General features: G+C 41.6%; 6 protein-coding genes and 4 long non-coding RNA genes across 28 annotated transcripts; 4 read left to right on the top strand and 6 right to left on the bottom strand.

Annotated features, from left to right (window-relative positions):
- Window positions 1–398: 398 nt before the first annotated feature.
- LOC309539540 lies at window positions 399–13,446 on the bottom strand. Its single transcript, XR_014222855.1, has 3 exons — window positions 13,308–13,446; window positions 8,095–10,044; window positions 399–1,526 (listed from the first exon to the last, which is right to left on the bottom strand). It is a non-coding gene; the product is annotated as an uncharacterized lncRNA (long non-coding RNA).
- A 49-nt stretch (window positions 13,447–13,495) lies between these two features.
- Window positions 13,496–32,832, top strand: SEC22A (SEC22 homolog A, vesicle trafficking protein). 3 transcript variants are annotated; one of them, XM_082235735.1, is made up of 7 exons: window positions 13,496–13,646; window positions 22,882–23,085; window positions 25,345–25,508; window positions 26,532–26,726; window positions 28,826–28,944; window positions 31,280–31,345; window positions 32,410–32,832. In XM_082235735.1, the coding sequence occupies exons 2-7, from the start codon at window positions 22,904–22,906 to the stop codon at window positions 32,455–32,457; spliced, it is 774 nt and encodes a 257-aa protein (XP_082091861.1). In that variant the 5' UTR covers window positions 13,496–13,646; window positions 22,882–22,903; the 3' UTR covers window positions 32,458–32,832. The 3 variants fall into 3 exon arrangements, with proteins under 3 accessions (XP_082091861.1, XP_082091859.1, XP_082091860.1); XM_082235733.1 differs by having other exon boundaries at window positions 13,497–13,646; window positions 32,257–32,832; XM_082235734.1 differs by lacking the exon at window positions 13,496–13,646 and adding an exon at window positions 13,782–13,933 and having other exon boundaries at window positions 32,257–32,832.
- A 3,599-nt stretch (window positions 32,833–36,431) lies between these two features.
- Window positions 36,432–226,028, bottom strand: ADCY5 (adenylate cyclase 5). 4 transcript variants are annotated; one of them, XM_082235103.1, is made up of 22 exons: window positions 224,558–226,028; window positions 223,194–224,058; window positions 113,016–113,165; window positions 110,619–110,740; window positions 90,005–90,116; window positions 89,362–89,489; window positions 84,542–84,700; window positions 82,631–82,772; window positions 77,107–77,247; window positions 69,197–69,219; window positions 65,368–65,512; window positions 63,757–63,854; window positions 56,490–56,577; window positions 51,668–51,784; window positions 50,954–51,118; window positions 49,693–49,868; window positions 45,824–45,856; window positions 44,763–44,895; window positions 43,544–43,807; window positions 42,014–42,218; window positions 40,332–40,456; window positions 36,432–39,396 (listed from the first exon to the last, which is right to left on the bottom strand). In XM_082235103.1, exons 1-22 carry the CDS (start codon window positions 224,590–224,592, stop codon window positions 39,265–39,267), a joined length of 3,558 nt encoding a protein of 1,185 aa, XP_082091229.1. In that variant the 5' UTR covers window positions 224,593–226,028; the 3' UTR covers window positions 36,432–39,264. The 4 variants fall into 4 exon arrangements, with proteins under 4 accessions (XP_082091229.1, XP_082091228.1, XP_082091230.1 ...); XM_082235102.1 differs by having other exon boundaries at window positions 36,432–39,027; window positions 39,321–39,396; window positions 223,194–226,028; XM_082235104.1 differs by having other exon boundaries at window positions 224,694–226,027.
- A 344-nt stretch (window positions 226,029–226,372) lies between these two features.
- LOC309539570 lies at window positions 226,373–231,945 on the top strand. Its single transcript, XR_014222863.1, has 2 exons — window positions 226,373–227,745; window positions 229,987–231,945. It is a non-coding gene; the product is annotated as an uncharacterized lncRNA (long non-coding RNA).
- A 4,800-nt stretch (window positions 231,946–236,745) lies between these two features.
- Window positions 236,746–255,386, bottom strand: HACD2 (3-hydroxyacyl-CoA dehydratase 2). The gene is made up of 7 exons (XM_082235763.1): window positions 255,014–255,386; window positions 252,936–253,053; window positions 248,074–248,092; window positions 245,382–245,470; window positions 241,958–242,079; window positions 239,527–239,705; window positions 236,746–238,038 (listed from the first exon to the last, which is right to left on the bottom strand). The coding sequence occupies exons 1-7, from the start codon at window positions 255,181–255,183 to the stop codon at window positions 237,956–237,958; spliced, it is 780 nt and encodes a 259-aa protein (XP_082091889.1). The 5' UTR covers window positions 255,184–255,386; the 3' UTR covers window positions 236,746–237,955.
- A 3,372-nt stretch (window positions 255,387–258,758) lies between these two features.
- On the bottom strand, window positions 258,759–440,536 carry MYLK (myosin light chain kinase). Of its 7 annotated transcripts, none has more exons than XM_082235051.1 (32): window positions 440,399–440,536; window positions 394,534–394,706; window positions 369,424–369,631; window positions 367,647–367,695; window positions 364,632–364,797; window positions 363,470–363,635; window positions 358,856–358,892; window positions 356,173–356,756; window positions 354,995–355,198; window positions 353,730–353,864; window positions 349,281–349,433; window positions 334,308–334,448; window positions 332,653–332,850; window positions 329,284–329,530; window positions 324,760–324,834; window positions 323,303–324,351; window positions 312,150–312,266; window positions 309,362–309,433; window positions 296,014–296,064; window positions 294,171–294,298; window positions 289,830–289,983; window positions 282,986–283,288; window positions 280,493–280,534; window positions 280,313–280,406; window positions 278,090–278,293; window positions 274,534–274,751; window positions 272,768–272,891; window positions 270,200–270,352; window positions 265,399–265,522; window positions 264,574–264,703; window positions 262,606–262,737; window positions 258,759–261,016 (listed from the first exon to the last, which is right to left on the bottom strand). In XM_082235051.1, exons 2-32 carry the CDS (start codon window positions 394,696–394,698, stop codon window positions 260,766–260,768), a joined length of 5,874 nt encoding a protein of 1,957 aa, XP_082091177.1. In that variant the 5' UTR covers window positions 394,699–394,706; window positions 440,399–440,536; the 3' UTR covers window positions 258,759–260,765. The 7 variants fall into 7 exon arrangements, with proteins under 7 accessions (XP_082091177.1, XP_082091178.1, XP_082091175.1 ...); XM_082235052.1 differs by lacking the exon at window positions 440,399–440,536 and adding an exon at window positions 402,405–402,540; XM_082235049.1 differs by lacking the exon at window positions 440,399–440,536 and having other exon boundaries at window positions 334,308–334,445.
- On the bottom strand, window positions 391,577–393,632 carry LOC309539593. The gene is made up of 2 exons (XR_014222867.1): window positions 393,535–393,632; window positions 391,577–392,007 (listed from the first exon to the last, which is right to left on the bottom strand). It is a non-coding gene; the product is annotated as an uncharacterized lncRNA (long non-coding RNA).
- Window positions 396,405–413,459, top strand: LOC309539549. Of its 3 annotated transcripts, none has more exons than XR_014222857.1 (3): window positions 396,405–396,635; window positions 408,420–408,537; window positions 413,003–413,459. It is a non-coding gene; the product is annotated as an uncharacterized lncRNA (long non-coding RNA). The 3 variants fall into 3 exon arrangements; XR_014222858.1 differs by lacking the exon at window positions 396,405–396,635 and adding an exon at window positions 400,679–400,867; XR_014222859.1 differs by lacking the exon at window positions 396,405–396,635 and adding an exon at window positions 401,714–401,912.
- A 252-nt stretch (window positions 440,537–440,788) lies between the features above and the next one.
- LOC309539474 (tetraspanin-6-like) lies at window positions 440,789–459,933 on the top strand. 4 transcript variants are annotated; one of them, XM_082235777.1, is made up of 7 exons: window positions 440,789–440,845; window positions 451,497–451,685; window positions 453,304–453,378; window positions 455,287–455,382; window positions 455,930–456,079; window positions 459,297–459,380; window positions 459,745–459,933. In XM_082235777.1, the coding sequence occupies exons 2-7, from the start codon at window positions 451,515–451,517 to the stop codon at window positions 459,811–459,813; spliced, it is 645 nt and encodes a 214-aa protein (XP_082091903.1). In that variant the 5' UTR covers window positions 440,789–440,845; window positions 451,497–451,514; the 3' UTR covers window positions 459,814–459,933. The 4 variants fall into 4 exon arrangements, with proteins under 4 accessions (XP_082091903.1, XP_082091902.1, XP_082091904.1 ...); XM_082235776.1 differs by having other exon boundaries at window positions 440,839–441,012; XM_082235778.1 differs by lacking the exon at window positions 440,789–440,845 and adding an exon at window positions 441,028–441,069.
- A 2,759-nt stretch (window positions 459,934–462,692) lies between these two features.
- CCDC14 (coiled-coil domain containing 14) lies at window positions 462,693–478,488 on the bottom strand. 3 transcript variants are annotated; one of them, XM_082235229.1, is made up of 13 exons: window positions 478,347–478,488; window positions 477,313–477,368; window positions 476,921–476,996; window positions 475,174–475,246; window positions 474,944–475,084; window positions 474,160–474,402; window positions 473,964–474,061; window positions 471,799–472,372; window positions 470,238–470,379; window positions 469,291–469,370; window positions 467,802–468,017; window positions 467,589–467,718; window positions 462,693–463,934 (listed from the first exon to the last, which is right to left on the bottom strand). In XM_082235229.1, exons 1-13 carry the CDS (start codon window positions 478,374–478,376, stop codon window positions 462,962–462,964), a joined length of 2,832 nt encoding a protein of 943 aa, XP_082091355.1. In that variant the 5' UTR covers window positions 478,377–478,488; the 3' UTR covers window positions 462,693–462,961. The 3 variants fall into 3 exon arrangements, with proteins under 3 accessions (XP_082091355.1, XP_082091354.1, XP_082091356.1); XM_082235228.1 differs by having other exon boundaries at window positions 467,589–467,721; window positions 478,347–478,487; XM_082235230.1 differs by lacking the exons at window positions 475,174–475,246; window positions 476,921–476,996; window positions 477,313–477,368; window positions 478,347–478,488 and having other exon boundaries at window positions 467,589–467,721; window positions 474,960–475,073.
- Between the last annotated feature and the right edge of the window lie 1,031 nt (window positions 478,489–479,519).

Here is a 479,519-nt window from a genome sequence, read left to right on the forward strand (position 1 = left end):
TATGGGGCATTTGGGTGCGTAGGCTCACTTGAGTGTTTGTTGATACTGAAGATGGAGACATGGCAGGAATGGAGGGGTAGTGGCAACAGCATGAAATATTTCAGGGGAAAGTGCCAGTTTTTTTGCACTTTGGCACTTTTATGGGGAATATAAGCTGCACAAAATGAAAAAAATGGGCGAATTTGCTTAATGTATAGAGAGGATGCAGATCATGCTGTTAGTGCAGAATTTGGATTACCTTTCAGCAGAATTTGAAGTTTGCAGGCATGGAGTACACACAACGCAGCTTACATAATTTTATCTATAATAGGAATGGTTTCCCCTGACGAGTCTTTTTATTCACATACATTCATATGCACTGAAAGAAGTAAAGTCATAAGCATAAATGGGACTGTTGATGAATGTAGGTCATTTTATTGTATTAATTTATAGGAAAATTATCTTTTGCCTAGCCCTTACATTGCACAAGAGGAAAATGAAAGGCTGGATATCAGCTTCCTCTAAGCCAGCTGCAAGGTTCTCAGGGCTGCAAGGTTCTCTACAGGGCTTAATTCTATATTCTCCACTACCATAGACTTCACTTCTGTTTACTCCCAGAGTTCATTTGCTACAGAGTCTCCTTCACACAGTCTCGCCACAGCTGACATTCTTATCATCTGTGGTGGCCACTTCTCCGCCTCATCAACTCTCTATCTCATTTCCAGTCTCACGTGAAAACAATTTTTCTCCCTTGCCAGCACTTCTTAGTTTCTTTCTCCACCATAGTTATTATTGAACTCTACAACTGTATTTAACCTTATAACAAATTTTTGAAATGTACTTAGAAGGGAAGACCCTGGGGGGTAGATATCATTAGCTCAGCCAAATGGTTTTGAAGAAGGGATTAAAGGTGAGGAGATTCAAAGGACACTTAAATTTGTTTATTAGATTTGGGTACTTTTTCCCCACTCCTACTCTCCCAAGTTCAAGGAACTAGTTCCATCATTTGTCCAGTTTCTTTTTAGCTATTCCTCTTCTCCCTTTCTCATTTGACAAAGATCCCATGTTCATAAATGATTTTGTATTTTTTAAAAACTGGCTTGTTTTTTTTTAAGTCTGAGTGGGTAATAAAATAGTATCACTTTTCTAAAAAGAAATAAAAAGAGACCATGGGTGGGATTCACCTCACCAGTCCTGTAAAGTAGAAGCTTTGCATGAGAACACCCACTTGCTCAGCTGGGCCTTCCCTTTCCTGCCTTGCACCCCACCTGCACCCCCCAAAATTAGCTTGTAGGGCATCAGGAAAACTCCCAAAGCAGAACATGGGACAAACGGGTATTGTTCTGTTTGGCAAGCTGAAATGCTTGGGCAAATTGAATGCTTGGAAGAGCTCAGTGTTGAATTTTATCCCTGGCCTTTCCTGTTTTCTTTGTCACGTGCTATGAAAGTTTACCTGTCAGTGTTTCATTTTTTAAAATTATCATTATTTTACAATCAAAATGCCTGTCTTCTCTCATTACTGTGTTACTCTAGGGCCACATCCGCACCTGTCAGGGGTTCAGGAGCAGAGGCGAGGGCAAGGGAGGAAACAGAGAGCAAGGGGGAGGAGGCAGAAGAAAGGATGAGTGACGACGACGACCCGAGATCTCCGAGTCTGTCCAGTGAATCAGAAGATTCACAAAGAGGAGCACCAGTGGCAAGGGCAAGGGGGGAGACTAGGGGGACACCCCAGGAAGAAAGAGCCAGAGGGGACTCAGAGGGGAGCAGTTGGAGATCGGGACCTACGTCACCGCCAGAGAGTAGGGAAGAGGAAGAGCGCCTGGGAACTAGCGCTGGCAGCTCACAACAGGAGGGAGGGCACGAGTCAGGAGTGGCCACACCTTCATCGGGGAGCGAAGTGACGGTTAGACGGAAAGTGGAAGGTTGGGCGCGCGCGCCAAGTTCAAATGCACAGGAAGGTGGCGCAGTAGGCAGCCCGGAAAGAGAGCCAGGTCCTAAAGCCCGGCGCAAGGAGACAGGGGAGTCAGGGGGGTCAGCGTCAGAAGAATCCCGGAAGGGAGAGACCCAGGGGGGCAGAGGGACCCAGAGGAGAACTGTCAGGCGGAAAAGGTGGAGCAGGGCTAGGATATTAAGTTGGTGCGCAAGGGGCGGAGACTCAGAAGGAGCTTCGCCGACCTAAGCATAAGGCGTAGGGTTGCACGCAGCAGCTCAAGAATGGAGACTGTAACTCAATAAAGACTTTTAATCAACAACCGCTGGCTAGCGTGATCCTCTGTGAGCTAGGATCTGGAAGTAACCCTGACAGTAAGCTCCTTCTCTTCAAATTGTGGACATCCACGACCTCGCGGAGAGGAGGGAAAGCGGGTGCCTACAAGAAAGCTCACGAACGGTAGACAATATGACGGCCGAACAGCAAATAACGGAACTCAGAGACGCGGTTTCACGACTGACTGCCGAGGCGGTGGCGTCCAGGAAGAGAGAGGAGGACGCAGCGGCCGCCTACAGGGATCTCCAGGTCAGGTTGGACGTGCTTACGAAGCAGGGGCAACAGACACCCAAATCAGAGGGGATTGGGTTGGGGAGACGCACAGGCAGTCTGGTCTCGCACTTCGATGGGAATTTGCAACAGTACCCCAATTTTAGAGCAGACGTAATGTGTGCACTACAACTACTGCACAAAGACTTTAGAGATGAACAAGAGAAAGTGGGGTTCATCATGTCCCATTTGCATGGAGACGCTAAAGCATGGCTGCGCAATTTGTGGAGGGATAAGGATCCTGCGCTCCAAAATGCGGACGCCTTTATTAAAGCGATGGATGGCTGTTTTTTATCAAGCATTGACGTGGATCTTGCCCGAAGGGAGGTGCACGGACTAAGACAAGGGAGGGCCAGCGTACGGCAATATCATGCCCGCTTTTTCGCTTTGGTCAGTGCCCTGGAATGGGACAGAGATTCGGCTCCCGTCAGAGACCTTTTTTGGGAGGGCTTGAACAGCTCGGTGAAAGATGAGATTGCGAGGGGGGAGAGACCCCGGACCACGCAGGAGATCGTTCAGAGGGCGCTGGCGGTGGGAGTGCGGCTGGAAGAACGTCCGTGGAGCAGGGACGAAGGGCGCAGCGGGCGCGAACCAGCCAGGGGCTCCTCCTTCCTTCCCAGAGAAGCAGCGCGTGCGCAATCCACGCCCCCAACAGGGGGAGGGGTGGAACCGATGGAGGTTGGGAGTGCAAGGGCTCAGTCAGCAGCCAGAGCCCTAGCACCGGCAGCAGTGAAAGCGAAGCCTCCTAGAGGGAACAGGAAGTGTTACATCTGCGAGGATCCAGGCCATTTGGCGAAAGAGTGTCCCCGGAGGCTCCACAAGCACACTGCAGCCTCAGCAATGGTGACTGCAGCAACGCAGCACGGAGAACCACAGCAGGGAAACGACGATGTCTGGCTGGAAGAGGAGGCACTGGGGCCCAGCCAGACGTGTCAGTGAAGCAGTCCCCAGAGATTTTACCGCCCATGGACCCCCTCCCGCCCAAGCCAGTAGTGAGGCTCACCGCATCGCTCCAGCTACCCAATGGAATCACCATGGACGTGCCAATCACCGTCGACTCGGGAAGCAATGCAGACTTCATAGGGCAGGACTTTGTCGACCGGCACGCTATACAGTTGCTGCCTGCCGCGCTGCCACTGCAGGTTGTCACGGTGGATGGCAGGGAGCTGTTAGGGGGGCAAGTGGTGAAGCAGACGCCACCTATGGTGCTGCGGCTTGGAAATCACAAGGAGATTATCAGCTTCAACGTCACTCAACTCTCAGACACGCCTATCGTATTGGGCATGAGTTGGCTGGACAAGCACAGCCCGACGCTGGCTTGGTACCAGAGGCAGCTGACCTTCGGCTCTTCCTTTTGTGCTGAACACTGCATCATGCCCCAGCAGGAAGGGGAGCAAGAGGAGTCACAGCTGCTGCTCGGCACGCTGCAAGCGATTCCCCACAAGTACGCAGAATTTTTGGAGGTTTTCTGCGAGAAGGAGGCAGACAAGCTACCCCCCCACAGACCATATGACTGCAAGATTGACCTGCTGCCGGGGGCGGCGCTGCCCAAAGGGAAGCTGTATTCCATGTCTGAAGACGAACTGCAGGAACTCAAGGAGTTCATTGATCATAATTTGAAACGCGGTTTCATCCGAGAGTCCCAGGCAGCGGGGGGCAGTCCTGTATTCTTTGTGAAGAAGCGAGACACGCCCCAGAAAAGGCTCGTGGTGGACTACCGCATTTTGAACAGTGTCACCAAGCCGTCGGACTTCCCCATGCCCCGAATCGACGACCTCCTCGCGAAAGTACGCAAGGGCAGCGTGTTCACCAAGTTGGACCTGCGAGGGGCGTACAACCTGATTCGCATGCGGGAAGGAGATGAGTGGAAGACAGCCATGTTCACACCCCTGGGCACCTACGAATATAGAGTTATGCCTTTTGGATTGCAAAATGGCTCCCACGTTTTTCAAGCTTTCATGCATCACGTGTTGGCGGGGCTCCTCTACAAGACGTGCGTCTGTTTCTTGGATGACATCCTGATCTTTTCGGAATCGCAGCAGGAGCATGACAGACACGTCAGGGAAGTGCTGAGCAGGCTCCAGCAACATAGGCTTTACGCCAAGCTGGAGAAGTGCCAATTCGACGTGACGGAGGTGGATTTCCTGGGATACAGGTTGTCTGACAAGGGGCTCGCCATGGACAGCGCCAAGGTTCGAGCGGTGTTAGATTGGAAAAGCCCACGCAACCGGAAGGAGGTCCAACGATTTGTCGGCTTCGCGAACTTCTATCGCAAGTTCATCAAAGGCTTCGCTATGCAGACTGCAGCCATTACAGACACGCTCAGTTCCAAGAAAAAGAAGTTCATCTGGACAGCGCAGGCGGAGCAGTCCTTTCAGGCACTCAAGCGTCTTTTCGCCTCGGAGGAACAGCTGCTTCATGTCGATCCTAGCAGGCCGATGAGAGTTGAAACAGACGCCTCGGACAGGGCCGTCGGAGCAGTCCTGCTGCAGAAGGACCCGCAGGGGGTTTGGAGGCCCGGAGCGTTTTACTCCAGGAAGCTCAGCAAGTCCGAACAGAATTACACCATCTGGGACAGGGAGTTGCTGGCTATTCATGCAGCGTTCAAAGCATGGAGGCACTTCCTGATTGGAGCCAAGCACACGGTGCAGGTCTGCACGGACCACAAGAATCTGGAGCACCGGCGCACGGCACAGTTCCTGAACCAGAGGCAGATACGTTGGGCTGAGTTCTTTGCGAATTTCGACTTCCGAATAGAGTATGTCCCGGGGGACACCAACATCATGGCGGACGCGCTATCCCGTAAGCCACAGTATCTGGAGGACGCCACGCCAGCGGCCGCCATGCACATCTTCGCGCCAACAGTGTGGGCGTGCGCTGCGGCGACAGTGGACCTGGAGGCGGTGCGACAAGCGTTGCAGAATGACTCTTTCGCGCAAGCAAAGATGGCTGAGATGCGAAGGGGCACGGCAGCGACCAACGGGTTCCAGCTGAGAGATGGATTGCTCATCCGCAAAGGGGCCATCTACGTGCCGGGAGACGAACTTCGCGCCAAGGTACTGCATCAGCTGCACGACGCGCCCACTGCCGGGCACTTTGGCAAGGAGAAGACGGTGGAATTAGTCGCCAGGGATTTCTGGTAGCCCGGAATGAGAGGGGAGGTCGCGGACTACGTGGCGAGGTGCGACACCTGCCAGAGGGCCAAACCAGTGCACAGACCGCCGGCCGGACTGTTGGAACCGCTGCAAACTCCGGTCGAGCCATGGGAGAGAGTCGCCCTGGACTTCGTCACGGATCTGCCCAGCTCGAGGGGCAAGACGGCCGTGCTGGTGGTGGTGGACTTGTTCCCCAAGATGGCGCATTTCATCCCGTGTGCGAAGGTGGCCACGGCGGAACAAACCGCCAAACTGTTCATAGACCACGTGTTCAAGGTTCACGGTCTGCCACGGTCTATTCTGTCCGACCGCGGGCGGCAGTTCATCTCGAACTTCTGGCAGAAGCTGATGGGCTTCCTAAACGTCAAGATCAACCTGGCGTCGGCGAGACACCCGCAGACCAACGGGCAAGCGGAGCGGGTCAATGCCATCATGCAGCAGTACCTGAGATGCTATGCGAATCAACAGCCTGCGACGTGGGTGGATTACCTGCCGCTCGCCGAGTTCGCCTACAACAACACGAAGCACGTGTCCACGGGGGTCACGCCGTTCTTCGCCAACAACGGGAGGCACCCCAGAACCTTCCCGGGACTGGAAAGACTGGTGGAGGGGGAGCCGCAGACAGCAGATGCGTTCGCGTCGGAGTTGCAAGAGGTTCACGATCAGCTGCGGCGGCACCTGGAGCTGGCCAAACACGCATACAAAGTGCAGGCAGACAAACACAGAAGGGTTGGCGAAGAGATCCAGGTGGGAGACTGGGTCTGGTTAGCAGCCCACGCAGTGCCGGCCAGGTCGTTGGCCAAGAAGAAACTAGGGCATAAGCAACTGGGGCCCTACCAAGTCGAAGAGCAGGTCAACCCGGTGGCTTTCAGGCTGGCGCTTCCGGAGGGTTCCAGAATGCATCCGGTGTTCCACAGATCGGTGCTCACTCCCTACAAGGCACCGCACAGGTTTCAGGAACCCGGCACGGCGCCGAGTCTGCTCCGAGAGGGAACCAGGCAACGGGGAGTGGCACAGGAGGTGCGCCTCAACGAAGTCACGGAGATTTTGGACTCCAGATGGGGGGAAGAGGGGGTAGAATACCTTCTCGCTAAGGAGGGCACCCCGGCCAATGCCAACAGCTGGGTGCCGGGCTACGCTCTAGATGAACCTCTGCTCAAGGAAGAGTTTCATGCCCTCTTTCCCCATAGGCCAATGCCGGCGGACTTTTTCGACGACTGGCTTTTCACGCCCACGCTTTCAGCCAGCACGTTCCGGGGGTTCGACTCGGATGAGGAACCGACACGAGACGCCCGTTCCCCGGAGGGGTCACCCTCGGGATCTGCCTCAGAACCCTCGTATTGGTGGGATGATCGACCAGAGGAGCAGTGGCGCAGGAAGTGGCTGGAGGGTCCAGGACGAGCTACGCCTACAGAAGGAAGCGAGGGAGAGACCGACATGGACTTTTTCGGGGACAACCAGGGTCTCGAGCACGGCGGCACGGAGATGGGAGCAGAGGTGACCGTCGTTGACGAGAGCAGGGAGGAAGAACCGGGAGTCTGCGGATGGAGGCCGGCCACGGGAAGCGAACTGTACCCGACATTCGTCCCTTTGACACTGCAGCACCCAGTTCCCGCACCGGAAGGAGGGGAGGGGGGAAGGGGGGGCTTTGAGGGGGGGATGGATGTCAGGGGTTCAGGAGCAGAGGCGAGGGCAAGGGAGGAAACAGAGAGCGAGGGGGAGGAGGCAGAAGAAAGGATGAGTGACGACGACGACCCGAGATCTCCGAGTCTGTCCAGTGAATCAGAAGATTCACAAAGAGGAGCACCAGTGGCAAGGGCAAGGGGGGAGACTAGGGGGACACCCCAGGAAGAAAGAGCCAGAGGGGACTCAGAGGGGAGCAGTTGGAGATCGGGACCTACGTCACCGCCAGAGAGTAGGGAAGAGGAAGAGCGCCTGGGAACTAGCGCTGGCAGCTCACAACAGGAGGGAGGGCACGAGTCAGGAGTGGCCACACCTTCATCGGGGAGCGAAGTGACGGTTAGACGGAAAGTGGAAGGTTGGGCGCGCGCGCCAAGTTCAAATGCACAGGAAGGTGGCGCAGTAGGCAGCCCGGAAAGAGAGCCAGGTCCTAAAGCCCGGCGCAAGGAGACAGGGGAGTCAGGGGGGTCAGCGTCAGAAGAATCCCGGAAGGGAGAGACCCAGGGGGGCAGAGGGACCCAGAGGAGAACTGTCAGGCGGAAAAGGTGGAGCAGGGCTAGGATATTAAGTTGGTGCGCAAGGGGCGGAGACTCAGAAGGAGCTTCGCCGACCTAAGCATAAGGCGTAGGGTTGCACGCAGCAGCTCAAGAATGGAGACTGTAACTCAATAAAGACTTTTAATCAACAACCGCTGGCTAGCGTGATCCTCTGTGAGCTAGGATCTGGAAGTAACCCTGACAGCACCATATATAGAAAATAGTACTGTACCTCTTTAAACAGTCATGGCTTTCCCCAAAGGATCCTGGGAAGTGTTAAGGGTGCTGAAAGGGGAATAGAAGGTCTGAGTTCTCTGGTCCTGTTAGCTAGGGTTGATGGGAGTTGTAGTCCCAAAACAGCTGGAGGGCCAAGTTTACCTATGCCTGTTGTAACCCTATGAACTCCAACTCCCACCAGCCTTAGACAGCACAGCCTAATGGTCAGGATGATGGGGCTAGAATCTGAGAACACCTGGAGGCCTCTAGGTGAAGGCAGGAGACTTGTGAGGAAGGGAAGAGAGCCTCAATAGCTTAGTGACAGGGAGTTTTATTCCATTCTTCTATGGACATGTTACTGGCCTTTTCCCTCCATTCCTGCTTCCAGCCCTTGAGGGAGGAAAGCCAGCCCCTGTTGAGATTTGTTTTCCTGCCAGTCCAGCCTAATGTCAGCTGCCTTCCTCTTTCGTAACAGGGCAGGAAGCAGAACCTTGAAGGGCTTTGTCTGTGTTGTTGACAGCCATCAGGGGGTCCCCAGGGTTCAACTCTAGCTCAGCCTAGCTTGATGAGCTGAATGTAGCTCTCAGTCCTTTTAATATAATCAGCAAATAGCCAAAATTCCTTCTACAATTAAATATATTCAATTACATGGCCAAACACTAATTTAGATGGAGGGAGAAATTAAGCAGGCAACGGTCTCTTGTGAGAACAAAAAGGCCAGAAATGAGATGAGGAGTAATGGAATAAAAGTTTTATTTGATAGAAGGGAGTGCAGGCAAGTTGCAACCCAGCTGAAGGTGGGAAGAATCCTCTCATCACACTTCAGAAGGCAGAGCTTTCAGATAAACATTGAGCTCATCAGGGACCTGGGTAATTGGATATGGAGAATCCTTCATCAAAGTTGTCAGTTCAAATCTAGTGCAGCTCAGTTATGATGGGGAGTTACTGAGATCTGAAGATTGTTTGTTGGCCTTTGTGAGATGTATTAGGTGGTCGAGCTCCACTCCCCAAGGACAACTGTCTGTATAAGAAAAAACATCACTGTAATTAGTACAGATTCTCAGACTTCTCTTCCAAAGATGATTATATATGAAGTTTATATAATGTTTGAAGAAAAATTATTCTAGGCATTTACAAACAAGCAAATAGCTCCATATTAGAGATGAGGAATCATAACTGGTGGTAAAACAGTTTCCATTTTAACTCTGATCTTTGGTCAGATCTGTTCCATTCAGAATAAAAATGTCTGCATAGTTCACCTGTGAGGCTGTTGCCAAATAATTAATTCTGGGTATATTTGGCACATTTAACACCCTAAAATATCTGGTTGCTTAGTTTATATAGAAGCTGCTATACATTGATGTTGCTGGCAAATTTCCCACTGACTTCAGTGGTGCTGAGCAGCAGTTTCGATGTTTGACAATAACAGATTATACACCATAAAATAATGAGTTTGTCATGATACTTAAAAAAAATATAGATATCAATGGACTGATTATTTCCCTGTGGTTCCTCTTCTGTATGCAAAATTATGTTGCATACTTGTTTTCAGACATTTTGGAGGAATATTACTTTAAACATACTTGTTATATATAAAAAACATGTTTAAACAGCAGAAACACAATTTAGCATAATTTTATGCTTTTTTACTTTTAAAAGACATACAAAATCATGACATACATGATGATGTGTTTACGTGAGCTAATTGCCTTAGCTACACGTGCATATTAAAGATTCTTTTTCTTTCAGGGGGACTTTTGTAGTATAATGTTGAGCACTCACCTTCATAGCACTCTTTTCATAGCAGCACATATGTAGTCTTTATTCTTAAAAGATGGCAAATGCTGGCATCCTCCCCAACAGGAACCTGACAGTTTGTCAATTTTTCTGCAGGTTGTACACTCTTCTTCTTGGTGAGCCACAGAACACATCAACCTTGGTGCTTTGAAAGCAATACAGACATGTACAGAAAATCAATACAAACTGGTACATATTGAAAATATTGGAATAAAGGTATTGTCATCCTTAGGTTTTTCTGTTCTCCCAGTGTATTATATAGGGAAATCCTACCACTGTCTTTGAATTTTACTTCAGAAATTATCAAAAAAGGATAAAAAGCAGGTGGGAATGGGTCATTACTGACATCCCTATTGATGCTTACTTGGAAGTAAGTCCCAGAATGTTCAGTGGGACTTACACTGCAGCAAGTGCATTTAGGATTGCAGCCTAAGTGTGCATCTAGATACTTGTAACTTGAGTTGTGAGTCCGCTGTGGATGAGTATTCATCAGTTTTTGTTCACCTTTTCCTTAAGGAAAATCCATCCTGTTTGTAGCTGAACCTGGCTGTGCTGTGTTGGCTAGCTGCTTAAAACATCATGAGGCCACTTATTCCCCTTTTAAAATTTTCAGCTTTTTAAAAAAAGAGTTGCTTTACAAAAAATCCCTGCTCCCGTTGCTCGGACCCTGCTCCTGCCAACCTAGCAGTTTGAAAGCACATCAAAGTGCAAGTAGATAAACAGGTACTGCTCCGGCGGGAAGGTAAATGGTGTTTCCGTGCATTGCTCTGGTTCGCCAGAAGTGGCTTAATCATGCTGGCCACGTGACCTGGAAGCTGTACACCGGCTCCCTCGGCCAATAAAGCGAGATGAGTGCCGCAACCCCAGAGTGGTCCGCAACTAGACCTAATGTTCAGGGGTCACTTTGCCTTTACGTCTGTCCATAGCATCCCAACATAAAAAGAAAGCAAACACACCCCAATGGGAAATTTGTACTATGACGCCAGTTTTTAAATATGTCTGTAGGTATCCTAATGCTCTCCATAAACCCTTAACCAGACTGTTAGGCTTTTAGATTTGTGGAGAGACCACTCAGATTTAATAAAGAAAAGTTTATATATTAGGCTCAGCAATCACAAAGCTAATATAATAACTATCAAACAGTATTGAAAGGACTATCACTGCAGTGGTGTAGGGGGAAATAATCTCTTGAAGATAGTATTGGCTTTGGCCCCATAGCCTTAGCCCTCAGACTTATCCATGTATAGCCACAGATATAAATACAGTGAGTACTTCTGGGCATATATACAGAATACCTTACCTTTCCTGTCTCCACACACTTAGAATGAAGGAATACTGTAGATGTGCATTCTTCAGTTCAGGTTGGGATCCTAGCATACCTTTAAAGGCCGCTTGCCCTCATTTCCACAGACAATATTTTGAGAACACAGTGTTGGAGAACAGTTGGAGAACATGAGAACAGTCATGTTGCAGGAAGTTTATGAACAGAACCATCTTGGCTCATTTCCACCAGTGTCAATTATTCAAAGATAATTAAGATGTTAAGGATTTAGCTCTTGGTTTAAAGGTATTTTTGAGTGGGCATGAAAGTTTATTAAAATGACATTATCTGCTCGTATTCTAGGTCAATTACATTTTTTAAAAAAATTTCTATATAGCATGATTGGATCCCTTTCGGAATTTGAAATATGGGTACCCCCAACAAAAAATTTAAAATTCGGCTTTGTAATTTGGAATTTATGTGATTTGATTTGATTGGTCTGTTAATAAAAATTATTTTTTAAAAAAATCCATATACCACTGTGCAACACCTCAAATTATATTTTACTATTTTAGAAAGTACTAATCAATATCCAGTTAATTGTATACAGTTGTTGTTGTTGTTTAGTCGTTTAGTCGTGTCCGACTCTTCGTGACCCCATGGACCAGAGCACGCCAGGCACTTCTGTCCTCCACTGCCTCCCGCAGTTTGATCAAACTCATGCTAGTAGCTTCAAGAACACCATCCAACCATCTCATTCTCTGTCGTCCCCTTCTCCTTGTGCCCTCCATCTTTCCCAACATCAGGGTCTTTTCCAGGGAGTCCTCTCTTCTCATGAGGTGGCCAAAGTATTGGAGCCTCAGCTTCACGATCTGTCCTTCCAGTGAGCACTCAGGGCTGATTTCCTTCAGAATGGAGAGGTTTGATCTTCTTGCAGTCCATGGGACTCTCAAGAGTCTCCTCCAGCACCATAATTCAAAAGCATCAATTCTTCGGCGATCAGCCTTCTTTATGGTCCAGCTCTCACTTCCATACATCACTACTGGGAAAACCATGGCTTTTACTATACGGACCTTTGTTGGCAAGGTGATGTCTCTGCTTTTTAAGATGTTGTCTAGGTTTGCCATCGCCTTTCTCCCAAGGAGCAGGCGTCTTTTAATTTCGTAACTGCTGTCACCATCTGCAGTGATCATGGAGCCCAAGAAAGTAAAATCTCTCACTGCCTCCATTTCTTCCCCATCTATTTGCCAGGAGGTGATGGGCCCAGTGGCCATGATCTTCGTTTTTTTGATGTTGAGCTTCAGACCATATTTTGTGCTCTCCTCTTTCACCCTCATTAAAAGGTTCTTTAATTCCTCTTCACTTTCTGCCATCAAGGTTGTGTCATCTGCATATCTGAGGTTGTTGATATTTCTTCCGGCAATCTTAATTCCGGCTTGGGATTCATCCAGCCCAGCCTTTCGCATGATGAATTCTGCATATAAGTTAAATAAGCAGGGAGACAATATACAGCCTTGCTGTACTCCTTTCCCAATTTGGAACCAATCAGTTGTTCCATATCCAGTTCTAACTGTAGCTTCTTGTCCCACATAGAGATTTCGCAGGAGACAGATGAGGTGATCAGGCACTCCCATTTCTTTAAGAACTTGCCATAGTTTGCTGTGGTCAACACAGTCAAAGGCTTTTGCATAGTCAATGAAGCAGAAGTAGATGTCTTTCTGGAACTCTCTGGCTTTCTCCATAATCCAGCGCATGTTTGCAATTTGGTCTCTGGTTCCTCTGCCTCTTCTAAATCCAGCTTGCACTTCTGGGAGTTCTCGGTCCACATACTGCTTGAGCCTTCCTTGTAGAATTTTAAGCATAACCTTGCTAGCATGTGAAATGAGTGAAATTGTGCGGTAGTTTGTTTATTTCTTTTGGGATCTTTCGATTTACAATTGCCATGTAAACCCCGAAATCTCAAAAGGCGCTAGTCCCTAATAAAGACAATACGATTTTAACCAATTAATATCCCTCCTAGTTTCAAATCCAGGTGTACCGTTTTTGTTTCAACTTCCCAAAATCATGGTTTGGATTATACAAATTCTCGGGCGGGGTTTTTTTTTTAAAGGTATACGGCAATTTAATTAGGCAGCGGCACCACTTACTTGGGAGCAAGCCCCGCTGAATGCTTTAGGATTTTACCTCTGAGCAGTATTGCGCCGTTCCACCATTATTCCCATAGGCAGATTCAGACCACACCCGCGACTGCGTAGACCAATGGCTGCTCCCGCAGCCATATATCCCCACAAAGCAATGGCGGCTTAAGCTACGCCTTCCCCTCCTTACCCCCGCAGAGCAATGGCGACTTTTACGCGGCGTCATGTGACGTCGCATTCTACAAGCGAGCGCTGTTGAGTGTGACGTGTCAAGACGCCCAAGAACGCTATGCGCGAGGCTGTGGAGCCGCGGTCCGGCTACGGACGCTGCCGGGTCGATTAAGCAAGGTAATTCCGATTCCCTCTCCGCGCGCTCGCTGCAGCCCCGAGTGGTTGCCTAGCAACTGAGCCAGCTTGCCCGTAGGAGCGCGGGCCCTGTCTTTGTGGGCCTGGGCGAAGGTGCGCCCTTCCTGTGGAGGAGGGAGCAGGCATAGGGCTCCCTCCCCAGGGACGTCCCCGCAGCTGCGCCCTTTGGCACGGTCCTCGAGACCTGGGAGGGGACGTCTGCAGCCTCCAGTTGCTGCTGCTTCGTCTTACCTTGTGGCGTTTCTGTGCCTCAAGAGCCCCTTGACCAGGTGGAAGTTCACCAGGGGAAGTTTCCTCTCTAGGGGTGGGAGGGAAACGCTGCAGCTGTTGGATGTTTTGCCCGCCATGCAGCAATTCAAGGCACTGTAACTGTGCCAGAGGGCAAGGCGAGGGGGGGGGTGAGTGACTCTGCCCTTAAATACCTGAGCTAATGTAGCTGGGTGTGCGTTTGCCATTCGCATATCCCCCTCTAGGGTTTTGGCAAAAGGCGTATTGGGGAGGATTTGGAGAAGGAAGTGCTCTTGCATGATGAGGGATATATATTTAGGATTTTAGGCCTACCACTGAAAACTGCATTTCTGAGCGCAAGGCCTCTTGGTAGTTGTGGAAAAGAAGGGTGCCCTTTAGTTTTCCTCCCTTGCCCTTCCATGCAGGGTGCTACTAGTGGGGGATTTAATGAGACTATTTGTTTGTTGCTTTATGATGTATTGAAATAAAAGGGGGTGAGGGAATCCTTCCCTCAGCCTTCCCTATTACAATACTGGGGAGGAAATGCTGTGACGTTTTAGGGCAATTGTTGTCGGTATGGCTGTGGAAAGTTATTAAGTGGTTAGTAAAGGTATGGTAAAGGTAAAGGGACCCCTGACCATTAGGTCCAGTTGTGACCGACTCTGGGGTTGTGGCGCTCATCTCACTTTATTGGCAGAGGGAGACCGCGTACGGCTTCCGGATCATGTGGCCAGCATGACTAAGCCGCTTCTGGCGAACCAAAGCAGTGCACGGAAACACCGTTTACCTTTCCGCCGGAGCGGTACCTATTTATCTACTTGCACTTTGATGTGCTTTCAAACTGCTAGGTTGGCAGGAGCAGGGTCCGAGCAACAGGAGCGGGGATTCGAACTGCCGACCTTCTGATTGGCAAGCCCTAGGCTCTGTGGTTTAGACCACAGCGCCACCCGTGTCCCAAAGGTATAGTAGAATCATAGAATTATAGAACTGCAGAGTTAGATGGTATCCCAAGGGTCATTTAGTCCAACCCCCTGCAATGCAGGAATCGCAGCTAAATAATCCCTAATGGATGGCCATCCAGCCTCTGTTGAAAAACCTGAAATGAAGGAGAGTCCACCACATCCTGAGGGAGTACATGCCAGGAAGGTCTTCCTTACCACTGTGGGTTAGGCCTCAGCTTCTTGAGCATGTTTTTATTGCTTAATGAATGTAATAATACTGTGGTAATTACTGATTTGGCCATATGTTACTCTGAGCTGTGTATCCCCAAGGTTACATTAATGCAACTCTCTTCATATGGTAACATTATTCCATAGTGTAAACTCAAAAAGCTACAAGTGTATTCCTCTTAGTTTGCTAAGAGGAAGTTGTTCCATCAAGGATAGATCACACTGTTTCTTACAAGATCTTGCAAATAAATGGTACCGCAGTGTAAAAATGGTGTTAAAGTGAAATAATTTTTCCTCCTTCGGTGGTTTACATGAGATTCATTGTTATCTTATCCTAGAATAACCTTTTCATTTGACCCTTCTGAAATATTTATTGACTGTCAGTGGGATTTCTAAATGTAGTTTGATTTTAAGTGCAATCCTATGTATATGTACTTAGAAGGAAGTCCCAAAGAATGAGTTGGTTAGTTTATTTAAAGCTATTTATATATTGGTCTTCAGCTAAGTAAAACCAGAGCGGTTCACAAAATACAATAGGATAAAATACATATTAAAACCATTATAAAATTATACCCACTGCAGCCAGCAATAAATACAATTTCAAGCTGGGTCTGATTTATGGAATATAGGGTTCTTTAATTGTTACGTATTGTTACTTTTCCTTATTTTATGCTCTGCTTTATGTTTATGCTCTTAAAATTTTGCAAGTTGCTTAGGAAGTCCTTACATAGCAAGCAGTTATTAAAATGAAATAATAATAATAATAGTCAGCAAAGGTTGAGATAAAGAGCTAAGTCTGAAGCAGGTGTTGAAATCCAACACAATCTGCACCAAGCATATTTCAGGGCAGAGGGAGTTCTGTGGAACGGATACAGCCACAAGAAAGGCCCTTGCTTAGGTTGCCGCATTCTGTGCCACAGCCAGTGGTGACACCATTAGGAGAGCCTCCTTTGATGATCTTAACTAACAAGTAGGTCTCCAACTTGTATTGGCAATACAATGACTGACTTCTAGGTGGGACTTGCTCATAGGTAAGTGTGCATATGATCTTAGCTTTGGTGTTGCTCATAGACAGGGAACCTATAACCCTCCATACCCTGTTGGATACCAGCTCCCATGAGCCTCAGCCAGTCAGGGACAACTGTAGTTATAGTCCAGCAACATCTGGATAGTAAGTTACAGGTTCCCTATCCTTGCCTTAAAGTATGGGGCTGTCTTCCACCTTTCAAGATACGGGTATTGAGACTGGAAACGTGAGCATAGCCTAGTGAAAATATGGTTCAGAGCTATGGCAGCTGCATTTGTGGTTATAGCTTCAAAGCAATGGAGATTCAGCTGGGACCTTGGAGTCAACCCTTAGTTGAGGCAAACAGGCAAGTGGCTGATTACAAGCCTATTTTATTGTAAATAATGAAAAATAAAGTAACAGTCCGTTGTTAATGCAAGCCCCTTTTAGGTTGCTGAAAGGACTGCCAGTCAACACAATTGAACACATTTTTAATAAACGGATTTCAGCCATTATACTTGCCTATGTGGGCTTATGAAGAACAACATAATAAAATGTTAGCCAGACAACTGTAATATGTGCCAGTATTGGCACATGATTTACTGCCTTCTGTGTATCACTATGTACCATAATACAGGCTGTCTTTCCACAGTATTATTTTAAAAGCAATTGTCATGCATCCCATTACTTTATTTATTATGTTTATGAGAAAGCCAAAAGTTTTTAAAAGGATGTATTCATACCCATCTGAAATTTAAATAGGAAAAAAATCATTAAAACATAAACATAAGGACACTAAAGGAGAAACCTTATAATAAGGAAAATGATTTTGCTTAATAATACTTCGTTCAGCATTCCAGCAGTTTCTAAGCCATTTCCATTCTTCTCCAAACACATCAATTTTGTTTCTCTTCTCTAACACAAAAATATATTATGTAATTTTATTCAAGATTTCTTTGCCCCATAATTTTCTATACCATTCTTTCAGAGATGGAAAAAGAAATTGTCTCCTTAGTTTTCCAGTACAGTATGTTGCAAATAAAAGTATAGCTGTAACAGTGCCCTTTTCTTTCAGGAATAGTTGTTTCAGAAAACCTTTAGGCATAATCCTAAACCCACTCACTAGGGAGTAGGCCCCCACTGAACACAATGTGTTATTAAACTTAATTTTTGGTTTGGAGAAATATGAGTTTAAGTATATTGTTTGTTCTTACACACATGTCCCCCAACAGTCTGCAAAACCCACCTTTCTTTCATCTTGCTTTGAACTTATTTCGCTACCATTAGAGTGTTAGACGACACTGTGATAGTAATTTATTGAAATTGTCTGAGTTCTAAATATTTTCACCCAAATATATTTCTGTAAGATTACTGACAGCTTAACTTTTAGGGTCTCCCATCACTCATTTATATATATATTTCCGGACCCTCTTCTGTCCCGATATGTAAGCCACCCTTACTCTGAACCAACTTGCAATGCTTCTTCAACACTTTGCTGTGCATGTTTCATTTTCTGAGGGGCAAACTAGATATGGCAGTCTTTGCCTTTAACATACAGATTTTTAAAAAATGCTATTAGCAGCTGTATGGATGGCTGATAAATATTGGGATGGAGGAGATGTGGAGGGAGACTTTACCCATTTTCTGCCTTGCAGTTACAATGGAAATAATTTCATGAAAACCTGTAAAGTTCCCATCGGCACTTTGGGAGCTTTCCCTTAATGCAGAGAGCACATCTGGAGAATGCTCCACATCTGCTGTGATCCCAGTGATTTTCAGTTCCCTCCCAAGTGGATAGTTAGTGCATTTTAAGAGGAGTTTAAGTCAGACACACATTTAACATTGCATAGTTTATCCTGAGCAGAGGCCAATTTAGCCATACATTTGGAGGTGTAATGCCAAGGAAACTGACCAAGTGATTCAGGAGTGGTGCTCCAAAGCAAATATGGAGTGCTGCAGCCTGCGAAGATGTCCTCACTCTCTTCACTCTCTTGAGTGGAGCTGTCTTCCCCACAGAAAAAACGGGGGTGATTATACTCATAGAAGCTCTACTTGTGAGTAGCAGTGCATATGGTAGTCTGTCTCAGAGGGAGCTTTTTAAACTGTTGCTATTATTTCACACACTGTCAAATCCAAGTTATGCAATTCAAGTTGATAAGGACTCTTGCATGACAAACCCACTTTTTCCCCCAAATCAGACATTTCACAATAAGGAAAGTGATTGGATGCACCAGAAAGTAGGGAATGATGATTGCTTGATGTCATGTAACTTCCCCGTATATTAATAAAAATGAATGCTCGGTAAGTAGTCAACATCTTCTAACCTCCCTACAATCTTTGTGCATATTAATAAGGATAAATGCTCAATAAACAGTTCATCTGGAAGCAACCAGAGTATTTCTAAAAGTGCAAGATGTAAGGATGGAGATAACAGGATAATAGCATTCTCAAATGATATACATAATAGAGGAGCAGCTCACAGGCGAATTTAATCCACAAGCACATTTTATATCATGCAATGAGGTATGAACACGGTTTCACTTAGAACCCCTTTGACTAATGATATGAGATAGGGCTGTAGCTAAATACAGCTTTGTGCTACTATCATCTGGTAATGCATGGAAAACAGCTTGCCGGTTTTAGGGAGGCTTATCTTTTGGAAGAGTGACTAATTTGCCTTTGCATAAATAGGAGTTCAAAGGAAATGAATGCTGTTTATCCAGGATTTAGGGAAGATTTTGTAAAATAGATCTAGTCCTGTGAAGCTCTAACCTCCTCCAGTTCCCTAGTATTTGGGATTTTTTTTGTTTTGTATCTCTGGTCCTAAAATACAAAAACCTACTGAGAGAAAAGGAGATTCTGTACTAGCTTTATACGTTGCAGAATTGTTTCAAAATAACAGAAATTGCATTATATAATAAGGTCACCAGAATTATACTTTGTTTTCTCATGTAAGATTAATTTTGGTTTATGGAAATTTGGATAAGGATAGGAGGAAAAATCTCTTTCTAGGTAGAATAGTATTAAGACTGAACTCATTGACTTTTTTACTGTAGGAAATTTGTTTATACAGTATGCAATCTTGTAAGTGAACTGTTGGAACACATGTTGCATCTGTGAATTACAGGCCATTTAAACTGACAGATGTGCAGTTAAACTATTTTAGCCTCATGAACAAAACTAGTCTAGTTCTAGTGTCTTACAGAACACACCATTACATTGCCTTTTAAAAATTGTTTTTATTAAAGGATTTTCATGGTTAACAAGGGTACATACAACCTCTCTGTTTTCAGAGGTATGTGCCTGTAGTGGTGCAGCCTCTCCAGCGTTTAGGTGAGGTTCCTGGGTGTATCAGCGGCAGCTTCTGAGGTGTTAAAGGTAAAGGTAAAGGGACCCCTGATCATTAGGTCCAGTTGCGGACGACTCTGGGGTTGAAGTGCTCATCTCGCTTTATTGGCCGAGGGAGCCAGCGTACAGCTTCCAGGTCATGTGGGCAGCATGACTAAGCCGCTTCTGGCGAACCAGAGCAGCGCACGGAAACGCCGTTTACCTTCCCGCCGGAGCGGTACCTATTTATCTACTTGTGCTTTCGAACTGCTAGGTGGGCAGGAGCTGGGACCGAGCAACGGGAGCTTACCCTGTCGCGGGGATTCGAACCGCCGACCCTCTGATCAGCAAGCCCTAGGCTCTGTGGTTTAACCCACAGCGCCACTTGCATCCTGAGTTGTTAGGTACCATCTATAAATTAGTTTCAAAGTCAGTTCTCTTCTTTTGGTTGAGATGGACTTAAAGGGTGGTTTAGACCATAGTTTAAACAGAGTTTTGAACACAATTTTGTAGGGTCTTGAGTAGTAGTTTGTATATTGTGGATTCCATTCCCTTTCTGTGTCCCTCTGTTGTTAGAAGTTTATCGAAGGTGTTAAGAGTCCTTTGACTCCTGGGTTATTTAAGAAGGTGTGCAGTTGGTGTTGGGTCAGCCAGGGTATACAAACTAGGGGACACTTAGTTTCCCCTAGTTTGTCTTTTATTTTTTGTGTTAGTATGGATTTGTCATTTTTGTAGACGTCTGTTAGGCTGTGTAAACTTTTGACTTGCCATGTTTTTGTTTGGAAGCTGTGGACTGCATGGTGGAATAGTGGGTGGTGGCCAGGGGGATTAATGGGGTTGGGGGCACTTTACCTGCTTTCTCCTTCCATACTTTAAGCATGGATTGTGTGAACCTGTTTAGTGTTGTGAGTATTTTCTTTAGTTTGTTTTCGAGGAACGGATACACTGGTACTTCCAGTTGCATCTGTCTCCATGCGCAACCATTGTTTTCTTTAAAAAAACTGACAAAAATAGCTTTGTGTTAAACACTTTGGCTGGCGCATTCATAATGCTTCTTAATCATTCATAATGGTTAAGAATTCATGCATGCCCCACAGGTTCAGGCACAACTTTCTCCTCTTGGATGTGAATTTTCCTCTCCCTTTCATTTTCAAAGCTAACCCATGTTACATCTGTACTGTATCAAACTGCAATTTGCAGTTACAGATAGGTAGCCGTGTTGGTCTGCCATAGTCAAAATAAAAAAATTCCTTCCAGTAGCACCTTAAAGACCAACTAAGTTAGTTCTTGGTATGAGCTTTCGTATGCATGCACACTTCTTCAGATACACTGAAACAGAAGTTGCCAGATCCTTCTATATAGAGAGAAGGTGGGGAGGGGTATTACTCAGAAGGGTGGTGGGAATGGGAGATTGGCAGATAGCTGAGATGAGCCTGTTGACGACTCTTAACGACTGCAATAGGTCTTACAGGAAAAGGCAAGGGGTGAGAAGGTGAAAAATGGCTAAGTCATGTATAATGAGATAAGAATCCAATGTCTTTGTTCAAACCAGGTCTCTCCATGGTTTTAAGTTTGGTAATGAGTTGCAATTCAGCAGCTTCTCTTTCCAGTCTATTTCTGAAATTCCTTTGTAGTAAAACAGCTACTTTGAGATCTTGTATAGAATGTCCTGGGAGATTGAAGTGTTCTCCTACTGGTTTCTCTGTTTTGTGATTCTTGATGTCAGATTTATGTCCGTTTATTATTTGGCGTAAGGTTTGGCCTGTTTGTCCAATATAGAGAGCTGAAGGACACTGTTGGCAATTTGCAAATATGTTTCTAACCATGGTTGCAAACTGGCTTGGCATTAACCATTGTTAAAAGTGGTTTCGTGAGCTGTGGTTTGAGCTAAACGTGGCTTTGTTCCATTAATGGCATTTAAAAGTAACTTGCTACTATTCATTCTTAGGGCCGTACCGCTATGCATAAGAAATTGGGCAGGAAGACTATGGTATTCAGTGAATAAGTGACATATTTGCATCTGATCTACAATTTTGGGCTGGCTTGGCAGCTATGTCAAAAAATTTAGTTGCCCACTCTCTGCCTATCATTCTCCTGCCACCTTCTTTCCAGCTGATATCCCTCTTCCACCCACTGGCCTTTCCCAAGGGAAAAGAGAAATGTACATGCGGTTGAGTGTACTCGAGTGCTGCTGCTTTAATGTACTTGCAGCATCTTCGGGGAACAGCATGCAACCCTGGAGCTGGGAAGCAGTACAGATGACAATTCACAAACTGTGATAATCCTTGCCCAGCTCTCCAGGTTGACCGACTTTAGGGTGGTGCCCAAGTGGAATTGTGGGAGTCTGTAGATACCAAAAGCATTCTGTTTGGTAAGTTTCAAAATGCTCTCCTAGTTTTATGAGTACTTTAAAGAGAAACTTGAGTGTTTCTTAATTACAGTTTGGGATATTTTACAAAAAGACTGCCTAGTAGGCATTTTAAATGCCTGCTATGAGTTATTACTAGAGATACCTTCTGCATTATGAATGTTTTAATAAGCTCTTCCTGTTTTCCACATATTATGAAGTATCATATATCTCACAGCTAGGAATAATATCCAGCTAGGAGCAAATCCCGTATGCTAAGAGCAAACTCATTCTCCAACTTATGTAGCCCCCAAAAGCAAAAGAGGAAGCTATTGGCAGGCTCTGTCTTTAAAGGAGGGAGGCTAAGTCATCTCAGTGTACCATGCAATGCTGGTTGACTGCTGGAGGTGGGGAATGGAAACTAGTGTGGAGGGGAAATTGAAAGGACTGTTCTGGAATAGGCCATGATTGATTGGCTGGCTAGAACTCTGAACAAGAGCACTCCACACTGCAATATTTGTTGCAGGAGTTATAAATGAATGCAAGCAGGATGACAGCCAAAGCAAGGACACTATGAAACAGGAGGGGAGGCACCAGCATGTTCAGGAGAACCCCAAAGTTAGCAAAAAAATCTTAGGGACCATTCGGTCTCCACAAAACAGTTCAGTTAAGGCTGAGTATGCTTAGTGGTCACTCATTGAGTGCGTGAATGGAAAAGTGGGTGAAACAGAATAGAGCAGCCTGGATGAGGCTATGGCTGGCTGGAATATTGTACAGAAACACTTTACAACATTTTGTTGCAGGGCACATTTATATATATTTCAGTGGTGATTCAGTTTTGTGGTTGGAACAATTTGTGACTGCTCTTCTTCCCCCAGTTGTGGTGACAGAATTACTTTTGTGATGGTTTGCTAAATGCCACATGAATATAAGAAATAGAATTAGGTGCATAGGAAGTCAGATCTAACTAGCTCACTTTTGTGTACAGTACACTGTCTGGTTGTGGCACTCCAGAGTTTCAGATGGGATATTCTCAGGGGTTGAACCAGGGATTTTACTAGAACCCCGAGATGCACTTACTGGAAATGTAGTGAATGAAAGCAAAGGTAAATCAAACTCTATATGTATGTTCTGTTTCAGATTTTCCTTGTGCCTGCTGGCAATGTCCATGATCCTGTCTGCCTCGGTGGTCCGTGTGAGAGATGGACTCCCTCTATCTGCTTCTACTGATTATGAGCAAAATGTTGGTGTGCAGGAGTGCCAAAAATACTTCAAAACTATTGCAAAGAGACTTTCTCAGCTTCCTGACAGATGCACACTTCATGCAGGACTGTATAACCTAAAGTAAGCTTTATTTGGGATTTTATCTTGTTTTTATCTTGTTTCACATACAACTGTTGGCTGCTATAATAGGGAGTGAAACAACTATTTGCCTTTGGGGGAGAACTAGGTTAGCTTTAGATGATGATGTATTTTCATAAATCTTAAATATGAAGGCATTTGTACAACTGCTTCGTTCCTCATATATGTACGCACATAAATTGTAGTAATCCTCAGAGATCCTGTTTTGCATTCCACTGCCATGAGCCAGGGCCTTTTTGGTGGCAGCATCTCAACTGTGGAACTCCCTCCCAAAAAAGGTTAGACTGGCCCCATCTCTGATATCTTTAAAACAAGAGGTTAAGACCTTTTTCTTCTGCCAGTCTTCTAGTTATTTTAAATTTGTCTGTTCAGATCCCCATTTCTGTGGGGAGAGGAGAATCTGTTTTATGTAGCTCTTCAATGCTCCCCAGTTTTTAATTGTAGTGAAATTTTAATTGTTATAAATACAGTAAAATAAATATTGTTTCAGTATTGCTTAATAATAACAATAATTTGCATCCCGCCTATCTTACTGGGTTGTCCCAGCCCCTCTGGGTGGCTTCCAGCACATATAAAAACACAGGAAAAGAGCTGCCTGCAGATGTCTCCTAAAAGATATATAATTACTCATCTTCTTGACATCTGGTGGGAGGGCATTTCACAGGGTGGGAGCCACTACCGAGAAGGCCCTCTGCCTGTGGTTCCCTGTTGCTTCACTTCTTGCAGTGAGAGAACTGCCAGAAGGCCCTTGGTGCTGGATCTCAGTGTCCAGGCTGAACCATGTGGGTGGATATATAAGGCATATAATGGCAGACTAATCAGAAGGCAAATCAAGTGATTATCTTGATATAGTGGCCTGACATAAACCCTAGTATATCATAGGCAGCCAAGCCTTGGACTACCCTTCTGGAAACAGAGATGCTTTTCCTTTGAAGTGTTTATGAAATGAATCCAATGGGGCAAAATATGCTGTGAACACATGGTGGGAGCAGTAATGTGATGTCATAGCACATTATGCCATTTTGTTCCATTGGTTGTTTACCTTTAGTCTTTGAAGCATATCAGTTGGGACTTCACCTGCTGAGAGTGTTGGGTCACTCCTGCCTATAGTTTTTCTTTCATTTTCCTACAGACTTCCAATATATTTTGTGTCTAAGACCATGAGTTTGTTGGCAGTGCTTTTTTTTTTGTCCAATAGGTTATAGAAAAACCCAGCATGCACACCTAGATGGACTATGTTTATCTGGATTAAATTACAGCAGTGTACAGCAGCCATAAAACCATGTGTATCTTTAAGCTGAAAACATAAATTTCAAGCCTTTCTCATTGCCTTCATTTTTCTTGTACCAAAACTATACTTTGGAATGGTTTATCTGAAATGAGTTTGTTTGTGTGCTACAGTGTGTGTGTTTCATGATCTTAATAATTAAGTGGGCCCTAGACCAAATGGGGAATGAATTATTTGTAAGTAGATGCAAATGGAGTTGGGGAAAGAATCAATAGTCACAGTTCAAAATTAGGTAATTCATATTATTATCTGATGTGTACATTTCTGGCACTGACCTTTATAAACAAACTTCCCTAAGTACTCTTGATAAATCTCTGATGTTTAGTATATCAGTCTAATTATTTTTAAAGTGTCAGATGTACAGTATGTACCTAAAATTGTCCTAGAATTATTGTTTTGAAGGAATGATGAACTAATGCAGTGTTTTAACAGAATGTTTAATAAATAAAGAGTGTAAGCATATGCCAGAATTTTACTTAGATCTGGGGAGTTTTCCAGCTTCTGATGAGTTCCTTTAATGCCATCACTGAATACTGACGAAGAAGCATCATTGCTAGGGCACGATTTCATTCTCTGGCTCATAAAGATAATTCTGAAGAGCTTTTTCGTTTTGGGTTTTGGAATGAAGATGTCCTTTTATGTACAACCAATAATTAAAACATTCAGAGGTTAAAGAGGGGAAGGCCACCTGCCCTCTTTGATCTGTTTCCTTCTTCCCACTTTAGAGAGGAAAAATTCTCATACTCTTCTGCTTTTTAGTTGTGGTGGGACACACCCGGGACCTTTTCCTCTTGAAAACAATGTTACAATTTCTCATGAATATTGATGATTTCATTACACTCAGAGCCATTTTTCTTGTTCTTACAGCACAGAGAGCTGCTCTAGTCAAGCTGTAGATGCATGAATTTAATTCTGAAACATTAAACACATTTTAAAATGTTTTTGTTTTGTAGTTTTATTAGTTCCTTGGGAGTGAGTTACATGATGCTCTGCACTGAAAATTACCCCAGTGTCTTGGCCTTCTGTTTCCTGGATGAGCTTCAAAAGGAGTTCATCACCACATACAACATGATGAAGACAAATACAGCTGTTAGACCATACTGTTTCATTGAGTTCGGTAAAGAGGATTCACCACTTTCTTTAATGATGGACTTGTTTTAGATCTTATATATATATATAACTGTAACATATCTTTCTACCCCAAAGTGTTCAAGGTGGCTTACAAAAAGCTTTTTTATTATTATTACTCAGCTGACACAATAAATTAACAGTTAAAATCTAAACATAACCACATAACTAAACATGAGCCACAAACCTTTACTGTGATATATAGCCCATTCTTCCAGCACCTTACAAAGAAAAAGAGCTTTCACCTGTTTAATGACATTTTGAAGCGGTGGGTTTAGGTAGGTCTTCCTAGGAAGGGAGCCAGAAGTGATGCCACAACTAGGAAGGATTTTATTTTTTGGGTGGAATCACAGGGTGGAATTCATTGTTGTGTTATGTATGAGATATGTTCTGTATGCAAGCATTTCAGCTTGCCAGATGCAACAGTCCCACCTCTCCTCCCCCTGTGTGCTGTGCTGGGGATTCCCCCAATTTCTTAAGATTCCAGATGCCCTAAGAATATGTCGAAAATGAAGACGCCTGTGGGCTTTCCCCTTTAAGCATGTATTTTGCTCTTACATATGTATAGTCGTATGCTTTTGTTGGGAAAGAAAGTTCATCATTATGGACGCTGTTAATTCTCATATTATGTGTGTCGAAGTAAAACAGGCTTGTTTTCAGAACAAGCTCTTGTTTTATTTTGTAAGAATATATTCTGAATTGCATGAAAAGCTAAACAAAATGCAATTCATTAATTATATTAGCCCTACTTTCAGGCTTGTCAGTGCATGAGTCATTAGTTTATTTATAATTAGATTTCTAGCGCTTAATTTTTTGGTGCTGCAAAATTAATTAGCCCATGATATATTAGTTATAAAGTAGCAACAATATTAAAACCTTCCACAATGGATGTAAGAATTCCAAATAATGAATTTAAATGTGTCTCAGAGACTTATATTGCCCATAAAGCCATGGGGTCTCAGATGATTTTATTAACATATGTCTAAGGGGGTTTTGTTTTAATTTTACACAGATAATTTCATTCAGAGAACCAAGCAGAGATATAACAACCCACGGTCTCTGTCGACAAAGATAAACCTTGCTGACATGCAGACAGAAATCAGGCTGAGACCACCTTACCAAATTTCCTTGTCTGAATTGGGTTCAGCCAATGGGTATCCACATGTACCTCTTCCAGAATACAAAGGTACTGGGAAAATATCTACAGGTGAGTTTGTTTCCTTAAACATAATTTTGCTTGGAAGGTTCAAACTGGAACAACTTGCTTATACCAGTCTTGTAAATCTTGGGACCAAACTAGATGTCATTCTTGTTGTTTAGCCTGCCTTAAAATAAAATAAATGGCCATTGCAATGGGCCTATTCCGGATCAGGAGTGTGGCATGGAGAGACTACTTTAACCCTTTGCCCCTGCTGCTTTCCTGATTAGAATCTCTCCCACCCACAACACAGCACCTTCAGTTTGCAGTGGGAGGAAAGGTCCCATTGTTTCCCTCAAGGTCAAATGACATGTCTAATTTGATCCTAAAATTTTGCTAAATCTGATGTCTTGCTAATGGCTCCACCATATTATTCCACTCTTGTAACAATCAACAAGCTTGAATTTGTGAATATAAGTAAAAAGCCACTGCAAAATTTCACTTGTCTCTAGAATACGTGATTCTGGATTAGAACGATGGACATGAATGTAGGGAGGAAGCCAGTCTCTATTTAACTATGAAGCTCACTGAGGTTTGATGGAATTGTTATCTCATATAATCTGTTTATTCTGACATGTTTGTTTTAGAGTAAAATACATGTAGAATAGAAATCTGTATTTTTAAAAAAACATGTTTCTTCCAAACAACAGCTAAGCTGTGCACAGATTAGTGTGTTCCTTCCAGAGTTTGGAAACAGTGATGCTCACAGTCTAGTTTTCTTCTTCTGGAGAAATTCCCTTTGTTGCTGCTGTGCTTTCTCTGACTTTATGAACTGCTTTGGAGAGCCTTTTTCTGCTGCAGCTGTTCAATGCAAACAACATGGAATGACACCCCTCTCAATATTAATGTTCCAGCTCATTAACTTCATTGTTGGCACCTTTACACTTCACTGATTTAAACAGAATGATTTAAATATGGTTCAGTAACCTCATTGTCACTCTCTCTGTGTTGCCTAGACTACTGTGGATTTTGCCCTGTTTTTTCATATTCATTTTCTGTCACTTGTTGCGGAATAGCACAGTAACTGCTTGTACACACATTCACTATGAATTGGCAGACATTTGTGTGTACCGTTGGCTCTCCAGTAGCACCGATGAATGTCTGCATAAATGCTTACTTTCAGCCACCTCCTCCGCATCTTTTAGCGTCAGTATAGTTTGTAAGAGAATTGTGCAGTGGGCCCCTCTGTGGATTTGCCAGTGAAGCTAGAAGTTATCATACTTAGCCTACCTCTCCTTCTGCTTCACAGTGCCCCATTTAGCAAATACACTAAGGCACTAAGCCTATGTACATTTACTTGGGAGGAAGTCCATTAGGATCAATTGGACTTCCTTGTGAGAAACAAAGGAGTGTCTGATTAAGGGGCAAAAAGTGCTGGAGAAGGATAAACTGACAATAGTTTTTGGAAGACTTTTAGGAGATGAATGGATCCCATTCATTGCCTCCTAGAATACCAATTATGGGTATATTACTTTTCATTTTTTTGTAATATTCCACATTGCTGTCATTTAAAAATATGGAAAAGGATCAGGCTGTCAACTTCTGTGCACTTACTTACTTGCAAGTAAGTACCATTGAGCTCCTACCTCTGAGTAAGCATGTTTAGGGTCAGCTATAAATCATTCATTAAGAGCTGTAACTTATGCATTAGTAGAGCAGAAAAGCAAACTCTGAGAGCCCTATTTCAAGGGTGAGACTTAACTACTCAGTAGCTAATTGCAGACTAATTTCACCAGCTAGTTCTACATTGTGGAAATTTACAGCTGTGCTGTAATCCAAGCCTAATACTGAAGAACTTGAGTGCATTCGTTCAAAACTTATTTTTAACCAGGCCTTGGAGAGTTTCAGTTTTTGCTCATGCAAAATATATTTTTTCCAATGTGCTCTGAGAGTTATGCTTCTTCAGCTTGCTGTTATATATTCTCTAAGCAAGTACTCAGTTTAAAATAAATGAAAAAGGAGTCTCTTAAGCTTATGAGTATTTTCTCATTTAAGTTACAAAATCTTGAGCAGGAAGTCACTGAAAAATAGCATTAACATTTTTGGCTCAAATATTAAGGAACACATCTTTAAATATTGATAAGTGTTTTTTCCCCTCTGCCTTCCAGCCCCTCACCAGCGACTGGAACCTGTGACTCTGTCTGGGATTGTTTCCTTTCTACTCAGCCTTTTATGTGGGGCTTTGAATTTAATTCGTGGTTTTCATGCCATAGAGAGTCTTCTGCAGGTACTGTAGCAATGTTTATGACTTTGTAGCAGGGAAAAACAAAAGCCCAGTCTTTGAAGGCCTACCTATCAATTTCTTTTTTTAAAATGCTCTTGCAATAAGTGATAGAGTTAAATCACTCTCTGAATATTGTTTGGATAAGGAGAAACCCCTCTTTTCCCACATAGGGCTGGCAACTATGGCCTGCAGGCTGGGTTTGTCCTTCTGAGCTAAGCTGTTTGACATCTCAGCTGGGGGAGCAATATATCTTTCTGTTACTGACATGTTTCAGACCTGTGTCGCTAGCTTTTTTTTGTAGGGAAGCTGAGCCAGTAGAGAAGTCCAGAATGTTTCACATGTAGACTTTAATAAGATTCTTTGAGTTGGTCTAGCTATAAACTTTACAACAGAAGTAGGTTTTCCCTGGTGTGTTTCTGACCATCATTTCTGGGCCGTTTACATGGTGAGTTTGCCCGCCTGCTGTGGATGTCAATGACATTCATTGCTGGTGGTGGAGGAAGCTCTCAGTGTGATAGCACTGAATCATGTGACAGGTTGTTTGGGGACAAGCAGCTTTCTGTGGGGATGTTGATCCACATGGCCAGTGAATTGTTCTCTTGCATCAGGGAAATCCATGATGGAGTACCTTCTCTCAGGGAATCCCTTTAGAACACAGGATTGCTGCAAATACTCTCTGTATTGAGAGGATCATAGAAAGATGATGAGAGAAGGATCTGGGAAGTTCTACTGTTCACTTACAGCAATCCAAGCTAAAGCTCTGGATGCACTAGTTAAAACTGTTCTTTCCTATGTTCTCCACTCTGGGGAAATGTTTTGGAGGACTGCACTACACATTGGGAGCTCCTAGAATCATAGAGTTGGAAGGGTCTCAGAGGATTCTAGGCCAACCCCCTGCAATGCAGGAATTTGCAGCTGGGCCTTATGGGAGTTATCAGCTCCATGTTCTAACCAGCTGAGCTAAATGGCAGGTGTGATTTCTAGTCCCATTTCAGATGAATTGCATCACTTTTTATTTTCAATTCAAATGTAAATGTTTTCAGTGAAATTTAAAATACACTTTTGAAAAGTCATTTTGAACTGCACACACTATTCTGGATTTCTCTTCTGGCACAGGATACTAAATTATAATATAATACGAAAGTAATATATGAATGTTATTACTACCCATGCAACGGTTATAACAAATGAGATGTCCTTGAGGTCTTGTTTCATTTTTCAATATTCCACTAAGCATGTAACATAAAGTTATATTGACTTGTACTCTATAATTGCCCACAGATTACAGTTAGAAATTACACCTTCCCCATTATCATTGAAGAACCTTCTGATTTGCATGCAATTCTAGTCTTTATTGTTCTTCCTTTTGAAAGTGGTCTTCAACAGCCATTGTTGTCTTTTCATTTTCTCATAAGGAACTCATATTTCAGTTAAGAAATAGTGTGCTGCTTGTGTGTAACAATTGCTTTTGTTATGTGCACACATGTTCTGGGAAGTCAGGATCTCTGTAATGTGAGAAACAAACCAAAATCCATTAGAGCCCATATCTCCCAGATCCAAAGCTCCTGCTCATACAACTGTTAGATATTACAACTTAAGGAAAGTATATCGTATAATATTTAGCTGCCATCTGTGTAAATACTGCTTTGTGGGATTTCTTCATTACCAGTTTACTTTTTACTTTGCAGGAACTGAGCACCATCTAGTGGATGCATGTGATGGCAGCAGATCAGTCTCTTTAAATGTTGATCTGTGGCTATTGCTGAAAATGGGCTGGACATTTTCTTTGTTTTAAGAGAAAAAGGGGCACATTTGTGAGAGATGCTAAGGCCCTACACCAGCTTTCCATAGTCTGTCTCCTGAATTTTTATTTCCAAGTGTTTCTACTTAGTCTGGCTAGAGAAAAATCAAGATTGGGAGGGACAGGCTGCAGGGAGATAAAAAATGGATGGGGGAAGGAGTTTAGCACTTGTCACCCATGTACCCCATTTGCTCTTAAAATGAGATCTCTGCCGATCTGCATTTAAAGAGAGGAAGAGTTTTTCCCCAATGATAGTTGTTGTACATTGAAAAAAAGTGGTCCAGTGGGAATATTTCAGATACCAATTTCAGTAAATGCAGAATAACATTAATTTGATGGTGAACAGATGGCAATACTCACTTGAATTTTGCTAAATGAATTTAGACATACCTATTTAGCTATTATTACTTAAGCAATGCAGTTAAATGTGTTTTACTGCCTTGCATTTATCATGACCTAAGTGCTGGCTGCTTGGCTGACACTGGGACCAGTTGTGCAACTTCTGTTACTAAATAAGGACACCAATTGTTTCCCCAGAACGACAGAGAGGACCTCAGCTATGTTATTGCCTTTTTCCTCGGCACAGCAGCTTGTTTATATCAGGTAGGATCTTCCTCTTACAAGTCTGAATGATTTCTTAAAAGTTGCAATCCCTTTCTGACTTAGGGTATGTTGTATCATACCTTGTGAGTCCAAAATGAGTGTAAATAGATTTATTTCAAAGTTTCCTTCTGAGTTTGGTTGGTAGTGGGTGAACTGTACTGCAACTTTAGTCTTTCTGGACATTTCTGGACATGTTAGAATCAAGTTACAAACTCAAACAAAAAAGCACCTGGTCCCAGGTGGAGGCCCCTGGCTAAGACCCTGAGGCTCAGTGTACCTGGCCACCCACACCCTCTGCACAGGCCTGCTGAAAATTTCTGTATTTTCATTAATGATTTTATGGCCATGCAGTAAACAGGTAAGCTTATTATGCTAACTTTCCTGAGAGAGTATATTGTATCTTCTTAGTGGAGATATTTGTTGCTTCAGGTAATATTTAATCAAAATAGCTGGTAACAGGCAGCTTACTTTCAGCTGCTGTGGTATTTTACTTATTTTAAATATTTATTATTATTTTTAAAGGGTTATACAAGATTCATATGGCTCATAGAAGACTCTTGTGTAGACTTCAACTGCATCTCCAAGATGCAGGGGGCCGGGACAGATGTTCAGAAATTGGATCGTACCTCCACCTGTGGTAGGGTCGTACTAGAGTGCACAAATTTTGGGCAACGGTAATTTGATAAAATATTAAAATTCCACAGCAAATGGTAGATTTAAATTGAAAGCCATAGCTTTTGTCAAGGGAGCTCACACTGTGGAGGTAACATTTGCACTCCCCTTCTTATCTTTGTTGAGTGGAAAGGTATGAAAGGAGTCTCTTGGCACATTAGCTGGATGCCGCTTGCTATAGAAATATGAGAAAATGCAACTGGTTACTTACATCCTTGTGACTTTTTTCCCCTTTGCAGTGCTATCTGTTTGTGTATTGCACAGGCTGGCGGAACATCAAATCCTTCCTAAGTTTTGGCTTAATCTGCCTATGCAACATGTATCTCTATGAACTACGCAACCTCTGGCAGATCTTTTTTCATGTGACTGTGAGCGCTTTTTCAACGTTACAGATCCGATTAAGGCAGCCACAAGGGAAGGCCCCTGATTACAATGTGTGATGGTTGTCCTCCAGCAAGTCTCAAGGCAAACTTGATCCCAGCGAGAATTCCTCTCAGGAATGAAACACTTTTCTGCAAGACAGACGCTTCCCATAGTCTAGGGCATTAATGACAGAGAAATTCTTCTTCAAAGAAGAGCTGGAAATGGTTCAGGACCCTGTTGCCGGACAAATGAAAACCCTGTGCAGGAGAATGTACCTCAAGGGCAACGTGAGATGTTTGGAGGGGCAGCATGAAAATTCCACATCCAGAAGTATGAAAATGGCAAGGAGCTTGTTCTGCATATCAAGTGATTCCTTCAGTCCCATACCAGGTTTGCCTTTGTGAGATAGTAGAAAAGGCTGAAATAAAAGGATGGTGTTGCATATTAACAAACTGTTCAATATGAATGAATTTCTAAATGCGAGATTATTGGATGCACATAAGTTTAATGGTGTGTGCCTGCATTTTCCTTAATTAAAATCTAACCCAGAACCATCTGTTCATGGGGATTAGTTCCTGGGCCCCAAAGGCCTACCATCTAGTGCAGTGCTCATTCTGAATTGCTTTGTTTCTACCCCTCCCCAACTACTTCTGTGTAATTTGCTTTGAAAGAAATTTGGAAAGTGACCTCTCTCTTCTGCAGCCCCAATAGCAATCTCTAATGCTTTTCTCTAATGCTTGAAGGATGAAAAGAAGTTGACTAGCCTCATCTAGGAAAGAGCCTAACTTCTACTAATTTCAATTTAATTGTCTAAGAAAAACTGTTCTGGGAACAAAGGAAATTAAAAGTACTGGTTGTGGACAACAGATCTATTGTAGAAGAGGTGAGCAACCTGACAGAATCCTACAGTGGGCCAAAATAGCCTGCCATCAGCAGACCAATGAGGGAGGGTGATGGTTATTCATTTCCACCCTCCTCTAACCCTCTGGAGCAGATTTTGGGTTAGCTGCAGGGAGAGAGATTGGGGGGGGGGACACCCATGTTTCCTTCCCTATTCCATTGGTGGCCACCTTTGCTGACTCAATGAGCCTCTCTCATTTTTAGGATTATCACTGGATACAACCCTACTAATCTCATCTTAATGAGAAAAGTAAACCTGCTGGATTGCATTGCACCCTGTACGTTAAGTAGCAGCCATGAGAACAAAATGCCTTCGCAATGAAGGTAGTTGCAGAAGTTTCCTCATGTACAGATAAAAGTTGTTCAGGGTTTGTGAGGATTTTAGCAGCTTGGGGGTTCAAGAGATCTGCACTGTCAGCATCCACTACCATTCTAAACACACGTCAGTCATGAGATGAGGAAGCTTTTCTGCCAGAGACAAACTTAAGATTCAAGGGAAGCCTGTTCTATGTTTATGCTTGCATTTAATAAACTCTACAATCTACTCCCACTGATTTAGGCACAAGCTTTCAGTGTGAAAACTTTCTGTAGAGATTCTAGCAAGAAAGCAACGATGCCAGACTGAAGTTCTATTGTCCTACCTACCACATCTCTAATGTTTCATGATCCTCCTAGTCTTTAATTGTAAGATGTCACCTACACAAAAGTGGTAGTTTTTTTCAGTAGGCAATAAGATTGTCTAGTCTTAGTTTTACTATGAATCCTAAGCTGCTTTACGCATTACAATAACTTCTAAAGCATTATTTTGTAGGACAATACTGAGTGGGCAGAGACTACCCAATCAGTTTACTCCCACATGACTTGGAACACCCCTGCCCTCGAATTAGATGCTGTACCCCAAAAGTGGCTGTTTTTGTCCCAGCAGCAATTTTCATTCTTGACTAACCTCTGGACAGTGGCCACCCAAAACCATTGCATGCACACATAGGAACTCCCTTATCTACATAGATCAGCAGAGGAAGGGTTAACCACCCTCTCCCTGCTCATCAAATGATTGCTAGGGAGATTTGCACCCACATCAGAGTGGTGAGCTCTACCCACTGTAGTGCTAGGTGTATTTTTTTCTTTCTGCCACTGCTGCCAAAATGGATGAAGCTTATTGGGGGGGGGGGTAGAGGCAGATCAGGCCCTAGATCTGGAGGTCAGACATTATTTTGAAACCACATGCAAGTATGTTTGTTGTAGACCCAAATGTTAATAACGATACACACAAATTCATTTATCATGATAGGCATACAAAGAGTTCTAAACTGGGTCTTCCAGTTGCCCTAGTCTAGTTGCTGTTCTTGTATGTTATGTTTTCTTTACCTTCATGATAATTTAAAATATAAGTAAAGGAACTCCTCCTGCCAAACGAGGGAAAGACTCACTCTGGTTGCCATGGGACGCTGCGTATGACGACTTTGGGCATCAGTTTCCTAGCTGCAAAATGGGAATACTGATCATTTCAATGAAAATGTAAAGTGCTTTGTAGAATAAAAGTGCTGTATAAATAAATGCAGAAGCAGCTATAAGATGGTCAAGACTTCTGAAGTGAGGTCACTGCAACTTACACAGGGGTCTTTGTGGATTTTTTTTTATGAAGGTGTTTATCACAGCCAACACTTCAAGACTGGGACATTAATGATATATACTGTGGGGTTGTGGGTATACAGCTAGCACTTATGAAAGTATTTAGGGCAGGCTCCAATTGCCTGTCTCTAAAGAGTCATAGCCAAGGGCTGAGCATGAAGATGTTTAGGGCATGCAACTCTGCTGAGGCTCTGACTTCTCTCAAAAAGTAGTAAGCCTTCATCTTGGATTTCATACATGTCACTAGAAGCACTGACATAAAATATGCTTACAGATGCATTTTGCAGGCACACAATCCAAGGGTGAAAAGCTAGCAGAATTTGTTTAAGGATTAAAAAAAATAAATCCCATCACAGAACACAGTGTTATCTATCATAAGTCCCATTAAGAGTTATGCAATACCAAATGATTTAATTATCCTAACTGAAAAGATCTATATCTAGCAATCCCCCTAATGTTGTGTTATGTAACAGCTCCCATGCTTTCTAAGTGCAAATCGCGCTCATGACCATACTCTTTAGCTAGCATGGAACATCTAAAATGTTCCTCATCTGTGCTTGCAAAATTAACAACTAAGGGCAATTTGCCTGTCTGCTTTCCCCACTCACCTTAACAGGGATTAGCACAAGGAAAGGCAGCATGCAGGGACCCCACTGATGACTTAAATATGAGTTCAGGATGAGTTTCTCCCTTAGTGTTGAGCCAGCAACCTTCCCTCCCAATATCTAGAGACTACCTTCAGAGATATTGGGCACCTGTGTTATTATCTTAAAACAGAAGAAAATATGTTACAGTGATCGGAAAATATAACCAGTTGATTTCAGAATATTTTATCCTAACAATATACAGCCAAGCACCATAATTTCAAACAGAAGAGACTTACCATTCCAGTGAAGGAGATCCATATGTGGGTGAAGGCTCCTTTACATGCACAGGTAACATAGATTGAATCGGGCACTTCTACGTAAATCCAATTCTGCTCCATGTTGCTCATCTGTACTGAATTACATGCACACACACACACACACACACACACACACACACACAGCTACTAGCTCAATTAGTTGAGTAGGACTAGACCACAGCCTACTGCTTCCAGCTGCCAAAGTTCTGCCTAAAATACAGTTTTGTTGAATCTGACATACAAATGAAATATCCAAATCAGCTCCTTCATTTAGAACCCAGGGGCTGAGATTGATAACCACCTTCGCTGTATTCATCTGAATATTTTACCATTTTTCATCCAGTCGCAGAGAAGTGAAGAGAAACCATTGTACAAAGTCCATTCTCTTCCTTCTGTGATGCAGCAGGCACAAAATATCATCCAGAAATTCATACGTGAGCAGGACTTTTGTTGGGACAAGTTACACAAGTCTGGAGCTGCCCTTACTGAACAGATGAATCATACCGTTGTGATGTACAAAATTCTATTGTCACTCCCGCCACAAAACATTAAATTACATTCCTACTTTTGTAGCTTTTAAAAAACAAACCAGACTCTAATGAATAAATAGAAACATTCACAAGTGAAACAGTGTTTTAATATAATTGTTAAATTACTTAAACAGATTGCAATTTCCATGGGAAATCATAACTGTATCACCTTTTGCAAGAGCCAGAAAAAAAGACTGCATACCCCTTGAAATGATCCTGACACAGTCATCAATCACAGTCAGAGATACAGGTAACTGAAAACTGAATTGACAACACAATTGCGCAAGGTGGTCTGCTCAAATGTTAAGAATGCACATTTCAAAGCAGCAGGCAAACCTAAAACAAAATGATCCTATATTGTGCTATTAATTAAAATTTGGAAGTGGTAAATGACGGTAAGAATGAAGGGTGGAAGGTGATGAAGAACAAGCTGCAGTACTGTGTAAATAAAGACCTTTGCAAATCAAATGGCATTTCTTGAAAAGGTTCAAAAATATAGTACGAGGACAGACTTGGCAGTTTTCTAGGAATCCGGCAACTATACTATCCAAGGGTATGCCCTAGTAGAAAGGGAGTAGATGAAAGGAAAGTGGGATGCTACTAACACTCTAGTCTGAAACAGTTTAATAGCAATATTACACATATCACTGAGCCCATGGATTTTACCTTATTTTTTGGTCAAAGGTGACACTAACCCCTGCCCCCTCTCCAATGTCATAATTGCCAGTGCTGGGTAATCATTAGGTAATGGAAATTCTGCCCTGAGAAGAGTGGAAAAAGTATGTGTCAAAATGTTTGAGTCATTTTTGAAATTGCCAAATTCAATATCAAAAGTTTTCCCCCACTGAAATATAAAAATATAGGTTTTTATGCTTTTATACTTTTTAATAAAATATGAAGGGGACCTTGATTTTAAAAGTTGAAAATGTATTTAACTCACTTATACATTTATTAACAATCCCCCTCTTTTTTAAAAAATAAGTATTGTTCAGCAGGATAGGCCACATCAATATCTTTAGAGAATCAATCAATACATGTTTTATTATGGAAAAAAAACTTGCCAAAGTCTTCAAACTGAAATTCATAATATATGAAATGGAATTCAGCTCCCACAATATCAATCCAGAAGAGTAAAATTTCTATATTCAGCGGCACTTACTTGTACAGACAGTTGTTACATAAACTGTAAACATTCTTTCAAAAAGAAATTCTTGATTTGATTGTGGTTCCTCTTATGCTACTGTCCAGAGGCACACTCGAAGTGGCTTCAGGCCTAATACCCTTGGTCAAATAACTTTCAGAATTTTGAATACACAATTTACCTATTGCATTCAGCTCCCTCTGACGTTAGGAATGAGCACAGCTGTTCTCATTCTTCCTATTTCATCTCTGTCTAACTGTAGGTTTTCCTCACTTTATTTCCTCTTTAAAAAATCAAACTTGAGCTTTATTATTATTATTACTACTTCAGCTTGTTTGCTGGACTGTACAATATTTTATTTGAAAACTGCCAAGTCTGCAACTCCGAAATAATGAAAAGAATATCACACAATTCTATAGCTTATGTACACCTCCCAATGTACCTGGCGTCCGATCCAAAGAACTGTGAGCTCAGCAGAAGACTTCACACCCATTGCTGGACTCATGGATACAAACAGAGCTGCAGGGCAGAAACATCCCATAGCCCTGATCAACCTTCCAACAGGGAAACAGAAGTGCTTGAACTCAGCCTGGGTGCCCGTTCCCTTCTTCCTAACAGTGACTATCAGCTTCTGTGTCAAGGGCTGACTGCCTGATAAGGGATTCAGGATTGTGTCAAGGTGCCCCTGTCTAACAGTTGACAGATGCTTTGCTTGGTGCTCAGTTCTGGATATGCGTCTCCTTCAAACAGCTGTTCTGTGAACTTCACTACAACAGAGCTACACATAGATCACTGTTGCTCCATTGGGGCAACTGTTTAATACACATAATGTTCAAAATATAGAATTTTGGTGTATTTCTTAGATCTCATAATCTTCCATATTAAAAAATACAAAAAACTGCACCTCAAAACCAACAACCCTACACATTTCAGAGAAATCTCCCTGTGTTTCATGTTGGCAGCTAGTCTTTCATGTGTAAACCAAAATATGCTGAACAGAAGTGAGAAGGCCTCATTTAATAAATATGCTTGAAGCATCATTTCCCCCTCACCTTAAGAACTATTTCTCTCCTTTCATTTTCAGTATATCAGTTCTGGTAAAAAGAAGGAACCTCCTATCTGTGTAAGGGTAGGGATGGCAAGAGTACATAACAAGGCATCTTTTCCATTAAAAAACCATTACTGGTGATGTCATTAAAAAAGGCCCTTTTTGTAGAGCAATCGTTGGTGGTGTTTTTAATTTCAAAAGTCCACTCAAACAGCTAATAAGAGAACAGTGGCACACGTCAAGGAGTTAACAGCATAGACCAGAAATACTATGGGACTGCACAGCTTTTCCAGAGTAATGCTGTTCCTTTTTGTCCTTTTGTTGCAATGAATCAAACTTTCCTTCAACCAAGTAAAAAACATTGTGTTGCTTCAAATAAATACTTAAATATCTTAAGTCCTGTGTAGCAGCCTCACTGAAGATCTCAAATCCACGTCTTCATTTCGAATTCCATTCAGCAAAAAATCTTTGGTCAATTCATTTACACTCAACCTAGAAAAAATCCACAGCAGTGCTAGGTAACTTCCGAATGGTGTGCCACATAGCCCAAACTGTGTCCCCCCCTCCCCCACTTCTTGCACACACTCCTGCTAGGAAGGCATCATATGAAATACTCAACTGTGCCTTGGTATTAGATTCGCTGCTAAGCAGCAGCAGATTTTTTTTTTTGCCAACTCGTTGTATTTAAATCAAACTGAGCCATTCTTGAGTCATTCTTGCCCACTGCTGTTAACTTGCCAGTGGGGGGCCCTCGTTTAGGAAGTAGGTGGTCATTTCTCCTTTACCTTTGACCTTAACAACCCCTCGGCATTCTAGTTGATAGTTGTTGACTGTTAAAACTTGGTACATGTCTGTGGTTACCTGTGGGGTTTTAAAAAGAATGGATCAGAAAAGAGTTGAATAAATTGCAATTGACACAATTCAACACAAGTCTGGTATTCTCAAGCAGCGCTGATGGAAGAAGCGCTGTCATTTCACTAAAAAGTACTATGATTGCACCCATACGAAAAAGGGCTAATGACATTAAAAGTGAATTTCAGATCATTTCAGAGAAAGACTCATAGTGTTCACACGTCCCCTTGGGCTCCTAAAAGGACAATGGCAAGTCAGAGACATGTGAGTAAGGAGAAGGAATAGGTGAATCTATCAATTTTGGTTTCTCTCAGTATCTTGTTTTTCAGCTTTGACAATGCCACTCACCTGTTGTAGAGGAAAAGAGACTGGATCAAGTTTCCCATTCTCTTCCCACCCTGTAAGCATGACCCATGTTAGCTTGAAATTGGGCCATCTCTCAGTGTGGACTATAACTGCGTGAACAGCGTACTAGGTGGCTAAGTGTTCTCTGGATCAGAGCAAGGTGAATTATCCCATCTTCTGGTTATTGCTCAGCAAGAACAACATGAAAATACTCGGGGGGGGGTTTACAAAAGAAGAAACAGATGCAGAGGTTCGCAAGGAGCTCTGTTCTGGACTCCATATTACATGATAACATAGATTCCTTCATATTTCACCCCCTACCCCCAACACAGAGATGAATCACTAAGCTGGATAAAGCATGAAATATGTAAAGTACGAAAGGAGGACAAGTTACATGGATCTGAAGTGACTTCATGTGTCAGCTGCCACATTTTTTATGCTTGGTTAAAAGTTTTTGCTTGGGGTGGTAAATATCTAACTCCAAGCAGAATACATAAAATGTACATATAGATTACTTCTCACTTCTATTAGTGGCTTGTGTAAATATTCATAAGAGAAAAAAAGTTTTAGGGAGGAGGAGAGGTGCCAAGAAGACTCACCTGAATCCTGTCGGGCACTCCTGTGCTGTCCATTCGGCTGGCTACATTCACAGTATTCCCCCAAATATCATACTGGGGCTTACGTGCGCCTATGACCCCAGCTACTACTGGGCCAATATTGAGCCCTAGTAAAGAAATAGTATGGAATTAGACATGAGTGTATAAAGTACATCTTATAAGTTATCACTACCAGATCACATATGCAGGAGGATTGCAACTATCTGATTCCTCCCCAGGCATAAACTGACCACAGCTAATTTTTGAATGGCCAACCTTTTGAGGGCTATATGACAAAACGTGCCATGATTCTATGATCAGGTATTATTATAAATGAACAAAGGTTTAAAGCAGACTCCACATGGTGGCTGTAATGTGTGTAGCACTCCTAAGACTTTGAAACATTACCAGTTGAGAGTGAGGTAAATTCATCCAGTGCCACCTTCCCTGGTCTTTGAAATCTGTGATATCAAAGATTTGTGATCTTTGAAATTTGTGATATCTGCATATAAATACCCTACACTGATTATTTCTCTGCCTGCTGTAGCAATTGCAATGCACCACGCTAGATGCTGAATGATTTTTATTACACACACACACACATATATATACATAAAATTTTTATTGTATTTCAATTTGAATTCCATAGAATTCATACGGCAAGTGTTCTTCACAGGCACACTTCGGGCCACCTGAATGAAGCTTGGGGACCACAGTTTGGGAACCCCTGTCCTACACTATCTAACTGCTTCTCAGAAAACTCACTGGAGCTTATTTTTTACTTGATTAAAGTATACTGTATCTTGATATCCAGAATTATGAAGATGAATAACTGTGCGCCAAGAACACTCATGCTCTACACTCAAAATAAAAGATCTATAAAAAATGTTATAAAATCTGCTTGTTTGGCAGACGTTCTCAATTTACACATTACATTCTAAGCTTAGTTGGTCTGTGGAGAGTGGAGCATACCTGGAATAAGAAGCCTCACTCCAGACATCCTTGTGAATCAACCGACTGAACCCGAGGCATTCCCAGTGAAACAGATAAAAATGTAGCATATAAGAAGAGACTTGCTGGATCAGGCCCAAAGGCCCATGTAGTCCAGCATACTGTTCTCACAGTGGCCAGCTTCAAAAAAGGGGCCTGAATGCAAGATGGCTGGCCTTGTCGGTTTTGACTGAGTGGAAGGAAATACGGGTGCTCAACTCAGTTCCTCCCAAACAATGGTGATGGCTCTAGGAATCCCGTAAGAATGAAGTGTCAAGCACCTGTAGGCATGCGGATTGGCCTTACAGGATCAGGTTGAAAGAGCTCTTGCTCCGCCTCCACTTCAAGTGTGTGTGCATATTTCAGATTCAAATATGAAAGACAGTTTTCCAGTGTTCTACACGACAAAACAGTTCTAACAGCCATGCCCTTTCTAAAGCACTAATGTGGGCAGGAAGCTAATTTTGTTTAGCTTTAGATCTTCCCATGTTCAATTGGCTACTAATGTCCAGTTGGGAATGTTATGTAATGGGGTCAAATTTCTGCAGGAAACACGAACAACAGTACCCATCAAGAATACTCCATTAAGTGCTAATTTAATTCAGTAGAGGCAGCACAAATTAACACATGGCATTTGCACTTTTAACCACAGAGGAAATACTCCAGAAGCATAACACCATAACAAAGGCATTTACCTATTTTCATCTGGAAGTTGTTGAACGAATGCTCATTGATGTATTTCATTTGATCCATTAACCTCATTGCAAAGTCAGCCAGGGCCTTGATGTGTGACTTGCCCACTTTGTCATAGGTGGAATCATTGAGGCCTGAAGCAGCCATATATGTGCTGCCTATAGTTTTGATCTTTTCCAGCTGTCGGAACTGGTCTTCGCTTATTATCTGCAGAGGCAACAAAGGAACGAAGTTATTGAAAAGGACACGTGTAAATCAATATAAGGTACACTGTTCGACTGACCCAGATATAAGACCCAGATATGATATGATCATGCACACTGTAGCTTGCATAACACATGTTCTAATGTGCTTCCCATATGAAGAGAAAGTTCATGAACTGTTTTGATCCTGCACATAGACAGGATGGTGTCCTAGACCCTATTTTTGCTTCTTCAAATTGATAAGGACAGAAAAGTAAGATTTTGCACTAGGATGTCAGGTCACGGGATGCAATGCCCCTTCAGTTTGGATCTACATCATGTCCTGGCACGAGTGTATCAGTACTTGCTGTCAGGTGACTGAGTTAGGACCATTTGCACTTTTAACCATAGCTTTCTGAGTAATAAAATCAACAGTGGGCAGTGCCACTGTAACTGGTAATCATAGAGGAGGTAGAACTTTCCTAGGAGCCTCTGCATAATAATAATAATAATAATAATAATAATAATAATAATAATAATTTATTATTTATACCCCGCCCATCTGGCTGGGTTTCCGCAGCCACTCTGGGCGGCTTCCAAAAGAATATTAAAATACATCAAACATTAAAAGCTTCCCTAAACAGGGCTGCCTTCAGATGTCTTCTAAAAGTCTGGTAGTTGTTGTTCTCTTTGACATCTGGTGGGAGGGCGTTCCACAGGGAGGGTACCACTACCGAGAAGGCCCTCTGCCTGGTTCCCTGTCTTCCCTGGTTCCCTGGCCCTCTGCACAAGCATGAGACCATTTCAGCTGACTTGGACAAATTATTGTTTCCACTGCTGCACTTATACAGCCATGGGAGCAGAGCATGAGGTGAGTAAAACGGCTGTTGACCAGGAAATGAAGTCAACAGGCCAGGATACCAAGAACTAGGAAACTAGATCTATAAGCTGAGGAAGGCTTGCAAGCCAGGTAGCTTTCTGGGTCCTACCCATAGCCATGGATGAAGAGTTTATTTAGGAGTGCATTGCATTGTCTGGGCTCAGCAGCACCTTTCAGTATATAGTACTTCATATAGTACTTCTAGGAAAGAAAAGTATAGTACTGTATTTCTATTGATACCTCTGGCATATGAAAGAAATCTAGCACAGAAAACAAAAGTGTCAGAGACGACTGGTGTTGTGTGCATCGGGACAATACAAAAGGGTCAGTCATAGATTCACAGCATTGTAGAGTTGGAAGGGACTCCAAAGGCCATCTGGTCCAACCCCCTGCAATGCCGGAATCAGTTAAACATGAACTAGACCACACTGAGGTTTAACTCTTAAAAAAGAAAAAGAAAACTTGCTCACCTCATCAAAGTCAGCAATGATTTCATTGAGAAGCCTCAAGCATTCCACTCCTTCATTGTTGGCCTCTAACTCTACATAGAATTCTGAGAAGTTGCTGATGGAAGCAAACATGACAGCCACACACTCGCATGACTGGTAATACAGCTCATCATTCCTCCGTTCCTGTGCAAGGAAGTGGGCTGCCACATCCTTTGGCAAGATGTTATGGAGAAGGCGTCTGTTGTAGGCCTGCAATTCCTCCATTTCCTCCTTTTCTTCAGTAGCCTGAAAAGGGAGAGAGGAGGAGAGAGAAAAAGATGCAGTCTGCAACTCAGGTTCATTTATGTGGCAAATGGACTGGAAGCATATACAGTGGACACACAACTTCTGCATGTTTAGCTTGAGTGGTTGCAGCTCTATGGACATGACTGGAAAAAGGGGCGAGGGGAGATACCATAAGGGGGTGGGAGAGCAGGGGGGAAATGCCAGCAATCGCACCCGCCATTGCATTAACCATGGTGCAAGGTGTAGTGGCCTTGAGAGTGTGTGCGCAGCTTTTGGAGACAGAGCAGAGGTGGCTGGATAGACTTTAATGGTTTTTAAAGGGTTGTTTTGACTATGCGATTTTGGCTTTGTGTGCTATACCTGGAAAATAACTCTTGCATAAGTTGCGCATCTATTGTATAAGGCCGTGGTTCCCAACATGGGGCACATGCCCCACAGGGGGGCAATTTGATTTTTAAGGGGGGGAGGCAATTCGAGAATGAGTTATTAACAGTTAATGGCCTTTTAGGCTTCTTCCTCATGAATAGGAGTTCACTTTTTGAACAATAATAATTATATGTCATGGGGGAGGGCATCAGGATTTTAGAGTTGCTTTAGTGGAGCATGGCCAAAAAAAGGTTGGGAACTACTGGTAAAGGTCTAAGATGCAACCCATCAATACATGCTAGCAACAGAATATGATTTTGCACACACTAAGGGTGGCTCCGTCCAAACTATTTGCATGGGATGGATACACACATGCACGGACAGTATTCTTTACAATACAATATAAAGCAAAACTAAGAGCACAATCTTTGTGATCCTCAGCTAAAATTGATACCGTAGGAGTTTCCTTTGTGCTAGCGCTTCTACCTCGATAATTTATGAGCACGGTAAGATAATGCATTAACAGCGTGAATAGCAACTGTTTGCTGATTATAAATGGCATTTTAAAATTACACTCAAAAACACACACCTGAAGCTTCCAGAGGAAATCAAGTCTTGCTGTGGATTCCACTTGCTGCGCATGAAGATACACCGCCAAGACAAAAACAGTGATAACTACGGGAGTCACAATCTTCAAGGCCACCCTGGACACACTTGGAGGACTACGGCGGAAAAGAAAATATATAAATCTCTGGATGTTCTAGGATGCCAGTTGCTAAACTGGAGGAGTACGTATAATTCAAAGCAAGCAATTTCTTGACTTCTTTGTGTAGCAACAGGCTGAGCAAGGGGTGGGCTCTAGCTGCTGACCAATAAAATCCACTGACTATTTTATTCTGTTCAACTCTGAATCATTTAGTTTTTGCTTTTGATGCAGCGTGAACAGCGAAGTCCAGGTGGCCATCTTTTACTCTGCACGAGGCCGCCCCATCAATCTTCATTTTTTGTGTGCTTCAATACCTCTAGAAGTGAGGCACACTGTATCAAAACTGCCTCTTAGGCAAGGAAGGGAGACAAAGGGCCACAGCAGAGTCAATGCATTCCATTACTAAATCATAGGGGATTTGTGAGAGACCACTAGATTCTATTCTTTTCTCCCACTCTCCCTGCCTTTATGAGGTCAAATTCTTCCTACCCTTGAATACAACGAAGGCTAGGTAGCAGTGCTACTAACCAGTGGCGTAGCGTGGGGGGTCGGGGGGGGGGCTGGCCGCACCGGGCGCAACATCGGGGGGGGGCGCGCTCGCACTCGCAGCTCTCTGTCCCTACCTGTTGGGGGGCGCAAATTACTTGCCTTGCCCCAGGTGCTGACAACCCATGCTACGCCACTGCTACTAACTGTGGTTGATGTTAATTTGCATTTCAAGTTTGTTTCAAATTCAAACTCTGGCAAGCATTCAAAATGGTTAACAGTGCTTCAGACAGCAAGGGAGGGGACTTGTGTTTGAGAAGAGAGGGGTGTGCCCATCACATATCCCTTAAGCACCATTAAAGGATGAACCACATTACGTCTGCAACAACCCAAACCCACCAATGGCTGAAGCCATTTTTTAAAGCAACCTCAGGCTACCTGCCCCCTCAGTAACTCACCATGCTCCATTCTCAGTCCCATTGGAAAATACTCTGAAATAGCAAGAGATAGGTTTTAGACGATGTATTAGACTGCTATGCTATATTTATAAATCACTGACTCCATTGCTTTCTTCCCAATTCCACATTTAGTGCCCTCCTATACCGCTAGGAGTATAAGCAATGAGCCAGGAACACCCTGGTTCAGAGCTCAGATTGCCTTATCAAGCAACCATCTTCTAAAGAATACTGAGATAATATATGTGAAGAAGTCTGAACACTAAGATATGATATAAAATTTTTCCTCCTCCTCATTACTATTATGATTATGCTGTTTCCCTTATTTGTTGCACAAGCTGCCTTTTTAATTTTTCAGTATTCTTCCCAGCTGGCAAGGAACTGCTGACTTTGGATTAAAATCAAGGTGTACATTTCACTGCTCCAATGCTATCCAAACAAAAGTGCCTCTCTAATACTTCAGCCAGTTCAAAGGTCCATGTCTCTTCTGGATCACTTGCCTGATGTTAATCAAATGAACATGTGTGCAAAGTACTCCATTTAAATTACAGGGAAGTTGTTTTATATGTCTCTGTGTTCATTGTTCTGAAATGCATGATGGATTGCAGCAACAGGAGGGATCCCTAATGCCCCTTGTGACACTAGAACCAAAGCCTCAAAGCATTCACTTTATTGCAGGTCCTGCTGCAATTTCAATGGAACATGTTTCCAAACATGGTTAAGATCACCATTCTTTTTAAAAAAGTTCTTACACCTACACAGAGTTCCACGGAATCCAGGATGCCACATATTTTAAAATAAAGACATTTAGGATTGAGTGTAATAATCAACTGCTCCACAAAATCAGTGCTACTATTTTTCACTTTGAACACTATGTGGAGCCATAACCACTTCCTAAAATTTTCTTCTACTTGCCTTTCGCTACAGTGAAAGAGGATCGCTTTTTGACTTTGAGCTTGATTATCGTTGAAGTGAGGAGTCAAGGAAAGTTGGCACATTAGATAGGATGTTATAAAACAAAGCTGCCTGGAATTAATTCCTAAGAATTAATTCCCTAACTTGAATTAGGAGATTCAAGTGCAGGGAATTCTGCACTTAGGGAATTCTGCATTGGGGCTGCAGAAAAGAGGAGATAAAACGTGACAAGTTGGAATCTGCCCACATAAAGCTGGATTCTACCCTTTGTTTGCAAATTTACTGTCTCATTCTAGATGGTACTGGAGAAGCAGGGAGTGCCTTGAAATCTAGTTCCTTCATATTTATTCATTTCTTGTATTATTCTTGTATTTTGTCAGAATTTTTTATCCAAGTCGTATCACCAGATCACTCCAGCAGAACCAGATACTTTATAATCCAATTAACATAGCTCCTATAGAATCATAGAATCATAGAGTTGGAAGAGACCACAAGGGCCATCGAGTCCAACCCCCTGCCAAGCAGGAAACTGTTCCAGTTCTTCTGCCCTTTCGTTTTAAATTTTTTATTTTGTTCAGTTTATGAGTCACCTAACAAAGTATTCTCTAGAAAAGAAACAAAGTAAAAACAGACCATAAAATCCGACAGTGACAATTTAAAAACTGCTTTTCCACGTTAACTCTGTTATATCTATCTTACTTACTGACTCACTGAGTCAGTAGAACTTGCTCAAAAGCAGCTGTAGTCTTCCAGCTGAAATTCAGACCCCACATGGCTCCTGCAGGAAGGCCTGGCGCCAGCAGTTAGCCTTGCTGGGCATTGGTTGATTGCCCCAGGGCTTAGAAAGGCCCATCATGGGTCTTAGCATGAGATCCAGGCGGATATATGCAGACACTTCTTGGGGACCAACTTGGCTCCCATCCATGGTAACTGCATAGCCTGCTGCCTCTCTTGAACTCTGAGAAAGGTGACCTGGAAAATGCCAGTGCTGTTGCTGCAGTTTGCTAAAAAAGGCCTTTCAAATTTAGATATTTTTTTAAAAAACCAAAAAAAAAAGCTTTCCTAGATGCCATGGCAAACCGCAGCAGCAGCGGCACAATCAGCTTACCCAGAATTCCCAGCTCTCAAGGACTCTTATTCATCCCAAGGTGGCAAGAAGCTACTACTGAATTAGCCACTACAGTCAGACCTTGGAAGTCGTTCGGAAACCAACGCACCAACCCAATCCTGCCGCCAATTTGAAGCCCCGTCGGATGTTCGGCTTCCAAAAATAATTCACAAACCAGAACACTCACTTTCAGGTTTGTGGGAGCCGAAACGTTCAAGAACCAAGCTGTTCGAAAACCAATTTTGTGTGTGTTTTTAAGGAAGAGGAGGAAAGGGACTGGAGGCATAGCTGCTGCCACAAAGAGAAGGATGAGAGCTCCAGGAGCTCCAGTGTGACAGGAACAGCGGGCATCAGCTGGACTATGCTGAGGGCCCCCTGAGGTTCGACACCAGACCTGCTTGCATGGTTACAATTCTTTTTGGCTGGCAAGAGCACTCTAAGTTTTACCACCAGCCTTTTCTTGGCTTATGTTTTCAGTAAATTTGTATAGGGGTGTGAGAGAAGAGGCATCTGTGCATCTTGCTAATTAGTGTGCATGTCATATACAGAATAGTTAGATGGATCAGACAGATGCCCAGTTAAATTAATATAGGACAATATTCCCTGCATCTGGAAGAGATCTGCACCTAGAATGTGGCGGCTGCATATGTACTAAATACTTCCCACGAGCCGTAAGTGGTTCACCACACAGTAAGACTAACAATAAATGGAGCTTTCAGAGCAAGCAAAGCTAATTTAATGAGTGGTAAGACTGCTGCTCCTAAATTTATTTCTGGGAAAAAGCTGCTTATTTACTCTGCCTTTTTACTGACATCTTGATTGTGAGGTGATGCAAATAATTGCTTTTAAGTGCTCTAATTCAGTCTGCTCCTGGCTTATCAAAATTCCATGCAGTATAAAATGCCTAAAGGATGTTTTGTTTTGAGATTATCCCTTCAAATGACTGCCCCTATCAATTTTATTTTTTATATGAAGGGCAGAAATCACACCTGAGTGGATTAATCAGAATTAAGCAATCCAAAATGGAGAAGGGCAAGGCTGTGGTTCAACCAGAATGGCCTTTTTTTCTTTCTTGTGTTGTTTTATTAACTTAAGAAAAGATCTCATCAAATTGGTTGTTTGGTATGTTTTAAGGGAATTAAGGAAATCATAAGGCATACAAATAATGCCAATAAAAGTAGTGTTGCTTATTAGAGAACAAGCCAAACTCCTACAATGAAAAATGTTTAATGAGTAAATATGTTTAAAAGGGAAGATATGTGTTAACATTCAACACAACTAAGGCACTAGCCTCCTACTTGATGCAAAATATACATGTTTGGTCCTTATCTGAGAGCGCAACAGTCATGCAGATTATGACATTCAAATTCTAGATACCAGCAAAACAGAACCAAGAGCAAGAACTAATAGAGGGTTCTTAAATAACTTCCAGTGTTAACTCACTTGTTGATGCTGCACACTCTTTCTGTTTACATAAAATTGTTTTCATGGACTCATTGACTTGGTTTTCCCAAGCAGCAAATGATGCGGTGAACCTGTTTCTGGACTATTCCACTCTAGACCCTGGGTAGGGGCCTCACATGACTGAATGCCCCTCCCATAAAACAATAAAACCGTACACATAAAAAACTGGCTAGGCAAAAACCCTTGACTTCTTAAACTCCTATGTGCAAGTTTTACTTTTTTAAACTGAAGTGTGTCCAGTCATGTGAGAACTTACTGGTACTCCGAAATGGTATAGTCCAGAAACAGTCTACTTCCTCACCTGCTTTACTAAAACTTCAACTTGGTGACCTTTCTCTCGGTTTATATATTAAAAAAAACTTACAAAGGTTTAAGGGTAACTTACATGGCATTGGCTGTGACCAGAAGATCTGCATTATCGAAGAGGGTAAGCCCTGGCACTTCCACAATAAGGACATATGTAAATTCAATAATCAACATCAAAATGAGTTTCCCAATGCAACTGATCTGAAGGAACACAGAGCAGGCCAGGAGGCTCAGTAAGACACTGTAGGTAAAATACTGCAAGAGGAGGGATTGGGAAGCAGAAGAGGAGTGGAGGGAGGAAGAGAGAGCAAACGGGAGTCAAATCAGTAAAGGACAGCAAACATCAATTAAGCAGTGCTGCAAGAATGAGGTTACACATCAACTTATTTTAATTCTTCTTCTTTTGCTATGTCACATGTCAGTTAATATAAGGCTCTGAACAACTTTGGTTGAGGGTACCTTAGGTCCAGCGTGCCACTGAACATCCTTCAATGGATGCTTATACTGGGACTGGCACATTTGTCTAGCTGGGCTTCCAGCAGGCCCACACAATGCCTGACCCACCAAGCCTCAGCAGCAGTTTAGTCCTCTGGGAGTTAAAAGTCCACCTTTTATTCTGTAAGGTATGTGCATGCATGCCTATTTGAATGTACATACATCATATATGCATATGTGTTTAATGCATCTTTGTTTTCATTAACTTGTAATTTTGTGTGACAGCTGTCAGCTGCTCCAAAGTCAATTCTACGTAAGATGCATAATGAAGGTGGCATTGCGAACTCATAGAAACCACCTCAGATCAAGACTTGTATTTTTCAAATGCCACTCCCTTTAAAAGTTTGTTTAGGTCAGAAGGTCAGCAATTCGAATCCCAGCGATGGGGTGAGCTCCTGTTACTCAGTCCCAGCTCCTGCCAACCTAGCAGTTTGAAAGCACGTCAAAGTGCAAGTAGATAAATAGGTACCACTCTGGTGGGAAGGTAAACGGCATTTCCGTGCGCTGCTCTGGTTTGCCAGAAGTGGCTTAGTCATGCTAGCCACATGATGGAAGCTGTCTGAGGACAAACGCCGGCTCCCTCGGCCTATAGAGCAAGATGACTGCAGCAACCCCAGAGTCGTCAACGACTGCACTTAATGGTCAGGGGTCCCTTTACCCTTTACCTTTAAGTAGCTGGGCTAGAAAGAATCTCTACCTGGAAAAAGATCTCTACCTGAAGACAATGGAGAGGAGCTGAAAACAGCTGAAACAGACAACAGTGGGCTAAGTGATTAACTGTCTCATTCAGCATAAAACAGGGCCACTTATAGTTTGTACGAATTAAAAAACTTAAACACACCCACCTCTGGGAAATTGCAGCTTGGCTGGGAGCTGGCACATAATCCTTGTACTGTCCCCAGGCTGTAATTGGAGGCAGAGTAGCTAATATGGCACATGTTCACCTCACGTGGGGTGATGTTATACTCTGCAGCCACACAATCACGGAGATCCACAGTGCTGCAAGTGAACTGGCAGAAAGGAAGTGATTAACAAAACAAACAAACAAAAAAAGGCAAGGAAAAGAGAAAACAGCTAACTACAATGGAATGTACTCAGGGCAGAGATGCATTAAGAGACGGTTCTCTGCACAATGGCAAAGTGGCCCAGCACAGATGGCTCTTGGGCCTGACAATATAAACCACCAGTTAAACAGCGGCGGCTGTAATGACTGCTTTAGCAGGTATGCAAAACATCATCTACCTCTTCCCACATCCCAAGTATTGTCTAACCCATCTAATTACTATACCATGAAACTGGAAGTGCTCCATTTACAGGTGAAACAATTAGCATTGCTTTAATCCTGTCTATTTTAAAGACATAATATTGGCCAACGCACTGGAAACATTAAGTTGTAACCATGACTGGTTAGAAGAATTAGGAAAATTACTGAGCCCACGCCTACTTTTATTTCATTGGTCACACATACACCAGGAGCTATGCTTTCTGTTGTACCCTACAGCTTCTGGGCACTGATAGGTCAGTGATGCTAAATAAAAGTAACAACCAGTGTAACATACCATGTTGGCAAAGGCTGAGAGGAAAACCAATACAATGGTAAAGACCCCAACTATGGTGTTGTTGGTCCTGGACTGAACAATCTTCCTTGAGAGAGTCTGGAGTGGAGCTGGAAAAAGCTGGTCAAAAAAGAGAAAGCAAGATGTTTGAAATCATGATTCTGGATAAATATCTTGCACACTAAAGAACAATACACATTAGAAAGTACAAAAGCTGACATGCCAGATCACTGAACATCTGTCTTCCTCTAGGTAATTTTCGGAGCAGAAAGGCTAAATGCATAATTGCTTGGCTAACTTGTCATACTGACTTGCTGCTCCCTGATTAAAATAATGGTTTCTAAATCAGAACCAGAAAGAATGGTGTGCAAAACAAAACAAAACATCCGATTCTGATCTCAGAATAAATGGATATATAAACATGCATTTTGAAATAACCTGTTTTGCTTCCAAGATTCTAGCTAGAATTGAGTTTTATCTTCATGTCACCTCTTACTATGACAATAGGTAGAACTGCAGCAGTGAATTGTACAGTAGTCAATAACACTGGCAAATGTCTTCAAACTTCCAAAGGCACCAGAGATTTGAACATTAAAGCCCAGCTGCATCAGATCAAAGACCTATCTAGTCCACCATTCTGAATTCACAATGCCTATGGAAAACTCATAAGCAGGACCCAAGCTAAACAGCACTGTCCTGCTCATGATTCCCCAGCAACTGTTACTGCCTCTGATACTGGACGTAATGCATAGCAATCATGACTAGCATTCATGGATACTCTCCTCCTCCATGAATTTGTCTAATCACCTTTTGAAGCCCTTGGAGTTTGGCTTGTACTGAATCTTGTGACCCTCTGGGATCTACAAAAATTTATCTACTCTACAGGAGCTGTTCAGGAATCATCAACTTCAACTAAATTAACTCTAAATGGTATTTGGCTGACCAGTGAGTTTGGGATCTTGGAGATTATCTTCCGATATTAAGTTTTAACCTGGTGAGTTCAGGGGAGCATATTTTCCTTCACTTGCTTCCCGCACATCTTCCTCCAATAGGTTTTTGTTTGTGGCTCACCCCACCCAGGCACTCAAATCTCCTGTGCAAGGAGATAACAAGGATACATTTCTAGAATTCAGATGTTTGAGTTCTGTAAAACTAAAAGGCTTCCCTACTGTTAATTTCGCCTCATCAAAATGCTCCCCAATTCAATCCCTAGAGATAAATCTGAGACACAGACAAATAGCAGCTCAAATATGCATCATTATCATTGCACCAACTAGGCTTCTAAGTGGTTTCTTTTTTAAAAGAAGACAGTGAGAAATGGCTTGTGTATTGCTTTTTTAGCAATGACTAACCACGCCAGCCTCTTCCTTTTTGCTCCCCCCCCTTTTTTATTGCACGGTTACAAGAGTTGCATTTTGCTTCCTACACAAGCACAATTATGAAGCTGTTTGATGAACAGGAGAGCTGATTAGCTGGTGCCTATTACAAAAGGAGACAGATACAACTTGTGACAATGCTGTGCCTCTTTTAAGCTGCTGCCTTCACCTGCGTCCATTACAGAACCATCTAAAATCACTGGACCAGATTTTTTCTTTGGTTGGGGTGGGGAGGGGGGATATCATCTATCATACCAGGCACTGACATAATAAAAGATAGCAATAAACTGTAAGATGATAATAAAAATCTAGCAATGTTCTTCCAAGTGGTTAAATTAAGCTTGTAAGTAGTTCTCAATACGACAGATGAATCACAGTCAAACATCACCCTATTCTACACAGACAAGGAGAAAGTTTAAATTATGTGCAGCATGAGGTGCAGGCTTTTCATACTACCTCTGCCTGCACAAATTTTTTTTTTAGAGTACTGTAAGGATTTTCAGCCTAATCAGACTCCCATCAAGCTCTGAAGCAAGGACCGGATAATTACATATTTAGAATTTTACATATTTATGTAATACAGAAATTCATCCAATCCCAAATTTGGAAAATGTCAGCATTTGAACTGCTTTCTTCTATTTGAGAACCTAACTGCTCGTTATTTGACTATCTGGAAACCATTTTTCAAAATGGTCTAGCTGAAGTAGAAAAACCCAGATTTGTTGGCAAAGAATATGTTATGCAATGTATGAAAAACCATTTGCTCATAAACATTTACCTTTCATTGCCCTGGAATGTGGAATACAAAATCTGAGGTCATAAACCACTAGTCAGGGATGGAAAAGCTCCAGCCTGTGGACCAGGTCTGACCTGCCAAGCCTCTCCCTTTTGCCCATGAGGCTGTTTTTCCCAAACCAGGCACACCTGCCTCACACCTGGTATCATATGTGATGTCAGTTGTGGGGCAGGTAGAGGCACAACTGGATCAGCTGCAGAAAGCAGGACAGAACTCCCCACACAAGGAGTGATGCACAAGGAGTTCAATCTCACGGGTTCAGCTACTTTGCAGGGTGCAGGGTACTTCCTGCATGCACATCAGCTGATGTGCAGGGTGTTCAATTCTCCTTGGATATTAACCTGCAAAGTTCTTACCTGGCCCTACCCACAGAAGGCCGATATTTTTAAAAATCCAGCATTGGAAACTCTAAGAAGCAAATGACAAGAATCAATGACTGATATTGTTATAGAAATGAAATAAGTAGAGTCATGATGGTAAGAAGCAATGAACCTTACAGGACAGGCCTTGCAATCTAGTTATGACCTTTGTTGAAATTTACACAGGACACCCAAATCACGCAGCAGCAGGGGGCAAACAAAAACGAATCAATATAGAAGGTATAAAATTCCTAACTGTCACACTCTAGTTTTGTTCACACATAACAATAAGCTATTGGTGTTTAGCAAGCCATGAATGAACCACAAGTTGTCCCATGACTTGTTCTGTGTAAACTTGTTTTGTTTTTCAGATGTTCTTGCCTCAGGCCTTTGTAGGTTGGTGAGCCTCTGAGATGAAGTAGCCAAACAAACTATGGTTAAGGAAGAGTGCTGGATATGCATATAATACCAAGTCATAGTTAAAGCAAGTCAAAGTTTGTGAGTAAACAACAAAAAATGGCTTCAGATCATGGATTGTCGGCAGTAAACAAACCAAAGCTAGGTCACTGGACAGTGTTTGAATGATCAAACAAACCATGGCTTAGAATTATATGCAAACCAACTACTATGCTCAAGCAGGCTGCCCTCCCCATCACTGATCACCTACGCATGTTCTTAAACTGGACAAGGGAACACTAGGATTAACATGAGACACCAACAAACTGGTTAAATCTCTTAAGAATAAGCATAGTCTAAGCACAAAACCTAGTTATTCTCTTTATGACACCTTTAAAGAGTATGTTTTCAATTAGCAAACCAGACTGTATTTGAAATAGAAGCTAATTTCCTACAAATAGCAGCCTATCTCAGAAATGTGGAAGCTGAGTCAGAATGGGTCATCAAGAAGTTCAGTACTGACAGCAATAAAATACTTTTGGATGCTAGGGCAATAGTTCAGAGCCTAAGCACTGAAATCAGCAAACCAAGGCAAAATAAAGGTTATAACTATAGCTGTATGATTTGTCACTAGGTATTTCATGAGTCACTACTAGTCACTTTTCCATTAGCTAGTTGTTTTTTTTCTTACTGGAAAGAAATTCAAACAGCATTCCAAGTACTGACAATGCTTTATAGAGTACAAAAAGGCAAGGGACTCTGTGTAATAGTGTTCTGCTCCTACTTAAGGGAGGCTGTTGCTCAGCCATGCTATTTCAGGAAATTTGGAGCAAGGTGTTATTAATATGCTGATGATCCCCAGCTCTATTTCCTCATTCCATCTGAATCAGGAGAGGCAGTTCAGGTGCTAGACCAGTGATTGGAAGTGGTGATGGGCTGGGTGTGGGACAATAAATTGAAGCAAAATCCCAATAAGACAGAAGTATTATGTGTTCCAAGTTCTCTGGTTCAAGGGGAGGGGGGGAGAGGGCCTCTTCTCAAAAGGTTTACACTCCTCTGGAAGGAGGGGGCTTGCAACTTGGGGGTACTCTTGGTTCCAACATTGTTACTTGAAACTCAAGTGGCCTAAGTGACTAGAAGGCCTGTTTCCAGCTCTGACTGGTTCACCAGCTCTAGCCTTGGTCCTTCGTGACTCAGCCCCTGTACTCCATGCTTGGGTACCTTCAATCCTGAAACTTCAACTGGTTCAAAATGCAACAGCCAATTACTGGCTGAGGCTCCATTCAAGCCCCTATAACAACTATGCTGGTTAATAGTTAGTTTCCATTCACTTTGTTGTTTAGAGCCCTAAAATGATGTAGGAGCCAATTAGCTTATCGGCTCCTTACCTACAGACTGTCAGATGTTAAGATGAGCAGAGGAGGCCGTCCTGGCAGTTCTGACAGAAGTACACAGAATGATAACCCAAGAGAGGGCTTTCTCTATGTCAGCCCATAAATTGTGGAATTCCCTTCCCACAGAGGTGTCTAGCATCATCATGGAATAGCTATCATTGTTTGCTGTATGTATTACTTGGTCTTACACACACACACACACACACACACACACACACACACACACACACACAGGATGCATCCTATTTATCTGATTGAAAATTGTTTTTACTGGATTTAATATTGCATTTTTATATTGTTGTAATCTGGGACCTTATGGTGAAGGACAGTTAAGAGATCCAAAATCCACAGCAGGGCAATGTCTTTATGAAGACTAATCAAATTGCCACACAATAGTGAGCAAATCATCACCCACTTGCCAGAGAATAAATCCCATTGAACTAAATGGGGCTTACTTCTGAGTAGACACACATAGGATTATACCATCAAATTATTACCACTCACCTTTACGCAGGAGTAGATGACTGAAACAAATATTACTGTGGTGAGGATCACAAAACAGGTCAGGTAGAATGCCAGCATAAACACAGAGCTGAAACCAGAAAACACAGCCATGTGAGATGAGTGTAACAAATGAAAGTAGGCATAGTAGAGTCATTGGAAGAGAGGATAAAAAACCACAATATCACTGTTCTCTTTATGTTAGCTTAGAAATATAGGAGGAAGCACCACCCTCCTGAAATAACAGCTCCAACAGTGAAAAAAGAAAAGGTTTATGATTAAGAGTGGGTCAATCCACAAGTTGGTAGTGAACAAAACTGGATGGCAGCTTAGTAAATTTGAGAAAGAAATATTTGCAACCCACTGTAATCATTTCACACTGTTCTTAATCAGTATGTTACATTATATTCCAAAATCCAGATACAATTTTCATTCTCATTGGTTCTATTTAAAATGATCTAAAACATCTAAAGATGCATTATTTGTCGAGCATTTGAAAAACAACAACAGAAAAATGAAAAACAGAGCAAACACCCAAAGAAATTCTGGCCACTTCCTTTGCATCAATAACCTAGTTCATACACCACAGTAAGCCATAATTAACAACTTGCTGTGAGTGCACAGATCATTCTACTATGTTCCTTTCATAGTGTGAGAGCAGGAGCAACAAACCACAATATTTACCTGAGCATTGCATCTGGATCATGGATTGTTGTTGGTTTTACTCAAGAACAAATCTTCTCTTTGGAGATTACATTTCTCCTGAGGGGCAACGTGTAGCTTCAAATTGGGAGTGGGGGAAAGCAGAATTTCGTTTCTACAAACCACCACCCCATAGCTATTTCCCCAGTCTAATTTGGCCTCTCTGCCTTGTGTAGCTGTCTAGAATATAAAATAAAAGGGATCGGATTCTGGATCCCCCAGCACCAGGTCTACTTTGGCCCTTAGATGTGTGAATGACTTTTGCATCAACGTGCATCTATAAATTAATTATGACTATTGAGTATAACTAAAAAAAGTGTTTACATGTTGTTGTTTTACTGCTATCCAAGCTAATTGATCATCAAACCATGTAGCATTCCATTTTTTTGTGAAGTCCTTGGAATTTTTATATGTGTTTTAAATGGAGGGGGCTTGCATGTTGCAATAAATTCTACCTCCACCGTCAAGACGCATTATGCCTCTGTAAGCCAGTTGATAAGAATTACAGACAGGCAAAATGCTGTTGCACTTGTGACCTGCTTGTGGGCTTCCCAGAGGAATCTGGCTGGCCACTGTGAAAACAGGGTGCTGCACTATGAGGGGCTACTGGCCTGATTCAGTAGGTTCTTCTTATGTTTGCATTAAGTGTAGTAGAGGTATGAAACTTGGCTGGTATGGGAAGGGGCCACTAGGGGCGCATCGGAAGATGGCTGACAATAATATCTCTCCGACCCACACGAGGTAATTAGGAGGCTGTGACGGGAGTAAATAGCCTCCCTACCCCCCCCAAGGTTGGGGGGGGCTGCCCTTGCCTGCTGTGCCCTATACCACTCCCGAATTTGTGGGGATGGGGGCACTAGGCACAATCCTGTGGGATTTCGGCGCTCCTGGACGCCGTCTCTGATCCGCGCCGCTAGCTACAAGAACTTCAAAAGAAACAATTAGGATGAAGCGAATGCACATATTTCAAGGAAGGAGGGGGAGTAAAGACTGCTAACAGAAGAGATCTCTGATAAAACAAGACGAGTCGGAGGAACAAGAATAAATCATGAGAAGATACGCCAAGACTCGGTATGGCAAAGGGACTGATGGGGGGGGGGACTTTCCTTTCTTTCCTCTATGTGATTAAACAAGAACCACCCCCCTTACAAGTCAGAAATGTCGTTTTAATGACTTAAGCTGTGGATTTAAGACTGTGTGGAGATAAATTTTCTAACCAAAGCATGTTTTAAGAAGATTGTGGAATGTATAAGAGCTTTGGAATGATGCAGTTAAAAATACCGTCGCCATGTTGGCAAGCTCTGTCGGAGGACTTGAGTCTGGGAGGAGGAATAGAGCTGCTTTTGTATTGTGTGTGAGACTCCTCAGAGGGACTCAAGAACGACAGTTTGCGAGATAAATGATGGAAAGAGCGATGTTATTTATGAAAGCAATGATATATGGAAACCATCTCGATATGAGGATTGGGCGAACGGAAAAATTCACACAGGATTACAATTGGGGTTTATCTGCTTAAGGAGATTATCAGAAGAGATCATAAAGAAAAAAAGAAAAAATATATACGAACAAGATGAGATGTGGAAACAGCAAGATAAGACTGGATAGAATTATGAACTTTATCTGGACTGATTTGGATATTAACTCAGCAGCAAGAAGATGATCAGAATCCCCCTTCGGAACTTGAAATATGGGTCCCCTCAACAAAAATTTAAAATTCGGCTTTGTAATTTGGAATTTATGTGATGTGATTTGATTTGATTTGATTGGTCGGTTAATAAAAATTATTTTTTTTAAAAAAATAAACTTAGCTGGTATGTCACATTAGTGGAAGGGAACTGTTTCAACGGTGCACAGAACACTAGGTAAAATCAGACAGTTCTGTCTCTTTCTTCATCTCCCCTCCTTGCACCCTTCCAATTTTGAAAAAAGGTCCAGTGTGTGGCCCAGTTGCATTGGTTAAAATATTTTAACTGAACAGTGAGTGGCACAGCAATGACAGTGACTTTTGCCACCTCAGCACAGAAGGTGGGGCCAGGACCTGGTAGTGCCAGAGCATGGAGGAAATATTTTCTCTTGTGCCAGTACTGATACCTATGTATTGGGTAGATCGGTTTCCCAGCTACCATATAGAATCCAGGTTATATGGGTTTGTTCAGAGTAATACCTCCACTTCAATTCAGAACACCATTGCCATGTTTATGAGTGAAACATTTCCATGTTACCTTATTATTAAAAACAACAAACAAACAAACAAAACCGGCTCACCCTTCCCTTCCTATTGCTCAACCTCATCCATAATTCAACAACAATCATTATCACGCATGGTAACATTAAGGCTAACCACATGAAAGCCAGCTGGGTTTCATGCTCTTCCCTGACTACAAAGAGCATTTCTACTTGCTAATATATTCATCAGGCTTTTGTGGCTTTCCTGATGATTGTAATAAATTTATCACTGCCATTTTGCTGAGAGTTTTCATTTCTGGACCCTTCCATGCTTTTGGTAAGTATCTCATGGACATTTACAGTACTCAACACACAAATATCCATTGCCACACAATGTCACAAACATTGAACTGGTTCAGACATAATGATTTCAATCCAATAATCCATGGTTTGGGGGCCAAGAATGATCTCTCCTTGAGTACCTAATTTCAATGAAGTTTTCTTAAACTAGTTTGAACCAGGAAACTGTTTAAGTGCTGCTTACAAAGCAGAAGTCTTCCTTGAACCCAGACATGCAAAGAGAGGAGAGAAGAGGAAGCATGTGGGCATAAGCCTCATTCTTTGTCTGATGAACTATAGTTTACAAGACCAAGATGGTTATGTCTGAATTGAGCCATCTTATATGTATAATTTGGTTGTCCCAGCAGTTCTTAGAGAATATTTGCACTACAGACAAATATTTACACTACAAATAAAAAGCAAATGAAGCAATGAACCTCTAAAATACACAGCTGAGCAATACCTTTATTAAGACCAATTAAAATGCCACAAAATAATGGCAAAACATTTGAGTTCTCCAGAACATTTAATCAGGTAAAAAGTTACACAAAGCAGGGGGGAGGGGGAAATGTACCATAATCAGGTTGGATATTGCAGCCATAAGGTAAGTTTTTATATTTAGCTCCTTCATCAAGTCTCTGCTAGGTGTTACAGTTATCAGGCTACACGCCCAGGATTCTGGGATAAAGACTCAAGGGCTTCTTCCTATTTTTAATTTTGCCGATATAAAGACTGAAGTGTTTGTCTATTTCTTGCTCTCTGCCTAACTAGGAAGCTTTGTCAACATCCAGTCTAAATTTTTTACTTCTTAATTTTCCCTGTATTTCACCCCACCCCTCACCCCAGTTTTGTGTGGCATATTGCCTGATGAAGAGTTCTGGATAACCAAAAAGAGTGCAGATAAATCAGTTTAATATTGTTGCATGCCACCCCAATCTCCAAGTGGTCCTGTGAGAAAGAGTTAGTGGCTGTCTAACAGAGAATTGCGAGTGTCCTCAACAAACCACAATTCCTAGAATTCTCCAGCAGTGGAAGTAATGACAGCATTATTGCTTTAAAGCCAAAGTAAGTTTGCAGGGTAAGTTTAGCTGGGAAAATGACCTCTCCAAGGATTTGTCCTAAAGCTCAGACTTGATGGCTTTCACCTTCCCCACAAAGCTGTTAGAGCAAAAGTGAAAATTAGCTGCTAATCGTTTTTTGCAGTGTGTATTTTGATTCCGGACTCTAGACATGGCTGCCAAACTACTGTTAACACCTCTGCTATTTTGAACCACCACTAAGTAGAAAGCTGGCCTCTTTACACTACAGTTTTATTATGGGTAAAATTATAACTAGAGTCCTGCTTCACAGTCTACAACCCTGTGAACTGAATTACAGTAAGATGTGCCTGGGATTTCCAGTTTCAGCAAATAATACTTTAGTTTACATTGCTACATTTTTGTGGCTATCTTTGCATTCTCCAATATAACCGAAGTCTTATCATCAGGCAGCTTCCAAGATCACGTTGTTCTGGATTGCCTTAGCAACATCCAGACAAACTACCATGCCTGAAGCACATGATGCTTGAGGGCTTTGCCAAGATGAGCCCTGGATCCAGCTCAAATCTAATCCACTTTCTTTTTCTCCTGGCACTACAGAGACCATCAGGGAAACAGCATCATATCATTGATGCAAACAGACACATACTTGGGAGGGAGAGGGTCTTGCTGCTTGCATACAATTTTCCACTGTCCTGGCAGCAGTCCCCATTCCTTGAAAGAATATACTGCTTACGCTGTTATAGCACAATTCCCTGACTTACCTTTCTTGTTGCTCTTATGGCGTTTGGGAGACAAGAAGTGAAGGGTACTAAGAATTATCAAAGTGATGAAATCTGTAGGTGCTCATTGCAAGGGGTGTGTAGGCAGATCACTTGCCTGTGAGGATGACCCAGTATATGGTTGTTGCTTGAGATCTTTCTTAAAAGCAAACTCTGGAGCCAGCCCAACTTCTGCCATATTTGTTACTTAGCTAAGACAACTAGAAATGATTATATATATATATATATATATATATATATATATATATGGGTAGTTATGCAATGTGTAATATGTTACACTGAATCTTTAGGCAGTGGGTGGAAATCAATGTTGAACAATTACAATTATTCAGTCAGAACAATAATTTCTGCTTGCCATACAGAACAATCTCCCCTCTCCCCACCCTATGTGCTGCTCTAGGAGTGTAATCCTAGGATCCACAAAGTCCTGGCACCTGAAGACACATGTAGCACATAATGGAAAGTCATTCCAAAGTAAAAATAGCTTCAAAAAATTAAAAATGTTTCTTGGTCAGAAAGGAAAACTGGAAAGTCTGCTTCATCTGTAAAAAAAGCCAACAGCAATGCAGACCTTGCCTCAGCAATAGATGCTTTCCCAACATTACATAAGATGGGTGCGTTGCACCTTCAAGGAACATGGCAAAGGTCCCTATTCCTGTGATTACTGGGCCATTTCTGTAAAAGCTCAGAAAAGGCACAAATCCTGTAACAGTTGTGATTACTGAAGAATAATGGAAATCACAGACCTCTGATCTAAAGCCTCAGAGATGCTGAGCTAAGCCAGAAAGAATAAATTTAGTAGCTTTTAATCACACATTAAAGTGAAGAGATCAACCTAAATTTAGCTGCAAGCCTCTTTTTTGATTTCTCTTCAGTTTTCCTAGATGGAGCCGTCTAAATTTTAGATTACATGTTTTTGGCTCCCGTTGCTTTGTGGAACTGATTTTCTGCCTCTCCTTGCACAGTGCTTTTTCTTTAGCCTCGAAGAAGAACAAGCCAGGATGATAAAAGCAGCAGTAAAAGGCCTAAGAAGTTTCATATGTGGGGGGTGGGGGGGACACGGTGACTTCAGCCACATCTTGTTTCCTGCCACTAACTTTTCCATCCTTTTCATCTCCACACTCCCTTACCTCACCTCACATTGCTTCCCTGTCACTCTCCTGAACCCAGCTTCTTGGTGGAATTGCAGCCACCTTTACTGCTGATAATGCAAAACTCCAATATGTAGTCCAAAAAACTTGCATAAAAAACCAGTCTACTCATACCATTTCTCCATCAATATTTTAAGATCCAGAAGATGACAAACAATACCATGAGCGGAAAGAGAAAGGTCATGGACTAAAACATTTGTACCAAAGGACAAACAGCAAAGCAGGAAATAACTTATTAAAAAAAATAATTAGTAAACATAAAAGTGATTTGTTTCAAAGCATCAAATAACACATTTTAGTTTCAATCTTGGTTAAAACTGAACCAAGTGGATCAATAACAGAATTCGAACAATTGATATAGATACTTATAACACTTGCAAGTAAGGGAAATAGTATCCAAAATGCATAAACTACTCAGAGTCAATACCACAATGGTATCAAAAACCTTTGCGGAAAAGATACTGGAGAAACAAGTTGATCAGGAAAAAATGGAGTCAATGTGGAATAAATACTACTTAAAATTGCTTTAATTAAAAAAAAGCAAATGGAGAGGTTGTACCTCTGAATAAATAACACAGCCAGCCTTCATTGCTGAAAAGGATATATCAGTATAAGAATATTTTATGCTATACATCATGGGGGAGAGTTATTTGGTTGTTTCTGTTTTTATTTTGATTATGTATTCTGTGTTGAGCAAGTTTAGGCGTTATGGTCAAAGCTGCATGCATGTTATTTATGTTCATGATTCATTTCGAATGCAGGTGTTGAGTTTTCTACTTGCGCATAGAGTACAATGTTGCAAAGCGTAGTACCCTAGATAAGCACCCACAGGGTCTTTTCCTGTGATATTTATGTGAAAATAGACTAAATCATATTTCTCAAAGGCAGAAATAAATAGACATAAACTATAATATTAGTAACAACCAATATTACATTACAATACCAAAGGAAATGAATGTCAACAATGAGCACTGCAGTTTGCCACACAGCCACACATTATGGCAAAGACTTTTACTTCACTTTAGTGCAAAGAATCCAGGGATAGTAAAAAGGAAGATGGATTGTGCAAGGGAAGATATAAAGATCTACTCACTGTGGCACAATTGTGATTTGAACAAAGCAAATGAAGAGGAAGACTATGGAGGCACAAGCCACATATGCACCAAATCGATCGTCCACCTGTTTGGAGTACTGCAAGGAAAGAAACCATGTGTTAGATAGTGAATTCTCATGTTATAGCCCCTTTCTGAATCTTGCATTTCTTAACAGATTTGCCTCTGCTCTTATTGCTGTGTTGTCAGCTTGACAGTGGTAAAGGTAAAGGTACCCCTGCCCGAACGGGCCAGTCTTGACAGACTCTGGGGTTTGTGCGCCCATCTCACATCTATTGGCCGGGGGCCAGCGCTGTCCGGGGACACTTCCGGGTCACGTGGCCAGCGTGACAACGCTGCTCTGGCGAGCCAGAGCCGCACACGGAATGCCGTTTACCTTCCCGCTGGTAAGCGGTACCTATTTATCTACTTGCCCCCGGGGGTGCTTTCGAACTGCTAGGTGGGCAGGCGCTGGGACCGAGCAGCGGGAGCGCACCCCGCCGCGGGGATTCGAACCGCCGACCTTTCGATCGGCAAGCCCTAGGCGTTGAGGCTTTAGCCCACAGCGCCACCCTATAAAATGGAAATAAACTGATACTACCTTTATAGGCAATTACTACAAATTCATATATTAGATAGGAGGACACATATCTCACACAAAATACCCAGTGCTAAGATCACCTTCTTCAAACATCTGCTGAAGGTTTCCTTCACTAGTGCCTCTCCTAGAGAATATCAACAAAAAAGGGCTGCTTGCAGGCAATTTTTTAAACAAACTCAGAAACTAAAAGGGAAAAACTATGAAAAAATGTGTAGAAGCATTCTTATTAGGAATGATGAATTCTGAGATCTCATGTAACATTGTAGATATATGCAAAGTTTCAAGAAAAGCAGCTCATCAGTTCTTCCTCACCTGTTCAAATATGTTCATGGCCCAGGACCAAATGCAATAAAGCAATTGGAAAAGCAGCTGAAATTAATTTACAAATACTGTCTCCCAATACACCATATCTGGCAACATGCTTTTTGCTATCTAGGAGACATCTGAGAAGCATTGGTATGTAAAAAGAGGCCAAAGTTCTTTAGTAGGGCAATATAAATTTATTAAGTATCAATGTTTAGACTGGGGAAGAAGAAGAAAAAACAGAAGATTATTGATGCCGGAATACAAATGACAATGGCAGACTGAAATCATTAAAAAGGCTTCCCAAATTGTGTGAGAAGTGGGGACTAGGGGTTGCAATTTAAAGCTTAAAAAAAAAAAGGTGTGTGGAAGAAGACTGTGAACCTCTCTACCTCAGCTGAATACCAAAGGGAATTTTTACCCACTCTCCCCAATGGGCTCCAATACTGGAAATGAAAGAGCTGAGGGGGGAAAGCAGCTTTCAGAGAGATTGAGGGGGGGCAAAAGCAGTGGTTTTTTGGGGGGGGTCTATGCATCTGATTCACATGCCTCTCTTGAACTTTAAACCATGCCCCTTGCTTTACAAATGATTTGCACCGATTCAGATTTTACAACTTTAAAGTTTAAGGATACAGATTTGTCACCATCATCTGTGTGGTTTCATTCTTAACTGACCTCCACAGACACACCTCTTCTTGAGGAATATTACCTTCTTCTCCAAGTCAAGTTCCCTGAATGTTAAGAGAAACTTGCGAACGTGTTCAGAACGTAAGCGGTCAATACTCCTTGCATCAATGGCGCGGCCTAGAAACTCATCCACTTCATCTTCCGGATTCATGCTTTCCTGGATATTCCTATAAAGCAGAGACCAGTCAGCCTGGGTATTTACACCAGAAGAGCCTTCAACAATGTGTCACCCAAAGGATGAATCAGTTCATCACTTTTGCCTATTGCAAGCCTACGCTGGGTTTCTACTGACAGTCTGAAGGAAGAATTCTACTGTCATTTTGGAAACATGAATTTATTCTGCAGCAATGTAGGCGGCATTTGTAATTCTACGTAAGGCTGCCTTTCCAAGCTTCATCAGTGCCCTATAAGCCTTCACATTATGCTGACCCTAAAGGAGAACCCAGTGACAACTTATGAAACTGCAATCTTTTGGGTTTCATGAATTGCAGTAAGCATCTCCCTTTACTGTTATTTGCTATCAGGAAATTTACAAGTGGTACCTTCCAGTGTATCTTCACCTGCTAACAGCAGTGGCCAGACACACATCCTTCAGGATTCTCTAAGCTGCAAAAATGGTCCTTCTGTATACTGCAGGGCTCACCAACCATGCAGGGACCACATTGCTTTCTCAGTGCTGCTGATTTGACGACTTCATATGAAAGAAGTCAACCTGACTGTAGCAGATCATACTGAAGACAAACACCTAGGTTTCTTTTGTCAGCCTCTTGAACTACAGAGGGAAGCTACAGTATTAACCTGCCTGCCTTCAGAAATAGTATTACTGACCTCTTTAGAAGCCACACTCATAACTACAGAATACATTCAAGGGATCTTTGCACATCTGATAAGAAACAATGCCCTGTAAACCCTGTGAGGAAAAAGGTTCTATTTTGTCACCTTATTCAGAAGAGCTCCGTCTCAAAGGAAACAAACTCAAAATCCCCATACCCAAAGGTAAATAATTCAGTTTTACCTCATGGCTGCTGTACACCCCTTATGAATGGTAGGTAGTATCAATTTTTTTAAACTTGTTGATGATTTTATGTTCATAATTCATAGTTCAAATAATAAGACCAAATGTATTATGCTATCACGATTTATCACACCCAAAGTAAAGAATTCCAGCTCTTTTCACAGTCAAAATCTAATATTTGCTATGGGAAAACTGAAATAGTATAAGCCTTGGATAGCGAGTTAACCATGTTAAAAATATCATTGAAATTCGTCTTAAGAAAATTAAAGTTCTTTTATTAAGAAATGAATGAGCAACCTAGTTAGGGATCTCTACATTTTAAAAACTAGCTCTGTTTCCAAGAACATAAGAAGAACATACTGGATCAGACTGATGGATCATCTAGTCTACCATCCTGGTCTCACAGTGGCCAACCAGATGCCTGTGGGAAACCCGCAAGCAAGATTCTCGCACAAGAGCACTCTCCCCTTCTGTGGCTCCCAGTAACTGGCATTCAGAAGTGATACTACCTCCAACTGTGGAGGCAGAGAACAGTCACCATGGCTAGCAGCCATCAATAGCCCTACCCTCCATGAATTTGTACAATTCTCTTTTAAATCCATCTAAGTTGGTGCCCCGGGGGGCTGCACAAGAAGGTAGCTGTTTGTCCCCCAAGGAATGGATCCCTTCTAAGGGAATGTTTCCCGCTACCTCAAGACACCGCTCTTCTTCCCCAACACCTTCATTCTTCCTGACAGCAGGGGAACTATCAATATATATAGGTGGTAGGGTGCTTTATATCACCCACTGATTTGGAAGCGGGGGTGACATTAAAAATCTCACCCACGTCACATGGAAGAGAACCTATAACATTCTACCTCACATCCTTTGCAGAGACTTCAAAGCTATTTTACCTCTGTGCCATGAATGTTCTCATTTAGCACAAGCCATGTTTTAATAAAATGGCAGCAAACAACTGCACAGCCCAGATCTTGAATTATTCACCTCAGATTTTCATAGCCAAACAAACTTCACTTGGTCTCTAATAAAAATGCTGCTTTAACAAACACCCTTAATTAGGCAACTGGTGATAAATTTGGAGTTCTCTGTCTCCCATCCCACTACTGCCTTATATAACTCATTTCTGAAATTCCTCAGATGCCATTACAAATCTAATTTGTATACTGGGGTTACAGACAGCAGCAACCTAAGTATTAGATAGGGTATGCTTATTAAAGTCAGTTTTATTGTTCATAAATCCAGATAAAATATGTTTAAAGAGATGTACTATAATCCCTAGTATAAACTTTTCCTGATAAAAATAGTAGAATTTAGGGCATTCATTAGACAAAAAACTTTAAAGTGAAGTTATTTTTTCATATGTGATTTTCATATCACAAGAAAGATCTATGTTCTAAAAAACACTTTCATTCAAACACAAAAGATTATTACTAATTTGAGGCAGTCTGACCTGGTAAAAGATTTAGATAAACAAACAAACAAACAAACAAACATGTTAAAGATCCTAAGAAGGCCCAGACATTTAGTGGGAATTACCCTTGTTAATAAATTTGCAAAAGAAGGGCATATTTCCTGGAAAATGATTCTTAATTAAGCTTTGTATAATGGCTGTTACCACAGTCATTTTATAGAGCTTTTAGTCTTATGAAAGCAATTAAGAAGGGGGAGAGATAATATTTTTTTAAATCTCAAAGATTTGTTGAAAGTAAACAAAATGGGAAAAGGAGTTATACAGATCCTGAATTCAACACTTTAAAAAGCACTTGATTTTTTCCATCATTTTTCTTTTTAGGCGTGATAGAGATGGTTTCTTCCTATTTCCTCATTGCTTTATACAGTTTGAAAGTAATGGGGCATCCAGCTATTACCTTATCCTTCTTTATTACTTTTATTCTCACGTGCACATAGATACAAAAGCTGGAGATCAATAATTAAGTCACTACCTCCTCCACTTCCCATCTTTGGATCAGGAGCTACACAGCAACAATACAAGCAGCAGCAGCAGGGCTCATGTTTTGACTAATCAAGAAGCATCTCCTTTCTGGCAAATTGGCAATGAAGTCACATCCTTCATAGTCAGAGAACTACAAGTGCTCCCCTCCTTTAACATGAAGTAGCCTTACAGGACTTTACATCAGGCAATCTCTGCAGGGCTCTTGTAGGTGACAATCAGCAGTTAATCTGTGGCATCCCTGAACTTCTGAGGTTATGCAGAAAAGGGCTAATAGAGTTCTACACTTCCCCCACCTATTAACTTTCTCCTCCATTTTTCCTTTGTGCCATGTGAAAAAGGATGTTTGGAGTGCTCCAAATAATACTTTAGATGTGTCACAGAGAATGAAACCAAACAGTGCTTGGTGTCCATCTTGAAACAGAGTTGTTCAGGAAATGCAGGGTTGCTGTAGTTAATCATCACAATGACCCTGTGAGTTAGGTAAGGCTGAGAGTTAGTTCCTCTTCTTTTCCCTCTCAATTTCTTTTTAGTTAACCCCCCCACCCCCGTAGCTGCTTATTCTTGAATTTCTCAAACTGGTGACACCCACTTTAAGAGCCTTTCTACACGTGCAACCTTTTTAAAAATGTGGCTCATCAAAGCTCCCCTAAAGAACAAAAGATAATGCCAGTGGCAGGATGGTGTAATGGTTATGTATGTATTCATCACATGGGCTTTATGAGCCTCTTGTGTATTGTGTTCCAAAACCTAATAAACATTGAATGAGGAAAATTGTGACAAGGAGATGTATCATAACAAGAAGGTCCTCTCCACAATTTGTAGACGGCCAGCTTGAAAATTTTCGTTATAATAAAGAGGAATCAATTATATTTTTTCTCTTACTTGTCTTTTGGATCTTCAAAGCCCTGAAAAGAAAAAAATATATACAAATTAGCTAGCAGAATGACCTCAAGTACAATGAAGAATTCTGAACCATTACCCTACTAAATATTTCCATTTGTCCATATCACGGTGATAACAGTCATGCCAAAAGAAGGCAACATTATCAGTTATGAGTCAAAGAATAGAAATGTTTTGTAAAGTTCAACATAAAGGCTATAAAGTTGGTCACTTAAACTTCTGTGTCATACACCAGCTGATGTAAACATCATATTGTTCTATCTAAAACTCTTCCACAATGCACTGTGGTTCATTTTTTTACTATGTGTCCTTACAAATGATGTATTAAAGTACTGACTGACTGGCAGGTCGATCTGGATGTTTACCTTGTAAAAAACTGAAATAATCACTGATACCAGCTAGTGATCTGCTTAGTGCATTCTGAATGATTAATTAACTCAATCAAACTTGTTTATATTAATTCAAACAATCAATATAAGTAAATAATAATAATAATTGATTCAGTAGCACCGTAGAGACCAACTAAGTTAGTTCTGGGTATAAGCTTTCATGTGCATGCACACTTCTTCAGATACCAGGTATCTTCAGAAAGAAAGAAAGAAAGAAAGAAAGAAAGAAAGAAAGAAAGAAAGAAAGCTTGGGCAAACCAGTCCTTCAGTGGCCTCCTTCTTGAAATATTCAAAATTGCCAACAATTTCTGAGTTACCTTGGGAACAGAACAGCAACTGCTCATCTCTGCAAAGATCTTGCTGCAAAAATATCTCCCTGATTATGTTCAGAAACATGACACTAGCATAAAAAGGGGAAAAGAGCACTATCCCAACCTCCCCCCCCCAAAAAAAAGAGTGGGAACTAAACTCCTCTGTATATCTCACAGATATATGCCAAAAATATGATTCTTGGCTACTTGGTAAATATTAGCTTGTCCTGGGTCTACTTTGTTTTGTTTGGACTGGGAAAAGGAACCCTTAAAGCAACAAACAGTGAAGGCATTTCAGAGCAGAGGTTTTCCTAAAGCTGATGGTAGACTCTGGCCACACTCATGTTTGGCACACAATCTCTATGTCAATCACTTCCAGATCTCTTCCACTTTGGCTAACTAATGCTCAGGAGACAGCTCCTCAATTGCTCTGTGCAGAGACTCCTGGAAAAAGAATTACCCACTCCACAACACCACCATCAAGGAAACCATGGCAACAAACATTGCTACAAGAGGGAAGAATCTTTCACAACTGAGGACACTTCCCATTTGTTGCTTTTTAAGGGGAACGACAGCATATCTCCTTAGGAAAACCCATACTGGAGGTGCCATGGACATAAGAAGAAACATGAGTGCTGGCCCATCTAGATCAGTACAGTCTACGATGCTGCAGCATCTTTCCAGCATTTCCGAGGGGAAATTCCCAGCCCTACCTGGAGATACTGGTGCCTTAAACATGGGATCTTTTGTGTGCAAAGCATGTGGCCTGCCACTGCTCTCCCTCCACATATATAACCTATGTATGAAAAGCAACCCATAAAAATTGAGAAAGGCTGTTCACATAAAACAGGGGTAAGGAACCTCCAACCCATTTGGCCTGCCAGACTGTTTCGGTCAAGTCACACTCACTTGCCCCACATCTGATGTCTTATCAGGTATTGGAAACGTAAAGGCAGAATTTGGACAATAGGAGCTTTGCCAGCACCATGGATCAGCGGAGTCTGTACAGTGCTTCTTACGTGCCAACTATCAGCTGAGTGTTGGCAGTGTGTGCAGTACTTTCCAAGCTCCAAATAACAGCTGATTGTCAGTGCGTGGGAAGTGCTGCAGCACAGTTTTTTTTGCCTGCACGGTTCAATTTCAAATCATGCAGGTAAAAACGGGTCACCTGACATAATCATAACGTCAGGTGATTGAAAATTAAGCAGCAGTTCCCACCCATTAAGCTCAGCTCAGAGGTGCCTGGAAATAATTTCTGATTGGCTCACAGGGGAGCGAGTTCCCCACCCCTCATATAAAGCTTCAGATAATCTAAATGAGACTTCTTTATTCAAGCAAATTTTCAAATTGTCACCTTAAAAAAAACCACACACACAGATACAAACAAAATTGGGCCTGTGGATTTATGGAAGTACACACTTTAACATAATCTTGGACAGTAAGATAATGATTTGGAAACAAAGTAATGGAAACAAAGTAGGTGAGCTGTCCAGTCTTGGCTGGTTAGTGACAGCTGCAAATCAAAGCCAAGTTCAGGAGAATGGAACAACAGATGATTTCGGATGAGGGGGCAAGCCAAGCTACAAATTAGGAACAGAGACATGAGCAATGCTTAAAAGAGAGAAGGAACCAGAAGATGCTACAGGTAGGCCAGCTATCTGTGGTCTGATGAACAGCATGAAGATGTAAAATTACAAGGGAAAAGAGTAATGCTGGCAGTTCAAGAGCTGCTTCCCACAACAGGAGATAAGAGATAAGAACAGTATCTTATGTGAAACGTCATATTTCCTTTTAACTTAATAAGCAGTTTCCTTACATTTAAAAACGTAAGAGACAACAACTATGAAACTCTTGATTCTCTTTCACACATGGGGCAACCTGCCCCACCAATTAAAGCAACAAGAGACAGTGAGGTATTTTATTCCTGTCTTCCTCCAGCGGGAAAACAAGTCATGGAGCAACTGTGTTAGCATTATATCTGAACAAGTGAAGGTTTGTTCTAGGGAGGTAATACAAAACCACACATGGGACCCAGGAGGTGCTGTGAAACCTGGGGCTGATCACCAGCCAGCTTCAGCTGCCTCAAACCCCATGCAGCCCCACAAGGTGGTTCCATTGGGAAAGGGTTAGAACTGTGTGTGAACTAATATGTTTTACCATGGTTTATGGCGTGACACTGTGCCCAAACATAACCACTGTGTTGGAAAACAGCACTGAGAGTGCTGAGCAAGTTATTTTACTCATATACCTGCAGCTGGTGCATGTTCACGACCTCAGACTCTTTTATTTAACCCAGTGTGATAAACTGCTATTTTAGCAATGTTTCCTTTGCACTGTAGGCTAAGGAACTTCTGTTTTATGACTTATTTGGCATGTAATTTTCTGTGATGGATACTATTGGTTTTTCTAGTGCATTGCACAATTGCATGGAAGCATAATTAAGAAAAGTTTGATTAATTATAAACTCCTAACTTGGGTTTTGTAACATGAAACAGTACCAGCTTTGGCATAGGTTTTTTGGGGGAAGTAGGAGTGGGGCAAAGAGATTTGCAGGTTTGTAGTTAGTGGAGCTATCCAGAAGCAAATTAATCATAAAACACAGGTCTTCACTATTCCAAGAGCAAAGAAAGAACAGTTAAGAAAGAAATGATGTTCTACAAAGAAAGACAACAATGGCTGGAAACAGAGTTAATTTTTTCAGAGAGTTGAAGGTGGAATAATAGAAGCATTGTTCCCTGCAATGTGCATTCTCATTCCAGTATCATCTCTGGTAAACACACTTTGCAAGCTTTTTGGATGCTTTTAAAACAAGGAAAAAAGTATTTTAAAACAGTAGGCAAGGGAAATTAATATGGATACCAAGGATAACAACTGCATCTATTAAATTACCTTTGATTTTATCAAATATGCACAATCTATTGCACATAGCTACCCTCTACCAGCTTGTCATGGGACATTGTTGAATGATACATTTGTTTGATTCATTCTTGTTATAGGCATCACTTTAAGTCTTGGATTTTAATTATAATTTAACGCTATCTCTATACTTCTGGGAGAAGTATGGGTTGGAAATAATGTAATTGCTGTTGCTTTTAGTTTTGTTATATTTGAAAATCACTAAAATAGGGGGAGAATGATATCATCCTTATTTTTTTTAACCTTTTCTCTAGCCTATCATACTCCCTCCAGCTTGCACAATTACTAGTCACAACATGCATATTTGAAATGCTGTCAGCCAAAGGAAACAAATAAACTCTTCTTTGTATCAGTACAATGTTAGCACAACAATGAGCCCATACTCAGTACACAAATCCCCACATTTTTCACTGTAAGAAACACAAATCACGCATGTTATTTGTGTGTCAGATTCTCCAAAGCTAGTGCTATGATGCAGAAACATGCAATTCCCACAAAATATCCATTCACAAGTAAGTTAAAGAGAGAAAAGTTGCGCCATCTTCACGTTTCAAGATGTCTTCTACTCATACAGTGCACAAAGTGGAGGGTATTTTTTAAAAAAAATCGCAGTTTGATATTACAATAAATAATAATGTTTTCCCTCTGAATCACCAGCTAGACATAGCAAACTCTAATTAACAACATGATGCATAACACCTCTTGGCACAACTACCCTTTTCCTATGAATAGGATGATGCAAGCACCCTTCTAACGCCAATTGAAAGCAACATCTAATTATAATTACATGCTAGCTTGATTAGAATCTCTTAATCACATCATGCTTTGTGAGTTTGCATGACCAAAAAGCCAAGAGAGGTTTTATGTGAACAAAGGCTGCAGCTGCACTGATATTATGCTACTCCTACTTGACAAAACTGCATATGAAAAGCATGAGCATAAAAGCAAAATAACAAGAAAGGAGGGAAAAAACACCAGCAACATTCATTTTTAAGCCATATTACCAAATATATTCAAGCTGGTTAAACTGCATAATAGTGAATGTACAATTACTCATAGTAATATGTTTGCAAAAACATACAGTGCTATATGATCAACTCAATTACAGCCAGTAGAAATCTCTGCTTTTTCCATCTTTTTTTAAACAGAATTAACATTACAGGTAATTATGTCTCATGCCATATTCTGAAAGAGATGCAGGTTCAAAAGCATGTTCTTAATTTGGATATGCAGGATTGCATACCTGGATGAAGTTAATTACATAATTTGCATTCCCCTACACGCTGTGCAGTTGGTTTTAATATGAGACATGTTCTAGTCAGTGTGCAGTGCAGATGTATCTTTATCTTTGAAAGAACCATTATTTTAAAAAGGAAACAGATTTATTGGGTAAAGCCTTCTGTTAATTCACAGTTAATATGTGAAACTTCAGGGACAGGTATTTGAAAGAACATTATGTGAAACAAGTGGGTATGATAATAAGAATACTAAAATAGAAGTGAGTCTCAGTGCTTTTTTCCCCAGCTGGAACTCACCAGAACAGAGCTCCTTCACCTTTTTGGTGAGTTCCGGCAACTCTTTGTAGCGCTGCGGGTGCTGGAGTGATCCCCCTAAAAAAAGCTCTTTTTCTAGAAAAAAAGCACTGGTGAATCTGATATTGCTTTTTCAATATTTTGTTTTCCTCATGGTACATTTCTGTTAATAAGCCTACTTATTTTCAATAGTGCTACTATGCAGTAAGTAAATTGAGGATTTATTATCTTGTTTGTCTTCCTGATGCATGCAGAATGATAAGCCTACATCCTCTAAACCAGGGTGTTGCAAGAAATTTGGTTGCGAGTTGCTCTAATGTTGTTTCTAATGTTACATTTTTACTTCAATAATTTCCATAAATCTATCATAACATAACATGAGAGCAAAACATATAAATAACATGTAAAGAGAATGCAAGTGTCTAATTCACAGCTAAGATATGCCCAGTGAATTTCCCAATATGACTACCAAGAGGGTATTCAAGCTGCTCAGCACTAAACTATGAATATAATATATAAACTTTCTAAGAAAGCAGCTTGCTCCTGTCTTGATTAGATACTGCAACACACACACACACACACACACACACACACACACACACACACACACTATCACCACTTACTTACTTACTTCCTATAATGGCAACTTAAAAGTAAAGGTAAAGGACCCCTGACAGTTAAGTCCAGTCGCAAACGACACTGGGGTTGTGGCGCTCATCTCGCTTTACTGGCCGAGGGAGCCGACGTTTGTCCACAGACAGTTTTTCCAGGTCATGTGGCCAGCATGACTAAGCCACTTCTGGCAAAACCAGAACAGCACACGGAAATGCCGTTTACCTTCCCGCCGGAGCGGTACCTATTTATCTACTTTGATGTGCTTTCAAACTGTTAGGTTGGCAGGAGCTGGAACCGAACAATGGGCGCTCACCACGCCGCAGGGATTCGAACTGCTAACCTTCCGATCAGCAAGCCCTAGGCTCAGTGGTTTAGACCACAGCACCACCTGCGTCCCATAATGGCAACTTATCCAGTCAAAATTGGGTCCAATTACTTGTGAGTAAGTCCTAGTGAACAACAGTGTTGTCACTTCCAAGTAAATATTCAGGGGACTGCACTTTAAGCTGGTTTTGGACACTGTACCCTAGAAACACCTGGTGTTCTGTGGCAGACAAAAGAACAAGTTCCATATCTGTTTGACTCCTCCAACCCAATGGGGAAGGGTTTATGGACCATCCACAGGACACACTAAGAAGAACTCACAGAGTTCAAGTCAATTTTGCTGAATATTCTGTTTCCCACAGGCATCTGGTAGGCCACTGTGGCAACAGGATGCTAGACCAGATGGGTCATTAGCCTGATGCAGCAGGCTCTTCTTATGTTCTTATCTAGTGGTGGGTTATACCCAGGAATGTGGTGTCTCTCATTTCTAAAAGGGGCTGGGCTGAGCTTTGAATGACAGTGCCACTCTTGGCAGTCCTTAGGCTCCCAAACTCATTGCCCAGCTAAGCAATAATACCTCTGTTGAAGATGGGTGAGGGGCTCCTGCTTCATGTCTGACCAGCAGATTACACAGCTGAAACAAGTACTGTGTTTTCCCCAGTAGTCAAGCCCACAAGCCACTTTCACAGTACATTTTTGAGTTTTAACACTGGACTTTGGGCTGTTGGTGAAAGTACTCCTTATTCTTTAATGTGAAACTTTCCCTTTAATTGTTGTTCTGTGCTGAGGCTGCCTCCAGATTGCCGGTATTTTGCCAAAAGGATTCAAGCACATACTGGAAAATTAGGTTTGCACAATTAAACTGGATTAAAGTTGCCCTGATGCAACAAACCCACTTTAAAAGTGGACTTCTCATGGTTAGGAAAATGACAGGGATGAATGAATGATTAATGGGAAGTATGACTGCCACACAAACAAATGAGTATGAATGCTCATTTTCAAATAACTGCCTTGCAAACTAATCAGAATGAATTTTCAATAAAGACCAGACATAGTCTAACCTCTCCCTAAGATTTGTCCAAGCAAATCAAGATGAATGCTCAATCAACAGGTCATCTGGAAGAGCTCTGAATTTCATCTTCTGCCTCATCATCATTGTGTGAGAAACCCTTGCTTAGTCTAACTGGGGGAGGAGGGAGATCAACAACAACAGAAATAAATTAAAAACAGATTAGACAGGGTAGACCCAACGTAGACTGCTTTGCAAGAAACATAATAGGGTATAGTAAGCCATTCCGCATTCCCTTTTAGACAGTGCTGTTTGTGGGACTCCCCGCCCCCCGAAAATGCAAGGTAAATTACACAGTTTACTTTACCTTTCAGACTGTGTAGTAAGAATGGCCTTGTCTAGGATAAGTGTTAGCAGCAGATGTTTGATGCAATTCGGGTTGTACCAGTCTTTTCCTACTGCTGCCGTCAGTCAGTCCTGAGCCCAGCAGCAGATACTGATGAGATACAATCCAACCCTCTGGCTGGTCCTCACAGTTTACGTAAAGGACACTATTTTTTAGAAACAGTATTACTTGGGGGTTGTTTGTTGTTGTTCTTTAAAGTTTGAACTACTGTTTATGAGCTCGGGGTTTATAGAGCATGTTGTATCTGGTTTGATTTGTACCTCAATTGCTCCCTAACATACTAATGCCACAGCCACCATAGACTAAATATAGGAATATATATTTACATATACACACGCAAACTTCACACACAACAGCAACACATTGCTGCATAAAACTGAACAGCGTTACCATTCTTTTCATCTCCTTGGAAACTTGGTTGCTGCCAAGATGGTTGTAAAAGGAGCGATCTACTCCCCAGTGTGGTGGGTTGTGACCAATGGAATTAGCGCGCTGACGATTCATCTTGGCTATTGTCGCTTTCTCATCTTTCTAGAAAGAAGAACATAGTAAAGAGATTATATTTCGAAACATTTCAGTGGCTATATGTCATCCTAAACCCTGTCTTAACTTCTTTATAATCCTCAACCAGCATATTAACCAAAATCTTTAAGACTGAATGGCTGTGATAAGTATTCTTCTCATGTTACTCACTATATTACACCCTATGGTCCCCTGGCAGGTTACAACAAATAAAATGTTTAAAATAGCAAAAGTTACAGAAATAAGGTGTCAAAAGCCATGGCAAAGGAGAGGTGGGTTTTCAGCACTCGCTGAAAGCTGTATGATGAAGGTGTGGGAAACGAGCTCCACAACTTAGGAGCTGTCACGGATAATGGCCTCTCCCAGGCCACCATCCCACCATGGAACCCTCCACCCATCTTAGCACCCAAAAGGGTCTATAGGGAAGGAGGTAGTATTTCAAGTATATGGAGCCTGAGTCATTTAGGGTTAAAATTTGTTAGAAAAAATTGAACATGGCCACATTAAACAAAAAATTCATAAATGGCAAATTACAGAAAGATCAGCAAAGGAGAATTGAACCCCATGATAACCATGCCTTCTCTTTTCTGCATCCAAAAAGTGCTGTTTAATGTGAAGAGCTCCAACTACAGATGTCTAGTACGAGAATGCTGCATTATGACCGAAAGTGAGGTTCAAGTGCTTCTAAAAATATAATACTATGAACTCACTTAGTTATGTATTTAGCTGGCTTTTTCCTTTCAGAAATAGCCGCAATGATTTATTTTACATTCCTAGTCTGTCTATTTCTGCCTTCCAGCTGAAAGTGATTTTACATCTACAGATTTTAAAAATATATCTCATTAGATGCCAAAAAAGGAAGAAAGAGCAAATCAGTAATCTGCAGCTAAATATTTATTGCATGGCATGAACAAATGACATTGTCTGTACATTTTATTATAGCTCAGCTAGGGGTTTTGCAACTAGTAGTTATCTAAAAAGCTGCCATAAAACCAAGCCTTTATCTTTCTTTAAAACTGTTTCATTACATTATAAAACCCTCCTATTCACAGATAAGAGCTGTCATATCATGAACTTTCTCTAACGATCATATTTCTGACTTACTGAGAACAATGTGTATTAAATGCTTTGAGCACTTAGGAAAGACACTTTGTATTATTTCAAGAGGTTTCTTCATTTCAGGGTTTGCCAGTACATCCTGCAGTCCTAACTTCACTGGAGCAGGATGTGGGAGAAAATGGAGCAGCAATTTTTTTTTTATCTCACCTTACTTTCTAATACCAATAACAATCCAGCTCAGGAGAACATTCAGAGTGGACTGGGTCTCTTAGTCTCATCGCTGGGACAGTGCAGACAGATGGAAGACCAGCCCAGCTGAGCACGGATAGCATATTTCCCTCGGTACCCATTCTGACATGCCTTAGTTAGGACAGCTACCTCTCTTGCAAAGGCTAATCTGATATATTCTAGGACATCAAATGAAACCAGTGCAGCCGTTTGCTTATTTAAAACAAATAGAGAGAATTTCCACCTAGCACAATGGCAATCATTCTGTGAGGGCAAGCTTTTCAGCTTGCCAGACGAAACAATCCCTGTTCTCCACCCCCTCCACACTGTTCTGGGGGTTCTTCCAGGCATTCGCCGCCCCAGCCAATTCTGTGGGCTTGGAGGAAGGACAGAAGGGGAAAGTCCAACTATGCTAGCAGAAGTCCTTGCATGGGCTTCTGCTAGCAGGAATCATTGTTTGAATCCTGCCCCAAAGCTGCAACTCAGTAAACAGAATTGCACTGTTAATTCACATTTCTGTTTTGGAGGGTATTCTTTTTATTCTGTTTATGTTGTTTTAATATTGTTCTGTCTATAACAGTAATGGGGGAGGGACCGACCAAACAAGCCCACAACTCTTAGCACCTGTTAAAAGACATTAGACAAAGGCCTGGTCCACATGTCACACTACGCCAGGCCTTGGCCTTAGGGGGAACAATGAACCCCCATAGCACAGCATGCAGCTGCTATGCCATGGCAAGCTAAGGAAAGGTTTGATTTAGCATTTTTATTTAGGATGTTGTCTGAATTCAGACTTGTGGTTGAGCTCTCTCCAGATTTACTGTGAGCTACAACCACAGGGCCCAGGGTGGTAGTGGGGTAGCAGTGAGGGTGTTTTTATCGGCAGTTCTACTGTGGGGTATAGCTAAGGACAGATAAAAGGAAAACACTTATCTATGGCTATAATAAAGTGATGTAATAGCCCTCCAAGTCAATAAAAGTACCTCTTGCAATGGGCCACAAATTGTCTTAGGTGTGTTGCAGTTCCCACCAGATAAAACACAGTATGGGGGAGGGGGGAGAAGCCTACAGCTTCTGCAGGCCAAGCTACTTGTGCTAAATAAAGCACATTTTGCAAACCTGCCAACTTTGCTGCTAATTGTAAAAAGTTTATGCAAATGAAGTCATTCACTTCGAGTGCTGACAAACACAGTCACCATTCTCTTGAAAAATGCAGCAAACTTTTAGCAGCTCATATAAAATTGAAACTGTAAACATATATGCTCCATTCCTAAAAATGAGGCCATCTGTCTTCTTAATAGTGTCCTGAAGCTCAGGGTACAACTTACTGTTATTTGTCTGGAAATGATTGGTAGCATTTTTTTTTGTCATTGCCTGGATTTGTAGCTCTGGATACAAAATGGAGTGCACCATATTTATTTTTAAGTATCTGAAGAACAATCTACTTTAAGAACCTTCTGAGATTAAAATCAGAGCTTCCCTAATTTAATGCTGAAATATTTATAAAGGTCACTATGTTCAGACAGTTTGTTTTTCCCCCTTTACACAAAGGGAAAGGTTTCTCTCAAAACTCTGAATGATTTACAAGGACAATTCATAAGTATCCAAGCCTCTTATGGTAAGGAAACTCAAGATTGCAGTATTAGAAACGCTTTGTTCCTTGTCATTAGCTCTTTTGTACTTTCAAATGTTAAGTGTTACCATGGACCAACATCAGCCTCTTTTAGCTATGCGTATGGGAGATTCCTCAAATCGGAGCAAAGAACAGATGTAAAGCTATTTATTCCACCGCAAGCACAGCATAGGGAAAGACTGCATGCAGGGTTCAGATAGGGAAAGGTACAGAAGGAGGCATTGCTGTTAGCTCTGAAGACTGTTCTTTGTGCTAAGCTGAGATAAAAGACAAAATTAACATTTTCTGTCTCTGATTATGCTTCTTTCTGTTCCACATTCTTCTTCATTTCAATTAAAGCTCTCTATTCTGCTGTGTAGGGGACGCGGGTGGCGCTGTGGGCTAAAGCCTCAGCGCCTAGGGCTTGCCGATCGAAAGGTCGGCGGTTCGAATCCCCGCGGCGGGGTGCGCTCCCGCTGCTCGGTCCCAGCGCCTGCCCACCTAGCAGTTCGAAAGCACCCCCGGGGGCAAGTAGATAAATAGGTACCGCTTACCAGCGGGAAGGTAAACGGCGTTCCGTGTGCGGCTCTGGCTCGCCAGAGCAGCGTTGTCACGCTGGCCACGTGACCCGGAAGTGTCTGCGGACAGCGCTGGCCCCCGGCCAATAGATGTGAGATGGGCGCACAAACCCCAGAGTCTGTCAAGACTGGCCCGTTCGGGCAGGGGTACCTTTACCTTTACCTTTATTCTGCTGTGTAAATTGTGGACATGCCACTCAGTTCATGTTCATGCATATATGACACCCTCTGAGCTACTTTGCCCAAAGCAATGTAGGCTTCATCATTCTAATCCATCTAAGTGGTGCTTTCTAGACTGATTTGTTTTTCCAACAGCAACATTGTAACAGAGTAAATTTATACGAACTGGACTCAAACTTGGCTGAAATTCATAAAGTCTGAGATATTAAGATTATCTGATTATCTTGCTGCATTAGGATCACATGAAAGTCATCTCAGTAATCATTCTGTTTGTTCAGCTGGGTGGATTTCTAGAACACCACTTGGAAAAAAATTGACTTGCACTCCTAGGAGTTGATGGAACTATTTCTGCTCTAAACATCACTTTCAACATTTTTGTTCCATTACATTATTTTAGAAAGAAAACCCCAAGCAACCTGTACCCAAGTTTAGTAGGACACAATCCAGATACAGCCTATAGAGAGGTCTTTGAAGGACATTTGTTTGTTTGTTTGCCCATAAAAAGATCTCTACATAGGGTGATGTTAAAAAGTTTTCACTGTTAGCCTCCGTTTTGTGTTCAGGAGTGAACCAAAGATGGGTTTGGCACAAGTGAACAACCATAGAAAACAGACCTCTTGCCTTGATCTCATATACAGTTGTAGCTGATTTCTCTGTGCTTAACATTGTTAGCGAGATCACGAGGAACCAGAATGTTCATTGATTGACTCACCAGGGAGCTAGATTGTAATAATGGTACCAAGGCAAAATACTTGGATGACAAAAGATAAATGGATACAGGTTTTTGCATCTAAAAGCTTGTGCACTAAGCTCTAGAGACAAGATTTCTCCATCAACCAAAAATTCTATAGAAATATAAATAAAAACCAGATAGAAGCATAGCATCTGCAGTCAATACAGCATGACTGACCGGAAAACCACTTGCCATGATCATTGTTCTTGATAGGTAAATCCATTCAAGAGGAACATCCACAAGGTAAACCTTCCAAATGAGTCATGCTTATTTGTTTACGTGCTCAATCTATCTCATACAAGAACTTTCCCCGTTATATTACTGTGGTCTTCTGGGTGCAAGTCAACTCATGGGTCCAATCAGCAGAAGTCTTGTGCAAGGAAACAGGGCTTCCCCGCTCCTGAACCCCTTAATTGCCTGGGGGGGGCAGACTGGGAAAACTCCCGGAACAGCACATGGCGGGGGGGGGAGAGGGGGGACTGTTTTGTCTCGCAAGCTGAAATGTTTGCCCTGATGGAACAACTGTCTTAGTGTGATCTTGAATTCCTCCCACTGAATTAATGGGTGTAACTTAGTCTCATTTGTTAATTTCTGAGTAAATTTTAGTTGAAAGCACCCAAAATCTGTAATTCTAGACGCACATTTTAGGATTTAAGGTAAGTAATAAATCTTTGTGAAATCAGTAGTACAGTACTTCTGATAAAATATTATTCAGATCAGGCTGGGAAAAAATGTGATTTCACTAGAAGGGGACACATTGAAAACAATTATTATTGCAGCAAATAAACTGTGCAAAAAAATGGAATGTATAAACTCAAAAGAATGGAGAGCATCTAATCCTCTCAATAGTGAGAGCAACATGAACTCAATATGAACCATCTTACACCATGGACTCTTCCACTTCCCTCTTAGCAGGTTGTCATGGGTATGTATCTATGGTACCACCTTTTTATATGGCACAGCTGGACTATTAACCTATTATAACTTTTGGTTGACTCTTACCCTTTTTTGGCTGCATCGTACAATGAGGAAGGTCTCAATACTATGTTCTTTGAGGTAAGCATTACGTTCTCCTCCAAAACCAAGCTCCACTTCATAGTCACCATTCAGGTAGTTCAGTGTAGCTTTTGTTATGTGGATTCGCCTTGGATGAAGACAAAAGGCAACCAAATAATAAAAATCATTGAATGAACTGAGAAAGAAGCAGTCTGGAAGAGAAAACTATTACATGCAATGGAATGGTCAAGTTGTACTGAAATCCTACCCGGCAACTATAATCGTTCCACAGTTTTGTGCTTAACATAGAGGTCAATAACATAAAAACAAACGTTATGCCTATGTTTTCCTGTGCTTATAAGTATCCCTTGACTAAACTGTTATTTTATTTGTTCAACCATTCAACCTATGCCACCCCAGCTCACCAATAACAGGCAATGGTTCACTGCCACGCCTAACTATCCCTCTTCTCTTTGATATGGTCAAGAGACACCCTATGAGAGCTAGGGTCAAGGCTTCTTGGCTCATTTACAAGAGGCCCTTCACCTGACTTCAGATTTTCAAGGAAAGGGTAGATACTTCTCTTTTAAAACAATTTTTAGGGGACATATACATACTGAAAATTTAATGAGGCTACAGTGGGGGGGGGGTTATTAGTCATACACACACGCACATGCATATTTTACTGATGCTTGTATTGTAGTTAACTGTTTCAATTTCCAGCTGGGAGATAAAGGCAGAACAAAAACATTTTAAATGGAATAAAATTGGAATAAAATATTGGAGCAACTTGTGTCGGTGACCATGATTTGTAGTTTAATTAGGGCTAAGCTGCAATGGTGTGTGCAAGTGCTTCTTATTAATACTTTCACACTTTGCAAAAAGAGGGGATGCATGCCTATTTAGGTTCTGTTTCCAAGTGAAAGCAGAAAACAATGGCCCAGCTTTGCACAACAAGCACAACATCCTTGACTTAGCATGACACAGCAGCAAATAAGACTCAGGAAGAGCAAAACGTGGCCTCTCCAAGAACCCTCATAGTTGCATTGTTTTAGTCAGACTGTGCAACCATTTGCTTTAGTGCTGGGGTAGTCAACCTTTTTATACCTACCACCCACTAATGCTTCTTTCTTGACGGTAAAATTTCCTTATCGCCCAGCAGTGCTCAATGGAAGGAGGATTCAGCTTGTGCCGTAGAACCCCCTACCGCCCCCCCTAGAATCCTGAAACGCCCACTAGTGGGCGCTAGGGACCAGGTTGACAACCCCTGGTTTAGTGTGTCATGCCAAACAAGACCATTGAACCAGACTTGTTTTTGTTACGTTGTTTGCATGTGAACATTTAGCACAGCTCTAAATTTCATAAACATTTCTCCAGTTAAAGGATTTGCTGGAATGGTTGGTCAGTAAAGGAAACCTCTGCAGACTGAGTTTTAGTGTCTCTGGTATAGAAAGCTGTTGTGAAAAAAGGAACAATGGAGTGTGAAAGTTTTGGATAATTGTAGCAATCCTTTCCCTGTGTAGGATCCACCACCTCCTGAGTCTGGCATTCTGCTACATGGGCAGATCAGACCCAGAGAAAGAGGAGTTAGTTTTGCACCATTTGTGCTATACCATTTCTATGGGCCAGATCAGGATTTTAAAGTCCACTTTTTGGTAACAAACATGAACAGGAAGAAGCAAAGAAATGGCATCCGAAGTTTTTATTTGGACACGCTGTACTTCCCATCTCTCCTTTTGTACAGAGAGCGCAACATCAAAAGTTAGTAATTTGCCCGAATCTAGGTAGAATTGCTTGTCCATAATTCCCATATCCAAGAATATAATTAAAGGGTAGATGTATTAATGTGAGGCTGCAGAGAAGTTACTGGAGCAAAATCAAATAGAACAGTAGACTTCAAAGGCAGGACTCTCTTACCCCGCTTTGCCGCCTGCTTCCATGTGATTAGCTAATGTGACATCATTTGACCACACATCAAATTGCCATTTCCTGAGGCCCAAGACACCACAATGAACTCTCCCGCTGTGGATCCCAACTCGCATGTTCACGTTGACACCTGTCACCTCCCGCACTAATCTGAAGAAGGATGCAGGAGGGGGAGGGAATGAAAGACATTGAAGAGGGCACACATTTGAACCGAAGAGACTGTCCTCAGTTTTTTTAAAAAATAATGTAAACACACACATACAGTGTTGCTTAAATGCTACATTTCACTAGGTAAGGCAGAAACCACACTGTGAAGTTTGGCTAGACCAGCAACACAAACCACTGGATGGAGGAGTTAGCCAAGGATGTTAATTTGCTTTCAGTTCAAAGCACAGTTTTTGTGTGTGGAGGGGGGATATCTGGGGCACGGCAAAGAGCTCTGGCCTCTGATTTCCACACCAAAGCTGGACATCACTTGCCAGCTTTCAGAGCCTCATTAAACATAATAGCCATGTTGTGAAGAGAAAAAGAACAAGATTCCAGAGCTCTCAATTTATTCACAGAGTACCAGGTATCAAATGTTCCAGAGATGAAACATAATACATATGTGAATTATTCACTGTAGCAAGACATGCTGAGCTGCTGCAGCAGCAGAGCAGACAGGTCTGTCTTCTTCAGTTACTCCCAACAGGCTTCAATGCTAATAAGCTCTCAGATGTACAAAGCTTGCTCCCAAAATTATCACTGGAATCCTTTGTGGGATTTTGCCTTTTAGGGCAAAAGTTTACTTGGAAGAACACAGCAATTTGCAATGAAATTATATCTAGGAATTAGGGAGGAAACCACTGAGGCGACTCTTGGCCTTGAAAGACCTTAAATGCTTGCTCGTGATTGCTGTCACTGAACATGTTATGGCTGCTGTGGGGAGCCGCCATAGCTCAGCCACTTCCAGGATGGTTGTGCTGTACAGAGAGTAACAGTTAACTTCAGTGGAATGAGAAGATGTCATGGGTCGGATTGTCTAATGAATCAAGCATGACCGCATTGTAGACAGAAACTGCATTCTGCACTCTGCTCCCCCAGTTCTGCCTTTTCTTTGCAGAATGCAACTTTACTGGTGGAAAGGTTTTGAAGACATGGGAAGGTGTCATTTCAGATCTGCTACTGATTTAATAGAACTAGTGCAGAGCGAGTTGAGTGGTTCTTCGTTCAAGCCTCTTGCCTTAGCTGCCCGTAAGGTAGTATCAAGCTCTGTTCTTCCTGCCTCAGTGCCTCTCCCCAACCCCTATGCATATCTGTAATGAGAGGATCATACTGCTAACACAACTCATGGGAGTTCTGATATAGTGTTGTGTGCAGCAATCAGAGTACTTGACATGCTTTCTATGCAACTGTATTAGGAACAAACCACATGTGACACCAGGAGATCTGTGATCAGCTCTACCGTGGAGTTTTACAGCTGTCAGGCCCAGTTCAGAATGGGGTCATGGAGCTCAGAAGTGGTTTTCAACTTTTCTATTATTTGCATGATCTAAGCTCTCCTGTTCCAAGCTTTGGGGAAACTGGGAAACAGACAGGAACCAAGGGGGAGGAATTTAGGGCTTGTGGTGAACAAATTATAGGAAATCCATTCCAGGGGCTGGGGTTGGCTCTTAGTGGATGCTATGATCTTAGATCACCAGTGTTCCCCAGGCATCAGATAACATCAGACATTTATTTCCCCTGTGAACCTCATGCTGAACATTAGGTGTGAAGACAAATGCAACATAAAAACATAATTCACAGGAGGTCTCTCAGCCAAAGTGTAACCATTGGCTGCACATTTCCCCTCAAACATTATGTGCAATCAGAGGAGCTCCTTGTAACCTTCACTTTCTCCTAGCTTCACAATTTGTATGACAGCATTTGTATGAATCAAACACTGGCTCAGTTATAGTGTTGCCCCTTCATGCTACAGATACCATGTCACTTTTAAAAAAGGCACATGTATGGTTATTCATTGATTGGTTGCTTTATTAATAATAAAGACAAACTTCTTTTTGAGGGCAAAAATGCTGCAGAGATGTGAGAGAAGAAGAGAAGAAGAGTTTGGATTTGATATTCCGCTTTATCACTACCTTAAGGAGTCTCAAAGCGGCTAACATTCTCCTTTCCCTTCCTCCCCCACAACAAACACTCTGTGAGGTCAGTGGGGCTGAGAGACTTCAAAGAAGTGTGACTAGCCCAAGGTCACCCAGCAGCTGCATGTGGAGGAGCGGAGATGCGAACCCGGTTTCCCAGATTACGAGACTACCGCTCTTAACCACTACACCACACTGGCTTCTTGATGACATCATTGATGTTGGTCCCTCAGTGATGTGCACAGTGCATGCCGAATTCTGCTAAAAATTTGCAGCATCATTTTTCACAACTTTTGCCTCACAAGGAATATACTGATAAAATGAATGCAGCGAGAACACTTCCAAACAGGTTGCTTTCATCTTTATCCTATGGTGTTCCACATGGTTGTGTACCTGAGGATGGCTAGGATTTTTTTTGCATACAGCAAAACAAAGTATGTGAATCAAGCCTTGGTTGTTGAGGGCAGAATCTAAGCTGTGGTCCTTGCTTATTTTAGTGCTGCTCACATCAGGCCAAGCAATTGTCACATTTCTCAAAACTGTCCTTGACAACATTCAGTGCAAGCCTGTTCATATCTACTCAAAAGTAAGCCCTACTGACTTCAATGGGACTTAGTTCGAGGGGAGTATATATGAATGCACCTGAGGTGCCTAAATCCCACATAATTCCTCCCCATCCCACTATGAATCTTTTCTAGTTTGGCCCTGATACAATGTCGTGCTTTCTCTAATTCACTGGGGCTGCAAGCAAGGCTCTGTGGCATTTCCACAGAGCAGCAGTGTGTTTTATATAAAGCACCGATACAGGCACTGAAGTGCACTCCATTTTTGTTTACAAATTGTTCCCTGTCAGCTTTGAAAAACCTGGTTCCCACTTTGTGTGGGATGAAAAGGATTCAACAATCTTATCTCTTTGCTAAATCTGGAGTGAGAGACTTTTTGTTCTCACTGCCTCCTCCATATTCTCTGATGAAAAGAGAATGCTTCTCAGACAAGCGAAGGTAATAAAAATCAGAATGCTGGAATGGCAAGCACTAAAACTGCTGGTCCTTTTAGGATGCTCTTTAAGCTTGTGAAACATTAACACAGCGCTATTTTGCTTTCGTAGCTTTTCAGCATCTATTTCGTGGAAATTATTATTATTATTATTTATTGAATTTATATACCGCCCTATACTTGGAGGTCTCAGGTAAAGAGCTGAAAGGATAAGTAAGAAGCGGATTGTTTGCCTTGAAATGGAGATGTCAAGTATTGGTTGAAAGAATGGGTGCAATCCAAAGAAAAGTTGCTGCTCTATGTCATACAGAAAACTATATGATTTAAGATGACAATCAACTGCTTGCATATGCAAGTTCAAGGTGCCCCTAACTTTGTTGGGATTTTGCTCAATATCTTTAACAGAGCCTTCAATCGTGTGAAATATCAAGTTTTTGACCACCCACAGACTCTTCCTCAGGCAAAGAAGTTCAACATAAAACAAAAGAGATCATAATGTCCTTACTTTTTCAGGTTTGGCATCTTAGCACACAGCTGCTTTGAGACATTAGCTGGGTCACTGCCATGCTCATCAATCTAGTTGCCCAATCTAGTTGCCCAAGCTGCCCTTCAGCTTGAAGCAGACGATCAAAAAGAACTTTAACTGCAGCTATTCCAGTTGTAACACCAGCAGCCATCTAGACACAAAGAGCATCTGCACAAGCCAAGCTTTGGTGAGAATATTTTTTTACCTAGACTCTGGAGGGGAATTTGCATCCAGTCCATGGCATGACAGGAACCAGCTTTGCCCCACTTTGATCCCAGTTTGGATCAGGGCCCTGCATAGTTGCTATCTGCATGACAGGAACCAGCTGCATCATCATGCAAGCATGGATGCTGGACATGTATGCCAGAATATGCAGTCATGGAAAGTGATGACAATACACCGTTTGTACCACCACTTTTCCCTAATAGGAATCCACGACCCAATTATGCTTCTTCCATTCACCAGGTTTGGCACTTCCATAGGCCGCTGTTAATAAGCTACTTGTAAATTAGCACTGAGGATCTGTTTACCAAAAACTTCACCATGGTCAGTTTGTTGTTTTACTGACTCCAAACAATAGTAAGTGACTTCTTGAAAAACCAACATGAAGGAAGTAGAACTACAAAATGGGAGGGACAATGCAAGGTGTGTCCCCCCCAATTCCAGTATATTTAAATTTCTTAAACATTCATCGTATTGATATTTCAAGCATACACTCTTCTTCGGGGACATTTGCTTCATACATTTGTTTTGTTCTTTTTGCACTTGACAAATCAAGTTAATATTCTCTAGTGTTGTGTTTCCCTGTGCTGAAGAGCTGCAGAAGTACTTTGCTGCATGTATAGTGCAGGGATGACAAGTACTCAGTGGGTCACACCACAGCTGCTGCAAGTCTTCTTTATTGCACTTGTATCTGGGGCTTTCCCCCAGTACCAGAAGCTTTCTCTCTCCTATTCCACCCAAACCTTTGGTCTCAGCTAGACTTTGACCTGCTGGTATGAAACAGTCATATTGATTTACAAGATATAAAATTAATTGGAAGCACACATATACACACACAATATATATATCTATATTTGTTATGCAGGTTTTGGTACCCGTGAAAATCTACGAAAGCAACTATATTTGTTATTTATCCACTGCCCCTCCCTGTGGTGCTTGGTACTTACGAGATAGCCTCTATCATATCCATTCCCATTTCAACACAGCAGTGTGCGTGGTCTGCTCTTGCCTCGGGTAACCCAGACACACAGTAATAGCAATCGCCTAGGATTTTTATACGTAAACAGTGATTCTCCTGCAAAACAATAAGAAGAAAAATAAGCACTTTTACTTCAGGATGTTAACAGTTTGCCGCTTAAGGCAATGAATTTTTTTGCAAAAGTCTAAAGCAACATCATGCGAAAGGCACCGTTATACAGTGGTGCCTCGCAAGACGAAATTAATTCGTTCCGCGAGTTTTTTCGTCTAGCGAATTTTTCGTCTTGCGAAGCACGGTGTCGGAAAAGTTTTGGAAAAGCTTCAAAAATCACCAAAAACCTCATAAAAGGCTACCACACCGCGTTCTATGAGTTGCTCCTCGAAGTCAAGTCGCAACTGTATTAACGGTGTTAAGAAAAAGGAAACAAACTTGCAAAAAACGCAAGACGTTTTCGTGTTGCGAAGCAAGCCCATAGGGAAATTCGTCTTGCGAAGCAGCTCAAAAACCGCAAAACCCTTTCGTCTAGCGACTTTTTCGTCTTGTGAGGCATTCGTCTTGCGGGGCACCACAGTAATACATTTGAGGAAGCAGAAGGAAGAGGGAAAACTTACAGCTGCAAGTTTATCAAATCTGGCAAAGAGTTCGTTCAGCGTCATCACCAGCTCCTGGGCAGTACACTGGGAGGCCAGGCTGGTAAAGCCCTCAATGTCGGCAAAGAGAATGCTGCAAGGATAGTAATGGGGAAAGAAAACCGTGGGAAACACAGGTATTGGTAAATAAATGCTTCTCATTCATTCTGCCATCTACAAAGTTATGCAGAACTTTCCTTATCCATAAGAGCATGCCCCTATGTTGGACTCCTTAAAATACCATTGAGAAATCAGTTTCAGTATAGGTGTAAATCCCTAAAACTCTTAATATATGTTTTTCCATAGTGTCTTTTTTTCTTGTTTGAGACATCCTATAACTCATCCTCTTTTGATGAATTTATCAGGGCACCTCGACAAGAGACAGACTATATACAGTTTCTCAGATACAGTCCCAAATATCTCTGACCAGGTAGCTATAAAAACAAAAAAAGCTCTGTGTGTAAGAGCTCAAAGGGTTGACTGTGCTAGCTAAACTGCATAAATTGCATGGCTCTTAGTTTTCTTCTTTGCTATTTGTGCTCTGCGTTTTAACATGAAAGGGGTCGTATGACCACAAAAAAGAACAAGTGACTAAGATACAGCACAAGACAATTCAGACCAATGCATATTTTATATCTGCTTTACATTCCACAAATTGGTACTTTAAGTATGCTCAGTTTAATCGCTCTCTATGCCATTCTGGGATAAGTTTAAATTTTAACAAATGATATAGTGATTCAAGTTTATACCAAGTGGTATATAAATTTATCATCATTGTCGTTGTCAGTGTGATGCACAACACCCACCCACCCACACATATTTTTTCATTACAAGGATATAATGCATTTTTACACAAAATACTAAAATACATATAATAAAAACATTGTCAACTTTATTTATATTTATAGATGACCAGTATACTAATATACACCTCATTTGATTCCACTAAATTAACATTAAAAAAATAAAGGTTGCATACTTGTACTTACACTGTTTTGTACTTTTGTTTCAGTGACTCAGCTGACCATTACTTGGTGCTCCCCATCCCTTTCTACTTATGCTGAGTCAGAAATGTGAAGCATTGCTTAAGCTCATCATATTAACAGGTTAAGATACTCACAAGTTAATAATAATGATTATAGCAGAATCAAGAATAGCTGTTAAACCAAATGAGGAAAGCCCTGCCTCCAAAAGACTAATCCCTGCCTCACAGGCCTGTGAAATTACTTCACTGGGTAGGTAGAAACCAGAGGACCTTTCAACTCCCGCTCTACTACTTTCCACCTGAATTTATTATTGATCCTTTATAATTATTGAGGATTAATAGTAATTTGAAATGTACTGTGTATGGTCTGCCCTGAGCCCAGCCTTGGCTGGGGAGGGCGGGGTATAAATAAAAATAAAAATAAAAATTATTATTATCTGATCACATCCATATTTTAGAAGCCACTGTTACGCATTCTGTGAAATTTCTTTTGGTTATTTTTAATAAGTTGTGAACCACCATGAACTTTCTTTTCACAACAGAAGGATGGTGTGGGTATACACACACACACACACACACACACACACACACACACACACAGGCTGCACTCCTATGGTCCCTAGAAGGGCATCCCAGGGGCAATTTATTGTATCTCCTTCTTTGACAATGGACAGAGAGAGAGAGATCGCTTTAGAGGCAATGACTCTCACAGCACAGTCAACTAGACGAGGGTAGGGTGGTGCTGAACCACCTCTTCTGTTCTCTTGGAAGAAATAATGTCCAACATTATAATTGCTGCTAAGATTATAACAGCTAAAAATTGAGAGGCAAAACATCTCTCTTACTATATTGAAATCAACTTAGAAATTTGGTCCATTGTAACTGATTACAAAACAATACATGTAAATCATTTTAACAGGTTTAAGAAAATATTGGTGGTTTTTGGGGTAATGTTTTGGAACAAGTTCAATGATAATGTTCAGCCTGCTTATGCTGCTTACAAGCTGCTGTAATAGTATTTCTTTATGCTCCTTACCTTTGATTTATTTTTCTTATAAAAGAATTATAATATTCACTGTACTACATAATCCACAGGAGGAAATAATAAGGCTCACAGTATGTTTCCAAGTTGCATTGCTTTTTATACATGACCTTGCAAACTAACATTATTTAGCTTCAGCAGCATACCAAGCTCAATGACTCTAATGAGGAGATCACAGCAGACTTCAGGGATGCCAAAATTACCAATCTCCTTTAAAAAGGTGATAGAATGGATTGCGGAAACTGTCAAGGCATCTGTATTAGCTGCGGCTGGCAAAATTCTTGCAAGGATCTTAGGAAAACATCTCCTAACAATATCTGAGGCTACCCTTCCTGAATCCCAAAATGGTTTTCAACCTTCTAGGGGGACAGTGGACATCATTTTCACCACTCAACAGCTTCAAGAAAAATACAGAAAGCAAAACCAACCCCTGTATATGGTGTTTATTGACCTGACAAAGTCAACACTGTAAATCATATTCAAAAATAAGAAAAAGATACAGGGGGGAAAAATACAAAAATACACCACAAACAATTAAGAACATTTAAAAACAAATTCATTATTCTCCAATCCTCAACTGTCATTACCTTCTTTCTTTGACCTCCTCCTCCTCCCTTTCTTTGTATCCTAGTAACCGTATTTTTCGCCCCATAAGACGCACTTTTTCCCCTCCAAAAATGAAGGGGAAATCGGGGTGCGTCTTATGGGGCGAATGCCTGCAAGCCTCGCGCGCCCGGCAGGAGGTCCCACCGGGTGCGCGAGGCTTGGGGCCGCAGCCTGTCGCCCGAAGCACGGGGAGCCCTCGGGAGGGCTCCCCCTGCTTCGGGCGCGTGTCTGCAAGCCTCGCGCACCCGGCAGGAGGTCCCACCGGGTGCGCAAGGCTTGGGGCGGCAGCCTGTCGCCCGAAGCACGGGGAGCCCTCGGGAGGGCTCCCCCTGCTTCGGGCGAGTGTCTGCAAGCCTCGTGCACCCGGCAGGAGGTCCCACCGGGTGCGCGAGGCTTGGGGCGGCAGCGGACTGCTTGCGCGCACCTAGAAGCTTGGGGGGCGCTGAGCTCAGCACGCCCCAAGCTCCTGGTGTAGCGCAGCGATCCGCTAGCCCTGGGAGAGCCCCGCGGCTCTCCCAAGGCTAGCGGACTGCTTGCGCGCACCTAGAAGCTTGGGGGGGCGCTGAGCTCAGCACGCCCCAAGCTTCTAGGTGCGCGCAAGCAATCCGCTGCCGCCCCAAGCCTCGCGCACCCGGTGGGACCTCCTGCCGGGTGCGCGAGGCTTGGGGCGGCAGCGGACTGCTTGCCGGCACGCAGAAGCTTGGGGTGCGCTGAGCTCAGCACGCCCCAAGCTCCTGGATTAGCGCAGGGGTCCGCTAGCCCTGGGAGAGGCGCCCGGCTCTCCCACGCTAGCGGAGACCTTGCCGGCACGCAGAAGCTTGGGGCGCGCTGAGCTCCGCACGCCCCAAGCTCCTGGTGTAGCGCAGCGCACCTGGGGGGGAAATAAATTTTTTTCCCTTTATTTCCCCCCCCCCCAAATCTAGGTGCGTCTTATGGGCCGGTGCGTCTTATGGGGCGAAAAATACGGTAATTATCCCAGCAAATCCTTTCCATATTTCATAATATTCTGTCATTACATTACCCTAAACTGTTTTAATCTTATCTTTCTATAGAAAAATAAACCTTAAAGCTTAAAACTTAAATCTTATCCTTACCAACTTCTCATAACCATAATATTCTTTCATAATTCTTTAAACATCTTTACTAAAGCCGAGTAATTTCATTCCAACATTTTTCTGACATTCACCAATTTTATAAAACAGTTCTAATGGTAAAAAAAAGAAATACAAACAGATCCAATCTTCATCCAACGTCCCTTCCTCCTGGTTCCGGGTTTTGTCAGTCCTTATTATCCCATCGATCTAGCCCATTAACCTGGCAACCTTATATCCGATGCCCTCAAGTCTCTTCCATGTCCCTTCCGCAGCTCTTCTTCATATTTGTGACTGTATTTTCCCTTGTCTCCTGCTCGTGGTAACTCCAGCTTGGCAATATTTTTAACCCTTCTCGACAGATCAGCCCCTTTGTATTCGTATGGTTGGAAGGGGTTTGTTATTTTTTTCTTTTTCTACTTTGTTAACTATTTTTATTTTGTATTTTCTTCTGCTTTTATTTTATTTTGTAACACTTTGAAAATCTCAATAAATATCTTATTTAAAAAAACAAAACACTGTAAATCATAATGCCCTGGGGACTGTCCTTCTGAAAATCGGCTGCCCAGATAAATTTGTGAACATCCTTTGGCTCCTCCATGATATGACAACAACAATTGCAGATAACAATGACTCTCAAAGTGAACTATTCACAGTGGAATCAGGTGCTAAACATGGTTGTGTTATCGCCCCAACTCTATTATATTCATCACCATGATCCTACACTTTGTCGAAGGGAAACTCCCTACTGGAGTAGAAATCATTCTTTGAACAGATGGAAAGCTCTTTAATCTGAGCAGGCTGAAAGTAAAGAAAAAGGTTACCATAACTTTTGTCATAGAGCTTCAGTATGCTGATGACAACGTAGTGTGTACACACTCAGAGGATGACCTCCAAACCATCCTAAATATATTCGCAGAAGCATACGAAAAGCTTAGCCTATTGCACAACATCCAAAAAACCAAAGTGCTGCACCAGCTAGCACAAAACAACCCCTCTACAGCGCCACAAATATAACACAATGGTGTAACGTTGGAAAGTGTCGATCACTTCTCCTACCTGGGCAGTTATCTTTCCACAAGGGCTGACATCGATGCTGAAATCCAGCATCACCTAAGCTCTATGAGTGCAGCTTTTTCCTGATTGAAGTACAGAGTGTTTGAGGACCGGGACATTTGTGGGGAAACCAAAATGCTTCCTTACAAAGCTATTGTACTACCAACCTTACTGTATGCTTGTGAAAAATGGACCATGCCATCTCCAACTCCTCAAAAGATTCCATCAATGGTGACTCCAAAATTTGTTACATATCACTTGGGAATACAGGTGAACTAATGCCAGTGTACAGGAAGAAGCAAAGATGACCAGTGTTGAAGCAATGATTCTTCAACTTCAACTTCGTTGGACTAGTCATGTTGTTCGATGCCTGAATACTGTCTTCCAAAGGAACTATTATTCCGAAATTAAAAATGAAAAGCATAATGCTGGTAGTCAAGAAAAGAGGTTTAAAGACTCTCTAAAAGCAAATCTTTAAAAAGTAGTATAAACACCGACAATTGGGAAACCCTGGCCTGTGAGCATTCAGTTGGAGAACAGCCTTTACCAAAAGTGTCATGGACTTTGAAGATGCTCAAACTCAGGACGAAAGGGAGAAACGTGATAAGAGTTTGGTAAACCCTCACATGATCAACTTCTGTTTGGAAACCTATGTTTTCTATGTGGAAGGACGTGTGGATCCAGAATTGGCCTCCATAGTCACTTACGGACTCACTGTAAGTGAAGATCATGTTCATGGAAGACAATATTACTCGGCTACGAGTGATAGCCAAAGAAAACACTAATGTAATTATTTATTGATCTGATTAAAGCCAAGAATGGGTCAAGACTAGCTCACTCCATTTTACATTTCAATCTTTATTTATTTTCTGATCTTATCTAGAGCATTTGTACCCTTGCTCTTCAGCCAAAAAGGCTCTCAGAGTGGCTTTCATACAATTATGCGGGCTTGCAATTGAAAAGACACAACACACAAGAGAAAAGGTACAGGGTGGAAACAGGCACCAATTATTCAAAGAGCATTTTAGAGTGTTTGGAGTACTTAACTCATAGCACCTTAAAGAGTAACCAGTTAATTACAGCTTAAGCTTTAGTGGGCTAGAGTCCACTTAATTAGTGGCATCTTCTAAAGCGGATCAGTACTGCTGAGCCCTGTTGCTGAGGTTGAGAAACAGTGGCTTGCCTTAAGACCAATGTGTGGTTGAAATGAGATCTGAAACATGGACTTCAGGGGGGAAAATATTTCTAATACCAGAACAGTTCCATAATAATGAGTATATAATTTTTTCCCATGGCACATCACAGAAACTGCAGTACACTAAAACAAGCATGCTTCAGCAGCATCCAGACGGACAGCAGGTGATAGCTTTAGAGATTTTCCAAGAATGATCTGACCTTGCATATGACTACAAAATAAAATGGTCTATTTATATGTTGACACAGTAAAACTGATTTGCTTTAGTTGTCTTCCATTGGAATTCACCTACAGATTTTCTGCAGAAAATATGTGAGTGTGCAAAATTCCTCTCTGGGAGAAAAGTTATTTGTGGAAAGGAAGAGCAGTACTCTTTGGCCCAGGATTCCACCACCTCCCAAGATATCCATGTTGACATATCACAAGGAAGTTCATGTGCAAAATAACTACACCAGCTTATGACTTTGCCTCCACAAACTGAGCTAGAAGTTTCTTGCTTCTGCCTGATGGATCATGAGTACAAATTTCATCTGCCTCGGCTAACTGAAATTTCAAATGTACCCATCAGGGTGCTACATGCTCACAAAAAGAATACCACTCTTTAGAAAAAGCCTTTCTATTTTAACTGTATGATTCTAACCTTGTAAAATAAATATAGCAGTTGCACTTCACAGAATTAACAGAATCATAGAATTGTAGTGTTAGAAGGGATCCTGAGGTCTATCTGGTCCCACTCAATCTTAATTTCACATATATGCTTATGGGGTCTGAACTGAGGGTGACACACTAGGAATGAGGCCTTGGGGTCACAGTAAGGTAAAGGTAAAGGTACCCCTGCCCGTATGGGCCAGTCTTGACAGACTCTAGGGTTGTGCGCTCATCTCACTCTAGAGGCTGGTAGCCAGCGCTGTCCGCAGACACATCTGGGTCACGTGGCCAGCATGACGAAGCTGCTCTGGCAAACCGGAACCAGAGCAGCACACGGAAACCCGTTTACCTTCCCGCTATAAAGCGGTACCTATTTATCTACTTGCACTTAAGGGTGCTTTCAAACTGCTAGGTGGGCAGGAGCTGGGACTGAACGATGGGAGCTCACCCCGCCACGGGGATTCAAACCACCGACTATGCGATCGGCAAGTCCTAGGTGCTGAGGTTTTACCCACAGCGCCACCCGCGTCCCCTCTGGGGTCACAGTAGATAGCTTGAATAAGTTGTCAACCCAGTGTACGACAGGAGTGGAAAAAGGCAAATTCCATACTAGGGAATCATAGATTTGTAGAGGTGAAAGGGATTCTGAGGGTCAGATATCTGAAGAAGTGTGCATGCACACGAAAGCTCATACCAAGAACTAACTTAGTTGGTCTTTAAGGTGCTACTGGAAGGAATTTTTATTTTAAGCACAGCATAGTTCTGTTAAAGATACCTTATGGTGGCCTTTCAGAGAATAATGGATAATTTAGGGGAATCACTTCTTCTACTAACTTGTGCTTGGAAAGCTACCTACTGGTGTTAAATTTGCAGACCCAGGAAGATAAATAAAAGCTATACCAGAAAATAAAGATAAAATGCTGGATTGTTTCTTCATGAAATCAAATGACCACTTAGGAAGCCAGAAATCTTAAAGAAAATAAACTATATAAAAGCAGATCTGAAAATAGTCCTTTGAGTGCAAGTGAAAGACCTGAAGTTATATAAAAGGAGAAGATACACAAACACTATTTGTCATCACTGAGGTCCTTAGTGTTCCCATCACAATGACAAGACAGCTGGATATCGATGGAACAATTTAGTTCAACACAATGTTACTGAGCGAAAGAATAAAACTAGCTTTATATAATGTCTTTCCTAGTTCTGGTTTCCCACTGTGCTTTCCAAAACAAAAAGGCAACTTTCTGCTGATCTGGTCACACGCCTGCACCCCCGCACACATATAAACAGTATATAAATAGAGCATCTATACATCTCACATTGATGAGCTGGACATTATGATTTAAATTCATGAAAAAGTTATTTTTGTACCTTATAGAGTGGGTCTAGGAGTTCCGTTTACTGTTTCTTCATTACTTGTTATGAAATCTCAAACTGAATTCAATAGCAAGCCCCAGTAGATAGGGTTATGACTGCACTGTAACACAATAATTTACACACACACACACACACACACCCCACCACCACCACCTGCCTGCCTGCCTGCCTGTCTTCCTTCCTTCCTTTATTCCAGTTATATGTCACTTTTCCTTTAAGGAGCTCAGTGAAACGCCAACACGACTTCCTAGGTGTTCTCTTTTTTGGTAATGCTGTGTGTGTGGACAAAAGAGGACAGAGATTTGCTTTAAAATTCTAAAAGCTAATTTATACGTATAGGTGCAAATTTAGGGGGGGGGGAATGCTGTTCTTTAAATAGAAATACAGTATATCTCACCACAATGGGGAGCAGACTACAATCAGGTGACTTTTATGTCTGTTCATTTTGCCAGGTTCTACTGTAACAGAGGGACGTGGGTGGCGCTGTGGGTAAAACCTCAGTGCCTAGGACTTGCCGATCGTATGGTCGGCGGTTCGAATCCCCGCGGCAGGGTGAGCTTCCGTCTTTCGGTCCCAGCTCCTGCCCACCTAGCAGTTCGAAAGCACCCCTAAGTGCAAGTAGGTACCGCTTTATAGCGGGAAGGTAAACAGCGTTTCCGTGTGCTGCACTGGTGCCGGCTCGCCAGAGCAGCTTCGTCACGCTGGCCACGTGACCCGGAAGTGTCTCCGGACAGCGCTGGCTCCGGCCTCTAGAGCGAGATGAGCACACAACCCTAGAGTCGGACACAACTGGCCCATATGGGCAGGGGTACCTTTACCTTTGCTGTAACAGATGTTGGGCAACTTCTGGGCTTTGCTATCCCTTCATGTGGATCTTTATCTTTGAACTGGACTTGGAATGGACAGCTCTTCAAATAAAAGGCCATCCTCTGTAGTGTAGGACACATTGGCACCCTACACACAAGCAACTTACATGGCCATACCCTCCTAACTGAAAGAGCAGAACTGCATGAATTGCCTTCTAAGAAGTCTCTGGGCCCATTCTTGACGTAATAATAGTGTTCTAATGTTTCCAAACAAAGAGATTTTTGTATCAACCCAGAAGGCCAGCTCAAGTGTGTCACCTCTCTATCACAATATTTTAAACGTTGTCATTTATCAGTTAAGCTCTTGTTCCTCTTTGCAACACCCCTGCTGGCCAAGTCTTATTATTTGCCTTTTACAGACTAAAGACTGAAAATAAGCGGTAAAGACTTGCTTTTGGCATTTCAGCAAACAGCACTGTCAAGTACTGACTGACTGGACCACCCTGGGCTTCACAAAAGCTCAGTTAAGAAGAGCTGGTTCTTTGTTTCAAAGGATCATCAAAGTCTCCGGAAATCTGGATTTGCCTACCACAGCCAGCCCCATTTTAAATAAAGCACAATTGAGATATCTTGCAGAAAAGCAAGAAGCCTGCAGTGGCTGGAAAAAACGGGTAAGGCTCGGTGCTGCACAGCAAACATTTCGTACTGAATAACTGGCCTAGTTTTCCTAAACAATGCACTGAACAAAAATAGAAGCCTATTTACATACTGATGCTAATATCTTTATTTATAGTGCCACAGAACAACAAAATTCAAGCCTTGGCTAAGAAGCAGAGTGCTCCGGAAGCATTGTACAACTTTCTTATTCCTGGTCTTAATATGTCAGCAGTTTTTTTTCAAAAAAAATCTATTCCATGTAGTTGAAAAAGACTTTTAAGAACTGGTCAGGGTTCCAAAGTAGGTTGCCTGAACTATCTGAAGGCATGCATCATCACAATTAAAATGCATCTTGTATCTCTAAACATTATTTTAGTAAGCTGTCAACCCTAGTTAGCAGAAGCACTAGGGTCAACTTGTGTATTTCGCAACCTAGTACATTAATGCTTATTAGAGACATTTGTGCTTATGGTATATTCACGTATAATACTTTTAAAAACGTGTATCTATTCTATTCTATTCTATTCTATTCTATTCTATTCTATTCTATTCTTTTAAAGTTAAGCTGTTTTAACTCAGTGAGTTTTTCAGAGAATAATAAGCAATAGTTGAGCGATGAAAAACAAGCAAATGGGGATGTTTATACTCATGTTCTCCCCCCTTTCTTTTAATATATGTAAATTGTCTATGGTGGAAGTAGTGAACTAAATCAGTTTTGATTTAGCTATTGCAGTCTATATACCAGGAGCTGTATTAAATAATCACTTGGAGTTCCAACTGATTTGTACAGTCGTACCTTGGAAGTCGAACGGAATCCGTTTCAGAAGTCCATTGGACTTCCAAAACGTTCAGAAACCAAAGTGCGGCTTCTGATTGGCTGCAGGAAGTTCAGCCCAGCCTTCCTCAACTTGGTACCCTCCAGGGGTCTTGGATTACAGTTCCCCTCACCCTTGAACACTGGTTATGCTCCAAGTAGCTGATGGGATTTGTAGTCCAAAACACCCAGAGGGCACCAGGTTGGGAATGAATGATTTAGCCCAATACTCCAAGGAAGTTGTCAGGGGTTCAGGAGCAGAGGCGAGGGCAAGGGAGGAAACAGAGAGTGAAGGGGAGGAGTCCGAAGGAAAGATGAGCGATGACGACGACCCGAGATCTCCGAGTCTTTCCAGTGAATCGGAAGATTCACAGAAAGGAGCGCCAGTGACCAGAGCAAGGGGGGAGCTTAGGGGGACACCCCAGGAAGAAGGGACAAAAGGGGGTTCAGAGAGCAGCAGTTGGAAATCGGGGCCAACATCCCCAACAGAACGCAGTGGGGGAGAAGGGCGCCAGGCATCGGGATCAGGCGGCTCGCCGCAGGGGGGAGGACATGAGTCAGGAGTGGCCACACCTCCATCGGAGAGAGAAGAAACGGTCAAACGGAAAGTGGGAGGTTGGGCGCGCGCGCCAAGTTCAAATGCACAGGAAGGCAGCACAGTAAGCAGCCCGGAAAGGGAGCCAGGTCCTAAAGCCCGCCGCAAGGAGACAGAAGGGTCCGGGGGGTCAGCGTCAGAAGAGTCCCGGAAGGAAGAGACCACGGGGGGCAGAGGGACCCAGAGAAGAACGGTCAGGAGGAAAAGGTGGAGTAAGGCTAGGGTATTAAGTTGGTGTACAGGAGGCGGAGACTCAGACAGAGCTTCGCCGGTCTAGCTTATAAGACGTAGAGTTGCGCGCTACAGCTTGAAAATGGAAACTGTAAATCAATAAAGACTTTTATACAGTGAATGCTGGCTAGCGTGATCCTCTGTGAGCTCGGATCTGGAAGCAGCTCTGACAGAAGTGCTCAAAGTCAAGATGTGGTTAGTTGTCTGGTTTCTATTCACAATTTTGTAACAGGCATAAATGTTCACACAGTCTCTCAACTGGAGCCATCTTTCAAGTAGAAAATATTATCAAAGTAGTTATTTCTGATCTGGAGTTTATAGCTCTTTCTTTCTCAGGGGCTCTGAGGCCAGCTGTCTTTCCCAGCAACGGTAGCTTCAACAAGATGCTGGGAAAGACCAAAATGCTGACCATTGCTGCAGAGCTACTATCTTGGCAATTCTTCTGTTAACTGCAATTTTTCTATTAATATTTTAGTTGCCCTTCACAGCTTATGAAATTAAAAGCACCACCAAGGTTCTCAGCATACTTTCTGTTAATGATCTGTAAGATAGAGATGCTTGAAGAGTCTGCACAGCATGAATTCCTATTTGAACTTTATGATTCCACACAACACCAAATGAACAAATCAGGCAGTTTCCCCCCTACATTTACATAGAATCCTAAGAGGCAGTTTTCTAATCAGTGCATTCAACTGTTTATTCGTATAACAGTGTAATAACAATGAATATTGTTTGCACATAATTATTTGCACGTAAGCACATGCAGTGCTTTCCCCCCTAGAAAAATAGATGCTGTGAAGTTCTTACAGTAAGTGCAACACTTTATAATAACAACAACAACAACAACAAAAGAGGTGCCGGTACTGCATACCCTTGAGTGCCCCCTGAAAAAAAGCACTGAGCATTTATTAATTTACAACACAGACACACAGACACACAGACACACACACACACTGCCTAAATTAGATTGGCAAAAAGAAGAGAAAGCAGTAAAGGAGGAACAAAAAATGGCAATTCCAGAATAGTACGCTAGTGTGGAAGCATCCCAAAGAAAAACCATCCATCTTCTTGGATGAATTGGTTTTAGTTAAAGGTGCTTGAATGTGAAATAAGTGATTATTAGTCAATGTGCATTAATAGTCAATATACTGGCCCCATAGCAGCTTTTGACACAATGGAATGCCACTGGGATATTTTTAACCAGATAATATCTGCCTCAATCAGTCCATATAGCCATTTAGTTTATCTTTCTAAAAATTATATTATTAATGTAGTTTTTAATCTTTCTCTCTAGTGAGCCATTTTGATCCCATGTTGAAAACACAGCACATACATTTCAAATAAATAAATAACCATAAGCACCGCTCTGCTGCTCACAACATTGGTCAGTACCAACTGAGCTCAATTCTCAAGCAGCCACACTGAACAATCAAGCAGAAAATTCATAAAAGAAGCTGTTCTTGCTGAATATGTACTCAGTGTGAAAGCGGTTGTGGTGGGCCGAGTACAACAGTTGGTATGTTCTTCTGGTTTTGAAGGCCAGACAGCCCCATCCAGTCTCAATTGGAGCACAAGTTTTATGCTCCCTGTTGACAACAAAGGCACAGAAGAGCCTCATTTCCTTGGTGGGGCTGTGAAATGTCTATATTTGAAGCAACAAAGCACGCTCTTAGGCAAGGCATTCTTCCACCTCACCTACTGCAAGTGCCATCAATGGACACCCTTTCCAGATGTCAGGTCACAATGTCTTTCTATTGTAAAATGATGAATAGTGTGCAGTTCTGGATTTGAAGGACATTTGATGATTTAACAAATAGTGTTTGTTCTTATAAGTGCTTTCTATAATGTCACATATCTCCAGGAGGGAGTAATCTGGCACCAGCACTACTTTGAAAGTGTTTCCTTTGATACCCGGTAGCTGCTCATTCTGCTATAATATACCTTTGAAGCTGGTTTCAATTTATTGTAATGACTGCTGCTAGGTGCGGGTACCTTTTTCACAGTCTGGTTTTAGCATGAAAGATTGTATCCCTCTATCTGGGGAAATAAGGAGCGTGGCCAGTGATTCAAGCAATGAGTAATAAGCAGGCTACAGCAAGTGTGAGGCCACCGCTGTACTTCCAGGCTTATCAGGAAGCTTCCAAACAATTATCAGCATCCGAAAAATGTTAAGGCACCTGCCTTGCTGGGAAATAATTCCCTTTAAATTTAAATCATTCTGTCACCCTGGTGCTACAAAACAACTGCTCTAAAAAAACTCTAAAAAATAAAAAAAATATTTTTTATTTGCTATTATGGGGAACTGTACTGAAAAGGATGGAATGAATGAATGGTCAACAGAAGATATATAAATACTCAGTAAGCCAATTGGGATGAATTATCATTGTTGTATAACCTCCCAGCAATGGAATCAGAATAATTGCTTAATCAAGACCAGAGAGAGCCTAGCCATGAATGAGCCTAGCCTAGAATGAATGGCCAACAGACAGGATATTTGGGAGAGCCCTCAGCAATAGAGCACCATTATCAAGCAAATGTAACCAGTGGTACCTAGGGATGGAGGGAATTTGGTTTAGTCTGCATTTTAATGTGAAACTACCTCATTTGTACTTCTCCAAACAAGACACTTCTCCAAATTTTGCTATGCATTTGTCTCACCAAATAAGGTGCACAAAATTTGTATCTTGGGTAGAGCAGTGGATAAAAGTGCATCTGTTATTGAAAATAATGTACAAAACAGCATTCTATTATGAAAAATTGCATACAAAAGTGTGTAGATTAGGAGAAACTTGCATGAAAATGCTGAAAATGTTAAAGAAATGCTGAGAATTTTTTTTAAAAAAATTGCAAACTGATGGTGAAACATGGTGAACTGAAAAAGGAAACATGGTGAACTGAAATAGGGGAAAAGAGAGAAACCAAAATGGATAGATTTGTCCATCCCTAGCAGTAGCAACTCTTTTACTGCTTGGGTCAGATGTGAAGACCTTTTGGTTCTTTAAGTCTTCAATGCCATTTTTATGTTTTACTGTCTACTCTTTTTAAGTTTTTAATGTTGTCATGGGCTGTGTTTGGCTAGTACACATTTTTGTTTTATTGCTGTTTTATACTGACATCCTAGCAGTTCGAAAGCACATCAAAGTGCAAGTAGATAAATAGGTACTGCTCCAGCGGGAAGGTAAACGGCGTTTCCGTGTGCTGCTCTGGTTTGCTGTACGCCGGCCCCCTTGGCCAATAAAGCGAGATGAGCGCTGCAACCCCAGAGTCGGTCACGACTGGACCTATTGGTCAAGGGTTCCTTTACCTTTACCTTACTGACACTTTAGATATGGTATACAAGTAACACTCCCCCCCCCCCGCTCTCAAACTTTATTAATCTTTAACAAAGGACACCCAGTATAATTACACACAAATTTAATAAAAACCATTCTACAGACAGACTTTATTATTACTATTATTTATTAAATTTCTATACCGCCCTATACCTGCATTAAGAATATAAGTCAAAAACCATGGTCTTTTTTAATTTTAGTTTTTTATTTTAATTGGATTATGATTTGATATGTTAATTGGATTTTTTTATTGGAAAATTAATAAAAATGATTTAACAAAAAACAAAAACAAAACCATGGTTGGAAGCCAGAAAAACTGATTCTGAAGCAGATTGCACTGCTTACTACTACATTGTTAAAAGGATTTAAACAGCGATAAATGAAGCAACAAATTGGTATGTTTTGGTACATTAAGCAAACCACATTAGAAAGCTAAACATGTATTTTATTTACAGAGCTGACATGTCCACTGCTGTATTCCAGCAAATGCTGGTTTAACTTTCACCTTCCAAGCCATTCTAATTAACTGACAGTGACAACAACTGCTTCTCCTTAATCAAAGTATATTTCACAACACTTAACAGAAATTGCCATTCTCATTGCATCTGGGTACAACCTCTAAAAAGAACACATTGGTGAGAAAAATTTAGTGGCATATAAATGGTGAGCAATTTTTGTTCTTGAGCTTGACACCTCTTTTTATAGTACCAGGATGACTATATTTGGCAAATTCCAGATACCATTAAGGGGTTATTGTGGCAATGGGATACCATTTGAAAACCACGAGGTAAAAACAATCTATGCATATCTCAGTGCTTTTATGTCTGCTATAAACTAGTCCAAGATGGAAAAAAGGACTGCTTTAACAGTGCAGTTTGTGTTATTTACTTTAAAAAGTTAATTGAGAGCTCCTGGAAATCCCATTTTAATTTTTTTGACAGTGACCATTATTTTTCACAAACAGATGTAGGCAAAGATCAATTTATGCTGCAAGACTGTTTTTGTGTTAAAGCAGTTTCTCACATTTTAACTTTCTGAGAGTGGGAATGTTTGCTTCCCCATGAAATGTCAATATACTGTATAGTCATAATTCACATCACGAGTGACTATATGAGCCTGAGATAGATTTCACATTATCACTAACTTCTACTTACGCAACACTGTAACAGCAACTAGATTAAAATATTTTATGAGCAGGCATGACAGGAAATCCTGGGTAAATTACCCCTAGAGCTGTAATTCTCATTGCCACATTCCTGAGTTTTATTTTGTGCATTTATGTTCAATGTTTCTATCTCTCCATTTTTATAAAATTATACTCAAGCTAGCTAATAAATTAGAAACAACAAAATTAGAAACAATAAAGCCAAAATCATCAACAGGAAAAACCACAATCTTGAAACATTAGCAGTCAGAGACCCAGTGTAAAAGACAACAGCAAAAAATGCACGCTGGAAAAGGGTAAGTTGAAGCTGCCTGCTGAAAGGTAAGCAGTGATGGGCTTAGCTGAACCTCTAGACTGTTCCCTGGTATCCACTTGTCATACGAGAAAAAACTTAGGTGTCCAGAACTGCTCCTTGCACACACCCTGGATTAACTAGAGCATTTGTGTGCTTTGCCAGATGTGACTGGTGTTCCGCAGATGCTTCAGAGATGGATTAGCCGGGAGATGTGTGCATTACAACTGGAGAGGTTGGAGAGGGTGCCCTTTTTTGTGTGCACACGTGGATCTGTGGCTTTCACAGATGCGTAAGAATGCAGGACTTTCCCAACCTGATGTTTCCCTTGCATGGCATGGTTTCTAAACCAGCCAAGGTCACAGGGAGCCGTTGTCTTCTGGTTGCTCTCTGCTGTGTAACTTAACCAATGCCACCTCCTGGTCCCATTCCCACCACCACCAGAAAAACCTGAAGCGTATGTAACCTGAAGCGTATGTAACCCGAGGTAACACTGTATAGAAAATTGCAGGTGAAGGTATGGAACCAGAAATAAGTGATTGCTCAAAGTATATTTTAGGTACAAAAGCTTGGCCTTGCTGAAGCATGCATTTAGGACAAGCCTTCACAATTATTACACAATGTGTAATAAGCCAAAGGCAATGCCCCAAGCATGGACTGTAAGCGACCTAATAGCTAACAAGCCTGCTATTTTGCAGTCCCAGAAGACAGAAAAAATAGGTTTGTTCAGTCCCTGGAGGACCACCATACATGAAAGGTGACTGCACCCAGATCAGTGTTCATTAGCTGAGCAACCTTTAAGGTGGATTTGAAGCAACCAGAGAGATACTGTATACGTTTATATCAGGCTGAAGTAGGGCTACTTTTAAAACCAGAAGCTTTTCCTTTAGGGATAGTTAATACAGAAATTCCGAAGGACCTTAGAAATTTGTGTATGCTACAACCACAGCCAGAATGGTATTTGCTCGGAGATGGAAAGAGGATGCTGTTCCAACCAAGGAAGAATGGCTGATTAAATTGATGGATTATGTCAAAATGGCAAAATTAACAGGTGTGGTAAGAAACCAAGAGGAAAGCTAATTTACTAAAGAGTGGGGAACATTTGTGATATATTTCAAAAATCGTGGCATGCAAGTAAGTGCATTAGTAAGTAGGGTTAACTTAAATCAAGAAGTTAAGAGTATTATCAAGATTAACTGTAGAATAATTTTAAAATGGAGTAAAGTGGAAAATGCAGTGTTAAAAATTTAAATAAGATAAGAAACCAGAAAAGGGGGGATGGAAGTCTAATATGTATTGGAAATATGTGATTGTAAGGTGTATATTTGTAAATTTTCAAAAACTGAAAATAAAATTTACAAACTCAAAAAAGAAAAAAGTAGGGCTACTTTTGTTCTTGGGGGAGGGGGGAGCTAGTGCTGAATCTTTCTAGTCATTAATTGTTTGTTGTTACCTGCTCAGTTGCTTCCCCTACTCCCCATCTGTTCCTATTCACCACACATTGCCAATACAACTTCAGATACGCAATGGCCAGAGCACAGGTCATAGTGTCTATCAGTGGATACTTCTGAAAACTGCCTCCTCTTTCTGTGTGACATGTTGGGGTTTTTTTGTTATTTAAAGCCCCACTTACTGCACAGATCTTAGTTGTCACTATAGCTCTCCATAAAAAAATATGGAGCAGGACTGTGGAGTTCAATGTGAAATTATCCAACTTCCATGCAGTAAGTCCTATACATGTCATGGACCAGGATCACTCACCACAGAGAGGCTGACTCCAGTAGTATAACAACCTAGGTTGGGCCATTTGTTGTGCAACCAAGACGCTGAGTTTCAAAGAAATGATAATGATGACAGGCAGGTCAGATATTGGTATTGGAACTAGATGGACCTGGCCTCTCAACATTTGCCTAGGTCCATATCTGGTTTCTGAACTGTTCCTAGTGACTACCCAAACATGTCTAACCTGTTTTCTGATTACAAGTCTAGAGCCTTGTTTTTATTAAAGGCAAACTGCACATCCCAAACATAACTAGGATAACTATGCGTCTAGGGCTATTGCTTATATATTTATATTTGCCCAGAGTGGCTTGGGCAACCCAGTCAGATGAGCGGGGTACAAATAAAACAATAACAACAACAATTTTGTTTCTATTAGACAAACTGATATTTTTACAAGTCTCCTATGTACGCCTATCCTTGTAATGAAGGCCACAGAAATTACTGGCTCAGGAAATCTTAAATACCGTATTTTTCGCTCTATAACACGCACCTGACCATAACACGCACATTGTTTTTAGAGGAGGAAAACAAGGGAAAAAACATTCTGAATGAAACAGTGGATGTATCATTTTTGTGCTTCATGCTGTGGCCACAGACATGTGATCTGATGGTGGATTTGGGGTGACCCAATGCAAAGATCCTGAGAATCCCTGTGGATCCATGCTTTGTAACCACATTTTTGCACCATTGCAGCCCCAGGCAACAGTGGGTGGGTGATTTTTTTGGTGCAGGCTGTAGCCATGGACATGCTATGTGATCTGATGGTGAATTTGGGGTGACCCAATGCAAAGATCCTGAGGATCCATATGGATCTATGATTTTGTAACCACATTTTAAGTGGGGAACGAAGGAAAAACAAAGAAGGGACATGAGAGGGGTGTGCAGAGAAGCAGCTGGCTAAGAATGCAGGAGAGGGATTTAACGGGAGGGAGGAAAGAAAGGCAAAAGTTTCTCCCCACCCAAGCCAGCCATCTCTCTCTCTCTCTCTCTCTCCCCCTCTCTCTCCCTCCCGCCCCCCTCTCTCTCTCTCCCTCCCCCTCTCTCTCCCTCCCGCCCCCCCCTCTCTCTCTCCCTCCCCCTCTCTCTCTCCCTCTCCCCCAGCAGCACCGGAGCACAGAGAGGAATTAGAAGGAATGACACTCTGCTTTCCCCTCTGCTTGCCTGGAGGGGAGGGGCTTTCCCTGCTCTTTGTTCGTTTCAGCGAACACAGCAACGAAACAGAGGCGGGTGGGCAGTAAGACCCTGAGGCAGAATGCAGGAAAGCAGTCGCTTCCTCTTTTCAGGTTTCCCTTCTCCGTGAAACGCAATTTGATTTTTGCCTGATTTTTTGGCTCCAGGGAACACACATTCGCTCAATAACACGCACAGACATTTCCCCTTCCTTTTTAGGAGAAAAAATCTGCGTGTTATAGAGGGGAAAATACGGTAGCCTGATTTAGTTATTTGTGACGTTTTGATGTCTTGAGAGGGGCAGAGGGAGAAAAAAACTTAGACACCAGGAAAATGGCTACTTAGAAGTCAGCAATTATCAATGTGAACTCAGATAAGAAAACCATGTGAAAGCATATATTCACCCTCCTCAGTTTTAAATCTCTACCCTTTGGAGAAATTACACAATATTTAAGATATAAGGATACTATAAAACTCACAATTTTATGTGTTGGCACAATTAGCTAAATACAGCAAACATTTTCATCTGTTTATCTTAAGACACACATACTTATGTTCCCTTTCTCAGCTATCTTTTTTCAAACCTCCTTCACCTTGTGACCATTCTCTCATCTTTAATTGTTCTCTCTTCATCTCAGCAAATTGGCCTCCTTCTAAAACTAGTTGTTTGTTTAGATGACATTAATAAATAAGGTTTAAATCCAGTGAGGTTGCTGGATGGAGACTCTGATCTTGAAAGTCTCATTTCAAATGCCACAGAAAAGTGTCAAATGTATATAATGCTGGAGTCAACAAGGCCAATTAAGGCAGGTTTCTTCTAATTAAAGAGCACAGATTGAAATGCATAGATCAGTTATGCTGTACTGCTTTGATTTCAGCTGATTAATTTTCAATTAATTTGATAAGATTAATTAAGTCAGTCCAAGAATTTCTGCTTAAATAGTTTGAGTATTGGTGCACTGGTTTAATTTGACTCACTGGGACCAAGTCATTTTAAAGGCAAACACACAGGTTTTAGTGCAAATTAAGATAATCAGATTATCAGTGCATGAAATCACTTGCTGCCTAGGCTAGAAAATATTATTAGAGTATTTTTCAAATAACCTATGAGTCTTAGGACTCAAAAGGCTTTAAAAAAGAAGAAGAAGAAGACATAGGATTGTATCTGACTCAAGAGTACACCCATTAAAACCAAATGACTTAAATTAGTTATGTTCATTAATTTCAATAGGTCTATTCAGCATATGACATAGGCAGGTAAATCCATAGTGGTAAGTTACTGATTTGTATTACTTTCAAAATGAAACTTCGCTTTGCATGGACATTTGAGATAAGAACGTCAAATTATTTCTATACTGGTTAAACAACAAGACGTAAAGACAAATCAAATCTGTTTTACCTCCTACGTGCATGGTTTTCCCTACATGTGACACCAGCAAAGATTAGTCTCTCACTCTCTACTCTCACATACAAACCTTGTAGAAGGGAAGGAAAGGCAGGAAAAGGCAAAAGAAGTCATCCTTAAACTCACACCAAGGCCTGAAGTCTGCTTGGAGTTGCTTTGAATTTTGTTTCCCTCCCTCCCTTAAAGATATATCTGTGATTTGCGGTTCTGCTGCTAAAAATGGCAAACAAAGAAATTCCATTTATGCTTACCTCTCAGACATACATATTGTTTGCTTTAGTTTCGTTTCTTTTTAAAACATGCTACTGTGTTGTGGGTTCATTCCACGCCTTTACCGTTGCACTTACCTGACATTGTCATGCTTCTGTATGTAAATTTTATGAAACATCATATCTTCTTTTTTGGCATTAATGTCAGCTTTCATCTCCATGGCAACATGGCGAGGAAGTACGGAGAGCAGGAGGCGCTCCTGTGGTGTTAGACAGATGAGCCAATTAACATGCCTACTCTCTATTTAACAACACAAACACACATCTCTTCTAATCTCATATAAACAAAATGAAGCTATCAGTTCTGCAGTGAATGGGCAGAATCATGGATATTTTCCATAAAGCCAGCCTTTATCCAAGATCCTATTCCACTCAGTAATTAAGCAGGCCATAATCCATCAGATTTCTCTCCAGTTCCAATTTAACGGCCATTCATAGAAGTTAGACTCTCCAATGTTAGCAACATCAAAAGGCAGCTGTTTTAACGGAGTTGGTGGTGCACAGAATGCATGTTGACTGTGCATTGTTTGTGGCCATTCCACAAGCCCTATGTAGGCCAAAGGAAAAAATATCATTCATGAAATTTGGCTTCATTTATTTGTTATGTAGCAGCAAATCCAATTTCTAATACACGTTTATGGCTTCAGTAACTATGAAGAAATGACAACAAGTGACTTGCACCCAAGTTTTCTATTTCTTGTGTCAAATGTGAAGGTTGAAGATCAGAACTCTCTACTGATACTGAAATGTATGGGCATTGTCCTGCCTTCTTCTGGCTTACAGTCCCAGTGGAGGCCAGGTTAACGCTGATAAGAAAGAAGCCATATTCTAAAAAGCAGGGTCACAGCAAGGCATTAGTCAAATCTAGCCAGATTATGGGCTGGGTAATTTGTCAGCACCCCGGAGAACTCACACCAGCCAATGCTTGCTAGGACTCACTTAGGAAAGGGCTGTTGTCTCAGCAACAGGCTGAAGCCTTCTGAAGACTCCTATTAGTCCAGTCATCCCTGAGGTGCTATGTATTCTTTTAAGGACCATTGCCCTGTTCTGCAACTGCTGGCTCCTATGGCTTGGAGGCAGTGAAGAAAGAACTAGTGTCCTCGGCGATGAAGAAGTCCAGTAAACCCACATTATCTTTCACTCTGAGTCTGCCTCTGAGCTAGATAGGGAATTGTGGCCAAATAATATAAGAAGCACCATCTCGCTACTGGAAACTCGTGTACTTTGCTGCTTTGCACATTACAACAAAAGCATGAAGATAATCTTCTCCATTGCACTACACTACAATTGTTCATAAAGTGTGCATCTGGGAAATTTTATGGGCCCAAAGTACATGTGTTTAAAGATGCATAAACATGCATGGATGCCTTTCACATTTTAACCGTTTGCTGTGGAAAACACCAGTTTCATATTCTCAGTAGTGCATTTTCTCAGTCCCTATATGAGACCAAAACAACCAGAGCAGAAAGATAGCAAAGTAACACATTTTACTCAGGATATTTAAAAAGCACTAAAATCTTTATTGTGTACATTAGAACCAAAAGGGTTCAAAAGGTGACATATGAATCACTGACACCTCAGTTTCAGAAGTAATTATTGCATACTGGTGAGTCTCTAAAAGTGAATTCCAAAGGCTTGTAGCCAACTAAATTCAATTCAGAGTGGACCCATTGAAATTAATGAATCTAAATTAGTCATGTTCATTGACTTCAATGGGTCTACTTTAAGTAGGACTAGGATTAGATGCAACCCCAAGTTACTTTTCTGTATTTACATTAGATGGAGTTGGGCAGCTGGGTACAGGATAACAAAACATGCATCTATGCAATGTGGGTGGAATCAGACTTAATTTCTGTCTATAGATGTATCATCAGTCCTCTTTAGATTATTGACAATTTCCTACGTGCATCTTAAAGATGCTCTCAAATTAACTAGATTGCTCACAGACACTCTATCATGAGCCACACTTACAGAAGAATGCTACTAATTAAAGCTGATGAAGTAAACTAAAGTTCTGTGATAAGACTGGAACCAGGAACACAGTTTTGGCAAACTACTCAGTGCTACAAATCAAAATGTTCTCAGGAGTAGGATATTTTCTCAGCTCATGATGGTTACCTCCCTCACCCCACAGACCACCTACTGATTTCTCCTAACCTAATAGATATATTAAAGTTTTTTGGGTCAGACTTGGGCTTTGCCTGAGCAACGATCACAGCTGAACCTTGGAGATCATCATAGTCCTGGGAACCTTTCTCCTGCAGCCACAAACAGTAGCAAAAGCCAGGTCTCTATCAAATCACAACTTCAATCAGAATTACTTGAACATTCTGTATTTGACCTATGCGAGACCTATATTGCCACACAAAAAGCCTGGAAATTTGTTCACCACAAAAATATATAAAATAAAATAAGATAATCAAGCTAAAAAACCCCTCATCCTTGAATGTATTATCATCATCATTTTTCTTTTACCTGTTGCTGGTTTTCTCTCTGAGAATGTAGACGAGCTTGAATGCATTCCCTGGTCTCTTGAAATGCCTGTCTCTGGGACACCTCAGCAGGATAGTGTGTACACACACCTACAATGTTCGTGCAGATGAAGATGAGGATGTTGGACACCAGCTGCATAAGAAATAGCGGAAGGAAAGAAAGACAGAACTGGTTACAGTCCAGAAACCAGGGTAAGAATAGCACCAGATCCAAGGCCAGAATGCCCTCTTCTGAACCATATATGTAATCATTGTCTTCTGCTCCGAGCAAATTATCTTTATGGAAGTCAATAGCTGCAGAAAGAGTAGCAATATTTATTCTCTGGTCTTGCTTACAGAAGAGGTCACATAGGCAGCCAGACACAGGATATTTTCCTGCTGTTTTGGTTAATAGATTTGAATATACCTCTTGCTTTGCTTTAAAATATGGTCATACACACGGCAATAGCCATCAGCATCTGAGTTCTGGAAAGTTTTAAAGAATCCCATTAGGAAGATGAATAAGCAACTAACTCAGAGATGGGCAAATATCCCAGTCTTTCCACAAAGAAGTCCACTTTTGATTACTCTAATCACACCTCATTTCAGTAATGTAATTTAAGGTAGTGACAGGTACAGGGATCATTTTGTGCAGCTGTTGTTTTGGACTCCAAAACCCTTTCCAATCTACTGCAAATCACTCAGAGATCTAACGTAAGATTTATATCTTTTTTTCTGCCCAGCCCTAACCTAATCTACTGACAGGCATACATATATAACTACAGCGGTACCTCGGGTTAAGTACTTAATTCGTTCAGGAGGTCCGTTCTTAACCTGAAACTGTTCTTAACCTGAAGCACCACTTCAGGTAATGGGGCCTCCTGCTGCTGCCATGCTGCTGGAGCACAATTTCTGTTCTCATCCTGAAGCAAAGTTCTTAACTCAAGGTACTATTTCTGGGGGAGCGGAGTCTGTAACCTAAAGCGTATGTAACCTGAAGCATATGTAACCCGAGGTACCACTGTACACTAAAATTTGATGCCATAGTCTATACTTAATGGCTAATCTAAGCCTGAAGAAAAATCAGGGAAAAATAAAGCTAGTGTGACAGTTTGGAGGAACTGATTGGTTTCTGATCAGCAGACCATGGTGATTCTTGCACACATATTTCAAAAATCCTTGGGAGTTGTTATATCACTTATCCCCTACCTCTCCAAACCCAATGAGATGTTTAGGCAAAGTTTAAGTAATTTAAAGGGGCTAGTATGTTAAGAACAGTAATGAGGAACCTTCCAGATGCTGTTGGATTCCAATTCTCATCAACTCCTTTCTTTAAAAGTAGGGCAGCAGGTGTCTCTTCCCAAGTTACGGGTACTTCAATAATAATTCCCTCAAAACTGGTTTACAGCCTGACAGCCAGCACATTAACTACTAAATCAGTTGTGATGTTTGACTGCCCTCTTTGCACATCTGCAAAGACTTGAAACCAAAAGTGGCTCCAGATGACAGAAAAGTGTTTGCATATAGGGCTGCAGGTAGTTAAGATAGGGAAAAGCAAGCAGATTCGGCTCCTGCATACCATTTTTGCTTTTAAAGGTCAGATCTCAGGCTCAGGCAACAACTTGTAGCTCTGCAATATAATTTTCCTGCCCTCTCCTCTGCCCACAAATCTGCTCTAGAGGATTGCGGGGATGGAACCTAGAGCAGCTTTAGGGGGTGCTATGTGGCAGGTGATGTGTGTATATTCATGTGGTTTTGCAATGAGTGTTTTTTTAAATGCTTCTGTTTTGGTTTTTAATACAGTGGTACCTCGGGTTACCAGGACGCGGGTGGCGCTGTGGGTTAAACCACAGAGCCTAGGACTTGCCGATCAGAAGGTTGGCGGTTCAAATCCCCGCGATGGGGTGAGCTCCTGTTGCTCAGTCCCTGCTCCTGCCAACCTAGAATTTCGAAAGCACGCCAAAGTGCAAGTAGATAAATAGGTACCGCTACGGCAGGAAGGTTAACGGCGTTTCTGTGCACTGCTCTGGTTTGCCAGAAGCAGCTTAGTCATGCTGGCCACATGACCCGGAAGCTGTACGCCAGCTCCCTCGGCCAATAAAGCGAGATGAGCGCCGCAACCCCAGAGTCGGTCACGACTGGACCTAATGGTCAGGGGTCACTTTACCTTTTTACCTCAGGTTAAGTACTTAATTCGTTCTGGAGGTTTGTTCTTAACCTGAAACTATTCTTAACCTGAAGCACCACTTTAGCCAATGGGGCCTCCTGCTGCCGCTGGGCCGCCGGAGCATGATTTCTGTTCTCATCCTGAAGCAAAGTTCTTAACCCAAGGTTCTATTTCTGGGTTAGCAGAGTCTGTAACCTGAAGCGTATGTAACCTGAAGTGTATGTAACCCAAGGTAGTACTGTATACCTCATACAGCAAGTTGACTAGGGAAAATGGGGGTACCGTAGTTAGGCAGTTCTAGGGCGTCCTGGAAATCACTTATAAGGGAATATGGAACATTGGGAAAGTGACAGTCGGGGGGTGGGAGCAGTTGGGCCAGGAAAGGAGAAGAGAATGGTGGGCTGTTGAGGAAGAAAGTGTTGTTTTGAGTTTGTGAAGCAGTACACCTGGTGAGGGGAGCCTGCATTCAAGTTCTGTCTGTGGCTGTTACAGATAGATGCAGAAAAACGCAGTGACAAGGGACAGAATGGTTGTAAGATGAAACACCCAGGCGAAACTGCACCATCATTTTAGACTGGGGGGGGGGGCAAGGAACTAAGCTGGGGGAAAGGACCACAGTGTTAGTTCATTTTACCAGAAAGGATACCGACTTGTTAAGGGCATTTTATGCTAGAGAAAGTTATACCTTCCTTCAATCAAAATTGTTTTAACAAAGGGGTTTGTGTAGGCTTCCAAACTCCTTTCTCAGATTTTGAAATTTTGATTGTGGTCTTCTACCTATTGCACTATGTTTAACATAGACTAGTTTCTTGAAGGCAAAGTGCCTCTGCTTAAAAGTGTTTTATTTCAATGTTCCTTGGCAGAACCTTAGAAGGACATTCAACCTACCGAGTTGCCCTTTTAACATATCCTTAGACATGTATTTCTTTAGAATGCCATTACCGCATTGGCACTTCATTAGAACACTTTAATCTTGGCCTGCTAACGTTCAGATGCCTTCAATTATTGTGCCCGACTGCATAAACGTTTCAACATTCGTGGAATCTGCGATGAGCTCAGAATTTTATAAAATATATGATGGATGACTATAATTATTAGCACTTACTGATATTTGCATATATGGCATGAGAGCTGAAAATAGGATAGCCTTTCCCCCCCCCCTTCCCTCGTATTTCAAAGTCGCACTTCAACTTCTTTGACAGAAAGGCTTTTAATTTCATTCCAAATACTCCCACTCCCAGAAACATGCTTTCTTGGTGAGATTCAGCTGTTAGATCACAGCAAAATATTATTTCCACGCAAATGAGCTATGGAATTTATATCCCATCTATTCACAAATTTGATCTTCAAAGTGGCTCACATATATCACTAAAACAGTATAAATCAGTTGGTTACTTGGAATAGCTACATTTGTTCTGCATTTTACAGAAACAGAAACTCAAAGGCAATATTTCAAAGTACATTAAAACAATATATAAAGATATGAAGGGGAAAATTAGGAATAAATATACAAATTTCATGCCCATTTTATGTCTGACCAATTATCTGTCTTAAGTTAAGAAACTTTAGCTGTAATCATTGCAAGACTTAAAGACTGGGAATACATGTCACACTAAGCCAAACCACGGTTTAGCAGGCCTATGTGAGTAAGTGGACTCCTAGAGAAGAACTGCTTTGCTTCTCCATAGTCTTTTTGCTACAAACCAAGGTTTTTGCACAGTAAGCCAAAGTTTTGCTTAGTGTTTTGTTTAAACACACAGCTCATAGTTAGTCTGGAGACAGTTTGTTCCAAAGGCTTTTCAGATGTGCAAGTGGCTGATCTGAATTTTATAAAATCCAAGATGTAAAGGTAGAATTGTATGGATGGATAGATTTGAATATTACAAAGCAAAGAAAGAAGCTTATTTTTAAAATTGTTAATACTGTAGTTTAAAATTAATTTATGCTATTTCAGTAATGTAACAATATAATAGGGACACGGGTGGCACTGTGGTGTAAACCACTGAGACTTGGGCTTGCCGATCAGAAGGTCGGCGGTTCGAATCCCTGCGACGGGGTGAGCACCTGTTGGTCGGTCCCAGCTCCTGCCAACCTAGCAGTTCGAAAGCACGACAAAAAGTGCAAGTAGATAAATAGGTACCGCACCGGCGGGAAGGTAAATGGAGTTTCCGTGTGCTGCTTTGGTTTGCCAGAAGCTGGCCACATGACCTGGAAAAACCGTCTGCAGACAAGATTTAAAGAGTGGGAATAATTTTAAAGCATGACAGGAAATGATCTCATGCTCAGCATGGGATACATCTATTCAAACCACATTATATCCAGTGATTTTGATTTTAATCCAGTGATTTGAGATTGACTTAAATGAATATCATCTTCTTTGTATTATTATTATTATTATTATTATTATTATTATTATTATTATTATTATTATTATTATTATTATTTACAACAGTGCTGATATTCTAAGCCAAATAAATTGACTAACATCTAAAAAAAACTAAAAAAAATGTTTTCTGATGATACAATTTACCTTAAGTAAATTATTTACATATTAGGTGTTGATGTTCCGCCTAATATGTAAATTCTGGACGAAAGTTAAGATGGTTAGTAAGAGAATGATCAATAACAAAATATTGCTAGATGCTAAAATAATGTACTAAAATTCAGTCAGCAGATCATATCAAAAACACACCACCCATTCATTTCAAACCTTTTATTTGCTTCAATATTTGTAATAGCAAAGAGAGAGAAATACTAAACCATGTATATGTAAAGAAATTTGGCAATTACTGAAGCTCAGTTGCCTAAGCAAACAAAAACCTAAGCTTAAAGAAGAGAAGTCAGCACAAATAAAAATTACTATAGAGTAGTGTTCTTTTACTAATTATAGGAAGAGAAAAATCATAGTATCAATGTCATATAAGGGTGGGTTTTTTTGCCTCAAAGTTTTATCTTTTTATTCTTTTTGTATAATAATAAATGTAAAACAGTATTAAAAATGTTCATAAGCAACAGTAATGGATCAAGTCAAACATCCTAAAAACAGAAAAAGCAGCCTATTTAATGTGAGAGATTTTCTGACTGATTGCCAGGAATAAATAAAGCTAGTACAAGATTATTAAATGCTATTGCATTAGCTGTCAGATGCTGTCAAATATGGACTTGACTGTGTATCAGCTGCGAGAATCCATTAAATGCTGGTTGTTATATGTAAGATGCTGTAAAATGTTGGCAGCTGATTCTGAATATCAGATATTTGTTGAATATTCACACATTCACATATTTGCTAACAAAATTCACACAGCAGAATGGATTTTAACTCTTGTGTAGGACCGCCACTGAAAACATGTAGCTTCTTAGTACAAACTTTGCAAACTGTTTAATGAGGAATAACAATTTCACAGAGAACTCTAAAAACTAGTAAGCAAGAAGTGAGCAACAGCAGATTACAGGCTGTGTTGCAGACTGTTCTCCTTTCCTTGTACAGATTGCACACACAAAAAATCATCTTTCTGCATACATCTTTAAATGTGTAAAACTGACAATATGGTAATTCATTGCCCTATAGTATCTATTTACGCTGAATTAAACCCAATACCACCCTGCTTTGTTTATAGCTTTCACATGCTATGAATTTCCCCCCTAGAGCCCATATATTCAAGCAATCAAAGACCCATAACATGGGAAGGCATTGGCAAGTCTTCCCATCAACACAGCAGTTAATTATAATGAGTTACTCAAGGCACACAGCATTATTGAAAAACTACCCTCCATGTCTCTGGTGCCTTTTACACACCACTAAGAACAGTGATTATACAAATCACTCTACTGTAATTCTCTGCAAAGTCAAGGTGGCAAAGCACCCAAAAACAGTCTGAAGTAGCCATTCTTGAAACAGTATATGTGTGTGTTTCATGCAACGCTTGACTAAAGTGAGACAAGAGCTGAAAGTCTTATAAATCAGCTTTCTGCCCCCCTCCCGAGAGCAAACAATACTAATTCTCATCATCGTAAAGGGATGAAATTCAATTAGGAAACCGAAGCTGAGATTCCGAAGGGAATTAAATGGATTCTGACTCATTTCTAACGTACCTATAACTAAAAATATTGCTCAAGATTAGCTACGAGTGAAATACAGGAATTGCACCTGAACTAGAAAAGATAGGGGCACCCAAGGATTTTTAAGAACACAAGACTTTTTGTCAAAAAATTACTGAGAGTGCACTGGTAGTCATGTTATTCACACGACAGCTGTACAATTTAGCTGTACATAAATGTGATCTCCCTGCAATCTTCACTTGGCTAGTCACAACCCTACAATGTCTGAAGTTTTTCTGCTCCCTAAAAGGTATCTGCCCTTTCTCTCTTTGCTGCACCTTATGCCTAGAACTACATCCCTGAACAGGTATCCCAGGTATTTAATTACCGTATTTTGCGCCCCATAGGACACTCCGGCCCATAGGACGCACCTAGTTTTTTTTTTGGGGGGGGAAATAAAGAAAAAAATGTTATTTCCCCCCCAGGTGCGGGGCTGGAAGAACCAGGTCGGGGAACAGTGGGAAGGCACTCTCTGCCTCCCCGCTGTCCCCCGAGCTTGTGGGGCTGGCGATGGGGAGAAGTGCGCTGATCCCGGGACTGCAGGCAGCTCCGCGCCGCCATCCGGAGCGGGGCGGGACTTAGCGCCCCGCTCCCAGTGGCCGCGCAGAGCTGCGCTGATCCCAGGACTGCAGGCAGCTCTGCACGGCCATCGGGAGTGGGGCGGGGCTTCGCCCCCGGCTCCCGGTGGCCGCGCAGAGCTGCGCTGATCCCGGGACGGCAGGCAGCTCTGCACCGCCATCCGGAGTGGGGTGGGACTTAGCGCCCCGCTCCCGATGGCCGCGCAGAGCTGTGCTGAGCCGGGGACTGCAGGTAGCTCTGCGCAACCCTCGGAGCCGGTCTCCCGAGGGTTGCGCAGAGCTTCCTGAAGCCTGGAGAGCGAGAGGGGTTGGTGCACACCGACCCCTCTCGCTCTCCAGGCTTCAGCGAAAGCCTGCATCCGCCCCATAGGACGCATCCAGATTTCCCCTTCATTTTTGGAGGGGAAAAAGTGCGTCCTATAGGGCGAAAAATACGGTACTTACCTACTTTTCTTCCTTCCAGTGTTTCCTCAAAACTCACCTTTCCCAAGTTCTTTGGAATAATCCCCTAGAGCAGTGGTTTTCAACTTTTCTGAGTCCACGGCTAACCTGTGGGAGCCACTTACATTCAGGTTCCATTGCGTGTAAGGGGGAATTTCCCCTTTCTACCCCGCCTTCTTTTGGGCGATGTTTTTGGCAAGCGCTTAAGTGGGAGCACACATGCCGATGGGAACCCAAGCAACACTGCTGCTTTGCAGAGATGAGCTGACATACTCCACATGGTAGCCCCAGCCTGCCTTTCCTGAAATTAGTGTGCACATGGGGAGGAGAAGGCAAAACAAGATTAAGATCAGAAGCAGAAATGTTTTGTTATTGTGGAGAACGAAAGCGAGAAATGCAGCGCTGGAAACACATGGAGACATGGTTCTTTTCTGCAACATTCTCCCTTTCCCCGTAAAGCTGGGTGACTGTTAAGGGGGGGAGTGTTGCCTGTGGAGAGAGGTAGAGAAAATAATCACATGATTATTTTGTTTTCAGAATAAAATCTGCATGACTGATGTCAAGCAGGGCAACAAAAGCATATGGAGTCTCTCTGCCTGGGTCTGAGAAGGTATTGCATTCATTTGAAACAAGGTGCTTAAAGAAACATTTTCAAAAAACACATCAGAGAAACACAGGGCATTGTTTTTACAATCCCACCAACAAAAACATCTGATATCCCTTCTCTGCCAGTTGGGATAAATGCATGTACTAGTCCTCATTTTACAGAAGTTCCTTTCATGCATGAATCATATGAAGAGGTATCACGCATCAAAAGAGGAAGCTGCTGTGATCAGAGAGGCCAGCAGTGACCTGGACCCAGATTCAGACCTGAAGGACCATTGTTACCAAGTGGAAGCCCTGAGCACCACCATTAAACTGGGAACCCCCAGCACCCATATGATAACAACCTCTGAACCAGAAGCAGAGACTGCAGCCCCTGAACAAAAGTTCAGCAAGGGGCCAACACACCTGACATCAACACGGGTAGTTTATAGATTATTTGTTAAATTTTTATTCCTATCCTTTCTCCAAGGAGCCCAGGGCAACATACATGACTAACCTCACTCCCAATTTGTATCTTCACAACAATCCTGTGAGGCAAGTAAGACTGACAGAATATGACGTAAACCAGTGAAATCCATGGCCGTGTTTTTGAAGCAAACATTTTTGTTGCTGTTGTTACTTTGCTCACAAAAATGACTCAAGGCGACTTACAGTAACACTGAAACACTAAAAACAAGTATGACAACCAATCAATAAAACCCGAAAAACACTACTACAAAGATAAAGGACAGGTCTTAGGTCCTATCCCATAAAAGAACCTGCAAATACACGAAACACTTCAAATTAAGGGCAAAAAGCCTGGATAAAAAGGTAAGATTTTGCCAAATTACATTTGTATCTAATTTGCTTTATTTTTTCTCCAAGGATACTTTCTTCAAAAGATAGAACTCTTTCATCAGTTTCATCCTGTTGCTTTAAAAACTGAAATGAATAGGTAGAGTAACCCTATTATGTAGTAATTCAGAGGGGAAAGCCTGGTACTGTACAGTCACCACAAACAGCGAAAGACCATCTTGTGTCAATATGCTGCACCACTCTGCTACATTTGTATTTGATTATTCAAACACCAGATGCCATTCAACAGACAATTATAGGCAGAAAATATGCTTAAAAGAGAGATGGTGTCAAGATAACCTCTGTTATTTTCTTACCTGTGACATGAATAACAATGCAAGTTATTAAGCTGCAGAAACTGGTGCAGGAGCAAGCAGATATATTTTCCACTATTCAGATTCATTGGATGGTTATGAATTCCAGTATTATGACTATCCACTTTCTCTACACTGTGCACCATTTTATACACCTGCACAAAGTCCACACATTATTTTTTGTCTAGATTAAAAAGCCCTAAAGGTTGTAACCCTTCCCCATAGGCAAACTGCTTCAGCCACTTGATCATTTTGGTTGCCCTTTTCAAACTGCACCTTTCCCCAACACAACAACATACTTTTTGAGATATAGGGACCGGAACTATACATAGTGTTTCAAGCTCTGGTTGCAGCATGAATTTGCATAAAGGAATTATGATATTGGCAAATTTATCTTTGATCCATTTCCATTTCAGGGCCTTGTTATGCAGAAGTTATGGACTGCAATTTTGGAACACCCTCATTACAGACACATGTTAAGTGGTCAAGTCTTCTAGAAAAGTTGGCAGATGAATCAAAGGGACATGATACCAAATATGGACCATGGACCTGAAGCTTAGTCAGCGAATTTAGCAACGGAATCAGCTGCAAAATAAAATAGAAAAAATATGGAAAGCTCCATTGCATTACTGCTGCCCCCTTTAGTTTAACAATATATATACTTAGAAATAATTATAAATTTTGACAGCAACGAAAATTTCCCATTGAAAAGAATTTTCTCTTCTATTGGTTGCCTGATGTTTTAGACCCTATAGTCTTCTAAAATAATGTTCTACTCCATATTATACAGTGCTGTCCACTATCCAGGATTAGCGTTGAAAGATCAGGAAACAGATTTCTTGCCAGTGTTACCTTGCCAGCAAGGTAACATTGTCATGGAGAGATACAGCACTGTGGCTGACAACTTTGAAAGGATTCAAGGCTCTCCCATTATTCACTTCTTGTACTTCTAATTGATTTCTCTTGACAACCAGTTCTGCTTTCAATATCTTTCCCTGATAACAGTTCTCTAGAGGTACAGCTGATATGAAACCTATCCACCAGTGGAGTAAACTAGCAGGCTGCCTGCACATGGTTGACCTCTCTTATTGCGACTCCTGAGAAATTCCAGGATCTACAGCCTGGTTGAAGTCCAGACAATTTTCCTCTTAAGACCAGACAATTTCCCCTTAAGAATTTCTGGCATACAGGAATGGGTCTTTGCAAATATGGAAAGTCAATATTCATACTATACTGGAAAGCCCAGGTATCACTTGAACCTCACAGACTTCATGTAACATCATGGAAAAGTAAAAATATGTACAGGAAGTACCAATAAACACCAAGTCAATAATGTGGAATCCAACAAAAGACCTTGGAGAGCATCACATAATGCCTCTTCAGGCATTCAGTATTAGAGTGAAGCAAACACACAACACAGGGAGCATGCTAAGTCCACAAACCCATCACCATTCCTGTTGGAGGGTGACCCTGTAAGGCAGGGAGCCTCCTGTACATGAGGCTCCCTGATTCACAACACGGGATGACAACAGGAGGAGGAACTAGTGTACTGATCCCCAGGACCTCCCTGTGCACACTTAATTCTGAATATGGCTTTTGTGACTGTAGTTTCTATACACCCAGAAGAGCTGTGTATGAAAAATTATAGAAAAAATTTGCAAAACAGCTCCAGTGAAATTCATGCACACTTGGCATTTTGTCATTGCTCTGTATTGCTTGTTGATGTTGCTGAAGTCATTAGACAGTCATGATACAAAGCAACTAATTATGAATATGCCTCAAAGCACTTTACTTCTAGAGAGCCGGATGCGCAGAGACTATTCAAAGTAATCATCTCAGATGACATCGCCAACAAAGATTCATACAGATTGCTTTGAAATAGTTAGTAGTTGTACAAATCCCATGTCCTTGAGGACTTTCATTAGCTGGCTGTCTCCTGCAATTATGAACTCTGCATGTTCTCCTTTTGCAGTGTAGGGAAACAGCTGTCTAAGAGATGCTTTCACTGACTCATGCACTACGGAGTACCTCCACACTCCTCAGCCATAATCAACCTCTCTAATTAATAAACAGCAAGGATCCTGGCACTTTTTAAGCCAGGAGACTTTTCAACATAGTTACAATTATAGAAAAAACACTTTGTAGATAACTCTTTTCTACCTAGACAATTTTCTACAAATTGCCCTATCATTTTTAAAGAAAGATTTTACGTATGTCATATAGATAGAAGAACAGTGTTGGATCCAGAACATGCTACTTACACTTTCTTCCCAGTGGAATCAGCTACAGCAATGATTTACTGAATTTAAGTCCGCCCCACACCCGCCCCAGTTTATCATCTAGTCTGATGAGTTCTGGAGAACTCAAAGGCTTGAACCCTATTTTGTGATATATTGTTTGGCCTAATAAACGTATTGTCCTAATATGGATTTTGGGATTTTGTATTAAAGGAACAGTAGGAAGAAAGGTGGTCTGAGAAGTTGCCATGCCACTGAACAGAATCACAATCCTAGAAGCAATTATAACAGGGATGGGGAACCTGTAGCCCTGCAGACTTTGATGACTCCATCTCTCAGCATCCCTGCCCTTTTGCCATGTTGCTGGGACTAGCTGGAGTTCAAAAACGTCAGGAGGACTACAGATTCTCTGTCACTAGAATTTTGTGTAAGTTTGTTCTGCCGCCCACAAAGCTCTAGAATCTTTCAGTAAGGACCTGACTGCAACATAACTTTCAACTTTACCCTTTTCTTGCGAGGAATCCAATTCGGAATAAGGGAATTTCCCTTTAAAAAAGGGAAATATTGACAGCTATGGACTACAACTGTTTTTGCTGATTTAAAAAGGCCAGCTGGGCGCATGGAAAGAAATCATGTAAATGCCTTGATGCCTTACTGACAGGAGTTCAAACAGGTTGTTAAATTAAAACAAAAAAACCTGTGCTCACTTCAGATCAAATGAGTTTACACAAGGCACTCTACAACACAGGCATGTAATCAGTTACATAATTGCCTAATAAAAAGGAGCAAATTATAAGAAGAAATGGTGTGTCACAGCATGAATGCTATTCATTAAGACAAGCCAAAGCAAAAAACTCACATATCTGAACAATAAAGATCTGTGAGAGCGGCAGGGGAAGAAAAGGCAACGATCACCTGGAAAAGAAAATACATTCCTCCCTCCCTTAACTTGCTTTGGTTCTGCACAACTTCATGGCTTTGAAACTCAAGGTCCAATCAAACACAGCCAGAATGGCCAATAAGTCAGGGATGGTACTTGCTAAGGTACTTGCCACTTGCAACATCTCTACTTTATCTTAACTTAAGTCCATTTTCCAAACACTCATTTGTACACCCAATTTATGCTAAATGTCTCTCCACATTTCATAAAATGTTCTTAGTGCTCTTGCATATTGAGTAATGTATCGGGGTCAGTGTAAGACTCCTTCTAATTTCCCTGGTGATGCATTAATTGGTTTGTGATAGGAATATGTACTCCCACTTGCATTTTCTTTTGAGTGAAAAAGTACATTGAAAACACTTGCAGCAGATGGATGATACATCTTACATAAAGCAGTCTCCAAATGGCTAGTGTCTGGAGACAGTAATCCATGTGGCATTACTCTTTCAAGAAGGAGAACTTTAGTGGACTGTGTACAGACAGGGTGGTTGTTTCACAGGTAGAAGACCCCAGTTTGTTTATTTATTATTTTAAGAAAACGTATGCCTTGCCCTTCCACTGCGATCACAACATTAAGGGGCAGCTGGACATGTTACTGAACAGAATGAAAGCAATGGCCAATCTAACAGATTATACTCTGATTGGTAGCAGCTCCAACAGAAAAACCAAGGGCTGACCCCTGGACCTTTTGTGTGCGAAACTATGTGCTGTAATACTGAGCTGCAGTAGCCTCTCCCCACTAATCTCTTACCTTCCAGCAGGCTCTACCTCTAAACACACTCTTCCACACTCCCAGCTCCTACCAATAGTAATGAGAAAGTTTCTGGGGAGCTGGTAATGAACCTGAAGTTACTGATACTCTACAGATAAAAGTCCTTCTCCAACTTTACCATTTCCAACCTACTTAAACCTGCGAAGACACCATTACTAGAGATATAGCACATGTGCAAATAATCTGCAAATTAAAATTGACTTGTACTAATTCTAGCAGATAAATACCAATTATGAAAATAGCAAAGTAGCTTTTGACAATTTAAACAAATACATGTAAAATATACAGTGGTACCTCGGGTTACAGACGCTTCAGGTTACAGACGCCGCTAACCCAGAAATAGTACCTCAGGTTAAGAACTTTGCTTCAGGATGAGAAGAGAAATCGCGTGGTGGTGGCGCGGCGGCCCCATTAGCTAAAGTGGTACCTCAGATTAAGAACAGTTTCAGGTTAAGAACAGACATCCAGAACGAATTAAGTTCTTAACCCGAGGTACCACTGTATGTCTTTTGCAAGCAGCTTTAGCATATTAGTGGGCTAATGACACACTTTTTCATTGAGTAGAAAATTGATTAATACATCACCAAGAAAATTACAAGAGGTCTTGCACTGACCCTAACACATTGATCAATATATAGAAGCACCAGGAGAAATTATGAAACAAGTTAAATGATATTTAACTTTTGGCACAAATTTAGAGTGAAACTAGATGAGACATTTGCGATCTGTAATTGTATCATCTATCTCTTTTAATTCCTTTTAAAAGCAGCAGCTGAGACCCTGACTCTTATCAAGACCATAGTGCGGGAGGTTAATGATTTTACTCCATGCCACTTTCCCAATTTAATCACACACAGATAGATTTGCCATGATAGGAACACTCTTCTACCCACAGTTTCCCCTAAAAGAACAAATAGTATATTAGTAGTAGAATTTACAGCATGAAAATAGGGGGAAAGTTGATCATCCTACAATACAGCTTCAATCCAAGCCCACTTTCCTTTGTTGCTTTAAAGAGAGAGAGGGAGATGAAATCAAAAAGGGCCAACATCTCATCTAGTTTGGCATTTACTTACAAAAGAGTATTTGCAAAAGTAATTTAAGTTCAGCAGCTACCAATGGCAAGACTGAAGGTAACTGAATGCTGTTTGGTGAAAGCCAGAAAATTCAGGGGTATGGTTGAAGATGTGATACCAATGCAAAGGCATCAAAGTCTTATGCACTGCTTTCACTTATTTTCCATATCCGTATCTTGCCAGAAATCGTAACAAGTGTCTCACCAACTCCTCCCCAGGAGTATTAATCAACTTCATCTGATCACAGCTTTGCTACTACTGATCACCCTCTTGTTTATTTGTTTATTTAGTAAATTTATCTCCTGCACTTCCTCCCAAAGGAGCCCAGGACTTCAGGAAGAATAACTCTTGATATGGACAACATACTTTCGTTGTAGGGCATTGCTATCTATAGACAGAATGAGGTGGACGCCCCAGGCATCTGATTTTAGGCAATGTGAAAGTTCAGCAAATTTTTGCTTTTTAATTTGTTGTTATTGGGTGAAATAATGTCATGCAAGTAGTAGCAGAGCTTTGAAAAATTGAAAAACAAAGTGCGAGATTGGCTCCATTACTATCAAATAATGGAGGCATACAAATTGGACAAAAAAGTTGGTTTCCAGGTGGAAAAATGAAAATTGGAAACAGAATTGTTAGATCCAAAAACTAAGAATTTGTCAAGAATGTATAACTTGCTGTTGAAATGGAACGCTCAGGATGAAACGGTGAAATCAGCTATGATTAAATGGGCACAAGATGTTGGATATAACATAATGATGGCTGACTGGGAACAGTTATGGACCACAGGTATGAAATTTACGGCATGTAATGCCTTAAGAGAAAACTTAATGAAAATGATTTATAGGTGGTACATGACACCAGTTAAGCTTCAAAAAATCTATCATTTGCCCGATAATAAATGTTGGAAATGTAATGAGACTGAAGGTACATTCTTTCACCTTTGGTGGACATGCCCAATGATTAAGGCATTCTGGGAGATGATTTACAATGAAATGAAAAAGGTATTTAAATATACCTTCCTTAAGAAACCAGAGGCCTTTCTTCTGGGCATGGTCGGCCAATTGGTGTTAAAGAAGGATAGAACTTTCTTTATGTATGCAACAACAGCAGCAAGAATACTCATCGTAAAATATTGGAAGACACAAGATTTACCCACCAGGGAAGAATGGCAGATGAAGTTGATGGACTACATGGAATTGGCGGAAATGACTAGCAGAATCCGAGACCAGGGAGAAGAGTCGGTGGAAGAAGACTGGAAAAAGTTTAAAGTCTATTTACAGAAATACTGTGAAATTAATGAATGTTAGAAAGATGTTGGAATGAAGTTATATGGCTTTAGTAGAAATGTTATAAGGAATTAAGTATAAATAGATTATTAGAGCATTAAAGAGAAAAATAAGGTTAGAATGTGTTAAGACAATTATAGGATAGAAAACAGAGGAAGATGGAAAGGAATTGCTGAAACAATTAATAGAAGTGGAATACAAAAAGGGAGGTGTGAGGAGGTCGTGGAAATTAGTGAAAGAAAGATTAGATATTTAAATTGGACTGTGTTTTAAATGGTTTTTGTTTTGTTTTGTTAGTTGTATGTTAGTGTTTTGCAGTTTTTTGTATTGTATTGCATTATTGTATGTTTTTTCTTTTTTGGTTTTTTGTAGTGTTGTGTTCAATTTGTTGGAAAACTAATAAATATTATTATAAAAAATAGACTTCCACTTGCACAATGAGAACTCTCTCTGCAGCTCCAAAATCTGTTCAAGGGGAGGGGGGGTCCCCCAAGCCTGCAGAACAGGCTTTGAAGCTGCGTATATGGGAGGAGAGGAAGGGGAAGATGGAGAGAGGAGGTTGACACATGAAATTCTGCCTTAAGCAGCAAAATAATTTGGGCCAGCCCTGACAGTAACTGATAAAGGTCCTTCAGGAATATTAAAAAATAATATTTTCATAGCAGATCTCTTGTACTTGACAGTTTAATTTTCAGCATTTATAAATAGAGAATAAAACCCAGCAGGAAGTCTTCAAAAGGGAAAAATCCTGCCTGAACATGGATGCAATGGATGACAGCATCAAGTCCCTGACCTCTCATAATTTCTTGGGAAATTATGCTTTTACTATTATAATACAAGTGTTCCGAGTACACAAATACAAAATACAACAATGAGGACCAAATTAGAACAGCTATTCTTATGTTCCACAGAAAGCATCTGAGCTCTGAATCAGACAAAACATAATAAGACGAGCTGTTTCTCATCTGACTTTCTTGCACAAGATGTTCTATAAAAATCCCTTTTAAGGAGCTCTAAAAGTGACATCAACTCAGGCCAGTGCAATGGGTGGGGTAGCCAGGTACACTTGTCCCAGGCCTTGGAGGGCTAAATCATCTAGGAGGCCCTGTCAGGGACCGGCTGCTTTTTTGTATGAGTTTATAATTTTATTCTAACATGGACTTCCGGGTTGGTGCCTCCGGCAATGGCGGAATTCCTCTGATTGGGAGGAATTTGGGTCTGTACCGCCACGGTGAAGGCGGAGACCCGTAAAAATCACAGGCAGGAGAATCCTGTGAACGTGGGATTCGGCGGGCACCTTTTGCGCCTCCCCTACTCGCGGGGAAACCCGGTTTCAGGGATCCGGAGCGATGTGGGGTGAGCGGCGCGGTGCTGGGAATCGTCTGTTTCTTCCACGGAGCGAAGCCGCATAGCTGTTGTCGGAGAGCACTGACTTTTTCCTGTGGACAATTTGACTCTAAAGTAATTACCCGTGAGTAGAGCTGAATTGGGAAGAATTGGATTTTTAAACGTTTAATCTGGCATCGAAACGGGGAGGTTCAATACAGGAAGTCCGCCTCCCCCTTTTGTAGATAAACTGAAGCAAGGAGGCTGCAGGCTAAAGTCTTGGAAAGCCTTTTGTAAAAGACTAAATTTCCATCGGTTAAGAACTAACCCCCCCCTTTTTGGAGACAGGAGAAGGGGGGGGAGTGGTGGACTGAATATGCCTGTAGGAGAGAGTTAAGAGAGTTAAAATACCACCGCTCTGACCCTGGAAATGGGCTGCTAGTAGGATTGATGTTTTTTGGAACGTCCATTGACAGCGTTTAGAACGTTCATTGACAGGTAGCTAAACAAGAGAATACATTGTTTCTACTGTCTCCGGTTGTTTTCAAAAAAAGGAGGAAAGTAACTGAAAATTGAAACTAACTTTGGATTATTGAAACTGTGTTTAAAAGAGGACATACTGACCAATACAAATAGAAACTGTTTTCCCCTAGTGGAAGCTTTTGAAATTGGTTATTTTATAGGAGCTGGGCTAGTGGAATTTCCAGCTGCAAGATAAAAAATTGTGAGTCTTTGGAATTGACCTTGATTCTCTTAAGGGTTATGGCAAATGGAAAGGAAAAAACAGACGGGATGTCGACAGAAGAGGCCTTAGTGGTTGCATTATTGAAAATAAACGATTCGCTGGAACAACTTCACAAGAAAACAGACGTGATAAATGTGAAAATGGATGCTGCAAATATTGAAATTGACTTAATCGTAGAAAGTTTAAATAACTTGGGACAAAAGGTGAATACCAATTCAGAAACCACCCAGAAATTGACACAGGAATCTACTCTGATACGGCAAACTGCAGATGAAGTCAGGGAAAAAACCCTTGCTGCTGAATCTAAAGCAATACAACTAGAGAGGAGAGTCCCATCCATACAAAGACAACCTGATGAACATAAGCTGACATTCGTTATGATTGAACTTAAGGAAAAACAGTTGAATTTGAGGACCAGAGCCTTATCTGAACTGGAAAAGGAAAGCTTGACAGAGTTTCAGGAGGCGACAGAACTAACATCGGTTGAGAAAGAGAGGTATTTGGGGGTTAGTATGACCGCCAAAAATGTGAATCTGTTTAAGGATAACTGTGAAGGATGTTGGATTGAAGAGAAGGGGGATTTGGAAATGTGGACAAATCAGAAGTTGTTACTGTTGGGCTGAGTTACTGTGGTGGGGATGAGGGCTGCTGTGTTGCTGGGGATGTTGCTTTTGTTTCAAACACTGCAAGTTTTGGATGGGATGGATTGTTTCAGGAGGTGGCAGAGGGATGTTTCTAGAGTTGTTTGGCAGGGCAGGAAGCCTCGAGTAAAACTTAAGATATTGACGGATGCCAAAGAAGGAGGTGGACCTGCCCTGCCAGACCTCTAAATTTCGTTGTGAACCATCTGCTTTTTGCTGGTTGAGAGAATGGCTGCTTCTTGAAAGCACTGAAGTGTTGGATAATGGCAGACAAAGTTGATGGACTATATGGAATTGGCGGAAATGGCTGGCAAGATCCGAGACCAGGGAGAAGAGTCGGTGGAAGAAGATTGGAAAAAGTTTAAAGACTATTTATAGAAATATTGTAAAATTAAGGAATGTTAGAAAAATGTTGGAATGAAGTTATATGGCTTTAGTAGAAATGTTATAAGGAATTAAGTATAAACAGATTAATAGAAAATTAAAGGAAAAATAAGGCAAGAATGTGTTAAGATAATTATAGGATAGAAAACAGAGTAAGATGGAAAGGAATTGCTGAAACAATTAATAGAAGTGGAATACAAAAAGGGAGGTGTGAGGAGGTCGCTGGAAATAAGTGAATGAAATATAAGATATTGAAAATGTTTGAGGTGTTTTTAAATTGTTTTTGTTTGTTTTTGCTTTGTTTTGTTAGTCCATGTAGCGTTTTTGTATTGTATTTGTATTGTTTTTTCTCTTTTCTTTTTTTGTTTGTAGTGTTGTGTTGAAAATGTTGAAAAAGTAATAAATATCATTTTATATATATATATATATATATATATATATATATATATATATAATTAATTAATTTTATTCTAACATGACTCGCGACCCAGCTCTCGGACAAGTTCTGCACAGGCCTGCATAAACTGCTACTGCTCTGATTGTCTCAAAGATAATGCACTTTACACTGGGACAGCTTCCTTCTGCAAAGCTGGAGGCTAAAGGTGGTTTTTAAGAGGAAGTAGATAGGGTAGGATGGAGGCGTAAATGCCTGTGACATATATATTCATTTCTTTTGTCTCATTTTCAGCAAAAAAAATTCTTTTTCAAGTACCACCAACATAAACTAAAAGGGGGGGGGAGTGGGGAGATATTTCCAATAATGGGATGTGTTTAAACACCCTGCATTATGATGCCTTATTTATTTCAACATAGCAAATAAACTGTGAGACGAAGTTAATGCAATGCTCTAGATCAGTCCATCAGTATAAGTACTTCTACTTACCAGCTGGAATGATCTCCCCTCTCCTCTCCTAATGCACTGTTCAGGGCACGGCAACATGAGGAAACCCCACAGTCTTTGCGCAGGCTTCCCCAGTAGGACCCATTAGTTGAATCGGGCCCAAAGTTTTGAAAAGTTTGACCACAGTACTTGAAAATGGCCTGTTTGGGGTCTGAGAGTGGATGGTCCATGTTGGAAACCCCAATTCAGGTACAAAACGCCATAGATGACGAATGGACAAATCATTCTCTTTGACTATCACCCTACTCACAGTTTGTGCGACAACAAGCAAGCAGTGCAGCCTTAATTAAAACAAAAAACTATGAAGAAAATTCCATTCTGTTCATGATACATTGATTCTTTTTATAAAGATTCACTTACTTGACTATTTTATTGCACTGTATTTATAGTTATTCATCTTCTTTACATTATTTGCCACCTTATATTTGAAAGCAGCTGAAACTGATTATCATCATGGACTTGGATCCAAAGTTGTCCTGCTCATGGATGGAGTGGAGGAAGAGATTTTTTGCTGATTCCTCCACTCCCGCAGCCCCTGACACTACCTCCCAGACTCAGCTACCTGCCCCCCCCAACCCTCTGGTGCATATTTGGGAACAAGAGGGGGAAGAGAGAATAAATGAAAATTGCTACCCCTGCTTCCTTCTGCCAGTGGAATTTCACTCACAAGATCTTGGAATCCAACCCATAATATACATACATCAGAAACAATTTTATGTTTAATTGGGCATTTGTCCTCTTATCACTACACACCCACCCCACCCCCAAAAAGCATGCTAGAGACGAACAGATTAAAAAAGTGAGGGCTGCAAGTGTTGTAATGATCACAGAAGCATACAGTGAAACAAATCATCTTCAGAGAGGAGCTGTCAGAATATATAGAACATCTTACAGCAATTAAACTGGTGAGGCCTCAACATGAAAGGTAATTCAAAATCAAAGCTTGTTCCAGGCTGATCAGGCTGCTGTGTCTTATAAGGGAGTGCTGCTGTCAACTTCCTGCCTCACCCTGAAGTTTATTCTATAATCTTAGGCCTCAGCTGTGGACTATGCCATTTACAGCATCATCATCATGCCACTTTAAACAGCTGTGCCACCTCAAAAGAATCTGGGACCTGTAGTTTTGTTAAAGGTGCTGAGAGTTGTTATGGTGGAGACCCCTATTCCCTCCACAGAGCTACAGTTCCTTAGGATGAGGGATTGCCTGTGAAACCACTCTATAAACTATAGCTCTGTGACTGTTTAAAGTGGTATGATACTGCTTTAAAGCCTCTCTCCTCCTCATGCAGCTGCCTTACATCCATTTCTCACCCAAAAGCCCTTTCCACACAATTCTTATAAAGGAAAGGCCATACAAGAAGTCATTTTTCTCTCACTATGATTATCTGCAGAGAAAGGAGAAAGCTGGGGATGTGACAGCAGGGGGGAATACACATCTTGTAGAGCCTGAGCTTCAGGATTCCTTCTCGGCCCACAGTGCCAACTCTCATTCCAATCACACTCATGTGGAGTGATATTTGGGATGTGGAATAGGTTTTCATCAGAGTGGTGATGACATCCACACCCACCTTTCCTTGAAAGGAGTCCCTCACTTCACAGTCATTCCTCCTTGCATAGTTTCTTGTTGGTGCATAGATGTGTGAGGAAGCCGTTTCACTCCATATCTAAGACTAAGATAATGATGGCTGGTGAAAGGATTAGGTACACCTGTAACTGTTAAGAGTCTAGGCTCTCAGGGTCCTGAATATTCCTGAGATATAGGAATATCCATTCCATCACCACTCCCGCCCCATGTAACCTCGATACTTGATTACAATGCAAGCTGGCTACATAAACCCCCTCGGTAGATGTATTATATTGTATAACTATACTTATGGGAAACTATTATTTTTCCACAGCAGTGTTCTTGCAAGAACTAATTGACTTGAGGTGAGGAGGGTTACGGGGGAAGCAAAGAAACTGAGAGCTCATTAGTGGCTTTTAAAAAAGACAACAGATAAGATTCTAGAAGCAAGTGGGAGAGTTGGAAGCCAGAGAAAGGATATAATTTCCAAAAAATGATGCAGTTTTGCATGGTTGGCTGGACACAACATATTCAGGCCCCTTGCCAAATCAAGGCATATTAGGACATGTGTAAGACATGCCAAGAATCGTGTCGTAGTTCAAACACTTTTGACATTAGCTGTTTCTGCGGGCTTTCAACTCTGTTTCGACAGCTGATGCTCACCAGATACACCAGACCTGGTTCTATTTCCAACAGTGATAATGAGGAGGCATGCATAGCAGAGCTAATTAAGCAATAAAGACAGAACTTTACATACTCAAATATGTGCAGATTTTATTTTTTGATTAATGAAGAATGATACCAAGCAGACAAAAACACGCAAAGATTAGGGGATAAGTGCGCAATAACTATGTTTTTATGACATTTATAAACATAGGTAGTCTATTCAAACTGTCCAACATGCACCACTGTAGACACTTGGTGGGGAGCAATATGTTTGAATGCTCCTCCCCAATTAAAATAAACAAATCTGTGCAGAGAGGAAACCAGATGCCATGGAGATGTATTCTTTATTTATATTAATATCCCACCTTTCTTCTGTCACGGAACATAGGGTATACATGTGATTCCCAGGTGGTCTCTCGTCTAAGCCCTGAGGACCAAGGTCTCACATGCCTTCAGAGTAACTTAAACACATCCTTGACATGCCAATTGCCTATGTTTTCTGAGTGCCCACATCTACTATATGAAGTAGTCCAAGAATGAGCTTACCATGTGATCTGCTATTTGTCTACTCCAGACCTTAGTTTAGCCTAAGGTGGCAGTCACAAGCCTTCTCATCATGTTAGTGGTAGCCTATAGCTGCTCCCAAAGTCTTGGTGTTGTACCCAATGTAGCACTAGGTAACCAGTTCTATTAGCATAATTTATTTGTTAATTTCTCAAAGATGGCTATTTCTTTTTTTTATATATATAAAATATTTATTAAAAGATGGCTATTTCTTGAACTGTTTTGTACCTATTGTTTATTATTGTGCCAGAAAGACTTAAAGGTCTACCCAATGTCTGGAAATTACGTACTGAAATTAGTATGAGTATGTTAAAGGTAAAGGTACCCCTGACCATTAGGTCCAGTTGTGGATGACTCTGGGGTTGCGGCGCTCATCTTGCTTTACTGGCCAAGGTAGCCGGCGTTTGTCTGCAGACAGCCTTCCAGGTCATGTGGCCAGCATGACTAAGCTGCTTCTGGTGAACCAGAGCAGTGCACGGAAATGCCGTTTACCTTCCTGCCAGAGCAGTACCTATTTATCTACTTGCACTTTGACATGCTTCTGAACTGCTAGGTGGGCAGAAGCATGGACCGAACAATGGGAGTTCACCCCGTCACGGGGATTCGAACCGCTAACCTTCCGATCGGCAAGCCCTAGGCTCTGTGGTTTAGACCACAGTGTCACACACGTCCCATGAGTATGTTAGGTCCATTAATTTCAAAGGGTCTACTGTGAGCTGAATACAACAGAACCCACAACTAGCATTGTGAATAGATTACTTAAACCTAGGGAAAGATGCTCATGGTGCTGGACTTAGGAGTAAAAAAGTTTCTCATTGCCCTTAAAATACTCACCTGTCTTCTTCTAGGGTCAGTGATGGCCAAACTTGGCCCTCCAGCTGTTTTGGGACTACAATTCCCATCATCCCTGACCACTGGTCCTGTTAGCTAGGGATGATGGGAGTTGTAGTCCCAAAACAGTTGGAGGGCCAAGTTTGGCCATCACTGTTCTAGGCACTAATACTCCTCTCTTGCATCAGGACAGCTGTGACAAAGGCAGACAAAGGGTTATTGATTTCATACCCTTTGATGTCACAGAGTATTGTGACATTAAATCCAGGCAGCTGATTACTTGGGGCCTCAACATTTAAGAGTATCCCACACTCAACAAACAGATCAGGTAGTCCCCATCAGGAAAGAATGATCTGTGTGAACACTGTGAGCATAAAAAGAATGTCTTTAGAAATTACATCTGCCTACTGCATTTTGAGTCTAACATGAGGTGCTATCACTACTGAGACTGAAAACATTGTTTAAAATTCTAAAAGATTTTCAAAAGCATAAATTTTCCCATATTTTAACCGACAGAGCTAAAAAGTCAATTTTATCTCAAGAACAGTGTTAACAGTCACATGATTTCCTATTTGGTCGTTAGCCTGTCAAATTATGCGCAATAAATCTTTTAGCAGTTGAACACGACACAAAAGAGTTGTCAGATGAGGAATATAAGGAATGTGTCAGTCATCGTAAATTAAATGAATTTTAAAGGGAGACTACTTGCAAAAACTCAAACTGGGTATAACATTCTAACTTTTTGTACTAAAAGAGTAAAAGCCACTAAGAGATGTTCATAAACAATGTGAATTTAACTGTCTACTTTTCCTTTACAGGTGAAACAAAAATGTAAAGGGAATTCTGAATTACGGTAGATGCAGTCTCTGAATTCAGGGTGTCATATTCCATTTAGGATTGTACAAATAGCTTATAGTTTTGTCAATTCTGCAATAACATTCTGAAGCCTCAGTTCTGCAATCTGAATTTTTGTACTATAGACTTCAAAATGCTAAATGCTGAAGTGCTGGTATTTCTGCAAGTCTATAGTGCAAAATAGTTTCTACTTTTAAGCTTTGTATTTCTAAACTTTAACTCTATGAATGTTTGATTGTAAATGTGAATTTCTACCAGTGGGATAATAAAGCAAAATGAATCTTTTACCTGAACTAAATATATCAGATTAATTGTTTCTAAAGATAGCCACTATGATAATTTTTCACAAATACTTCCATTTTCAAAAAACAAGAAGTCTAAAACTAAAGAAACCGGTCTGCAACTTGAAAGTCAGTAATAACTGAGACTCTCCTATAGTGTGTTACCAAACTGCTCAGCCTCACTGCCATTTTTTAGTATCACCCTAGCACCCTGACTCCAAACCCCTTTTGTCTAGGAAAGTATGGTGAGACTGAGGGAGGGGAGTGTTCTGTCTGGCATGCCAAAATGTTTGCCTTACTGTGGTGTTCAATTCCTCCCAAAGCATCCAATTCTATGCAGGGTTGAGAATACTGTACCCATTAAATAGGGAAAGCAGGAAGGGTTTCTAAGGTCAAATTCTATAAAGTCTATTTGAGTGGCTTGTTTCAGATACATGCCCAGTAGTTACATGAGCTGAGCAAACATACTCTCACTTTTAAAAACCATTAACTGAGCTTATGACAATTTAGAAAAGAAAATGAATTGGTAGATAAATGTGATTCTACCAGTTCATGCTCTGAAACCTCAAACAGTAAAACCAGCAATCAGCTGAGCAGGCAGCTCTCTCTGCAGCCTTAGTGAATACCAATGGACAAACTTGCCCTTTTGTATCTGCTCAGTTGGCGTCTTGTAGCTTGTAGCTCTTGCTCGATTTATTTGTGACAACAATGTCCTAATGTTATCTGACAGCTACTATTAAAGTATCATACGCCTCTTGTATATGCAGGAACCTAGTTCAGGCTTCTGCTGCAGCTGGGATTCCACTGTAGGCTACTCTCTTCCAAGCTACAGGGATGGCAAAAGGATTATCATCCCATCCCTCCCTCCCTCCCTCCCTCACACACCAACAAACTTGTTATCACCCCCCACACAAGAGGGTCGAATCAGCAGGCCTGGGTAGAGTTTGCAGAAGAGCAAAATGTTAGGGGAGAAATGAAGGAGTACAAGAACCACCCCAAAACAGTTAAATGTGAATCCATTTAGTGGTGGACAAGGCCAAAGTCAGTGGGCAGGGTCAAAATGTAAAGGCACTTCTCTCTCCCCTTGCCAACTGCTTGCCCTCCACCCCCCCCCCTTGCCACTCTTCATTAAATTAGACAAAGATAAAGTTGTAGCTCAGTAGCAGAACATCTGTTTTTTATGCAGGCACAATCCCAAGCATCTCCAGGCAGGGCTGGGAAAATGAAACCATGAAGAGATGCTGCAGTCAGCATAGACAATAGAGGGACCAGTGGTCTGACTTAATATAAGGAATTTTCCCATCCTCTCATCCTCGGGTCACAGGTTACTAACTCATGGTTTAGAGATTAGCAAATGGTCAGGATGTTAAGTGTCCGTGCACAACAGATATTAAGAAAGATATGAACAACCAAGAACCAAGCAAACTGACTGTTGCTTTAGTGCAGGGATAGCCTTTCAGTTCCCAGACTACAACTTTCATCATCCCCAGCCAGCAAAGCCAATGATTAGGTATTATGGGACTTGTAGTTCAAAAAATATGGAAGGCACTACATTGGATACCCCTGTTTTAGTGTCTAGATTGTAACATTTAAAAATTATTTATCTGTACCTACTTTGAAGGAAATAACTTTTAATTCCCCATATTAAAGATAGAGATGAAAATCTGGAGTTGTATCCAACCAAGTTGTTCCATTTGCAAGGACTTTGGCTTGTGCTATGAAGCTTCCCCCTCCTTCTCCTCACCTCCATGCACCCCAGCAAACCTGTTCTGGAAGTTTCCCCTACCCTCCAGAGCATAATTAGGGAAACACACAAGGTGAGGAGAGGGAAAGGAAGTCCCATTGCACAAACCAAAGTTCTAGAGCTAATGGGACAACTTCACTGTATATAACCCATAGACATTTACAATCTCATAGTGAAAGTGAGTGATAGAGGCATCTTTCATCTTTGATGATAGTGTCAACATTTCCATTGATTACAGACTAAAGTGGAAAAGGACAGCAAGTGTAAATCTGGATTGATGTATGTAGTCATACAGTTCAAAATGCCAAAAGTCTTATCGTCTGCCCTTTAATCAATTAAATTTATTTAATACATTTAATAAATTTGCATGGGACAAAACACCTCAGCCCATCTTTCCTTTTGAGATTCTGAAGGGCATCCAAGACGACATATACTTCTATAAACTAAAGCTACAAAGGATGGCCATCTTTAACATTTGGTATTTTTTATTGCCTTTTACAGTAACACAGTGGAACTAAAAATAGCCTCTAAAAATAAGCAAGTGTGCCCTAAAGGCCAGTGCAGATGAAACTCACACAGACCCAGCGACTAAAATTGGTCTCCACCAATGAATCATCTTCAGTCAGCCTCAGTACTAGTTTACTATATGAGAGAGAGTGGGGGGGAACAGTTGTTGAAAAATTAATTTTATGGATAAATCTGAAATCTCTAAGCTTTGTACAGTGACAAATCAAAACTTTGTTATCTTTTAGAAGCAATAATGTTTATATGGCTTTGTCAGGAGGGGAGAACAAGAATATCAGCTTAAGAAAAAAAGAGCAAAAGTGAGCCATGTTTTGCCTTACAGCTGTGAAAAACTGCATGAAGAGCAATCCTTTTTTTTTTTCAAGGAGAAAGACTGCATTCCTTCAAACATAGCAAAGGCTGTACAGAGAAGTCTGGATAGTACAAAGTTCTAGCTTATAGCCAAATTGAATGTTTTAAAGCTAGGCTGGAGCTCTCAAGATTCTGGCTATAATCCAGTTATGTATTCATATAAATCATGCAAAATTCAACAGCATTTTGTGCATGTAACGGGCAACACTTTTGTACTTAGAAATAAAATAAAACGAATAAGTGAATCCAGATATGTACCCTTAACATAAAGCAAAAGAACAACATGGTCCAGGTTTAAAAGGCCAGTGTAGATAAAATGTTGGCCCCTTGCTAACCCACTATTATCATAAACCACCCAGCCTGTGGAACACATGTTCCTTCCTCATAGCCCCTCACCTCTCCAGAGCAAATTCCACCCCCCCTTCCTCCTCAAATTCCTTTTAGCAGTTCATCTGTTGATCACTGCTCCCCTTAACACAGGATCTGAAACCTATTTCAAACTTTGCCAGTTTGAAATGGAGGTTAACTTTCACTGCGGTTAAAGGTGGCACCAAAGAGCTGCTTAATCACAATTTGGAGAAAATTTGCACTGAGAACTAACAGTCATTCCAGAAGTTGCCTCTGGAGTGATTAATCATGTGTTACAGGGACCAAGTGTCAAATCTGTTCCAGCCACTGATACTACCTGGCTGCTGCTATGGAAATTGCAAATGGCAGCTTTCTCAAATGGTAGGCCATGGGCCATTAGTGAGCCTCCTCCACCCAGTGCCTCCTCACTTACTTGCAATGCCCCATTCATATAACACAGGCTTTTGGTTGGACCAGTGCCAGCACCAACAGCTTGCCACATTCATGACAGTGGGATTTAGTTAGAGAGCATGTGAAGTCAGAGGGGACGGGGGAATGAAATCTAGGGACCTTATGATGGATAGACCAAGTAGCTGACTAAAAGAGTGTCCTGGTTCCCAACCTCAGACATAGTACTCAGAAACCAGAGAGCTTTATTTAAGAAATCAGCACACGGTCGCAGGATACACAGTTCATAGGTCTATAATCAGAGCTCTAGGATACATGACTAGGACAAGCAAATATACTGTCCCAACATTTGACACTCCTGCTCTGCTCCATATTTAAAGAGCAGGATGGAGGCCACCATTCACGCAGTGGCCTGGGACATCTGCTGTGTCTTCTAACACCTTTGATTCACATCCTCACTTCCACTCCCACAACCCACTACTCTTTCCAATCTGGTCTCCTGCTGGCTGAGTCCAGGTGCAATAGCTCCCTGCTCCACCACAGAAGAGCAACCTGACATTGGGTACCAAAAACTAGAAAGGCAGGGTGGATAGGTGACCACAGGGGATGGGGTGCGGTCCAAGACAGAAGGTGGAACGAAGCAATGGCATGCACCTCTTAACCACTCCTTCCTCTGTCCTGCACTGCTAAACATCTGGGGGTGTTAAAGCATTTCCCCCAGAAAAGCACACAAGAAGAACATAAAAGCAAATGTTACCTAACCTCCATTAACTGGAAATCCCATTGAATTCAGCAGGACTTAATGGTAGGATTCCACTGCTGTGTTTCACAACAGAGGCTTGTCCTCTGCAGGGGAGATTATAGATGATAGATAGATAGATAGATAGATAGATAGATGATAGATGGATGGATAGATAGATAGATAGATAGATAGATAGATTAGATAGATAAGACAGACAGACAGACAGAGAAATAGATAGATAGATGATAGATAGATGATAGATAGATGATAGATAGATAGACAGACAGACATGAAAATTGCTGTCTCAAAGAATTTAGAGAACTTCCAAAGAATGATCATACGTCAACAGAAAATTATGTTGGTAATTGTCAGCTGATTGTGTAAACTCTATCTCCACTCACCACTCACCCTGCCCTGTTACTTTGTAGTTGGTGTAATTTTCAGTCCTCTCAAGGGCCACAGAGTCAGAAAAATTGAGAATCTCTGGTACACAGTGTATAGAATTGTTAATGTCACTTGAATAGAACTGTTTGCCCCAAACTCAAGTGGTCATAATAAAAAAATTCCTTCCAGTAGCACCTTAAAGACCAACTAAGTTAGTTCTTGGTATGAGCTTTCTTGTGCATGCACACTTCTTCAGATACACTGAAACAGAAGTTGTGTCAAGTGGTCATGTGAACCTGCCCAATTTGCACCCTAACTTATATTGATAAGCCCACTCCTGCCAACTCTCACCACAGATTTAAGTGTGGGTTCAATTACAAGCAAAGCAACACAACTATGCAATCAGTTTATGCTGCTGTCTAAATTAGGTGAGTGAATTCAAACATGAGGCATCCATTTCCTACATTACACATTGCTTTGGGTATACAGAAATTCATGAATTGGTTAATAGAAGTAGATGACATTCATATTAATAGGCAGGCATTCAAAGTTGAAAGCAAAGTGGCCAGTGCCCAAATATCAATCATGGAAGCAGATAAGAACTTTATTACTGGGTAGATTCCATTCTATAATGGAATCTGCACAGAACAAGGCATTCCAGGACGTTTTGTTTGTTGTGTTGTTCCTGCAAAGCATAAACAATCAAAATGACTTTCAGGTCTCACCCTGTGTGTTCTGAACCCATCAGCTGTACTGGACCTCATCTGGTTCCTGCAGAGAACAGAAACAATCCCAGTGCCAGGGTCTTTAGAACAAAGCAAGGGAGTTGGCATGCTTAAGAGAGGAAAAAACAAAAAGGTTGGATCTCAAATGCTAAAACATGGATGTAGTTCATTCCTAGACTTAGCTTTATAAACAAACACATTAAAAAAGCATTCTTATTTAAAAACAAAAAACGGTCGACAACCCAACCCCTTATTATTGAATTTAATATTTCAGCAGTACTGTCTGTAAATGTGCATAGAGACATGCAAGCTGGGGGAAGGAAAAGAAATCTAAAAGCTACGATCCTTGTTGAGGAAGAAAACACCTCTGTTTAGATGTTTGGTGCTATCAAACCCCTACATAGGCACTAAGAATCCTATGTTGCAAAAAACACTGATCTGCACCAAGTCTTGGACATCCATCTCTCTATCTGGAAATAGGGAGGCTAGATTCAAAGGACAGGGTTTATCTGCAAGAAAAGATAGAACTATGAAGGTAGGAAGATATATGTAAAATTTCATGCAGGGTGATATTTATAGAGATTCTGAGCAACTGCAAAACTTCCCAAACAATCCTCTCAGTGTTTTGGGAAGAGATTGCAGGGATTCCAGATGACTTAAGATGGAGAACATTACTTGACATCTCAATTCACAACTAAGTTTCCCTAATATTTCAGGTAACAAGCTGTCTCGGGCGGCCCTGTCCTGTCCTCTATTTTATTTGACTGAAAACATTTCTATACCACCCTTCAGCAGAGCACTTAGGATTGGTTCACAAAAACAAACAACTTGCCTTTAAGGAGTATTATTTCTCTTGTGAGTGAGCTAAAACTAGAACTCAAACAAACGTTTGTTTACATTCACAATAACTTGATTAAGGCCTGGTACAGAACAGGCTTGAAAATCCTTATCCTAAATGGCATGAAGGCTGACGTTTGCCACAATACTGAATTTTTTAGCTTTACAATCCCACATTCCCAAAGCAGCTACACAAACAGCACTGATTTATCTGGGGAAAACAGATCATATCCAGTTACATGTGAAAATAGTACTGCACCTTCTTTACTCACTACTCTTCAGCTGTGTTGCTGTGGCTTGAAATTAAGAGTAAAGTCAACCCCATCAGCAGAATCACACGAACTGTGCAGGTTGAGTGAAAGACACGTTTCCCTTTATTTTAGAAAAGAAAAACTCCCTACATTTGGAAAAGTAGAATGCCTAAGGAAATTGTGGTAGCTTAGCCACCTCCCTGGCATACTAGTTATCTCTAAGCAGAGTTTTAATGTACCCACAGCAAGAAGGGGAAAAACAGTCTGGCAGAGCAATAATTATCTAAATCCACAAAATTATTTTGTGTGGATATTTTGTGGATATTATTATTATTAATAATAATAATAATAATAAATTATTATATTTTTTATTATCTCCTACCACCCTTCTGAGAAAAACCCCACCCCACCCTCCCACTATATATAAGGGTTTGGTGACTTCAGTGTATCTGTGTATATTTGGTGTTTCAGTGTATCTGAAGAAGTGTGCATACACACGAAAGCTTACACCCAGAACAAACTTAGCTGGTCTCAAAGGTGCTACTGGACAATTCTTTTCTATTTATTTCAACTGCATCAGACCAGCACGGCTACCTACCTGAACACAAAATTATTGGTTAGATCTTACAGTTTGGTGCAGCATATGGTAGGGATCCAAACACCCGACAACCCAATTGCAAACCAACACAACCACTCGGTCCAGAAGCTGGGAAACATTAGTGTGAAGAAGGCAAACTCGTGCCCACCTTGGTGTGGGCTGATACTTTGTGGACTGTTACTTTCAATCTCTGTGTTTCACAGGCATTCCTTTAAGATCCTTGAAGAGAGTCCCCAGGGAGGAATGGGGGGGGCACCCACACATACCCCAATTATGAATCTTGACCAATTCCCCCAGGGCCTGCTGGAAAGTTGTGATGATACTATGAACATAATTTTAAAATCACAAAGTATATTGCTATAGGGATGGCAAAAGTCTTGCATCGCTGAAGCCATTCATGAATGTAGATGAAATTCTTTCCTAGCCACATCAGCTGTCTTAATCTCTGTCCATAGCAAGGTGATAAGTACACTGTGGTGATAAGGTGATAAGAACAAAGGCACCGTGGGAGAGGAATTAGTGATTAACAGTGCTGAAACCTGGGCCAGAACCCCAGTTTCTATCGCAGGAACAGATCAGAAAGAAGAGGTTCTTCCTCTGCTGTGTTCTGTGGCCCCACTCTCTGAAGACCAGCCAGCATCACTGATTGGTTCCTGGAATGGGATCTGGACCATGGTGTACCTAGTTAGCAGCCCAGCCAGATCACCATCTAGTCATACAGCTGAGGGATTTATCAGTCTCCTGCTACTCCCACCTCATGCAGGAGGGCAGTAAGCAGGTACCTCTAACATATGGGAATATCATTAAAACATGTGTCCCCTCTGTAACCTGAAGTGGCAAAGTCTCACAAGATTCTGCTAATCAGGTAGCTCAGTTCTAAAATATTATTTAAAATTTGATCAACTGGAGAACTGTGTATTAAATTAATGCAATCAAAATTAACTTTTTGGAATACCTCAGTTGTGTTGGGAGGTCTTGAGAAAGGACAAATAAGCACACCTGTGCCATATTTGGGGATCTGAAATTAAAGTCTGCTATCAAAAATAGGCCTGACTATACTCTTATTATTCATCCAAGGCAGATGAAAACCAGCTGCCAGGATTTGGGGTAAAGTCAATGACAAAGATTAGGTAAATGGGGTCTGGTTTCATTTTTTTACAATGGGCAAAATAGTTGATAGGTAATGGATGGTGTGCAGCCAATAAAAGGACCATAGTTACCAAAATCTGAACATACCATCATAGTTTATTTTAACACAGTCTGGTTTCAGTGTCTGCAAGCTACAAAGGCAAACCAATGACCACACTAACCCTGACTAGTCCATTGGGAAATGCTGTTTCCACATGTGCCTATTTGACCCAGACAAGGCAAAGCTCTGGTGAGGAAATAGTGATGGAAGAAAACCAGAAACCAAAAAGGAAACAACTGAGCTGAAGAAAGAATCAGCTACAGTATCACAAACAGAGACAAAAGAAACCATGCCAGGAGCAGCATGATCAAGTTAAACTTGGGCAGGCTGTGAACATCTTGGCAAGTGGTACAAAAGATTAAAAGAAGGCAAGGCAACAATGCTCCAATACCTTTAATATTCATGGAGAGGAGGGCAAGTATGTGTTTTTTTGGCAGATGCAGCTCTTCTCACATCTGCGTGGGAAACAGCACCACTTACACACATGGTACAGATTACAACCCCTGCCAACACTGCATCAAATAATCCTATACCTGGAAAAGGAGATATATGGGCCATACTGGTTGGAGTTGATGGAAATGGCAATCTAACTACAGTGGTACCTCGGGTTACATATGCTTCAGGTTACATACGCTTCAGATTACAGACTCCGCTAACCTAGAAATAGTACCTCGGGTTAAGAACTTTGCTTCAGGATGAGAACAGAAATTGTGCAGCGGCGGCACAGCAGCAGCCCCCATTAGCTAAAGGGGTGCTTCAGGTTAAGAACAGACCTCCAGAATGAATAAAGTACTTAACCCGAGATACCACTGTGTATCTGGAAGGCCACAGATTCTCCAACCGTGTCCTATATAATATTTAAACAGCACACATACAACAAACATTCATCCTCAAGTACTCCCAGCCAATCAGGGGTCATGTACTGGGTGCAATCACATCCCAATGCTATTTATTGTTGCTGTTTGATATAACTAATGGCAAATAAAGCCCGTCTAGTGTGAGGGAAATCCTTCTTATATAAGACACACAGTGATTCCAGTCAATTGGGGATCTCATTGTGAACATTTTCACTATCTTGTCTTGCTTCAACAACCTCCACACATCCCTTGCAAAAGCTGGAAGAAGAGTTGTGTCTTTCCATTCTGGGAAGATTTTAATGAAATGGTTCCCACTTTCAGCTAAGCCCAGCAGGCCAGTGCGAAACATTCACAATATGTTTTACTAGTAATTATTATTCTCTCTTCCTCCTCTTACAAGTGCTTCACTTGTTACTTTCATTTCATAAAGTGACATATTTATTTGCTGTTTTTATTTATTTATACCTAAATACACAGACCTCAGCTTCTGATAAATGGATTTAATTTAATCTTGTTCCCAGATTCTCTTCTCTACAACTTCAGGTTGTAAAACAATCAACTTTGTAACCAGAAAAAAAATGCAGGACAACAAATATTCAGAAGCTTGACTTGCAGTTCCCCTCACTGTTTCTACATCCTGAAATGGCAGGATAAAAATCCTCCTAAACCAGGCATGTCCAAAGTCCATTTTGGGGGCTTAATATGGCCCACTGGCTGGTTTAATCCGGCTCCTGTGGCAGTTTATTTCCTGGGGTAAAATCCTAAAAAAAACCCTCTTCAATCCTAAAAAAAAAGTCAACAAATTTGGTTGGCCCTTTGGTCGGCCCTCATGGCCCTTCACCTCGTCAAATCTGGCCCTCTTTGAAAAAAGTTTGGACACCACTGTCCTAAACATACGAAATAAATAAATTGTTCCACTGCTCCACAATATAACAATAGCTAGTAGGTGAATTCTTCAAAATCATGACAATTAGGTATAGAAATAGTTATTAGACTTGATAGCTAACAATCAAATGGTTTACTACTGGTAACTATAATAGATGCCTGTGGAACAAAACTAGCACAAAAATGGAATGGGAGTCATGACCTTGGAAGCTTCGCTGGCCACTGTTGCAGCTACAATGCTGGGTTACTTTGATCTACTCAATTAAGGGAATTACCATATTCTTCAGTAGACCAAAAAGGAAGGAGATGCCCCTCAAAGATGCAGATGTGGACTAATCTAAGCAATTTATTTCCATCCATTAACGTCTGCCATCTCATTTTTCCCTAACTACACAATTAACACATTAAATACTCAATTTCACCTAGAAACCCTTTTGCTATTTTTTTTTAATCACTGCTAATTTTTTTATCTGCCTCTTAGCAGCAAGGTCACCAGATTAATCAGCTAACAGTAACTGCAATAAATCTAGACCCCAAAGCCCATTTTTAACTATGTTGTTGTTGTTGTTTAGTCATGTCCGACTCTTCATGGTGTGTGCTAAATCTAAAACAGCTTTGAACTTTCATATTCCATTTCTATTTTTTAAAGAATCGGGTTCATTTTAACTGTGCTTCGCAATATTGTACATGAAGTGCAATATTTTATTTACTTACTTTCAGTGTCCTGGTTTGAGAACTTTACCTTGGTCTAAGAACGGAATCCGAACGGTGGAAGGGCACCGACGGCGGGAGGCCTCATTAGGGAAAGTGTGCCTTGGTTTAAGAACGGTTTTGGTTTATGAATGGATTAAGTTCGTAAACCGAGGTACCACTGTAGTAAAAGGGGAGAGATAGCTTAACACTGAATGTTAAACATAAATGTGCAGTGTAGCCCTTATTTGACTTGAGCATTAAAACCCTGTAGAAAAAGGTATATGCCATATGTGCAAATGATGGAAGCAAATAAACACATGCTCTGCAAGGTACACATTTTTTCCTAACGAATATACTCACATTAATACCATAGATTCTGGCATATAAGGCGACTTTTTAACCCCGGAAAAGAGGTTAACAAGTCGGGGGTCACCTTATACACCGGGTATGGGTGGAACGGAGCGGAGCCTCCCCCCACCCCCCGCTGTGGCGGCTCCGAAGCAGCAGCAGCAGCAAGCGGCAGGCTCAGCTCCACGCCGGGCGGCTTTCTCCTGACGCGGAGCTGCCCAGCGTATTAGGCAACTGGGCTTGCAGCTGCTAATTTGGGGGGTCGTCTAATATGCCCAGTTGCCTAATATGCCGGAATCTACGGTAATTTTTGTGTGCGTTAATCACATTGAGGGCTTTACGTATGTGATTTTGAATCCTAACGGCTCATTCTGCATTTATTTCAACCCTTAATGCCAGTGTTGAGGCCAACACTTTTTGCTGCAGTTGCAAAATACTTTGCCCATACAGTATACAGCTGAAGCTACATTTCTAGTTTCTACAGGCTGCTTCCGACAAATTATATCATTTTAGCACTGCAATCAGCTTTTGCTTTGCTGTTTTAGAACTATTTGGAAATAGAACTACTGTGCACACCCAGGATACAACTGGCCTTTTCAAAAGTCATTTAATTCCCACTGTGACAGACAAGCTTTCAAATAGAGAAATGCCAGATGGAAATTTTGTATGTGCTGATTAAATATTTTTAGAGAATATAAAACAATGCCTTCAGTTAAAACATGTTCTCTAATATTTCCGTACATGAATCATGGCTTCTTTTAATAACAATTCCAATAATAAACCAGAAGTTAAAGAAAAAAGAACTGAGCAAGCTTTTGAAAGGCTGGTGAAAGAAGTAAGGCTGCTGTTCTGATATTCACTGCCCCATATCTGATTTTTCACTTAAGCTGGGATGTCCATGATGATGTGGCTGGAGAAGATGCAATGCCTTGGACATCCATTTCTATCTACTGCTCCTATTGACAGCAGGGGTTCTAGGCACTATTCATTAAACAGAAATAACATAGTGCATGGCTGGAGACATAGGCACAACTCTATGGGGCTGAGGATAGATACGGACTGAAAAGGACTAGTGTGGATAGAAGAGCAGCTAAGCAACTAGCAGCAGATGGTATTGAAAGGTTGAGGCTACCATAATTGCCATAAGACATGGTATGGCTAACATGATGCCCTCTAGATGTCAGACTACAACTCTCGTTGGCTGCAGCCAGCTTTGCCAAATGGTCAGGGATGGTGCAAGTTGCAATCGAACAACTTATGACGGGTATCACACATGTTCTGGAACAGAGTGGGGAGAGGACTCATACAGGTGTCCTCAACAAAATTCTACATTGAGAAAACAAGTACGGTACATACCGTATTTTTTGCTCTATAAGACTCACTTTTTCCCTCCTAAAAAGTAAGGGGAAATGTGTGTGTGTCTTATGGAGCGAATGCAGGCTGCGCAGCTATCCCAGAAACCAGAAGAGCAAGAGGGATCGCTGCTTTCGCTGCGCAGTGATCCCTCTTGCTGTTCTGGCTTCTGGGATTCAGAATATTTTTTCTTGTTTTCCTCCTCCAAAAACTAGGTGCGTCTTATGGTCTGGTGCGTCTTATAGAGGGAAAAATACGGTAACTCGGTGCGTTACTGAGGTATACTAGCAAAAGTACTAAGATAGGATGTGGGAGCTGAACCAAGTTCAATTCCAATACTAGGAAGGTCATACAGGACACCAGGTGCATATCATATTACCAAGTTACTCATCCTATAGTTCTATCACACAGAACTGTTGTGAGGGTAAGTAAGGTTTGTAAAACGCTTTCTGCACTGCAATATAGACAAAGAGAGAAGTGATGAAGCAATATTATACCAAATAAGCAAATCATATTAACTTTAATCAAGTACATTCTTATAGCAATATCTGCAACATTTACTGATTTTCTTAAAAAATAAAATTTCTAGATTGTCAGCTACAAAGCAAAGCAAAATGGCATGGGGAAGGCGGGGGCAGTTTGGACAAGACTACAGTTACACAGAGCTATACAAGGGACAGAAATTCCTAAACACATCATGGAAGACCTGCTAACCTCACTTCTGACAAATTCTTTATGGCCATTGCTCTCATATTAAAATACCCCCCCCATGTATGTATGTATGTATGTATGTATAAAATTTATTAAACAGTTTTCTGCCAAGAAGGCACTCAATAATGATATAGAACAAGCCAATAAAAAACAATTCATTCAAACAACTAAAAGAATAATAGAACCAGTGCAAAAGACAGGAACGCAATTACAACCACGTTAAAGTGCAGAACAGAGGCCCCAACTTCAGAAAAAGATTGTGGGGGCCCAATGCAACATCCTGATGTTACAAGTGTGACATTGCAAGGTGTCAGGAACCAGAGTTGAACATGACAGCAGCAAGGCTCCACTCCTCTCTCTCCCCCTGCTGCGCAAGGGAAAGACAAGGGAAGCTATCCCTGGCTAGTGCTGGCAGCAACAGCAGCACCTGGAGGAGCTGCCAACCACTGAGCCACGCCATGCTGTGCTCAGCTCCAGTACTGGCCTCCTCTTCCTCCTCCTGCTGTGCCACTGGCGGGGGGCTGCTTTCCCCGTCCCGCTTGCACATGGCAGGAGGAGGAGCTGCCAACCACTTAAGCTGCACCTGGCTCCACATTCGCCCTTCACCGCCCTCTGAACATTGGGGGGGGGCCTGCCCTCTCAAAAAAACAACATTTGGGGCTCCTCCAAGTGCCTTGGCCCCAAGGAGTTGGTGCCTATGGTGCACAATAAATTAATAGGGTTTTTTTCTCAGAGCCTAAATTCTACTAATGAGATGGCCTGGAAGGATTTGCTACGCAATTTGTTCCAGAGTTGTGGTGGGAGACAACAACTATGAGAGATGGACTTAATTTGAAAAAAACGAACTGAGATTCTGTAGCACAATAAATCACTTGCCATATTCTAGACAAGAGAAAAAGGAAAATGTCCAGGAGAGCATAGTCTCTTGTCACCACAACCAGGGAATAGTACCAGTTTTCCTTCCTCTCCTACTGGTATACGTGTGTGTGTGTGTGTTTTCAAACTACCACCTTATCTAGAATTGCTATCTCACTGCACTCTGCAAGCCCACACAATTCACACACATTTTACCTACACAACTGCAGCTGATGGCTGTGTAATACATACCCATTTTCACCCTCATTGGCTGTGTAATGCATACTCATTTGCAGTGTAGTTGGGTCATCTGTATATACCTAGTAGCTTGCTTCACACATCATGTTAAGCCAAACTACAGATAAGCACAAGTGTACAGACTGTTTGTCCCAAAAAGGTAAACCATGAAACCTAGTCTGGACAATCTGATAAGCCAAACATAGCATAGCTCAGTGATGCACAGCAGTATAGCTATCAGGGAGAAGGAAAGTGGACACAATCTTCTCTCTTTGATCCCACACATGTTTGCATTAATGCTAAGCCATGGTTTCATTTAGTGCAAAGCTTGATTGTTAGGTATGGCAAATAACACCCCATAGTTTTTATGAGCTGAATGTTCAGAATAAATCCTTTCTAACTAAACTAGAAATGACATCAAAAGTTGTAGTTCCAAAGACCCGATTTATGAATTTTGGCAGCTCAAAGTGTTTACCAATATGAATGTGAGAATTACAATCTCAATTTCAATATTAGCAGGTGGGTGCTTGGGAGAGGTTTTGGAGGTATATGTGGAAGGGTTGAATCCCATCACACTTCTGGTGATGTAATATGGATCCAATTTGACTCATAATTCGGGAAAGAATAAACCAATCTATTTATTCCCTGACTCCTTTTCTTATTTTTTTGGAGGAGGGCAGGATTTTTCTCACATTTGCAAATCAAACTATATACTGCAGCTGTATCAGCAAAGAACCAGCAACACTGTCTTTCAAACAAACAGTGGTATGTTGAATTCCTGAGTGGAAGCTAAAGTCAGTAGGGCTCACCCAGTCAAGCTATCATTCAGATGGGAAGGGGTGGAACTTTCTGTTGAAATGAATTGAACTTCCTTATAGGGGCAAAAAATGTCTAGAGCTGTCAAATTAAATCAATTTTATTTCTTGAAGAATGAAAGGGGAGGGAACCATGTGTGTGAGTGTGAGGGGTTAGGAATGTCAATATAACCGCTTATTATTATAGCAAACTCTGGCTAAATAAAACTTTTGTACTTATATAAGTTTATCTTCCCTCACAGTGAGAAGCTTCATGGAATGTGCTGAAATAAAACATTCTGAAATTATTGCTTTGTTTGAATGAATCCCTTATACCAACTCATCCCAATTACCAGTTTCAAAAAGCACTGATATTAGCTAGACAAAAGGTAGATGCATTAGAGGCAAGAGAAGCAAATTTGTCCCATTTGTTATTGCAGAACTTGGATCTCAGTTTTCCTTAACAATCTTTCTAAATAGTCAGCACACAGCTTTCCTTTGTAAATTTCTATTCCACCTCAAAATAGATTTCAAGCAGCATAAGAACAGGGGTGGTGGTGGGGAACAGAAAAAACAACAACCTCTTCTTAACAAGCCTGATTCCAAATTGAGCCCAGTGGGGGGGATTGCTAAATACATTCTGTGACTTGTACAGATTATATAGTATTATGCAAACTAAACAAATCTGCCTACATTTGCTCAATCTACCCAACTACACCAGACAGAAAATGTTGTATTCTTGCATCCCAATCTCTCTAAAACACAATTTTAGGGAAGGGGGGGGTGGCTTCACTGGGGAGGGGTAAATCAGCAAAAACAAACACCCCACCAAAAAAACCCCATCCTCTTATGTTAAAAGCAGTTACAAATAAGGGGTGGGAAATGAAATCACTGGTATCACATCAGGTGACAAAATCTGGTGTACCATCCAAGTACAGAAAGTTTACGAACATTTTTAACACTGTAGGAGCACTACTTCACTTTTTTTGCCTCAGGTACTAAAAAGTCTTGTGTCACTTCTATTCAGCAAGCTCACAGTTACCAAACACCTCCCTCGTTATCTTCCCAGGAGAACCAGAAACACTATTGGTACAACGCTGACAACATATGTGGCTGAACTTGGTCTACAGCTGCACAATTCATTCTTTGTGACATGGATGTGATTCACTGTGGATCCGGCCCATATTCATGTCTTACTTCTGTGCCAACCAGGCTGAACAAGGACAAGTGTTGAACCAGCGTGTCTGGCTTACCCTGCCTTGTTCCTGTTCTCATGTTTCCACATCTAATTCTAAGCAATTGCTGCAGCTCAGTTCACTGAGCAGAGCAACAGTGTCCATAGAGATTAATACCCAACGGTGTAAACATCTGGTCAGCTCCGTAATGACTCTCTCTTAAGAGTAAAGCTCTTTTTATTATATACATATTGCTCAGATTAGTGTGAATTTGAATTCAATAAACAGTTCCGCCTATTAAATATATTTGCTACAGGAATAAAATGGAGTTCATTTTGTATTTTTTTTATATTGTATTTTTATGTTGTGAGCTGCCCTGATATCTACAGTTGAAGGGTGGCACACAAATTTAATAAATAATAATAAAATAATTACAGAACTCAATCAGCAGAACCATCGCTATGGAGCCTTGTGTCATGGATTGTGTCCTATATAAGTTCTCATTTATTGTTGGCTTAGTGTTTTTGTTTGTTTGCTGCTAATGTGCATATACAAGTATTAAAAATAAAAAATCAAGTTGTTGGCTTAGTGTTTTTGTTTGTTTGCTGCTAATGTGCATATACAAGTATTAAAAATAAAAAATCAAGTTTGAGTATTTTGATTTTTTTTTACATATCTCTGTATGTGCACATACATACCATAATATGCATCTTCCTTGGTTTGATAAACTCTCAAAAACCTTGTACTTTTCTAGTATCTTCTGTTATTTTAAATACCCAACATAAGCTTAGTTTTAAGCATGTGCAAAATCTGTTTAGAGTCAAGAGTCTAGAGACAAGTACATTTTCTTAACCTTGTACAATCAATAAACATATCTTGAAATGTTCTTTTCCTCATTGCCACATCTGTCCCATCTGTTTTAGTTGCCTAAATAATTACTGTGAATAAACCTCACTGTCAAACTATTTTTTAAACAATGCACATCTAGAAAATGTGGCAGATTTTTTTAAAGGCAGATGGGACAGGTGCAGCACATGAATTAATTCTGACTCTGTTTATCAACAGGTGCTGAAGTTCATGAAGTTTGTCACTGTGGACAAGCAGTGTACTAGCTACTAGTCATTCTGGAACAAAAGCTTGAACACTGACACTGCGAATACTGTGGTTCTGATCCACCCCACCCCACCCCCAATTTCTTGATAGATACCCTTCTTGCTGCCTTTCCTACCTTAGGAGGAAGCCAGCAGCAAGCATGAATTTATAGTACTGCAATTACTTAACAGGACTACCAAATGCCATTAGTCCCAGTCAGCATGGATGATGGGAAAGGTAGTCCAGGAACATGTGGAGAGGCACCGATTCTCCCCCCCCCCGTCAAGTTTCTGCTTCTCTCTAAAGTTTCCCTCCCCCTTCATGGATCACTGCCTTGCCGTGGCGAAGGGGCTTGAAGAACTCAGAGAAGCTATGAACTACGCCGAGCAGGGCACACAAGATGAACAGGTCATAGTGGAGAGTTTTGACCAAACGTGATCCACCTGGAGTAGGAATTGGCAAGCCACTCCAGTATCCCTGCCAAGAAAACTCCATGGACAAAGACAACAGGCATATAAAAGTTATGACACTGGAAGATGAGCCCCTCAGGTCGGAAGGTGTCCAACATGCTACTGGGGAAGAGCGGAGGACAAGTACAAGTAGATCCAGAGCTGATGAAGCGGCTGGGCCAAAGCCGAAAGGACGCTCAGTTGTGGATATGCATGGAAGCGAAAGGAAAGTCCAATGCTGTAAAGAAAAATATTGCATAGGAACCTGGAATGTAAGAACCATGAACCTGGGTAAGTTGGATGTGGTCAAAAATGAGATGGCAAGAATAAATATTGACATCCTGGGCATCAGTGAGCTAAAATGGACGGGAATGGGCGAATTCAGTTCGGATGACTACCATATCTACTACTGTGGGCAAGAAACCCGTAAGAGAAATGGAGTGGCCCTCATAGTCAACAAAAGAGTGGCGAAAGCTGTACTGGGATGCAGTCTCAAAAATGATAGAATGATCTCGATACGAATCCAAGGCAGACCTTTTAACATCACAGTAATCCAAGTTTATGCACCAACTACTGGTGCTGAAGAAACTGAAATTGACCAGTTCTATGAAGACTTACAAAACCTTATCGAAGTGACACCAAAGAAGGATGTTCTGCTCATTATAGGGGATTGGAATGCTAAAGTAGGGAATCAAGAGATAAAAGGAATCAACTGGCAAGTTTGGCCTTGGAGATCAAAACGAAGCAGGGCAAAGGCTAATAGAGTTCTGTCAAGAGAACAAGCTGGTCATCACAAACACGCTTTTCCAACAACACAAGAGACGACTCTACACATGGACATCCCCAGATGGGCAACATCGAAATCAGATTGATTATATTCTCTGCAGCCAAAGATGGAGAAGCTCTATACAGTCAGCAAAAACAAGACCTGGAGCTGACTGTGGCTCAGATCATCAGCTCCTTATAGCAAAATTCAAGCTTAAACTGAAGAAAGTAGGAAAAACCACTGGACAGGTAAGATACAATCTAAACCAAATCCCTTATGAATACACAGTGGAAGTGAGGAACAGGTTTAAGGATTTAGATTTGCTGGACAGAGTGCCTGAAGAACTATGGATGGAGGCTCGCAACATTATACAGGAGGCAGCAACTAAAACCATCCCAATGAAAAAGAAATGCAAGAAAGCAAAGTGGCTGTCCAACGAGGCCTTACAAATAGCGGAGGAGAGAAGGCAAGCAAAATGCAAGGGAGATAGTGAAAGATACAGGAAATTGAATGCAGATTTCCAAAGAACAGCAAGGAGAGACAAGAAGGCCTTCTTAAACGAGCAATGCAAAGAAATAGAGGAAAGCAACAGAATGGGAAGAACCAGAGATCTGTTCAAGAAAATCGGAAATATGAAAGGAACATTTCGTACAAAGATTACCATAATAAAGGACAAAAGTGGTAAAGATCTAACTGAAGCAGAAGACATCAAGAAGAGGTGGCAAGAATACACAGAGGAATTATACCAGAAAGATATGGATGTCTCGTACACCCCAGGTAGTGTGGTTGCTGACCTTGAGCCAGACATCCTGGAAAGTGAAGTCAAATGGGCCTTAGAAAGCACTGCAAATAACAAGGCCAGTGGAAGTGATGGTATTCCAGCTGAACTGTTTAAAATTTTAAAAGATGATGCTGTTAAGGTGCTACACTCAATATGCCAGCAAGTTTGGAAAACTCAGCAGTGGCCAGAGGATTGGAGAAGATCAGTCTACATTCCAATCCCAAAGAAAGGCAGTGCCAAAGAATGCTCCAACTACCGCACAATTTCACTCATTTCACATGCTAGCAAGGTTATGCTTAAAATTCTACAAGGAAGGCTCAAGCAGTATGTGGACCGAGAACTCCCAGAAGTGCAAGCTGGATTTAGAAGAGGCAGAGGAACCAGAGACCAAATTGCAAACATGCGCTGGATTATGGAGAAAGCCAGAGAGTTCCAGAAAGACATCTACTTCTGCTTCATTGACTATGCAAAAGCCTTTGACTGTGTTGACCACAGCAAACTATGGCAAGTTCTTAAAGAAATGGGAGTGCCTGATCACCTCATCTGTCTCCTGCGAAATCTCTATGTGGGACAAGAAGCTACAGTTAGAACTGGATATGGAACAACTGATTGGTTCCAAATTGGGAAAGGAGTACGGCAAGGCTGTATATTGTCTCCCTGCTTATTTAACTTATATGCAGAATTCATCATGCGAAAGGCTGGGCTGGATGAATCCCAAGCCGGAATTAAGATTGCCGGAAGAAATATCAACAACCTCGGATATGCAGATGACACAACCTTGATGGCAGAAAGTGAAGAGGAATTAAAGAACCTTTTAATGAGGGTGAAAGAGGAGAGCGCAAAATATGGTCTGAAGCTCAACATCAAAAAAACGAAGATCATGGCCACTGGGCCCATCACCTCCTGGCAAATAGATGGGGAAGAAATGGAGGCAGTGAGAGATTTTACTTTCTTGGGCTCCATGATCACTGCAGATGGTGACAGCAGTCACGAAATTAAAAGACGCCTGCTCCTTGGGAGAAAGGCGATGGCAAACCTAGACAACATCTTAAAAAGCAGAGACATCACCTTGCCAACAAAGGTCCGTATAGTAAAAGCCATGGTTTTCCCAGTAGTGATGTATGGAAGTGAGAGCTGGACCATAAAGAAGGCTGATCGCCGAAGAATTGATGCTTTTGAATTATGGTGCTGGAGGAGACTCTTGAGAGTCCCATGGACTGCAAGAAGATCAAACCTCTCCATTCTGAAGGAAATCAGCCCTGAGTGCTCACTGGAAGGACAGATCGTGAAGCTGAGGCTCCAATACTTTGGCCACCTCATGAGAAGAGAGGACTCCCTGGAAAAGACCCTGATGTTGGGAAAGATGGAGGGCACAAGGAGAAGGGGACGACAGAGAATGAGATGGTTGGATGGTGTTCTTGAAGCTACTAGCATGAGTTTGATCAAACTGCGGGAGGCAGGGGAGGACAGAAGTGCCTGGCGTGCTCTGGTCCATGGGATCACGAAGAGTCGGACACAACTAAACGACTAAACAACAACAACAAAGTTTCCCTCAGGAGCCTCAAAGACAAAACACAGCATTATAGTGTAAATAGGCATGAGTAAACTGGATAGCCCCTAAAGAAGGATATTAATCTACATTATTATTTGTAAAGAGGGGCAAGGGTTCCGAGTGCAAGTGGTTGGCCTGACCGATCCAACCATCCTGGTCCACACCCTCAATCCTTACCAACAAAAACTAGACTGTGCTCCGAACCCCCCTTGAAATTCATTTGCTATAACAGCAGAGTCAAGATGCCGGTGGATGCAAGCGATTTTATAAAATGGGATATGGAATTTCTTTATCATAAACTATGTCCACAGCACAGGAAGGGCCAAGGTGATGCCCTCTAGATGTTGGACTCCAACTCCCATCAACCCCAGCTACTATGTCACAGTGGCAAAGAATTGTTACATTCTCAAACTTTCCTTCCAGGCCAATAGTTCCAATGTAACTCCATTTCACATTGAAGCAAGCATTCACACAAGTAAGTTAAAGAGAGGCATTATTCACCCACGCTCCTGACAAGTGCAAGTAAAAAGTGCAAATGAGTCAACAAGTAGGAACAATTAAAGCAGGAAAGGGAACCACAGCTTCTGTTCTTGCTTGAACTTTTAATGGTTTTTTTTTAAGTATCTCAGAGGCTGGTTTTACCTACAAGGCTTTTGTACCTACTGTGAAATGTCTAAACATTTAAGCTCCCATGAAGAAATATGTCAGCATGTCAAATGCATGCTACAGGAAGGAAAAGATGGGAACGGCGATTAATCAAAAGGCATGCTTTAGTTGACAAGATATAGGTTAGACTAAAGAGCCAATTCATATGCATCCAAAGAAGCTTTATGGATAAACCCAGGAGGGAAGTGAGTCTCTCTCTTCTTAAGTTACACCGAGTGCTAGAGCCACGTGCCATTTCTTCTATTGCTACTACTTTGAATTCACTGACTAGCCTTGTAAAAACAGCTGATGAAATAATGGCAGAGCAAGACTTGTAAAAAAATATGCTCTCTGTATAGAAAACCAGTGCCGTACACTTGTTAGAGTGCTGGACTAGGACCAGAGTTCAAATCCCCACGCATTCAGGAAGCTCTCTGGAGCAGTCGGAGTTTCTTAGGTTAACCTACGTCACAGGGCTACTGCTGGGGGGAAATGGGGAAGCAGCAGAACCATGTATGCCACCTTGAGGTTCTTGGTGGAAATGTATAATATAAATGCAACAATAAATAAATATTCCTCTCAGGTTAATACATGCGGCGCCCATTTCACATGAGGGTTCCATTCCCACCCCTTGCATGTGTCAGCAGAGTGCGCATAAGTGCCTCTGCCCCATTCCGCCCTCTTCTGGGTCCAAAAGGACCCGTGCATCAATTGGCTCATGCATCAATTGGAGATGCCTAAAATGGTCATCACCTGTACCAGGTGATGCGGGGAAACTGGAAAAAAAATACATGCAAATACAACTGTTAAGGCTGATAATATCACATGAGGGATTTCTTACCCTACCAATGTAACATTTTCCTCTAGGGAGGTAAATTTGAACTGTGCATGCACAATACATTTACACTGCGTACACTCACGCCCAAAAGAAACGTGGAGCTGTACTCTACCCCTCACAGAGCTACAATTCTCAGCAGCTTTAATAAAGTATAGTTGCACATTGGGGTGGGGGTGTACTTTAATTGTGTGGTGGGTGCACAGTCATTCACCTGGGGAACACAAGAGATGAATAACCACATTAGTCTGTTGCTGCAAAACAGCAAAGAATCTTGTAGGACCTTCAAGTCTTAGCACATTGTTGCATAAGCTTTTGTGGGCAACAACCTACTTCATCAGATTCATGTGATAAACAATGGATTTGAAAGTCTGTATGGCCATCTCATGTAAGAAATGAGAGCAGAAGATAGCAAGAATCTTAGAATATTAATTCAATCTCTTCTATAGTAATGAGACATGTACACTTTGTAGAGCTCATCACCTGCTCCCTACACTGAAATAGACAAGATTGCAAACAGGGATAAGAACAGGTATCCTCATTCCATCTATGTTGCTTTGGGAGATAACATGAATCACACCCCAAGGGAACGGCACTGGATTGCCAAAGTGATGCTCCTTAAGAAATCATGTTGAGAGAAAAGTTAATTATACATATATACAGAGCTATTTTTCTAGAAAGAAAGGTGCCAGAACTCACCATGAACACCTCCTTTGTTCTTTTATAATGTCAATAGTACCAACCTGCTGGGGGTGGGGGAAAGCCCTGCATATATATGACATTCCACTTGACACTTTAATCATCCTCTGGATTGAATAATTGTGTAAACAATTCTAGAAGTTAGCTGAACTATACACAGTGTTCTTCAAAAGTTCAACAAATAAAGGATGGATTGTATAATGAAATTAGTAATTCATTAATTACTAGAAATTGTTTTTTGTCCTGATGAAACTTGACCCTTGTCCAAAAGATCTCATAATGGGATACAACACAGCTGGTTGTGAATCACAAGAAAACTAAAGTCACGGTGTTTTCAATAAACTATAGGGCCCATAGATTACCATTATGGATAATCAGCTGACTGAACAATTTAAGTCTTTAAATACCTTGGCCTTATTTTTCAGTCAACAGGGTCATGGGAAACATCAGAAACATGCAAAGGAAAAAGCATCTTAAAGCACCAAAATTCTGACATGCTTCTTCCATACAAAAGATGGCAATCACATACCATCAGCGTTTGAAGTGTTTAAAGTTAAACCCCTAGCAGAGTTATTATATGGGGCATATTTGGACAGATGCTCACCTTGGATCTACAGATACTGTTCAATCTAAGTTCCTAAGGCAAAAAAAATTCTGTTCCATCCTGTGTTCCAAATGTTTCATTGCGCCTGGAGGCTAATCTCTCCTTTGTTGAATTACAGATTTGGTCTAGGTAGGGCATTTAATTATTGGCTTTGGCTAAATTTAAACCCCACTGGTCTACTACCCTTAGTATTACAAGATTGTCATGAGCACGCTTGGACTAAAATTGTCAACCAAAAGCTTTACTTTTCTGGTTTATCACCACAGTAGTTATTAACACTGAGCTTCACTAAAGCAAATAATTTAATTAGACAGCACCTATATGATACTGAGAGACAGAATAATTTGGCCACGATAAGGAAATTTTGTCCATGGTATGATTATTTTCCACCTAGTCATTTTGGCATCCTATTTTGGAATTTAACAATTCCAAAATACAGATGTGCTTTCACTTGTGAAAGGTTAAATATACTGCCCTCAGCTGTACTTGAGGATCGATTTCAAAAAAATTCTGCTGAAAAAGCAGTCATGTCCATGTAGAGATGGAAGTATTGCATCAGTAGCTCATGTGCTTCCAGCTTGCACTCTTTATAAAGATTTGAGGAGTGAGGTTCCTACCCCTCTACTGAGTCATCCGCAACTGGATCTAATGGTTGGACCTAATGGTCAGGGGTCCCTTTACCTTCTTTACTATCCATACCAGGTTGCTCAACTGTTGCTACTGTGTCCTTTCTTCTAGGAGATCAAGATAATCAGGTAACAGCAAAAACTGCAAAAATTTTAGCAGGGGCAATTAGAATAAGATCTATTATTTGATTACTGATGTAAACCTCCATAATGTATTTTGTATAGTTAAGTTTTTACCTCTATCTTCAGTACATTTTATTTTATTTTATTGCTATGGCTAGTGGCTGATGCAAATAAAGATTATTCTGATGTACCTTCTGAAGTAATGGGATACAATTTGTGTATTTTCTGAATATTCACTCTTAAATTACAAGAGCTTTCAATTTTGCTAAGTCAGTTCATTTCGTCCTCAAAATAGGATTAACAAAACATTTAAGAGAATTACAATAGTTCAGCTTGAAGACTACATTGACAATGCAGAACTGCAGAAATAAAAAATTGATACATTTTGCGCATTTAGCACAGACAACTCAAATCCCCAGTTTAAATAGTCCAGAACAGAATGCTGCCTCAAGCAAAAGTATTGTTTTTCAAGCCTGTAAAATGCATTACCTTTGCTGGGATCTTTGCTAAACGGCATACTGCTGTCTTTCACACACTATGATGTGATCCAGCACGTTACCAGATTGCTAGCATACTTTAGCACATACTTCATTTTTAAGATTATGTAATCAGTTGATAGCAGTTCTATATGCAAACTGCATATGCTAAAACAGAGGTGTGTGAAACAAAAAGTTATGCGAATGAAATATGAGCACATTCAAATGGGATGTGTTTCATCCCTGTGCAAAGCACGTGATGACTGTACGTGTATCTTTTTCAATGTATATCCACATGCTAAGAGGCCACAGTCTGTTGTAGCTTCCCTTACGTTTGTACATACAGTGAAACAGATTAATGTATAATTAGCACATGAAGTTTGAATATGTAGTGTGCAGTGCTAGCTGTGTAGGACTCTAGTTATATCTGAATAGACCTAAGATGATACATTAAAAAAGGAGGCAGTAGAAGCAGGGTGAGGTGGAAGAAAATAGCTGACAGTTGGGTTTTTAGGATAATGTCCTCTAAAACTCCCAGGAAAATATATTTGTTATCTGTCTGGAAAGTGCAGTTTGTTCCATTAGCACTGGATTGAATCTCATGTTTGCCAATTAGCTAATGGAGAAGTATTTCTCCCCTTCTTGTGGAGTCTTGTCTAAGAATCAGACAGAGAATTGTGAAACAGATGTTAGCAAATGGGGCAAAATTTTCAACCCTAGCTCAGTTATGGTTAAATGGGAGAGAAGGCACACCCCTAAATATTATGAAATGCAGCACTCCTTGAGCCCAGAGGATTCAAAAACTCACTTGACATGCAGTCATTGCCCTGAATAATGTGTACAAGGCCAATCCTGTAATTAACCTCACTGGCTATAGATGTGGGAGGTGGACGAGTAATAAGATAAACCTTCATGACTGGTCTTCACATGTTACCATTACAACATACATCATGATTTCCAGGTTCTCCTGGTGTATCATGAATTTGGAATGATCTGAAAGTCATAATCCACATTCAAATAAGGTGTGCTTATAAAATTATTTCCTGTCAAATTTCTTCCCAGATTTTTAATTCAGCAATAGCAGATTTCATCTAAATTTCATAATTCAGTATGTTATCAACAATTATTAAGACAAAACATAAACATACACACCGAGAGACGCAATATGTATGTAATAATATGCTCTAGTTCTGAAAAATTTCATAAAATTACAAACATCAAGAGTGACTGAAAATGCCCCCTATTGGTTAACATGATTATGACATAGCTCCTCACTTTTCCCAGCTACTTCAACAAACTTCACAAACTATTGAGCTTACAGTGCTACCTTGGGTTACATACACTTCAGGTTACATACGCTTCAGGTTACAGACTCCGCTAACCCGGAAATAGTACCTCGGGTTAAAAACTTTGCTTCAGGATGAGAACAGAAATCGTGTGGTGGCGGCACGGCGGCAGCAGGAGGCCCCATTAGCGGTGGTGCTTCAGGTTAAGAACAGTTTCAGGTTAAGAATGGACCTCAGGAATGAATTAAGTACTTAACCCGAGGTACCACTGTATACCCTTTCTGTTTTTGTTGACCTCTGATTTTGATGGCCCCTGTCATCATTTGTCAGGTAGCCAAATGCTATCAGGCCTTTAACTTGAGCACCACTCCTTCAGATACATTTATTGCACCGAGTGTAGGTATATCTACTCCAATGACGTTTTGTAGGCCACCAAGTTACCTTGACACAGCAGGTCTTTTTAGGACAAGACAATTGCAGCCCTAACTTTGTTGGCGATTGGAGAGGGACCACTGAGAAACTTTCTTTTCCCCTGACCCCTATCTCTAGGCTCCTGGGTGGGGAGCTTGGGGGGAGAGAACCAGAAGACTCAGAAAAGCGTAGCCACTGAGAAAGATTACTAAATATGAGTGGAAGCTATGCAGCCTGGTGTCATTATTGTCTCCAATTTGGAATGGAGGAGTAAAATAGATGTCTATGAACTGCAAGGGTGCTTTTGTCAGGGCTGGCACAAGACATTTTAGCACCTGAGGCAGACCCCAAAATGCACTCCCCCCCAAAAAATTGATTGATTCAAAGATTTAGAGGCCATCTTTCAGGTGGAAAGCAGTGAATGCTTTCCAAATTAAATATTCTTGAAATAGTTCTTGAATTTAGTTAATACATTTGGAAATGGGGTATATCAATTAAATTAGGACACCTGAGAAAATAACAACTACAAAAACAACACCAACACCGCTATCCTATTAAAAATGGCTTAACACAATAATTTCAGTAATGGCAATAAAAATAACTAGTTTAAGGTAACTGATACAACAAAAGACCCAATGAAATAAAAGTAAAATAGTGTTGGTGCCAGACAAAGCTTGCTAGGAAATGTATTTGACACGAAATGAGACCAGAAATGAGAAGGGGGTTTCTCCAGTCACCATCTGCCTACCTCCAGAGGTTAGGGGGACTCACAGAAGGCTTCACATGATAAATGAAATACATGGGGAGGTTCGTGTGGCCTTGTGTATTTCCTGTGACCCTGACACAGTTTTCCTCATTGTCTGCTTTCGACTTCTGCATTGTTTCTTATGACCCAGGTTCCTATTCCTCTCCTAGACGAAACTCTGGTTGCTCCCAACATGGGTTCGGGCGCTTTCCTGGAAGTCTATTAGCTATACTTTTGTCTTTTCTGCTTAGCTAGCTCTCCTTCCCTGGCCCTCAGAACCTCGGAACAGTTTGCACACCTAGTCAATGAAAGGTACTTAATTCTGCAAGGATTGGGGATCAGAAGGCTTGTACCTTGTAGGAAGAGAGATAAACACTTATAAATCAGCCAACAGCAATACCTCTTAATGTACCCAACTTACGCATTTTCTCTCTTAATACTTTCATTAAAACATGTTCTCCATTTATCTTTAGATTCACAGAGAAACATAGGAGATAGTGATCGCTATTTTACATAAGCCCAGGGGACCACGTATGGGCACCATCTGTACATCCTCTGCATTTGTGACTGATTAGTGATTACTCTTCAGGACCACTTCCAAGGCTAAATCAGACTTAATGTGGGAAATCCATAAGCATGGTCTGAGGACACATTATGCAATCCTGCAGTGTGCCTGACCAAGGCGTTTCGTTTTAAAATTAACTAGAAGGCATGCTGCGAGAGAATTTGCATGACAGATATATCTACCACTGAAACATTTTCAGATAGTTAAAGACAGGATATAATAGTTTCTAGGCAACCCATGACTAAGTGCTGACAATTATTAAATTAAAGGAAGAAGCAGCAACAGCTGCCACCATCTGATTTGGGAGAACTGCAGTGCAGCTTATCTAATAATACAAATACTAAGAAATGACTTGCTGGAACGCACAAGGCCAATTCAGCCCAGCAGCTGCCTCCAAGAGTGGGTAGCCCGATGCCCTTGGGAAAGAGGGCATGGATACTGTCTCAAAACATGGACCACACATACCTTGGGTAATTCCTCCCCCCATGGTCTCACAACTGAATTGCTTCGATCTTTAGCAAATAAAAGACACACAAGTTACAGGGTCTTGAAACTGATCTGATATCCAAACTAGGTTCCTGATGCTGACGAGACACAAGCACCCCCAACCCCAATGCAATTCCAAATTGTTGCTTGGAATAAGCATGCCTGGCATCGCTTAATATATATGCAAACCTTTCTGATGACAGTTAAAGATTGGGAAAGGGGACAGTTAAAGATTGGGAAATTATCTAAGGGGACACTTTGAATTAAGTGTCCCCTTAGATAATTTCAAAGTCCACATTTACAATGCAGTTTGGCAACAACATTAAGGTAAATTTGACTGCCCTGGTTTGGGTGAGACCCTGCTTTACCTTTTTACCATAAGCAATCAGAGAGCAAGAAAATGTGCCCCCATCCTTTCACTAGATATGCCTGTCTCAGCTCAGATAAATCAGACGTTCATGAATGGATATAATATTTGAATAAGGTTCATGTAAATATCTGTGCAAGTAAACCCCAGTTATGCCACCCCACCCCCTAAAAGCCAGGAATGGGTGGAACAATTTTGGGCTAGGCACACATATAACATATGTAATAATACGCTTAATTATAAATAGTCTCACCTAACCTTTTGGGGAGGGGAATAATAGAGCCAAATTTTCATTTTCATGTGCAAAGCCAGACCCCAAAATGCTGGTTTTAAGTTCCCAAGAGAAGAAGAAGAAGAGGAGTTTGGATTTGATATCCCACTTTATCACTACCCTAAGGAGTCTCAAAGCGGCTAACAACTTCCTTTCCCCTTCCTCCCCCACAACAGACACTCTGTGAGGTGAGTGAGGCTGAGAGACTTCAGAGAAGTGTGACTGGCCCAAGGTCACCCAGCAGATGCATGTGGAGGAGCGGGGATGCGAACTCGGTTCACCAGATTACGAGTCCACCGCTCTTAACCACTACACCACACTGGCTTCCCCAGAGAATCCCTGATTTAGAATACAGGGCACAGATCACCTGGAAATATCAAGAAGTTCACAAGACATAGGGAGCTACATTATACTGAATTGGGCCATCTAGTTCAGTATTGCCTGGCAGAAGCTCTACAGTTTTACAGACAATAACTCTCCCAACACTACCTGGAGATGCTGGGAATTGAACCTGCATGCAGAGCAGATGCTCTACCGCTGAGCACTACTTCATGGTGTTCACCCTAACTTCAAGAGAGTATGGCTTGCACTCTATAATTTTAGGTGGAAAATTAAATTTGTGGGTAGCATTGATTTACCACCAAGACCTCTTAATATCACTGTTTTAAACTAAATGTCAGGAGAGCTGCCAACATAAACTGTAGCTGCACTTTTGCTGAAAATCTGCATGAGATGTACAAAATATCTAAGGGGTGATTCCCTTACCTCTCCTCTATGTGCAACAGGGGAAGCTAAACGATGCCCTTACACTTACCAGCTGTGCCTACCCTGCCTCCAACATCCCTTGTAGTTGTCCCTTGGAATTCAACAGACTATACCAGAAATACTCGGGATATCAAATCCAAACTCCTCTTCTTCTTCCAAAGGAAAATTCCTTACTTCATCAAAAGGAAGGTTTTGTCTGTTAGTTTATCTGAGCATAGCACCAAAATAAGATACACTGTCCTGGCTAACACTGATCAGTGGCTAACCAGATGCAATGCACTAAGCGATGTAAAGGTTCTCACATGTGAGGATGTAGAGAACTTCCATGCAAATTAATTCTTGGCCCTAACCCTGTGGACTAATCGTTTATAAACAAGTCCCTTTCTCTGCATGACACCAGCAGCTACAAGAGAGATTATTCAGCACTACAGAGTGAGACACTGACACACTTCACAGTTGTTACTGATTTCACATTTCCTTATTGATTTTACCATGCTGACGAATGAAAGTATAAAATCCTAAAATAGAAAGCTGGTCTCTCTAAACTGCATGATGAAATCTGCATAAACTTCATCCATTCAAAAGACCTCACTAGTTTACAAATAAAGCGATAGCAGAAGCTACAAGGATAGCCACATCTTTGCCACACTCTCTTGCAACACAAGCTGCTATAAATGTGGCAAGGCATGGAGGGAGAGCAGAAGAGGTGGGAAGAAGCTCCAGTTTCTGACAGGAAGAAATGCAGGTTAATGAATGCCCTTGAGGTCAACCGCAGTTTACTCAGAATAATTCCTCTTACAGTAAGCAGCCAGTGGGCTGGAATCCAATCTCCCAACAACGAAATTCCTACAGTTTATCAGGCAGGTGCAGGGCAGGGAAATTTTCGGGGGCCACAGGTGCACCACCAGTGACAGAGTCAGACATGCACTGCTACTGTCCTGACTTCATGTTTTAGAAGTGACCTGAAAACATTACTAAAAGGGATGGAATGGGGCAGAGGAAAAACAAGGTGTTTGCATGCTTTCTCAATGGTATTTCAAATATGCATTATTTCATTTAAGCGTGTGGTGCCTTGGGACATAACCCCAACATAAGTTGGGCATTGCCTGCATCCTAACATAACTATGGGATCTATAGGTATCACATAAATGAGCATTCAATAAATTTTATATTGCAGGAGGTTGGGTAACCTTTTATGGCTTAAGGGCTGCATTCCCATCTGGAATACCTTTAGGGGGGAGTGGCACATACCAGCAGTTGGTGTGGCTACCCTCACACAGCCCCCCCCCCCGACCATGCAGATCCAACTGAGTAGGGGGAGCTCACCACATCACTTCTCATCAAATTATCCATCTGATGATTTATACTCATACTACTAGTGGGGCTCCACCCACCCCTTTGCAGTATCTGTTTTTATTTCCTTTTTGCTCTCACCGTCAAAATCAATGAGGCCCAGCAAAATTTGCTTAGGAATGCTGGATCAGGCCACCAAAGTGGAGGTGTATTGAAACTATTCCCAGAAAATGTCAAGGCAGGCACACCAAATAAGCCAGATATGTGCATCATCTTGGCCACAAACGTCTGACACTGATGAGAACCATTTTAATAAACTTCATTCAGATGAGCATGTGTTAAACACCAACAAATAAATCTAGATAATAAAATATTATGTTATTGTCCTTTGGGGCATCTGTTCATCTCTGTAGGTAAAATATGTGGGAAGTGGGAAGTGGGAAGGAAGGACTTGGCAATATAACCTTTAGCGACCTCTCTGTGCTTGGCCACAAAAAGGAAATAAATAAGAGCTCCTGTAAATTAAGTTCCAGCAAACGAAGTGACCAAGAAACTCATTAGGATTCAGAGAGAGCCAGAAGCAGTAGACTAAAAACTTGCCTGCAGCATTTCATAGCCACTGAAAATGTAGCTTTAAGCTTGCTCTGGTGGAAGTGAGAATGAAAACAGATCTTGCACATGGCAGCCCCAAACCCTGAGGGTAATGTACTTTTTCCCTTTCATGCACTCATTTAGAGCATCAGATGAACATATAAGGAAACAATGGCATTCCAGCAATGCATGGCAGAAACGGTCAGGAAAAACGAAGCTTTATGTACACAGATTGTGTTGCATTCAGCTTTTGCCACTGGGTGACATAGCAGCTAGGCAACCAAGACATCCCTTCGATGTATGTAGGGCATTTTATCTCACCAACAAAAAGGAAAATTCAATTAGAAAGCGGTTTACATGCCTGTGTTCCATGCCAGGGAAAGTATATTTCCCACTTAGACAGTAGGTCTATTAAAAGCCTAACTCAGAGAAGGAAAGGGGAGAACAAAACCCCCAAAGGCTTCGCCAACCCCATGCTGAATTTGTTGTCCTTGCCTTTTTTCTTCTGCACCCCAGTGTGTGCTCCTTAATATGGTTACAGAAATTAGCAGCTAGTAGAGGGTGAAGCCTCTTCCTTAGGCTATACAGCATATCTCTGCAAGTAATGAGCACAATCCAAGTGGTACACTTTCAAACCTTTCTTTTTCTCCCTCTGATATACAGCAAAGCCTAAGGTTCTTAAGAGTCAGTGTCAACTCGGTAGGACCCAGTAAAAAAAATTACAAACCAGAGCAACCCCATAACCTAGGTTCCCCCCCCAGCTCTAGAACTTGTTGTTGTTGTCGTCGTCATCTTTATTATTATTATTCCCACCACTACTACTATTTTATTTTTATTTTGTTTTTCAGAGATACATTAGATACTTCCAAGAAATTCAACTTCCATGAGGTTAATATATATGTTTCAACACATAAACAGATACATGTATATAATACATGATAGTAGATGCCATGACACAGTTGCAAATGTTCTGTAACATCCATGGCAGGCTACATGTTCTTTATATGAAAACATGGAAGACATTTGGGGGGCATCATTAAATTGGCTGTGATGTTCCATTGGTAAATGGGTTTAAGCAGAGAGGGTGGGATGGGCAGGGATATGGATGGTACTCAAAATGGCCTGGTGTGGTTACCTGTGTGCACTCCCATTCACATGCACCCATACTTCAAAGGTGTATGAGGAACATACTGATGCACCCATAATTGACTGAGTTAAAATATTTTAATTGCTACATGGCAGACAAGTCCATTTTTTCCAATTCCCGTATTTCCCCCTTTTATAAAAGAAAATCTTGAACCTGACATTTGGAAAGAGATCGAGAGTTCCACAATAAGACAACAGTATTAGACTAGAGTTAGCAAATAAACTCCATTATGAAATACAAATTCAGCACAAACAAACAACACACCTAATGAGAAATAGAAACAGCTGGCTGATAAACAGAAGCAGAGTTCTTATATTTGAATGTGATTGAATTGCATACATTGGTCATTTGCAAATCTCTTTATAACTTTCTTGATTTGAGGCCATTTTAAGGCCACTGTTCTTTGGGGGGGGGGAATCATTGGGATGAACCAAATAATGTCAATATTTTATGTCCTGTCCCACTCAGAACTTTTTTGGCCATTGCAGCAAAATTCTATATTTTTATAAAATTGTTACGGGGGTTTTCATGATGTTCTCAATTGCACTTCAGTTCGCAGATTCACTCACTTAACAGGAATAACCTGAAACCCAGAGCCAGCCCAGCCGTTAGACAGGGTGGGGCTTCAGAAGCCCCTTAAGCAGCATACCCACAGGAACCCTGCCTGCCCACTACCTCTGTCTGTAGTAGAGAAGCACTGCCACCACTGCTGCAGATTTTGGGCAAGATTGTGTCCATTTTGGAAGACTTGTGGTCTTGCCTGATATTGGTGCTGATGGCAGCAGCAATGCTTCTCCACCAGCGGCAGATGTAGTGGGGCATGTTGTGGTGGCAAGGAACACAGTGGCAGCAAGAGCAGGTTGGTAGTGGCAGCAAGACAGCACTTCCTATTTTGCCTCAAGTGGCCAAACAGGACACGCCCAGTGTTAGAAACTGAGATATGAAAACTAGGAGTTAAATGGCACCTTAAACCTGGGTCATGGGCACAATAATAATAATAATAATAATAAATTTTATTTATATCCCGCCCTCCCCAGCCGAAGCCGGGCTCAGGGCGGCTAACAACAATAAAACAGTACAAAGGTACAACATAAACAACATTCTAAAATCATTCATTATAAAAATTAATTAATTCAAGCCACTAGCAACCATTGGGCCAGAGCTCTGCGAAGATTGCCGAGGGAGGGAGTCAGGCTGTGCCCTGGCCAAAGGCCTGGTGGAACAGCTCTGTCTTGCAGGCCCTGCGGAAGGATGTCAAGTCCCGCAGGGCCCTGGTCTCTTGTGACAGAGTGTTCCACCAGATCGGAGCCACAGCCGAAAAAGCCCTGGCTCTAGTTGAGGCCAGCCTAACTTCTCTGTGGCCTGGGACCTTCAAGATGTTTTTATTTGAAGACTGTAGGTTTCTCTGTGGGGCATACCAGGAGAGGCGGTCCCGTAGGTACGAGGGTCCTAGGCCATATAGGGCTTTAAAGGTTAAAACCAGCACCTTAAACCTGATCCTGTACTCCACCAGGAGCCAGTGCAGCTGGTATAGCACCGGGTGAATGTGATCTCGCAGCGAAGACCTCGTAAGGAGTCTCGCTGCAGCATTCTGCACCCGCTGGAGTTTCTGGGTCAGTCTCAAGGGCAGCCCCACGTAGAGCGAGTTACAATAATCCAGTCTGGAGGTGACCGTCGCGTGGATCACAGTGGCTAGGTCAGGGCGAGAGAGGTAAGGAGCCAACTGCTTAGCTTGGCGGAGATGGAAAAATGCCGCCTTTGTTATAGCTGCAATCTGCGCCTCCATGGAAAGGGAGGTGTCGAAGATTACACCCAAACTCTTAACGGACGGTGCTGGCACTAATTGCGCCCCCGCAAGAGATGGGAGTTGCCCCCCCAATCCCATATTGCCCCGTCCCAGCCACAGGACCTCTGTCTTCGAAGGATTTAGCTTCAACCGGCTCCCACGTAACCATCCAGCCACAGCTTCCAAACATCTGGTCAGTGTGTCTGGGGCCGAGTCAGGATGGCCATCCATCAACAGATAGAGTTGGGTGTCATCGGCATACTGATGACAACCCAGCCCAAAACTCCGAACAAGCTGGGCGAGGGGGCGCATAAAGATGTTGAAAAGCATCGGGGAGAGTATCGCGCCCTGAGGTACTCCACACACCAAGGAGTGGCGCGATGACAATTCCCCCCCAAGCGCCACCCTCTGTCCCCGACCAGAGAGAAACGAGCGCAGCCATTGAAGGACTGTGCCCTGGATCCCCACGTCGGTAAGGCGGTGGTCCAAAAGTTCGTGATCGACCATGTCGAAAGCTGCTGATAGATCTAAAAGAATCAGCAGCCCTGACCCGCCTCGATCCAGCTGTCTACGAAGGTCATCTGTTAGGGCGACCAGAGCTGTCTCGGTCCCATGACCAGCGCGGAAGCCAGACTGGAATGGATCCAGAGCCAATGTTTCATCCAGAAACCCACCAAGCTGTTCAGCAACCGCTCTCTCAATCACCTTACCCAGGAACGGAAGATTCGAAACCGGGCGGTAATTGGATAGATCTAAAGGATCTAATGATGTTTTCTTTAAGAGCGGGCGCACCACTGCCTCCTTCAGTTCCCCTGGGAATGTCCCCGTGCCAAGGGACAAATTGATGATATTCCCCAGGAGGGCCCGCACCTCGTCTGGACACGCTCTAATCAGCCAAGACGGGCACGGGTCGAGAGAACAAGTGGTGGGCTTTCCAGCTCGGAGGAGTCTGTCCACATCGGCTGGGGATATCTGGTCGAAGTGGTCCAATACTGGACCCGAGGACAGTCGAGGGGCCTCCAGTTCCTTTATTGTATCCAAATTGGCAGGGAGGTCATGGCGGAGCGACAAGACCTTCTCCGCAAAAAAGCTCGCAAATGCCTCACAGCCGTGTGTCAATTTGTTATTTAAATTTGGCTGTCCCTCAAGGGACGTTAAAGACCTGATTATGCTAAATAATTGCGCTGGGCGAGAGCTAGCGGATGCAATGGAGGCCGAGAAGTATGACTTCTTAGCAGCCTTCACCGCCATCTCGTAGGTTTTCATAAAAGCCCTATAAGATGTTCTTGAGGCTCCGTCACGGGCACCCCGCCATACTCGCTCTAGCCGTCTGAGGTCCCGCTTCATTTTCCGAAGCTCCTCGGTAAACCAGGGAGCCCGGTTTCTGCGGGGTCGCAGAGGGCGCTTAGGTGCGATCTCATCGATGGCTGCCTGGAGCTGGGCATTCCAGCCCTCAACAAGCTCAGTCAATGAGTCGCCAGGGGGAGCAAGGTCCCGCAAGGCTTGGCGGAATCTCTCGGGGTCCATCAGCCTCTGCGGGCGAGCCCAAATTGGCTCGCCACCTAAGCAGGGTGGGGGTGGAAAGTCAATCCTGGCTTTCAGAGCGTAGTGATCAGACCATGGCACCTTCGTCGGAGGAGACATGATCACATCTATACCGACGCCAAAGATCAAATCCAGCGTGTGGCCTGCTTGATGTGTGGGGCCCGAAACAAACTGGGAGAGCCCTAGTGTCGCCATGGAAGACACCAGGTCCAGAGCCTGTGAGGAGGGAGTGGCATCGGCATGGATGTTGAAGTCCCCCAATACCAATAGGTTAGGGAACTCCAAGGCCCAGCCGGCCACCGCCTCCAGCAGGCCTGACAGGGTGGCTGCTGGTGCGCTAGGTGGCCGGTACACCAGCCAGACAGCCAAGCTCTCCTCGGAGCCCCACACTAGGCCAACACATTCAATGCCGGGGATCGATGGCGATGGTAGAGCCCTGAAAGGACAATCTTCCCGGATTAATAATGCCACCCCTCCCCCCCGGCCCACAGTCCGTGACTGGTGGAGGACAGAGAAACCCGGGGGCGCCATCTCTCGTAAGGTAACTGTTGCCCCTTCGCGCACCCAGGTCTCCGTCACACAAGCCAGGTCGACCCCCTGCGAGATAAAGAAATCTCGCAGGGTGGCGGTTTTATTGCCTATAGACCTGGCATTGCACAGCACCAGTGACGGAGGTGAGTAATCCTTGCTCACCCTACCCTCGTCCCTCGGGATGGGGCGCAGATTGGAAAGGGTACGAGCGTATCCATATCTCGATCCCCTTCGCCTGTAACATCTGCCCCCACCGCCATACCTCCCTCGCCCCTCCACGGTAGCAATCCCAGGCCTCATAGTGGCCTCCATTGATGGCAATTAATATTATTCTTTTGCAGCCTAGAACAATAAAACCTTAAAACAGTAAAAACAAAAAACAAAAACAACCCAGAAAACAATACAACAATACAAACAAAAACTGCTAAAATTACAAATTCATCAAAATCTAACAAATTCCCCAGCCCACCCAAACATCCATCCCACCCCATATATAGAATCGAAAAGGAAAGGAAATATTAAAAAACAAAAACAAAACAAAACATGTTAAAAAGGGCTCTGCACTCCTGCGGGTCCTCCTGGGCAGTAGCAGCATCAATGGCAACAACCATCCTTGTGAGGCCCCACCCTGGGCCAGATAGTAAGTGGCAGGAGCAGTCCTTGTGAGGCCTGTCAGGCCCTCCCTAGGCCAGGTGGTAAGTGGCAAGAAGGAGCAGGGCCCTCAGGCACTCACGCAGGAGAGTCTTCCTGGGCAGCAGAGCAGTCCTTGTGAGGCCCCAGGCCCCGCCCCAAGCCAGATGGTAAGTGGCAAGAGCAGGGCCCTCAGGCACTCACCACAGGGGAGTCTTCCTGGGCAGCAGAGCAGTCCTTGTGAGGCCTGTCAGGCCCTCCCTAGGCCAGGTGGTAAGTGGCAAAAAGGAGCAGGGCCCTCAGGCACTCACGCAGGAGAGTCTTCCTGGGCAGCAGAGCAGTCCTTGTGAGGCCCCAGGCCCCGCCCCAAGCCAGATGGTAAGTGGCAAGAGCAGGGCCCTCAGGCACTCACCACAGGGGAGTCTTCCTGGGCAGCAGAGCAGTCCTTGTGAGGCCCCAGGCCCCGCCCCAAGCCAGATGGTAAGTGGCAAGAGCAGGGCCCTCAGGCACTCACGCAGGAGAGTCTTCCTGGGCAGCAGAGCAGTCCTTGTGAGGCCCCAGGCCCCGCCCCAAGCCAGATGGTAAGCGGCAAGAGCAGGGCCCTCAGGCACTCACCACATGTCTAGGCATGCTTTTTTTAATAACAAAAATACAAAGCTGAAAATGAATGAACTGCAGCTAAAATATTATGTTCATTTTTCACATGGTCTACTCCTTCCCCTGCCCACCCCCCTAATATTCTTAAGAATATTCTTCTCCAGTCTTCAGAGAGTAGCTGGAAGTGGGGAGACAGAAAAAAGTCCTCCTTTCCTTCCACTCTGCAGTTTAAATCTGAAATCTTAGGCGCAGTACTGCACCCAGAGCTCAGAAACTGCTCGCGCTAATGAAATTCCCTGTCGCAAAATGCGCCTAGAACAATGAGAGTTTCGAACACTGGACACGCCCCTCCTGTTAGAACCACAAGTGTTTCAGATAAAAGCAATATTCAAATGCCTACCAATAGCTTGATTCAATAACTCACTCTCCTAAATCTTTAACTCTGATTCCCAAACTATCGTACAAAAGGAAATGTATTAACATTTACCAGCAAAGGTTTCCACCAAGTAAATAATTTTCTACTTTCCAAAGGGGGCAGGGGAGATTTACAAGTTTTAAAAAGATTTAAAACAAACTACTTCATTAATGTGTATTACATTTTTCTTAGGGTTTGGTTACAAATATTGGCTTTCCATCATCAGGAACATTTTGAAATTGGCTTAGAAATAATGCTGTTACATATAATACAATTACCTAGACTCAAAACTGGAAAGCACAAAAATTATTGGGTTAAAATTCCTGCGCTAATGGAAGGTCTGAATAAACTCCCTTCCCTCAGGAAAAGGAAATATAAGAGGAGTAGAACTCAAACCATTCCAGAACAGCATTTTCTTTATGTGACCTGTTGACATTGGTGCAAGGAGAAAACACAATTCAGACCACATCCAAGAACTATTACCACTTGTAATGGTGAAATTTGTGACAGCGATTTTGTTTATTAGTTTGTTTCGCCCCAAGCATGTACAGTGGTACCTCAGGTTAAGTACTTAATTTGTTCCGGAGGTCCATTCTTAACCTGAAACTGTTCTTAACATGAAGCACCACTTTAGCTAATGGGGCCTCCTGCTGCCGCCGTGCTGCTGGAGCACGATTTCTGTGCTCATCCTGAAGCAAAGTTCTTAACCTGAAGCACTATTTCTGGGTTAGCGCAGTCTGTAACCTGAAGCGTATGTAACCTGAAGCATATGTAACCCGAGATACTACTGTATCTGTAAACTTTCTGTAGGACATTTTGAAGATAAAGTCCCTCGCATTTGTCATGATTTAGACTCCATATTTAGTGCAGTTCCACTAGGTGTCCAGAAGACTGCCTGATCCAGCATTGTTGGATCAGTTTCAGTCAGCGAGGCCCAAGGGTGTGGATGAGGTGCTTAGACAGGTTCAGCCAACTATTTGTGTGCTGGACCCTTGCCCATCTTGTCTTACTGCAAGAAATAGGGAGTTTTCTGGATGGGCCCTAGGGTTAGTAAATTCCTCTTTGAGAGTGGGAACAGTCACAGCCTCCTTGGGGGGAAAAGGCACTTGTTAGGCAGTTCCTAAAGAAACCTAACCTGGAGCCAGAATATGCTAACTATAGGACAAGATAATGCCACTTTAAAGGTTAGTTTATTTGAATACTGTTACAGAGAAATTCAATGTTTGCAATCCAGCCACCAACTTATCACCAGCTTCATTTAATGGTCTTGTTAAACATAATGTGGATGAGCCTGGGGAAAGGAGGACAGTGTATTTACGAGGATACAATTGGAGGCATTTGCTTTCATTTTTAACTAAGTTGAGTGTTACGCCCAAACATAGATGAGCTGCAGTTTTAAATAGGGTTTGCTGAAGCATGCTAACTTCAAACCTTCATTTCTAAGTATGGCTTGTTTCAATAAACCATAGCTTAGTATTCACAAGTAACACAAAAATGTGACCGAAAATGGAATTGCCTGGCTGCTATACCACCGGGGCCGTCTAAGGCTCACCCAGGCTTATTCATGTTAATTAATAAACCATACCTGAATGAAAAGTTTGGCCATTGTTAAATCAGCCCAGGCAATCTTCTAGTTTGGGCAATTTAATGGTTTTTGGGAAGCTTTTTGAACCTGCACAGTATGAAAATCAAATCCTTGCTTTCAGACATAGTACTGACTTGCAGAGCTGACCAGTGGAAAAAAAGAAACCCAAAGAAATAAAGAAATGCAAGGATACTGGATTGCTTGGGGTGAAAAGGAAGGAGAGCGCTTTTATCTTTATTGCTTTTTAAAAGCCAAACATGATGATTTTTTTAAAAAAATCAGTAATGCAAGAACAAGTTGGATTTACATAAAGCCACACATTTTGGAAATGTAAATTAGTACACCTGTGAGCATATATAAGGTGATATCCAACTGTGGAGAGTTAGGAAGACCCTTCAGAACAGATGGGATACAGCAGCTGCATTTCAACTCCAGGGTCCTGGGGCAAGGTGAAGTGTAATGTATGTGGTATTCACTTAGCCACAATGCTGATTTCCCCAGCTAGATCCAGTGAGATAAAGGTGGTCAGACCCCCACTTCCTCGACCCTTTAGATGACTCTTGACTGCCAGGAGACTATATTCACTTAGCCATTTCTTGTGAAATTATTTTCTGTAGGGTTTACATTAAAATCCATAGTGTCTTTGTTGAAATACCCTGATAGCATCCAACCAGGAAATTCATCGTGAAGGCAATTAGTAAGAGCCATGGACAAAACATGTTCCTCTAGGGATTCACTACCCAATATGCTATTTTTAAAAATGCACGGCCAGTAGTGCTGGTTCCCATCTATATATATATTCTCAGATTTGCCCCTCCTTTCCTCTCTTTGCAATCCAAGTCCAGGAAATAAATTAATTCCCTTTTTACCTAAATGCTTCTCCAGAAAAATACAATAAGTGGTTTTCAGAGTTTCTATATTTGTCTTAGTCTTGCTGTTCCTGAGAATAGCTGGGACTAGGTAGAAGGGAAGACTGCCTGCCAGCTACATCCTCTCTTGTACTTCCTAATTGACTTTTCCCCTACTCTCTATTGTGGCAAAATTAAAAGGCATGTCTTAGATTTAGTCATGCATTCATCAATTTCACTTTCATCCCCTGAGTGCAAAGATGCTGAATAACTGTCACCTCCTATCAAGGGCTGAATTATTTGTGTAATGATGGCTCACTTGCCTTCCAGACTACAACAGAGAAGTCCTCTTATTTTATTAGTAATAACTCTGCGTCTGGATAGAGTGAAGAAGGACTCCCCCAAGCAATGTTAGAAACTCATGTATGTAAGTTAATTGCCAACTGGCGCCTTAAACCTAGGTTACGGTAGCCCCAATGGACTGTCTAGGTGCATCCCCCCCCCATGAGATTATTATCTCTCATTTCATTTCTGTACCACTCTTTTTTTTAAAAGTGGTTTACAACACATTAAAACAACAAATAAAACAATCCAGAATAAAACAAATTAAAGCTTGAAGGAAAATATTTCAGATCCTTCTCTACGTGACATTTTGCTTTCCCCATATTAATTTACCCTGCTTAATTTATGTAGCTGCCCCATAGCAGAAGTCCTCTGGAAAACCAGTGTGGTGTAGGGTTAGTGTTGGACTAGGACCAGGGAGACCAGGGTTCAAATTCCCACTCAGTGATGAAGCTCACTGAGTGACCTTGGGCCAGTCATAGCCTCTTAAATCTACCTCCCAGAGTTGTTGTGGGGATTAACTGGGGAGGGGGTAAACCATGTACTCAGAGAGAGAGAGAAAGTTATCCTGCTTAACTGCTTAAGAAAGCAGGAGGAGCCAGCCAGAAGGAGATGTCAGCTGCCAACCTGGCATCCAGAGATCTCCATGTGGTTGAAATTTGACCCACGCCAGTAGCAAAATGTGCCTGGCTAATTTCAAACACTGCCCCAAGGCATACCAGATGGGAGAACTTCACTCTCTTAGTTTGGACAATAATCTAAAGGGGGACATTTAAAAGGAATGTGTTTTAAATGTATTAAGTAGGTATATAGATTCTTCCTTTGAGATTTATGATGTGATCTTATGCATGTCTACTCAGAAATAAAACCCAACCAAATTCAGTGGCGCTTATTCCCAGGTAAGAGTACATAGGATTGAATCTGCAAGATAGTACAGTGGTACCTCAGGTTACGAACTTAATTCGTTCCGGAGGTCCGTTCTTAACCTGAAACCGTTCTTAACCTGAGGCGTGCTTTCGCTAATGGGGCCTCCCACTGCCGCTGCGCCACTGGCATACAATTTCCGTTCTCATCCTGGGGGAAAGTTTGTAACCCGAGGTACTACTTCCGGGTTAGCGGAGTTTGTAACCCAAAGTGTTTGTAACCCGAGTTGTTTGTAACCCAAGGTATCAATGTATAGATTACCAATGATCACACTGCCAAGAATGAAGTTTAATCAATCTATAACAGGCAGAACTAAACATAACAAGAGAAAGGTTAAAAGGGGGGAGGTATACTATGAATGTAGAAACAGATATTCTAAATTGTGGTGGAAGTTTTTTGAACAAACATGCATTTGTTGCGTTCCCCAGCACTTCTGTTTTGAAATAATGTGTTTCCAAACCACTTTGACCACACTTTGCTTTTAGAATTAAAGGTCCTCACATAATGCCTGAAGGCATCAATCCTCAGTAAAAAGATGGGTGCCCTAACCTCATTAGACGATACATTACATAAGTTCATCAAATCCTGTTTGTGGAATTAGTTATATCACAGGTCATTATCAAATCCTATAGATGTGAGTTCCCATGTTTAATGGGATGCTACACAACCATTTTGGGTGTGGTGGATTTGTTGACTGGGTGCATTGGTTTGCTCCTAATGGCTGGCATTACACTGATTATTTACTGCACAAATGTCTAACAACACCTCTTAATAATGAACACTAATCAAAAGCACTGACAGAGGTTCACTAGACTGTGAAAGTTAATATTTGCTTGGCGCTAAGCACCTAATTGGGACGCGGGTGGCGCTGTGGCACCAACTCAGCCTGTCTCTCTTGTATTGTAAGGTAGCAAACAGTTGCAAGCCAAAGAAGAGCCAACCTAGCTGATGGAGCCAGAATTGGTGACATAAGAGAGCGTGAGAGACAGGTTACTTGACTTCTGTTGTGTGTGAGATAGAAAGTGTGTGTGATATGTGGGGTGTTGGATTAGTTTGCAAAAATAGATATTTTCTGGATGCTTAATATATTGGCAATGCAGTGCATTTGTGTAGGTTGATAGTTGCCCTGAAAGTGAGTTCTCTGCAATGGATTCACTGGTTTCCTTAGGACTAGCCTCACCCTTGGTGTTCCCCATCAGTAAAATGTATTTTTAGGATTGTGCATTCTGGACCTCACAATGGAGGTCTTTGATTATATTTAACCTGTGAGAGTAAACTTCACTTTACTCTATGTGTGAAATCGATAAATGTGCCACAGCCAGAAGTCATGAAACATGTTATCTGGGGAGTCTGCATATAATTACCTTATTTGCACAGAACACTAAACCAAACCAAACTCCGGGAGAAGAGATTGTGGCCATGACCGCTGCACTCCATCCTAGTTCCTTTTGCTCCTGGTGCTGTGTTATGGTTTAGCTGAGAATATTCTCCAAACCCAAGCTCATGGTTTATCTCTTCCAGACCATGGTTTATCTCTTCCATGAACTCTAACCAAGGTTAGTTCTTGGGTTTACAGCTAGTGGTTTGCCTGAAGGATAAGGGGGGAGACATACCATGATATTTGGTTTGGATGATTCACTAAGCCCAAACCATGGCTCAGTTCATGGTAGCTCAGCCAGCAGCAGGAAGATTGGCCACAGTCTCCTCTCTGGGAACCTAAGCCATGATTTGGCTTAGCGTTACATTCAAACTAGCCCAAGTTGACATTGCTTAGCCTTAGATTATGAGCCTTAGAGGCCAGAGCCTTATAAGCATGCATTGCCATGCCCTTTAGACTATGTACAGTGTATTTGTGTGGCTCTGCTATAAAACAGGTTCTGGATTATTGAAATTAATTTATATGCAGATTTACCATGGTAGGCTATGCCCAAAGTGGCTCAGAGTAAACAATAAAAGAAGTATAAAAACACTGCAGCAATTTGAAAAACAATTAGTTAGAAAACTTCTCAAACAATTAGGATAAAGTCAACAATCTGATGAGCATGATACAGCATAAAGTCCATATTATAGTGAAGCAGTGTCAGTCAAACTTTATAAATATCAGGTACAAAATCAAGATAAATCTTCAGATGGGGGAAAGTAACCCATAAGTTGCTGCACTCTAAGCAGGCAATGCAGGCTGGCTTAAATGCCGTTGGCATCCTGTGGGTGGGGTCTAGATCAGGGTTCAGCAACCTTTTTCAGCCATGGGCCGGTTCACCATCCCTCAGACCATGTGGGGGCTGGACTATATTTGGGGGGGGGATATGAACAAATTCCTATGCCCCACAAATAACCCAGAGATGCATTTTAAATAAAAGGACACATTCTACTCATGTAAAAACACGCTGATTCCCGGACTGTCCGTGAGCCGGATTGAGAAGGCGATTGGGCTGCATCCGGCCCCCGGGCCTTAGGTTGCCTACCCCTGGTCTAGATAGTTCTTTCCATGCTTCCTTGTCTCTCCTCCAGTGCAACAGAAATGGGGGAAAGCTGGAGAGAGATGGCAAGTCCTCCTTCCCAATCATCCCAAGTTTTCTGGCTGCTAGGTACTATAGCCTTGGAGCTTTCCAAGGGGTTACAGTAGCCTAGCAGGAGAGTTGTTGCTCAAAGCAGGAGGAGGGCACTGAGCTGTGGAAGGCTGCACCAATGGCAGTGTTTTCCATTTATGTATTTTTTAAATACTAAGACATTTAACATGGAAAATGCTTTGTTCCCCGTGACCCTAAGCAAAAGAGAGATTGATCTTAAATTGTTTTAAAGAAAACTGCATGCTATTTCATTTCTTAAAAGTGGCATGCAAGAGATAGTTCTGTTTCAGCAGCAGCACCTATTTTTCCACTGGCAAAGCAGTTGGTGTGGCCTCTAGGCTTTCTGAGTGAGGTATATCACTATTAGGTGCTTAAAAAGATAAAAGGACCCCTGACCATTAGGTCCAGTTGTGACTGACTCTGGGGTTGCGGCGCTCATCTCGCTTTATTGGCTGAGGGAGCTGGCGTAAAGCTTCCGGGTCATGTGGCCAGCATGACTAAGCTGCTTCTGGCAAACCAGAGCAGCACACGGAAACACCATTTAACTTCCCGCCGGAGCGGTACCTATTTATCTACTTGAACATTGACATGCTTTTGAACTGCTAGGTTGGCAGGAGCAGGGACCGAGCAATGGGAGCTCACCCCGTCGTGGGGATTTGAACAGCCGACCTTCTGATTGGCAAGTCCTAGGCTCTGTGGTTTAACCCACAGCGCCACCTGCATCCCGGTTTTCCACCAAGAATCATTCTAAGCAACTAACAAATCTAAGAACACTTACAGATATAAATGAGAGGGGAAACCCAAAAACTATTATGTACAGTAGTGTAAAAACCATTAAAATATAAAAATAAAACAAGGCTCAGGGACTTTTTAAGGCCCTAAACCCCACTTTCCTAGGAGTTAAGTCTCACCAAACTCAATAGGATTTACTTTTGAGTTTGTTTGTCTGTTTCCCATCCTTCTCAAGGCCTTCATTTTCTTGAGAACTAACTTCTTGAGAACTAACTTTTATTTGACAATCAGCTCCCCAACTGGCTGGACATGTTTTGGCTTCCTGGTGGGCCACTCTACTTTATTCTGCTGCTCCAGCAGTTCTGAAATGAGTAAGCCCGCTGCAGTGAGTGTCTGAATTACTTGCCAGCTTAAGGAATGGGTCCATCATAACCAATATGCAATTTATCCACTAGGAGGCCACTAGATTACACTTCTTAAGTGGAACACTGATTTGCCACAGGACTGTTGACCATAAAGGTGTAGCAACCATACATCTACAAGGGAAATAATTCCCAAAAGGTGTTTCTTTCTTTTGCTCTGATGCTGTGATTATGGATCTCCCAGGGAAATACTGTTCTGTTGCGTAATATTTTCCACCACTCAAGAGAGATAGTAGAAATGGTATTTTATGATTCTGCATGTTTGGAATTTCTTGGTGTAACACTAGGGCTGGTATTTCAGTGTTTTAAAAGAGAGAAACATGTTGAAGATAAGATACTTCAAATAACACTTTATAGAAGTATGGAAACAAAGGACAGCCGCTATGTCCCAAGAGCCTAATGGCATGACAAGGAATATGCCAAGATAAAAGCCAACTCTATTCTGGCAATTTCATATAATATTTAATATTAAATTGGAAGTTACTGAGAAAGTAAAACTTGTGCATGCTCACAACAGATCAGCTAAAGTAGGACTGAAAAGGGAGACAAAATTTCTATTTCAGGGTTGCAAGGCAATCAAGTGAGAATACATAGAGCTGTGGAAGGACAAAGAGCAATACAAAAAAGCACTTTCCTTTGGCCATGTGATGCTATTTTACACTTATTCTAATCCTGCACTGTCCTGCTACACTACTGCTGTATGTACTTCAATCACATTCATTTGCAGAAGAGTAAAACTGTTTGGCAATTGGTTAAACTGTTTGACTCTCTAGAAAAGACCCTGATGTTGGGAAAGATGGAGGGCAGAAGGAGAAGAGGACGACAGAGGACGAGATGGTTGGATAGTGTTCTCGAAGCTACTAGCATGAGTCTGACCAAACTGCGGGAGACAGTGGAAGACAGAAGTGCCTGGCATGCTCTGGTCCATGGGGTCACGAAGAGTCGGACACGACTAAACGACTAAACAACAACAACAAAACTGTTTGGCAATGTTAAAATTGTTTTAATTATGCCTGTAAGCCATGTTTGAATTGCTTTGCCACGAAAGGCGGTATATAATTTTCTCAAAGAAATAAATAGCAAGATACAGTAGCCAGAGAACCATGAATTATTTCTGCTTTAAAGGCAAGGCATACCTATACTTCATGTTCCTACAGCGTGTTTTATGCGAGTGCATCTCAGGCCATTTACAAGGCAGCAGTGCTCAAAACACTGCAAAGGAGAAAGAGTGGTTCCCACAGGAAACGTTTGGGAGTTGCTGCAGTAATGAATTAGTGGCCAGAGGAACACCTGCCTCCAAAGGCAAACATAAATATCTGTACATGTCAAGTGCGAAAACTGATTATATGTACACAGAGAGTGAAGATAAATTATTACATTCAAACAAAAATCCAAAGTCAAACAGAATATTACGAAAGCAAGAGAAAGCCACAGGAAATTGTTTGACAGCACTTTATTGTCCTTCCCGCCATGACTGTGATAGTGGGATAAAATGAGACTGGCAAAGCTTTATAACAGTAACATGAAACAGATTCAATGTAAGGAGGAATTCATAAAGGCTTGGGGCCAGGTTACTTGAGGAATCAGCTCTTTGTACAAGATCATCTTCAGATGCCCTTCCCTAGGTGACCTCACCAAGCAGGGCATGACTGGTGGCTATTGGGGAGACAGTATCGGTGGTGGCATCTCAGTTATGGGATCCCATCTCTAGAGATACTTGGCTGGCACTTTCTTTATACACTTTTCAGTACCAGATAACCCCTTAATTTTCCAAATCTTTTCAAATCTATGCACTTTTAATCCATGGAACATTAGCAATCTGAACTATATTTTTAGTGATGATGTGCACCTTATTAAACAGTTTTACACACTGCCACTGACAATTGTATTCTGCTTTTTATTGTTTTGTTGACAATTGCATTTTAATATTTATTTTTGTATGCCATCCAAATAACACTGCTATTGAGCAGCAAATGAAATACTACACATAATAGTTTGTGTCTCTGGTTATAAATGAGATAGGTAACCTGATCCTATTGCAGTATTTTGTGACCATAGATTAATAAAAGCCCATGACATATCAACCAAAGCAACACCCTTTGTATGGCAAGTGTACTAGCATTATCCAACTTTATGATAGCTCTTTAAATACAACTGACTAACCCCTTGATGGTGAATTAAAGCACTAGTAGTTGGAAAAGAACTAGCTGCTATGCCAGCTCTTCAAATATGCAGGCCAACACATAACCAACCTTGCACCATGAGACAACAGTCTCGCAGGAGGCAAAGCTATGCTGTTTATGTGCTTCCTCAAAGCAGTGCCACTGATTGCAAAGACAAAGCAGGACACCTCCTTGCACCAGCACTTAGAGCTGCCCACTGTATCTATTGCTCCCATATGGTAGGGCTTACGGACTGGGATACAAAAGGGATTAAACAAAACTGCAAATAGATTTCTCCAAGTACTGCTCCTTCTGAACTATGAGGGGAGATGTATCAGCATCCTCAGGGAAACCCTGTGGTTGCAGAATACAAAAAGAAGCTTTAGGGATTAAAAATAAGTGAGCAAAACCCTGATGATGAAAGGGCATGGGGACAAAGAAAAAAATGGGGGAACTAAGAGAGAGGAATAACAGCATGAACACGGAACAGGAGAACTGCACCATGTCTCCCTGCCCTGCCTCCATCCCAGTAAGAGGCAGCAACACCAGTGTTAAGGAGGGTGGCTCCATGGCACCACCCCACCATTCCTGCTTTTAAACTTTGATATCATCTTAATATACATTTCAGCGCATGGAAGTTATTGTTTGGATGAGTAAGAAGGAACCCAATTGATATGCAGATAATCTCTCTCCTGTTTTTTCACAAGACATCCGGGAAAAGTTTGGATTCAAGTGGGCGGACAGCTTTTCAAAAGACACTGCCATACTAAATGTTAAGTTATTTTAGAACTAGCAAGTTTTATTTTTTAAAAGAAAGTTCTCTGTTGCCCACTTATAATCTCTCCAACGCACATTGCAAAGTGCTGCATTATAAATTGCTACATTATTTTAAAAAACAAACCTTTCACATCTCAAGCAGGAATATGGCTTCTGACAAGCAAATTTCAAGGAAATAATGTGAAGTGTGTTATAAAATATAAAAAAGTAAAAATTAAATTAAAAACACTTTTTCTGTTTTTTAAAAAATCATTGTACAGTATTTGCCTTGGGGCTTTGGAATCAACAACTTGGGAAAGTCGTATTTTTATGACCTAGCTGTGTTTCTAAGCACTTTCCCCCTATGAACAATGAATTTACAATTCTCTCCCTTTTCGATTCTCCAAATGCTTATAAAGTATAGCAAAACACTGGAACAATATATTTTATTTTAAAGGCATTATTTGTAAAATAAGAAAGCTTGTGGTCTTAATATACTTAAGGTGATACCTTCAGGGCTCCTGCCCTTATGATGAAAGGAGGCAATTTCAATAGAAACATTAACAAGCGTACATTCAAATTTTGACTGTTCCTAGGCTCAGAGTTTTCTGAAGACATCAAATAATTTGATTTTGATTGGGGGGGGCTGGTGCTTCTAAGCATTACCACTGAGAAAGGAAAAGCGCCCTTAAATCTTAAGATTGTAGAAACCCATTGTAAAATCTGTAATTAACCAGCTACTTCGAACAATCATTTCATTTCCCCCCTAATTTTAAAAAGGCTGTTTAAATGCATTAAGTACCGACATGGCAAAATATCAGGGTCAGTTTGCTCTGCTCATGAAAGTATTAAATGGCTAACTCAGAATAAGAGGTCACATTGTGCATTTTCCAGCTCACATTAGAACACACACACATGTACGTATATTGGAACTGATAGCCTGTGTTTGGAAAATGTGTAAGTAAAAATGAGCATATTTTGAAGATCTGTAAAAAAGGAATAATTTATAAATAAAATAAAATCGTATTTCAGTGCAAGAGCAGGTGCACACAGCACACAGTATACACACCTCTTTGATTTGCTCATGTTGAAGTAGCACAAAGTAAGGCATTTCCATTTAATCACAATGAATCATACTCCCTTTCTGTCCTCCACGCCTTCCAAAAAGTTGCACCACCACCACAGTGTGTACAAAACACAAAACTGTTCAGCTTAAGTCTTTGGGTAGCATCTCCTTTGGTTGCCAGGCAACAGTTTCTCCTGCTCTACTGTTATTGTCTAACTTGCAAGATGATTTCAACATGTTTACCTGAAATCCCATGGGTTTGGAAGGTGGGGTAGCAAAAGACCCAAAGCCAATCTTGGCCAGCAATGTACACTTTTATTACCATCTGGAAAAGTATATGACCAATTAATAAGCTTAGCTTGCTCTTCTTATAAGTAAACAACTTAAAACATACACACAGAGGAAATGTATTGGCTGAAATCCAAAAATGGTGATATAACTGACTGTTAGGTGACAAAATTTCACTAAGAAGAATCTAGATTATGAACTGGAAGTGGCAGGATGCTTTTGCAGTGGGCCAGGGAAACCCAAATATAACAGTTTTAGTCTGTTTGTTTTAGAGATACATTTATTCTCCCCAACTCATGTAAAGGAAAACATTATTCATTCTCTCCAAACTTACTTAAAGCAAAATAGAGAATGTATGAAGAAACTTGATTACGTTATTCTGTATTCATTTGCAGCTCAATCCAAAATCTGCCTACTCAAAAGTAAGTACTACTGATGGGACTATGTACTTCCTACCTAGTACTTGTGTTTACGATTGCAGCCCTAAGCTAACTATACCCCAGGTTCCTCCTAATGAGAACTGCAATTACAGCTTTGAAAGCACTGTTTAACCATTATTCATTAACTACTGCAACTATGGGCATTACACAAAATCTGTTGTTAAACTGTGTTAATCAAAAAAGAACTGTGCAGAGCTAAGAGTTTTTGAACACAAATATTAGCAACCCTTGTCTCAAGTCTCAAAGTAGGCAGATCAAATAGAAAGACAAATTTCTGTACCATAAATGACAAAGACATTAGGCAAGGAAAACTAAAGAACCATAAGAATCACAAAATAGGTCTTGGGGGAGGGCGGGGCGGGTACAACTTACCTATAATGCAGGAAGGAGTTGGGTCTGTGTAACTTTCCCAGCTGTTATATTGTTGATGGACACGGCTGTGGCAACTAGCATTGTCCATGAGGATTACATTAAGGGAAGGTGCACAGGCCCCAGACTAACCCACATTATGGGTGCTTAGAACGGGAAGAAACAGAACAGTGATGGAAGCCTATATTATGGACTCACTGAATGCTTCATAGGTGTAGAATATACAAATTCCACACAGGATTCACTGGGAGTTGCATGCTTCCCTCTACATGTTCTGTAAAATGGTAAAGGTAAAGGGTAAAGGGACCCCTGACCATTAGGTCCAGTAGTGGCCGACTTTGGGGTTGCGGCGCTCATCTCGCTTTACTGGCTGAGGGAGCCAGTGTACAGCTTCCGGATCATGTGGCCAGCATGACTAAGCCGCTTCTGGCGAACCAGAGCAGCGCACAAAAACGCCGTTTACCTTCCCACCGGAGCGGTACCTATTTATCTACTTGCACTTTGACGTGCTTTTGAACTGCTAGGTTGGCAGGAGCAGGGACCAAGCAACGGGAGCTCACCCCGTCGCGGGGATTCAAACCGCCGACCTTCTGATCAGCAAGTCCTAGGCTCTGTGGTTTAACCAACAGCGCCACCCGTGTCCCTTTAATGTAAAATGGTAAAGGACAAAAGCGCAGGTTGAGAATGCACAGAAAACACTCAGGGCCTGTTCTTGACACCACCACCACCAAGCACACTTCCAAAAGGTGGAAAAGACACGAGCAAGGATTCAGAGGCTGAGCACAAGCAGGTTAAGTTCATTGCCTGTACAACAGAACCAGCTCTAAAAACTTTTAAAACCTGCCTTGCTTCTTGAGAAGATTTCTTTGCTCTTGAAATGTAAACACTAAAAGCTTTCAGAGCCATTTTTAAACTGCCAAAGAGTGCTTATGCCAATAGCATCCATAATATTTCAACACAAATAGAACATTAAGTCCTCTAGTGCTCAGAAAGTTAAACACTTGCAAATAATTAAACGTCTAGTATACTACATTGCATACGGAGGATCCCCACAGGGCTCAAAAGAGCCCTGCTTCTCTACTCTTGACCTCTCAGGATGTGCTGGCAGCAAAACACCCCATTATGGGAAAAGGGAGGTCTGGCCACATCTCCCATACACCCATCCAGCACTTTGCCTCCACTTGATCACCTTATGGAGCTACAGAGCTCCTGTAACTTGACTGAGTGAAGGAGCACAAGCTGTAAGGAGATATAGGAACAACAGACAGACTTCCTAGTCATCTCTGTACCCTGGAAAGCTACCTGTGTGTGTTTTGGGTTCAGAAAATAATCACTAAATCAAAAGGGGAGCCCTCTGGGCACACAGGGAAGGACTATATACCCAAGCAATTAAAAACTAAGTCAGAGTAAATAGCAACCCCTATAAACCTAAACAAAAGCACAGGGCTTCCAGAGCCCTCTTTAGTAATGCATTGCTCTAAAAGCAAGCCTCCAGAACTCACTCCAAATACCTAAGGTGGTATGTCCTAAGGCACTGCCTTTCAGCAGTTGTCTGCAAAAAGTCCAAAAGTATTTACTGCTGAGAAAGGAATGAAGCTCAAATCACTCTAGGTACAGGTACAGCTGGCTAATAGAAGTTGCTGCAATTAACTCAACCTGCTTTTACAGAAATTAGGGCTCCACATCCATGATAAAGTCCAGAGTGGATAAAAATCAATGGTTTTTAAAAATAATAATAATCAAAAAAGTGATATTTTTTAATTTAACTAGGATTTTTAAAATAAAATGCTTTTGGAGGAAAATGCATTTGCCAAGGTAATGTCTAGTTTGGCCCGCTGTCATCTGTCTAGGTGGTACATCAAGGACAAGTGAGGGAAATAATACCACTGTAAATAACCAGCAAAGACGGGAACTCATCTAGTTCTGACATGTTTGTGCCGATAAGAGTGAAATTAACTCTCTCTTGTTTCCAAAATAGTGCCAGGTCTTGAATCTTCCATAGGAGACTAAAAATAGACTCCTGAAAGATGTGAACAGGGCAACGTACTCTCTATTCTTAGCAAAGAATTTCTTCTGTTTTGTACACAAACACTTCTGGTTTTGTTGGGTTTGACACAGAAAGAAATTGAGGGGTGGGTGCCCTCTCACCTCCCATGCTATTCCAAAGCACAATGTAGAATCACAAGAGAGAGCAGCACATTGGAATCTGTTATAAATTGTAATTAATATTACCTTATGAAATGACAAGTGGACAAGATAATTCCTGCAGCTGACATTACTATCACAGACACAGAGAATGGCAATGTTTTATGAGTTTTACTTTTCAGTGCCTAACCTTTCCACCACTTTCCACCAGTGGTCAGGGAAGATGGGAGCTGTAGTCCCAAAACATCTGGAGGGCCAAGTTTGCCTATGCCTGCACTATAGAAAATAAAAGACAGCTGGGAGAGCTCCATACTATTAGTACAGGGAGCAATAAATCTGTACAGTATTTGCTTTCTGGCTGTTGGACCATCCCTGGTGCTTGAAAAAACAGGTAGAAATTGCTTTGGCTCTTGTGCAAGTTGCAATGAGAATAATTAAGTTTGCCTAGCAGGCATCGTTTGGAGGACAGAGCCTATTCTAATTAAAATGGTTATATGTTAATTCCACCTATGGAGTAGGTTTTTTGACTAAGACTCAAAACCTATTTCCAGCAGTTCAGTCCATCAGACAATAATTACAGCCTAGCCTTGGAAGCCCATTCAAACCATCTAATTATTTCACAAGAAATAGAGACTGGCATTTGAATGTTTAACCTTACTACTAAGTAAGAGTGTGACATGCTTCCCTCCTGCTCAATACACCTTCTGTGGATTTGATTATATCCAGTTGTGTGGTCACTTCTATCAGGACCATTAGAGACAGAACTAGGCAGTGAGCATGTGCTATTGTTGATCATTATCCGCTTTATATTTTATTTATAGGTTCAGAAACCTCTTGAGATATTGTCGCCAAACTTGGCATGAGGTGGGAGTAGTGATATTCATTGATGTTGGGACACCAGGCACCATTTTGAATCAAAATGGTGGACCCAAAGGTTACTTTGGTGTGATTTTGCCCATTTGTTGGTCATGTTGCACCTGGGTTGAGAGGTATGTGTGAATGTGCATGCAAATTACCTTATTTACTTGAATCTAATGCCCAGCTTTTTTGGCCAAATTACGCTGTGAAAGATAAAGTGCGCATTAGATTTGATGGCACATTTACATTCACCAGCAAATACTTTATTTGGTTTCAAGGTTCTGAAAAGTGAGGTGCATATTAGATTTGATGGGACATCAGACTCGAACAAATATGGTACCCTATCCTTTTAAAAACCACAATATTTGCATGTTTCTTTGAATTCCTGGGCAGTGTTGGGCACTTTCCATATACTGTATATATAATGTTTCTCCCTGCCCCCCCAAAATAATATTTTAATTACACCTTCAGTATTACTGAATCTTCTCCTGGATGAAGTTGTAAAGAATTTGGATTCACACAGTTCACACACAGATTCGCAGTAAGAAATAAATTGTGGCTTAACATGAACAAGCAACATGCTGATACCCACTATCCAATCACCTCCATTTTGCTCTTCCCTGCCTGGAGCCAAGAGGAAAAAAACCATGAAGCTTGGTTTAATGTTACGTGCAAACTAGTACTCACAGAAGTCAAGGTTTGTCATTGACAAACCTCGTTTGTCTCCCAGTTTCTCTCTCTCTCAAGCAGGCCCCTTATACAGGGACACTGCAATACTAAAAACTCACCATAGGCATTTTAGTAAGCACCGTCCAACACCAACCATTTAATAATGCCCACATATGCAATACATTTTTCCAATATGTACAACTCTGACCTTGGAAAGTACTCCCTGTATAAAATTACAAGTTTCATCAGATTTTGTTCAACAGCGAACAGAGCTTACAGGTCTTATGCAGCTTGAGATGGAACAAATCCGTGTGATGTCAACAACTAATTAAAATGAAAATGTTTAAGCAGAGAAGGGTGGGGGTGGGGAAATGCTATATCTACACAGTATTGTATTTGGTAAGATTTAACGAAGCAATTGCAGAAATATTTGGCATAGTATGCACAGGGGAGACATAAATAGCTGTATGCATTTTTAAACTTGCTTTATTTATATATTCTCATTTAACTGGAAAACGTGAGGTTGTGTTAGGTTAACTATATGGAATACAATCCTGTTTTCCCAAAGAGCTTGGGGCACATCCAACATAAGTAGATAGTGAGATTTTTTTAAACCAAAGCAGAATTTCATTTACATACAGAAATTTTGCAAAACATGAGCCATATTTGTCTGCAGCTAGAAAAAGAGGGGGCGGGGAAGAGAAAGAGTCTGGTTCAAACATGATTTACATGTGCAACTTGGCCATTACAGATTAACAGCATAGAGAGGACTTTCAAATCACCTAATATCACAAAAAGCACAATGGGTGGAATCCAACCCAGTCATTCCATGAATGGAAGAAAATTTGTGCTCATACACCAATGCAAAGAGTTGTCTTTCATGAATGCAGTACTCCTATGAATTAGAAAGTAGCTAGTCTACCATTTATTTGTTCATTGGAGGTGCCAGTAGCTGGTTATGTACTGCTGTTTTTTTACCTGGGTTGTCTGCCTGTTGATGTGTCCCCTGTCTGTTTTCACTTGATTCTGCACCATTAGGTTTTACCCATTAGAGGTAGCTTGGAGGTCTGAGACAAAAGTGTATGTGAATACCTAACCACTATGTCTTATTAAAAGCCAGGAACACTTCCTGTGGGATAAAGGCTTGGTAATGTGTTCTACTTTACAAACAACAGGGATACTGATGGAAGTCAGATATTACGCTTTTATATAGCCACCTTTAAACATATTTTAAGTCTTTCTAGTCACAAACAAAACTCTTCTATAGTTAAAATCACATACTCCTACTAAACTGAAAGACTTCTGATATCTTTCCTAACAGATAAAAGGGGTACTGGCAAGCATCTGAGATGAGTTTGTGTTCATGACCTTTACAGTTCAAAAGATGAATCAATCAGGTTTTCTTTGAGGACATGACATGTAAAGAACTACATATAGTGTGTGTGTTTTTAACATTTGAAACTCCCATAAATACACCACAAGGGTTCTCTCACCTTCTGCTCAAGCATTGAAGTTAATGTTTGATGTGCACCTAAACCATCCCAGTGTTTGTGAGGCAAATGATGCATAAGAAGGCTGATAATACTCAGATCTATCAGAAATCTAAGCTTCTGGCTTGCAGAGGGCGCAATGCAAAATAACTGCAGCAGAGCTTCATTATGACCCACTCTCCCTTCTGGGTAAGCCATTCTAAACATACTTGAACATGGTCAGGTCACTCAAGTCAAGGACACATATTTCTGTGCTTACTTTATGAACATCTATCTGTCCACTTCTTCTCCAGGCCCTCAGCAAGCAGGATGCTCTCAAGTAAAGCTGTATAAACACTTGCTGGGGTGGGGAGCAGACAAGGAAGGTCACACTGCTTGGTGCCATTGAGAAGAAGCAGAGAAGGTTCACAAGACATAGAGTTGAAGAAGAAGAAGAAGAGTTTGGATTTGATATCCCGCCTTTCACTCCCCTTCAGGAGTCTCAAAGCGGCTAACATTCTCAAAGCGGCTAACATTCTCCTTTCCCTTCCTCCCCCACAACAAACACTCTGTGAGGTGAGTGGGGCTGAGAGACTTCACAGAAGTGTGACTAGCCCAAGGTCACCCAGCAGCTGCGTGTGGAGGAGCGGAGACACGAACCCGGTTTCCCAGATTACGTGACTACCGCTCTTAACCACTACACCACACTGGCTCTCAGTTGGTAGTCCAACCCCATGCAATGTCTCCATGACAGACAGCCATCCAACCTCTGATTTAAAAACCCCAATGAAGGAGAGTCCACAACCTTCTGAAGGAGTCCATTCCACTGTCGAATGGCTCTTACTTTCGGAAAGTTGTTCCTGATGTTTAGTTGGAATCTCCTTTCTTGCAACTTGAATCCATTGGTTTGGGTCCTAGCCCCTGGAGCAGGAGAAAACAAGCTTCCTCCACCTTCCATGTGACAGCCCTTTAGATATCTGAAGATGGCTATCATATCTCCTCTCAGACTCCTCTTTTCTAGACATACCCAACTCCATGCATACACAAGAATGACACAAGTCATCCAAGCCACCAGCACCCATTAACAGTGGCACAGCCATTTCAACCAGAGACACAGTGAACAACACTAAACAAGTTGGTCCTCATTTGAAGCAAAGAATTACCAGCAGAGATGGATTATAACTGTTACATTCCTGCATACTCATCTATCTGATCCCAAGACCAGTAGAGACACGATATCATGCTAGATTAGTCATTTGTTTTTACCCTGACAGTTCTTATGTCCCATTAATTAAAAGAAGCACAAGATACAGCTAAAAGGCTCAAACCAAAGACAAATTGTATTGCTCCCCCATTGAGACTGTTACAGAACTGCTTACGTGAAAGTTCACACTGCTCCCTGTATGCATCACGTCATCCCCCTGTTACTATGCAATACAATATACAATATGTTGGTTTCCTCTGAAATGCACACAGACAATATACTTTTTGCACAGCCTACACACACTCTTTCCATTTGAAATAGTTGTGTAAAAAATAATAACTGGAGAAAGGTTACTTAGAACAAAGATGCAGAGGAATCATAGTAATTTCGTCCTCAAGTTGTGCAGGACTAGTGCAAAAAATTAATAAAAACTCAAAGCTATTTTGGGGCATTTCCCCCCAAGCAATTAACATCCTCTCATAATGCAGAACCCTGAGCCAATGTGGCAAATATGCAACCCATTACATGTGCAAAACAGACATATTCAAAAGTATATTTCAAAGTTAAATTAAATGTATAGAATCCCTTTTGAAAATGTTGTTTTACTCCCCCACATCAGCAGGTTTACATTCTCGTTCTCAGTTAAATGCATGTACCAGCTTGTAATAGCTTGTAATGATTGCCTGTGGCAGGGTAAGATTTGTCTCTAGGTGACTGAACACAGAAGTTTTATAAACTTGGGTTGTTTTGCTCCTTCTCAGAACAGTAGGGTCCAACATAAATATGTCTGCAAAGAGGGTTTTAGTATTGTGGGGGGTGAACTAGTAATATTTTTAGATCCCCCCCCAAATTATATTTTATAATAGCAGTACCTCTTAGGATGCAACTCTGAATAATTGAGTGCAAAAATTAACAGATAAACAAGGTATAACAAAATTTGCTTTGATACATGTATAACAAGAATTCAGTGATAACGTCCAATCTTATGCTGTAGTCAACCTGCTATAACAGTATTTCTTTATGTTATTTATCTTTGGTTTCTTTTGTTTATTAATAAAAAATAATAATAGTAAAAAACGAATTCAGTAACAAACAAAAACATCTTGCAAACAGTAACATACTATTAAAGAGAATCTGCATTAACTTTTCTATTTCCAGCTATCCAAGTCATTTACATTTTAAATGAGGCAACATGTTTCTACAAGTTCACTGTTTATATGCAGGGCTGCATTTGTCTGATGCCACAACGAGCCCTATAATAACTCCTGTCTTGGGTGTGCTGCCCCATGGACAGGTACAGCCGTTGCTGCTGAATGTTCTTACACTATCCTTACATCCATGAACGGCCAGACCTGAAAGTACTGTCATAATCGCAGCAGCAAGGAATGTGAGACTATACACAGTTTGATACACTGACAGCACTTTTGAAAACAGCTGATAATTTGCAGGGGGGGGGGGAGACAATGCTGTTTTCGGAAACAGATGTAATGAGCCAAAACGCCAGCATCTGGTTTGAGATTTCCATTTCACATACACCTCCAATCAAGGGGCCAATCCTAAACTGAAACAGGGATCCAAAATAAATAGGGTCTCTCCCTCATTTGCCAACTGGGGGTAACTAAGGGCACCTACAGAGTTGTGTTCTATTGCATTCTCCTTGGCCAATCAGCATTGTCTGAAGAGTACTGTTCTACTCAAGTTTAGGAGTTTTCAGCAAAAGGATAGGAACCCTGACTGACTGGGAAGTGTGCTTAGCGGGTTCCGCATTATCAAGGGAGTGGGTGCTGGCTCCCCAACGTATCTACTTGCCCCTTTACATGTGCAAACTGAACACCTGAAGTGGGACAAAGCTCAAAGTAAACATAATTAGGACTAAGCTGTAAATCTGTTGCTATATATCAGGCATGTCCAACCTGTCGTTCGTGATCTACCGGGCGATCGTGGGGCGTCCTTGGTCGATCACATGATCCTTATTGATCGGCCCCCAAAAAAGCTCAACAACAAAAGTCAATCCAATGGGTAGATCGCTGCCAGTTTTTTTATAGTGGGAGTAGATCAACATGCCTGCTGTATATGAAGTCAAACTATAGACCGATCAGCCATTGTGCAGACTAACAACCTGTCAACAAATGAGTTGCATGCAGCTCTTAAAGCATTTTTGTGTGCAATCCTTTGGGCTCTCTTTAGGGTTCTTAAAATCTTTCAGCTTTCAATGAACAAAAAAATTAGCCTGAGGGTTACAGAGGCCCTGCAAATGTGATGGCAAAGCTCAGGAAAGCTTTAGAAAACTCAGGAGCAAAAGATCGTATTTCTAAACTATGATTCAATTACTTTGAACATCAATGCAGGTAATCTGGAAATGTTGTTGGTAATGTGAGATTCTACCCTATGTATCCAAATACCTTTCCAGAAATTGACACTACAAAAGGTGATGTCTAGACTGATCACAATAACCAGTTAGGGTGAACAAGTAGCCTTGGCTATGGGTATGAAATTCATGGCCTTATCACAGCTTGATTCATCACTGTGCCACATATTGCAATCAGTCTTCCAACCACTAAAATATATGTTAATTTTTTGAGGTTGTACACACCTCCATTATCATACCATACTCTAAATCTCCAAGGCAATATATTGAGGATGCAAAGAGATTCAAAAGGGCACAAAGTGGAGCAAAAAGAAATAACATTTCCGAACCATTAAACTTAAATCATCCATACTTTTCTTTTACAGCACCAACAGAATCAGAAAAGGCATAAATATACATATAGCAAAACCTCATTATATAACAGTTTTCTCTCACTAGGTTTTCCAAGATCATCAGGCAAATGCTAGCTGCTTTCTGAATTACAGGCAATGGGCAGCAGTAATTTTGTTTTATGGCTTCTAAGCAAACATGAAAACAGCCACTCCTACCAAAGGACACACAAAAGTTATTTAAGGTACGCAGGTTTCACAGTATAGCTTTGACCTTTTCCATTCTCAATTGTTTCTTCCAGTGACTGAAGAGATTTGTTTTATGATACTCATAATTCAGAGGACTTTGGCAGGCATACAGAATCTCATGGTGGCATCATTTCCAAACAACTTAGGTTACCACCATAAATCAAGTCATATCCATCACTGGCTGATAAGCAGAACAACAAAATGTAAGTTCTCTAACTAGAGTCCTTATGCTACAAATCACATGATTTGTAGCATAAAGACTGTGGTTAAGACTTCCATTATTTAAAGATTGCTGCCACAGAAAAATGAAACCACGAAACATAACTAAAGTCCCTTTTTTGTTCAAAAAATAGAGAGATTGAACTGGGATGGTCAAATCTTCAAAACTCTGCTATTCATATATCAATAAGCTCTCTAAGCTGTCAAGGTGATGCAACAAATAGTGCTCATACATGTGTGGATGTCAAGCTGGCTCAACTACCTTGCCACTGCTCTATTAACATTTACAAAATGTAGATAGCAACTTTTGGTTTGGTGGTATTCAATATTTGACCAAGTAAACACACACAAAAAAGATGGGGCATTTCACCCCCTGTATATATTAGCAGGGATGGGAAACTTGTGGCCTTCTAGATATTGCTGGGTATTTCATATCAGCCCTAGCTAGTATGGCCAATGGCCAAGGATGATGAGAGTTGCGCCCAGTAACACTGGTTCCCAACTCCTCGTCTACAAGTTAGGGTCACATGCTCAAACTCTACTTCTCCCACCTTTCAGAAGTCACTTTCCGGGTGGGGGGGGGGATGAAAAAGAAGGGATTCACTCCAAATTGCTTTCAGGTATCCATTGCCTCCATTTATATATAGCAGCAGTGCTGTTTTCAGGGGGACGCATACCCCTAAACTTTTTGTAAATTTAAGTTTGGCCTCATTGAGGGGCACTATTTCAATATGGGTAGGAAAATGAGAGTGCCCCTAAACAATTTTTTAAAGAAAAAAAGCACTGTATAGCAGAAAGATGAAAACCAACTTCTATGTTGACCTATGAACTTAGGACCCTTCTAGAACTCTTACCTAGATGGGCAACTAAATGTATGCCAACAGAAATATTACATTTTAGGTACATACTTCCAGAAACTTAGGAAGCACAGGACACATGTTCACAGGCATAGTTGACCGTGCCCTCTTCTTACACAATCCGCTGTTGGTGAGTGTAAAATGCAATGATTGTTGAGTGTTGGTTGGTGGGTGTAAAACACAATGAACAATCAAACTGCTCTGTTTCTCTTTTAGTCTACATTTGTTTCCCTCCCCAGCAATAGGTGGTGCATAACTGAATGATTCCACACATCCAGAGCCGTAGCTAGGTAACCTTGCGCCCCTGGCAGAACTGTCCAGATTGCGCACCCTAGCCACGGACAAATTAGCTCTTCTTTCCGCCTCTCCTCCAATCCTCCTCCCCTTTTTACCCATTCAATTCACCCTCTATTTAAAACCATTTCTTACGAGGCAATAATCAATATTAATATTTATGGACATATTTTAAGCTGATTTTGCCCTCCCCCCCATTCCCTGCACCCCTGGCGGGGGCCCACCTTACAGCCACCTAGCTACAGCCCTGCACACATCTGAAGCAAGAGTAACTACAGTAGTTTGAAAGGAAATATATTTGAAAGGAAATATGTTTTTCCCCCATTATGAAGACATTTTTGCATTACAACAAGCATGGGTGCAACATTAATAAGCCTCAGACTCATACACTCGCCCGTCTCCTTAGTTGCACAGGTCAAAAGCTTTTGCTTTTAAACTAGCTACAGTTCCTTGTAATGTCTCAAAACTTGCGTAACTGTGGTTCGTTCCAATTATGATTAGTCAAGCTATCAGAAAACTGTTTAATCCTGGTTTGTTTTAATGAACTGCAACTGTAATATCTGAACTGGACTGTATGCTGCAGCTGCTTATACTAAATAAGTTCCAGGGCTGTATTTTGGGCAGTTTTCCACTCCTACAAAGAAATCACAACATCTGTTTCACTGTTCACTTCTTAATTTCCCTTTGCCTAGGCACTGTGTTCTCATCCCCTGTGGCTTTGATTATTATTTTATTATACATCTCTGTGATAACAAGGCTCACATCTGCGACCAAGAAATGTTTCCCACACTCACTGGCCTATGGAGACTTTAATCCTAATTAGTCATCTCAGGAGGCTGTCATAAACCACAGCTAAAATCTCATCGAAGCAGCAATGTTTAAAATGGGCAGCTGTGACAATATCAATACAGGTGCAAGAGCAAAGCAAGCAAAGCATTTGCCTTGCCATTTTTGCCGTCATTAATTTGTTATTCAGGGACTGACATCTCCTGGCTAGAATGTACTAGGTTCTTGTTTTTTTCTCATGAGAAAGCTGAATAATTCTTACTTTCAAATGTAAAAAGCCATCATACCCATACAACACACTCTCATATAAGCAATTCAGGTACCAGTTTCCTCCAAATGATACAAGAGGTGCACAACATCTCAGGTAATAAGCACTTAAAAATAGAGCCTGAATTTCCACTGACTAGGACACAACATTTACAAATCTTGTCAATGGATTTTTCCTTCAGCAACATGGTTGGTCACACAAATCTCATATTTAATAGCCAAAAGGCAAATGAAAAGCAGAGATAAATGTTTTGCCTATTTTCAGCATGAGATCAGACAGTCAGTTTGAAAGGACACAATTCACTTGAAAAAATAATCTAGGGCCAGTCAAAATACCAAGTACTCATTTCTAGCAAATCTGGGCAACAGAGAGTCTCATAGGGAGTTTCAGAGATGGGACTGATCCCTATCATCACTTCAAGCTGAGTCATACCAATCACTTTGTCTAGTAAACATTCTAAGAGGAAAGCTACACAGATCTCCCTGCCTCAAGGCCCATTTCCACCTAACCTAGAGCAGTGTTTCCCAACCTTTTTTGGGCAAAGGCACACTTGTTTGATGAAAAAAATCTCGAGGCACACCACCATTACAGCCCCGTGACGTCAGCGCGCAGCGTCACGCCGGGAGGGACGCACGAAAGTGTAAGTTTCAATTTTTTCCCCTCCCCCTTGCCGGGGAACCTCCAAGCTTTGGGGGTGGGGGGGAGGAGGCAGCAAAGTGAGGGACTGAGGGACTCCTCCAATGACAAGGGTTGGGGAAGAAGAGAAAGGGCTATTCCGCTCCAGTCACGGGAGGGGAATATGTACTGGCCCAACTGGTGTGCGGTCTTCGGAAAGCGGGGTGCGGGAAGGAAGCCTAGGCTCGCGGTCCACCGACCTCGGCGGAGAAAGGCAACAACCGGAGCCGATGATGAGCCGGCGCGTGCGTGCAGCGGCTGGCCTCGAGCTCGGGAAGCTGCGTGCGGCAATGTTGACGCGGGGCGCGCGAGAGCTTGGGGGTGGGGGGGGCGGGAGAGAGAGAGAAAGAGTTGGCAGCACCAGGCGCTGTTACTTATTGCGCTGCGGACGCTGCCAGCAACTGCAGTGGTTGTGCGGCGGCTGCCGCCGCAGAACGTCCTCGTCAGTCAGCTGAGCTGCCTGGCGGCGTAGGGAGCAGAGGGGCGGGGCTTCCTTTCTGAAGGAGCTGAGGGTGGGGGTCCTCCCGCACCTTCGGCGAAACAGCGCCGGCCCACAGCGCTTCTAGGAGGCTGCCTTTGTGCGCGACGTAAAGCCCTCTTTCCCTCCCTCCAGCCCCGTGTCACCTGTGGAAAAGGGGGCTGGATCCAGTGACACAACTCGGAAAACTGTTAGGGAAGCCAGAGCAGGAAAGTGAGTGGGAGGCGGCGTCGCCGCTTTAACCCACGTTTCCTTTTTGAAAGAGAAACTTAAGTCAGTGTTTCCCAACCTTTTTTGGACTCGCCTGCCTCTCTCCAGGCAACATCTCGCGGCACACTAGTGTGCCGCGGAACACCAGTTGGGAAACACTGACCTAGAGGGCGGGGCCCAGACTCACCCTGAACAACTAAAAGAGGCTCCCGGGAGGCTGGAGGGAGATTGCTGCTGCCTTGAGTGCTGGAAGGAAGACTATTACTGTATTATTACTATTATTACAGTGGTACCTCGGGTTACATATGCTTCAGGTTACAGACTCCGCTAACCCAGAAATAGTACCTCGGGTTAAGAACTTTGCTTCAGGATGAGAACAGAAATTGTGCTCTGGTGGCGCAGCGGCCCCAATAGCTAAAGTGGTGCTTCAGGTTAAGAACAGTTTCAGGTTAAGAACGGACCTCCAGAACGAATTAAGTACTTAACCCGAGGTACCACTGTATCTCTAAAAAGCTTGCAAAGCTGCCCACCTAGGCTGATTCTGATCATTGCTATCAATGCAGTTGCTATTTAACCTGCGTAGTGGTCTAAGCAGAGATTTAATCACGTGGGGAAGATTGTGTCTGTTGTCCCTGACCACATCATAAACATGTTTTCTCGAAAAATCAAAAGTTGGTCTTATTCTGTAACTGAAAGTTAAGTGAACTGCTTTTTCCTTTGGTTAGAACCACCTCATGAGAAGATCGGACTGGCTACCCTACTGTTCAGAATCTTCTGAATGACAGACAGCTCAGCCCTTACATTGCCCTTACATCCCAATCTTCTGGGGAAATAATAAACTCCAAATATTTTGCTTTGCACCAGGAATTCTGCAACTGTTTTCAGCAGAGCCCAAAGCAGAACAGATATATTAAAGGCCACTTTTTCTGTGTAATCCAAGGATATGGAAAATGTAATTTGACTTTAGCAACAGAACGGTATTTATTATGTAAAATTTATATACCGCTTGATTGTAAAAAAAGAAAGAAACAAAGGAAGCCATCAAAGCAAAATCAGCATTAACAGTGAGCACCTAGACAGTACAATTAACAGGCATACAGGTTACTTGATCACAGTCTATTGCAGTACAGTGAAATTGTTCTATGTAAATTATAGCAACTATTTCTTAATTCGTTTCTATATGCATAAATTAGCTCATACGAGTTTTATACAAATCTGTGTTTTCCTCTTTTGTCCTTTTTCCGTGATGTATTTCCTTTGTGTGGTGAGTGTGGCGGGAGAATATCCAGGTGATTTGCACATGAATAACAAAATTCATGAACTCATGAACTTAGCATGTAAATGAAAGTACAGACAAACCTAAGGCCTGTATTGGGAAAGCCAAGCAAGACCCAATAAAGCCCAATATGAAGGAATCCCTGAGGCAGGCTCTTATAGGGCCTTGCTCCTTTACACAATGCATCTGTTGTGTAATGAGATGCAATTATTTTCACAATGCCTAGGTGTCTGTTACACAACTGTATCAACAGTATAATGTTTAGAGACAGATATTAATCACTAATACATGGGAACTGCCTGAAGCATCGTAAAAAGAGGGAATTCAGAACAGCCTTGTCATTTAAATCTGCTCAATTAAAGGACACAGACAGGAGATAATGGCTGTGGCATCACGTTGTGTTTCCTTCCCATGTCCCATTACTGTGCTATTCTCTCTCCCAATCCTGAAATGGTTGCTTCACTCAGAGTAACTGAATGCATAATATAATGCAGATTGTATTTACTGAACTTAATTTTCTCATCACTCGTATGACAGAGAGGTTAGAGCCCGAATGCGTTATCTCCTGACACACAGCCTACTGCCATTTAGAATTCACAAGAGGGCCCAAGCTAAGCCACAAACTGGGTCAAGGCCTCAATTAGGGAAAGGATAATGAATGATTAAACCCGGAAGGGTATGTATATCTCAAAGTTCTGACAGAAATGATCTCACTGTGCTAACTCCAAAATTGTAGCAGCCTTTCTTGTTTCTCTTAATTGTGGTTGTGCTGGAGGAAAAAATATTTTGATCACTGTACAGGCATACTGCAAACAGTAAGGTCAGATCATCTCAAGCCTGCTGAAACTCAAAACCAACATCCTTTTTGACAGAACTTTAAAGCAAGGATATTCAATTATGTCCTTAAGAGGGCAGATTCCAGAGGAGAAAACAGGCAATTGCTGCTGAAGTTTTTCTCCTCCCAAACTATTTTAACTCTAACCGTTCTTAACCTGAAACTGTTCTTAACCTGAAGCACCACTTTAGCTAATGGGGCCTCCTGCTGCTGCCACGCCGCCGGAGCACGATTTCTGTTCTCATCCTGAAGCAAAGTTCTTAACCCAAGGTACTATTTCTGGGTTAGCAGAGTCTGTAACCTGAAGTGTATGTAACCTGAAGCGTATGTAACCAGAGGTACCACTGTATTTTGAAAACCCAATAGCAGCTGCTGATACTGTGTGCATAGTAACATCCTGTAGCAAGGTGGTACAGTGGTACCTCTGGTTACGTACTTAATTCGTTACGGAGGTCCGTTCTTAACCTGAAGCTGTTCTTAACCTGAAGCACCACTTTAGCTAATGATAAAACTTTTGGTTCAACAATAATGTGTTGACATCTTATTCTTTTGTAGCTAGTCTACAATAGGACTGCTATTGCCTCGTTTTGTTTTCTCGATGTGTAGGAAAATGTTTTCCATTTTCAGCAACGTTTAGCTCTCATTGCAACAACACCCACATTATTTTAATACTGTGCTTTTCAACACCATTCTTTGCCCTTCCCTTCCTTGCCCTTATTTGTCCTCATCTCCCTTTAATCTAATTGGATCTGGCAACTCACAGCAATTTGTCATCTCCCTTTAATCTGATTGGATGTGGGAACCCACAAGATTTTGTCATCTCCCTTTAATCCGACTAGATGTAGGAACCCACAGAATTGTCACTGCTAGCAGTGTACCTTACATGATTAACATAATTATAAACAACATGACATAATTACTTTTAAAAATACCTGAGTTGCCAGAGTCAGATGGAAAAAAGTGACACTATTGCAAGGAATAAAGCAGAAAACACAGGAAACCATCAAGAAAGAAAGAACACAGCCAGAAAAGGAGAAGAGTCACTTGCCCAGCTGTGCATTGGGGGGCAGAGGCCTAAGGGGTGTAGGATTTCAGGGTGGATGGTGTAAGTGAACAGGGGGGAAAGTGTCAGTTTTGCCAGCAGCTTGACAAGCAGAGAAGCAAGGGGCGGAACACAATATGGGCTGACTGGAAGAAGCTGTAACAAAGAGACACACTTCTAAATGCTGCGCTTATGGAGGGGGGCTGGGCCCACTTACAATGTGAATGCTCTGCAATCCCTTCATCTAAGTTTAGGTTGTATGTATGTATAAATAAAGGGACATGGGTGGCGCTGTGGGTTAAACCACAGAGCCTAGGACTTGCCGAACAGAAGGTCAGCGGTTCAAATCCCCGCGACAGGGTGAGCTCCAGTTGCTCGGTCCCTGCTCCTGCCAACCTAGCAGTTCGAAAACACGTCAAAGTGCAAGTAGATAAATAGGTACCACTCCGGCGGGAAGGTAAATGGTGTTTCCATGCGCTGCTCTGGTTCGCCAGAAGCAGCTTAGTCATGCTGGCCACATGATCCGGAAGCTGTACACTGGCTCCCTCAGCCAGTAAAGCGAGATGAGTGCCACAACCCCAGAGTCGGTCACGACTGGACCTAATGGTCAGGGGTCCCTTTACCTTTATGTATAAATAAACCATGTATCATAAAGACACCATAGCCTCTGTTGTGCCCCATTATCCCAGGACCAGGAGGTAAAAATCTGGCTTGGAGAAAAGCCAATCAGTCCCTCCTGTGATGGTTTAAATCATAAAGGGGCACTGCCTCTTGTAGTTTAAATTATCCTTTCTGGGTAGGTGGGGGACTTGGTAGAAGCACATCTAAATGCAGGTCTGATCCAAGCCCAATTTTCCTACTTTAAAACCCAGGCTGAAGGGTGGCAAGCATTAAAGCCAGACAACTCCCTTAAGGCTAACTTCCAGCCTAGTCAGTTGAGACACTGCACTTGGCAGACCTCTCTTCTAAGGGAGTAAAATGGTAGCATGAGATGTGCATCCCTCAGCCACAACTACTTTGGGAGGAAGGTGGTGAGGATTGAACACGCCCCATCCATCCCAATACTGCAAAGCAAAGATAGGGGGACCTTTACCAAAGAAGCTTGGCCCTTCCCTATTTGACTCTTACCATATCCACAGACAAAGGACTGACTTGTCAAATACAGGGAATTTTATTCCCAGATTTTAAAGAGTTGAGTGCTTTTTGTTGTTGTTGTTTTCTTTAAGTGCAAATTTAATATCACTGATGAGCAAAAACATACCTAGCTAGAATTCAGGTAAGTAGGTGACTTGATAGAGGAAATTCTAAAAGGAGACCTTGCTTATGCCCTCAGTGGCCATGGAAACAATATGCATGATCTAGTTTAACACAGATCTGGGAAGAAGTGCCAAAAGAGATTTCTTGGCCTTGTAGACAATGTTTCATTGTGTCTCATAGAATGTAGTTTTGTTAAAGGCCTTCACTGTGATCTGCAAGATGGCGTGTACACTCATGAGTATAGATGGACAATATCCACGTATTCTACTAAAGCTATCAACACAACATTAGCATTCAGTAACATGCAGTCCTCTGTAACTCATATCTTAAAATAGCTGCCTGTCCCCGAGAGTATTCCAGAGTTTGCCAACTTAAAAGAGGCAGAATAGGAGGAATACAAATAATAAACAGTGGTACCAATCTTTTCTTAAGGGCACCAGCAAATGTTAAGGTCACCACACCAGCTCTTTAGAGGCTAGGTCAGAAACAAGTGTGACAAAATTAGAGCTCTAGATGACCCTGCAGAATTCTATGATTCTAAAACATACTTTTCCTGTATATCTAATCAAACCAGTGATCCAGCCACAACTTTCCTGCCATTAGGTGAGCCCCACAATGTTTTCGTTTTAAATCACTTCAACAAAACAGCCAACTTCCTTGAGTAGCAGTAAAACAGATGGCAGCATCACATAAAGTGTTAGGTAAATTAAATTAGTATATTCAAAATAGCTCCCTCCTTTGAGATCCTCCTTCAATTATACTCATTTAGAGATAAGAAGAGACAGACATTAAGAAACCAGAATACACCTGGGTTGTTTGCACTTGCTTTACTAATTGCCAGACTGGGATAATAAATAGCTCTCAAATGCATCACAAGAGAAACCTGGAATTACTGTTACCCTATGTAGAAAGTTGAACAAGTGTTGACAGTCCAGTCTCATGATACTGGCATTTCTAATTTTACCAAACAGTTCAGAATGTAGGTCTGGCTGGCTAAACTGTGCTGCAAAACACTGCTGTTCTGCAGGCCAGCTAGAGAGAGATAAGGAAAGAGCAATAGCTCAGTGGTACAGCATACAGGGATCAGCAAACTTTTTCAGCAGGGGGCCGGTCCACTGTCCCTCAGACCTTGTGGGGGGCTGGACTATATTTTGGGGAAAAAACCCGCAAACGAATTCCTATGCCCAACAAATAACCCAGAGATGCATTTTAAAGAAAAGCACACATTCTACTCATGTTAAAACACCAGGCAGGCCCCACAAATAATCCAGGGATGCATTTTAAATAAAAGGACACATTCTACTCATGTAAAAACACACTGATTCCCAGACTGTCCGCAGGCTGGATTTAGAAGGTGATTGGGCCGGATCCGGCCCTTGGGCCTTAGTTTGCCTACCCATGGCATACACTTTGCATGGAAAAGATTACAGGTTCAATCACCTGTATCTCCAGGTAGGGCAGGGGCAGACTCTAATCTAAAACCCGGGAGAGCCACTGCGAGGCAGTGTAGGCAATATTGCACTAGATCAGGGATGTCTAACCGGTCAATCACGATCGACAGGTCGATCCCCAGATGTCTGCTGTCAATCGCGTGCTCCCTAGCAATTGCTCTCCAAATGCAATGCATTTAATGTCTGCACCCTGGCGTTTTCTCTGTTTGTCTTTTTTTTTTTTTTTGCAGCAGCAGCAGCAGCAAGATCTGATACGGAAGCTGGCTAAATCGCAGTGTCGCAGTTTTCAGTGAGTGATTCCCCCCTCCCTTAATTATCACAACTAGTTTTGTGTCCCCCCCAAAAAAAGGTTAACAACTTTGGTTTTGCTCCCCCTTTTCCCCCTCCATGGGTAGATCACTGCCAGTGTTTTTATACTGGGAATAGATCACAGTCTCTTGGGAGCTGGACGAGCCTGCACTAGATGAAGCAATCGGTCAACTGTTTAAAAACTATATTCAATAGACAGAATAGATACAAACAACCATTTATTAACTACCATAGTGCCTTGCCAAGGAGTGGCAATAAATTTAAGACTCCCCTACTTGCTTAGATTCCACTCTCCACCTGGCAAGATAGTGCCAAGATACTGTCTAAAAAGAATCTCTTACACAAACTAAACCCAAATCTATAACACCCATGCATGAGATGACCCCAATTGATACTTGATATTATTTATATACTCCTAATTATGCAATGATGTAAGTGTGGCATATCAACTTATGTTACAAACATTTCTACACACTCACACCCAAATTTTGACTTCACAACAACCTTGTGAAATAGGGAAATAGTGCCTGAATTTGGATCTCCAAAACATGTGTGACACAGCAGAATCAGTCTACACTGCACAGGTTCCCACTGTGGCAGCCTCACATTATGTTTACTAGAAAGTCAAGGTTGATGTTCAAGGGATTCTTCAGTCTTACATTACATTTATGAACTGGATCGTTTTACTTGTCCAGTTCAGCCACATCATTCTGGATAGATCAAAAGCCATATGAATAAGACAGCTTTAACTGTAAGCACACACACACTATGGTGATTTAAGATGTTTTTCTCAGAAAAAAAATCAAGGCAACAACATTGTAAGATATATAGATACTAAAGCCAATAAAAAATTAAGTATTTTCAAATCTCATGTGATCGGAGAGAACTCCACAGGCTCATGATCCATTTCAGGGCTCAATACAAGGTGTTGGTACTCACCTATGAAGGCCTACATGGTTTAGGAACAATGTATCTCCAAGGACATCCTCTCCTGAATCAACCTACACATGGACCCAAGTCACCTGCCCATGACATCCTCCTCCTCCTATCTAACCTGGAGGGGGCAACCAGGGACTGGACATTTTTTATTGTGGGACTCTTTGCATTGGGAAGCTTGTTCAGCACCTATGCAGTTATCCTTTTGGCACCAGGCAAAGTCCTTTTCCATTATTCCAGGCTTAAGCTTCTTGGTCCCACTTTTAATTGTGGTCCCTGTCATTTTATTTTTTAGATGGCTATTTTATCTGGAAACTGATGTCAAAGGGCAGTACACAAATGTATCAGTCTGTAAACATTTAAGTCAGCATGATTTTAAAGTGTTGAGCTACAGCTGGATCAGTAAACAAGAGCTACTCGTTAATATTCAGTGTTGATGAATATATTAAAAGGGAGTGCTACATAGAGTGGGAAGGCCAGAGTCTACCTTCCACACACAGCAGCAGCACTCTGGAAAAAAGAAAATAACACAGAGGTGGACTTCCCCTTAAAAGCTGCTGCTCATTTAAACATGGAACTCATTATTGCTCTGTCTTCTCACAAAATCCCCAAACCCTGAGGCAAGCTTTGGGCACCTGGGGAGAAATAATGAAACAAGCCGTGTAATATCTCTGACTGCCTGGTTTTGACAGAAGGATTTAATTATAAGCCAGGCAGAGACTACAGGGTGTAAAGGTAGAAACACAAATTAAAGTTCTGACAAATCTAATGCCAGGTCAGAAAGAAGTGCACAGTACAATTATAATCAAGGGCATCTAACCGAATTCACTTTTGTAAACAAAAGAAACCTAACCGATTTTGGCGTACATGATATAATTGCTAAATAAACAACATGGGATTGCTGCTCCAAAGCCATCCAGCAGTCAAGCAGGCAGCAAACACCAGGCAAGGATGGCTTGTACCTTCAAGAAATGAGGATGCTAACCTATCCTGCACCAATTTATACCAATTGCATCTTGCCTCAACTTCAACACAGAGCCACTCCTATCTGCTCCATCATAAGGAAACACCTCCCTTTAGCCATAATAGCAAATGTTCATGAGTAGCATGCCTTTGAATACCAGGCATTGTGGGAAGGTGGGAGGTTGCAGAGAGTCTCACTAGAGAAGAAGAAGAAGAGTTTGGATTTGATATCCCGCCTTTCACTCCCTTTAAGGAGTCTCAAAGCGGCTAACATTCTCCTTTCCCTTCCTCCCCCACAACAAACACTCTGTGAGGTGAGTGGGGCTGAGAGACTTCAAAGAAGTGTGACTAGCCCAAGGTCACCCAGCAGCTGCATGTGGAGGAGCGGAGACGCGAACCCGGTTTCCCAGATTACGAGACCACCGCTCTTAACCACTACACCACATGGCTAGAGAAAGACACAGAAAAGGTATTTGAAACAATAAAATGGGTTTACAGTTTAAAAAACAGTTCCATGGCTCATGAGCTTCTCTGCAGTCTTCAGTTTCTGGGAGTGCCCATGGGAAAGACATGCAATGCCAAGAGGCAGCATCATTGGCCAAAGACATTCTGAACCTGGAAACATGGCAAGAAGGATGTGGCAGGGAGGATGCTGAGGGCCTTGTAGTGTCTTGGAGCCACTACAAGCTGGAAAAAGGGAAGTGGAACCCTCAGTCACCTTGTCTAAAATTAGGATAAAAGCTGCCACCACCACCAAATTTTCAAAAAAAAATCCTCCCTTCCATAATGGTGGTGCTCCCCCCCTCCAACCATCACACAAATAACTAAGCAGATTTAGAAAAAGGAAAAAGAATAGTGGGGAAATGAAAGTGATAGGATAAAAACAACAGTGGAAGAGAGAGCAGTGTTTTCCTTCATTCCAGCAGCAGCTCCCTAGCCAAGAGGCCTGAGCTGCATCGTAGAGGAGAACGAAGTAGCCAGGGACAGATATGAGAAATTAATCACTCATCCGTAATTCACTCGCTCCTCAGTAACTCAGCACTTCATCATCTCTCTTTTCTAGTAGATCTCAGGGTTCTAAGTAAAAAGAAAAGAAAAGTAGGGATCCTGCATTTGCAAGTGTGCCCATCCCTAGATTAGATATAGCCACCTGAGATGTTTCTCTCGCTTGTTGGATTATTGTATGTAGTCATATTCTGGTGTTGAATAATTATCCATCAAAGATCCCTAGTGCATCCTCTGTCTCCCCCTGCTCCCCACCCCCCACTTAATTGAGGGAATGACTATTAAGCCAGCTGAAGTAGCAGAATACCTCTGTAGATGAAACCATTTTCTCAGTCCTGTAGACATTTCTCTCTTCAATATTTCTGAGAAGTGACTGGTTTCATGGAAGCATAGAGGCTACTCTGGTAGCAGGTTAACAACCTGCTGCTTGCATTATCTGAGAAATACAGAACTACCCAACACTTCAGTCATTTCTGCTTTCCAACTGAGCTATGCTTCTATTTGCTTTAGCAGCACTCTGTTTTATAAGGCAGCGATCTTAGACAAGCAATAGCACAACAGATTATGCAACCTTTGAAATCCCTCCCTTTCCTCCCAGATTACAGTTCTATATTTCTGAGTAGCTTGAAGGTGACAGGAGCCTGATTTAAAAAAAAAAAATGTCCTGTCTTCTGGAGTGTTGCAAAAGCTGGATAATAGCCAATTCCATAGTTGTCATCCTGAGATGACAAAGCAAATAGCAATCTAGGAAATGCTTAATCAAAGGAAGAAAGCATGCATATGTAATACATACTTGCATGCATTAATCCAAAGACGAAGACAAGAAAGCTTATCTCACCTCTCCAGTGCTGGTTCTTTAGGTGTGGCAGCTGAAAAAAACCTGTTACACAAAATTCATGTAACATTGTCAGAGACTCTTCTCTATCGCTTCCTAGACATGACATCGCAGATAGAGAATACTAACAACAGGAAAGATGGAACAAATCATTTGCCCAGCTGCCTTCATTGGGAACAGGATATCTGTTTTAAATAAGGAATGTTCATTTCCCTCTTCAATTATCGCTGTTTTTGTCTCTTCAGAGTAATACACCTCAGACTAATACACGGCAAAGTTTACATTACAGAGCTGTTCAACACTTCTCTATGACTTCAGGCACTCTTGGAGGTTTCAGAAGTTTGTGGGTGAGTCAAAGAATTCCCACTGTCTGTTGCAAAAAGAAAGAAGTCATGTGCCAACTAAAAACCATGGCATACAGATCTGCAAGGGTGACAAAAAATAAAATAAAAATTAAATAGAGGGGGAAATTAGTAAAAACTGCCTTGCTCCTTGAAGGCAATATAGAATATTGTTACAAAAGTTGGGTGCCACCCCCACTCTCTGCAAGACTCTGTGGGGGTCCAGGCATTCACCCAGGGTCTGTGTCCCTTTGGAGAATTGAGACACAGTGAAGAATGTTGTAGCTTTAAAACAGTATTTTTTCCCCCACCTTCAGTCTGAATGGAGGGAGTCAAGATCTTACAGCATGGTCATTTCAGTGGGGCTTGTCCCCCACAGCAGTGCAACCCTGGAGCAGTGCCGAAGCTACATGCTCTGGCACCGGGGGGGGGGGCGGAGAGGGGGCGGAGGCGTGGCTGGCATGGCGTGCATCCTGGGGGCATGGCATGCCACCACAGGGTCCCACAGGGTCGCGGTGCGCTGTTTGCGGGGGCATGGCGCCTGGCACTGTGGGGGGTGCATGGTGCATGTCTGGGTGGCAGCTGCGATGGTACCCCTCCCTTATGGTGCCAGGGGCAGTGTGCTCCCCCGCCCCCCATTCCTCCGCCAGTGCCCTGGAGTCAATGTCATCTCTCTCAGCCAGTCTGCCTAAGATAGATCCCACTCCCACCCCCTTTTCTTCCCAACACACCTTGCTAAAGACTTTCTTTTCCTGACACTTCCAACCCATACCCCATCACCATGGCAGCCTCTGTCTGCCCAGACCCAGCCTCTCAGATGGGCCATCAATCCCTTTTGTCATGTTGATGTCTCTATCCCAGGTGAAGTCCTGGACTTGGAAAGAAAACTTAGCCTATACTTTTCCACTGACCTCCAATCTTCCCATCAATACTTCAAATAATCAAAATCCTACCAATTATTAATTTCTAGGGTTCAGGGGTGTCCACCCCAAAATCTGTAATTTTAACAATCACTGGTATTCGGAGCAGAGCATTAGCTGATATTAATGCACAGGAGTTTGACCAAACTGCGGGAGACAGTGGAAGACAGGAGTGCCTGGCGTGCTCTGGTCCATGGGGTCAAGAAGAGTCAGACACGACTAAACAACAACAACAATGCACAGGAGAATCCTAGGGGAAAACTATGACAAGATACTCAGGACCCAGATTGCAAGAATTTTAATTTCCCCCCTTCTCCAATGTTTGAACTACAACTCCCATCAGGCCCAATCAGCAGGGCCAAAATGGCCATGGGTGATGGTGTTTTAGACCAACAACAGCCAAAGGGCCACAGATTCCCATTCCTGCTTTAAGGGAAAAACCCACACCTTAAAAGTTGAGTCTGGGAAGAAAATGGTAACCAATAAAGACAATTTAAGCTTATCATATACTGCCTATTGAAACTTCTATCCAACAATAGATGGGCATGGCATTTTGGATCAGTTAATGTTTCTGGGATTTATTCAGTGGGTAGATCATTGCTTAAATACTGATTTAAGGGGTTCATTAGATTACTGTAAAGTAAGATCTGTCCAAAAATAAAAGCTAAAATAATAGCAAATACTACTTTGGAAAAACCACCAAAGAGAACTAGAAATTTCTGCAATACAGCGCACTGTACAAGCACTGAACTTTTGACTAGTTACTCCAAAACAAACAAAGACAGTGTCACAGGCTGTTTTATTACTACTTCCTCTGAATTACAGCAATAACCTGAAAGACACAGAGTTTACATTAATCTTAAAATGAAAAATAAATGGTCATACATATTATCAGCACTCAGTCCTGTGGAGCTTGTGACATATTGCATTTATTTATATATTTTACCTGCCTTCACTTGAAACGTCAGGGTGGATTACATCATATATTTATAAATAAAGAAATCAGTTATTTATTTAGAGCATTTGTTCCCTGCAAAAAGGCTCCCATACTAGCTTTCATAGTGTCATTTAAAAGAAGGCAGCTCTTGCCCATATCTTACAGTTAACAACAAAAACAAAAAAACCCCACATCATGCAAGGGAAAGGGAACGGGGGGGGGGATCAAACAGGCATCAATTCTTAAACCGTAATAAACCCCACCCATAACTCCTAAACAATATCCATGCACCAGCATTAATCAGCCATTCAACATAGAGTTCTCTGTAGACCTGTACACTGCCTTCCCATGTGCATTTTAACGTTTTGCAGAGGATGACGTCTAAAAAGAAGTCTAGAAAAAGATGTGAACCTGCCAGCATGAGTTGTTCTCTTTCCTCCTATAGGGAAAAGATTTGATCTGAATGTTATTATAAACTGACCATGCATGAAGGGGCAGATGAAGAGTACAGTAACGACTTTCTAGATTTTTGGACCTATTTAACAAATAACGTTTGGGAGAGCCCACATTTTTGCTCTCATGATCTTTCATACAACCTTTAGCTGATATTGGATTTCCTCTATGGTTATTTTACTCCCTGTCCCAACAGCACCTTCCCTGAAGTGCAGGGTGGTCCAGCCTTACATACCAAATGGACTGCAACAGCCTGCTAAGCAAGGCACAGGGTTTTGGGAAGCAGGCCTGAGACTCTGGAAGGTCCTAGAACCCTCTCACCTGCTCCTCAAAGCTGGGAAAGTGCTAACTAGATTTTGGAAAGGACACTGTGAGAGCCCTCAAACCCAGCACTTTGCTTAGCTGGCTTTGGAAAGGCAGAACAAGGGCTGGCGGGGGGGGGGGCACCAAGTGTTTCTGAGGGCCACGGAAAGAGGCCTCGAGGGCTGCATGCGGCTCTTGGGTCACATGTTCGATTATCATGGCTTAGTGTTTTTGGAAGATGGAGAGTGGGTCTGTGCTTTTTGCATTTCATCAGGCAAGCTTGTCTGCTTCCAGGAGATGCCTTAAATAGGCTACAAATAGGCTCACATAGCAACAATATAAGAAAAATGTAGCCTATCTTTTAATATCTTCCAATCGTCATGGACAAGCCATGACAATTCTGACACCTTGGGTTAATATTTTACAAATTTACAATCTTTTTAAACTCATTACTCACCAAAGATCCCAAGTCTCTCTCAACGTAAAGGGAATATATACACTCCTCAAGTAACTTTTCCTTTCTTGTTTCGATATGCTTTTCTGCCTCTATAATCTAGTGCAGAGATGTCCAACAGGTTTTGGTAGACTGCGGTCTATCGCTGGCTCCCTTTCCTTAGAGAAGTTAAAATAGATAGAATCCTGCCCTGCCCCCTTGCCCCGTGTTCCATTGCTGCATGATCTGCAGAACAGAAGGAGTTTTTGCAGTGAGGCTGATTGTTTCATTGTTTCATCAGTGACAATTAGGTGAGCGACTTTTCCCCGTTCTCCCTAAAAAAGCTCAACAACTTTGCCCTGAACCCCCCCAAAACACGGGACTAAAATCTTAACAGCTTTGCCCTCAACCCCCCCCCCAAAAAAAGGGGTAGATCAGTGCCAGGTTTTTATTCTGTGAGTAGATCGCTGTCTCATAGGAGTTGGCCATCCCTGATTTAGTGAACATTCTCACTGTTCTTGCTCATAAATTAGCTGGACTGCAGGGAAGGTGTTAAAATGATGTTTGCTTTCTTATATTTCACTTTTCATCTTAAGCGGCTAATAGCTATAGCCTCAATGTAGTAATTTCATCTGTTGTATTATAATCATTTTAATCTAACGCATTGTTTATTTTGAATCATACTTTCACTGTTTTAAATAGGTATCTACAATATTTCACCACTTGTCCATTATATTTAGGGGGTACTCTCCTTTTCCTACTCATACTGAAATACTGCCCCTCAATGAGGCCAAATTTAGATTCACAAAATGTTTAGAGGAATGAGTACCCCTGTGTTCCCCCAAGAAAAAAAAGCACTGTATTTAAGAAATGCTAAGCTCTCTTAGTTGTGGCTCTGGCTTTTGGTCACTGTCCATATTCCCAATGGAGCAAATTAATACAGACTGAATTTAAAAAATGATTTTTCACAATGCATTGTGGAGAGGCAGGGTCTGAATCATTCCCTTCAGGTTCTGCAGTTGCAGTCAGCAAAAGTAGGGCATCTGTAATGCCCTGGGGAATTGCCGTATATAACTGATGGGCTGCATTTGGCTTGGTGGGTCACAAATCACACACAAGTGCCTATATGGAAAATATGAAGTCTTGCATTTTTTAAGATTATTAAAAAATGAACTATGAATGTGCAGTTCTAACAGTTTGTGAATGTGCAGTTCTAACCATTTATTTTCTCCTTTTAAAAAAAAGGCTTAATTCTTTGAGCATTAGCTGAGTGATTCTATAGAATCTCATAATATGCCACTTCTCAATGGATTAACTTGTTCATATACATGCAGAGGCTCATGACACATTCACACATGTCACCACTTGATGCTGCAGCCATTAAGTGACCAACATTTATACGCACTTTGCAGATGCAGATACAAGACATGACACCACAGAAGACAAGCAGTCCTGTCTCTTGCCTAGATTCTCATGAACTTGTTAACACAGACCAGTTTTAGCACATCATCAGTACTGCAACCAAGAAGTACAACTGTTTGATAACTGGTCTAGTCTACAATGTTCAAATAAAATCTCCTGCGTTAATTGCATGCCAAGCACAGTTAATGGCAGGCACTCAAGAAACCGTTGTTGAACTGACCAAGGCAAGGGGGGGGGGACATACCAGAACTGTTCCAGCTTTATAAAAAGACCCAGACAAGCTGCAAACGATAACAAGTTTAAAGTCACTCCCAATTTACAAAGTAAAATAAGAAGGCAAATTTTACTTGTTAGCTTAACTCATTTAAGCAATGCCCTGATGACCGAAGTGCATATTCCCCAAACAGTTGTACAGTGGTACCTCGGGTTACATACGCTTCAGGTTACAGACTCTGCTAGCCCAGAAATAGTACCTTGGGTTAAGAACTTTGCTTCAGGATGAGAACAGAAATCGTGCTTCGGCGGCGTGGCGGCAGCGGGAGGCCCCATTAGCTAAAGTGGTGCTTCAGGTTAAGAACAGTTTCAGGTTAAGAACGGTTAGAGTTTCAGCTAAACGTTGCTGAAAATGGAAAACATTTTCCTACACATCGAGAAAACAAAACGAGGCAATAGCAGTCCTATTGTAGACTAGCTACAAAAGAATAAGATGTCAACACATTATTGTTGAACCAAAAGTTTTATCATTAGCTAAAGTGGTGCTTCAGGTTAAGAACAGTTTCAGGTTAAGAATGGACCTCCGGAACGAATTAAGTTCTTAACCCGAGGTACCACTGTATTGCTTCCCTCCGCCCTTGGTACTCTTATCCCAGCTACAATTTTCTCTATTACTGCTTGAAGAGCTAACTAAACATAATACAGGTTCAATAAAAAATAGCCTTGTTTGTGATGCGGCAATAAACCAATTATTAAAGTTTACAGAAAATTGCTAATAAATAATAGACAATAACTTTCTTGCAGCTGAAGTCAGAAAGCTACAATAACTTATTTTTTACTGCTACTACATTTATTTATTATTCCCATGGAACTAAAAAAATTAGGCACCATGCAAAACATTTTAAAAGGTAACCTCAATCCACAGGCTAACATTTCAATGCAGAAACGGTAAGAAATTGGAAAAATAAGATGTAAAAATGAGAAAAATAGAGGCCAAAGAGATCTTAACAGATACGGCTTATGTTTCACTTACTTATGCAAAAACAACAACAACAACCAGTACCCATCAAGAATGTCCATTTGGACAATGAAGCTCACGTTTTTGGGTTTGCATGCAAAGCTAAACCAAAGTTTCCTGTGATATGCAGGAATCATTGGGCTTGTGTGTTCCCCGTCCCACACAGCTATAAAGAAGAGATCAGAAGCATATACTTCCATTCTCAATTAACTGTGATTTGGAATTATGTATGAATACAGATAAACTGTAACCAATCTAAACTGTAGATAAACCAAACAAGCCAACTTTGTGCCATGGTTAATAATCATGAATTGTTCAGATAAGGCATAGTTAAAACACAAACTGTAGCTCATGGTCTGAACAAAGTGACAAATGGCAATTATTTGAAAATGTAAATGGCTATACTGGAGGAGGAGGAAGCTCACATGTATAACATTTAACTATGATTTACAGTAATATCTGAACCAATGTCACCCATTCTAGATGTGCCATCTTTTTCAGTGTCAGATTCTGGGATGATCTAGAATGCATTTTACCGTTGCTACGCATCTGGCAGTTGATCAAAAGGTTGGTGGTTTGTGTCCACCCAGGTATGGCAGTGGGCAGTATTCCTGCATTGCAGGAGGCTGGACTAGATGACAGCTGGGGTCCCTCCCAACTCTTTGGTTCTATGATCTGTGCCCTAGTCATCAAATTCAAAGAGCACAAGCTATTCTGTAGTGAGCTTGCAGAAACGAGCTCATTTTATGTGATGGTGAGAATGACATTCATAAGACTTTTGTATCTATAATTGCCCTTTATAAACAGATTTTTAAGATATCATTTATCCATTCAGATATAGAATGATGTTCCCTTTTAAAGACTTGGCAAGTGAACAATGCTTCAGTGTCTCAATTAATTTGGGTCAGTTTTCAGTGAGCATGTTTGCTTGGCCGGGGGTGGGGTGGGGGAAGGCTGGGTTCAAAGGACAATATCATTACCAAGTATTTAAAGAATTAACTTAGCAAAATGCTAACAGAGAGTGAAAGACATGCTAACTGCAAAGGTTAATCAACAGTTGTGAAATAATGAAATTAATATGTTCTAAAGCAGAGGTGGCTAACCTCTCTCAGGGCTCCATTAAGGACTGGCTATTCCTCCACAGATCACATGACAAAAACGTGCATACACTCATGCAGGCACACATTCCACAGATAGGGGACAGATAAACACTTTGCATACAGAGACACAGAGACATTGCTGAGGATAGCAGAGAGACGCAGCAGAGACACTGTTCTGGGGGAAGAAAACCCAGGTTGCACAACTACAATTTTTGTTTTAAACTATAAAAAGTTTAGAAGACAAAGATCAGCTATTAAATGTGGTTGTGGGTTTTACTACCGAGCAAGGGATCACAATGAAGAATATGTGTAGACCACCAGATAGCAGGAAGCCCTCATTCCTATCTGATAAAACCACGATCCAATTAAAAGAACAGGCTGCTTGCTTCCTGCAGAAGGATAATCTTGGCTTCTCTGTATTTAACCAGAGACAAATAGGTGATTAACTGACAATATTCAGATGGTCTGCTGAATGCCAACTCTAGAGCTTTTCTTGCCACAGTTAATAGTAGGCAGTAAATTAAGTTCAGTTCAACATTTATAAAATAAGGCACACCATGACACTTCTATTTCTGTTACACAGCATCACAGACTGTCCCTCCCCTCCCTGACACACATCTTTTTAAGACAGGAACTTCAATTCTGGCATGCAGATTGCCAATACAGTGCCCAAGGGCACCAGTGTGCTCACCGGTACTTCTTAAGACACTCACAAAAGTCCTAAGTAATTATTGGTTCAAAAAGCCACAAGAAATGCTTTTCCTGCTCAGTTCCTGTTTGCACTACCTCAGCCTCTTCTGCCTTGAATATGCCCCCTTAAACATACCACATTTTATTGGGTGCCTGGATATTGGATGGCCCACCTTGCCATCCATTCTGAACAGTGGAGAGGTGCAAAGAGTTTTTCTCTGTGAGCAGGTGTAACAGTGGCAATATAGATATCCCCCCCACCCTCCCGATGCATAAATGGGGCAACAGATGCTCACAACATACTTTGTCTTTTTCTGCTCTTTTAGGTGTGGCAGTCATTTCGTATTATGCCATTTTAGGACTGGCACCCATTGCACTCTCTCAAAAGTCCACATGTGCCCTCTAGCCCAAAAAGGTTGGCAACCTCTGGCCTACAGCATAAAAAGACAATTCAAGTGAGACAAAAACCAGATTTTTGATTCCTAATCAGCAAAAATAGACAGGCAGTAGGAAGTGTCTATGAACCATGGCTGTGTTACTATTAAGGCTATTCTGCAACACTACAATCCAATTAGATCTTACTCAACAAGCAGCACCTTGATGAGATGGTTATCTGGAATGTCAGTTGATGTTTCACTGGAAAGAACAGGCAGCTTCACTCTTTCCCAAAACAGAGACAAGCTTTCTTGGAGGGAGTTGTATGTGTGAATGATGTACCACTTACAGATTGCATGTGGCACATGTGAACCCACATGCATGCTTCCATCCATTCATGAAGGGACAAGCAGGCTATTATTACACCCATAGTAAAACTACTCAGCATACTATTGGATCAAATATGTTGAATTAATGCAAGCCTGTAGGGTGAAGAGACACCACATGTAGCTTGTTCTCAGACTTCAAGGTCAGAGAGCGTTAAAATAGAGTATTGTTGTAACACAGCTGTTGTTAAAAGGTCTAAACAGCTGGGAGCCTAGCTTGGATCAGAGAATAATTATAAAACAAAGACACATGATGGTGCAGCTGTTTGAAAACTATGTTATCAGGACTCTGCTGGAAAAGAAAAAGGGCTAGAATAAAAACGCAATGGGCGGGGAAGCAGCAAAAGTACAGTTGCTATGACTCTCTAACTACAACCTTATTCTAGGTCACCAACGGCTAATATTAGATTAATGTTAATTCCTATATCGCACAAAAAAAGCATATGGCCATAACACAGAAACTTATAAGCAAGCAAGTAGTGCCTTCATATTTTGCTTTTGCCCTGGAACAGAGTGGTGTGTGTGGTGCATTTTAATTTTCAGTGAACTATATATTGGCACCATCCTTCAAGATGCATGCCTAGATACTTCAGCGCTGCACCAAAAATAATCTTGCCATAAAAAGAACTAACAGTACTGTACAAGAGCCTGTTAAGCTTTGAATCTGCCTCATACACATTAACATGGAATACAATCCAGTCATATTCAAAAATAGACCCATATAAATTAATGGCCATGACTGACTTAGGACCATTCATGTAAATGGGGTTGATTACCACCCATTGTATTCCAGTAGAATTCTGTGGAGCAGCAAACAATGAAAAGGTAGAAAAAGATGAAATGTTTAGTGCTGCCACTGAGCTTTCACCTAAAGTGAACTTTGATGTGAACTTGGAGATTCTTCCTGAAGTAAAAACATGCAAGGAATTTTGAAGAAAGAAAGAAAAAAAAGAGTTATGATAAAGACTAATGAATCCTGTCAGAGTTTCCCTCCTTATATTTATGTTATTACAATGACACACTAGATTCTTGGGGACATGGTAGATTTAGATAATAAAGCAAGAGTGAAAAATAAAATGCTTGATGCAAATGTTTCTAACTTTAGAGGTCTTTGTAAATGTTGTGTAATCACAGGATCTTAAAAGAAGGGGCACACACACCTACCTGTTCTTGATATAACCATTGATTCAAATAAAGCCACAGCTATTAGCCACTCACAGTGCAATCCTATGCATGTCTTCCCATTGATTTCAACGGGCCTTACTGTGTGAAAAGGATTGCAGCATCAGCCATTAGTTTCACTACTGATCAATAGCAATATAACCCCTCAACAAGCAACTTATCAATAAGGATTTCATTAGGAAAGAATGAAATGAAGAACAAAAATAGCAGCAGCTGAAAGGCATGAAAATAATTTGATTTACTTGGCTTTTATCCATCGCCACGCTTTTTAAAATCCACAAACCAGAAAGAAAACGAAAGGAAATGTATGCATCAGTGGGGCAGTGTCAAAGAAAAATTAGATTTCCATGGTAACAAGCTACAGCCTAGGTAACAAAAATGCCTGCTAACAGTTGTGAGGCAGTGGCCGATATGGATTTTTAGTATCAGATGGCTCTAAATATAAGCTCTTGCCTACAGCCTTAACGCACAATAGATATCGTTACAAACCTTTTTTGTGTGTGGAAAAAATCGACTTAGATTTGAAGACCTGTTCCATAGCATGAACCTAAATAATAACCTAATAAAAAGTTCACTAAATTATAGCACAGATGGCTCACATTTTCATAGTTAGAAGCTGCAGGTTATTGCTGGCTAGCAACACTTATTTTTTACACAGCAAGTTTCAAGCATTTCACATACTTCACATACATTGGGCAGGTTCACAGGTAACATCAAAATGCAGTATGTCATTTAAAAGGTCAGTCTTGGCTTGCACAGTCCCTTGTCCCTTCTCTTTATGCAGTGGCATAGCAACCCCAGTTGGGAAGCCGCCACCATTTCTGAGCTTTTTTTGGGAATAAATCACCAAAAGTTCCATACCTGATGTTTTGAGGGACGGGCAGTGGCTTTGCCCCCCTGCAATGCCTGAGACACCCACCAAAGGCCATGTCTCCCTACAGCCCCACCCCCGTGCTGCCCAGCAATCCCCCTGAGCCCCTCCTTTCCTTCACTACTGCTTTATTCATTTAGATAAACTTATTTTCCTCCTATTCAGAACAGTTCTTACTCTGGTTCAGAAGGTCACCATAGTTTACCACTTTATATGTTAGTACGAACTATGTTTGTACTAAATGGGGAAGTAAATAAATGAGAGCCAATTATCCAGGAACTTTACAACAATCCTATGAGGTAGTCCAGTATTATAATTCTTATATTGCTGATGGGTGAGGGCCACAACTGTTAGATTTAGCAGCTTGTTTAAAGTTTCATAATGAGTTCATAACTGAGGTGAGATTTGAACCAAGGATTTGATGGCTTGCAGCTGCTGCTTTTAGCTATGAGCTTGTAAGAAATCTGGATGTGCCTGTTCAATGTCCATGAATAATAGGTATGGGAAGATTTTACATGTTCTCTTTAGGTGATGGAGGCAAAATAAAACAATCCCAAATTGCTTAAGCCAGCAAAACCTAAAGTAATGGATATATAAACACACAGCACATGTCTTTGTTGGGTTCCTCATACAATGTAGCACAAGGGACTTCCAATTTTCTACCGAAAGAGATTCTCCCCCCCTTCCCCATGGATGGTTCTTACCAAAGTATTTGTAAACCAGTTACTTTATCTATACAATTGTGGTTGAATGCTAATCAATCATAGGTGAATGAATACTTTGCAAATAAAGCAGTATTCAGCAAAATATAATCTAGTCATGTTTAAGGAGAAATTTCTCACAGGATACTTTGAATTTTTTTGCACCCAAGGCAGTAAATATGTATGCAGGTCCAGGTATGCAGATTTCAAATGTTACCTCCTCAGGACATAAAGAGCTATGTACAATGCATCCAACCAATGTATTACTGAGTATTTTAAATATTAACTCACATGTCCTTTTGTAGTTGTGTGTGGAGAGTCAATACTGCAACAGGGTAATCTTAACACCTGCTTCCTAACTTTATGAAGTGAATGCCTACCCATCAGAACAGCACACAACTTTTAAAGTGAAAATAGTATTCTTAAAGCTACAAGCAACCCATATGTGCACATGCACTTCCACACAGAAACTGCTATTTTTACTAAACAGAAAGACAACCCTGGGGTACTTGGTTGCTGAAAAAAATAATTCTGAAGCTTTGGTATGCAGAATATTTAAACAGAAGTTTTTCTTTCTTTCCCAAGCACTGCAGAGGCAGGAATTTCAGGTTCAATGCAAAAATGCATTATCCAAAACATGCCATTTCTGACAATGGTGCATTGCAATATATATATTTTTTACTCTATACTACCCATAGTAAATAGTAAGGATACCTTCCCATGCTGCTTTAATTGCTACAAAGCAGATAAGTAGCTAGACTATTCTAATCTATATCTTCAGCAATAAGAAGCTAAATTTTGCAGCAAGTTAGGAAATCCTTATTTCTACTTCTCTGTGATTTCTAGTGAAATCAGTCCTGAATTTCAGGCACATAACAGTAAACATATTTTTAACATTTGTTTTTTCAAGGCAAACAATATCATTCAGTGTGAAGCCATGAAAAACACTGGGAATGAAACTCAGGTGATTACACGGATCGTCATCATTAATAACTGCTTCACACTTCAGGGCAATCAATAAATCAAGTCCCCACAATAATAGCTGGTAGCTGCATAATTCCTAGGAAAACAACTATTTCTCAAACTGAACCAAGTCCAAATTTGTACTAGCAACCAGAAGCTGTGAAAGCATCCAAAAACCCAGCCTTACCTGTTTCAATAAGAACTTGTCTTCTGCATTGACTTTGAGAGAAATGGCCAGATGGATGGCAGACAGCACCACACCACTGATGACCGCAGCCCTCATCCTGACTGGCAGCAAGGTGTAGATGCTGTAGATGAAAAAGATAGTCCACCAAATGCCCTCCGAGGCACTTCGGGGCTGCATCAGCAAGCAGCCAACCACTTGAACGGCCAACACCACCAGAATGACAGAGTAGCACATGAGCCACATGTGGTCCTGGTGGAAATCATTGCGATTGCAGATGGCACCCAGAGCCACCATAAGCAGGATGGCCAAGGACAGCACCACCACATAGGGCACTTGGTAGTAGCCGTGAACGGTGTGGAAGAGCAGCATGACCAGGCACACTAAAACCAACACTGCCATCAGCATGGTCAGGCTGCTCTGATTAAGACGGAAAAAGTAGCGCTGGTAGAGGTGCTCCAGTTTCTCCGACTGAAACTTTTTTGACCTGAAGATCTGCAGCAAGCTACCACAGCAGCTGCCCATGGAGAAGACCATCTCAGACCGCCCTTCGCCATCCAGTTCTTCCTCCTCCTCCAACTCATCAATCTTGGCTTTGATCCGCTTCTCCTCTAGCCCCAGTTCCACACAGCGTGGATGCACCTCACCCTGCTCCACACCATAGCGTCTAGGACTCATGGCAAGCGATGGATCTCCTGCACGGCGAGAGTGCTGGCTCTTGTCAACACCATGATCCTGCCAGGCAGACTTGGACCTGAAGCTCATCATCCTGCAGCCACTCACCCCGTGGTTCCTGCTGCTCGGTGACTCGTAGTCTTCATCACTTCTCCACCTGCTTTCCATACGGGAAGCTTTTTTTACTGAGGCCCTGGTAGAAAGAGGATAGGAATAGCCATTGGCTCTGGAGTCAGCCTCTCCCCAGGCAGAACGATGCTGTTCCGCACCTCCACCCCTGGGCACAGCAGAAGCTGCAAACCCCGGAGGGCTCACACTGTTGGAGCGGGACATGCCCTGCCAAGGCAGAAGAGAAGGGGGAGGGATTGTGGGGGCAAGTTATAAAGGAGTAGGAGGGAGTGAAATAAAATCACAAGGAATTCCACTCATAGCAAGGAAAAACCAACACTTCTGAGCAGTTTCTCTCACCCTATGGTGCAAGGTGCAGCAGAGGAAAGACATGTGTGTGTGTGAGTCTTGGCCGAGTCCAAATAAAACAAAGTTCTCAGTGATAAAGGAATTCAAACCCTTAAGGTGACTGGTTCGCCAGCCAGTTGAATTCCCCTTCCCTCCAGAGGCTGCTGGGAATAGAAAAAAAAATTCAACCGGAATTTAAAGAGATCCACTGAGAGCTGGGAGGCAAGTTCCCCTACCTATGGAACTCTGGTGAGGATTCCCACTCTGTCATTTTCACAAGTCCCCAGTGCTTTGGCCATTTGGTGAAACACGACTTCCATGCATAGAAAACCAATTTGATGGAGGCAGCTGGGGTTTTGTTTTCTCCCGCACCTTAAGCAAAGACCACCTTCCAGTCGAAATGCATCATCAGGGAAAAAGCCACCACGATAATTCCTCTCTCTCTGTGAGGTCAAGGCGATCCTGCCGCCGCAAAAGGGACCTGCTGGTCAGAAAGGTCCTAAAGAGGCTGCATATTTCAGTCGCTGATAACGCTCTCCAGGAAGCGGAGCAAAACGACCCAGTACCGTCATTCTTAATTTTGCCCCGCGGGCAACTGCTTATTTGTTGGTCATCTAGAGAGGTGGTGCAGAGGGCAGCCACAGCAGCAGCGCTGGAGGCGTTGGGAAGCCGGCTGGGTCATCGTTTGATCCCTCCTATCTAAGGAAGGTGGCCCTACAAATTGGCTTGGAGAACCACAAGCAAGCAAGCCTCCCAGACACTCCTCTTTCCCGGCTCTTCCTTCTCAAGGCGATCACGACATTGCTGCAATGGGGAAGGAATGGCATACAGCAGCAGCCCTCGAAGCCTTGAGTTAAATGTATTTATTGCAAGCTCTCGACTCAAATCGGAGACTGGAGTGCCGGAGGCATCATCCTTTTCCCTGCTCGAATGAACCAAATGGGTGGGATTGCTGAGGCTGCTGGGACGGCAGTGCTGCTTGCCCTTGGGATGGCACATGGGAGGGGGGGGGATGTATAAAAATAAACAAGATCTACGGGGTGATTCAAATCAAGGACGGCGGGGAAGAGGTGGGGGAGGGGAAGAAGAGGCGCAGGTGGGTGATCAGAAGAGGAGAGATTCCTGCGTCTATATCATCTCTCCAGCGAACAGATCCATGGAGGGAGTCATCCGCCAAAAAGCCGACGTTGCACTGCTGCCTCCGTGCGAGGATGCGCTGTCTCCACTGCAGGGGCCAGCAACAAGCAGCACGGCTCGCTCTCCCGCCGAAGCAGCGATGCAAAATACAAAAACAAAGCGGGTGGGGGGAATCCCACAGCACCACACAAATTTTTCCACAACGAGGGGAGGGGATGGAAAAAGACCCGCCGAGGCTGACTCCGTACTGCTTATGCACACTCCACCAGCCTCCTCCTCCTCCTGCTGCTGCTTCCACTGGGTCTCAATGTATCGGCGTGCGGTGTGGAGGGGGCAGCCTTCTGTGCCCCTTGCAGCCAGCCAGAAGAGTGGTCCTCAGCTCATTGCAAAGAGAAACGGCACCTCCCGCGAAGAGCCGCCGCCGCCTCGGCCTCTCCTAGCAGATAACAGGACCGGCTCCCCTCAGCGAAGCTGCAGCGGCGGCGTCTGCCTCACCCGGCCCGGCGCGCGCTCGCTGCCTCACACGCTCCTCTTTGCAGGAGAGAGGCAACCCGCCCCTTTCAAAACCAGGCTTTGTACGGCCCCTCTTCCACAGAAGCTACTGGCCGGCATGGCTCCGCCTCACGCTCGACCCGATTGGCTGGCGACCAGCCGCCGCTTTCCGCCACAGCGCGGGCTCCAGGGAGCTGGGCGGCTGAATCGGCTTCCCTTCCAATAGGTTGCCCAGTTAGGAGGGAGGAGGGCGGGGAATGTCGGAAGCCGCGGCTGCAGCTGGCATCTGCAAAGAAAATCAGAGTCAGATAAATAATTAAAGAATGGCCGCCTCCCGCGGGCGCGAGGAGCTGGGGAGGGGCCCTCCTCTGGTGTAGTTTTAACTCCTTCGGGGGCATTGCCGCTGAGCCGGATCTTAGAGGAAAGCGCCCTCATCACAGCAGGGCGGAATAGGAATCACCTGCCTAAGGACTGTTGCTACGCTGATTGTATTATTTCTGTGTTTGTAAACTCAGCTAGAATACCCACCTAGGCTGAATGAGGAGCAACCTGCGTGGATAAACATACGAAGTTCCCTTTTACTGAGTCAGATCACTAGCCCAGTATTGCCTACTCTGACTGGCAGCTGCGGTTTTGGGGCATTTCACAGCACGTGCTACCTCGTGTTGTGTGTTTTTTTAGCTGGGGAGCCAGAGGAGTTGTTTGTTCTGGTCAAACTTCAAATCTCTTTCAAGATTTAGCCAGTTCCATATAGAGACAAGGAAATAAATTTGCATCAAGCATCCCCAGCATCATCTACCATTTAGCTTTATTATTATTATTACTACCTGCTACCCCAATATCCAAGTGGTGTGAGTCCAGGGGTTTCAGGCACTTACCCAGGGTTTCTATTTCCTTTTGGAAATGAGGCACAGCCGAGACTGCGGTGTCTTTATGATATATGTTATATATGTTTTCTTTACACATACTGTATATACAACCTGAGCCTACCATGGAGGGGCTCACAGCATTCACACCCTAAGAGAGTCCTGCTTATCCCATAGCCCCCACAGCTTTGGATTCAAATGACCAGTCATGGCTTGCCAACTTTCTTTCCAGCCAACTGCAATCCTAAAACTCAACCCTGCTCTGTCTCTGCAAACTCTTTCCCAGATGAAAGAGGGGCTCATACTCATCTGCTCTCAGGCCCTGAGTCTTTGCTTTGTGAATTGCCCATTCTCTCAGGCAATTTCCTGAACACAGGAAAGTGGTTTGGCCTGTATTTTAACAATTTGTTAAATCCAGCGTCTGACCACCAGTTGTAACACTCTAACATTAGATAAATTCTAACACCAAGACTCAAGAATTTAGAACCTGGCACCCACAAATCCTGGCACCCACAACTCATAATAATAATAATAATAATAATAATAAGAGTTACAACATTTAGAGCATGTGGAGAAATTATTTGGATAGGATTGTCTGCTTATGTTTTGTGCTTTGAAAAAATATTTCAGTGAGCTCTGTTGATGTCAGAGTATAAAGTTTGAGGCCTTGGGCTTATGCTCCCATTTAAGGTCTGTTTAGCAGAACCTGCTTGGTGAAAGAAAAATACAATGATTGCTTTTAATGTTTTTAGACAAGGCTTGGATAAGATAAATTAATTCTGATTTGTCTGAGAGACAACACACTCTGAATGGTTGGAGGTTCTGGACAGTTAACTGTCAATCAGATGATTTTTAGTGAGGAATGTCAATTGGGAAAGGCAGTGTGGGAAGACAGCTGAAGAGGGAAGTGAGAGGCAGAGAAAACTGAGGTGAACATGGATTATGGAGGCCTGAGTTTTAAGCTCGTTATCACAAGTGTTTAGGCTAAAATGCTGCCTTGTATAATGGTCCTATCTGAAGATTACTACACAAGTACTGTTGTTTTTTTAAAGTCAGCTAAACTGTCCAAGCTCCCAGAAGTAAACATGGATGAGATTTTGGGTCAGTCAGAAGTGTATTATACCAAGTAGCTGGACCAGTGTGTGAGGGAATTTAGCTTGGGAGGTTTAGGGAATTTGGCCTGAGGTAAAAGCCACTTACGCTGGTAGCGCTGTGGGTAAAAGCCTCAGCGCCTAGGGCTTGCCGATCGAAAGGTCGGCGGTTCGAATCCCCGCGGCGGGGTGCGCTCCTGTTGTTCGGTCCCAGCGCCTGCCAACCTAGCAGTTTGAAAGCACCCCGGGTGCAAGTAGATAAATAGGGACCGCTTACTGGCGGGAAGGTAAACGGCGTTTCCGTGTGCTGCGCTGGCTCGCCAGATGCAGCTTTGTCACGCTGGCCACGTGACCCAGAAAGTGTCTCCGGACAGCGCTGGCCCCCGGCCTCTTAAGTGAGATGGGCGCACAACCCTACAGTCTGTCAAGACTGGCCCGTATGGGCAGGGGTACCTTTACCTTTACCTTTAAAAGCCACTTAGATGGTGTAGTCAGCTACATTTAAAAACATTAAAAACTCCAATGTAAATATCAGTATTCTCTAATGTACATAATTTCCATTAAATAATTATGCTTAATCTTTCATCCTTTCTCCAATGTTTGTGCCTATCACACATCTGGACCTATTATACCAAACTACAAGGCTTTAAATGTATTCTAAGACAATAGTGGCAATGGAAATGGGTCACATTGTCACTGAGGAAGGCAAGGAGTTTCATAACAAAAAAATTGATACAGTAAACTGAGAAGTGTCAGCTAATAAGGAATGCCATCATCCTAATTAGTAGTATTGCCAGCATTCTAATAAATAGCATTTTCATTTCCTGCCCCTTCCACAAAAGTTAACCAAACACCTGGAAGAGATAGAGTAGTGAAGTGTTAAAAGTGTCAGACCAGGTATGAGGAAATCCAGGTTAAAATCCAGGCCAGTGTAGGAATCTACCTGTTCCCCCTTTCCCTCCCACCGTCTGCATGGCTGCAGATGTAGCAGAGGCCCCATCACTCCATTCCACATAGTGACAGTGGTTAGGATTGCATCCTAAGACATTGCTGCAGCACCTAGAAGAGGATATACATTTTGCAAAGTAAAACCACAGTAAATGTGGCTTTAGCTATTTGTCTCTTTTATTTATACCAATTAAGTTCTTGCATCAGCTGTTTAAGCATACATGGAATGTTCTCATGTTTATATTAATATCTTTAACATGCTGATCAATTAAAATATGACCAATTAATCAGGCAGCAATTTTATAATGTATTATATTTTACTACTTTTAAAAATTACATTTCACAAGACAATGCCTCCTACAACACATGCATGAATCACCTAAAAAGCAAAGAAAATGTACTTTCTGCTTCAGAACAATTGTCTTATCTGCAAATTTAATTGATTAACAGAGTAGTGGGGAACAGGACGGGAATGGGAAGAAACAAAGTATAGGATCTGAAGGTGTACAGTGAGTCATGGGGCAGAAAAAAAGAGAGCAGTGATATATTTCCTTTCTTCTTCCACCCCCTTCTCCAGGTCTTTCTTTTTACAATTTCCTATCATTGGAAATGAGTTGTTAGGGTTTTTTCATTTCTATATATAAAACAGATTATAAACTGCCTCTCACATAAATATCAGGGTGGTGTATAACAAAATTTCCAGAAGCATAAAATCCCATAAAAATTCAGAATAATTGCAAGAATCACTGGTTCATCTTAGAAAGTTTAAAACACTGAATATGCCTGTTAACACAAACAAAAAATCTTACAGAGATTTCTGAAGGTTGGCAGAGAGGATACTTGCCAAATCTGTCATGGAAGAGCATTTCACAGCATGGGAGAATGGGCACACTTGGCCCGATCTGCCCCTGGCACACCCCGTTTTTGTCTCTAGCCATGTTGCAGAAGTTGAAGGGAAGGAATATACTACCAACATTTGGGAGTGAACAGTTGGTCAGGTGTAACTGAGTCTGCCTCGTCTGCATGAAAAATGTAAGAGTCTCTATCTGTGTAATATTTATGATGATTTTAGAAGATTATATTCATGGAAAATGCATGCAGTTTCTTGTTGTTTTTTTCCTGACATCACAGAACCCAGCCTAGTGTACTTGTGGTTCTCAAGTGGCCTCTCATTCAGCCATGGATGAAAACCAGACCAGCTAGGCTTTGGCAACATGGTAGTCTCATGCATGTGCAGACCATACCCAGATTTTGCAGCTGATTCCTTTTTGCTGCGTAAGAAGTGGCAACCCTTCTTAAGGGTGGATATCCCCTAATTTCAAGAATTTGACTATATCAGGGAAACAATCATTGTCAGAAAAGAGGAGGTGGCAACAGTTAGGGGTTGTGGAGATACAGAACACTTAATAAAACATCACATGCAAGACAAACCACCTGCCAAAAACCAAACAGACCCTAAGGAGCTTCCACACCAGCAGAGACTGCAGATGAATAAGTTTTTTTATACTAAAAGATAGTCCACGGTAGGGTGAAAACTGGGTTAAATGGCAAAAAAGTATAGGCTGCTCATTTGATAATAGTAATCATGTGGATACTGTACAAAACCTCCATTCATGAGTAGCACCAAGTCCCCAATAAACTGCTGTGTAGAAGTGCCTTATTTTTATCTAAGCATTTTGACACATATAGCTTTTATTTGGAGGCTAAAAGAAGCCACTTCTACAAATAAGCGGAATCATCACCATCGTACACCAAGAAGAGCACATGGTAAACATCCTAGCTTCAGTTTGCTTACTAGGATGAATAATTTCTATTACAAACTATAAGGCCTTTGAAGTACTGGTTTCAACATTTCACATGAGGACCCCACAACTGACAAAACGACATAAATACTCTGCCTTTAATGGATGTAGAAAATTATTACCATACCACATCTTTAGTCTGAGTATTCATAATATTTTAGACTACAGTGCTTAAATATCAACTGCCAGTACTCCATGTGTAGGAAGACACAACTAATTTATTTCATAATGCAATAGTTGGGGGGAGGGGAGGCTGCACAAATACAATATACATAGAAACCATTTCTCTACATATAAGGTACGCATATCTTTTAAACATGCATAAAAAGTTCTCTCAGAGCCCCCAGTAATATTAAATTTCAAAACACGTGAAAACATGTACATTGTAAATTACTTATAAAATAACAATAGTATTTTTTTACAACATAGAAAAAGTACAAAAGATTACGTTTTATCAAATTCCATAAGATGACAATGCATAAAAACCCAGTAATGTACCAATGAATTATCTGAAACTTAACAATAACTTTGTAAACTGACCCACACAAATGCCGACCTCTTTTGTGAAATGAAATTATTTAATAGAAGTATGTGCCATATGTGCAATTTATTTTGCAACAGGATTTCTCAAGAAATTTTTATCTTGTGGTAAGCAATACTGTAGTCTCTTCAAATGTAATTCCAGACTTCGAAGGAACTAAAGTTAACACATAAAAGCTACTAGATACCTTGTTTAAGTAGATATTATGTACACCACACAGACCACCATGGTGTGAGCAAATATGCTAAGGTTTTGCCATACATGCATAAGAGAAATTTATAACCACAATGTGAGGAATTTTCTGTGCTATATAAAAAAGGCTGACACCCCCTCCACACACAGCTCCATGAACAACTTGGTAAAGTACATCTGAAAATATATACTTCAAAGTTAAGTGTTCATTTCTAATCAAAGGGGGGGCAGGGAATCTTGCATTATGAACGAAGTAATAAGTGTATTAAAATGTCAATACTTCTGTCCTAATTCACATTCTAAAGATTGTCTTTATAGGAATTAAGAATAAGGCAAGTAATCTTAATAGTTACATTGTCAACTCAGATAAACATTATGCAGACTTTCAGACTAGAGACAAAACTCACTTTAGGGACCGTTCATTTTATGCTTCCTTTCTTTTTTAAAGGGAGCTTATTTACAGAAGTGGATCTATTAATTACCATGGATTTTTATCTTCAGAGAAACATACAGTACACGGAATACAGATAACCTAAATAAGTCATTTGTAAGGTAGTCTCAGAATCACACTGATCATGCCCTAGGCACTCTACAACGATTTGACATGCCTATAGAGACCTAAGTCCACCAGCTTGCCTTTTCAGTCAATGAGCTGGGGAACAATCCACGTGCACAAGAAAATCAGCAGTGCACACACATGGCATTCACTGACCCACGAGTTACCATTGTTTGCTCAGCCTGATTGAGAGGCTGTAGTGCAACAGCAGCAATTTCAGTTCTATTTTGTTTACTACACTGCTCTACCTCCTGTGATAGTCTAAGGCACTGGAAAACTATTTTTGACTTAGCACGTAAATAATTCAAGTCCTGGTAACAAGTCTGAGTTGGAAACCTAAGTACACCTTGTAGTCATTTAACAAATGTTTTCCTCCTTAACTCTTTCACAAAAAGTTCATTAATTTTCTCCCCTTGCTGCTTCCCCCTGCCCCCTCATCCAATCTGTGAGAAAACTGGTAACTGCATGTTTTCATCCTAAAGTGGAAAGGGAAATTGAGGGGAGCAATTCTTAGTCGCAAAATAGTCTGCAAGGCATAGGTTAAATGCTGTCTTCCCGCATACTATTCCCCTGTTCCAATTGCCTCCTGAGGATGCTTTTAATTAAAAATACTCATCAGAACGTTACATGCATTTTGAGAAGGCAGCTTTAGAATAAAGCAGGAGTAATTTGCTGATTCTTCAGTAACATTCTGTAAAAACTCAGCTACAAACCGTATCAGCAGGCAGCATCTATCCATGAATTACTGGAACACATGTGCAACAACCCAGGCAGGTGGACCTGGTGCACAGAAACTGCAAATGCCACCTCATAAACAGTAGAGGTCTAATAATTCTACTCTTCAATTTATTGGTCTCATCTTAGAGATCCCACTTCCTTTTTAGTACTGCTTCTGGTTAATTTTCATATTTGACTGCTGGTACAAGTTTTCCATTGATTAGTCATTTGTTTTCCATTTAACTGGCTGGGTATACCCCCTTTTCTATTCATCTATTTGTGCCAGGATTAATGTGAAAAGTCTGTGAGAATAGTCCAGTGAGAAGCCCAACCAATAGATGTCAGAAAATGAGTGTTGCAATTCCTTCCCCTTATGCAGAGGAGCTTTCCACAGCAGTACCTTGAGGAAGTGAGTTTGACAGCTAACGGTAAGAACTGGAGGACTGTATAATATGTACTCCACAAATAAACTTCTAATTTGAAATTGATTGTCCACCATTTTAGAGTGAGCTTGATACGACCAATTCTAGCTCAGAACTCTCTCTGCCACAGTGCCAGTTCTGAATGTACCAGTATGGAAAGAGTATGGCTTAAATATCCCATCCTGAGTCAGTGAAGCAGTCGGCAGCAGTAACTGGGCTTCGCCCACAACATAGTTTCAAAAGGGGCATGTCTGATCGTTTTAGCAGCAACTAGTTGCCCTAGAAGCCTAGTTTTCCACTATCTTTTACAAATAATCTTGGCCCATAGTATGTTGTGTAAATTATTAAAGCTTACAGAGAACTTTAAATTTAATTTAAACATTATTTAAATGTCAGGTTATTTATCTATTAGATTTCTCACCCTATGGCCACTTTCACTTCAAAGGGCCAATTCTATCTCAAATTCTCAGGATAAAGCTTGTTGAATTCTCTAGCTTTTACGACATCTGCAAGCTATCAAAAAGCTATATTGCCTCAAGCATCTCTCTCTCCCTACACCCACGTATCAGAATCTACATCCAGCCGCATCAACTTTTCTGGCCTTCACAAATTGTCTGGAGGTTGTGCTCAAACTCTTCCCAATTCACAGTGTTGCTAATGAGTGGCGTAAAAAGGTATCAGATTAACTCTTCTACAATTAAGGTGTATCACAGAGGAGAGGCCATGCTAAGGATAGGAAATTGAACAGACTGAGTGAAGTAAATACCAAGTGAGCAATCCATTTTGGGAGGGGAAGTAATAGATATTAAAATACAAAACTGTTACAAGTACACATCAAGCTGACTAGCAAGGCCTTGGGTATAGCAACAGGTAAACCTAACCGAGCAATGTTTCACCTTCCTGTTTTACAGAAATATGACGACCAAAAGGTTACAGCAGAGAAAAGTTCTTTTTCCATGGCTTCATCGCACAGCATTGCTGTAATATTTATATATTTAAATATATAAATTGGGCTGAATGCACAGTTTCTTACTAACTGATCTTCAGCCATGATTGTGTCTAGGTAAATGATTGCACAGAAAGTATTATTGGGAACTAGGCCTTTAAATGCTACAAGAGTACTGTAGGTGCAGGATGAAGCTGTGGTGATGTGGCAATATAGAAAATGTCTCATTCACACATTTAATAACAGCCAACATTTTATGAAAAAAGATATACTGAGGATTTTTAAGGGTAAAAAGATGTGTAAACTGGGACTGGTCATGTGAACCGGATGGCAATTCTTGTGCTTTACTAGACATAGGTTGTTGTGTGTGATAGTAACAATAAGCCTCAAAAGCAGAGTTTTACCAGTAGAAGATCAAATGACCTTTGTATCTTGGGAAAGCACAGAAAAACTGGGACACAGCAGACTATTGACAGAATGAAGTGGAATGGAAAAGTAACGGCTACAGAGCCAAAAGTTTTAAGAGGCTCTGGTCAAATGAGTGCTTGAAAAGGAACGTGTGCCCAGAACCCTCCAAGAATATAGAATTTGGACCAGCATAAATTAATAACAAAGAGCTATGCAACTTGGGGCAGAACTTCACATAAATGCCAAAAAAGTATGTCTTACCAAGCTATAGTCAGATTTATTTTAAAAATTATAACCTACGTTATGGTCCCCGAGAGGCTTTCAAAGCAGCTTACAAAATATGCTCACAACTGATTCTACACAAATTCACAAATATTTAACTGGACAAAGGACTACTGCAGTGACCTGAGAAACTGTTTCACCTGGAAGAAAGTTAAGGTAAAGGGACCCCTGACCATTAGGTCCAGTCGTGGCCGACTCTGGGGTTGCCAGCATGTGGCCAGCATGACTAAGCCACTTCTAGCGAAACAGAGCAGTGCATGGAAACACCGTTTAGCTTCCCACTGGAGCGGTACCTATTTATCTACTTGTACTTTGACGTGCTTTCAAACTGCTAGGTTGGCAGGAGCTGGGACCAAGCAACGGGAGCTCACCCCATCGCGGGGATTCAAACCACCGACCTTCTAATCGGCAAGTCCTGGGCTCTGTGGTTTAACCCACAGTGCCACCCGAGTCCTTGTAAGAAAGTTAGGATACAGTTAAATTTGTGCATGTGATAACAGTGTGCATTCAGCCACATGACTGTGATAGTGAGTATATGTGTTTGGGAGGCAGGACAGACTTCAGATGTGAATCACAAATAAATGAAATTTGTTGCCACAGACAATGTAAAGCAGCCCTTAAGTGCTGCAGCAAAGGTTAGAAGCTGATTTTGGCAGAACTAAGTTGTACTGATGGACATTACTTGACCAGAAGCAGCATCTGGCTAGTGGTAAAGAACTCTGTAGTTTGTTTCGATTCCCTCCCTGCCAGGAAGATGAATGCTGAGCACAAGCAAGAGACAACCACTCTCTGTGTACCTAAAGCCCTTATAATTACAGGAGCGTTGCTGCTTTGTCCTGCTGGGCTCCTATAATGCAGTTATATATCATAGCTTTTACCTTTTCCTAGGATACCATATGCAAAGTTACCTACATGGGGAACATTAAGATTCTTTGCCCAATTATACTTGCAAGGCTCATACTCAACCTGCAACCATCATAGCCTAGAATGGTAGTGTTCTGTGGGAAAATTCATATAAGGGCATAAGGAGCGTCTCCACCCCCATCATTCTGCCCGGACGCTGAGGTCCAGCGCCGAGGGCCTTCTGGCGGTTCCCTCATTGCGAGAAGCAAAGCTACAGGGAACCAGGCAGAGGGCCTTCTCGGTGGTGGCACCCGCCCTGTGGAACGCCCTTCCAGCAGATGTCAAAGCGATAAACAACTACCTGACATTCAGAAGACATCTTAAGGCAGCCCTGTTCAGGGAAGTTTTTAGCGTGTGATATTTTACTGTATTTTTGGTTTTTATGGAAGCCGCCCAGAGTGGCTGGGGAGGCCCAGCCAGATGGGCGGGGTATAAATAATAAATTATTATTATTATTATTATTATTATTATTATTATTATTATTATTAACGGGTTAATGTGAAACCCTTGTTCTCCCTCAAAACTATATCATGGAGGTGTACTCACACTTTCTCTACAATGTAAGCTCTAACCATTGACTATAAGCTGCTGCTTAATGCCAAGCTGTTACAGATTTTACAATGAGAAACCTTTGTTGTTGTTTTTTTAAAAAAGCCAGGCAGCACCCATGGGTTTCAAACTGCTGTGGGCAATTGCAGGATCCAAGCTACGTGTTGGTCGATGGAACCGGTGGGCTGAGCTGGCTCATGAGAAACCTCTTTTAACAACACAATGGCAGTGGGTATCAGAATGGAAGGAAATAACAGAGCTGACTGCAAGAGGAGTGCATCTTAACTCAAGATGATTAATAGGAATGCCAAAGTAGTGAAATGAGTCAATTCTCTTTTTTTGTCTTTCTAAACGCAGCAGAACAAAAGCATGTGATAGTGTGATGTGAAATGAATTGGACTTATTGAATGAATGTGAAAAATCCTGGATACCACTCTTAGTTATAGGATAGGAATAAAGTTAAATAGTGAATATCTAAGTTAGACCATAACAGTTTCTATGATTCACTCTGCAGGAAGCATGAACAATTTTGGTGCACTGATATTCTTCATAGGATCCCAAAGACACAACAATAAAATGATGAATCATTTATTTTCTTTTGGTACCAGCTGAGCTAAAGGTTAAAGTTTAGCTATCTTTAAAGAGAAGGAATCCTAGGTCATTTTAAGAACTGGTGAATTTTTTAATGTTTTTCCAGTATAACTAGGAAACAAGAAGTGCATAAAGAACAAGCTGTATTTTGTCCCAGAGTGTCCAAGTTATTTAATAAAAAATGTTCACCTGGTTCCATTATAAAAAAGCCATTCTCTAAATAAGCTTTGAAGTAAGCATTAAAATCACTTTTCGGACACAAAATTAATGATGCTTTTGAAAACATTTAAAACTTTAAAAACAAGCTCATTTTAAGAAAAGGCTTTTTAGATAACTTGTCAAGATGCTGAAAATATATCTGCTTATGCTTGCCAAATGCTACTTGATGTATTTGGACAGCTAATTCAAAGCCATAAAAAGTTCTCAAGTAGCATCCAGGTCAATTACAAATTAGTTATATTTTGAGTATTTCAATAAAACTGGGCCTTCATTTTCAAGAAAACAAGTAAAAAGAGCATTCAAGAACAGCAGGAAAACATCCCAGCTTGAGGTAATAAGATTAAGTTGCACCTATAGAACACATGCTCTTGTGCAACACTGCACTATTTTTAAGGCCCCACTCTCGAGGGAAAAAAATCAGTTGTGCAAGTACAATGAGTTACTGCTGCAATCATTGTAATGCAGCTCTCTCTCTAAGTTTGTGCCCTGAATTGCTAGGATTATCACCTCATCCAGACCTAGAGTCAGAAAAGTCTTTTGTGGGACTTCATTAGTCTGCCCATGGCAGTTCTAGAAAACTGTCAAAAGCATTCTATTTACAACAATACATGTAAGTATCTAGCATGCAATTTTTTAAAAAGGAATAAAGGAATCCTAATTCAGGCACCACAATTATTGTTATCACTCATACCATCAATATAAGGACATTATAATGCAAGTTTTTAATAAATAAATTAAAAGGTAAAATAAAAGAATAAGTGTTTCACTGATTTGGTAAGATACATGCCAAAAATGCAGTTTCACAGAGCAATGTTTTAAAAATTAAAAATTAAAATAAATATCAGTGTGGAAAGATATCCTTAGTAGGTTATCAAACTTTTTTGTTTTGAAAACTCATTTTAATACTCTGTATTATTTATAAACATTTGAAACATGTGTATCTATATGCACAGCTGTGAACAAAAGCTGTGATTACTCAGATTTCTTGTGTTCTTCAGGAAGGGAAAGTACTTTTCTTCTCTGATGTATCATATGAAAATACAGCTGAGGGAAGACTGAAAAACAGAAAACAATTATGTAAATAAAAGTTAGTATTTTTTTAACTTACACACAATTTAATATCATGTACTCTAGGGCTTTCACATGTATATCAGTGCCCCCAAAGCCAAACATATACTTCCTGCTCTCTTTTAATGAAGTGGAGGGAACCCCCCCCCAAAAAAAATACAAGATTGTTTACTTGTCAACCAAGGGACCATGAAGCCATTTCCCTTCTGTCCATCTTTAATTGCAAGATATAATGTATGAAACATTGTACATGACAATGCTCAACTTAATGGCAAGGTGATTTCTACAAAGTGCTTTGAAAGAGAACGCATATGACATATTTTATTTTACTATAAATGATAAGTATAATTATTGGTGCACCAGTAATAATTAGTATGTAAGTGGTTATTCAAGTAACACTCATTGCTCTACCTTTAGACGCAGTCAGAGTGTCTCTGTTGCCCACCACTTAGCCAGCTAGTCAATTCTATAATATCATATTCATTTGTATACCTCTCTATTCTATACCAGAACTTGGTTAAAACAAAAATGAATATTTTTTACACAAACACAGAAGCTGAGATAGCTCTGTGAAACAAACAGATGCATTAATTTTCTGCTCAAATGACACTGGATCTTGCTGTGAGAAAATATTGATTTGGTAAGATACATGCACAAATACAGCAATGTATCTTTCAGTATCATCTTTCCTTGAAAGCCCAATAAAATTTGCAACTTTCACTGGTCACTCTATGTACCCAATTATTTTTGCAGTTCTATTGCACAATGTGAAGCTTGTGCGCTCAAGCTGACCTTAGGAAACCACTAGAATGAAATGCACGAAAGAGAGCCTCATCTAAGGGCTTTTGTACGTTTTGCAATGTGTACATTTGTCATGTGGTCATGACAGTTTTTGAGTTTTAATAGATGATAACTATGATAAAAATATCTGCACAGGCAAATATGCCAGCATGGGATTAAATGAATTTTTCATTTCTATCACAAAAGCTAGGCTTCAAAAACTTATTATGCTCTATTACATGAAAGAGAAAACAAAGCTAAAACCCAAAGTCTTCTTTCAAAACATGAAAAAAAAAGATCAGTTGCAACTAGCACTCTTGAAACAAATATATATTCTCTTTTGCTTTCATCCCCTAATTGGAACATAAGAAGAGGGAGAGAATAGAAAAAGATGGCTATAGGTAAACTAAAGGGAAACAAGAATTCCACAAGTGCCAGAGGGAAATCAGCTTTTAAAACTATTAAAACATAGTTCAAAAACTTGCTTTTGTTCTATGCCTCAGTAACGCAGGATCTGTGCATTTAAATTTACTGCTATTTTTCACTGTTGAAAACCCACCTTTTATAATGCTTGCTCATTCTAGAACACTGAAACATGTACAGCTAAAATATGTTTCCAGGCATTTTAAACTGCTTTTAGTCTTAACAGCTACAGATCTCAAGGGTGGAAGCATTTAACTTAGTGCTATACTTACGTGGAATATAAGATAGCATAGTCAAGATCAGGAATGTATAGTAGTCAAAGGAGAAATTGTATTTGTTAGGTAAACTAATTGAAAACAAGTCGGACCGTCTGACATAGGGCAGAGCAGCATATATTGTGAGCAATTCTCCTAAAACTCCCATTGGATACAGTACGAAGAACAACGTGTACCTAAAACAAACAAAAACACAGATATGCAAAGTTACAGGTAGGTAGCCGTGCTGGTCTGCTGTAGTCGGAACAAAATTTAAAAATTCCTTCCAGTAGCAACTTAGAGACCAACTAAATTTGTTATTGGTATGAGCTTTTGTGTGTATGCTTCACATGTTCACTCAGAAATAAGTTCCACTACGTTCAATGCAACTGCAGAGTACATGAGACAAGGAGTATGAAAAGGTTGCTAATACAATGCAACGTAATATTTTCTATATGGCATTATATATATTAGTGCAAATAACAGATGCTGGGGGTCATTCATCAAGAATGGGGCCAGTGTGAAAAGGGAAGGAAATTTAACTATTTCCTCCTGCACTGGAGCCCTGCTATTTCGCACCATGGAAGCTTGTCTCTCGTGCCAAATAGTACCTTTAGAGAGAGTGATTTAGAAAACAACAACTCCACTTTCTATCCCATAGTTTGAAGTTAGTTTGTTTAGACAGGATTCTTTAAAAATTAAATTAAACTACTCTAACTTCACTCAAGCTTATTCTAGCTGCTGCACATAGCAGAAATGCAGCACCTGTTCCTCAGTATATATATCCCAACCCCGATCAGCCCCAACCAGTATATCCAGTGGTCAGAGATTATGAGACCTATAGCCCAACAACATCTGGAGGGTCTCAGGTTCCCCACCCCTGATGTAGCTCAAAACTATAGATGAGCATTATGCAAACCAGTTCTGTAGTCCCTGATTGTCCAAACTAATAAAACTTGGAGGATCACTAGCTTTTGCTTAGTTAGGACTTTTATTCAATAAAGATATATTTTCATTAATTCAACAATATTTCAAAGTACAAAATATTCTTTTATACAAGAAAATGTTAACAATGTGTAGAACATATGCAAATACTTTTGGTCCTGAACCAAAGTCACACCTTTCAAGTTGAAGCTAACTCTTTATTAGCAATAATGCATCTGCACAAACATGGCAGAGTGTTAAGCCTAATGAGCACAGCAGTTCATCCCCGAAAGGTCTTGCCCCATAGATCAGTTGTTGAGACTGAAAGTCCCCACCTCCCCACAGTTGTCTTAAGTTACCTCTTCTCCACAGCTTTTCCCAAGCAATTAAGAGATTGCACCTACGTGCAGCCAACCTCTCCTCCACCCTTTTCATTACTCTTCTGGTTCTGGGAGATAAAGGTAGAGGGGAACTTGTTGCAGCAGGAGAAGGAGACACCTATGCCTCTTCATCAGCCAGACTCATCTTTGCCTCTTGGCATCCCTCCTCCCCTGCTTCAGCTTCTGCCTCTGATTCTGGACTTAGACTCTCCCAGCTCACTAAGCCCTGCTACCACTTAGCTTCCAACACTTCCTCCCAGTCTTCTCCCTCTGATCACTCACCACTGTCCCACCACCAATCCCTGGGCTCTGAGCCTTCTTCCCTTGGGACTTCCCCAGCTGGTTCATCCCACCATTATCTGCATCCAGCCAGTTCATGACACCAAGTTTGTGAACTTGTATTGCATTGGTAACCTCAAGACTTAATTATTGTAATGCACTTTATTTGGTGCTGCCTTTGGTTCTGGTCCAGAAGCTGCTACTAGTGCAGAGTACAGTGGCCAGACTGCTCACAGAAGGGGAATACTAGGAACATGTTACTCTGATGTTAAGACAGCTGCACTGATTGCCGATTTGCTAGCTGGTCAGGTTCAATGTTCTTGTGTTAATTCACAAAGCCCTCAATTACTTGATCCCGAAGTACCTTGAAGGCCATCTAATCATTTATACTCCACCTCTATCACTGGGATCTTCTGATGGACTTCTGATAGTTCCCTATACCCCTGAGGTTCAGTTGGCCTTCATAAAGGACCAAACCTTTAGTGCAACAGGTCCTGTCCTGTAGAACTCCATAACTAGAGGTTCAGCAGGAGCCACCCCTACCTTCTTTCAGATGTCTTCTGAAATTGTACTGTTTAGACAGGCCTTTATAATGTGCATTTTTGCTTTATTCAACCAGTATTTACAGATGTTTTACACTGTGTTTTATATATATTGATAGATTGGTTTTATTGTATTTTATATGCTGTAAGACTCCTTGATATATTTTATGAAAATGAAGATTATTAATTTTTGAATAAAATAAATATGTCAACATTCTCTTTATTTTCTAGGACTGATATTTCTGTTTTGCAATTATTAGGGAAATATGCCCACTGATGTATAGTTTCTCAGGCTCATAATCATGAAGTGCTTAATGCCCTTACCTGGCCCATTTGATGAAGTAAGGAAGGTGGTTTAATAAGTTGAAAGTATAAAAGGAATAACGGACGATCTCTGTGATTGTCCAGGCAACAACAAAAAGGAGGATGCAGTCTTCATTTTGTACCTATTAAAGAAAAATACAGTTGCTGTAAGTTGAAAATAAATTATAAACTTTCTAAAATGACAAGCTTTTAAATCTACCTTTTCAAACTTTGTAATTCAGGTCCACAGGAAAGCAGAAATATTTATGGGGGGGGGAATAATACTCTTCTATGTAATTTGCCTTCTCCTTTGTAATTTCAAGGTTAGAATGCCTGTGCATACACATAAATTAAGTGTTGCTCAGAAATGACACAACATAAAAATCTGAGAAAGTTACCTTAAGTTGCTTGTAGTATGATTACGGAGTATATTTTTAAAAGCCTGCTTTTTAAATGAAAAATAAACAAAGGCATAACAGCTGACATAATGTCTAATTTCACCAGAGTTCATGATGTATACAATGTTTCTGTATGAAGGTATAAATATTACATCATTTGGTAATACAAAGTAACTAAGCTTGATGCATCATCCCATGCAAACATAACATTACATACTCGTCACACAAAATCATTTCCTAGAAAACCCTATAGCCAACAATTTCCAACTTCAGAATTACACAGTACCCTGTGCTTCACAAGCTTCCTATATAAGACTCAAGAGAAACAGGGAGGGGCTGGCTTTGCACCATCCTGGTACAGTGGTGCCTCGCAAGACGAAAAGAATCCGTTCTGTGATTCTCTTCGTCTAGCGGTTTTTTCGTCTTGTGAAGCAAGCCCATTGACGGATTAGCGGATTAGCGCTATTAGCGGCTTTTAGCGGCTTATCTGCTGATCGGATCAGCTGATAAGCGGCTTAGCGGCTTAGAAAAGGGGGGGGGGAAACCAGCAGGAACTCGCAAGACATTGTCGTCTTGCGAAGCAAGCCCATAGGAATTTCGTTTTGCGAAGCACCTCCAAAACGGAAAACTCTTTCGTCTAGCGAGTTTTCCGTCTTGCGAGTCATTCGTCTTGCGGGGCACCACTGTACTTGCCTGGTCTGCTCTGCCAGCCAGCAAATGTGTGTGCTTTATTATTTCTTAATTGACTGTGTTGGCTGTATTAGCATTCCATGAACAGAATACTTTTCACAGTTTATTCTTCTTGCAAATACAGATTTAGGCAAGAATAAAATAAAGTGCACAGGATATGGTTTTATTTTGACAGTTTTCCTCACTAACTTGTTTTTGATTTCTCAACTATGCTCTAGATCAGGCATCCCCAAACTCGGCCATCATCCCTAGCTAACAGGACCAGTGGTCAGGGATGATGGGAATTGTAGTCCCAAAACATCTGGCAGGCCGAGTTTGGGGATGCCTGCTCTAGATTATTTTCCACTTTTCTCTTAATAAGCATGAGCAGCATTCAGATTGATGCTTAGTGAACTTGCCTGAGATTTCAGATATCAAGTAGCAGAAAGGCTACAACATGCAAAGAAATAGCTAACAACTTGACCATTCCAGGAATAAGAGCAAGCACATTCTTCAAACATTACTGAATTGCCCCATGCAATTACTATTAAATATTAGGAACAAAGGATCCAGAAGGAATAACATGTAAACAACAAAATGCATGTTTCAGATTCCGGAACACCATTTGATTAGGCTTGATCAGAAATAATGTAAGACTTCTTCTTCAAGAAAGAGTTAGATATGTGAGAAAGCAAGCAAAACATTAAGAGTTTCTCATTCAAGATCCTAAGAAGAATATGGCAGATTTAACCAAAAAACACACATTATTCATGCATCCACATATCATCTTACAAAATCCGTAATAGCTGAACTTGTTCAGGGAGGTCAGGTATGTAGGTATTCCTTCAGGGGGAGGGGGGGAAGCAAAAGTTTTTTTGTTTTTTGTTTATTAAGAATGTAGGTAACACTCATCTCACAAGGAAAGGAATGCTAATGTGAACCTGTCAACTAACTCTTCATCTGAGATACTTGGGAACCTGATAGAGTACAATACAGTTTTGACTATTTTTATTGCCAAATTACTTGAACTGTTTTCTAACATGTTACAAATAATCTGGATTCTATTTGCACATATAAAATGCTGCATATTGGATATTTGGAAAGTATGTTCACTTCCTCTGTCCTACAGTTACACTTCCTTTGAGTCAAGTGGGGCTACAACATGCTGCTTGTACAACAGCAAAAAGCAAACGCCAATCAGGAAAGCGTGGCCTTTAAGTGAGCTGCTGCCAGTTTAACAGTCAGATAGGGATTTGACTCTCAGTGGGAGAGGGACTGTCAGATGGTTCAAAACCTAAACTGTCCACACTGAGTGGGGTTAGCTACGCAGTGCAACTCAGTTTTTATTTCGTGACAGGAAGTTAAATCTTAGAAGGGGCTGAGTGGGTGGATGCTGCTGCTTAGAACTTGATAGCCATTTTAGGTGAAAAGTCTACCTGAGACTTGATTTGTAGGAGACTGCTGCTTAAAAAGTTTCTCTGAAAGGAGTGTGTATTTTAAACCAAGCTGTGTGCCTTATGAAACCACCAAGCGTTAAACTTCCCTAAAGTATAATTAAATAAACATATAGTTTTGTTCCAGAAGTGCTGCCTCACTCTGAATCCTTGGTTGGGGAGAGTGGACACTGGGCAGCTGCCACAAAAATAAAACACCTCACAGCTGAGAAATTTTAGAAAGCTACCATAAGCAGTTAATCATAGACCTCTACTGTGAAAACAGGGGGAGTTTTATCTGTTAATGCACCCATAATATTGGTCATGCACCTATATTCAGTGAGGGTGTCTCTCACAAATGGATACTTTTTATTTTTTAATAGTGTTTCTATATTAGCCATGTAAATAAAATTACAGGAAGTAACAGCCCAGTTAACCAAAGTGTAGAGATTGACATGAAAGTGGGAACTTTTGATGCACTGTCCCTTTCCAAACAATGAATAGTTAAACCAGACCTACATATATAATTTCCAACCCTTAGAAAACTGTGAATCTTGTTTCATGTATACTAAATAGCTATCTGAAAATGGCAAAGACAGGCAACTTAAACCAAGTTTTAAGTCCAAAGTTTTGAAAAGAAGTTCACTAGTTAATTTGTTTTACATGATTTCCATTTCCATTCCCCACCCACCTGCATGCTTCTTTCCACACTACCTTATCTGCACAGTAGGTGGGAAGATACAACTGCATCAGTGGGCAAGGAGCCAGCACAGATGTTACAATTAAGAGTTCTGGAAACACATCTCACAAAAACAGCTGATCCTGAGGTGTCCACCAAAAACACACACAGTGGACCCAGTAAAAGGAACAGGAAATATACAAAAGAGTACAAACATTTAGTTCTAGGGAATAAATGGATCTTTTTCTTGCTCTCTTTTAACTTACCTCTTTTACACTATGTGTTACAGCCCATGTCAGAAAAACTCTTGACATCACCTGGAAAGTAGTTAGCACAACAGAAGAGGGAACAATTCCTGAAAAGAAAGTTTATATTGGTCTATATCCTCAGTTTACATAAATATTTATATACCATTATTTCATGAAATATAACAAAATGGTTTACAATGAAAGGACATAAAAACATACAGTAAAAATGATATAAAAGATTAAAATCAGGCGTCAAAGAACCATTGTGGAAAGGTGTATTCTCAACTGCCTACATAGGCCTGGTAGAATATAATAGATTCAACAGGTGTTTAAAAGTTGCAACAGAAGGCACCTGCTGAATCTCTATCTCTGGTATCCAAAAAATCATACTGATGATGCTAAAGGCTCTATTTCAAGTTGTTTTAAAATGAGCCTTACCCACTCAAGGAATAACCAACAACACTCCTGCTGATGATATCAGTGACTGAGCTGGGATATTAAGGTTCAGGTGATCCCTAGTGCTCTAGAAACCTTCATTTTAATCACGTTCTGAAAATGATTTTTACAATATAACATTGTTAACATGCATTCCATATCTTTAGTGTGAAGGGGCACAGTTCACGTATTTTCTTTAGAAGTTTCAAGTGCCAGATCTTGTAAAACAATAATAAACTATTATATTGTAGGTTTTGTAAGGTTCTCACTTTTTGCATTAGATCTTCTTCTTTTTCTTCCTTTTTTTTGAGTACCTGACAAATAAGTACCTGACAAATGTCTCTTGAGAAAGATGTCAGATGTCAAAGAGATAAGCAATTACAGTCATACCTCGGAAGTTGAACAGAATCTGTTCTGGAAGTCTGTTCAACTTCCAAAATGTTCAGAAACCAAGGAAGATCCTGCAACCAATCAGAAGCCGCGGAAGTCGCTTCGGACGTTCAGGTTCCAAAAAACATTCACAAACCGGAATACTCATTTCCAGGTTTGTGGCGTTTGTGAGCCAAAACGTTCGTGTCGCAAGGAGTTCATCAACCAAGGTATGATTGTATATGACTTTTTGCAGACATCTGAAGGCAGTCCTGTTTCAGGAAGCTCTTATAGTCAAATGGGTGGGGTACAAGAAACTTGTTGTTACTACTATTATTATCAAGAGTCCTTGGGTCTCGGTCTGACAGCTCTGTGAGCTCGTTCCAGACTATTAACTTCCAGTTTCAGGTCAAGACACAATATGTTAAACAAGTTAATAATGGAGGGTTTAATGTCCACCTATTTCCTCTATAATTCCATGTACATTCACACATCTTCTCCAGATGTTTCTTTACACTCTGCACTGCCTTTTTAAAAATAGCTTTCTAATCATTTTGTTGTTGACTGACAAGTCTAAAGCTTCAGAGGCTGTTGTTTATTCCAGTCAGTAAGTTTCTGTTTTGGCAGTTCTTCCCAGTCATTCATTAACTCATATTTCAGCCTTTTTCACTGTGTAGCAAGGTCTTTGTTTTTATTTTTTATCTCCTATATCGGTGCCTAGAGTCTCAAAGGCTAGAGTCTCAAATGCAATTATAGAGGGCCCTATTTGCTGTAAGGGGAGGAAAGTTGTTGCTTTTTCTTTGGGTCTGAAATAATTCATAAGGCTTGCTGCCTTACCTCATTGTGCTGATGCCAGCATACCCTCTCAGGGGACTTAGCTTGAAATCCTCATGGTGCTGTTGGGGTCAGTGGTAAGCCTAATTAAGAAGCTGGGATCTGAGAGACCACAAACATTATGTCCATCTTGTGGGCACCCCTTTTTCTTTTTTAAAAGGGTTAGAAAACCTAAAGGCGAACAGACCTCTTCAGAGTCTGTTTCTTTTTAAACACCCGATATTGGGGACAAACAACAGGGATCAGTGATCTCCATCATGGCTTATTTGTGAGATTCCCAGATGTATCTTTCTGCCTACTGTTGGTGCCAAGAACAGAACAAAATAACCTAAGGCTTGATCCGGCAAGGCATTCCTTGTGTCCTTACAAGAATGGCATTGTTACACATCATTTTTTGCTCAACAACCAAGCCTTGTTTTACTAAGCAGAAATTTCCAAAGATAGTACAGGACAATGACAAATATAGATGGGTGATACAGAGCACTCTGATATGTAGTAACAACCTGTATTACATCCTGAATTTGCAAGTTACTTTGGAGTCATATATTGACACTCTCATTATGCAATTCAAACCTCCCCCACCTTACCCTGATGTTCTACAGAGTGGTCAGGCCATTGCCACATCATCAGGCAGGAGATAGACTGTTGTGGCAGCATGGAGCTGGTACAGTGATTGGGCCCAATGCTTTCATGGGATGGCACTGAAATAGCTCAGGCTCTAATGGCTCCTGGACTGGCTCAGCCCTGCCACATATTCAGAACACCCCATTTAGGGTGCTTCTTCTGGGTACTGCCAGTGGGTATCCTGCCTTTTGCTCTCCCACCAGCACATTTTACAGGCAGAACAGGGAGGCTGGCAATGACAAGAGGCTACCTTGGCCAGAAAAGCTAATCAGAAGTACAGCTCCACTCCCTCCTGTACAGTGTAAGTGGGGTTTGGAATCCTCCTTAGAATAGGCATTAGGAAGAAGAAAAAGTGTGAAATTAGAAATGTTTATCATGCTTTATATTTTTGCTATTATTTTTTTTTAAAAGAATAAAGTGAATAAGCTACATGAATCCAGTAACTTACCTATTGCGCAATGCAGAATCTAGAACAAAAAGAACATATAAAGTCAACAAAAACAAAAACAAAGACCAAGCCAAGGACTCAAGCATTACACAACTTAAATAGTTTTGAGCAACTAACTACTCAACTCAACCAACTGGGAGAGGGAATAATCTCCCAACTATATTAGATCCTCAAACAATTGGCTGCCCTTCCTCTCACTTCATTAAGACTAAAATGATATATATATATATTTTTGGAGAAGAATTAGAGGAACAACTCTAGGAACAAATTTGGAATAAACTACCATTTAGCTCCATCTCAGTTAGAACTCAAGAAAATGCTTTAATGATAGCACATCGCTGGTACATGTGCCCAGCCAGATTGTATAGAATTAATCATAACACATCCAACCTTTGCTGGTGGTAATACAATTTACCTGGTTCTCTAGTACACATGTGGTGGTCTGCTTTTCTTTTGGGAAGTTTTTCAAAAAATTAATCAAATGATGGGACAATTGCTACAAACCAGAATTTGCCCTACTATCTTACTTTACTCCTCAGATTAAGAACATAATCAAGGCTGCACAGAGCCCCCAGCCCCCCCCCCAGTATCCATGGCCCCACCGGGACCAAAAACACCCCCTCAACGGCCCAGCAGAGCTCCAAGGCCTGGAGGCCTCCAGAGGTGAACAGAAAACAATAAGCAAAAAGCACCCCCCCCCAGCCGAACACCAGCTTGCTGTAGCCACTGCTGCCACCACCACCAAGGGAGAGAGGTAGGAGGGTACTGGAAAGGCCAGGGAGGCCGTGAGGAATCACGCAGCCTAGCCCAGGCCCAACCATGAGCCTACCTCCCCGGTGCCTGGCATGAAAAGTGCAGGCTGAGGGCGGGGGGGGGGGACCATGCACCGGAGACCACACCAGGAAAAAACAAACGCAACACGGGACCTCCCCACTGGAAATTAATTAATCAATTAACTTATTTATTTTATTTGATTTTTAAAATATCTTTTATTTTTTATTGTTATTTTCTTTGAAGAACTGTAATGGCGTCCATGCAGGAGGCCTGAACCATTGAAGGTCACTTCTGGGGACTGCCGCCTTAGCCCTAAGCCAGGAACCCGATATCCAGGCCTCATGGGCCCTGCAGTGAAATTAAAACTGCCTGTGAATCAAAATTACCACCAATACATTTTTTAATTATATACACAACCCCCTTTTCATTAATACCATTAGTTTTCATTTATTAATAAAAATAATAAAAACAATGCTTTTATGAATATGGAGGTAAGAACTCCAGACTATGAGCAAACAGATGCAGGGAAAAATTCCTCAAAACAAGAATATACTGTGTCACTAAAAAAGAAGAAATAACTTCAGAATTTGCTGATTTTTTTACGCCAAACTATACATCTCCCACACCACCACCTGAACAGGAAATCAGAAGATTCCTAACAGGGCTGACCATGCCAACCTTAACTGCAGAGGAACAAGAATTCATGGACAGCCCTATCACCCCTGAGGAAATAGAGACAGTATTCAAAATCCTGAAACTACACAAACCAAGGTTACAAGATATTCACATCAATCCTGCCTAACCGCTTAAAATCTTCCTACACAAACTAGTCACCCTGGACCAGGCAGGCTTTACCCCTGGTCGCAACGTAACAGACCCCCATTAGAAACTGCTGGATCTGATAGAATACAGCAAAATGACCAAACTCCCACTGGCGATCATGTTCCTAGACATATTTAAAGCCTTTGATTGCTTAGAATTATCTATTTGCAGTATTAACTAACATGAAATTTGGCCCCAACTTCCTACAAACCCTCAAACAAATTTACTCCCAAGCCTTAGCAAAATGCAGAATTAACAATATGAACTCCAATACCAAAGCAATACAAAGAGGCACAAAACAAGGATGCCCACTGTTTCCCGTCCTAGTCATCTTGGCCCTGGAATCCCTAGCAATCTGACTCCAAGCAGCCCCAGATATCAAGGGTGTGGAAAAAAAGGTAAAACATACAAACTAGGGCTCTTTGCAGATGACCTGATGTTCACAACACCAGACACCATAAACATAACAACCACCCTAACTAAAGAACTCAACACATTTGCAATGGGGTCGGGCCTACAAGTAAACTTTGCAAAATCTGAGGCTATGTGCTTCAACACTCTCCCGCTCTGCCTGCATACCCAAAAGGAATTCACCAACATCACAAAGATAAAACTCTGCAGCACCAAATTCAGGTACCTAGGGGTTCAAATAACCAGAAACCTCAATAAACTATGCCTCTACAATTACAAGCCCAGGTGGCGACAAATCAACAGAGACTTGAGGAAATGGAACAACACCAACTTCACACTTTCAGACAAAATAGCCATGATCAAAATGATCACCCTCCCACAACTAACCTATTTATTCCAAACCCTCCCTATCTGGATTCCCCCAGAAAAAACTACACTCATTTATTTTCTCACACAAATAGCCAAGAATAAGCCCCAAATACCTGCACTTCCCCTCCTCAGAAGGAGGATGGGGAATCCCCAACACAAAATCATATTACATTGCCAACCAAGTACGCCACATAATCCCGTATATTCTAGAAGAAAAGACAAAACAATGGGTCCACTTGGAGAGAGACACCATCGAAAACATTCCCAAAAGAAGCATACCCATTTCTTCAAAACAAACTAAAGAAAATCCCCACAACACTGAACAGGCTCACACAGAAAGGAAAGTCCCCATTCCCCCTAACCCCTCTGGCCTATCACTCACTATTCCAACATGCAGCTCAAAACCTCCAGATAAAAACCCCGGCAAGCCAAAGACCTACACTGTCTAAAAGACTTCTACAAAAACAACAAACCCATACCAAAACAAGAAATACAAGACAAACTAAGGAACACCCAAATACCTTGACTAACACACCATCAACTACAGGTCTTCTTAAACAATCCAGCAGTAAAATCAGCAGCCGCTAGGCCCTTGACCACCTTCAAAAACCTTCTCCTGATAGCAGAGGGACACAGCAAAGGGATGGTATCCACAATATACAAAATACTGCTCCATAATCACACAAACCCCCATGATGCAATCAAAGAACAATGGGAGCACGACACAGGCTATGAAATTAACCCCACCCAATGGACTAGAATGTGGCCTAAACCTCCCTTTAAGACCATATCAGCCAAAAGGGAACTCACTCTGAAACTCACCACAGAAACTGGCATTGATACGCCTAAGAACCTCACCAAGATGTTGGAGAGCCTGCACCTCCACAGGCACATAGCTCCACATGTGGTATGTGGAATGCCCTAAATTCCAACCTTTCTGGCCGCGGTACTACAAAAGATATGCAAAATAACTAAACAGGTATTAGAACTCACTCCAGAACTGGCCCTACTAAACATCTTCCAAGATCATAACAACCACCCACATTACAAAGAGCTCTCAGAGAGTAAACATGGACCAATGCAGGCTTCCTCAACCTCGGCCCCCCAGATGTTTTTGGCCTACAACTCCCATGAGCCCTAGCTAGCAGGACCAGTGGTCAGGGATGATGGGAATTGTAGTGTCAAAACATCTGAAGGGCCGAGGTTGAGGAAGCCTGGACCAATGGTATCGAATTGTATGGGAAATGGCCTTAACCAATAAACTGAAACTGACATGGGGACAAATAGAAGAGGATGCCTTCACCCCGGTATGGCTTTATCACATACACAGTCCAACAAGACAACAAGAATCCACTGACAGCAGCATAAAAATCAATCTGGCTTACCTAACCAACAAGCCCTCCCCCCCTCACAAATGCAAGCAAATCCCACTGCAGCCAACCACAGATAACTAACCACACTCTGCCCCACAATACCTCTCACTACCAAGCAAATGTAATAAACAAATAGAAAGAGAAGCTACCCAGTTGACGCTGACACAGAACCCCACATGTACACTATACAAAAGGATATAAGCCTCACCACCCCTCCTCTCCCCCCTCTTCTTCCCCAATCTTATACTGTACTCAACACTAATGTTTCACAACAAATGTAACTGATTTGTAAGAAATATTGTACAACCTGAAAAAAGAGACAAGGCATGTACTTTTGTAAACCAAGAAAATATTTAATAAAAATAAATTTAAAAAAGAAAAAAGAAAAAAGAACACAACCAATAAATACTTCATTCCCCATATATTAACTGCAACTAGAAGAGTTGATTAGTGATTGCAAAAAGTGAGAAAAATTTCAGAAGTATGGGACATTGTGCCTATAGACAAATTAACAATTTCACAAAAGGAATATTGATCTGGGGACGAGGGAACTCGCACATTCTATACCATATGCATATGGCATCCTTTTATTGATTTTGGTTCTATCGACTCATGGAACCTTATGGGGAGACATTTGTTTGGCTTTCTTGGAATGTTTAAAACCACAAACATCAGCCACTATTTTTCTTTCTTTTCTGTAAAACTATAAAGCTCTCTTGGTTTTATAGTAAAGGGAACAAAGGCACTAGGCAATGGTCTCTAGTGTTGAAAATTAAATTAAACCTATTAATTAATTATAACCTATTTTTTCAATTACAATTATGCTATTTAAGAATGGTTGCAGAGGGGCAATCACCAGAGAGTAGAACTTCAGAAAATAAATTAACTTGAAAATAATAGTTTCACTGCATAATGTCAAATTCACTTTGATGCTATTGTTTTCATGTTTCAGATTTCACTTCTGATGTAATGAAGGAAACCAATACTTACCAGTGGTCTATCTATCAAAAGGGATAGAATTCAATGCAGGAGCAAGTTAATGAATGAAATGCATAGGAAATACAAAACTTTATTTCACTGCAATTAGAAGGCCATGTTCCCTGGTACACATACCTCAACCAAAGCTCCAGTTTGGAAGAACTTCAATGGTTTTTCTATTGAATAATAAAGATTGTGGTAGCTACCCTTGGTGAGGTATGCTCTGACTAAACCAACTGCTATAACAAGCCACCTAGAAGAAAAAAGGAGAGATTGCAAATGCTTTGTTAATGCCTATTGAAAAACAACTAAGGATCTTCTGACTGAAAGCAGGAACTAGTGCCGCTCTAGGTTTATAATAGGCCTTTGGGCAAGACACCTTCATGGGATGCCAATTCCTCAGGGAGTCTACCCCCTCACCATCACTACTGACAGTTGCTGAGGCTGCTTCTCTTTCTTAGCTTTGCTACACCTTGGAAAGAGACAGTGAACAATCAGGCAGTGGCAGTAAGTCCTGTTCCACCTCTGCTGTTTGTTTACTCATCCTCTTTTTAAAAAAATTATGGTATGCCCAGTGACCTATAAAGCAGATGTTAACAGACTGGTTTTAAGAGCAAAAAGACATTCAGGAAGGTTAGTCCTAAACCTTTGCTATGGCTGTACTTAGCCTCCCTGAAACCTACCCCTCATTGTCACTTTCCTCTCAGCTGGGCTGCTGTAGGCTGCAGGTTGTGGTGGGCACCCACTTTATGTATGGTTGGGTAGACCCACATTTAAAGAGTTGGCTGTGCTTTTTAACATCTAGTTACATTCTAAGAACAGGAGATGAAATTCATACAATGTAGTAACATTGCATTATAAGAAAAATAAAGGCTCATAAAGCAATGATTTTTAAGTTTTTATTCTCCTCTTTACCAGTACCAAGCAATGATTAAAAAGAAGCAGTTATATCTGGTGTAATTAGATGTAAGTGTCATGATTAAAAATGATAGTGTTAGTTGCAAAATCAAATTAAACAACCTTTTATGATGGATGGATATTAGAGGATGCTATCTTCTGCATTACTACATACTGTAAAACAACTGTAAAACATTTCTTTTCCAAACTGCATATGTAGTTTTTTTCATTTGATGTACACAGTTAATATGCAGATATGCTTTTCACTGCAGCTTTTAAACATACCTTTGCACTAAACCAGGGCAAGATATAACCTTGTCTTTTCAGGAGATGGCTAAAAATACATTTTGTTTGTACATGTACTCTGTTACTAAAGCACACAATCTCAAATAATTATTCTGAAAAGATGCCCAACACAGAAAAACATGAATGCATTTTTGAGCAATATAAGTTTAACAATTTTTTTACTATACACATTACTATGAGGATGACTGGTGGGAGTTTATTAGAAATTAACAAAACTTTCACTCTCCTAGCATTACTGAAATGCTCAAATATCACTACCAATTTAAAATCACATATATAGGCATATTGCAGACTAAGTTATGGGCTGTACACAAGGTATCAGGAACTGACACACCCAGGCTGGCTTCACACATTTCAATGGGTACTAGGCATAACTGTCACAATCAACAAAGAACAGCGGCCAATCTTGACTCCTTAGCCTAGAGCAAGTATTTTGGCACCATACAGATTTGTGTTGCGCTATGACTATCTGGATACGCATTGCATTCCAGTGACCATTCCCAGTCATTTAGTATGGCACACATTATTATTACTGTATTATTATTACCTTGCCTATCTGGCCGGGCTGCCTCAGCCACTTTATCACTGTACTGTATACATTTTTATTACAGTATTATTGTACACCAACACATTATTACGATAATTGTCTATTCTTGTTGAAAGTGTGGGTGTGTGTGAAAAGTAGCATTAATGTTCCTCAATTAAAAGAGGGGCTCAAAAGGGACAGAAGTTGCTATTATTCCAATACCAGCCAAGAACGCTACAGAAGACCTGCCTTGCTCTGTCAGAGGCCAAGGTCAGCACTAGGCCAGCCCCCTCCCCCGTCACCCTAGGAGAGAAGGGAGCAAGCAGGCTGAGGCGACGGTGGGGAAGCTTCCGTTAGCTTCTCAGAGCGCATATATATATATATAATGGGAGCGGGAGGGAAGGAGGCCTTCTTGGTTCCGTTCAGACGAGGGGGAAAGATCCTCTCTGTCACACCCACACCCACCGCACCGGCGCTCGCTCACCCGGCTGTCATGACCACGTTGTAAATGACCAGGTAGGCCGTGGCCAAGGCTCCGGGGCCTTTCCGCCGCCGGGAGCCCGCCTGCTGCTGCTGCCCACTGATCCCGTAGCCATTATCCGCTCGACGGCTGCCGCCGCCGCCGCCGCCGCCGCCGCCACCGAAGGCCGCCATTGCACTTTCTGTCTCTTCGGCAGCGCTCTTCCTTCTCCTCCAGCGACCCGGCGCGACTGCGGCTTTGCCTTTGCCCCCGCGTCTACTTCCACTTGGCAGGGGAAAGAGGCGGCGCTGAGAAGAAAGCGCCGGCGAAGGGAAGCGGCGAGGAGCGGGGCTTGCCGGGCCTCTCCCTGCGGCTGACGCGCTCCGCCTACTCCGGGGCGGGTGTGGGGCCGCTGCCCCGCCTTCCACCTGGCAGGGCGAAGCGACGCCATGGTCAGAGTCCAGAGCCGCCAGCGCCTAGCACGGGATGTTTTCGTTTTGTCCCAGCAAGCGCAGCATAAACCTACCGTGGCATAAATGTATACCTGCCGCTACCAGGTAATTGTAATGCAAAGGCGTGTACTGGTCAGGTTGGTATTGCACTTGCGTACCACTTGCGTTTGCTGTTGAGCCAGTTGTCGAAATCGCCAACGCTGTTCACAGAGTTAATCCTATAAGCACCTATTTATCAGGATTCATGTGCCATTCTCCTCCTAAGGACGTTTAAGAGGTCTAGATGGTGACCATCCAGTTTTAGATTCGCAACCACCCTGTGAAGGTTGCTTAGCTGAGAAATAATGCCTACCACCACACCAGGGACACCCAGCCAGCTTTGAGGCAATTGGATTGCAGCCCAACCTGAGGTGCAGCATAGTCGCCTTGTAACCTTGGCTCCCTGAGACAGACGGATGCCAATCAAATAAACATTGAGTCTGCATGTATGTGCTGGGTCTGAAGAGGTTAAAGCCTTCTGAACTACAGCATCACATTTCATAAGGGGACTTGGGCGGCGCTGTGGCCAGAGCCTCTTGGGCTTACTGAATGGTGTTCTGTCTCACCAGAAGCGGTTTAGTCATGCTGGCCACATGACCTGGAAAAGCTGTCTGTGGACAAATGCTCGGCCTGAAAGCAGAGATGAGCGCCACACGCACCCCATAGTCAAATTTGACTTGACATATAACCGTTCAGGGGTCCTTTACCTTCTTACCTTTCATACTTTATCCATTTACATGGGTCAAACAGTGGGACGCGGGTGGCGCTGTGGGTAAAACCTCAGCGGCTAGGACTTGCCGATCGTATGGTCAGCGGTTCGAATCCCCGCGGCGGGGTGCGCTCCCATCGTTAGGTCCCAGCTCCTGCCCACCTAGCAGTTCGAAAGCACCCTTAAGTGCAAGTAGATAAATAGGTACCACTGTATAGCGGGAATGTAAACAGCGTTTCCGTGTGCTGCGCTGGTGCTGGCTCGCCACAGCAGCTTCGTCACGCTGGCCACGTGACCCGGAAGTGTCTCCGGACAGCGCTGGCCCCCGGCCTCTTAAGCGAGATGGGTGCGCAACCCCAGAGTCGGACACGACTGGCTCGTACGGGCAGGGGTACCTTTACCTTTACTTAACAGTGGTGCAGCTACCAAACAACACATAAGGGGCTCTTACAATTATGGACTTGCATGGAGTATTCGCTATGTGTACTCACTAAATACAACAGCATATTAAACAGCATTGTCACCCCAATCCTCTATGCTCTAGTTGAATGTTGCTTTTTTGTTTTTGTAAAATTGTAAAAATAAAATCAATAATAGTAGTTAGAATCTAGACGTTTTAACTGGTAAATCGATTAATTAAAAGCTTTAGTTGTTTGCTCACTCTAGTTATAATGGGTTACAAATTAAGGGCACAGGATTGTATTCAACTAAACTGTCCGGGGACCATTTACCTTTACCTTTACTCAGAGAAGACTAAACCAATGCTGTTAATGTCAATTACTTCAATGGGTCTACTCTGAGTAGCTCTGCTTTCTTTTTAAAACCATGTTTGGTTCTGGGTATTACAGTAAATAGGAAATAAAATACTAAATATGTCCTTTTCCTTACTATTAGTAGTAGTGTTCTGCCCAGGGGCGGTGGAAGGGGTGTGTAGTAGGTGCGGGCCGCCCTAGGTGTCACCACTGAGGGGGGTAACAAAACGCTGGGAGGCACTCACTGCGGCACCTGCAGCGTGCCTGAGCCACACATCTCTCCTGGGAGAGACGTGTTGGCTTGTGCGTGCGCAGGCTCCGCGCTGCCCAAACGTTCTGCCCGCTGCCTCCCCCTCAGCTGTAGGGCGGCTGAGTGGAAGGAGGCAGGCAGACTCCGGAGGCCCCGTGGTACACCCCGCCCCAGGTGCCCAAGCGGCTTCCTCCGCCGCTGGTTCTGCCCCCACAGGTTATTAATCTTGTATTAGTATTAGGTAGAAAGAATAACAACATTGCCCCTTTAAGAAAAGGTAGTGCCTCCCCCCCTTTTTTTAGACCTCAAAAGTGTTTGGGAAATGTAGGCACAGCAATACTCTAGTTTCTATTGTCTCTGCCTCCCAGAGCAGAAAAATACCTCCCTTCCATTGGCTCTGCCCAGAGGGAAGAAATCTCCCTTCCTCCTAGAACTCCTTCCTTCTTCTATAACTCCATGAACTCTATAAATAACAGCCTATTGGAATGTGAGTAATATTTCTACATGTGCCTTGATTCTCTTCAATAAATCTATGTATGAGAGGTTTATGGAGTTTTGTTGAATACTATCCAGATTGAGAGAGGTCTCAGGACAGAATAGTTAACATTAATTAAATTGCATGCTGTTTCACATTCGTTTTAATATCTCAATCAGCCTTTTGTGTTAAAGTTTTGGCCTTTGAGTAATATACAGATTTTTTGTGTGTTGCTATTTAACTAAAACATAAATATTGTTTATTTGGTTAGCAGCCTTAATTGCAGTATATTTACTGCAAGTGAAAAATGTTGATATACAAATATAATACTGATACATAAATATAATATCTAAACCTTCCTACAATTTCCACACCAATTTCCAATAGAAAAAATAAATTTTGTAATGTGTGAAGCAATCCTATGGGGAAATGGCATCATGTGCAACCTTATACAGTGGGACCTCGGGTTACATATGCTTCAGGTTACAGACTCCGCTAACCCAGAAATATTGCTTCAGGTTAAGAACTTTGCTTCAGGATGAGAGCAGAAATTGTGCTCCAGCGGCGCAGCAGCAGCAGGAGGCCCCATTAGCTAAAGTGGTGCTTTAGGTTAAGAACAGTTTCAGGTTAAGTATGGACCTCCAGAACGAATTAAGTACTTAACCTGAGGTACCACTGTAGAAGCATGGAATTGTTGAGTTAGAAGGTACTCTGAGAGTCATCTAGTCCAACCCCCTGCAATTAGGAATGTCAACTAAAGCATCCAGGACTTCTGTTCATTAAAATTATTGTGACTATAAAAGTTGCTTCTATGGGAATTTTTTTCTAGCATTAATAGATATTTTTAGTGCCCCTTATGGAGTTTGATATGCACTACCTCACCAACTGATGAAGGAGACTTGTTTGGACAGAAGAGGGTAGAGTCAGAAAATAACTTACTACACTTGCTTGACAAATGGGAAATATTATTAGTAAGTAGGATTTATGAAAATTAGGTGATGTGTAATCAAGAGCAACGATCATAGAAGGTTGAGAACCATGTTGCAATAAAAGTTATGGGTATAAGATTAAACAAATGAGCAAATGGTAGCATGCTTTGTGGTATTTCTTTATTGAGAAATTGTGAGTAACTACAGCTGTAGTGTTCTCATATCTTGCAACTCTTTTGGTTTAAGAAATCATTGGCATATTTTTAATTATGGTATACAAAAAATACACCCCATTGTTTTCTTAACACATTGAAAATGTGACAAAACGCTCTGTATGCACTAAATAATACTAAAAACCTTATAAGAATGTGTGGCAAACTGGCAATTATTGTGTTTACTATAACAAAAGTTCTTTATCCATTCAAAAAGAAGACACGATGGTAACCTCCTCCTAGCAAGAAACAGCAAAAGCAGTTATAAAAACCCACAGCAATAATGAGTGAGCCTCATATATAGAATGTTGCATTCCAACAGGCAGATGAGCAAATAATATAGAACACATAACATTAGGCAATATCAAACAACCAAAAGATGATACCGTATACATCTGTATTAAAGTACACTTAATTTCCCCCCTCTGCCTTAGTAAGCTAAAGTAATCTTCATTGTATACTTTTTTTAAGAAAAAAAGAAGTCACTGTTAACACTTAAAATGTTTGCATCTTACAAATAAAGTGAGAGAGGGGAAAGCCACACAACTGGAATGATGTGCTTACAGTGGACATATTGATTAAATGTAACTTTTCATGGCCTCTGGACTGCAACTAACTGTGAAAGAAAAGCAATGTCAGTAAATCTAAATGTGTTAATCAGTTTGAGGAAGAATCACATTTTATTATTGATTGTGCTGATTTTCAATTTTAAGTCATTAGCCTCACAGATACTGCTAAAACATGGCTTTGGAAGTTGGTTTCAAACCAGAGTTGCACCACACAGGCACACGATCATTGACTTTACACAACATATTGCTTTGCAGCAGCACATATCCCTTTTCAGTTCAATAAGCAAAGTTCTGTATTTATCTTGGTTGCCCACGCAGTAATCTGCCATCAGGTATGGTAACCTAGGACTGCTTTTGGTTACCATTTCTGTTTGGCAGCTGTGGGGAGAAAGCCAGTCAATTACTATATAACCTACAGGTAAGGCAGTCAAGAGAAGCTGTCACACCAATGCTTACACAACATTTTGGATAGTTTGTGGTTGAGTACCAAATCTTGAGTGTACCAGCTTTTATGGTTGGAAATCCCCATAACCCAGCTTTTTCTTGCTCTTACTAATGTCATGGTAACAACTGGCACGTCTGGAGAAAGAGTAACTGAGAAGAAGATCTACTGCTCAACTGGCAACAACAAATTAATGGGGAAATGTGCATTTACTGTTCAGAGGAGGAAAACTACACTACATTTAAGCTGAAATGCTTAGATTTAAGCTTAATTCATTCTCTTCCAATGATAATTATTTTGCATAAATTTAGTTATTCTGAATTACAGTTATGAATGATAATGTTCAGAGGAAGAACTAAAGAAGATACAGAAACTGAAATGCTGCTGTGGTGGAGTCTTCACTTATAAATATGCTGCAAACATTCTACGGGATGATGGCAAATAACTGTGTTGTGTATATGCTTGCCAAGTTATTCTATGCAGCTCTCGTTCTTTTAGTGGCTAGATTGTGCTCAGTGTTCTCAAAATACATTCATATAGGATCCACTGATGCTAGGAGACTTACGTGCATACATGATTGGGAGGATTGGCTCTGAAGTATTCCAAGTTCTCCATAGCTGTTGTATTGGTTGATGCAACAATTAGCGCAATTGTTCAGTCCCCCTCTCCTGATCAGCATGTTCAACAAATAAATTGTGGACTCTGGTTAAAATTGCAGATTAGCATTTCATATGGTGTTGTTCACATTGATTGTTTGGGCAATGCAACTGATGCCTTAACTTAAACTAAACTGAAGCTTGCGAATTCAAGTTAATGCCCATAAATAAAACAGGTTATCAGCTGACTGTGCTGAAAAAACAGGGGAAAATGACCTAATGTTACACTGTGTAAGCCTTAAAAACAGTCTTTTACTTGGTAATTTTCCGTATCTCTACCCCATCCTGATTTCATTCTTCTTCTTCCTCCTCCTCTTCTTCTTCCCCTTCTTTCCCCATTGTTTCCACAATGAGTTCTGCAGTACAAGTTATTTCTCCAAGACTGTTAACTGCCTTGCAGGTATATTTGGCATCATCGTCCCCACAGACCTCAGAAATAGTCAAAGAGCAATTGCCATCCTCATCATAGTCTATCTGGAAGTGCCTGGACTCCTTGATAGATTGGTCATCTTTGTACCAAATCACCTCTGGATCAGGGTAACCTGTAAGAACAGCAGGTGCAACAAGTCAAGCAACTTAAAACTATTTTTGCATGCTTATCCTTAAAAGACTGGTTCATGTTAAGGGGCTGATACACTGTAATATTGGTAAGGGATATGTGTGCACATGTGCATCTGTTAACATAATTTTGGTTGACACTAGGAACTGCTGCTTCTACTAATGTTGCTCAACGGCCCATCCTGCCTCGGCTGTTCACCTACCTGGCTGTCTGCTTGCTCTCTGCACTTTCTCAGCCAGGCTACCTGCTCAGACCGTAGGCTTCCCTTGCGCTGTTTTGTACACATGTGAGCAAGCAAGAGGGTAAGCAGTTTATGGCAGTGACAGCAACAATTATGGCAGGGGTAACTTGGAAATGCCTGCCTGGGCTACCTGCCTGCCCATTCGCTCCAACCTGCTGTTGGCATCCTGCAGCTTGCGCCTACTGGCAATCACTCAAACTGCAGCACAACACACACACACATATATATATTACAATAAGATGTGCCAAAGTGGCAGCTAGTTCTCTTTGCCTAGTCCATGTCTATGTTTATACTCACATATTGCAAATCACTTGGAGATAACAGTGAATTTGCAACATACACATCTAGCTGAATGTGTAAAGATCGAGTGTAAAGATTGAGTCTCACTTCACATGACAATCTATTAAAACAATCAGCATGGAGCAACATAGGATTATGTATTATGTCTCTGCACTTTGAAGCCATTTTTAGACACTTAACAACCTGAGCATGACCAATCACAGCACATTCTGTGAAGGAGCTTGCCTTCTTTTCCAGAACAACTTTTCATTGCGGCTGCTGAGAGTGCTAGAAGGAAGACCACTCCCTTCTGCAAGGACCTGGCCTAAGGGGCAGGGCCCAGACTCACCATGAACAGCTAAATTTCGTTGTCCCTGAAGGGGGCAATGACAATAAAGATGATGATGATATTATTATTATTATTATTATTATTATTATTATTATTATTATTATTATAAAAGATACTCCTGGGAGGCCAGAAGGATATTGCTAGAACAACTGGCAAAAATGGTTTAGAACGGTTTTAATTTTGGTTCCACTGTTTTGTTTTGGAGTTGGGGTCGGTTAAATATTTAGTTGGGGTTGGCACTTATTTTAATTTGGGTATAAATGTAAACGAATTTTTTTAATGTTTATGTTTCTATTGATTTATTGGTTATAGTCTATATAAGATATTCTGTTTTTTAATGTTTGATGTTTTATTATGTTTTTATATATGCTGTAAGCTGCTCAGAGTGGCTGGGGAAACCCAGCCAGATGGGCAGGATAGAAATAATGATAATGATAACGATAATGATGATTAATAATAATAATAATAATTCAAATTGAAACTCTCTCAAATACACAGCCTGTGTCCTCTGTCTCTGGTTAGCTGGGCATAACTGTTTATTAATGCGTGATTCTATTTAGTGGAGCATCAAGATGTACCTGAAGAGTAAAATAAAGTGGTTTTGGGTAGATAAAATACTAGTGTGAAAAACACTGATGAAGCAACACAGAGAAAGATGGTATGTTGATAGCAGAAAATAGTCATCCAAATTTATGATGAGTACCTTCAATTTTGCAGTCAAACCTAGCAGCACTGCCTTCCACAACTTCTATATCTTGAATTGTTTTAGAGAAATATGGCTTCACATGGGACCTTTCTTCATCAACTGCTTCCAGGAGAGCACTAGCAGCTTCATCTAGACAAAGTAAACAAATATCCATTAAACTTATATAGAAGTTTCTCTGGCGAAGGGTCTTTGTTTTAGTGGCCTAATCATCACCATCAAAGTCTTCCTTTACTTTCAGCAACAGTGCAGAAGTTCATGGAAGTCTGCTTTGTGTGCACATCATGATAGTCTTTAATGGTGGAGCTATTTTTCAGTAGCATAAGGACATAATTTCATTTGAGCAGCATTCTCACAGTTCAATCATAAACAAATTTACATGGAAAAAAGCGTGAGCTCCTTGGGACACTTCCCAGTAAATATTACTCCGTGCTTGCGCAAACAAAAATATTTTATTAGCATTAATGATTATTCATCATAGCAACTATTCTGTTAACTGTGTAGTGGTATCACAATGTCATATGGGGGATATCATAGCTTATGGCCTTTCAAGGGCAGTCACAGAATGGCTCACTACACACTCATCCTTCTCCAACCTGATGATCTTCATATGTTTTGAACTACAACTCTAATCATCCTTGATCATTGGCTGTGGCTTAAGGTAATTGCAATTTAAAACATGTACATCACATCACATTGTAAGTTGTTGAAACTATTTCAATAAGTGTTTTCAGAACACTGATATTAATAATAAGACTGCTGTTTAAGATTGTTTATTGTTGTTTATATGCCACATTACTTTTCTTTTTTACATAAAGGAAGCATATGAAAGTTATTTTTAAAGGGCTCAATATCCATCTATATGTTCATTTATGAATTGCTTCCAATAAAACTACTTGAAGCATCAATAAAAACAAAAACAAACAATTTCATATATAAATTCCCAATCCAGATACAGACAGGGATAAAAAATTCCAATTAAAAAGCTTGTTGAAAAAGGAAAGTCTTCAATAGGCACCAAAAAGACAATAAAGCCAGTGTGTCTGATACGTATATGTGTCCCATCTGTACAGCATCTTGTCATGGCTGTAGCAGTCTACTGATGATCTTCCCAGGTTACGCTGAGATCTTAAATACCAATAAAGCATACCTCCAGAAACATGTCCTAGTAATTTTTCATTATTCAGGAGGATCTGCATGGCAAATTGTGCTGAGCATACAGTACTGTATATGGTAACAAAAGTTGGGCTCCACCCCAACTCTCTGCCGAGTGGTAGCAAGATTCTAGGAGGTTCCAGGCACTCACCCAGGGTTTGTGTTCCTTTGAGAATCAAGATACACCAGAGACTGTCGTAGCTTTAAGAAATATGATTTATTCTCATATTTACACCTGAGTTTAGATGGAGTCCAGATCTTACAGCCTGGTCATCTCAAGAGGGGCTTGTTTCCCATAGCAGTGCAGCACTTGAGTCCAAGGCACCTGTCCTAATTATTCTGTTCATAAAAACTAAGCCTCCTTTAATCATTTGCCTTCTAATGCTCTTTTGATGCTTTGAAATAGTAATGCTTATTCTCTCCCCTCACCTAACAAAGCAGTTCACCTGGCTTCATCAACACTTGTTTACTGGTTAGGATGAAAGTAAGTCCTTCATGTACTAATTGCTGTTGCTCATTTCGTTTCACACAGATCTTGATTATTTTCTCAATGTCCCACACACAGTCTTGACACAAACACTAATTTAAAGATTTCAAACTTACATAAACTTCGCTCTTACACGCATTCATAATTAGTCGTGTAATATATTCCGGTTACTAATTACAAGTTCTACTTAAATGATAAGCAAAACATCAAACAATATCACATGCAATATTGGCCCAAGGGCTGTTTACTATGGATTTAAAATATCTGCTCAAATCTTGGAAGTAATATAGGACACATGTGTTCAGATCATATCAACATTTCTGTACCTTCAGCGTCTGTCTTTTCTGCATTAACAGGACTTGTTGGTGAGCTTGAAGATGACTTCCTCCCACTCAGGCCAGATATCATTGCCATAGATGATAGTCTTCCTATTGCACGAACCGCATTCCCTGTTTTCTGAAATTTAAGCCAGAAATGCTTAGCGAATCCTTTCTTGTGATTACTGATCCCCAAATGTTTATAAACTACGTAGTGAAGAAACCACACAATTGTGTCAGGCCATTTGATGAATATCAGGAGACACAGATACCTAGCAAAGATTTCCACAGCCAATATTGGGCAGCTTGCAGTGTCAGGAAGCCAGAACCTTACTGAAGCAGCTGGAATATTTAAAGTTTCCATTTAAGGAACGAGAACAGAAGGAGAAATAGAAATGAACAGGTATGGAGTCAACAGAAAAACCTCACAGAAAAACTTTTCACCCACATTTCTGAAGGGCATGAACATCGATCCCCACCTTCCCTGTCTTCTTTGCTGCTATTTCCAATAAAAGCATTGAGCAGTTTTCAGTCTTCTTCAATTGCCCCAAAATGAGGACTCAGAGAGAATTTTCCCATTATCTCAGGAGACGTTTCCCACAAACTCTGCACAGGATATGCATTTGAACTCAGTGATTATGTGCTTTGCAGGACATGGGTTAGGAAAAGGGTAACTGAAAACCTACCTCTCCCATCTTCCAACCTGTTTCCTGCAAAATATGTATGTTCTTCATAACAAAAGGCCCTTTATTCCCACATCGTTCCACACATCACGAACTTTAGAAATGGAAGGTATGGGGGACCTGCAGCCCACTTTTCTCTCCACTATATTACCTGCCATTTTCTTCTAGCCATGTACTTTTTCATTCTATCTTTCGATAGTTTTTTGGCTTCCATGGTTTTGGTGTCCTTTTGCAGCCAAGGATGCTGAAGGCATTGGGAGCAATCTAACCGGTCCCTGTGAGTTTAGAGAAAACAAAGTCAGGGTTGCAATGAACTTGCTATTGTATTAACATACAATTGAGCGCTCTATATTTTCCCCATGAACAGCGTGGATCATTCGATTATCTCCTATAAGTAGTTGCCTCTGAGTCCAAGCCCCTCCCCGCAGAAAAGGGTGTCTCACTGGCTGCGGAGAGGACGACAAAGAGGAGTGGCTGCCACCACAATGCGAATGTGTGACATCACTTGCGCATGCCTGCATGTGGTGGATGTAACATCAAACGCACCATGTGCAACGTCGCATCCGTTTTTGGAGGAGCCCGCATTACGGTGGCAGGCACCCACAATCCTGAGGGCGAGATAGTGCCTTTGCTAGGCATACCTTCATTGATGAAAAAACACCATGCCTTAAATTAGCTTGGGTTGTCTGTTACTCATGTGAGTGCCTGATTTGATCGTTCACTCTTTCCTACCCTAGCCTGATCAGTCCTTGACCGAGGAGTCAAATCCCTTTGATGAAGGAATTATTTTTGCTCAACTGTGTGACTCTATACTTTTAGAACAAACTGTAATAATAATAATAATATTATAATAATAATTTATTATTTATACCCCGCCCATCTGGCTGGGCTTCCCCAGCCACTCTGGGCGGCTTCCAAAAGAATATTAAAATACTATAATACATCAAACATTAAAAGCTTCCCGAAACAGGGCTGCCTTCAGATGTCTTCTAAAAGCCTGGTAGTTGTTGTTCTCTTTGACATCTGGTGGGAGGGTGTTCCACAGGGAAGGCGCCACTACCGAGAAGGCCTTCTGCCTGGTTCCCTGTAACTTGGCTTCTCGCAATGAGGGAACTGCCAGAAGGCCCTCGGTGCTGGACCTCAGTGTCCGGGTAGAACGATGGGGGTGGAGACGCTCCTTCAGATATACTGGACCAAGGCCGTTTAGGGCTTTAAAGGTCAGCACCAACACTTTGAATTGTGCTCGGAAACGTACTGGGAGCCAATGTAGGTCTTTCAAGACCAGTGTTATGTGGTCTCTGTGGGCGCTCCCAGTCACCAGTCTAGCTGCCGCATTCTGGATTAGTTGTAGTTTCCGGGTCACCTTCAAAGGTAGCCCCACGTAGAGCGCATTGCAGTAATCCAAGCGGGAGATAACCAGAGCATGCACCACTCTGGCGAGGCAGTCCGCAGGCAGATAGGGTCTCAGCCTGCGTACCAGATGGAGCTGGTAAACAGCTGCCCTGGATACAGATTTGACCTGTGCCTCCATGGACAGCTGTGAGTTCAAAATGACTCCCAGGCTGCGCACCTGGTCCTTCAGGGGCACAGTTACCCCATTCAGGACCAGGGAATCCTCCACACCTGCCCGCCTCCTGTCTCCCAAAAACAGTACTTATGTCTTGTCAGGATTCAACCTCAATCTGTTAGCCGCCATCCATCCTCCAACCGCCTCCAGGCACTCACACAGGACCTTCACTGCCTTCACTGGTTCTGATTTGAAAGAGAGGTAGAGCTGGGTATCATCCGCATACTGATGAACACCCAGCCCAAATCCCCTGATGATCTCTCCCAGCGGCTTCATGTAGATGTTGAAAAGCATGGGGGAGAGGACAGAACCCTGAGGCACCCCACAAGTGAGGGCCCAGGGGTCTGAACACTCATCCCCCACCACCACTTTCTGAACACGGCCCAGGAGGAAGGAGCGGAACCAATGTATAACACTGCCCCCAGCCCCTGAAGACGGTCCAGAAGGATGTTATGGTCGATGGTATCAAACGCCGCTGAGAGATCCAGCAGAACTAGGAAACAGCTCTCACCTTTGTCCCTAGCCCGCCGGAGATCATCAACCAGTGCGACCAAGGCAGTTTCAGTCCCATGATAAGGCCTGAATCCCGACTGGAAGGGATCCAAATGGTCCGCTTCTTCCAGGCATGCCTGGAGTTGTTCAGCAACCACTCGCTCAATCACCTTGCCCAAGAATGGAAGATTTGAGACTGGGCGATAGTTGGCTATCGTGGCCGCATCTGAAGATGGTTTTTTAAGAAGCGGTTTAATAACCGCCTCTTTCAGCGAGTCTGAGAAGGCTCCCTCACGGAGGGAAGCATTCACCACCCCATGAAGCCCATCGCCCAGTCCTTCCCGGCTAGCTTTTATAAGCCAGGATGGGCAAGGATCAAGGAGACAAGTGGTTGGTTTCACTCGTCCAAGCAGCCTGTCCACATCCTCGGGGGTAACAGATTGGAATTGATCCCACACAACTTGACTAGACAGGACTCTAGCACTCTCCCGCCCCGGCCCTGCTCCCACGGGAACTAATTGTTCAAGGACACTGCATACTACCAGGTGTATCAGCCTTTCAACAACCTTGACACATACTGTCAAGAGGATGAAGGCACACTTATCCAGAAGTACCAATTGCAGAAACATTTGGCATAAAAATCACATTTAACCTATGGATACCTGTAGGCTAGGGACGCAGGTAGCGCTGTGGGTTAGACCACAGAGCCTAGGACTTGCTGATCAGAAGGTCGGTGGTTCGAATCCCCATGACGGGGTGAGCTCCCATTGCTCGGTCCCTGCTCCTGCCAACCTAGCAGTTCGAAAACACATCAAAGTGCAAGTAGATAAATAGGTACTGCCCTGGCGGGAAGGTAAACGGCGTTTCCGTGCGCTGCTCTGGTTTGCCAGAAGCAGCTTAGTCATGCTGGCCACATGACCCGGAAGCTGTACACCGGCTCCCTCGGCCAATAAAGCAAGATGAGCGCCGCAACCCCAGAGTTGGCCACGACTCGACCTAATGGTCAGGGGTCCCTTTACCTTTTTACCTGTAGGCTAGATTGTTTGTGGGGGAAAACTACCAACAGCATATAGCACTCTGCTTGCGAAATTCACACTGGCTGCCAATCTGCCACTGGGTACCTGCATATAAGGCCCCATACAGCTCAGAGCCAGGTTACTTGAGAGACCTTATACACATAGCAGATAGCTGCACTCTGCAGGAGAGATTCTCCTGAAAGTTCCAAAGATCACAGAAGCCCACACTGCAGTCACTCAGAGCGGGGCTTTTAGTGTGGATGCCCGTTCTATGGAATAGCATACCTGGTGAGATAAGACAGGCGCTCACTATCTGCACTTTCCAGAAACAGCTGAAAATGTTTGTTCCACAGGCTTTCCCAACTGGATAAACTGGCATTTACCATGAGTGTCTACTTTGAATGGTTTTGGTCTTTAAATGTATTTGATAGTCTATTGTGTTTGCAACTGTTTTTAATCACCTTTAGTGTAAATTGCTGTGAGATGGTTGCTTAGAAGGCAATTAATAGATCAATAAAAGAAAGAAAGAAAGATACTCCCATCACACACTGGGATCAGCATTTTCTCGCCGGAGTCGACACATCCATCTAACAGTGTAAAGAGTAAGTTGCACTAAACCCCATCAAGAATAACTTAGGTATCATTCACACATGACCTAATGGTTGCCTTAAAATAGTATGCACATAAACAGTACACTTATTGAAATAGAAATTCTGATGAATTAGCAACATGAATAAGGTAAAGGTAAAGGTACCCCTGCCCGCACGGGCCAGTTGTGTCCAACTCTGGGGTTGCGCGCCCATCTCGCTTAAGAGGCTGGGGGCCAGCGATGTCCAGAGACACTTCCGGGTCACGTGGCCAGCGTGACAAAGCTGCATCTGGCGAGCCAGCGCAGCACATGGAAACACCGTTTACCTTCCCGCTAGTAAGCGGTCCCTATTTATCTACTTGCACCCGGGGGTGCTTTCGAACTGCTAGGTTGGCAGGCGCTGGGACCGAGCAACGGGAGCGCACCTCGCCGCGTGGATTCGAACCGCCAACCTGACGCCACCTGCGTCCCCTTGCAACATGAATAGATGTATTCAATTACACAAACCTACATGTTCTTATTTATTGACAGAGCAGCAGTGCTCATTATATTGCATATAACACACTCCTTCAGATAAACTTGATTATCTCTGTAAACTTTATATGCTAGTAAATTGGCAACATGGATTATTACTATTTATAGGAGATTATTTAAAGCCACTGTAACTTTATATTTTAAAATGTGGTTTCACAGTAGCCAGAATTTGCAGAATTTGGGGCTTGAATTTGAGAGCCAGTGTGGTGTAGTGGTTAAGAGCGGTAGTCACGTAATCTGGGAAACTGGGTTCGTGTCTCCGCTCCTCCACATGCAGCTGCTGGGTGACCTTGGGCCAGTCACACTTCTGTGAAGTCTCTCAGCCCCACTCACCTCACAGAGTGTTTGTTGTGGGGGAGGAAGGGCAAGGAGAATGTTAGCCGCTTTGAGACTCCTGAAGGGGAGTGAAAGGCGGGATATCAAATCCAAACTCTTCTTCTTCTTCTTCTTCTTAAATATGAAAATGGCATACAGTACCTCTCCCAAAAGCATATATAGTACATATTTTGCCTATTGGATTACTAGTATATCAACTTTGGCACGGATAAAGAGAAAAGACTAGACAAGCACTCAAGTGTAGCTCTTCCACAAATTTTGTCAACATTGATTCAATGATGGTTCTTCAGCATAGTAACATATAGATAGCAGAACTGTTATAATATTGAGGCTTCTATGCAATTATCCCCACAAGTTCATGAGAGGCAATCATGTCAACAAAGCAACATGAAAGGAATTGCACATAAGGTATCTTTACTTCATATCTTTCTTTAGAAGGCTGCTGATAAAATCCTTGGCATCATCTGAGATCTCATCAAAAGCTTCGTCATCAAAATCCCAGGTGGCTGAGGTAACATTGGCTAAAGTTTCATTGTCATTGTCTCCCATGAAAGGGGAAAGTCCACTGACCCTGAGGTTTAAAAGAACAAGAGCATTTCAAAATTATCGAAGTTTTGAGTTTAAAACCCTATGAGGAACACACATATTTATTATCTGCAAATCTGTACATCCAACAGTTGTATGTACACAAAGGTAAACACAATGCTTCCAAAATCTCCCTGTAGGCAAGCTGCAGGAAAAACAGCATAATGTGATGTGTCCCCTGCTAGTCAGTGTTGGGTTTGAAATCTGTCAACTGCTGAACAAAAATAATAATTCTATTTTTCACCCACTAGAGGGAACCAAAAAACTATGATGGTCTCTTTTTTTAGTTGTGGATGTTTTCCCTCAACAGAAAGTACTTACTAAGAGCAATGCGTGTCATTACTAGCAATGAAGGGGGAATTTATTTGCTCCAGACCAACCCAATCCAACATTCCCAAATTTGCTTAAAACTATCAGTTGGATTATGTGCTTCTTCATATTTAGTACTATGGTTTTGGCCTCCAAAGATTTTCAACAAAAACATGTATTGTACAGTTATGTCAGAATTTTAGGGGGAAATTCATTGAACTGCATTTAGCAATGTGTATTTTACAATAAATGCATACAACTTACATGTGGATTTTTCATGCTTTTTATATATGAAGTCTGCAAAGAATGGAACAGAATGGGCCTATGATTGAGCACCAGCAAAACTGACACAGAATAAAGGTAAAGAAGCCCTGGACGGTTAACTCCAGTCAAAGGCGACTATGCGGTGTGGTGCTCATCTCACTTTTCAGGCTGAGGGAGCCGGCATTTGTCCACAGACAGCTTTCTGGGTCATGTGGCCAGCATGACTAAACTTCTTCTGGCACACGGGGGACCGTGATGAGTGCCAGAGTGAATGGAGTACATTAAGTGCATTAAGGTAGCCAATCCATCACAAGACATTCCTGTGGCAAGCCAACGCATATTCTGAGGATTAGTGTTCATCCACGATCAAAGCACATCAATGCTGATTCTGTCTTGTGATGATACAAACCTGACTGTCAACATTTAAGGTGGTTTCAAAGGCAGTGGTGTGTTATGTGGGTCTCAGGAAATATGAAATCCAAAACTGGTTTAAAAATACTTCCAGGAAAAGCAAGTATTTATTTCTCTAATTGGAAAGTGGAAGAAAAGGCAGTGCATGAGGGGAGATTGCTGGAACTTTTAATGAAGTTTATCCCTAAAACATTTCCATCTTTATCACAGATCTTCATGCCCCAGTGCTCTGATCTCAGCTTTAAATAATAGCCATGTAAAGCAATAATGGAACAAAATTTTGACAAATTATGGAAACAATTTCCTTTCTGCAGTACTGAAGTCAGAGTGACAAAGATGAGCTGTATCTGCTTCGGAGAAATTATTTGGGGTTGAAGCTATACAGTTACTATTACAACTAACACTGAGATGTTTACTGGAAAGATTTTTTCCAGCTACTTAGATCAGGCATCTTCTTGGCAACGTAACCTTAGGCATAGTTAAGTTTCTAGAAGCATCCAGGCCCAGAACAAAGCTGTGTTTCCCTTTCAAAAATACTATGGTAAATCTGAATAAGCTACTCTAGCATTAGGATTGCAGCAACCCCAAAAAGATGTTTTTCACTGCAGCTGGCTGTTAACCAGAAGGTGGGAGGTTCAAGCCTACCCAGGGACAGCTGTGGACAGGATTCCTGTATTGCAGGGGGTTTGGTTAGATGACTCTTGGGGTCCCTTCCAATTCTACAATTCCATGATTCACTGCCCTAACATCGGCTCTGTAGGTAAGCAGGAAACCAAGAGAGTGTGCATGGCAAGCCCAAGACATTTTGCTGCCTGACACAATGGTCTCTTGATGTTTGTTTTTAATTTATTTTTGCTTTTAACTGGTTTTTAACCTTTTATGACTTTCTCCTTTGGTTTTATGTTTTTATATTGTTGTAAAAATTACTGTGATATATTTTTACAATGCAGTGGTAAGATGAATCAAGAAAAGTACTTGTCTAAATGACACTGGACAAAGTAATTTGGCTATTGGATTGCTAGGGATTTTTTATTACTTTATTCTTTTATTATTAGTATATAATATTTTTACAAAAATCTCACAGTGGTCAATTGCAGCTACTGGTAGCTGAATTCCAGGAAGCAACTATGGAATTTGTTAATGAATATATCTGTGGAATAAGTTGAAAAACCATTAGCATAATTAAGAGAATATATAACATTCCCATAACATAGCTAGAGTATTAACACACCAATAAGTGACTCTGAAGAAAGAGCAAGGGTAGGTTGGGGAAAATACTCTAGAATCAAATAACCCTACTGGAAATGTCTGGCTCTGTTGCAGCATATAGGCATGGGAATGCAGGTAACAAACATAGGAAATAAGTATCAGTGAGATTGAGAAATGGTCCAGATTTGGCCCAGCAACAAGTACTCACAAGATGTAGCAGATGACTCCTATGCTCCACATGTCTGTAGCATACCCAATAGGCTCATAGTTTATCACTTCTGGAGCCACAAACTCTGGTGTCCCAAAGAGGACTTTAAGAGAACCTGCACTTTCTGTGAAATAGGGAAAAAATGTTATAGATAGATAGATGATAGATAGATAGATAGATAGATAGAGAGATAGATAGATATAGATAGATAGCATGGAAAAACTATACCTCCTACCTTTCAAAAAGAGAAATACTTCCAGACTTGAACATGCCCTATATCAGTCCAAGCAGCTGTTTGTGATCAAAGCAGCGTTCACCCTCCTTCCAATAATGTTTGGAGGGAAATTAGGTGGAGAGACTGCAACGTGTCCAAGGCAACCCAGTGAAGTAGAAGGCCAAGTTGGGATATGAACTTGATTGCCCATGTCCAAACTCAATACACTGGGCTCTAACACCATTTTGCTCCTCAATACTTTTAGGTGGGGAATGGGATAAACTGTTTTTCTAAAGAGGCAGTGGAGTTAAAACTCATGATTCCTACTATACAAATAATTTCCAATCCACTGAGGTGGAAAGTGAATGGACATAGCTGCTAATACAGGACCATGTGGTAGTGGTGCAGTAAAGTCAGAACAAGATAGCCTCAAATGCGGCCGTCATACCAAAAAATATTCCAGTTTCTAATAATGCTAAGAAGAACATTACTGGATTAGGCCAAATATTCATCTGGATCATCATCTTGCTTCTCAAAATAACTAATCTGTGAACTGCCCTGAGATTTGCAGGTATAGGATAGTATACAAATTTAACAAATAATAAAAAATAATAATAACCAGGAGAATTCCTCAAGCAGGAGGTATTCTGCTTCAGAATTCTGTGGACAGTGAAACAAAAACTGACACTTATTTATGTTGAACTGTTTTATTATGAGGGCCAGTGTCCCACATTTTTTGCCCAGGACTTGATTGGCGATGTAAATTGGCTGGTGACCAAGACAGAGCCATGTATTTTATTACCATCTGCATATGGTAGAATTGGTAAAGGGCCCTGGCCCTTTCAGTGCACTGTGCAGAACAAATCAATTTCTGAAAATGCTTTTAAAAAAAGAAATGCTTGAAGAAGACGCCCCACATGAGGCGAAAGCATCACAATCCCCACATACAAGTTCTAAACCTACCAAAAAAAGGTCAGGAAAAATATCCTGCTATATCTTTGGCATGTCCTGGCAAAACAGGACAACCAATTCTCTGTAAAAATTGACCACAAAAGGATCACTGATCTTAACTCATTTAAATGACATCAAAGCATAGAAGCTTAGCTGCAATGGTTTCCCCCCTCCTTTTTTTAATTGGTGAAAATACAACAAAAAGGCACATAAAGCTTTAAAATCAGAGAGCAAAGGCTCACAGGCTTCTCTCAGTTATTGTCCTATGGGATGTAAGAGGAGGGTAGGCTGGGAAATGTAAAAAGGGGTTCCAATTTCCATATTTAATGAACCATACTTAGCAAAACAATAGCAAATAGTCCACAGTGTGGACTAAGGCTTTCACATGGGCTCTTCCAACTTTTTGGAACCTCTGGGATATGATCACTGTGTGCCTGGGGAAAGGAAGTGTACATACGAAGTGCTGACTCAAACCATACGGAATATGGGAAGATAACAAGTTCTGAATTAAGTACAATGCTTGGGTCTTGTGACATCTACACACAATCAAATACCTATCAAATAGGTCATAGTTTAGTAAAACAGTTCCAAGAGTTTTTACCTAGCCTTCGTGCAAGCCCAAAGTCAATCAGCTTGATTCTTGTACCAGTCTTGTTGACACACATAATATTTTCGGGCTTCAAATCCAAATGAACAATGCCCTGCTTATGAATATACTGTACTCCTTCTGAGATCTGTTTCATGTATTTAATGCATTCTCTCTCTGTTAGCTCAAAGTCCTCATCAATGATTCTCTCAAAGAGCTCGCCTCCAGAAACACTAAAATATAATTCAAAAGAGAAAGATTTTTAAATTAACATTATTGTTTGGTAAAATTCCAGATGAAGACAGTTTGCATGTGGGTTATTCTGGAGGATGAAAATACAGTTGGTGGGGTATGAACCAGTAGAGTGGTTTAATGCAGAACCATTAATATGTCCCCCAACATTCACCCAGTCTTCCCCCCTACTCTCAAACATCACATTATTGGGTCCTTTTTCTGGGAGCCCAGTAAGATGCAATCCCTCTGTGCAATAGAGCAAATAAAAAAAGGCGGCACAGGTACTTCACTGTGACTTCCACAGGGCCCTGAAATTTGCCCTGCTCAGCTGATTTCAGGAAACAGCAATGATCTCTCACCTCTTTCCTATTTCTCCCCCGCAGCTCCTCAAGGACCTCCCCCATTGTTAATCTTTCTCCAGTTTCCTGAGCCATTATTCAGTTATTCCTTATCAAAACATTTAACAAAACTTCCAACTCTTTCAAGCAAAACATATCAAGCTGGGATAGCTCAGTCAGTAGAGAATGAGACTCTTAATCTCAGAGTTGTGGGTTCAGGTTCCATGCATTGCATGGGGTTGGAGTAGATGGTCCTTGTAGTCTATTCCAACTCTACACTTCTATTATTGTATGAAATCATTTTATATAAACATACACAAGTTCTGTTTCCTTGAGACAGAAATTGGATTCTGACTAGAACTAGGTTTGCTGAACAAAAAATGCTCTCTGTACATGACCATCCACATCAGATGGCATTTGAAACTGGATATAATTTAAAATAAATTCTAAACTCATCTTAATAGATTAATTGAACAGTAAGTTAAGTAAATGAGCATGGACTTGTATATGGGAAAACACAGTATTTCTAATTTAGAAATTATATTGTCTTTGCTATTAGATGGTGCACACACGTGTCACAACAGGCATCTTAAGTGTGGGATTGCCTCTTAAAATGATGCTTACCACCTCCAGTTTTTATAAGCGCATATTAAAAACAGGTATTTTTAGAAAAATAATAGGATGCCTGATTAATCACTACACCTCTTCAGTTGATTAAATGTTTCTAAATGGATTAATACAATCAATTAGTTACACCCCTACTTTAGATTTCCTACTGTAGCAGAGGAAAAGGCAGCCCATGCGTTTCTTGCTCCTTCCTTCCCCAGCCCTGTCATCCACCACCCTCTCCCCTGCTTGCTGTGTGAAAACCGGTAAATTTCTACTAGTAGGGAGGGAATGGACAGGAAAGCTGGGAAAGGAATAGGCAGGAGAAGCTGTGGCTGCCTCATCTCCCCACCACTGCCAACTTAGGGATTCGAAAGCATGCCAGTGCAAGTAGATAAATAGGTACCACTGTGGCGGGAAGGTAAATGGCGTTTCCATGTGCTCAGGCACTTGTCAAGGTCCTCTGTGCACCAGCAGCAGTCTAGTCATGCTGGCCACATGACCCAGAAAGCTGTCTGTGGACAAATGCAGGCTCTCTCAGCCCGAAAGTGAGATGAGCGCCACAACCCCATAGTTGCCCTTGACTGGACTCAGCTGTTTAGGGGTCCTTTACCTTTACCTTTTACATATGGAGATTCAAAGGTATAGGAATATTCTAGGGCTTTGAAACTGCAGTGCGTGAGAAGCTAATGCAGCTAAACTGCTTATTATTCTTTATAATCATGTACTTTATTCTAATTTCTTTTTGAAGGGGAAAGAATCAGGAGGCAAAATAAATTAATGTTGTGCAAAGCTGTACGCAGTCCAGCAAACTTCATACATTCCCCCTATTTTCCATTAGAACTGCCAGTTCCCAGTTCCATGCTAAGTAGGATTGTTTCTTTTATTTTCTTACCCTATACTGTATAATTTATTTTACCCGCTATCACCAACTTGGTCAAGGTTTAAATCTAAAAATAAACAACCATCTTCTGTTCAAGCAATGAAATTGCATAATAAGGATTCCAACTCTGATTCATGTCTTTTTGGGCTGTATTTTTATGCACCCTGTACATATGGCAACAAAGGGAAGGGAATTGTGTGCACCCTTTTGCTTAAAATTATTTTAACAGTTTGCTCCATTGATTTTTTTTAAATGTATTTTTTATTAAAGATTTCTTGGTTTACTATAGTATGTACAATGTCCTCCCCTTGTTAACAGAGTAAAAGAAACAACAGCAGTGGATCCTTCTGGTCCAACATTTTGGAAAATTAACAAGCAGAGTCACCTCCTCCCAAATACTACTGTCACAAGAAAAAAGGTGATCTAATGAGAAACATGTGCATATCAAGTTACGCAGCTTAAAAAGGCTGTGACATAAAGACTCTGATCCAAAGAGGCCCATAATGTAGAGGATTAGCAGAAAATGGAAAATGCTGGGGTATCATTTAGCAGCAGTAATTCTGCACCGCAGAGGATGTTGGACTTCTGCTCCCATTAGCCCCAGCCAGCATGGCCAATGGTAAGGGATAATGGGAGTTGTACTCTAGCAACATCCCTAATCTACTTGTGACAGATCTGTCCTGTAGACATGCAACATTTCAAATGATCATCTTTAATTATCCTTGTTACTTCCGCTGCTCCCGGCTGGGACAAATGGATTCATGCTAGCTGGAGGCAGTAAGGAGAGTGAGTATGGGAAGTAGTTGAAAAAGAAGCCTGAAAAACATTGCCAAGGCAAAAACCTCCTTAACTTTCAGATTTGGCAGAGAAAGGATTTGTAGACTGCCTATAGAAAGGAGATTGCAAGGATAAGGAGAGCTTCCAGTATAATACCATCTCCTTCTAGTGTGAATTCCTCCTGGTTGTTGAGGGTGCATGTGTGGTTCCAGAAGGAATTAACTCATGCCATCTTCTTACCATACTGATCACCACTGATATGCAGCCATACTTCGGCAAAATGCAAGATATAAGTATTCCTAGTGGTGGTTCTTAGCAAATTCAAGTTTATCTGATTTTTAAAGGGTGTGTCAGTGAAGAACGCAATATCTGACTACAGTGGTACCTTGGGTTAAGAACTTAATTCTTTCCAGAGGTCCATTCTTAATCTGAAACTGTTCTTAATCTGAGGTACCACTTTAGCTAATGGGGCCTCCCACTGCCGTTGCGCTGCAGCCACATGATTTCTGTTCTCATCCTGAAACAAAGTTCTTAACCCGAGGTACTATTTCTGGGTTAGCGGTGTCTGTAACCTGAAGTGTCTGTAACTCGAGGTACCACTATAATGAGAAAACTGTGAAGAACAAAGGAAGAAGAACTTGCAGATATGTTAAGAGACCTAGGAGGCCTTCGTTAGATTTTTTTAAAAATAACATTGTTATGGGAAAGTAACAATAGTCTAATTTATACTCACAGTTCCAAGACCATGACAATGTTTGCTTTCTCTTCGAAGGCATCTACACACTGAACGAGTTTTGGATGGTGCAAACAGTTCATAATGCTGATTTCTTGCCTTATGTTTTCTTTATCCTTAGCTGAATATGCTTTAAAAAACTTTCCTGCCCAAACTTTTCCAGTTTTCTTCTCAACAAGTCTGAAGACTTGTCCAAATTTCCCCCTGCAAAATACAGAGGAATTTCAATGTCTGAGGGTCAGCACACAACACAGGCTGAAAACATTAGAACATGCTTTTTTGATGTCCTGGAATGATTAATGTGACCTTGAACTCAGAAGATAGGACTTGCTGTGTTTTAGACCAAATGCCCTGAGTCACACACAAACACATATTTTAGGGTGTATGGTGCAATACAGAGGAACATAGGAAGCTGCCTTATACAAAGAAGTGGTGGCTGGTCCATTAGGACAAATGGTGCACTGCCCCACTAAACTCAGTCTGCCCTCAACCAGCCTCCAGGTGCCTGCCTGCTTTTTTTACAACCAATCAAGGGAGTGGCACTGCTTGTTACTGCTACCTTGTAAAACTTAGTGGGGAGAATGTTGAGACAAAAGTAGAAATAGTTGGCTCTACCTTTCTTTGGCTCTGGCTCCATGTTTGGGCTCCCTGCCTTCTGTCCCACTAGCCCCAATGGACATGAGTCACCACTGAGACTCCGTACCAGTAACTCTGCAGCTCTGTCTTATCTGCTCTTGCAGCAGCTCACTAAGGTCTCAGGAAAGATCTTTCCAATCACCTGCTCCCTGCTCATTCTAAATGAAACACTAGGGACTGAATCTGGGACATTCAGCAAGCAAAGCATGTGGTCTCCCAGTGAGCAATGGTCCCTCCCCATATTACCAAAACTAATTCTAATTCATATGTTGGTTTGATTCTGTGGGAAATCTATTTTATTTATTTACTTGCATTGGGCTATGTCTGGAGAAAGCATTAGAACATATGTGGGGAACCTCTGGCCCTCCATAAACCCCCCATATGTTGCTGGACTATAACTCCCATCACCCCCTGGCTATTGGTAATGTTTGCTGCAACTGAAGGGAACTGTAGTTCAGAAACATATGGCAGGCCAAAGGTTTCCTGCACCTAGTTTATAAGATGCCAAATGAGATACACCTGGGATCTCATTACTTTTAGAGACTACCTTCGCTTGTATCGACCTACCCATGCTCTTAGAAAGTCAACTGAGGTCCTGCTCCATATCAAGTTAAGAGGATTGATATACTGGACAAAACCTTCACAAGTATTGTACCCCAGCTCTGAAGCTCCTTCATTTGGCGCACCAACTATGGCTGTTCTGTTTCAGATGTGTATAGGGAAGTGGGCTAGTTTTGTCTTACAGTGTTTTATTTTAATGGCTTAGATCCAAAGTTGCACTTCTGCAAATGGAAGGGCCTTGGAAGGAGGCAATTTTCAGTGATTTACAACTGGCCTTCACTGAGAAGTATCATCATAGCTCATATATTTTGGGGATTATAATCACTAGCAGCAAGGAATCTCTCCTAAAGGCAAGGCAAAAGGCTGAATCTCATAATCTCTAGTAGTTATAACGAAACCATAAAAATTGCACAGTGCTGTTCAGTCAAACACAAATTAAATTGGTTTTATATATTTGTAAGCCTTGAGTACTCTCTTCAACACAGGCAATTTTGAAACCATCTAGGAACTGTAAAAGAAAGGAAGAAACTCATTCACAAGGTTAGACTATACCTCGGGTTAAGAACTTAATTCGTTCTGGAGATCTGTTCTTAACCGGAAACTGTTCTGAACCTGAGGTACCACTTTAGTTAATGGGGCCTCCTGCCGCCGCCGCGCGATTTCTGTTCTCATCCTGAAGCCAAGTTCTTAACCTGAGGTACTATTTCTGGATTAGCAGAGTCTGTAACCTGAAGCATCTGTAACCTGAAGTAACCTGAGGTACCACTGTAGAAGGAACCACCAGTGGTGGAGCCAGAAAAAAAAAAAAACCTGGAGTGGGGTGGGGTTTAGAATAGCCAAATGGTATTTCTGGGGTGGGGGGTCATGGACAAGTGTGGTACATTTCTCAGAAAGAAATCATGGTATGTTTCACATTAAAACTCCCATCCTAAACGTATTTTCTCTGAAGTGCAGCCACATTGATTTTGATGGAAGTTAACTGTCAAGAAAACATGCTTAGAAGAAAATGCATATTGCTACACTTACGATCCCAGTCTTTCTTCAACATTGTAGGAGTCTGAAACTTTTTGTTCTGTATTGATAGCCACTGTGCGATAGTCAAATTCTGTTTCCTTCTCTTCTAGAAGTTGGCAGGGGAAAAACACATCTGATTACAAGGAGGCCCATGCACTGCAAACATAGTATGGTGAAAGAGCAATTTCTTACCATCATCAGATCCTTCAGCTTCTTCTTCTTCCTCTTTGGGACCTATAACCAAATATAAATGTATATGTCTATAAAGAATGCCTTCTCATACCATCTTTATTCCCCCCCCTTTAAGGATTAAAAGTTGAATTCTGTATGTGAGTTCCTCGTCTCTTGACAAGGCTACAGGGATGACATCAGCAACTGGCATGCATGGGCAACTGCCAAGGCCCATTGTTGAATCATGTCCTGCTCCTTTAGTTTATTTAAATTTATTATACTGTGTTTCCTTTCATGTATATGTGCCACTGCAAAATACAGAATTAGGGAGGCTTAAATGGACATTCTTCCTCCAGTGAAAGAGAGGAGCCATGATAGCATAGGGAAATGGGTACTGCCACCCAGCTGCCACTTTCCGGATTTTCTGCTCCATTCTCTCTTTGAGGGAAAATCTCTACTTATATTGAGTGCATACTGTATAAGAGAGGAGAATTCTGATGATCAGTGTGATGTCCCTCCATTGAAATCCTCAATGAACAGAAGCTGGATAAATCCTATGTGCTTAGGAGCTGACGTTAATAATATAATACAGCTCTCAATGATTGCAATGTTATTTTATTCTATTATTTTACTCTAGAATAATATTATGAACTTTTTGTGGTTATGCCGAAGTAAATTAAACCTACAAAGTACTATATATAGAACATACTTAAAAACAGGAAGAGGGAATTGGAACACATAATCCATTCTTCATGAACTGAATGCAAGAAAACTGGGGGAAGGGCCGTCACCTAACTCTCAACTATCTCTCTTTTAAAAACTGAAGCTGAACCTTCCAATGCCATACATGGCTCTTAGGAAAAACCCTATACATTAGTAGCAAGAAATTCACAAGACCCCCTTTAATTCCACACTTGGAACATGTGGATGTCTGGGATATGACTTGTGCTATATTTGGCCTCTCTTTTACAGAGGTTGTCTTTAGGAATGGAAAACATTAGGGCAAAATAATACATATAGTAACTTTCTCGCCTTCAGGGCCTTTCTGTATGAGGAAAGGACTTCCCCTCCCCACAATTTGGCGTCTGTAGCAGCAGCATGTTTCTTCCTCACTAATGGAGGCGTGTGAAGGAGGGGTGCAGTGAAAGAGAGACTTGTGGTTCATTTCCCCTCCTTTTTTAACTAGTCCAGCAATCTGTGCTCAGGAAGGCAAGAGCAAGAACCTCCAGAAAAGGAGGGGTGAATAGGAAGGCCCGTTAAAATGGCTTGTAGGACAGTTGAAGGAAGAGGTAGCCCTACTAGTGTTAATCTGTTATTGTAAATGGCAGCATGAGTACTGAATAAAACAACTCATAGCATGCACACGATACCCTTTCTTTCCCTCAAATAATTCTGGTCACTGTAGTTAACCCCTCATAGAGTTACATTTCCCAGAAACCCTTGCCAAACCAAAGAGTCCAGAATTCCTTGAGGGAAAGAATGTGCTTCAAATTTATTTTGAGGGTATAGTGTGCACACAGCCTCTAGATTGGTAGCCATGTTAGCCTGTTGCAGTTGATTCTTTGCTGTGATTTCGGACACCTTAAAAGCTATCGTTTTATTGTACCACCAGAGACAATGATGAAATGGCCTAGGAAAGCTTGTGCCACAATGATTTTTAATGTGTGACCAGTCAGCCTTAGAGCCCCATCTGCAACAGGAGATAATAATTCTGACTCACCTTTACATGATGGTTCTAAGGATAAAAGGGCACCAGAATTACAGAACGGCCTCACAAGAGAAACATGCCTGGCTCAGTCACTATGCCCTCACTCCAAGCTACATGTGGAGCTTGTGGCTGAGCTAGGATCTGAACCAGGAATTTCCAGGTCACAGTTCATGGTTCACCTGCCCTTCTGTACTACACCACTACAGCAACAATATAATGTCAAAACTGGGATTCAATTAGAATACATAACTCCAAGACAGAGTGGAATTCAATGTTGTGTGAAACATTGCTGCTTGCCATATAGAACTATCTCCCTTTTCCTCCCCCTGCCCCACCCTGTGTGCTGTTCTGAGGGTTTTCCTGACCCTCCCAAGCAGATTTGGAGAGGACATGTGGGGGAGGAGGGAGGGGAAGTCCTGTTATACTAAAAGGACTCGTTGCACTGGCTTCCACTACCACAAGAACTGGTAAATCTGGCCTGCAAGCTTTTCTCCTATTTTTGGTAAACAGTCTTTCCAAAACGCCGAAGCTGATTATGAAATATTCTCATACATATGCATGCACACTCACTTTTTCAATTCTTTGAATCCTACGTTTTATAAAGCCACCCAGATCTTCTAACCAACTGGACCATGGGGAGATGCAAGAGCATAAATACTCAGTTTTCTTGTGTGTACTATCCAGTCTGGCACCCAGTCCCCAGATTAAGAAGAAAAAGGTGATCTACACATAAAAGCTGCCAAAGTAAAAACCAAAAGGTATATACTACCATAATTACCATGAATTTCAAGTGACAACAAACTTACCTTCTTGCTTGTCTCCCACTTTTACTAGCTCAGATTCATGACTTGGCTCACTTATCCCATACACGTTAGCAGCTCGCACCCTGAATTTGTACTCCCTGTCAGCCAGCAGGTCCTGGACGTTGTATGAAGTGCTGCGGCATGTGGTGAGATCAGTCCATTTCTTGTCCGCTGTATTCCAGATTTCCACAGTGTAGGATTGCACTGCGCTTCCACCATCGTATGAAGAACCGTACCATGAGAGGGTGAGGGAAGAACTCCTTATGTCTGAAGCACAAGGCGTTCCTGCTGGAGGATCAGGTTTATCTACAGATAAGGGGGGACACACATAAAAATGTGTTATATGCCGACAAAGACATTCTCCCATTTCTCTCTCTTACAGACAGGCACTGGCTCTGCAAGTGGACTCTGAGAACTCCCGCTGATTACCCTGATTCATATGCTCTATGTGAGAGATGGGAAAGCTGTGGCCCTCCAAATGTTGTTGAACTCTGATTCCCACAAGCCTCAGTCAACATGAGAGGCATGCTGCCCTGCCAACAATCTGGAGGACCACCGCTTCCCCACCCCTGCTTTGTACACATCTTGCAACCATCATATAGTGCAACAAACACCAGGGTATGGTATGGGTTAAGAATTTATAGCTGGACCTGAAAATTACAGCCTTGTTAGCCTAATCCTTCACCCATCACTAATTTGAACCATGGATCCAACAGCACTATTTGCTACCTGGCACTTCTCGTTGGTCATCCTGGTTTTAGAAGGCAGCAAGAGCCAGTAGCAGAAAGTGTTTTGTCTTCCTGGGTACAGAACTCTTACTGCTATATGGCTAGCATGCTACATTAATATATATGCTGCATACAGAGTTCATGCCGCACTATGTTGCTTTAAGTCTGGCTTTTCTAGCCTAGCCAGTGCCAACTTCTGTGCGTAAAGGTACAGAGCTAAACAGAGTTGTTGTTCCCATACAAAGGTCTCACCCCAAGAGCAGGAGCCAACATTGTACAACAGAGCTGAAATAATGCCAGTATTATGTTTTTAGGAGCCCAGGTACTCAGACACCTAAGGTCCTGGAACAATAGTCTACTCTTCGATGATTACTGTAATTCACAACTCACCTACACTGGAACACATTTAATAAGTTTAATGGGAATACTTTGGAATAATTCACTTAACAGATTGTCTTGTTTCTCCTGAGGTACAAAAAGGTATATTTGGCTTTTCTCTAAACTGACTTTGCCAACCTGGTGCCCTTCAACTTCATACATCTCCTATCAGCCCCAATCAGCACATCTTGAGGGCACCGAGTTGGTGAATTCAAAACTAATTCTAACATTGCATATGGATGCTATATGCCTCAGAAGAATCTTTTCTCAGAACTGATCTTAAAAAATAAGGGTCAGAATCCACTGCTTGCCACACAGTCCATTGAGTTCAATGAAACAAACCATTTATGACTGAACCAAAGGGACAACAATAATTATAAAGTTGGAAGACAAAGTAAAAACAGTGAGGAAAGGTAAAAGGAGAGAATATAGACAGTAACTCTGAAGGGGGATAAAAACTGAAGTAGTAGACAGATGCACACTGGAAAGTAATGAGGCAAACACAGGAAAAATAATTTAAGATCAGGACATATCCATTAGTAAAGTATGTGAGCAGTAAAGATCACCCAGAGATGGAAGGGCAACCTATCATGATGCCAAACTTCCTTTTTGGAAAAACAACAACTAAGAGTTTTTTCCAAAAACAGAAAAAGATGTTTGCATATTTGTGGGAAAGCCTCTATTTCACTAGTGCTGAACACAACAATCCTAAACATATTTACTAAGTAATGGCTCAGTTGCACAGTCTCTTGAGCCAATAGCAGCAGTTATTCTTTTTAATTGGACTTGTAACTGCATTGTTATGTGTTGAAATGGCTGTGTAGAAGCTAGCTGCTGCTGGCTGCGTGCTATAAACACATCAGTTTTTTGTACATCACCACAACATTACAGCTTTACTAGCAAAGGTAATTCTGCTTAAAAGAAAAGAAAGAAAATGCAGCAGCTGCTCAGCTCAGTGGATAGCAGCAAGCAGGCCAAGCCAATATAGGATTATTAAAACATGTGGTAGAGGTTTATCAATGTCTACTAGTGATGGCAATGCCCAAGTTCAGAAGACGTATCTCACAAAGCAGAATTGAATAGAGGTGGACTCTCCTTCCTTGTGAGATTTTAAGCATAGGTTGGATGGCCACGGGGTTGGACTAGTTGACCCTTGGGATCCCTTCCAACTCTATAATTCTATGATTCTATGCTCTTATGTGTAGTGATCAGGTGGGATTGCTATGAGGAATTATTACAAATATAGAGTAAGCCATCTGTGTCAGCAGTGAAAGCATTGTGTTGACTGGGTTTACATTATTTGGATATGATTTTTGATCAATCCACACCTCTGCATCCCTGTTCCATTTCTTTTTCTTCACAAGTCACGTACCCCCAGAAATCTGTGTGCTTAATTAGTTTTGGTAGTTTAACTTTCTCCCCACGTAGGGTTTGTTGAAATGCTTAGAAGAAATCTGATTGGTTCTTACCAACACTCTGTAAAAAGTTCTTTTGTGAATAAAACAACCTGGGCTGAGGGGCTGGAGGGAGAGAGAGACTATTATACGCACCCTTCCCAGAGTCTTGCTGGTTCAAGCCTCTGTGTGTATTCTTATTAATCAGAGTTCAATCCTTCCTTTACTTTGAGAACACCTCATTATGTAACACCAGCTGTTGGGAGCAACAACAATGCAGGGCTATTGACTTTATAACCTTTATAAGCTTGTGGGTTTCGTAACCTGCTTGTGCCACTGTGGGAAGCAGAATGCTCGACTTGGTGGCCCATTTGTTTGATCCAGCACTCTGGCTATTGTGCTCTTATGACGTCAGTGGAACTGGCTCCCAATACAGCTGGTGCATATTGATGTCAAAACAGACAAGTTATGTTATTGTTAAGTAAAAGAAAGACAGAGGTTGGATCTAGACACATTTAAAAAAGCATTACAGGAAAACACATTCTTAAGCTCATAATGGAAAATCAAATTGATGAAAGCTCAAATAGCACCATCTGGTGTTGCATGTTTATAACACAGTTATAACAATATACCGTAATTGCCTGAATGTAGCTGAGTCCAGAGACTGAACATGTGCACTCAAAAGTGGTATTTGTTTATTTGATTTTGTAACAAGAAACTCTGTAAATATTATACAAAAACCTATTTTGGGGTAGGTTTTTGATTTAAGTAAATGTTGTTTATGTAGATATAATTTAATTTTAATAGTAACAACAATGGAAATTTTGTTTTGGATAAAATCTGATACATCTTTGATCTCATGGATAATTTCGTATTTGCTTAGAACCTTATGGTCCAACTTTTCATTTTCAACATGCAGAGTCCTTCAAAGTCTATTTCTCAGCATCTGAGGGGGGAGGGCAACATCAGTCTTACTGACTGTAGGCCAAAGTGTAGGCTTTCAGCAGAGACTTGTATGTGGGAACCTGGCTCCCTGCTGACAATCTAAAAAGCAGTTGAGAGAGGGCATTGTGCTTTTGACCAAAAATAATGTATGTCCCACTAACTATTCCTGCAATCACATTTCATAACAACTTCAAGTACAGGGACAAATCATTACATCTGGAAACACTGCAAGCAAATGGATGTATTATGGCCGCTATTATTGTGACTAATTTGTATTGCGGTTGAGTACTAACAGACTTGAAACAACCAGCGGATCTCTGCCTTCTGCTGAAAGAGAACGGATGTTTACTTATTCTTCGGTATGAACTGATTAGATATGTAGGACTAAGATCCAAAATCAACTTTTGAATTTAAAGCTATATTTAAGTAGTATTGTACCGTCCTATTAATATGCACCACATTGTTACCTCTCTTTAATATAGAGCACAAAGCCTCAGCACCAAGTAAAATTATCCAGCTGCAGATGATAAAATGTTTTAAAGATGTTTTTCTTTATAGAACTGTGAGGCAGGTCTGTGTGTGTGTGTGTGTGTGTGTGTGTGGAGTGTATACATGCACAGGCCTTTCACTGTAGTCTTGTATATCACATGGAACTTGGTGTTTAAAGCCCCAAACGACCTTGGTCCTGTATACCTGAAGGAGCGTCTCCACCCCCATCGTTCAGCCCGGACACCAAGGTCCAGCGCCGAGGGCCTTCTAGCAGTTCCCTTGCTGTGAGGAGTGAGGTTACAGAGAATCAGGCAGAGGGCCTTCTCGGTAGTGGAGCCTGCCCTGTGGAACGCCCTCCCAGCAGATGTCAAGGCAATAAGCAACTATCTTACTTTTAAAAGACATCTGAAGGTGGCCCTGTTTAGGGAAGTTTTTAATGTTTGATACTGTATTGTGTTTTTAATATTTGGTTGGAAGCCACCCAGAGTGGCTGGGGAAACCCAGCCAGATGGGCGGGGTATAAATAATAAATTATGATTATTATAAATTACTGTATTTTTTGCCCCATAGGGCGCACCGGCCCATAGGGCATACCTAGTTTTTTTTTGGGGGGGGAATAAAGAAAAAAAATTATTTCCCCCCCCCAGGCGCGGGGCTGGGGCGGGGGAAGCTCGAGCTTCCCTGACCCCAGCCCCCAGAACAGGCTGCTATCCGCAAGCCTAGGGAGCCCGGTGGGAAGTCGTGCCGGTCTGCCCAGGCTTGCGGATATCTGCCTGGAGCGCGGGCGCGCTGCTGAGCGCGCACCAGGCTTCAGGATGCAGGCAGCTCTCCGTAAGCCTTGGGACTTCCCGCCGGGCTCTCTAGGCTTGCGGATAGCAACCTGTTATGGGGGCTGGGGTCAGGCTTGTGGAGAGCTGCCCGAAGCCCGGGGCGCGCTCCGCTGCACTCCCCAGGTTTCGGGCTGCAGGCTGCTGTCCGCAAGCCTTGGGAGCCCGGTGGGAAGTCGCGCCGGTCTCCCCAGGCTTGCAGATAGCTTCCTGAAGCCTGGAGAGCGAGAGGGATTGGTGCACACCGACCCCTCTCGCTCTCCAGGCTTCAGCGAAAGCCTGCATTCGCCCCATAGGACGCACACCCATTTCCCCTTCATTTTTGGAGGAGGAAAAGTGCATCCTGTAGGGCGAAAAATATGGTATTATTGAGGTGTAAAAGACTAGGTGTGAACACTCTCTCTCTCTCTCTCTGATGTACCAGTTTCACATGTGCAGGGACCATTGGATCAGAGGGCACTTTCAAAGCATATATGTGCAAGTCTCATGAGTGCTGTACTGAATGCTTCCTTGCATGCTTACACTGGCTCGGATAAAATGAAATGCTTCTTACAGGGATCCTCAGGTACGGTTTGGGAGATAAGAGACATACAAGTTATTTAATAATACAGCTAGTGGGACTTCTTTCCTATATCTTCACTATTTAACTTAGAAGCTATTGCTTCTTTGGCTTACAGCTTCCCAAGTCCCAACTGCCATGATCACTGACTGGGTGTCTTCCACTCGGGGACTCTGTATCAGGAGGTAAGTTTTGCTTCAGAAAGGAAGCACCACGCTCAAGGTAGTCCTCTTTGGATACCTTGGCTACTTTAATTTGAGTTATCATATTACCATTCCACACTATTATTAGCTATTGTGATATTTGCCTGCCAGATGAAGAGCAGACATAAAGCAACAATTAATTCCTTTCCATGGGCTAGGCTGTTTAGCCACAGAAGGTATTTAATATACTGCTAAAGCCTGCTGGATGATGTCCATGCCGACATTGCTGGCAAAGACTGCACTTGAGATTCATCTGCGGGAGAAAAATGAAACCATAAAAGGCCATAACTGAACTCTATGTTACCGCTCTCAGGGCATGTGTGTGTGTGTGTGTGACTGTAAACTGCTCTGCTTTCATTAGAAAAAAAAGTATCATGCAGCTTATATTTCCAAGGGGGCAAATGGGCTGTAATTTAAAAGCATTATTCTGTATAGATGTTGATGAATTCTATCTTTAGCATAAACATGGGAAGGGGGAAAGGGCAACTCTCTTTTTTAAAAAAAAGCACTTAAGATCCATCTTTACATAGCTATCAAGTTCTTCAGTGCAAAGAACTTTCCCCTCATAAAACAACAGTTTCTCTCAATATACTGACTTCAATGAACTTCCACTTTTAATCCTCCATGAGAGCTTCTGTGTGTCATTTCAATACCCCACAATGATCGTGCTGCTTGTGTTGTTGCTTCTAAAACTTACAGGCTCTGCTTTTCCTCACAACCAGGAGTAGATTGTGCCCATAAGCTCTTCTGCACAACAATGAGCACTATAGACTTCATCTTTTTATATAGAAGCTTATATTTTCGGGATTGTATATGCTAATTGCCTTCTGGGTTCTGTATATGGCTGTGATGTGTATATCTGCCTTTATGAGGTAAAAATCAGAGCCTTTAACTAAACAAATGTCTTTACAATACCAGACCTAGTGCTAGCAATCATTAATTATCAAGATTTCAATTTATATTACTCAATTATAAGTGACCTTTAGAAATTATTGAAGGAAGAATATATTTGTTCTCATTTTCACCATTGAGAATAGGGGATAAATTTTGTTCAGTTCACATTTTAATACAAACCTGCCCAATTCACATTTCATCAAACGCGCAAACTGAAACACAGTTATCTCACAATATTTACACTTCTCTCAATTCTGTGATGCAGTTCTCCAACCCAAAAAAGGACACAAACTAGGGCATAAACTGATTCCAAAAATATGGAAAATAATCATTCATTGTTTTCCTCCATAATTAATTGCATTGATTCAAGTTGAGAAGCCCAGGTCACTTATCAACATTAACTACAAAAATAACAATCCAGTTTACTTACCTACAATGGTGAGGTTAACCTGGGCTTGTCTGCTGCCCAGTTTGTTTTCTACTACTAAAGTATAACATCCACAATGTTCCTGCTTAGTGGAGGAGATAGTTAGCTTACTGCTGTTCTCAGCATTCTCAATTTTGATGTGTTCACTCTCTTGGATCTGCCAAATTAAAGAGATAGGTTAAGGCAGGTATTTTGAAAATATAATTTAAAGTCGATTTAAGGAATTGCCAAACACTAAAGAAGTGGGGCACGTATGTTTGGCAGAACTCATCAATCTGTCATATCCCTTGATATCACACTTCTGTTTGCTCTCTTAGATCCCCTTCTAGTTGCTTAGATCACCAGTCAAGCAGTTTCTATAATACTGTATGTTTTAAGTAATAAAACTGTGCAAAATTATTTACTGTGTAAAATAGTTATTTCAGTCATCAAACTGGGTACATTCAAAACATTGTACCCATTTTACAGAAATGAATTATAACTAACAAACAGCACGACTGGCCATGAATTTCTTCAAATCTCTAAAGGGCTATCACATGGAAGACAGAGCAAGCTTGGTTTCTTCTGCTCTGGAGGCTAAGACCTGAACCAATGGATTCAAGTTACAAGAACAGAGAGTCCAACTAAACACCAGGAAGAACTTTCTGACAGTAAGAGCTGTTCTACAATGGAATGAGCTCCCTTGGAAGGTGGGGAACTCTCTTTCATTGGAGGTTTTTAAAGAGAGATTGTATAGCTGTCTGTTATGGATGTTTTAGTTGAGATCCCTGCATAGCAGGGGGTTGGACTAGATGACCCTCAGGATCCCTTCCAACTCTACAATTCCATGAAGAATTATGGTCAAAAATGTCAACAATACTTAGAACTTGATTTTCATGAAGTTTAGTCAATAAGGGCAAGCAAGAGGTTAGATACTTAATTATTTTTTTTTAAGCAGCACAGTCTGTTCTAAATATGAGAATAGATAATAGCGTCAGTGTCCTCCCCTCCACTTCCTGTTAGATAAGAGTTGCTCCAGCTCATCCAGAGTTTCATTAAAAATGAAGGCTATTTAGTTTGGCATGTCCTGCTGTACATTTTGAGACAACAAAAAAATCATGAAGGTCTTAGTAACAAAGTCTATTCTGGCAAAAGACTGCAAAAGCTAGCTTCCTGTAGCTGATCCTGTAGGAGTAGTAATAAATTCACAAGATCTCAGGAGGATTTCAGTTCTCAACAGGCTTTATTTTGTCTTTATCACATTTTTTTAACTAGTGTTCAGCAAACCTTAATGTGAAGCTCAGACTCCTTTAGTTCTGTGCAACGGAAGAAATGTAAACATGTGAATCACACACCATTCTTGAAATTGTTATCAAGAAATTGTACAATCTAGATAATAATTTTTTATGTAATGAACTTGTCACCAATGGATTCCCTTGGTCCATGTGATTGTAGTATGGACACAGTCATCTATGGAATTTAGCTACATCTGGTATGATCAGCAAAACTTAGAAAATCTTGAAAAGGTATTGAGTAAGCCAGGAATTCAAGGTGGTGATCATTCCACTTAACAGAACAGATTATTGGGGTATCAAGCCTAACAGAAGCATTATGGTTACATAGACTATACCAGAAATGATAGATTGGTACAACTGTCTGCCACTGGAGTCCAAGGTCTCAACATGAAATATCCCCAAGCAGCAGGCATCTTGGTTTATTGCTGCCCAAGAATTGGCACTAGGATGGCCACTTATGCATTACCAAAAGGAGAGGCAATGCTTCAACAAAAATTAAGACAAAAGATGGCGGAGATGTTCATATTTGCATATGTGTATGTATGCAAATTCAGAAATACCTTTGTCAGGAGCTGCTGGCAAAGCAGCTTCCTGATCATACTGTCAGCTCAGTGGTCAGCTGTGGACATGAGCCAGCTGTGGACATGAGCCAAAATGGCCAAAAGAGACTCAGCAAAAACCTCTGTTCCTGAATAATCTGTTGTCCACATGCTGTTATAAGCAATTTCGAGGTTCCTTCTCTTACTTCTTATCACTGTTTTTTTTTTAACCTTTAAATTGACATTGGACCAGACAGCTATTCAAATAGAGGACTGCTCTCTGTAAAGTAGGACAAGCGGCCATGCTCTTTTATAGAAGGGACTTAGAGCTACTTCTCGATTGTGAATATTTATATCCTGCCTTTCTAGTTGATAACTGAACAACTGAAGGTGGCTAAGAAACAAAAATTTAAAACGGTATTCATAAAACAGATTTTAAAAGCTAACAAATTAGAAGCAAGTTACAGATAGGTAGCCGTGTTGGTCTGCCATAGTCAAAATAAAGAAATTCCTTCCAGTAGCACCTTAAAGACAAACTAAGTTAGTTCTTGGTATGAGCTTTCGTGTGCATGCACACTTCTTCAGATACACACTGTGTATCTGAAGAAGTGTGCATGCACACGAAAGCTCATACCAAGAACTAAATGAGAAGCAAGTAAATCATCATCATAAAATGTCCCTGCCAGAAAGAACACACAGCTGCAGCTGTCCGTTGCCCTGGGACTGCAGAAACAAGCAAAAAGGACACTCTGGCTCCATCCATCAGCCAAAGGGAACAAAAGCCACCAACCACTGTCCAAGCAGAAACACCAGCCTGGCTCAAACTTGATACAGCTTGCCACATCATTCTGGCCTTGATGGACTGATCTCTCTCTTCTACCTTTTCTTCCATTCCCCTTCCCTTGTGTGCTTTGTTTAGTTTGTTAAGACTGAAGGCAGAGTCTCTCTCTTTCTCTTTACTTTTGAGCTTCTTAGGGAGACAATACTTGGCTGTAAAATGGGATAAAAATAAAGGAAAGAGACCCACAAAAGCTGTCCAGAAACCATTTGTATTATTCCTACCTCTAACTAAACTCAGTTTGGGTGTGATCTCCACAAAGTAAAAGAAAAGAAAAGAAAAGAAAAGAAAAGAAAAGAAAAGAAAAGAAAAGAAAAGAAAAGAAAAGAAAAAGTATACAACCTTTTCCCATAGAACACAAGTTATGCAGTGGTACGAAAGCGTAGCTAATATCCAAGCACTTACCCTTCCGCTCAAATGGCACAAGCATGTGGGGCAACTGGATTAACACTGATCTAAAAATAATAATGTATAACCCCTCCATGGCAATTACAAGGGATTTTTCTAGATTCCAAAATGGTACTAAGGAATGGGGCAGAAGAAGGAAATGAAGATGCATTTGTTGAAAATAATGGAATTCGTAAGAAAAACACAGACCAGTGAAACTACAAAAACGTAAGAGTGAGAGAGGTTAATGACAAGAAAACCTCCGAGTGTAGCAGACATCTCTCTCTGATCCTAAAAGTGAAATAATAACGAGTCTAATCATATCCCTGGCTTTTCAGTCAGCACCCTGAGGCAAAGCAACAGTTATCCATAAGCCAAGATCTGAATACTATATTTGGCTGCCTCCACACAAGCTGAGATGGGACAAAAAAGCATATCTGGGGGATCTCTCAAGAGCAGTGTAGGGAGGAGAAGATCAGTAGGATTTATTTATTTGCATAAGATAACACACTATTACTGCTATGTTTGCCTCATGGAGGCAAACGCCATCTACAAGCAATTACTTTGCTAAATGCATCACTTGTAATTTCATGAATGCTTATGAAATATTAAATAGCATGCATAGTGTGTGATCAGGACTGTATTGTGCTGGGAGAGGGAATTTAATCACCCCACTCTCCTTGGTAGCTGTAGTCCCAACAAAATCAGACACACAAAACCTGCTCGCTCTTCCAGGAAAGAAGTTCCCATTGTAGTAACTTTCTTCCTGAACTAATAGCAGCATGGGAGGAGAATGCTTTTGCTGGGACTGAAACTACAGGATAGCGGAGGTTCAATCTCCTCTCCTAGCAAACGATGGCCCTAATCTTCATGTGGAGGGGGGCAAGGAGGGGGAGCTACCTACCACTGACCATTTAAAAAAGAATCACTACCTTAAGTGATGCATTTAGCACTGTGTGTAGCTTAGCCCTTACTTTCAAGGAAACAGCAAGTCATTATTGAACTACACCTTTGCCATGGTGTCTGTTTTACCACCACATTTAGTTAGGACTTTTCAGTAATATTCAGCATGGACAAATGTGCCACAGAGTTATCATTACTAGGATATTTCATAGGATAAAAAGCTTCTTGCTCCAGCTGATGTAGATGCAAGTTCCTGTGTAGGAAAATAGCTGACATTTGGCTGCATGTGCAACATATGATTCTGGGTGAACATGAATACTCCATATATGCAAACATTATTTTCAGATACCACCTTCTATCATGCAACCTATGAACAAAAGAACAGCAACAAAGATAGTGTTACCTGCTTCCGAAATTTCATCCAGGTACAGGTTAAGGGCAGAGTTCCTGCGACTTTGCACAACAGCTCCACCGATTCACCAGCCCGAACTTTTTGGTCTTCTGGGAACTGAACAATCTGGGGGGGAAGAGCTGGCAAAAAGGGAGGATTTATTTAGAGATCTCACTGGAGCAAGTTTTTGGCTCTGAGTTTAGGAAGCTAACAACTAAGGCATTAAAAGTGTGCCTACATCTATGTGGCTCTGCTTCCCTCCATTTTTCACTGATGCAGGGCTGCTTCTTGGGCTGACGGACAGACTTTTCAAAGTTATCATGTCAATGCATCCAGATGGGTAAGTTAACCTATTCCCATTTATCTAACCAATTTTTCAAAGCTTCACCTGTGAAAAGAGCCCAGTCTCCTGCCTGAGTGAAGCCAGGGATGGGAGGTTAAAAGTAAAGCACACCAACAGCTCTACCAGGATTACAGGATAACAAGGCAGCAATTTCAGCTCAGTCTTGGAGATGCCCTTTAGAGGTCTCTAGAGACAAGACTGAGCTGACAAATGAGGAAGAGCTGCAGCTCAGTGGTAGAGCAACTGGATCAGTGCTTGCCATCTCCATGTTAGGACTGGAGAACCTTTCCTGAAACCCTGGCAAGCCTTTCAGTGTAGGTAGCACTGAGCTAGACAGACTAATGATATGACTTACCTTTTGCCCTGCTCTTTCCAGGCACAGGTCCACACTTTAAAGCTCTGTGTCCAAGTGCTCTTCTTTTTTTCCCTTTCCCCATGAAAACATGCTCTTTAAAGCTGAAGTGCAACAACCAGAAATTAAGAGTTTTCCACGGATTCAGCTTTAAAAGAGTTGATTTTAATGGGGAAAGCTCTGGAGCAAAAAAGAAAGGGAAAATAAAAGAGAGCACTTGGACACATAGCTTTAAAGCATTAGAGTGTGCCTGGAAAGCATGGAAGAAAGGAAAGTGTAGATAACTCCTGCGTATAAAGGTAGCTTCCTATGGTAAAAACAAACAAACAAGGGTTCCATGGAGGGCACTCTTGCCTAAAGTGTCCGTCATGAAGGGGGTTGGACTTCCTCCCTTGGTTTTGGTCTATGCAGTCACTCAAATCTCCCTCTACAGATGATGCAAACTAAAAAGGATGTGCATGATTTTCCCCCCAGACCTATAGGGTGGAAGATCTCAGATAATTTCTGAGTTAATCTGAGGGAGCTATGGGACAGCTCACCCACCTCTAGTCCCACATTGAATGCAGCTAACCAGGAATTTTTTGTGGGCCACCAGAAGTCCATTAAACCTCTTGCTTTTTTTTAGCTGCCTGGCACTGCAAAAACACTCATCAAGCACGAATCATTAGCCCTAATTTATAGTTGATGAACAGCATTTGACTTGATGGGTTATGAATTCTCCAGGTCTGGTTCAGTGTGAGTAAGGGCATGTATGGGGCAGAAATCTATCCATCAGCACAGGGGAAACATCTGATTCGGGATAAGAATTTGGTTAGTCTTTGAACTAAAGTCACTTTATTCAATTATAATTGGTTTTTACTTTTAACTCGGGGAGGTCTAATGAGAGGGAGTTTAAGACTTCCTGTCTGACAGAACTGCACAGTCTCTTGAAAATGCTGTGTGTTTAAGCCTTAAAACACCATATTGTATTACACTGATACAAACACACACCTGACAGACCTGCAAAAGAAGACAGGTAACTGAGAATCGTTGTCCTGAACTGTCAAGCTATCAAACTCAAATGGGTACAACTAACAAGGTTGTTTAAAGTGTGTTGCATGGTAATTTTTCTGCATTTGTTTACTGTTCTCTTGTCTGTATTAATAGCAATATTCCAATACCTGCTTTGGGTGAAGTCTTGGGAGCTGGTTTTTTCTTCACTGTTGCCTCACCTAATTAAACAAAGAGAGGGGTTTGTAGATGAACTTTGTGATGAGTACAACAAAATATGTGAATTCACTGTACAAGTAGAAGCTGCCTGTTTGCAAAAGGGAACTGTGTAAACATGGCACTGTAACAAGTGTCAGGATCTCCCAACATCGTTTTACTTTTGTAAAAAAGTCACTGGGAATTCCTTTGCTGGATTAGGATTATGAAATTCTAACTAGATCAACTCCCTGCTATTCCTACCGGCCAGAGGTAGAAACTTGTGCACTTAAAAAAAAAAAAGTACCAACATAGCTAATAGCAAATGGTGCAGAGGCAACTCTGGTTTCAGGTCCCATGGGGCATGAGGAGAAAGCATCCAATTACCCTCCCCCCCATGTCATGGCTCCAATCCAAAGCAGGGGCCCCCACTGTTGCTTTTACAAAAAATAAAATTATATTGGCAGCTCCATACACACAAAGTACCAATGTAATGAGTGCAGTTTTGCCCTGAGAGGAAATGGGTGCAGCCTCCCCAGAATGCATTTGTTTCCTGTCAAGAGTAGGACTGAGAGCAAAGGAGGACAAATACTCCTATAATGTGGCTATGTAACCAATCACCTGAACGTTTGTTTTTAAAGGGTGAGATTTTCAAAGCATTAAAAGGCTGATATTGAAGCAGAATAATTTTAGGCATGAGAAAATCACACCTACAGTGGGGAAAGGCTCCTTTTAAATGGGTTTGCAGGTATGGAACATTTTGCCAAGCCATTTCAATGGTGCAAATGCTAGTCCCATAAGTAGAGATGCTCAGAAGCGTCTGTGTTTGTGTCTGTCCCGATCTCCCTCTCGTTTCCCTTTTCAGGCATTTTACTAAAAATAGTAACACGAAACTCCCAACTGCTCCTTCCTTCCTTCCCAGTAAATCTCTCACTGCACTGTCTGAGCCACACAAAAATGATCAAGTGGAAAAATCTCATATAACTGCACTAAAGGCTGGAGACTATCTGGGCAAAACCTGTATCCATAAGTCTTCCTGTCATTATGAGTATCATTCAATGCAGTGTTAAGGCTAAGGTTCCATCAGTGCAAGGATTTCTTGCACAACACTGCTGTCCCCCACACTCTGCTGAAGGTCCTCCAAAGTAGATTTGGGGATGTACAGATGATGATGATTAGTTTATTAAACTTGTTAGCTGCTTCTTCTTGTCCAAGACAATTCAAAACAATTACCAACCAACCAACCAACCAACCAACCAACCAACCAACCAACCAATTAACCATTTCACATTTAAAGAGCTTGTCTATCTATTGATGCTGCCAAGTTGCATTCTAAGCACCCAAAAGATGAAAAAAGAGTTATGGGAGGTTTGGTGTAAAAAAAAAGGGGGGGAGGAAGAGTTTATTTTGTAGATTGGTTGTCTATATGGTCTCTGTCAAACTACCTCAGGGAGAGTCCTCTCACCTGGAGAAACCATGGCCTTCTGCTTTGTCACACTGCCAAGCTGTAGGAGAACTCCACCACAAATCAGGTACAGATGTTTGATAAAAATAATCAAATTGACAGATTTGTCCATCCTTACTTATAGCTAAGCACATTGCAAAGTGCACTGCTGGTGAGACCTCAGATACCCACCACCATCTTAATTACCCAGGGTCATCTCTCTCTCTCTCTTTATATATATTAGCATATGTAAATGTGATGCTCATTTGTGTCATGGGCTTCTGCCCCATTGTCCTTTCAGTACCTACCAATGCCTGCTTCCACTAGAAATTTTACCAATGTGGTCAAGCACAAGAGAGAGATTATTCTCCTGTACTTTCCCTAGCTTCACTTCTATAAACCTGAGATGTTACTTCCAAACAACCAGAAATTTTTAATGACTTCAGCAGTGGTCCATCCTCCTCCCCCCTGCACAATAATGCCACTGCAAAGCTTTTCAAAACAAAAGCTTATAGCTAAGCTTCTAAATCTCCACACTTAGGCTCTTTAATAAGCAGCTTGATATTTTAAAACGCTAGCCATTTAGCAGCTCAAACTTCAGCTGCACTCACAGGACAGCCCATACTGTCTGAGACATCAAGCCCTTCTTTAGGAAACAGAAATTCAAGGAAATTTACCTGAAGCTATAGCTTTAATTTCCAGAGGGAAAAGAGCGTATTATAGATGCCTTTGCACACCATGGGCCATTTAACACCAGTGCCCACTCTGTATTAGTCACTGCTGTGACATCCTTAGAGTCAGGTCAAGGTCTCTCAAAATCCTCAACTATCATTAGCCAAGATTTCTCATGTCCCATGAGGCTTCCCCTCCACTTTGCCATACATTCCAACAATAGCCTCTGCTCCCAGAATACTCCAGTCTATTTGTATGGTAGGAAGCTGAAGAAACAATAGCTCAGTGGTAGAGCATCTGGTTTGCATACAGAAAGTCCCTTGTTCAAAACCCAGCATGTTGGGAATGTCTGTCTGAAATATTGGAGAGCCACTGCCAATCAGGGTATACAATACTGAGTTACATTGGTATAAGTAGGAATAGTGGTCAGGGAGGAGCAGCACAAGGATCTGGTCTTTCTGGTACCAGAATTGCTGCTGTGTACCAGAGTGGGGCAGGGGTGGGCAGGGCAGGGCAACAGTGAGGGCTGTGCAGTATGAGTCCACTGATGAACCCCTACTGGCCTTTCCTTGGTATAATGGAGCCCTTTACATTATTATCTTTTACCAAAACCTTCCAACCAAGTTTGCTGAAGGCATTTCTAGAATCCATATTGCCTTTCCTCTCCTCCCCAGTTCTCCCAATATGACAACATAAAATTGTATCTACCTTTCTGACGGCTGGGTCTAGACTTGCATTCCGTAAATGAAAGGCTCCTTCCATTTGCGGAATGAGCTTTGAACAAGCAAGAAAGAGGAGACTATTGTCACTGATTTTCCCTTCAGTTTTGAAGGCCAGTCAAACACACTATTCCAGAGGGTGCTGTAACTCCTCAGGGCAGTTGTGGTGTGGTGTGCATGGGAGCTACAAGGGCAGGGGTATTTGGTGAAAATCACCTCCTCCCCTTTCACCAGTGGGAACATCTTCTGAGCAAAATTCTACTGGGATAACTTCCAGAGTCTGCAACTGAATTAGTGATCTAGTAAGACTCTTTTCATGATTAAATTAGCAACTTGGCCTTTTGGGAAATGGGCATGTCATGATGCAATCCGCCTTCTTTTCCACTCCTGCTATTTGGGTGGGCAGCATTCTGCAGTACAGGATCTTGCTTTGCACGAAGAATGGCCCAGGTTCAATCACCAGCATCTCCAGTTAAGGAAGAGCCGCTGCCAGTAATTGTAGAAAATACAGAGCGGGATGGACTCCATATAAGGCAGTTCCCTGTGTTCTTAAGCAACTGTGTCTACGAATTACACACCATTTTTAATTTTCCACTGCAACCAAGAACAATGCCTTTAGGAGCTCTAGGGCACTGTGTGAAGTTCAAAATGGTGGGGAATACTGGACTAATACGAGAAAACTCTGCCATAAACAATCTGCTCCCACTCTTAGTAATCCTCAGCTTTTGGCCATGTGGATCTAAAGCTGCTTTGCTCATTGACCTTCGATTCCTCTACTATCGTCTTGGGAAATGGTGTGAATCCTATTGTTATCATATGCTTCATATGCATGAACTATATAAAAAAGAGAGGGGGTATTGGTTGGGGAGAAGATACCAAGTGCGTGCACTGATAATTCTAAGTGGAACTTTAGGCCCATATTAAGAGTGCAGCAATAGAATGGAAAGAAAAGGGAAAGAAGATTGTATGAAGCAATTCCTGCCTATATAAAGAACTAGATGCAAAGCAAAACATCTAATCTGATTAAAATGGGTTAACCATGTTTGAGGAATGCCTGCTGCTGAAAGAAAACCACAACACATTTTAGAAGGATCTCTGGGCTGACCTTCACTGAGAGGACATGGGCAATTCAGCATAGTTTGTACATTTACAGACAAGAAAAGAACATTTCAGGAGTGGGGGAAATAAAAGGCAATTTTCACTGTGCCATGTGGGTTGTGTAACACAGAGATAAGATGTCATGATCAACTTCTATATGTGGCGATCAATAACAACCACCCTTCTCTTCTGCCTGTCCTCAGATAACTATGCAGAATGCAATGTAATTCAGCATAGTTTGTACATTTACAGACAAGAAAAGAACATTTCAGGAGTGGGGGAAATAAAAGGCAATTTTCACTGTGCCATGTGGGTTGTGTAACACAGAGATAAGATGTCATGATCAACTTCTATATGTGGCGATCAATAACAACCACCCTTCTCTCCTGCCTGTCTCCAGATAACTATGCAGAATGCAATGTAAACAAAGCCCTCATGGAAAATCCTGCTCTTTGCCAGTATTAACTCAGTCACAGCTTGTCAGGATGGCATAAACTATAAAGCATAATAAGCTGGCGGAGATTCAAGTAACATACCTGGCATAAACTTAAATACGTGCCAAGGAGGAATGGCATGCTCAACCAGGACATTTTCCTTACTGGTTTAGAGCAAGGATGGAAAACCCCTGGTGCTCCAGATGTTGTTGGGCTACCATCCCCACTATCTCACCAGTGTTTGACCCTTTTCCTTTGTTTCAAGTAACCAAATAAGCCAGGCATATGTTCAAAATGCCTTAAAATGTGGTGTTTGCCACACTGATGCTCATCTCAAAATGTAAATAGCCTCAAGGAATTCTAGACTAGATGCTGTTTATCTAAAAGAAAGAAAGGAAGAAAGGAAGAAAGAAAGAAGCCCATTACAGTAACATCCCTGTACACTCCCCCGAAACGAGATAGGAAGTCTAATCACAATAATTTTTATTTGAGGAAAAGCAACCTGGTTCAGTTATGATGCAAAACGTGGTGGGTAAGAGGAAATATTTTCTATTTTATCAACTTCCAAGTGTCACTGAGATCTGCAGGTTTAATCCAGGAGTTTAATCTAAGTGGCAAGGCAGATCCAAAACTCCCCCACCCTCTATAGGCTGCTTTGACAGATGGGTGGGGTGGCCCACCTGTCAATCACATGGCATCAAATGATTCTACTTCAAAGCAAGAAGCTGGAACACATTCTAAGTGTGCTCTCAGCTTTCCTTTCCTCCTTTGAAGCCCCAGCTTGAGTTCAAAAGAGATCCTGCCTTTCTAGCTGTAATTCAAAGAGCACACCATTTCCCCAGCAGCTGGAAATGAATGACCATGAATGAGCTTGGTGTGCACTTTTCTGCCTGACATCATACGTGTTGTTTGGGTCAAACTAGGAAGCCAGTGGGCCTAATTTGGCCCACAGGCCAGAAGTCTCCCACCAATGATCTAACCCTTAAGAAAATAAAATGGACAAACCACTGTAGAACTAATTCAGACAGAGGGACCAACACTTGAGAAGTGTTATTTTCCCCACTTTGAAGATTATTTGTGAAATGAGTTCTCACACTATTGATTTGCCCGAGTTCTGTGCAGCATTGGATACAGTTTAGATAGAAGTCTGTCCCATGTTTCTTCTAGCAGTTCCAACCTATCAGAGATCATAACAGGTCTCACTCTAAGTACCTGTTGATACCAAATTTGTTTATTAAAACCATAGTCTGTTTAAATCACTTCTCTGAATTTTCCTGGGTCTGTGAGAAATCTTATTCAAAGTGGAAATTTCACAAGCTCTCTGAATACAGTAGTGGAACATACTCTATATTTTGTTCTCTGGGACAAATGTGACAGCAAACTCCATTTCTGCATTACAGTTCTCTGCAGCGTAATTTGCCTGTCACTATCTACATAATTATCAAGAAGCACAAATTGTCACAATAAGTGCAGGGCCTAGAAAGCAAGATCTCAGCCTTAAAACTGTTCATTTCCTCATGTTGCACATGTTCATTCTCAGAAGTTACAACGGCAATACTACCATTCCACTCCAATGACTTTTCAAACATGGAAAACATGTTTTAAATGTCTAGGAGCTTGAACACAGTGGCATTTTGTTTTTATGCGAGGGGTGGTGGTGGTCCTACTTGAAGCTGTTACTTTATTTCTACATTTTTATAGCAACTATATCTTATTACAGAGTATAAAGTTGCAGGCTAATGGAATAAAAAAGAAAAAGCAACGATGGAACTTTTGCTGCCATCCTCTTAAACGTACTGATGCTGAGCTGGGAAAAGCCAAGTGTGGGAAGCAGCAGGTTCTAGAACTCTGGGAAAAAGTGGTGATGCTGTGCTGAAGACTCCATTAATAAAAAGTGATTGGGCACACACCTCTAAGCCCTGTCCACAATAGGAAGTGGTCAGAGGCAGCATGTTGGCTATCAACTATGGCAGCAGATATGTTTAATGCTTTTATAATTGGAGCTTGGAAGAACTGCTGGTTCTATCCCTAAGAAATAGGAAATGGAAATTAAATCAAAACATTTTTGTGATCGGGTTGCATGTGAGCCATCCAAAGACATTTGCCTAAAATGGCACCTGTAAACTCCACTCCTCCACCTGGGCAAGATTTTGCTTTGTTTCTGAAGGGCAAGCAACAGAATAGGACTTTGATCATTCTGGCTACTGAGAGCTAATCCCGCCCAGTTAAAGTAAGTGCTTTATATATATTTTCCACTGTGGAGCTCGTGAAAATGATGAGGAACTTTTGACATGTTTACACTGATGACATCCTTGAACACTGGCACTGCAAACTTCTGTCTAATAATTCAAGAACAATGGAACATTGCTGGGACTCAAGCTCTACCCCACTACCAGTTTCACCATTTCTCCTCTTGAAAGTGGGGAGGGGATATCAGCAAGTTTGGGGGGGGGCAGGCAACACAAAAGGATATTTGGATTGGGCAGGCTTACCTTTAATGATTAATTGGCTTTTTTTGTTTTTAAAGAAAAGCTTTGTCGCTGCTTCAAGCAGCTGGTTGGATAAGCCTTAGCAACCTGATGGTCTCTCCTTTGACAGTGTTTGGGATGCAGTCCTATAGTGGATTCTCTCTCAAGTTTCACAGGAAATTTCACTGAGCTGCAGAGGGAAGCTAATGCACTAATTAAGCCTGTCCCAAAGTCGTCCGTCCCCGCTCATTAAAAACACACACCAAAAAGCTCTTCTATTGATTGATTGATTGATTGATTGCATTTATATCCCTCCTTTTTCTTCATGGAGCTCAAGGTGGCTTACATGGTTCTTCTCCTCATTTAATCCCCCCAACAATCCTATGAGGCAGGTTGAGCTAAGAGACAGTGGCTGGCCCAAGGTCACTATTTCAAGCCCACCCAAAGATTAATCCTGCATTTGCCCTACCCACCGAAAGTACAGAGACTTGCTAGCTTGAATTATTCCGTCCAGCACTAGCCAGGATATCAGGTCTAAGAAATAACAATGGAGATTTCCCTAGGTTTTGTTCTGGACAGTGTCAGTGGTGATGTATATTAACAACTCTCTGCAGGAGCACAGAATAACCTAGCCAATACTTTTGTTTGAAATAAAATCGGACAGATTTTATGCAGTAGTCAGCATGAAGATTTATTAACTTAAGGATATGAGATACCCCCAAGCACCGTTCTTTTGATTGCTGGAAGACAGACAGAAAAAAAGAAATAACATTACACAGTGAACTGTTTTAAACAGTTGAGATAATCCACCCCCCCCCCAATGAACACAAAAAGGGGAGTGCATCCTCTGGGACTTAAGATTTTAAGGTTTTTTTAAAAAAATATATGCCCTAAAATGAATTGGGAGACACAACTGAGGAGTTAGACAGCTGCTGGGAGGCCATGATGAACCAATAAATTGAGGATAAATTCTGAAAAGACATAGCTGTTATGTGTTCCAAGTCCTCATGTCCAGAAGGTGGTCTGTCCTGGATGGAGTTGTGCTCCCTTGGATGGAGTAGGTCCATACCTTGGGGGTGTTCCTGGACTCATCCGTGCTACTAAGGTGGGCTTGGTGGCTAGGAGTACCTTTTCCCATCTATGATTTGTTTGCCAGCTACTCCCCCTTTTGGACAGAAATGACTTGGCCATAGTACTCTATGCTCTAGTAACTTCCAGACTGAGTCACTGCAATATGCCCTTGAAGGCAACTCAGAAACTTCAGTTAGTCCAAAAGGAAATGGTCAGATTACTGGCTAAAGTTCCATTTAGATCTCATGTAACTCGTGTTTGAAAACAGCTGCACCGGTTGCCAGTTCATTTCTGAGTCCAGGTCAAGGTGCTCACATATTCTGCAAAGTAGCTTAATCATTACTCACTCAGAGATGGACAAAAATCCCAAAAGACTGTTTTTTAAAATAAGACTTCAGGGAACTATGCAGTCTTTGGGCTATAGACGGCATATTGCTCAGGGATCATTTGCTTACTCCAGGGGTCAGCAACGTTTTTCAGCAGGGGGTTGATCCACCATCCCTCAGATCATGTGGTGGGCTGGACTATATTTTTTTTGGGGGGGGGAATGAAAGAATTCCTATGCCCCACAAATAACCCAGAGATGCATTTTAAATAAAAGCACACATTCTACTCATGTAAAAACACCAGGCAGGCCCCCAAATAACCCAGAGATGCATTTTAAATAAAAGGACATATTCTACTCATGTAAAAATACGCTGATTCCCGGACTGTCAGTGGGCCAGATTGAGAAGGCGATTGGGCAGCATAGGGCCCCCGGGCCTTAGGTTGCCTACCCCTGGCTTACTCCCTGATCAGGAGTAAGTCTAGATCAGCAAAGTCTAGTAAGTCACCCTTACAAAACTGAGATAAATCTGAGGCACAGTTTGTTTAGTTGCTGTAAGCTCTCTCCCACAGTAAGCTTATGTCACTGATAACTTTTCTATGTTATCCCTGCATCTGCTTAAGAGTCCTATGGGCTGGAGATAAGAGGACTTACAGAAAGTATATAAAAGGGAACTGCCTAAACATTTGTACAGCCCATCTTCCTGAGGACAGGTTATACAAGTTTAGGGACTGTGTGGCAGTCCTGATCACTTCTAAGGCTTGAAAGCTCCCCTGAGTGGCATCCTGCAGGCGAGTTCACACAACACCAGCATTTTCCAACCTGGCATTCTCCAGAGGCCCACCCTGTAGTAACTCACAGCAGGGCGGCTGTCCCTGTTGAGATATGGCAGCAGGCACCCACGGCCTGCACTTCCTGGAAACTGAAGACACTTTTGTTTTGACAGCGAAATGAAAAGGTCTTTGCCAAGGTGTTCATTTTGTATTATTTAAAAACCTATCTTCAATTGTTTTCTTACTGTTTTTTTAAAAAAACAGTTGCAGCTTTTTTATAGTGTTTGTAAATCACCTGGAAACATATGTAAAAGGCAATTCAATTTTTTTTTATTACTGTGAATAATTATTATTACTGTTAATAATAATGTTTTGTATCACAACTCCCATCATCCTTGACCATTGGCCATGGTAGCTGGGGCTGATGGAAGTTGTAGTCTAAAACATCAAGAGGACACCAGGTTGGAGTAGAGTGGACTACACAGTTACTTGGAAGAAGAAGAAGAAGAAGAAGAAGAAGAAGAAGAAGAAGAAGAAGAAGAAAGGGAGTTTGGATTTGATATCCCCCTTTATCACTACCTGAAGGAGTCTCAAAGCGGCTAACACTCTCCTTTCCTTTCCTCCCCCACAACAAACACTCTGTGAGGTGAGAGGGGCTGAGAGACTTCAAAGAAGTGTGACTGGCCGAAGGTCACCCAGCAGCTGCATGTGGAGGAGCGGGGAAGCGAACCCGGTTACCCAGATTACGAGACCACCGCTCTTAACCACTACACCACACTGGAGTCTTAAGGGTTATTTTCTCTGAAACTTGCTGTAGTGCAGCGATTCAGAAGCAGTGTAGCTGAGGGAGACTTATTACCATATTTTTCGCTCTATAAGATGCACCAGACCATAAGATGCACCTAGTTTTTGGAGGAGGAAAACAAGAAAAAAAATATTCTGAATCTCTGAAGCCAGAACAGCAAGAGGGATCGCTGCACAGTGAAAGCAGCAATCCCTCTTGCTGTTCTGGCTTCCGGGATAGCTGTGCAGCCTGCATTCACTCCATAAGACGCACACAGATTTCCCCTTACTTTTTAGGAGGGGAAAAGTGAGTATTATAGAGCAAAAAATACGGTAAACACCTTTGCTCTCCCAGTGCCTTATACCTGCTGAGCTCTATGCTGAATATTAATGTTTGAATAAACCTTTACTGCCTTTTTCTGGTTTTTGCTGAGAGAATCGTAAAGAACCTTTCATACAAGAACATGGACTGTATGAAAAAATATGGAGAAAGCAGGCTGCAAAATGAGGTTTTATGTTTATACCAATCAAAGAAAGACATAACTTCTGAGTTTTTAGTAGTGAGATGGCATAAACATTATTGAATCCATCTCAGTGTGAAATTCTTCATCACATATAAACCTAAAGAGTAACAATTTAACACTGTTTATTTCAGTTCAAATATGAACACCCATAAAATTGGTTACCCTGGCCGTTTTTACTTAGAACAGTTCTTCCCATTAGTCGTCACAAAGCCAACACAAACACCATAAGAGTAGAACAAAATGACAATAAGTAGGCTTGAGTAGCAATAATTTACATCAAGGTTAATTTAATTACAAGATTAATAGCTACATAGTGGGGGGTTGAACTAGATGATCCTTGGGTCCCTTCCAGCTCTAAGATTCTATGAGTCTATGATCTAACATTGTCCCTATATTTTAATTTCCATGGATGGTAACTAGAACTTCTGAAAGACTCAACCCCTTAGTGATGCAAGATTGACTTAGATAGCTATACTTGTGGCTTTAGTGAGAAAGCGGCCCAAATATGCATATAAGCAGTGAAGTCTGATCCATTAGGGCACTGCCCCACCAACCTCAGTCTGCCCTCAGCCAGCCCCCACATGCCTGCTTTCTTTCTTACAACCATTTCATGGGGTGGCCCAACAGGAAGGAGGGGGACAAAACTAGAATTCGTTGGCTCTGCTTAGCATTGGCTCCGGCTCCACCTACTACTGACATCTCAGATTTCTGCTCTAACAGTCCCAAGGGGCACCAGCCATCACTGCATATGGCATATAAACTGTACATATATAAGGTGCACCATCCATTTGGGAACCCTGACTAGCCAGAGTTCATGAACTGGTGAAGGAGCTGTATATATGTATGGCCCTTTTTTCACCAATGCCAAACGCTTGGCTGCCAGGGGTCATGGCCAGCAGGTGCCTCAGAAATGGAGGGGCTGTCCAGCAGGCATGACTCCATTGTTCCTATCCTGCATTCGCTGAACATGTGAGGGGATTTTGTAAAGACCTCTCCTGACAAACACCATTCCTACACTAAGCTGCTCTGTTGTCTGTGCGCAAAAGGATTCCAGATTCTTTGGATGTTCTGAAAAATACCCCCTTAGAGACGAGATTGGGGTGGGGTAGAGGATGCAGCAATGGGGAAAAAGTGGGAATGGTGAAATTCAATAATTTCAGTATTAAATATGCACCTCAAGCACCACTGATTCTCCTGACTAGATTACTGGCTACCCATGGAGCACTCAAATCTACAAATGTCAAGACTAACTTTCTCTACATTGTGCATTCTTTATTATTATAATCCGGCCACATCTGAGCATTGTACTGCACTTTCTAGCAAAAGGTAACCTTTATATAACATGGCAGCATCTAAGTGGCTACGGCTTACATGAATTAATTTGCGAGTCATTCGTTTACCGATTTTATATTTCTTCATTTTGTGACATCAGAATAGATGGACATTGTTAATTTAATAATCATTTTAGGAGATTCCCCTTTTCCTTCTGAGGAGCCATAGGATGACAGCTCATTCACTCAGCAGAGTCAAATAGTGACTAAGAGGACAGCCATTCTCAACAAAATGCAAGATGTCTAAGAGAACTTTAACTGTCTTTCTGTTATAATCTCAAATAAAATATTGGGTGGCGGGAGAGACGAGACCTTCAACAGCAGCAGTTGTAGTCATAGCACCAAGAATTAAGAATATATGCAGTAGCTAACAGTGATTTCTCTCTCTCTCTCCGTTATTCAGACACAGGTATAATGTTACTATTTTGCCTTTGATGTTAAATTGAATAAAAACTCTTCCCTTGATCTTAACTGGATTTGGTAAAAGAATGTTGCTATAGAGGTCTTGTTTACACAGCCATGGAATCTGGAGTTGTTTCAAGAGTTTGATTTAGTCTTGTTATTCCAACTAAAATACATCCCCTTTGACTGATTCATACCAACTTAAGTTTTTAACTCTGATTCCCAGCAACAATCCCTAGGGCTGCAGCCATCATTAACAGGAAGGAGGAAGTGTTCTGTTCACCACCAAAAGTTGTGAATGATCAGCCTGCTATTCCTTTAAGATGAAACCTACAAATAACTACCCTAAAAGAGGGCAAAGTAGACCTATTCACATGCTGAAAGAGCCAGTGTGGTATAGTGGTTAGAGTGCTGCACTAGGACCTGGGAGATCAGGGTTAAAAACGTTACTTAGCAATGAAGGTTACTGGATGACCTTGAGCCAGTCATTATCTCTCAGCCTACCCAGCCTCAAAGGGTTGTTGTGAGGATAAAAATAGAGCAGAGGAGGACCTTGTAGGTCACCTTGAGTCCCTTGGAGGAAAGGTGAGATATAAATATAATACTCAGATGTTCCAAAAAGCAAGGGTATACAAGACAGTTTGTGGATATCTGACAATATGGAGAGGAAAAGGGGAAAACAATGCCAACATTTAGGGATGGGTTTTATATATATCTTTAAAGCAAAACACCTGAGCCAGTTTTGGAGACAACATATCCAGTATGAACAACGAACTGCTTTTGCATTCACCAACTACAAAGCAATTCCATTAAAAAAAAAATCAGTTCTAAATACACAAGGATTTGGCTTGGTACACCCTTATTAAAACCATTTTTCCACCTCTTGGCTTTTATTACTTAAGATACTTTTGTATGCACTGTATGAGGAATACCACCCTCATGATGACCCAAGTACGCCTAAAATTTCTGCTCATGTGGCTCCATAACAATGAGTTTATATAATGCAGAAATTGGGAAATTTGCTGCTTGTGTATCATAAAAACATGATATCAAGAAGATTCACCTAGGCAGAAGGCTTATCATGATCACTGCAGGAGGTGACCTCAACCACCCATACCAATATGTAAATGGAGGACCAGATTTTCATTATTGATGCTGCTGCCCTCTTTCTGTATGCCCCTAGCTTCAGTCACAATAAAGACAATCATCTTCGGAACCAGCTACTTTCTAAAGTACCTGTTCAAATGCAGCCGAAAGGAAACAAAGCAGAACAACTTACTCTCTGTTGCAAGCATAGGAGAGAGTGAACTCTTTGGCTTTTTGCTCTTCTTTCCAGTTGGCTTTGAAGACTCTATAAGCAGAGGGAAAGAAAAGGGACAGTTAACAATTAAAAAAACAACAAGCATTTAGAACTAAAGAGCAATGATTGCAAGAGAAACTGACCTCTCATTCTTTTAATTTGATTCTGATTGAGGTGGAAAGCAGATGGAAATTGTTAGCTTTTGCGATGTTTAAACAAGACTTAATTGCACATAGTGGTTTGGAAAGGCCACATTCTGAATAAAAATAGCTATATCTGCTGTCCAATAGATGTTCTGCTCAAAACTCCATAAAACATCAATGGCTAATCTTAACAATTTAGTAGGATGCAACTTTCTACTCTGATTAAGCCCCGACTAGAGGGCTAGAGGGCTCCATGGTTTAAAAACACAGGGATCGACCAAAGAGGGTTTAGAGTGAAGGGATAAAATAAGATCACTATGCTGAAGTTGAAAGATTAATCAAATCTCAGTTCAAAAATATGGCAAGGCTAGGTAGCAGGCTGTTACAATAAAGATAGAAACCAAGCCTGGGAACAGACAGTAGTGTTTCCAGAAAGTTAAATATAGTCTGAAAGAGATATTACTGCGCATGGAATGTACACTCAGTTGGTAAACAAAATCTGTAAGCTTTTGTATCATTTAAAAAACTTCTTAACCAGGAACAGCAATGGGGCAAACAAAATGTGCACCAAGTTAAGACAACATATTATAGAAAAGCATGTGTGTTTGACTGGTAAACCTCCTATAGGAATCACACACATTTGTAAGCTTGTAAATGGTCACCTCCCTGGTTGCCTCTAGAGCATAAACAGTAACTCCAAGTAACCAGGCAAACAAGTCTTACAAAAAACATGTTTCTCTGAAAGAGCCAATGCCATTCAATGAGGACAATACTGAACTAGATGGACTAATGGTATGAGAATTTCTGCTACCTGCAAAATTTCATAATATTGGTTAGATACAGAAATGCAGAGATTCTTGCCTTTGTGAAGATGAATGATGCCCTATATACTTCCAGAAAGTCTTCACAACAACCCAATGGCCTTTTAATAAACTGAAGAAAATGGAACAATAAAAGCGACCCAGGCACTATCCTGGTATCACTGTGAGCAGAGTTTATTGCCTTTCTCAAGTTTCTTTAGACAGCTGATGTAAAATACACATTCAAAGAAGGGTGTTTAAGTAGCTGAAGGAGCTGATTTGTTCTAATGATGTGTCTGCCTTATTTGGACTTTAAGGATTTGGAAGCCCATTTTTCTACAGCCAGGATCTTGTCTAATGCCCTTGGCCAAGATTTCATCTTCTTGGCAATTATCTGCAAATGGCTGAACGGCTACATAATAGGGAGACAAGTCTCGGCAAGAGAACACAGTAGAGCAAGCCCAGAAGTACTTAATTCCCCTGATGTTGAACCGGACACCAACAAGTGACATACCACCAATGCCTTGGAATTCAGCACATAACTGCTCACTGTCCCATAACAAAAAAAGAAGGGACTGCCAGAATTTATGATAAAGCAACAGATGAAATTTTGAGTGAAGCAACTCCAAGCCTATGAATCAGAGAATCAATTCTGTCTTAATAACATAAGAAGAGCCTGCTGGATCAGGCCAATGGCAGTCACAGCAGTTAAAGTGTAAGATAAGGATTGTGGAGGCAAAGGCCCAAATCCTCATTCAGCCATGAAGCTCACTGGGCCCGTCATATAATCTCTCTATACCTAACCACAAGGTTGTTATGAGAATAAAGAGGGAGGCGGGGGAAATTACCAAATATACTGCCCTGAGCAACATGAACAAAGGGTGGGACCTAAATGTAATAAGAGTAATGAAGTGAATAAATAAATAAAGGGCTTAGAGAATCTGGGTTTGCCCACATATCATTTTACAGTGGTACCTCAGGTTACAAACACCTCGGGCTACAAACACTTCGGGTTACAGACTCCGGTAACCCGGAAGTAGTACCTCAGGTTAAGAACTTTGCTTCAGGATGAGAACAGAAATAGTGCGGTGGTGGCGCAGCGGCAGCGGGAGGCCCCATTAGAACCACAGGTTAAGAACGGTTTCAGGTTAAGAACGGACCTCCGGAATGAATTAAGTTCATAACCAGAGGTAACACTGTATGAGGAACATATGTTCTGTTTTAAGCTCAGGTGACCCCCAGAAGCCACGTCTGCTTCAAGACAAGTCTTTGCTGTTTGCTTTCTTGCATAGTGAAAGTGAGTGTTAGCACAGGCTGTTGACTGCAATGTGGTAGATACAACAACAGCATGGAGCTCTTTCTGCTACCATCTTTGGTAAAAATTTCACCATGGTTTCCATTTGGCGATAAGAGTACCAGAACAAGAGCAAGTTAAATATTACTTTTATTTATTTAATTTTGCCTCAAAAGCACACACCATTGCTTACAAGGCAGCTTTTTAGATATGGTTTCAAAATGCCACAGAAACTATCATAGGTGAACTTAAATGTATGCAGAGAGGATTTTAAGGTCAAGTCAGACGCACAGTTTTGGCAGCCTGAATGTGGAGCTGACACACAATGGTGTGGACACAGTGCTGAGCTCCATGTGGCTCATTCACTGTTTGTTTTAGATATTAAAAATTGTAAGATTTTCATGGAAGGAGTGTAAAAGAGAAAGAAGCAGAAAAAGCCACCTTTTCATGGTTTTGCAAATCAGAATCGGATTAAACAGGGTGAGGATAGCAGAAATTGAGGTGGGATAAGGAGGGGAAAGTCTACTTACCTTCCACCGACACGTTGCAAGCACACTCTGATTTTCCTGCCGTATTCTCAGCTATACATTTGTACTGGCCCTCATCTTCTGGGAAGGCCTTGTCAATGGTTAGTGAGCACAGTGATCCTAATGGGCAGGAAATAGAGGTTAGGAGGGGCCACCGAGCATTGTTTACGACAAAAGCACAGCACTGTTTGTTTCTGGTAAATTGTTATTTATTATTCAGATAATAAAACCCCACAATCAGTGTAGCGAATACCAGATACATTTGTAGGAAAAAAATGACAATTAATAAATTATTTGCAATATGTAAAGACAAAAGTGAATAAAGTCTTTTTTTCCAGCTATGTAGGTCCTTTGAAATATGCCTATGGAAATACAGCCCTGTTAACATTACAACTTTATTTAGTGTTACACTAACTGAAATAATACAGAGGAATATCTCTTAAGACTTATCTTGGTACATTCCATATTCATAGGCAAAGCAGTCTTAAGATAAATATTTTCTTCCTTCCTCAGCCCACATCCAGATGTATTGTTATGCAGGGCGGCAAAGGGCCATGGCTCTCTGGCAGGGCATATGCAAGCAAAAGGTTCCTGATTCAATCCACAACACCTCAAGACAGAGCTTGAAAAAGATTTCCGTCCGAAACTCTGGAAAACTACTGCCAGTTATTTCAACCTTAAGTCACCAGATGTTGGATTACAGATCTCACCATCCCCAGTCAATGGTCAAGGAGTTGCAAGCAAAGAACGTCTGGGGACCCAAGGTTGAAGAAAAGTGGCGTGGACAACACTGAGCAACACAGAAGGCTCCTACTCAGTGTAAGGTAGCTTCCTATGCTGGAAATTCCCACATTCTAGTGCTTCTCCTTACAACAGTTCTGTGAACACAGAAAAAGTTCATATATCATGAAAAAGGATTCTTGCTAATTGCCTCCCAATATGGGTGAGCACTGAAACGTGTGGTCCCACTAGCTCTCTGATTTGGTCCACTTCAGGAAGAGCATCAACACATTAGCCTCCTGGTTGTGAAGCAAGAATCTTTAGTGGCATTTTTGCCCTCCAGCACAGTCACGCATATTCAGCAATGTGTTTATTTCTCAAAATCTTAGCTACTCTATTTTCATGAGAGGAACAGGCACTTGTACAGAACAGACAAAGAAAGCAGGTTAAAACCTGATGCCTTTCAAGTTTGCCCCTAAAGGTGCTTTAACAAAAAAAAAAATCATTGAGAAAATGAAGTGGGAATATCACAGCGTGATGACTTCTTCAGTACCTTGAAAACTGTTGCGTGAACTGGGATTCCAACATACCAGGAGACATGGAGAAGGTTGATGAGATAATTTGCGAATCAAGTAATAGTGTGGTGTGTGTGGTGTGCAGTATCCAACTAATGAGTCCAACCACCACAAGATTTTACACTTGTGCAATGCAACTCTCCCACCTCCTCCCACTTCTGTGCATGCCCTCCTCAAATCTGCTCTGTGGGGTTGGGGGACAGATTTAAAGGTCACACAGATTTAAGGGTCTCACAGGGAAGGGGAAGAGAAAGTAGGGATTTTCTGTTGTGCAAGTGGAAATCCTTGTGCCAGTTGGATGCTTTAGTGGGATACCTTTGAAAGTCCCAACAATACTCCAGAAGTTGCAAACATCACTGTAGCAGTGATAATTGCATCAAACTGAAAACCAGCCACATGGTGAGGTTGCTTGTTAATAGCACCATGTTAGTTCCTATATATTGAATGCTTCAAGCATAAGATACATACAGGCATATGATGTTTAATATGTTTTTAGGAGGTTAATCAAGGCTATACTCTCTGTCACCTTGCCAAGCTATGTTCTCTGCCACCTTGCCAAGCGATTTTACAATCCACAATAAAATGAACTGTACTCAAAGAAGTGTTGATGAGACCAAAACAATCACCTAAGTCTAATTTACATAAACCAAAGTGTTAGCAGAAAAACTACAGAACTTCACAGACGTTTTCTGCAAACAAAGACCAGTCTCACTTGTGACATGTATCTTAAGTTCTGTACAGAAATCGAAAGTGACTTCATTCAGCCACTTTCCCTGAGGTTGGGGGTTCATATGTATATTTTATGTACTACTATTGTCTTAAGTCAAACAGCAATGGCAAAAAAATGTTCAACCAGAAGCCACAATGGAACCAAAACAATTAAGACATGTGGCGGTGGGCCATCATCTACCTTCTCTGAACAAATGTTGTCTGTAATCAGTCATAGAACAAAATATACTTTTTAAAAGCTTAGACATTTTGGGTATGGTGTCAAATGCCAGGGTAAAGAGGTACATCTTCAGCATATAACAAAAACTACATAATGAAGATGCCACACACACCTCTGTAGTGAGTGAATTTCAGAACTGTATGGCTGTACTGTTCATATTTTAAGAATGAAGCCATTTTTATTCTTTAAAATGACTCTATTGTTTCAGATAGTATTTATTTAAGAACATTAGAGGTCCAGAAGAACAATAAACTGTGGTAGAGACTGGTATATTACTCCTTTCCGCTTTACACATAATGGTTCAATCCTATTCCCAATCCCATTTTGTCTATGCACTGAAACTCTATGCTCCTTCTTCTCAAGTCATGACCTCCAAAGCAGGGATAGAAAACCTTTTATTGAACTACAGCTTCCTTCATCAAACCCAACAGTCCCATGCTGGCTGGGCCTGTTGGGAGATGGAGTCCAACAACCTCTGCAGGGCCCTAGCTTCCTCACTCCTTGCTCTAGAACAATTGTTTTTTGTCACAACACACCTACCACCAATTTATGAACTTTAAAGGCTAATGAAGCCAAGAGAGTGTTGATTGTACGCCACAGTGCTGATGATGAGGTAGAATGTTATCTTTGGGCATGTGTTTGAAATATGTCTTGAATCATGCACAAGTATTCCTCTTAACTAGATATACAAACAAAAAGCAAGTCAGATATATTTACTAGAGACATGAAACTTTCCAAAGAGGGTTTTGCTTTCTGTGACTTAGGCAACTGCTTCATTCCCTGAGATGGGAGGCCAAATGTCTCTCAATGAAGCATTTGGTATTTCCTCTACAAAAGCCTCCACTAACCTCCAGAGATGAGATTCTTTTCTCATAGTTCTGAGGAAGGCTCTGTCTGGTGACTTCCATTGGGAATTCTGAATTTTTGGCACCTTACAAAATGAAATCCCAGGAGGGAAAATAACAAGATCACTGTAAATGTTGACCTCTCCCCGCCCCCAAACTGTTTATATAGCTGTCAGCCAACTGTGTGTCATAAAGTTTACATGTCTATGTGAAGAAAGCACTGCAATGCATAGAGTTAGCTACACTAGTGTATTAGACACAAAAACGTGTTAAAAATGCCTATAATTGGAAACTTGTTGGAATATCCATGGCAATACTGTGGGAAGGATCCAATTGTCTGGAGAGTTCAGAGGCTTAAACAATTTAAGACACTCTCCCTGGAATTTGGGGCTTATGTGGAGATGTTTGGTTTAACCAAAATAGCACAAACTTGGCAAAATATTTATGGTTCTTGCCGGCATGATAGCCAGTGAACTTCAAAACAAATATGCAGAGCCTCAAAACAAGGATAGCTCTTATATTTTACTTTCCTATCTTTGTCAGCAAAACATATTTCCCTCTGTTCCAGCTGCAATAACTCAGTTCGTGTACCCTGAGCAGTTTTTAAAAGGCAGCGGATGCCAAAAAGGATGCTGAAATCTGGAAGTCAATTAAGTCTGGGGCGAAGAAGTAAACAACTTTGTGGATTTCAGCTTAGCCATCTTTACTGCTTTAGGGCCAGTTTACACTTTATTGCTGAAACATGCCCATGTTAAAATGTAGCATGCATTAATTTCTACCTTGTAACATAGGGTTCAGCTGCATACCGTTGTGTTAACATGTACACTCTGAGACCAGAACTAGGGTGAATCCCTCTGTTATGAGGATGAATCTTCATAATGGACACATGATGAAAAAAGTATATTTATTACTGGTAGGGGTGCCAGATCCAGATTGCAACAACAGATAAAACATGTTGAGTTTGAAACGCAACAGTTAGGTGGAAGCTGAAGTAACCATAGGTTCTTCCTCTTTTTCCTCTACTGATGTTTTCATCCATCCTTCTTTCTTGCCTGCAGTAGGGAAAACATGGAGTCTTGCTCGGTGCCAGAGACAGGCAGATGAAAGGTCAGAAGAAGAACAAGTAGCAGCAACTATGGCTACCCCAGTTTCTACCTTAATGGTGCATCTGGAAAAGGTTAAGTGCATGTTCTCCAGATTGAACCCTAGCAGTCATTATAGGGGACACAGTTTATATTTATTCCATGAACTCATTTCTATTATATCAGGCATCCCCAAACATCGGCCCTCCAGATGTTTTGGGACCACAACTCCCATCATCCCTAGCTAACAGGACCAGTGGTCAGGGATGATTGAAATTGTAGTCCCAAAAAATCTGGAGGGCCGAGTTTGGGGATGCCTGTACTATATCATAGGAAGCATTCCCAAAAGCAGCTTCTCAACAAGAAGTATTCCTAAATCTATCCACCCACTTAAGGTTTGGGGGCAGGTGTATTATCCTTCTGCTGATTTCCCAAGTACTTAAGATCAAGGAGAATAACATCTGCTCAGGAAAATTGAGAACATCAAAGAAATGAAGGGGGGGAAACCAAGGTTGCACAGAAACCTCTCCTACTAAGAAATCATGGAAATGTAAGCAGAATTATTAGAATGAATTGTATACAATCACAACAGCCAGCCAATGTTTCAAAGTAATCACTTGCATATCAAAATGTGTAGCAGTGCTATAACAATATCATTATCTTCAATAAAACAGCTATGGCACTTTCCACTAAATCAATCCATCAAGAGTGTAGCATTTATAGTCCACCTATGCTGTATACACAGGTCCAACAAGGCACCGGACTCCACCTCCCATCAGCCACAGCCAGCACGGCCAGTAACAAGGGGTAATGGGATTTGTATTCCAACAACACCTGGAAGGCACTAGGTTGGCCACCTCAGGTTAGATTAATGCGTAATTGTTGCCTGTTAAAATTTGTGCTATCATCTGCTCAGCCAACTATGATTTCTTTAACCATATATGTTAGTGGAGTAATCAATTAATTGGCCAACTAATCCCACTGTTACAAAGCAGTCTTAATTAGAACCAATAAAAAATAAAAAATGAAAGGTTGGAATGAAAGCATCAACGACAAGCCTAAAGCCTGATTCTGAAGAATATTTTTCTACAGAAGACATTGGGCACAAAGAATACACTCACAGCTCCAAAATAGCTCTGTAAGAATTAAATCCATTAAGGTGAGTTAACTCCAAGCAGCATTAACTACTGCACCAACCTTTTTTTTAGCAGAGGACGAACAGGCAGATTATCTTCAAAGATTATTAAAAGTTGCTCTTAGATTGACTAAAACAATAGCTGTACAAGGCACAAAGACTAATAAGGCTTCCCTTTCACCTCACCAAATTCCAGGATAAGCAAGTGGGCATGGATACAGTGATGCAAGATAGTGAGCCTACAGTTGTGTTTGGATCATGATAGTACTATGTGCTTTATGTTATGATTAATCACAGTAGTTTATTATAAAAAGGGTGCGTAAGAGAATGTGTGAGTGTGATGTATATATTGCCATGTGCAAGGATTCCCTGGTCACTAGAGGTAGGATGAGTGAATCTGCCCATTTTGATTTCCTTCAGTTTCTGTTTTTTCCAGTCTTGTATTCCAATCTCCACATTTCCGAATTAGTTTGTGAATTATTTTAAAGAAGTCCTCATCAGCAAAATTCACCAGCATTTTAGTATAGATTTCTCTATACCATGGGTAGGCAAACTAAGGCCCGGGGGCCGGATCCGGCCCAACTGCCTTCTAAATCCGACCCATGGGTGGTCTGGGAATCAGCATGTTTTTACATTAGTAGAATGTGTGCTTTTATTTAAAATGCATCTCTGGGTTATTTGTGGGGCACAGGAATACGTTCATTAAAAAAAAAATAGTCTGTGGGATAATGGACTGCCCCCCTGCTGAAAAAGTTTGCTGACCCCTGCACTGTACTATACTACACTACACTACACTACACTACACTACACTACACTACACTACACTACACTGCCTAATTTCCCCCTTTTTGGCAAAGCAATAGAATGCATTTCTTATGTGATGTGATATATATATGAGAATATATGAGAACTCTTTACCCTATTATATGCATTGCAGTGCATTTTTGTTGGCTGGGCAACTGCACTGCAAAATTCAGAGAAGTGCAAATGTTGAAGGATGACTGTATTTGATTCTCAAATTGTTCCAGGAAGTGTGAGTTAGATAGGTGCACTTTTAAAAGTAAACAATCAAAACTCACCCCCCCATCCCTAATTAGAGATAAACTTAAAGCTTCTGAGATAGGGTAGTTCAGCTAGAATACAATAGGAAAGGCTACATAAGGCTGGCCTTTCAGTGATGCAGTTGATCACTCCTACCTGTAGATTGACATCTTCTGTACTATTACAGGAAAGTTTAAGGATTTAAGCTGGCTGAAGAATTACGGAGTTGCTTTTCCTTTTCCTGCCCTAGCTTTTTCTTCTCTCCTGTACCACAAGATCAAACTTTTCAATGGACAGATAGACAGACAGATCCAAACTTCTGCAACTCAGATTCAACTTTCCTGCTTATTGGGTAAGCAGCTTTCTAGGAGGATTTGCCTGCTAGTCTCCATGGGGGAGAGTTTCACAGTTTAGCTGTGAAACTCACAGACAAATAGAGTAGTAAGGAAAAGGCCAATTCCCATTGCATGGAAACAGGATATGCAACAGTTAGATGCAAAATAAAATAAAATAAAATAAATCAAAGAAAGGATTACATTTCAATGGGGAAAATCAAAGTGAAAATAAATTATCCTAATGTATACATATGTAAGGCTGGTGAAAAGGGGAACCAAAGAGAAGTACAATAAAGCCATACCAAAAAAGACTATTGTAATGAAAGAAAGTATGCCAGTGAGGTCCACTGAGTCAGCAAGATGCCAAAAGACTCAAGGATGAGAATTATATTGTTTCTGACTGCACTAAGGATAGACCCTGCACAGCCAGTCAAATGAGACAATACTGGGCCAGATGTAGTCTGACCAGGAACAAGGCAGCTTCCATAAGCGATATTGGCAGCACTAACCCTATTTTTTCTAAGCAAGGCACTAAAGAATAAGCACAAATCAAAGTGACCACAAAAAAGATTTCACAAAGTAATTAATATGCTGAACATTTTTCCTTTCATGCATCCAGAAAGATTCAAATTTCTCTCCTCGACCACAAAGAACTTGGAATGTGAAGTATAATAGCCATAACTCTTGTTTTGAATAAGAGAGATTGAAGAAAGGTTGACACCTTTCTGAAATAAAATGCATGCTTATTTGTTCTCTCTCTTATTCTAGCATCAATAAAACTTTGGTTTAAAGGAAAAGTTAAAGTGCTGACAACTCTACTCCTCAAATGTTCAAGTTAAGGAGCTCACTTTAGCTGATGCAGATGCCTTTATTTGTGCTAGGTTACAAATTAGCTTTCATTCAACCATACTTTTGGGATGTTTCTTCTGGATGTCAGAGGATAATGAAACTCAGGCCACTATAAGATGGGTGGCCACATAGCTGTAAAACTCTAAATAAAACGACCCTCTGCTTTCCCTATAAGCTGTCATTTCAGAGAATGACATTCATTAGAAGTGACGGGTTCTATATAAATTGCCAAAAATTTAGAACTGTGACAACTTTGCCATTTTTCAACAGAATTTTTTAAAATGTGGACAGATTATACCTTTCACCACGTAGATCAGGCATAGGCAAACTCGGCCCTCCAGATGTTAAGGGACCACAATTCCCACCATCCCTGACCACTGGTCCTGTTAACTAGGGAACATGGGAGTTGTAGTCCCAAAACATTTGGAGGGCCGAGTTTGCCTATGTCTGACGTAGATGTTCCATTACAAACTCACAGTGAAAGGAACACACCATCTTGATTTTATGATGAATACAATTATCAGGCTAAGGATTAACTGATGTATATTATCCATCTCATCAGTTGTGAGTTGAACCTTGCACAGTAAGTCAGATAAAATACCTAATGGAATGTTTACCTTTAGGACAGTAACCTATGAACTACACACTGGAAAATTCAGGATACAATTATAAACAAAAAAAATGGCTATTTATAACCATTATTTCCATGTCATTCTGTTGCCAGGAACTGAGGCTGTATCTCAAACCCACAGCTGGGCTCATATGTAACATCCAGTTAACCTACTCTGAGCATTAGCCTGTCCTGAGCACAGGGGTGGTTTTAAAGTGGAAGCACTGCAAAGCAACTGCAAATGGAAGAAGCAATTTCACAAGTGCCTGGCAACAGTTATCAGCACTGAGTTGTCTAATGATACATTGTTCTTCTCAAACCACTGCACCCTCAGGTACAAGAACACTCAGCTTAACACCTAGTTCTTACTAAGGTGATAAGCCTATGCCTGGGCTGTACCATCACAGATTGCCTGCAGGGGCTCACTTGATGGAAAGCTCTTCCATACACATTTTCTTCCTTCAACATAAAATACAGTAAGGATTCTAGCTTAGCCTCCCAGATATCTAGTTTTCTATATGCATGTGTGTATGACCAAATCGGCATCTGAAGTAGCACAGCCCAGGTACAGACTTACCACCTCATTGAGATGTAGGGACATTGTGATTTTAAAAAGAAGACTTAAAAGAAAACATTATTGTTAGAATTAATTGCTATTGATAAAAATATATATATTTATAAATAAATATTACGGTAGTCTGTTTCCAACTAGTGCCCTTGTGCTTGCCACAACTAGTGCCCTTGTGCTTTTAATTCAGTGGGAGGTTTCTACTAACAGAAGAGGGAAGAGGATTTTTGGCATTTCCCTCAGCACCCCCTAAACATCTTTTCTGGAGAATACCCCAACCCTCTAGAACAGAATTGGGGGGCGATGCAGCAGCAGGGGAAGAGGAGGAATCAAAGAATAAGTCCCCCTTGCTTCTTCTGTGAGCAGAAACTTACACTGGAGCAACTGCACTAGGAGGACCAATTGGATTATGGTTACTATCACCACCTCCACCATGACCTGGTTGTTGTATTTCTCTGACAAATTACTGCACTTTTCAGAGAACCAAACTTTTAGGTGATTTGTGGCTATCAAAATATAATAATGTGGTAAAGTGAAGGAAGAGTTTGGGTTTTCGTCAACTTAGTCCTACTCAGAGTAGGGCTTAATGGAATTAAGTTAATCTTGAATATTAGCTTCAATAAGTCTACTTTGCACAGGACTAGCATTGAATACTACTATTTATTACTACAAGTTCACTTAGGCAATATCTCTGGCTTCTTTTGTCTAAGTGTAGCACAACAGCAGTTCAGCAACGAGGAAAAACACATCACTTCCTGCCAGAACATCAAAATTGGGTCTCATCAAATTCAGTAATACATAACATTCCTCTTGTTATTCTGTCACACAACATTACAAGACAGTTGTTTTGCCAAGACCTGTGCAGAACAGCAAAGATATAATTCTCTTGGTTAATTCCAGGGCAAAGCCTGCATTCTTTCACTCTGCATCCCAACCAATGTGCAGCTACCATCCAGGGACAGTTTGGTTGGGCATCTTTCCAGCCATATAGCCCACTAGAGGGCCCACCTCTAGAAAACCGCAGCTATGTTGCTCCTGTTCCTTCCTGTTACCACCTGTTTCCTTGCACCCCCACTCTTTGGTATGAGCAGCTCAGTAGCAATAGTAATGGCAAACACAGACCCAGGAATGTGGAGGTAGACCACTGGTCCACCTTGCTTGAGGACCTCCAAGGTTTCAGACCAGGAAATTCCCAGTCTTTCTTAGAGATGCCGGAGATGGATCTTACGATTGCAAAGCACCAAGTTAACATGAAGAGTAGCTGCTACCTGCTTGTTCAATCACCAGCCTTCTACCTGACAAACAAGTAGCAGCAGCAGCTATGGCAATGGAGAGGATGAGGCCCCACAGAAAGAGGACCCACATTTAAAGCCTGACTGTTGTGAGGAAAAGGCACTATGCATCTCCTCAGAAACTCATCTTTATTACTGCTGTTGTCCCCACAACCCAACTTGTTCCAGTGATGAACAATTGTATTAAAAATGGTGGTTGCAGGACCCAAGCCCTCATGAAGTTCGGGTGAAATGAGGCCTCAAGATAGTTCCAATTTAAAACATTAACCTGCAATGGTGCTTTGTGACTCGGGCACCTGAACAACTTTGATTGGTTAAATACATGCTGCATGCTCCAGGTATCTGTGGCAATTGCCATATCCATCTCCCTCCCTCCCTCTGTGAAACATCAGCATATACACAGTGTGGGCTAAATTCTTAGAATCCTTTGCACTAAGCATTCCTAACTCTTATACAGAGAATTGGACTAGAGAACTTTTGTGTCACCACTGATCCTAAAAACAGTACGAAAACAGGATGTTCTGTTCAATAAAGCATTTCCTGACTTCTGGTATGCTACTACTGTATTTGTCAACTAGTATCAAAATTATTTAAAACATCTATGTTGAACATACTAAGAGTCAAGTCACTTACACTCTTATTTCAGAGGATTCCTTTCCAGGCTTCATTTCCAGAACATGTTTTAAGGTATAATTCTACCCCAAACTCATTTATTTTCCTTCCAAAGTTCCCACGACTCAGCAAGAGTCATGCAAAATTTTTCACGTAATAGGAGAATCATATCTGAATTTAGATACTGAAATTGATATGATCCCCTTGCTATAGACCAGTTTCCAATTAAATACTCATTAAGTAGATGCTGGATTTCAGAATCCTAAAACCACATTTAAATATAACTTAAACAAGAACGGAAGACGATTCAGCTTGCATCTGCAAGATGTTAGATGCTGATCTGCCGGAAACATGTTTAATAAGACTATTCCTTGTCCCCAGCACGCCAGCAACAAACACATCTGGAATCAATTACAGGGTTAGCACTAAAATAGTGATATACATAACAAGTTAAAAAGAGCAAAATTTACTTAACAAAAATGAAAGAAGTAGGCTGTAACAGCAGTGAGACACACGGCTGCCTTGCTGTTTGCATCATTTTACCTTCTTGAGAGAGGACAATGAACTTTGACGATTTGATGACTTTCCCATCCAGAGTCCAAGTGACAGCAGCAGGTGGATCTGAGGAAACCTGACACTGCAGGATTAATTTGTCACCTTCTACAACATGAGTATCCTGTAGCTTTTCGGTAAATGATGGTGCTGTTCCCTTTGGCTGCTCTTTTTTGTTATCCTCTACTTTCTCTTCAATTATTCCTCCATCGACTACCGGTGGGCAACCACCTTTGCAGTTGTTGTCATTCTTATCCTCTTTCTCCTTCAGTTTGGTATGTGGCAATTCAGAGTTGGTTCTGGCAAGCTGGGCTTCAGAGTTAATGCTAGCATTCTGTGTTTTAGATGTGGGGCTAGCATCCTTGGCTTCTGAAACAGAGCTAGCATTTGGTATTTTAGAGCTGGCATTCTGGGTGTCCAGTGCCTTGGATACTGGTGGGTTTTTGGAGTTGGCACTTGCATCGGCCACTTTGGGGTGGGTGCTGGGTTTCTGCACATCCGGGATAGCGTTAGCATTTGGGGCTTGAGCACCAGGGTCACCATTCTCAGTTGGTGCTTTTTTCTTAGCGCCAAGCACAGACCTAAAATCTGGGGTAGCTGGCTTTGGGGCAGGTGCCTTCTCTGGAAATGAAGGTTTGGGGGCGCCCTTTTTTGCCAGCACTGCACGGAAGTCTACCTGCTGAGGAGCATGGACTTTCCTTTCCTCTTCCGACAAGGTCTTGGGCTTGACCTGCCGCTGCAGGTTAGCACGGAAGTCCATCTGTTCGGCTGGAATTTCTTTCAGCTCCTCCTCAGAAAAACTTTTGGTGTTGACTTTCTTTGCCAAAATGTCGCGGAAGTCAATCTGTTCAGCCTCCTGCTGCCTAAGCTTCTCCTCTGTACTCTCCCGGGTTTCTACTCGCCTCTTGAGCACACCCCGAACGTCCTCCTGCTCTTCCTCAACTTGCTGGACTTCACCAGTACTCTTTCTGAAGTCTCCAATGCTTCCAAATGTCAGTGCATCATGATTATCAGCATCTCTCTGTTCCGTCTGCCTCCCACTGCAAGCAGAGAAGAGTTGCAGGGAAGGGGGAGGGAGAAGGGGAGGGAGAAGAGAAAAAGGGCAAGCAAAGAGTTGGTTTAAAATATCAAGGAACCACCTTAGAGCCAGGACAAAATATGTTTATAGAAGAGAAGGCTGATTAGAAGAACTTGCTCCATTAGTTAACTGCATCACTGATGACTTCAGGAACCATATAAGGCTACACACATGCAAAAAATAATAATAAAATAAAAAAGTGCTCCACACTGGCTTGGTACAGTTTGCTTCAGCTGTGTGAGGAAAACAATTTGTTGGGTCACATTTGGGGATTAGGCTGAACAGCAGCCAACTTGAGTCTAAAAGGTAAGAGAATTAGCAAAGCAAAAAAAAGAACCCACCCATGTAAGTCCCTGGGAATTGTACTTACTCTCTGTGTATTTCTCCTGTGGAAGTTTCTCTCAGCATCAAAGATACCTGACAGCTGCATTCTCCAACTTGGTTTCTGAAAAAGTTAAAATCAGAAAGTAAACTGAGCAAACCACATACCCAAACCACCCAAACCCAACCCTCACTATGCTTGGTTTTCCCTGCACCGAGCCCAATATCCCAGTAAACATCCAAGTTGCTATCACTGTCTGAAAACAAACAATATTCCCCACCCCTGGAACTTTTCTCCCTGCTTGAAAGGCACACTGAGTCATTGCTAATGAGCTTCAAAATAAAGGCTGGGGGGTGTGTGTTTTACCTCCAAAACAAGCAACCTGAAGGAAAATAAATATCAAAAGTTGTGAACTCCAAGCAAGGGAAAAGCACTGTTTTGCAACGCTTAAAAAGTTCTCCAAGCCTTGTCCCTGTGTTTGTTTATACAATACCAAACTTATAACTTTCATAACACTAAGATATTAAAAGCAGGGACCCCTCTTCCCTTCCCCACCCCCTCCTCTCCTTCCCTTGCAGATTGTTTCAGTCTGTGCATGTTTATATTAAAAAAATAAAAAAAATAAAAGTGTCACCATATATGGTGCTGAGCACTTATTCTTCCTTTTGCAGAGGAATGCCAGAGATGCCTGCTGGAAATGACTCCCATTAAAGAAGTCATTAAAATACTTTCCCCTTTTCCCAATCCCCCCCCCCAAACCATGTTATGCTTCACAGAAGATACATCTTCAAACTGGCTCATCTCCCCCAAGAGATGCCAAGTGGGGGAGGGGGGAAGCAACACAGATTTTATGGCTTCAGGCAACTCTATAAACAATGCTACTGCATTCATTTAAAAGAAAAGAAAGATGGGCTGGCCCTTTGCCAACAGTTAAAAGAAGGAGGAGATATTTTATCGGAGGGTGGATTTTTAAGGGTTTCCCACTCTAAGCCCAACCCCATGACTAGCCTGGAAGGTTTTTCTTTTAATTAATATTATCTGAAAGATTTATCTCTCTGGAAACATTCTCAAGGCACTGGATGTAGAAATAGGAACATGAGAAACTCCTGGAGTATTCTTTTTTAACCGAATCCCATTATGTTTTCAAAATGAATGGGATTTAGCAGAACCTTCAGAACAGAGACATATAACTAAAATCAACCTGCTGAACCTTTTATTTTAGATGTGAATTGAGCCATTATCTTCTACACCCACATAATTGGCTTAGACCATACAATCGAAAACCAGGGATGGAGAACCTGTGGTCCTTTTAAGTCCAGCTCCCATCATGTCTGACTATTGCCCACACTGGCTGGGGCTGAGGGCAGTTGGGAATTGGAAGCAATGTCATCTGGAAGCTCACAGGATGCAAATAGGTCTATTCAGAACTAGATTCAAGTCATTTTAAATCACAATGATGGCATGTTTACAGCTAGGCAATTTGGCATGCAAACTCAAGCTCAACACAGAACGCACAAACATGTGTTGACACAAAATACTTTGGTCACTTGCAACCCATTTGGTGCCTGATCATCTGCTCTACAGATAAAGATCACTATTACGGGAGAGCAGGAACCCTGAAGCTGCCCATTTATAAGTAGTACCTGGACAGCAACCTGGTCTCAGCTTTCCTCACTGTGGTGAGATGTATAGTATTTTTAGTTAAACTGTACCATTTCTTTCTAAATTTGCATTTGAATGATTTTAGAGTGTTGTTTATGCTGTACTTTTGTACTGTTTTATTGTTGTTAGCCGCCCTGAGCCCAGCTTCGGCTGGGGAGGGTGGGATATAAATAAAATTATTATTATTATTATTATTATTATTATTATTATTATTATTATTATTATTATTATTACCATGTACACAATTTTAATGCAAATCTATCCCCTTTTTTGGGACGCAGATGACATCAATCTGGGAGGGGTAGCTAATGCCCCGGGAAGACAGATTCAGGATTCAAGATGACCTTAATGGTTTGGAGAACTGGGCCCAACGCAACAAAATGAATTTTAATAGGAACAAACATAGTTGCACAAATATAAGATGGGGGACACTTGGCTTGTTAATAGTGCATAAGAAAGGGATCTAGGGGTCTTAGTAGACCACAAGTTTCACATGAGTCAACAGTGTGATGCAACAGCAAATAAAGCTAATGCTGTTCTAGGCTGCATCAACAGCGCCCAATCAAGGGAAGTTATAGTACCACTCTATTCTGCCTTGGTTAGACCACACCAAAAGTACTGTGTCCAGTTCTGGGCACCACTTTAAGGAGGGTATTGACAAGCTGGAATGTGTGCAGTGGTCTGGAAACCAAGCCTTATGAGGAACAGCTGAGGGAATTAGGTATGTTTAGCCTGGTGAAGAAGAGACTGAGAAGACAGCCATCTTCAAATATATAAAGTGTTATCACATGGAAGACGGAGCAAGCTTGTTTTCTCCTGCTCCAGAGGGTAGGACTCAAGCCAATGGCTTCAAGTTACAAGACAGGAGATTTTGACTAAACATCAGAAGAACTTTCTGATGTTAAGAGCTGTTCAACAGTGGGACAGACTCCTTTGGGAGGTGGTGGACTCTCCTTCCTTGGAGGTTTTAAAGCAGAGGTTGGGTGGCCATATGTCAGGGATGCTTTAGTTGAGATTCCTGCATTGTAGGGAGTTGGACTAGATGACCTTCAAGGTTCCTTCCAGTTCTAAAACTCTTTGCTTCTATGAACCTTCAAAGTTTAATGGAAAGTTCAAAAAAACCCAAGCAAACGAAAACAAAAAAACTTGTACCCACAGAACACTGAATTGGGGCAGTAAAATTTAAGATGTAACCCTAAGACTGCAATACTTCCCTGAGAGTAAAGCCCCCACAGTAGAACTTACTTCCTAGTGAGTTCCATGCATAGGACTGGGCTGCACAGGAAAATTTTGGATTTAACTAAAACTAAATAGGTAGCACAAGACAGTTTGTTTAAAAGTTATCCCAGGCCAAAAAAAGTCACGTAGGTTAAACAAAATCAAAAATATTAACCGAATAAGGCAATACATCTAAGCACAGTAAATAGCGTGTAATGATATTATCAGTATGAAGCTGTACCACTGCTTTTCTTAAGACCATACCAGGGAATATACTTTAGCATTTGATCAGCCTTGCCTGGAGGAAAAAGAATCTGAACATGAGTTGTTTTTCCCCCAGTCAAAAACATTTAAGTTGACACAGTGTTTAAAGAACATACCTAAATTCAAATCCTACAAAAGTGGTGAATGGATCCATATGTGGGCAAATAAATGCTGTGCAATACTATAAACTGCTTTGATAGGCTTTTGCAAAACAGCACAGAGTTCTTTCCACGCTATACCAATGAATTAGGGGTGGTCAGAAGGCAGACTGGGATCTATTAGATTTCTGGATGATTTGCAGTAGCTTTTCAAAGATTTCTGACTCTCAAACTTTAACGACAGCAACAACAAAACTGCTTCCCCCCTCCCCACAAAAGGACAGGCTGTTACTACAGTTCAAGGATTCTAACTCAGATGTAGATTTGCAGTTAGATATTCAAGTCATCCCAGGGAGTATGGTAAATAACTAGCTCTGATCCTTGATCCACTACTCTGCTCATGGCACTGGTTGGTGAACCTCAGGGTTCCAGTTAAAAAAAATATGAAGCCAGGTCTGCAAGCCTAAAGTCTGTCCATGCCAAAAGAAGTATATAAAAACAATTTTTTGACCTGCAGTCCATACACATTTCAAACAATTTTGTGAAGCAGTGAATCCCCCTGTTTGTATTGTGGGAAATAATCAGGGCAGAATGCCCAGTTTGAGCCACCTACTATCACACACAAATATGTTGTGCATGCCTTTCCCCCTACCCTGAGTTTAAAAAATAAAATAAAATCAGCCTAGACAGTCTGCAAGCCAGGGCAGAATAAAGGGGGGGGGGAGAGAGGGAGAGCACACACAACCATTTAACCCTTTCCTCGCTTCTTATTTTCAAGACAAAATCTCCTACCCAAAGGTTTTTCACCTGCAAGGGGGGGGGGGGAGGCAAGAGATCACATCTTTACTTGTATCTCTGTCACTGAGGGTTAAAATGCCACTTTGGAAAGTTACTCTCACCAGAAAAAAATGACTGCCTGATTTTCATTTCTAATAAAGGAATGGGGAGCAGAAGAATAAAAACACAGAACCCCACATGCTGTGTAGTTTGAGCCTTAAAGATCCACTGAAAGCAGGCCAATGTGAAAAGCAGGCTATGAAAAGGCAGCAACAGCGAAATGCTTGCAACATAGCAAGCCTGGGCTAAACATCAATGGCTGCTACATATATAAACATAATGCCCACAATGTCAATTTCCATGACTACTTATGCATGCTCCGGGAAGGTGAAAATAACCATTCATTAATAAATTATTAAAATGTCTTATAGTTCACATTTAGGACTACATTTCATGTCCACCATTTATAAATGCGAATAACTAAGTGGCACAGAAATGGCATGCATAAATAAATACAACTGTTTAGCACCATATAACTTTGCACTTGACATACCTGAGTTGTATTTCGTACTGCCCAATATGAGAAGGCTGTACATTTCTTATAATCAATGTGAAGATGTCTTCATTTTGCAGGAATTCACATCCTGCTCCTGGCATCACTTCCTGCCCATCTTTGAACCAATGAACCATGGGGAAAGGATCTCCAGCAATGGCACAGGAAATAAGGACATTCTGCCCAGCTTCTGCTATCACTGATCTTGGCTTGCTAATGAACCATGGCTGAATGCCATCCTGAGGCTCTGGAAGAAAAATAAAGAAAAAAGAAAAAGCTGAAAGAAGTAACGGAGGTGGGTGTGATTCAAAATATAAACAGCTAAGTGGATTAATTCAACCTGAAGTTACTATTTTAGGATTCACATTGATTTACTGTATTTACATCACATTAATTTACATCATTTCTTCTTTTGTACACAGCACAGGTGCTTCACCATCCAGAGCGAGCGAGCTATCCTATGTGCATAAAGTCATAGTCTAGCACATCCAACCTAGCATGTGCTGGTAGTGCAAGCCCAGAATCAAAGTTCTCCTCCCAAACCAACACTGGGAACTCTGGTAGCCATTCTAACCCAAACAACATTAAGCCTTGATGGATCTGAGACCAGGATCCATCTGGCTCAGCAAAGTCTCATCAGCATTTGAACACCAATTTGACTATCTCACACTATTGCAGGACATCATATTGGGCCATGACTCAAACTAGTTGTTCAGGAGTGCACCTGTTAGAATTACTAAGGTAGAAACACAATGAGTTCAGTAAAAAAAAAAAAAAAATAGAAATTCTTATGCACATGAAAATTTCCTTCTTTCCTTTTTCTTCCTTTCTCCATTTTTTCTTCTTTTCAGGCAAAGGAGATGAACCCACCTGCTGGCCATGACCACAGTAGTTGTATTAAATTAATCTGACTCTGAATGGAGAGAAAAGTGCCACCATAAGAAATAGTGAAAGTAGGTGAACATGTCTTAGATTTGATAGCCACCATGGTTTTGAGCAGATTGACATTAATTGTAGTAAATAATTCATTTAGAAATTCTGCCTTCTTGTCTGTCCTTTCAAAGGTTGACCACAGGTAGAGAACACCTATGCCAAAAGACCAGAATTGCTATCCTCATTTGAATTACTTTCCACTACCACCTTGGGAATATCCAAAGGGTTAAACTCTCCATTTCAGAATCTTAATGCTGTTAATCCTTAGGTTGCTGGTTCCTCTCTTATATTCAGAGGAACTAAGGAATGGGAAAAGTCAACATCTGAAATGTTATGAAAATCAAACATAGGCACCTGAAGTTCTGAACAGCAACTCACAACACTGAAGCAAAAACTATTTGGGATTACACATAATTAAGTCAATGGAGGGAAATAAAGCTTGGGGCCTTAGCTAAGGGTATCTCCCTTTCTTCTAGTAATAAGTACAGCCATAACAGGGAGATTTATCTAGGGAGAATCAGCCTTCTTTTAAGGGCTTGTTTGTATTTGCAGATATCCACTATTTTTATGACTCTAGCAATAAAAGCCAGAAGAATGTCTGGCTTCTGAACAAGTTTTCCAAGGGTCCAAAGTTTAAGTTAGGAAGAAAAACATGAATTTAAGTGCCATTTAACAGAATTATTGCATGGTCTCTAGTATAGGGACAGTAAAGAACAATATATTTGCTTGTAGACCAATTTTTATTTCCATTGTGTCTAAGAAAATTTACATACTACTTGATTGGGGGGGGAAATCCTCTAAGTGATTTACAAAAATATGAAATAAAACAGTAAAAACATATTTAAAGATGTTCAGAAAATTTAAAGATGTTCAGAAAATGCTAAAAAGTGGCAGTAGCTAAAAGTTAAAATACAGGTAACCTGTTTGCATAAACAAAAATGCCTAAATAAAAATGTTTCAAGCAGGTGACAAAATGAATACAACATAGGCACTGCTAATTCCCATCCTCCCATCGTTTACTTCAAGCTCCCGTCTCTTCTCACAGCTTGCCCCAAGACCCCCTTTCACCGATGCCACGGGCAAGGGGATTGGGAAAGAAAAGGAGAAAAGCACACTTCTTTCTGTTGGTGGTGCCCTACCCCACTCACTCTGCTTGCCTGCTCATTCGCACACTATCCCCCAAACCAGTGGCAGCACCTGGAGGAGAGCAGGAAGGCTTGTAAAGTGTGAGCCACACTCATCTGCCTGCCTCCAGTTACCTTCTGCTTGTCCCTGCTTGCTCACCTATCTGCCTCCACCTCCTGCCTGCTGTTCTGTCCTCATGGTGCAGTCACCATGGCCATTTATCAGCAGCCACATAAACTGCAGTGTGACGACATTTTCCTTACAAAAATATAGTATGGCGATATAGTGGTCTATAAATATTTTTATAAATAAAATATTTCCAACAAGCATCATCCATGCAGTTACCTTACCAAGCACTCCTTTTAACTCCTCTTTCCCCTCTGATACTGATGTAGAGTTTGCTTTGGTTTCCCTATCTGCATTTTTCTGTCCACAAAAAATTCACGGCAATCACTCATTGTGCTCCTTAGTGGCTTGTCTACACTTCCCTTTTGGATTAGTTCCTCATGCTCACTTACGATAATATCAAGGATGTTTCCATATAAGCTGGGCCAAGCAGATTTCCAGAAATTTTTTAACTTTAAAGCCTAAAGAAATACCTGATCCTGTCAACCATGGTGAAATTGAACACCTCCAATAATACTGTGTTACTCCCCACCCTATCATCTATCCATCCATCCATCCATCTATATTGTTACTTTATCCACAAAGGAGAGGATCCACAAGGAAGAGACATAACAGTGATACAGATGAATGCAGACTGTAACTTGATCTTAAAATGCCATATTAATTATTGACAGCCTGCTAAGTTTCTTGAAGTGTAAGAAAAGTGTGGCTGAATCAGACCAAAGGCCCATCTAGTCCATCATCCTGTTCTCACAGCGGCCTACCACAGGCAGGACACAAGCATAATAACAATTTCCTCCTCATGCTCCCCAGCAAATGAAATTCAGAGGTATGCTGTCTCTGGTACTGAAGATAACATAGTCATTTATTGTCTTATCCCTGGCTTATTATTGACACTCACGTGCCTAACTTTCCAAAATTTTTGCAGAAGCAATCTACAACCTTTACATACATCCTTATATTCTGATTTTATACTCTGCTATACTTTTCCTGGTTTGGAGATTAGAGTAGATTCTTAAATACGCAGAACTCTTGAGAAAGTTGTACAGAAAATGAAACTACAAGGGGGAAGTTTGAATTCTCTCCTCTCTCTTTGAAACTGTCATTCATCGGGTACAGCAGAATGCTTTCCTGTGTCGCTGTCACAAATGCTAAATAATGCTGAGAAGGACAGAAAAGAATTACCTTGTACAGTTAGTGTTGCTTCAGTCTGAATTTCTCCTAAGTCATTCCAAGCCTCACAGGTGTACTTTCCAGTATCCTCAGGGAATACCTCCTGGATATACAGGCTATATTCATTCCCCTTCTTCTCAAAATGAAAATCCTCCGTTTCCTGGATTTCTTTCCCATTGTGCAGCCAAATTATTTCAGGAGGCGGGTTAGCTGAGCCACAACAAAACACAAGGCTTTGAGATAAACCATAAGCAACAACGGAAGCGTGTGAGCTATTCTACTAGGCCAACTGCAGTCATGAGATAAGGAGGAACAAACAACTCACTTTGACTTCCTTTTGCATAGGTTTTTAAAATAGACCTATTCTCAGCTACATTCAGGTAGCTCAAAATTACACTGAGGGCATATTGCATATAATGGCACTTAGGTTTAGCTATTTAACAACCCTCCTGCTGTCCTATGCTTTCCTGTGAATCCAGGAGCCACAAGGCTTTGCACCATCTTTCATCTCTTATCCTCGGCTCTACTGCCCCCATACTAGGATGGCCATGTGTACTTCTTTACAGGAGGCAGTCCTCTATTGAAAGATCAGTGAGAGGACAGTCTACTATTTGATGGTGTCCTCTATTTGAAGGGTTGTCCAGTCCAGCTGCTGAATATCGATAAAGAATCCCATGAAGGGAGGAGCCTTGAAGTAGTCCATTCTCAGTCTGCATCCACAGCTCACCTGACAACAGATTCTCCGTCCCTTTGTACTGTTATTTTTATTTACATTATAATATTTATTTCTAAATTTGCATCTATCCATGTACATTAATTTATGCAAATCTTATGCAACTCTGTCCTTGAGAAGGGGTGATGCACATATTGCAGTCCTGCCCTTCTTATGGAAATGTCTGCAGCAAAATCTATATAATAGCATATGCAGAAGTAGCATGTAGTCTCTTTTTTGTGCTTTTCTCACTATGGAATTGTCAGATTCCAGCCTACTTTACAGTCCCATGGTACACAATGATATCCCCCCCCCCAAAAAAAAACACCTTCCACTTCCTCTGCAGTCGCACATGCACCCACATAAAGACATCCACAATTCTGGTTTTCCAAAGCACACTAGATGTAATAAATTCCAGATAAAGATTTCTCTATAGCCTCCTTTTTACACATTTTAAATGACTGTTCCCCACTCCGCAGACAGTGGCTGGAAATACCACCCACTGCACTTTCTTTAAACTCTATCTGTTCCATGCAGATGGAAGAAGGGTTTATATGGAATTTTTTTTGTACTTTCCACTGGGCTGTGGGTGGGTTACAGCACTGGCCTTAAAACATACCATATGTGGCAGATAATGCCCCAGTGCAAACTAAAATTAAAACCCCAGCCACACAAAACATATTGTCTGAAAGGACCCTATTGTCTGCCTAATCTTTGAAGTCTTAGGATGGGTTAAGAGCAAAATATGTTTAAAATAAGCAAATTTATTGAAGATATGCATGAAATTTCCTGGCCAGGACAAGCCTCCCTAAATGTTGACTTTCCAAATGTTAGAAGGAAAAACTGGGATATAAAAAAGTGCCTAGAAACCAGGAGGAGAAACTGCTGGGTTAAAGTAGCCTTGTCAAACCTCAAAACAGGTGACCATGATCCATTAATAAGCACTGGCTCTTACCCGAAACTTCTACTGTCATAATCACTTGGCTTCCATCCATCACCTTGAGGTCACTTAGGCCTTTTAGGAAGATTGGAGGGAAGGTTTTGTTGACTGGGGCAGGATGTGCTCTTTGAGGTTTATTTCTGCTCTTCTTTTCTGCTTGAACAAACAAGACAACAGTTCAAATTAGGAAAGACTTGTACAAAGTAATAAACTGCTTTTTAATTCGAACAAAAACGGAATGGGACAGGGACCATTTCCAATGAAAAAAAAGTCCATTGCTATTGTTGATCCAGCAGCAAGAGGCAGTTGTATGGAACAGAGGGTTTTCTTTCTGAAACAGAAAACAGCCCCCTAATATATTTTTCTGTTGAAAATTCTTTATTTATTTTTTTAAAAATGCAATATTGACTAAAGCTGTGCATCTATTTCTATCATACTTAATTTTTTTGCCTTAAATTCAAATAATGTGGGAAAGAGAGAGAGAAAATGGGAGGGTGGGAGGATTTTTTTAAAGAGGGTGTAGCTTTCCCCTTTTTATTAGGCCTTTTACACCAGTTTTTATTTACCAAAGCTTTTTCCTTCCATTGAGAGGTATAGGAGGGAAATATATAACACCAGCTCCAGGGCTGGTATAGTCCTGCCACTGCTCCAGGGGCACATCAGTGAAACAAAATGATTTGGATTCTGTGGATCCACAACCTCTTCCAGGACACTCCTAGCAAATCCCCAGCACACCTAGTTTTTGTCATCTCAAAGTAGGAGAAGCACTAACTGCAAACCTTTTGGAAGCCGCAGGGAGGAGGATTCCAAGGTTAGAGTTCCCTTTTCAAGGAAGGACCTCTCTCACCACCTTCAGCTAGGAGAGACCTGAAATATCCTGTTTCCTCCTGAGACAATCACTCAGGAATCATAGGATTGTGCCTTGTGAGTATTTACTTATAACAATATGAACAGCCACAACAAAGAAAGTTGCTCTCAGAAAACTACAATAGTCATGATTGCTGTGGCATGGCGGGTGGGGGGTGGGACACCCACCCACACGATCATGCAAATCCCCTTCGGGAAGCAAGGTTGCCTGTGGTCTCTGGCTGAAATTGAATGCTTTTGCCAGCCCCTTTTTATTTTGTAGTAACAGGAAGGAGGGAAGTGGAGGGCTAACCCAAATCTACAGCCTTTAGAACACAATCCTACATAGAGCAATAACAGGCCCCGCAAATACTTAATAAAACGTTTTCTTGATTGCATAATACACTTCCTTAACGCTAACTATATTCACATTATGAGGGGGAGGGAGGTTTAAAATTCCCAATCAGAAGAGCTAAATTGCATTATTAGGTTAATTTGGTTCTAATCTTTAACCGACGTTCAGGTTGAAAAAATATGAATTCCAGACATGGTCTACTTCAAAATAAGTAAAGAAACACGAAAAATGAGGCTTTTAAAAGCTTCTGATAAGAGCATGTTAACAGATATGTCCTCACATACTCAATGAGTGCTATTATAAACATACATGCAATAATGCAATTTACTTAAGACAATTTTATAACAAACAGCTTTAAGCTGGTTGACAGATAAAACACCTGTACCATAGGTTATTCAGTCTTATTGTACTCAACAAAAGGGGAAACACAACTTCTGCATTGCTTAACCTTTTGAGATCACTTAATGCAATAACACATTTTACCTCTTTCTTATTTATTCAGAATCTATATACCTACCCCTTTCAGGCAACTATTTCATACACCTAATGCCACAATATATAGTCATTAAAGATACTACAGGGCTCTTAGTCGTCTCTTCTGCTACCAAAACAAAGATCCTCTGTGATTTATGAAAAAAGTATGTTTCCACTAACCATTTGTCATTATTCCTTAGTCTGTCTCGGATGTATTAACATGGGAATATTCCTACTAGCAGTTTCCCAACTGTGCCCTGTATAAAACTCTTCTCATTAATGGATATGTCCATAACTTTCTCTTTTTAATTAAGTGGGATACATGCCATCAAAAATGCTTTGGTTATACGAAGGGCCAGCAAGAAGATTTGATCCAAATCCCTAGATCAGTAACAGAATCTTAATCTCACTGGGACACAATCTAGGTTTCAAAGAACAGAAAACTGAAGGACTACTTAACATCAGCTACTCTGAGTTGAGGGACAGCAAACCCAAACCCAGTTTCCTGGGTGTAAGCACCACTGACTTCAGTGGGACTTGCTTTTGAAGTAGACATGTATAAAACACTTCCAAAGCTCTAAACATACACAGAACTTGACAAAATTATGTAACCAGTGCCAAAAGACTAGTAGAAAAAGCTCCCATTGGCTTTTATTAAACTCCACATCATGCAGTTGGTATATTCTTATTGACACAAAAAACTCAATGATTTGTACATGCATGTCTTCCTTCTGGTTTTAATACTATCCCTTCAGATCTTTCAAAAGCTGCAATGACACAAGATTCAGATTTCAAATGGGGGAAATGAGAAGCAGCACTTCCAATTACTGGTCTAAAAAGATCCATGCTTAGTTTGCGAGATTAGAAAAGAAGAAGAAAAAGGAAATTCTAAAATCCCATATCCTTTTAAAAAATAATAATAAAGGCACACATTCACAGTTAATTTCCACACAACATTTCATTTTATATAATGTAGTAACTTGGATCTGAATGAAGAGGTCCAGCACTTCATTTGTGGGCATTATCACTGCAAGTCACACAAACTATGCTTCACGGATGAGCTCCACAGAGATTAAAGTTTTCAAGTGCTTCCTCCTAAAAACAGTTTCCACGTTTGGAAGTGAGGCTCATCAAGCAGAGAAAAAGCAGCCTCCATTCAATCTTAATTAACCTAACAGCATGACTTACACTAAAGTTTCCCAGGACCTTCAGTTTGATGTTTGCTACAAAACCAGAAGTGTAAGTAGTATCACCAAGAAAATGCCCAGCTGAAAGGAAACTGACTCATGTGCTAACTCCAAGATTCCCGTGGTCTATCCCTCTGGGGATCAATGCAAAAAGGAATGCATGAACATGATCACACAGCCTTCCTCCCCATTCAAATATCCAGTGTAAATACACCTTTTTTTACTTAGCCTAACACTTACACTGTGCATTTTTCACAGTAGAAGAGTAAAAATAAAACAATAAACTTATGGGGGGGGGAGAAACTATTCAATTTTCTGGTATTTATTTTACTTTTGAAGGACATTTCATGGTGCAATTAGCACTCTGATTCAAAGTGCAAATCACCCACATTTAACTAGTGGCCAATCCACAAAAGAGTGCTGTTGTCATGATTAACTAAATGGTTAATCTATCCACAGAACCTACGGATGATGGACTTTCTGTTTACGGGGTGGGTGGCAGAGGAAATGGGCTCTATTCAACTATGTTATATTCAGAGTAGACCCTCTGAAATCAATGAACCAAGCTCATTCATGTACTTTATTTTCAATTGGTCTACTCTGAATAGAACCAACAGTAGATGCAACCCATTCTTTCCACTACCATAGTCCAAGAAGCAACACCAAGAAGCAGCCTAGATGTTTTGAACTCACCAGTAGGGAGAGTTGCTGTTGCACTCAGGTCTTGCTTGAAGGCTTCCCATGACCACCTGGCTGACAACTGTGAGAACAAGAAACCTGGACTAGATGGGCCCTTGGCCTAATCCAGACATATTCTTCTTATGTTCTTAGGGATTCTTATAAATCCTAATTATCATCATTGTACAAAGTTCATCTCACATATTACCACAAAAGCCCTTCAAAGGGCCCTTGCATGCTTAGCCCACCAGATGACTGCATAGCCCCTTCTGTTCCATCTACCAGTCTGTGCTGATGATGGTTAACTTAGTATGTAAGCATTCAATTACATGAGACCATCCCTTAGCCCATATATAGAGAAGTGCTGTTTTCTGACTTGCAACTTCTATGGTTTCACAAAATCTGTTCCTGTGACTTTGGGGTGCTTATTGACAACACATGGTTTAGGGGCATATCTCCATTGACAGTAGTCACTCATCATTCACTTATAGTCATTATGAAGTACACTAAAATGGTATCCAAACTGTATGGGGAAGGACTGTTTGTTGTTGTTGTTTTGTACAGCTACCCTTCCCCATGCCCTCTATTTTATCCACAGAACAAAAGATAACATAATCACTGTACTGATTTATCTCAACAGCCTCAGTAGTTTTTCTGAGTTCTGAGAACTGCCATGGGCCACTCTTGTGGCCAAGAATGGCAACATTTATATTCTTAGCTCTTAAATCTCCTGTGAATATCACTACCACCAGCATATCTAGCAAACACAAAAACTCTTTTTCTTGAAAGCTGAGGGGGACTGAACTTTTGCTGACACCACTGTAGCTCATTACTGAAACAAGGAAAAGGGGGAGGGAAATGCATGCTGCTCATAATACTTTAACACTCAATCCAAACTATAATTCACATTTATTTCTAGGTTGGACTCTTTTAAGCTGGGATTGCCTTTATGCATATTTACATTCAAATGAACTGATACCACCCAATAACATGAAGCTAACAACCAGCCCTCCAAACAACAAGAGCAGACTGGTTCAAAAGTAGCCAAATAGCAATCTTAATTATTTGCCAGTAAATTCTCTTCCTCTTTAACTGAGTCTAAAGTGAGTATAATGTGAATAATCTTCTGTAGTGTTTAGTTTCTGGAAAAGATCTAATTATACCAGAAGAATCTGTTTGCCAGAGCCATACAATAATGCAGCCAAATAATGCCTAGCCTGAATCCTTTGCAGACACACATGCTCAGCAACATTGACCATTTATGGTGATTAAAATATTGTGTTGGCTCCGAGTCCAATAAATCAACTGAACTGCGGAAAAAGACTTAACTCACAAAGTGCTGGTTTGCTAAGCTCACAGAGGAGAAATCACACACAATTATACACAGCCAAGTAGTCACAGAACAGCTTCCAAATAAGATTATATACTTCACAGCGTTCATCTCCATTCTGGTTGACATCTAATCTCCACATTTTAACAGTGCTTTAATACTCTAATACTGTCAGCTCCATAAAAAGAAAAAACAGCTTCATGGAACAAGAATATAAAATTTATCTGATTTTTTTTTAAGTTGCAAAATGTAGAAGTCTTGTTATAATCTACATGCACTGATATATTTCTTTCTTTCATGAATACCCTCCTTTCAGCTTTCAATTTTACAGATACAAACAATAAATCTGGAGGCAATTTCTGAAATAAAGTGTAGTAGGGTACACATGCAAACCCATCCAGATTTCTATTAATTAGCTAATTCTTCTTGTTGCATTAAGTGATATACCTTTTAGACAGAGAATCTTCTCCCCAATTCATAAATATATACAAGACAACCAACAACTGAGCAGGAGCTGCATAGTTGTGTCATTCAACCTGCCATCCACTGGCTTAAATCAAGAGAAATGCAAGCAGCCCATAAATTGTCATGTTAGTTGCACCAGCCCCTTCCAACTTAAAACATTCCCCCCTCCCCCCATGGCTGTACTCCTTTCAAGACTATGTGATAGCATTTAAAGAATGTATAAAAAAATACTCTCCAGCACTGAGTTGAGCTTATTTTAGAAGGATCTGTCTCTTTAAAGGCAGTCCAATATTCAGCAAGTTCGATTTGACTGCAACACTGATGGGGAAATTTGGACATTCCTCCTTCATCTGTGCTCCTTCTTTCTTGATTGGGAGGGGAGAAAGAAATGCTTGCCAGGCCCATTTTCAGCACTTCCCAAAGCACCAAGCAGAGGACTGGGAACAGCCCTTGAGCTATGATTCTAAAGTACATGACAGCTAGCTGGCTGTTAGAAGTCTGGGAATCCTGAGCAAGGGATATAGAGGCAGGGGCGAAACAACCCACCTGTCAATCATGTGACTTCATAATGATGTCATGTTTAACAGGAGGTTAGCCTGTGGGGTGGTGCCAGATAAAGACCTGGCTCCCAAAGTCAAAAAATTCCCCTAAAGCAGGCATGGCCAAACTTGGCCCTCCAGATGTTTTGGGACTACAATTCCTATCATCCCTGACCACTGGTCCTGTTAGCTAGGGATGATGGGAGTTGTAGTTCCAAAACATCTGGAGGGCTAAGTTTGGCCATGCCTGCAAGAGTCAAAAAAAATATTGCTGTATCTAGAATATGGTTTTTGTCAATGCATGAACAGGCAGTGGCAATAACAAAGACGGCCTTTACACAAAGTAGGCTGGTGCACTAGACAGGATTTTAGTTGCTATCTAGGACCATGCTATATTTATCTTGCAATGCCTCCCATTGAAGGAAGGTACCTCTAAACAACATAGCCTTAATATACTTGAAGCTGCTTTGAGTTGTTCCATGTGAAAGGCAGCAAAAACGTTTTTGTTTCACCAAGCATTTTTAGAAAATTAATTTGATTCACTGTTGGTCATTTCTTCTGTATTTTATGATTTTATAATCTTATGAAGTTTTAATTATTTTATTGTGTGCCATAATGACATTTTTATGTGACATTGATTTATAAGTATCTTACAAATAAATAAGCATGGATGTAAACATAGGAAATACTCATGGGACTATCAGAACTGCAAATTGTCTCTTAGGGAATCAAAATAAGCTGGTTGGGGAAGGACAGGAGTGTTCAGTTGTGGCCAGAAGAAATACATAGAAAATTATTATGCTTCCTAAACCAAATGAGACATATACACAATTGAGGGAAGGAAACAGCAGGAGCCAATACTTCAACTCCAAATTTTGTTTAAAATCTGCAGTATAGGGCAGAACCCTGTACTCCACCTCATCATATTAACTCATTTCCTAGATCACAAATGGCCAACTGGTACCCCACCACCATTAATTCTGCAAAACAATTTTGTCCAACCCCCTCAACCTTTAATTGTGCTCCACTAGAAATGAAATTCAAAAGGAAGGCAACAACACAGAGGTGCTCTGGCTTCCTCTTAGGAATCAGTTTCACTGATGGCACAAGCGCCCCTGAAACGTCCTCCTCTCTTGCTTTCTCTGTTTGGAGTGGATGCACAAAGGGGAAGCATGTCTGCTCACACTGAACCTGGTCAGGAAAGGATGCCAAGAATATTTCTATCCTCACATCCTCCTCCCTGTGAGTTTGAAAATGATTGTATAGTCAAAGTGATCCGGTTCTCAATTAGGTTGTGGATTACTACCATGTAATACGTAAGGTGTTCAGTTTACAATGTTAAAAAGGAATACGCCCCACCCTGCCATGCCACACGTCACAGAATGATCACAAAAATCAAACTAACATAGAAGTGTCAGGCAGAAAGTCAATGTAAAACAAAAGTCACTGTAGGTTTGGTTCAATTAGGGTACAGAAGATAAAACTTCACCATGATTTATGTTCAGTTCAAGTTAAAAAACCATTTCAGTTTCTACTCTTGGTGCTAAAGCTGACATGTCAAACCATGCAATAAGGTAAATAAGACGTGTGAATGTGTGGATCTAGTGGACATGAAGCCAACATCATACTGTCCAGTCACATTTACTCCCCCCCCCCATTAGAGCAAGACAGTTTCTCTTCTCAAAATTTAGTTAAAAGGACCTGCTTTTACATAAGACCGCTTCTCAGCTTCACGCCGCAAGTTCTCCTGTTCACTTTCCTTTTCAGACAACCTGATGTTTCACTAAAAACAAGCAACAACAAATCCCACAAAACGAAACCCCATAGAACCACGATACTAGCTTCAGCAGACTTCTCTCAAGCTTGTTTTATATAACAAAACATATTTTAGGCCCTCTTGCATGTTGTGTTCTTGATCTACGCAAAGGAACCTAGTGTCCCATCTCTAAGGCCTGAGGCTTTCAACTAGGACCTCAGCTATTTTGTAACTATTTATTTCAAAGTTTGTACTGTACTCTGTCTTTCAGGTAATGAAATTACACACAACTGCCAGTAAAACATATGAATGTTGGAATATGATAATGCAAAGAGGTTTACTAAGATTTACAAAGAAGCATGTTAGTACTGCTAGTTTGAACTACTTCCAAGCTTCCGCTGCATTTTTAGGGTTAGAAGCATCCATTATATGGTCCTTCGTAGGTGTGTGCAAGTTCTATATGGCTACTTTGCTCACTTTATGAAAGTTATACACGCTAAAGGTAAATACAAGTGAAACAAAATTTGAGCAGTGGAGCAATTCTGGAAGTGCATTCATCAAAAGATGCAACTTCATGTCCCAGGTTAAGCTCAAGGAAAGCCAGTTTTTGCAGTGTGCCAGGCACTTCAGCTGAGAATACAAATGACTAGCAAGCCTTTGGACATCATGAACCACCTCACCTACCATAATCCTTGGAAATGTTTTGCAATTTCTTTTTTAAGGAAAGAAATGTTCAAGAGAATCAATGCTAAAAAAAAACAAACAAAAAACCCCAAGGCAAAGCAGCTCCTCCAAAGATTGGAGGACAGGCAAGACTGATAACTAAATCAGCATTAGAATGTATATGCATTTCTCTTTATCACAGTGAGCATCTGGGCCCACTTCAATGGAGGGGAAAAGCAAACAGCAACAACAATAGTGCAACTACTATTTCAGTGTCTATTTGTACACATGCACACACCTTCCCCACAAACATAGAATAGAAAAGTCATTGTCAGAAACTGAGGGTGTATTCTTATATACAACTCCCATATCTATATGCCATAGCGCTTCATTACACAACTTATTCTCACATCATGCTTAGACGTGCACATTAAATAAATGTAAGAAGCTGCTTTCCAAGAGAGCATTGTCAATATACAACAAAGCCTTTTGACGCATGAGTGTATCGACATATGGCAGTTACTCACTCATACACAGACAAAACAAAATGCAGCCTCAAACATGTTTGCACAGTTTACATAACAGCAAGTTGCCATTTTCCATGCGATAATTACACAGGTCACTCGAGTTCTTGTATGAATGAAGGCTACAACTACAGGGTCTGCTATCATGCTTTAGTGTTGAGTATGATCAAATGCACCTCCTTACATTGTTTGGTTGTAAGGTGAAGCAATAGGAGTAGCTGGGGAAACCCAGCCAGATGGGCAGAGTATAAATAATAATAATTTATTATTATTATTATTAGTGTAATTATCTTAAGGCAGACTTGTCAAGTGCTCCCATGAATGGACAGATTAAGCTCAGTGTTCTCCATAAATTGCATTACTTCACAAAGTAACATGCAACATAATGTTTTGCATTCTGGATGGTCCTGGAACACTGGCAGATGACAGAAACTAATAGTAAAATTAATAATAATAATAATAATAATAATAATAATAATAATAATAATTGTAAACTGCCCTTCACCTGAAGCTCACAAGGTAGTTCACAATAAAAAAGACAGTATGACAACACAAAATACATAATAAAACAAAAACAAACCAATAATCCCCCTCCTGCATAATAGGTGTGACACTCACGCACACATGCTATCCCTTAATCTCTAAACATATTCAAGAGTTGCTTTAAAAATCAGTGCACATTACAGTAATTTACAACATATATACACAGAATTTTGATTTAGTGTGCCACACAAGAAAGCAACATGCTTTTGCAGTGCTATAAACAAACACAAGAATAAACCCACTTCTCCAAGACATCCAGAAGGGAAGCCTACCTGAAAACACCAAGTTGTATTTTGCTCCTGAAACAGGTTTTGCAAGCAATGTCTCTCTCCTCTCTTGCTGTGATAAACTGGTCACAGCAGCCTCTCAGGGGAAAAGCTTTCAGGTGACTCTAATCTGCTTGCCTGCTGGTCAATGAATGGTTGCTATAATCAGATTATGAGGACTATGGCTACCCAACACAAACATTTAATGCGGGTAGACTATATAAATATCTGTGGCTACTCCCTGGCTTCTAGCCTTGAAGGTAAAGAAGGTAAGAAGAAGAAAGTGCAGTGCAAACAACATCCCTCATGGTGTAGATCTTTCCCTCATCAGGAAAGTGTTGGAGAGTACAATGGCATCCTTGCAAGCCTGGGGATGTGATCTGTGCTACGTGGCTCCTCACCCAGGGGCAACTGCTACCAGATGAAAAGCAGTAACAAAAATAAATAAATCTATAACTATGACAAAAATGCAAACTGCTCAATGTAGCGTGTGAATGCTATCCCATCAATAAGAGCAAGTCTCATTTGATGAGAATAAAATCATTGTATCACTTCATATTTTGTTGCGTTTGAACCATGCACAGTGCACCCTTGAATGCATGAATGAGTAAAAATAACATACTTAAAGCACAACAGGTAATTATGCACAACATGCATTATGTCAAGGAGAAAGGCCATATAAATGGAGACAGAGCCCCCACTGTGGAGCAGTATCCTTCCAGAGACCCATGAGATCTTTCAACAGAGACCCAGTGTGGTGCAGGAGATAAGAATTAGAATCTTGGATAAGGGATACAATAATTCAATTCTTTGCTGAATTCTTTCACTGAGAAAGAAACTATCTCCCAGCCTTATTTCCTAAAAGAATCGTTGTGAGAATTAATGGGATGAACCCTAGGTCACAACACCAAGCCTTCTTGTATAAATGTAATATTTGAGCACAAAGGTGCACAAACAAATCCACACATACAAGGAAATTATATTCTTTTCCAGCCATCATCTACTCCAGGAGTGAGGAACCTCTGACCCTCTGGCAGGGCAGGGCTTTGGTCTTTCAAATTTCAATGGTGCCCTGTGCAATGGCAAAATTTGGTACCTCCACCACCTCTCACCTTCCATTCTGCTCAATTCACTACATGATGCCCTGTGGTGCACCCAGGCTTGGTGCTCAGTGCAGCAGAACTGGTCATGCTGCCCCAACCTCAGGCGTAATGAAGCTCCCCATGTGGCCCACAAGACCATTTCGGTGAAGTCAGGCCGAGCTGCAGCAGACCTAACATCATATATGACATCTGATGTGGGGCAAGTAAAAATTATACTCTAGGTCAAGCTTCTGCTCTCATGCAGGCCACAACTATAAACAAAGCCCTACGAACTTGTCGTATGTAGAGATATAATACATCATGTTGTGAGCTGCAGGAAACTGAAAAGGAACACACTATATGGAGCTGCCATTCATGCACTACTTCAGAATAAGGGCTCCCCATTGGATGAGACCCTAATCTATAGCATACTATAGCATAAAATGACCCAGATCTGGCCACACAACTGCTAACCAGGTTGTATGTAACACCTCCAAAAACACAATGTAACATGGATATGCAGTGTAGGGATGGTCATACTCCTGGTAGCAGGAAGATGGGTAAAGATAGCACTTTACACACAAGCTATTTTTACATCCATTTGACAGAACATCTCCTTTTGTGCTGATATGCTTTCAGTTTTAGAACTTGATCCCATAATCCCATGGAATTTATAAAGGCATGCTTTCTTTTCTTTATGTTATTTTCCATTTCGTTTACAAGCTGCTTATATGGGCCTTTTACAAGACAGTTAATGTCAAAACCCTTGGTTTAGTTCAGTAGTTCTTGTTCTCTTTTATAATAATAAAAGAACAAGGAAAGCTCTGAAAGATTTCTGCAGGGGGAAAATGTGTGGGCCACTTTAAAGACACTTAGCAGCAGGTAAACTTCCCCCAATCCTGTCAGCAGATGCTGCTGCTACAACTTATTCATCACCAAGGTGTCTGAAAGCAAAATGATTTATACATTAAAGTCCCAGGGCATAGTCTGAAGCAGACACCTTACTGAAGTTAAGCAGGTCTGGGGCTGGTCAATCACTGAGTGGGAGATTGCCTGGGAACCCTATGCACACCGCTTTGAATTAAATGACAAAAAGGTAATGTAACAGAAATAAAGCAGCAGCTGTGAAAAAGCAACAGGTACTCTTAAGGCCACTGTAACTGTAAAATTAAAAAGAAAAAGCAGTCACTGTATAATCTCCTTCAGGGCAGTGTTATGCATTGCACTAGCAAACATGGATTCCCCACTCTGTGTTTGCTTAAAAAGTGTGACCTGGAAGGAAGATTTGGGTAGAGTGGTGGTGGTCAGGAGAGTCGATGAGCAAAAATATTAATCTCTTGGATGGTGATAAAATATTAATCTCTTGGGTGGCTGAGATCACAAGCTCTGTGGGATAATATCAAACACAGACATACTTAATTTAAGCAATGCATATCCAAAAGGATCAAAGAAGACATCTGGCACATACAAATGCTGTTCACACGGATATAATACAGGAGAAAGGGCACAACAAATTCAGATACAAGGATTCTGATACCAAATTTCAAATGATAAAGGTTCTGCAGTATCATAAGATAATTTGATTGTACTTCACACATTACATAACCACAAACCTCAGACAGTCTTAGCCAGACCCCAACTGTCTTGTGACTTTTGAAATTAGGTGAATACATCTAAAAGTGTAATGGGTGAATGTACTGTAATGCTCTTTGATAGGAATTTGCTTAATACTTTCCTCATTAAGATTAAAATACTAGTCTTATGCAAATCTTTGTCATCAAATTCTAACACCAAAGGTTTACTCATTATTTCTATTCTGCCTCTTACAAAAATTAAAACATGGCAAAAAGTGCTGGGGCAAAAAATCAATTTCAGCTCTCTGTGACCCCAACAAATGGGATATTTCATTGGACATGGGAATGCTATTTGTGGGACAGAAATGTGTCATATAGTAGAGAAACACTTCAAGTATATTATCCCTTTGTATCTGTGTTCTGATTTGTGGGTGCTTATTCCCCAACCCTTGGAAGCCAAAGCCCTGAGCAGTAGCACATTGTATATTATACAGTGTTATACCACAAGTACTCTTTAGGGAGCTTTAAAGATATGGGAGGAATATGTGTACAGATTTTTGAAGCTTCAATTCCAGTTTCAAGCCTATTTTCAGCACAAAAATCCACATTTATCTCAATCTGAGACAGCAAAAATAAAATCCAAATGCAATCTAATGAGGTTTTAACAGGATGCCCTAAATCTGTTAAAATATTAAACATATGGCTCTCAATACATTTAAAATACTTAAGTCTATTACTGTAAAAAATACTCTCCATTTAGTCTATGTATCCCTATAACTAGACTGACATAAAAAGCACACCAAAAATCTAGGAAACAAACTCTACTCAGAACAGCACCAGGTAAATTTGGGTAGGGTCAACTGAAACATACAGATGACTTATACCAGGGGTGAAGGACTGGATCAAGCTAACTTTCCGTGGAACACTGACTGGTGAGCAAGGCTGTCAATCACACAACATCACATGACCAGGTGAGTCACAGCTTGTAAAGGGCGAATGAGGAGCACAATCTAAGTATGCTCCTGATTCTTCCTTTGCAGCCATCGGCTGAATGCAACTGGGGCAATGGCAGCAAACACTGGGAACATGCCCTTAAGTGAACTATTTCTTCTTTTCCAGCTATAGTCCAGTGCTTTATTGATTTGGTGCTTTTTTTGGTCACCGCAAGATGACAGGAGAAGGTGCCAAATTTTCAAGTTCTGAATTCTACTAGGAAGAACTGGGAGCTCATTTCAGTTTGGCCCGACAGGTTTACATGTCCTGTGCCTGAAGGCATATGATGGCAGGTGATTGACAGGTGGGTGGGAGGTTTAGGCCAAACTACATTCTGTGACATCCAGTGCTATTTTTCTAGAAAAAGAGGTGCCCGAGTTCACCATTAACTTGTTCTCTTAGAATGGCAATGGCATCCACCTGAGAGGGGCTGGAGCTGACCTCTGGTGAGCTCTGTCTGAAAAAAAGCCCTGGATAGCCTTAGGTGGTCTAGGAGGTTCTCATTAGATTAGATTAAGTTCTGTTTAACTGCATTGGGTTGCTTAATTGTATGACTGGCTGGCCATAATGTGGTTGGGAAGTGTGTGCTGGTTTCCCCCCAAGTGGTGGCACATGAACAGTGCTGATTCACTCAAAACAGCAATACATGAATGGAAGACCAACCAGAGTAGTTTGAGAACACATGATCTTGGTTGTCAGCCCTAGAAAACCTGTTCCTTGCCTTGCAGGACTTTTCCCACCTGGCCTGGGAGGGTGGGGCCTTACTGAATACAGCTGCAAGAGCTGAGGCTGCTGAACAGACTCTTGGGTTGGGGGTCTTGTTGGTGGGGGATTGTTGGGGTGTGTGTTGCTGTTATTGATATTAATTTTTTTGTTTATTTTAAATCGTATTAGGATTTATTTGGCAAGTGTTCAATTTGGCTGTGTATTTTTTGATGTTTTATTTATTATGACTACTTTTCTATGTTGTAATTATGTATTTTTTCATGTTGTAAGTTGCCTTGAGCATGGTTTGGAAAGGCGGCATACAAATAAAACGACAGTGGTATCTCTGGTTACGTTGCCTTCTTAGTTATAAAACTAAGAATGTTTCTGTGTGGTCTGTCAGGATGGGAGAGTTCATGAGAGCTCCGAAATAGGACTAAGATATTAAACTTAAACATTCTAATTTCAACCTACAAAATGTAAAATAATTTTTAAAAATGGAGTGCAAGAGAAACTATTCTAGCCTCTACCATCAGGGCTGAGTCATTCTTTCTCAAATTATCATTGCTGATCACACTCTTCCCTGCATTATAATTTCAACTTTTAAGTAGCACTGAGAATAAAACCTGCAAAGAAATAAAATGATCTGTAAAAAGGCAATTCCAATCAAAGATGCCCAAGGTTCCCTGTTTCAGCAATGAAAATTTATCAAGCTGACTGAGAGCTGTTAATAAGGTCAATATGTAGATAAGGGCTTTTCAATCAGTAAGCATACAGAAATCATTTTTTATCGGTTCAAAATATGCTGTCAATTTCATAAGTGGCCCAAGAAGTATGAAGATGTATCAGCCAGACTCCCAAGATACAACAGGATTCTATCTGATCACCACACCGCATCATCAATTACACCATGCAATCTCTTATAAGTCAATAAAAAGGGCCAAAGCTGCTGCTTTCAACTTAATCCATATTTGCTTCTTCTAAGCTGTAAGTAAGATGGGCACTCACCTTTGACAGTAACTTGAGCACTGCAGGATGCCCTTCCAGCACTATTTTCTGCCAAACAAGTATACACCCCATCATCTTCTGGTAAAGCATCTTGAACAGTCAGTTTTGCAAGTCCATCTTCAAAGGCAGAATGTGCATACTGAATAGGCCGATCTAGAGAAGTGAGGGGGGGGGGAGAGAGAAAGAGAGAGAGAGAGAATCAAGAAATTGTTGAACATCCCAGTTACCAACCCATACTTCGTAAATTGCCAGTTGCTAGCTTTAAAGCTCATCTCATTGCCTTACCATTTCATTAGAGTCAAGGATTAAATGCTTCTCAGTCACACAGGGATCCATTTATACAGATTTGAAATGCAAAAGAAGTTTCCAATAGGATCAGTCATTTAGCTAACTTCAACTCTTTGTACCATTTCGTTAAATAACTTATAGAAATGCCCACTGTGAATTATTATGCGTTAAGTCCACACCAAGCAGAGATTTTACATACATATGGAAACATGCAGAGATTCGTATACAGCCCTCTGTCTCCTTAACGTGAAATCTTGTTTCACTAGTTACACTTGTTTTCTGGCCTTCCTCCAAATAACTCAGAGTGGCATGTTAGCCTCATGGCAACCTTTTGATGTAGATGTATGTTTGTAGCACATTTACACCCCCCTTCTAGCATAAATATACATTATAACATGCAATAGTTGTGTGGTGTGGGTGTGTAACATTTACAAAGAGAGACAAAGTTAGCAGTTTAAAATAGTATAAGCTTATCTGCCATGTCAAAAAAGCCTGCTGAAATACAGAGGTCTTCAGTAGCCAGTGTCAAACAGTTAGGGAGGCAGCCAAGCATACCTCATGGGCAGTATGTTCCATAATCTGGCCGCTGCCACCAAGAAGTCCCTCTCTCTTGTTTTATACAGCTGTGCTTCTACTCTAGGAAGGGAACGAAGATGGGCCTCACCTTCTAATTCTAGAGAGTGGGCAGGATGATATGGGAGGAGGTAATTATTTAAGGTATGTTGGGCTTAAGCCAGGGAGAGCTTTGGAAGTGCTCAGCAACACTTTCAATTGTGCATGAAAGCAGACTGGAACCACAGCAGCTATTGTAGGGTGGGTGTAACATGATCATATGGATAAACATCCACCAGCATCTTTGCAACTACATTTTGGACCAAATCAAGCTTCCAAAGACATTCCAAAGATACCACCATTTAGAGGAAGCTGCAGTAAGCCAACCTAGATGTAACGAAGATGCAGAAGGACCTTCTCTGTTGTGGCTCCAAAGTGTTTGAATGTCCTTCCCTCCAAGGCATGTCTTGTACCACTGTTGTTGTTTTCAGCATCAGATCAAGATAGACTTCTTTGCCCAGGCTTTAGGGCAGTGGTGGGGAGCCTCTTTGGCCCAGCAGGCAAGTGCCTTCTGTGCATTATGGACCCTTCTTCAAAATAAACTGACGTTTATCCAATCTAAATGACCACTGGATCAGAGTCTAATGTAATATGGAAATTCCAAACACCAAGCTTACTACTGCAACTGTACTGCTCACCATTTCACCATGAGCACCATTAAGCATGCCTGGAACTAACAGTCATGGACAAGGAATGCAACTTTCTCCTTTATTTGGTTATGGACAGCTATCCTTTCCTGCAATGTATCCTTCCATGACAGAGAGAAGCAGATTGTTTGCATTCATGAGGATATTACAATTAGCTAACTTAATCCTTAAGCAAAATTATTTTTCTAGAAGGTATATGCTGAAAAGCTGCAAGAAATCCCAGAGTTTAACTACAGTTTATAAGCTAGCCCATGTCTGTTTCCAAGTGATGTATAAACAGTTATGTATCAAGATCAGAAGTGAGAGAGATGAGAATTACTGGCAAGTTCTGGGAGCTGGGAATGGAAGTAACATGTTTATGTCTTTCAGATAATACATAATGTCCCTGTTTTCACTTCACATTTACATATTTCTTAAACTTCTGTTGCTGAAAGCCATCACCGCCTGCCGGCTTACAATTGGGGTTAAGGTTTTAATCTGTAGCTTCCAAAGCCCTAAATGGTTCGAAAGCTAGTTACTCAAATAACTCTCCTTCTCCCCATTAGACCTTCTCAACAAGCATAGTACAGAATATGTGGAAGAATAAAGACACAAATTATTGTACAAAATAAATTTGGAGGGCAGCTGACGGGTGCATCCATTGTAGGGTAGGTCTACATAGGTCTACATCAAAAACGTAAGAACAAGAAAAGCCAAGCTGAATCAGACCACACATCCATCTACTTCTGCATTCTCTCCTCTCAGTGGTCAACCAGATGTCTACAGAAAGCCTACAAGCAGGACAAGAGCAAAATGCTGTCTGTGATATGGGACATAATATATAACCAGTATAAATGAAGGTCATTGATCAGAGAAGTTTTGCGTTCCAAGGTGCCAACCCCACAAGGCCACAATGGCCAAGTGACAGGATTTTCATGAACTCTAAAAGTTTGCAATGCACCACTCTCAGAACAAACTACCTCTGCTTCAATTCAGACATCACGCAAAACCATGCTTTGTGCGAATCATAGTCAAGAACTGACCCTATCATTTGAACATCCGAACACACAGAGCAAAGAAACCATGGTGCAGAATTTCTTGCCTGGTTTGTTTTCCTTCTGCTAAGTATTCATTCAGTTCATTCTCACCTCTGTGGTGCACCAGCCTTCATTATGATGTGTGAACAATTTATGAGTTCAGACATATCTACAGTTAAAACAAACTGTGCAAATCAGCTTCAAATCATGGTTTTACGTCCTGTTTTGGCAGCCACTCACAAACCATGATCTGCAAAGCTGTGTTATGTCTGAATAAAAGCCTCTGTGTAGGGATGCAAGGCAGCAAGTGGCAGTTCTAGGCAGCTAGTGGTATTCCTTAAGAATAGGACTACTTAAGAAAGACTGCAACTGGACTCAGTGGGCTTTATTTTCAGGGAGCCACTTCCTCAATGTTTACAAGAAATTGTCTGGAATTCTGTGACCAGAAAACCTACAGATTTGAATAAATGCATATAAACTAAACACAGTCCACAATTAATGAGTCAGACACTTGTTCCATCTAGTTCAGCACTGTCTACACTGACTGGCAGTGGCTCTTCAGGATTTCAGATGGGGAATTTTCCCAGACCTACCTGGAGAGGCTGGGAATTGAACCTGGGATTTCCTGCATTCTACCACTGAGCTGCTCCTTCTCACAAAAGGGATAAGTATCAAAATATTCAGTAAAACACCTCTACCATCAGATGTGTAGATGCAGCAGGGCACTCACTGAAGATAAGATGCATTCTGTCCATTAAAGCAAAATCATAGCTAAGAAGATTTGCTGACCCTATGATAACAACTTTAGATCAATATGTGTACCTAAGAAACTAGCCAGATTACTGCAATCAGCAATAGGAGGCCCTGTTAACTGTATCATGGCCTGCAGATGCCCAGCAGAGAAGGGGCTTTCTCCACAGTGCTGCATACAGTGAGGGCATGATCTTCCCCTGGATAGTAGTCAGCACTGACTGCAGGGTGCTTCTGGTAATTAAGAACATACCTTTTAACCAAAGATTTATACAGGAAATAGAGGGAATGAGAAGATACGGTACTATATTCACTTTTCTTGATAATCAACCACAAGAACTTTGGAACTCTCTGCCTACTGAGATCAAGAATGTGCCTTTACTGTATTCTTTTCAGCGCCTGCTAAAAACATTCCTGTTAAGGCAAGCCTAACCCGATGCTTAGAAAATTGAGGTAATCTTTATTTGTTTTTAGTATTTTAACTTTTGTATGTTTTTTATTGATTTTATTGTTTTATCTTTTTGCAAATCTTATGAAATAAACCATATATACTAAGGAAACATTCAATCTCATTTCCTAAAATCTGCATTCTGTTGCAATAAAGCTCATGGCCATACAAGCAAACAACAAAAATGCAGCCTTGTCACAAAACACCCTCTACTGGACAATCTTCAAAACAGCAGCAAATATGTTTTCTTTCCCCGCTCCAGAATGCCTTGCCAGATCTTAGTTGTGCTACATATTGTAGGCAACTGTGATGGGATAGCAGCCTTTTTGGAAAAATCTGCCCTGAACTGCTCTGCTAATCTCAGACAGCTTGTGTTTACCTTCTATTGATAAGAATGCAGAAAGATGCCTTAAAGCAAGTCAAACCATTGGTCCATCTAGCTCTGTACCCCAACTGGTGGCAGCGCTTCGCGATCTCAGATGCCAGAAAGCTGCTGCCAGTCAGTGCAGGCAATACTTAGCTAAATGGGAAAATGATCTAAGTCAGTTTAAGGTTGCTTCCTATGTTCCGATCAAAGTCCCCTGGCCACCCCCTCACTGACTCATATGTAGATGCTGGTAACCAAAGTGTTAGCAATGTTACAAGAAACAGACAGTTGGGCTGCCATTTTTTTCTGACCAAGACTTACCATTGAGGAGCCAAGTGATCTCAGGCACAGGGGTACCCTCAACTAAGCACTGAAGCACAAAATCCTGTCCTTCACTCACACTGCATGACTTCAAAATGGTGGAAAAATGAGGAGCGACACCCCTCACTTTGGGCCCTACAAATCAAAGCAAAGGAAGATACACTAGAAACAGGAGGTTTGCAAAATCCAGCACCAGTAACTTGTTTCAGAATGGAAAAGTAATTCCCACAATAGACAGCTAAACAGTAAGTGTTTTACTAGCTATACATAATTAAAAGTTTCATTGTCAAAATGTCAGGTCACATTGGTTAAAGGCTTCATAAAGTGTTGCAGTCTATTATGTATAAAAGCCAAATGATAGGTAACAATGCTGTCGTCAGGGGTATCATTAGACCAACAGACCCTTCTCTGCGCTCGTCCACACCTCAGCTTGTCCCATGCCTAGAAAGAATGGGTCTGAGCAGTTTTCTGTTTGCCCTGCCGCTTTCCCTGGGAAAATCCGCTTGTTAGTGCTGAATCGAAACAAATGTCAATCTGAAGATGGACGTTTGCTTCAATTCAGCAGCAAAAATTGGGTTTTCCCAGGGGAAAGTGGCAATACAAGTGGAAGTCTGCATAAGCCCTCTGTTGCAAAGTGTCCTCAGGAGGGTTGCTTCGCAACAAAGAAAAGCTGGTGTCAGCAAGAGGGAGATGATGCTTACTGCTTCCCTTGTTAACCTCTTTCTCCCCTGACACTCTGCTCCCTGTCTATTCCCATCATCCACATTCTTTTCCCTGGACATATTGATTTTTCATTGCTTATAGAAAGCCTAGCCTTTGACTAACTGTCCTGAGAGCCAAAAGCGTATTATAGAGTTTTCACTACAAACTTTAAAATAAGTGCTATCTCCTACCAGGTTATTTTTAAATGTGGCGCAGCTATGACTGCTTGGCATTGTTATAAAGAAGCACTCTTTTTATTTCTTAAATATGCAGGGCCCAAACGCTTGAGTGGTCTGGTCAAATCAGCACATTCCCACAGCCCAAACTCCCAGATCAAGAAACTATCATTCATGTTATGTATTAGTCAAGGTCTCCAAGAAATCTTACCCAACTCATAATAAGTGGGTATCATGTGTATCATGTGGGCCCTTATGGATGACTTGCTTCATAGGTTTTTGTAATTATTATATTTAAACAAAACTGCTTTAACCTTTCCCCACTCACCCTGACACAAAGTCCTGAAACAATTATCTGTGCCAATCATGCACCCAAAATGTACTTACTTTTTACTGTTAATATCCACCTGGTTGAAGCCTGGCCTTGAACATTGGAGGCTGTACAGCGGTAAGACCCACTGTTTTCCAACTGAGTTTTTTTCAGACACAAACAATGGATTCCATCCTCTTCATATATTTGGACTTCATCTCCTGCTTCCATTTGGCATCCTTCTTTGAACCATTCAACATTTGCCTTGGGCTTCCCTGAAACTAGTTCATCACAGGTGCATTATTACTAAAATATATTAATGTTACATACATATGTTGAGTGCATGAAAAAGTGTCTATGGGTATGAAAGTGTGGGGTAGCCTCACCCACTTTTGGCCATACCCACCACTGGTCCAGAAGGGTGAAGGCCAGAAAGTACAGCTACTCATGCTTTAAATAGAAGCCAGCCCGCTTCTAGTTACTGAAAAAGGACAGAGGTCACCCATCATTAAGCAAACTAAAAAGTTCATCAAGCTGGAATATAGTGGGCAGAATGAAATGGGTTGTTGTGTTCTTAGCAGGAAGACACATGACACGACACTTTGGAGAAAAGCTAGTTTTGAAAATTCTTAAGGCAACAATAGAAAATTATGGTGGAAACTATCCAATGGGACATCCAGTTCACAGGTCCCCAACATTCTGGGGACCTGTGGGTACATTTCCAATTTAAGGAAGATGTAATTAGCACAGGCATAGGCAAACTCGGCCCTTCAGATGTTTTGGGACTACAACTCCCATCATCCCTGACCACTGATCCTGTTAGCTAGGGATGATGGGAGTTGTAGTCCCAAAAACACCTGGAGGGCCAAGTTTGCCTATGCCTGAATTAGCACCACACACATACCACAACCACATGCACAAATGCAGTGAAACCACTCAGAGAGAGAAACCACATGCATGCACTCCCTTCTCCCTTCTCCCTTCTCTGTCAGCAGGTTGGAGATAGGAGTTCTGAATACCGCCCCCCCCAATTGAGCAGGGTCAGGGGGACTAGTCCAGCTTGTTCCCTATATTGCTAGTTTTCTTCTTGGAGGGAGGTGTTTTATGCATTTTTGTTTTTATCATCATGGAGAAGCATTCACAAATCTGATGCCCCTCCTGCATTGCAAAGTTGTACAGATCCTTCTACTAGCCTCAGTATTTTACCACCTAATGCTGCTGTTGCAACTGTAGGCAAAGCCTTTCTCCTATTTACCTTTGCATCTGAATGTAACCACTTCTCCTTCGAGTGCTTCTTGGCTTTGTGGGCGACACTCAAACTGGGGAGCGATCCCTTGAGTCTCCCTCTTTACATCAGTTATGCTTTTCTTTAATCCAACACGGTCATCTAATTCCTTAGTCCTAAAACCACTTGGCCTGATAGACGGGGCAGCCTGCCAGCCTGTTGTGAGTGGTTGCTTTGGCTTTTTCCCATCATCTTCCTGCCCAGAGGAAGCTGCCTTCACTTGTGCCTTTGGTCCAGTTTGTACTTTAACAGACTGCAGAGTTATGGTGCTTGATGTTTTTTGCAGGACTCTGCAACCTTTCCCTTCCTCTTTATGCGGCTCTATATGGGGTTCCTTCACCTCTTCCAGTTGATTCTGTTTGGCTTCTTTGGAGGAAGTGAGAGGGATCTCTTTCTTTACGGCTGGCCTTTCTTTGGGTTCAAGCAAAAGTTCTGTGGTAGTGGATTTGAGTTCTTTAGCAATTCCATTGCTAGTGGCCTTTCTGAACTCTGACGTTTCAATAGCTTTGGTTGTGATGGTGGGTTTTGTAAAGGTACTGCATTTTGTTGGCATGCTAAAGAGGGAGGGGGGAGTTTATTAAGTACACAGAACAATTCACATCATGTTTGCATGCATTTCTTCAAATCTCTTTAAAATGGCTTACTAATCTCTTTTAAAGCAGGCTATATGTATTATGTGAAAGAAAGAAAGAAAGAAAGAAAGAAAGAAAGAAAGAAAGAAAGAAAGAAAAGAAGGAGCTGTAGTCCATATAAAGTGTGCAAACCTTCTTCCTGACATGCTACTTGTATGTGCAGGGACAACATTCAAGCACTCAATCCTGCACCTACCACAGGAATGATATAGGACATCTATTACAAGACCAACTAATCCATTACAAGGGATAAGGAGAAGCCATAGCTTAAAGTGCAGAATGTTCCAAGGTTCACTCCTCAGCACCTACACTTTAATGATTTCAAAATGGAGACCTATGTCTTAAATCAGAATAGGCAGTGTGATACTCTCCAGATTTATTGGACTCCAACTCCAATTAATCCCAGGCAGCATGGCCAATGGTCAGGTATGATGCATTTTGTAGTCTGAAGGTCACCATGCTGTCTACCCCTGCCCTAGACTTTGGAGAGCAGCTGCCTGCCAGAGTAGACAGCTCTGAACTAGGGTTGACCAAAGGACTGACTCACTGTAAGGCAAATGTATAAGCCTCCTGTGCCTTGGGTCACTGGTTTTAGCTCTGGGATTTTTGCTGAAGGTGGCATAGAAATCCATTAATGAAATAAAACCTTGAATAGGCACTTGATTTGCTGCACCATTTATCTGCTGTTCTTCTGTAACTAAAAAGCTTTAAAATGTACACCTTCTGGTGTAATTTTTTCACAGCACCTTGCAATTTTAGGCACTTTATCAGTAATCAATAGTAACTATAATAATTATAAGCTTCACAGCACGTGGCTAAATGGATGATTCATGGAGTTTTAAAATATTCTAAGCTGTGGGTTTTAAGTTCCTTTTATTTATTTATTAAGAGCCTACTATGAAATATTCAGTTCTTTCATGAGCCCATGGTGTGAGGGTTTGTGGTAATGAGAAGCAAATAAAAGCCTACTATTAAACCGTACATTTTGACCACTCAGCTAGTAATAACTCACACCCCCACTGTTAAAGTCTCAGGGCCTCATATATAGAACAGAAAGGGAGGAACAGCACCCCAAATCTCCTCTACCCTATTATCTGCTGCCATTAAAGGCACAGCCACAGTCCTAATCAGCCCTGCTACCCTGACTTTTAAAGTATGTGCCATATACTCACAGTGAGTTATCAGCCTCTTGCAGGCCCCAAGAGGCATCAACTCACTGTGGTGCTGCTTGTTGGAAGACTGACAATCCAAGCCTTCATGGCTGCACAGATCCTTGGCCTCCAACATCATACTGCAGCTGTGGCTGGTCAGTCTTCCAACAAACAGTCCAGCCCTCTCACTGTGGTTAGGAACAAAGGGAGCTTCCCTGCTTTTCTCTCTGCTCTCCTTACCTTGGGAGTAGCATCCATGGGATTGAACCCTGGGCACCCAACACAGTATCTTTGCATTTCATATCAAAACACATTCAGGCAGATGCAGGGAGGCCAGGCAGAGCAAATTCCACCCAAAGAGCCCTACCCCTTGTGGTTCCACTAAACTTCTTATATGACCTGCATCCACAAGGAGTCAGGAAGCCCACCATAGAAAATCCTAGCCTTATTCAGGCATTCTTCTAGTATAGGATAGTCCACCTGAGAGGTGAGGACTGTGGGGAGGAGCATGCTAGTTCCACCCCTCCTTCCATCACCCTCCATGAAGGGTGACTGTCTGAAGAAGGGAGCCTCCTGTACTTAGGTTGGGTCCCCACATGAGACTCAGAACCTTGGAAAATCAGGATTCTACATTGCATAAGGAACCTACACAAATCGAAGCAGAAGCCCCATTAAGCATTTATCTCCAAATTCTCTTCCTCACATGTGGAATATCCAGATTAGAAGAGGGATCCTATGGAATTTGTAAACCATTTTTAGGCTATATGGACTCAACAATGCAAAAGACTTGTGGCATACAAAGATAGGTTACTGTTTATTTTCTTAAAAGGATAAAATCAAAATGTGGGTAGAGGGAATTGAACAACATACCAAGGAGGATGAGTGTGCACGTCTTTCTTAATAGAACCTGAAATGATGAAGCATTAAAAGATATTATAAAAATATGATATTGGAATGTTAAGGAGAGGATATATGTTACAGTTTGTTTTCAAGACACAAGATCTGATATTACTGAGAATTCATGGTGGCCCTACATTATATTCACTTGTCCCTGAGTCAGCAGAACACAATTCACTTCCAGCCACACAAATATTTGCCTGCCTATCTTAAATGATAAGGTGACCGCAACCAAATTATTTCTGGGACTGGGAGGAAAAAAGCCCCTGGAGATTAAACCCTTGTTAGACTGGGACTTTCAGAAAGGCCATATACAAATGATTTATTTCAGGGCTAAGGACATTGGCAGGATTATTGTAATAAACTGCAGTTTCATAAGAGTATATAATTAAAGTAGATGAATAAAATAATAAATTAATTTAGAATATTCAGGAAATGATAAAAAATAAATTTAAGGAACTGCAGAAAGAGGAAGAAGGAAGTAGAGTTTTGAAATGTTAAAATGACTGTGAAACAATTGAAATGTATATAACTGAAAATCATAAAATAAAATAATAATAATAATAATAATAATAATAATAATAATAATAATAATAATAATAAATAATAACAACAACAACTTGGGTGCTCAAATCAGTACCATACAAAGGCAAGAGAAGCATTAAAGGCACCGCAGGTATAAGTCATAGCTAAGCAAGCTATAACATTGATCCAACAGTTGACACATCCTTCTGGGTTCCCATTATAAAGGGTGAGAAAGCATATTTGGGCTTGGCAAGCAAATGAAACGTCCTTCTTGTGGGCTGGGCACCTCTTGTGGAGGTGGAGACAGTCCTGGCTAGGATCCAGACTTGTCACCTGATGTCAACTCTGAAGGCCTGGAAGTAGAGAGGAAAGCTCAGCAATGCAGGAGGCAGAGCAGGGGCTTCAGGTTGAGCTGTTGTGGGCCAGCCTGGTGACAGGTCAATGCTCAGACTCACCACCTGCCATGACCTCCCTTGACTACTCTGATACCTTGCCGGTCCTGACACAGCCCATCCAGGCTCACTGGGTCTCCCCCACCCCACCCCTCCTGGGATCATCAGCCTCTAACTGCTTGAGCTCATCCCACCCCTCGTCCTGGTTTGACCAGCTTCTCCAAGGCATTTCCTCAGGGCTCATAACAATCAGACTGGAGATATCTTCAGCGCCTCTCCTGTTCTATTTCCAGAATGAGTGCACAGTGATGTAGAAAAAAGAAAACATCTCTTTCACATCTAGAAGCCAAGTGTTCAATTTAAATACTGGTGGGATTTATCACCATCCCAAACTAAGTCTTTTTTCATTCTTTAGTTTTTAAACAGTTGTGGAAAATGGTTTCTGGGCATATTTAAAATGAGGTTTTGAATGACAGCCATATCCAAATTGCATACAATATCACAGACGCAATTATCCTTGACTCAGCAAGAGATCACCAACTGAAACTTAGAAACATTGCTGAGAAACATCCCACCCCCACTGCAGTGGACCTTTGCAGAAATGTAGCTATGTGCAACATTAACTACTGAGAGGAGGAATGTCATTTCATATGCGCTGGTGTAGGTTTATGCCTGTATACTGCCCTTTGCTTGAGTGCTGACTTCCATCCTCAAGTTTTATCCCCTGTGGCCATGAATTGCTTTCTTGGTTTTGATTAGATTTGAAAAGCACAAACTCACTGCCTCTAACATGACCACGATTCAACGCCTTTTATGGTCACAATATGAATATTTTGGTGTTTTCATCCCTACCTCAAACAGGGATGAAGCTGGCTTCTTGCCGCTTTCTGTTTCACATTTTAATTAATTGTCACTTACTTGACTGGTATCCTGCCTTCAGACCACAAGACCTAAGCAGGAATTCATCTTTTCCTGCTGCTCTGGCTAGGATCAGCATCAGCATCTGGCCTCCTCAGGGCGCTACTTGAGCCCACAGCATATGCCTGCACTCTACCCTCTTAATTTCATTTTCTGTTCTGTACCACCAGGTGACAGGATCTAGCCACATTTGTCATTTCCCCCTGTGCCCATGAAGAAGCATTGCTCTGGGGCACTGTGGGACAGTTAAATGATGAAACTAGGCCCACTGCTTGCAGTGCTGCCACTGTAGCCAGCTAAGCCCAGCAGGGCCTACTGACAGAGAAGGGGCCCTCCACTCAAACTTGGGACTGGCCTTGGCTGCAACTGTGTTTTCCAGAAAATTCAGAGACAAGATTATATAGGTGCTGTTGAATAACCACAAACCATTTTGAAACCAGGTCACATTTTAAATCCTGTGCTCCAGAAAGCAAAAGGCTACTGCTGGGTGTGCCCTCAGGAAAACCTGACCAACCGCTTACCTAGGCCTTTCTGCCTCATGCTGCAAACCTCACACAACAAGTTTTGGGTATACAAGAAGAACAAAAGCCCCCCCCCCATTAAATTACAGTGCTCAGTTGGGATCAGGGACAGTGTGGTGTAGTGGTTAGACCTCAGAGACCAGGGTTCAAATCCCTACTCAGTAATGGGTGACCTTGGCCAGTCACTGCCTCTCAGCCTAACTGTGACCTTACAGGGTTGCTGTGCAGATTAAATGAGGAGAGGGGAGAACCATGTACACCACCTTGAGCTCCTTGGAGAAAAGGTAGGTTTATCAATGCAATAAATATATAAAATATCCACAGGAAGTGTGTGTACCTTAGGCAGCTGTATACTGTAATTCTAAAGCATCTAAGCTAAGGGATAATGGAGCAGAATCTGACATTCCCAGAATACAACCACATGTGGTGTTGAGTTTAATAGGTTTTCTGATCCCCCATCATTTAATTCAATATTCGTCAAGGGAATAAACAAGAACTCAGAAACAGAGCAAAGGAAGGCAACACAAGAAGAGGCCTTTTCAGTGGTGGCTCCCCAGCTATGGAATGCTCTCCCCAGGGAAGTGTGCCTGGTGCCATCATTATCAACATTTGGGTGCCAGGTAAAGGCATTCCAGTTTATCCAGGCATTGATTCTTAATTGGGCTCATATGGCATTATGGTACCCTAGCCTGTTTTAGTGTTCACCTTTTAGTAGGGTAGGGTAGGGCAGGAGTACTTTTAGTAAATAACGTTGCTTAATTCTTTTTATGTTGTTTCAAATCTTTGTATCTGCATGTTTATTGCAACTTTAATTCACTTTGAGACATTTTATGTAGTAAACAGCAAATAAATGTACTAGACAACAACAACACTACATAATGAGGGGAGGGGGGAATTTCTTCAAATGTCCCAGATCCAAAAAGATCTACAGCATCTTTGGGTGCATCCCAGTCTAGAAAAAAATATTACTGTGGAATTATTTTTTTGGAGAGAGAGGAAGAAAGAACAAGAGAATCTCACTATAGCTGAAAGATGATCAGATAATGCAGAGAAGCTTTGAAAACACTCAGCTGTCGCTACAGATGAAGCAGCACTTTATGATCCAATCAACTTAAGAGGCCATTTACTCCCCTTCCCAGTGGAAAAATAAGGTTGGGGGGGGGGAAGCTTGGAAAGAGCTTATCTATACAAGAGGTCTACATGGTTTTACTTAAAATAACAATAATTCCAATTGTGTAACAGTTTATGTTATTATCTGATTCTGTGGGGTAATGAAAAGGACTACAAATGAGGGCTTGAAGTTGTAAAATGAGTTGATAAAGACAAGTATGCTAAATATATAATGCTCTCTTTGTAATCAAAGTCTAGGGGGTCTGAATGACTTTAACAACAACCCTCTGAAAGTGGGAAGCCAACCAGTATTTAGAAATAGAAGAGAAAGATAGCCAGGGTAGCTGAACACACAGACACCAGTTTCAGAGTTGTGTAGTGAATGGAAGTATTGGAAATGGGCTGGTAATACCTGGACCCAAATTCTCATACAGCCAGAACACCAGGCAGAATTACAACATGCAGAACACCATTCTCCTGTTGTACTTTTTTCCACAGCCACCTGTTAAACACATGGGGTTACTGGTTGTGTAATGGTTAAGAGTGTTACAAAGGACTTGGATTCATATCCCCACTCATTATTGAAGCTAGTCACTGTGAGGATAAAAATGGTGAGAAGCATGCATGCTGCCTGGGAAGTCCTTTGAGAACTGGCAGAATAGAAACCTCCCCCTCCTCCCTCTATACCTTCACTAAAGCTATCAATTCTTAGGTATGAGAAGCTAGTGAAGCTTCTAGAAAATAACATGCTTGTTTAGCTTTCCAGTTTATTTAGAGGTGGGGGAAAGAAAGAAACACACACATGGGGCCAAAATTTCAATTAAAATAAATATAATTTTCACTTGCTGTAATTAAGTGCATTCAGGATTTCCAAGATGAATAAACGAAGAGTAAAAAGGCTGGATCTTTCAGCAGCTCATTTCTGCTAGATTAAAATACAAGGCTTTCCTAAAAAATCTAAATGCTGAACTGTAAGTGTGGACCTCATTTTAAATGTCATTCAAGAAAGCAGGAGGAGGAGGAGGGAGAAGAGGACTGATGGGGAGGAATTGGCTCAACTCTCGGAAAACTTTTAGCTGGCATGCCTGCATTCTTTCCCTTTTAGTCTATTTTAACCATACCTTGAACCATGAGCTCTGCAGACACAGAAGCCTTCCCAGCACTATTCATCACAGTGCAAGTGTAAATTCCAGCATCGACCAGCTGAGCATTCTGGATCTCCAAAAACTGGATGCCTGCTTTCTCAAACATGTTGAAACGATCACTTTTCTGCACCTGAATTTCACCCTGCATGCATCATGAAAAATACCAAAGGTGTACAGATACAATCATTAATAGTAGAGGGGGTGGGAATCAATGCCTGGCAGATTAACACCTCATCCTTTGCTATTTTTCTGCTTTTACAATTCAGCCCATTGCTCTCTGTGGCATGTTTATATACTACTAGAATACTCCCAAGTGACCAGACCTCAGGCATTCCAGATAATCTGATTTACACCACGGATAAGACACACTCAGAATATGGACATTTTAAGGCTCAGTTGCCATAACCCAAAACCAGAACTTTGTGAATTCTTCAGTCAAAAGACATATTTGCCACAGCCTGAAAACCTAGCCCTTGCAAAATAGTTTGCAAACTACGGTAAATTCAGTCTCAATTACAATGGTCTGAATTCAACTAACCAGGTATGCTAGCAGAAGCCAGTACAAGGACTCCCACTAGCACAATGGGGCTCCCCCCCCCCGTCCTCCCCCAAATCTCCTCTGGAAGGTCAGAAGAGCTCACAGAACAACACACAAGGGGAGATGTGAGATTGTTCCGTGTGGCAAGCAAAAATGCTTGCACTGACTGAAAGATTGCAATGTTGAATTCCATCATGCATTTTGCAGTATAGTTGCCATTTCTGAGTTCTCAGTATGTAAAGGTTTATAAATTTATGATTAATTAAAATGTTATTGCAATACTTTCCCCAAGATATCTCAACTTAATTTTGTGTACAAGGTTACAGAACATACTTCCACTGCAAGTTTTCCATGTCTTTCAGTGTGCTTACTTGAATAATTTATCATGGGAGTGCTCTGACATGTATCCCCATAATTTATTCTCACAGGGGAATAAGATTGAGGAAACTAAGTTTTCATGGTCAGGTTGAAAACTTAAAATCTGGCCAAGAAAAACTGTGGCTAAAGATACTTCAAAGTACACAAGTTCAAATAAACAAGGCTTTGGGTTACATTCCTTTTAGGAGAGGTGAATTTGGAAATCCTCTCAGATAATTGTACCTTAAACCAAGTGACTTGAGGCTGAGGTCGTCCAGTTATCTTACAGGAGAATTTACCAGTCTGTCCCTCTCGCACTATAACCCGATTGGGTTTTGTAGCAAACTTGGGTGGGCATTCGCCCCAGATGCTTGGTCGTTGCTCTACCGATGGAACAGTAACTCTACCACTGGAAAGGAAACAATATTATCAGAGCTCAGTAATTACTATAGCTTTATTTAAAGAGATTGCTACTTCTTAAATTGTGCTACTTAAATGTGTTTTAGGAACAGTGTTCAGGTGATCAAAACAATGAAGGCAGTAGACTGGGGTAGGGAACCTGTGGCCCCCAATGTTGTTAAAGTACAATTTCCATCATTTCTAAGCATTGGCCATGATGGCTGAGGATGGTGGGAGTTGAGTTCAGTAATAGCTGCAGGGGCACTTGTTCCCCACCCCTGCGGTAGACAATATGGTGTCCTTTTTGAGAACCTATTTGCACTTTAAAAAAAATTCTAAGGTACAGTTACATAATGCATGTACCTCTCATCAAGTTTGAAGAGGGCATATGTCATATGAAAATACTAGGAAGCAGAGGCTTGACTTTTGCCAGCCACCCCTTTTGACTACTTGAAAGGAACATGTACCACATTTTGTATATTAATTCCCTTCAGACCAGACACAATCAGAAATTGCATTTTGCACTTTATCCATACCTACGTACAAAATATAAAGTAAACAACTGGATATATGCAAAAGTATGGACCAATGCTGATTGATAGGTCACGAGTGTCCTTAAAAAAGGAATGCAGGGTAGCTGCTCACATAATGATCATTGCCATAGGTTCCTCCCAAAATGGAACACCATTTTGCCAGATGCCTTCATTTAATATGCACACAACACATACAAGCATGCTCTTTGACAGCTCTGGTGGTTCATAAGTAACAAAGAACAGTCTAATTGCCACATACAATAGACGTTCTCTTGCTGGACAGATGTCCATGAATATTCCACTACGTAGCAGAATCACCACTATCCAAAATCTGATAAAAATGTCTATCTTTCTGTAACAATCCTCCAGCAAAACTGGGTGATCTTCTCAACATTCTCCTTCAGTTATCTAAGAAACTGTCCAACTTTGTTTAGAATAAAATAGGAACTAAAGGAACTAATACAGACCCCCTAACTCTCTAATAAATAGCACCCTAACTTAACTGGACTTCTGTAACAATTTGGATGCCTCTGGCCAATTCATCCAAAAGCAGGTAGTCATACTCTTTACAAAGGGGCCCAAGTCAGACATAGTTTTGCAGAAAATCCAATCATTGTTTTGCAGAGCATATAAACAAGTGCATTTAGAACAGAGATGGGCCAGTCCTTCAGCATCAAGAACCACAATGGAAGTTCTATGAGGCAGCAAAGCTTGCATGCATACTTTCTGTAAAAATTTAACACAGGCACCTACAAAGGAGTTCAATGGCAAGCTATGGTGCAGGCATACATGGAATTTATTCTGTAGCAATGGCAGGTGCCATGCCTCTTTCACTCTTTGGCTTGGCTGGATTTTAGAATCAATTTGAAATCCTGGCACATCAGAAATGTGGGATATGTCGCCCTTTTGCCTACAGAGTGACCCAGTCAACTGGTGCAGCCAAGTGATCTACTAGTAATTCCTCCAAATCTTAAAAGCCAAGAGACACCCTCTTTAAAAAAAAAACAAAAAAAAAGCAACAAGGTGAAGAATCGTGTGATTTGAGGACACCTAGTTGATGACTGAGGTTTGTTTTACACCATAACTTTTAAATTCCGCCCCAGCCCCCCAAGATTTAAGAATGAAAATTCATAGAACCTGCATTTCTGAAAATTCAGCCGTTTACAAAAGCAACTCTAAATCAAAAGCTGGAATTGGCCTTCCAGCCACCTGCTGCTACATTTAAGGTGCAGAGTTAAATGACAAGCATTAAAAAATCTTTATAGTGTTGGCCCATCTCTGCTCATACTCAAGGAACAAGCTACTTCATTGATGAAATCATCAATACCAAGTCAACTGAGCTGGTCGCTCTCATTCATAAACAGCCTTGAAATATGAGCCAATACTATAGCATGACCCAAACCCATGCAAATTACTATTGTCAAGGCCTATTTCAACAGCAAATACACAACCACGCATTAGCAGGGTGATGAAGTTGAAGTTGTGGTTTTCAGGCAAGCAAACGAAACAAACGTTCTTGGGCCATGTGCATTTCACACAACAGCTTACCCATAAGCCAACAAGTTGTGCCCATCTCTTTCTGCTTCCACAACGTATCAGAACACTAAGAAAAACCACATATGGCCTCAGCCCAAGGAGCAGTCACATCAATGTAAAGACGACAATTTGGGGGCAACTTGATAATTCTGAATAAAATAAGGTCATGGTGAAGATTTTTGTAGGCAACTAGAAATATAGATGGTCTCAGAAATCACATGAGTTGAAAAACAATTGCTTTGAGCCTCACTTGCCTTGCCTTCACTTTTAACTTGAAGAAAGAAAAGAATAGTGGGCTACTTAGACTCAGCAACAATACACTTAATACATTGCTCAGGAGCACAGCATGTGGGAAAAGTGGGAAAAATCACCCCTGAAACTGCTATTAGCCACAGGAGGAAAGTGTTCACTGGCGTGCGCGCACACACACACACACACACATTCCTCTCATGCCCACAGCAGTTTGCGGAGAGACATGATGCTATTGCCTGCCCCCCCACCCCCACAACCACACACTACTTTTTACATTAAAGGTAGACAGGTGGAAAGAGAGAACAAAAGGGACAATCAGTTAGCTGAGAAGCCTCAAGGGGCTGGTAAATGTACAGCAATTTTCTGTAAGTCTGTCCTAGTTGCAAGGAATGTTTTGAGCAAAATTGATATTGCTAATAGCAAGGGTCAATGTTGCTCAAGGAAGTGTGGAGGGGGAAGTATTTCAAAATGTGTGCATATTCCAAAAGCTATCAGTATTCTTCTGCTCTAGAAATGTGAAAACCACTGGAATTCTTACCCAGAACTTTTGGCACCAGAAGGCAGACTGTACTTCTTCAAAACAGATCCTGGAAGCAGAAAATAGAAGGAAAGAAATACAATAAAAATACTAATCAGGGCTGCAATCTCTTTCAGATTTAGGGACGCTGGCTATAGAAAATTAAAAATTTAAAAGCCATCCTTCCATCAATTTCTAGTAAAATATATGATACAAGGTGGCAATATGTTTTCCCTCTGCGGCAAATGGGGGAAGCATTTAAGTTCCATGTCTTGCATGTATGTGTGTTTTGCTGTTTATATATCACTCTAGAGGTGGAGAAGCCACAACGGTAGTAACGGATGAGCCATTTGGTGTGGTGTGCTTTTCATCCAACGAAACAGGAGTCCAAAACTGAGTCCCATATACAAAACAAAAAGCTGTCTTACTCTTCACTATAATTTCTCCACATATATGAAGTGATAACTTCAACAAGCTGTGAAATGTCCATTGCCATTTCTAAAAATTACTAATTACTTTTCAATAGTGCATTTATATTTACTTCCAAAAGTAGTCCAGTTTGACTTAAGCTCACCTATCTAAATTTGTCACCTTTTATTTCTCTCCATAAAGACAAAAAAATGTTTTATACAAGAGTCAAGATATGAGGAATGTATTATTAACTGTATGTTTAGCACCATCTACTGGACATGGGCAGGATTATCCCAAGCCAACATAACTAAATGGTAAATACGCCCCCCCCCCTTTTTTGGCAGAACAGTACTGTAGTATGAACTGACCTAGGAAGCCTGAGCAAAAGAAGCTTTCATAAATAATAATATCTTCTTATTCAAGCACAAAATAAATAAAAAAGCACAGTGGTAAAGAATGAGCTGTGAATGCCTGCAGCTCAAATCTCACCTGCACTAGGTGATCTCACCAGGAAGCCATAGGCAAGCCACTACAGCCTTACCCAGGCCTCCTTCTCACCTGATGTGGGGCAGGGCAGAGATGTACCAGTTAGTTCTGCATTCTCTATAGTATCTCCGGGGTTCTAAATTACGTGGAGAGCCTCCATGAGTAAAGCATTCACCCTCCAATGTGCAAAGGCTTGCAAGCTTATCACAGGCATGCAGTGGAGAAGCCAATGATAGTTAGCATATGCCCACACTCCCCCTCATTGCCCCCTCAAGAAGACCTGAAAATATCATGATAATATCATGATAATAACACTGAGCTACCTGATAGGGTTATTGTTAAGAATTACTGAGATAATCAGCATGAACCACTTTGAACACTCTAAGGTGCTGCATCTGGATGGTTTATTATCACACAAATAAGCCACACACAAAACATGTACAGAAACCTTAGTATTAGTGTTATAAATATTTGCAAAGAAAAGCAAAACAGATCCTGCTGAAACAGGCCAGACTGGAGGAGGAAGAGGATCAGGCCAATCATCCAGTCCTGCTACTCAACAGAAGGCCACACCATTAGGAACTGGGGTCATCTGCACTCACAGCAGCTAAACATAGCCTTAAAGTGGATCCCCAGCATTCCACAAGCTCTGTTCTTAGTGGTAGCCATTGCAGAGACCTGATACTATCAATGTGGAAATGACTTTCGCTTTGGTGACTATGCTCTCATTCTTCTTGGAGGGGAAGGCACAGGAATAGCCAGCGTTTCATTTTCTGCCTTACTAAAAGCCTTATCATTTTTATAAGCTTTTCCTGCTTATTTTCAATCTACTTCTCCCTTCATTTGCTACCAGGGTAAAGCATGCTATACATAACATGCAACAGAATGGAAAGACCCTTACCTTCCACTGTTAATTCTACTGTCACCTGACGAACACCACCAGCATTCCGGGCCTCACACGTGTATGGCCCACCATCTTCCTCCTGCACCCCTTTTATAATTAAGCTGAAAAGCCCTCGAATGCTACGATCCACTACACAGCGCTCTCCCTCTGTCAGAAGTTGCCCATTCTTGTACCATGTGACTTGGGGTTCTGGGATGCCTCTGACCTAGAAAGATTGGGTGCAGGAAGATTGGGGATGGTGTGGGGAGAGTGAGAAGGGGGGGTGGGAGAGAGAAACAAACACAGAAGGTGACTTTATCTGGAAGAAATGCAGAACACTTCATAAGCCAGTGGAAAGTATTTTCTAAAGCCATATCTGTTAAACACATACAAACTGTTTTGAGCCAAATGGCAAAAACCTGAAGAAAAAGAAACGAAACTATTGGGTGCATCAAGCTGTTAAAACTAGCAGTGTTGCTCCAGCAGGCAGCTACCCAGACAAAGCTTTTTTTCTGTCTTTTGAAATTTTAAAGCCAGAAATGAGAAATTCTGAGAAGCACAATCATGAGCCAAAATTATTAGACCATATTCTACTGTCAAACGGCTGTCTAGACTAACAGATTTATTGTAGCATGACATTTGCAGGCCTCATTATCAGATGCATTCACTATGAGAGGCATTTAGAAGAAGCAATGTTCATCAGCCTCTTTAGAAAGGGTCAAATACCACCCATGGCAAAATAGACCTGGTTGTGTTTTTTGAGTGTTTAGTGTGCATGCGTAACACTGTGTGTGTGCAAAATTTGGTTAACATTTTATCACACATAAAAGCTGAACTTTACCCAAAATGAATTTCACGAATATCCAAAAGTAGCTATTTCTCCCAATTCTGGGGGGCAAACACCTGAAGAAGCACCTATTTCCATACCAACCTGTCTATGAATTAAGATCTTCTGCTGAGGGTCTTCCCCAGGTATTGCCTTTATCTAAGCTACATTACTCAGTCACAAAGGAGAAGACTTTTTCAGCGGTTGCACTCTAGTTACAGAATGCCCTCCTTAAAGAGAGTGCTTGATTTACATTTTGTTTTGCACGAAGCAAAAAACATGTTGATTCATTCAGACATTTAAAAATTGTTGTTATTTCTATTTCTGCCTTGAATGAGCTTTATTTTCTGTTTTATTTCAGTCCATATTATGATATACATTTTGAGTGTTACCCTTCCTTAAAATCCAAATAGGATACAAGACAGTACATAAGTATTTTATACAAAATAATAAATCCAACATTTACATTCCGAATGTCAACATTCCGAATTTCAAATATTCATTGGACCATATATTTCGTTCCAACAGAATAAATCAAGAGGAGTGCCTAACATTCTTAACTAGAGCTGAAAACTGTAAATTTAGTTAAGCAATCAGTAAGGCTGGAAGTTAATGGAACATCTGGTTTTTAATGCGCTTTTCCTCCTGCATGTTGCTATTCAATTTCTAAACTGCAGAAATGTGAAGATGTGGAACTGTCACCAGCAAGACCATGCAAAGTTACCTACTGACCTATTGACCAGTGCCAATGGGTCATCATGGCATTTTATCAAGCAATTCTTCAACCAGTGGATTTAGCCTGGGAAATGATACAAGCTTATCACATGTAGTCCAGGAAATGATATAAACTTTTCACATATAGTCCATCGCACTGAATGCATTTACACAGTTATTTTGAGCTACGACATAAACAGGATAAAAAAATTATCCACCAGGTGGTGTCCTTGGCAGTTACAAAGTTCTCACAAAGTAACAAAGACCAACACCAATTAACAATATGTTGTTCCCCACAAATATGTTGTGTGTGTTTTAATTTCATTTATTGTAAAGAAAACTGAAAAGCACATACAAAATCAACTGGAAGGAGGAGTCAAAAAAAGGGTTTAGGGCTGTCCATGGTAGAAAACAGCTAACATGGGAATGCATCTGTAAATGAGGATGCAGTACATTTGCAGCATGAGCAGTGATCCTCATGGAGAAGTTTCCACAGAATGTTAAACTCCAAGGACAAGCATAACAATACAATGTCCAGCTGCCGTCTTAGCTATTTCCTTCTGCAACTAGGGGGAAATACTATACTATAACAATAATCTTTGTGAAGACTGGCAAACATTCCTCACACCATAGGAAGGGTGGAGCTGACCTACAAAGATCTGGTAATCCACTAGAAAGTAACAACCCAGAATTTAAGAATCACTGTCCTCTACTCTGCTAATTTACTAATGAGAAACTTAGCTTCCTGATGTTCACAAAAGCAATCATGCAGTTTATCATCATCTGGTGTAAAATAAACGAAAACTAAAGATTTTTTGAAGTGGCAGTTAACAGCAGACTGAATGAACTAAGGCATAACTCAGGTTTCTCTGGCACTGCCATTGGTATTAATCTAATAATGTCACAATAAAGCAGATCCAAGCATATTCTCTAGATTACAGTCTGTCAAAAGCAGTGAGAGGTTTGGATAAACGCGGGCACCAATGTCAGAAGTGCTTGCAGGAGAAGGAATTGATTTAACAAAACAAATAGATGGTAGATTCCTCCCTGGAAAATATTATAATCTCTTCCTATCATCCAGTCCAATTTCAAATAACACAGGCCACAAAGTAATGTGCCTTTCTCCTTCTGGATGCTATTCCAAATTATTAGTTTTCCCTCATGATAGAACGTATCACTCTAATTTCCCTTAGCTCCAATTGGACCATACTATGTCATTCCTATCCAATTCTTCACTTACGGTTAGTTTCATAGGCTCCTTTGACCATCTTTTGGCTCTCCCTCATACATAAGCTACATTTCAATTTTTTCCATGTGTTTTTATTTTGCAAACATCAAGCCTCCAATTTGAGGAAGAACAGCAGGAGGGGCACATGCATCCAAAAGGATGAGAGAGTTCTTCCTAAGAAAATCAGAGAGAGAGGCTGATTGATGAACAAAGGGCTTCACTTTTGTGAGCTTCGTTAGCCCACATTGCCTTGCATCTTCATCAGTTGACACAGTACTTGGGGGGGGGGGGAGAATAAGGAGAAGCAGCAAGTGGTGAATTATTCTGTTTGTGAGGATTTACATTTCAAGCTAGAGTTTGAAACACATTTCATATGGAACTAACCCCTGCACTGAAAAGATGTATTCCTGCCATAAAAATGTCTGGCGATTCTAAAACAAGCTGCCAGTTACCTCAGTTTGATGCTGATGGTGGACCAATTCCAGAACTGCAGCAGGTTTTTCTATAAATAAAAAATTAATTTTTCTGGTAACTCTTTCAGGCTCTGCAGAAACATCTGCATTTAATAACACATCCACAATGGGTGAGGACTTATCCACTTATCTAATGCTCTGCAGCTTAAGGCTATAGCCCTTATTTATAGCCCTGTCTACTCCTTACACAGGCCCTACAGATTCCTAAGAGTAAAGGGGTGGAGGATTGCTTTCACCCAAAAGAAAGGAACAAAGATTGAAATGCAGCTTACTTCCAAGTAAGGACCAATTCACATTGCATGCTGATTGTCTAACCTGTCTCCACTAGTAAGTGGGGTAAGGCCCTATGTGTGTGAACACATAATGCATATGTGACAGGCACTGAGTTATAGCCAACTGCAGCATCCCAATTTTATGGACTCTTGTGTTTTAACTGTTGTATCCTGCTCTGGGACTGTTATGTACTGAGTTGAATAGGATCCAAACTGCAGCAGTCTGATTGGTCCAAAAACAATGCAGCAGTCTGATTGGTTGGCAGGAACCACCCAACCATGCTCCAGATATAAGTGAATCCACAACCTGATTGGCTTACAGTAGAATTCCAGAATTAACCAATCATGTGCAGCCCATTGTGTAAATAATGTATATAAAGCAGATACTTTGAGGGGACATTCTTTCATTCCTCCTCACCACTATGAGCTGAATAAAGAGCATGAAATCACTTTGCGACTCTGAGTATATTTCAGGGACCTTAATAAATTGTAGTACAGTGGTACCTCGGGTTACATACGCTTCAGGTTACAGACTCCAATAACCCAGAAATAGTGCTTCAGGTTAAGAACTTTGCTTGAGGATGAGATCAGAAATCGTGCTTCAGCGGCGCAGCAGCAGCAGGAGGCCCCATTAGCTAAAGTGGTGCTTCAGGTTAAGAACAGTTTCAGGTTAAGAACGGACCTCCGGAACGAATTAAGTACTTAACCTGAGGTACCACTGTAATATTAATAGGTTTACAGATACTCATATCCTTTTTGGTATTAAGGTGTTCAGCAGGAAACACATTGTGGATATGTAGAACATCCAGCCAGCCACGTAATGTCTGAATTGGCCCTGAATTCAGTGAGCATTGTAAACTTGAGTGAAAGTTCCACAGAACATTAAAAAGTCCCCTCAAAAAGCTACTAGGGCTTTCTCTGAATATTTTGCAACTGTTCTTTCTTCTTCAATAAATGACAGCACCAATGCCTTGGTTTGTACAGACTCAGATAATGGAAGAATCTTGATATATTTTCAACCCACATCCACAACAAACTGTTTCTGGTCTAACCTGAAACCAGAAGTAGGCTAAACACATATAAGCTAGTTACAATATTTCAAGACCTATTTAAATGACATAGACCTTGAACTCCTGCAGTAAATTTCTGCTCAGAAGCCCAATGAAGAGTAACAAGACATGCTGTACCATTACCAGTACAACATGCAATGTCATAAGAAGGTGAGTTTCTTCCATTCTGAACACCATGATCCTTTTTATTACCCTTCTCAAGCTCTAATCAAGAATGAGTTTGCAAAGCTTTACAAATTATATATCCCCAAGTGCATGAGAGTTTTTGTCTTGCTTGCAATGCTGACTTTATAATCACATGGTTACACTAAAACGTTCAGTTGTCAACCCTTTTAAGGTCGGCTTTTATTGGAATTTTAATGAATATCTTGTATCATTTTGTGTAAGCTGCTTATATTTTTTATGAAGCTACATATTAATAATGATAAATAAAGAAATCCACCATGGATATAAAGTTAATCTTTAGAGACAGTGTACCCGATGATACGTGAATTGCCTCTAACCTATTGTGGTTTTCAGTTCTTGGGATTTCCTACCTTAACCCATGAATCTGAAAACTTGCCCAATTGAGACTAGTAACACCTAGGGCTCTTCTTACAAAATAATAAATGTCTTCATTCAATAGTTATGTTCATTGCTCAATGTTTGGAAACCACACAAATTATTGCAAACACGCACTGTCATCAATGAGTCTTAAGTATCCATTAAAGTTTTCAATCAAATTCCAGATTCAGTATGACACCAGAAATGGCACACGATAAAATCACGGCATGCTTGATAGCAACAAAATATGGTAAGAGGCTATTTACCTATGTTCTAGCATGGCTCCCAGTGTTTAACAATGCCTGGTCTAGAATCCTAGGTGGCTTAGATTAACATCATCATTCAACTCAAAAGGAGAATTAACTCTATCTCATTCAAAATCATCCATGCATTGAAAGAGAGAGGATCAAATGCATGCTTCAGCTTGCAGCATAAGCTGTCATATTTTGACTCAACATCTGGCATTGCTTAAGTTTCTTATTCCATATGTAAGCAGTGCTAATAAATCACTGCTCTGGGAGTTCACATTTGAAGAATGCCACTACTGAGATCTTCCCCCAAGCAATCCAAAGTAGCAGAGGAAAAATTTCAGCAATGTCTTTAACAAAATCCCTCAAAATCAGAACATTATTGAATTATTAGTCAACACTGTATCTAAGTAGCCTGACTCTACCTCATCTTTAACTGTGTGCTTTAGGACTTCATCCCATGGAACTCTTAGCTCTGTTTCCCTTTCATTGCAAATGGAAGTAAATTTTGCTGCATTGATTTATCCATCTATTTTAGGTAATGAGTCCATAGGCTAGTAACATTCATGGAAAACAGATCTATTAGCCACAATGGCTATTTGGAACACCCATGTTTAGGGGTTGTTTGTCTGAAACCTGAAAGAACGTGCTCAGGAGGCATACCTTTGCCACCACAATTCTTCCTGGCAGCCACTATCTCACCCAACCCACCCAGCCCCTGAATGATGACATGGGTACACAGAAATCTTTCTAACAGAAACACCACACATCATGTAGTGTCACCCTGATGAACCTTTAGAGGAACAAATGGCAGCTGTTTGTGGAGGGATGTCTCCCATTTCACCGCCCACAGGTGGAGCAGCAAAGTAGGAGGGCATTTCATCTCAATCATAACTCATAAACAATATTTTTAACAATTTAGATTTTAAAACCATGGGCCTTAAGTATTATTTTTTTAAAAAACCCACAGATCATATATTTTAAAAAGTTTTCAACCACTATCTAAAAATGCAACTGATTTTCAAAGGAAGGAAAACCAGCCATCAAGAACGCTCTGCCTCTTGTTGCTCCTGGCCTGATCATACAATAGGACAAAAACCATAGTCTTCAATGGCAATCAGGAAGGCTAGTCAGGCCAGGTCACAATTTGTGTACTTATCAAAACATAATTGCTCTGAAATATGCTTAGGGACAATGTATTACCCAGAAAAGCCCTCTGCTAAAAACCTTAGTCTACCCACAGGGAGTCTGGCTATTTCCACTGCAGGAAACAAAGACAAGACAAACTCTCTGGGATAGCCTCAAATGACTTTTATAATCTTAATTACTGGTCCCCTCGTGCTCTATTTTACCTGGCCCATCTACTGCAGTACCTTATTCAAGTAACTTAATGTGAAGGGAACATCCTATGCTCTCACCTCATGGCTTTTCACTCTCATCTCATATAAAGTAACAGAAACTCCACATCATTAACTAAGGTAACAGATGAATGAACTGACAAAATGCAGGAGAATGGCAGCAGAGGAAAAATAGGTCCATTTGGAAAGCCCCTGAAGCCAAAGCAATGAACCACCACTGTGGAAGCTGTGGCTTTTCCAATAAATACAAAAATTACTCCAAGGATGAGTGGAGAAGCTCCAACTAAGCCAGCATTTATAGTACTCCCAACAGTGAAGTATTTATGAGCTATCTACAAAAGACATGGTCTGTTAGCAGAAAAGCAGACAGCAGCTGCAAATCATATTGTTGACAATCATCTTATTGTTTACCAGGTTTCTTTACAAGAAACTGGTAGGGCTCTTGCACAGAAGTTGATTCTACCATTAGTCACCATGGCACATTAATCTGAACACAGCAAAAACATCTATTTCAGTATTCTATTAAAAGTGGCTGCACATGCTTTGAATTGTTTGTCCTAAGACAAAACAACATTTTAGAACTATAGTACTTTTCTGTCCTCACAAATAAAGGAGATAGCAAAAATGTTCCGGAAAATGTATGCATAGGATCATTATTACAATGGAGTTAGCTGGAGATTTGGAATTGGTGCAATCCAGATTCTCTTATATTATCCAGCAATTAGAAAGAGATTCTTAACAAATGGTAAGTATGTACAAGAAAACATAGCTATGATGATCGGCAAAGCTCAAGTCTCCAAGCAAGTGCTAGTTCATAGAATCATAGAATCATAGAATCATAGAGTTGGAAGAGACCACAAGGGCCATCGAGTCCAACCCCCTGCCAAGCAGGAAACACCATCAGAGCACTCCTGACATATGGTTGTCAAGCCTCTGCTTAAAGACCTCTAAAGAAGGAGACTCCACCACACTCCTTGGCAGCAAATTCCACTGTCGAACAGCTCTTACTGTCAGGAAGTTCTTCCTAATGTTTAGGTGGAATCTTCTTTCTTGTAGTTTGGATCCATTGCTCCGTGTCCGCTTCTCTGGAGCAGCAGAAAACAACCTTTCTCCCTCCTCTATGTGACATCCTTTTATATATTTGAACATGGCTATCATATCACCCCTTAACCTCCTCTTCTGCAGGCTAAACATGCCCAGCTCCCTTAGCCGTTCCTCATAAGGCATCGTTTCCAGGCCTTTGACCATTTTGGTTGCCCTCCTCTGGACACGTTCCAGTTTGTCAGTGTCCCTCTTGAATTGTGGTGCCCAGAACTGGACACAGTACTCCAGGTGTGGTCTGACCAGAGCAGAATACAGTGGCACTATTACTTCCCTTGATCTAGATGCTATACTCCTATTGATGCAGCCCAGAATTGCATTGGCTTTTTTAGCTGCCGCATCACACTGTTGGCTCATGTCAAGTTTGTGGTCAACCAAGACTCCTAGATCCTTTTCACATGTACTGCTCTCAAGCCAGGTGTCACCCATCTTGTATTTGTGCCTCTCATTTTTTTTGCCCAAGTGCAATACTTTACATTTCTCCCTGTTAAAATTCATCTTGTTTGTTTTTGCCCAGTTCTCTAATCTGTCAAGGTCGTTTTGAAGTGTGATCCTGTCCTCTGGGGTGTTAGCCACCCCTCCCAGTTTGGTGTCATCTGCAAATTTGATCAGGATGCCCTTGAGTCCATCATCCAAGTCGTTGATAAAGATGTTGAATAAGACCGGGCCCAAGACAGAACCCTGTGGCATCCCACTAGTCACTCTTCTCCAGGATGAAGAGGAACCATTGATGAGCACCCTTTGGGTTCGGTCAGTCAGCCAGTTACAAATCCACTGAGTGGTAGCATAGTCAAGACCGCATTTTACCAGCTTCTTTACAAGAATATCATGGGGCACCTTGTCAAATGCCTTGCTGAAATCAAGGTAGGCTACATCCACTGCGTTCCCTTCATCTACCAGGCTTGTAATTCTGTCAAAAAACGAGATCAGGTTAGTCTGACATGACTTATTTTTCAGAAATCCATGCTGACTATTGGTGATCACAGTATTCCTTTCTAGGTGCTCACAGACTGTTTGCTTAATGATCTGCTCCAGAATCTTCCCTGGTATTGATGTCAGACTGACTGGGCGGTAATTATTTGGGTCCTCTCTTTTCCCCTTTTTGAAAATAGGGACAACATTTGCCCTCCTCCAGTCTGCCGGGACTTCGCCTGTTCTCCAGGAATTCTCAAAGATGACTGCCAGTGGTTCTGAGATCACATCTGCCAGTTCTTTTAATACTCTTGGATGCAGTTCATCTGGCCCTGGAGACTTGAATACATCTAAACTAGCCAAATATTCTTGTACTATCTCCTTAGTTATTCTGGGCTGTGTTTCCTTTGCTGAATCATTTGCTCCAAATTCTTCAGGTGGGGCATTGTTTCCTTTATCGGAGAAGACTGAGGCAAAGAAGGCATTGAGTAGTTCAGCCCTTTCTGTGTCCCCTGTTTGCATTTCACCATCTTCTCCTCTGAGTGACCCCACAGTTTCTTTGTTCTTCCTTTTGCTACGAACATACCCATAGAAGCCTTTTTTGTTGCTTTTAACCTCTCTAGCAAGCCTGAGTTCATTCTGTGCTTTAGCTTTTCTGACTTTGTGTCTACACGTGCTGGCTATTTGTTTGAATTCCTCTTTGGTGGTTTCCCCCCTTTTCCATTTTTTGTACACATCCTTTTTTAATCTTAATTCAGTTAAAAGTTCTTTAGATAGCCACCCTGGCTTCTTTAGGCACCTTCCATGTTTCCGTCTCATTGGTATTGCCTGTCGTTGTGCTTTTACTATCTCCCTCTTAACAAACTCCCAGCCATCATGAACTCCCTTTCCTTTAAGTATTGCTGTCCATGGGATCTCACCCAGCACTTCCCTAAGTTTTATGAAGTCGGCTTTCTTAAAGTCAAGAAATTGAGTCCTAGTATGCTTGGCTGCTCCTTTCCGCTGTATAGTAAACTTCAGAAGAGCATGATCACTCGCGCCTAATGATCCTTCCACATCTACCCCACTAACCAGGTCATCAACATTGGTTAGGACCAGATCTAAAATGGCTGTTCCTCTTGTTGCTTCTCCCACTTTCTGGACAATGAAGTTGTCTGCAAGGCCAGTGAGGAATCTGTTTGACCTTATGCTCTTGGCTGAGTTTGACGTCCAACAAATATCCGGGTAATTGAAGTCCCCCATTACTACTATCTCCCTTCCTTTTGCATGCTTGGCCATCTGTTCCAGGAAGGCATCATCTATGTCCTCCGTTTGGCTTGGGGATCTATAGTAAACTCCCACAATGAGGTCTCTGTTATTCTTCTCTCCCTTAATTTTGACCCAAATGCTCTCACTTTGGCTTTGAGGTTCTAAATCTTGGATCTCTTCACAGGTATACACATCCCTGACATATAACGCCACTCCTCCTCCTTTCTTGTCTGGTCTGTTTCTCTGAAATAGATTGTATCCCCCCATTATTACATTCCAATCGTGGGACTTATCCCACCAGGTTTCAGTGATGCCTATTATGTCATATTTAGTTCTGACATCCTTTTCCTGTTCGCAATTAGCTTTGCTCCATTGTTCTCTATATTGTCTTCCAGGTACACAATCCCACTTTCCATTGCCAACATCATCTCATCCAACACCTTCCTTAGGCTTTCATCACCTCTAACCTTTCTTTTCTTGCCTTCTTTACTTGGCTCAGCAGCTGACCCTACCACAGATGCATTCGCTTTGGCCACTCCTTCCTCCACACTTAAATTTTCTACTTCCTACTTCCTCCAACTTTCCTTCCCTGGCTGCTTTACAGTCAGCTATTTTCATAATTACAACGGATGGCAATTGGTTGCATACAAATACAATAAAAATATAATACATTGGTGTCAGGGGATGATTAGCTGCTTGTGCTTAAAATTGTGCCCCTTCAGAGTTTGTGCGGCCCCACAAACCTCTGTGTGTGACAGAGCTCCTCAGACATGTCTGCTCTAGTCACTAGTAGAGTCTGACAGTGGCTGCCTGCGGAAGCGCTTCCAGCAAAGAAGTTCCTTAACGGAAACGCGTCTCCTGGACTCACGACGTGGCAGCTTCCGGCGAAGCATGGGTCTCCCTGCAGTTGCTTCTGACACCTCCCCGCTATTTTCGCTGGAAGTGTCTCTCACCCCTTTCTCTCCCCTGCTGTTTCCTGCCTGGGCTGCTGCGTCTCTCTCAGCATTACTGAGATCCTCCTCCAGAGACCCCTCGCTCCCCCTCCTTGTCCCTGCTTTAGCTGCTGACTCTCTCCCAGTCTCTGGGAGCCCTACCACCTCCCTTTCCTCTGATGTCAGTTCCCTGACATCCACCTCCCCTCCAGGGCCCCCTTCTCCCCCGCCCCTACTCTCTCCTCTGGGCGGTGAGGAGCTGAAACCCCGAAAAGAATCCTCTTCATCTTCCGACGTCTCGAACATTTCCCTCCATCGGTCTTCGTTCCGACTCGCTGAATCCTCCTCCACCTCGGAATCAGAGAACCCCTCCAACTCTTCTTCTTCGTCGGTGGTGGCGAAGTATTCCCTCCGGAACCTCGCCACTGGCTGGGGTTTACGAGGGAATCTCTGATGAAAAGTTTCAATCAAAACCTCGTCATCTACATCCTCTGCCCTGACCCAGGTGTTTTCCGACTCCGGCTCCCCTTCCCACATTACCAAATACTCTACTTGCTCTCCCTTCCACCTGGAATCGAGAATCTCCGCTACATGGTAGCTGTGTTCTTTTTCCTCCATAGCTGGTCCCCTATTGACCCTCCCCTCTCTGTCCCCTATATACGGTGACAGCAACGATCTGTGGAACACTGGGTGCAACTTCATGTGGTTCGGTAACCGGAGTCTGAAAGCCACTGGGTTGACCTGTTGCGTGACTTCAAATGGGCCCAGTCTTTTGGGTCTTAACTTCTTACAACCTCCTTTAAATGGTAACCCTTGGGTGGACAGCCACACCTGGTCCCCCACCCTAATGCTTTCCCCTTCCCTTCTGGTTTTGTCTGCCTGCCTCTTATATTCCTCCTTCGCCCTGTTTAAATTAAGTTGGAGCTGGCGATGGATCGCTTCCATTTCTTCAACGAACTGTTCTGCGGCTGGAACGCTCCAGTTCTCCCCCTCCCCCCCGGGAAGGCTCGGGGATGACACCCGTGATTAGCCAAAAAAGGGCTCATCCCCGTGGACACGTTCTCTGCATTGTTGTAGGCAAATTCTGCCAACGCCAGCTTCTCCACCCAATCATTCTCTCTGTCATTCACATAACACCTCAAATATTGCTGGAGGACACCATTAGCTCTTTCCGCCTGCCCGTTGGTTTCTGGATGACGGGCAGTAGAGAAATTCACCTCTACATGCAATAAGCTCATGAGCTTCCTCCAGAACCTGGAAGTAAATTGTTTCCCTCGGTCAGAAACCACCCTCAAGGGGGCGCCATGCAGCCTAAACACATTTTCCACAAACAATTTAGCGGTTTCTTCCGCTGTGACCGCATGTGAGCAGGCTATAAAGTGGGCCATCTTGGTTAACAGGTCTACCACAACCATAATGGCTGTTTTCCCTTTGGACCTGGGCAGATCAGTCATGAAATCTATTGCCACTGCCTCCCATGGCCTTTCCGGCGTGGGTAGTGGTTCTAATAAACCTGCCGGTGCCCGCCTCTCCCCCTTGGCTCGTTGGCATCGGTCACACCCTCTCACATATTCCCGCACATCTTCCCTGACCTTGGGCCACCAGAATTCCCTGGTAACCAGCCACATGGTTTTGTGTTGCCCAAAATGCCCTGCTGTGGGGCTATCGTGCAGTTGCTTGAGTACCTTTTCCCTCAATTCCCCTTCAGGTATGTATAACGCTCCCTTGTAGTACAACGCCCCATTTCTCTCCTCAAAACCCCCGGGTTTGTCTCCCTCCCTCCTGAGACCCCTGAGTTTGTCCTGGGCGTATTCATCCTGCACCGTTCCCTCTACCAGTTCCCTTTGCCCCACCAATGCCGCCCCACACACCCAGCGGTCCTCAGGAATGACATGGGTCTCTTCGGGTGCACCCTCTCCCTCCAAATATTCAGGTTTGCGTGAGAGAGCGTCCGCCCTAACGTTCTCCGGGCCTGGTACGTAACAAATCTCAAAGTTAAATTTGGAGAACTCCTGGGCCCATCTCAACTGCCGTTGGTTGAGCACTCGCGCAGTTCTCCAATACTCTAGATTCTTATGGTCCGTGCACACTTGCACCTTCTGTTGTGCACCAATTAGTAGGTGCCTCCATCTCCGGAAGGCCTCATGAATCGCAAGAAGTTCCCGGTCGTACACCGTGTAGTTCCTCTCAGATTTGTTCAGCTTTCGCGAAAAGAAGGCACACGGTCGCCACTCTGACCCCTCCTTCCCCGGCTGCAGAAGAAGCACCGCCCCTATGGCTCTGTCAGAAGCGTCTGTTTCGACCCTCAGCTTTTTTTGTAAATCCACATGTAGAAGTTGTTCATCAGAGGCGAAGGCCCTTTTCAGTTCCTCAAACGCTCGCTCCGCCTCCCCCGTCCAAACAAACTTCTTTTTGCTGCTGAGACAGTCCGTGATGGGCGCCGTCAGGTGGGCGAAGTTTCGGATGAACTTACGATAAAAGTTTCCAAACCCTAGGAACCTCTGCACATCCTTCTTGGTCTTGGGTGTTTTCCATTCCAGCACCGCTTGAACCTTGCCGGGGTCCATGGCCAACCCCTTGTCTGACAAGCGGTACCCCAGGAATTCCACCTCCTTGGTATGAAACTGACACTTCTCCAGTTTCACCCACAGTCTGTTGGCTTGCAGCCTGCTCAACACTTCTCTGACGTCTCTCACATGTTGCTCCTCATTCTCCGAATACACCAACACGTCATCTAAGAAGGCCACGCAATTCTTGTAGAGCAAAGGCCCCAGTACGTGGTTCATGAAGGCTTGAAAACACGCGGAGCCTGTTTGTAATCCAAAAGGCATAACGAGGTATTCAAATGCCCCCAAAGGGGTGAACATGGTGGTCTTCCATTCATCCCCTTTCCTTATACGTATCAGGTTGTACGCCCCCCTTAGGTCCAGCTTTGTAAAAATCTTTCCTTTTCGCACCCTGGTCAAAATATCATCAATCCTGGGCATAGGAAAAGCCGCCGGCTCTGTCACTGCATTTAGGCGCCGAAAGTCACATACCAGCCTAGGCTTGTCCGTGTTTTTTTTATCCACAAAAAACACTGGGCTACCCCCCGCTGCCTTGGACTCTCTGATGAAGCCTCTCTTCAGGTTCTTGTCAATGAACGCTCGCAACTCCTGCATTTCCCTGTCTGACATGGCATACAACTTGCCTACAGGAAGCTGTGCTCCAGGGAGTAAATTGATCTGGCAATCAAAGGGCCTATGCGGGGGTAGTTGGTCAGCTTCCTTCTCGCTGAACACGTCGCTGAGATCAGCATACTGTGGTGGCACCTTCCCCTTCTCCATTACTTCAGTCCCTGCCAGGGTGGCTTGGGCCCCTGCTGACCCCTTTTCCCCCCTGCAGTGTTCTAAGCAATGTGCGGAACCGAAGGAAACCACTCTTTGATGCCAGCCCACCAGCGGATCATGTAGGGCTAGCCAGCTCATTCCCAAAATAATGGGAGCGCCTCCCAAGGTGGCCACATTAAACGCTATCAGTTCTGTGTGCCTTGCCACCCTCATTATCATTGGGACGGTCTGCAAGCTGACTCCTCCTCCCAACAGTTCCCTGCCATCGATCGTGGTCACCTGCAGGGGGTTGCTTAAAGGGATAGTCTGTATCTGGTGTTCAGCAGCAAACTCCTTGCTCATAAAATTGCAGGAGCTGCCTGAGTCCAACAGCGCCTTTATTTTTAGGGGGTGTCCATTTTGCAGCTCTAGCGACACTTCAATCACTATAGCAGGTCGAGGAGCTTCTGGCACGGGCACTTTCACTGCTCTTTGGCCTGGCTGCAGTGCCCTGACGGTGGCAACCAGGCGTTGGCTTTTACCTGCTCCGTTTCTCCCTGCTCTCCCCCCTCAACAGCTCCCACCATCCCTTGCCATTCCTTCCTCTGGGGGCAGACTCTGGCAAAGTGGCCTGGCTGTTGGCAGAGATAGCATTTCCGGGCTCCCTTTCCCTCCTTCTTCGCCCCCTCACTGGGCTTTGAAACTGCGCGCGCGCGGGCTGTTCCGATTTCCATCGGCTCTGCCGGCGGGAAAGCTGGCTCAGGAATGTCTGGAATGCGTAACTCCTTCCAACGTTCCCCTCTCCCTTCCCGCCTCTCCAAGGCTCTTGCCTCCTGGCGCGCTCCAATGGTCAGCGCAGATTTGGTCAGCTGATCCATAGACACCGCCCTGGGGCTCCTGGCCAGCTCGTCTTTCACAGCTGAAGAAAGACCTTCTTCAAATAGCATCTGAATGGGTGCTGCCGATAAATCCCACCCCAATCTGTGAATCAGCATGGTAAATTCAGTCCAGTACTCACGGACAGATCTGCTTCCCTGCTTGCAAGCCATTAGCTGTCTGCGCACCACCCCTTCCTCAATATCGCTGGAAAACATGATATCCATTGCACGAAAGAATTTCATAGTGTCCTTTAGGATATCGTTGTGCGTTGCCATCAGGGGTCGAACCCAGTCCCGCGCCCCCTTCTCAAGATGCCCAATTACGAAAGCAACTCGCGATTCCTCATCAGGGAACTCATCAAACTGCACATTCAGAGCATATTGCATCTCAGTCCTAAAGGCATGGTAATCCTTGGGGTCCCCCCCAAACTTCTGCACCAATCCTGGTACCTTTCTGGGGAACTGAGTGGTTCTCCCCTTTTTGTCAGCATCCTGAGCCCTTCTCTCCTCGAGCCTCGCCGTCTGCAGCGCAAGTTGGACCTCCAGAGCTTGATACCTTTCTTCCAAGCTTGGACCAGCTCCAACCCCTGCTTCTCCGGTTCCGGCTGGGTTGCTCATGATGCTTTCTCCTGCACAGGCAGCGTACAGAGACTGTCAGACTGCTGTCAGGGGATGATTAGCTGCTTGTGCTTAAAATTGTGCCCCTTCAGAGTTTGTGCGGCCCCACAAACCTCTGTGTGTGACAGAGCTCCTCAGACATGTCTGCTCTAGTCACTAGTAGAGTCTGACAGTGGCTGCCTGCGGAAGCGCTTCCAGCAAAGAAGTTCCTTAACGGAAACGCGTCTCCTGGACTCACGACGTGGCAGCTTCCGGCGAAGCATGGGTCTCCCTGCAGTTGCTTCTGACACCTCCCCGCTATTTTCGCTGGAAGTGTCTCTCACCCCTTTCTCTCCCCTGCTGTTTCCTGCCTGGGCTGCTGCGTCTCTCTCAGCATTACTGAGATCCTCCTCCAGAGACCCCTCGCTCCCCCTCCTTGTCCCTGCTTTAGCTGCTGACTCTCTCCCAGTCTCTGGGAGCCCTACCACCTCCCTTTCCTCTGATGTCAGTTCCCTGACAATTGGCCACAATGCTTGTCTAGGCTTTGCCCCAGAGGAGGATGCACCCAATGGTTTCAGGGCCCAAAGTCATGTGTCATCACTGCATGCAAGTAGGAGTCAGATGTGACATATTGACTCAACTAAATATACAGTATTACATAAGTGCTTTTTAGCAAAACTGGAATGAATATGCATGAATAAATGTGTGGGATTCCACTAATGAGTCCCATCAGAAGCCCTGCCCCAGGACGTCTGCTTGCACAACTGTCTTCCCGTTTCCTTCTGCGAAAAATTATATTGGGTGGTTCCAGAGAACCCCCCGAGCAGCACACAGGGGGAGGAGAGGAGGGATCGTTCCATTTGTCAAACCCAAATGCTTGCCCTGATGGAAATATCACCATATTGCAATGCTGAATTACTCTCAAATAAGGATAGCAACATCAAGATGTTGAGGTGTAGCTAACTAAGCTTCCACTATGCATATTTAGAGATTAGGCTGGGACACCTTGAGATGGAAAAATATTCAACTTTAGTCCTTAATTGTGCAAATGTTTCATCTGCACTTGAATACCACCAATGTGTCAGTGCCAATTTAAGGCATACACATGTAACCCTAAACCTACAAAGAAGATCTGAGAATTTGTACATAGGTTAAATGTACAGATTGCACACTTGCAATCCTTCAACTTCGAGGAACACACGCCTCTCCTATCCTGGTTATACCTCTGCTGCAACTTGTGGATGCTGCTGGGAATGCCTAATTCGCTGTCCATCTAACGCAACTAATTGCAACTTGGTGAGCCAAGTTTGTTTACTAAACGAGGAAGATCTAGGATCAAATGCCTGCTTTGTCATGAAGCTCACTGGGTAATCTTGGGCAAGTCACCATTACCTCAACCTAACTTACCTCACAGGCTATAATGAAGATAAAATGAGATACTCTCCCCAGGCACGTCAACTTGTCTGCTTGCTGGAAAAATTGGGTACAAATCCGATAAAAGAAATAAATCTTGCTGTTCAATGTCACTACTGATGTAAGACAATTCATGACACTCCACTTGAGAGGTGTGCAGTTTTACATATTAAAGCACTCAGGTACCACTTTAAAAATACTTCTCATACAATTGTGCCCTGCAAATTAAAAACACTTGTTTTATTTTATATGGAAGGGCAAAAAGTTTCAATTTCCTGAAACAGAAGGCAACTACTGTAGAGAAATCCTATTTTTTCCAAAGGTGTATAGGATCTTTTTATCTCTCATGTTCTCACATTTCTACAGTTATAATGCTCAGTGATTGCTGTAGAATCAAGTGTTATATATAATATTAAAAGGCACAGGACTTCAATTGTTCCCAAATAGGGCTTGCTTGGTCTTTATCACAGAATTGTGTCCCTTCAGAATACCAGATTTTTCAGAATTGAGTTGCAAGAGGGTTGTTGGAGGGAAATGCATGTCTTCATAATGGACACATAGATGCAAGACATTAAAAATGCTCTTTTGTGTTTTTAGCAGAAGTCTCAGACAGAATTATAGCAAAAGGTTACTTTTTGGTAAACTGTCATGATAAATCATTACGCTGCAGGCAACATCTATCTTCCTTTTTAAGCATTACAGAGCTCTCGGCAGTATGTCATTTATTTATGCAATCCTTTGAACAGGTGGAACTTTTATACCCTCCTTTGACCAACCCTGAAAAGAAAGTAGGGCTGAGCAAAATCTGTGCCTATATTTCTGCAGCATTTCCCACTTTGTGTTTCCAGCTAGCTGCTGGATTCTCCCCCATTAAAAAGCAACATCACATGATACCAGGTCATGAGAGTTGTTGACTAGCTATGTCAATTGTCTATGGGAACGCACATTGGAATACTTTGCCCATTCAGAGAAGGGCAAAGCTGTCAGACATTAGACTAAGAATGCCTTTAACCAAAATTAACCTGTGAATTACTGGAGAATATATACCAGGCATTAGAAATTTATAATGCTTAAATGTGGATGACAAAAATTGCATGCCTGCACTATCTCATGACATATTTAAATTTGTGAAATAAAATAGCATTAGTTCCAAGTGAAACTTGAGGAGCTGCCCAGGGCACCTGCAATTTTCCACACATATTTTCTATGAAATTTCTAAAAGAATGTTTGCAGGTTAGGTCCTTCAGTACAAGCTATTTCCAAGCATCAGCACAGCAAATAATCCAGGAACTACTTTCAGTGCTTATCAAATCAGTTCAGGAATCTGTCCGGAAAATTATTATATGCTCAAGTATTCATTTCAGGAAAAGCCTCTGGCACAGGAAGAGAGATTATTGAAGAACAACAGCAGGTTTGTATTGCAAAACCCACTAGGACAAAAAAATAAATAAAAAATCACCAGAAGCAACTCAAGAAAGAAACTAATAAGATGTTGTGTTATGCTGTAAAATTGGGGTTCTTCTGTCCCTTTTTGGAATGGATAGTTTAATCACAATGTCCCTGTTGAAATGTTGTTAGGTTTAAATTAAAAAAATATCTTTACTAAAGATCAAATAAATTTTGCAAGATTTCAAGCTTTACAAAGTTCTTCAGTAGGCATAAAGATCTTGAGCTCCTAGTGTAACATGGTGGCTAAGACTGCTTTATGAACCAAAGGTTTCCCCAGTTAAATCTCATCATGCCATGGACTCTGCTGGTGGCTTTTGATAAGCTGTCATCTCTTAGCCTGTGATGTGTGAGGTTGGCAATTTAGCATTTACAGGCAACCCAGGGTATTTACAGGCAACCCAGGGTATTTACAGGCAACTCTCAGGGTGGCTCAAAAGAAGAAAGGTAATGTTTTACAACAATAAAAGCATGTATACAGCATTTGCAGTGCATAAAAACGACTTAAAGCTAAGACATAATAAAAGTCCTAGGGAAATAAATAGGCCTTTGCCTGGAACCAAATAACAGCAAGATTCACACCAATGAGCCTCTCTAGGCAGAGTATTCCACAGCCAGGGTGCCATCACTGAAGTTATGCACCCCCTAGCCTCCTGCTGCATCACAACCAATGAGGGTGCATATTGAAGAGTCGTTCAAAGAGGGGCTGTTATTGTACAATCAGGGTTCTCTGCCTATCGAGCTACTAAAACAAACTACAGATCATGCCTCAGTGCAGAGCCAGGTATTTGGTTGCAGCTGTCCCAAATTTAACCAGTGATAGCCACATTGTGCAAATCAAAACAGTCCCATACCTCTCATTAGAATCTAAGTTCCCAAGCTATACTTTATCGTTCTTTTTCAATGCCAAGTGACATTTTTGGTTTTGCAACTGTAAAAAAAAGTTCTAACTAGCATATGTATGTATGTAACATATTGTTGATTTACAATACCTGCTTTGAATTCGTTCTCAAATGTTTTGCCTTACTCTGTTTTTTGTTATTGGTTTTTGTTTACGTAGTTAAGTAAATTCCTTATTTCTCTGAAATTAGTGGGGAATGTAACATTTTGAATGAAGTGAAACTTGATGTTTAACATGTAACATAAACTACAAGAAAGAAGATTCCACCTAAACATTAGGAAGAACTTCCTGACAGTAAGAGCTGTTCGACAGTGGAATTTGCTGCCAAGGAGTGTGGTGGAGTCTCCTTCTTTGGAGGTCTTTAAGCAGAGGCTTGACAACCATATGTCAGGAGTGCTCTGATGGTGTTTCCTGCTTGGCAGGGGGTTGGACTCGATGGCCCTTGTGGTCTCTTCCAACTCTATGATTCTATGATTCTATGTCTAAATGCTTAAAAGTACCGTCCATCATCAATACTACTATCATTCGGTTCAGTGTCTATGTAGGTGCTAGGTGAAAATATTGTCCTTATGCCAAAGATATGTATGTGCAACACTAGTGTTTTGAGAAAACAATATTTAACTTCAATTTTTAATGACTTTCAATGGGGAAAAATAAGTTTGTATCAAAATTTTGCTATATGATACAACATCAACTAACAACTCTATGACTTTAAAAGTTTGGGAACTGCTGTTGTACACAGGTTGCATTTAAAGCACAGCTGAAGCATGTCTTCTCTCAAAGTGCTTAGTGGGACCCTATAGTGGGCCTGCTATAAGCCTGTGCCATAATACTGGTTCTCTTGCAACATCTGTTGGTGTCCTGGACTATAAGAACAATAAGGTGAGGATTGCATTATGTTTTAACTGCACTGAGAAATCATTTACTAGTGGCTTCTGGTAACCCAGCTTTTTGCAGTACAGGCACACTAATTATTTGACAGCAAGGGCTATACACCAGATTTCGTACTCATTAGAATTTTTCTGTTTTTCCTATGCAGGAATCAAAAACGTCTCACAGTTGCATAAATGAGACACTGGTTCCTTAAAGTACCCCCTCTCCAGAAAAATTATAATTAAACTAAGCAAACTAATAAATAAATGAATGACAAATGAATTTTAGACTGGAAAAAAAGAACCATGTTCATCATCTTCATACCTCCTCATACAGCCAGGCTACTGTCTTTCTCCTGAGACATGGCAGAGACAACATGCAGCCCTAATATCAGGCACAGGTTCAGAGCAGTGTAAGGTTTCCCATTTCCTGATACACTTCAAAAGAATGCCTGTATTGCAAAGATAGCTTTGTTCTGGTTAGCATCAAGTTCTCAACAGCCTACTGATTTAGAGGGAGTTAAAGCTATCACCCATGCCAGAGAGCACAAACATAGATCAGAATGCCTCTATTTCCAATGTACAGCTGCGTGTGCCGTTGTTTGTGTAGCCAACAAAACACAACCCACAAGCAAGAAGAAGGTACCGTCAAGCTTCAGGGCACATCAAGGTTTTCAAAAGTACAAAAACCTTTAGGAAAAATAGGTAATAGTGATCTCAGTTCTAATAGTGATCTTACTTTGCCAAGTGGTGATGACTGGGAACAGAACACCAATTGATCATTAAGGGAGAAAATAGAAAACTTTGTAGCAGGCTGCACTTGTAAATTCTAAAGAATGGTGCCTTTTCACAGGTCCATTCTAAAGCAATATTACACACAAACAAACAAAAATTCTTCTGCTGATTTAAAGACACTTCCAAAATGCTTTACCTGGAATATAGTATCAGACCCAGCTCTCGCTTCTAGACACTATGGACTGGTGGTCATTTTCTTAGCTTTTTTTTTTTGCAGTACTTCCCTTGAAACCACAAGGTTTAAATTTCTCTTTCCTTGGACAGAATGCACATTGTCTATACAGTAATCTTTTAAAAATCCACTAGAGTTGTAATTTCTATTGGGCATTGGTCTGCTGCCCACTCAAAGCTGGAAGCAAGCAGTCAGATTTATTTATTTTTTTAAAAAAAATTTAGTTGTCTGCAACCAGTCCTTTTAAAAAGTACCCGTCATTGTGAGGTAGCAGGACCAGTAAAACAGTGGCTAGCTGGCATCCCTACATGTAATGCTCCTATTACTGACAACAGTAGTTTAAAGAAGATGATACAGTTGATACCTTGGTTTAAGAACAGCTTAGTTTAGGAACAACTTGGATTAAGAACGCTGCAAAACCCGAAGTAGGTGTTTTGGTTCATGAACTTTGCCTTGGAAGCAGAACATGTTCCGCTTCCTGTTGAGTGTTTTCCATTTGTAAACTGAGTCCCCCGCTGCTATGGAAAAGCACACCTTGGTTTAAGAACACTTTGGTTTAAGAACGGACTTCCAGAACGGATTAAGTTCGTAAACCAAGGTACCACTGTACTGGACTTCCATAAGGCAACTTACAATGGTTCTGTCATCTAAAATATCAGCAATAAGAATTTCCCAATATCAAGGAAGCAGACAGGCCATAGCTAAAAACCTTGTGTCTCTTGTGGAGGTCATTTTTGCACTTTCATATGCACTGATCTAATTTGTATGTAACACTAAACTGTGGTTTAGCATTACATGCATGAGCCTCAGGGTCATGAGCTCCCCCCTTCCTTATTCTGCACAGTTACAAAGAGCTCAGAAGCATATTGTTATTATTTATTAAATTTCTATACTGCCCTTCATCCTAGAATCACAGGACGGTTTACAATATAGAAACACAAAAATAACATAGTAACAAATGAAAACAATAACTCCCCCTCCCAGGGGCCAGGATTTAGGGAGAGACAACATCATGTTCTACATGGAATAACACAAAACATTTCCTTTTATTGTTAGTAAATTCATGGAGAAATTTCTTAATGAAGAAAAAGACACACTACACATCTTGCTTTAAAAAGAAACTATCCATGTTATCAGAAAGATTGTAGGTTTTTGCTTTTTTTAAAAGATACACAGTATTTTTTTCTTCACCTCTACTTCTGTTGCCCTGGATTTATGACGTCACTTTAACTTCTGCATTTTTCTTCTCTTTCAAGTTCTGCTTCCATGCAAATTATTTTGTCATATACTGTACACTGGGAAAAATAACAGAGATCTGATTCTGTGGGATTTTTATCAGGGTTTTTAAAATGAGAATATAAGATCTTTACAATATCAACTTTATATCCTGCCTTGGAGTCTCAAAATGTTTGTTCTTTCTGATAACATAAATTCCAGTACGGAAGAGTTCTTTGAAGAAAATCTCCTGTCTAGCCATTTTTGCTTTAGCCCAAGTAGAGTTTAATATTTATATTGTGTGATTAAGCCAAGTATCAGTAACCATCCATCAAAGCATCTGCTCCTTATTTTTCTGATAGAAAACTTTATACTGTATAGCTATAGGTACCGTAACAGCTGCACTTCAGTAAATGCTATCAATCAAATTAAAAACAAACTTGGTCAAATGTGGCAATCCCAAGTCAAATTCCCACCTTAGACATATTCACACCTGGTCTTTCCATACAGGCAGAGTAAGCAAATAGAATACAGAGAGCAAGATATGTTTTTTAAAAAAATCTCCACATAAACAGAAATCCAATAGAGCAAGCAAAGATCTGAGCTTGAAGCCTTTGTGCTGATCTGTTACTGCAGATCCCATCTGTATTATACATTCGAAGCATATACATTTGAAGCATTATTAGACCACTTTAGGTAGTCAAAGATATCTAACCTTGCTCCAGAGTTAGCGAGGGCTACCAAACAATGGAGCTAGTGGAACCCCCCCCCACACACATTTAAGTAATTTCCTCTTCCCATTTTGAGCACTGGATGACACAATGTTTGGTAGGTCCCTCCCCACACAACCATATGAAGAGGTGTTTGTGGAGAATTCAGGAAGCTGCAGAAGGGGGAAGGACGAAAATCCACTGCATGAGCTTGCCTTCTATTTGCACAGCTCTGGATACAACCCAGTGTTTTATGGACTTACTGTTTTAAAATTCTTAGCAGCCCTGAGAAGTTTTACCTGAAGAACAGCAATCATCAAATAAATAAAAGTAAATATGGAAAACCCCCAGACTTTCATTCAATAAAGTGGAAACAGATTATTTGGAAGACATTCCATTAATGTCAAATGGGACTAATTTCCACATACTTATCAGAGGAGTGAATCCAATAGGCCATTGTACAAGCGAAACAACTTCCGCTCACAAAGCAGAAAAGGTTGGGGAACCCCTACAGTTGATGGGGCGCGCGTACAGGGGCATATAGAGAGTAGGGAAGGAACTTAGGTTGTGCTGGTGAAAGTCATTGGGCTCCTGCAATGATTTGGTTGGATACAAAACAGTTTGAGCTAGTATTTTAGCAGGAAATAACAGCTGCAGCTTGCTTGAAAAGCAAAGTGTTGGTGGAAATTGCCCCCCCCCAAATTAGAATATATGTTATTCAGACTTTCTGAAACATAATTCTGAACTAGATACTATTCTTAAAGACTTGCTCTTCGTCTTCAAGTGTAGAAGCACCTGTGGCAAACTGAAACAGGGCACATTTATTAACAGTAGAACCTGCCAAAGTATAGCCCAGGTGAAATGCATGCAACTAGAGCTCTTAGTTGAAATATATACCCCATTCAAGTGGTCCGCAGCCAGTTATTAAAAGGGACTTCTCTGTTGTTGCTGCTGCAATATTGAAAGAGATGTTGTTTTGAACAGCACATACACAGTGTTATGTCTTGGACAATTTAGGATACAAAGGTGTGATTGCATAACCTACTGAAACAAAAAAATCCAATATGTAAAATAATGACTCCATCTGTACATATAATGGACAGGTTGTGTAACTTTTATAGGGAATATCATCAGTGGGAAAAGCTGCATTGCTAGTAGTTTCAGACAGGTATTTTAAAACAAATTTAGGTTGGCCTCTGATTAGCCATGAAGTTCACTGGATGACACTGGACCAGTCACTGTCTGAACCTACATGTTTTCAGTCTACAAAAGCAGAGAATGAAACTTGTATAGTAGTAAATTACCCATGATGACAAACCCTCATATGGCAAAATATGCTGGTACATATATTTCCAAAGAACACGAATGCAAAGCATAATACTCAGTCACACGTGGGCAAACAGTAGTGTAGTAGTTATCACTGTGGACTCCAGCTAGGAATACCCTGTCTGAGCCTAACCTACCTCAAATGCTTATTATAGTGTAGGTAATGCACATTTGTGGATGCCACCTTGAGCTCAATGGAAGGATGGGATACAAACGTAAACATTAAAGTACCATATAGTGAGCAGCCTACTATTTCACATACTGGTGGGGCTCATTTTGAGCTGTTCATAACAGATTGTAGACAATCATATTATTTTTGCACATATATTTAATTCAAGGAAGAGACACCTTTAGGTCATTTGAGACTGTGCACCAAAGGCTCTTGCCAGGTAAATGATTAATTCAGAATGGCTGTTTTCCAATTTCTCAAGTGCACAACACTGGTGAATGGTACTCCTGCTGAGTACTTTTTTCCTGCTGTGAACATGACCCTCCATGTTCCTGAGTTCAACATGGGATACTTTCTTGTCCCCCTTTGCCCCAAGCACCCACCTAGAAAGCTTGCCTTACCTTTCCTTCAAACCTGGCTGTGCTTCCAAGTGGCACCCGGATATTCCTTGGAGGTAAAGTAAACGCCGGTGCTTCTGTTGGAGCAGGAGACTTTAGAGAGGAGTGGTCCAGGGTCAAGGTGGCTTTGGAGATCCTAGTAGTCGTTACCAGTTTCACATCCCCCATGTTAAGAGCTTTAAAAGCAGATGAAAAACAAGGAAGTACAAATGCCTGATTACTTTTATAGGGACACTGTCAAACCACAGAGAAAATTAAATTAAATACCCAAGTCTTATTTATTTCAGAGGGAGAAGCAAGTAGGATGAAAGCTGAAAACAGGCAATTGTTTCTCAGAACACTGAAGTGTTAAATCTCTTTCATCCAAATCAGTGCAAATTAAACGTGCTCAACTTTTGCAGGATTATGCCCAATAAGAAGACATTAAACCTATAGGAAAAGTACACCGTTGCTCTGGAAACCCCTTGGCTGCAAGAACAATGATAATTTTTTTTAAAGAAACCGAACACATAAAATAATTGATCCCTCCTTGTGTGTGAAAAACTGGAGGAATAACCAAGCTAAAGCAACTATGAAATAATAACCACAAGAGCTTAATGGGAAAGGGGTGGAGGGGAATCCAGCAACCTGAAAACTACTTGCATCAGTAATAAATAAATACAATCGTCTAGACGAAAAGTGTGGTTTTAAAGATGGACTGTCTCCATTTATATGGCTTTTCCAGGACAGAACAGACAAGAATTAACTGTACTATAAACAATTTTGCAACAGCAAGCCTCACAATGGGGAAGGGAAATGAACCAAAAGCCTAGAATTATGCCTACAGTAGTTGTGCCTTTTCTTTTCACTGATTATACAAACTGATTTCACAAAATGTGATGGCAAATCATCAGGAAAGGAGTTTCAGAAACAACTATGCAGCTGCATTTGGAAAGCTGCAGGTTATTTTTTCTCTGTGATTTTTAATGTCTGCTAGGTCAAAGTCATAGTGATCCCATACCAGCCACTGAATCCCCTTATAAATCTCCACACAATCAAATACAGCTTTTGCCTTGCTGTGGCGCCACTCATCAACAATATGAATTCTAGACCCCACTGAACCATGCTCTGACTTGCTTTTTATTCTTGTTGCTCTCAGTCTCATTCAGTCCCTGCATCTACTTGTTGGTCCCTCAAGTGTCTTGCAGCAGCTATTTCCAAATTTTAGTAATGCAATTCTTAAATCCTGCACTGACTTCAAGGCTCTCTTGCCTTTTGCAAGCAGGGAAATCTAGGCCTACTAGAAGAACGGCTGCTAAAATAATTTTTTGATGAAGATATTCTCCACAGTAAGAGCAGGAGGAATCTCTTTTTTAAAAGGAAAACAGAGGTTAAAATGTTTAAAACATGCAATACCACACAAATTAAGCTTTTTGGCCACCTGGGTAACTAAGCAGCTGGATATCTACATGCCAGCAAAGCAGACATACCAATGGAACTTTCTTTTTATATTCAGGTATGTAATGGCCACTGCCCCAAGTGCCTCTAGCAACTTCTATCATGATTCTCAGAGTGGATTAACGATCACTCCCTCTTCACAAGGAATCTGGGAACTGTAGCTCTGTGAGGGGGATAGGGGCCGCAGCTCCATTAACAAACTTCAATTCCCAGAATTCTTTGGTGGAAACAATAACTTTTTAAAAATGATATCAGTGTTTTAAATATATGGTGTGTGAATGTGGCCTTATCCAGGTGACACCGGGTGTACTGAACGTCAACATCAAGGATGGGGGCCAAATCAAGCCCCCTGAGGCCTATCAAGCCTTCAGAGCTCTCCCCAGGCCACCACCCCCTCAAGCCCTGCCTTGTTCCAATGTGTTTTTGCCTAACTCAAATGTGTCCTTGAACTTTGATAACTCTGCTTGCTTGCCTGCCTGCCTGCTTGGAAGTTAGAAGTAGATGTGTGAGAGTATACAGATTAGCTTACTGTACAAATTTAACATTTATGTTCATTGCTTCATCCAATTTTGTCAGTTTTGGCCCTTTGAAGGTTTCCCACAAGGGAATGGGAACCTCGAGCTGAAAAATGTTTTCTACCTGAGTAGTGTACAACGTTATTAAAATGGGTAAGTGATGAATTTTTAATGGACAAGACTTACGTAACGATTAAAAGAAAAGATAGGGGTCTCTGGCATGCTACATGTTCAATAGTTTCAGAAATGTATGTGAAACAGCAAGCGACACCTCTGTCCTCATCAGCTGACATTTATAAGGCAATAGCCACGAATACAAAAAATAGTCATCAACAACTTTGTGCAGTTCTAGGCAATTATCAATTTATTAGGGAAAGGACAAAAGCACTAGTTCACAGGGAGGAAAATGTGGACCTTAAGTCAAGAAATTATTTTCCCTTCTTGTTTTTCCAGTAAAATAAAAGTCTGAGATCACAGTTGGATCCCATTCATGAGACTGTCCCAAGAAAAGTAGACAATCCACTTTGATTTTTTCACACATATAATTGTTTTCAAAAGACACAGTACAATTACTAAACATTACCTAGTCTATTCTGTCCTGTGAAGTCACAAAACCTAGAGAACCTTGCAGCTGAGCAATCAGAGCCTCTGTTTCCCCCTATCTGAATGTGCACACACACAACTATAGCTCCAATGCTTTTCTCCAAGCTATCGCATGCCTTGTCATGAGGAATGCCAGGGGCTCCACAACCACAGGTTGTTAATGCTAAGTTATTACAGAGGTGACACTAGGGTGAGGACAAGCATGCTAAAGGCTGGAATGCCGGAATGGGATAGAATCTGGCTTACAGGAAGGAATGCATAAAGGCACCTGGATTCCATTTTCAAGTTCTCCACGAGTGCTCTGAAATCTAGGTAAAAGATTGCTACCCTCCACCCACCAGCCGCTAACTGAAAAATTCAGTGCATTACCCACACCTGAGAAAGAAAAATATTTTCATCCATAAGCCTAAAGGTAAAGGGACCCCTGACCATTAGGTCCAGTCGTGACCAACTCTGGGGTTGCGGCGCTCATCTCGCTTTATTGGCCGAGGGAGCCAGCATACAGCTTCCGGGTCATGTGGCCAGCATGGCAAACCAGAGCAGCGCACGGAATCGCCGTTTACCTTCCCACCGGAGCAGTACCTATTTATCTACTTGCACTTCGTGCTTTTGAACTGCTAGGTGGGCAGGAGCAGGGACCGAGCAAAGGGAGCTCACCCCGCCGCAGGGATTCGAACCGCCGACCTTCCAATTGGCAAGTCCTAGGCTCTGTGGTTTAACGCCACCTGCGTCACTATCCATAAGCCTACCTGCACCCTATAAGCATAGCACCCTAGGACCTTCAATGGATTAAATATCAGTAATACAGCATATAGGTATCTTTTAGTGGACAGAAACTCTGGCGTCTTCTGTAATGCATACTTATGTCCATAATTTTAAAGTAAGAGGGTGAGTGGAACTTCACATGAGAAGGCTTATATTCCAGTCTTCCACTCTGCCAAGTCTGTTTTTCTTAAGAAATCATATTCCAAGGTTTAGCCATCCCCAAATATGCAATGCAGTCACTTTCATGACAGCATATCCATCACGGCGGATGTAAAGTGAGATGGAGAATTGCGAAAGGCCTCATGTCTCATATTCTAGTTCCTCTTTTCTTTTTAAGGAATGCTAATCTGTTTTCTTTATTAATTGAAGAGACCCCACAGTTCTATACTATGCTATTATTCCTACTATTCCTATTTTGTAGCCTTAAATCAGGAACAATTACTCCTCACTGGCCAAAATAGATGTTATTTTAATAATGATATAAACAGCAGCTGGGGGAGGGGTCGATTTTCAGAAAGAAAATGGTATGGGGAGGAAGAGTTAGATCTCCTCTGCTACGGCTGCTTTTGGTAAGGGAAAAGGTGTTAGAAATCCCAAATAAGGGATTCAAATGTGCTACAGAGGTACCTCAGGTTACATATGCTTCAGGTTACATACACTTCAGGTTACAAACTCCGCTAACCCAGAAAAAGTGCTTCAGGTTAAGAACTTTGCTTCAGGATGAGAACAGAAATCATGCTCCAGCGGCGCGGCAGAAGCAGGAGGCCCCATTAGCTAAAGTGGTGCTTCAGGTTAAGAACAGTTTCAGGTTAAGAACGGACCTCCGGAATGAATTAAGTACTTAACCCGAGGTACCACTGTACCTCCGGAAGAACGGACCTCCGGAACGAATTAAGTACTTAACCCGAGGTACCACGGGTTACATACGCTTCAGGTTACATACACTTCAGGTTACATACGCTTCAGGTTACAGACTCTGCTAACCCAGAAATAGTGCTTCAGGTTAAGAACTTTGCTTCAGAAATACAGGTTAAGTACTTAACCTGAGGTACCACTGTACTGAAGTAATGGCTAGTTATAAAGCAGGCAATTCTCAAGGGAAACTTTAAATGTACATCACCAGTCCAGAACATTCATATTTGCAGTAGTTCCAGCAGAGTCACTAAAACCAGGGCACAGTCTCTTAATGCATGTCCAAGGCATATGATGCTGCAGTCACAGTGAAGCTAAGCAGTCTGAACAACTTAGCTGGGACCCCATGTAGGGTCACCTGCAGTTCTAACGTGGAAGGGTCATAAAATAGGAAATGTAACATGGGTACTAGCCTTTAAAATAAAGAAAATCCTTACAAACAATACCAAGAGTAAACTGCTTCAGAAAATCTAGTTTAAAAGCATCTGACCCCCATCTACTGGTATTTGATATAGATGGAGACAGTATGTTTAACCTCCAACAGGTATGGAAAACTGATTTGAACATAGAATTTGAAGATGATGTTTGGAAAGCTTACTGGAATAAACCTATAATCACTACAGCATCTAAACAAATTCAAGAAGGTATGATAAAGGTTGTCTACAGATGATACACAATGTTCGAAACTCCCATTGTTTTAGGCACGTTTCATGACAGGGAATTTCATTAATGTGAACAGTTTCTGAGCTCTGGGCGCAGTACTATGCCTAAGATTTCAGATTAAAACTGGAACTGCTGGAAGGAAAGGAGTACATTTTTCTGGCTCCCCACTTCCAGCCACAGTTTTGTAGTCTTCAGATGAGGACTAGACCATGTGAAAAATGAACGTTAAAGCAAAGGTTATGGGATAATGCACACAGTGATTTGCGATCTCGATCACACGCAGTCTGTAGTCCGCTGGCAGTAGGAGTACAATATGGGCATGTCTTTAAGTTAACATCTTACATCAAAAACCTGACAGTACCAAACTATCGAAGGCTTTTCACCAAAGCCAGACTAAACGTCTTTCCTTCTGCAATGTTGGATGGTAGGTTGAGAGGAGTTCCCTACCAGGACAGACTTTGCTCGTGTGCTCAAGACATCGATTCCATAAAACATATTTTGTTACACTGTGCAAAATATGAGCAAGCCAGGGCTGAACTGATACTACCCTTGCTGGTACCTTTCCCGGGAAAATCAGAGGCTCACTATGTCATGTTCCTATTGAAAGACCGGACAAATGCTAGAACATTAGCAGTGACAAAGTTTTTATCAGTGGTTGCAAGAACCAATGATCCCTATATTCTGAACAAAATGCTTATTTAACCTGGGGGTAGGCTGTATGAATTGTGTATTGCTTTGTAACGATTTACTGGGTCTCTGGACCGTAATAAAGATTGATGATGATGATGAACAAACATTTTAGCTGCAGTTCATTCATTTTCAGCTTTGTATTCTTTTTATAAAAAGTGTGTTTAGATACTCGGTTGCAGTGCCCATAACTTACATTTAAGGTGCCATTTAGCTTCTAGCTTTCATATCTCAGTTTCTAACACTGATGGCACATTATGCCTGCACGCATAATATACCATCAGTACATTACTCCACCATTATGCTAGAGAGGTTGCTTAATCCCTGGCACAGATTTACATATGTGGTGGACTTGCTCAAAATTTAATTATGAATCCACAATTGGCACTCTTAAACCATTTTTGTTGAAAGTAAGTCTCCAGGCCTGCTAGAAAGAGAGTTACAGTGCAATATAAGCAATTTCTGTGAAACGAGAGTGAGTGTTGTGTGACCACCTTGTATATTTTTCCTGGTACTGAGAAATGTTCCCTAATGCCATTAGAAGCAACAACATCAATGGGTGTACATGTGTAAAATCAACACTGTATGATATCCACAATCAGGACCAGAAAGAAAAATGTAGCTGACCTCCTTTAGTAAGCATAGTGACACACTCAGTGAAGATGGGAGCAGGGCAACATGATTGGGTTGATTTAATCTTGGCCATTCCCTGCCTAAAACAACAAAGAATTCAGGGATTCTCCACATGTGTTAAGGTAAAATATAAACTTACAAGGACTCTTGATACTGAAGCTCCCTGTGACTACTTATTCCCTCACCTAGGTGTAAATTAAAGCTGGGGCATGATGGAAATGAAAACTATACTTTTATTAAGTAGCACTCAAAGAGGGATAAAAGGCGTGGAAGTGTCACAATTAAAAGCATAGTACTTATTTTCTGTCAAAAATGCTGTTTCAGGTTGAAAGAAGAATTTTACTTTTAATTATCCAGAACAGAAGTGTTTCTATCAAAATTATCTCCTCCTAGAATGGGGCTTTCCACTTTTACTCTTCCTGTAAAAGTACCTCTATCCCCTTTTGGGGACCTTTTCCTCAGAAAATTAAACAGGTTTATCCTGCCTACCAAATCTCTAAGCGTACCTAGCTACTTCCGTAGCCAGGCCCTATCTGCTAGCGAAACTTCCAATTTTCTATTTGCCATCCACATTATTCCCTGGTTGGCCATTTCTCCTGCCTGTCATAATTTGGTTAATGGTCTCCAGGATGAGAGACCATCAAAAGCATACGGTTGTTGTGAGTGTTTGTTTGTTGTGGCCACAACTCCCACCCCAAAGCAGCTATTTTGGGACAAGCGCTCCCACCTTCACAAAATTCATAATACGCCCACTGTTCCAAACAGACTGACAATCCCTGAACTAGACATTCTTTAAATAGCAGATTATTCCCTCACAGCAGCTCTTTAGATAACCCTGTCTTCAAGCAAAGACTGCATTAACTATAATTACAATGCTGAATATGGCACAACATCCACACAAAAAGATAAAAAAATACAGATGCACAACATAATCCTTTCTAAAAAGAACACAGATCCTTACAAATTCTCACACTATGAGCCATAATCTTTCTAATTCTGAGACAAGCTGAACACATTTCAAGCATTTTCTGTCAGGAAACCGCAGCCCAGCCCCACTGCCTTCACACCCTCCCCACACTTTCGGCCTCTTTACATGGAGAAATAAAGGCAGGAAACAAAAAGATTAAGTCATAACTAGCTGCTCTCACCATAAATTTGTGGCAGGAGGTAAATATGTACCGTCGGCTTCCTACATAGCTGTTTGATTACATTAGGTTTCCTTTGCCCCAGTCAGAAAAAGAGGTGAAAGACAGAACTTAGATGCAGCCAGTGTTTACAGCTTAAATTTATTATTTATTATTATTATAATTATTATAATTACCATCATTATTATACTTCATTCCACAGCACTGCAATGTGGATTTTTGCTGCTGTTTTGTATTGTTCCTTAATAATGGGAAAGAAAAGCACATTGGTTGTTGCTTGTATATATGTAACTACTGTATTTCACATTTTAAAATGTTAATAACAAAATTCAGTAAGTCCCTGCTTGGCCCAAACATATATTAGAAAACTCGGCAAAAATGCTGCTAGAAATTTTATTATCCTGGTTACTTTACACCCACAAAGTAGGACGACTAGTTGCAAAAGGGACAAGAATACCTCTACCTTTAACAATGGGAAAGACAAAAGCATTTCAGCTGATTTAGCTTCACTCACCTCTGTATGAGAAGCTGCATGCAGCTTTCAAAAATTTCCCACTTCCACACAACTGTAAGGGTACAGGAGGAGCCTTAGCTTGCCTTGGCTTATTGAGAGAGCCAGCGTAATCTGCTCAGCTGCAGAGCACAAAGGAATCAAGAGCTCTGAGATTAGAAGATATCTGGAGGGGTGGCCCATCCCATTTAGCTACCAAAGGCAAAACGGGAAATGCTGCCTTCTGCTCCCCCACTGCATCCCCCCACTTTTGACAGTCACACCCCAGTTATTGCTGAGCTTGATGGGAGTCAGGGTGCCCCTCAGAGTATTGCTGCCCACTAGGCTTCTCTGCCCATGGGTAGGGGAGACAAACGGCAACACCACACATCTCCCCCATGGTGGCGGAGCGCTGCCTTTTGCACTTCTGCCATCTGAGGTGGGCACTTTATCCTGCCTCGTGTGTGTGCCATCTCTACTAATCTGACACTCCACCCTCTGACTCCTAAAGCAGCATCCATTCCCCAATTAGGAACGCCAGTAAATATGGCATTCTTAAAAGGTGCACTTTTAAACATTTGCCTCATAAAAAGTACCCCAATACTACACATTGTACATGATTCCAGACTCTCTTTTGAGGCATACCAAACGCCCATCTTCTCTCTGCTGCAATCCCTTCTTAGCACACTTCTTTATGCTAATCAGCTGAACAATTAAGTGTTGCACTACTTTAGGTAAGGTCAAATGACTGCCACCTGGTGCATTGTCCGTCTAAGCTCTATTTTGTACAGCTCAACTAGGATTAGTAACAAGGAAAGGCTCCCCTCGTAAAACTTGTGTGGTTTATTACAGTGCAACCTCAAGAAAGCCACCTTCTTTCCCTCCCTCTGGACTGCAATATAAAATGTCATTAAGAACATTTACTACTAGAGTTGCCAAGCTGAAACCTGGAGATTTGTCTTTTATCTATAAAACTGCTGCTGAATCAAGGGACACAACAATCTCTCAATTATTTTTCCTCAGCTCTTCAACATGCCAGATTCATACATGGATTTAGAGGGATAGGAAGAATCTCCAAGTTGCAACACTATTAACCACTTCAGAGGTTTTTATGGAGTTATAGCAGAAGAATTTACAACTTGCTTTCAAGTAACATGTCTGTAAGGAAGGTGCAACGCCATAACACATCCTGCCAGTGTTAGGATGACAGGCTTGTGGAAATATAGATTTATTTATTTTCAAAAAAATTAAGCATATAGCTGACAAGTAATAATAAAAGTTGTAGGAAGGGCCTTGAAAGCATGTTTTCACCCTTGTTTGTAAAAACTCAGAATGCAGCAAGTAAGTAGTCTTTGGTGCAATTTCAGGGCCCCTTGTTAGGAATTGACCATTATACATACAGATGTATGCACTGTATTATAATCTTTCTAAGAATCTAGTGGTCTCGTGCACAGACCCCATCACTCTTCAGAGAGCAGAATTGTAGTCTAGGAATGCAGCTATACATACCTGTCAATTCCGTGCTTTGGCAGAGACACAGCTGATTTTAAAAGTAGCCTTGTGCCAAGTCTATCAGGCGCCACCACTCTTTTCATCTCCAATTTTCAATTTTAGATACCATTTTTTAACATGGCTGCACATGCACAGACTTTTTTTAAAAAAAGAAAATTAATGTAGGTAAACAAAGGTGGTTATACCCAATGGGGCTGAAGAGCAACAGAACTCATTCTCTGTTTTTCTAACTGGAAACCGTGGCAGGTATGGCTACACTGCCCATGGCTTTCTAAAGAATGCATTTTCTTGCTCAATCTTATGTTGTAATTGTCTTCCCTGGGAGTAAGTTTTATTGAACTCAAGGACTTACTTCTGAGTAGACGGTGACATGCATAAGAACTCCACTATTAATATCTCTCTGCCAAGCCTGAAGTGGTTAAGATATTGCTGGATTTTTAAGTGCAAATTACATGGATGTATTAATGTTGATTAAACCACTGAGTTCTACATAAAGGGCAAATTAGATCCACTGAAATTAATGGGCCTACTTAGTCATGTTCATTCATTTCAATGGGTCTATTCCAAATAAAACCTAGGGCTCATCCACACTTAACTTTGCTCCATGTTTCTAGGCACAGGTCTGGGCTTTCCATGTCCTTGTCCCAGCACTTTTCTTTTCCCCGCCACTTCCCCCATGAAAGCAAACAGCAAGTCAAAGAAAACCTGAATGGCTCTTTGCTCCAAGTCAGTGGTGCAGATTGGGTTTCCTGGGGAAAGTGGCAGGGCAAAATGAAAAAGAAAAAGCTCTTGGACAAGGGCTGGGAAAGGGTGGACCTGTGCCTGGGAAGCACAGGGCAAAAAGTAAGTGGGGGTGAGCCTTTAGCTGAATACTACCCAGCTGAATAGTACTGTAAATGAATTTTAAACCAGGACATCCTTGCATGCCTAATCTGAAACAGTAGATTAGGAAGTAGCAAATCAAGTATTGACCAAAGAGGAGGAAAAAAGTACAGCTGCTAGCTTTAAAATAATTTTTAAAAGAGCAGATAAAATGTGAAGCACACTGCACATTTTTAAGGCAATCTTCTATACTCAAGAGATATTTTATAAAAGCAGAATGGAAATTGAAACAAGTGGGAGATCCATATGGTAAGCAGAACATGAGAATCCAAAGGGAAGCGAGGAGGGAGTCATAGGCATTTGTGGTGGCAAATACTCCAGCTGCATCAGAAACATATGTTATGATTCTACACCATGACAGAAGGAGGAAACAATCTGAAGATGTTATAGGGCAATTTAAGTCTTAGTGATTACAGTGGTGCCTTGCAAGACGAAATTAATTCGTTCCGCAAGTTTTTTCGTCTAGCGAATTTTTCGTCTTGCGAAGCACGGTGTCGGAAAAGTTTTGGAAAAGCTTCAAAAATTGCCAAAAACCTCAAAAAAGGCTACCACACCGCGTTCTATGAGTTGTTCCTCGAAGTCAAGTCGCAACTGTATTAACGGTGTTAAGAAAAAGGAAACAAACTTGCAAAAAACGCAAGACGTTTTCGTGTTGCGAAGCAAGCCCATAGGGAAATTCGTCTTGCGAAGCAGCTCAAAAACCGCAAAACCCTTTCGTCTAGTGAGTTTTTCGTCTTGCGAGGCATTTGTCTTGCGGGGCACCACTGTATGCCGGATGTCCCATCTTATAATACATAGAATTTATTCTTAACTACGGAAAGGCCCATTGAATACACACTTCTGGTGGTGGTTCTGTGTAGCTTCAGTCCTCCTCCTCCCAATACCATTTACCAGTTCCAGACTGCCTCCCTTCATGCATTCTTTCCCAAGCAAACACCTGAGTTTCATGCAGGAACATGGGAAACTTTGCATTGGTTCCCTTTGTCTCACCACAAAGTTAGATGTCATTTGAGATGGGATAGAAAAGAGGAAACATTCCTTCAGTGCATTAATTTCTGCTTGTTGGTTACAGCAGCTATCTTGCTACCATTATGGTAGATTACAGTCATTCTCATTTTTACAGACCAGAAACTGAGGTTTAGGGTGCTTCTGGACCAAGCAAGGTGCATGATTTCTCAAAAGTAAGGCCACAGAGATCAGTGTGATTAACTATAAAGCGAGAGTGGGAGAATCTCAATTTCAGGTTATCTCATTTTCCAGTCTTTGCATTTAAAAAAAAATCCTCACGAAAATTTATCAGCATTTTAGTGTGAGTTTCCCCTAATACACATTTTTCTATGCAATTTGCCCTGATATCACATTTTTGCAAAACAATTTCCCCTAATTTAATGCAATTTTGTATATTATTTCCACTAATATATGCACACTTTACGGCAATTATAAGCATTTCTGTACATATTGCTTCGGCGGAGAACTGCATTGCAAAATTCAAAGAAGTGTGAATTTCAAAAGATGGCTGTGTTTCAGGGTATGAATTAGGTTAGCCTTGCCTTTGAGTGGAAACAAATTGAATTTCTCCTCCATCACGTACATGTTTTCTAAGTGGTAATTCCACTCACACTTATTTTGAAGTAAGCCCTGGAGAACCTATTCCAAGTAAATGTGCGGAGAATTGGCCCATAGGTTCCTCAGCATAGTAGCTGAAAACCTGGTAGTAAAATAGGCAATATCTTAAAGAAATAGTATACCTGTCATGACAGCAGTTTGGGAGCTATTGCTAGAATGGTAGAAATGAACTAAAAGCAAGCAGCACATTTGACCTGACTTGTACAGGCATATAAAACCATCAAACACCAGTTTTATATCTCTTTAACCATCAGAGTCTCTCCCAAAGTCTACTGGAAATTGTTAGTTGAGTGAAATGCGAAGTTTCCTAGGACAAGGGAATGACTATGAAACTAGCTTTAGTCTCTTGTGCAGATATGCTATGGATGCCTGGCATGTGTCTCAATCAACATGTTGGTGACATGCAAAAAGCACTGAGATTACTAAGGAAATCACACCTCTGGAAGTCCCTTTGAAGAAAGCAACAACAAAAACAACAAAAACAACAACAACAACAACAACGAAGCCTCACTAAACGAAATATCTGAACTTAAGGCTCTCTGGCTCAAAAATAATGCTATGTGTTGCAGACACTTAGGGTGGCGAGATGGAAAAGAGGTCAGCACTCCTGCACCTTTAACTAATATGCTGCCATTTCAGCAGGTGTAGCTTACACGACCACTGTTAAAGGTGCAGGGATCCTGTCTCTTCATCAGCTGCCTTCCCTAGACAGACTGGACATTTGCAGGGCTGCATGAGTCCCAGAGTATGTGACAAACCAAATTTTCCAGTGGATAGGCCAGCTGGTTTCACAGTGAGTACACATGCAGGTGCGATAAAGGATAGGAGTGAAAAGGATAACACTAACCCACAGACTCTTTACCTCTCCACAGGCACTCTCTCTTTTCTCCCAACCAAAAACACTTCCTGTACTAAAGTTGTTCATGAAACGCTACAGGGAGGGTTCTGCTCTCCTCACCCATGTTGCTTTAAAAAATGAAACTCCTGCTTCTTCTCCCTCCATGCATTGGGATATATTAATGTCTAAATGCTCAGATTTGTTGCCTTCCCATATAGTTCTGTCCTGACAGCTGGGGGGTGGAGTGCAAACTGAGAACATTTAAATTCCAACTGCACCATGTTAAGCCCAATTGTTGTGTACAGACATGTAATGTCTGCAACTGCAAGCATCTCACTGCCATTTTTCATTATTGTAGAGAAAACTCACAAAGCAGGAACAACCTAAGTTTTGCTAAATCTCCTTATTATAAAGGCATCCACCTAGAAAATATAATCCAACTCCTTAAAAAATCAACAATGATTTTACTGTAAATGTCAGTTGTATGTTGTCTGAATATCTGATTTTAGAAAACTAACCCTCAACACAGGATCTTTTACTTGGAGTTTGGAGCCTTACAGCAATTCTGTAATTCACCCAATATGACTACTTGCACTTACCTCCATGTGCCATTACCCAGTTCATCTTGGGAAAAGATTCTTTGTCAGGATATTGTGTGATCTCAGCTATATTTAAGAAAAGGGGAAGCTTCCTGAAAAAACTTGAAGTTCCCTGTGTTTAAAGAGCTAATTTCATTTCCAACAGTTCTTGTAAGCTACATATATTCAAAACAAGTCAATGCCAGGCAGATAACAGCACAGCAGGAGGACCAGTCTTTCTTGAACAAACTGAAATTTGCCACTGAGTATAGACTTGTTTTCAGCCTTGTAGTCAATGACTGTAAGCTCCATAAACTGCTTTAATAATAGCACCACTAAGCTCTTAAATAGCACTTTCTACCCAACCCAGGGCCTTAAAGCCCTTTACACACAATAATGGATTAAACCTCTCAATGCCAGTTGAAAGCATGCAGGGGGAAGGCATTGCAACCTGCATTTCAAAGATATGGAAACCATGGGCAAGCTGAGCTCTAGCATCACACTAGGGTACCCAAGTAAAAATGAAGGCATCTTTAACTATGTAGCCTTTAGGTACATATATTTGTTCCTTTGTGCATAAAGATGTTTCCGTTTGCTCTATAGGACTTAAGAGATCACATTGAACCAATTTGAGATGCCCATGGACACATTCTGGAGCAACGTCTGGAAGGCTGGCAGTGCATTTCTACCTATATCTGATCTCACTGGAACTAAGCCTAAGGTATGTCATGCTCATCTGATAGCTATATGCCGGTAACCAGGTCAGGAGACTGGGTCACAGCACTGAAATAGTATCTAAGACCAATTGCTCAAGGTCATCATCACCTTTTTTGATCAAGGCATGGCTCCCACCATCTCTGTATAGAACTGTTGCCTCACCTCCTTTCAAGTAAGTCATCCTAACCAGTTTCCATATTAGAAAGCATACTAGGTTGTGACTACTGGCTACCCACCTACCAAGTGTCATTCTCCACTAGAATAGTTGCACTTGTGATGCTGCCAAGTTTGACAGACAGTTCACAAGGACAAGTTTCTCCACATAACGTGTATACAACAGGCAACTTGCATAATAACATGAGGGCTTGGTTCCAAGGGTTGTGCTTATAGGTGTAAATTGTGCATAGCCAGAATTACTCTTGCAGCTGTCCCGCAGTGAGCCAGCTTGCCTTCTATAAGACAATCTCCTCACCCTAACCCTAAAACCAGGAAGGGCTTGAAGCAGGAAGAGTAGTGACGACTTCCGTGCAGGAGAAGTCTCAGGTTGTAGGCACACAACCATCAGGGGAGGGTTAAATAAGCTGGCAGGTGGGGTGGGGTCTCACTGTTACTACAATTGCTCCACAGGGCGCAGATCTGTGGTGGACTGTTGCTTAGTGGCATGTGTGCACGTGTGCATCTAGAGCACCGCAAGAGTTGCTGCAAGTGCTTCTTTGGTCAGTAAAGACTTAACTATCAGACATGTGCCTTCCGTAGCTGGGGTGGGCCAGGGCAATACATCTCTGCAGGCAAGCAAAGAGGGCATGGAGCTAGGCAGTGAGGGAGGTGGCCCAGGTAGTCCCAAGAACCCACCTTGGATTAACAGAGTGTTTTCCATAGGTTCTGCCCCTAGATGCACATACTGAACTCCCCATCCCCATCCTGCTGGGTTTAAGGGACTTCTCAACCCAAGTTCACCAGCAGCAGCACACAATTTCTGGCTTATGGACAGAGATTGAAAGCTCCCATATCAACCCACCCTAATTCATCTCTACTTCGATTACCGGTAGTTTGTTATCTGTTTTGCAAAGAATACATCTCTCTAATTAAGAACTCCATATATGTTAGTACAATAAGTTTTAACTTCACAAGTTGTAAGTAACTAGCAAGGTTGGCCCCCAAAGAGTTTTGAATCTGTTTTATATCCTTCCTTCATTCTGTGGGCCCAATGCATTCTTTTCACCAAAGGGTCACCATTCAAGTAAGGCAGGGCTTCTCAAAGCCTTTAAACAACAAAAGCGATGTCCAGATGTTTCCAGTAAAGCCATAGGTTAGATGTAGCAGGGCAGATTGTTCAGAAGCAACATTAACAGGGCCTCTTCTGTTCTTTTGAATTTTGGATTCTGGACATGACAGACAACACATAAGATGAGCTTTGTTCTGATAAAGTGGGGAATACAGATACATAAGGATGATAAAAGAGTGCAAGGAATAGATTTGGAATCCTTGGGTTTTGCAATCTGAAGCTTTTCTAGACAGCTGCTGAACAGAGTTAAGTCCCTGATACTGATGAAATTTAACATTTTACAAAATAATCGTGACTGTGGTTTTCCGCAGTCCACTGCAGAAAGATAGGTTATAAGTGCCAGTCTGAGTTTTTGGATTGTGAAACCAATTTAAATGTGATTGTTTCACTTTATTCAACTGGATTTTCACTACATTTCACTCCCAAATCAAAATTCTGTATCCCAGAAACCCAGTTTCCACAATCAGAACAAAGTTATGCTCATCAAGCATTGTTGGAAGATTTCATTTTTGCTCATTTATTTAGCAACAGCAGTAATTTTGACTTTCATATATATTCCAAAATTATTTGCAAGACAGGGTAGGTAGCAAGGAGGCAGAGCTAATTGGACACACATAAAGGGAATATTAGCAGACGAGGGGCAAGTTTGCAATGCCCTATTGCCCTACTGGCCAATAATGCCATAAGCTAATGCCAGAGGTGGGATTCAAGATGACCTTAACAGATTGGAGAACTGGGCCAAAACTAACAAAAGGAATTTCAGTTGGGATAAATGTAAGGTTCTACACTTAGGCAGAAAGAAACAGCTGCATAAATATAAGATGTGGGCATATGGCTTGCCAGCAGTACATGTGAATGAAAAGGCTCTAGGGCTCTTTGTAGACCACATGCCTAAGCAGTGTGATGCAGCAGCAAAAAAAGTTCACATGTGCTTTAACCCCTTTTTGACTTATTGCTGATTTTAATTTTCTTTTGAATTTTTTATTCTTGTTTTTAATTGTTTTTATTGCTAATTTTAATGTTATACTCTTTTTGTACTTAGAGGGTTTTTTAACAGTCAAGTGGTATATAAATCTTGCACTGTGAGCCTTTCGTCCCGCAGCTTAAGCCAATTTGCTTGTTGCCTTTTCCATAGCTGAAAGAGTAAACAAAAGCTTTCCCCTCTTCTTCCTAACACCCTTTTTCATGTTAGAAAACTGTCAACATTTCCATTCAATCTTTTTGGTCGTAGCAAAAGCTCCACGCTTCCTGCAACTCCTCCCCACTTGCCCTCTAGACACGTCTTCTTCAACCTGGTGCCCACTCCAGATGATGTTGGACTCCAGCTCCCATCAGCCCCTGCCAACATGGCCAATGGTCAGGGATGATGGGAGCTGTAGTTCAAAACACCTTGAGGCTGCTTGTCATTCCTCTGGGTCTCCACTGAATTGTTTCCCATTTGTCAACCGTCCTTCTTGAATTGTGATGCCTAGTTTTAATTTGTCTAGTTATCAAATAAAATCCTGCTTGATAGGATACTAAAATATATAGTGAAAGTAAAACTACAGACTATGTCTTCAATATTATATAACTTGCATTGAAATTATGTTACCTTTCAATAGAAAAATATTTTAAAATAAATATCAAGATGCATATTTACTAGAGAACCACCTTGTCATGCATATGACAATTTTAACTTTTAGATCAATGAACAGCACAATCCTATGCATGTTTTACCCATAAAAGTCAATGAGTTTTACTCCCTACCAAGTGTGTTTAGGGTCGCAGCCAAATATTTATCCCCCCCCAAGCCATTACCTAATCTATTGATTGTCCTAATTAATCATTAACTGCTCATACTTCATGAATCCCAGTGAAAAAGGTCTGACCACCTACCAACTGCACTATAGTTGAGAGAAAGATATTTGCATAGGAAAATTTTGTATCTTGACAGTAGAAAGAGAAGATACACAGAATAGCAAGACCCGTGGACTCTTAATACCTTGCAGTATAAGTGCCAGACAAACCTGTTTAAATGAGCTAAACAAGGTCATGCATTCCTAATTTTGATCACTTAGGTCAACAGGTTAGAATAAGAACCGAGACAGGTATGCATGCTGACATCATTATGGTAGGGATGTTCATGCAATTCATTTATCAAAGGGCTAGTTCTGAGTGGCTTTGAAGAGACCATATGTATCACTGTGTCACAGTGGGAAATTGGTTTCTTGTCCATTACCGCAAGTTTTTTTTCCTACTTCTACACTGCATAGCTGTTTTCCTTTACTAATGTTTCCTGCTTAAACTGATGTAGTACAAATTGCTATAAAGTTACCCTGAGAGGCCAATTTGCACTAAAAATCATCTCATTGTTTACCAATATGATGTAAGAACACCAGTAAGAGGTACACATACGTATTTATATAAAGGTATTTCTGTAGATAAATTTATATAAATATAGGTGCTATCAATAAGCATAGATGTGCATGATAAACCATGCAGAGTGAGAAATTCTAAGCAAGGTGGTGATCACACTCACCTCTTGGGGTTTGCACTTTCTATAACGCCTTCTACAAGCACTGTAACCATGCTTGATAGACCTTTTCTAAAAGCATATGACGGCCAAGGAGCTGTTGCTCAGTACTGATTATATTAGCCACAGTTACCTCAATACTTTGCCAAACAGTACCTGGCTGCCTTGCCAAAATCACAGCTAAATGGCGACAAAGCCAATGGGAACAATCCCCATTGGCCTTAGATTGCCTTTAGATCAGAGCCTTGGCAAGGATTGCTAAGTATGTGTGTTGTGAGATTCTACCGTTAGGCACTAGCCATAATAATACTTTCCACATCTGTGGAAATTAGACACTTTTTGGAAAGTGTTTCCCTTCCACTGAATATGTTTTGACCAAAAGCTTTGCAAACTCTCATCATTTCAATTTCAAACTACGATGCCATTTTACCCAAGAGCTCTGTTAGGGAGAGGGGGATAATACTCAAATAGGATTTAGTCACTCTTGATACAGAAATGAAGCAGATAATCCTTAAAGGTGGTTCCCTGTTGCAACCCGGGGAGGGGGGGTCTTCTCTAAAGGCAGGTAATCTTTACTGTTAAAAGTTTGAATTAAACATTTTTGCAGTACTGTATAAGCGTACAATTAAAGGGATTGTTTTCCTTGACTTTTCTTATGATACACTACACCAGCCCCCAACAAATTGAGCAACACATTCAAAAGGGGTCAGGAACCAGAGAGGATGCCAGCAGTACTCTGCACGATATACTTAAGATAGAACATGTCATTCACCAGACAAAACGGCGTTTATTTCAACAGATCAAATGAGACAAGCCAAGAAACCCTTCAAATATCTCCAGGAGAAACACATCTGTTATCCCACATGCATAAAGAATCTACTTGCATATTGTTCACGTTACATCTTCCTCTGAACTTGACGCAGGTCATTTTGAAACTATGCACTAAATAAAATACAAGTTTCCGAGATACAGACAAGGGCGTAATTTTGACCACATGTTTGCCAGGAATGCCAAGTCCTCAAAAAGGTGTTGCTGTTGTGTTGTGTGTTTTTTTAATGTTAACTAAACAGAAATTGCTCTCTAGCTTTTTTAAAGAATTTCATAAGTCAAAGTGCTATTCACCCATAATAAAAATAGACAGCTTCAAATACAAACTGTAGCTGTATATCTCAATTTTATAAAGCCATTATATCAATAAATACTGAGTAGAAAATTTAAGGCAGATTTACCACTCCTAACTCCTAGTGAGGCAGGCTGCGTTCCTATTAATATGCCTCTTTAGGGTAACCTCTCCCCCTCCCTTAATGCTGTTTTTCACCAGCAATTGATATTTAGTGGCATACACTGTACTGCTTCAGGACATGGAGCAATGGGAAGAATCACAGAACGATGGTAGAGCACATGCTTCACATCCAAAAGGTCCTGGGTTCAGTTTCCAGTTGAAATGAGATCAGACAGCAAGGCTGGAAAAGCCCCTTGTCTGATGGCCCTGCAGAGTTACTGCCCTACAGAGCATCTAATACTAGGGTAGATGTAGCAGGGACCCGATCAACAAAAAGCAACATTTTATGCTCAGGTTTCAGGTATTATGTTTTCTAGTACTGCATTGTTTCTTTTAGAGATGATATGAGTCTTTAATCCAGACTCACATCAGGGCCTATGGAAGTAAAGTTGATGGTGGTTGTAATACCTGGTGGTTGTAAGCCCTGGTCCAAACAGGCAGCTTGCCTCTGTGGGTTACTGACTGGTACATAACCACATTACAGACAGCTTCATTTGGCAAGCTGTTTGTGTCTGCAACAATCTTAACCACACTAACCAAACCCTTGGTTACGGTGGCATACCTGAAATCACCAGAGCAGTGTCAAAAGCCGCTTCGCATAAACAGCTTAGCCCACAAAGCTGACCTCATACAGGTGTAATAGAAGCAGCTACTCGCCTGCCTGGCTAGCTGCAGGTATAATTTAGGCTTCAAGAAGTTAATAAAGAAAGAACCATCATTCTTGGTTGAGGGGTGGATTTTGTGTTTCCTCAAATGAAATGAAAATGTTGCATTTCTCCATTGGGAACCATAGAGGCCTGTCTCAGAAACATTTTGATTTCAAAAGGCAACAACATAGCTAAAAGAACCCTGTAAAAAAAGCTACACATCCCACTAAATCTTGCTGTTATTTGGTACTATGGCTGACATCCCATGATCTCCAAAGGAGAAAAGTGCTAATGATTTTGAATACTGGAAAAAAATACATCAAGTTCTTGGAACTATGCAATACATTCACAGATTTTTCTACTTCTTGGAACCCTAACCTCTCCAGCACTATTAGTATCCTACAGTGTGCCTAAAATGACATCATCCTATGAGATGGAAAATGAATATTAATATTCGAGTTTTGAACTATACCAGTTCCTTTCACACGTACATCCACATGCTAGAGGTTAAAGTGGTCAACAAACATACAATTGCTGAGCAACTAGAGTTGCACATAAAGCCTTCATTTTGAAAACAGACAGGTCAGATTACAAAAGAAAAGGTTGCACACGTATTGCCAGGATCGTAATAAAATGCATTCAGGAAGCTTATACTATGATGTTGTGAAGTCATAAAATAATCAGATATGCCTGGAGTCTTGGAAAGAGCCCATGAATTGCTTTAAGATTGGCAGCATTCATGTGTTGGTGACTTATTTCTCTCCCTGTACATGGAGCGGGGCTTCTTTAATGAAGGGCAAATAAAACAGAAAACAAAAGAAAGAGAGGAAGAGTAGAGTTCTAGAGTTACAGTACTTTACTCACTGGCTCTAGTTTCTCTCTTTTCATCGAGAGTACCATGCTGAAGTTCTGCCTGGTTTGTACCACTATGCTTTCCCACTTCTGCTGCCTTTCTGCTATGGGGACAGGAGACTCTGTAACTCAAATTGCTGCCTCCTTCAATACTTCAGAGGGAAGTCTTTCTCTCTGCCCAATCAGAGAAAGCATGGGTGTGTCATTTGAAGCAGGAAGCACACATACATACATACATACATACATACATACATACATACACTTTTCCATCTGGGGCTGGCTAACCAAGCTTCCTTTGTGGGTGGACATGCAATGAGTCCTCTATTTGAAGGGCTGGCCAATCTGAGATAGGGCAGGGATATTGAAGTTGCCGATCGACAGGTGGCTCTGGATAGCAGACTGAGCGAGGATACTGGTCACCTATTCACAGTATTTCCCATTGTGGTGAGATGTATTGTATTTCTCTTTTAGTTATAGTTGTCATTGCTAAATTTGCATCTATCCATGTAAATTAACATAAGCAATTTTTATGCATTTGCATTTTTTATGTATTTGCATTTTTTGATTTTTTTTTGTAGAACACAAGTGGCTACCCAACTGCCCTCTTCACATCTTCCTAGAGCTGTTTTTTACTAGCTCCCTATCCTCCCACCCAGCAATTATCAAGAGCGCAAGAGTCTGGCCAAGCCAGTGCAAGTCAGCATTATTCCGTTGGTGGTGGATGGGTATAACTGATAGAGCTGTTTCTTCTCCCTGCCTTAGCTAGCTTAGAGCTGGGCAACCTGCCAACAGCATGGGACCAAGTGGAAAATTATTTGCTTAAAATCTTCAAAACTTATTTTTCTCCTCCAATGTTTTAAGGACTGTGTGGTACTATAATCCCAGCCACAAGAAAGCCAATAGGAGCACCTGTAATTGCTTGAGAAGTACAGCTGGTTGCCAACATTGTAGATTACTTTTCCAGCAAAGGGTGTCTGGCAAATCACTCCCTCCATCAAATCATACTGAAGGCTGCTGCTACTGCAGCAGCAGCAGCAGGAGGAGGAGGAAGAAGACGACCGTAACCACCATAATCTGAGATAGGCACCTACAGTAGGCTATGTTGCTGAGAAATTAACGTGCATGCACCTTCCTTAAATCTGATTTGTACTTTATGTGTGATTGTATTTCTATTACCATAAAGCCTTATTTTTTAAAACAAACAAACAAACCCACAACTAGAGTGTCCTGATCTGGACTGCGGAGGAGAGGGGAGTTATTCCTTACATTCAAACACACAGAGAAAGCCATGCCATTTCCTCCATAAAATTCATTCCCCTGAAATGGCAATTTGCCCCAAAATGGAAACTACTACTTTCACCCGAACAGTTTTCCTGTGGCTTAAGGTAGAATTTTCCATGGGGGAATTGGCAAATCCATATCTTAACTGCTTCATATGTAAACAAGGAATGTCTTCAGCGAAGTGACAGATAATCAGAGAAGTTTCAGAATATGTACTCATAAGCTTTAATGAATCTGATCTACTTTCTGAGGCAAAGCAAGGCGTGTTACCAGTATATATAGTGAAATAAGTATATGTACTTGAGTTTGAGTTTCTTTTGCATATTCATTTAGGTACTTTCCTTATAGTAGGTTTGTTTTTTGCATTATTATTTTTTGCATTATCAGGTTTTCATAGAATCATAGAATTGTAGCGTTGGAAGGGACCCTGAAAGTGGTCCCTCTGGAAGGGACCCTACAACTGTCCCTGGGTGGCCTCAAACCACCTACCTTCTGCTTAACAACTAGACGCATTGACCCACGGTTTTCATAGCACTTGTCTCTTTAATGCTCTGGTTTCCTTAAACAAATAAATAAAATAGGACTGGTAAACAAACTAGGCCTGTTATTCCTGCATAACACCCCAATCCTATCCATGTCAATTCAGTTACACTGAGTTCAGTGGGTTTACTCCCTGGTAAGTGCACTAGGACTGCAGTCCAAACCTTTATTTGCATTACCTTTCTTCATGTGAAAATCACTTTAGAGGCCATCTTGATAAATTACAAAAATGGGCCATGGGTTGGCACAGAAAAGGGACACTTGCTTTCACAATGTGTGTATGTCTAGTAAATACAAAAAGACAGCTGAAATAGGGACAGATAACACCAAATGTGTGAGATTCTTAGGGGTTGAAACTAGCTTTTGTATGAGTGTCGCTATACTAAATTTGAGATCTGTGTGTGATCCCTAAGTTTTTTTCAGTGAGATGCCAATCTTATACACACTTACCTGGGAATAAGTCTTAATTTTGTAACAGGAGCAAGAGAAAATCAACTGTATTTTTCACTGAATGTTGATTTCTGTACTGTAATAAAATGGCCTCATGGAGTACCACTTGCCTGGAAACTCTGGAATAGACCGGTTCTTTAACAGATGGCTGAATCATATTCTTTAACTCCCTGGACAGGTAGTAATCTTACTTAACCCTTAATGTGCACTCAGAATCCTCTTTAATTTTAATTATCATCATTGACCCTATGACTATAGTATTTCTCAGACATAAGTATAATAGTTGATTGTCACCATATCACAACAGGATGGGTAAAATTGGCATAAACTGGATTTTCCCAAGGCAAAAACCACTGAGTTCTACATTCTTTATGTACTGTTGTTGTTTTTAAAAATGGATAGTAAGATTAATCCAAATTTCGTATGGGATTTGTGGGTGTAGCTGCAGCACACACAAATAACACCATTTGGGTCTCATATAAGCCAAGCTCACATATGAAATAAATAACAAGGGTCATAAGTGTTCATATGTACAATTATTACAAAGTTTTTACAAAAAAGCATTTGTATATCAACAATGATTCTACTTCCTGTCAAGAAGTTGATGGAACCCAAAAAAACATAGTTGGGAAGGGGCCATAGCTCATACTTAGCAGATTCAATTCTTGGCATTTGGTAACTGTAGGAAAGATCTCTGCCCAAAACCTACTGAGTCATCAAGGAAGAAACACTTTATTTGAAACCTGTGCCTAATTTTTCTTCTACAATGATTTCTGTTTTGTTCTAATGTATTTTCTCTGTCTTGTTACCTTTAAAACTCAACAAAGATTATTCCAAAAGAAAAAAAGAAACCAAAGCTTGTAAGAATCGATCCACAGGTTCCATTTCTTACTAGGACACACACAAAAACAGATTGCAGGGGAGTTCAGAATCAGCCCACATCTCACCTAACTAATGTCCTAGGGGTCATTCACATTCTGAGGAGAAAAATTCTAATAGCCCAGCCAAACATGTATGAAAATATTTTAAGAACTCAGCAAACGATGTGCATCTTCGTAATTCCTGGTGTTTAACAATCGTAACTTTAAGAGAAACATCAGATCAAGCCCACAATGGGGGTATTCTAGGAAGTGGAACATAAAATGTCCTGTTTTAAGAGCCATAAGTGTTGGCTGCTTGCACTAGTGCAAAAGTTCTCAAACATTCCAGGGAGGCCTTTCCACACTAACTTGTCATGTGAGAAGCCCCTGGGTGCCAGTTCTACAACTAACCTCAATGAAGGCTGCCTGTCTCAAGCCATTCATAGGCAGGTGTATTTCTGCCTTGTAGAGAAGCTTCTGACATGTACATCACACCCACCAAGGGTGCCCGGTACTGCTTATGGTGCTAAGAAACCTCTTTGAGTGAAGTTTAGAGATCCAAAGCAATTCCACTTGCTGAGGCAATATTTTCTCTTGAACTCCAGAGCTATAAAACTTGCAGAACACCAAGATACACAAAGCATCTGCAGACCCCACACAAGCCACACCACAGTCATGTTGTTTCAGACCTAGATCTTCAGTTCACATCCACTGGAGATGTCAGAGGTCACAACATGAAAAAGACCAACCAACCTCCTTTGAAAGCCACAATCCAGACAAAAGGAAGCTTATATTTTGGAATGGAACAATATGAACACAGTCAAAATTATCTTTATTCTGATCAGGATCTTTAGACACAGTAACATCAAACAGTATGTAAAACCCTTTGATGGAAATTTAATTCTTTTAAAATATGCACAAGGTAATTGAGAACACATTTTAGAATACTTGGGTTGTAAAAGCAGTAGACCTGCAGCTGCACAGCACAAATAACACTGAAACCTTTTCCTTCTGCCTGAAAATGATCTCGTGGACATTCACCACCACAGTGCATAAATCTTACCTTCAAACCAATTCTTCAAAATGCCCCTGCCCCTACCCCTAACCATTGAAGTGTATAGGGAAAGACCTGCCCCTAGTGCTTAAGCTTTAAAATTAGACCTTTTATCATGAAACCAAACTGTGAAATTCCCTTCTCAAGGAAGCCTGCCAGGACTTTGGCAGAAGACAGGTGAGATCTTTCCTTCTTAGGCAGGCATTCAAACATATTTAATTTTCTGGATAAATTGTTGGATATGACTACTGCTACATACTTTTCCTGGTTTTGCTGTATATTTAAATAACGGCTAGAATGCAAAGCCCACACACAACTTTCCACATGCACTGTTGTGCACAGGGCTGCCTTAATCATATGTGGCGCCAGGGTGCAAAGATCCACCCAGCGCCCCCCCCCAGGTTGCCCAGAGTAGTTGACATTTTTTTAGGGGGGGACCCCAAAGTTGTTGATTTTTTTTTTAGGAAAGGTTCCCCAGAGTTGTCGACCTTTTTTAGGGAGCTGACACCACACTTGTTTCTACTCCAGAAAAGAAAACAGAAACAGGTGTCTGGGGCTTCAAAGAGGAAGGAAACTGACCGTGGGGGACCGTATATTAATACCCCACCTTTTCCCCTGACAGGACTCAAGGCAGCTTACAGACCCCACTAGGATCCCACCCCACAGGGTCCTTCAGCTCCAACTCTTCAAGTTCCACCCATTCATCCTCAGGATCCAACCATCCCATTTATGACACTTCTACAGGACTCATGACAGTACTGGAGCTAAGCAGTTCAATTATAGCTAGTTCTTAAAAACACAGAGAGAGACAGAGAGAAATTGGTTGTCTTCTCAGAATCCCTAACGATGATAAAACTGATACCTTGGAAGAGGCCTAGAAAGAAATGTAGAGTCAGACTTTGTGTATGCCCATTTGGGCATTAGGAAAGCGGTGTATCCGTCCATTTGTTCCTCACTTCCTGAGCCTTGAGTAGAGGAAAAACAATGTTGGAACTGGCCCAGACCATTCAAATATTACAGTGCATGGTCACTTAACTGAATTCGAGCCTAACACAATTACCAACCAGTTGTCCTGCAAAATATACATATATTATAAAATAGTGGAGTCTTCTAAAGAAATGCAGAGCAATTTAGGGTTATTACAAATAATCTCAAGCCATTACTTGTCTGTAATTAGAATGATTGAGGTCCGAAGCTAGCTGCTTGGTTTGAAGGAATGAAAACTCCTAGGCTGCAGCAATCCTTCAAGATAGTAATTTAGAGGGCTGTAATAGCATGAAACAGGACCCCTGACAGATTCCTTCAATTACTGTAATTCCAGACACATCAAAAGGGTAGCTCACTTAAGATTTTTACAGAGGATTAAAACAAATAAATAAGCATAACCAGTCCCTTCAATTTAATCGAAAAGCATTTTACTGCTGGCACTAGATTAGTGCATTTAACTAGCAAAAAAATAACCAAAGCTCTCTCAATCAAAATACAGTGCCACCTCAAGAATATCATCACAAATAATCAGATGTCAGGAACATTTAAGCCCGCAAAAATCAATGTTTGTGTATCCATTAGTTATAACATGTGACACGGGACATCAGTGTGTCTTTTAGTTATAGCATGTGACATGAGATATCCTATAGGCACCACCTGCATATTCTGCTTCTATTATCTGGATTAGGAGCAGGAAATCTGTGGTCCTCCAGATGCTGTTGGAATCAAACTCCCAACAGCACCACCTAGTATGAGCGATTGTCAGGGGTGATGGAAATGGTTGTCCAACAACATCTGGATGTCCACAGATCCCCTGATCTGGATAATCCAAGATTAAGAGGTAGCACATAGATAAAAATGGGCATAAATATTTGTTCTAATCCACATACACTGCTACTTATGTGAGTGCTGCAATGCCAAAGAAGCTCTTCCTCTGTGAACAGGGAATGTGCAAGATGCAACATGTCAGCATTAGATGACCTGCTCGGTTTTATTCTGCCAAATGAAGTAAGGTGTGTGGTTACATGACGCAGGTCCTTCGTAGTAGTGGCACCCAGGCGGAAGGGTAGTGAAGACACTGTTTTTTCAGAGAGGTTTTGGGATAAGTGATAATTAAGTATCATTCTAGATGTTTTCTGACTATTTGGATCGTGTTGCTTTGGTTTTCTTTTGCAACTGCACCAATTTTTTGTTGTGCTTTCAGTATTATTTTGTTTATACCATACTTCATTTTCCTGTTGTCTAACAGGCAACAAGGCAGGACATAAATGTATGCATACTTTATATTGGTCATTCCCAATCTGTAGGTCGTGATCAGGAGGTGAGTTGCTAAGACTGTTCAAGTGGGTGGTGGGTTTTATTAGTAAACTCAAAATAATTATTGCTTATAATCTTTAACTAGTATGATGAATACGTCTTACACATGAAGTGCTCTTTTTATCTCAGGAGAAGATTTTCATGCGCCCCCTGCTTCAAGCTGTCCTGCCATTTACCAACATTCTAGTATTCTACCAGAAAACTTTGGGGAGGTCTAGACTTTTGATTAGCTTCCCATCACCCTGAAGAACCAGGCTGAATGGCTAAAAAGAATGATCCTTTTTAGCTTTAGTCATTGAAGAACTAATCTAGCAGTGGCAGCAGCAGCTACCCTCTGAATGAATGAAGAAAGTGGGGATGAGAACATTGGCTTGACCTCTCGGCCTTTCCACTGTGGTTCATATCTCTAGTGTTTTGCTAACAGAAGAAAACTTCTCCAGTGCACTGATGAGGCTCAGAGACTAAACATAACATCTTCTGGTGTGGCTTCACTTCAAATGAAAAAATATATTCATTCTCTCTTCCTGCCGTCTGCCTGTGGTGCCAGTGCCATATCTGGGCAAGAAGACAAAACTTAAGTATACAAAAGAATGCATTAGACACAGCGTCCAGGAGTTTGAAAGTATAAAGTGGACCAGTGGGAGATGTGTGACTGACTCAAGTAGAAACATTTAATCACAGTTCTATGCAACTAGCCCCACTCCCCCCATCCCTCCCCCCCCCGTGGGGTGATTGCCCTCCCTGAACTAATACCATGGGCTATGCTCTATCCTGTACACATGCAAATTATTCATTCGTGAACATTTAGGGTCAAACTCATCTTAAGCCACATTCATTCCCTAGACATTCACTTCTGCTGTGTGCATTAATCTGCTCCAAGTCTATTTTCTTCTTAAGTGTTTATGTTTAAACAGTTTTATTGGGGAGTTGTTGTTCTGCAACAAAGCAACTGAACTCTATTTCCTGATAATGACAGATCTTATCCTCTGAGCATCCACCCATAGGCAGAGTGTGCAGGCACAGATGTGAAGAGAATGCAGCCACTAGCCTATAATCTGACAGGAAGCAGCTAACACCTCCTCACATCCCAAAATCTTTATGGTACCACCCATGTGTTTTTCCTCTGCATAGTGAATCCCTACAACTTCATAATAGAAGCACTTAGGACTCTTGAACGCAGCATGAGAAGGGCAGTGCAGGGGAACAGATGTGGGCACTCACTGTTTCTACTCCCAGAATTGCAACTCTCCCTGCCCCCCCCATTGTCTTTTAGATGTTTGTGGGCAGAAAACACATTCCCAGACTTAGGTCTCTGCCAAATGTCTAGGTTGCCCCCAAACGATTTTGTAAAACAGCTAGGGCATTGCTTCTCTAAACTTTATGAAATAAAGTGCCCTAATAAACTTACAAGAGTGCCTATGTTCCTTCCAGTCTAAACATCTCAACGAGAGAATATACCCACATGGATTCTCCACTCCTTCAGCCATTTCTTCCTCTATACGGCCAGTTCCTACACTGACCAATGTGGTGTGGAGAAAGTGAATAGACAGAACTCCTTGGTTGTTTTGGATTGGAAGATGCAGCATTTAAATAAATAAATAAACATGTTCTCCCTCTCCCATAATACTTGAATTCAGGGGCACCCAAGGAAATAGAAAGACAACATATTCAAGAAAGATCCCCCCCCAATATATATTTTCCCATCAATGCACAATTAAAATAGGAAAGCTGCTGCCATATATGTGGTGGTGACCACAGCCTTAGAATGATTTCAGCAATTCCATGGAAAATCAAATTATTAGCATTTACTGGCTGTAATAGCTAAATGCAATCTCCATGTTCAGAAGCAGGAAGGGCAAAGGCCTTGATGCTATGATTATGGGCTTCCCAGAAACGTCTTGCTGGCTATTTTGTAGAACAGGAAACAATATACTAGATAAGGGTTGGGGTGCTAGATGTTGTTGAGTTCTATTCTCATGAAGGCAGGGTTGATGGGAGCCAGAGTCCAACAGTGTCTGGAGGGCCACCATTTACTCATCCCTGAACTAGATAGATCTTTGTTCTGATCCAGTTGGCCCTTCCTATCCCCCATTCCTGTTTTGGCTACTACAGCTCAGGCCTCTCTCTTCCTGCACCACAACAGCAGCCTGAGTAACTGATCAGCAGCAATCTGCTTCAGAACCCAACTCCCCTGTTTCAGGGATGATGTGACCCACATTGCAAAATCCTGAGATCTCCTTTTGTTTAGGCTATAAGCAAGGTTGTTGATGGTTTACAAAATGTTTGGGCAATGACTCACCTAACTTATATATAAAAATATATTTGTGCACATTACCAAAGCATCAGTGTAGCTGCCTTCTGAAGTAACTATAAGGTAATTTAAGAAACAGAATAGAAGAGTTATTGCCTTTGGCGCAGAAGCTAAATTTAGTCCAGAACCCCATAAATCAAATTCAACATTAAAGCAATGGCTATTGTGGAAGAGGGGATTTTGGAAGGTACGACAGCCTTATTTGGCATTTGGGTGTTATTCCCTCACACAATTAATGTAACGTGAGAGGAAAAGCATAGTCTTGCTTGTATGAGGGCAAGCTACACATTGGGGAACGTTGGCAATGGGGAAGCCTGATCAAGGCATTATTGGAAGGGCCCAAATAGTGTATCACGGAGAAGTGAGTAAAGCTGAAACCTCTGTGATTGGCACAAGACCATAAGCAAGCCACTTTCCTATTGACTACAACAACAGAAATGGGAGTCTAAGTTGATTTGCCAATGAGGAAGGGGCTGCCGCCACATGGGAAGCGATCCACAGCTCTCCAGAAGAGTGGACGTTAATAAATTATTGCACTTCTGCTGCTTGTAACTGATTATTTTATTTTTACATTCAGTAGTGTTGGGTTTTGTTAACAACCACTTTGTAATATTAGGAATAGCACCTCAGACAAGTTTAAGCAACCAAATATTTCAAAGGTTTCCTAAACTGATTTTGACTTTTTAACAAATTAAGTTTCCTAGTTTGAGCATTTTGCAAGGGAGGGAGAGAAGGAGAAGATAAATCACCTGTGCTGTGCAGGTTGAGAGCCTCCTGCAGATACCATCTTAATCAGGAGTCTATTCTACACAATGTAGGAATCGGGCCTTTAGTGTTGTTGCACCTGCGGCTTGGAATTCCCTCTTCTTGAATATCAGAAAAGCACCATCTCTGTTGTGTCTTTGGCACCTACTGAAAACCTTCCTCTTTCAACAAACCTTTTAAGCAAGTATCTTTCCCAATCTGGTACTGCTTAAGGGAGTGGTTTTCAACCAGTGTGCCATGGCACCCTGGGGTGTCTTGAATGATGGTCAGGGGTGCCACAGGCAACACTAGCCTCTGTCCATCTTTTCTTCCCTCCCTTCTCTGATGCCTTCTTGCATCTCTGCCTCCCCAAGGCTTGCACAGCTGTTTGTTGCAGCAGCCCTGGCTACAAGCTCCCCAGGCGAATGGTGCCTCTGGGGCTGGCCAGTGGGTGCTTCCCAGGCCCCTGTGGGCAGAGGGAGGAGGCACCTCTCTTTGCAGCAGGGAGGCAGCTCAGAGACCAGGAGTGGCAGTGCTGCTGCCCAGAGTACTCCCAAGGAGAGAAGAGAGGAGGCTGAGGAAACGCTCAACAAGGGCCCATCTACACTTTCATTCTGTGATTTCAAGTCAAGGGTTCTAGAGGTGGCTTTTTGACCCACCAGTTTCCCTGGAAAACTTGCTGTTTACTGATGAATCAGAACAAATGTAAACTGGGTTTTTTGTGGATTGATGTTTGTTCCAATTGAGCAGTAAACAGGTTTTCCCAGGACAAAAAACCCCCAACCCTATCAGACCTGTGACTTCAGATCATGGGACAAACGAAAATGTAGATGGTCCCTTACAATCCATCCAGTCACGGAGACCTAACGAATAATGTCAGTGCCTCCCCAAGATTGCCATTTTCTATAGAAGATATATTCAATGCACTTCTAAGCTTCTGTTTGAACAACATCACTATGGAAACAGATCTGTGATGCCCTGCACCTTCATCAGCACTTCTGTATTTAAATGCTCTTCTTGAATTTTCAACAAAGCCATTCAGTGAACCTTAACTAATCTAAGATTCTGTTTGGATTCTCTCTTCCCGCTCTCTGCCTTCAAAAGATACTTTCCCACCATCAGTCCTAGAGTTCTGACACAACCCGATTCCTTGCGTCCTAGCTCAATATCTTTAGTGCTCTATTCACTACTACACAACCAAAAGTGGAATTATTTTGATTTAAACTGCACATTTTCAAAAGCTAACCTTTGAATTTTTATTTTCCAAAAGGCTAGAAACTATTTTGCACCAATGACCTGCGTACAACTATACTTCTCTAAGATTTATGGCTGATAAGCAAGTTGCTTTTATTGTTCAATCACAGGTTTCCTTACTCAATATAAAATCACATTGTATTGTGCTTGGGATGTTGAAATTTCTGACAATGATTAGCTCAGCTGATACGATGGAATGGAATGTTGACTTGCTCAGGGAGCTAAACAGTTGACAGTCCAGATTCTGTCAGGGAAGGAAAATATGTCCATTTTCTTGGCATTAAAACGTCAAAAAGCCAGGCTGATGACTGGGATGAAGTCTTGACACACTGAGCCTGTATACACATTATAATTTTCTCTTGTCCTAGTGTGCTCCCACAGCTGGCTTTTGAATCGGTGCACTGCCTTGTCGTGGCGAAGGGGCTTGAATAACTCAGAGAAGCTATGAGCTATGCCGTGCAGGGCCACCCAAGACGGACAGGTCATAGTGGAGAGTTTTGACCAAACATGATCTGCCTGGAGCAGGAACCAGCAAGCCACTCCAGTATCCCTGCCAAGAAAACTCCATGGACAAGGACAACAGGCAGGAAGATGAGCCCCTCAAGTTGGAAGGTGTCCAACATGCTACTGAGGAAGAACGGAGGACAAGTACGAGTAGATTCAGAGCTGATGAAGCGCCTGGGCCAAAGCCGAATGGTCGCTCAGTTGCGGATATGCCTGGAAGTGAAAGGAAAGGCCAATGCTGTAAAGAAAAATATTGCTTAGGAACCTGGAATGTAAGAACCATAAACCTTGGTAAGCTGTATGTGGTCAAAAATGATATGGCAAGAATAAATATTGACATCCTGGGCATCAGTGAACTAAAATGGACGGGAATGGGTGAATTAAGTTCAGATGACCATCGTATCTACTACTGTGGGCAAGAATCCCGTAAAAGAAATGGAGTGGCCCTCATAGTCAACAAAAGAGTGGCGAAAGCTGTACTGGGATGCAATCTCAAAAATGACAGAATGATCTCGATATGAATCCAAGGCAGACCTTTTAACATCACAGTAATCCAAGTTTATGCACCAACCACTGATGCTGAAGAAACTGAAATTGACCAATTCCATGAAGACTTACAACACCTTCTAGAAATGACACCAAATAAGGATGTTCTTTTCATTATAGGGGATTGGAATGCTAAAGTAGGGAGTCAAGAGATAAAAGGAACAACTGGCAAGTCTGGCCTTGGGAGTTCAAAACGAAGCAGGGCAAAGGCTAATAGAGTTCTGCCTAGAGAACAAGCTAGTCATCACAAACACGCTTTTCCAACAACACAAGAAACGACTCTACACATGGACATCACCAGATGGGCAGCATCAAAATCAGATTGATTATATTCTCTGCAGCTAAGATGGAAAAGCTCTATACAGTCAGCAAAAACAAGACCTGGAGTGGACTGTGGCTCAGATCATCAACTGGCTTCGATCTGAAAGGAAAACATAAGCCACATTTACTTTGCAATTAACCTGAGGTGTGCACATTTGAGACAGTCATTGTGCATGCATAGGTGATAGTCTCATCAATTGGGGGGGGGGGTTTACAGGGGAGGGAAACCAAGCAGGTAATGCACATCAGGTAAAGACATCCCTGCCCACTGTCAGGTGTATACAACAATGTGCAAATGTGACTTGAAATGCAGCAGGAGTGGGGAAACTACCTTGACGTGTTTTAAGCCACTGATGTGTACACACCCACGGGCAAGAGACAGAAGGAAATGTACATAGTAATAAATGGGCTGCAAAAAAGAAACCAGAAGTAAGGGTAGATGGCTTGAGGAAACAGAGAAGAGAGTTAGGTAACTGAGGTAAGGAGGAACTAATTAGAACTAAAGGTAAAGGTAAAGGGACCCCTGACCATTAGGTCCAGTCGTGGCTGACTCTGGGGTTGCAGCGCTCATCTCGTTTTATTGGCCGAGGGAGCCGGCGTACAGCTTCCAGGTCATGTGGCCAGCATGACTAAGCCGCTTCTGGTGAACCAGAGCAGCACACGGAAACGCCGTTTACCTTCCCGCCAGAGCGGTACCTATTTATCTACTTGCACTTTCACGTGCTTTCGAACTGCTAGGTTGGCAGGAGCAGGGACTGAGCAACGGGAGCTCACTCAGTCACAGAGATTCATAGAATCATAGAAACATAGAGTTGGAATAGACCACAAGGGCCATCGAGTCCAATCCCCTGCCAAGCAGGAAACACCATCAGAGCACTCCTGACATATGGTTGTCAAGCCTCTGCTTAAAGACCTCCAAAGGAGGAGACTCCACCACACTCCTTGGCAGCAAATTCCACTGTCGAACAGCTCTTACTGTCAGGAAGTTCTTCCTAATGTTTAGGTGGAATCTTCTTTCTTGTAGTTTGGATCCATTGCTCCGTGTCCGCTTCTCTGGAGCAGCAGAAAACAACCTTTCTCCCTCCTCTATATGACATCCTTTTATATATTTGAACAGGGCTATCATATCACCCCTTAACCTCCTCTTCTCCAGGCTAAACATGCCCAGCTCCCTTAGCCGTTCCTCATAAGGCATCGTTTCCAGACCTTTGACCATTTTGGTTGCCCTCCTCTGGACACGTTCCAGTTTGTCAGTGTCCTTCTTGAACTGTGGTGCCCAGAACTGGACACAGTACTCCAGGTGAGGTCTGACCAGAGCAGAATACAGTGGCACTATTACTTCCCTTGATCTAGATGCTATACTCCTATTGATGCAGCCCAGAATTGCATTGGCTTTTTTAGCTGCCGTGTCACACTGTTGGCTCATGTCAAGTTTGTGGTCAACCAAGACTCCTAGATCCTTTTCACATGTACTGCTCTCAAGCCAGGTGTCACCCATCTTGTATTTGTGCCTCTCATTTTTTTTGCCCAAGTGCAATACTTTACATTTCTCCCTGTTAAAGTTCATCTTGTTTGTTTTGGCTCAGTTCTCTAATCTGTCAAGGTCGTTTTGAAGTGTGATCCTGTCCTCTGGGGTGTTAGCCACCCCTCCCAGTTTGGTGTCATCTGCAAATTTGATCAGGATGCCCTTGAGTCCATCACCCAAGTCGTTGATAAAGATGTTGAATAAGACCGGGCCCAAGACAGAACCTTGTGGCACCCCACTAGTCACTCTTCTCCAGGATGAAGAGGAACCATTGATGGGAACCCTTTGGGTTCGGTCAGTCAGCCAGTTACAAATCCACTGAGTGGATTCGAACTGCTGACCTTCTGACTGGCAAGTCCTAGGCTCTGTGGTTTAACCCACAGCGCCACCCTTCCTAATGGTCAAGAGGGTCTGCATGCTATGGAGGTAACAGGTAGGCAATAGGTATATATACTTAGAAGCCAAATTACTGCTCAAGGCAAGAGACAGAGGGGTTAAGGAATAGACTGCTAGGTATACCCCACAGATAATTCTGCCATTTGTGACTTCTTCTGTCATTGCAGCATTGTAAGTGGGCGATACAGGAGGGCTTCAAGACAAAATATTGATTTGAACTAACCAGCCAATCAGATGCAAGCTTTTAGTACAAATGGAAATAACAGTTCCACCGATTGCTTGAGAAGCTGCTTATACTTTGGGCTCCTTTGAGAGTAAAGGAGGGGAAGAAATGCAATATTGAAAGAATGAATAGAATTCCCACCCCCTATATCCATTAATACCAGCTGGAATTCTGCACCATGTAATCCTAGGTGGCAGGGTTTGTATATCATGTTAATTTATTACTCTAACAGCTATTCCACAAATATGATTTTATTTAAAAAAATCTTGTATCTTTTCAGAGCTTATATACAACTGAAATTATATATTTAACTCTTTTATTCATTCTTTTCCAATTACAGAGACTGACGTGTACCTTGACTGAAAAATTAACCATAGTTAGAATGAATTATCTCTTGTAAGTCATAGAGTTTGCTGAAGCAGCTGTTAGCAGACATGGCCATTTTAAATAAGGACACATAAATAATTATATCAGCTTTCTGGAATGTAGCAGGAATGTACAAGGTTTGCCAGCAAGAAGGTTCAAGCAACTGATGGTTGTCTTCCTAAAGTCAAAATGCACAATTTAGCTTGTACATGGGCTCTGAATTGTTGGTTGTGTAATTTTTATGTTTGACAGTATAAATGAACATTATATAACTGCTGCGTAGAGTAAGCAAACCGAATACATTGGGTAGCCTTGTCTCATCCAATTCTCACTGAATTGCCAAAATTTCCAAATTACTTTTTTTAAAAAAAGTTTTGGTTGGTCTTTTAACCTCCCCACCCCCCACAGCAGAGCTCCTCTGTTTTTAACAGCTACGTAACATGTGGGAATTTTAATAGGGAAAGCTTTTCTTGTCACTGCACCTTTGTCCTTAAAAAAAAGAGCACCTGTTGAATTTCTATCTGTCATGTAGCTGTTAAAGGCATGGCAGCATTGCCCTGGTGGGGAGCTGGTAACTCTAGTTTCAGGTCCTCTTATTTGCAGAGACAAGGACACTGAAATCGTAATAGTAATAAGCAAAACATGCTAAAGGCTTAGAAACCATATGACAAGCAAATGGAAAGATAGCAATCTTACTTTTGTTAAGACCAAGGATACAATCAGATATACACTTTTCTATGTATGCCCAGCTGAATTTAATGGGGCTTACTCCTAGTCAAAAAAATGCTTGCAAAGCTCCCCATATCTCCTCTTCTTTTTTTAAGGAGTGGACTAAAGGTGTTTCACATCCAGAGATAATAATTTCAAAATAGTTGGTTAATTTGACCAAGAGCAACATGGTCACTGTAAAGCGTGGCTTAGTAGTTGCCATCACATTCATGTGGATGCTAAATATTTTTGCGCAATAGGTAAGTTCACTACATCCCTGTATCATGTGCTAAATGTTCTTCCCCACTCCAAAGCTGCCTGTCCCCCTACTTCAGCCCATAAGCACTTGAGCTTCTTACATTTTTATCCAAAAGAAAAAAAAGAAAACTAGAAATCTTTGCTATACATTTAAGTGAAAGCTGAGATTTTTTCCCATTTTCATCATAAATCTGGCAACTTGAGACTTAAAACAACAACCCCATAATCATTTCTGATCTGTGGTTTTAAAAAAAAACACAATTGGAAAAACTGGCATACTTCCATTCCACAAGCACATGGTCTACAGAAGCCAGTGAGAAGGTAAATATCCACTAGGCCTGCTGAAAGATGATGAGGTATTACATCTTGGTTTTCTAAGGATTAAGAGAGCTTTCATTTGTGATATAAAGTCATGCCACTGCACAGTCTTCCAATACATACTGGCCTTCCACAGAAGTTAAAGTTACCGCAAAGCTACTGGTTTTTAGCATGGCAACTGCAAAGAGTGGTATTGATTTGCTGTGACTAGCTTAAAAGAAAGCCACTTTATTAACCCTTCACCCTCCCACCAAAGCTACATCCCACACAGCCAATCTGCCTGCCAAAAAGACCTGGATATTATATCACTAGAACACTGTACAGGCAGTGGCACAAGCACTCTTGCACATTAATCAAGTTGTCATCAGTATTTTAAGGCTGTAGACATCCTCAAGGAGAGGAAAAGAGAGGAAGAAAGGCCTAGGGAAAATAATGAGTAATCAGGATCAGTCCCGAGAGTCTGCTTTCATTTAAAATGAGACATATGACTCCCAACTTGGCTTATAACATGTAGGTTTAATTCACCACTTCAAATAGAAGCAATTAATGTGCATGGCAACATGAATTCTTGTAGTGGAAGGAAAGAATGAAATGGCACATCCTTTGTTATATTATTTTCTCCATGGTAAGGTTTCAGTACAAATCTCTGTTATCCCGTATTACACAGTGGCATATACATTTGTGTGCTATATAAATATGGACAGTACCAAAAAAAGAAGCTTCTCAAAGTCTGAGAGGCTTCCACAGCTGTGGGGGACAGACAGAAACTTCTTCCTAAGCATTCATGTGCATGACATTACAAAGCCAAGAGCTCAGAGTTAAGCCGTTCCTGCACCTCCTCCAAAACAAATGTATCTCTATCCCCCGCCCCTTACTGACGATGATGGGCAATCACTTTGTTTGTTCATGTCTTCACATATTCCTATAGGAGATCCAACACACCATAGTTTTGAAATCACAGATAAAAACACAAGATAAGAGCTTGTAGGAGACCTTGAACCTTAACTGGTCAACAAATCCCATTTCTCGAAGGATGTTCTGATCTGCGTGACCTCAGAATGAATAATCTCCTGTGGAAATGGCAGAACATCCAGAAACTTTGGTAAAGTACATAGCGCTGGCATGATTTGAAGGCTGTGAAAAGAGTTTGATTCCTCCCTCTCTACTAAGTATGGATATCATGGAGCTGTGATCAAGAATTAATGACTGTATCTATGACTGTCAGTAACTGGCAAGAACCGGCAAACAGCAAATGAGTTGAGGGACATTTTGAAGTTCTGCCTAGTAGCGCACAGCATGGCGGAGTGGTGCCCCTGGCCTCCAGTCAGCTGCCCTGCTGCAAATGCACCAGTGGAACCCATCTAGCACTTCCGGTGGTACATTTGTAGAGAACTCACTGATATTTCCTACCTCCCAGTGAGCAGCACAATGAAACTGACCAGAAGTCAGATGAGCTGCAGTACCTCACCAAGCTGTCCACTACTGCTCTAAGCAGGATGTGTTTGGGAATGTACACTTTGCCTGTCCTCTCCCACATTTCTCTTGAATTTCACTTTGCCTGTCCTCTCCCACATTTCTCTTGAGAAACACAGCAGCTTTCAGCTTCTAGTAGAACTCAATGGAATCAATGGGCTTACGCCTGACTAAGTCTGCATAGGATTGGACTGCAAAAGAAGCCCTACTCAGGCATTCAGTTCACACAATTAATAATTGCATGGACTGGGAGAACAGGACCACATTCACTGGCCCAACCCTTGCTCAGGACGCAGCCTCCTGTTGGCACATAGGTTTCTTGCACAATTTGGAACTCTTCACACCCAATCTTCACTCCATAGGGAGGCAAGACTGTCCCAAGCAGTGGCGTAGCGTGGGGGGTGCAGGGGGGGCCGGCCGCACCAGGCGCAACATCTGGGGGGGCGCTCGCGCTCACAGCTTTCTGCCCTACCTGGCTCACTCACTCTCTCACTGCAGTGCTGGCTGTGCGAATCCGATCCGAGCCGCTGGGTCGCCGCCCACTGTGGAGGGGGTGGGTGCCAGGCGTGCGGTGCGGAGAGAGAGCGAGGGACTATCTGGGGGAGGGACAGTGCAGCGGCCACCCAGCGCAGCGCTGAGCGCGGGAGAGAACCACACTAGACCAGCCCAGGCAGCAGCAAGAAGAAGCTGGCAGCGGCGGCAGGTTAGGGGTTAGGGGGCGCAAATTACTTGCCTTGCCCCGGGTGCTGACAACCCACGCTACGCCGCTGGTCCCAAGACTCTCAGCTTTCAATGCTAGCAACTCCTTGTCCAGAGAGGAGGAAAACGAATACATTTATTCTGAAGAAAAAGTAATCATCGGATCCGGATCCAGATATGAGCCCCTCTCACCATGTTTTCCAATTAAAATTCGTCCCTCCCTACGCGTAAACAGCAACGCTGAGATCAAATTGAATACAGGAAGGGGCAATTCTCAGATGGAACCAAAGAGGGGATCTGATCTGGATCAGGGTCCCATGTTTGCTTCTTTGACAAAATTAGAATGGCCACTTCAAGCTTTTAAAAAGTGTGAATAACATACTTTGTAGTTTGGCCCTTGTTGTGGGGTAGGAGAGCTGAAAACAATGCCCATATATTTCACATCTGTCAACTAATATGCTCCTTTGGTTTCTGATAGTACACAGGTAGAAAAATCTAAAAAGCCTGGGACAGAAATTTTCACAGCCCTCTAGCTGCTATGGTGGATCATTTACCAAAAGTAATGTATTTAGCATTAACTCTGGAAGGGTATACTTGAAAGTAAACCCTTCGAATGAACTGTGAAAATTTGTGTTCTGGGCTTTTTAGACTCGTCTACCCTTGTACTATCTGAAACCAAAGGGGCACATTAGTTGCCAGAAGTGAATTTATTTCAGCTCTCCTACCGCACTATTGGTTAACAATTTACTATTCATCTACAGTTAAAATATGTGGCTTTATGGGTGACGAATCAGTGCAACATCTGGCCCAATGAGCACAAGAAACAAGAATCTATGACCTCAAGGACACCTGTTTTCACATCATGCCTAACAGCCACGATTAGCTCTGCATTGAGCACCACAGTTGTTTTGCTTTTTTATTTTAATACCCCCCCCAATGATAACAGGAGTTGTAATTTCTTACCAGTAAAGGAACTAGAACAGCAAATTGGTAACATTTATCAGGCAGATAGCAGTGTTCACATCCCTTTGGGATTCATGGAATTTTCCTAAATCATAAATCAAAAAAGATTCCTCCTCAGGTGACAAACATTTGTCAAGTGGGGGGGAGAAGAGAATGGCTGCACAGCTTTGTGCAAGATATAATGCTAAACATATTTAGTTGGAACTAAGTAGATTCATCTGAAACCATGGGGTTTGACAATATGTGTTTGACAAAGCAAGATAAAGCTGGCAAAATTGGATTTGCATGACATGTTCTGACTGAATTCTTTTGCATGACTGAATTCTTTTGCTAATGACAATTAGTTTTGAATAAATAAAATGCAAAAGTAATTCTAAATTAAGACTTTAAGATAGCTGATGGGCGACAATAACATTTCAAAAAGATGAAACAATAATTAAAATGTATTGCAAAGGGCCTGTGTGCTTCTGTCAGCTAAATCAGTTCACAAGGCTGAACATCTGGATTGGAAAAAAAATCAGATCTTAATTTCTATACACTGCATGGTAGAATGGATTTTTTATTTTTTACTAAGCAGCCAAAATCTGCATGAATTCACGAGCAGACAAGAATATTTTCTTTACTAAAGTTTTTTTGGAAGGGATTTGCATCCAGTGGACGCCACTGGAATTCATCAAAATCAAAACTTCCAAGTTTTCTTTAGCTCTGCTATAACAACAGACAGGAAAAACTTCTATGGACTTTTACATGTAAATTTTGATATGGCATAAATCACTTCAAAATAATTATTCACAATGTTTTAAGTTTTGGAAACTCAATGTATACTTGCTCTGAATCCATTTCCCCCCACTCCTACTTGTTATATAAGGGAGAACTATTGAACTGAAAGATGCAAATTAACTTCTAATAACTGTAAAATAGTCTTAATTTTTTAAATCTAGGACTATTTCTTTCTTTCCCCCACGATTTGCAGGATGCTTGTTTCACAGTAAACATTTCACAATGGAATGTACATCAGTTTCGCTTCCTAGTAATCTAGTGCCAGCAGATGTACTTGATGTAATTATTTTTTTAAATCCAACCAAGGTGAGTACATGTTTGAATAGGGCATCAGAATAGCATGTATTTTCACAGCAGCTTTCTCATCAACATCCTTTACCCATCACACCAACCAAACTGAAAAAGTTGGATCTGGCTAGAAACAAAAGGGGCTTGCAAAGCAGTTACAGAATAATAGGACTGGAATGTCAGCAAATCAACACTGGGCAGTGACCATGGCTCGCTAGCTACAGCGTATTGTACAATAGTGGTTAGAAAACAAAAAAACGTTACTTATTATTTTTATTCACAATTTTTTAAAGGAACTCTACTCCATATAAAACACCCTACCCAGTTCTCATGTTGAAATTGACGTTCTAGGGTTTTCTTCTTCTTGTATAATGGCTACTCTCAGTGCTCATGTACTGAGATTTCCTTCAGCAGAGGCTTTCCTTTAGATCCCCTATCACCTGAGGAGAGGGCAAGCAGCAAACCCTAGAAAATGCCTTTTTAGCAGTGGTGCCCTGTTTGTGAAATTCCCTTACCAAGGAGACTTGCCTGGCAACCCACATTCTTCTATTTTCAGTATTGGGTAGGTAGAAACTGCATGTAGCTGCTGCTATAGTTTTTTTTATCATGATTTTCACTTTCTGTTGGGGGTTTTTATTTTTATGCACACTGCCCTAGACACTGTATGCTTTTCTTAAATAAATAAATATTGCGGATTATAGAACCCTAAATTTCTCACCTTCACTCCCAAAACACTGCCATGGTACCCCCAATGTCCAGGAACTGGCAGCAATTCAACAGAGAGAAGCAACCATCCAGGGGTGGTGAATTGGCAAGATCAACCCCAGAAGCATATAGAAAAAGCACAGTTTTGGTGATAATACACAGAAATCCTGCTCAGTTATTCAGTGCAGAATATAGCCATTGTGCCTCCTAGCCAGTGATAGCCACCAACTTGCTCCTGGCCCTTTAACAGCAGCTTGATCTGGTGACATTAGCATGTACTAATGCTTATGCAATGAGGTGCCTTATATGCAGAACTGGATTCCTGTCTCCAAATGCTTGTGCTCCATTAATGCTGCATTCCGACTCTTACTATTTTATGGTTGTTCAGTCACATACCAACAAATCCAGATCCCACAATTAAAGCAGATTTGGCACTCTTGCCTTCCTCTCTCTCCCCACCCCCCACCCACCTCAATGAACTTTTTGCAGTAAGGAAAGTGATGGGGAAAGCCACATACAAAAATCAGAATGAAGGCTCAGTAAACAGTGACTGTTGTATAACAACCCTGCAAATTGATCTGAATGTATGTTCAAAAAGCGGGTCATCAAAGAGCAACCTAAATCTGTTAAGACTCTGTTGTTTTATCTACTGATTTTGGTAGATCGAACTGCTGTAAATTGCACAGAAGCAACCTGGTTTAAAATATTTATGTTTAGTATCTCTGGAACTATACAGTGGTACCTCAGGATGCAAACGGGATCCACGACTGCACATCTGCGTGTGCGCAGGTCGTGATTCGCCACTTCCACGCATGCGCGTGACATCATTTTGATTGTCTGTGAACGCGTGAGCGGCGAAACCTGGAAGTAACATGCTCTGTTACTTCCAGGTCACCGCGGAGCACAACGCGAAAGCACTCAACCTGAAGCGTATTCAACCCGAGGTATGACTGTACAGTGGTACCTCGGGTTAAGTACTTAATTCGGTCCGGAGGTCCCTACTTAACCTGAAACTGTTCTTAACCTGAAGCACCACTTTAGCTAATGGGGCCTCCTGCTGCTGCTGCGCCGCCGGAGCATGATTTCTGTTCTCATCCTGAAGCAAAGTTCTTAATCCGAAGCACTATTTCTGGGTTAGCGGAGTCTGTAACCTGAAGCGTATGTAACCTGAAGCGTATGTAACCCGAGGTACCACTGTACAATGAAACCATCAATCAGAAAGATCAACCAAAGAAGAGCTGTCCTGTGGCAGAAGAAATAAAGAGAACCTGAGTAAAATTATTAAAGGCTCTCTAGTGTTTCTCATCCTTGGGTCCTCAGATGTTGTTGAACTACAACTCCCATCATCCCTGAGCTCTGGCCTTGCTAGCTAGGAATGATGGGAGTTGTAGTTCAACAACATTTGGGGACCCAAGGTTGAGAAAGGCTGCGAGTCTACCCAAAGAGTCAATATCAGGTACTCTACAGCATAGCTTCTTGTGCATCATCCTAGCGAGTGAAGAACTGAGGATCAGCGCTTGTTTCAGTCAGTTTAAGTGAACTGCTACACATCTGGGTGTTCACAGGTTTCTCAACAGCCGTATGCCGAGTACAATGAGAAAGAAAGATGAGAACCAGCATTGACTCAAGCCGTTTTGCTGCCTGAGCCAATGGGCAAAGTCGAGTGCCTTTCCTTCCATGTGCAGAAGCTAACTGGACTTTAACACTGGCAACAGGGCATTGACCTCCAGTGCACCTGAGAGCAGGAGACTATTTTAAGGGGTACATGGAAGCCTGTGTGGCACACATGGGTCTGATCTTAAACAATTGGGAATGGTCTGGGAGCTCAGGAGCAGCAGCTAGAAAGGGTGTTACTGCTGTGCTACCTAGGGCAATTGCTTCACTCTGCCTAATGGTAGGGCCAACTTTGGTGAGGAGGTAAAAGATATTGGGTGGGATTCAACTAATGAGGCCCATCAGTGGAAGCCCTGCACAATGACTTCCACTTGTGTAGTGGGGCTTTTCCCTCTCTCCTCCCCACCCCCAAAACTGGCTCGGGGGGTTGGGAGAACCCCTGGAACAGCACACTAGAAGAGGAAAGGGGAATCATTCCATTTTGCAAGCCAGAACAGCCAGTGGCAGCGTTTAGTGTCATACAGATAGTGAAAATCACTTTTTTAAAAGACCAAAGGGCCAATTCTATTTTGCACCTGTAGAATATGGGTTCATCATGGATGCATACACCTGACGAAATACTGTTACACTAGCCAAGTGTGATTACTATGTACTTCTGGCTCGCACATTATGTTTTGCTTCAGGAGTCCTTGCTTAGTAGGCACCATGCGCATGTCTAAAAAGTATACTATTTGAAAGGGCCGTAGCATTCCACTATCATTACATGCACAAGTACACATAGCTCCTGCCCCCTGGAAACATGTTGTATGTCAACAGACCTCAGCTGAAGGTGCTATTTTTGCTCCCCATCTCTTCCGTATCACTCAATCAAGGTTACTGGATTGAGAGGACATTGGTTCTTAGTTCCTTTTATTCCTTGCTATGTAAAACAGGTTTGTGCAGTGTTGTTGTTTTTTGTAAAAAAACAAAATACATGAGTACTTTCACATTGTTGCTTTTTTAATATAAAAACAAGGTGCAAGTACTCATATATTTTGCGCCATGGGTGTCAGCACAAAATGGAGGTCATGGGCAGCAAAAAAAAAAAAAAAAAAAAAGAGGTGTTGGTATTCTGTACAAGTGAATATTGTCACCAAAGAAAGCTTCGTGTGCGTCAGGACTTTATCAGGACTTCTGCTGGTTCCAATGCAGCCTACACAACACCTAACAACACTCCATACAATACAATATTACAAAGGCACAAACAGCAGGCTATTGCACTTGCAAGTATAATTCTATGAATGTCTTTTCCTAGCTAAATCCCATAAAACCATCAATTCAGGGCTCAATGGGACTTATCCCCATGTAGGTATGCCCAGAATTGCCCAGAATAATTCCTTATGTGTTCAAGTCAAGCATGCACAAAAGTCAATATTCTTTGCTATGTGAATCTGTGACTGAAATATATCAGACATTAGTCCCAGATAGTGAATCCTCTTTAAAACCTATTATAGCGGTATATTCAGGAAGCAAAACAGCTGCTGTTGATCATAGACATCAGGAAAAAGAAGTTGGGGGAACTGGTGTTCATCAAAATGATTCAGAACAATTGGTGGGATTTGTACAGAGGGGGGAGGAAGGATGGTGCCTGGTTCTGGGCATGTGTTGGGTGGGAGAATGTGGCCCTTCAGGTCATGTGAGGAGTTGTTTTCAAACAGACTTCTGGCTTAGTATTTCACTTGAGACAGAAGTAACAATTGAATGAGTCAGTTCAGATAGTTCCCACACATTGAGGCTCCTACGGGGCGATACTTTCAGAAAGTTGAAACGGGGAACAGCAGCATAAGTTGTACATTTCAGGCAGAGGGCGAGGAGTAATGGTGACCTTCGCTGCACAGATTATGGAAATAAATAAAAGCCAGAGGCTTCAAGTAACAAACTGGAGAAGTTTCTTCCCAAGCTGCGCGCCAACCAAGATCCCTCCTCGTCACCTCAGCGATTCCCTTCAAACGCTCCCTCCACAGAGACGCTCCAGCAATCCCCCTCGCGCCATTATTAAGAGGAAGTCACCGCTCCAAGGTAACCTGCACGTTTCACGCACACACACAGTCACTTCCAACACCAAGCCAGTGGCAAACCAAAGCAAACGCCAAGAGGCTTTGTGCCTTGCACGCCCGGCCAGAGCTATAGCTGCACCAGCCCAAGCCGCCTCTCTCTCCCCGCCCCCTTTGCATTCATTCTCCACCACCAGACGGCTGCTGGCATTTTTCAATTAGGTGCGAGAGAAAACATCTTTGTGAATGGGGAGCTGCTGCTGCTGCTGCAACCGCGGGACACTCTCTGCCCGCCCGCCCCCCTTTGAAAGGTCCACAAAGGTGGGGGAGATCAATTAAACGAAACGCGCAAGCGCGAGTCAAAAGCACGTCTCCTCGGAAGTAAATCCCAGTAAGCCAAGCAGGGCTAAGGCTTTAGCAGGATTGCAGCACCGTTTCATACAGATTTACAGGGGGTGCGGCTGGAGGAAACTCCCCCTGTGGTAAACGGGATTTGCTCCCACGGCAGATCTGCAGCTTTAGGATTACAAAGGATTGGTTAGGAAGGACTGCAGCCTCAGTTACTAAGCAAACGCACTGAGGGAGGATGGCTAAAAAACCAAAGCCCACGTTTCAACGTGGAAAGAGGCGCATCATATTCGCTACCGCTCTCTAGCCTTTATTATTGTTAAATCTCTCTTCGCCTGCATTTAGCCTAAGCTGACCAGAATCGGGGGGAAAGAGACCCGCATCATCGGAGGCAATGGAGAAGAGGGAGGGAGAGACTCACCGCGATCGCTTTGGTTACTGCCGCCGCCAGTCAAGTTAGAAACTCCCGCCGGATCTTAGTCCCCCGCGCTCTCGCTCCGTCCCCGCTTGCTCAGTTTCTTAGCGACACGGTCCAGACGGCTCCCTTTTAACTCCCCAAGGCTGCCCCTTTCGAAAACGTGGGCTGTTTAATGCCTGGGGAGCCTTATTAGGAAATGTTTGCAGGAGTTGGGAGCAGGCGGGACATCGGTTTTTGTGCGTGTGCATGTGGCTGAAAGCGGGGTGGGGGGCGGAGGAGGTAATCAGAGGCAGAGGCGGCAGCAGCAGCAGCAGCCAGCAGCCCTTCTGCACGGACTGCTCGCAGTTTTGACAACAAGCGTTGGTGACCTGCAGCCAGTGGGAGGGGGAGACGAGGCGGGGATGCGATAGGAAAGGCTGGAGGTGCAGAGCGGAGAGCAGACCGGCGCGGGTGAGAGAGACACAGAAGATCACACCGCTAACAACTAGTGATCCATAGCGCAGGCAGCGTCGCCTCAGACCTGAAAGAAACCCCAGGGGCGTGCGCACCTTTTGAAAGCGTGGAGCAACTCATTGGCGCGCTGTTGTGAATGGCAGACTCCGTTGTCATTGTCACAGGTGGAATCCCCTCAAAAAAAATAAAAAGACCGAAGAAGCGTCCTTCGCATTATTTGGGTGGGTGACTATTGTTAATGGAGTCATTACAAAAATAGTAATGAGTGCATCTCTTCTAACTATATCTGAGCCAAGATTTCTCATATTTTTTTCTGATAAAGTTCCCTGGATTTTTTCTTTTTCTCACTACCTTAGAAAAAGGCCACTTTGGTGAATTTTCTCTGAATTTTCTCCACTCCATTTTTGTTTATTTGTTTGTTAATTATGAGTGGTAACCACCATTTTCTAAATAAAAAAAAGCTAGAGAACAACAGTGGTAAGGCAATTTGGACACTGCAAAATGGTGGCAAGGCTACCAATGCAGTTGCTGCTTCCGCCACTTGCAGCAGCAGAAAGAAAAAGATAAATCACCCTTAGGTTAAGTAAGAAGGAGCTGTACTATTGCCTTTGCGGGAGTGGGGGGTGAGCCCCACCCCAAGGAAAATGTAGGATAACTCATTAACTCATCCACCCAGTGGCGTAGCGTGGGGGGTGCAGGGGGGCCGGCCGCACCGGGCGCAACATCTGGGGGGGCGCGCACTCGCAGCTCTCTGCCCCTACCTGGCTCACTCACTCACTGCAGTGCTGGCTGTGCGAATCCGATCCCAGCCGCTGGGTCGCCGCCCACTGTGGAGGGGGTGGGTGTCAGGTGTGCGGTGCGGAGAGAGAGAGCGAGGGACTATCTGGGGGAGGGACAGTGCAGCGGCCGCCCAGCACAGCGCTGTGCGCGGGAGAGAACCACACCAGACCAGACCAGGCAGCAGCAAGAAGAAGCTTGCCTTGCCCTGGGTTAGGGGGCGCAAATTACTTGCCTTGCCCCGGGTGCTGACAACCCACGCTACGCCGCTGCATCCACCCCCAGTAATTTGGCAAAATGCTCCTCTCTTACTAAAAATAATCAGATCTGGCAAAGCATCAACCAGTTCATAGAATCATAGAATTGTAGAGTTGGAATGGATCACAGGGGTCACTTAGTCCAACCCCCTCCAATTAGAATCACAACTAGATCATGCATGGCAGATGGCCATCCAACTTCTGCTTAAAAGCTTCCAATAAATTAAGCGGAACACCATTATCATAGAACTGATATGCACAATGTAGTTCCCTGTCCCTCCACCCCCCCATCCCCATCATACCTACAAGTCCTATTATAAAAAGTGGGCGGAAAACCAGGGAAATAAAAGGTGATTAAGCTGGTTCCAACACTTCTGCTTTTGCCTTCCAGGAGTTAAACATAGTTGGAGTAAATCTATTATCCACTTTTAGACTGGTTCTAAATCCTTGTTTCAAAAAAAAAGAGGAAACACCGATGCTGGGAGACCATCTGCTACTTCCTTTCTATTTGAACTCAGTGTTTGGTATCATCTTCTAAAATAAAAGGAACAATATGCCTTATTTGATGGGCAAGATAATAAAGTTCTACATTAGGAAGTCCCTCCACCCCCTCTTTCAAGGGGAGATATAGCTGCTTTCCTCTTATCCTAGGACGTTTACTCATAAAAATAATATAATTGCCTGCAAGGATTGCAGTTGCTTGGACTTAATCCAAATCATAAGAGAATAATAGAAGAAAAAAGTAAGCTTAGGGAAAAATCTTGTTTTCACCGTAGGCTGGTTTCTACATATACACACATATTCCTCTCTGTTGTCCATCCAGGCAGGCAAGAAGTTCAAGGACACATTGGCACTCAAGGAGAGTGCAAAGCAGGGCCCCTGAGGGATGTAGCTGAGGAGAGTCCCAAGGGCCAGAGAGAAAGGCTTGGAGGGCCACATTTGGTCCCTGGCCCTGAGGTTCCACGTTCCTGTCCCAAGGGCTCAGTCAATACAAGGTTCTTCACCATCCCAGTGTTTTCCTCCTCTTATCAGTCCTCTGGCATAGGTTAGGTTGAGATACATGACTGGTCAGTTTCATAGATGAATGGGTTTGAAAACATGAGCCTCCCTCATCCAAGTCCAGCACTGACCACAACACCATGATGATTACCAGACACTGAGAGATTACCGTACCTTGCCTACAGCTCCTACACACCTCATCATTTATCATTTGTATTGGGCATTTGGCTGATCACTATAGGTGAAAGGAAAGGAAAGAATCCCCACCTCCTTATTTGCATTACTGCAAAGTTTGCTTGAGCATGTTGTAAAAGCAGCTAGATGTGTAAACACTACAAACAGGAGATAAGCCTCTAGAAATATTCCACTCATGCTATAACTTTTGTTTGTGTACATAAGGCCAGGCGTTGAATATTTGTCCTTCGCTCTTTTAACTCATGACATCATTCACATGTGAACCAAGGGCAACTTTGGAAGAGAGGCTCTAGACCCAGCCATATTTGTTCCATATGGTTTTGTGGGTAAAGGGGTTTTGATGGAAGAACATGCTACTTTTATCACTAGGTACCATAACGGTACTGAAAATGAACTGAATCTGAATTGTCATGTCCCTCACACACGTTAAACCAAGCTTTCTGCTAAAAGTACCAGTGCTAGATTCCTTCCCTCCACCCACTTTTGTCAGGGAATTTGAACGCGGGGGCAGATGAGGCAATAAACTGAAACCACTATATTTTCTCCAGAAATGGTCAAAATAATTTGTTTGCTGGGATTTTATCTGGTGAGGTGATCCCACCTTCCTGCATTCAGATTCCATACCCAGCCACAAGGAAACCTTTGGCAGCTGCCCAAATGCCTCCCAAGGTTAGGGAGAAGTATGCTGTGCAATTGATAAGCAGATGGTAAGTCGCTTCCACAGGAGACAGTGATGTTCACCAGCTTCAATGGCTTTAAAAGAGGATCATATTCATGGAGTGTAAGGCTACCAAAGGCTACAAACCACAATGGCTGTGCTCTGCCTCCACTGTCAAAGGCAGTAATGCTTCGGAATTGCTGGAAACTGCTGAGGTTCTGCTTGCAGATTTCCCCACAGGCATCAGGTCGGCCACTCTGAGAACAGGATGCTGTACTAGATAGGCCATTGGCCTGATCCAGCAGGCTCTTTTTGTGTTAAGAAATTCATACCCACCTATGCAGGTTCTGAAGCTGAACAGCAGAGCGGAAGAACAACTCTGAACCTGAAAGATAAAGAGGAATTGGGTTGGAATAGTAGAAGGCTTTTGTCCATGGAGTTTTCTTGGCAGGGATACTAGAGTGGCTTGCCAGTTCCTGGTCCAGGTGGATCATGTTTAGTCAAAACTCTCCACTATGACCTGTCCGTCTTGGGTGGCCCTGCACGGCATAGCTCATAGCTTCTCTGAGTTATTCAAGCCCCTTCACCATGGCAAGGCAGTGATCCTCAACAAAGGTCTGTATAGTTAAAGCTATGGTTTTCCCAGTAGTGATGTATGGAAGTAAGAGCTGAACCATAAAGAAGGCTGATCGCCGAATAATTGTTGCTTTTGAATTATGGTGCTGGAGGAGACTCTTGAGAGTCCCATGGACTGCAAGAAGATCAAACCTCTCCATTCTTAAGGAAATCAGCCCTGAGTGCTCACTGGAAGGACAGATTGTGAAGCTGAGGCTCCAATACTCTGGCCACCTCATGAGAAGAGAAGACTACTCGGAAAAGATCCTGATGTTGGGAAAGCTTGAGGGCACAAGGAGAAGGGGACAACAGAGGATGAGATGGTTGGACAGTGTTTTCAAAGCTACTAACATGAGTTTGACCAAACTGCTGGAGGCAGTGGAAGACAGGAGTGCCTGGCATGCTCTGGTCCATGAGGGTCACGAAGAGTCAGACACGACTAAACGACTAAACAACAACAACAACAGTAGAAGGCTTAGACAGCCTAGGCTGGCTCATTGTTTGAGTCAACAAACTACCTAGTCACATACCTGGGATAGAGGTGGAAGAGTATATAATTGGAACCACCCTAGTTAGTCAGTTAATTACGTTTGGAGTTATTTTTTAAAAAATGTTTTTATTGTAATGATTCAGCTCCCCTCACCCTCCAATTTCAGGGCTGTTGTGTTTGCAGAAGCAAACACACACAAAAAAAGTGTTTAATGGAATCTTGCTTAAAAACTAACCACATGTATTTGAGAAAGTAGTTTCCACACAAAAACTTTATGCTATAATAAATCTGTTAGTCCTGAAACTGCCACAGGACTCTGTTGTTTACTCATTATGGAAGTACAGTATTGAAGGCACAGGATGTGGGTCCTGGCTGTGGACCCTTAATATATTATGTTGCTCCTAACTGGTCACTTATTGTTTTGAAAGCTATAAACATTTTTCAGACAGCTGCTACAGAGGCATGTTTAGGAAGCAGAGTCCTGATGGGCTTATGCCTTGTTAAGGCACATTCTTTGGTCTAATGGTGATACAGTGGTACCTTGGGTTAAGAACTTAATTTGTTCTGGAGGTCTGTTCTTAACCTGAAGCACCACTTTAGCTAATGGGGCCTACTGCTGCTGCTGCTGCGCGGCTGCTGCACAATTTCTGTTCTCATCCTGAAGCAAAGTTCTTAACACAAGGTACTATTTTTGGGTTAGCGGAGTCTGTAACCTGAAGCATCTGTAACCTGAAGTTTATGTAACCCAAGGTAGCACTGTACTTGCGATTTCCCAAGCTTAAAGACTACAACCCCCAAGGAGACTTTTCAAGCGGCTTCTGTATGAAACAAAAAGCAGGATAAAGTTACTGAGTGGATGCGTTTAGGGAAGCAGATGATTGAAGCTGAACTGTAAATACTGCAGTTCAGAGATGATTATCAGAAGATTAGGAACAGAGATGCCTAAAATGAGTTACAGTAAAATCAAGCAATGGATATGCAAGAATGTTAAGGAAGGTAGGAGAGGATATATTGTTTTGATATTATCCCTCCTTACTAATACTTACGCTAGTGAGTAAACAGCAGAGCACATTCCCTTTGCAACTTATTGGAAGCAATCTGATGATTCGTTAGAATCCTTTAATTAAGCAATCCAGCCTGGCTTGTCCCTGGTAAGTTTCCCCTTTATTTCCCTCTTAAAATAATAATAACACAACACAGTCTTCTTTAAAAGTAAGAACAAAGTTTTACTCACACTCAGCTCACCGCAGGAATCTGAAGGCAGGCTTTATCTTGTGGTTACAGTGAAAAGAAGTCTGAGCTACATCTCAGACTTCTGCTTGTGGGCTCCATCGCATGTGAAGGTTAAGCCATGCGCTGGCTAAGAGCCAGGAGAGCAAGAGTCCAAGAGTAAGGGGGAGATGGTTGCGTGACCAGCCCTTTTATCTGGTCAGCTAGGGTCATGCCCATCTCCCTGATCACACACAGGACATCCTCCCTGTCTCCCTTGTCTGGAGCCACATTCCCCTATGGGTCCATTATAGGCAACAGGAAAATGACTGCTCTAGTAATAATAACATCCCACAGGATATGGAGTGGTGTGGATGTGAGTTGAAGATGTTTATGCAGGGTCCTTTAACTACTGTTGCAAGAGCAATGTAGCTTTAAGACTTCTTTGACACAGTCATCTCTCACTCTCAACTCTCAGCTCTCCTCCTCATGGACCCACTCTCTGCCCACACAACCCCCCGTTCAGGTTCTCACTCTCCTCCTCCCACCAGACCCACCCTCTGCCTGCATAGTTTGGGGAAGGAGGAAGAAGAGACTGAACACATGAAAAAGGCATCGAAACAGGATGATCTCAAACAAATGATCACGTTTTTCTAGGGACGGGTGGCAACCCTGGTTACACATGACAATACCAGCCAGTGTTGTTAACTTCTGCGCATATATACCCAACTAAGCACCAAGGCCGTTGCTAACTGTTCTGGTACATGTGTGAGCATTTCCATTACTAAAGGTGTTTATACCTCCACCGATGAGCAACCCTGTAGGATATAATGCCATACAGTGTATGGCACGTGTGACAATTTTGCACATTCTTTGTGTGTGCTGCACTGCATTGCATTCTGTTGTGTCCTGTGTGGTGCTTGTGATGTGGGGAGTACATTATCTAATGTTTGCATGTGTTCTGTCCTATTTTATTTTGTTCTGTTTGGCATATGTATTGTCTTGTGTGTTATTGAAGAATAGCTCAGCCGGTAGTGCACGAGACTCTTAATCTCAGGGTTGTGGGTTTGAGCCCTACATTGGGGAAAATATTTCTGGATTGCTGGGGGTTGGACTAGATGACCCTCATGGCCCTTTGCAACTCTACAATTCTATCTCTTATACCTGCTTAATTCTCACATTGGAGTAAACAGGATTTAGACTATGCACGTTTAGTTGAGAGAAAGCCATGCGCATAGCCATGGGGGTGGCAGGGAGGCAGCTACCCCCTCAATCAAGTAAATAAATAAAAATACTTAACTAACTGACCAACTGCATTGCAAATAACTTGGTTCTGACCCCCTCTAAAACAAATCCTTGCAACGCCCATGGAGAAAGCCCAATCAAATTAAATGGGAACTACTTCTGAATAGATCTCCATAGGACTGTGCTGGTAAGGGGTTTACTTTCACTGGCTCATGCCCTAAATCTCTTCTCTTTTTTTAGACTCAAAATATTTCTTTTTGTTATGTGTCATGCTGGAGCACACCTGCAATTTGGCCTCACAAAATCTGAAGACATTTCAGAACTACAGAGGAGAGCTTACTAGCAGTAAAAAGGTTCTGAAACGGCACCACATGTACAACCTTTTGTTTATTATGGAAACACTTTAATCGCAAATGAAGTCAATTATCTAAGCAGCTAGAGTTGAAAATGTGAACAATGGAATAGTGACATTCCTGGATTTGCATGTAAAATGCTTGACTGGTAATGAAGAGATCAACTACAATCAGGGTCAAAGAATATTATTCTAGGCATTCTACATTTAATCCACTAAAAGCAAAGAAACCTGGAATACTCAGATCTCTCAGGAACAATTCACACATTGCTTACATTTAAAGTGCTTAGGACCCCTTTATGTTAAGATTCACTTATATTAAATGCATTTAATTAAAAATGTTTAGAATCCATCTTATATAATTATCCTTCAGAATCTACTGAGCTGCCTTGCTGAACCGTATAAAAACAAAGCTATTTCAAACAAAACAAAACAGCAGCAGTAAAAGAGCACAGCATTCCCAGATAAGGAATAAGGACGGCTAGTTGTATTCTGAACCTAAGGCCCTCTGAATTTGCAGAGCCTTAGCCTGTCAACCTAAGCATGAATCAGGAGAATATTTCCTGGGAAGGTGATTAGGTGCCACCACTGAAAGGACTCTGTTTCACATTGCCACACACGGCATATCAGCATCACACCTGAGGCTCTATCTACTCAGTCGCTCTCTTTGCTTTGCCAGCACGAGTGCAATGAAAGACAGAAAGATAGACCTGGAGAGGGGAGAGATTCATTCTGTTAAAGCTCCAGCAATATTTTCAGAACCCTAGCAAGGGAGCCAGAGTTTACAAACAGGGGTAGTCAATGTTGTGAACTACAACTCCCATCATCCCTGATTATTGGCCATACTGGGTAAGACTGATGGGAGTTGCTGTTCAATGATATCTGGAATGTTGACTACGGTACAACCTCCTAAAAATATTCTTTAGACTCTCATGCCTAGAGTGCTGGACGGTGTGTGTGTGGGGGGGTGCTAGCTTGCTGGGAATGCCTAAATTTCTAATGCCTGCAAGCCACAAAAATGCTGAACTTCAACACTTGCACTGGCTGGAGCTCTGTAGGCTTAAATAATAATAACATCCCCATAGACTTTCTCCTGCCAAGAGCAGGACTGCCAGGTTCTGCGTATGGCCATTATTATTGCTTTGTTCATATACATAAAAGCCGAGACATGGTCTGGGACACAGTGGTAAAATGCTGAGAGCTGGTTCATACTTGGGGGGGGGGGGAGTGAAAAACAGACTGTTAATATTAATGTACACTGGCAAGAAAGTTCTAGTAATTTTTCCATGCAGGTGCAGACATGGCTGTTCTTGCACCCAGCTTTGATTCCATGCCAATACAAGCTGTTGTTTGCTGGCAAAGGACGGTTGCTAAACGGAGATACTTTTGAGTTCTGAGATTTTAATTTTTTTAAAAAGCAAAGCACAGACTCAAGAATCCCCCCTCTGGTCAAGCTGGAACATGGCCTGGTTTCTTTCTTTAATTTATTAGTTAAAAAAATAGTCAATACTGTATCTGCAATTGCAGTTGCAGATAACAACACTAATTAGCATCACCTTTCACCAACAATATCTAATAAGTTAGCTTCATTTATTTAAGGCAAGTCAATGATGAGAAAAAATGTTTGAGTTCTGGCTTTAATGGTCTGTTGGTGTATCTATTGCAGAGCAAGTCACAATTAGGTGTTCTTGTCTCTGATAAGCTTCGAGAATACTACTAATGACTGGTTGGACCTGGACCGCATGGTCTCCTTGCAATGGCATGTGGAAGCAGTATTTTACATCAGCAGGCAAAGCTTGTTTTCTAAGCATTTCACCACAACCATGAGAACTAGACCCTTTATTCTATTTAAAAAAACATTCCTGAACTTTTCAGTATTTCAGATTCTGCAACAACTTCCACGATAAAGCCCAGATGCTTTCAGAATAACAGCCATTAAAATATCAGGGTTTGATGATAGCTTCCTTCCTATATTTATTCTGCAGTGTATCACCATTCAGATTGAAAAATCCACAATAGGACAATATTTTTCTTAGGACCAGCGAAAGTAGTGAACAAATTTTCTGATACTTCAGAATTCTTTAAAGCTTTTCAATTATTTTGTAAGTTGAATTTCTCTGAGGAGCCAACACAACTCCCTTTACTTCTTGTCATCCAGATTGCTTTTTTACTTTATTTTTTGTACACAGCTAATGACTATGCACAAGTGTCTTACTTCATTTATTTATGGATGTTGGTATTGATAATTAGAAGGCATGAGGAGTGATCTCTATCCCTACATAGTGACTGGTAATTCAACATAGAGAAGTCTGGAACAAGTTGTTTCAGGAGCAATGCATTATGTGACCACAGCTGATTTAGTTTGCTTTACCACACCACTCCAGAATAAGTGATTTAGGACTTTTAACAAACCTGTTCCTCTCTATAAAGCACTTGACATTTTCCATTAAAAGGATAATTAACTTGAAATTGGTGACAAGTGCAACAATTGAATTCACATTAGAGTTAGTATATCTATCATCACTACTGGTTATTCAGGAGGTGTAAGACAGAAGTTAGTAAGCAAGATGAATGAAAAAGGGATTAGTAATTTTGAAAGATTTGTTAAAATTTGTTTTTGGCTGGCTATCTTCTTTTATTGGGTAAGTTACTTTTAGTGGCATATTTACGTTTTGTGTTGAAATGTAGTGATTTGAGTAGAAGCTGTATAATCTATTACATAGCTTTTTTGTTGTTGAGTGAAACATTCTTTGTGCTTACAAATTGAATTGTGTTTGTGTGCAATCAGCTTCTGGTTTTGTTTTAGTTGTTCTGCTGCTGTGCTTTCCCATAATTGTATAGATTTGTAACTGCTATAGGTTAGAAGTCTTAAGATGTCACTGTAAGGTTTCTGTGTAAAAAGTACTCTAGATAATTCTCTAGCAACCTTTCAAGTTGTACAGTGTTAATGAACATAGCCTCTTTTAACAAGTTAAAATAGTTCTATTAAAATCTGCTTGGTCATCCAGTGTTGTTTAACAAAAATTATACACTCCCAGTTTTTGAGAAAATAAGGCTGTAATCCTAACCCCAATGAGTAAAACCCATTGTGTTCAATAGGACTGGGTTCTTAGTAGGCATCATTCTTCTTCTTTTTATTTTTATTATATTTATTGCATTTATATCCCACCATTTTTCAAGGAGTTCAAAGTGGCATACGTGGCTCTTCCCCAACTCATTTAATCCTCACAACAAGCCTGTGAGGTAGCTTAGTCTGAGAGGCGGTGACCAGACTAAGATCACCCAGCGAGCTTCATGGCAAACTGGAGATTTGAACCCTGGTCTCCAAGGTCCTAGTCCAACATTTTAACCACACTGGCTCCCCTTGTATTGAGACATAATGAGAAAGTCAGACGTTCCTATTGGCCTCCTTCCTAAAAAGAAGTGCTTATGCAACACAAAACTTAAGAAAAAGGATGAATACAAAACTGATTGTATTTATATTGAGAGAAAGAGGTGGTATGGGTGAAACGGAAAGGCGGTACAATTCCAGGCCCTCCATGATGCAGCTTAGAACTGGTAAAAAAACAAAGCCTGAAAGAGTACTGTACTGATATAAATTAGCTTTGATATTCTGCATAGGAACAGCCAGCCCATGCAGGATGATACACCAAGGCTTGATCATTTGCAATCAGATTTACAATGGGGAAATTAAAGCAGAGCTTAATGCAGAGACTAGGGGGGCAATTTAAGAAGTTACACAATGCTTGTTTGTCATTTTTAAAATTATTATTATAAACTGTGTGACTAATATGCATGTTTCCTCAAGAGTAAGCTTTCACAGCTTCTTTTATTGACTCTTAACATTCTAGGTCACTGGAGTTGTGTTAATGTGCATTGGAGTATCTGTTCAGGTGAAGCTCCGTGATATCTATGTAGTGATAAATGATGCTGCTTCAGAAGTCCCTATGATCATAACAGTTATTGGCACACTTGTCGTCCTTTCGTCAGCCTTTGGGAAAGTTGCTCTACTAAGACACAGTCCTAACTTGATCAAATTGGTAAGTAATGATACCCAGATTTCTGAGTCAGATCCAAAGCATGAGTAGGCCTTTAAATTTAGCTGAATCTTAACCTCTACCCTTCTGAAGGCACAGAGGAGGGCTGGGTCAAGAGATGCCATACTGTAATTGAATATTTTTTTTTTAAAGTTGCAGTGCTTTCTTATCTGGGTTGTGTAATTCAATGGGGCGGTGCGCTTAGGTCTCTCACCCATTCTTTTAATTCCTTGTAATACCCACAGGAAGAACTATGCTAGGCAACCGTCCTGACAACCACAAATAATAAATGTATTGTTGCCTAAGCATAAGAAATAGGCAAGAAATAAACTAGTAATCTTGCACAATTGATTTCCCCACCCTCACTCAAAACAGATTAGGTTCAGAGCAAACGGTATAATGACCCGTCTTTAGAGCAAGTAAAAACCTTCTGAAGACCATAGGGCATGTACAGTGGAACCTCGGGTTAAGTACTTAATTCGTTCCGGAGGTCCGTACTTAACCTGAAACTGTTCTTAACCTGAAGCACCACTTTAGCTAATGGGGCCTCCTGCTGCTGCTGCGCTGCCGGAGCACGATTTCTGTTCTCATCCTGAAACAAAGTTCTTAACCTGAAGCACTATTTCTGGGTTAGCAGAGTCTGTAACCTGAAGCATATGTAACCTGAAGTGTATGTAACCGGAGGTACCATTGTACACATTAGCCATTATTCTTCCTCTAGTGTATTCCCATTCCTGGCTTGCGTGTACGCACCACATTACCCACAATGCAGAGCTATCCTATGGTTTATTGAGGAAAAACTGCTGTTTGATGTGATTTCCCTCAAACCAGCTTCAATCCAAAAGACAAATTAAACCACATTCCATTCGCAGACAAGCTGAGGTGTGTAACTTTGAGACATCCATTGCAAATTCACAGATGGCAGCGTGTGTGCGGATGACGACTTCATGAGTGGGAACTGGAGGGGGTACCAAACAGGTATCCCTGCCACCTCTCTGGTGTACTTAGCAATGTGCAAATGCATTGTGTTTTAAGCCGCTAATGTGTACATATCTTATATGAATGAGTTTTTGAGTATACTTTGTGATAAGTAAAAAAAATCCTCCCTATGTAGGTAACTGTTCTTCATCTCAAACCCTGTTCTCTTGTTCAGCTGGGAAAACTACTCCATCTGAGTGTGTGCCTGTTGGCTTTTAATACTGAACACATGCCCCAAAATATGTTGTTTTAGAAGTGAACATATAAACAGTGGTATACACTTTAACCACAGCAGGTTAATTTACCATGTATGGACCTGAAGGCTGAACTTGGATATGATCAGCCATTTGATTTTGACTATTGCTAAGTGTGACTTCATCTCTTAATCTATATTGGTGCCAGTGATAATGGACAAAATGTTGAATTTGGCTCTGTAGGCATCATACAATCAACTTGGCATCTCAGATAAATTAAAATTAGACTAGGGGATGTGGGAGACCTGGGCAGATAAATAAGAAAAAAATGAGGGCACCAATGCAATTTTCTGCAAGTATTTTTTTAAAAACCACTTAGCACAATCCTGATGTTTGTTGTTGTTGTTAAGAAAATGACCTTTAAGCTGAAAGCAACTCTTCGTTTCTAGTTCATAGGCATATTGTTGGCACTGTTGGTACTTGAAATCACAGCTGGTGCTGCCACCTACACTTACAGACATAAGGTAAGTTTTGTGCCAAAACAAGGCACCACCTTAAATAGTTTTTTGGTGATGTTGGAAAGATGTAGAACTAGAGTCTTACCTAAAGTCAATATTCTCAAAGAGAAGTGGGCAATTGCAGTAAGTGGGATGGGCACATATTTTATTATTTTGAACTGATGCATAATACTCCTGTGCTTACCACCTTCCACAGCAAGGAGGTATTTCTTTCCTTCTCTGTCCCCCTCCAATAAAACAAAAACCTTTTAAAATAAATGTTCCCAATCCAATAGCTTGTGCTTGCAGCCTCGGCTCTGTATACCTGAAGGAGCGTCTCCACCCCCAGCTTTCAACCTAGACACTGAGGTCCACCTCCGAGGGCCTTCTGGTGGTTCCCTCACTGTGAGAAGTGAGGTTACAGGGAACCAGGCAGAGGGCCTTCTCAGTAGTAGTGCCCTCCCTGTGGAATGCCCTCCCATCAGATGTCAACTATACAACCTTTAGAAGACATCTGGAGGCAGCCCTGTATAGGGAAGTTTTTGATGTTTAATGTTTTATTAAGTTTTTGTATTTGCTGGAAGCCGCCGAAACGAGCAACCCAGTCAGATGGGTGAGGTACAAATAATAAAATTATTATTATTATTATTATTATTACTGCTGAATTGTCCCCTCACATAGCCTACCTGCCCATGTGTCTTACTTTTGGGCAGCAGGTTTAGAAGACTACTCCAATCTGAATTTGCCAATATGTGATTGAATCCCACCTGCAAAATAGCCTGAAAACCAGCTGTGGTCTACTAATTCATGTAACTGGAACAAGCCTGTTGGTCAAAACTGGTGTGGAATGAAGAGATCTTCCCAGTCCTGAAGCCTATGTTCTCAGTCTGAAGCACATACTATTTGCTTCAGTGGATAGAAGTAGGATTGGATCTGGTGGGGCAAGTCTTCCCTGGTTATCCTCTATACTTGTTGATCTCTACCTACAGGAGGCCTTCAGGTTATTCTTCTAATTTAAGACTGTGGTCCTTATATTTGCTTTATAAATGCTTCATAACACATCATTCCATTTTTAATTAAACCTTCAGCATTGAAATGAGTTTTTCTTGGGATATTTAACTGTGTGTAAGCTTTTAACTGCCTACAATGTGCTCAATAAATATAGAATAGAAAGGCTGAGGGAGAAAGTATGAAAATAATTTGTCTTGGCTACATTTCCCAATTGGTAAGGAGGACAGACGTCAGAAAGCAAATGAGTTAAACCAGAAGCCTTGCAAGAAACATTAGTGCCAGTCATGTCTTCATAGGGTTTGCCACTAAACTGAAACACCAGAGAAAATACGGAAACACTTCTGCACATTGTTAGACTATACCACAGATGGTCCCCATTTTTTCTCCAGAGCTAGTGTAAGAAGTGCTTCCTTAACCAAAATATGTAAATGGATTTCCATTCCTGCCTCAGCCTTGAGTGAGACCCTATGTGTTGCAAGTTGATGTACAAAAGGGGTGTTAGCTTGGAAGCAGTCAAGTAATATGCAGTCTAGTAATTATGCTTGGAACCTTGTAACTTGTTAATGATCCACCTGTTGAATGTGCCAGTGTCTCTCAGATGTTTGAATTCCCCTTTTTCTTCCTTACCTGCTACACAGAAAAGATAATATTGTGTAGTCCTAATTTAAGTGATTATTTTAGATGGATCCTTCTAGCGTACAAAATGCTGTTCTTGCCTAAACTTTCATGGCCAGAATTGTGGGAGCCAAGCTAAGTGGAGGGAAAGGGCCCACTCAGTAAGAGTCCAATTGATTGATTAAGACACAACTTCCACTTGTGTGCTTGAAGTCCTTTCATAAAAAGAAATGGTTCTCCTTAGCTCTACCCCCCTCCATGCAAATTATTTTCTCCTGCCTTTGGAAAACCCTGTGTGTGTTAATGCAGTTGCATCAGACTTTGTTGAGCGATACCTTGAAGACATTGGACAAATATAATGAAGAAGTGCAGATCACCAAAGGTGTGGACTCTTTGCAGACAGAGGTAAGCAAACTTTCTTTTCAATTATAAAGAACAGAGAACTAATGGTGAAGCCCAGTATTCTGGTAACATTTAAGAAGCTCAAGCGGGAATGACAATATTTTTTTTCAGTCTTTCTATGCTGCCATCTAAAGGCTATCGGATTAGACCAGAAAACCCACTGGTTCTGGAAAGAAAAGGGAAGAATCAATCTAAGTCAAGGAGGCACAACTTTGAAGATGGCATGATAGAATGATTGCTTTTTGAGATTTTCTGTCCCACCATTTTCTCTGGTTGAAAAAGACTTTGTAGGGCTTAAAATAAAACCCTTGCAAAACCTGTCTGGCTAGAGTTGACAATGGGAATAAAAGAAATTAGTGTTCACCCTATGGCTGTGACAAATTGTCATAGCGCCTTCAGATTACTTGTTTAGCAGAAGAGCATATTAGTATAAGTAGAATCTTTCTTCATACTTTTTGTTGTTGTTAAGAAGAGTTGTTAGGCTTTCATCAACAACCACACTATCTGTTCCACTGCTTACCAACCTAAATTCCTTTCCCTTCCACTCTAGTTCCAATGCTGTGGTGCAGAGAACTATACCGATTGGCTGAACACAACATTTGGATCTCTCTCTTCATCTGTCCCAATAAGCTGTTGCAGAGTACCTGTGGAAAACTGCATCACAGATCTAAGCAAAGACACAGCAGGCATTAACCAGCAGGTAAAAGCCATATTGTCAAAAACCACATCTTGCATGTCTTGTCTCTTAAGGGAAATGTGTGTTTGAAACTAATATCCTTCAAAGTGGGCAACCAGTTAGGGATGTGCTAGCAAATAAAATGGGCTAGAGCCAGGCGAAAACTAGAGTGCAAGTCTCCCTCTAAAGTCAACCAAACACAGATTAGTGCACATAATCATGTCTACCAAGTGGCAGTGTGGTCCGTGATGTGGGCACATTTTGCAGCCAGCATTGCAGCCTCCAGTAGTCAACCAGCAGAGTTATTTAAGGTGGTCCAGAGATTGCCGATTCCCCTTGTGGGGGAAGGGCCCCCTGGAGCCTTTGAGGGCCTGCTGTGAACAACTGGCTGCACATTGTGAGGATAAAGTCACCCTATTTCTGAATTATCTTGACTCTGCAGCTTCAGTTGAAGCATCCAATTCTATAGTCTGTGACATGTTGTGGAACTGATTTCAGATTATGTGGCCTGATGATGTGGACATCTGTATAGGAAAGTTTTTTAAGGTTTAATGTTTTAGTAAGGTTTTTATATTCGCTCAAAGCCACTCAGAGTGGCTAGAGCAACCCAAACAGATGAGCAGGGTACCAATAATAAATTGTTATTATTTGCTTGTGGCTAGATGCCCAACCATGTGTCCTCTTGACCCCCAACCCCTGGCTATAAGGCATAGTTGAGAGTAACATTGGGAGTGTGTTTTTGGTCTCCCTTGGCGTTCTGCTACAGAGGAGTACAGGGCGCTATTTTATTCCCAGTGTTATAACAATCTATATGGAGCTGTTGAGAGTGAAATTAGGAGATTTAGGGCAAGATGCCATCGGTATGCTGATGTCATTCATCTATGTCTCCATAAAATCTGAACTGGGAGAGGCATTGTGAGCCCCAGACTGGTGCCTAGATGTAGTGGTAGACCAGATAAGGTAAAATAAACTCTGTCTTAGCAAGATAGAGGTGCTCTGAGTGAGTGGTTCCCGCCTCTGAGAAATTGGCCAATTCCCATCTCTAGGTACTCCCTCTGAAGGAGCAGACTTGCATTCTGGGGGTGATTTTGGAGTCAGCTGTGTGTCTGGAGGCCTAGGTAGGAGCACATTTTTTCAACTCTGTGTGGCAGCTGCAGCTGTTCCTGGACTGGTATAGCTTAACCACAAGTAGTCCAAGCACATATAAATACTGAATTACTGCAATGAACTTGATGTGTTGCTCCTGTTGTGCTTGGTCTAGAAACTAGAATGATGAAGCACAATTGCTGACAGGAGGAAGACCTTATCAGCATATAACACCTGCACTGAGATCTGCACTGGCTGCCAGTTTGTTACCAGGCCAAATTTAAGGTGTCACTATTACTATATAAAACCCTTAACAGCTTGGGACCAGTTTACTTAAAGGATTGCAGTATATGCCCACCCTACCATTTCAGCCTATGGAATTTGCACTCTTACAAGTGCGACATAATATCCATTCAGCACTTGCAAGCAAATGATCCTTCAATGCGGGAGTATTTAATATTGTTCTAAATTGGCTGATTTTATATTTTGACATTTTGTCTATTTTTAAGGTTTGCTTTGATTGGTATTTTAAAATGAGTGTTTTAGATTGCTGTTTGTAAATCACAAGCAGTGTGTACGTTTTGTTAAATGAGTAAACAGAGTGCGCATTTTACATCAGTGCATCTGTGAACAGGAAGAACTGTTGCATGTACAGAGAACACATTAAATCGCCTGTCTCTTAAGGTAGCTGTCTATAATGTGTACACCCCACCACACATACCAGAGTGAGCCCAACCAAATTTGGTGTGACATCTTATCTCTCAGTGTAACCAGCACATCTTGGAATACTTAATATGCATGAAAAACATCAGGCTACCACCCTCATCCTTTAGATCTGTCCTGAGTTCTAAGTTGATGGAATTCCAACCGTTCCCCAACACTTTGGTTGGTGTTCAGATACGACGAAGCAAAACTCCATGTACTGTAATGAAAGGAAAAAGAAACTGATCCTATTTACATAAATAGCAGGATGTTCAGTGGTGTACCCCTGCACAAGGTTTGTCTCTTTGTGATGAGAGAGTACGCGCTAGGCACTTCCATTGTATTCCTGTAACATTAATGCAAGCATAGTGCACTGAAGCTAGCAGCACAATCACTAATCATGTAGGAGTTTCCTGAAACTCCCACTGAACTCCCAGTGATCTTACTCTGCCCAGATTCTAAATGCTGATGCTGAAGAACTTATACTCCCATCTTCCAGACAGGAAGGAGGTTGCCCATTCAGGGAAGCATGGCTCACGTAAAGGAAATATCTGCTGATAATCTCTCACCATTAGCCATTTCTGGGCTGGTTCATTTTTAAGTGACTTCTTTGCTAACGCTTTCTTCGCATGCCAGGTCTAAGTTTCTGTTGCAGTAACTTTTGGATTTCACTGAGTGTTTGAAAGTCACAAACGGATTGGGGACTTTGGTCCCAGCACTCTTGGTAGCAGCCTCCAGAAGTGCTCTTAAATGAAGGACCAGGTTAGGAATGTGGCATGGCTGGGCTCTCCAGATAAAAACGTCTAAAAGACAATGATCAACATTGTTTTAGACTGCATATATAGTTGTGTCTAAGCCCTGATCTGGTGCTTGATAAATGAGTCTAAATGTTGCAAAACCTCCAAACCTTCCAAGCTGGCTTGGACATTGCATTCCACCTTGATTTTTTCTTGTGAAGAGGGGGAGGCATTAATTCATTTGTAGCTAGAGGTTCTCGTTCTTGTTGTTTAACCCTTGGAGGCTTCCCCATCTGTTTCCCATGCAAAGAAAAGCAATGACTGCTGGCTTTCCCATCTATCAACCATTTTGGGGAGGAGGGTAGAGGAGATCAGCTTTTTTGTCTCTTGTGATGGTCCCCTTACCTACTGCCTTTAGGAAGATATGGGGATATGATTTAGCTAACACTGGCGGGAGTTGGGAGTCGAGGAATGGTGCCTGTGGATTTAATGATGGGCGTCACTACTTTCTCTCATAATTTGACAGCAGTAATAAAAAGAACTGGAGCTTCTGAAGACTCTCTCTCTCTCTCTCTCTCCCTCCCTCCGTGTGTGTGTAGGAATCTTAATCACAATGTGAAACTTAGATTTTCATTTATTTAAAAAGTTCTGCCTTTGATTTTGAAGGTGCCCCTTGCAGCAATTAAAATATCAGGTTTTTCTCTTTCTTTCTCCAGGGGTGTGTTCTAAAACTGAATAATTGGGTTGAAGAGCAAATTTCTATACTTGGAGGGGTTGGGATTTTTGCTGGAGTTGCACAGGTAAGCATGAAGTGTTAAACTGAAGTGTTAGACTGGTCTATCAAGTAGATCTAGATTTAAAGACTATAGATGGGTGCTATTTGATGTTGATGTTGACAAATGTGAGAGCCAGGCTTTCGAAATATAGAAATAAGGACCAGCCAGATGCATCTGGGTTTTCTAAAAATGTTTTTTTCTAATGTGAGGTGACAACCCTTATATTTCACATTGGGAGCAATGAGCCAAGTGGTTTCCCCAGTGTATATAAAAAAATACATCTAGAGCAAAATGTTTGAATACTGTCTATTGTGTCTTCCTTCTTTGTGTTTCAAGTACCCAAATACCCAATCCTAAATTTTCTGTATGTTCTGTGCTTTCTTTCTAGCTATTTGGGATTCCATTTTGCTATCTGCTGTTGAGAACGCTAAAAGAAAATTATGAACATATTGAATAAGTTTCAAGAAGCTGATGTGAATTCTGCAGCTGGGATTGGAAGAAAACATTTAACAGTGCTTCACTTTTGGGGGGTCCTGCTTGTTGTGTAGTGCATAAATAAAATACTTACATCACTCCAGTGTGGTAGTTCTCAAACGTTCTACTATCCCATGGCCCACTTCAAATGGTTATACAAATTGAGACCTACTGCTCAAAAAATGGCTGCAGATGGAAGCACCATTTGTTGCATCACTTTCTCTTGATATCTGATCCCTCTTTGCAAATTGCTAAAAAAGTTATTCGTCAGTTTCTTCTGTGGAACATCTTGCCACAATTCAGCTTTTCTCAGGACAGAGATAGTGGCTCTGGAGATATTATGAACCCACCTCCCCATTTCAGGCAGAATTTTATGAGGAGGTGCTGCTGTTGTATAGGTCCTCACCCACTCACCCCACACATTGCCTCTTGGTGTCTTTATGCAGCTCCTATGCTTTCTTCTCCACTCTTCCTTCCATTCTTAGCATGTGCCCTCTGGACCTACCCCAAGCTACCAGTTTCTTTCATTCTTCCTTCGTGCTCCTTTTTTTTTTTACATCTATTTCTTTCTCTTAATAAGTTTTCCTCTCTTCTCTTCTTCTTTCCTATTTTGGGAAGTGTGTGTACGTGCGCGCGCACCCCCCTTACTTACCTTTCAAGGCACCCTCTTGCCCTTTTCCTTGAAGAGACTTCCCTTCTCTGCCTGCCAAAGTTCCCCATCTCCCAACCATCTTTACTTGGTATGTATACGCTGCTGTTGACTTCTCAGCAAAACTGCCCAATGCTTGCTTGTCCTTATGAGATATGGACTCATTGTTAAAACTGTGTTTATGGAAGACAATCTTACTCAGCTATGAGTGATCACCAAAGAAGAAGGTGGTAGCTGCTACCTTGGAGTTGGGCAGAAGAAGCTTTCTGGCTTAGCTGGAGAGCAGGTGGGAAGGAAGATTTAGGGGGCTGTGTGTGTGTGTGTGTGTGGTCAGAAGGTTCATCAGCATCATAATAACGGGTTGCTTTCCTGTCCTCCCCCCTCCCCGCCCAATCATCCCTACCCTCCTTCCTCCACACTTGGCCAGCCAGCCAGTCCATCCATCCAATTGTCCATTTCCCTTATTTCCTCTGCTTTTCTGTCCTACCACCTTGCCTTCTAACCTACTTCCACATGTGACAATGCCGTGTGCTGGTGGGGTTCTGCTGGCAGTCAGGCGAGGGAGGAGGCAGCAGGCCCGCTGTGGCCCTGAGGCCCACTGCTAATTCCCCAGTCGAGTTTGAGCAGCACTGATCAATTTTTTTCCATGAAAGGATATATGCCCTGCTTAGAGGAAGTGGTGTGTGTGTGTGTGTGTGTGTGTGTGTGTGTACAGGAGCAGCTCTACCATGAAGTAAAATGAGCTAGCTGCCTCTGGCTTGAACCTAGTCTGTTGCTTTTGGGGGCAATGGAAGACCCTGTCGCAACTGCCACTCCAGCTGGCTCCTGCACATGGAAAGATGGCTGGTGGAAGGGCAGAGTCTTGTCTTGACCTTATTCCCCTCAAGCAACCCAAGTATCTTGAGCCACCCCTCACTGTGATGTGCTGGTAATACAGCTGTTCTCCGCAGACACCTTAACAAGGATAACTATGTTTATAATTAAAAACTTAACTATGTAAAAATTTTCTAGCTTCAACAACAAAGCTTCTATTTATAAGCTCATTATAGTATAACTTACACAAGTTGTTCTGAGAAATGAAGGCAGTGGCTTTGGAAGTTTCCTTTCCTCCTCCTCCTCTCTCTCTTGTCCCCTTTCAGAAATAACTACACCTGGAAAATGATGTTAAGTCATTTTAGTACCTTGTAGTTTTTGAATTACAGCAGTCTTGGCAATGGGAACTGACAAGACATCACCTCAGTTAGTTTGATGGCTGGGACAATGGTAATCAAATCCGAGATAATGAAAAATTGTGTGGAAATGGGAATCATAAAGATTGGGGCTAAAACGCAAGCTGTCATCTTTTGCACAGGAATAGTACAATACTGCTTTGATTTTGATCGGATTCTTAAATGTGATGCAAGCTTTTGATTTCATCAAGCTGAATGTTCCCAAAAGGGGAAGGCTGTTTAATCTTTACTCACCCACCACCTATTATGAACTTCTGTATGATTAAAAGCTTACAGTGCTCCACTGAAAGATTTAGTCCTGATAAGCTCATATTCTACTGTTTCTGTAAACTGGGATCTCAGTAAACCAAGCTACCTCTCTCAGCTACACTGCGGCATCACTATTTCAAATGTAATTAACTTCAAAATCCTTTAATGCATTTCAATATAGGCTAAATGCCATATTTTTTACCCAGCAGTGGTTTAAAGCTCTTTGAGTGGTAGTTTCAATTGCTTTTCAGATGTCATTTGAATGTGTCAAGAACCTCCATGTTCATTACAAGACCTGAGCAAACATCCCCCCCCAGCTGCTTTCTATATTCTGAGGGATCCTGTTCAGTTTTTGCCTGAAGGTTGCTCAGGCCTTTGTGGTGAATATAGGTCAAGTATACAAACAAAGCTGCTCCCTCATTCCTCCCTCTCTATATTCAGATGTGTGAAAAGGGTGTCTGTTGATGGTGGGAACAAAGAAAGGAAAGGCTGGTGGGAACAAGGAAAAAACGAAGGCAATTGCCTCCAGTGTTGAATTGTGTGTGGAAATCCAGAGGTCATCTAGTCCAACCCCTGCAATGCAGAAATCACAGCTTAAAGAATCCCTGATGAATGGCCATCCTATTTGTTTAAAAACCTCCAAGGAAGGAGAGTCTACCATTTTCTGAAGTACAAAATCAAGCTTCAGGTGGTGTTTAGATGAAAAAGTAACGGTAAATAAATCCCACAGAAAAAGTAGGTTCAATCAATTTATTAACAAATAATTAATAATTTATTAGAAAACTTACATTTATTTACATTCTAAAATTAAAATTTACAGGAATATTTCAGATTTAATCTTCATTTATGTAATGAATAATTTTTTGCCACTAAAACAGCTCTTCATCTTGTCAGTAAAAAAAAAGTGTTACAGCAACAATTCAAAAGTTATACAAATACAAACATGCTATAAAATAACCAGATTTCAATGAAAGAATTTCTCTAGCTTCTTCTGAAATAGCGCATTAAGGACTTGCTGTTTTTTTCAAACTATTCTGCAAAGTCTTTTGCAGTCTAGCTATGTTGGCATCCAAGGCTGCTAGACCATTTTTGAAGTCTTCTTCATCTCTAGAAGTGAATGTTGAAAAAGAAGATATGGTCCATTCAGATTTTCCAGACATCCAGTCAAAAGTTGAGAAACTGGAGTCAGGAACAGAAACACCAGGGCCTTTTTTCTGTGAGTTTCCTTTCTGATGTGGAATAGAAGCATAAAAGAATTTATCAGGCTGAAGTCCATCTGGATCGTCCGAAATCACTTTAGCAGCTTCATTTGTTATTTCTTTTGGCTGCATTTGGCATCTGTCTCCCTCCAGCTTTGCTGTCTTCCCCTTACTTTCAGACTTATTTTCCGCAGTCTTTTTGGGACTAAAGCTACCATACAATTTATCAACGGCCTTTGCATTGTTGCCCGGCATCCCAAACCTAATTGGCTGCTTGGTATTGGCCAACCCAAAGTTACAGTCCCGTTTGGGGGGAACTTGACACTGTGTATCTGTCCTTTCAGCTGCTGCAGCTGGTTTCTGAGATGGACTGCTACTCAATGGAATGTAAATAGTCTCATCCGGCCCATGCCCTTCTACCAAAGTACTTGAATTGCTGGCTGCTTCAACTTCAGGCTTTAGGAAGGCAAAGCTTTTGGGAGCCACTATTTCCCCTGCAATAGGGCTGTTTTGAGGAGGGTCTTCAGTTGCCCTCATGTCATATCCTTCACCTGGTACCTTCATCTTACTTTTTGGTAAGACGGGCTCTGCCAGAATAGGACTGGTTTCTAACTTTTTAAGGTAGCTCATTACAGAATCACTTAGAGGGTATGCGTCGGCCTGCAGCTGTTTTTCATGAATTTCCAAGAGTGCTTTTGACAGACTGCTTTCTTGTTTTGGTTTGGCAGTGTCCACAGTGAGGTCCGAGAGAAGTTTGGACATACTGCCCTGCAGAGCCCTGTTGAGAACAATTCAGTAGTTTAATTTTAATTAGGACAAGGAATATGACAAAATCCAAGATCCTGAATTTGTCTCTAGCAGTTAGGCTCTGATTGTAGTTTTATACCCACTTACCTGTGGGTATAGACATGGTATACTGTACCTCTTTCAGCACACAGTCTACCTTGAGACAATACAGAAGTTAGTAATACTGTTTAGTCATACCTATACTGAGGTTTTAAGTAAAACTTAAAAAACTATGACTGCAGGTTGGGCTTTTTTGGTGGCCTGTCTTAAGTTTATCTTCCAAACGACCATTGTATTGAAGTAGAACATTATCTATTAGTTTTGTAAAGAGGCAAATACATTTAAACTTTCATTGAAAATAAAAGAAAAAGAAAACTGAACATTTTGTGTGTGTGTAAGTAAATTCATAACCGTGTGGGATGCCAAGTGAGGATGCCAAGTGAGACAGGTTATAAGTGAAGGGGGGTCTCTAGAAATGGGGCCATGTAAATACAACCGTACACCCAGTTGTCACTGCCTTCCAACAAGTCACATGGGCCAAAACCAAGTTGGCTACAGTTACAAACACTGCTAGGAGGAAAAGCGCTGCCCCTTCCCCCAAAACTAGTGATCAATGGTTGGCTTGTCTCCCTAACATGCCCTAGTATATGTGTTGTTGTTGTTGATGATGATGATGATATTAATACAGTGGTACCTCAAGTTACAGGTGCTTCAGGTTACAGACTCCGCTAACCCATAAATAGTACCTCGGGTTAAGAACTTTGCTTCAGGATGAGAATAGAAATTGCAAGGCGGCAGCACAGCGGCAGTGGGAGGCCCCATTAGCTAAAGTGGTGCTTCAGGTTAAGAACAGTTTCAGGTTAAGAACAGACCTCCAGAACGAATTAAGTTCTTAACCCAAGGTACCACTGTAATAATAATAATTTAATTGTGTTGTGTTCTAATGTTACCAATGTCCTGATATTTCATGTTATAGTGATATAGAAATATTTTTATAAATAAAAGCCAAACGGCCACCATTCAGCCTTAAAGGAAGAACTAATGATGCAATCAGAAGTCTTTACTAAGAGACACACCTCCCATAACCCACTGCAATGGGTGTATGGGGAAGAGTGGGAGAACCCCTCCCTTTTGCCCATCGTTATGAATGGAATGCTTGCAACTTGAAGAAATAAATTGATTAAATGCTGCACCACTCTCTCCTGGAACATTCAAGGAAAATCCCAGAAACATTAAAAACTGAACTCAAAAGTGCTGCCCATGAAACTGTTGTGGCTGCACCCACGGTTCTTTTTAAAAATAAAATGGTCTGAGGATTAGCTGTTTGCGGGGTGGAGGAGTCCGGGCACGTGTTCTGCTCCCCACTGTCCTGAATAGCTGAAGGGGTAAAAAATTAAGCTTTTCGAATAGTCTCAATAGTTCAGTTCCAACCTATTAAACAGGAGACAAAAGTATGCACTCAGGTTGCAGAAACAACCCCCATCTAGTTTGAGCTACAGTCTGAAAAATCTACCTGTTATGTGTGGTAATGACGCCCAACTCGATTAGGTGAAGCAACAAGAGAAAACAAGAGCTAAAAACCAGAATGTGACAACTTTTATTCACACTGGTGAATAAATTGTAAAGGGTCATTTTCCCCCCTTTCTAGCAAGACAGGTTTCAACTTAGTCCATGAATCTCTGACACCATCTGGTGGCTAAGTACTACACCCACAGTACAAGACTTGACTAAATAGATGTGACAGAACTATCAGTTAAACTTCAACAAAGTGTCTTGTGCAAGACTACCTGCTCCAGAAGCAGTTGTTGTTTTTATTATTTAAATTTGTATACTGCCCTATACCCATAGGTCTCAGGGCAGTTCACAGGATAAATTATGCCCTCTTCAAACAATATTCTATTAAACAAGTAGCTCAAGTGAAACAAGGAGAGACGGAACAGCTGGAGGTGAGTAAATAGACTTGGCTAAGCAGATTTGTTTCTCTTTGTCTGTTTCTACACAATTTCTTTTCATACTTAATGTACCACCTCAAAAGAAGTCTTAAGTAAATTGGATTCCTGATAGAAAGAGAGATTATTCAAACCCATTAACTGTAGAAAAACAAAGGACAAGTTGTATTTATTTTCTGAACTTCTATACATCCTTTGGACTCTCCCTCTGGGTGGCATTCTATAGTGAATGAATCAAGTCCCAAGAAGACTGAGCATGAGCACCTCAATGTCAGCCGTCAGCCAATCAAGTTTCAGGAACTAGTGTAGCACACTCAAGTTCAGCTAACTGTCAGGATTACTTGCAGTTTTCAAAGAGCAACTAATTATTGAAACAAAGTCACAAGAGCAATACATTCTTCCCTAATAAAGCGACAGAAATGGGTTTCTACTATATTATTTTGCCAATTTATATAGTTAATGAATACTAGTTGTAATATTAGTTTCCAGTGAAACTAGTGCTTGACCCAAACATTTAAAATAAAAAGCTGAATATTGTTCCTTTGCCATGATAAACATATGGCATGCTCCCCCTCCCAAATCTGAAGTTTGAAAATCCTACCTGAAATTATTCTGCAAAATCTTTGGAGAATGTTGAATTTGGCTATTATTTTCAGAGATATTGGTGCTTTTAAACAGAAAAGAATCCACCATTTTCCAATATGGCGACTTCTCCCAGTCTTCTGTAAGTTTATCATAGCTTTCCGATCAACATACAGGCTATTTTCAGCTTTTCATTCTAAATGTGTTGGGCCTAAAATTTGCTAACTGCACAGGACTAAAGTTAAAAGAAGGAAGGGCAATGTTACTCAGTGGCGTAGCGTGGGTTGTCAGCACCCGGGGCAAAGCAAGTAATTTGCGCCCCCTAACCAGTGGATTTGCGCCCCTAACCCTAACCCCCAGATGTTGCGGCCAGTGCAGCTGGTGCGACCAGGCCCCCCTGCACCCCCCACGCTACGCCACTCTGTAGCAGTAGCTTCAAAACCCACCTTGCCAGTTCCCAAAGGGCACCATGCACAGCAAAATCCAACGCCTTTCATTTTTCTCATTTATTTTTATTATTACTATGTATCTTTAAAAGATAAACATTCAGCGTAACAAAGAACTTAAACCGGAAGCCTTTCTTTAGCACACACACACACCCTTAGGGGGATGATCCACCACTCATTTACTCGTGAGCAAGCCCGCCAAACTTGCTGACGAAACCGAAAGCCTCTTAACCCGCTGGCGAGAGGCTTAGCCGGGCCTCGCCCGCCCACCGGCTTCCTCTCGGAGGTTTTTGGGGAGCGCAGGGCGCGGCGAGGCCCGGTGGCGCGTCGGGGTGCGGAGGCTGCCCGTGCCGGCCAGGCGTCGGTGGCGGCGTTGGCGCTGCTGCAGCGGCTGCTCCTCCTGCGAGCAGTGAGTGGAGCACAGCTGCAGCGGCGGCGGGGGGCGCGCGCACGCTAGGGCACAAGGCTGGCGGTGGCTGCGGGGAGCCCGGCGGAGGAAGGAACTTGTCCCTTCCCTCTGGACTCGCGCCCCCCCAGATGTTGCGCCCGGTGCGGCCGGCACCCTTGGCACCCCCCACGCTACGCCACTGATGTTACTGAACATTAGTTATTTGCACCATTTGATTCAAAGGTGGGATACATATTTGACAAGCAAATTAAGATAGTTACCGAGTCAATTCATGCAATCTATTCACTTCTGCGTCTTTCTGACGCAATGTTATGCCTAAGATCTGGTTTTCTTTCTCAGCAACTTCCAACTTGTAGTGCAAGCTCTTTGTGCTGTTCAACATATCGTCTGCTTCTGAAACATATTGAAGAAGTGTAAATTGTAATTTTTACATTAAACAAATATGAACCCAGAAAGTGCCTCAGTGTACACACCAATTTTGAGCTTTGTTGAGAAAATATCATATTGCTGTTGCTTTTCACGAAGCTCTTGGTCCCTCTCGTGAATTATTCTGGTCAGCCTTCTATTTTCCTCTTTTTGGCTTTCTAACATTTTTATGATCTCTTCATTTTTATTCCGCAGCAACTCATTGCTTTTCATATATTCATTCAACTGACTCTGCAATGTGATATTCAAAGACTGGAGCGAGACTATGGGAAGAAGCATATAGTTGTTTTAAAAGACAAGTTCAACCCCAACAAATATTTATAACTACTAAAATATAAATAGGTGGCATGCCCTTGTAATTTCTAGGATTTTTAACAGCAATACATTTTGCCAGAGGCTTCCTTTGGAGACTGTCTAGAAATTTTAATCAGTAGAGAATGTTGCAACACGTCCTTAGGTGAATATGTGTGAACTGTTATGCTGTAGCTGTAATGAGTTTTTCTTTTCCTTTTAGGCCAAACTGAAGATGTCTTACTTACTGGTTGGAGCTGACTTAGGATGTAGCAGCTGCAATAATGAAGATACAGCCAACTCGCTGCAGGCACTAACTGGTTCACCTACTTTTCTCCACACAGTAATGTACGTGAGTGCAGGTAGAAATTCATTAGTGTGACCCAACTATATAGACTTTAATATTCAAACTGTAAGAGAAACCATGCATGTAACCATTTCCACAATCAAGTCAATAAGCCATTCCTGAATAAAGTTGTACGATACAATGGCATTGTTTCATGTGAAACAGTATGAGAGGGATCGAGAATGTGGTCATGTTTTGATTAGCATCTCACATCTTAATAAGCCAAAATGTGAACCAGTCTTCTGCTCACACATGCAGCTAATTCGCAAGAGCACGTGAACGTGCTAGGAAATCTTCAGCTAACTAGTTTCTGCTTTCATATGTACTGCAAATCTATTATTAACATATTTAGAAAATGTATTTAGCATTGGGTACAACACATTATAAAAAATCACTGGCATAAAACAAACCATGGAATAACAGAGTGACATAGGTGTGAATAACGGCTAGGAGAAGCAGCAGCATAACTGAAAACCCTTAGAGCCAGAAATCTGCTGCAGTTTAGTAGACATGAATGAAAAAACATAGCTAATAGTTAATTGTGAATGTGCCAATCATGCACACTTTGCTCTTACTAGTGGGCAGGAGAAAGAAACCACGATCCTTCATTTGTTATTGGAGCAAAACAAACCTTTATTTCCAGTTTGGACACACTTAAGCCAGGGAAAGCAGGTATAATTTGTGCATTTGCGGTAAACCATTAACTATGGCTTACTATTACATGAAGGGCTTTATATAAAGTAAATATAGTACACTATTCAAGTACTTCATTAGACGAAAGCAGCACTGCTTCCAGAACTGTTAGAAGTGTGAGTAACCAGCAGAGACTGTGAATACGCCTCAAATTCTGTTTTAAGTGCTTTTAAAAAACATTCAAATCTTTACACTTTGTTACTTACATTCATAGTTGCTATCCAGATTGCATTCTTTTTCTGCTCTCTCTTGGTTCTTCAGCTGTTGATTCAATATTCTTAGTCGTCTTCATTTGAATTGGGGGGTGGGAAAGTTTGCATTTAACAACTATTTTCTATGGCAATGGTTTTGATAAAAAGTGAGGGGACAAAAATATCTTCCTCAGCTTTTAAGTTAACTTTATCCATTCTTACAACCCTTCATTCTCTGCTAGATCCTCTTCTGCTTGGGACAAGTGCACCACAGCTTTAAAACAATGCCAATACACAAAAAGCACAATCCAAGAATGTTCCCACAGCAGCTTGCGTATTATACAGTTGAACCCCAACTGCAACCGAGATGAGCTTCCAATCAGCTGAGGTTACCAGTGCTGATCTGATAAAGTCAGCAGAGAGGTTTGCTGTTGCTGAACCACAGTCCTATGAACCTGTATACACAAACTGATCACAGTTGTTATTAACCACAATAACAGAACTATTCTGTTCCATTACGTGGATAACCATTATGTGGCAGTGAACTGCCTTTTGCAGTTCCCCCGGCAGACCCCTCTTCTTCCACAATGAACTCTACAAGAAAGTGAAAATTGGGTGGAGAACAAGGATAGCACCAATTTTTATATCAAGATAGTCTGCTGATGTTTCAACTCCCAAATGCATCTTACTTGTTTTAGTTGAACATTGATAAATAAGTTTTAGATTGTTTTGCAAAAATGTTTCAACATGTTAATTTATTATACAGTATTTCTGTTTTATAGATAACAGACTTAATTTATATGTATACATAATCTATGCATCTACTCCTTTAAAAAAGGACAGAATTGTAATCCTGCTGTAAAATCCTTTTGTTTTAAGTGCACATTCACCCTTTCGTTAACTGTTCTAAACTGAGATCTGGTGAATTACCATTGCTGATCTTCCATACATATATTACTGACCTGCGCAATTGGGCATTTTCACTTCTGAGAGGTTGAACAGCAAGTGCTATTTCAGCTTGTACATTTGCGTTTCCAACAACTGCAGGCAAGAGTGATACTGTGTCTTCCACTTCACCTAGCAATCTCAAAATTTCTGAATCATCTATAATGGGGAAAGGAAGAATCTGTTGAGTAATCAAATGCACTCCTCAAAACATGTTGTGGAAGAATAAAAATTCACAATCCTAGAAAGATACCAAGTACTTTTACATCAGCTATATGCTGCAATAGATTTAAGACAGAGCTCTGTCTTCAATATGTCCCTTTCCAAAGGAAAGGAACAAATTTCATTAATGTTTTTGCAGTGCATGTTGCTAAAAGAAAAAACCAGCACTTTACCCTGAGAATAATGAGAACCCTTGTGTATATATATATCAACCTTATTGTTCAAGGTGTAATGTTGGCAACATGACCCTAATCACATCTGCTTACAGCTAATTATTCCAGAAGCTTCATTTACTTCCATATAAGCTTGCTTGCTTATTTACCTGATGCCCAGGATGAACAGTACTTGCCAGCTCACAAAGCGGAAATAAGAAGAATTCCACCATGAGTGTTTCCCCATCTAATAAGACTTACATTAATATGGGAATCCTCAAGAAACATTTTATAACCTATTCATATTAGGTAGGGAAAGGCAGATAGTTATATTTGCTTTCTATACTCATCAGATTTTTAAAAAAATATATGTCTCACATTCAGCTGCACTACATAAACTCCATTGGAAGCTTTTATGCTGTACTGATCTGGAACATGATTCCTTAATCAAGAAAGTATCCAAAAATATTTTAATAAGAATAGCAATGAGTTGTAAATCACTGGTTTTCAATACACGAAGCAGATGTGATTAGGAAAATGAAGGGGAAGAGATTTGGGTTTTTTTTTTACATTTGACTTGAGATTTTTTACAAAACAAAAAGCACCACTCAGCCATATTGAGAATGTGAACACTCTCCCTTGTGCAGAAAGGAGTCTCTGTGCCTACTAAATGTAAAGGGACCCCTGACCGTTAGGTCCAGTCGCAGACGACTCTGGGGTTGCGATGCTCATCTCACTTTACTGGCCGAGGGAGCTGGCGTACAGCTTCCGGGTCATGTGGCCAGCATGAATAAGCCGCTTCTGGCAAACCAGAGCAGCGCACGGAAACGCTGTTTACCTTCCTGCCAGAGTGGTACCTTCCTGCCAGAGTGGTACCTATCTACTTGAACTTTTGTGCTTTCAAACTGCTAGGTTGACAGGAGCAGGGACTGAGCAACGGGAGCTCACCCTTCGCGGGGATTCGAACTGTGACCTTCTGATCGGCAAGCCCTAGGCTCTGTGGTTTAACCCACAGGGCCACCCACGTCCCCTTTATTGCTTACTTCTAACAGATAAAAGGAACAAAATACTAAAATATGAAACCTTAGTAGAAAGAAAGACAAAATTAGTAGAAACAAATGTGGTTTTGTCATGTTGGTATTCAATTAAGTAAACCTTACAGAAGTATAAATCAATTATAGTGTAAGCAGAAATCTCATATTACCCTGATCAGTGAGCAAGGCCTTAAGTTCTCCCAAAAGATACTTCACAGTTTTCACTTTCTGAGCTGTTTTTTGAAGGTTTGTCTTTTTAGGTTTTAAAATGTCCTTGTCAAAGCTCGTCTGACAGCTTGTATCTCTCACTGGTGCCATATCAACTCCATCCAAGTTTTCCTCTTCGCTTAGAGTACCCTCACTATATTCTTCAGCAGTGTCTTCTCTAGAAATCAAGGGCTTGGACTGAATTTGGTCAACATCCTGGTACTTTCCATCAACCTTCCCATTCTCCTTTTCATGTGCTTGCAACAGAGCCAGATGTGCTTGAATACATCTTATTAGGTCTGCCTCTTTAATCTGCTGTTCGTGGTTTCCTTGATCTGGCACAGTTTCTCTGGTACTAGGTGGAGCAAGTACTGTGGGTGGCGTAGGATTGCTTGGAGCAGACTGGATCATGTGGGGCAGGGCAGAACATGAAGCAACAGTCTGCCCTTGGGCACCAGAAGTGGAGCCACTGGGGCCTTCTGGCAAGAGAAGTCCCATCTGTGATGCACACTGAGTGCAGCTCTCAATGACAGCACCCTATAAAAAGAGCATATGAATAATTTATTCTACACTTAAATGTTAATACTGCACACTTAGTTATGAGTAGGTTGCAATAAAAAATAGTGTTTAGATGTGTAGCCTTCTACTATAAAGGTAAATATTTCGTTAGGTACCATATTTTTCGCTCTATAAGACGCACCTGACCATAAGAAGCACCTCGTTTTAGAGGAAAACAAGAAAAAAATATTCTGAATCTGCACAGCACCTCTTTAGCAAAGCGGGAGGAGAAACGGAAGGGGCTCCGTTTCTCCTCCCGCTTCGCTGAAGGGGCGCTGCACAGCTCTCCCTCTCTGCGCAGTGCCTCTCCAGCAAAGCTAAGTCAGAACAGCAAGAGGGATCGCTGTGCAGCGAAAGCAGCAACCCCTCTTGCTGTTCTGGGATAGCCGCACCAAGCCTCTTCAGGGCAGGGGGAGTGTTCCTCCCGTTGCTCTGAAGAGGCTTCGCGTAGCTATCCCAGAAGTCAGAACAGCAAGAGGGATCACTGCGCAGCGATCCCTCTTGATGTTCTGGCTTCAGCGATAGCTGCGCAGCCTGCATTCACTCCATAAGATGCACACACATTTCCCCTTACTTTTTAGGAGGGAAAAAGTGTGTCTTATAGAGCGAAAAAATACGGTAAGTATTATATTTTCTATGACACCATGCAGGATCTCTTTCCCCACTTCTTAAGCATACTTTCAAAGGCACAGCAGTTGATACACCCTGTCCTAGAGGCTTATTTAACAATAAGCTATTATGCCATTTGATTGCTATCCAACACACAAAGAGAGACAAAGAGAAATTGCCTATATTGTATTAGTAATTAGTTGAACCTGATGGGGTAATCTATGGCAGATGTTTCAAAATATATGCAGAATTAAAGGTTGCTTCAGTACTGGTGTTCTTCGAAACAGCTCCACTTTGAAGCAGGTGGAGTTGGATTTGTTTTAACAACTTTTTCTTTCTTTTCCCCTTTCGGCTTGCAGAATTAATTTGTTGCAGTTGTGCTGTATTGTGCTCGCCCAATGTAGTGAGGAAGTATTTAGAAGAATGGGTGACAAGCAAATTCTACTTAAGCCTCAAGACAGTGTACAAGGTGATAAAATCTAACAATAAATCACAGTAAAATATAAAAAAATGCAGCTGATAATCCAAAGGGCACTATTAATTCTCAACATTAAATGCCAGAAAAGGCTTAAGCAAAGAGGTATGTTTTTAAGAAGTTTCATGTGATGTGAAAAATAGAGTGTTTTCCTGAATGGGATCTGCCGGACTTTGGCACAAGCTGCTGACCTTAACAGAGTCTTACATTGCTGTTGTCCCCTCCATCCTCTTATGTCATCAAATACCCAAGGGGAAATTGAAATTATATCATGGTTCCTCCTCTTTGACAACCATAAATAAAAAAAATGAAAAAAATGACCAGTTATCTACATCTAAACCAACAATTGTTAAATTGCATTAGACTTTAGAAGCCCCTGTTTTAACATGTATTAAGGAAACTTTTAAGGAAGGCAAAACAGTAGAAATTTATCAATAGTATGCACAGAACAAAATGTGGCAATCCAAAATTTAAGAGAGTACTTACAGGCTGAACAAACGAAGGATTAGCTGCATATTGTGGGGACAGAGCTGGTGTAGAGGTAGGCAAACGGGAGTTGAATGCTGTTACAGGCTGATATGTTGCTATCGATTGAGGTATAAAGAACAAAATTGTCAATGTTAAGATTAAATATATCCATCCCACAACGTCTGTCAAATCAAATCATGCCATTCCCACTCACTGTGTTCAGGAACGATGGAACATGGAACTTCAGGAATGCCACTGGATTTTTGCAGCGGTTGGGTGTTTAGCAGAGACATCTGGGTTTGCACATGCTCACACAGTTTCTGATGCATCACAGGAGAGTGCTGAGTGCAAGGTATATGAATTGGTTGAAGAGGAGAAGGTTGCCCTGTGCTTATAGGAGTTGTGTCTTTTTCAACAACTGCAGCATTCACTGATGCTGGCTTATTTGGCATAGGCACTACAAAAAGCAAAAAGGATAACCTTTAACTCTGTTAAGTTATATTCTAAAACAGCAAAGATGTAGCAGTAACCTTTTGAGTTTTGGAATTCTGCTCTATTGCCATGCGCTTGTAGTCTTGATTATGTTTTATGTTACATTATGTAAGATAAAAGTAAAAATATGTAAGCTATATTCTTAAGAATTCCTCAAAGTCTAAACTATTTTCTAATAGTTCAGGAATATAGTTCTGCATTGTTCACAGACTCATGGTGGCCTGTACGTGACCAAAGACTGTACAGTGAAACACGTAATTTAGTCCTATTGATGAATACAACAAAAAACTTAGACCTCCATGAAGCAAAATTTGATCTACTAGTGCAGGTGAAATCTACTGAACATTTATGGTACAGTAAGGCTATTTTTAAAAAATCAGATATTTTAAAGAGTAATGTAAATTGTGTTTTATCATTTTCTTATAGATATTCTGTAATGAAACACTGAATGGATATAATAAAATAAAGAATTAACTTAAAAATAAAGTTGAAGAAAAACATCTTACCCATTCCTTTACGCACATTTGCAGAAATATTTTTTTTCTTTTGACCCCTCTTCTTTGAACCATTGACTTTACTGAGTAAAGGTCTTGAAGCTGTTCTGACCAAAGCTGCTTTTCCTGCCTTTTGACAGAGGTTCTCCATCCCTAGCACCATTTGAAATAATATCATTTAGCAACAAAGTAAGTTACTCGCAGAATGAAAACTGAATTCAAGTAGTTAAAAAGAATACTACCTTCAGATTCATTTTGCAAAATGTCCTTTAGTAAAGACGCACAGCGATCCAGGCCATGATGAATGGTTGCAACCTGGAGAAAGGATATGAAAGAGAATGCAAACAGTTTTCATTCACAGAAAATGGCTCATTATTAAACCTTCCTGATTCTGTGAGCTAGTAAATGTTCCAAAGTGTATGTTGGAAACTACAACCAGTACTGAATGCTGCTGCTAGGATGCCCGTGAGTGCTAGGCATTGTATGATTTGCCCTGGCTGCTGGTTTGTTTCCAGGCTCAATTCAAGATACTCATTACAACCCTTGGTGGCTTGGGACCTGCATATCTTAACAGCGGGGGGGGGGGGTAACCTTGGGCCTGCAGGCTAATCTTGACCTATGAGGTCCTTTCCCTCCAACCATGTCTACCTGCCTGTCAGCTGCCATAACTGGGTTAAATCCTGCAGTGGCTGCATGTGATTGTTCCCAGCAAGGCACAGGCCTATGTAGCAAATGAGTTAAATATTGCTCAAGTCAAGTGATCAAGCATTTCTGTTTAAGCTAGGGCTGGGCAATATTAGGTTTTCAACATCGTGGTGTATTGCCAGCCAAACACCACAGTTTGGTGATCTACCGCGATGTTGAAAAACAAGATGCGTTGGCCTCTGCCTGCGAGACACGGGGTGAAACTGCCCCAGCTCTCACCTTAAGAGCTGAGGCGATTTCACCCAGGGTTGCAGGCTGGGACAATGCAGCTTGTTCATGCAGCTTAGCTGGGGGGAGGGAACATTTCCCTTCCCCAGCTGAGTCATCCCCGGTGCTTTTGCTGCTCACACGCGAGCAGCAGGAGTATTGGGGCTCCTTTAATTGCTAGACTGAGGCAAGGGCACCTGCACGCTCCTCAGGTGAGCAGTTTAAAGATTCAGAGGGAGGAACAGGCTGTATCGGCACCTCGCCGGTACAGCTTGTTTCTCCCACCGCGTCATATGAAGGCAGTGGGATGGTGGTTTCACTATGTATTGCTGGTGAAACCGCCGCTGCTCCCAAGTCCCTCTGCTAGCAGTGCCCACTGGAAGAAGAAACATTTGACTCCCTTCAGCACACGCTGCTAGCACAGGGATTCAGGAGCGGTAGCTGTTTCACCAGTGATATACCGCTTAATGAAACCGACATCACGGTCTGCTCTTCATACTGGTTCTGGGCAATATATTGATATATCTCCCAGGCCTAGTTTGAGCCTACAAAACCAGAGACTCAAACATGAGCTGTCTGAAAGTCCTTTGCAAACAGGAAAATGGATTTTAAATAGTACTGCACTTTGAAATCCCAACATTCGGGGCTTCAAAGCGCAACATGAGCTGACATCACAATGGCATTAAGTGATTAACAGATGGGAAGCCATCCATCCAGAAAAGGTTCCTTTTGTTGTGGTTGTTTAGTCGTTTAGTCGTGTCCGACTCTTCGGGACCCCATGGACCAGAGCACGCCAGGCACTTCTGTCTTCCACTGCCTCCCGCAGTTTGGTCAAACTCATGCTGGTAGCTTCGAAGACACTATCTAACCATCTCGTCCTCTGTCATCTCCTTCTCCTTACTTCTGCTTAAAAGATTACCCTCTTCCATATAACTTTCTGACAAGGCCCTGTTCTCCCGATTAATTGAAAATGTGAAACATGATGACAGTGACCAGGGCTAGTGGCTTTTCATAGCAATATTTAATATGCACAAATAAAAAACTTTGCTCAGATTTTGCATTATAGTCTGTCATTACCTGATCTTCAGAATCTGTGGAATACAGGGAGTAGCCAAAATCAGCATCAGAACGTGCCACTTTTCTTAAAGCATTCCTGAAACACAGAAATGCTGTGTTAACTCTCTCTCTAGCATACATGCAAAACAACACTTGGACTTTGATATCTAGGAAAGGAGAAATGCTAAAACACAGTATCAGAAACTTTAAAACCAACTACATCAAAAAAGCACCTTAGGTTTGAAGGCATTATATGTAATATTTGATAAGGAATTTAAGATGATTCTATAATCTTCATTTCTAACAAGCATTGGTCCCAACTAGCCAGCAAAAAGCACAACATTTAGGGCAGTTTTAACAATATGCTACTGCTCAAACCTGCACAAATATAGAAGATATGAGGATATCCTTACTGTTTTCCTCCGCTTGCTAATTTAGCTGATCCTGTCAACCTTCCTGATGACAGTACCTGTTGGTTGCACAAACAAGCACTCAATATTTGGTATTAGTTTTCCAGAATAAGTGTAACAGAAAACACACCTCAGGCTTACGAGAGAGAGAGAGAGAGAGAGAGAGAGAGAGACTACATCTTCTACAAGAAAGCCAGCATGCAAGTGATGTTTTATTTTAAAAATGCTTATAAGAGCATAGAACTGATAACAGAAAAATTTCGTTCTACTTCAAGAGTGAAAAGCGATCTGCAGTAGTGAAGCATGTCTGACCTATACTTTGTATGTAAGCCAATTAAGAGTCTTTTTAAAGAATAAATAACCATTGGGAACATGTAGGCCTCTGTGAATTGATTTCAATCAATCAACTAAACCATATTTGCAAATATCAAGAACAGAATACTTCACATTTTGAAATTCAGATTCTCTGCACAAGCATGACTATTAACTGGCCATTTCAACAAGGAAAACACTGGTATCCAACTAAGAGCCTTTATAACTTCAACCATTTGGTAATGTGTTCTATAACTATTAATAATAAATAAAACCACTGCAAACCAGGAGAGGTTATGCTTAAGTAGTTAAACTCATACTATTTTTGTACAATCTGGTATTGCAGAAACAATCACACTTCACACCATCACATTTTGCGTGTGTGCTCCAGGAGCAAGAGCAATAGGGATCAGCTTAAAGATCTTCTGCTTTTACGAATTCTAGAAGGGTGGGCTTGTTACCTACTCTGCTGGTAAAAGCAGCAGAGTCCCGCGGCACCTTAAGAACTAAATAAGATGCATCAATAACAGAGGCGTTCGCGGATCCCACTCCACTTCCATTATCAGGTGCATGAACTGCAGCCTTGAGTCGGTAAGCATACAGGCATCATGCATGGTTATGGGGAATGCAGAGCCCTGAGGTTACGAGGGGGAACTCAGGGCGAAGAGCCCGAACTTAATGGCAAGGGAGGGCGCGCTTGCTCCCCCTCTCCCGCCCGCATTTACCTTGTGCCTTACGGAGCCCGGCCTCGCCATCTCCTTCCAGCCAAGAGGCTGCCTCTTCCTCCAAGCTGACTGACGGGCCCAACGGTTACTCACGGGGCAGAGCCTGTCTCAAGCCCCGCCCCCTATTTGCTCTCATTGAGGCGGCGGCGGCGGCAGACCGAGCGGGAAAGGAAGAGGTAGGAGGGAAATAAATAAGAGCCCGGCGGTCTAGTTTATTCTATTGGTTAGAGCCTTTCCTAAGTCGGACCAATAGAGGAAGCGGAGCGTGAGACAGGCGTGGCTTAGCCCGTTTGACCCTTAGTCAACCCTCGGAGGGGGGGACCGGTGTTTACTAGGCGTCCTGCACGCGTTCCTCTGGGAGCCATTGAAATGAGTGGGAAATCCCCACTGAAACAGGACAGGGTTTTTTTTGCTGCTGGGAGAAGGGAAGGCTTTGGGCTCCGGAAGCTCATCCTGCGGTCAGTGTGTTAGCCTAAAGCAGAGGTTTCCAACCTTTTTGAGTCCACGGCTCCCTTGACCAGCTGCATTCTTTTTGCGGCACTCCTGTGGGGCTCTGGAGCCCAGATATGGGTCACCCTTTGCCTGCAGAGCTGGCATCCTCTCACCCTTTTTCGAACACCCTCCCTTGTGGGTGGAGAGCCTCCTTTCTTTCCCCCTCTTCTTGGGAGTCCTCTGGGCAGCTGCTGCTTCTGCCGCCACCCCTGGTCCCCGAGCTGCGTCCCCTGCCCACAGGGGCCTGGGAAGCACCCACTGGTCAGCCCCAGAGGCACCCTTCGCCTGGGGAACTTGTAGCCAGGGCTGCTGCAACAAACAGCTGTGCAAGCCTTGGGGAGGCAGAGATGCAAGAAGGCATCAGAGAAGGGAGGGAAAGAAAAAGGGGCAGAGGCCAGTGTTGTCCGTGGCACCCCAACCATCATTCAAGGCACCCCAAGGTGCCACGGCACACTGGTTAAAAACCACTGGCGTAAGGAGATACCCAATCAGCCTTGTGGTTCTTTTATAAAATAAATCACCTTCTGTGTCGCCACAGCATTTGTTTCAACATACAGTGCTCCTTCCTGTGACGTCCTGCAGGTACTGGTCATTTTTCCAACAATTCAACGCAGTCAGCTTTGTTATTGGGCAGCATATACATATTGTTAATTTAAAAAATCCACTTAACATCAACCTACT

This window comes from Podarcis vaucheri (genome assembly GCF_965113315.1).
Source record: "Podarcis vaucheri genome assembly, chromosome: 1".
Classification (NCBI taxonomy): domain Eukaryota; kingdom Metazoa; phylum Chordata; class Lepidosauria; order Squamata; family Lacertidae; genus Podarcis; species Podarcis vaucheri.

Coding starts and splice junctions, on each gene's coding strand:
- SEC22A (XM_082235733.1), top strand. CDS start 22,904: ATGTCCATGATCCTGTCTGCCTCGGTGGTCCGTGTGAGAGATGGACTC. Junction 23,086..25,344: donor GCAGGACTGTATAACCTAAA/GTAAGCTTTATT, acceptor TTTGTTTTGTAG/TTTTATTAGTTCCTTGGGAG. Junction 26,727..28,825: donor TACTGGGAAAATATCTACAG/GTGAGTTTGTTT, acceptor TCTGCCTTCCAG/CCCCTCACCAGCGACTGGAA.
- ADCY5 (XM_082235101.1), bottom strand. CDS start 224,198: ATGTCCCGCTCCAACAGTGTGAGCCCTCCGGGGTTTGCAGCTTCTGCT. Junction 51,119..51,667: donor TCTCAGCCTTTGCCAACATG/GTATGTTACACT, acceptor CCTTTCTGCCAG/TTCACTTGCAGCACTGTGGA. Junction 44,896..45,823: donor GGGACTGAGAATGGAGCATG/GTGAGTTACTGA, acceptor TTTCCGCCGTAG/TCCTCCAAGTGTGTCCAGGG.
- HACD2 (XM_082235763.1), bottom strand. CDS start 255,183: ATGGCGGCCTTCGGTGGCGGCGGCGGCGGCGGCGGCGGCGGCAGCCGT. Junction 242,080..245,381: donor TAACACATAGTGTAAAAGAG/GTAAGTTAAAAG, acceptor TTTCTTTAATAG/GTACAAAATGAAGACTGCAT. Junction 238,039..239,526: donor TATGCTATCTTATATTCCAC/GTAAGTATAGCA, acceptor TCTGTTTTTCAG/TCTTCCCTCAGCTGTATTTT.
- MYLK (XM_082235051.1), bottom strand. CDS start 394,698: ATGGGGGATGTGAAACTGGTAACGACTACTAGGATCTCCAAAGCCACC. Junction 369,632..394,533: donor CAGCCAGGTTTGAAGGAAAG/GTAAGGCAAGCT, acceptor CAATCTTTCTAG/GTCAGAGGCATCCCAGAACC. Junction 329,531..332,652: donor AGCAACACTAACTGTACAAG/GTAATTCTTTTC, acceptor TTTTTCTTCCAG/AGCCTCAGGATGGCATTCAG.
- LOC309539474 (XM_082235775.1), top strand. CDS start 450,213: ATGAATGAAAAAGGGATTAGTAATTTTGAAAGATTTGTTAAAATTTGT. Junction 453,379..455,286: donor CCTACACTTACAGACATAAG/GTAAGTTTTGTG, acceptor GTGTTAATGCAG/TTGCATCAGACTTTGTTGAG. Junction 459,381..459,744: donor TTTTTGCTGGAGTTGCACAG/GTAAGCATGAAG, acceptor CTTTCTTTCTAG/CTATTTGGGATTCCATTTTG.
- CCDC14 (XM_082235228.1), bottom strand. CDS start 478,376: ATGGCGAGGCCGGGCTCCGTAAGGCACAAG. Junction 475,085..475,173: donor TTTGCAAAATGAATCTGAAG/GTAGTATTCTTT, acceptor AAATGGTGCTAG/GGATGGAGAACCTCTGTCAA. Junction 474,062..474,159: donor TTCCATCGTTCCTGAACACA/GTGAGTGGGAAT, acceptor CTCAATCGATAG/CAACATATCAGCCTGTAACA.